This window comes from Scyliorhinus torazame, chromosome 3 (genome assembly GCF_047496885.1).
Source record: "Scyliorhinus torazame isolate Kashiwa2021f chromosome 3, sScyTor2.1, whole genome shotgun sequence".
Lineage (NCBI taxonomy): Eukaryota > Metazoa > Chordata > Chondrichthyes > Carcharhiniformes > Scyliorhinidae > Scyliorhinus > Scyliorhinus torazame.
Window position 1 is genome coordinate 254711953 of NC_092709.1, and position 576716 is coordinate 255288668.

Genomic DNA, 576716 nt, shown 5'->3' on the forward strand with positions numbered 1-576716 from the left:
GCCTAGAACGAACTCGAGCTACTTAACTCAAGCCTGCAACTCCCAGGCCTGAAGTTCACGCCTGTTGGATATGCGCGGTCAGTGGGCCTGGAAGCAGATGTGAAACCTGCTTCTGGGCAACATCGCGTTGCAAACGTCATTTCACGCTGGGCAACCAATTAAGGCCCTCCCCCCCCCCCCCCAGTGTGAAATGCATCCTCTGGTTAGGCTGATGGTTGGGAAGGGGAGGGAGCTGGTCATGTGCAGAGTCCAGTGTGGAATTTTAAAATTGTAGAAACAACTCCATGATAGCTGCAAGAAATTGAAATGAAATGAAAATCGCTTATTGTCATAAGTAGGCTTCAAATGAAGTTACTGTGAAAAGCCCCTAGTCGCCACATTCCGGCGCCTGTTCGGGGAGGCTGGTACGGGCATTGAACCGTGCTGCTCGCCTGCCTTGGTCTGGAAGGAATAGAATAACTGTCTTGTTATTAGGCCCGTTGAGTCTGCACTGACCCTCTGAAAAAACACTAGACCTGTACCCACTCCCCCCACCCTACCGCCGTAACCCCATAACTCCACCTAACCTTATTGGATACTAAGGGGCAATTTAGCATGGCCAAACCTCCTAAGCAGCACATTTTTGGACTGTGGGAGGAAACCAGAGCACCCGGAGGAAAGCCATGCAAGCAGGGGGAGAAAGTACAAACTGCACACAGCTATTAACCCAAGGCCGGAATTGAATCCGGGTCCGTGGCACTGTAAGGCAGCAATGCTAACCACTGTGCTGCCCCAATTATCAGGTATGATGTGGTGAGCTGCACTGGGATATAGTGCCACAAAAGGTTTAACAATGTTTTGGAGTCAGCAAGGGTGAGTACAGAGTTGCCTTGGAACTGTGTGGAGTTGCGTAGTCAGGTAACTGTTCTTCACAGCTCCAGGGACCTGGTTCGATTCCCTGCTTGGGTCACTGTCTGTGCGAAGGCTGCATGTTCTCCATGTGTCTGTGGGTTTCCTCCGGGTGCTCTGGTTTCCTCCCACAAGTCCTGAAAGACATGCTTGTTAGGTGAATTGGACATTCTGAATTCTTCCTCAGTGTAGCCGAACAGGCGCAGGAGTGTGGCGACTAGGAGATTTTCACAGTAACTTCATTCCAGTGTCGATGTAAGCCTACTTGTGACACAAATAAAGATTATTATTCTGATATATTGTATTCCTCCCTCAGATGTGACATCCTCAAGAGACTCCAGAGACCAGAAGTACCGCACCCCCTCCTTTAAGAGCTGAGGAGGACACACAGACAGATGTATCAGCGTCACACCCTCTCTCTGAACCAGGCAACAGTGCAAATATTAGCGCATTAGTGGGGATTCGTTTGTTGGCTCAGATGGTAGTGCACCTCGAGAGGGTAGGCACACTCATATGAAGAACTGGTGGAGGTAGAGAGTACCCAGGATGCCAGCAGTGAGAGGAAACTATGCTAAGTCTGAAGCAAATGATGTGCTTCTGGAGTTGTCCACCAGGAGGCAAAAGCTGGATGTCCAGTGGGATGCACGGAAAGATCAAATGGAGATCCCTGAAGGTCTGAGTGCCATGACCTCTGACAGGAGCAGAATCAAGGGTTCTTGGGGTTGCACTCAGACCTCAGGAAGTCACTGCCAGTGTGAGAGATTGATGAGGCACCTAGTCCATCAATGGTGGGAAGGGAGGTTCAAAAAGATGAAACATTGGAGGATGAGAGCTGCTTGTCATTGCTGTGGGTTCCTCTCAGGGCACTCCGAATGACAGCAGCATTCCCTCTCGTCCCCTGCCAATGATCATTGCATCTGGTGAGACCATGGTCACAGGAGTGCCCAGGCAAAGTGCTGGATGCACTCTTCTTCAGGCAGCATCTACACTGGTCAGAGGACAAAGGCCAAGGTCACCAGGGTCGGCACAGCAGCGGGGGGGGGGGGGGGGGGGGGGGGTGAACCAAGGTGCAGCACTCTCAAACAGAAGTTTAAGGCACCTCGGACACAAAAGGAAACTTTCGCGGGTAATATTATTTCCTTTCATCATTGTAAACTTTTTGTTTGGTTTGAATGTTCACACCATGTTATGTTATTTTCCATTTTTGTGACTTTGCATAAGAGGTAAAGATTGATTTTGTTTTAATGACCTTAGTATGTTTGATGTTTTACAGAGGTGCAGGGGTTTGGAAATTTATTGCATGTACTTTGGGATCATGGCTTGGCTTGATGTGGGGGAACTCCTAATGGGCCGGAGACATCGCACCCACCTTAGTATGGTTTTCCCGGACATTGGCGCAAACGTACGCCGCACACAAGAACGGCAGGGACAGGGTTCTTCTCGGCATCGGCCGATTCAGTAGTTTGTGCCCGGTGACCCAATGTTCGTTCGGAATTTTGCTGGTGGTGCCCAGTGGGTTCCTGGCGTAATCTTTCGCCAAACGGGCCCTATATCTTACCAAGTGCAAGCCCAGGGTCGTCTCCAGTGAAAACATGTAGACCACGTTCGGTCCAGAAGACCATCCCTTCCAAAGATTCCCCGCCCCCGGATCTCATTGCTACAGCCACAGAGACCAGAGACAATGGAAGATAGTCCTCACAATCTTCCTCTGGTGCCTCACTCAAAGCCTGCGCAGGTCGTTACAGAACCGCGCGGAGATAGAGACGCCGAGGGGGAATCTCGGGCCCATGGGCCGTGGATGTACAACCGTTACACCGTTCATCACGGAAGCGCCGGTCTCCGTCCCATTAGACGCCACCTGATCCAGCGCCGCGTGCAAATGGTGTCCGGCCTGCGGCAAAACGAGTCCGACGCCCTCCTTCGCCAGGGTCTTCGGTGGATTCGTTGGACTTTGGGGGGGAGGGATGTTATAACCTGCCTGCTTACCATTGGCTGGGGACTAATGACAATCCTACAATCCTGTGGGAGTATGAGCTTCCCCAATGAGGGGGGCGGAGAAACCATTAGTAAACTCCATGTATAAATAAAGCTGGCCAATTTGGAACCAGCAGGAAGGAGTGTGCAGCAAGGGAAGTTGCTGCTGCTGTTATATATATATATATGTTATTGTGAATAAATTTTATTGCTTTGTATCCTTAAAACTCGTGCTGGATTCTTCGTGGCCCTCACAAAACTCACCATATGCTTCCCCAAGCTCCACATCCGATCCATCACTTGAGTCATCCTCCATGGCATGTGGAACTGCCTTGTTATCCTCATTCTTCACTGGATCCCTTTTTGCCAGAGATAGATTGTGCAGAGTGCTGCATATGACTATTAACAAGATATGCCAGAGTGAGCTACCTGTTAAAAAGCAAGTCCTTGTCACCCAGGAGCCATCCATCTAAATTGGCTGGAGAGACAAACGTTTTAGTGCCTGAGACTGTCACAGGGTGCAAGCATAATGGGAGCTGCCAGGGTACCATAGGCTTGCAAAATCTGTGATTGCAAATGATCCAAAAGTTTTTGGGTGGACACCCTTTCTGTTCATGAAGGCACCCAGTTCACCCACTGGCACCGTGATGGCTGCATGGGGTCCTATCGGTGGCACCCTGGATGTGGGGGAACTGAGCAATCGCTGCGAAGCCTCTGGCTCTCAGCTTGGCTGACCTTGTCTGTCCAGAAATTAATGAATGTCATGACCCATCTGGACAGTGAACAGCTTGATGCAACTATGGGCAGATGATTAGCACACAACACACTGACCCCTGGAAAAACTCCTGCAACTTTACTCTCATGCCCCTCCTTTCCGATACCCAAGAACTGCCTCCTGACCAGACAATGGTGCAGAAGCATGAAATGCAAAGACAACAAGAGACTGATGATGAAGACACATTGTTGCTCGAATTTACTGTCCATAATTAACAGCTCAACATAGAGGTGCGATCTGCGCATAGTAAGTCACTGAGCACAAATGGCCTGCAGGCAAGTCAGGGGAAAGGTGTTGCACAAGTTCTAGCTCTCTAGAGCAGCAGATTGCACACAAGTTAACAAAGTCCTGCTGCAGAAGAATACTTGCAAAGGGTGGCTTACAGATGAGGGCTGATGGGCATATCCAGAAAAATGCTTGATCCATTGGCAGGCCTGACAGAAAACCTTCTGCCACTGACAAGGAACATGGAAGAGTCCAGGATCAACCTGGCACAGGGCTTTGTTCTGAGCTTGGAGCCCAGTCTTCTCAATGTGGGAGTGGTGGGCAACTCCATGAGAACCTTTGTAGACCTGAGCATGATGCAATGTCTGATGGCTTATGTCTCAGTTTCAATTACAGCATAAGCAAAAGCCACTCACTATTTGAGTGCTGTGATGAGTGCAGGAGTTTCAGCTAGATTGTGTTACAGTTATTTGATGCAGTACAGGTTAAAACCTGAGTTAGTATTTGACTGCTGCAGTCACGTTTTAAAAGAAATTTTAGTTTGAAAGACAACAAAGGTTTTGGGAGCCAGGGGTCCAATTAAGCCACTGTAAAAAGCTTTGGCTAACGCAGTTTTCTTTTGATTGTTGCTCTTATTACCCTTAGTTTTATTAGCTCTAATTCTGTCACCTTTGCTCACGAGTCGCCAGGTATACTTCTGATTCCGCCACGTGGTTCAAGCTCAAGTAATGATTAATAATGCAGCACACCGCTTAGTAAATGTTAAATCAACGATCATTTATTATATACAGCAATAAATACTCATACAATAATCCTACTTCTAGACTATTACCTCCCACTAAAGGCCAATACTTAACTTTGGTGATGGCCCACCAGGTCAGGGAAACAAATGGTCTATCGAATTGGGTCTGGCCTGCGGGTTTCAAAACGGCTGGTACGAGTTGATAGTCTGGAACGCCTATCTGGTAGCGATCGCTGGAGTAACACTTACTTGTTCTTTCGTCGAAGGGTCTCGAAGGTTGCGAGTAGGAGAAAAAGGGGCGATCTGAACTTGGCCCCTATTTTTATAGTCCCCAGTGGCTTCCCGCCGCTTGGGGCGGACGTTGACCCTGGTCCCAAGTGATTGGACTTGGTCCCAATCACTGGGTTCGATATACTCCAATAATGGGGCGATTCCTTGATCGGGGGGGTGGTCGTCCACCTTTCTTTGTCTCAGCCACTGCTGGCGCCGAAAAGTCTGGATCGGCTTTCAATTGCTAATTTGTAGCAATTGTTCCCGGGGATGGCTGATTAAAATGCAGATGGCTGGGTTGATGTGCTGTTAATGGTTGCCGGTATCGGTCTGGGCTGACTTCCCCAGAGCCGAATACACTGTTCTGCCTGCAGCTGTCCGTTTGAGTCCTGTTGGCTGATTTTCCCATCAGCCTCTTTAGTTCGTCATTTTAGATCGGGGTTTGACCAAATACTCGGGAATCAGCCATTTTAGGTGGCTACATGATTGAGGGAAGTTCCTCTAGAGTTAGTTAGATTTCAGCTAAGATGATATTGTTACTTGGTGGAGGTAAGGTATCGGGCATTTTGCAGGAAAAGCAGATCAGTGAAGTTCTGGGTGAAGCTGGAACCATACCTCAAGCAGCTTACTTTGACTGCAGTTCACTTAAAAGAGATTAATCGTCTTTACAAATGGTGTAGACTTGTTTAGGAACAAGGGGAGCTGAAACAAGCTGAGAAGCATTTTCTGAAGAAATACAGCCAGAGTTTCTGCATGGTTCTCACAGGATTCAGGGGCGAGATTCTCCGACCCCCCCACCGGGGGGTCACTCTTTCCCTTCCGCCTTCGCCACGGTCTCCACCATGGTGGAGGCGGAAGAAACTCCCTCCACTGTGCATGTGCGGGAATGCTGTCAGCGGCCGCTGACGCTCCCGCGCATGCGCCGCCCGGAGATGTCATTTCCGCGCCAGCTGGCGGGGCACCAAAGGCCTTTTCCGCCAGCTGGGGGGGCGGAAATTTGTCCGGCGCCGGCCTAGCCCCTCAAGGTTGGAGCTCGGCCCCCAAAGATGCGGAGCATTCCGCACCTTTGGGGCAGCACGATGCCCGACTAATTTGCGCCATTTTGGGCGCCAGTCGGCGGACATTGCGCCGATACCGGAGAATTTCGCCCCAGATCTTTTTTAAAAGTAGTGTCAAAAGATCTTTCTTTCTCAAAGAACATCACTGTGCAGCAGGTATTCCTATGGTACTTAAAGTGGTTTGAGAGCTGAGATGGTTTTTATTGTTGTTTGAGTGGGAATAAAGATAGCAGTTAAGGGTGTTGAATCCACTGTATTGAGTAGCATTGTTTAAGAGGTAATTGCAAGCCATTTTCTGATGTGATGGTAAAGATATTTTACAGCCATGTAACATCTACAAGATGCACTACAGGAATTCGCCAAGGTTCCTTAGGCAGAACCTTCAAAACCATGAACAGTACCATCTATAAGGGCAAGAGCTGCAGATACCTGGGAACCCTACAATCTGGAAGTCCCCTCCAAGTCACTCACCACCCTGACTTGGAAATATATCGCCGTTCCTTCACTGACGCTGTGTAAAAATCCTGGAACTCCCTTCTTAACAGCACAGTGGGTGTACCTACGCCTCAGGACTGCGGCGGTTTAAGAAGGCAGCTCACCACCACCTTCTGAAGGGCAACTAGGGATGGGCAATAAATGCTGGCCTAACCAGCGATGGCCACATCCCATAAATGAATGAAAAAAAGAATATTTGTGAAATCACTCATGGCGTATCCTTTCCTCAGAGTCTTACAAAATATTATGGTTTCTCTCCAGTATCCTAGCCACTGTTGGGGTCTGGTCTGGGATCGTAATAGTGCGGAGTGGAAGCCCAGACTGAAGTCACAGGGGTAGTGGCTTTGTGGAGTACGATCTGATGACCTCTCTTAGGATGATAGCATTTATCTTCCCACCTTTGCCACTCCACTAGTGCCCCTGCTGCTGCCAGCGTAGATTGCTGCTACTCATGCCAACCATTGGTCTAGTCTGAAACCAGGCTCTCAAGACTTGGGCTGCTTGAGGTCATCCATGATATCTCCTCCACTGGAATTCAATAGCTGCCACCAGCCACACTGAGCCACTGGGTAGCATTGTGTAGGAACACCAGGATAGGCCAGGGCACATGGAAGAGAGGCAATGAGTGAATACGCAGTGTTAATTAGGTCAATTTACATGGAATGTCAGATGATTTGTCCAATAAAGTTGGATTGGAATGATGTTTTTTTTGGTGGCTTTTATTTCCTCCTCTGGCACCTCTGCATAATCTCTCTGCTAAACTGCAGGCCAAAATACTACCCATAGGTGGGAGCAAGCGGTCTGACCAAAACCTTGAACTCAAAACAAAGGCATTCACAACAGGCAACACCGCACCCTGTCAACCTCAGCATCTTTAAATAGCAGTAGAAAACTCACAGCTCTTCTACAAACTCAGCACAACTCAAGAGAACTCCATCAGCAACTAATCTGAAAGTAGTTGATGATCCCTTTAAATAGATTTGGTAGTTTTCTTCGCAGCTGTGCGAAGTTAGCGAGGGTATCACTTGGAGTGTTGAGGTCAAAAATGGTACTGCCGGTGTCAAACCATTATTACTCATGACTGATGTCTGCATTCTTCTGGCGCACGCCCTTCACTCACGCATTGATGCCCTCACCAAAATTAAGCCTGGTACAGGCTGCAGTAGAAATGAGCGTGTGCATTATACATCATTTTATACCCAAATTAGCAGTTGTGTTTCTGAAAAGACACGTGCAGCAGAGTTGAATGTTGTTGAATGAAAGCAACTCACTAATCAGACAATCACGAATTACTCCAACTGAATTGTATCCAAAACTATTGAAATATGATCGCTGTTGGAGAAATTGAATCATTTGGATATTGGTAAACATGTCATTGATAAGGCAGTAAATTGTGATCATTATACACCAATAAAATTACTTCTTTATAATAATAATAATCTTTATTGTCACAAGTAGGCTTACATTAACACTGCAATGAAGTTACTGTGAAAAGCCCCTAGTCGCCACACTCCGGCACCTGTTCGGGTACACAGAGGGAGAATTCAGAATGTCCAATTCATCTAACAGCACGTCTTTCGGGACTTGTGGGAGGAAACCGGAGCAGCCGGAGGAAACCCACGTAGACACGGGGAGAACGTGCAGACCACGCACAGACAGTGACCCAAGCCAGGAATCTGGGACCCTGGTGCTGTGAAGCAACAGTGCTAACCACTGTGTAAAGTGTGTACAGGTAGCACAGTAGCAGCGCTGGGTGGCTTAAATGGGAAATCCCAGTGACAAGCAGCGGGAAAAGATAATCCTGCCGCAGTGAACTGCGTGCCAACGAGAAAGACCCCCTTTATCTAAAATGGATTCACTATTCAGTTCTTGCTTTTGTGTATACAGCTTCTGTTACTGGTCTTTGTTTTCTTTGTCCATAGCAGGACATATTCATTCCTTCTATTCTGTTATGGACAGGTGAAAGAGCCAACTGAACTCTTTGATTTTCTTACCGATCGCCCCTAAGCAGAGGTGGTTTCATTTTTTTGGAATAAGCTGTGGCGTGTTTACCAAAACCCCGGGCGGGATTCTCCACTCCCGCGCCGAAATGCCCACGCCGTCGTGAATGCCGTCGAGGTTCACGATGGCGCGAAACGGCCCCGTACCAGACCGATTCAGGCCCCGACAATGGGCTAGGATCAGGGCCGCGTCATCTATACGCGCCAGGCCTTGTCGCCGCGTAAAGGCGGCGCCGCATAGATGACGCGGCCGGCGCCGCATAACTGGCGTCACCCACGCATGCATGGTTTTCGTCCTCTCTGAGTCCGCCCCGCAATAAGATGGCGGACGGATCTTGCAGGGCCGCGGAAGGAAGGAGGTCCTCCTTCAGAGAGGACGGCCCGACGATCGGTGGGCACCGATCGCGGGCCATTCCACAGTTGAGGTACCCCCGGTGCAGGATCCCCCCTCCCCCCCCCCCCGCAGGCGCCCCCCACCCCCAGCGTTCCCGCGCTGTTCCCGACGGCAGCGACCAGGTGTGGACGGCGCTGGGGGGAACCCGCTGTTTTGGCCTGGCCGCTCGGCCCATCCGGGCCTGAGAATAGTGGGGGTGCCGGAGAATCGCCATTTTGGGTGTCTCCGGCGATTCTCCGGCCTGCGGCCCGCGGAACTCGACGGGGCCGTGCCCGCCGCTTGGGAGAATCTCGGGAGGGCGCCGGACCGGTGCCCCGGAAATTTTGGTGGCCCAGCCGATTCTCCCAACCGGCACGGGAGTGGAGAACCTCGCCCGCTATCTCTATGAACTCAGTTTTAAAGTGACTCGCAGAAAACTCTCTTTAGGGTTAAATCAGAATATGTATTATTCATACATTCAAACCTGAGGGATGGTCTTTGCAACTACATAACACAAAAGCACACGAGAAGGAGACAGGAAAGAAAATAGCTTTGTAACTAATGACAATTTCAAACAAAAAAATCTCAAAGAAACGGGTATTAATTTAGGTGACTGTCAGAGTCCGGTGAAGGTTCCGACATATACAACAAAGAACAAAGAACAAAGAAATGTACAGCACAGGAACAGGCCCTTCGGCCCTCCAAGCCCGTGCCGACCATACTGCCCGACTAAACTACAATCTTCTACACTTCCTGGGTCCGTATCCCTCTATTCCCATCCTATTCATATATTTGTCAAGATGCCCCTTAAATGTCCCTATCGTCCCTGCTTCCACTACCTCCTCCGGTAGTGAGTTCCAGGCACCCACTACCCTCTGCGTAAAAAACTTGCCTCGTACATCTACTCTAAACCTTGCCCCTCTCACCTTAAACCTATGCCCCCTAGTAATTGACCCCTCTACCCTGGGGAAAAGCCTCTGACTATCCACTCTGTCTATGCCCCTCATAATTTTGTATACCTCTATCAGGTCGCCCCTCAACCTCCTTCGTTCCAGTGAGAACAAACCGAGTTTATTCAATCGCTCCTCATAGCTTATGCCCTCCATACCAGGCAACAGTCTGGTAAATTTCTTCTGCACCCTCTCTAAAGCCTCCACATCCTTCTGGTAGTGTGGCGACCAGAATTGAACACTATACTCCAAGTGTGGCCTAACTAAGGTTCTATACAGCTGCAACATGACTTGCCAATTCTTATACTCAATGCCCCGGCCAATGAAGGCAAGCATGCCGTATGCCTTCTTGACTACCTTCTCCACCTGTGTTGCCCCTTTCAATGACCTGTGGACCTGTACTCCTAGATCTCTTTGACTTTCAATACTCTTGAGGGTTCTACCATTCACTGTATATTCCCTACCTGCATTAGCCCTTCCAAAATGCATTACCTCACATTTGTCCGGATTAAACTCCATCTGCCATCTCTCCGCCCAAGTCTCCAGACAATCTAAATCCTGCTGTATCCTCAGACAGTCCTCATCGCTATCCGCAATTCCACCAACCTTTGTGTCGTCTGCAAACTTACTAATCAGACCAGTTACATTTTCCTCCAAATCATTTATATATACTACAAAGAGCAAAGGTCCCAGCACTGATCCCTGTGGAACACCACTGGTCACAGCCTTGTGCTAATGTTCAGTCGGGTACAGGTAACTGAAAGCAGGAGTTGTTGAATTTCTTCAAAGTTGATGATGACGCAGCAGAACTAGTTTGATATACAGGGACTCGATTCACTCGACAGACAATGGCAGGAAATTCAAGATAACAAGGCTTTGAAGATGTTTAGCATTGAAGCAGGTTATGTCATCAGCCTGGAGTCGTGCTTTATCTCTCGCTCCAAATCCGGCAATGCTGAGGGCTGGCAGATGGAAGTGGGTCCTTCAGCAACACCAGCATCACTGAGACAAGAGTCACTTTAGTCATGTAGGATTCTTCTGAGCCATCCACCTCATCTTTATCTTACATGTCACTGAAATAGCAGATTTGGGGCTAGAGCAAGTAGGACAGCTGGCATGAAGGATTAACATGGTTCAGGTAGAATGTGTGAACTCAGAGCTTTCAAACATCATTGGGAGAAATAAATATCACTGGAGGAAATGAACCAGGTATCTGGATCTCGAGTGGAAGCAATCTGGGGGCGGGGGTGGGATGATGGGAGAAGGCAATCAGACATCAATCAAGAGGGTAGAGGGGTCTGCCAGACAGGGTAGAGGCCAGCCTTGTGGAAACATTCTTTCTCATCCTGAACGCAGCAGTGTAAAATGGGACTTCACTCATGGATCTGCCATTTCTCGCTTAATTTTTACTGACAGAAGAGAAATATAATTGACTTCAAATATAATGGGCAGCACGGTAGCATAGTGGTTAGCACAGTTGCTCCAGGGTCTCAGGTTCAATTCTCGGCTTAGGTCACTGTCTGTGCAGAGTCTGCACATTCTCCCCGTGTCTGCGTGGGTTTCCTCCGGGTTCACCCCACAGTCCAAAGATGTGCAGGTTAGGTGGATTGGCCATGTTAAATTGCCCTGAGTGTCCAAAAAGGTTAAGTGGGGGTTACTGGGTTACGGGATAGGGTAGAGACGTGGGCTTGAGTAGGGTGCTCTTTGTAAGGGCTGGTGCAGACTCGATGGGCCGAATGGCCTCCTTCTGCACTGTAAATTCTATGAAATTCTATAATTCAAATGGAGTCATGTCGCCATCTTCAAATATTTTAGTGACCAGCCCACCTCCGAAGCCCCATCCGTTAATCGAAAGTTGGAGAATCACGATGGGTTTCCCATTTAAAAATTTTTAACCCCCTTCCTGTGTCTTCCCTACAACCCATCCTGAGGGTGTTAAAATTGCCCCCCTAATGTCAGCTACGGCTGAAGGAATCAGAAGATTGCAGGTTCAAGTCTCACTCCACAGACCAGGGGGCGAAATTCTCCCCGAACGGCGGGATGTCCGCCGACTGGCACCAAAGCCGGCGCCAATCAGACGGGCATCGCGCCGGCCCAAAGGTGCGGAAGTCTCCGCATCTTTGGCGGCCTAGCCCCAACATTGAGGGGCTAGGCCGACGTCGGAGGGATTTCCGCCCCGCCAGCTGGCGGAAATGGCGTTTGTTTCCCCGCCAGCTGGCGCGGAAATGTGACGCATGCGCGGTAGCGACAGCGGCCGCTGTCAGTTTCCCGCGCATGCGCAGTGGGGAGAGTCTCTTCCGCCTCCGCCATGGTGGAGGCCGTAGCGGAGGCGGAAGGGAAAGAGTGCCCTCACGGCACAGGCCCGCCCGCGGATCGGTGGGCCCCGATCGCGGGCCAGGCCACCGTGGGGTCAGATCGCCCCGCGCCCCCCCCCCCCCCAGGACCCCGGAGCCCGCCCACGCCGCCTGGTCCCACCGGTAAATACCAGGTTTGATTTACGTCGGCGGGACAGGCAATTCCTGGGTGGGACTTCGGCCCATCCGGGCCGGAGAATCCAGCGGGGGGTCCCGCCAACCGGCGTAGCCGAATTCCGCCCCCGCCCAATCTCCGGGAGCGGAGACTTCGGCGGGGGCGGGATTCACGGTCAACGGCCATTCTCCGACCCGGCGGGGGGTCGGAGAATGACGCCCCTGGTCACACAATCTAGACCGACACTCCAGTCCGATACTGAGAGAGTTTTGCACTTTCCGACATGCAACCTTTCAGATGAGGGCCGAAATTCTCCGGCAGTTGGGATTCTCTATCCCCACTGGCAGCATACCCCCCCCCCCCCCTCCCTCCAAGTATTTAATTGGCTGTAAAATGTAAGTTCTTTCTTTGAGAATACACGTCTTTATGAAGCAGTTGAGGAGTAATTCTAGCCAAGCTCAAAACTTGTTGAATACACTTAAGTTTCTGCCTCATTCCTCTGGCTCCTCCCCTCCCTCTTGTGTGATGTCCTCCTGAGGCAGCTATGGAGAGCCTTTTTCATGCTCTTCATCATCATCCCTTCCAGTTTCACAAAGTAGTAACCTTTGCTGGAGAGAAATATTATGCACAATGTGGTAACTACAATGATTATAGAGATTCTTGCTGGACTGTACTGCAGGATTTATCCAGGCACCTAAAATGAGACTTCAAGTGCCTATTGACTGCTCCATTAAACTTCTAGTAGGCTCAGGGGCCTCGTTATTTGTTCTCCCAACTCTGTCGGCAGATGTTTCACTACAGCCATAAGCCATGACTGCAGGGGCTATCCCCTGATGATCAGTCAATAGTTGTGATTCATGGTTTAGAGTTATCAAAGCCAGAATTCGGTTGTCATATGACTAAAGCATCACGACAGCCTCCCAGGTAGTGTCCATTAACAGGTACCATAAGGTGATTGGTGTTCTATCAAATGTTTTTTGTGCTGGGGAGAACTCTGCAAATCTAGAGTAGTGGAGTGTTTCCTCTCTTTGCTTGGCAGGTTCCAAGGAGAAGACATTAAATTAAGAGGTTTGCTTGAATTGAACAGTAGTTCCTCATACAGTGGTGTGCGCTTGTCTGACTGATATCATCGAGGGGGCTGCCTGGAAAGATCAAAAAGTTAAAAATATCATGAGAGTGGAGTGCAGCTTCTATTGGTATAACTTCAATCCACTGTTGATATAATTCTCCAATCGGTCCTGAGGGGAAACCTAACCTTCTGATTCTTTGATAGTCTAAAAATGAGCCAGATTTGTAAGCTTTGTGAGGTGATTATCAGCGTGTAGAGTGTTAAAATCTAGGTGAAGGATAGAACCAGAGCCAATCTTTACACACTTTCCTGAGAACTTATTTACATTTCCTGAGAATTTATTTACAGAGATACACAATGCAAACACATACCTCCTCACCAGAAAACAGTTCCATTCTGTTCTTTTTTATCCTATTGTGTGGGAAATCAGTAAAACTTTGTTCCTTTTTATAGGGGAACAAATTAAACCCCAATGGTCTGCATACAATTAAATATAATTAATATATAATTAATAGATTTCCTTCAAATAAAGATCAGAGTTCATTTGTGCAATGAAAATTTCAAAAGAAATTAAATCAGGAACCTCCAAATACCACACAAAGCATTACATTGTGAGACATGGGGCGGGATTCTCCACTCCCGCGCCGAAGTGCCCACGCTGTCGTGAACGCCGTCGAGGTTCACGACGGCGCGAAATGGCCCCGATCCCGACCGGTACAGGCCCCGACAATGGGCTAGGATCGGGGCTGTGCCATCTACATGCGCAAGGCCGCATCGCATAGATGACGCGGCCGGCGCCGCATAACTGACCTCAGCCGCGCATGCGTGGTTGCCGTCCTCTCTGAGTCCACCCCGCAAAAGATGGCGGACGGATCTGCGAGGCCGCGGAAGGAAGGAGGTCCTCCTTCAGAGAGGACGGCCCGACGATCGGTGCATCCCACATTTGAGGTACCCCCCCGGTGCAGGATCCCCCCCCCCCCCCCCGCAGGCCGCGCCCCCCCCCCCCCCAGCGTTCACGCGCTGTTCCCGACGGCAGCGGCCAGGTGTGGACGGCACCGGGGGGAACCCGCCGTTTTGGCCTGGCCGCTCGTCCCATCCGGGCCTGAGAATAGCGGGGGTGCCGGAGAATCGCCATTTTGGGTGTCTCCGGCGATTCTCCGGCCTGCGGCCCGCGGAACTCGACGGGGCCGTTCCCGCCGCTTGGGAGAATCATCTGAGGGCGTCGGACCGGCATCCCGGGAACTTTTGGCGGCCCAGGCGATTCTCCCGACCGGCGCGGGAGTGGAGAATCTCGCCCATGGTTCTCCAGGTCACCTACTAATTTCTTCGTATATGACTTTCTTTTTGTAAATCCATCGTTCAGTTGATGACTTGAAACTATCCATTAAATTTTGGATATTTCCGTTCTCTGCAGCGAGGTCAATTCATATCATTTTCTGATTTCTACTTTTTGTAGAGTTTACAAGGAACAATAACCTACTTAACCATCGATGAGTATGCTATCTTCAGTACACAATCTCACTCATTATGAACGTTTCCCATTAATTACAATAACGATATAAATTTATGTAGCATCTTTAACATAATGATATATTCCAAGATCCTTCACAGGACACCAAATTATGACACCAAAATACAGACAGATATTATATCAGATGACCAAAACCCTGCTCAAAGAGGTAGGTTTTCAAGCGTCTTAAAGGAGAAAAGTGAGGTTCAGAGGCGGAGATATGTAGGAAGGGAATTCCAGATCTTAGGGCCAAGGTAACTGAAGGCACCTCATCAAAGTGGGGGAGTGGTGCAGCGGTATTGACGCTGGACTAGTAATCCAGAGATCCAAAGTAATCATGTGGGACCCAGGATCAAATTTCACCACTGCAGGTGGTCGAATTTAAACTCAATGAAAATATCTGGAATTAAAGGTCTAATGGTAACCATGAAACCATTGTCGATTGTCGTAAAAACCCATCTGATTTACTAATGTCCTTTGGGGCGCTGCACGGTGGTGCAGTGGTTAGCACTGCTGCCTACGGCGCTGAGGACCCGAGGCCGGAATCGAACCCTGTTGGAGTGGAGTTTGCACATTCTCCCATTACCCCCACAACCCAAAGATGTGTATGTTAGGTGGATTGGCCATGTTAAATTGTCCCTTAATTGGAAAAAAATAATTGGGTACTCTAAATTTTTTTTTTTTTAACTCCTTTAGGGAAGGACATTGCATGTGACTCCAGACTTAAATGCCCTCTGGAATGGTCTAGCAAACCATTGAGTTGTATTCAACTACTACAAAAACACAAAAACATTATAAAATTGGATGGACAACCCGGCATTGACCCAGGCGCTAGAAACGGCAACGGCAAACCCAGCCCCGTCGACCCTACAAAGTCCTTCTTACTAACAGCTGGGGGCTTGTGCCAAAGTTGGGAGAGTTGTCTCACAGACTAATCAAGCAACAATCTGACATAGTCATACTCACAGAATCATACCTTACAGACAATGCCCCAGACACCAGCAAAACAGACCCACCAGAGGTGTCAGCACAGTGGGAGAGTCGGGAGGGAGTTGCTCTCTGAGTCCTCAACATCGACTCTCGACCAAATGATGTCTCATGGCTTCAGGTAAAACAGGGGCAAGGAAAGCTCCTGCTGATTACCATGTACTGGCCACCATCAGCTGATGAATCAGTACTCCTCCATGTTGAACAGCACTGGGAGGAAGCACTGAGAGCGCAGATCCTGGATGGGGAACTTCAATGTCCATCACCAGGAATGGCAGACCAAGTTGGCTGGGTCCTAAATGACATAGCTGCTTGACTGGGACGGCAGCAGGTGGTGAGGGAACCAACAAGAGGGAAAATCATACATATCCTCCCCAAACTGCCTGCTGCAGATGCATCTGTCCATGACCGCATCGGTAGAAGTCCGCACAGTCTTTGTGCAGCCAAAGCCTCCTCTTTACTTCGAGGATACCCTCCATCGTGTTGAGTGACACTAGGTACAGGTAACGTCACCATAGTCCCAGATGGCCATAGGCTACTTTCCCCTGTGAGGGGGAGAACTGATTGGTGGTGATTTAATCTGAGGATCACCATACCTCAGGTGAGGGACAAGGTTGAGAAGGCGGGCCTTCATGAATAATTTCAGATTGCAAATAGTTGCGGTCTCAGCAGTGGTACTAAGTGAATCAGAGCAGGTCAAAGGCTAGGAATCCTACTGCGAGTATTTCACCTCCTGACCCCACCACATAGCCTCTCCACCATCTACAAGGCAGAAGTCAGGAGTATAATAGAATACTCTCCACTTGCCTGGATGAGTCCGGCTCCAAAAACACTCAATAGGCTTGACACCATCTAGGACAAAACAGCCCGCTTGATTGCTCCCCCTTCCACAAACATCCAATCTTTCTACAGCTGACAAATAGTGGCAGCCGTGTGTACCATCTACAAAGTGCACTGCAGTAACTCGCTAAAGTTCCTTGAGCAGAACCTCCCAAACTCACAATCACTGCCCTCTAAAAGTACAAGAGTAGCAGATACCTGAGAACCCCACCACCTGAGGTTCCCTTCCACTCACTCACCATTCTGACTTGGAAATATGTCACTGTTTCTTCGCTGTCTCTGAGTAAAACCCCTGGAACTCCTTCCCTAACAGCACTGTGGGTGTACCTGCACCTGAGGAACTGCAGCGATTCAAGAAAGCAACTCACCACCACCTTCTGAAGGCTATGAGGGAAAGACAATAAATGCTGGCCTAGCCAGCGATGCCCGAATCCCCGAAATGAATAAAAAAAAACAAAGGTCGAGCAATTATGATTGGGGATGCACAAGAAACCTATATTACAAGAGCACAGGTATCTCAGTGTGATGTGGAGTTGAAGGGAAATTACAAAGATGGGAAGGGTAATCGAATGGAGAGATAACTATGAGATTTTTTTTAATCAAGTCATTCCTTGACCGGAAGTCAATGTCAGCCAGCAAGCACATGGGTAATAGTGGAACTGGTGCTGCAAGTTATACACGAGAAGCAGTTTGAGAAAAAAGAATATTTATGGAGTGTAGAGACCATCCCTGAGTGTTTTGGACTAGTCCATTCTACAGTTAAGGAAGACATGGATGAGGGCTTCAACAGCAGATGAGCTGAAACGGGCAAAGTCGAGTCATGTTATGGAGGCGAAAGAGACGGTCTTAAAGACGGCATGAAACAAGGTCAGAAGCTCCTCTCCTGGTCAAATGTGACACCGAGTTTGAGAACAGACTGGCTTAATCTCAGGCTGTTGCCAGTGAGGGGGATGGAGTGGGTACTTATGGAACAGAGTTTGACCTGAGGTGTCCATAAGACCATAAGACCATAAGACCATAAGACATAGCATCGGAAGTAAGGCCATTCGGGGCCCATCGAGTCCACTCCACCATTCAATCATGGCTGATTTCAACTCCATTTACCCGCTCTCTCTCCATAGCCCTTAATTCCTCGAGAAATCAAGAATTTATCAACTTCTGTCTTAAAGACACTCAACGTCCCGGCCTCCACCGCCCTCTGTGGCAATGAATTCCACAGACCCACCACTCTATGGCTGAAGAAATTTCTCCTCACCTCCGTTCTAAAGTGACTCCCTTTTACTCTAAGGCTGTGCCCCCGGGTCCTAGTCTCCCCTGCTAATGGAAACAACTTCCCTACGTCCACCCGATCTAAGCCATTCATTATCTTGTAAGTTTCTATTAGATCTCCCCTCAACCTCCTAAACTCCAATGAATATAATCCCAGGATCCTCAGACGTTCATCGTATGTTAGGCCTACCATTCCTGGGATCATCCGTGTGAATCTCCGCTGGACCCGCTACAGTGCCAGTATGTCCTTCCTGAGGTGTGGGGCCCAAAATTGCTCACAGTATTCTAAATGGGGCCTAACTAATGCTTTATAAAGCTTCAGAAGTACATCCCTGCTTTTATATTCCAAGCCTCTTGAGATGAATGACAACATTGCATTTGCCTTCTTAATTACGGACTCTACCTGCAAGTTTACCTTTAGAGAATCCTGGACTAGGACTCCCAAGTCCCTTTGCACTTCAGCATTATGAATTTTGTCACCGTTTAGAAAATAGTCCATGCCTCTATTCTTTTTTCCAAAGTGCAAGACCTCGCACTTGCCCATGTTGAATTTCAGCAGCCATTTCTTGGACCACTCTCCTAAACTGTCTAAATCTTTCTGCAGCCTCCCCACCTCCTCCATACTACCTGCCCCTCCACCTATCTTTGTATCATCGGCAAACTTAGCCAGAATGCCCCCAGTCCCGTCATCTAGATCGTTAATATATAAAGAGAACAGCTGTGGCCCCAACACTGAACCCTGCGGTACACCACTCGTCACCGGTTGCCATTCCGAAAAAGAACCTTTTATCCCAACTCTCTGCCTTCTGCCTGACAGCGAATCGTCAATCCATGTTAGTACCTTGCCTCGAATACCATGGGCCCTTATTTTACTCAGCAGTCTCCCGTGAGGCACCTTATCAAAGGCCTTTAGGAAGTCAAGATAGATACCATCCATTGGCTCTCCTTGGTCTAACCTATTTGTTATCTCTTCAAAGAACTCTAACAGGTTTGTCAGGCATGACCTCCCCTTACTAAATCCATGCTGACTTGTCCTAATCCGACCCTGCACTTCCAAGAATTTAGAAATCTCATCCTCAACAATGGATTCTAGAATCTTGCCAACAACCGAGGTTAGGCTAATTGGCCTATAATTTTCCATCTTTTTCCTTGTTCCCTTCTTGAATAGGGGGGTTACAACAGCGATTTTCCAATCCTCTGGGACTTTCCCTGACTCCAGTGACTTTTGAAAGATCATAACTAACGCCTCCACTATTTCTTCAGCTATCTCCTTTAGAACTCTAGCATGTAGCCCATCTGGGCCTGGCGATTTATCAATTTTTAGACCTCTTAGTTTCTCTAGCACTTTCTCCTTTGTGATGGCTACCATATTCAACTTTGCCCCCTGACTCTCCTGAATTGTTGGGATATTACTCATGTCTTCTACTGTGAAGACTGACGCAAAGTACTTATTTCGTTCCTCAGCTATTTCCTTGTCTCCCATCACTAGATTACCAGTGTTATTTTGGAGCGGCCCAATGTCTACTTTTGCCTCCCGTTTGTTTTTTATGTATCTAAAGAAACTTTTACTATCATTCCTAATGTTACTGGCTAGCCTACCTTCATAATTGATCCTCTCTTTCCTTATTTCTCTCTTTGTTATCCTCTGTTTGTTTTTGTAGCCTTCCCAATCTTTTGACTTCCCACTACTCTTTGCCACATTATAGGCTTTCTCTTTTGCTTTGATGCATTCCCTAACTTCCTTTGTCAGCCATGGCTGCCTAATCCCCCCTCTGTTAACCTTTCTTTTCTTTGGGATGAACCTCTGTACCGTGTCCTCAATTACTCCCAGAAACTCCTGCCATTGCTGTTCTACTGTCTTTCCCACTAGGCTCTGCTCCCAGTCGATTTTAATCAGTTCCTCCTCATGCCCCTGTAGTTACCTTTATTTAACTGTAACACCTTTACATCCGATTCTACCTTCTTTCTTTCAAATTGGAGATTGAATTCTACCATATTATGATCACTGCCTCCTAAGTGTTCCCTTACTTGAAGACCTTTAATCAAGTCTGGCTCATTACATAACACTAAGTCCAGAATGGCCTGTTCCCTCGTGGGCTCCATCACAAGCTGTTCCAAAAAGCCCTCCTGTAAACATTCAATGAATTCCCTTTCCTTGGGTCCACTGGCAGCATTATTTACCCAGTCCACCTGCATATTGAAGTCCCCCATGATCACTGTGACCTTGCCTTCCTGACATGCACTTTTTATTTCTTGGTGCATTTTGTGCCCCCGGTCCTGACCACTGTTAGGAGGCCTGTACATAACTCCCATTATGGGTTTTTTTCCTTTGTGGTTCCTCAACTCTACCCACACAGACTCCACATCATCTGACCCTATGTCATTTAGTGCTATTGATTTAATTTTATTCCTAATTAACAAGGCAACTCCGTCCCCTCTGCCCATCTCTCTGTCTTTTTGATAGGTTGTGAATCCCTGGATGTTTAAATGCCAGTCCTGAACCCCCTGCAACCACATTTCTGTGATGTCTACCACATCATACCTGCCAGTCACAATCTGGGCCACAAGCTCATCTACCTTGTTCCGTACACTGCGCGCATTTAAATATAGCACCTTTAATTCTCTATTGACCGTCCCTTTTTGTTTTCTTAGTGTGGTGGACCTTGGTTTACTGAGCCTTTCCATACACTGTGTCATATTTTGTGGGATGGGGACTATCGTAACCTCTCCTGAGTTTTGTCTTTTCGTGCTTTTTTGTATTCCTAAGCAGCTACGCTTCCCACTGATTACTCCACCTCTTGGTTCCCTGACTTTCCCTTCCCCACCAATCTTTAGTTTAAAGTCCTATTGACCACCCTATTTATTCTTTTCGCCAGAACACTGGTCCCAGCTCGGTTCAGGTGGAGACCATCCCAACGGTATAGGTCCCCCCTGTCCCAAAACTGATGCCAGTGTCCCATGAAAAGGAACCCCTCTTTCCCACACCACTCTTTCAGCCACGTGTTATCTTCCCTTATTCTTGCCTCCCTATGCCAATTTGCACGTGGCTCGGGCAGTAATCCGGAGATTATGACCCTTGAGGACCTGTTTTTTAATGTGAATCCTAGCTCTTTATAATCTCTAAACAGGTACTCTTTCCTAGACTTGCCTATTTTGTTGGTACCGACATGGACCACAACAACTGGATCCTCCCCCTCCCTCTCCAGTATCCTTTCAAGCCGGTCAGAGATGTCCCGCACCCTAGCACCGGGCAGGCAACATACCATGCAGGACTCTTTATCCTGCTCACAAAGGATACTATCTATCCCCCTGATAATAGAATCCCCTACAACTACAGCTTGACTACTTTACTCCCTCCCCTTGAATGGCCTGCTGAACCATGGTGCCTTGGTCAGCTGACTCATCCTTCCTGCAGCCCTGTTCACCATCCGCACAGGGAGCAAGTGCCTCATACCTGTTGGACAGAGTCAAGGGCTGAGGCTCCTGAGTTCCTGACTGCTGGTTCCCTTTACCTGCCTGACTTGCAGTCACACCCTGCTGTCTCTGGCCACTGGCAGGATTTAAACTACTTACTCTGACAGGTGTGACTGCCTCCTGAAACACAGTGTCCAGGTAAGTCTCCCCCTCCCAGAGGTGCCTCAGTGTTTGAAGCTCAGACTCCAGCTCATCAACTCTGAGCCGGAGCTCTTCGAGCAGCCAACACTTACTGCAGATGTGGTCGCTGCAGCTCGCAATTGGATCTGCCAGCTCCCACATCAAGCAGCTCAAGCACATCACCTGACCAGCCATCACTAATTAATTAATTAGTTTAATTTAAGTTTATGAGTTTAGCTGTGTTTTTTTTAAATTTGGGGCAGATTTGCTATCAACCACTCAGATCACAGCTTCCCTCTGACGTCACTTTTGGGAGAAAAAAACTGGAAAACAGGAAGTTACCATTAGGTTTTTATACACAGAGACTGCTCCTCCTCCTCCGAACGGCTCCCGAAATTAGGCCCGAAGAAAGAGAGAGAACAAAACAGTAGGGAAAATGCACCTTCTCCCACTCTTCACCGAATTACCTCACTGCACCAAATTACCAAATTCTCACTCGGTCTGTATCTCTCTCACTCAGGCTGTGTCTCCTTGACCTGCGCAATGCTTACTAATGTGCGCTTTCTGTCTGTCTTTTATACAGACTTTAGGATGACTCACACTAAAACTTCAAAGAGAAGAAAACAATGTGTACCTTTGTGCCCCTTAACAGGCCTCAGGTAACTGCCAGATAACTGCCTCTCAGCAATTAGGGTGGGGGCAGCTTCAGCCAATCAGACACTAATCTACACTGCACTTTTAACTGAAAAACAGCAAAATTAGATTAACCACTTAGCTTTCCTGGTTACCTCACTGCACCAAATTACCAAATTCTCACTCGGTCTGTATCTCTCTCACTCAGGCTGTGTCTCCTTGACCTGCGCAATGCAGGTCAATGAAAGTAATGGTTTTACTGGGTACGATGGCATCAAACATGGAGGTGAGGGCTTGGTTCAGTAAATTGATAGCGCAGAAATTGACAGTAACTTACTGGCGGCATCTTCCGGTCTCGCTGGCAGCACGTCCCCACCACGGGCGAGGGATGCATTCAACGGGAATCCCAATTGACAACAGTAGGACGAGAAGTAACCCCCCCACCGGCAATAGTGGGGCGCCTACTGCCGTGGCGAAACATGTGGCTGGTTGTGGGGTAAATCCCACCGTTGTGGTGAATGGAGGGCTGAAGGCTTCACTGTTCCTTCTTCATTGTTTGGTGGTGTGTGCTGTTCTCTCTTGTAGACAGAAGGGGAGAATGCATTTCAGCTCAATTGACACTTGAAAGTCGCACAAGTCCCCAAGGACTTAGGTGCCCTCCCCTTTTGAGACAGAGCTGACTGGTGGTGATTTAAGCTGAGTGTAACCACATCTCAGGTGAGGGGCAAGGTTGAGAAGGTGGGGCCTTCATGGATAACCTCAGCTGGTACGTGAAATGAATCCATGCTGTTGGCATCTCTCCGCATCACAAACTAGCCATCCAGACAACAGAGCTAACTGACTGCCTGACAGATAATTGAACATCCTAGTTAACTGCCCACACTCCTACTCTTACAGCATTTGAACATCAATGGGAGAGTAAACCTGCCTCCACATCTATCTTTTTAAAAATAAATTTAGTGTACCCAATTCATTTTTTCCAATTAAGGAGCAATTTAGTATGGCCAATCAACCTACCCTGCACATCTTTGGGTTGTGGGGGCAAAGCCCACACAAGCACAGGGAGATTGTGCAAACTCCACATGGACAGTGACCCAGAGCCGGGGTTGAACCTGGGATCTCGACGCCGTGAGGCAGCAGGGCTAACCCACTGCGCCACCATGCTGCCCCCTCCACATCTATCCTGGCCTCATGATGCAGCTGCTGTGTACCTTACACTTCGGGCTGGATTCTCCACAGCCTACTATCATTAGAGGAGTTCCCGATATGACAGAGAGCAGCATTGGGGAAAAATGGGAACCGTGCCCTTTCCCGCAGGTGACGGGATCAAGGTTCGTGCCCTGTGCCAAAAGAAGGATGCAAATGGGTCATTTAGACTCATTTATATCCTATTATTGGACCAGGCACCATATTTTCTGGGACCATGTGATTCTCTGATCCCCTGGGCTCTCCCCCCATAGCCCCCCCTAAATAAAGAGACCCCCCACAGAGACCCGTAAATGAAGAGACCCCCCAGACACCCCCTAAATAAAGAGCTCCCTCCAGACACTGCAAAACCCCCCCCCACGCCCACAAAGACCCCCTAATTAAAGAGACCCTTCCCCCCCCCCCCCCCCCACCCCCAGAGCCCCATCCCAGAATTTAGATCCCTGACTGGAAGCATCCCAGAAGAGAGACCCCTCTCATGAAGCTAGAGAGCAGTCCAGACAGAGGCAGTGAAAAAAAAACTCCTTTAAAACTCACCCGGGGAATACGCCTGCTCACTCAGACACAGATCACAGCATTTGTCAATTGCTGGAAAGAGAAAATCAGCTGTGTTGAAACACCCTCAGAACTTTGATCTACAAGCCATTGAATCATTTCTCTTTGATATTCATTTTCACTAGACTGTGATTGACAGCTTTCACACTGACCCCTAGCTGTCAGCATTGTTCCATTCATCTCCCCTCACATTGTGTAACTTTGAAGTGGTCAGCTATGAAACTAACCCTAATGTTTTGAAACATCAAATTTTGATTGGCAGCTCCTGGACCACATCAAACAGATGTAAGTGCTTTCTATTATCTTCTCTGCTGACTACTTCTAAGTCATTCAACCATGAAGGGAGATGAATGGAGGTTGAGTTCAGATTGGAAGTTAAATTAAATGGCACAAAAATGGTGGCCACATGTAGCCGCTTCTTAGGTGCACGAGACATTTTGGGCTCTGTGATTAAAGGCAATTTCGACTGGCAAATCTCTCAGTGCAGCATGTTGGAGACAATCATTTGCATGATATTGTGACAGTAAGCCATCCAATTTTACACATCACAAATTGCTATAAAGGTAAAATGTGTGAATGTTTTAGCAGTTACATTTTTAACATTAGGCATAGTGTTCAATCACCTGTTATGCGCAATTTAAAAGATTGTTCGAAATCTTGTGCAAAAGCTTTCTGAAATGAATGCCTTCCTTTATAGCGATGACTGTATCCGTAAATTGAATTCTTTCAACAAGGTTGTCAGATCCAATTCAGATTCACCCACATCTGTCAATTTAGGCTGATCAAACTGATCAAGTTATCTGTCTGCTATTGTATCATGACAGCTGAACCAAGTATGGTTTGTGGCAGGAGATGAAAGGTAACTCAGTGCTTTTCTGCTCTGATCTTCCATTCCATTCAATGATGTTTATACCTCTGTAATATGGATTTATTATGCTCCATATTATTGTCTATTGATGTGTACCTGTCTTGAAGAACGATAGGTTAGGATGTTCCATTGAAAATATTTAACTTTACATAAGAAAGTTCAATTTAATTAAATAGCGTGTGAGCACAGAAATGAAGGCTGCCTGCTAATGTATGTACACATGCCTGTATGAGTTCCTATTTATGATCTTGTTAAGGAGTAGGGCCGAATTCTCTGGTCATTGCGATTCCCTTTTCCCGACGGCAGTGCACTCCCGCCAGTGCATTTCCCATCAGTGTGGAGTGGTTACAATGAGAAATTCCATTGGCAGGCGGCAGGAAGATAGAAACCCGCCCCCAGTGAATGGCATGCAGCCGAGAATCACCTGTCTGAGGGACCGAGAATCTCACCCACTGATGTTCTGGTCTAACATTTACCACTCAACCTGTAGCACTAAAATATATTTATCTGGTTATTAATCTCATTGCTATTTCTGGGATCTTGCATTGCGCAGATTAACTACCATGTTTGACTGTAAAACCTGACTGAGATTATTTAATGGGTTAGCTCAACAGGCTATTTTCACAGGCTGGAATCGAGGGCGTGAACTAATGGAAAAGCTTCTGAAAGTCATTTGTGGTGGTTTTTTCTGGGAGTTTCTCCCTGTCTCTGTTGAGGAGTTCCCCACCACTATCTAACCACACTTAGTCACATTTTGGGCCTGGGAAGTTCCTTCACAGTCAAGCCAAAATTTAGAATTATTTAGATCACTGGGGAGCTGAACTCATTGGCCAGACAGGCTCCTCAGAGATCAGGCTGCCATTTTGAAAGGGTGTCCTGATCTCTAAGTGAGCTTGATGGTCCCCCACAACCCCATCCATGGGTAATGTCACCCCCCCCCCCCCTACACACAGGATTGGCACTATGCCTCGAAGTAATGACACCCCACTATGGGTCGCTGAGGGGTCCCCTTTTTAGGTCTCCCCATGCCCCCTTTTGGGCCCCCCTTCCAGGGCCCCTGCACTTCACCCCCCACCTTCCGCATACCCCTTCAAACCCACCATGTACCCCGCCACACTTCATACCACCCTCACCCTCCTTTCTTGGGCATGTCCCCTCCTCAGGCCCTGACCCTTGGCTGTGACACCCTGGCACCCTCGCAGTGCTCTTGCCAGCTTTAAAGTGCCACCTGGGGTTATAATAATTTATTCTTTCTTTGAACTGTTTTTCCAAAGTTGGTATGTTTATTTGGACACGATTAAGAGGGGAGAAGTGAGGGGCAGCTTCTATTACTGGCATTAAAATGGTTGTCTGAATGGCACTTCCATAGACTTGTAAAAGCAGCTGTTTTTAAACAGGAGATTCTGAATGGGTGTCATTTTGAAGTGCATTTCAAAACTTGCCATTGTCATTATGTGGCTCACTGTTCTATAGTGCACATTTGGTGAGGTGGCATGGAATGGGCATGGAGAAGAAACGAACCTTTGAAAGAAAACTTTCAAAAGGATTTAAGAATCTAGACTATGCTTCACACCTCTGAGGTATTGTGAACCATGTATACTCAGGAAACTGGCACAAAAGATTGTGGGCGGGATGTACCGACCAACCTGCTGCATTTTTTGGTGGTGGAGACGGCCCACCAGATGGACTTACTGGGCCCACCAGATGGACTTACTGGTCCCGCCATTGTCAGCGGGATTTCCCATTGACTGCACCCCTTGTCGGCGGGAAACCCTTGTGCCATCGTGGGACCAGATGCTCCTTATTTTCCAATGACAGGAAACAATTTCCAATCCAATATTCTGTTGAGCCAGATTGGCATTTCTTTCTTTCTTCAAACATACCTATCTCCAATTTGCTGCATTCGGACTTAAACTCATTAGTAGGAATGCACAGGATGCCCCTGTTCAGCAAAGGTAATTCATGCAAGATCCATTTTCCTTCAGGACACTCCTGTCTGATGAGTCATTAGGCCATTACAGAGTCTGGTGGCCTCTCTGTTCTTCAATGGGAGGTTAGTTGCATATCAATAATATGGCTCTGTTCTTTTGTAAAAACTGGAGTCGGAAATCAAACAGCCAAGCTAATGCTGATGGGCTCAAGTTTGGACATCCCAGGAGAGATCCTTTATTTGAGGGGCTGGGTGTACCTAAGAGAGAGATAGAGAAAGAATCCTGTTTTGAACAGGTGAGGGGAAGGATTTGAAAAGTCACTGAGGGAGGTCATTAAAAAAACTGTCCCAGAGGCAGGCTTTCAAAAAGGGTTCCAAAGGAACTTAACCAACAGCAGAAAATTGCTTTGTAAATCATCTTTTCCTGCCCCTGTAAGTGGAATGAGAGCTGTATGTTCATTTGAAGTGATGTTTAATGGGAACTCATATGTTAAGGTTACAAAACTACCTATAGTCTATAATTGTTTGGGTTGTAGTTTAAAAGTTTAAATATTGTTTTTCTTTTATTTTAATAAAGTTTGTTTATAAAATAACCAAGTCCTATTTCTTATGATATTACTCCTGGAATGAATCGATCTTTCTACATCGCCTTACAAACATTAAAAAGTTATGGTTCTGGTCCAGTCTCTTGGCCTGTTAAGAGCCGACCAGGTGTCTGTAACACTCTAGTATGACCAAAGACTGAGCTAGCTGGTTCCTAAAGGGCATAGGGGGCTTTCTTCGGTTGGAGGGCAGTAACCAGTGGAGTACCACAGGGTCAGTGCTCAGACCGCAACTGTTTGGCTGGGATTCTCAGTTTGGGAAACTATGTTCTCCAGTCGGAGCTGAATCGCACCTGATTTGCACGCATGGGATGAGCGCAAATCAGAAAACGATGCCCAATCCTTAGCCATGTATGGCGAGGATTGAAATGGATTCCCGAGTAAATCCCAGTATTGGGCCGCCATGTGGCTTGGGTGGCTTTGAAGTAATTAGCTGTGAAACCAACTGTTGGGCAGCATGGGTAGCATTGTGGATAGCACAATTGCTTCACAGCTCCAAGGTCCCAGGTTCGATTCCGGCTTGGGTCACTGTCTGTGCGGAGTCTGCACATCCTCCCCGTGTGTGCATGGGTTTCCTCCGGGTGCTCCAGTTTCCTCCCACAGTCCAAAGATGTGCAGGTTAGGTTGACTCGCCATGATAAATTGCCCTTAGTGTCCAAAATTGCCCTTAGTGTTGGGTGGGGTTACTGGGTTATGGGGATAGGGTGGAGGTGTTGACCTTGGGTAGGGTGCTCTTTCCAAGAGCCGGTGCAGACCCGATGGGCCCAATGGCCTCCTTCTGCACCGTAAATTCTATGATTGTCAAATGTTCATATCAAGCTATGATTGTTAGTTCCTGGGCCACATCAAAGAAAGTTAAATGCTTTCTGTTAGTTTCACAGTTGACTACTTCAAAACCACTCAAGGGTGAAGTGGGATGAATGGAACAATTCAGACAGCTGGGTGTGTGTGGGAGCTGCCAATCACAGTCTAGGGAAAGCAATTCTACAGAGAAATGAATGAATGGTTCGCCGATCAAAGATCTGGAGGTTTAAACCCAACTGACTGGTTTTCACTTTCCAGGAATTGACAGGTGCTGCTTCCTTTGTCTGAGACAGCTTGTATATTGCACAGGTGAGTGTTAAAGCCATGATTTTTTTCACTGCCTCTGTCTGGACCACTCTCTAGCTTCCAGACAGGGGGCTCTCTTCTGGGAGGCTTCCAGGCAAAGGTCTCTCTTTCGGAGGGCTTCCAGGCAGGGGTTTCTCTTCTGGGGGCTTCCAGGCAGGGATCTCTTTAATGAGGGGGTTCTCTGGTGCGGGTCTCTTTAATTAAGGGGGCTTTAGTGGGCGGTCTGGTGGTGGTGGTGGTGGTGGGGAGGGGAGGGGGGGGGGGGGGGGGAGGAGGTTGGACAGGTCTTGCATTGTGGGGGTAGGGTGGCCCTCTGATGGACTTTGGAGGCAACTCCCTTACAGAGTTATCCCCTTGGCCCATCGCGATGTCCACCACATCAGGACCACATTTGTCAATACCTGCACCAATTCTCACCCATGTGATTCCCGGCCCATAGGACCGAAGAATAACATGGGCCCGGAGAATATGGTGACTAGCTTGTTAAGGGGATGCAAATGTGGCGCATGGTTAGCAATGGGACTGCGGCACTGAGGACCCGGGTTCAAATCCCGGCCCTGGGTCATTGCCCGGTGGAATTTGCACATTCTCCCCACGTTTGCGGGGTTTCACCCCCACAACCTAAAGATGTGCAGGTTAGGTGGATTGGCCAAGCTAAATTACCCCTTAATTGGGGAAAAAATAATTGGGTACTCTAAAAAAAATTTTTAAAAGAGGATGCAAATGGGTCTTAATGATCGGGCGGCACCGTGGCACAGTTGTTAGCACTACTGTCTCACAGTGCCTGGGACCCATGTTCAATTCTGACCTTGGGTAACTGAGTGGAGTTTGCACTTTCTCCTTGTGTCTGCGCGGGTTTCCTCCGGGTTCTCCGGTTTCCTCCCACAGTCCAAAGATGCGCAGGTTAGGTGGTGTTATTGGGTTACGGAGATAGGGCAGGCGGGTGGGCCTAGGTCGGGTACTTTTTCAGAAAGAGGGTCGGTGCTGATTTGATGGGCCGAATGACCTCCTTGTGCACTGTAGGGATTCTATGGTACTATGGCCCATTTGCCATCTCCAGATGGTGCGGGGTATGAACCTCAATAGCGACACCAGTGGGGGACTGGAGAATCGGAACGGGATCGGCGCCCGTTTTCTGCCTGCCGCTGGATTCTCCACTGCCCGCCACTGGTAGCGGAATTCCAATGCGGCGGAGAATCCAGCCCAATACACATTAATGATTTGTAGAAAGGAATAGAGTACTGTGGCCATATTTTCAAATTATACAGAGGTCGGAGGAAAGCCACGTTGCAAGGAAGATATAAATAGTTTACAGAGGCATATTGGCAGATTAAGTGAATGGACAAAACATTGCCAAATGGAATTCAATGTGGGAAAATGTGAAATTGTTCATTTTGGAATAAAGAACGAGAAGGCAGATTATTATTTAAATGGAGAGAGACTGCAGAAAGCTTCAGCACAAATAGACTTGGGGTCTTTGTTCATGAAACCCAGAAAGCTAGAATACAGGTGCAGAAGGCAACAGGGAAGGCCATGCTGGAGTACAAAGATAAAGTAAAGACGTATTGCTGTACAAGGTATCAATGAGGCCACTTTTAGAATATTATGTATAGTTTTGGTCCCGTTATTTAACAAAAGATATTTTGGGCATGCCTTAACCACTACGCGTGCCTGGTGCAGATCTTGTTGCGCAGGGTCAATGGTGGGAAAGACCAAAATCATGATTCGCGCGAGGCGTAAACCATTTTGCAATTCACCTTGCCCGCTCCCGATGGCAAGTTCCGGATCTTGCTCAAAAATGGTGAGAATATCATTAACCCTCATTTGCATTCATTAGAATCTCATTAACCGTGTTTGCGTGGGTTTCGTCCCCACAACATAAAGATGTGCAGGGTAGGTGGATTGGCCATGCTAAATTGCCCCTTAATTGGAAAAAATGAATTGGGTACTCTAAATTTATTTTATAAAATAATCATGTTAGTGAGAACAAACTCGAATGCAGCGGCCTCCTGGGAATTCCCCAGCAAGAAATCACATGGGCATCATTTTGTGCTCCTTTTCAAAAACGTGAAGCTGGCACTATGGCTGCGAAGAGGAAGTGAGGAGATGGGTAGCCATTTCCATTTTCCAGCATGCAGCTCAAGGGCACTGGATCTGTTGGCCCAGTGATCAAGCGGTGTGGGGGCCCCCTCGGGGGATTGGGCTTGTTCAAGGGGCTGAAGAGCTCTAGGTCAGGTGTCGCCCTGGGCTCGGGGAGGGGTGGTAGTGAGGGGCTTTGCATCTGTGAGGCCTTCAAGCCATCTTTAAATATAGTGGAGACCCATAACAGGGGTAACCACAGCTGCTGCCTGCCTGTCCTACCAAACGCTTCCAGGATAGAGCCCTATTGCGGCTAATCTCATGAAAGTCAATTTCATCCCCTTTGACTGTGAGCAGCCTCTAGCTTGGTTGATGAATTAGCCTTGCTAGTTGTGATAGCACTTCACACTACTCAACTCTCAAGTGGCTCCTCGAGGACATATGTGCCATGTCTCAGAGGATAATCGGTGCATGCATGCCAAACGAACTTTGATATCTGAACAGTGTGCCTGGACACCTGGAGCATCAGCACCATAGAGGCAGCTGCCAACAATGAAACACTAAAGAGCAGGGCTTCAGCGCTGAGGATCCTCTCCAGGCCAAAGGGTAAGTGTGAAGTGTGCAGATTGGAGAGGGCACCTGAGCATGGCTTCCCTAATGTTCCCGGAAGAGGTATGGGGCCTGGGGTCTCGGGGATCCTGATGTGGCCAGGGGGAGAGTGCACAGCAAGGTTTGCCAGCAGATTTGCTGGCCTGCTGCAAGGCACCTTGAGAAAAGACGGGACACGTGAGGATGGGAGAGGCTTTGGGGATTTGAGGATCCTGGATTGAAAGCGCTGAATGATTGCCGGTCTATCCCCTTTTTCAATTCCTTACAGATACCAAAATGGTTGCTGGAGTTGATCCCATAGTGATTGCCCTCACATTGCCAGTGGCAGCAAGGTGGCCGGACATCGGAGAAGGCAGCAGCAACAAAGCAGGCTGGAGGCAACACCCCATGTGCAGGAGGTTGCTGTACACCTTGAAGACCCGGCTGCCCATCAGGAGAAGAGGAACCCAGAGGGGGAGGTCAGCAACAGCCCAAGGTGTTCAGGTGTCACTGGTCATTCAATGAGATGCGGACAGCATGTGCTGCAGGAGACTCCGTCTCAGGAGAGAGACAGTGCAGTACCTGTGCCTTATCCTCGCGAACATGGCACCCCATGGAGGAGGACACCTGCTCCCAGTGGCCATGAAGTCACTGCATCCCTCAGCTTTTATGCCACTGGTTCATTTCAGGGCTCAAGTGAGGACCTGTGCAACATTTCACATTCTACAGCCCACAGATGCGTTCGGGACATCACGGATGCCCTGTATGCATGGTGATCAGACGTTATCACCTTTGAGCTGGATCAGGCCCACCAAGATGCCCTGGCTGCAAAGAGGGGACATTGTGAGCCGCACGCTTGATGGTTTGGGGGGTTTATAGCAGCTGACATGTGTGGGCATTACACCCGGATATGAAGGGGTTTTGTTGGTGGGTGCCAGGGGATTCTGATGAACAGGCACAAAGATCGGACATGGGGAGAGTGTGAGGTGTTAGCCAGCGATTTGTGACGGGGTGGGTTGGGAATTTGCAGAGTGACAGACGGAACTGATGCCAAGAAGGAGGTGGTAGCTTACCCTTGCAGCTCAGTGGAGGATGGTGGTCTTACATAGAACATAGAACATACAGTGCAGAAGGAGGCCATTCGGCCCATCGAGTCCGCACCGACCCACTTAAGCCCTCACTTCCACCCTATCCCCATAACCCAATAACCCGTCCTAACCTTTTTCGTCACTAAGGGCAATTTATCATGGCCAACCCACCTAACCTGCACGTCTTTTGGACTGTGGGAGGAAACCGGAGCACCCGGAGGAAACCCACGCAGACACGGGGAGAACGGCACAGACAGTGACCCAGCGGGGAATCGAACCTGGGACCCTGGCGCTGTGAAGCCACAGTGCTATCCACTTGTGCTACCGTACTGTCTTCTTCTGACATTGGTCGGAGGTCCTCCTGGCCATGCTGTCTGCACTGACAGCTGCTGCCACTGCCTCCCCGGCGGCATCGCTGACCTTGTTGCTGGTCGACTGACCCTCTTGAAAATCCTGGCCAGGTAAGCATAGTTAAAGTGAGGAGCAGGTTTGCTTGTGTGTCGACTGGGATTGAGTGGTGAGGAAGCGCATAAAAGCAGCTCTCCCTTGTTTTCTGCAAGACTCTGAGGCGCAGGTTCGGCAAATCAGATGGCGAGACAGCCAGTAATGGCGAGAATCCCATGAGGGCCCATTTCTGGCCGTAAGTGCTCTTGAATAGGGGCTGCGATCTCGCTGACGCAGCCATCTAGAAATACCCCACCAACGCACCCAAATCTTTCCTTTGAATTGAACCCTCTATCACTGCAGGCACACAGAAGGAATTTACAAGAATGATCCTGGGTATGGAGGGAAAGATTGAACAGGTTGGGTCAGAAGAATGAGATGATTGAAACATATAGGATTCTTCTTCTTTAAATTTTAGAATAGCCAATTATTTTTCTTTTCCAATTAAGGGGCAATTTAGTGTGGTCAATCCACCAAACCAGCACATCTTTGGGTTGTGGGGGTGAAACCCACACAGACATGGGGAGAATATACAAACTCCACACGGACAGTGACCCATGGCCGGGATCTGAACCCGTGAAACATTTCAGATTCTTAGGGGGTTAGATAGGGTATCTGTCCGTGAGAGTATAGGTAGGAGTGACCACCTTACAGGCCATGTGGAGAAAAAGTCCCACCTTCACATTGACAATACCTTCTATCATATTGTGTGGCACTACCACCATGCTAAATGAGATAGACTTTGAACAGATCTAGCAGCTCAAGATTGGGCACCCATGAGATGCTGTGGGCTATCAGCAGCAGCAGAATCGTACTCAACCATAATCTGTAACTTCTTGGCCCAGCAATTTCCCCATTTTACCATTACCACAAAGCCAGTGGATAAAACCTGGTTCAATGAAGAGTGCAGGGGAACATTGTCGGAGCAATACCAAGCATGCCGAAAAATGAGGTGTCAATCTGGTGAAGCAACAACACAGGACTCCTTGTGTGCCAAACAGTATAGTAGCAAGTAATAGATCAACCTAAGAAATTCCACAACCAACTGATCAAATCTAAGCTCTGCAGTCCTGCCACATCCAGCTGTGAATGGTGGTGGACAATTAAACAACTTACTGGAGGAGGAGGCTCCACAAACATCCTCAATGAAAGAGGAGCACAACACACCTGTGCAAAGGATAAGGCTGAGGCATTCTGTTATGGACCAGGGATTAGAGAACCCCAAAGTGTATCATGGAGTTCACCTGACTCACAACTTTTAATAGATTGTGGTACTGCGTGTGATCGTCACCACCCCCAAAACCTTCAGAGCCTCTGAAAGAGCCATTGTCCACAATACAGTCCCCACTTAAACTAAAATACCACACCTGAAAAGGAACCCCAATATGCTCACCCCTCAGTGTCTTTAAGTTCACTAAGCCAATCCAGCAGAGGGCAGTAGAGCAGACCTGCTGATTGGCCGTTGCATATGTCCGTGTGCTCACCCTAACTTGGAGGTGGTTTGTGGAGGAGCTCTTGTCAAGTGACACTTAAACCCGAAACACTTCTTCAGTGTTTCCCTCCCTACCTCCTCCTCTAACCAAAAAAAACCAACCGCTGTCAGGATCAAGAGGAAGGCTCGAGGGCAGGTAGAAGTAGAACGTTGAACCGTGAAGTCACAGCCTGCAGGTAAGGGATTGGCTGGTGACTGGTAAGTAATTTTTATTTATTTTACCTCAGGTGTTATCGTGCGGGGCGCAGAGGTTGCTGAGTGAGTGCTTGCTGAGAAGGGGAGTGAATAACAGGTAAGCTCTTTCTGTTTTTTTATCTAGAGGGGATGACAGGGAAGGTAGTGCAATGTTCCTCCTGCAGAATGTTTGAGGTGAGGGACGCCGTCAGTGTCCCTGCTGATTTCATCTGTGGGAAGTGCAACCATCTCTAGCTCCTCAGAAACCACGTTAGGGAACTGGAGCTGGAGTTGGATGAACTTCGGATCATTCGGGAGGCAGAGGTGGTCATAGATAGAAGCTTCAGGGATGTAGTTACTCCGAAGAATAAAGATAGATGGGTGACGGTGAGAGGGGGCTGGGAGGAAGCAGTCAGTACAGGGAAACCCCTGTGGCCGTTCCCCTTAGTAACAAGTATACCGCTTTGGATACTGTTGGGGACGACGACTTACCAGGGGTAAGCCATGGGGTACAGGTCTCTGGCACAGAGTCTGTCCCTGTTGCTCAGAAGGGAAGGGGGGAGAGGAGCAGAGCTTTAGTCATTGGAGATTCCAGTTAGGGGGATAGATAGGAGATTCTGTGGGAACGAGAGAGACTCACGGTTGGTGTGTTGCCTCCCAGGTGCCAGCGTGCGTGATGTCTCGGATCGTGTTTTCGGGATCCTTAAGGGGGAGGGGGAGCAGCCCCAAGTCGTGGTCCACATAGGTACCAACAACATAGGTAGGAAACGGGATAGGGATGTAAGGCAGGAATTCAGGGAGCTAGGGTGGAAACTTAGATCTAGGACAAACAGAGTTATTATCTCTGGGTTGTTACCCGTGCCACGTGATAGCGAGACGAGGAATAGGGAGAGAGAGGAGTTGAACATGTGGCTACAGGGATGGTGCAGGAGGGAGGGTTTCAGATTTGTGGATAATTGGGGCTCATTCTGGGGTCGGTGGGACCTCTACAAACCGGATGGTCTGCACCTGGACCAGAGGGGTACCAATATTCTGGGGGGAAATTTGCTAATGCTCTTCGGGAGGGTTTAAACTAGTTCAGCAGGGACTTGGGAACCTGAGTTGTAGCTCCAGTATACAGGAGGTTGAGAGTACTGAGGTCATAAGTAGGGTTTCAAAGTTGCAGGAGTGTACCGGCAGGCAAGAAGGTGGTTTAAAGTGTGTCTTCTTCTTCAGGAGCATCCGGAATAAGGTGGCATAACTTGTGGCATGGGTTGGTACCTGGGACTTCGATGTTGTGGCCATTTCGGAGACATGGATAGAGCATGGACAGGAATGGTTGTTGCAGGTGCTGGGATTTAGATATTTCAGTAAGCTCAGGGAAGGTGGTAAAAGAGGGGGAGGGGTGGCATTGTTAGTCAAGGAGAGTATTACGGTGGCAGAAAGGACGTTTGATGAGGACTCGTCTACTGAGGTAGTATGGGCTGAGGTTAGAAACAGGAAAGGAGAGGTCACCCTGTTAGGGGTTTTCTATAGGCCTCCGAAAAGTTCCAGAGATGTAGAAGAGAGGATTGCAAAGATGATTCTGATAGGAGCGTAAGCAACAGGGTAGTTGTTATGGGGGACTTTAACTTTCCAAATATTGACTGGAAACGCTATAGTACATTAGATGGGTCCGTTTTTGTCCAATGTGTACAGGAAGGTGTCCTGACACAGTATGTAGATAGGCCAACGAGAGGCGAGGCCATATTGGATTTGGTACTGGGTAATGAACCAGGACAGTTGTTGGATTTGGAGGTAGGTGAGCACTTTGGTGATAGTGACCACAATTCGATTACGTTTACTTTAGTGATAGAAAGAGATAAGTATATACCGCAAGGCAAGAGTTATATCTGGGGGAAAGGCAATTATGATGCGATGAGGCAAGACCTAGGATACATCGGATGGAGAGGGAAACTGCAGGGGATGGGCACAATGGAAATGTGGAGCTTGTTCAAGGAACAGCTACTGCGTGTCCTTGATAAGTATGTACCTGTCAGGCAGGGAGGAAGTGGTCGAGCAAGGGAACCGTGGTTTACTAAAGCAGTCGAAATACTTGTCAAGAGGAAGAAGGAGGCTTATGTAAAGATGAGACATGAAGGTTCAGTTAGGGCGCTCAAGAGTTACAAGTTAACTAGGAAGGACCTAAAGTGAGAGCTAAGAAGAGCCAGGAGGGGACAGGAGAAGTCTTTGGCAGGTAGGATCAAGGATAACCCTAAAGCTTTCTATAGATAAGTCAGGAATAAACGAATGACTAGGGTAAGAGTAGGGCCAGTCAAGGACAGTAGCTTGTGCTTGGAGTCCGAGGAGATAGGAGAGGTGCTAAATGAATATTTTTCATCAGTATTCACACAGGAAAAAGACACTGTTGTCGAGGAGAATACTGAGATTCAGGCTACTAGACTAGAAGGGCTTGAGGTTCATAAGGAGGAGGTGTTAGCAATTCTGGAAAGTGTGAAAATAGATAAGTCACCTGGGCCGAATGGGATTTATCCTAGGATTCTCTGGGAAGCTAGGGAGGAGATTGCTGAGCCGTTGGCCTTGATCTTTAAGTCATCTTTGTCCACAGGAATAGTGCCAGAAGACTGGAGGATAGCAAATGTTGTCCCCTTGTTCAAGAAGGGGAGTAGAGATAACCCCGGTAACTATAGACCAGTGAGCCTTACTTCTGTTGTGGGCAAAGTCTTGGAAAGGTTTATAAGAGATAGGATGTATAATCATCTGGAAAGGAATAATTTGATTAGAGATAGTCAACACGGTTTTGTGAAGCGTAGGTCGTGCCTCACAAACCTTATAGAGTTCTTTGAGAAGGTAACCAAACAGGTGGATGAGGGTAAAGCAGTTGATGTGGTGTATATGGATTTCAGTAAAGCGTTTGATAAGGTTCCCCATGGTAGGCTACTGCAGAAAATACGGAGGCATGGGATTCAGGGTGATTTAGCAGTTTGGATCAGAAATTGGCTAGCTGGAAGAAGACAAAGGGTAGTGGTTGATGGGAAATGTTCATACTGGGGTCCAGTTACTAGTGGTGTACCACAAGGATCTGTTTTGGGGCCACTGCTGTTTGTCATTTTTATAAATGACCTGGAGGAGGGCGTAGAAGGATGGGTGAGTAAATTTGCAGATGACACTAAAGTCGGTGGAGTTGTGGACAGTGCGGACGGATGTTACAAGTTACAGAGGGTCATAGATAAGCTGCAGCGCTGGGCTGAGAGGTGGCAAATGGAGTTTAATGCAGAAAAGTGTGAGGTGATTCATTTTGGAAGGAATAACAGGACGACTGAGTACTGGGCTAATGGTAAGATTCTTGGCAGTGTGGATGAGTAGAGAGATCTCGGTGTCCACGTACATAGATCCCTGAAAGTTGCCACCCAGGTTGAGAGGGTTGTTAAGAAAGCGTACGGTGTGTTAGCTTTTATTGGTAGAGGGATTGAGTTTAGGAGCCATGCGGTCATGTTGCAACTATACAACACTCTGGTGCGGCCGCATTTGGAGCATTGCGTGCAATTCTGGTCGCCGCATTATAGGAAGGATGTGGAAGCATTGGAAAGGGTGCAGAGGAGATTTACCAGAATGTTGCCTGGTATGGAGGGAAGATCTTATGAGGAAAGGCTGAGGGACTTGAGGCTGTTTTCGTTGGAGAGAAGAAGGTTAAGAGGTGACTTAATTGAGGCACACAAGATGATCAGAGGATTGGATAGGGTGGACAGTGAGAACCTTTTTCCTCGGATGGTGATGTCTAGCACGAGGGGACATACCTTTAAATTGAGAGGAGATAGATATAAGACAGATTTCAGAGGTAGGTTCTTTACTCAGAGAGTAGTAAGGGCGTGGAATGCCCTACCTGCAATAGTAGTGGACTCGCCAACACTAAGGACATTCAAATGGTCATTGGATAGACATATGGACAGTAAGGGAATAGTGTAGATGGGCTTTAGAGTGGTTTCACAGGTCGGCGCAACATCGAGGGCCGAAGGGCCTGTACTGCGCTGTAATGTTCTATGTTCTATGTTCTATGTAATCCAATAAATAGATTTTTATCCCCCTCGAGCCCCCAATTTGTTATGGGCCAGGGATTAGAGAACCCCAAAGTGTATCATGCAGTTCACCTGACCCACAACTTTTAAGAGATTGTGGTATGGGGAGCACATGGCCCACTCCACAGGTGTGGTACAGCAGAAATGAAAAAGTATTTTTTAAAGCAAAACAATGTTTATTTTACGAACTCAAGTTAACCTTTTTAAAACATACAGTGAACATCTTAGCAACCATCAATTCAAATATAACCCCCAAAGAATACAACACTAAGTAATCCTTTAAGCTTCCCTTTTAACATCCATAAGACTTTTAAAAAACCTTTAAAACACAAAGATCAGGTTTGAATTCACTATTGAGAGCAGTTATTCGTTTTAAATCACCAAAGAATCGTTTTACAGTCTTTCGATTACAGAGAGAGAGATTAATACACCTTCTGGCTGTGACTGCAGCTATCCAGCTCTGAAAACGAAACTAAAACACACCCTGCAGCAAACAGCCTAAAATGAAAGTAAAAAGCTGACTTCAGCCCAGCTCCACCCACTCTCTGACATCGCTGCAATAGTAAATACCCATTTCTTAAAGGTACTCTCACTACAGATACTTATATACACACCCATTTATAAACACCCATTTCTTCAAGGTACTCTCACATGACAATTCACAACAATCTTCAGCCAGAAGTGCCAAGTGAATGATCCATCTCGGTCTCCTCCAGAGGTCCCCAACATCACAGATGTAAGTCTTCAGCCAATACAATTCACTCCATGTGATATCAAGAAACAGCTGAAGGCACGGTATACTATAAAGGCTGTGGGCTCCAACAATATTCCGGCAATAGTACTGCACACTTGTGCTCCAGAACTTACCGTGCCGCTAATCAAGCTGTTCCAGTACAGCTACAACACTGGCATCTACCCGGCATGTGGAAAATTGACCTGTTATGTCCTGTACAAAAGAAACAGAACAAATCCAACCCAGCTAATTACTGCCCTGTCAGTCCACTCTCGTTCATTAGCAAAGTGATGGAAGGAGTCATCAACAGTGTTATCAAGCAGCAGTTACTCAGCAATATGCTGCTCATGGACGCTCAGTTTAGATTCCACCAGGGTCACTCCGCTCCTGACCTCATTACAGCTTTGGTTAAAACATGGACAAAAAAGCTGAATGTCCTGAGGTGAGAATGACTGCCATTGACACTAAGGCAGCATTTGATTGACTATGGCATCAAGGAGCCCGAGCTAAACTGGAGTCAATGGGAATCAGGGGGAAATCCCTCCATTGGTTGGAGTCTTTCTTGGTACAAGAAGATTGGTGCGGTGGTTGGAGGTCAATCATCACAGCGCAAGGACATCACTGCAGGAATCCCTCAAGGTGTGTCCTAAACCCAACCATCTTCAGCTGCTTCATCAATAACCTTCCTTTCATCATAACGTCAGATGGGAGGATGTTCGCTGATTACTTCACAATGTTCACCTTTCGTGACCCCAGATACTGAAGCAGTTCATGTTCAAATGCAGAAGATCTGGACAATATCTGAGCTTGGCCTGACAAGTGGCTGGTAACACACGTGCCACACAAGTGCCAGGCAATGACCATCTCCTACAAGAGAGGATCTAACCATCGCCCTTTAACATTCAATGGCATTACCATTGCTGAATCCCCCACAATCAACATCCTGGGGGTTAATTTTGACCGGGAACTGAACCGGAATAGCCATATTAAAACTGTGGCTACCAGGGCAGGTCAGAGGCTAGGAATCCTACAGTGAGTAACTCACCTCCTGACCCCCCAAAGCCAGTCCACCATCTACAAGGCACAAGTCAGGAGTGTAATGGAATACTTTCCATTTACCTGAATGAGTACAGCTCCAACAACAGCCTGTTTGATTGCTACCCTTTCCAAAAACATTCACGCCCTACGCCGCTGATGAACAGTGGGCGGGGAGGTTGGCCCTCAGCATTGGAGGGTTGAGGGTATTCCCCTTGTATTCTGGGGGTCCCGTTGTCCGTGGGAAGGGGGGGCCCTTGACTTCACTTTGAGATAGGGGCACCATCTCTGAATCGGAGCTTTGCCAGTGCGTTTAGGCCCTATCCCCCCCCAGCTGGCTGTGTGACCCTCGCTAGCACTTGAAACTGCAGAGCATCGTTTGAGCTGGCTGAAAAAGGCAGCTGTGAAATGAGCGAGTTTCATACTCGCTTGACCCTGCACTCTGCAATTTTTGGACAACTCTGTGCAATATATTTCACAACAACAGGATTAAGCATGACTATAAAATTGCGTTTGTGTCTTTGCTTGGCTGCATCAGTACCTTCACATGTGGGCCAATATTTCTCTCTAAAATCCTGCATTTAAACATAATGGAAACAAATGAAGAGATTTTAAAATATATTTTGAAGAGGACGTACAATTTAGGAGCAGGTGCAGGCCCTTCAGCCTTTCAAGCCTGCTCTACCATTCAATAAGAACATCACTGATCTGATGTAACGTCAACCCCTTATTCCAGCGTACCCCCGATAACCTTTCACCCTCTTGTTGATATAGAATCTATCTACCTCTGCCTTAAAAATATTCAAAGATCCTATTTCCGCTACCTTTTAAGGAAGAGAGTTCCAGAGAATCACAACACTCTGAGTGAAATAAATTTTCCTCGTCTCTGCCTTAAATAAACAATCCGTTATTTTTAAACAGTGATCCCTGGTTCTAGATTCTCCCTCAAGAGGCATCCTCCCCACACTCACCCTCTCAACATCCCTCACGATCTTTAAGGTTTCGATCAAGTCACCTCTTACGCTTTGAAACTCGAGGGGATACCAATCGAATCTACCTCATAAGACAACCTAAACATTCCTGGTGTTTGTCTGATAAACCTTCTCTGAACTGCTTCTAATGCGTTTACATCTTTCCTGAAATAAGGATACCAGTACTGTACACAATGCTCCAGATGTGGGGCTGGGTTCTCCAGTCTCCCACCCGCATGTTTCTCGGCAGCGCGCTGTTCATTGACAGCAGGATTCTCTACTCCCGCCGTGGTCAATGGCTTTTCCCGTTGAAGCTACCCCATGCTGCCGGAAAACCCGTGGGCGGGGGTGTGCTGCCAGCAGAAACAGAGAATCCCGATGACCGGGAAACTCCGGCTGTGGTTTCGCCAATCCCTTGGGCAACTCAAGCATAACCTCCCTGCTTTTGGACTTAATTCCTCTCACAATGAACAATAACATTCTGTTAGTCTTCCTTGCTGTAACTGCATGCTGCTCTTTTTTGATTCATGTACCAGGACACCAAGATCGCTCTGCACCTCAGTGCGCTGCAATCTGTCACCAGTTAGATAATAAGCTTCTTTTTTATTCTCCCTGCCAAAATGGATGATTTCACATTTGCTCACATTATACTCCATTTGCCAGATTTGTTTCCCACTCACTTAACCTATCTATGCATCTTTGTAGCCTTATCAATTCCACACCCTCCTCTTGCACAGTCAAATAAGGTTAGCAAGTTAGATGGCTCAAAGACCGGTGTGGGAGAAATGGGTTTCAATTGATGGAGAATTGATAGTTGGAGCTGTACCATTAGGCCGGTCTTCACTTGAACCATGTGAACAGAGTTCTTGTGAGTCGTATAACCAGGATGGTAAGGAAGACTTTGAACTAAACTAAATTTTGGGGATGGAGGAATCATGTGAGAAGAGATGTGGTAAATTAAAGGCAAACAACAAAGTAATAGAAAAGGGTAATGAAATGGTAATGATAATCTGGGAGTGGTAAGAAGGGACAGAGTATATAAATTGAAGAGTGCACCAGCAGGTAAGGCCTGAGATTGCAAGAATGGTAAAAAGGCAGAATTAAGGGGCAGCACGGTGGTGCAGTTTGTTAGCGAGGTCCCAGGTTCGATCCCGGTTCTGGGTCACTGTCCATGTGGAGTTTGCACATTTTCCCCGTGTTTGTGTGGGTTTCGCCCCCACACCCCAAAGATGTGCAGGTTAGGTGGATTGGCCATGCTAAATTGCCCCTTAATTGGAAAAAATTAATTGGGTACTCTAAATTTATTAAAGAAAAGACAGAATTAAAGACCCGAGGCGGGATTTCCGTCCCCGCGGCGCGCTCTAGCCGGCAACGGGATCCTCCGTCCCAGCAGCTGGCCAATGAGGTTTCCCATTGTGGTCACCCCTACACCGTCGGGAAATCCGCGGGTGTGAGTGCGCTGCCGGCGAAGCGGAGGATTCCGCTGATGGAGAATCTCCCCTCTGTTTCTGAATAGGTGCGGCATTAACAACATGGATGAATTGATAGCACAAATAGAAATAAATATGTATGACCTGATAACGATTTCTGAGATGTGGGGTGAGATTCAACGAACTTGAGTTAAAGCCCGCTGAACAGCACATTTTGCTGAGTGTTTCTTGGCATCTGCAGTGCCGAGAAAGACCCCGCTATTCAACGGCACTTTGCCATTTTTTTGGGCCTCGGCAAGGAACCCCCCGTCAAGGCCACTCTTTAAGTAATTTCCTGCACTCAGCACACCAGTCAGGAAGACTACTCATGCTTGGGGGTGCTATTTTTAAAGGCAGCCCCGATCTTTCACAACCCCCCCCTCACTGAGGCCTCTGGACCACCCAACTTCACCCAACTTACCTCTTCCGGAGTCCTTGAGTTCCCCCCTCATCCCACCTCTTATAGGCAGCACGGTAGCACAGGTGGATAGCACTGTGGCTTCACAGCGCCAGGGTCCCAGGTTCGATTCCCCGCTGGGTCACTGTCTGTGTGGAGTCTGCACGTTCTCCCCGTGTCTGCGTGGGTTTCCTCCGGGTGCTCCGGTTTCCTCCCACAGTCCAAAGACATGCAGGTTAGGTGGATTGGCCATGATAAATTGCCCTTAGTGACCAAAAAGATTAGGAGGGTTTATTGGGTTACGGGGATAGAGTGGAAGTGAGGGCTAAAGTGGGTCGGTGCAAACTCGATGGGTCGAATGGCCTTCTTCTGCACTGTATGTTCTAGGCCCCCCTTGCCCGACCCCTGGCACAAGCAACCTTGTCCCTTGGCATTTGCCAGCATGGCACCCTGCCCCGCCAGCCTGGAATTGCCAGGTTGCTTAGGTGCCAGGAGTGTCAGGATGCCACCCTGCCCTGTGCTCAACCACCCCGGGACCAAACAGCGCCCAGTTGAGGCCTCGCTGGTGAGGCCGGTGAATCCTGGTCCTGTGAATTGGTTAAGCACATATTTAAATGAGCCGTTATGCATGCCTGGATCCCGCCCAGCGAGAGCAAGGTCCTGATCGTGGGATTCCGTTGAATCTTGCGAGGCATTTTGAGCTTCACAAATCTTGCAAAAGGCCTCTTGCGTGATTCAATGGCCTCATCTCGACACCAAGTTGGGCACAATTAGGTGGCTGAATCACACCCATGGTTGCAAGATTAATGAAATGAAATGAAAATCGCTTATTATCACAAGTAGGCTTCAATGAAGTTACTGTGAAAAGCCCCTAGTCGCCACATTCCAGCGCCTGTTCGGGGAGGCTGGTATCTAAATAATTTGTGTTATTTGACATTTCAGAAGGTCAGGAAACTAGGAAATGATGATGGGATGAATTTTTTAATTAAGGGTGACATTGGTACAGTGGTGATAGATTACCTTAGTTTAGAAGACCAAGACGTAGAACCAGTTTGGGTAGAGACAAGAAATAACAGAAGTTAGAAGTCATATGTGGGTGCAGTTTACAGCCCACTAACAGCAGCTACATTGTAGGACATACAGGAAGAAATAATGGGAGTTTGTAAGAAAGGGAATGCAATAATATTGGATGATTTAAATTTTCATACAGATTTGGCAAAGTTAGCTTGGATGATGAGATCTTAAAGTGTATACAGGGCAATTTCTTAGAGCAGTACATTCTAATGCCAAAGACGAAGCAGTCTATTTTATATCTGATAATGTGCAATGAAATGGGATTAATCACTGATCTCATAGTAAAGATTCTATAATTTTAGATTCAGTATGAGTGGGAGAATTTTGGATCAAAGACTATAGAAATATAAAAGCAGAAACTAAGATGTTTTACAAGTAAAAACTGAGTAACTACAGTTGCCATTGATCCTTTACAGGGGGAGTCTGGGGAATTAATAATGTGAAACAAGGAAATGGCTGAAATGTTAAACAAATATTTTGTATCTGCCTAGAGAAGACACAAGAAACATCATGAGTATCAAAATGTACAAGGAAAAAAATAATTTAAAACAGTTGTTCAGGAAAGTTGAGTTCCGAAGAAAAGTCACATTGGACTCCAAACATTAAATCTGTTCCTCTCTCCACAGCAATGGAATAGATGTCAAGGGAGTGTCTATGTGTGTCTGGTGGATCATGATGTATGACCATCAGCGATGCCTATTGGTAGGAATTTTCCATAGAGCTAAGCTGTGACCAGTGCAGCCAGAAGCATGGAAAAAGGATCTACCTCACTGATTAATATGTTTAAAAGCCAATCAGAGTGAAAGCCACAGTAAAAATGTTAAGCTGGGCTAAGCGTGATGGATTGAGTTTGAGGTAGAAACTCATAACTTGGGTGCAATTCAGCAGACCCGAGTTGAAGTCCACTGAACGGTGCATTTAGCAGCGGTGCGAAACATCCCGCTATTCTGCTGCACTTTGCCTTTCTTTTGGAGATTTTCTCCGCTGAGGTTGTACTCAGAGGGATTTCCTGCTGGGAGCTAGGCTCCTTGCAAATCAGGGCACCATTTGACAGGCACCCCCTTTCAAGTCCGCCTGTTGTTGACCCCCCTTCGCCCCCACCTAACATTGGGGAGACCCCCGGGAACCCCCCCCTCACTCCCCTGAGCCTGTACCTGGCATGCCAACCTGGAAACTGGGCATCTGGCACCACCAGCCTGGCACTCTGGAAGTGCCCCTGCCAGGGTTCCAGGCTGGCAGTGCCAAGGTGCTCGGGCGCCAGAGGGAGAGCCAGGGTACCACCCTGCCCTGTCTCTGACCTGCCAGGGGTCTCCAATGACCTGGGATATCCCTCCAGTGGCCATTGAGCCAGATCCACCTTTGTGTGGACCAGTACTGATCAGCAATCTGGCGAGTTCTCCCAGACGCGGCTGTTGAGTCCCGGGCACCGGGTGAATCCGGCGAACTTATATCTAAATGAGCCGAATGCCTCATTTGAATATGCTGATCTGGATCACGTCCAGCGAGGGCAAGATCCAGATTGCGAGATTCTGTTGAATCTCGCGAGACATTTCGAGTCTTGCGAATCTCGTGAGAAGCCTCTCATGAGAAACAACGGCCTCGGCCCAACACCAAGTCGGGCATGATGAGGCCACTGAATCGCGCCCCTTATTTGTTCAGTGTACTTATTTAATCATTATTGTTTGTGTTTGTTTGTTCAAGTTTACACAGTTAAAATTCTCTTGGTGTTTCAATTTAATCTTGGAGTCCTACCGCTTATTTCCTTATCCTTGGTTCTTCAACAGGTTCTTGAAATGATTATGGTCCATCAAGTCAGATCTCAACAAGTATCAGGCTTGTCAAGTATTCTTATAACTGGGATCACAACAAAAACAGTGTATGATTTAGATGGAGAGACTGCAGAACTTGACAGTACAGAGATTTGGGTGTCCTTGTGCATGAATCACAAAGTTTTATGTAGGTACAGCAAGTGATTAGGAAGACAAATGGAATGTTGACATTTATTACAAGGGGAACTGTGCACAAAAGTTGGGATGTACGACTACAACAGGGCCTTAGTCTGATCACAACTGGACCACTTTGCACAGTTCTGGTCTATTTATGTAAGAAATTGCATCAGAAGCATTTCAGAGAAGATTTGCTCGATTGATTCTCAGGGTGAAGGGGTTATCTTAAGAGGAAGGTTGAGCCGGTTAAGCCTGTTTTGATATGAATTTAGCAGAATGAGAGGAAATCTTCCTGAAACATAAACAATCCTGAGGTAACTTGGCATGATAAGGCGATGTTCCTCCTTGTGGGGGAGTCTAGAAATGGGTGGCACAATTTAAAAATTAGGGGACCTCCCCATTTAAGACGGAGATAATGAGAACTTTTTTCCCCTCGGGGATTGTTTGTCCCTGGAATTCTTTTCTTCAGAGAGCAGCGGAGGCTGGGCCATCAATATATTTAAGGCACAGATAGATAGATTTCTGATAGACAGGAATCAAGGGTTATGGCGGGGGGGGGGGGGGGGGGGGGGAGTGGTGCAACAGACAGGAAAGTGGAGTTGATGCCACAATCAGATTGGCCATGATTTTATTAAATGACGGCGAGGGCTCGAGGGGCCCGACAGTCTACTCCACTCCTATTCTTGTGTTCTTGCACCCAATTTCTGGCTGCCCTCTTCAAAGCTGTTAAATAACAAGTGCCACATGCAGCAATACCGAGACAACAGTCAGGCTTGGTCTGATAACTAGCAGATGAATGATAGAAAATGACTACTTCCCACTACAGAGTTTGACCACCTCCTTTTGATTGATCTTCAATGAAATTACCATCATCAAACCATCATCATCAACATCTTGGTCACCACTGTCCAGAAACAGAACTGGACCAGCTATGTAAAAACTGTGGTTACAGAACATGTTGGAGCCGGTAGAGAATGCTGTAGAGAATAACTCCGCTCCTGACTCCCTAGAGAACCTTTCCACTATCTATAAGATAAAAGTAAGCAACATAATAGAATAACCCCCACTTGTCTGGAGGAGTGCATCTCCATTATCACTGAAGAAGCTTGACGCCATCCGTACAATGCAGCTACTTGAATGGCACCCCACTCACCATCTTAAACAATCACTCCCTCCAACAATGACACAAGGTAACTCTAGCAAGAACCATGAATTGCAACAAGCAACCAAGGTTTCTTCAACGGCTCTTCCCAAACCTGGGACTTCTATCACATACATAGACAAGGGTAGCAGACACATGGGAATACCTGCAAGACCCTCTCTCCAAGTCATACCCCATCTCGACTTCATAACCAACCATTCTATGTGATTCTGTTCATCCCACAGACTGCAGGGTTCACAAAGGTGGCCACCAATGGGAATTGGGGATGGGAATAAATGCTGGCCTTGCCCAGGAAACCCAGGTTCTATGAATGAATAAGAAAATAGGAAGGTGCCCATTTTCAGATTGGCATAATTGGAGTGGCATGGTGGCACAGTGGTTAGCACTGCTGCCTCACAGTGCCAGGGACCCGGGTTCAATTCCGACTTCGGGTGACTGTGGAGTTTGCACATTATCCCTGTGTCTGCGTGGGTTTCCTCCGGGTGCTCTGGTTTCCTTCCACAGTCTAAAGATGTGCAGGTTAGGTGGATTGCCATACTAAAGTTCCCCTTAGGATGGATGGCGGGGAATTGGGCCTAGTGGGGTGGTCTTTCGAAGGGTTGGTGAAGACCTGATGGGCCAAATGGCCTCCTTTTGCACTGTGGGGATTCTATGATAGGTTGCCTACCACCTTGCTATGTAACCAAAGCTTTAAAAAAGGTAACATATACAATAGGGGCTGTTTAGCACAGGGCTAAATCGCTGGCTTTGAAAGCAGACCAAGGCAGTCCAGCAGCACGGTTTAATTCCTGTAACAGCCTCCCAGAACAGGTGCCGGAATGTGGCGACTAGGGGCTTTTCACAGTAACTTCATTTGAAGCCTACTTGTGACAATAAGCAATTTTCATTTCATTCTGTACATAAGTATGCAGCAAAAATAATATTCAAGGCTAGTGATTTACAGTTACCTCAATTATTCCTTATAACAAGATATTCCAACAAATCCATTAAGATACTTCTCCTAATCTTTCTCCTCACTCTCACTGGAGTTTTTAAATTGATTTCCTCTTGTCAAAAATGCAACAAGCAAAGGAAATAGTCTTTCCTTATTCACCCTATCAAATCCACCCATCTTTTAAAAAAAACTCAATTAAATCTAACCCATGGCCATCCAAAAAATGGGCTCTCCTTCATTAATTGTTAATAGAATAAAGGGGACTTCATTTGGACTGATCATAAGCCCCATTTCTAACCATCCAGATTTTTAACCATTGCAACACACTTAATAAATGGGCCTGGACTGATAAGTGGCAAGTAACCATCTAACCATCTCCCCATGACATTGCCATTAGAAAAATCCTTTCATCAATGACCTGGAGGTCACGTTGACCAGAAATGAACTGGAACAGACAAATAAACACTGTGGCTACAAGAGCAGGTCAGAGGCCTGGAATTCTGTGGTGAGTAACTCATTGCCTGACTCCCTAAAGCATGTTCACCTTCTAAAAGGCACCAAACAGGAGGGTTATGGTATACTTTATGCTTGATTTGGTGAGTTCACCTCCACCATCATGCAAGAGAATGCAGTCTACTTGATCAGCATTCCAACCACCTCCTAAACATTCAAATTCTCCACCACAGTACAACATGGCTATAGTGAGTACCATCTGCAAGATACACTGCAGCACTTTCGTAAACCATAACATCTATCATCCCCTAAAGTCAAAGGCAGGAGGTGAATGGGAACACCACCATTTCCAAGTTCCCCTCCAAGTACCACACAGACCTAAGTATTGCATGTGGGCGGCACAGTGGCACAGCTGCCTCACAGCACAAGGGAACTGGTTCAATTCTGGCCTTGGGTGACTGTGTGGAGTTTGCACATTCTCCCTGTGTCTGTGTGGATTTCTTCCGGGTGTTCCGGTTTCCTGCCACTGTCCAGGGATGCGCAGGTTAGGTGAATTGGCCATGGTAAATTGCTCCTTGGTGTCCATAGGTTAGGTGGGGTTCTGGGGATAGGGTGGCGGACTGGGTTTAGGCAGGGTGGTCTTTCGGAGGGTCGGTGCAGACGCGATGGGCCGACTGGCCTCCTTCTGCGCTGTAGGGATTCTATTGATTTGCTTTGATTTTTTGTCATGTACAGAGGTACAGGGAATAGTATTGTTCTGCGTACAGTCCAGACATATTGTTCTATACATGAAAAAACACAGGACATACGATAAATACACAATATAAATATATAGACACAGACATCAGAAGAAGCATATGGAGTATAGTTCTACTCAGTGAAGAAGATGGGTGGAGAGATCAGTTCAGTCCATAAGAGGGTCATTCAGGAGTCTGCTAACAGCAGGGAAGAAGCCATTTTTGAATCTGTTAGTGCGTGTTCTCAGACTTTTGGTATCTTCTGCCCAATGGAAGAAGTTGGAAGAGAGAATAACCCGGCTGGGAGGGGTCTTTGATTATGCTGCCCGCTTTCCCAAGGCAGTGTGAAGTGTAGACAGAGTCAATGGATGGGAGGCAGGTTTGTGTAATAGACTGGGCTGTGTTCACAACTCTCTGTAGTTTCTTCCGGTCTTGGGCCGAGCAGATGCCATACCAAGTTGTGATGCAGCCAGATAGGATGCTTTCTATGGTGCAGCTGTAAAAATTGCTAAGAGTCAATGTGGACATGGCGAATTTCCTTACTTTCCTGAGGAAGTATAGGCGCTGTTGTGCTTTCATGGTTGTAGCATTGACGTGGGTGGACCAGGATAGATTGTTGGTGATGTGCAAACCTAGGAATTTGAAGCTGTCAGCCATCTTCAGTTCTATTCTATTCTATGTATCTCTGTGCATTTATTGCCACTAGATCTAAATCCGGGAACTCTCTACTAATAATCCTGTGACAATATTGTCACTGCGTAGGTTGCTGTCGTCCAAGAAGGCAGCTCACCAACACCTTATCAATGGAAACCAGGAAGAAACCAAATTCTGACCTTGCCTGTGATGCCCACAGGCTGAAAAAGAAGTTAAAATTAACACGAGTTAGTAACTTTGCAATTATTCAGAGATGCATTTTTAATTAAGCCTGAATATTTGCACTTTACTCAGATGACTACTTGGATTCCCTGAAAACCCATAAAATGCCAATTATACCTATTGCTTCAGCAAAAACAATCTTGGGGCGTTCCCTCGGCCCCTGGAATTGGACAAAGCGCACAGAGCCCTCGCGAGGAAGCCCAGAGCGAACGAGCCGCCAAGGGCCATGGTGGTACGTTTTCACCGTTTCATGGACGAGGAACACGTTATGAGGTGGGCCAAGAAAGAACGGAGCAGCACGTGGGAGAACTGTGAGTTGCGCATCTACCAAGAACTGGGAGCGGATTTGGCCAAGAGGCGAGCTGGGTTCAATCGGGCAAAAACGACCCTCTTTAAGAAGGGGGTGAAGTTCGGTATGCTGTACCCAGCCCGTCTGTGGGTCACACATGAGGAACAGGACTTCTACTTTGAAACGCCAGGCGAAGTATGGACCTTTATTAAAGAAATGAAGCTGGAGGCGAATTAAAAGAAACTTAAGCCTTGGAGAAGTACTGTGGCAACAATTTGTGGTGCTGGATTGTATAAATTTAAGTAGCTCAATGTGAAATAAAGGGCTGTGTGGATGGTTAAAGGTTGCTTTGTCTTGCAGGGACCTTGTTAGAGGGGGGCGGGGATGGGCTTTGAATTTCGTTCTGCTTTTTGGGTGACTATTTTTCTAAAGGGACTGTTTCGTCACTGATTTTTCTGATGTTTGTTTACTGGGGAATGTGATGCTTTTAAAATGTTTATTCATGTGGGGGGGGGGGGAAGAGAGGAGAAAACAATAGGGAGACAGACTGCTTGGTGCCAGGGGCGGGAGCTACCGAGTTAGCATGGGTCAGCTGACTCTCGGAAGCTCAGTGGGGGGTGAGCAGGTGTTAAGCTGAAGCTTGACTTGAGGGATTGGGTTTCTAGTGTTGTTGCTAGGGGGGGAGCTGCTTTGCTGACAGGGGAGGAACTGTTACTAGGGGACAAATGGGAGGTAGGGAATGGTGGTAGCCCGAGTGGGGACTCAAGGAAGTGGAGGGCACGACCTCGAGGCTGGCTTAAAAAGGGCGATGGCTAGTCGGCGGGGGGGGGGGGGGGGGGGGGGGGGGGGGGTTGGAAGCCCCCCCGTCCAGGCTGATCACATGGAACGTGAGAGGACTGAAAGGGCTGGTCAAGAGGGCTCGCGTGTTCACGCATTTGAGGGAACTGAAGGCGGACGTGGCAATATTACAAGAGACACACCTAATGGTTACAGACCAGAAGAGATTGAGGAAGAGGTGGGGTAACCAAGTGTTCCACTCAGGGCTGGACAGGGAGGTAGCGATCCTGATCAGCAAGCGGGTGGCATTTGAGGCAGGGAGAATCGTGTCAGACAAGGGGGGTAGATGCATGATGGTGGGTGGGAAGCTGGAGGGGGTGCGAGTGAACATATATGCTCTGAATTGGGACGACGTGGAATTTATGAGGTGGGTGTTAGGTAAGAACACAGACTTAGAGTCAGGTGACCTGATCATGGAAGGGGACTTCAATACAGTCATTGATCTGGAAGTGGAGCGGTCAAAATACAGGACAGGGAGGAGGCCGGCTGCGGCAAAGGAATTGAAGGGTTTTATGGAACAGATGGGGGGAGTAGACCAATGGAGGTTTGCAAGGCCGAGGATTGGTCGCGAGTGAGACTCCCGGAAGGTATGTTGCCTCCCGGGTGCCAGGGCCAGGGATGTCTCGGATTGTGTCTTCAGGATCCTTAAGGGGGAGGGGGAGCAGCCAGAAGTCGTGGTGCACATTGGTACCAACGATGTAGGTAGGAAAAGGGGTGTGGAGGTAATAAACGAGTTTAGGGAGTTAGGCTGGAAGTTAAAAGCCAGGACAGACAGAGTTGTCATCTCTGGTTTGTTGCCGGTGTCACGTGATAGCGAGGCTAGGAATAGGGAGAGTGTGCAGTTGAACACGTGACTGCAGGAATGGTGTAGGAGGGAGGGCTTCAGATATTTGGATAATTGGAGCGCATTCTGGGGAAGGTGGGACCTGTGCAAGCAGGACGGGTTGCATCTGAACCAGAGGGGCACCAATATCCTGGGAGGGAGGTTTTCTAGTACTCTTCGGGAGGGTTTAAACTAATTTGGCAGGGGAATGGAAACCGGATTTGTAGTCCAGCAACTAAGATAGCCGATATTCTGGACGCCAAAGCGTGTAGTGAGGCAGTGGGGAAGGGAACACTGCCAAAGGAGAGTACTTGCAGGCACGGAGATGGGTTGAAGTGTGTATACTTCAACACAAGAAGCATCAGGAATAAGGTGGGTGAACTTAAGGCATGGATCGGTACTTGGGACTACGATGTGGTGGCCATCACGGAAACCTGGATAGAAGAGGGGCAGAAATGGTTGTCAGAGGTCCCTGGGTATAGATGTTTCAATAAGATTCTGGAAGGTGATAAAAGAGGTGGGGGGGGGGGGGGGTGGCATTGTTAACTAGAGATAGTACAACAGCTGCAGAAAGGCAGTTCGAGGAGTATCAGCCTACTGAGGTAGTATGGGTTGAAGTCAGAAATAGAAAAGGAGCAGTCACCTTGTTAGGAGTTTTCTATAGGCCCCCAAATAGTAGCAGAGATGTGGAGGAACAGATTGGGAAACAGATTTTGGAAAGGTGCAGAAGTCACAGGGTAGTAGTCATGGGTGACTTCAACTTCCCAAATATTGAGTGGAAACTCTTCAGATCAAATATTTTGGATGGGGTGGTGTTTGTGCAGTGTGTCCAGGAAGCTTTTCTAACACAGTATGTAGATTGTCCGACCAGAGGGGAGGCCATATTGAATTTTGTACTTGGTAATGAACAAGGGCAAGTGATAGATTTGTTAGTGGCGGAGCATTTTGGAGATAGTGACCACAATTCTGTGACTTTCACTTTAGTACTGGAGAGGGATAGGTGCGTGCAACAGGGCAAGGTTTACAATTGAGGGAAGGGTAAATACGATGTTGTCAGACAAGAATTGAAGTGCATAAGTTGGGAACATAGGCTGTCAGGGAAGAACACAAGTGAAATGTGGAACTTGTTCAAGGAACAGGTACTACGTGTCCTTGATATGTATGTCCCTGTCAGGCAGGGAAGAGATGGTCGAGTGAGGGAACCATGGTTGACAAGAGAGGTTGAATGTCTTGTTAAGAGGAAGAAGAAGACTTATGTAAGGCTGAGGACACAAGGTTCAGACAGGGCGCTGGAAGGATACAGGATAGCCAGGAGGGAACTGAAGAAAGGGATTCGGAGAGCTAAGAGAGGGCATGAACAATCTTTGGCGGGTAGGTTCATGGAAAACCCCAAGGCCTTTTACACATATGTGAGAAGTATGAGAATGACTAGAGCGAGGGTAGGTCCGATCAAGGACAGTAGCGGGAGATTGTATATTGAGTCTGAAGAGATAGGAGTGGTCTTGAACGAGTGCTTTTCTTCAGTATTTACAAATGAGAGGGGCCATATTGTTGGAGAGGACAGTGTGAAACAGACTGGTAAGCTCGAGGAAATACTTGTTCGGAAGGAAGATGTGTTGGGCATTTTGAAAAACTTGAGGATAGACAAGTCCCCCGGGCCTGACGGGATATATCCAAGGATTCTATGGGAAGCAAGAGATGAAATTGCAGAGCCGTTGGCAATGATCTGTTCGTCCTCACTGGCAACAGGGGTGGTACCAGGGGATTGGAGAGTGGCGAATGTCGTGCCCCTGTTCAAAAAAGGGACGAGGGATAACCCTGGGAATTACAGGCCAGTTAGTCTTACTTCGGTGGGAGCAAAGTAATGGAAAGGGTACTGAAGGATAGGATTTCTGAGCATCTGGAAAGACACTGCTTGATTAGGGATAGTCAGCACGGATTTGTGAGGGGTAGGTCTTGCCTTACAAGTCTTATTGAATTCTTTGAGGAGGTGACCAAGCATGTGGATGAAGATAAAGCAGTGGATGTAGTGTACATGGATTTTAGTAAGGCATTTGATAAGGTTCCCCATGGTAGGCTTATGCAGAAGGTAAGGAGGCATGGGATTGTGGGAAATTTGGCCAGTTGGATAACAAACTGGCTAACCGATAGAAGTCAGAGAGTGGTGGTGGATGGCAAGTATTCAGCCTGGAGCCCAGTCACCAGTGGCGTACCACAGGGATCAGTTCTGGGTCCTCTGTTGTTTGTGATTTTCATTAATGATTTGGATGAGGGAGTTGAAGGGTGGGTCAGTAAATTTGCAGACGATACGAAGATTGGTGGAGTTGTGGATAGTGGCTGTTGTCAGCTGCAAAGAGACATAGATAGGATGCAGAGCTGGGCTGAGAAGTGGCAGATGGAGTTTAACCCTGAAAAATGTGAGGTTGTCCATTTTGGAAGGACAAATATGAATGCGGAATACAGGGTTAACGGTAGAGTTCTTGGCAATGTGGATGAGCAGAGAGATCTTGGGGTCTATGTTCATACATCTTTGAAAGTTGCCACTCAAGTGGATAGAGCTGTGAAGAAGGTCTATGGTGTGCTAGCGTTCATTAACAGAGGGATTGAATTTAAGAGCCGTGAGGTGATGATGCAGCTGTACAAAACTTTGGTAAGGCCACGTTTGGAGTACTGTGTACAGTTCTGGTCGCCTCATTTTAGGAAGGATGTGGAAGCTTTGGAGTGGGTGCAAAGGAGATTTACCAGGATGTTGCCTGGAATGGAGAGTAGGTCTTACGATGAAAGGTTGAGGGAGCTAGGCCTTTTCTCATTAGAACGGAGAAGGATGAGGGGCGACTTGATAGAGGTTTATAAGATGATCAGGGGAATAGATAGAGGAGACAGTCAGAGACTTTTTCCCCGGGTGGAACAAACCATTACAAGAGGACATAAATTTAAGGTGAATGGTGGAAGATATCGGGGGGAATGTCAGAGGTAGGTACTTTACCCAGAGAGTAGTGGGGGCATGGAATGCACTGCCTGTGGAAGTAGTTGAGTCGGAAACATTAGGGACCTTCAAGCAGCTATTGGATAGGTACATGGATTACGGTAGAATGATGTTGTGTAAATTAATTTGTTTTTAAGGGCAGCATGGTAGCATTGTGAATAGCACAATTGCTTCACAGCTCCAGGGTCCCAGGTTCGATTCCGGCGTGGGTCACTGTCTGTGCGGAGTCTGCACGTCATCCCCGTGTGTGCGTGGGTTTCCTCCAGGTGCTCCGGTTTCCTCCCACAGTCCAAAGATGTGCCGGTTCGGTGTATTGGCCGTGATAAATTGCCCTTAGTCTCCAGAACTGACCTTAGTGTTGGGTGGGGTTGCTGGGTTGTGGGGATAGGGTGGAGGTGTTGACGTTGGGTAGGATGCTCTTTCCAAGAGCCGGTGCAGACTCGATGGGCTGGGTGGCCTCCTTCTGCACTGTAAATTCTGTGATAATCTATGATTAGGCTGGGACAAAGGTTCGGCACAACATCGTGGGCCGAAGGGCCTGTTCTGTGCTGTATTTTTCTATGTTCTATTAAGGAGTTTTCCTTTTTTTCACATGTCCACAAGGTATACTCTCGCATTGACTTTTTTGTTCTGAGCAGGGCGCCAATACCGGAGGTGGTGGATACTGAGTAGTCGGCAATTGCAGTGTCGGACCATGCCCTGCATTGGGTGGATCTACGGGTTAGTGCGGAGAGAGGGCAACGCCCGCTGTGGAGACTGGATGTGGGGTTGCTAGCGGACGATGTGATCTGTGGGCGGGTTAACAAATCCATCCAGAAGTACCTGGAAACAAATGATATGGGGGAGGTCTCTGCAGTGACGGTTGGGAAGCTTTGCAGGCAGTGGTCAGAGGGGAATTAATCTCGATCCAGGCCCACAGAGAAAAGGCGGAACGGGCTGAGAGGGACAGGTTAGTTGAGGAGATACTCCAGGTGGACAGGAGATACTTGGAGGCTCCGGACACGGGGCTACTGATGGGAGTGGCGGAGGCTACAGGCAGAGTTTGGGCTGTTGACCACAGGGAAAGCAGTGGAACAGTTGAAGAAGGCAAGAGGGGCAATCTATGAGTATGGGGAAAAGGCAAGCAGAATGTTGCCACACCAGCTCAGGAAAAGAGAGGCGGCCAGTGAGATAGGTGAAATAAAGAGCAGAGATGGTAATACTGTCCTGGACCCAGCGGGGGTGAACGAGGTGTTTAAGGACTTTTATAGTAAATTATATGGGGTAAGGGGATGAGGCAGTTTCTGGATCAGTTGAGGTTTCCGAGGGTGGAGGGTGACTTGATGGAGGGGCTGGGAGCCCCAATTGAGATTGAGGAAATAATCAAGGGGCTGGAGGGCATGCAGTCGGGCAAGGCCCCAGAGCCTGACGGCTACCCGTTGGAATTCTATAAGAAGTTTTCAGAGATATTGAGCTCACTGCTGGTGAGGACATTTAATGAAGCAAGAGAGAAGGGAGTCCTCCCCCCAACAATGTCGTAGGCCTCAATTTCATTGATCCTGAAACGGGAGAAGGATCAGGAGCAATGCGGGTCATACAGGCCGATTTCTCTACTGAATGTGGATGCCAAACTGCTGGCTAAGATACTGGCCACAAGGATAGAGGACTGTGTCCCGGGGGTGATAGGGGAAGACCAGACAGGATTTGTTAAGGGCTGGCCAATGTTTGAAGGCTTCTAAATGTTATTATGATGCCCTCATCAGGAGAGGAGGTGGAGGTGGTGGTAGTGATGGATGCGGCGAAGGCTTTTGATCGGGTGGAGTGGAATTACCTGTGGGAGGTGCTGGGAAGGTTTGGGTTTGGTGAGGGCGTTATTGACTGGGTGCGGTTGCTCTATCAGGCACCAGTAGTTAGTATGTGTACGGACTGGCTAAGGTCGGGTATTTTAAACTACACCGAGGGACGAGGCAAGCGTGCCTCCTCTCCCCGTTACTGTTTGCTCTGGCCATAGAGCCATTGGCCATGGCGTTAAGAGCCTCTAGGAACTGGAAAGGGGGGAGGGGGGGCTGGAGCACCGGGTCTCGCTCTACGCAGATCAGATGACCTGCTCTTGTACATTTCGGACCCGTTGGAGGGGATGGGGGAAGTAATGCGAATCTTGGGGAATTTGGCAATTTCTCATAAATTGAACATGGGGAAAAGCGAGATGTTTGTGATCCAGGCAAGAGGACAGGAGAAAGATTGGAAGAGCTGCAGCTTAGAATGGTCGGGAAGAGCTTTCGATATCTGGGAATCCAGGTGGCCCGGAAATGGAAGGCACTGCACAAGTTAAAACTATCCCAGTTGGTAGAACAAATGGAAGGGGACTTTAAGAAATGGGACATGCTCCCGCTGTCACTGACGGGGAGGGTACAGACAGTGAAAATGACAGTCCTCCCCAGATTTCTGTTTGTCTTTCAGTGCCTTCCCATCTTCATCCCTAAGGCCTTTTTTAAGCGGGTGAATAAGATTATTTCAGGCTTTGTGTGGGCATGTAAATCCCCACGAGTGAAGAGTGTTGCTGGAGCGTAGTCGGGGAGAGGGTGGGTTGGCGCTGCTGAACCTCTGCAATTACTACTGGGCAGCTAATATAGCCATGATTAGGAAGTGGGTAGTGGGGGAGGGGTCGGCATGGCAGCGGATGGAGGCGGAGTCATGCAAATACACCAGTTTGGGAGCACTGGTAACGGCACCCCTACCGTTCTCGCCGGCTCGGTACTCCACAAGTCTGGTGGCAGTGGCAGCTCTGAGGATCTGGGGCAATGGAGGAGATATAAGAGAGGGGAGGGAGCATCGATTTGGACCCCGATTTATAATAACCCCAGGTTTGTACCGGGTAGGCTAGATGGCGGGTTCCGGAGTTGGCAGAGGGCAAGAATTAGAAGGATGGGGGATCTATTTATAGACGGGAGCTTTCATAGTTTGAAAGTTTTGGAGGATAAATTTAAATTGCCAGCAGGGAATGGTTTTAGGTATTTGCAGGTGCAAGACTTCCTGAGAAAACAGGTGCCAGCCTATTCGCTGCTGCCGCCACGGGGGATACAGGATAGAGTAGTTTCCAGTCCCTGGGTAGGAGAGGGGAAGGTATCGGATATTTACCAGGAGCTTTCGGAGGCGGAGGAAACCCCGGTGGAGGAGCTTAAGGGCAAGTGGGAGGACGAGCTAGGAGAGATAGAGGCGGGGCTATGGGCGGATGCCCTAAGCAGGGATAATACCTCCTCATCATGTGCCAGGCTTAGCCTGATACAATTTAAGGTAGTCCATCGGGCACACATGACAGCGGCTAGGATGAGAAAGTTCTTTGGGGTTGAGGATAGAAGTGCGAGGTGCGCGGGAAGCCCAGCAAATCATGTCCACATGTTTTGGGCATGCCCGAAGCTTAGAGGGTTTTGGCAGGATTTTGCTAAGGCAATGTCCACGGTACTAAAAACACGGTGGTGCCGAGTCCGGGGGTAGCGATCTTTGGAGTGTCGGAAGATCTGGGAGTTCAAGGGGCAAAAGAGGCCGACGTCTTGGCCTTTGCCTCCCTGATAGCCCAGAGACGGATCTTGTTAATGTGGAGGGACTCGAAGCCCCCGAGGGCAGAGACCTGGGTTAGTGACATGGCTGGGTTTCTCAGTCTCGAGAAAATAAAGTTCGCCTTAAGAAGGTCAATGGTCGGGTTCACCCGGAGGTGGCAGCCGTTCGTCGACTTTCTCGGGGAAAATTAAAATGTCAGCAGATGCAGTATTCCAAGGGGGGAGGATTGTTGTTGTATGGTTGAGGTGTGTGAAGATTGGGCTGAAGGGGGGGGGGAGAAATGTTTATTTTACCATGTTGATGTCATTGTTTATGTTACTGTTATAAAAATTTTCAAATGCATCAACAAAATGTTATTTTAAAAAAACACTCCACATTTCAGATCAAGTTGCTTCCAGCCCTTTTTATTTCAGGTCAATATTTAGCTTCTGATCAGTTGTTCCACTGACAAGTGAATACAGACTTCTGCCCAGGCTGAAAACATGGGGCTGGATTCTCCGTTTGGGAGACTAAGCCCCCACGCCGGCGTGAAAACGGTGGTGTTTTATGCCAGGAAAACTGACGCAAAACGGCCACTGATTCGCCGTTTTGCTGGGGACTAGCAGGGAGGCAGCGTAGAGCTCGCATCTCTAGCTGCCGATACAGCCCTGAGCATTGCCGCGTCTGTCACCGAACATGTGCACTGCAGCGGCTGCGCCCTGCTTAATGGCGGACTCAGCCCATGGAAACGGACCGCAAAGGCAGTTCGGCTGCTCGCACGTCCCAGACCGCCCGCACACAGTGCCCCCAGTCCCGAATAAAGACCCCTGCCCACGGATCACCCGAATCCGACTGTGGCGGTGCTGGACTGAGTCCACAACCGCCACGTTAAGTTCACGAGGCACCCTTTCAAAATGGCGCCCTGATCTCTGAAGAGCTGGCCTGGCTAGTGAGTTTAGTTCCCCACTACAGAAAATGTTTTGAAGTGTGGGCTTGACCGATGGGAAACACCCCAAACCTCTATGTGTGGGCGAATACAGATCTGGATCTCACCCAAAAAGCCAATAATAATTATCCCGTCGAACTCACCCAAAATTACACTTAGAGCTGGATCCTTCCTCCCCGCCCACCGCAAGAATGCCGCGGGCGAGAGGCGGACAATGGTGAACTCCATTGTGCTTGGGCGGATAGATTTGGGGCTTAGTCCCGTTTTCTGCGCTGAGCTCCACTCTTGAACCTCCACACTCCCCGCACCTGCACAGAGCACCCCTGGGCCCGATCGTCATGGGAAAAATGCCGGCCGTGCACCTTGGCACTGCCAGCCTGGCAGTATTACAAAGGCAGTGCCAGGCTGGCATTATCAGCCAGGCATCCTGGCAGTGCCAGGCCGGCAGTGCCAATGTGTCCAGGTCCCACCAGCAGTGCCAGCTTGGCACCCTGCCCAGAGGGCAAGCACTTGGCGGCCTCCAATCCCCTGGGAGACCCCACAAATGTTGTTCTGTCTGGTCCCTGTTTGTGGAGACCAGCACTCACCCGAGGTCCCCAAGGCGATGGGGTTAGATCCCATCGCCTTGGGTAGTTTGTGGAAGTGCATATCAGAGTGAGACAGCTAGTCTACAGATTTGATAAAAAGTGATCCCGCCCACAATGGACAGGATTCACATTGCGATGTCGTGTTAGATTTGGCGAGCCGGGTAAATCCCGGAAGAGGGATCTCCCGGCATTTACCGGCCGTGCCTTTCGGGTGTAATGCGGCCGGTAGATCATGTCCAAAAACTATTTTCCACAATTCAAACAGAAATACAGTGTAGGAGAGCAAGTTTAATGAAAACATTTGATCGTAAGTCTTTTAAAAAATATATATCTCAATCCAGTTTTTATGAAATTTATTCAGCTAAGTTTTCAAATGACAGGTTCAATGTCTTGAAGCTCAGTCAAGAGGTCGGGTAGGCAAATGGTAGTTGGCATTGGTCGGATACGCCAGATTTTTAAATTGAGTTGGCATGAAGAATTTACATTTTATTTCACAGTATTCTAGCAAGAGATGACTAGCTGGTTTACATTTCGTATGGAAATGGGTGTGGAATCGTCCAAGTAAGAAATGCTGCAATTCTTCAATAATGTGAAAGCAAAGTACTGTGGATGACAGTTGATAATGCATGCAGACAAAGATGACATTCAGGTTTGTTGGTTTTGATTACGTTTCTTTATTTTCACACAATGAATAACATATGAACAGATTACTTTTCAGTAAGTGCTCTATTGCTAACCTGTTTTCGGCAGCAAAACAATGAGCTTCTTTCAGAAAAAAAGTTTTAAAACCAATAACCATATGTAGAAGCATGACAATCAGCATGCCAAATACATAAGCGCCAATCAACAGCAGTTCATATCTATTCAATGTACAAAAATGCTTCATGAATAAAAACTGTTACAAAAACCATTTCAAACAACAATGTACAAGTTTGCTCTATGTTTAATTAGAATACAAATATAATATTTGTCTAAAATATGTGTACATACAGTCAAGTATAATAACATGCAAATACACTCTAAAAAAGGTTTAAAAACACTATGAATACAGACTAAAATAAGCCAGCACTATGTAAAAGGACCTTGTGCCCCATGTTTAAAGTTACATTTTTGAAACTTCATTTGCAGTCTTATCAATTTTCAGCAAGAAATTGCTCTTTTTTCTAAAAAAAAAGCAGAGTGAAAACAAAACACTGGGATTTGACTAGGACACCCGTGTAGACACATTTGGCAGCTCTTTCAATGTCTCTGTATTGTTTTAGTGTTTGCAACCTTGGCAGGCTTTTCACTAGTTACGATACAATACGTTATTTCACATCAGCACTATACTGTGCTTTATCAGACCCAAAATTTGCTGTACCTTCATGCTGATTACATTGTTAATGCTGTGGTCCATTTTAAGCAATTGTCATTGTCATTTTAATGGTTTTGCTTTTGTGACACGAACGTACCAAATTTTAAAGGCAAGGGTTACTTTTAAAACTTGTGTGTTATAGAATATATGAATTCCCCCCCCCCCCCACAGTCCAACTTCAATTAGCACCGTTCCCAAACCCCAGTTGCATTAAAACAAGTGTTTGGCAACAAAATGAATGGTTAAACTTGACTGAAAAACAGTTAAAATGACAATTACACAGACACGATGATTCCGACAGTTTGAACCCATGCAGGTCAAAGATGTGTAATTACATTATATACAATAGGCTACTGTTTTTGACTGAATTAAGGCTGCCATGATATAAACATTTTGCCTAACTATAACTGCAGTCACAATTACTCATTTTGAAAAATAATTGAAAATATGTTTTGGATTATCTTCATAAGAACACTTAATTTCTTTTTGCATAAGGGGAAATTAAATACAGAAATTTAAAAGCTTAAGGTAATAGTTTTCATTGATTCTCCAGAAAGAAAGAAAACACACGATTACCAGGATACAAGACAATCACAAATCTGGGGATACATTAAAACAGCCAAGTCTTTGATATTAAGTATTTGATTATTTGCATACAATAGTTTGGGAAGTAGTGGATTACAACTGACACTGTTAACTGGGACGTGGTTGAAACAGATATTCTTTTATAACAGAACTTTTTCATTATCACTGACTGACTCAGTTCTGTAATGACAACTGATGGATGGGGTTTACCAGTTAACAAAGATGATCAGATAAGTAATTTAATTTCTACTATCAGGCTATCCCAAATGGTAACAGTTCGATACAAATTTGAAGGTATAATATTCTGCATCTTCTCAAAGTCAGTATTTCCATTATTCATATTTTGTGTGTGTGCGTTCAGGGGTGAGGATTAACTATTGTTGTAATATTGTGAAAAGAATTGGGACATTTCTGAGAGTGAATTTTGTAATTTTGGAGAATTGTCACTTAAGTGTTGCATGGATAAGCATGCTGTGAAATTTATATAATTGTGGAAAATATATATTTTAAAATCTTTGTTAACATCTATTTACTTTGGAAAACTGTAAGGCCATACAGGAGGGCACATAATGTTATATTTTTAAATGATCTAGATTACAACATCAATTCCTACCTTTACAGAAAGTCGCTTGTGAACTTAATTGCTCAAATTTTAGTGATACGTGCGGGAGTTGAAGATCAATTATTATTTATTTTCGAAATGTGAAATGCAATTCTCATCATTAAAAGTGTAATTTGATTGAATTTCTTTTTCCTGTTTTTTATGATATTGCTTCTCAAAGGATATGCCCGGTGATAAAAGTATAGGTGTAAATAGGAAATCTAGCTGATCCCTTGAGAAGTTCAGCCTGAATCTATTCTGCGCTTTGCACCTCTTTTAGATCCATTATTTCTGATTAATGTCACTTTCTGACAGGGTTGTCTATCAAGGCGGGAAAATTTATTTTCACTACATAAAATAAACCTGGGGCACTTATTGATTGAAAATGCCCTTTAATGACTTTTTTCTATTTCAGCTGAGTTACCAACAGCATATGTTGAACTGAAGCAGAAAGTGCTTTATGTGGCTAACACTTTTGCATTTAAGGCTCTGTGAGTACAGTATTGCCTAAGTGATGGCAAGAATATTTAAAATGTGTTTGTTTTTCCATTAATTGACTAGCATATATTGATTATAAATCCAGTATATAAGAAACGGTGTTGCAAGCAAAATGTTATTGCTGCCTGCCTTCCCAAGGAATATTTCATTAATACATTCTTCTAACAGGCTGCCAAAAGTACTTGTACTAACTTACCCTTTTATATGCCTTTACATGTTGCCCACTCGCAAATAATGGGTTGGTGGATAGAGTAGAGCGCGGTTAACGGGGAGAAGGAATGTTTGTACAAAGTTGTGAAACTGAATTGACAATATTACAATGCCAGACATTGACAGGAGAGTCCGGCGTTTGTAAAGAATGCAGTGAATGCTGGAAAGAGGCTACCCCTTTCATATGGTGGATTGTATGAGAAAATGGTTATTATTTCAAAATTATCCAACATCCGTGTTTCAGTCCCTTCTCAGTCACCAAGTAACATTAAAGTGCAGGAAGTTATCAGTGATTGGAGGCTGTAGTTTGGTAGCTGGTGGCAGAGATGGTCAAACTGTTGTATCTCTTAGAATTTGTGGTGATTGCCCCAATTTCAGTTTCTTTGGACTTCCTATGTCTCTTCGCTTTCTGCCCAGCTTCCTCTTTCTGCTTTCTCTTGGTGCCTTTATCTGACTTCGGCTCCTGTTGCTGTACCATGCATATGACAGCTTCGATTGTGTCCATGATTGTGTCCTGACTGGCTGAAGCCAGCGTCTCGGGGGCTAAACTGTACCTCAGACTCCGTTTACTGGGAAGGTCCACACACTTCTCCAGTACTGGCATCTGGTCTGTGAAGTCATCGTCTAACAGCACCGGGTGCTTTCTTGGACGGCCTCTCCTCTTTTTCACTATGTTGTTGCCAGTCTTTGACTGCCTTTGCAGCCTCTTGGCTTTCAGGATTTTGTTGACATGGTCCAAGTTCTTTTTTGTTGCGAGAATTTTATCATAATTGCACATCTTCCTGACTTCACATTGAATAGCTTCAATTTCTCTCCTCTTCAGCTTTCTCCTGGGTGAGGAACTGGAACTTTGAACTGAATGGAGATAAACAAAAGGAATCATTTTAATCACCAGATGTACATGATCACTTAATTAGTTTCACAGCATGAAACTATACACTGTCCAATGCCAGACCGATATTAAAATGGTTTAAATATGCTTTTGAATTTACAGACAGCTTAATATTTGAAGTACCTTTTGGACCACTGCTGAAACCCAGCTAGACGGCTTGCTCAGGAAATGGAATACAGCTTATACTACCTAATACAAAACCTGCTTTTTGATCACTGAACTTCCGTTGCCACAAACTGTTTTTAATGTATCCTCAAGAATAAGGACATAAAAAAACCTGGTCTTAATGAAAAGCAGCTTAGAGAAGGGCATAGGGTCACATCAGTAGCTATCTTTCCATGTGGGTCTACAGTACATGTAAATGTTAAGGGGTTTAAAATCAAATTTTTAATGAATACTTATGCTAGTTTTATCTCAGGTTAAAATATCAAATAAGCGCTTCAACACAACTGCATTTAAGATCGGTTTCTTTGACAGACAAAAGCTATCATCAATTAAAAGGCCAAATGCAGTGCACAATTTGTCCTATTACAAACCAGGTTCACCTGTATATTGATGCAAACAATACACATGAAGTCACACGAAACGCTCTTTGCAAGACACCATCATTAGCATGCACCATTGCCATGTTTTGGTTTAATGTGCATTATCATAGGTCTTGCAAAATGGAGGAATTTTGAAAATATTAAGTATTTTAATGTTATATGTGTGTTCCATCATCTCTCTTACAATATTAAAATGTAATCAGTATTTAGAAGCCATGAATGTTGGTGTTGGCAGACAGTGGGCAAAATCTTCCACCTCGTGACGCCACAAATGCGAATCAGGCGAGGTGTGCGCCTAGCGGCGATTCGGGCACATGTTCCGGTCTCTCGCTAATGGCGATAATGAGATATGCACCCCGTGTCAGCGGTGACATGCAAAACCAGCATTTGGATGCATTCAAATGTGATTACTGGGTTGGACTCAATATGCTCCTCCCTTCCGCGACGCTCTGCTCCTCTCAGGCGGAAGTCTCACGAGTGTGAATTACTACAAGAAGGTATAAATGTGGACTGGGTGTCATGGCTGCGGAGGGGGAGTGGGAGGCTAAAAACACACTGCAAGGGACTTCCGGTGGCGTGGGCGAGCACGGCGGTCGCAACAACAAGAGCTCCCGCCAGTGGTGGCGATTCGCGGCGATTCTGGGGAAATCCCCGAGTCCTCACGCACTCCCCGACTACCGTCGGCCTTTGGGGCCGCCACGAGCAGCCAGCGGGGCCGGTTTAAAAACCGGCGAAGAACCTCGCGCGGGTGTCGGGCGGCGGGGGCTGTGGCGCTGGGCCCGGCGCGGCAGGTTAGAGCAGCGGGGGAGGAGCTGCAAGGAGGCCGAGGCGGCTGGCCCGAGGCCAGGGCACTATGTAGGGAGGGTGCTCCACATCGGATGGCTCCCACCTAGGAGGAAGAAAGAAGGTTGAAGCCTGGTCCCAGGGGAGCTCTGGGTAAATGCAGAGGAGAAAGAAAGAAGGCTTAAGGAAGTTTGGCGAAAGCTTTTTTTTTCTCTCCCCTTTTTTTTTCAAAAAAAGAATGTCAGATTCATAGATTATCATAGAATTTTCAGTGCAGAAGGAGGCCATTCGGCCCATCGAGTCTGCACCGGCTCTTGGAAAGAGCACTCAATCAAGGTCAACACCTCCACCCTATCCCCATAACCCAGTAACCCCACCCAACAATAAGGGCAATTTTGGACACTAAGGGCAATTTATCATGACCAATCCACCTAACCTGCACATCTTTGGACTGTGGGAGGAAACCGGAGCACCCGGAGGAAACCCACGCACACACGGGGAGGATGTGCAGACTCCGCACAGACAGTGACCCAAGCCGGAATCGAACGTGGGACCCTGGAGCTGTGAAGCAATTGTGCTATCCACAATGCTACCGTGCTGCCCCCTTGATGAAGGACAGGAAGGTGAAGGGGGAGAGAGGAGGAAAGAAAGAAGATAAAAAACAATAAGCCGCTAAAGGATGCGAAGAGCAGCGTCGAAGAAAGGAGGAAACGCGGGTTCGCCGCCGTAGGAGAAGACGAGCAAAAGTGTTGACAGGATGGCGGAAGCCGAACTGCAAGGCGGGGCCGCACTACTTACGGTGGAGAAGATGACCAAGGTGATGGCGGTGGAGCTGGAAAAACAGTTTGTGAGGCACATGGAGGCCTTGAGGAAAGAGACGGCGGTCGTGTTGAGGTCATTGGTGGAGGAGGCAATCGGCCCGATGAGGGTGGAGGTGGCAAAGGCATCGGCCGAGGTGAGAGAGCAGGCGAGAAGATGAAGGAGGTGGAGGAGGCCGTGACACGACACAGCGACCAGGTCACCTCGATGGGGGACGAGCTGCGGAGGGTGGTGGAGGTTAACAGAGGACTCCGAGCAAAGCTGGAAGACTTGGAAAACCGCTCAAGGCGGCATAATTTGAGAATTGTGGGCTTGCCCGAAGGGACAGAGGGCCCAAGGCCAACGCAATACTTTGCTAAGAAGTTGACGGAGCTGATGGGGGAGGGCGAGAGCCCCACCCTGTACGAGCTAGACCGAGCTCATCGGTCATTAAGGCCGAAGCCCAAAGTGAACGAGCCGCCAAGGGCAGTAATTATCTGCTTCCATAGGTTTTGCATGAAGGAGAAGGTATTAAGCTGGGCGAAGCAGGAGCGTGAAGTGCTGTGGGATGGTACTGCGGTTCGGATCTACCAGGACTTGACGGTGGAGTTGGCAAAAAGACGAACGGCGTTTGGGCGAGTGAAGGCGGCTTTGTACAAGAAGGGGGTGCGATTTGGTGTGGTGTACCCGGCGAAGTTGAGAGTAACATATAACGCCAAAGACTTTTATTTTGAGACAGCGGAAGGGGCTGAGGCGTTCGTGAGGGCAGAAGGCTTGGGACAGACGTGAAGAGCGGAACTGGAAAAGAGACTGTGGACTGTGTTTGAGCGGCTGGAAAATGTACAAATGTTACAACTTTCTTTTTACTGATTTGTATTGAAATTTACTTCTCTTTACATTGTTACAAAGTTCAAGTTAATGGCGTTCTGTGTTGCGACGGTTAAATGTTATGTTAGTGAATTGTAGGGGTTGGATTGTTGGGTTTGTTTTGGTGTTTCTTTCTCTGGGACTGGGTGGAAGGGGGCGAGAGGTCTTGGCGGGGGGAGCCACCCGCGCTAGTTAACTAAAGTCAGTTAGTGAACGGGAGTGAGGTGAGAGAAGGGCTGCGGTGTTGGAGCCTGGATAGCAGGCTTCAATGGGCCTACGAGGCGAGCAAGAGAGGGTGGAGGGATGGATGTTGGGGGATGTTTTTGTAGGGGGGGTTCTTGGGAGGGGGGGAAGGGGTTCGATGTTAACAATGGACAGGGGCGGGTCAGGCTTATGGGGCAGGGCCCGGTGGTATGGTGATGGTGGATAACAAAGTTGGGGGGGGTGAGAGACCCCTAGTAAGGATAGTCACGTGGAACGTGAGAGGGCTAGGAGGTCCGGTCAAGAGGTCAAGGGTGCTTGCACATCTTAAAAGTTTGAAAGCCGATGTAGCAATGCTGCAGGAGACTCACTTGAGGGTGAAGGACCAGGTGAGACTTAAAAAGGGCTGGGTTAGCCAAGTGTTTCACTCCGGATTTGATGGAAGGGCTCGAGGGGGTAGCGGTGTTGGTCAGCAAAAGGGTACGCTTCTCGATGGAGAAGGTGGTGGCAGATCAGGGGGGTAGATATGTGATTGTGGCAGGGGCGGTGGAGGGGAGATTAGTGGCGCTGCTAAGTGTATACGGTCCCAATTGGGACGATGTGGGATTCGCGAGGAAGGTGTTTGGGGCTATTCCCGACTTGGACACGCATGAGCTGATTGTGGGGGTGGCTGGATCTTGGTGCAGGAGCCAAGGTTGGACAGATCACGGCCGCTCTCGCTGGTCCCATCGGGGGGGGCGAAGGCGCTGGCTGGGTGAATGGTGGAAATGGGAGGGGTGGACCCTTGGAGGTTACAGCACCCAAGGGAACGGGAGTACTCGTTTTTCTCAGCGGTCCATAAGGTATACTCGCGGATCGACTTTTTTGTGGTGGGGAAGGCTTTGCTGACTGGAGTCAAGGGGTCGGAATACTCTGCAATTGCAGTGTCAGATCACGCTCCACATTGGGTGGATATGGTGCTGGAGAAGGGGGCAGCGCAGGGACCGGGGTGGAAACTGGATGTGGGGCTTTTGGGCAACCAAGTGTTCTGTGAGAAAATTGAAAAGGTAATTAAGGAATATGTAGGTTTCAATTGTACGGGTGAGCTGTCGAAGGCAGTCGTCTGGGAGGCTCTAAAGGCGGTGGTGAGGGGTGAGGTAATTTCGTTTAAGGCCAGGGTGGATAAAGAGGAGTGGTCGGAGAGGCAGAGGGTAATAGATGAGATGTTGGAGGTAGATAGGAGGTATGCAGAGGGTGGGGACCCGGCGAAGCTGGAAAAGAGGAAGGAACTACAGGCTAGCTTCGACCGACTGTCCACCAGGAAGGCGGTGCGCCAACTGAGACGAGCAAGGGGTGCAGTTTATGAACATGGAGATAAGTATGTTAGCAGGTCAGCTCCGGAGGGAGGCAGCGGTATGGGAAATTCTTCAGGTGAAGGATAGGGCAGGGAAGTTGGTGGTGGCTCCAGAGCTGATTAACAAGGTTTTTGAGGAGTTTTATGAGAGGTTGTACAAGTCAGAGCCACCCGGGGGAGACCGTGAGGTGCAGGAATTTCTAGATGGGTTGGAGTACCCGAGGCTAGGGGAGGGGGACAGGGCTACAGTAGAAGGAGCAATAGTGGAGCAGGAGATAAAGGATGCGATTGGGAGGATGCAGTCGGGTAAGGTGGCAGGGCCGGATGGGTTTCCGGTGGAATATTATGAAAAATTTAAGGATAGGTTGGCACCCCTGATGGTGGGGATGTTTGAGGAGGCGATAGGGAAGGGGGTGCTGCCGCAAACCTTGGGGCAGGCATCGATCTCACTGTTGCTAAAAAAAAGATAAGGATCCGACGGAGTGTGGGTCGTATCGGCCCATATCATTTCTGAATGTGGACGCAAAAGTGTTGCCGAAGGTACTGGCGGGGAGGCTGGAGGTGTGCCTCCCGAAGGTGATCTTCAGTTCCTGGAGCAGGCCACAGGCTGCAGGGTTGCTGGGAGAGGTGAGTGCATATTTAAAAGAGACTTCAGTTCCTGGAGCAGGCCACAGGCCGCAGGGTTGCTGGGAGAGGTGTGTGCATCTTTCAAAGAGACTTCAGTTCCTGGAGCAGGCCACAGGCTGCAGGGTTGCTGGGAGAGGTGAATGCATATTTAAAAGAGACTTCAGTTCCTGGAGCAGGCCACAGGCTGCAGGGTTGCTGGGAGAGGTGAGTGCATATTTAAAAGTGCTTAGTTTACAGGTCGGGTGGCAGTTGGAGACTTCACTTCCTGGAGCGGGCCTATTGGCTCATTGGAAATCAGGCAGGGTACAAAAGGTGTGGCAGGAGTGCCTTTAGACATGGAGTCCTGATTGGAACAGAGTGCATCTGAGTTTAGGTGAGTGACTGAGTTTGGGTGAGTGGTGAGAGAGGGCTGTGTTTTTGTTGGTGTTCGGGTTTATCCTTGAGGTTCTATTAAAAAAATGAAATAAAATAAAATTATTTAAATTAATTAACTAGTTGAATATGGCTGGACAGGTGATGTGCTGTTGCTGTATGATGATGGAAATGGTGGATCCCATTGAGACCGTCAGTGACCACATCTGCAGCAAGTGTTGGCTGCTCGAGGAACTTCGGCTCAGAATTGATGAGCTGGAGACCGAGCTGCACACACTGCGGCACATCAGGGAGGGGGAAAATTACCTGGACGCTTTGTTTCAGGAGGCAGTCACACCCGGTAGAATAAGTACTGTTAATTTGGTCAGTGGTCAGGGACAGAGTGGTGTGACTGCAAGGGAGGCAGGTAGGGGGATCCTGAGTTTAGGAGTTGAGGAGCCTCAGCCCTTGACCTTGTCCAACAGGAATGAGGTACTTGCTCCCTGTGTGGATGAGGAAGAGGGCTGTAGGGAGGATGCGTTGACTGACCACTGCACCATGGTACAGGAAGCCATTCAAGAGGGGGGAGCAAAAAGACAAGTAAGTGGTAGTTGTAGGGGATTCTATAATTAGGGGGATTGATGGCATCCTTTGTAAGCCAGATCGTGAGTCCCGCATGGTATGTTGCCTGCCCGGTGCCAGGGTGAGGGACATCTCTGATCGGCTTGAAAGGAATTTGGAGAGGGAGGGGGAGGATCCAGTTGTTGTGGTCCACGTTGGGACTAACAACATAGGTAAGACTAGGAAAGAGGACCTGTTTGGGGATTATCAAGCACTAGGGACTAAATTAAAGAACAGGTCCTCCAGGGTTATAATCTCTGGATTACTACCCGAGCCACGTGCCAATTGGCATAGGGTTGAGAAAATTAGGGAATTTAACACGTGGCTAAAGGAGTGGTGCGGGAAAGAGGGATTCCATTTCATGGGGCATTGGCATCAGTACTGGGGCAGGAGGGACCTGTGCCGTTAGGATGGTCTTCACCTGAACCATTCTGGGACCAGTGTTCTAGCGAATAGGATAAATAGGTTGGTCACAAGGACTTTAAACTAGCAAGTTGGGGGGAAGGGAAGGGTAAAGCTATGGACAGTATAATGGTTAATGGAGAGCAAGGCAGCAGGTTACGTGACAGGTTATTATGTAGAGATATGGGTTCAAAGACAAGGAAAATTAGGAGAAAGGGTAAGAGGAAAAATAATTTGCGAAAAGTTACTGATCAAGGTGTTAGGATTCATAGCAAAGACATAAAAAACAGCATAAGTGTACTTTACCTGAATGCTCGTAGTATACGGAATAAGGTGAATGAGTTGATGCCGCAAATCATCGTGAATGACTATGATTTAGTGGCCATTACTGAAACATGGTGAAAAGATGGTCACAACTGGGAGTTAAATATCCAAGGGTATCAGACTATATGAAAGGATAGAATGGAGTGTAAGGGCGGTGGTGTAGCTTTGTTGTTTAAGGATGGCATCCGGGCAATAGTAAGGGATGATATTGGTGCTATGGAGGACAAGGTTGAATCAATTTGGGTGGAAATCAAGAATAGTAAGGCGAAAAGGTCACTGATAGGAGTAGTCTATAGGCCACCAAATAGTAACAGGATGGTAGGGCAGGCAATAAGCAAAGAAATAACGGATGCATGTAGAAATGGTACAGCGGTTATCATGGGAGATTTTAATCTGCATGTCGATTGGTTTAACCAGGTTGGTAAAGGCAGCCTGGAGGAGGAGTTTATAGAATGTGCCCGGGATAATTTCCTGGAACAGTATGTAATGGAACCTTCAAGGGAACAAGCGGTCCTAGATCTGGTCCTGTGTAATGAGGCAGGATTGATTAATGATCTCATAGTTCGGGATCCTCTTGGAAGGAGCGACCACAATATGGTGGAATTTAAAATACAGTTGGAGAATAACAAGGTAAAATCAAACACTAATGTTTTGTGCTTAAACAAAGGTGATTACAATGGGATGAGAGAAGAACTAGCTACGGTAGACTGGGAGCAAAGACTTCATGGTGAAGCAGTTGAGGAACAGTGGAGAACCTTCCGAGCGATCTTTCACAGTGTTCAGGAAAGGTTCATACCGACAAAAAAGAAAGACGGTAGAAAGGGGAAAAATCGACCGTGGATATCTAAGGCGGTGAGGGAGAGTATAAAATTGAAGGAAAAAACATACAAAGTGGCAAAAATTAGTGGGAGACTAGAGGACTGGGAAGTCTTTAGGGGACAACAGAAAGCTACTAAAAAAGCTATAAAGAAGAGTAAGGTAGACTATGAAAGTAAACTTGCTCACAACATAAAAGCAGATAGTAAAAGCTTCTACAAATATATAAGACAAAAAAGAGTGGCTAAGGTAAATATTGGTCCTTTGGAAGATGAGAAGGGAGATTTAATAATAGGAGATGGGGAAATGGCTGAGGAGCTGAACAGGATTTTTGGGTCAGTCTTCACAGTGGAAGACACAAATAATATGCCAGTGACTGATGGAAATAAAGATATGATAGGTGAGGACCTTGAGATGATTGTAATCACTAAGGAGGCATTATTGGGCAAGCTAATGGGGCTAAAGGTAGACAAGTCTCCTGGCCCTGATGGGATGCATCCCAGAGTGTTAAAAGAGATGGCTAGGGAAATTGTAAACGCACTAGTGATAATTTATCAAAATTCACTAGACTCTGGGGTGGTCCCAGAGGATTGGAAAGTAGTAAACGTGACACCACTGTTTAAAAAAGGAGGTCGCCAGAAAGCAGGTAATTATAGGCCGGTAAGGTTAACTTCGGTTGTAGGGAAAATGCTGGAATCTATCATTAAAGAGGAAATAGTGGGGCACCTGGAGGGAAATTGTCCCATTGGGCAGACGCAGCATGGGTTCATAAAGGGTAGGTCGTGTCTGACTAATTTGGTAGAATTTTTTGCGGACGTTACCAATGCAGTAGATAACGGGGAGCCAATGGATGTGGTATATCTGGATTTCCAGAAAGCTTTTGACAAGGTGCCGCACAAAAGGATACTGCATAAACTAAAGATGCATGGCATTGAGGGTAAAGTGGTAGCATGGGTAGAGGATTGGTTAACTACCAGAAAGCAGAGAGTGGGGATAAATGGGTGTTTCTCTGATTGGCAACCTGTAACTAGTGGGGTCCCTCAAGGATCAGTGTTGGACCCGCAGTTGTTCACAATTTACATAGATGATTTGGAGTTGGGGACCAAGGGCAATGTGTCCAAGTTTGCAGACGACACTAAGATGAGTGGTAAAGCAAAAAGTGCAGAGGATACCAGAAGTCTGCAGAAGGATTTGGATAGGTTAGGTGAATGGGCTAGGGTCTGGCAGATGGAATTCAATGTTGCCAAGTGTGAGGCTATCCATTTTGGGAGGAATAACAGCAGAATGGATTATTATTCAAAACGGTAAGATGTTAAAACATGCTGCTGTGCAGAGGGACCTGGGTGTGCTGGTGCACGAGTCGCAAAAAGTTGGTGTGCAGGTGCAACAGGTGATTAAGAAGGCTAATCGAGTTTTGTCTTTCATTGCTAGAGGGATGGAGTTCAAGACTAGGGAGGTTATGCTGCAATTGTATAAGGTGTTGGTGAGGCCACATCTGGAGTATTGTGTTCAGTTTTGGTCTCCTTACCTGAGAAAGGACATATTGGCACTGGAGGGAGTGCAGAGGAGATTCACTAGGTTGAACCCAGAGTTGAGGGGATTAGATTATGACGAGAGGTTGAGTAGACTGGGACTGTACTCATTGGAGTTTAGAAGGATGCGGGGGGACCTTATTGAAACATATAAAATTATGAAGGGAATAGATAGGATAGATGCGGGCAGGTTGTTTCCACTGGTCGGGGAAAGCAGAACTAGGGGGCATAGCCTCAAAATAAGGGGAAGTAGATTTAGGACCGAGTTTAGGAGGAACTTCTTCACCCAAAGGGTTATGAATCTCTGGAATTCCTTGCCCAGTGAAGCAGTTGAGGCCCCTTCTTTAAACGTTTTTAAGAAAAAGATAGATACCTTTCTAAAGAATAAAGGGATTCGGGGATATGGTGTACAGGCCAGAGAGTGGAGCTGAGTCCACAAAGATCAGCCATGATCTCATTGAATGGCAGAGCAGGCTCGAGGGGCCAGATGGCCGACTCCTGTTCCTAGTTCTTATGTTCTTATGTGATAGGGGAGGATCAGACGGGGTTCGTGAAAGGGAGGCAGCTGTTTTCGAACATTAGGAGGGTTTTGAACGTTGTTATGGCACCGGCGGAAGGGAAGGAAACAGGTAGTTGTGGCATTGGACGCCGAGAAGGCGTTTGATCGGGTAGAATGGGGGTACCTGATGGCAGTGCTGGAGCGGTTTGGCATTGGACCAAGGTTTGAGAACTGGGTAAAGCTATTATATAAGGAGCCGAAGGCGAGTTTCCGCACAAATAATATCAGTTCGAGATACTTTTCTCTCCACCGTGGGACGAGACAAGGATGTCCTATGCCCCCCCTGCTGTTTGCACTTGCGATTGAGCCATTGGCCATCGCATTGAGAAGTTCGGGAGCATGGGAAGGAATAGGGCGGAGGGGGGGTGGGGAGATAGAGCGTAGGGTGTCCTTGTATGCCGACGACTTGCTGCTGTATGTGTCGGAACCAAGTACGTCGATAGGAGGAATATTGGAGCTACTGCGGGTATTTGGGTCTTTCGTGGGGTACAGGTTGAACCTGGACAAGAGTGAGTACTTTGTGGTGTCTCGGCCGGGGGTGGGGGCAGGGGTGGGGGGGCTGCCATTCCATAGGGCAGGGACTCATTTTAGGTATCTGGGGGTGCAGGTTGCCCGGGAGTGGGGGAGGCTTCGCAGGTACAACATCACTAGTTTGGTGGGGAGAGTGAAAGCCGATCTGGCAAGGTGGGACGGCCTTCCACTGTCACTGGCGGGTCGGGTACAGGCGGTTAAAATGAATGTGTTGCCGCGATTCCTGTTTATTTTTTAATGCCTACCGATTTTCCTGCCAAAGTCTTTTTTCAGGGAGATTGAGGGAAGGATTACCTCGTTCATATGGGGAGGAAAGGGGGCTAGAGTGAGAAAGGTGCTGCTACAGAGGGGAAGGCACTACTACTGGGCGGCGAATGTGGAGAAGGTGCGGAGCTGGGTCAGAGCGGTTGATGCTCAGTGGGTCAGAATGGAGGAGAGTTTGTGCAGGGGGTCAGGACTGAAGGCACTAGTAACAGCGCCGCTCCCGATAGCGCCGGGGAAATATTCAGGGAGTCCGGTAATAATAGCTTCATTGAAAATCTGGAGGCAGTTTCGCCAACACTTCGGGTTGGATTTAGGGTCAAGGGAAATGTCGATTCGGGGGAACCACAGATTTGAGCCAGGGAGGTGGGATGGAAGTTTTCGGAAATGTGAAGAGAAGGGGATTAAGATGCTAAAAGATTTGTTTCTTCGGGGTCGGTTTGCAGGATTGAGGGAGCTGGAAGCGGAGTGTGGGCTAGAGCAGGGAGAAGTGTTTAGGTACATGCAGGTTTGGGATTTTGCCAGGAAGGAAATACAGAGCTTCCCAGAGGAACCGGCCTCCACATTGCTGGAGGAGGTGTTGATGACAAGGGGACTGGAGAAGGGGGCAGTGTCAGCGGTGTACGGAGCTATTTTGGACGAGGATAAGGCACCACTGGAAGGGATCAAAGCAAAGTGGGAGGAAGAGCTGGGAGAGGTTATAGAGGAGGGTAGCACGGCACTGTTAAGGGCAGCACGGTAGCATTGTGGATAGCACAATTGCTTCACAGCTCCAGGGTTCTAGGTTCGACTCCGGCTTGGGTCACTGTCTGTGCGGAGTCTGCACATCCTCCCCGTGTGTGCGTGGGTTTCGTCCGGGTGCTCCGGTTTCCTCCCACAGTCCAAAGATGTGCAGGTTAGGTGGATTGGCCATGATAAATTGTCCTTAGTGTCCAAAATTGCCCTTAGTGTTGGGTGCGGTTACTGGGTTATGGGGATAGGGTGGAAGTGTTGAACTTGGGTAGGGTGCTCTTTCCAAGAGCCGGTGCAGACTCGATGGGCCAAATGGCCTCCTTCTGCACTGTAAATTCTATAACAAAACTATGATAAGGAGGGGGTCTGGTGTGAGATGCTCCGGAGAGTGAATGCCTCCACCTCATGTGCGAGGTTGGGGCTGATACAGCTGAAGGTGGTATATAGAGCGCACCTCACGAGGGCGAGGATGAGCCGATTTTTTGAAGGAGTAGAGGATGTGTGTGAGCATTGCGGGGGGAGGGGTGGGCCTGAAAGCTAGGTGAGTACTGGAAGGAGGTGTTTAGGGTAATATCCAAGGTGGTGCGTGTGAAACTGGACCCGGGTCCCCATGAGGCCATATTCGAGGTGTCGGACCAGCCAGGGTTGGAAACGGGTGCGGAGGCAGATGTCGTAGCCTTTGCCTCATTGATCGCCCGAAGGCGGATCCTGCTGTGATGGAGAGCAGCCTCTCTGCCCAGTGTCCTGGCGTGGCGGGGGGACCCGTTGGAATACTTGACCCTTGAGAAGGTTAAATTCGAACTGAGGGGAAGCTCGGAGGGATTCTACAAGTCATGGGCACTATTTATTATGCACTTTCAAGAACTGGATAACATCGAACATTAGTTGCGGGGGGGGGGGCTGTGTAGATTAAGGGTGACTATGGGTAATCCCTGATTCCATTTTGTCATTTGTTTATGTAAACATGCGGGCTGATGTTTGGGGGTTGGTGGGCGGACGGGATCGTTGTTATTATGGGGATTGACATATCTTGCTGATTATTGTTTATTGTTGATGAGTGTAAATGCGGGTGAAAAAGGAGAATAAAAATATATATTTTTAAAAAACATTGCAAAACTGTTGATAACTGTTAGGCTTGCTGGGGGATGGCTGCCCGGGCCGGGGATTGTAGTGGCTTGGTGCCAAGTCCATGGATTTGTGTTGTCCCCATTATGATGGGGGTGGTCTGTCTCAGACCGACATTGCTGCAGTCTGTCTTTTAAACACACCCCTTTGGTGCTGCATACAGTCTCCTGGCTGCTCACACTGCTCAGTGCTGCCTGTGTCCTTTAAACACAGAAGGCCTCTGGTCATCTGGGAGCCCACCCAGGCTGTCCCTCTGGACACCCTCATACCCCAGCTGTATCATCAAAGGCCAAGCTCAATTAGGAGCGCAACAGGTGTTGGCACTCCTCAGAAGCGCTGCCCCATGGCAGAGGGTGCAGGGGATCAGCAGAGCTCACCCCAACTAGAAGACATTTGCACCACAGCCTAGGGGACCCTCCTGATTCTCTGCCCCTTTCAGGGAAGAGGACTCACCCCTGTGGATCACCAGCTGTCTACTCTTGGTGAGAATGGCAGCGCTGACTGGTTCTGCCACCAGTTCCCAGGCAGTGTTCAGGAGGGCAAGCTTGAGTCTGCAGCCCACACTGGGGAAGAGGGTGTCACTCGGCTCCTCACTGACATGGAGCTGTGGGGCCACCTCGGATTCCCAGAGCACTTCTCTGAGTCATCATACTGACTGAAGTGGAGCGCTTCAAAACAGCTCCAGCTGTCAGGCTCTTTGGCGGTAATTCCGGCCCCAGCGATTAGAACGCCTCCTGGGCCGGGAATTGCATGGAACTTGCACCACAGATCTTGGTCCATTAACATGTCCTGAGTTGCTCCACAATAGGAATTAGGAGCAGAAGTAGGCAATTCAGCCCTTCGAGCCTGCCCCGCCTTTCAACCAGATCATGGCTGATCTTTTCCTAGTCTCAAATCCATCTCCCATATCCCTTTAATCTGTTTTTTAAAAATCAGAAATATATCTATCACCCTCTTGAAACCATTTAGTGATCAGTCTCCACCGCACTATGTGGCAGCGAGCTCCACAAATTCACCACCCTCTGCAATAAGTAGTTTATCTTCAACTCAGTTTTAAATCTACTGCCTTTCAACCTATATACGTGACCTCTAATTCTAGATTGCCCCACAAGGGGAAACATTTGGTCTACGTTTAGTTAATCAACCGCTCTTAGTACTTTATATACCTCGATCAGAGCCCCTCTCATTCTTCTAAACTCCAGTGAGTATAAGCCCAAACTGTTCAATCTCTCCTCATGCGTCAACCCTTTCATCCTCAGAATCAATCTGGTGAATCTCCTCTGAACTGTTTCAAATGCCACCACATCCTTCCTTAAATACGGCGAGCAAAACTGGACACAATACTTCAGATGTGGTCTCACCAACGCCTTATACAATTGCAACAACACCTCTCTACTTTTATACTCAAGGCCTTTTGCTAAAATGCTAAAATTCCATTTGCCTTTTTTATTACATGCTACATCTACATATTGACTGACTGCGATTTATGAACAAAGATACCCAGATCCTTCTTGAATTTGCTTTCCATTTAGATAGTAATTTGCCTTTCCAATTTTTCAGCCAAAATGGATAACGTCGCACATATATGCATTAACCTCCATCTGCCAAATTTTGGCCCATTCTCCGAGCCTATCTATATCCATTTGTAAACTCTTTATCTCCTCTTCACTGCCTGCTTCCCTGCCTATTTTAGTATAATCTGCACATATTGCTATGTTACACTCTGTCCCTGCTTGCAGATCATTTAAAGAAAGAAAGGTGATAAGATCTCAAGATTATTCTGGATGGGTAAAGCCATTCCACCTATCTTAATTTATCCATCCAGAAAAAACTGGTCTCCCTCATGGCAGCATCTAATTGTTTCTCAAATGATTTCAAGGTCTCTGGTTCCTTTACTACTTTATCTGGAAATCTATTTCAATGGTAGGACAGTGGTTAGCACTGTTGCTTCACAGCACCAGGGACCTGGGGTCGATTTCCAGCTTGGGTCGCTGTCTGTGCGGAGTCTGCACGTTCTCCTTATGTCTACGTGGGTTTCCTCCAGGTGCTCCAGTTTCTTCCCACAGTCCAAAGATGTGCAGGTTAAATGGATTGGCCATGCTAAATTGCCCTTAGTGTCCAAAAAGGTAGGTGGGGTTATTGGGTTACAGGGATTGGGTGGAGGTGTGGGGTTAAGTAGGGTGTTCTTTCCAAGGGCTGGTGCAGACTCGATGGACCAAATGGCTTCCTTCTGCACTGTAAATTCTATGATTCTATTATCACTGTGAAGAAGTTTACAGATTTCTGTATTCCAGAATTACGGGGCAGGGGCAATGTCACTCAGGTATCTGAAGTTGTAACTGGTATTGATGAGGTAGCTGCAGCATAATGCATCAAAGTAAGATGACAGATTTTTTTATTTATTCATGGGATGTGGCATCGCTGGCTAGACCAGAATTTTTTTGCCCATCCCTAATTGCGCTTGAGAAGGTGGTGGTGAGCTGTCTTCTTGAACTGCTGCAGTCCATATAGAACATAAATTCTAATAGCACATACATTTGAATTAGCGGAATGCAAATTTATAACTTAGTCCTACGTGATTTAGTCAAAAGCATGATAAAGGTTTGGAGTGATCTGCCAGACAGGGATGTGGAGAGTCAAAACATTACAGTCATTCAAAATGTAGTTGGATGCTTTAACAGGATGAGCTTCAATGACCCAACTGATATTTTCTTGTCCCTGTTTCCTTTATGTTCTTATAAATTACACGATTAAGAATTTAAGTTCAAATGTTTTGTATTTAATTGCTTAATTTGTTGATAACTGAGGAAAAAAGAGGTGGAGTGACTGGAAGCATGGAACATTAATACGGACATAAGAACTAGGAGCAGTAGTAGGCCATCTGGCCCCTCGAGCCTGCTCCACAATTCAATGAGATCATGGCTGATCTTTTGTGGACTCAGCTCCACTTTCCGGCCCGAACACCATAACCCTTAATCCCTTTATTCTTCAAAAAACTATCTATCTTTATCTTAAAAACATTTAGTGAAGGAGCCTCTACTGCTTCACTGGGCAAGGAATTCCATAGATTCACAACCCGTTGGATGAAGAAGTTCCTCCTAAACTCAGTCCTAAATCTACTTCCCGTTATTTTGAGGCTATGCCCCCTAGTTCTGCTTTCACCCGCCAGTGGAAACAACCTGTCCGCATCTTTCCTATCTATTCCCGTCATAATTTTATATGTTTCTATAAGATCCCCCCTCATCCTTCTAAATTCCAACGAGTACAGTCTCAGTCTGCTCAACCTCTCCTCATAATCCAACCCCTTCAGCTCTGGGATTAACCTAGTGAATCTCCTCTGCACATCCTCCAGTGTCAGTACGTCCTTTCTCAAGTAAGGAGACCAAAACTGAACACAATGCTCCAGGTGTGGCCTCGCTAACACCTTATACAATTGCTGCCTAACCTCCCTAGTCTTAAACTCCATCCCTCTAGCAATGAAGGACACAATTCCATTTGCCTTCGTAATCACCTGTTGCACCTGTAAACCAACTTTTTGCGACTCATGCACGAGCACACCCAGGTCTCTCTGCACAGTGGCATGTTTTAATATTTTATCATTTAAATAATAATCCTTTTTGCTGTTAATCCTACCAAAATGGATAGCCTCACATTTGTCAACATTGTATTCCATCTGCCAGACCCAACCCATTCACTTAGCCTATCCAAATCCCTCTGCAGACTTCCAGTATCCTCTGCACTTTTTGCTTTACCACTCATCTTAGTGTCATCTGCAAACTTGGACACATTGCCCTTGGTCCCCAACTCCAAATCATCTATGTAACTTGTGAACAATTGTGGGCCCAACACTAATCCCTGAGGGACACCACTAGCTACTGATTGCCAACCAGAGAAACACCCATTAATCCCCACTCTTTGCTTTCTATTAATTAACCAATCCTCTATCCATGCTACTACTTTCCCCTTAATGCCATGTATCTTTATCTTATGCAGCAACCTTTTGTGTGGCACCTTGTCAAAGGCTTTCTGGAAATCCAGATATACCACATCCATTGGCTCCCCATTATCTACCGCACTGGTAATGTCCTCAAAAAATTCCACTAAATTAGTTAGGCACGACCTGCCCTTTATGAACCCAGGCTGCATCTGCCCAATGGGACAATTTCCATCCAGATGCCTCGCTATTTCTTCCTTTATGATAGATTCCAGCATCTTCCCTACTACCGAAGTTAAGCTCACTGGCCTATAATTACACGTTTTCTGCCTACCTCCTTTTTTAAACAGTGGTGTCACGTTTGCAAATTTCCAATCCACCGGGACCACCCCAGAGTCTAGTTAATTTTGGTAAATTATAACTAGTGCATTTGCAATTTCCCGAGCCATCTCTTTTAGCACTCTGGGATGCATTCCATCAGGGCCAGGAGACTTGTCTACCTTTAGCCCCATTAGCTTGCCCATCACTAACTCCTTAGTGATAACAATCCTCTCAAGGTCCTCACCTGTCATAACCTCATTTCCATCAGTCACTGGCATGTTATTTGTGTCTTCCACTGTGAAGACCGACCCAACAAACCTGTTCAGTTCCTCAGCCATTTCCTCATCCCCCATTATTAAATCTCCCTTCTCATCCTCTAAAGGACCAATATTTACCTTAGCCACTCTTTTTTGTTTTATATATTTGTAGAAACTTTTACTATCTGTTTTTATAATCTGGGCAAGTTTACTCTCATAATCTATCTTACTCTTCTTTGTAGCTTTTTTAGTAGCTTTCTGTTGCCCCCTAAAGATTTCCCAGTCCTCTAGTCTCCCACTAATCTTTGCCACTTTGTATGCTTTTTCCTTCAATTTGATACTCTCCCTTATTTCCTTAGATATCCACGGTCGATTTTCCCTCCTTCTACCGTCCTTCCTTTTTGTTGGTATAAACCTTTGCTGAGCACTGTGAAAAATCGCTTGGAAGGTTCTCCACTGTTCCTCAACTGTTTCACCATAAAGTCTTTGCTCCCAGTCTACCTTAGCTAGTTCTTCTCTCATCCCATTGTAATCTCCTTTGTTTAAGCACAAAACACTAGTGTTTGATTTTACGGTCTCACCCTCCATCTGTATTTTAAATTCCACCATATTGTGAACTATTGCATGTGCTGCCAATGCACAACATGGGCGGGATTCTCCCCTAATCGGCGGGGCGAGCCGTACAGGCGCCGAGGAGTGGCGTGAACTACTCTGGCGCCGGGCCGCCTGTAAGGTGCGGAATCCTCCATACCTTCAGGAGCTAGGCCGGCGTGGTTGGTGTCACGCCAACCGGCGCCGAAGGGCTTGGCGTTGCGCCAAAGAGCCTCCGCTGGCCAGCGCGAGTTGGCGCATGCACGGGAGCACCAGCGAGTGCTGGCGTCATCCCAGCGCATGCGCACGGTGGTTCTTCTCCGCGCTGGCCATGGCGGACTGTTACACCGGCCGGAGCGGAGGGAAAGAGTGCCCCCACGGCACAGGTCCGCCCGTGGATCGGTGGGCCCCGATCGCGGGCCAGACCCCCGTGGGCCCCCCCCGGGGTCAGATCCCCTCGCACCCCCCCCGCCCCCCGAGGACTCCGCAGGCCACCCACAGAGCCAGGTCCCGCCGGTACGGACCTGGTGTAATATATGTCGGCGGGACCCGCCGAAAACGGGCGGCCACTCGGCCCATTGCAGGCCGGAGAATCGCCGGGGGGGGGGCCGCAGCCAACGGCCCCTGAATGGTGCGGCATGATTCCCTCCCCCGCCTAAAAACCGGCGGCGGAGAATCCGGCAGCAGGCGTCGGGGCCATTATTCACGCCGCCCCCCACCGATTCTCCGGCCCGGCGGGGGTGTTGGTGAATCCCGCCCATCGTTTTCTGTACTTCTACACCCCCCCCCCCGCCCCGCCCATATAACATACATAATATTATCATGATCAATGTCCCATAAAAATGCTCCCACTTCTGTGGTTGTATCAAGGGTGAGGAGGGTGGTGATAAAAATCATAGACCTTTAGAAATCATCAAGGAACAACACATTTTGTTTTTTAACCCCAGAATAATGACCTGTAAAAATCTCAAAAAGAATTAGCAAAGTTTTTTTTAAACAATGATAATTAAGCAATGCTTTCTAAATGCAGTGAGAACTGCTTTCAAATGTGCATCACTTAAAATCATTTTAGTGCAAAACAGGTCATGTTTCAGTTCTGCTGAACTACTATTATTATTCAAGGCTGAGCACGCCTTCATAGATTCCCACCAACTTATTCCAAGTTTCACTGAACAGCTGGGTTCATTTGTGGATCTCTTTCCTCCCACAAAAAGTTTGTAAAAAAAAAAGACTTTCAAAGGAGTGCTTATTAATGACAGGAAATTCTCAGAAACCTTCCATTTTCTCATTAAGAGAACTTCTTAAGTTTTCTGCTTGTTACCTCAACATATGGGTTATAGAGAAGCGGCTCGGGCTGGATTACTCTAATTGATACAAAAGTGCCTTTCATAGTGTTGCAGTAAGCAGGCACAAACTGGGTTCAATGGCTTCAAGAAAATTGAACACTTTTCCTGGAGACTAAAGAATACTCTTGTTATCCTGACTTGGAGAGTCAGGGGCAAAATGATCAGAATCTTAAGTGAAGAGATGAACTGACATGCAAGCATTTTTAAAACTTGAAAATAACAAGATGTATAAATATCAAACTGTCATCATGTAGTTTCATCCACAATTAAATCTTCCAGCAGATGATTAGAGACACTGATCTTTTTAAAAGTACTAGTTGATCTCTCATGGCATTGCATGTGGGAGTTGACAAGGGTCATCTTAAAAAAAAATTTAGAGTACCCAATTTATTTTTTCCAATTAAGGGGCAATTTAGTATGGCCAATCCACCTAGCCTGCACATCTTTGGGTTGTGGGGGCGAAACCCACGCAAACACGGGGAGAATATACAAACTCCACACAGACAGTGACCCAGAGCCGGGATCGAACCTCCGACCTCGGCACCGTGAGGTAACAGGGCTAACCCACTGTGCCACCGTGCTGCCCGACAAGGGTCATCTTTAGATGAAGTGTGATTGAAGTGCAAAAGATAATTGGACAAGGATGTGGACATAGAACTCAGTTCCTTTTTTTTTCCAGATATCCATATATGCTAATATTCTCGGTCCTCTTATGCAATATTTCACTGATTTATTTTAAGAAATCATTAATTTATTTAAAAATGATCTCTGTGTGTACTACTTGTCAACTTTTTCATTCTAACTTCCTGCACCCTCATTTAAAATAGACGTGTTGCGCCAGATTTTCGCTACAAGACACTTCCGGTTGTGGCTATGCCTAGGTTGGTCACACGTTTGGCAGCTCCCGCCGGGAACGGACTTTTGGGCTCTTCAGAGGGGCCCCAACGGCAATTGTTCGACGACTCCCAGTGTGGGAAGGTGACAGCAAGGTTCTCCCGACATTATATGGATTGGACCAGGAGTGGAGCGGTTAAAAAAGTAATCCTGGTGCAGCGGAAGTGCGAGGGAGGAAAAGCAAGATGGCGGCGGGTGGAGACCAAGTAGCATTGGCGCAGTGGTCGCAGGAGCAGCAGGAATTCCTTAAACGCTGCTTTACGGAACTGAAGACAGAAATGCTGGTGCCAATGAAGGTGGCGATTGAGAAGCTTGTGGAGACCCAGAAGGCCCAAGGGGCGGCGATCCAGGAGGTACGACAAAAAGCCTTGGAGAACGAGGACGAGATCTTAGGCCTGGCGGTGACGGTGGAGGCGCACGAGACACTGCACAAGAGGTGGCAGGAAAAATTTGAGGACCTGGAGAATAGGTCGAGGAGGAAGAATCTTCGGATTCTGGGTCTCCCTGAAGGAGTGGAGGGGCCCGATGCCTGGGCATATATGAGCACGATGCTCATTTCGCTGATGGGCACGGGAGCTTTTCCAAGGCCCCTGGAGCTGGATGGGGCTCATCGGGTCCTGGCAAGGAGACCGAAAGCCAACGAGCCACCAAGGTCTGTAGTGGTGAGGTTCCACCGCTTTGTGGACAGAGAGAGTGTCCTGAGATGGGCCAAAAAAGAACGGAGCAGCAGGTGTGAGAACACGGAGATCCGTATTTACCAGGACTGAAGTGCAGAGGTGGCTAAGAAGAGAGCTGTTTTTAACCGGGCTAAGGCGGTTCTCCATCGGAAGGGGGTGAAGTTCGGGATGCTGCAGCCAGCGCGACTGTGGGTCACGTTCCAAGATCGGCACCACTATTTTGAAACGCCTGATGAGGCATGGAACTTTATCCAGGCTGAAAAATTGGACTCAAACTGAGGGTTTGTCGTGGGGGAGTGTTTACTGCGTTTGGGGAATGTTCTTTTTATTTCGGAGCTGAGTGGGGATGGGTGAATGGATTTGATGTGGGGGCTGTGGGAGAGTGTGGGCGTTGGTGTTGGAGGGGCAGGGCCCCGTGGAGGAAGAGGGGGCGTGGAGGCCCGGGGATGGGAAGTTGGGGTAAGGCCGCAAAAAGGAGCTGCGCCAGAGGGGATGGGGCCGGCTCAGACGGAAAGCGCGGGCTTTTTCCCGCGCTAGGGAAGGATGGGGGCGGGGCCAGGGGGGATGGGTGGTGCTGGAGAGGAGCGCACACTGACTGCCAAGGGGTGGGGAGATTCTCACACTGGGGGGTCGATGGAATGGCGGGAGAGGCCGGGGTCAGCAGGAGTCAGCTGACTTACGAGTGTGTCATGGGGGAGCAAAATGGCTAGATGAGGATCTAGCGGGGGGGGGGGGGGGTGGAGGGGAACTGGGTTGCTGCTGCATTGACCAAAGGGGAGCTGGAAGTAGGAGAGGTGGGGTTGGGGCGGGGGTCCGCCGCCTGGGGGCCTGGAGGGTGCGGGAGGCGCGGGCACGTGGCTGGCCTAGAAAAGGAGATGGCTATTCGGCAGGGGGAGGGGGGCGAGTAGTCCCCTGATAACTTGGAATGTGAGGGGCCTGAACCGGCCGGTCAAGAGGGCCCGGGTATTCGCGCACTTAAAGGGATTGAAGGCGGACGTGATTATGCTCCAGGAGACACATTTGAAGGTGGCAGATCAGATTAGGCTGAGAAAGGGATGGGTAGGGCAGGTCTTCCATACAGGGCTGGATGCGAAGAACAGAGGGGTTGCAATACTGGTGGGGAAGCGGGTGTCGTTCGAGGCACTGAATATTGTAGCGGATAATGGATGTCGATATGTGATGGTGAGTGGTAGGTTGCAGGGGGTGCGGGTGGTACTGGTGAACGTATATGCCCCGAATTGGGATGATGCCGGATTTATGAAACGCATGCTGGGTCGGATTCCAGATCTGGAGGTAGGAAGCTTGATAATGGGGGGGGGGACTTTAACACGGTGCTGGACCCAGCACTGGACCGTTCTAGGTAAGGACGGGTAAGAAGCCGGCTGCGGCCAAGGTGCTCAGGGGGTTTATGGACCAGATGGGGGGAGTGGATCCATGGAGGTTAGGGAATTTTCCTCCTTTTCCCTCGTCCATCGAGCCTACTCCCGGATAGATTTTTTCATTTTGAGTAGGGCGCTAATTCCCGAAAGTGGAGGAAACGGATTACTCGGCCATAGCCATCTCGGACCACGCCCCGCATTGGGTGGAGCTGGAATTGGGGGAGGAGAGGGACCAGCGCCCGCTGTGGCGCCTTGATGTGGGACTGTTGGCGGATGAGGGGGTGTGCGGGCGGGTGCGGGCGTGTATTGAAAGATACTTGGAGGCCAATGACAATGGGGAGGTGCAGGTGGGGGTAGTCTGGGAGGCGTTGAAGGCGGTGGTTAGGGGAGAGCTAATCTCCATTAGGGCCCACAGGGAGAAGAGAGAGAGGAGGGAGAGGGACAGGTTGGTGGGGGAGATTTTAAGGGTGGACGGGAATTATGCAGAGGCCCCCGAGGAGCGATGGAACCTCCAGACGGAATTTGACCTGATGACTACGGGGAAAGCAGAGACACAGTGGAGGAAGGCGCAAGGGGCGGTTTATGAGTATGGGGAGGAGGCGAGTCGGATGCAGGCACATCAGCTTCGTAAGAGGGAGGCAGCGAGGGAGATTGGTTGAGTTAGGGATAGAGGGGGGAATACGGTGTGGAGTGCGGTGCGAATAAACGAGGGATTTAGGGACTTCTATGGGGGTCTGTACAGGTCTGAGCCCCCAGCGGGGGAGGAGGGGATGCAACGATTCCTAGATCAGCTAAGGTTCCGGTGTGTGGGGGAGGAGCGGGTGGCTGGTTTGGGGGCGCCGATTAGGCTGGAGGAGCTGGTTAAAGGATTGGGGAGCATGCAGGCGGGGAAGGCCCCGGGGCCGGATGGGTTCCCGGTTGAATTCTATAGGAAATACGTGGACCTGCTGGGCCCGTTGCTAGTGAGGAATTTTAATAAAGCGAGGGAGGAGGGGACCTTGCCCCCGACAGTGTCCAGGGTGCTGATCTCTTTGATCTTGAAGCGGGACAAGGATCCATTGCAATGTGGGTCGTATAGACCGATCTTGCTCCTCAATGTTGACGCTAAGTTGCTGGCGAAGATGCTGGCTACGAGAATTGAGGGCTGTGTCCCGGGGGTGATTCATGAGGACCAGACGGGATTCGTGAAGGGTAGGCAGCTAAATACAAACGTGCGGAGGCTCCTCGATGTGATTATGATGCCCTCGGTGGAGGGGGAAGCGGAGGTACTGGCAGCTATGGATGCGGAGAAGGCCTTTGATCGGGTGGAGTGGGAGTATCTTTGGGAAGTGTTGCGGAGGTTTGGGTTCGGGGAGAGGTTCATCAGTTGGGTCAGACTGCTATATAGAGCCCCGGTGGCGAGTGTGGCTACGAACCGGCGGAGGTCGGAGTACTTTCGGCTGTACCGGGGGACGAGGCAGGGGCCCCCTTGTTGTTTGTATTGGCAATTGAGCCGCTGGCCATGGCACTGAGGGAGTCCAGGAAATGGAGGGGATTGGTTCGGGGGGGAGAGGAACACCGGGCGTCATTGTATGCCAATGACCTATTGTTGTATGTTGCGGATCCAGTGGAGGGGATGGCGGAGGTCATGCGAATCCTTAGGGAGTTCGGGGACTTTTCGAGGTATAAACTCAACGTAGGGAAGAGTGAGCTTTTTGTGGTGCACTCAGGGGACCAGGGAAGGGGTTAGAGTAACCGCTGAAGAGGGCGGAAAGGAGCTTTCGGTACCTGGGGATCCAAGTAGCTAGGAGTTGGGGGGCCCTGCACAAGCTTAATTTGACGCGGTTGGTGGAGCAGATGGAGGAGGATTTTAAAAGATGGGATATGCTGCCACTCTCACTTACGGGTAGGGTGCAGTTGGTAAAAATGACGGTCCTTCCGAGGTTTCTCTTTGTGTTCCAGTGCCTTCCCATTTTGATGCAGGAGCTGCGAGTCGGAGCGGAGATTTATAAAGATCGCGGCCTAGTTTCGGGAGCCGTTCGGAGGAGGAGGAGCAGTCTCTGTCAGGGAGAGAACCTGAGAACATCTAAGACACTCCGAAGGTAAGAAGGTAAGTAAGTGATTTTTACTCATTTTTACTTTTATACCTTTTTCAAATTGTGTGTGTCGGGGGGAAACTGAAGTGACATCACAGAAAAGCTGTGACCCGAGTGGCTGGTTGGGAATCTACACTAAATTAAAAAAATTAAGCATTGGTAACTAATTAAACATAATTACTTAATTATAATTTAGAGGGGTATCTAAGCCAGAGATCGGAGAGTACTATATTTAGCTTTCGCTTTTATATTAGAAATCTAGTGCCAGGAAACAGATATTCAACAGTAACTTTAAAAAAATTTGCAAAATATATATAAAATTTTGTTTTTAAAACTTTTAATTTTAATTAATTGACGCAATGTAAGTTGGAGGGGTACAGTGCTCTGACTGTGAGATGTGGCAGGTCCGGGAGGCTTCCAGCGACCCGGATGGCTTCATCTGCAGAAAGTGCACCCAACTGGAGCTCCTCACAGACCGCATGGTTCGGTTGGAGCAGCAATTGGATGCACTTAGGAGCATGCAGGTGGCGGAAAGCGTCATAGATCGCAGTTATATAAATGTGGTCACACCCAAGGTGCAGGCAGAGAAATGGGTGACCACCAGGAAGGGCAGGCAGTCAGTGCAGGAACCCCCTGTGGTTGTCCCCCTCTCGAACAGGTATACCCCTTTGGATACTGTTGGGGGGTATAGCCTATCAGGGGAAAACAGCAGCAGCCAGAGCAGTGCCACCACGGCTGACTCTGATGTTCAGAAGGGAGGGTCAAAGCGCAGAAGAGCAATAGGAATAGGGGACTCTATAGTCAGGGGCACAGATAGGCGCTTCTGTGGACGTGAAAGAGACTCCAGGATGGTATGTTGCCTCCCTGTTGCCAGGGTCCAGGATGTCTCCGAATGGGTAGAGGGCATCCTGAAGGGGGAGGGCAAACAGGCAGAGGTCGTTGTACATATTGGTACTAACGACATAGGCAGGAAGGGGCATGAGGTCCTGCAGCAGGAGTTCAGGGAGCTAGGCAGAAAGTTAAAAGACAGGACCTCGAGGGTTGTAATCTCGGGATTACTCCCTGTGCCACGTGCCAGTGAGGCTAGAAATAGGAAGATAGAGCAGCTAAACATGTGGCTAAACAGCTGGTGTAGGAGGGAGGGTTTCCGTTATCTGGACCACTGGGAGCTCTTCCGGGGCAGGTGTGACCTATATAAGAAGGACGGGTTGCATCTAAACTGGAGAGGCATAAATATCCTGCCCGCGAGGTTTGCTAGTGTCACACTGGAGGGTTTAAACTAGTATGGCAGGGGGGTGGGCACGGGAGCAATAGGTCAGAAGGTGAGAGCATTGAGGGAGAACTAGGGAATATGGACAGTGGGGCTCTGAGGCAGAGCAGTCAGGGAGAAGTTGCTGAACACAGCGGGTCTGGTGGCCTGAAGTGCATATGTTTTAATGCAAATAGTATTACGGGTAAGGCAGATGAACTTAGACCTTGGATTAGTACTTGGAACTATGATGTTGTTGCCATTACAGAGACTTGGTTGAGGGGGCAGGATTGGCAGCTAAACGTTCCAGGATTTAGATGTTTCAGGCGGGATAGAGGGGGATGTAAAAGGGGTGGCGGAGTTGCGCTACTGGTTAGGGAGAATATCACAGCTGTACTGCGGGAGGACACCTCAGAGGGCAGTGAGGCTATATGGGTAGAGATCAGGAATAAGAAGGTTGCAGTCACAATGTTGGGGGTTTACTACAGGCCTCCCAACAGCCAGCGGGAGATAGAGGAGCAGATAGGTAGACAGATTTTGGAAAAGAGTAAAAACAACAGGGTTGTGGTGATGGGAGACTTAAACTTCCCCAATATTGACTGGGACTCACTGAGTGCCAGGGGCTTAGACAGGGCGGAGTTTGTAAGGAGCATCCAGGAGGGCTTCTTAAAACAATATGTAGACAGTCCAACTAGGGAAGGGGCGGTACTGGACCTGGTATTGGGGAATGAGCCCGGCCAGGTGGTAGATGTTTCAGTAGGGGAGCATTTCGGGAACAGTGACCACAATTCAATAAGTTTTAAAGTGCTGGTGGACAAGGATAAGAGTGATCCTAGGATGAATGTGCTAAATTGGGGGAAGGCTAATTATAACAATATTAGGCGGGAACTGAAGAACATAGATTGGGGGCGGATGTTTGAGGGCAAATCAACATCTGACATGTGGGAGGCTTTCAAGTGTCAGTTGAAAGGAATTCAGGACCAGCATGTTCCTGTCAGGAAGAAGGATAAATACGGCAATTTTCAGGAACCTTGGATAACGAGAGATATTGTAGGCCTCGTCAAAAAGAAAAAGGAGGCATTTGTCAGGGCTAAAAGGCTGGGAACAGACGAAGCCTGTGTGGAATATAAGGAAAGTAGGAAGGAACTTAAGCAAGGAGTCAGGAGGGCTAGCAGGGGTCACGAAAAGTCATTGGCAAATAGGGTTAAGGAAAATCCCAAGGCTTTTTACACGTACATAAAAAGCAAGAGGGTAGCCAGGGAAAGGGTTGGCCCACTGAAGGATAGGCAAGGGAATCTATGTGTGGAGCCAGAGGAAATGGGCGAGGTACGAAATGAATACTTTGCATCAGTATTCACCAAAGAGAAGAAATTGGTAGATGTTGAGTCTGGAGAAGGGTGTGTAGATAGCCTGGGTCACATTGAGATCCAAAAAGACGAGGTGTTGGGTGTCTTAAAAAATATTAAGGGAGATAAGTCCCCAGGGCCTGATGGGATCTACCCCAGAATACTGAAGGAGGCTGGAGAGGAAATTGCTGAGGCCTTGACAGAAATCTTTGGATCCTCACTGTCTTCAGGTGATGTCCCGGAGGACTGGAGAATAGCCAATGTTGTTCCTCTGTTTAAGAAGGGTAGCAAGGATAATCCAGGGAACTACAGGCCGGTGAGCCTTATTTCAGTGGTAGGGAAATTACTGGAGAGAATTCTTCGAGACAGGATCTACTCCCATTTGGAAGCAAATGGACATATTAGTGAGAGGCAGCATGGTTTTGTGAAGGAGAGGTCGTGTCTCACTAACTTGATAGAGTTTTTTGAGGAGGTCACTAAGATGATTGATGCAGGTAGGGCAGTGGATGTTGTCTATATGGACTTCAGTAAGGCCTTTGACAAGGTCCCTCATGGTAGACTAGTACAAAAGGTGAAGTCACACGGGATCAGGGGTGAGCTGGCAAGGTGGATACAGAACTGGCTAGGTCATAGAAGGCAGAGAGTAGCAATGGAAGGATGCCTTTCTAATTGGAGGGCTGTGACCAGTGGTGTTCCACAGGGATCAGTGCTGGGATCTTTGCTGTTTGTAGTATATATAAATGATTTGGAGGAAAATGTAACATGTCTGATTAGTAAGTTTGCAGACGACAAAAAGGTTGGTGGAATTGCGGATAGCGATGAGGACTGTCAGAGGATACAGCTGGATTTAGATTGTTTGGAGACTTGGGCGGAGAGATGGCAGATGGAGTTTAATCCAGACAAATGTGAGGTAATGCATTTTGGAAGGTTTAATGCAGGTAGGGAATTATACAGTGAATGGTAGAACCCTCAAGAGCATTGAAAGTCAAAGAGATCTAGGAGTACAGGTCCACAGGTCACTGAAAGGGGCAACACAGGTGGAGAAGGTAGTCAAGAAGGCATACGGCATGCTTGCCTTCATTGGCCGGGGCATTGAGTATAAGAATTGGCAAGTCATGTTGCAGCTGTATAGAACCTTAGTTCAGCCACACTTGGAGTATAGTGTTCAAGTCTGGTCGCCACACTACCAGAAGGATGTGGAGGCTTTAGAGGGGGTGCAGAAGAGATTTACCAGAATGTTGCCTGGTATGGAGGGCATTAGCTATGAGGAGCGGTTGAATAAACTCGGTTTGTTCTCACTGGAACGAAGGAGGTTGAGGGGCGACCTGATAGAGGTCTACAAAATTATGAGGGGCATAGACAGAGTGGATAGTCAGCGGCTTTTCCCCGGGGTAGAGGGGTCAATTACTAGGGGGCATAGGTTTAAGGTGAGTGGGGCAAGGTTTAGAGTAGATGTACGAGGCACGTTTTTTACGCAGAGGATAGTGGGTGCCTGGAACTCGCTACCGGAGGAGGTGGTGGAAGCAGGGGCGATAGTGACATTTAAGGGGCATCTTGACAAATACATGAATAGGATGGGAATAGAGGGATACGGACCCAGGAAGTGTAGAAGACTGCAGTTTAGTCGGGCAGCATGGTCGGCATGGGCTTGGAGGGCCGAAGGGCCTGTTCCTGTGCTGTACATTTCTTTGTTCTTTGTTCTTATCCCCAAGGCCTTTTTCAAACGGGTAAGCAGGAGCATCATGAGATTTGTGTGCGTGAATAAGACCCCGAGGGTGAAGAGAGTGTGTTTCTGGAGCGTAGCAGGGGCAGGGGGGTGGCTGGCGCTGCCGAATCTGTGTGGCTATTATTGGGCAGCCAATGTGGCGATGATCCGTAAGTGGGTAATGGAGGGAGAGGGGCCGGCATAGAAGAGGTTAGAGATGATGTCCTGTGTGGGCACGAGCCTGAGGGCGCTGGTGACAGCACCGCTGCCGCTCTTGCCGACAAGGTACACCACGAGTTCGGTGGTGGCGGCGACGCTGAAGATCTGGGGGCAGTGGAGGCAACACAGGTGCGAGGTGGGGGCCTCGGTTTGGTCCCCGATTCGGGAGAACCATCGGTTTGTCCGTGAAGGATGGATAGGGAGTTTCGGAGCTGGCATCGGGTAGGGATTAGCAGAATGGGGGACCTGTTCATCGATGGGACGTTTGCGAGCCTGGGGGCGTTGGAGGAGAAGTTTGGGCTACCCCCCGGGAAACGCTTTCAGGTACATGCAAGTGAGGGCGTTTGTGAGGCGGCAGGTGAGGGAATTCCCGCTGCTTCAGGCACGTGGGATTCAGGACAGGGTGATTTCGGGTGTATGGTTTGGAGAAGGCAAGGTTTTGGCGATTTATCAGGAGCTACAGGAAGAGGAGGAGGCCTCGGTGGAGGAGATAAAGGGCACGTGGGAGGAGGAGCTTGGGGAGGAGATAGATGCGGGTCTGTGGGCTGATGCCCTGAGTAGGGTTAAATCTTCCTCCTCTTGCGCCAGGCTCAGCCTAATACAGTTCAAGGTTACTCACAGAGCACATATGACAGGGGTGATGTTGATTAGGTTCTTTGGAGTGGAGGACAGATGTGGGAGGTGCTCAGGGAGCCCGGCAAATCATGGCCATATGTTCTGGTCGTGCCCGGCACTGGTTGGGTTTTGGAGGTGTTTTGCGAGGACTATGTCCAAGGTGGTGAATGCCCGGGTCAAGCCGAGCTGGGGATTAGCGTTATTTGGGGTATTGGACGAGCCGGGAGTGCAGGAGGCGAAAGAGGCCGGTATTCTGGCCTTTGTGTCCCTGGTAGCCCGGCGGAGGTTTTCGCTACTATGGAAGGATGCGAAGCCCCCTAGTGTGGAAGCTTGGATCAATGACATGGCAGGGTTCATCAAGCTGGAGAGGATAAAGTTTGCCTTGCGAGGGTCTGTGCAGGGGTTGCTCAGGCGGTGGCAACCATTCCTAGACTATCTCGCAGAGCGTTACGAGGAGGTCAGCAGCAGCAGCAGCCCAGGGGCGGGGGGGGGGGGGGGGGGGGGGGCGGGGGGGTGAGGGGGGGGGGGGTGGTGAGGGGTGAGGGGGTGGTGAGGGGGGATTCTCTTGGGGTGGTGTTTAGAAAGCTTATTAGAGCAGGGCATACTTAGATCAGAAGCCTCCACTAATAATGCCCCGATTTGGCCAGTGAGAAAGCCCGATGGATCATAGCGACTGACCATCGATTACCGGGAACTCAACAAAATCACCCCCGTAGCAGCCCCCACGGTAGCAACAAGTCCTGAGACCATGCTCAAGCAGGGACTCAATTCCCGATTCTTTACGGTTTTGGATGTCAGTAATAGATTCTGGTCCATTCCATTGGCAAAGGCGTGCCAGTACAAATTTGCCTTCACTTTTAAAAATCAGCAGTACACATGGACATGCCTGCAATGTCCTGGATTCCACAACTCCCCCTCGATTTTCCTCCGACAGCTGGCAAATGGTTTTGCCAAATTCTCTCGCCCCGAATGTCTGGTACAGTATGTAGACGACCTACTACTGCAGACAGACACCAAGGAAGAGCACATTGAGCTTCTGTCCGAATTCCTGGAACTCTTACACTCAATCGGTTGTAAAGTCAACCCCAAAAAGGCCCAGATTTTGGAAGAAAAAGTGATATATTTGGGAACAATTATCACGCACGGTAAACGGGAGATCGCGCATAAAAGGATTGACTCGATTGCTAAATTGCCCCTTCCCCAGAACGTTTCAGCCCTCCGGTCGTTTTTAGGACTGGTTGGCTACTGCCAAAACCACATTGACGGTTTCGCCAGCAAGGCAGCACCCCTCTCAGACCTCCTAAAGAAAGGAGCCCCCTGGGAATGGCTTCCGCAGCATACGGATGCTGTGGACTCTTTAAAACAGGCACTCATAGCAGCCCCCGCACGAAAAGTTCCAGACCCGCTTTCCCCTTACGCCATAGAGGTAGCGACCACAGACTGCACCCTTTCAACCGTGCTCCTTCAGGAACGGCACGACCAGTTAAGGCCCGTAGCTTACGCCTCCAGAATTTTAGATGCTGTGGAGCAGGGATTTTCAGCCTGTGCGAGGCACCTGCTTGCAGTATTCTGGGCAGTCCAGTATTTGTCGTACATTACCGGACTGAACCCCATCACAATTCTCACCGAACACCCCCCCCACCCAACTTTTACTGGACGGACGACTCAAGGACGGTACAGTCAGTCAAATACGAGCAGCGAGATGGACCCTTCTCTTGCAGGGACAGGACATCACTGTGAAAAGGACAAAGACCCACACCTACAGTACCCCGGAACCCCCCATGAATGCAAAATTATCTCTCCACACCACAACACAGGCCCCTTTATCGCTAAAACACCCCCCAGAAAGATAGATAGTTCAACCCAGAGCCCCCAGCACACAGATACGTGTGAGCCCATAAAGATCTATGTGGATGGATCTTCCATAGTCTTGGATGGGCAGCGCATAACAGGTTGCAGTATCTATGTCGAGGACGCACAGGGTCGTGCCCTCGAGGAAATATCGTTAAAACTACCTGGACACTTAGGCGCGCAGGCAGCAGAGCTCGCGGCCATCGCGTATATAGTGGAACATCCAGATTCCTTCCCCAGCCCAGCAGACATATACTCGGACAGCCTCTATGTCTGCAACAGCCTCACGGAATTTCTGCCCCTGTGGAAAGCAAGAAGATTTGTTTCCGCAGATGGAAAACCCCTCCCCTCAGCCCCATTGCTCCGTCATATTTTACAGAGAGCCCAGAACAGGACTTTTGGGATAATCAAAGTCCGCAATCACCATCGTTCCTCCCCCCCTGGAAATGTGAAAGCCAACCTTTGGACAGCCCCCGAAAGCGCACCAGTGAGTGCAGTTCAGGTCTCACAGACAAAGATCGAGGATCTAGTGGAGGCCCAGAAGCAGGACATCAATCTCAGGGAGATTGTAAAAGGAAACTATCCAGCACCCTATGAGAGATTTAGAAATGCACTGATCACACATGACAGTGTGGTGTTAAAAGACACCCTTTATGTGGTTCCTGAACAGGACAGGAATCAATTGATTTGCTTGTTCCATGACGGTCATGGACATCAGGGAATCGATCCCACTACAGCCCATCTCAAGCAGCTTTGTTGGTGGCCGAATTTAAAGGAGGATGTAAACGATTACATCGAAAATTGTCTTATCTGTGCCCAGAATAATCCGGACAGATATGCCAAACAGGCTCAACTCAGCCACACCCGACCCGTTAATGGCCCCTGGACGAACCTCCAGATCCATTTTATAGGACCATTGACCCCTTGCAGGAATGGCTATGAATATGTACTTGTGGAAATTGACACATTTACAAAATGGGTGGAAGCATTCCCAGCCCGCACAAACACGGCAAAATCCACAGCCAAGATTTTGACCCACCACATCTTTACAAGATGGGTACTCCCCGCATCATTGAATCAGACCAACGTTCCCATTTTACGGGACGTGTCATGCAGAACGTCCTCACGATATTTGGCATCACCGAAAAATTCCACATAGCATACCACCCAATGTCGAGTGGTATCGTGGAGCGCATGAATCGGACCCTAAAATCCACCCTCAGAAAGATGGTCCAGCAGAACAACACCACTTGGGACTCAGTCCTCCCTTTTGCGCTGATGTTTATACGTAACACAATTTCTACTTCCACAGGTTACACGCCACACACCCTCATGACCGGATGCCCCATGAAAGGCACAGAATATTTATTAGGTTTGGACTTGACCAGCCCCGAAGTGACGGCCCTCACACACGAGAAAGCAGTAGAGTAGTTAGTGGAAAATGTTAAAACGGCTCAGCTAGCAGCCACAGTAAAATTGGGCACAAGGAAGAAACAGAGCAAGGCTTGTTTCGACAAGACAGTGCATGCGACTGAGTACAGTATAGGACAGCAAGTTATGCTCTCTGCATATAACCCCAGCACATTCCTGTCACCAAAACACTCTGGTCCGTATTCCATTGCGGATAAAGTAAGCCCTACCGTTTATAAAATAAAATACCCCAACGGTAAGACTGCGTGGTTTCATATAAACCAGCTGAAGGCATATGGAACACAGTCGAACCACGCACACCACGTCATGCTCGACGCAGCACACACCCCGCCCACAGCCAACGTAACCCTACCATCCCCCAACACGTCCAGCCCAGCCACGGACTCGACTCCACCCCCGAAATATACACTCCGCCCCGGAACGCCCACCGACTGCAGCAGCAGAGACAGCGACTCTGACGATAGCCACAGCACGCCTCCCTACTATCCCCATGCAACAGGACCCACACCCAGCGATTCCGACTACGATCCAAGTGATCCCTTCATCACTTTCCTAAATAAACCCCACCAGCGACCACCGAACCACACTGACGACCCCGATTTTGTCCCCACACAGCTAGACACCAATTACTGGCACCGAGATAACTCATTCCGACTCGTCCGCAACAACGAGAGCAACCCCACCTCACACCATGCAGCCCTGATACACTCAAGAATTTGGCACCCGGGGAAGAGGACGACCTTGGGTCTGACTCCCAAACCTAGAACCCCTTTGTGACCCTGTTCGCAACCGAGAACTGAGGTGTCCAGATGATAAGAACATAAGAACTAGGAACAGGAGTAGGCCATCTGGCCCCTCGAGCCTGCTCCGCCATTTAATGAGATCATGGCTGATCTTTGTGGACACAGCTCCACTCTCCGGCACGTACACGATATCCCCGAATCCCTTTATTCTTTGGAAAGGCATCTATCTTTTTCTTAAAAACGTTTAAAGAAGGAGCCTCAACTGCTTCACTGGGCAAGGAATTCCCGAGATTCACAACCCTTTGGGTGAAGCAGTTCCTCCGAAACTCGGTCCTAAATCTACATCCCCTTATTTTGAGGCTATGCCCCCTAGTTCTGCTTTCCCCGACCAGTGGAAACAACCTTCCCGCATCTATCCTATCTATTCCCTTCATAATTTTATATGTCTCAATAAGATCCCCCCGCATCCTTCTAAACTCCAATGAGTACAGTCCCAGTCTACTCAACCTCTCATCATAATCTAATCCCCTCAACTCTGGGATGAACCTAGTGAATCTCCTCTGCACTCCCTCCAGTGCCAATATGTCCTTTCTCAGGAAAAGAGACCAAAACTGAACACAATACTCCAGATGCGGCCTCGCCAACACCCTATACAATTGCAGCATAACCTCACTAGTCTTGAACTCCATCCCTATAGCAATGAAAGACAAACCTCGATTAGCCTTCTTAATCACCTGTTGCACCTGCACACCAACTTTTTGCGACTCGTGCACCAGCACACCCAGGTCCCTCTGCACAGCAACATGTTTTAACATCTTACCGTTTAAATAATAATCTATTCTGCTGTTTAGGGGCTGGTTTAGCACAAGGCTAAATAGCTGGCTTTTAAAGCAGTCCAAGGCAGGCCAGCAGCGTGGGTTCAATTCCCGTACCAGCCTCCCCGAACAGGCGCCGGAATGTGGCGACTAGGGGCTTTTCACAGTAACTTCATTTGAAGCCTACTTGTGACAATAAGCGATTTTCATTATTCCTCCCAAAATGGATAGCCTCACACTTGGCAACATTGAATTCCATCTGCCAGACCCTAGCCCATTCACCTAACCTATCCAAATCCTTCTGCAGACTTCCGGTATCCTCTGCACTTTTTGCTTTACCACTCATCTTAGTGTCGTCTGCAAACTTTGACACATTGCACTTGGTCCCCAACTCCAAATCGTCTATGTAAATTGTGAACTGCGGGCCCAACACTGATCCTTGAGGGACCCCACTAGTTGCAGGTTGCCAACCAGAGAAACACCCATTTATCCCCACTCTCTGCTTTCTGTTAGTTAACCAATCCTCTACCCATGCTACCACTTTACCCTCAATGCCATGCATCTTTAGTTTATGCAGCAGCCTTTTGTGTGGCACCTTGTCAAAAGCTTTCTGGAAATCCAGATATACCACATCCATTGGCTCCCCGTTATCTACTGCACTGGTAACGTCCTCAAAATATTCTACCAAATTAGTCAGACACGACCTACCCTTTGTGAACCCATGCTGCGTCTGCCCAATGGGGCAATTTCCCTCCAGGTGCCCCGCTATTTCCTCCTTAATGATAGATTCCAGCACTTTCCCTACAACCGAAGTTAAGCTTACCGGCCTATAATTACCTGCTTTTCTGCCGACCTCCTTTTTTAAACAGTGGTGTCACGTTTGCTACTTTCCAATCCTCTGGGACCACCCCAGAGTCTAGTGAATTTTGATAAATTATCACTAGTGCGTTTACAATTTCCCCAGCCATCTCTTTTAACACTCTGGGATGCATCCCATCAGGGCCAGCAGACTTGTCTACCTTTAGCCCCATTAGCTTGCCCAATACTGCCTCCTTAGTGATTACAATGTTTTAAAAGGAACCGCTTGGGGGAAGTGTTGTCCTTTCTGATGGGACCTGCAGAATGTTTTTTGTTGTTTGTAAGTTTGTTAAATGTTGTATGTCTGACAGGAGTATTTTTTTCTCACTGCCCCACGCCTATTCGGCCGAAACCTCTGAGGACTTACCTACAGAGACTCACCATTGCCAGACACTAGTTCAGCAGAAACCTCTGAGAGCTTGTCTGCAGAGACTGGTTAAGGAACCAGACGCCCGTTCGTAACTGCCCTTCTGGTTCGAAGGGAGAACCACTACGGCAGCCCCACCACGATGACTACATTTCTTGCCAGTTCTAGTCGGTTGCTCAGGCAGTGGAGAAATGGCTTGGAACCCTCCCTCTGGTCAACTACGCTCGGGTAGGAGAGACACGGCATTGGTAGCCGTCCTACCCGGGGACTCCATCCAAATCGTACCCGTCGCGGCCCATACGCACCTCATTTTGTCACTTTCAGTTCAAAACGTTTTATTTTGTTTAGGTAACCTTTAGGTTGCCAACCACATGCTATTTACATCCTGAAACATTTGGATGGTAAATTGCACAGTCTGCGAGACGGCTTGCACTGGTTCATTATTGGGAAGTATGTCTTGTCCTAAAATTCGATTTTTGAAAAAAAAATGAGGCAGTCACACATAGTGACCAATTATAAAGGGAGTAATTGGCACTACAGGACAGACACAGGACAGACAGACGTACATGATATTAAACAAAGATAGTTACAGACACAATGCTTGTTTCCACAGAACTCCAGGACCGGAGAAGAGAAGAAAGAAAAGGAAAGAGAAGAGCCATGAGGACTTCCTTCATATGGATCAGCATCATGTTTATGGACTTATGGTTGCGCGTGAACACGAACCCCATGACTTCAAGCCCCCCAGCTGTTCATGTTTCACTTTTCCGCAGTACCCAGAGCCCAGTCACCAGCGACACCACATCATCTCGGTGTGCCAGGTTTGTAACCTGGTACTCTCTGTTCTGTGTAATAGAAACATTACTGGTATTAGCGATACTCTGCTGCTTAGTGCAGACTATGCGTCTACGGAAATGGAGAAGGCGAGCCTACCGCGCTCGAACTCCGGTATATAGGATCAGATCCCCTATGTTCGGATACGACCAGACCCCCGACCCCCACGATCTAAAATAAAGTGCATTCACTTGCGTTTATTGTAAATAAAGAAATGTAAAGAACTGTTCATGAGTAAATTGTACGATCCTGAGCTTGACTGCCAAGCCAGGAAGACTGATGTATAAAATGCTATGATTTTGTTTGTATGGTTGAGGAAGTTAGGATGTTTAAGTGAGTGTAGTGTATTAAGAATAGTTAGAGGTTCCCAGTTTATTGTTTTGTAATGCATGTCCCTGTTTGACATAGCGCCCTTAGAGTTGTTAGTTAAAAAAGTTTTGCATAGCTATGGTCAGTGCAGAGGCCATGAAGGAAGTGTCCCCCCCCAGGTCAGGGAATGGAGAGCAACATAGTTATGTGATCCTTCACGCTTCACGTTAGGATCACAAGGAGGGTATGTAGCAAGTTAAAATGGCTAACTCCCGATTTTAAATGGCCAACGGCAATGGCTGATGGGAAAGTCAGCTAACAGGACACAAACGAGCAGCTGCAGGTTGAGTGTGTATTTACCTCTGGAAAGGCCAGACAAGATCGATACCAGCAACCATCAGCATAACAAATCACCAGCCATCTGCATACTAATGAGCAATCCCCGGGAACAATGAGCAACATTTAGACACATAAAGCAAAACCAGACTCTTTGGCGCCAGCAGAAGCCGACACAAAGGGAGGTGAACGACCACCTCAGGACCGCCCATCGATCAGGGAACCGCTCCAGCATTGGAGAAAATCGAACCAAGTGATTGGGACAAAGTCCAATCACTTGGAACCAGGTACAGGGTTCGCCCCGAAAGGCAGGAAGCCCCTGGGGGCTGTAAGAATCAAGCCCAAGTTCAAATCGTTCTTCTTGACCGGGTCACTCAGCAACACGAACCAACACTTGACAGTGACCGGTCCAGCCACCGCTGATATCCAGTAAGTCTTACTTCAACGCTCGCTACGAGATAGGCGCTCCTAGCTACCAATCTGTGCCAACTTCGAATCCCGCAGGCTCAGAACCCGAACGAAAGGCCATTCATTTCCTTGACCTGGTGGGCCAGTTCCAAGTTAAGTATTGGCCTGTTAGTCGTAGAAGTAGCTTAGACGTAGAATTTATACATGACTAGTGATTACTGTGTATAATAAGTGTGGTTTGATTTAAATCTTACTAAGCGGTGTATTGGGTTATTACAGAGTGTAATATAGCAAAATGTTTGGATTGTTATTACTCGGACTTGAAACACGTGGCGGTATCATAAAGATACCTGGCGACTCAAGAGCAATGGTGATAAAACAGAGCAATTAAACTAAGGCAAAAGTTAGCAACAATGTGTGCACCAGATGGAAGAGGATCAGTAGAAGCGCAGTGTTGTGCCTTTCACCCAGAAAACCCTGGGGGTGTCCAGATCACCTGACAGCCTGTTCACTGTGGGTGATGCACCTCCAGCCCACACCCCGTGGACTGCCTGCCAAGGTCATCTCAGGCAACAGGGCATGGAAGGCAGCAAGCCACCTCAACCTCAGCTATGGATCCTGGGAATACATCTAGAGGGTGAGGAAGAGTAAGAGACTATGGGCACCTAAAGGATATGGGTGAACATAGACACCCATAGAGATACGTCACCAATGTAAGGTAAACATGCTAATGTGACACCCCTATTTAAAAAGGGAGAGAGGAAAAAGTAGGGAACTGTATGCCGGTTAGCTGGCCTCTGTGGTGGGGAAGTTGCTGGAATCAATCATTAAGCAAGAGAAGACTGAAGATTTGGAAAGACAAAGCTCAATCCACCATTGTCAGCATGGTTTTATGAGTTAGTCATGCTTGACAAAGTTGCTTGAGTTCGTTGAGGACATAACCAGCAAGGTGGATAATGGGGAACCTGTGAATGTGATGTGTCCAGGCTTCCAGAAGGCATTTGATAAGGGGCCGCATAAAAGACTGTTCTAGAAGGTGAGATTGCAGGATATTGGGGGTAGAGTACTAGATTGGATTGAGGATTGGCTGACTGACAGAAAGCAGAGGGTCAGGATAAATGGGTACTTCTCAGGTTGGTGAACTGCAACTCGCGGGGTGCCGCAGAGTTCAGTCCTCGGACCTCAACTGTTTACAATTGATATAAATAATCTGCAAACAGAGACAGAGTGTAATATAGCAAAATGTTTGGATAATACTAAAATAGGTGGGAAAGCAGGCAGTGAAGAGGAGATACAGATTTTACAGATAGATTTAGATACTCTAGGAGATTGGGCCAAAATTTGGCAGATGGAATTTAATGTGGATAAGTGTGAGGTTATTCATTCTGGCTGAAAAAATAGCAAAGCAAATTATTATCTCAATGGAAAGCAGATTCAAGATGCCAACTCTTGCATCATCTCTGGAACTGGACCTCAGACATCTGGAGGCAGGAAGTTCTACAGTGGCAAACCTGTGGCCGGTAGTGCCTCCTCCAAGGCTCCGCCATCTGTGGCCTCGATCCTAGAAGTGGGCGCAGCCTCCCACCCCCCCTTCGCAGGGCGCTGGCTCTGGCTGCATGCAGCAGCACATCGGTGTCGCTGCTGCTGTTTGATAGCTCTTTTTGATAGCTATGAAAAGAACTGCCCATGCAACCTGGCACCTCACAGTCACGCCCTGTGCTGATCCTGTGAATTCACCTGCTCCCACCCACTTTCCCACTGCCATTCTAGAAGGGCAATCCCTCGGTGGTTATATCACCACAAGCCAGCGAGGAGGACACAGGAAGTGATGCCTGCAAACCAGTTGCCAGACCCCATTAAACCTAGAGGCTCACAGCCATGAAGGGTCGCTAAGGTCTGCAGGCGACCCCGCCCCAACGATATGCATTTCCTGATTCTTGACCGATTTTGCATCCGCGTCGCCATTCTTGCTGATGGCTAAGGCGGGCTGAGAATTATCCCCATGTATTGTCAACTTGGTTCAGCTTTAAACTTTGTTTTGTTTTGAAGCCAGGCTCAGATTTCTTACGCAAGTTACAATTCTGCTGTTACACAAAGATTCATAGTTTGGAAAGAACAAAGCTTGGCTTGCATCCAATAAGTTTGACCAACATTGGCTAATTAGTTCACAGGCCAACAACTGATAGGAGTCACGATGCATTTCTTAAGCACTTGATGTGCAGGAACGCAATGTGAGAATTCAAATGATAACATTCAGCTTTGCATCAATTTTCTGAGCATTTCTGCAGACAATTGGTGTTAACGCTGTCAACTAACCTGATTCACACGATGGAGATGGCGAAAGTAGGGGAGACGATGCCAGAGTTGAGACTGTAATACTTTCAGTAGAAACAGCTTTCTTTCTGGTTACAATGGAAAGGCCACTATCATTTTTGTGCAATGTCATTTGGTCCAGCTTGGAGTGTGAGCTTATTAAACCTAACAGTAAGAGAAAAAAAAATTAACCACATTAGCTCAAAGCCAGGTAAGATTGCAATGTAATCCTTGGTTTCGAACTCATGGTGTAAAGTAAGTAAGTTTATTTTCCAGCGTTGAAGTCCTACTGATTAGGAATGGACTACATTTGATGTGTGCCGGGCTTAATCATTTCAGCTAGAGTGCTAATATTGATGCCACTGACAGAACAATGGGTTTATAATGGTAACATTATTGGACTATTAACCCAGAGGCTGGGACTAATGCTCCAAAGACATGGCACTTTGGGGAAATTTGAATTAAATGAATTAATAAATCTGTAGTAAAAAGCTAGTATCAGTAATCATGATCATGAAACTATTGGATTTTCATAAAAAACCCACCTGGATCACAAATGTTGTTCAGGGGCATCTGCCATCCTTACCCCATCTGACCTTATTGTGACTCCAGCCCCACAATAATGTGCTTGACTTTTAACTGCCCTCTGAAATGGCCTAGCTAACCACTCAGTTGTATCACACCGATACACAAATGTGGAATAAGAATAAAACTAGATGTACCATCTGGCGTTGACCTTGGCACTGGAAACGAGAAAGGCACGCACTGACCAGCCGACCCTGTGGGTCTTCCTCATGAACTTCTGGGGGCTTGTGCTACAATTAGGAGAACTGTCCCACAGACCCGTCAAGAAATATATAGCCTAATATAGTCATCACAACTTTAATCGCTGGCTGAGTTCTGTTTCACGAAAGGTGGCAGCACAGTGGTATATAATCTGGAGGGGGTGGACCTGGCAGAATCCAAAGTGGATAATTTAATACAATTTACAAGATAAAACCACACATAGCACATCCCAGTTACCAACCTTCCAATAGCCCTAAATAGCCATAATGATAAAATGTGTATTAATTTTTAATGCTTCCCTTCAAAGTGTGAGAGATATTGTTTCAAGATTTGAGAAATATGTTGCCTGTCTGTGAGCTAATAAAATGGGTCTTAAAAATAACAAATTTATCCAACTGCTCATCTAAACATTCAGAGTTATTGGATTCATTTGCGACATAGCATTAAAACTGTAAAGCATCAATACACTCTCCTAACTTTTGGGGATTTGATTTGGCACAGGTTGCTCATATTACTGCTATTTGAAATTCACTGCCTCTTTAATAATGCATCTTATTTAATTGACACTTTAAATTGTTGTGGAAATAAAATGGAAGAAATGAAAGCAACGGAAATGTTTCCTGAGCATACATTCAGCCCTTCGTAATAAAGAAAAGTGCATAAATTTGTACAATAACTATTATTTGTTAAAAATGAACGTTGGACTTTTCAATGTAATAGCATGTGCTGTCATAGAGATCTACTGCTTGGAACGAATGCCTCACACTGAAAAAGTTGAATGCAGACAGTGAGATTTGAAACACTCATTTAGTGTAGCAATATAGTGCTGTTAAAAGGGTTAACATTGGTAATTTGTGGAATTCTTCAACATTTGATTCTAGTCAAGACACAGAGTCAAGCTTATGCCTATAACCCTTCTGATGTTCCCCTCAAACCTCTGTCAGCCACTAAAAGTCTTTCTGAAGCACGGCACAAACATAATCAAACCATTTATTTTCAAAAACCAACTGTCACAAAACACAGAATGAGTGCTTTAGATGCTTGATTTATAAAGCCATGGGTGGGATTTACCATGGCGGGAGGTGGCCCGCCATAGGCCGGCAGTGGGATCTTCTGGTCCCGCCATTGTCAATGGATTTTCCTGTTGAATGCACCCCTCGCCACCAGCGGCAGTGATGTGCTATCGGCTGGACCGGAAGATCCCGCCAGCGTGAACAGCCGGAAAGTCCCGACCCACATCTTGGAAAGAGCAGTCACATCCTGTTGCTGTCTTACTCCACCCTCAACTCAAGGTTCAAACCTCCTCTGATTCAATCCAAAATCAAACAAAGTTCTTAGCTACAAACTTCATAGATATATGAAAGGTCAGACTTCAACATCATCGACTTTTTAACTTCCATGAATTCTTTTATAAACGGATACTGGGTCTCTTGGGGAAATCAAGGAATATGAGGAACTGGCAGGAAAGTTATACTGAGGCAGAAGATCAACTGTGATCATGTTGAATGGCGGAACCACCCCCGGGATCCTCATGGTCTGCTCCTGCTTTTGTGTTTTTTATGTTCTTATTCAGTATTCATAACGTAACACAATTGCAGACCGGAAAATTCTCTATTCTCCTTGGACAGCCTCAGGATTTTTACCATACACATAAATCGCTGGAGTAGACAGTTTAATGCCACATCGAAATCACAGCAGCACTGATAATACTACAGTCCTCAATTATGCGCTCAATCCATAGGGTTGGATTCTCCAATTTTCACACTGAGTGCTGACGCCGGCGTGGGAACAATGGTGTTTTACGCCAGAAAAAAGGGGCAACAGCTGCGACTGTTGGGGGGCTTGCAGCCATGTCGGGTAAAGCTCCCGCCTCCCATGCCAAAAACGGCTGGAGAATGGCCGGGTCCGTGGCTGCGCATGCGCATGGCAGCCTGCTGCGGTCGGCCATGCAACATGGCGCTGGCCGCACGTGGACCCGGCCTACCAAATAATGACCGCCAGTAACCCCCTCTAGGGTTATGGGGCGCAGGCAGGAAGGGGGGGGGGGGGGGGGCAGCGGCGGTGGGGGAGTTAAGGCCTCAATCAGGTCAGCCTTGATTTTATTGAATGGTGAAGCAGGTTCGATGGGTCAAATGGCCGACTGTTGCTCACATTTCTTATGGTCTTATTGATGAAGCATCATTTGTGACCAAAACCTAATTTTCTTTGCAGCAATTGAGGAGGACAGAGAAAGTTTGGTTTCAGTTTTTAAGACTTACGTTCTACAGTTAATTTGAAATAAAACCATCTTGATATTGTCATTTTTATATTGCTCTCCAATAATTCGGTTTTTGGGTTATGCATTCCTGCGTGAGACGGCAGGATTTGTTTAGCTTGTCTGCAGCTTATCCAGCTTGATGCAAGTGTTCCTTCTAGGTGGGCAATGAAATCCATCTCTACTGGCTTGGTGTAGCAGTTTTTCAGTGTAGTTCCATAGCAGTTCTTCCGTGTAAATGGTGTTACAATAGCTGCAGCTGAAGATTGGTAAGGTGACCATTAAGATTTATAGCCAGTCTGAAACACTAACTCTGTTTCTCTCCCCACAGATGCCGGCAAACTTGCTAACTATTTCCAGCCTTTTCGGTTTGTGCTTCAATTTTCAGCATCTGCAATATTTGCTCTTGTACAAATATGGATGGAGACTTGGTTTTGTCAATGTTTGGATCCTGCAGTTCATTAATGAGATTCAATACTTTCTTCAACACCCTTATAATTTCAAGCTAGCCAAAAATGATTTACAACATTAAGTGATTTTTAAACAGCTGTGGCTGCAAAACTCAAACAATAAATGCTTATTATAATTTCTATACCCAAGTCTAGATCTAACAATTCAGTGACATGAATCATTTAGCCAAAGGGAATGCTAGTTTTATCTTTATGGGCCCAGAGTCCGTTTTCCTTTCTCTTTGGATGAAGTGTGCTGGTTTCATTATGAACACTGGCTGCCCTCCAGTTTTTCCTTCTTTTAATTACAGCAGGGTATTGTTACAGTTTTATGCAGTAAATCTGAAAATGCATTAATGATATACCTTTGACAGATAGGGGAATTAGATAAGTAGTCTTGTACTGTACTAATTTAGCATGTACTGTGCAATAAAGAGTGGTTAATTCTGCATGCCAGTCTAGATTGCTGAGAAAGATAATCTGAGCTGAAATTAGCTTTATGTGAATTGTTACTATGGTATCATTACAGATAGATATGGTGCTTGTGACAACATGCTGGTCAAAACTTCTGGTCCTGGGCGACATTCTCCGACCCCCCGCCGGGTCGGAGAATCGCCGGGGGCTGGCGTGAATCCCGCCCCCGCCGGTTGCCGAAGTCTCCGGCACCGGATATTCGACGGGGGCGGAAATCGCGCCGCGCCGGTTGGCATGCCCCCCCCCGCTTGATTCTCCGGCCCGTATGGGCCGAAGTCCCGCCGATAAATTGCCTGTCCCGCCGGCGTAAATTAAATCACCTACCTTACCGGCGGGACAAGGCGGCGTGGGCGGGCTCCGGGGTCATGGGGAGTGCGCGGGGCGATCTGACCCCGGAGGGTGCCCCCATGGTGGCCTGGCCCACGATCGGGGCCCACCGATCCGCGGGCAGGCCTGTGCCGTGGGGGCACTATTTCCCTTCCGCCTCCGCCACGGTCTCCACCATGGCGGAGGTGGAAGAGACTCCCTCCACTGCGCATGCGTGGGAAACTGTCAGCGGCCGCTGACGCTCCCGCGCATGCGCCGCCCGGAGATGTCATTTCCGCGCCAACTGGCGGGGCAACAAAGGCCGTTTCTGCCAGCTGGCATCTTTGGGGCGGCGCGATGCCCGTCTGATTGGCGCCGTTTTGGGCGCCAGTCAGCGGACATCGCGCCGTTTCCGGAGAATTTCGACCCCGAGTTGGAAACCCTGGGCGAAATTCTCCCGAAATGGCGCAAAACGGTGTCAATCAGACGGGCATCGCGCCGCCCCAAAGGTGCGGAATGCTCCGCATCTTTGGGGGCCTAGCCCCAACATTGAGGGGCTAGGCCGGCGCCGGAGGAATTTCCGCCCCGCCAGCTGGCGGAAACGGCCTTTGTTGCCCCGCCAGCTGGTGCAGAAATGACATCTCCGGGTGGTGCATGCGTGGGAGCGTCAGCGGCCGCTGACAGTTTCCCACGCATGTGCAGTGGAGGGAGTCTCTTCCGCCTCCGCCATGGAGAGTGCCCCCATGGCACAGGCCCGCCCGCGGATCGGTGGGCCCCGATCGCGGGCCAGGCCACCGTGGGGGCACCCCTCGGGGCCAGATCGCCCCGCGCCCCCCCCAGATCCCCGGAGCCCGCCCACGCCGCCTTGTCCCGCCGTTCAAAAGGTGGTTTAATCCACGCTGGCGGGACAGGCAATTTATCAGCGGGACTTCGGCCCATCCGGGCCGGAGAATCCAGCGGGGGGGCCCGCCAACCGGCGTGGCCCGATTCCCGCCCCCTCCGAATATCCGGTGCCGGAGACTTCGGCAACCGGCGGGGGCGGGATTCACGCCAGCCCCCAGCGATTCTCCGACCCATGACGCCCCCTGTGTCCAAGGTTGATCAGGCAGAAAACCACCCACTTATTTAAAAGGTTCTGACTTCTGATCCACAATGCAGAAGAACGTCCTCAGCACAGGAATCCTCATAGAGAACAGCAAAGAGAATATGTGCAGGCACTACGCCGCTTTTACAGCACTAGCTGTTGTATTCTGGTAAGTGTTTAAAGATCCCAAGCTTCTCAGCTTGTTGGTGAATGAGTGTACGAGTAAATAGGTGAGTGTATAGGTGTTTGAGTGGGTAGGTGGTGAGGTGCGTGGGTAGGCTGGCAGGTGGCTAGTCTGGTAGGTGTGTTTTGTGACAGCTGATTAGGGTGGCAGCTGGGTAGGGTGGTAGGTGCATGAAGTGAGTCAGTTGGGGTAGCTGGTTGATCAGAGGGGGCTGTCAGGAAATCAGCATGGGGGTGGGGGGGGGGGGCGTCAGTTGAACAGTAATCCAAGATTTAGACTGGGATGTTTCTGTCTATTATTTCAAAGGTAACTATCCAGGTAGCCACTAACACAGAGTTGAAGAAACCTTTGAAGGGTCCCAGGGAATTTTAAACATTTTGGGCAATTCCCACTAAGACAGTGTGGCTGGACATCTGCAGGCTCCCCAAGAGCATCTTTGGTCATATGTTCGGTCTCCGACGATCTGAAGACAAGGAGACCTGGACCTTTCCTTTCAAGGCCTGAAGCCTGTATACTCTATTTCTCCCCTTTAAAAAAAACAGATGCTCAATTCTGCTATCTATCACCTTTGGCACTCTTTCATCAAAAGTGTAAGCACTTGTAGCGATCATTCAACATGCCAAACAGAAGGTCTCAAAGTTAGAGTTATCTCTCTTCGTCTCTCATCCCACAAAAATAATTACATGAATTTAGCTTCAGATGACTGCTAAATCTCTTTAAAAGATTAAGTAAATATAGAGGGTGTGTTCCTCTCAGCTGGGTAATGCTGTGGAAATGTGCCACCTGAAAAGGCGATTTTTGTAATTTTAAATTCCTTTGCCTTAGCACGGCAACTTTCTGCCTAAAATCAGCAACAATATAGATGCCCGTCTTCAGCCAATTCAATTCACTCCATGTGATATCAAGCAACAGCTGAAGGCACTGGATACTGCGAAAGATATGGGTGCTGACAATATTCGGCAATAGTACTGAAGACTTGTGTTCCAGATCCTGCTGCGGCCTTAGCCAATCTATTGCAGTAGCTACAACACTGGCATCTACCCAGCGAAGTGAAACATTGCCCAGGTATGACTTGCCCCCAAAAAAAGCAGAACAAATTCCACTGGACCAATTACCACCCCATCAGTCTACTCGCGATCATCAGCAGTGATGGAAGGGATCATCAACAGTGCTATCAAGCAGCACTTACTCAGCAATAACCTGCGCACTGATGCTCAGTTTGGGTGCCACCAGTGTCATTCAGCTCCTGACATCATTGCAGTCTTAGTCCAATCATAGACAAAAGAGTTGAACTCCAGAGGTGAGATGACGGTGACTTCTCTTGACATCAAGGCTGCATTTGATGGAGTGTGGCATCAAGGAGCCCTAGAAAAACTGGAGTCAATGGGAATCGGGGGGGAACTCTCCAATGATTGGAGTCATACCTTGCACAATTTAAGATGGTTGTGGTTGCTGGAAGTAAATCATCTCAATCCCAGGACATCACTGCAGGAGTTTCTAAGGTTATTGTCCTCGCCCCAACCATTTTCAGCTGCATCATCAATGACCTCCACTCCATCGTAAGTGGGAATGTTCGCTGATGATTGCACAATGTTCAGCACCATTCACGACTCCTCAGATACTGAAGCATATGGAGCAAGACCTGGAAAACATCCAGGCTTTGGCTGATAAGCAGCAAGTAACATTTGTGCCACACAAATTTCAGGCTCTGACCATCTCCAACAAGAGAGAATCCAATATCTCCCCATGACATTCAATAACATTACCATGGCTGAATCCCTCACTATCAACATCCTCGGGGTTGCAATTCTCCAATAGCTCAACTGGGCCAGCCGTATAAATACTGAGCAGATCAGAGGCTGGGAATTTTGCAGAGAGTAACTCATTCCGTGATGCCCCAAAGCCTGTCCACCATCTACAAAGCTCAAGTCAGGAATGTGATGAAATACTCTCCATTTGCCTCGATGAGTGCAACTTTAACAACACTCAAGAAGCTTGACACTATCCAGGACAAAGCAGCTCACTTGAGTGCCCCCCCCCCCCCCCCCACTCCACATACATTCATTCCCTTCTCCACCAATGCACAGTGACAGCAGCAAGTACCACCTACAAGATGCACTGTCGCAACTCACTAATACTCTTTCAACAGGTTTTGAAACCCGCAACCTCTACCACCTAGAAGGACAAGGGCAGCAGATGCATTTGAACATCACCACCTGCCCTCCTAGGCACACATGTTCCTAACTTGGAATTATATTGCTTTTCCTTCACTGTCACAGAGTCAAAATCGTGGAACTCCCTCCCTAATAGCACTGTGGGTGCACCTACATCTCATGGACTGTGACGATTCAAGAAGGTGGTTGACCGTCACCTTCTCAGGGGCAATTAAGGATGGGCAATAAAAATGCCAGCTAGCCAGTGAGGCTCATGTCCAGTGAAGGAATAAAAATAATTCTGCAATACTTGGTTCCATAGATCTACATTTTGCCTGATCTCTGCATTGACTGGGAGACTTCAAAGCTCCAAAAATTCCACACCATCGAATATTCCTGTACAAGCCCTGTCCTTTGTTTTTTTGGAGACCTGTCATTTCAGGCCATCGCACTGGATGGGAGCTGCTGGAAACTGCTCCATTAACATCTGTCGGAGGACACATGAGTAGTCGCTGCCCATCCAAAATGGCGGGTCTCTGGAGGAAGAGGAAATGTAATTTAAAATACAAACATTCTTTACTCAGTGTTTAACTATGTTAGTAGCAGGGTTATTCACAAGTTTTGATTATTACCCAGATGGAAAGTGTACTTTATTTAAATACACTTTGCCACTACTTAATTTCTGCTCTAAGTCTGAAACCATCTAACTTTATACAATTACAACCTGCAACAGAAAACCTGAGGAGGTAACCATTCAACTAATTGCTGTCGTATGATTTTCAACCACTAGTTGTCACTATGATCCTTTAAAAATCGATACTATGGTCTGGGATTGTCTAAGTCTGACACCTGAACCTTGGTAACCTTCCATGAGGTCAAAGTAACTAATTTCCATTTGCACTTATATGTATTACTTGTTAGTTTGCCCTGTTTAAATTTCACGGATGTTTTAAAAGTTCATACTCAGGATGAGGCAAGGCCAGTAGTTAATAGTAGCTAACTCATTGCTTCCACTGAGGTAGGGGGCAGCTGTCTTCTTGGACTACTGGAGTTCATGTGATGTGGGCTTTCTCACAGTGCTGTTCGATGGGGAGTTTCAGGAATTTGACTCATTAACAATGAAGGAACGGTGATATATATCAAGTCTTAGGATAGTGTAAACTTGCAGGAGAACCTGGAGATGATGGTGTTTCCATGCACCTTGTCCTGGGATGTGAATTTTGGAAGGTGCTGTTGAATAAGCCTTAGCAATTGCTGCAGTGTATTCTGTAGATAAAGGATGACTTTATCCTGGATAGTGCTGAACTTCTTGAATGTTGGTGGAGATTCACACATGCAACCATGTGCAGAATATTCCATAACAATCATAATTTGTGTTTTGCAGGTGGGTAAAACAAGTTTTAGCTTGGATAGAGGATTGATTAATCACAGAAAGCAGAGAGTGGGATAAATGGGTAATTTTTTTCAGTTGTATACATGTAACTAGTAGGTTCAGTCCTTGGGCCCCAACTATTTAAAACCCATATTAATGACTTGGATGTAGTGATAGTGGGTGGTGCAGTGGTTAGCACTGCTGCATCATAGCAACGGGGACCTGGGTTCAATTCTGACCTTGGGTGACTGTGTGGAGTTTGTACGATCTCCAGTGCTTGTGTGGGTTTCCTCCAGGTGCTCCGGTTTCCTTCCCAGTCCATAAGATGTGCAGGTTAGGTGGATTGTCCATGTTAAATTGCCCCTTAGAGTCCAAAAAGGTTAGGTGGAGTTACTGGGTTATGGGGAAAGGGTGGGGGCGTGGGCCTAGTTAGGGTGCTTTTTCAGAGGGTCGGTGCCAACTCAATGGCCAAATGGCCTCTATCTGTATTGTAGTGATTCTAGTCTATACTGTAGCCAAATTTGCAGCTGATACTAAAATAAGTGGGAAAGCAAATTGCAATGAGGAAATATGAAATTTACAAATGGATATGGATAGGTTAGGTGGGTGGGCCAAATTTTGGCAGATGGAATTTAATGTGGATAAGTGTGAGGTTATCCATTTTGGTCAGAAAATTGGAATGGCAACTTATTATCTTATTGGAGAGAAACTTCAAAATGCTTTGATGTAAAGGGATCTGGGTGCATGAATCGCAGGAAGTTAAAATGTAGGTGCATTTATATAACAATGGCAAATAGAACATTCATTGCTAATGGAATAAAGTACAAAAGTAAGAAACTGCCATTGCAACTGTGGAGGGCATTAGTGAGACCACATCCAGAGTACTACATCCAGTTTTGGTCCCCTTACTTGAGGCAGTATTGATTCCAGGGTTAATGGGCTTGACTTAGAAAGAGAGGTTTAGCAGTTTAGGCCTGTATACTAGAGTATACTTACTAGAAGACTGAGAGGAGATCTAATTGAGGTATATAAGATGCTAAATGAGATTGATAGGGTAGATGTCGAGTGGATGTTTCCCCTTGTTGGACATTCTAGAATGAGAGGCTATAATTTTAGGCTAAGGGGTGGTAGATTTGAAACAGAAATGAGGAGCAATTATGTCACTCAAAGGGTCGTGACTTGGTGGAATTTTCTACCCCAGAGTGCATGGGCTCCGGAATACTAAACAAATTTAAAGAAGAGATAGATAGGTTTTTTAATTAGTAGCGGATGAAGGGTTGTGGGGAACAAGCAGGAAATGGAAATGAGGCCGAGATTAGATCAGTATTGAATGGCGGAGCAGGCTCAAGGGGCTGAAATACCTACTCCTAGTTCTTATGTTTGGGGAAGTAAGAGGTGAGCTACTCACTACTGATTGTAACCAACCTCTGATCTGCTCCAAAGCCATGGCATTTATGTGCTAGTTCAGTTCAGTTTCCAGTTAATATTGATCGCCCCAGGATGTTAGTGGGAGATTTGGTGATGGGGATGCCATTGAAAGTCAAGAGGAGGTAGCTTTGCTTTTACTCAAGATGATCACTGCCTGAAACTTGAAGGGAAAATGTCATTTGACATTCAAGCCCAGATGTTGCCCAGGTTTTTCTGCATGTTTGTATAGACTGTCTCATTTATTGGAGAAACTTTGAATGGGGCTGAGGACTGCACCTGCCATTAATCAACAGCTCCACATATGGCTGTATGATGGAGGAAAGGTCATTGATGAAAAGCTGGAAGCCAGATCTAAGTACATAGATCATAAGAATGCCATGTACAGGTACAAAAAAAAAAAATCAAAAAAACGATTGGAATGCTGACGTTTATACCTTGAGGTCTAAAACACAAGGGGCAAGAAGTTGTATTACAGCTACACAATGTCCTTGTTGAACAACACGTGAGGTACTCTGTTAATTGTTTGGCACTACGCATCAGAAAGGACATACTGTTGGCCTTTGAGGGAGTGCTGTTTAGCACAGGGCTAAATCGCTGGCTTTGAAAGCAGACCAAGGCAGGCCAGCAGCACGGTTCAATTCCCGTACCAGCCCACCCGAACAGGCGCCGGAATGTGGCGACTAGGGGCTTTTCACAGTAACTTCATTGAAGCCTACTTGTGACAATAAGCGATTTTCATTTCATTTCATTTCAGTGTAGGTTTACGAGCATGATGTGTGGCCTGCAAGAGTTAAATTATAAGGAGAAAGGCAGGCAATTACTGTATTTCTCAAAATTTTAAAGATGAAGCGGTGATTTGATTGAAGTTTTCAAGTTATGAAGGGAAACTGATTGGATAGATAGGGAGAGTCTATTTCTACTGGTTTGCGAATCCAGGACCAGGGCCTGGTCAGGCCTCACAGGGTGAATTCCTACACACAAAAGGTGATAGAAGTTTGGAACTCTCTTCTACAAATTACAGTTCTTGCTGGGTCTTTTGTTAATTTTGTATTTGAAATTGATAGATTTATATTATTAATAATAATCGCTTATTTTCACAAGTAGGCTTCGATGAAGTTATTGTGAAAAGCCCCTAGTCGCCACATTCCGGCGCCTGTTCGGGGAGGCCGGTACAGGAATCGAACCCGCGCTGCTGGCCTTGTTCTGCATTACAAGCCAGCTGTTTAGCTCACTGTGCTAAACCAGCCCCTAAACTAAACATATTAAGAAATATGGGGCCAAGGTGGGTGTATGGATTCACAGATCATTAAATGGCAGAACAGATTCGAGGAGCTAAATCGCCTACTCATAATCCTATATTCCTATGAAGTAGCTGAAGATGGTTGGACCAAGGACACTGCCCTGATGGACTTCTGCAACAATGTTCTGGGGTTTTGGTGATTGGCCTCCAACAGCCACACCAGGTATAACACCTGACATTGGAGTTTTCTTCTTGATCGCTATTAACATCAGTTTTTACAAGGCTTTTTGGTGCCACAAACGGTTTTAATGCTGCCTTGATATCAAAGGCAGTTATTCTTGCCTCATCCCTGGAGCTCAACTCCTGTGTTCATATTGGTACCAAAATTGCAATGAAATCTGAAACCTTACAATTCTGTCAGAAGGAGGAAAGCAGAGTAAGAGGTCACTCAATAAATGTTCCCCATGACCTGGTGGTCCTGGTATAAATTAGCTCTGAATTTGGTAAATTTGCAATTCAGAAGGGTAGAAAATGTTGTTATGGGCCAGGGTTTAGAAAACTCCAAAGTAAATCATGGAGTTCATCTGACCCACAATTGTTTATAGATTTTGGTTATGAGGAGCACAAGGGCCTATCTGTCAGGTGTTATTCAACAGAGGCCTTAAGCACTTTTAATCAAAAACAAAGTTTAGTTAACATTTTTATAAACACACAGTAAGCATTTTTATCAACTACAAACATAAATACCCCACACCGCTACAGTACTCTATATATAACCCTTAATAACTTCCCTGAACTGTTTCAATTTAGTAACAACATTCCATAAACCCGAAAACCCTTTTCAAAGGTGTGGCCCAGCACACAGCACTCAAGACCTGGTATCTTTAAGACTGTGGTATGGATACTTCTTGTTCTTTTCAAAACAGCTGGTTTGGATTCCTTCCAGAAAACAGTTATCACTTTTAAATCATCCAAGTGATCTGGAGACACCTTTTAACATGCAGAGAGAGAGACAGGACAAGATGCTTGTCTGTCTGAATCCAGCTTCCAAATGTGTAAACGAAAGTAAAACTCACAGCCAGCCCCCAGCTCAAAAATGAAACCAAAAACCCAGAGCCACAGCCCAGCTCCACCCACACAATGACATCACTGAAGCCATTTGAGAAGGCAAAACATTTCTTAAACGGGAACTCCCATGACAACGTCGGAAAATCACTTTGATACTAGGAAAGGGAATCTTCCAAATACATAAGAACATAAGAACTAGGAACAGGAGTAGGCCATCTGGCCCCTCGAGCCTGATCCGCCATTTAATGAGATCATGGCTGATCTTTGTGGACTCAGCTCCACTCTCCGGCCCCTACACCATATCCCCGAATCCCTTTATTCTTTAGAAAGTTATCTAGCTTTTTCTTATAAACGTTTAAAGAAGGAGCCTCAACTGCTTCACTGGGCAAGGAATTCCAGAGATTCACAACCCTTTGGGTGAAGAAGTTCCTCCTACACTCGGTCCTAAATCTACTTCCCCTTATTTTGAGGCTATGCCCCCTAGTTCTGCTTTCCCCGACCAGTGGAAACAACCTGCCCGCATCTATCCTATCTATTCCCTTCATAATTTTATATGTTTCAATAAGATCCCCCCGCATCCTTCTGAACTCCAATGAGTACAGTCCCAGTCTACTCAACCTCTCGTCATAATCTAATCCCCTCAACTCTGGGATCAACCTAGTGAATCTCCTCTGCACTCCCTCCAGTGCCAATATGTCCTTTCTCAGATAAGGAGACCAAAACTGAACACAATACTCCAGATGCGGCCTCACCAACACCCATACAATTGCAGCATAACCTCCCTAGTCTTGAACTCCATCCCTCTCGTAATGAAAGACAAAACTCGATTAGCCTTCTTAATCACCTGTTGCACCTGCACACCAACTTTTTGTGACTCGTGCACCAGCACACCCAGGTCCCTCTGCACAGCAGCATGTTTTAACATCTTACCGTTTAAATAATAATCCATTCTGCTGTTATTCCTCCCAAAATGGATAGCCTCACACTTGGCAACATTGAATTCCATCTGCCAGACCCTAGCCCATTCACCTAACCTATCCAAATCCTTCTGCAGACTTCCGGTATCCTCTGCACTTTTTGCTTTACCACTCATCTTAGTGTCATCTGCAAACTTTGACACATTGCACTTGGTCCCCAACTCCAAATCGTCTATGTAAATTATGAACAACTGCGGGCCCAACACTGATCCTTGAGGGACCACACTAGTTACAGATTGCCAACCAGAGAAACACCCATTTATCCCCACTCTCTGCTTTCTGTTAGTTAACCAATCCTCTACCCATGCTACCACTTTACCCTCAATGCCATGCATCTTTAGTTTATGCAGCAACCTTTTGTGTGGCACCTTGTCAAAAGCTTTCTGAAAATCCAGATATACCACATCCATTGGCTCCCCGTTATCTACTGCACTGGTAACGTCCTCAAAAAATTCTACCAAATTCTACCAAATGTTGGGATGTATCCTATTTCTGGAATAAAACTTTAATTACATTCAGAATTGCCATATTCACCAAAATGTAGCCCAAAAACAAATCAATCGATCACACAGCACATTTTACTTAAGTAATTACATGATGAATCCACATTTCAAAATGAGGCTACTGGCTGACTGGGCACTGTCAGACTCACACTGGTAAACAAATGCAATCATTATAAAGTGCACCATCACATATTGGCTCTGGTGGTTACTGGGCAGGAGGCCAGTTAAAAATAAGGCCAGTCACTTAACCCCTCTGATCTCACTACCTATCCACTGTGCCCCGATCTTAACCTGCTCTTTTGGCCAAGTATATAAACATCGTCTGGAAGGCAGCGGGGTCCACCTTTAAATGTGAAAGTCAGGTTCAAAACTGTAATTGAGAACAAAGCCCACACCCCATTTGTGGTCAAATGACTCCACTCAGATCGTTTCCAGATATGCCCTCCCTCCTTCACAAACTGCTGGCACCATTCCCACGCGTTCCCGTGAGTGGCTTCTTGCCACCAAAATTTCACCTGCCAGCCAGGGTGTGGTCAGGCCCGCAAATTTCAAGCTGAAGTTACACTTTAAAGAGCAGAAATATGGTTGAAGCATTTTAGCTCACATCCCAATAATAGACTTTCACTAAAGCCAGCTTTCAGAATCAAACGCTTGCAATGAATGTCTGAGTGACCTAGTTAAGAATCCAGCTCAGCAATTAATGCACACAATTCAAATTTTTGGAATGTAACTACCACAAGAAGCAAAGCTGGTCTGGGTTCACTGGAGAAGAAGAATAGTAGCAGTGGCGAAGCAATCAGTAAGCAGAACCATTTTACCTTTTTGATTGATAGAATCTGATAATGTACTTAGAGACCCAGGATGCCAATTATCAAGCATTTGATTTTGTGCTGAATTACTCACTGCTACTTCTACCTAAAATAATAAATGAAAGTTCTACACTTGAATTTAGCATGGCTGGTGGTAAAATTGCTATTATTATGATTCTGCAGATAATCAGTCAAATGTAAGCAATTCATTTTTACAATAAATCATTTCAAGCAGAACAGTTTCTCTTTTCCTTAACTCTCTCAAATCTGCAGATTTTTCATTTTGGCAGCTGGCAGACTATATAGTTGTGTGTTCCTGTCCAGCTGAACCTTGCTCGACTTCATGAGCAGTGGATAGTGCCAATGAGCATGATAGATTCAACTATAACATCAGTTCATTTGGTTCAATGTTAAGATGATTCGAGGTAGGGCCAGCTGGACAATGTCTACTGGGTGAAGATCCTGGGATTCTCTATCAAACCCCATTGTGGAAGTACCAGCATAAGGACTGCAGCAGTTCAAGAGGAAGTTCCACAAATATCTCCTTGCAACACCACCCCTCACATCCTGAGACCAACAGATTTTTGAACATCAGATTCTCACTATGGATTAGATTTCATTAAATTTGTGCATAAAATGTTTTCTTTTATAGCCACAAAGATCCTTTCAAATGGGTCACAGGAGTATACAGGAGCATCCCAGGAGCGAGAAGAGAAATAGAGGATGACTGGATCATCAAGATGGTGGGGAAACTACTTTCTTCGATTAGTGTCAGCCACAGGGCAGCACGGTGGTGCACTGGTTAGCTCTGCTGCCTCATGGCACCGAGGACCCTGGTTCGATCCTGGCCTGGGTCACTCTCCGTGTGGAGTTTGCACATTCTCCTCATGCCTGCGTGGGTCTCAGCCCCACAACCCAAAAGCTGTGCAGGTAGGTGGATTGGCCACGCTAAACTGCCCCTTAATTGGACGAAAAATTAAATGAGTACTTTAAATTTAAAAAATGATCATGATCTGCCACAGTTATGGCCTTTCACGCTTGTGACCCTGGCACCAATGGATACCCCAGCACGCCACAAGGAGGCTGACTTCTTTAAGCTTGGCCGCCAATGGCAAAATTCAAGCGCCACCACAAAATCACTTCGGATTTCAATCAGCTTTAGTGGTTACCCGCTTCCATTGGTTACCCTTCCCATCTGCATCCCGGGAAGTATTCCCAATAGCAGGAATTCACTGGGGAGACATCTGGGTGGGAAGAAACAGCCAAAAGTTAAAATTAGCAAAATCATTTCAAAACCCAGTAATTCGGAATGCTTATGAAAAATGAAAATCGCTTATTGTCACAAGTAGGCTTCAAATGAAGTTACTGTGAAAAGCCCCTAGTCGCCACATTCCGGCGCCTGTTCAGGGAGACTGTTACGGGAATCAAACCGTGCTGCTGGCCTGCCTCGGTCTGCTTTCAAAGCCAGCGATTTAGCCCTGTGCTAAACAGCCCCATTAGCTGCTTATTAGCTGTTGTAACACTTACGCCACATTACCAGATCTGAAGACCATGCACTTTCCACCATGATAGAATTTGGTTAGTTAGGATATTGGCCCAGACCACTGCTTTTGTTAGGATACCGGACCAGACTCCAGCTTTTGTTAGGATACCGGACCAGACTCCAGCTTTTGTTAGGATACCGGACCAGACTCCAGCTTTTGTTAGGATACCGGACCAGACTCCAGCTTTTGTTAGGATACCGGACAAGACTCCAGCTTTTGTTAGGATACCGGACCAGACTCCAGCTTTTGTTAGGATACCGGACCAGACCCCAGCTTTTGTTAGGATACCGGACCAGACTCCAGCTTTTGTTAGGATACCGGACCAGACCCCAGCTTTTGTTAGGATACCGGACCAGACTCCAGCTTTTGTTAGGATACCGGACCAGACCCCAGCTTTTGTTAGGATACTGGACCAGACCCCAGCTTTTGTTAGGATACTGGACCAGACTCCAGCTTTTGTTAGGATACCGGACCAGACCCCAGCTTTTGTTAGGATACCGGACCAGACCCCAGCTTTTGTTAGGATACCGGACCAGACTCCAGCTTTTGTTAGGATACTGGACCAGACCCCAGCTTTTGTTAGGATACTGGACCAGACTCCAGCTTTTGTTAGGATACCGGACCAGACCCCAGCTTTTGTTAGGATACTGGACCAGACCCCAGCTTTTGTTAGGATACCGGACCAGACTCCAGCTTTTATTAGGATACCGGACCAGACTCCAGCTTTTGTTAGGATACCGGACCAGACCCCAGCTTTTGTTAGGATACCGGACCAGACCCCAGCTTTTGTTAGGATACCGGACCAGACCCCAGCTTTTGTTAGGATACCGGACCAGACTCCAGCTTTTGTTAGGATACCGGACCAGACCCCAGCTTTTGTTAGGATACCGGACCAGACTCCAGCTTTTGTTAGGATACCGGACCAGACTCCAGCTTTTGTTAGGATACCGGACCAGACTCCAGCTTTTGGTAGGATACCGGACCAGACCCCAGCTTTTGTTAGGATACCGGACCAGACCCCAGCTTTTGTTAGGATACCGGACCAGACTCCAGCTTTTGTTAGGATACCGGACCAGACTCCAGCTTTTGTTAGGATACCGGACCAGACCCCAGCTTTTGTTAGGATACCGGACCAGACTCCAGCTTTTGTTAGGATACCGGACCAGACTCCAGCTTTTGTTAGGATACCGGACCAGACCCCAGCTTTTGTTAGGATACCGGACCAGACTCCAGCTTTTGTTAGGATACTGGACCAGACCCCAGCTTTTGTTAGGATACCGGACCAGTCTCCAGCTTTTGTTAGGATACCGGACCAGACCACAGCTTTTGTTTGGATACCGGACCAGACCCCAGCTTTTGTTAGGATACCGGACCAGACCCCAGCTTTTGTTTGGATACCGGACCAGACCCCAGCTTTTGTTAGGATACCGGACCAGACCCCAGCTTTTGTTAGGATACCGGACCAGACCCCAGCTTTTGTTAGGATACCGGACCAGACCCCAGCTTTTGTTAGGATACCGGACCAGACCCCAGCTTTTGTTAGGATACCGGACCAGACCCCAGCTTTTGTTAGGATACCGGACCAGACCCCAGCTTTTGTTAGGATACCGGACCAGACCCCAGCTTTTGTTAGGATACCGGACCAGACCCCAGCTTTTCTTAGGATACCGGACCAGACCCCAGCTTTTGTTAGGATACTGGACCAGACCCCAGCTTTTGTTAGGATACCGGACCAGACCCTAGCTTTTGTTAGGATACCGGACCAGACCCCAGCTTTTGTTAGGATACCGGACCAGACCCCAGCTTTTGTTAGGATACCGGACCAGACCCTAGCTTTTGTTAGGATACCGGACCAGACTCCAGCTTTTGTTAGGATACCGGACCAGACCCCAGCTTTTGTTAGGATACCGGACCAGACCCTAGCTTTTGTTAGGATACCGGACCAGACCCCAGCTTTTGTTAGGATACCGGACCAGACCCTAGCTTTTGTTAGGATTACCGGAGCAGACCCCAGCTTTTGTTAGGATACCGGACCAGACCCAAGCTTTTGTTAGGATACCGGACCAGACCCCAGCTTTTGTTAGGATACCGGACCAGACCCCAGCTTTTGTTAGGATACTGGACCAGACCCCAGCTTTTATTAGGATACCGGACCAGACCCCAGCTTTTGTTAGGATACTGGACCAGACCCCAGCTTTTGTTAGGATACTGGACCAGACCCCAGCTTTTGTTAGGATACCGGACCAGACCCCAGCTTTTGTTAGGATACTGGACCAGACCCCAGCTTTTATTAGGATACCGGACCAGACCCCAGCTTTTGTTAGGATACCGGACCAGACCCCAGCTTTTGTTAGGATACCGGACCAGACCCCAGCTTTTGTTAGGATACCGGGCCAGACCCCAGCTTTTGTTAGGATACTGGACCAGACCCCAGCTTTTGTTAGGATACCGGACCAGACCCCAGCTTTTGTTAGGATACTGGACCAGACCCCAGCTTTTGTTAGGATACCGGACCAGACCCCAGCTTTTGTTAGGATACCGGACCAGACCCCAGCTTTTGTTAGGATACCGGACCAGACCCCAGCTTTTGTTAGGATACCGGACCAGACCCCAGCTTTTGTTAGGATACCGGACCAGACCCCAGCTTTTGTTAGGATACTGGACCAGACCCCAGCTTTTGTTAGGATACCGGACCAGACCCCAGCTTTTGTTAGGATACCGGACCAACCACAGCTTTTGTTAGGATACCGGACCAGACCCCAGCTTTTGTTAGGATACCGGACCAGACTCCAGCTTTTGTTAGGATACCGGACCAGACCCCAGCTTTTGTTAGGATACCGGACCAGACCCCAGCTTTTGTTAGGATACTGGACCAGACCCCAGCTTTTGTTAGGATACCGGACCAGACCCCAGCTTTTGTTAGGATACCGGACCAGACCCCAGCTTTTGTTAGGATACCGGACCAGACCCCAGCTTTTGTTAGGATACCGGACCAGACCCCAGCTTTTGTTAGGATACCGGACCAACCACAGCTTTTGTTAGGATACCGGACCAGACCCCAGCTTTTCTTAGGATACCGGACCAGACTCCAGCTTTTGTTAGGATACCGGACCAGACTCCAGCTTTTGTTAGGATACCGGACCAGACCCCAGCTTTTGTTAGGATACCGGACCAGACTCCAGCTTTTGTTAGGATACCGAACCAGACCCCAGCTTTTGTTAGGATACTGGCCCAGACCTCAGCTTTTGTTAGGATACCGGACCAGACCCCAGCTTTTGTTAGGATACCGGACCAGACCCTAGCTTTTGTTAGGATACCAGACCAGACCCCAGCTTTTGTTAGGATACCGGACCAGTCCCCAGCTTTTGTTAGGATACCGGACCAGACCCCAGCTTTTGTTAGGATACTGGACCAGACCCCAGCTTTTGTTAGGATACTGGACCAGACCCCAGCTTTTGTTAGGATACCGGACCAGACCCCAGCTTTTGTTAGGATGCTGGACCAGACCCCAGCTTTTGTTAGGATACCGGACCAGACCCCAGCTTTTGTTAGGATACTGGATGAGAACCCCAAATAATTTTTCAATTTTTAATACTGTGAGGAAAGGATGGTTCACTCCAGGAGTGATGTCTCTGACCAATAGGTATTGTTTATCGTCAACAAACTTTAATTTAAATACATAATTAACCACATTAACATCAAAGAAATAGCTTTACAATTAACAGTCAAACAGTTCTTAAATAAAAGGAAAAACTTTAACTTACGAGCTACACCTGCCAGTAATTCCAATTAACCAACCAAATACAGTTCAAATGCCACTTTTAAATAAAGAGCAAAATCTAACGGCTGCTTCTTGCCTGAATTTGGATTTACCCGGCTCGCCACATCTCACGTGATCTGCAATCCCGCACATTGTTTCATATTCATAATGCCCATAATGTGCACTCGCCTGATCTACCCAAGGCATTGGGATCGAATCCCTTTGCCTCAGAGACCCAGACGAGCACCGGTTGTGGAGTACTGGTCTCCACAAATGGCGGATCGGGTGCTCTGGATGGCTGGACTCTGGGCAGGGTGATACCCTGGCACCCCGATGCCACCTGGGCACCCTGTCACTGCCAGGTTGGCAGGGGCACTGCAGGGTGGCATTTTTCTCACACCAGGGATCAGGCCCAGGATGCCCTGCCCTGATTAGGTGAGGGGGGAGGGGGGGACCCCCTTTAAGAAGGGAGGAAGAGTGAAAATGGAGAACTACAGACCTGTTAGGTTGATGTCAGTAATAGGGAGAATGTTTGAATCAATATTAAGGATGTGACAACTGGACACTTAGAAAGGAATAGTAAAATTGGGTAGAGTCAATATGGATTTAAGAAAGAGAAATCATGTTTGAGAAACTTGGAGTGTTTTGAGGTTGTTTCTTGTAGCATAGATAAAGGAGAACCAGTGGATGTGGTGTATCTGGATTTTCAGAGAGCTTTTGCTAAGGTCTCACAAAAGAGGTTAGTAATTAAAATTCGAGTGCATAGGATTGGGGAAAACAGACTAGTTTGGACTGAGAATTGGCAATCAGACAGAAAGAAGAGGGTAGGAGTAATTGGATTATTCTCAGGATGGCAGCCTGTTACTAGTGGGGTGCCACTAATATAATGTGAATACGTGTGAAGTTAAGCAGAAAAAAACAAGGAAGCAGAACCTTAGCTCCCTTCTCTATCCACAGATGCTGTCAGGCTATTGAGATTGTCCACTATTTGCTGTTTTTGTTTTAGGCAGAATATTTCTTAGCTAGTGAAGGGTTGGTACATGTGGATGTCCAAAGGTACCTGTATATCCTTATTCATGAGTTACTAAGAGCTAGCATGCATGTGCAACAAACAATTAGAAAGACAAATGGTATGGTGGCCTTTATCGGCAGGGGATTTAAGTACAAGAGTAAGGATATCTTGCATCAGTTATATAGCGCCTTAGTGAGACCTCATTGGAGTAGTGTGCAGAGTTTTGGTCCCCAATCCAAGTAATACTTGGCATTGAAGGATTGCAACAGAGGTTCACAACATTAATCCCTAGGACGAGGGGATTTCCTTATGAGGAGAGATTGAGGAGATTATTCCCTAAAGTTACGAAGAATGAGGAGCGACCTCATTGAAATTTATAAAACTCCCACATTGTGTGACAGGGTGGATGTAGATTAGATGTTTTCCTTGGCTGGTAAGTCTAAAACTGGGCAACATAATCTCAGGATAAGGAATAGGCCATTTAAGATTGAAATTAGGAGGAATGTCTTGACTGAGAGGATGGGGAATCTTTGGAATTCTCTACCTCAGAGGGTTCAATCATTTTGCATGTGCAAGACAGAAATCGATAAGATTCCTGACATCAAAAGGACTAATGACATCAAGGGGCATTGAGATAGTGCAGCAACATGGCATTCAGGTAGATGATCAGCCATGATCTAATTGAATGGCGGAGCAGGCTCGATGGACCGAATGGCCTCCTCCTGTTCGTAAATTCTCAGGTTCTGACTTTGATGTATTTAGAGGTAGAGTTCTGGCTCTATCTTGTCTATCATGTTTAGTTTCTTATCAACATTTATAAAGTCTTTTGTGGGGATCTTTAAGGTTTAGCTGCCACATTTCACTACTTGCAGCACTGATCTATGGTCTTGACTTTTAATGGTGAGAATCTGTCATTAATAAACAATCCAGTCCTAAATCTATGGAAGCATTATTTCTCTCAAATGTTGAAACAGTACTTTTTTAAAGGAACATTTAATTGGGTAGCAAATGTTTGGCCTCCACTCATTTCGCACAATAGCATATTTAAGACTGGGAGCCCAACAGCATTGTGTACTCAGCTTTAGCCCAATCAAGATATCTGTGCAGGATTGGACAAGATAGAGCCAGATCTCTACCTCTAAATACATCAAAGCCAGAACCTGAGAACTTACGAACAGGACATTCGGCCACCACCACCTTCTGAAGGGGAACGAGGGATGGGCAATAAATGCTGGCCTAACCAGCGACGCCTACATCCCATAAATGAATAAAGAAAAATGTTTGTGCAATCTACCATGAGCAGCATACAGGGAATTCAGCTCTCCAACCAACTGTTTTTCTGCATGCCAGTGCAATGGCTGAGGCATGTAGAAAGCCACTCCAGCCACATCCCGAATGCAGGATGATTATGGTGCTCTGGCTAATGTCAATAAAATCAAAATCAGTGCTTACAACATTGTCAGTAATCATCTGCATCTGGATTAGACAATTTTGTTTTTGATCATTGTCCAAGCATTGGCCCCAAACTTTAGGATCTGGCTGATTCTCTCCTGAGAGCAGAGCAACTCTCCTCTTCTGAACAAATGCAACTCTCAGTGTCTTCTGTTCCGCGATGACACATGAACCATGAACTTTGTTCCGCGGACAGTGGCTAAACTGCAGCACTGCAAACTCCCCTCTTGTTTTTTTTTGCTCCAAGTGCCGCCAATGCAGTGGAGACTTGCAACAAAAATTCCCTTTCACAGAAACAGGGATAAAACAGATTGACATCAAAAGGAGTTGGAAAGTATGCAGCAAGCTGCCAAGTTTGATAATTATGTGTTGGTGAAAGATAATGGAGATTGAATTCCAGACTCATTAATCTGTATATAAACTAAAGCATCAATTAGACATATGTCCAAATATAGATATATCTACAAATGTGGGCAGCACAGTGGTTATCACTGTTGCTTCACAGTGCAAGAGACCCGGGTTCGATTCCTAGCATAGTTAACTGTCTGTGGGGAGTCTTCACCTTCTCCCCATGTCTGCGTGGGTTTCTTCCGGGTGCTCCGGTTTCCTCCTACAAGTCCCCAAAAATGTGCTTGTTAGGTGAATTGGACATTCTGAATTCTCCGTCAGTGTACCCGAACAGGTGCCGGAATGTGGCGACTAGGGGAGTTTCACAGTAACTTTATTGCAATGTTAATGTAAGCCTACTTGTGACACTAATAAAGATTCTTATTATTTTTATTATGATATATCTATATAAGCCAAAGATAGATCTGATACATGACTCCATGACAGATAGGGTAAAAGGCAGATCTACCAATTTCTAAATCTACCACGGCAGAAATTAAATTTTTCTGTAATTTACTTTCTTCCCACAATCATAAAACATAAATGATTCCTGTGGGTAGAGCTGCAGTATAAGTTATGACAAATTGACATTCGATTACACTATTACACTCCCATTAATATTCCTTTATATTTGTCACGTGTGGGACCTCTGGGTTTCAGTTTTCACAGAAAACAAATTGAATACCGTAATGTGACCCACAAACACCAATGAATATAACAAAACTCAATGAAATAAACTTTCTTTATTCAGTTGTCTTGAGGAAGCGGCCGCAGCCATGGGACTGAATTTTTGGGGAGACGGAAAAGCTCTGCACCTTTCCAATATGGTACCATGTCCCAACCCCAAACCTAGTACCAAACATGGGGTGGTGTGCTGTACTTTGCATATTCGGAGTTCACGGAGGTAGCTGCACACAAAGAAGTGCAGCTGCCTTCAAAAAGATCTAATTTACATTACTGGGATTTCCAAAATGTGACTTGTTGGATATTTGATATATCCAACAAATATAATATCATTTTTAGATATTTGAAGATAAGATCGAAAGCTGCCAGGATGTTTTGGAAAGATACCCTTTTGTAAAGGTAAGGTACCACTTCAGGAGAAGTAAGATGCTCTTTTAAGAGAGGTTTGTGCCTTTTTAGAGAAATCAGGTACCTGTTTGGATTTGTAAGAGTAGACACGAATGTGTGTAAAAAGTAGATAAGCTTTGTGGAGTTGTTAAGCTGTCAAGTCATTTAAATTCCCAAATGCTTTTGAATTTTTGGAGAAAGAATTCAGTGTGTAGCAAAAAAAAAAATGGTGCTTACTGTTTACTGACATAAGGATTAGCGCTGCTTGACTGATTCCAGAACCTATCATTATCACAGTGGGACAAAACTAAATTCACCGCTTAATTGACAGCACTAAGTGGTTATAAACAGATTTGTTGTCCTTGATTTGGGGCATCAATATAAATATTTTCATAAGGGATTGAGTACTTGAAGGAAATGTTTGCATTTCTGGGGGATTAAATACTAGAACGGGTTGAAATTCTTGAATGAGTGCATTGTGTAAATTTAATGAAGTTTGTAAAAGACACTTCAAACTTTATTTTATCTCATATCACCATGGCTCCTGAGGTCTGCCAATAGTGAATCGTGGGTGGGTTGGCATGGAGGATGTAAGATAAAAGGGTTCTGGGTGAGGGGCATGGATTGTTGTGAGTTTGCATTTAGGAGAAAAAGGCTATGGGGAAGAGTGGGAAGTTTATGGGTTGATATAGGTTGGCACTAATTTGGCATGGGGCTCTAAAGGGCCAGGACATTACTGGGGTCATAGGTTGGCATGGAAAGTATGAGGGGCCATAGGGAGTTGTCAAGAGAGCCGAACGATGGCATGGCATATATGACAGACCATAGGTGGGTTGCTGGGAGGGACATAGGTTGGCCGAATGGTTGAGGGGCAATAAGGCGGGTAGAGGGATACAGGCTTGCATGGAGGGTATGGGGCCATAGCAGGGTGGGTGTGGGCATATGTTGGCATCAATGGGGCATGGATGTGTGTAGAGGGGGTGGGAATATAAGGCTTGGAGGACTGTTTGTATTGTAACTGGGACAAAGTCACTGAACACCGAGGTGAGCCTTTTCAATAGCTTGCCTCACCACCTTGAAGCCCCTGTGCCTGTCTCTGAACACTTTCCAGGGTCAGTGGACCCCACTCCTGCCTTACTGCTCTCCGAAAAAATCTGTCTACTGCCAATCCTGGTCTCTTACCTAGCCCACACTCCTTTACCCCACAAGTAGCAGTTATGTCTTCAACTGTCTAAACTCTAATCATCCCTCTCTAACCTTCTCTGTGTCTTCACACCTCCGTCCTTCTTCACGACCCTCCTTAAAATCTACCTCTTAATTACCTCTCCTATTATGTGTCATTTTATGTTTGATTATCTCCCTGCGAAGTGCCTTTGAAGGTGCTGTTTTTGCAATTATCAAATTATTATTTTCCACCTGTACATTGGACTTTTCATATGCATCAGCTTTTTGAAGTTGTTTTCTAGGTTTTATAAGTTGGCATGTTAGCCACAGGCTGAGTAGGTGGTATCACTGAGAACCGTCTCAATCAGGTTTAACCATGTGGTTACATCAAGTGCAATTAGGAAACATAATCTTCATCTATTTGCCCTTACCAGGAACAAGACTCTCTTCAGCTGGTACAACGTTTTCCCGCACTTCTTTTCTGTCAGACCTATTTCACGCCGAATAACACATATTTACTTGGATATGGAGAGTTCAGACCTTTATGAACTAAACACTGCACATGTGTGACTTATGTTACAAAGATGTTCCGACAGAGTAGAAGGGCCTTTGCTTTGATCATGGTATTAACTGAATAAAGAATATTTGATACTGACAGAGTGTTTAATGTGGGGAAGTGTTTTATTCCCTGGGAAGCATCCTTCACCAAGACAAGCACAAAAACTCACTAAAACTAAATAATGGATATCCAAGCATGAGTGGGAGCAATCTAACTGAAGGGTTTATGTCATCATTGACTGCAAAGTAATTCTTGAGCAATTCATAACCATCATAGGAGTCCAGATTGGATTGGATTTGTACATTGTCATTTGTGCTGAGGTACAGTGAATAGTACTTTTTCTGCATGCAGCTCAAACAGATCATTTAGTACATGAGAAGAAAATACTTAATAGGGCAACACAGAGTAAATAATGTAAATACATGGACACCGGTATTGGGTGAAGCATACAGGAGTGTAGTATTAATCAGATCAGTCCATAAGAGGGTAGTTTAGGTAACAGCGGGGAATAAAGTCCTGGGGCGAGATTCTCCGACCCCCCGCCGGGTCGGAGAATCGCCGGGGGCTGGCCTGAATCCCGCCCCCGCCGGTTGCCGAATTCTACGGCACCGGATATTCGGCGGGGGCGGGAATCGCGCCGCGCCGGTTGGCAGCCCCCCCCCGCGATTCTCCGGCCCGGATGGGCCGAAGTCCCGCTGCTAAAATGCCTGTCCCGCCAGCGTAGATTAAACCACCTACCTTACCGGCGGGACAAGGCGGCGCGGGCGCGGGGAGATCTGGCCCTGGGGGGTGCCCCCACGGTGGCCTGGCCCGCGATCGGGGCCCACCGATCCGCGGGCGGGCCTGTGCCATGGGGCCACTCTTTTCCTTCTGCCTTTGCCACGGTCTCCACCATGGCGGAGGCGAAAGAGACTCCCTCCACTGCGCATGTGCGGGAATGCCGTCAGCGGCCGCTGACGCTCCCGCGTGTACGCTGCCCGGAGATGTCATTTCTGCGCCAGTTGGCGGGGCACCAAAGGCTTTTTCCGCCAGCTGGCGGGGCGGAAATGCGTCCGGCGCGGGCCTAGACCCTCAAGGTTGGGGCTCGGCCCCCAAAGATGCAGGGCATTCCGCACCTTTGGGGCGGCGCGATGCCCGACTGATTTGCGCCGTTTTGGGCACCAGTCGGCGGACATCGCGCCGATACCGGAGAATTTCGCCCCTGATTACAGCTGTCAAAGCACTCCCAACCGGATTCTTATTATTTAAAATATATTCCTTAAGATAATATATTTATTTATTTCAAATTTAATTACATTTTTATTCTGTGCTGTGCCTTTCCTTCCATCGCCAATAAACACCTTTGGGTGTTCAGCTTCTACATGTCACCCACTAACTAACCCTATGTTATGAAGCCCTAACACTCCAAATAAATTGGACCCCCATCGGCACCATTGGGCTGAGAGTCAGCCTTTCTATTCCATCAGCTGCTGCTCCAAAAACAGAATGTCAGAAAAATTACCCTACACTTTCCAGATGGGGCCATGGAACAGTTATGAGAAGCAGGAATCTTGTTGAATTTTCTCCGATCCTAGTGAAGAGTCAATTTTGGTGCCTGTTAGTGATAAGCTAACTCCATACAGGGGAGTACCATTTCTGTTGCTGTGTGCACTAATATTGTTGTTTCCACCCAAAGCTAAGAGAGCTGTCCTGACTGTGAATGTCCAAATGAAATATCACTGTTTACAAAACAATGAATTATGAAGTATCAGTTGCAAGCTGGCTTTTGAAATGTTCCTTAAGAAGAAGAGTAATGGGAAAAGGCTATTTGAATCATCAAATAAAAACAGAAAAATGCTGGAAAAACACAGCAGGTCTGGCAGCATCTACGAAGAAGGAAGCAGAGTTGACATTTTGAGTCCTTCTGAACCTTCATCAGATAGTTCGCAATTAATTGTTGAATAGCCGACTGCATTTCCTAAACGGATTACCCGGTGATTTATCTCACTTTTGCCTGTGAGACAACTTTAATCCAATCAGTTGTACCTCAGTTGTCGGAAAACTTTTAGGGACAATAATTTGGCACAAAATTAACAGTCACTTGGACAAATGCTGGTTAATTAAGGAAAGCCAGCGTAGATCTGTTAAGTGAAAACTCCATTTAATTAACCTGCTTAAATGTTTCTGATGAGCAGACAGAGGGGATAATATAGTCTGTGGTATAGATGGACTTACAAAAAGTTTTTGATAAAGTGCCAAATAACAGGTTTATCAGCAAATTTAGAGCCCCTGAAATAAATGGACAGTAGCAGCAGGGAAATAAAGCTGGCTGAGCGACAGGAAACAGAGTGAATGCTTGTTTTTTGGGGGATTGGAGGAAGGTATACAGGGTTCAGTGTTAGGATCACTGCTTTTCTTGATATACATTAATGACCTAGACTTGGGTGTACATGGCCCAATTAAAACATTTGTGAAGTTGTGTATGGTGAAGACCAGAGTAATAAACATCAAGAGGACATAGACAGGCTTGTGGAACGGGTGGTCAAGTGAAAAATGAAATTTAATCCAGAGTTAAGAGTGAAGTGATACATTTTGGTCAGAAAAGTGCAGAGAGGCAATATAAAACAGTCAATTCGAAAGGGGGCTACAGGAGCAGAGGTGTCTGGATGTACATGTACCCGCCTCGTACCAGCCTCCCCGAACAGGCGCCGGAATGTGGCGACTAGGGGCTTTTCACAGTAACTTCATTTGAAGCCTAAGCGATTTTCATTTTCATTTTATTTTCATGTGCACAAATCATTGAAGGTGGCAGAGGAGGTGGCGAAAACAGTTAATAAAGCATGCAGGACTCTGGTGTTATAGATAGGGGCATAAGGTACAAAAGCACAACATTTTGATAAGTGTCTAGAAAGCAGTGGTTCGACCTCAAGTAGAGTATATCGATTTCTAGGCACCACACTTTAGGAAGGATGTGGAGGCTTTGGAGAGAGTGCAGAAAAAAGTCACGACAATGGTTGTAGGGATGAAGGACATTCAGTTATGTGGACAGATTGGAGAAGCAGGGACTATTTTTCTTGGAGAAGCAGGGACTATGTTCCTTGGAGAAAAGAATATTAAGTGGAGATGTTGACTTAAGTCTTCAAAATCATAAGTGTCTGGGCAGAGTTGACAGAGAGAAACCTTTCCCATTGGCAAAACAATTGAGAACCAGAGGACACCGATTTAAAGTGATTGGCAAAAGAAGCAATTGGTGACACGAAGAGACATTTTTTTATGCGGTGAGTGGTTGAGACCTGGAATGTACTGCCAAATAATGTACTGGAGACAAATTCAATTATGGCTTTCAAAGGGGAATTGGCTAATTATCTGAACTGAAAACAAATTGCAGGGCAACAGAGAACAGGTAAGTGAATGGATGAGTTGCTCATGCAGAGAGCTGGCACAATAGGTCGAATGGCCTCCTTCTGTGTTGTAACAATTCCATGATTTGAAATTGCTTACCTGTGTGTATATGTAACAATAGTATACAAACAGTACTTCAAAAGCACTTAATTGGTGAAGGAGTATTTTGGAACATAGGGAGTAGGTAATTCAGACCCTCAAGCATATACCACCAGTCAATTAGATGTGACTCATTTGCACCTCATTCCATTTATCTGCCTTTGTTCCATATTCCTTAACACCCACGCCTAACAAGCAAACTGATTCTAGCCTTTGAACTTTCAACTGATCTAGATTTAACAGAATTTGAGGTGAGAGGATTTCAGATTTCCTCTAGACTATGCTCTCTTGTTTCATATTCCTCTACCAGAGGAAATAATTTCTTTGTATTTATGATATTGAATTCCTTCATTATTTTTGAACCCCTCATAATAATAATAATCTTTATTAGTGTCACAAGTAGGCTACATTAACACTGCAATGAAGTTACTGTGAAAATCTCCTAGTCGCTACACTACGGCACCTGTTCAGGTACACTGAGGGAGAATTCATAATGTCCAATTCACCTAAGAGCACGTCTTTCGGGACATTTGGGAGGAAACCTGAGCACCCAGAGGAAACCCACGCAGGCACGGGGAGAACCTGCAGATTCCGTACAGTGACCCAAGCCAAGAATCGAACCAAGTTCCCTGGCGTTGTGAAGCAACTGTGCTAACCACTGTGCTACCGTGCCACCCATTTAGATTTGACAACAGTTCTGATGAAAGGGATGAATCTGTTAGGCTGATTTGCAAAACAAGGTCAGGAACCCAATGACCGGATAATTTCCAAATGCTCACAAAATGCTATTTTCAAATGTAAATGCCCTAATTGGGCAAGAGGTGAGTTAAGTGCTCAATTAACACCAGGTGTTTCCAGAAGGCCAGGGTTGCCTGTGGCAAAGGCAGCCGACAGCCATGAGAGGGCCTGCCGCCGCTGTGGAAGAGACTAGGCAGCTCCTCGGAAGGTAAGTAGCTCAACAATCACAAAAATGGCCATTTGAGAGGTAATGGGCACAATGTACTGCAAGTTCCTCCAGGTCATGACATTTCTCGCCTTATTAAAATATTCGGAATCGCTGATTTCTATATTGAAATTTCCGTTCTTATCCTTCCTGGCCCATTAACAAACTCCTCAAGGAGGTTAATGTGCCATTATTTGGAGGCGAGCAGATTCCCGACACCCTTTCGCCACACTTACATAGAAAATTGAAGTGTGTCTCAATGGAATCAGGATCCAAACTTTTTTTCTGAGAGCGATATTCTTTCCTGACCCGACCAGCAATTAAATATCCGGCTTGTTAATTCTCTCCAAAGATTCTGCTGAGCTGCTGACTATTTCCAGCATTCTCTATTTGTACCCCAATTAGATCACCCGCCATCCTTTTAAAATATTCATGAAGTGGCAAGTGTCACGATATGCAGACATGCAGATAATGATATACCAGACAGGCACAGAAAGGCAGCTAATGAACACAGAGAACAGGACATGACCAATGAGCAGGCAGGACACTCAGGGATTGTATCTCACTATAAAAGGCACGAGGCACTCACACTCTGCCTCTTTCCACTGATGAACATCTATAGAGTGAGTCAGGGTGCATGTACAGTATCACACCTCCAGCATGTGGCTAAGAGCTAGTCTGGTTCAGTCAAACAGAGTAACCACACTTAGGTTAGCAGAGAGTCAAACTCATAGAGAACTGTGCTAACTGTGCTACTGGTTCAATACATCAGATTGAACTAACTTCAAGGTCTGGAGTATCTTTTGGTTAAAGCTGCATCCAGTTGCAGCCTGTGTTATCCCAGAGTACATAACACGACATGCTACCAGGAGACTGCTTAATCTAAGTGGTTTACCTCAGTCCGTTCCGTGACGACCAGCAAATATATCCTGGCACCATGGAGAAGATTCAGGCTACTCACCAGCTCAGGACCTCCGGCAAACTCAATGCCAACTGGCGAACATTCAAGCAAAAATTTCTGCTGTACATCAAAGCTTCAGACCTCGTGGGTGCGTCTGATGCAAGGAAGATCACGCTTCTCCTCTTAACTGCGGGTGATCAAGCCATCAAACTCTTCAACTCTTTTCACTTCACCGAAGGCCAGGACAAGACAAAGTTTCAGGCCGTCCTGGACAAGTTTGACAGTCACTGTGAAGTGGACACCAATGAAATCTTCGAGCGCTACATATTCAAACATCATCTACAAGGTAAAGGTGAATCTGTCAACTCCTTCTTAACTAACCTCTGCCTGCTAGCACTGTCCTGCAACTTTGGTGATATTGCTGGCTCCATGATCAGAGACCCAATCGTTTTTGGAGTTCACTCTGATCCTCTGAGAGTGCAGCCACTGAAAATCAAGCATATGACCCTGCCAGTCGCGATTGAAACATGCACACTGCATGAGAACACCAAAAATCGTTATGCCCAGTACAAATCGGCTAAAAATGTGAAACTTGCCTCCCACGAGGCAGAGAGTATGCAGGCCATCTCCCGGATGCAACACCTCAGCATTGATGAAAGCGGCCATTTCGCGCACTTTTCCCGAGCCCCACGCATGCGCGATGCGAACGGGTTAACGAAGCGGCTGACACCCGCACTGCGCAAGTGCAACGACGTGCGGAGCGTCAGGACGCCGACGTCATGACGTGCTCGAACTGCGGCAACGCCCACATAAAGAAACACTGCCCTGCAAGAGGCAAGTGATGTTTAAACTGCGGGAAGCCTGGACACTATGCAGCCTTGTGCAGGTCTGCACCACCAGTCAGGGGCCAGCGCTCCCAATTCCGACGATGGCGCGTTCAGAGTGTGCAACAACGATTACCGGATTCTGATCCTTGCTGTACAACTGATCCAGAGGAAGAATGCCTGGACTCCACCTACGGTGTGTGGGCATCATTACCAAATGTGAATATGCCACATCCAACTCATCACAAATTCAATCCATCCTCGCTGTGGATTCGGCGGACGAATGTCATGAGGTGATGCAGGTCAACCAAAACTGCATCCAGTTTAAGCTGGACACAGGTGCTTATGCCAACCTCCTCTCACAGGCAGATTTCAAATGCATCAAGAAGCCCCCCAAGGTCCTTCCAGCAGCCTGCAGGCTCCTGGACTACAACAGAAATGCCATCACGGCACTGGGATCCTGCCATCTACTCATCTCCAACTGGAGCACCCATGCGCGGTTACAATTTAAAATTGTCAAGCCAGACAGGGCATCCTTACTTGCCGCGCATTCCTGCAAGCAGCTGAACCTCGTGCAGTGGGTTTACACAATGACATCCTCAAATGTGGATCTTCAGGCCGACATTAACGACATCCTCGCTCAGTATCCGGATGTGTTCGACAGGATGGGCACGCTGCCATATCGATACAAGATTCTGCTACGACCTGATGCCAAACCAGTGGTCCACGCACCACGCCGGGTCCAGGCTCCGCTGAGGGAGCGCCTGAAGGCACAGCTCAAGGATTGGCAGCGACAGGGCATCATTTCCAAGGTAACCGAACCGACTGACTGGGTCAGCTCGATCGTATGTGTTAGAAAGCCTTCGGGAGACCTGCGCATCTGCATTGATCCCAAGGATCGCAATAAGAATAGAATGCGTGAACACTACCCCATCCAGAAGCGGGTGGAACTCACCAGCGAGATGGCACACGCATGTTTTTTCACCAAGTTAGATGCGTCATATGGATTTCGGCAAATCCAGCTGGATGAGTCCAGCAGAAGGCTCTGCATCTTCAACACACCGTTTGGCAGATACTGCTACAATCGTATGCCGTTTGGCATTGTCTCGGCATTGGAGATCCTGCATCGCATCATGGAGCAGATGATGGAGGGCATTGACGGGGTTCGTGTGTACGTGGACGACATCATCATATGGTCCACAACCCCTGAACAGCATGTTTCCCGTCTCCAGCAGGAATTCCGCCATGTCCATGCCAATGGCCTGAAGCTGAACAGGTCCAAATGTTGCTTTGGCATGTCGACCCTCAAGTTCCTAGGTGACCAGATCTCTCAGCAGGGCGTGCGCCCGGACACAGACAAGGTCAAGGCCATCGAAGCCATGAAGATCCCTGACGCCAAGAAGGCGGTGTTGCGCTTCCTGGGCGTGGTCAATTTTCTGGGCAAGTTCATCCCAAACCTGGCCTCACACACCACGGCCCTACGAAACCTGGTGAAAAAGTCCTTTGAATGGAAGGAAGCACATCAGGCAGAGTGGTTAGAGCTGAAAGCCAAGCTCACCACTGCACCCGCCTTGGCATTTTTCGACCCAGGCAGGGAGACGAAGATCTCGGCAGATGCGAGCCAGGATGGCATCGGTCCAGTGCTGCTTCAACGCGATGACACTTCATCCTGGGCACCAGTAGCCTACCCATCGAGGGCCATGACGCCCACCGAAACAAGGTATGTGCAAATAGAGAAGAATTGCCTGGATCTTCTCACTGGCATTCTCAAGTTTCACGACTATGTCTACGGCTTGCCGACATTCACTGTCGAGACGGATCATAGGCCTCTGGTCCACATTATCCACAAGGACCTGAACGATATGACGCCTCGGTTGCATTGCATCCTCCTCAAACTAAGAAGGTGCGACTTTGACTTAGTGTACACACCTGGCAAGGAGCTCACCATTGCTGATGCATTGTCCCGCTCCATCACATTGCCTAGTGAACCGCTGGAAATCATCCGGCAGATTGAATCACAGGTGCAGCTGTGTGCTAGCACCCTGCCGGTGTCTGATGAGAAGGTGGTTCGTATCCGCGAGGAGACAGCCAAAGACCCCCTCTTGCAGCGTGTCATACACCACCTCGCCAATGGCTGGCAGAAAGGGCAGTGCCCTCAATTTTACAATGTTAAGGACGACCTGACGGTGATTGATGATATCTTCCTCAAGCTGGACCGGATTGTCATTCCGCTCAGTCTCCAGAGCTTGGTGCTCCGCCAAATCCATGAGGGACACCTGGGCATCGAGGAGTGCAGACGCAGAGCCAGGCAGGCTGTCTACTGGCCCGGTATTAGCCAGGACATCTTTAACATGGTCCTCAACTGTGCGACCTGTCACTGCTTCCAGCCAGCGCAGAGCAAGGAGACGCTCCAGCAGCATGAAATCGAGACCTCCCCGTGGTCCAAAGTTGGCATCGACCTCTTTCGTGCGAATTGTCATGACTACGTGTTGATTTTTGATTATTTCTCCAATTACCTTGAAGTCGTGAAGCTCTCAGACCTCACATCTCGGACCGTAATCAAGGCCTGTAAGGACACGTTCTCCAGGCATGGTAGCCCACTCACTGTCATGAGTGACAAAGGCCCGTGCTTCAACAGCCACGAGTGGTCTATGTTTGCCAAGTCATACCATTTCAAACACGTCACTTCCAGACCACACTCTCCGCAGTCCAATGGGAAGGTTGAAAAAGGGGTGCACATTGTGAAACAGTTCATCTGCAAGGCCGCGGATTCGGCTTCTGACATCTACCTCGCGCTGCTGGCGTACAGGGCGACCCCACTGTCCACTGGCATGTCGCCGGCTCAACTCCTGATGAACAGGGACCTGCGGACGACACTTCCAGCCATACACTTGCCCAACCTGCATCACCTCCCGGTGCTGCAGAAGGTGCAGCAGCTCCGAAACCAGCAAAAGCAGGGCTATGATGCTCATGCCACCGATTTGCCCGTGTTATCCCTGGCAGACACTGTCAGGATCAAGATACCGGATGGTGGCTGGTCTGCTCCAGCTGTCGTGTTCGACAGGCTGCGCCCCGCTCGTATGTTGTACGTATGGCTGATGGTTCTGTTGTGCGATTAAGAAGGCAAATGGAATTTTGTCCTTCATTGCTAGAGGGATGGAGTTTAAGACTAGGGAGGTTATGCTGCAATTGTATAAGGTGTTAGTGAGGCCACACCTGGAGTATTGTGTTCAGTTTCAGTCTCCTTACCTGAGAAAGGACGTACTGGCGCTGGAGGGTGTGCAGAAGAGATTCACGAGGTTAATCCCAGAGTTGAAGGGGTTGGATTACGAGGAGAGGTTGAGTAGACTGGGATTGTACTTGTTCGAATTTAGAAGGATGAAGGGGGATCTCATAGAAACAGATAAAATTATGAAGGGAATAGATAGGATAGATGCGGGCAGGTTGTTTCCACTGGCGGGTGAAAGCAGAACTATGGGGCATAGCCTCAAAGTAAGGGGAAGTAGATTTAGGACTGATTTTAGGAGGAACTTCTTCACCCAAAGGGTTGTGAATCTATGGAATTCCTTGCCCAGTGAAGCAGTTGAGGCTCCTTCATTAAATGTTTTTAAGATAAAGATAGATAGTTTTTTGAAGAATAAAGGGATTAAGGGTTATGGTGTTCGGGCCGGGAAGTGGAGCTGAGTCCACAAAAGATCAGCCATGATCTCATTGAATGGTGGAGCAGGCTCGAGGGGCCAGATGGCCTACTCCTGCTCCTAGTTCTTATGTTCTTATGAAACGGATAGGCACTGCGCAAAGTTGCCTACCCGCAACCGCTTTCTTCTCCATTTCCGTCCGTTGGTTTGCCACCTCCTGATACCTCGAACTACGAGGCCACCAGTCAGGCTTCCAGCCCGCCTGTCAAGGTGCCGTCGTCCCCACCACTAGCTCTCCGGCAGTCGACAAGGATCAGACGCAAGCCCCAGAGACTGGACTTATGAACATTTGTTTTGTTTGCTATGTTCTGTTTTCTCACATTAGACAGGTGTCTTCACATGTAAATGCATTCACATATGCCACCGCTTGTAAATATGTTAATCTATGCCACCGCATGGAAGTACGTTCCCATATGCCAACAAAACTTTAAAAAAAGGGGAGATGTCATGATATGCAGACATGCAGATAATGATATACAGATAGGCACAGACAAGCAGCTAATGAACACAGAGAACAGGACATGACAAATGAGCAGGCAGGACACTCAGGAGTGGTATCTCACTCTAAAAGACACGAGGCACTCACACTCTGCCTCTTTCCACTGATGAACATCTACAGAGTGAGTCAGAGTGTATGTACAGTATCACACCTCCAGCACGTGGCTAAGAGCTAGTCTGGTTCAGTCAGACAGAGTAACCACACTTAGGTTAGCAGAGACTCAAACTCATAGAGAACTGTGCTAACTGTGCGACTAGTTCAATAAATCAGATTGAACGAACTTCAAGGTCTGGAGTATCTTTTGGTTAAAGCTGAATCCAGTTGCAGCCTGTGTTATCCCAGAGTACACAACACGACAGCAAGATCTTTATTCTGCATTCTGTCTCTGGAGTTAGATTAAGCAGTGTATTAATTGTTCTCACAATGTCACTTGATTCTGATTGGGTCCTTCTGTGATGCCCACACAGTCCAACAAAATGTTTATAGGGCAGCACGGTGGCACAGTGGTTAGCACTGCTGATTCACGGTGCCGAGGTCCCAGGTTCAATCCCGGCTCTGGGTCACTGTCCGTGTGGAGTTTGCACATTCTCCCCATGTTTTCATGCGTTTCGCCCCCACAACCCAAAGATGTGCAGGGTAGGTGGTTTGGTCACGCTAAATTGCCCTTCAATTGGAAAAAATTAATTGGTACTCTAAATTTATTTTCAAAACCCCAAATAGAACATAGAACATAGAATAATACAGCGCAGTACAGGCCCTTCGGCCCACGATGTTGCACCGAAACAAAAGCCATCTAACCTACACTATGCCATTATCATCCATATGTTTATCCAATAAACTTTTAAATGCCCTCAATGTTGGCGAGTTCACTACTGTAGCAGGTAGGGCATTCCACGGCCTCACTACTCTTTGCGTAAAGAACCTACCTCTGACCTCTGTCCTATATCTATTACCCCTCAGTTTAAAGTTATGTCCCCTCGTGCCAGCCATATCCATCCGCGGGAGAAGTATGTTTATAAAATGTTGGAACTGATGGCAATTATTTGCTGTGGCTGTGCCAGCGATTTCCTTTGAGAAGCAGGGGCCATAAAAACTTACTTCAAGAGGACACCAGTTCATTTTTATTCCACTGTGGACTTCAGGGCCTGTCACAAATTAAATGTAATACTAATAGGGCATTCTAGCCCCTAAACTAGGCCAAGGAATAACTGCTATCCTCTGTGCAGGGTGTGATAGTACTTTTTAAATGTAAAGTTTGTTCGAATATAAAACAAAAACATTTTATAAAATGCATTATTGCTGACACAGCTGGCTGACTTGCAGTGGGGCAAAAAGACTAAAGCTCTTTGATCATTTTACAGTTAGATGTCAGATTAACAGTCTGAAGACACTATGCCAAACTACTGATTCCCAAATTTTTTCACAATTCTATACATGTCAACCTCTTATGCTGTTGCTGGTGGTCTGGCACCCAACACCTGCTTTCCTGAAAAAAGTGACTGTAAACACAGGATTAAAAAAGAAACAGCCTTGGGCTGCGAGAAAGGACTTCGTTGGTTGGCAACAAATGGTTTCTGTCAATCTATCAAATGACTCAGACATGAAGTCTATAGGATTTGTTTCCAGGTGCTTGAAAACAAAAGCACTACTTATGTTCTGTGACCTCCGATAACAACAAAGGTCATTGACAAGCCCCAATCACCAGGAACCTGTCAGTCTGCATTAACTGTATTATCACAACGTTCAACTGAAAACACACATTTGCAACCTGCTTGTTGGAAAGCAGTTTCACTTTGGATTATGCCATATAAATCTTAAAGGGCTTATTATGCTGCTGCATGTTACTGTAAACTGTATTTTCAGCATTATACTCTGCCTCAATCTCTTACTTTATGTGTCGCAAGAATCCACGGCCATATATCTGAAAAGCAAACTGTGTAAGCACGTGCCCCGTGTGCAGACTCATCCCGCCAGGGATCTGTGGGTGGCAAACAATTTTAAACATGGACAAGAGGAGGAGTGGATCTTTCAATCAAACAGCAACCAGAACAGTTTGTTGATTATCGTGATATGTGGGCTGCATCAAGAGCTGCATCAAATATGGCAAAAATTTTAATGTCAGGATGAGTCACCTTGGATACGCTGGCAGCAATCACTGTCCAGTCAGTTTAGAACAATACAGAGAGTTATCTATTCTGACTGGACATATTGCGAGAGACGTTGGTGCAAATGACATAATGAAAAGTCAGCAATGTGGTGGGAGCGGGTCTGAGGATGTTTGCAAATAATGATACATTCCCAGAAGATCTCTGTCCTAAATTATGGGCTAGATATGAAAAAATAAACAAATCTGATGGGATCAAGGATTCCCATGGATTTTCAACAGTTCAGAGACCAGGGGCGACATACTCCGATCCCCGTCAGGTCGGAGAATCGCCGGGGGCTGGCGTGAATCCCGCCCCCGCCGGTTGCCGAACTCTCCGGCACCGGATATTTGGCGGGGGCGGGAATTGCGCCGCGCCGGTTGGCGGGCCCCCCCGCTCGATTCTCCGGCCCGGATGGGCCGAAGTCCCGCCGATAAATTGCCTGTCCCGCCGGCGTAAATTAAATCACCTACCTTACCGGCGGGACAAGGCGGCGTGGGCGGGCTCCGGGGTCTTGGGGGGGGGGGGGGGGCGCGGGGCGATCTGACCCCAGGGGGTGCCCCCACGGTGGCCTGGCCCGCGATCGGGGCCCACCGATCCGCGGGCGGGCCTGTGCCGTGGGGGCACTCTTTCCCTTCCGCCTCCGCCACGGTCTCCACCATGGCGGAGGTGGAAGAGACTCCCTCCACTGCGCATGCGTGGGAAACTGTCAGCGGCCGCTGACGCTCCCGCGCATGCGCCGCCCTGAGATGTCATTTCCGCGCCAGCTGGCGGGGCAACAAGGGCCGTTTCCGCCAGCTGGCGTGGCGGAAATTCCTCCGGCGTCGGCCTAGCCCCTCAATGTTGGGGCTCGGCCCCCAAAGATGCGGAGCATTCCGCACTTTTGGGGCGGCGCGATGCCCGTCTGATTGGCGCCGTTTTGGGCGCCAGTCGGCGGACATCGCGCCGTTTCCGGAGAATTTCGCCCCAGTTTCAAAAGTTAAGCAATGGAAACCAATAATGAAAGGCAAAGCAAGTGTAGAAAAAAAAACCTATCACATTGAAATTAATTAACTGGAACTTCTTCAGGTTACAGTAAGCAACTACACAAAGGGCACTAATACCTTTCTCATTCGACTGGAAAACTATAAAGATCAGCAGTGTTTTTAAAAAGCTTGTTTCATGGGATGCGGGCATCCAAAAGGCAGCCAGAAAACTTTGGGAAAATTGCAATGGCCTGAATAAAGGGAAGGTGGGGGAGAATGGTGGAGTCAGGGTCAGGAAAGTGCAGTTGAAGGAAGGCAAATGTAATCTTGTCATTTATTACAGGACCATCTATTTTGGTTTCCATAACATCGCGTGACTTCTCCCACTTCAGCTCATCTGTTGCTGAAGCATTCATTATTGCCAGTAACTTAAGGTGATCCAAAAGTCTACTGCCTATCTTTTAACTCGCACAAAGTCCCATACAAACGAACAAGCACACAAACATATGAATTAGAACAGGAGTAGACCACTCAGCCCCTCGACCCTGCTCTGCCATTCAATAAGGTCAGGGCATTCTAATTGTAAGCTCAACTCTACATTCCAATCTACCCCTGATAACCTTCAGCCCCTTATGTATCAAGAATCCATCTAACTCTGCCGTTAAAATATCAAAAGACTCTGCTTCTCCTTTTGAGGAACAGTGGGCGGAATTCTCTGATAATGGAGCTACGTCCCCACGCCCACAAGCAAACAGGCGCGAATCACTCCGGACTTTTCCTGGAGAAAGTCCAGAGTGATTCTCTGTTTTGAAGGGGGCTAGCAGGGCCTCGGAGTACTCCACGCAGCTTCGGCTGCCGATACGGGGCCCTGCATGTCTGGCCACGGGTCCTCGCATATGCACGGCGGCTACCTGTGGCGGCGGACCCCTACAATACAGGCCCCCCCAGACCGCGTGCGCTCGCCCATCGGTGGCCCCTGATCGCGAGCCTGGCCATCCTGGAGGCCCCCCAGGTGACGGATCCCCCCCCCTCCCCACAAACGCGGCCGCAGACTGAGTCCGCAGTCGCCAGCTGAATGCCCGCCGGGTGGAACCATGCCGGCAGGAACTCGGCCAGTTGCCGGCGGAGAATCGCCCGGAGGACCTCTTTCAATGGCTCCCGACTGGCGCCGCATAGACCGCGCGCTTGACTGCCAGCATTCTCTGGGAAGGTGTCGGACTTGATCATGGGTCTGACGCCCATTCTCTGCCCCCGCACCGAGCGCGATTGCTGCGCAGACGCTTGGAGAATCCCGGCCAGCATTCTAAAGACTGACTACTCACTGAGAGAAATAAATTCTCCTCATCACTTTCTCAAATGGGTGACTCCTTACTTTTAAACAGTGACCCCTAGTTCAAGGCTCTCCCAAAGGAGGAAACATCCTTTCAACATCCGTCTTGTCGAGGCCCCTCAGGGTCTTATACATTTCAATCAAGTCACCTCTTACTCTTCTAAACTCCACTGGATAGAAGCCAACCATGTCCAATCTTTCCTCGTCAGACAAACCACCCATTCCAGGTATTAGTCTAGCAAACTGTCTCTCCACTATTGCCACTTCAGTTGCATCCTTTCAGATGGGGTGAATTCTCTGTCCCGGGTTACCCGAAGCAGATTTCCGGATGGGACCGAGAATCCAAAAATTGGGATCAGCACCCGATTGCGATGCTCCAGCCTTCTGTTGCCGACGGCAATCTCATCCGCGTTCCAGCAGGTGGATGTAAATGAATACAAATGGGTCTTAATGACTTGCATTTACTTAGTGGGCCTGGCGCCCTATTCTCTGGCTCTCCATGTCCATGATTCTACGGTCCTTTGGGCTGAGAATCACTTGGGGGGGGGGGGGGGCGGCAGATTACTACAGCTTTCACCAAATGTGAGCTTGACGTGGTGGCCCTCACGGGGACTGAAGTGGGTATCTTTTGAAAGGAGCTGCCTTCAAAGTCCATCCGTGGGTCACCCTCTACCTCCACAATGCACAATCTGCCCACCCCTCCTCTACCAGCCACCCGCCCACAAGACCCACCCCAAAGATCCGCTAAATAGGGGGACCCCCTAACTAAAAGAACCCACCACAGAAACCTACTAACTAGAGGGACCCCCCACAGAACCCCCCATAAAAAAGACCCAGGTCTGGAAGCTAGTGAGCAGTCCTGACAGGGCAGTGACAGAAATTATAGTTGTAGCTTGAGGCACCACATGTCCATTCTTGAAAAGAGAGTCGCTATGACCTGTGTTTCAACCCCTCAGATGAGGTCGCTGCAAGTCATTGTTTCTAGTAGCTTCCACAAAACAGCTGCAGCCTTGGTTCATTCATCTCCTTTCATGGGTGAGTGCCTCTAAGTGCTGAAACCCCAATGTTTGCAAACATCAACACATCAAAGAGAGGGAAGTGCTTTGCAAGCGCAGGCTTAAGTGACTAGAATGCACTTAGAGATTAGAAAGTCACCCCCACACTTGGAGGAAGGGGTGCCCCCCTCGAAAATCCAGGGATGGGAGGATGCTTTGCGATCCAGGGCAAGGGGGGGCTGTTTCGCTGGACCTTGGGACTTCGCTATCGGGCCACCTGCTCAAAATGACAGCTCGATAGTGGGATTCCTTGGAGAATCGTACACATTCCTCATCATGCATAAATTTGCATGGCAACGAATACTGAATTGCTTCCTGATTTGCGCTCCCAGGAGGAATGTAAGTCGGTATCAATTCTCCTCCAGCAGGAGAACATTTCATTTCATTTCAACATAGCCTGTAGTCTCACCAATGCCTTGTATAACTGAAGCATAACCTCTCGACTTTCGTATTCAATTCCCCTCGCAATAAAGAATAACTTTCTAGTAGCTTTCCTAACGACTTGCTGTACCTGCGAACAAATCATGTGATTCACGCACTAGGACCCTGTGCATGTCAGAGCTTTGAAATCTCTCACTATTTAGATAAGCTTCTTTTTTACTTTTCTGCCAAAATGAACAATTTCACAGGGTGCCACATTTTACTCCATTGGCCAAATCTTTGGTCACTCACCGAACCTCTCTTATCCCATGATAGCCTCCTTATGTCCTCTTCACAACTTACTTTCCTACCTATCATCATATCATCAACAAATTTAGCAACCACATCATTGGTCCCTTCATCTAAGTCATTCATATAAATTGTAAAATGTTGAGGGTCCAGTACTTGTTATATCTCGCCAACTAATAAATTACACATTTAGGCCTACTGTTAGCTAACCAATCTTCTATCCATGCCAATATGTTACCCCTGACATCATGAGCTTTTCCTTTCTGCAATAACCTTTGATGTGATAACTTATCAAATGCCATCTAAGTACGGTACATCCACCGGTTCCTCTTTATCCAAAGCATTTCTTCCATGGCCTCATCGCTCCAATAATATGCTCTAGCCCCACAACCGTTTGAAATATTTGTGCTCAACGAATTTTGCCATGTTGAGCATCTCTGATTTGGTGTTCCCCCAATGGTGGCTGCGCTTTCAGTTGCCTCGGACCTAAACTCTGAAATTCACTCCCTATCTCACTTTCCTCCTTTAACCCACTCCTTACAGCCTGCCTCTTCGACCAAGCCTTTGGATCATCTGACCTAATACCTCCTTGTGTGGCTCAGAGCCATATTTTGGTTTATGATGCCCGCAAGCACCCTGAAACATTTCATTACATTAAAGGTGCTATATAGATAGAAGTTGTTGTTATTTGCTCCTGATATTTTGCTGACGCCTATTACGTAATTGTTTTCCGAAGCGGGTTGGGGGATGGGGTAGAAAAAGGATCAAACCCTGTTCCGTATTCAGCGTTTAAGATGTTAAAAAATAAAATGTGCCAGTTTTCATTGGGAATGTAGGGGGTGATTCTCCGAGCCCCGCACAGGGCTGGAGAATCGGTGCAACCGTGCCACGACGCCGGCGCGCGATTCTCTGAAGTGCGGAGAATCGGCGCCATTTGAGCTGGCGCTTTTGACGCGGCGCCGGCTGCTGGAATCAGCGGGGCCACCGATTCTCCAGCCCGGATGGGCCGAGCGGCCGCACGGATACGACAGAGTCCTGCCGGCGCCGTTCACCCCTGGTCGCTGCCGGCGGGAACTCTGCGCAAAGGGTCGGGGGGGTGGCCTGTGGGGCGGGGAAAAGCGATCCTTCACCAGGGAGGGCCTCCGATGGAGTCTGGCCCGCGATCGGGGCCCACCGATCGGCGGGCCGGCCTCTCCCCCCCGGACCTACATTCCTGCGCTGCCTGAACACCGACGTCATGTTGAGTCGGGGTCGACGCGCTGAAGAAATCCCCCGCGCATGTGCGCAGGTTGGGGCGGCCCAACTGCGCATGCACGGGTTGGCACGGGGCCATTTGGCGCCGGGAAGGGAGGCTGGAGCGGCGTGAACCGCTCCAGCAATGTTCTGGTCCCCTGGGGACAGAATCGGTCGACCCCGTAGCCGTTTTGCGACGTCATGAAACGTGACAGCGTTCACGACGGCGCGAACACTTGGCTCCATTTTGGAGAATCGGCCCCAATGTTTGTTTCTGCGTTTTGAATGATAATGACACAGGTATTTAATTGCTGACTCTGAAAATAGAGACAAAAAAAAATCAGTAAATCAGAAATTGCCTCGTCTGCTTTGTTGTCAGCGGTGAACCCTTTGTACACACTCTGCCGTATTTTACAGGATCTATTTGTGCAGAGAGCAGTTGGAGCACCAAATGCTGTATATGCCCTATTGGTTTCACTCCGAGGAAGAATTGAGTGTGTGATGAAAACTTAAGGCAATAACACTTCAGATTTAAGAAATGATTTCCAATAAAGCTATTTATTTTTTCAAACAAAATAAATGGGCGACAGTTTATTTTTCAAACAGAAAGTAGCTGGGCTCAGCCTTAGTCTGATGTGTCACAGCTGTGAAGCCAGCTAAAGTGGTTTGAAAGGTAGCAGGAAAAGAACAAGGAAAATCTAATCAGCATATAATTGCTTAATACTGCAAAGGCTAATTTATGGAAATGCATTTTTTTAAAAATACACATTACATATAGTTTGTGTGGTCCTTTCCAGCCAGTAATCAGGATGTTTGCGTGTATGGTGTGTGTATTTCCTTACCCTCAGAGTGAATATTTCTCATTTAAAATAAATTGCAGCAGCAAGCCTTTTGGTGATTTAAGAAGAAACAAAGAAGGTTATTTATTATCACACATTTGCACAGAATGGTTAAAACCCGGTGGTGGTGGTGTTGTAGTGTTATCCCTGGACTCATAATCCAGGGACCTAGGGTAATGCTCTGGCAACCTGGGTTCAAATCCCACACGGCAAATAGTGAAGTTTGAATTCAATATGAATCTGGTATTAATAGTCGAATGATGACCATGAAACAATTGCCATTAAAAAAAACCAAATGGTTCACTAATGTCCTTTAGGGAACAAAATCTGCCGTCCTTACCTGATCTGGCCTACATGTGACTCCAGATCCACGGCAATATGGTTGACTCCGAAATGCCTTCTGATTGGCTTAGCAAGCCGCCCAGAGAGCTATCTCACAGACTAGTCAAGCAACAGCCCCACATAGTCATACACACAGAGCGGGAGGTGGTGGTGGAAATTAAGGACTTATTTTTGGAAGGGCAGTTTGCGAGTTTGGAGGAGTTGACAGAGAAGTTTGGATTCCATGGGGGGAGGCCTTTAGGCAAATGCAGGTGCAGGACTTTGCAAGGAAGGATTTCTCGACTTTTCCAGTGACACCTCCCTCCTTGTTGTTGGAGGGGCTGCTGCCGGTGATGGTGTTGGAAAGGGGCATCATCTCAGCGATCTATGGGAAGATTTTGGAAGAGGATATGCCGTTGCTGGAGGGGGTTAAGGCCAAGTGGGAGAAGGAGCTGGGGGTGGCATTGGAGGAGGGGTTGTAACGTGAGGTGTTGCGGAGGGTCAATGCTTCAACCTCGTGTGCAAGGCGAGGGTTAATACAGTAATAGGCGGTACATCTGATGAGGTTGAGGTTGAGCCGGTTGTTTGAGGAGGTGGAAGATATTTGCAAGCGGTGTGGGAGAGGTCCACCCAACCATATACATATATTCTGGCCCTGCCTGAAGTTAGAGAAATTTTGGGGGTCGTTTTTCAGCAGGAAGGGTGCAAATGAAGTGCAAGCACTGCTGTTTCATCAATGACCTTCCTTACATCATAAGGTCAGAACTGAGGATGTTCGTTGATTATTGCACAATGTTCAGCACCATTCATGACTCCTCAGATACTGAAGCAATTCATGTCCAAATGCAAAAACACCTGGACAATATCTAGGCTTGCGCTGACAAGTGACAAGTAACACTCGCGCCACAAGTGCCCAGCAATGGCATTACTATGGCTACAAGAACAGGTCAAAGGCCAAGAATTTTGCAGCGAGTAACACACCTCCTGACTCCCCAAAGCCTGTCCACCATCTACAAGGCAAAATTCAGGAATGTGATAGAATGCTCTCCAATTGCCTGGATGAATGCAGTTCCAACAACACTCAAGAACCTTGACACCATCCAGGACAAAGCAGCCCACTTGATTGGCATCCTTTCCACAAACATTCACTCCCTCCACCACTGACGTACAGTGGCAGCAGTGTAGCATTTAGAAGATGCACTGCAGAAATTCACCAAGTCACCTTCCAAACCCACAAACCCTACCATCCAGAAGAAGGGCAGCGGGTACATGGGAACACCACCACCTCTAAGTTCCCCTCTAAGCCACTCATTATCCTGACTTGTAACCAGGTCACCTTTCTTTCACTGTCACTGGGTAAAATCCTGGAACTCCATCCTAGCTGCACTGTGAGGTTACCTACACCACATGGACTGCAGAGGTTCAAGAAGGCAGCTTACCACCACCTTCTCGAGGGCAACTAGGGAAGGGCAATGAAGTCTAGCTCCTCCAACAACGCCAACATCTCACGAATGAATAAATAAAATCTCAAATCACTTGTCTCACTCACACTAGCACACAGCAAAGAATAGATACAGATGAAGTTGAATCAGTAATTACAAAAATGGAATTTGTAACTCAGTCTCAATGTCAATGCAGGCCTGATGCTTTCGTAGAAGCGAAATGCTGCAGAATCTGGAAATCTGAAATAAAAAAGGAAAATGCTGGAAAAACTCAAAAGATCTGGCAACATCTATGAAGAGAGGAACACAGTTAATGTTTTGAGTGTGTATGGCTCTTCTTCAGAGCACTAATGTCTTCTTAGTTGATTTGATATTTAGTTGTAGTGAAGATCTTTTTGCAACAAAGGATTCTCATGAAGTTGTGAAGTCTCATGTAGATGAATAGCCAGAAGATTGGTTCTCAGAGGAACTTGGATGGTGGAAAAAGTACAGTGCTTTGACTGCAATGGAAGGCTTCCAACTATGATGTTTCTAGTTGTCTCAGATGATTTCCCCTGACAGATTTATAAATGACTTGGATAAGGAAGTGGAAGGGATGGGTTAGTAAGTTTGCCGATGACACAAAGATTGGGGGAGTTGTAGGTAGTGTTGAGGGTTGTTGCAGGGCTTTGACAGGATGCAGAGTTGGGCTGAGAAATGGCAGATGGAGTTCAACCTTGATAAATGTGAAATGATTCATTTTGGAAGGTCGAATTTGAATGCTGAATACACGGTTAAAGGCAGGATTCCTCGAAGTGTGCAGGAACAGAGGGATCTTGGGGTCCACGTACATAGATCCCTCAAAGTTGCCACCCATCCCTCCGGTCCCTCGCCACGGCGGCATTCCCATCCCCACCCAAAAAACACTCCAGCAGCACGGTGGTGATAGCCACCCTCCAGTCCTGGAACCAACTACGGCAGCAATTTGGCCTGACCAAAATGTCGGACAAAGCTCCCATCTGCAACAACCATGGGTTCACACCAGCGCTGACTGACGCCACCTTCAAAAAGTGGGGACAGGACGGAGGGACACTGACAGTCAGGGACCTATACACGGACAGCAGGATCACAACACTGGACGAACTGACAGAGAAATTCCAGCTAGCCGGGGGAACGAGCTAAGGTACCTGCAATTCAAAAACTTCCTACGAAAGGAGACAAGGACGTACCGACAACTGCCACGACAGACATTACTGGACAAGTTACTGGACGCAAGCATATTAGATAAAGGAACTGTAGCGACATGTATGACCGACTGGTAGAAAGGGCCGACACCGTACTGGAGGCAACAAGAAAGAAATGGGAGGAGGATTGAAATAGGGTGGGGACTCTGGAGCGAGGCATTGCATAGGGTCAACTCCACCTCCACGTGCGCAAGGCTCAGCCTGACGCAACTAAAAGTGGTACATAGAGCCCACTGAACAAGAACCCGTATGAGTAGGGTCTTCCCGGAGGTGGAGGATAGATGTGAACGGTGCCAAGGAGGCCCGGCCAATCACGCCCACATGTTCTGGTCTTGCCCCAGGCTTGCGGGGCACTGGACAGCCTTCTTCGAGGCAATGTCCAAAGTGGTGGGGGTGAGGGTGGAGCCACGCCCAAAAGTGGCGGTCTTCGGGGTATCAGACCAGCCAGATCTATTTCTGGGGAGGAGGGCAGGCGCCCTTGCCTTTGCCTCCCTGATTGCCCGCCGTAGAATCCTGTTCGGCTGGCGGTCAGCAGCACCACCCAAAGCTGCAGACTGGCTGTCCGACCTCTCGGAATCTCTGCAAATGGAGAAAATCAAATTTGCCATCCGAGGGTCAGACGATGGCTTCCACAGAACGTGGGAGCCATTCACCCAATTGTTCCGGGACCTGTTTGTGGCCAACGAACAAGCAGAAGAATAGCCAGGTAGCCAAGAATCAGGGGAACGTAGCCAAGGTGTGAGAGGGAGAGATAGACCGGGAGAGGGGAGGGGGCGAGGGGGCAGCTAAGCCTAAGAGGAAAGAAAGGTGAACCACAGGAGGGGGGGGGGGGGGGGGGGGGGGGGGGGAGGGGGCAGAAGGGGGGAAGTGGGGGGAAAAGAATGAAGAGACAGGGAACAATAGAGGAGAACCAGGGATGTGGGGGGGAGGCAGGGAAATGATAGCCGGAAGGAAGGCACGTGAAACGATAACAAACTTGGCACCTACAGGAACAGAGAGCAAGGAGAATCTATAAGACCATAAGACATAGGAGCGGAAGTAAGGCCATTCGGCTCATTGAATCCACTCCACCATTCAATCATGGCTGATTTCAACTCCATTTACCCGCTCTCTTTCCATAGCCCTTAATTCCTCGAGAAATCAAGAATTTGTCAACTTCTGTCTTAAAGACACTCAACATCCCGGCCTCCACCTCCCTCTGTGGCAATGAATTCCACAGACCCACCACACTCTGGCTGAAGAAATTTCTCCTCTGTTCTCCTTCTCTGTTCTTTTTTTTTTATTAAATATTTTATTGAAAATTTTTGGTCAACGAACACAGTACATTGTGCATTCTTTACACAATATTATAAAAACACAAATAACAATGACCTATTTTATAAACAAAAAATGAATAAATAATAAATAACAAAAATGAAAACTAGCCCTAATTGGCAACTGCCTTGTCACAAGTAACACTCTCCAAAAATATAATTTAACAGTCCAATATATAATTATCTGTAGCAACAACCTATACATACTATACAGTATATATTAACAACCCTGAGAGTCCTTCTGGTTCCTCCTCCTCCCCCCCCCCCCCCCCCCCCCTCCCCCCCCGATATTGGGCTGCTGCTGCTGCCTTCTTTTTCCCATTCCGTCTATCTTTCTGCGAGGTATTCGACGAACGGTTGCCACCGCCTGGTGAACCCTTGAGCCGACCCCCTTAGGACGAACTTAATCCGCTCTAGCTTTATAAACCCCGCCATGTCATTTATCCAGGTCTCCACCCCCGGGGGCTTGGCTTCTTTCCACATTAGCAATATCCTGCGCCGGGCTACTAGGGACGCAAAGGCCAAAACATCGGCCTCTCTCGCCTCCTGCACTCCCGGCTCTTGTGCAACCCCAAATATAGCCAACCCCCAGCTTGGTTCGACCCGGACTCCTACTACTTTTGAAAGCACCTTTGTCACCCCCATCCAAAACCCCTGTAGTGCCGGGCATGACCAAAACATATGGGTATGATTCGCTGGGCTTCTCGAGCACCTCGCACACCTATCCTCCACCCCAAAAAATTTACTGAGCCGTGCTCCAGTCATATGTGCCCTGTGTAATACCTTAAACTGAATCAGGCTTAGCCTGGCACACGAGGACGACCCTGCTTAGGGCATCTGCCCACAGCCCCTCCTCGATCTCCTCCCCCAGCTCTTCTTCCCATTTCCCTTTTAGTTCATCTACCATAGTCTCCCCTTCGTCCCTCATTTCCCTATATATATCTGACACCTTACCATCCCCCACCCATGTCTTTGAGATCACTCTGTCCTGCACCTCTTGTGTCGGGAGCTGCGGGAATTCCCTCACCTGTTGCCTCGCAAAAGCCCTCAGTTGCATATACCTGAATGCATTCCCTTGGGGCAACCCATATTTCTCGGTCAGCGCTCCCAGACTCGCGAACTTCCCATCCACAAACAGATCTTTCAGTTGCGTTATTCCTGCTCTTTGCCACATTCCATATCCCCCATCCATTCCCCCCGGGGCAAACCTATGGTTGTTTCTTATCGGGGACCCCCCCAAGGCTCCAGTCTTTCCCCTATGCCGTCTCCACTGTCCCCAAATCTTCAGTGTAGCCACCACCACCGGGCTTGTGGTGTAGTTCCTCGGTGAGAACGGCAATGGGGCTGTCACCATAGCCTGTAGGCTAGTCCCCCTACAGGACGCCCTCTCTAATCTCTTCCACGCCGCTCCCTCCTCCTCTCCCATCCACTTACTCACCATTGAAATATTAGCGGCCCAATAATACTCACTTAGGCTCGGTAGTGCCAGCCCCCCCCTATCCCTGCTACGCTGTAAGAATCCCTTCCTCACTCTCGGGGTCTTCCCGGCCCACACAAAACCCATGATGCTCTTTTCAATCCTTTTAAAAAAAGCCTTCGTGATCACCACCAGGAGGCACTGAAACACAAAGAGGAATCTCGGGAGGACCACCATCTTAACCGCCTGCACCCTCCCTGCCATTGACAGGGATACCATATCCTATCTCTTGAAATCCTCCTCCATCTGTTCCACCAACCGCGTTAAATTTAACCTATGCAATGTGCCCCAATTCTTAGCTATCTGGATCCCCAGGTAACGAAAGTCCCTTGTTACCTTCCTCAGCGGTAGGTCCTCTATTTCTCCACTCTGCTCCCCTGGATGCACCACAAACAACTCACTTTTCCCCATGTTCAATTTATACCCTGAAAAATCCCCAAACTCCCCAAGTATCCGCATTATTTCTGGCATCCCCTCCGCCGGGTCCGCCACGTATAGTAGCAAATCGTCCGCATACAAAGATACCCGGTGCTCTTCTCCTCCCCTAAGTACTCCCCTCCACTTCTTGGAACCCCTCAACGCTATCGCCAGGGGCTCAATCGCCAGTGCAAACAATAATGGGGACAGAGGGCATCCCTGCCTTGTCCCTCTATGGAGCCGAAAATATGCAGATCCCCGTCCATTCGTGACCACGCTCGCCACTGGGGCCCTATACAACAGCTGCACCCATCTAACATACCCCTCTCCAAAACCAAATCTCCTCAACACCTCCCACAAATAATCCCACTCCACTCTATCAAATGCTTTCTCGGCATCCATCGCCACTACTATCTCCGTTTCTCCCTCTGGTGGGGCCATCATCATTACCCCTAACAACCTCCGTATATTCGTGTTCAGCTGTCTCCCCTTCACAAACCCAGTTTGGTCCTCGTGGACCACCCCCGGGACACATTCCTCTATTCTCATTGCCATTACCTTGGCCAGGACCTTGGCATCTACATTTAGGAGGGAAATAGGTCTATAGGACCCGCATTGTAGCGGGTCCTTTTCCTTCTTTAAGAGAAGCGATATCGTTGCTTCAGACATAGTCGGGGGCAGTTGTCCCCTTTCCTTTGCCTCATTAAAGGTCCTCGTCAATACCGGGGCGAGCAAGTCCACATATTTTCTATAGAATTCGACTGGGAATCCATCCGGTCCCGGGGCCTTTCCCGCCTGCATGCTCCTAATTCCTTTCACCACTTCTTCTACCTCGATCTGTGCTCCCAGTCCCACCCTTTCCTGCTCTTCCACCTTGGGAAATTCCAGCCGATCCAAGAAGCCCATCATTCTCTCCCTCCCATCCGGGGGTTGAGCTTCATATAATTTTTTATAAAATGTCTTGAACACTCCATTCACTCTCTCCGCTCCCCGCTCCATCTCTCCTTCCTCATCCCTCACTCCCCCTATTTCCCTCGCTGCTCCCCTTTTCCTCAATTGGTGTGCCAGCAACCTGCTCGCCTTCTCCCCATATTCGTACTGTACACCCTGTGTCTTCCTCCATTGTGCCTCTGCAGTGCCTGTAGTCAGCAAGTCAAATTCTACATGTAGCCTTTGCCTTTCCCTGTACAGTCCCTCCTCCGGTGCTTCCGCATATTGTCTGTCCACCCTCAAAAGTTCTTGCAGCAACCGCTCCCGTTCCTTACTCTCCTGCTTCCCTTTATGTGCCCTTATTGATATCAGCTCCCCTCTAACCACCGCCTTCAACACCTCCCAGACCACTCCCACCTGGACCTCCCCATTATCATTGAGTTCCAAGTACTTTTCAATGCTCCCCCTCACCCTTAGACACACCCCCTCATCTGCCATTAGTCCCATGTCCATTCTCCAGGGTGGGCGCCCTCCTGTTTTCTCCCCTATCTCCAAGTCCACCCAGTGTGGAGCGTGATCCGAAATGGCTATAGCCATATACTCCGTTCCCCTCACCTTCGGGATCAATGCCCTACCCAGCACAAAAAAGTCTATTCGCGAGTAGACTTTATGGACATAGGAGAAAAACGAGAACTCCTTACTCCTAGGTCTGCTAAATCTCCACGGGTCTACACCTCCCATCTGCTCCATAAAATCTTTAAGCACCTTGGCTGCTGCCGGCCTCCTTCCAGTCCTGGACTTCGACCTATCCAGCCCTGGTTCCAACACTGTATTAAAATCTCCCCCCATTATCAGCTTTCCCATCTCTAGGTCCGGAATGCGTCCTAGCATCCGCCTCATAAAATTGGCATCATCCCAGTTCGGGGCATATACGTTTACCAAAACCACCGTCTCCCCCTGTAGTTTGCCACTCACCATCACGTATCTGCCCCCGTTATCCGCCACTATAGTCTTTGCCTCGAACATTACCCGCTTCCCCACTAATATAGCCACCCCCCTGTTTTTCGCATCGAGCCCCGAATGGAACACCTGCCCCACCCATCCTTTGCGTAGCCTAACCTGGTCTATCCGTTTCAGGTGCGTTTCCTGTAACATAACCACATCTGCCTTAAGTTTCTTAAGGTGTGCGAGTACCCGTGCCCTCTTTATCGGCCCGTTCAGCCCTCTCACGTTCCACGTGATCAGCCGAGTTGGGGGGCTTCCTACCCACCCCCCCTTGTCGATTAGCCATCACCTTTTTCCAGCTCCTCACCCAGTTCCCACGCAGCTGTATCTCCCCCAGGCGGTGCCCCCCCGCCCATCCTCTCCCATACCAGATCCCCCCTCTCCCCAGCAGCAGCAACCCAGTAATTCCCCCCTCCCACCCCCCCCGCTAGATCCCCCGCTAGCGTAATTACTCCCCCCATGTTGCTCCCAGAAGTCAGCAAACTCTGGCTGACCTCGGCTTCCCCCCGTGACCTCGGCTCGCACCGTGCGACGCCCCCTCCTTCCTGCTTCTCTATTCCCGCCATGATTATCATAGCGCGGGAACCAAGCCCGCGCTTCTCCCTTGGCCCCGCCCCCAATGGCCAACGCCCCATCTCCTCCACCTCCCCTCCTCCCCCCATCACCACCTGTGGGAGAGAGAAAAGTTACCACATCGCAGGATTAGTACATAAAACCCCTCTTTGCCCCCCACATTCGCCCCACCACTTTGTTCGAACGTTCTTTTTAATAACCCGCTCATTCCAGTTTTTCTTCCACAATAAAAGTCCACGCTTCATCCGCCGTCTCAAAGTAGTGGTGTCTCCCTCGATATGTGACCCACAGTCTTGCCGGTTGCAGCATTCCAAATTTTATCTTCTTTTTATGAAGCACCGCCTTGGCCCGATTAAAGCTCGCCCTCCTTCTCGCCACCTCCGCACTCCAGTCTTGATAAACGCGGATCACGGCGTTCTCCCATTTACTGCTCCGAGTTTTCTTCGCCCATCTAAGGACCATTTCTCTATCCTTAAAACGGAGGAATCTCACCACTATGGCTCTGGGAATTTCTCCTGCTCTTGGTCCTCGCGCCATCACTCGGTATGCTCCCTCCACCTCCAACGGACCCGCCGGGGCCTCCGCTCCCATTAACGAGTGCAGCATCGTGCTCACATATGCCCCGACGTCCGCTCCCTCCACACCTTCAGGAAGACCAAGAATCCTCAGGTTGTTCCTCCTTGCGTTGTTTTCCAGTGCCTCCAACCTTTCCACACATCGTTTCTGATGTGCCTCCTGCGTCTCCGTCTTCACCACCAGGCCCTGTATATCGTCCTCATTCTCGGCTGCCTTTGCCTTCACGACCCGAAGCTCCCGCTCCTGGGTCTTTTGTTCCTCCTTTAGCCCTTCGATCGCCTGTAGTATCGGGGCCAACAGCTCTTTCTTCATTTCCTTTTTTATCTCTTCCACACAGCATTTCAAGAACTCTTGTTGTTCAGGGCCCCATGTTAAACTGCCACCTTCCGACGCCATCTTGGTTTTTGCTTGCCTTCCTTGCCGCTGTTCTAAAGGATCCACTGCAATCTGGCCACTCTCTCCTCCTTTTTCCATCTGTATCCAGGGGGGATTCCCTTCTGGTTTACCGCACAGTGTTTTTAACCGTCAAAATTGCCGTTGGGGCTCCTATCAAGAGCCCAAAAGTCCGTTTCACAGGGAGCTGCCGAAACGTGCGACTCAGCTGGTCATCGCCGCACCCGGAAGTCTCCTTCTCTGTTCTAAAAGTGACTCCCTTTTATTCTAAGGCTGTGCCCCCGGGTCCTAGTCTCCCCTGTTAATGGAAACAACTTCCCTACGTCCACCCTATCTCAGCCATTCATTATCTTGTAAGTTTCTATTAGATCTCCCCTCAACCTCCTAAACTCCAATGAATATAATCCCAGGATCATAAGACCATAAGACATAGGAGTGGAAGTAAGGCCATTCGGCCCATCGAGTCCACTCCACCATTCAATCATGGCTGATTTCAACTCCATTTACCCGCTCTCTCTCCATAGCCCTTAATTCCTTGAGAAATCAAGAATTTATCAACTTCTGTCTTAAAGACACTCAACGTCCCGGCCTCCACCGCCCTCTGTGGCAATGAATTCCACATACCCACCACTCTCTGGCTGAAGAAATTTCTCCTCATCTCTGTTCTAAAGTGACTCCCTTTTATTCTAAGGCTGTGGCCCCGGGTCCTAGTCTCCCCTGCTAATGGAAACAACTTCCCTACATCCACCCTATCTAAGCCATTCATTATCTTGTAAGTTTCTATTAGATCTCCCCTCAACCTCCTAAACTCCAATGAATATAATCCCAGGATCCTCAGACGTTCATCGTATGTTAGGCCTACCATTCCTGGAATCATCCGTGTGAATCTCCGCTCGACCCACTCCAGTGCCAGTATGTCCTTCCTGAGGTGTGGGGCCCAAAATTGCTCACAGTATTCTAAATGGGGCCTAACTAATGCTTTATATAGTTTCAGAAGTACATCCCTGCTTTTATATTCCAAGCCTCTTGAGATAAATGACAACATTGCATTTGCTTTCTTAATTACGGACTCAACCTGCAAGTTTACCTTTAGAGAATCCTGGACTAGGACTCCCAAGTCCCTTTGCACTTCAGCATTATGAATTTTGTCACCGTTTAGAAAATATTCCATGCCTCTATTCTTTTTTCCAAAGTGCAAGACCTCGCACTTGCCCACGTTGAATTTCATCAGCCATTTCTTGGACCACTCTCCTAAACTGTCTAAATCTTTCTGCAGCCTCCCCACCTCCTCCATACTACCTGCCCCTCCACCTATCTTTGTATCATCGGCAAACTTAGCCAGAATGCCCCCAGTCCCGTCATCTAGATTGTTAATATATAAAGAGAACAGCTGTAGCCCCAACACTGAACCCTGCGGGACACCACTCGTCACCTGTTGCCATTCCGAAAAAGAACCTTTTATCCCAACTCTCTGCCTTCTGCCTGACAGCCAATCGTCAATCCATGTTAGTACCTTGCCTCGAATACCATGGGCCCTTATTTTACTCAGCAGTCTCCCGTGAGCCACCTTATCAAAGGCCTTTTGGAAGTCAAGATAGATAACATCCATTGGCTCTCCTTGGTCTAACCTATTTGTTATCTCTTCAAAGAACTCTAACAGGTTTGTCAGGCACGACCTCCCCTTACTAAATCCATGCTGACTTGTCCTAATCCAGGAGCCGGTGCAGACTCAAAGGGCCGAATGGCCTCCTTCTGCACTGTAAATTCAATGATAATCTATGATTAATCTAGGACAAAGGTTCGGCACAACATCGTGGGCCGAAGGGCCTGTTCTGTGCTGTATTTTCTATGTTCTATGTTCTATGTATGTAATCCGACCCTGCACTTCCAAGAATTTAGAAATCTCATCCTTAACAATGGATTCTAGAATCTTGCCAACAACCGAGGTTAGGCTAATTGGCTTATAATTTTCCTAGGCGAAAGACGGGACGAAAGGCTGAAGCGGAGGTGAACGCGAGACGACAACGGCAGCGAAACCCGTCCGGGAGAAGCAAGTGACAACACCAACACCAGACCCATTCGAGTATTGCCCTCTGTAATTGTTTCTCCAGCACCCAAATGTATATTTACCCCCCCCCCCAGTCTCCACCCCCATCTCCCCCCCCCACAACAAACAGATGTCTACTTATGTGTTGTAAATAATATTGCCAATTGTACAGAGTTTCTGCTGTTGAGCTGGTGCATAATACCTTACCAGTTACTTTATTTTATTTTTTATTTCATTTTATGATTACTTTTTATTTGGTATGCTTGTGTGTGCCCTTCTCTTCTATATATATATATCTTATTCTGTGTGCATAACGGTAAATATACTTTGTTCAAAAACCCAATAAAAAACATTTATGAAAAAAAATGTTGCCACCCAGGATGATAGGGTTGTTAAGAAGGCGTATGGTGTGTTGGCTTTCATTAACAGGGGGATTGAGTTTAAGAGCTGCGAGGTTTTGCTGCAGCTTTATAAAACTCTAGTTAGACCACACTTGGAATATTGTGTCCAGTTCTGGTCGCCTCATTATAGGAAGGATGTGGATGTTTTGGAGAGGGTACAGAGGAGATTTACCAGGATGTTGCCTGGACTGGAGGACATGTCTTATGAAGAAAAGGTGAGGGAGCTCGGGCTTTTCTCACTGGAGCGAAGAAGGCAGAGAGGTGACTTGATAGAGGTGTACAAGGTGATGAGAGGCATGGATAGAGTGGACAGCCAGAGACTTTTCCCCAGGGTGTAAATGGCTGTCACGAGAGGACATAATTTTAAGGTGATTGGAGGAAGGTTTAGGGGAGATGTCAGAGGTAGGTTCTTTACACAGAGAGTGGTGGGTGCGTGGAATGCACTGCCAGCAGAGGTGGTGGAATCAGAGTCATTAGGGACATTTAAGCGACTCTTGGACAGGCACATGGACAGCAGTAAATTGAAGGGGTGTAGGTTAGGTTGATCTTAGATTAGGATAAATGGTCAGCACAACATCGTGGGCAGAAGGGCCTGTACTGTGCTGTACTGAGCTATGTTCTATGTGCTTTGTACACGTTGTATTATATGAACATATGAATTAGGAGCAGTAAGCCATTCGGTCCCTTGAGCCTGTTCAGCCATTCAATAAGATTATGGCTGATTGGATTTTGGTCTCAACTCCACATTTGCACCTACCCCTGATAACCTTTGACTCCCTTGCTAGTCAAGAATCTATACTTCTAGGGGCGGTACGGTGGCACAGTGGTTAGCACTGCTGCCTCACAGCGCTGAGGACCTGGGTTCGATCCCGGCCCTGGGTCACTGTTTTTATGGAGTTTGCCCATTCTCCCCGTGTTTGCGTGGGTCTCACCCCCATAACCCAAAGATGTACAGGGTAGGTGGATTGGTCACACTAAATTGCCCCTTAATTGGAAAAAAAAAAGAATTGGGTACTTTAAATTTTTTTAAAAATCTATACCTCTGCCTTAAAACAACCACATTGTTTTGGGTCTGGAGCTGCATTTAGACCAGACCCGATAAGGATGGACGATTTTCTTCCCTAAAAGGCATTAGAGAACCACATGGGTTTTTACTGCAATCTTGAAAAAGTAGTTTCTGTGATATGACTGCAGGGGTGCAGACCTCAACAAAACAATGGCAGCCCACAACAGCTATTCACTCTTATCTCTTCCCCAACTTGAGCTCAAGTATTCCCCTTTGTTCATTATGGTACTCAGAAATCAACAGCCTCGAGATCATATTTTCCTCAAATGCTGGTTCATCCTTAAACAATGAGATGAGCAAACCTCACGGTACCTTTATTCAAGGCCTTGTTTCAGCAAATATTGGCCACATAATCGAATACTGTCCACAGTTGAAATGTCCATAATCTCATGTTAAGTTCCAGCCAGCTTACAGAGTTTGTGGCCATGTTCATAAACAATATAAGATCCAATATCCTCATTCTTGTACTGAGCATGACACACCATGGGCGCGATTCTCCGATCCCTCGCCGGGTTGCAGTACCGCTGGGGGGTGGCATGAATCCCGTCCCCGTCGGCTGCCGAATTCTCCGGCACCGAAAATTTGGCGGGGGTGGGAATCGCGCTGCGCCAGTCGGCGGGCCCGCCCCCCAGCAATTCTCCGGCCCGCGATGGGCCGAAGTCCCGCTGCCGTCATGCCAGTCCCGCCGACGTGAATCAAACCACCTAACTTATCAGCGGGACTGGCGGCGCGGGCGGGCTCCGGGGTCCTAGGGGGGTGTGATCCGGCCCCGGGGGGGGTCCCCCCACGGTGGCCTGGCCCACGATCGGGGCCCACCGATCCGCGGGCGGGCCTGTGCCGTGGGGGCACTCTTTTACTACGCGTCGGCCATGTAGGTCTCCGCGATGGCCGACGCGTAGGTGATTCCCCCCTGCGCATGCACGGGGATGACGTCAGCAGTCGCTGACGCTCCCGCACATGCACGGACTTCCGCGACCGGCGAAGTCCTTTCGGTCCCGACTGCCGTGGCACGAAAGGCCTTTCCCGCCGGCTGGCGGCACGCCAATCACTCCGGCGCGGCGCTAGCTACGCACCTTTGGGGCGGCCCGCGCCGGAGTGGCTCACGTCACTCCATCCCGCCAGGACCCCCCACCCCGCCGGGTAGGGGAGAATCCCGCCTTTATTATCGTACCCAAAGGCAGAAAATATTGAACTAAGTTACGGCTGGAGTGGATGATTTTGCTGTGTTGATCCAAATAAACCTCCCAACCGAATTCGATGGCCACGATTCTCCAAAATCCTGGCTAAGTGTTGACGCCGGCGTAAACACTGGCACAGCGATTCAGTGGCCCACAGTGGGCCAGCACGGCACCGGAGTGCTGCATGCAGCTCCGGCGCCGATACGCGATCCTGCATTGCCGGCGTGGGTCCGCGCATGGTGGCCATTTCCGCACCGGCACGTGCGTGTGGTGGCTGTTTCCGCGCTGCCGTGGTGCAACATGGTGTAGCGACACAGCGGGCCGTCGAGGAAGAAGGTAGGCCCCCCCAGATCGCGCGTGCCCGCCGATTGGTAGCCCTCGATCGCGGGCCTGGCCATCGTGGAGGCCCACCCCTGAGTCTGATTCCCCCCCCCCCACCAGGACGGCCATCGCGGCCGCGGGTCCAAGCTCCCTCCGGGTGGTACCATATATGAACCACAGTGGCAGAATTTGGCTGGTCGACCGGGAGAATCGCCTCAGGAGCTGCTTTCAATGACCCACGACCGGCGCCGCGTCGACCGCGCGCGTGCGACTGCCGCAAATTCTCCTGTCGCGTCCTGGTGTCGGTGCTGCATTGCGGGAATTTTCGGTGTCAATGGTGATTCTTCGACCCAGCGCGGGCTCGGAGAATCCCGACCGATGTCTACTCTTCTGTGTCATTGTGCAAGTTCCAAAACAAACATGGGAGCTGACAAATTAAAATTTCAGTTTGCATCCACACTACGTCTTCACATTAATAAGATCAACAATTGGAATTTCACATCCATTATTTCTGGGGATACTGATTGTCCCAGTTCCTATCATTTCTAAGCATTTTGGAGTGAATCACGTTCCTAAATACAGTAACCTACATTGTTTTTATTCTGAAAATTCATCCAAATAATAACTGCCTTGGGGTCACAGGAAACAAGTACACAAAAAACAAGTTCTCATTGTATATTAGCATTTTTGTCACAAGGTCTTAGTTCACTACAAAACAAATATCTGCAAATGATTATTTCAAATATGTAATTCATCAGAAAAAAACCAGTAAAACAATGTAGGATACCAGTTTAAAAATGTACTGCTCCACTTGAGGAGAGCAAGAATATTTCTGAAAAATGTTTTCAATAAAACAAATCTGATGATCGTTACTCGGCAAATTAAAGTTGATCATTCTCCAGGCACATGGGAAAGTTTTGCAATCTGGCTAGAAAGCTTGCAGTATAATATAATCAGATATACACCATCTGAGCCATGGGGGTTTACTGTACAAAATCATGGAATCCCAAAGCACAGAAAGAGGCAATTCAGCTCATCGTTCCTATGCCAGCTTTTTCACACAGCCCTGAAATTATTTCACGTTCAGGTATGTATGCGAGGAAAGCTTTTGGCCCTGGCTGAGCTGGCTCTTCAAACAGCAATCCAAAAACAATCCTACTGTTGTACTCCCACCTCAAATCCTGATGGGTGACTAAGTGCGGTTGCAGATGGGAAAGTTGGCACGATTCTCACTGGGCGAACATTGCACCCAATGTTCGAATTTGCAGCTTATTAATTATGCATCGAGGAGCTCATCGAATTTAGTGGTGACGTGGGCAAGGATTCATCTGCCCTACAGATATCTCATGGGGTCAAAAGTCCCGGTACCATATTTAAAAAGCATCGCATAGACATTCATTCACTGTAGGTCAGGTGCATTGCGAACTTCTGCATTACCATGGCTCCAAAGTTCAGCTAGGTTTCCCAGCGGATTCTCCTCCAGGCTGTCTAGAAAAGGCAGGTGGTCCTCTTTCCAAGGGCTGGTAGCCAGAGACCTTCTCACCTAATTATGCCAGCCTGGGAAGAGGTCACCAGGGAAGTCAATACCCCTGGCCTGCTGGAAAGGACCTGCTGTGCAGTTCAGGAAATTCCAGGATATTCGCTCCAAACCTAGACGACCCGATGTCCTCATGAAAGTGTAAGGGTTAGAGTCCACAGGGATATCACACATGACCAGCACTTTGGTAGAGTTCTAAAATATTTAAGTAAGGATATAATGTTAGAATTGTATAAAACACTGGTGAGGTCACAACTGGAATATTGTGTTCAGTTCTGGTCGCCACATCAGGATCGGCGTTATTGCTCTGGAGAGATTACAGAGGAGGTTTACAAGAATGTTGCCAGGGCTAGAAAAGTGTAGCTATGAGGAGATATTGGATAGGTTGGGGTTATTTTCCTTGGAACAACCAAGGCTGAGGTGTGACTTAATTGAGGTGTACAAAATCATGAGGGGATGAGATAGAGTGGACAGAGTAAAACTGTTTCCCTTGGTGGAGAATTCTGGAACCAGAGGACATAGATTCAAGATATGTGGCAGAAGGTGTAAAGGGGACATGAGGAAAACATTTTTACACAGACGGTAGTGGGAGTCTGGAACTCGCTGCCTGAGTTGGTGGTGGAGGCAGAGACCCTAAACTCTTTTAAAAGGTACCTGGATCTGTACCTTAAGTGCTGTAAGCTACAGGGCTATGGGACGGATGCAGGAAGGTGGGATTAGAAAGGGCACATAGAAAAAATAGGAGGAGGAGGCCATTCGACCCTTGTAGCCCACTCCCCCATTCATTATGATCAAGGCTGATCATCCAACTCAATAGCCTAATCCTGCTTTCCCCAAAGTGTTTTGATCCTCTTGAAACCATACAATGTTTTGGACTCAACTACCTTCTGTGGTAACGGATTCCACAGGCTCACCACTCTCTGGGTGAAGAAATTTCTCCTCATCTGTCATAAATGGTCTACCCCTTGGTTCTGGACATACCCACCATCTGGAGCATCCTTCCTGTATCAACCCTGTCCTGTCCTGTTAGAATTTTATAGGTTTCAATGAGATCCCCCCTCATGGGTGTCCTCGGACTGGCATGGACATGATGGGCTGAATGGCCTCCTGTTCTGTAACTTTTCTATGATTCTATCTCAAAATGCTGCACAAACGACATCTTATCCCTTACTGGGGAGAGCTCTGCAGACTCAACACCTTCCGAAAATGCCCTTTCATCCACAGTGTTCCCAGTCAATCAGTCTTTATGCAGGGCAAGATCTCCAACAATCGACGAGTGTGTGAAGACCAGAGGGGGTACCCCATAGCTGTGGACACTACCCTCCCACAAGGAACAAACGGCAAAGCTCACTGGTGAGGACATTGAGCTGTTGCGCAAAGGCGAGATCGGCATCCCCCAACAGGCAAGTGAGGATTCATCCAGTGTACACTGACAACATGGGGACAATGACTGTGAGTGACCTATTATGCTGGAACCTTCCTAGTCAATCATTCATTATCTCTTCACTCTATCCCAGCCATCAGCAAGAACAAGTGTACAAGGATGCCAAGCAAGCGCCTCAGCCCCAGCCCTCCTCAAATGAGGAAGCAGAAGAAGCATCAGAGGAAGACGCATCAATGCATTCACCTGCACCCTCCAGCATCACCTGGTGCTGTCCAACTGAAGTTTGCAGCTTGTAGATGTCATAAGTATTTGTTGTGACTGACGTTGGAGTCTTTTCACCCAAGTGCACTTTGCAATGGTGTTTATTTTATGATTGTGTGGTTTTGGTATTTATCATTGAGCACCATAGCCTTTTGTACTTCCCTGCAGTGTTATTTTATCTCTGCGTTTAAAGCTGAATATTATTCCTTTATTAGTTCGCACTCCCAACTCCCAGTTGATTCCACTGCCGGGGACATGTGAAATTTACTTTATGGAATCCCTCTGTGAAGTCACAGAACGCAATTCAAGATGGAATTCATTACATGACTGTGCACTCAATGACTTAGGTTTCACAGAAAGGATTGGCCTTTGTGAAATGGACAATTTTGAGGGCAGTAATGGTACGAAAGTCACCTTGAACTCAGCTCCTGAGTGCTCAGCAGTTTATATGAATGGAATAAGTTATCATTGACTGCTGTGACAAAACTGACTGGACCACATCTCTCTCAGATGCCAAGGCAATACAGGATATAAACTTGGCACACTTTTGCTGAATGCAGGATAACACGGAAATTCCACTCTACCTTTTTCTCTATTTCAAATGTTTTATCAACATTTTCCCCAAAAGGTACAATTGTCTTCGCCACAACGAAGTCTTGTGGTAAAATATTCTGTGCTTGAGCCATTTATTTTTCCTTTGTGACAATTCTTAATTTTTGGCCCTATCTGCTCCTCTTAACCTCCTCTATCACCGTGGTACTAACAGGCGTATCTCAAACCTCTCCCCATTACCAAAGTTTCTCACCTCAGAGATTATGCTGGTGGAAGTAGACCGCACTCTCTCTATATTGAGTGCCAAATCTATATGGAATAATATAGCTAGTGTCTCATAGAAATTATTACTTATTTGCTCTTGTACTTTTTGCCTCTTTTTTATTGACAAAAGGTGTTCATCTGGCTTCATCTACTTGTATTCACACTTCTAAGGAATTATATATTTGCAGCTCATGCAACATCTCCAGAATCTTTCTTTTAAGATCCACTCCTTTACTTCCGGCTCCAAAAACGTATTATTTTGCAATGCTGAGCATCTGCCACTTGTGCTCCCACATAACTAATCTGTCTCTCTCCTCCAGAAGTCCTTACTATTTGTGAATCATTCCTCCATTTTTGTGACATTGGGGCTGGTTTAGCACAGTGGACTAAACAGCTGGCTTGCAATGGAGAACAATGCCAGCAGCGCGGGTTCAATTCCCGTACCGACCTCCCCGAACAGGCGCCGGAATGTGGCGACTAGGGACTTTTCACAGTAACTTCATTGAAGCCTATTTGTGACAATAAGCAATTATTATTATTATTTGCAAATACTCTACTTCCTCTTTCCATGTCTGAGTGATAGATAGATAGACAGACCAGTTTTCAAAATCACATTTGTATTTTTTTGATGAGAATAATAACTGATAATCACTTGAGAACAAGGGTAATAATGGGTCCAGCAGTATCATTCAAAAGCAAAATACAGGGAGGGGATGACTGAAATCAGTACTTACAAGGCAGAAAATAAACTGACATTTGTCTATATAAGTTCTGAGCATGGACAATTAAGAGCTGGATGGGAGATAAAGGATTCATTTAAAAAAAATACATTCCTGCTTTCTGTAATCTACCAGGGTCAGGGATGGGAGGGGGATCACTTTTCCTACAAGCACCTGCTTGTGTTAATGTGATAATTCATCACTTTGTTCAGGGAAGTTTTGAGCAAAGTGATGGTATTTTTGACAGGCATGGTTCATGGGCATTTCAGGGGACATTAGTTTATACTGAGTTTTTTCTCATGCTTAATCAAGTCAACAGCATCAAAATGTTTCCTAAATGTTAATTACATCTATTTGAGGGGGTGCCTTTGAACTATGGCACTTCAACTAGATTTCTAATCTGGTGCTAGTCCTGAAGCATCCTTTCACTGCTAGGTCTAACAGGCAAAGCTGTTAGACTGGCTGTCTTTAGAACTGGTTTAATTGTACATTTAATCATTGCATTCTGACAATCAGCACCTAACATTTGGTTTCTTTCTGTTACTGAGATTAGGTGAAGGGAAAGTCAAGGTCAGATAAAGTCTAGAGGCTGTGGAATGGATGATGGGGCCACCCAGACAGCATAATATTCCTGCAGCTGAAACACATGGGACCTGGCGCGGCCTTTCCAGCATGTTTATAGGAGCAACTTGAGAAGGCAATCAGCAAAAGTGAAATGTTAAAAACATTTGTGGAATGTGTTGGAGTCATAATTCCGTTTGGATTGAATTGAAAAGTCAGGTTCATAGTTCTGTAAAGAAAATACTAATTGCAGCATGCTTTAAATTGACTACATAAGGGGCTGGTTTAGCACACTGGGCTAAATCGCTGGCCTTGAAAGCAGACCAAGGCAAGCCAGCAGCACGGTTCAATTCCCGTACAGGCCTCCCCGAACAGGCGCTGGAATGTGGCGACTAGGGGCTTTTCACAGTAACTTCATTTGAAGCCTACTTGTGACAATAAGCGATTTTCATTTTCATTTCATAAGGGCAGCACGGTGGCGCAAGTGGATTGCACTGCTGCCTCATGGCGCCGAGGTCCCAGGTTCGATCCCGGCTCTGGGTCACTGTCTGTGTAGAGTTTGCACATTCTGTTGTGCAGGGTAGGTGGATTGGCCATGCTAAATTGCCCCTTAATTGGAAAAAATTAATTGGGTACTCTTAAAAAAATTTTTTTTTAAAAAAAATAAAATATAATTTGACTACATATTTTATTAGAAAAGGGTTAATAAACAATGGTCAGAATTCCCCAGCCGTTGCAATTCAGTTTTCTCGCCGCCAGCGCCCGCCCGCGGATTTCCCGGCGGTGTGGCGTGCTTTCAATGGGAAATTCCATTGGCAAATGGTGAGTATAGATTCATGCGCCACCGAGAAACATGGAGCTGGGGGAGCGGAGAATCCAGCCCAATGTGTAAGCAAAAGAAAATATAATGTGAATTCTAATTTTATGTTGGAATTGCAACAGTAGGAAGAAGTTAATTGCCCTATCAAATGAAATAGGTTCCACACCACAGGAAAGGTATTGAGGTTTTACAGTGCACAAAACAAATATACTCAGATGTTATCTGGTACTGTGAGAAGAAATACGAATGTATAGGAATATTTGAAAACAATGTTTCCTCTCATTGGAACAGTTATAGGCTGATATTATAGAAGCGTTTAAAATGATGAAAACATGGGATGTCAAGAGTAAGGGACCATAGTTTTATGATTAACTGTAAGAGAATGGTGTTGTAAGAGAATAGCTGTACTATAACAGGTTCTCTAGGGGTAAGGCAAGTTCTGGAGCATACGGCTTCAGTACTATTGCGGAAATGTTGTCAGGGCCCATAGCCTTTGTAGTTTCCAGTTACTTGAGCCACTTCTTGTTCTCGCATGGAGTGAATCAAATTGGCTGAATCTGTGATGCTGGGGATCTCAAGAGGGGACTAAGATAGATCACCCACTCAGCACTTTGGGCTGAAATTGGTTACAGATGCTTTAATCTCCTCTTTTGCACTGATGTGCTGGACTGTCCCATCATTTAGGATGTGGATATTTGTGAAGCCTTCTCCTTCTGTTAGATGTTTAATTGTCAACTAGCGTTCATGACCGGATGTGGCAGGACTGCAGAGCTTAGATCTGATCTGTTGGTTGTGGGATCACTGAACTATGTGTTTCACTGCTGCTTCCTGTGTTTGGCATTCAAGTAGACCTGTGTTGTCACTTCACCAGGTTCAAAGTTCATTTTCAGGTACACTTGGTACTGCACCTGGTATGGTCTCCTCCACTCTTCATTACAAAAGGTGGGTAGAATTTGATAGTTTACTTTTATTGTTGGTTTCCCTTTGCTTTTCATACTTCTTAAGTAGCTTTTCCAGGCATCTGAGTTGCTCAGTTGGTAGTGCTTCTGCCTTTGATCTGGACATCCCCGGGTTCAAGCCACACTCCAGGTCTCATTGGCTACAGAAGATGTGTTCACACAGCTCAATAGCAGGAGCCTCTTTTGGCAGGAGTATCTACATCATACCGCTACCCTTCTCAGTTTGGAGACGAGAGGGGAACTTGGTGGAGTCTGAACTGAGGGCAATATATAAAGGACTAGTAGAATTGGGAAATCGAAAGTGGGGGATGGAGTTTGACAGAAGAATATCAGAAGCCGCCTAGCAGGACTGGATGCGCGTTTGCACGGTACAGGAATGAACAGCTCAAGCAGGCATATATATCTCCGTTAGTATAATTGTACTGTTGATGTTCTGCAGTCTTCTGAGAGGGTGGCAGCCAGTGCTGGTAATGCAGTAGGCTAAGCAGAGCCTGAAGGTCATCACTGGAGCCTTTAAGGGAAAGGTAAATGAGGTGGGATTGCCATGGCACTTCAAGGAGACCCCTGGGAGGGGAGGTTAGTTTAAAGGGCAGGCGGGGCTCTTCACACGTTGATGGAAAATGAGAGACTTATGTGGCTTCTGGGGAGCATTGTATTCCGCCATCTATGTCACATGCTGTTTGTTGCCCAAAGCTGTAGGCAGGTGATTTGCATTTACGTTTCCTCCAAAATTGTTCTGCCCTCAATACTTGGAAGATACAAGAGCAGCACAGGTCAGTTCTTTCTGCAGCTACACCTTTCTCGTTATATAACAATCCAAAATCCCAATCCGAAAGCTAGTGATTCCAAATAAAACTGTTGGACTTTTACTGCGCCCACCCCTGTCCAATGTCGGCACCTCCACGTCATTGTTGTATGACAGCAGCCATTTTATGTCTCAGTTATAATTGGGATTATGGAAAATAGGGAATTTGATTTCAACCGATCGTCTGCAGTTACCAATGTATCACCATCTGCAATACTAGGTGACCAGTAACCAGTTTTTATTTACAAGTGTGGCTGAAGTGTCCAGCATTGTGAACATTTTACTGGAATCATTTTGAAACACTGTGGGGTTCTAATTGTGGTGTAATTATATTCCATATTCAGCAAGTCGATCAAAGTAATAGTGCAGCTTTAAGCAACAATTGGCAAGAGTGCATACATTATTTGTGAATAATCACCATTGCAATTAAGAACCTTAATACTATTATTACGAAGTGAATCTTCAAATAGGTTATTGTTGCAAGTATCTGAGCAGCTACCTATCAATTTAACATTGAGTGTTTGGGTTAGAAAGGTGCACATATGTATCTCAGTCTATTGTATTGACGAAAATGACCACACAATTGTTTAATAAATCTTAATTACCTTTTAGCATTGGAAATCTCATTAACAGTTTTTAGTCAGCCTGTGTGGACTACAGGTGTCTTAATTTTCTTTGTTGTAGCTAATGGACCTTCATATAATGCATCAATATTTCAGATACTAATTAGAGTTAATGAATACTGACAAAGTAGCTCGGGTAGGAAACTCATTTTTTTTTAAAGATGACTGTACCCCATGAGGTTACCAGTTCTTCAGTTTTTAGTTAATGAACCTCCTTCATTAAATCTATGAAAATTGCAGTTAATTGGTGCTAATTAAAAGTTTTCCAGTTCCTTTATACGTAATTTAGGTCTCACACATTACTTCATGTGAATGATGCTGGCTAAGCCTAACATTAGAAATATGTTGAGTATTGTCGAAGAAGAAATGAAAAAAACAAACACCTTTTGTTTAGTCTCCTAGATTTGATGGTAATTTTGAAGTATCATTATGGTGTTAACTAAGATGGGCTTGCTGCTGAGCTACTAAAGTTCTAGTGTTACTAATTCTTGGATATATTGTGGCAGACTAAACTATTTCTTTGGAGATATCTTCTCCAAATAAATTTGCCAAACACAAGATACAGTTTTTGAACTTCTTAGTGGTTTCAGGTAGGAATTTATAATAACTCTCTTGCAGTATTTTGGAGCATATCCCTCAATTTCAAAATTTCTTGTAGTGCCCAAACCAACATCAGCATTACATAATTATTGAACATCATTTGTGGGTCCAAGACATTCCATGTTAATCCCAACTGATGTGCTATATTTATAGATGCTGCTCGCAACCTTTGTCCATGGGTTGTTATATCAGCTTTCATTCACCTTTAATCTATGAATAGGGTGGGAATGGAAGGATACAGACTCTGTAAGTGCAGATGGTTTTAGTTTAGGCAGTTACCATGGTCGACGCAGGCTTGGAGGGCCAAAAGGCCTGTTCCTGTGCTGTATTATTCTTTGTTAAATGAAAATGAAATGGGAAAATTCACTTTGGATGATGTATATCTCTCCAAATGTTCATTGCTCACATGTGCGGCACAGTGGTTAGCACTGCTGCCTAACAGAGCCAGGGACCTCGGTTCAATTCCAGCCCTGGGTCACTGTGTGGAATCTGTATGTTCTCCGGTGTCTGGGTTTCCTCCGATGCTCCAGTTTACTCCCACAGTCCAAAGATGTGCAGGTTAGGTGATTGGCCATGCTAAATTGGATTGGATTTGTTTATTGTCACATGCACCAAGGTACAGTGAAATATATTGTTCTGCGTGCAGCTCAGACAGATCATTCTGCACGTGAAAAGAAAATACATAATAGGGCAAATATAAAATACACAATGTAAATAACACAGGCATCGGGTGAAGTACACAGGAGTGTAGTACTACTCGGTAGAGAAGATGTGTGAAGCGATCAGATAAGTCCATAAGAGGGCCATTAGGAGTATGGTAACAGCAGGGAAGAAGCCGTTTTTGTATCTGTTAGTGCGTGTTCTCAGACTTTTGCATCTCCTGCCTGATGGAAGAAGTTGGAAATGTGAGTAAGCCGGTGGGAGGGGTCTTTGATTATGCTGCTTGCTTTCCCAAGGCAGCAGGAGGTGTAGACAGTCAATGGATGGGAGGCAGGTTCATGTGATAGACTGGGCAGTGGACACGACTCTTTTTCGTCTCTTACGATCTTGGGCTGGGCAGTTGCCATACCAGGCTTTGATGCAGCCAGATAGCATGTATTCTATGGTGCACCTGTAAAAGTTGGTAAGAGTCAATGTGGACATGCCGAATTTCCTTAGTTTCCTGAGGAAATATGGGCACTGTTGTGCTTTCTTGGTCGTAGCGTCGACGTGGGTGGACCAGGACAGATTTTTGGTGATGTGCACACCTAGGAATTTGAAGCTGTCAACCATCTCCACCTCCGCCTCATTGACAAAGGTGTGTACACTACTTTCCTTCCTAAAGTCAACAACCAGCTTTTAGTTTTGCTGACATTGAGGGAGAGATTGTTGTCGTTACACCACTCCACTAGGTTCTCCATCTCTCCCTTGTATTCTGACTCATCGTTGTTCGAGATCCGACCCACTACGGTCGTGTCATTGCCCTTTTGTGTCCAAAGATGTGCAGGCTAGGTGAAGTTACATGGATAGGGCGAGGGATTATGCTTAGGTAGGGTGTTCTTTCAAAAGGATCGTTGCAGACACGATGGGCCGCATGTAGGGAATCTGTTGGGCGTGAATCTCCATTTCTGAGACTAAGTGTTGACGCCAACGGAGAATCCATGGAGTTTTACGACAGAACGACTTGCACCGCACGTGGACCGACTCTGCTATCGTTGAGGGGCTCGCACTGGTGCCGCGTGGAACACACTCGATTCCACTGAAAAATGGTGCGGGATACATTTGGTCCGTGATCCGACACTCGGGAGGCTGACAAACTGCAGCTGCACATACACTACCCACACACTCTTATCCCAGAAAAAAAGATGGCACTGGCTGCGCTGGAGCGCGCCCTATACAGCTGATGTGTCACCTGGGGCCAGAGGGCACCCAGGGGCTGCACTGGGGGGACCTATATGACCCTTGGCAGCAGGTCCAAAGCGGGCTGTTAGCGGGGTATGCGCAGATGTATGGCTGCCTTTCCGGCTGCAGCAGTGGTGCTCCATATCCGTCCACCCTGACCCCACAGCCCACCTTCTGGCCTCCCCCCACTACTCCCCCCAGCCCTTGGAGAAGCCCCCCCCCCCCCCAGCCAGCACGCTATGGCCATGTTAGACACCTTCCGTACCCCTTCTCTTTCCCTCAGCAGCTGCCATGCCGATTTTTAAAAGCACAAGTGAACCACACCGTCAGGAACTTGGCCCATCGGAGGCAGAGAATTGCAGAGCCCCTGGGGAGTACCAGGTCGGGCCCGCTTATTATATGAAACGGTGCCTACTGTACGTGCGGAGTAAAACGCCGTTTTCTCGGTGACAGAGAATCGCGATTTTGCCCCAGATCGGCGCCTGCTGCGATTTTGGTGTCGGAAGCGATTCTCTGCCAAATCGCATTTCCTGATTTTGCCAACGGCTAATGGAGAACCCCACCCCTGGACATCTTTGGACGTGAAGAGTGAACACCAACACAGACTGTTTGGGCGATAAATGGATTGCTGACATGTTATAACATCTATGCATTTCTATACACATGAATTGTACAGCCGAATGGTTTGTCCCGTCCACAAAAGGCAGGAGATATCCGACACAGCCAACTGCCACCCCATCAGTCTACTTTTGATCATCAGCAAAGTGAAGAAAGGGATTGCTAATAGTGCTATCAAGCAGCACTTATGCAGCAATAGCCTGCTTACTAATGATTAGTTTGGGTTCCGCCAAGGCCACTCAGCTCCTGACTTCATTATAGCCTTGGTTCAAACACAGACAAAAGATCTGAACTCAAGAGAAGTTGCTCAGGATAATCTCCTAGACCCAATCATCTTCAGCTGCTTCTTCAATGAACTTCCCCATCGTAAGGTCAGAATTGGAGAAGTTCACTCATAATTGCACAGTGTTCAGATCCATTTGCGACTTTTCAGATACTAAAGCAGTCCATGTCCATATGCAGCAAGACCTGGCCAAAGTTAAGGCTTGGAGGGGCTGGTTTAGCACAGTGAGCTAAACAGCTGGCTTGTAATGCAGAACAATCCAAACATTTTCCCTTGACATTCATTGGTATTGCCATCGCTGAATCCCCCAATATCAACTTGACAAGAAACTGAACTGGAATAGCCATATAAAGACTTTGGCTACAAGAGCAAGTCAGAGACTGGAAATCAGCCTGTCCACCATCTGAAAGGCATATTTTAGGAGTGTGATGGAATTCTTTCCACTTGCCTGGCTGATTGTAGCTCCACCAACACTCAAGAAGCAGATGTTTAACACCATTCAGGACAAAGCAGCCTGCTTGATTGGTGCTCCATCCACCATCTTAAATATTCACTCCTTCCACCACCAATGTACAGTGGCAGCAGTGTGTACCATCTGCAGTATGCATTACAGAAACTCACCAAATCCCCTTCAACAGCACCTTCCAAACCCGCGGCCACTACCAACTAGAAGGACAAGGACAGCAGATGCATGGGGACACCATGGACTGCAAGTTCTCCACCAAACCGCACAACATCCTAAAATATATCATCGTCCCTTTACTGTCGCTGGGTCAAAATCTGGAACTCCCTCTCGAACAGCATTGTGGGTGTACCTGTGCGACATGGACTGCAGCAGTTCAAGAAAGTGGCTCACCAACATCATCTCAAGATCGCTAGGGATGGGCAATGAACGCTCGTATAACCAGTGATGCCGACATCCGTGAATGAATAAATTTAAAAAAATCTTTTGGCAGTTGACTGGGAGAGGTGCAAAATTTTCAGTACTGCACAAGTTGATCGCAGTTTTATTTAAAAGAAAATCTGGGCCGGGATTCTCCCCTACCCAATTGGGGCAGAGGGGCCCGGCGGGTTGGAGTGGCGGGATCCACTCCAGCGTCAGGCCGCCCCTTTAGGGGCCAAGCCCTCACCTTGAGGGACTAGGCCCGCGCCGGAGTGGTTGGCGCGCCACCGGTCGGCGGGAAAGACCTTTGGCACCACGCCAGCCGAAAGGGCTTCACCGACCGGCGGAAATGCGCGCATGCGCTGGAGCGTCAGCGGCTGCTGACGTCATCTGCCGCATGCGCGGGGGGGGGGGGTCTCTTACGCGTTGGCCATGGTGAAGGCTGTGGCCAAGGCGGAGGGAAAAGAGTGCCCCCACGGCACAGGCCCGCCCGCGGATCGGTGGGCCCCAATCGCGGGCCAGGCCACTGTGGGAGCACCCCCTGGAGCCAGATCGCTCCGCGCCCCCCCCCCCCCCAGACCCCGGAGCCCGCCCGCGCCGCCTAGTCCCGCCGGTAAGAGAGGTGGTTTGATTCTCGCCTGCGGGTCAGGCATTCCAGCAGCGGGACTTCGGCTCATCGCAGGCCAGAGAATCGCCGGGGGGCGCCCGCCGACTGGCGTGGCACGATTCCCGCCCCCGTTGAATATCCGATGCTGGAGAATTCGGCAACCGGCGGGGCGTGATTCACGCTGGCAACCGGCGGGGCGGGATTCACGCCAGCCCCCGGCGATTAACCGACCCGGCGGAGGGTCGGAGAATCCCGCCCCTGATGTGTAACTGGTCAAAATGAAATGAAAGGGACCACCCCATCACCAAGTCAGTTCACTTCAGATCAACAATGCAGATTGGCATTTCTCAAGTGTTCTTGGGTTACTTTGATTACATGTGCTACCCATTTTATGCTTGATTTTTAAATGGATATTAAGAACCATCATCTGAGTGGTAGTGTAATTCTAATGCATGAGAAATTCCAGCAAGGTTTCAGGAAAGACAAATGTATCTTATAAGAATTCTTTGGAGCAGGAAACATCTATTAGGCTAGTTTATTGTCACTTTTTGAGAGGCCAATGCCATCTAATTCCCTTCCTGCCATATCTTTTTAATTCTTCACAGTGTAAAATTGGGTTCTCAGAGCTAATTTTATGATCCACTTTAAGATTCTTCTGTGATAACCTATTTCATAATTTAATTGCCATTTGGGTTCATAAAATACCAACACACAAAACGGCTTTAAAATACTGAAAATAAGAAAAGGAGCATTGGAACATTGTCATCTTTTTGTTTTTTTGTGGTATATATATTCTCTTGGGTTCTCTCATCACTCTTAGAAGTGGACTGTGGGTCCACTATAGAGCAGAATGTGCCTTCGCCAGTTCAACATCGAGATAAATGTAATGTAACTTAGGGATTGAACAGTTAACTTGTTACTGTATTACGTGTTCTCTTCATTTTTGGTAAGCAGACCGATCCACATTTTATTCAAGAAACAATCATAAATTCCCTTAATTTGGTACTAACTGGCAACACTTACATCGAAACATACATGGAGAATAGAAGCAGAAGGAGGCCATTCGGCCTTTCGAGCCGGCATCACTATTCATTATGATTATGGCTGTTCATCAAGTTTAATACCCTGATCCCGCCTTCCCCCCATATCCCATGATTACTATAGCCCAAGAGCTATATCTAATTCCTTCTTGGAATAACACAACATTTTGGCCTCAACTACTTTCTGTGGTGATGAATTCCTCAAGATTCACCACTCTCTGGCTAAAGAAACCTCTCCTCACCTCAGTCCTAAAAGGTTTACTCATTATCCTCAAACTATGACCCCTAGTTCAGGACTCCTCCACCATCGAGAACATTCTTTCTGAATCTACTCTGTCTAATCCTGTAAGAATTTTAGAAGTTTCTATGAGATCCCATCTCACTGTTCTAAACTCCAATGAATAGAATCCTCACCGACTTAATCTCTACTCATATGACAGTCCCGCCTTTCCAGGAATCAGTCTGGTAAACCTTCGCTGCACTCCCTCCATACCAAGAACATCCTTTTTCAGGTAAGGGCACCAAAATAGCACACAGTACTCCAGGTGTGGCCTCAGCAATGCCCAACACAATTGAAGTGAAATATCCCTATTCCTGGACTCAAATTTTCTTGCTACGATAGCCAACATACCATTTGGTCACCAAATGGCTGAAAAAGAAAATCACTGATTAAATGGCTTTAACCAAAGCCACTGCTTCAAGGCAAATTATTAAGTTACATTATTTTTCATAAATTGGAATGTAATAGTATTTTGGAATTACACTCTCCAATTCAGTTAGTTTTTTTTGTTAAAAGTGAAACCCAGCCGTCTCACATATAAGAACATAAAAACATATGAAACCGAAGGTGGAGTAGAAAATATAGCCCCTTGAGTCAGCCCCATAATCCAATATTGTCATGGCTGATAAATGGGCTGGATTTTTGCCACCAAGGCAGGTAGCACGAGATAGAAACATACCAACTTGGCAGACCCGCCTCAGTTTTATGGACCCTGTTGGAACCAATTTTCAATCCGGAATGACGAGGGTGGGATAGAGATGGGCATGTTAATGCTGGAAACAGATCTTAGGTGACCACAGGGCTGGACGAATGCCAAGGCATACTGGTTAGAACATCCACCTCAGTTCTCTGGGACTTTATCCAATTGATCCACTCATACCCCGCCCCACTATGTCACTTCCATGTCAACTCATGACTCCACCCAATCGCCGTGGCCCTCATGACCCCCCATACTACCTCCAAACCAACTTAGCTCGTATCCACCATAGATGGACTTCAGGAGCCATGTGGAGATGAAAAAATAAATTCCTAACAATCTGATACAGCTCTCACTCAGATGCACTTGGAAAAATTCTCCCATTCATTAAACCCAATCAGAGCTTTGAAATCGCCTCAAGAGTTTAATCTCATATTAAACAATCTTCTATTTACACCCTGATGAAAGAAGCTAATTCTTTACCTGCCTCTTTAATCTGTCAATGAAACTGTGAATCAGAACCGCATGTTCATATCGTTGTAGCTTTTGAAACTCAGTCAAACATTGATAATTATATAAAATAGCACATTGAAAATACCAAGAAAGACCTCTACTGAAACTGCACCGACAGATGGTATTTTATCCAGCCTTCACCAGATGGCCTGTCAATCAAAGCAGGTCAGCACAGTTCTTTTCTACTTTCACTGACAGCTCAAGCCTTTTTTTCCTGTTTAAATGTGATGGATTAAAAAAAACTTCAGATCATGACACTTAAGACACATATTATCCTCTCGTGTAGACTGTTTACATCTACACTGTCATTTCCCACTTGTGGACTAAGGCATTTGCAATAGCCAAAATAGGATCTGCTTGAATACTGCATGAAATTTAAATGCTCTGGGGCAGCACGGTGACACAGTGATTAGCACTGCTGCTTCACGGCACCAAGGACCCAGGTTCCATCCCGGCTCCGGGCCACTGTTCGTGTGGAGTTTGCACATTCTCCCGTGTCTGTGTGGATCTCACCCGCACAACCCAAAGATGTGCAGGCAGGTGGATTGGCCACGCTAAATTGCCCCTTAATTGGGAAAAAAAGATTTGGGTACTCTAAAAGTTATTTAAAAAATAAAAATAAATATAAATGGGTTTTCCTCCTGTATAAACCCCATCCCCTCCAAAATTGAATCTGTTGGAAATGGGCATCGAACTACTGTATCTGGGTCCCATCATTGTTAAAGGTCTGTACCATCATCCAGCCCTATGCATGAATTATACGTTCATGATTGCTGTCCATATCCTTTGATTTCCTGACAGCTGAAAAATATGTCTATCTCAGTCTTAAATATACGCAATGATGGACCGTTCACAACCCCTCTGGAGTAGAGAATTGCAATGATTCATAACCCTTTGAGTGAAGAAATTTCTCCTCACCTTGTCCTAAATGATCAACCCCTTATCCTGACACTGTGCCCCTGTGTTCCAGATTTCCCAGCCAAGGGAAACAACTGCTCAGTATTTACCCTGTCAAGTCCCTTCAGGATTTTGTGTGCTTCAATAAGATCAGTTTGCATTCTTCTAAATGCAAGAAAGTACAGCCTCAATTTATGCAGACTCTCAACAGGGGCTGAATTAGCACAGTGGGTTAAATCGCTGGCTTGTAATGCAGAACATAGCCAGCAGCGCGGGTTCAATTCCCGTCCCAGCCTCCCCGAACAGGTGCCTGAATGTGGCGACTAGGGGCTTTTCACAGTAACTTTATTGAAGCCTACTTGTGACAATAAGTGATTATTATATTGTATTATAGGACAACCCTCTCATCCGGGAACCAATCTTGTGAATCTTTGCTATACAGCCTCCAATGCAAGTATATTTTTCCTTAAACATGGAAACCAAAACTGTACTCGAGATGTGGTCTCACCAAAGCCGTAAACAATTTCAGAAATATTTTGTTACTCTTGTATTCCAATCCCCTTGCAATAAAGGCCAGCATGAAAATTGCCTTGTTGAATGTTTGCTGTACCTACATGCTAATTTTTTGTTCTGTTCTGATGCAAGGTCACAGACCTGAAACTTGTTTTTCTTTCCAAATGCTGTTAGACCTGCTGAGTACTTCTAGTGTTTTCTGTTTTCACTTAACATTTCCAGCATCCACAGTATTTTGCTTTTCTGTTGTGCTCCTTCTATGAGTACCTTGCACATCAACATTTAGAAGTCGTAGGCCATGTAAAAAGTATTCTGATTTTCTATTTTTAACTCCTAAGTAAACTCCAACTGCAACCTTGTTCACTTAACCTATCTACGTCCCATTGTAGCCTCTTTGTGTCCTCTTCTTAGCTTACATTCCGCCTAGCTTTGTATCGTCAGCGAATCTGGATACATTATTCTCTGTCACTGCCAAAGCCATTTATCTAGATTGTAAATAGCTGACGTCCCAGCACTGATACTTGTGGCACTTCACTAAATATAGCCAGCCAACTTGAAAATGCTCGTGTATCCCTACTCTCTCCTTCCCTGCCCATTATCTAATTGTCCATCCATGCTAATGAATGTCCCCAACTCAATGAGCCCTTACTTTGTATATTACATTTTTGTGGAGCATCTTACCAAATGCCTTTTAGAAATCCAGGAATATTACATCTACTGGCTCCCCTTCACCTGCACTACGCGTTAGACTGAAATAAAGTTGTCAAATATGATTTTCCATTCATAAAACCATGTTGGCTTTGTCTGTACACATTACAGTGCATTGTTAAAATAGTCTTAATAATAGATTGCACCATTTTCCAGATCACTGATCTTAGATTTACTGGCCTGCAGCTCCGTGTTTTCTCTGTCCTTTCTTGAATAGTGGTGCTATATTTGAATACCGCCAATTTACTCCTGAATCTTGGGAAATTTGGGAAATCATAACCAGCGCATCCACTCCTTTGACAACCATCTCTTATGGAGCCCTAGGATGTATGCCATCACTTCCTGAGAATTGGATTTTGTCCCTGATGTTTCTGCAATACTTTTTCTCTGCTGATATTAAATACCTCAAGGTTTTGATCCTTAATATTCCCTTGATATATGGAAAGTAATATTTATAATGGAAGTGCAATAAGAGTACAGACTAATGAATTAAATGATGACTGTGCCTAATAATCCATTACTGGTATTAAAGGGGACAACATTAAAGTACATCAAGGTAGATTGTTACGAATTGTTATTTTTGGTCAAATTGCCAGTTGTCTTTCCCCTAATGGCGTTGTTTTCATGACATCTTCTAAAACTTTTCTGATTCATGCATAAAGCAGTTATTGGCATTTGAGCCACCCCTGTTTTCCATTTTAAAATGCCAAACAATGATTGGGAGCTCCAATCGCGTGAAGCTGGTAATAGGTAGAGCGTGAGGGAGTCAAGCATCACTAGGGGGTTGAGGTTGGGAGGGGTGGCATGTTTGGTGAGGAATGAGTTATCAAAAAATCATTAAATTCAATGATAATCTATGATTAATCTAGGACAAAGGTTCGGCACAACATCGTGGGCCGAAGGGCCTGTTCTGTGCTGTATTTTTCTATGTTCTAAAGACTCTGGGAGAAAATCAACTAAAACAGGCCCTGAAACACATTTGGAAATAGAGTAAGAGAATGGGTGGATGCATCAGATCTTGAGACACAGAAGCAGGACAGATTTGGATATGAAGATTGGTGAGGACAGGACAGTGAGTCTGCCAGAGTTCCCAGGCAAACCGGATGAGCCCGGTTTTTTTTTAAGGCCATTTTCAGTTTTTTAAAACCAGTTTTCTGACAGGTAATGATGAGTAACTCTGATTAAAAATGTTCTTTTTTGTGATAAACCCATTTTGATCTCTATTAATAAAAGTGCACCAGATCACCACTGTTATACATATTTCAATACAAAAGTGAATTGCATTCAAAAATGCTGCTGAATGCAATGGCTCATGTAAGATTCTAGATTCAGTGATGTGCAAATGAAGCACAAAAAAAAATTACTTCTGGCAACGAGCATAGTGTTGAACAATTTACTTCTGGATTGCCATTTATGCCCAAGGCAGAAACTCTACCTTTATGTGTGTGGAAAATGTTTTGCCCAGTTTGCCTGAATTGCCTCATTTTCTATTTGTGCCCCATGATATTTGAATGCCCTGCCATAATGAAAAAGTTGTCTTAAGACCATAAGCCATAAAACATAGGAGCAGAATTAGGCCACTTGGCCCATCGAGTCTGCTCTGCCATTCAATCAGGCTGATATTTTCTCATCCCCATTCTCCTGCCTTCTCCCCATAACCCCTGATCCCCTTGATCAACGTTGCCAAAGCTGCATTGCAAAGATCAGGAAATGAACTTAGTGGTACTGCCTACACTGATGACAGCTTTATTAACCGCTCTCCCAATCTGTCCTGCTGCCTTTAATGGCTTAGGTTTACCAGACTGATTCCAGGGATGGCGGGACTGTCATATGAGGAGAGATTGACTAGGTTAGGATTGTTCTCGCTGGAGTTCCGAAGAATGAGGGGGGATTTCATAGATACTCATAAAACAGGACTAGACAGGGTAGATGCAGGGATGATGTTCCCGATGGTGGGTGGGTCCAGAACTAGGGGTTACAGTCTGAGGATTCAGGGTAAACCTTTTCGGACAGAGGTGAGGATACATTTCTTCACCCAAAGAGTGGTGAGCCTGTGGAATTCATTACCACAGGAAGTAGTTGATGCTAAAACATTGAATATATTCAAGAGGTGGCTAGATATAGCATTTGTGGCAAATGGAATCATAGGTTATGGGGAGAAAGCAGGATTAGGCTATTGAGCTGGATGATCAGCCATGATCATGATAAATGGCGGAGCAGGCTCGAAGGGCCAAAAGGCCTCCTACTGCTCCTATCTTCTATATATTTATGTAGTGTGCATATATACACACCCTCTGCTCCTGCAGCCACTTTAGAGTAGTACCCTTTATTTATACTGTCTCTTCATATTCTTCCCAGTAAAATATATTATTTCATATTTATCTGCATTGAAATTCATCTGCCACTGGGCCACCAATTCTATGCCCTTTGAAGTTCTATACTATCACCCTCACAGTTTTGAAATTGGTCCTTGTGCAACAAATTCTAGATCATTAATCGAAGGTGCAAACTCCACACAGTCACCCAAGGCCAGAATCGAACCCTATGAGTCAGCAAGGCTGACCACTGTGCCAGCCTATAGAATTATAGCTATTCCATGAGTAATACCTTTCTCGCAGGTCTGTTGTGTGGCACTAGATCAAATGCCTTTTGAAAGTCCATGCATGCTACATCAACAGCATTACCCTCATCAACTCTTTCTATTACCTCTTCAAAAACACCAACCAGTTAGTTCAACATGTTTTTCTCTTAAGAAATCCAAGCTGGCTCTCCTTTAACCCGCATTTGTCCATATGATTAACAATTCTGTCCCTAATTATAGTTTCTAAAAGTTTCCCAACCACCGAAGTTAAACTGACTAGTATGTGGTTGCTGGGCTTATCTTACTTCTTTGAATAAGGGTGTAATGTTTGCAATTCTCCAGTCCTCTAGTACTACCGCTAAGTCTAACTGAAACATTATGGCCTGTTCCTCTGCAATTTCCACTCTCACTTCCCTCAGTATCCTTGGGTGCATCTCATCTAGTCCCGGTGACTTCTCAACGTTAACTACATACAATCTATCAATCCCTCCTCCTTATTAATTGTAAACCCTTGAAGTGACTGAATTTCCTCCTCTTTCACTGTGGCCTGGGTAGGGTGTGGGTAGTATCATCTGCCTTGGCAAAGACTGAGGCAAAGCATTAATTCAGTACCTCAGCCATGCTCTCTGCCTCCATGTGTAAATCCTTTTTTAGGTCCCTAATTAATAATAACATTGACCCGCTTCCTTTTACCACCATTATATTTACACTTTAGGATTCCGTTTCATGTTATCTGCCAGTCTCGTTTCATGCTCATTCTTTGCTTCTATTTGCTACCTCACCTCCTTGAACCTTCTATATTCAGCATGGTTTCCAATTGTGTTTTCTACCTAACACCTATCATAACAACACTTTTTCTAATTTATCTTAATTTCTATCTCCTTTGTCATCCAGGGAGCTCTGGGTTTGTTTACCATATCTTTCCATTTTGAGCGAATACAGCCTAAGTGTGCCCGAACCATCTCTTCTTTGCAGGTAGCCCATTGTTCAGCTATTTTTATTCCTGCTAACATTTGGCTCTAACTTATTTGGGCGAGATCTTTCTCTTAGTTCCCACATCCCTGACATGTGAGTTCAAAGCCTTCCCAACAGCACCAGTCAAACAACCAGCAAGGAACTGAGTCCTGGCTCTGTTCGGGTGCAACCCACACAGTTTGTACAGGTCCCATCTCTGCCAGAGCCTGTCCCAATGTCCCAAGAATGTAAAACCCTCCCGCCTGTACCATCTTTCCATTGCGATGCACTCAGGGAACTCCTGCATTACCTGCCTTTTCCTTTTTGATCACCTGGTAGTCACGCATTCCCTCTCTCCCTGCATAGCTTAAGCTGTGGTGACCACATTGGTCTTATCCTCCTATTTTTGTACTCACTTGTACATGGCAATTAGCAATTTCCTAATTTCCTACATAGTTCCCCCAAATTCTGACTGGAGAACTATATCTCTCTTTCTACCTGTGCCGATATGGACCACGACAGCTGGCGGAGCACCCTCCCTTCTCATAGAGCTCTGTAGCAGCTCAGTGACATCCTTGACCCTGGCACCAGGGAGCAATAAACTACCTGGATTCACGTCTGCAGCTGCATAAATGTCTATCTGTCCCTCTAACTATCAAATTACCTATCACTATTGCTCTTCTAAATGTTCTTGTACCCCTGCATGCAGCTGAGCCACCCATGGTGCCCAGATGAACTGTCACTCTCATTAATATTCAGAACTGAACACTGGTTCGTGGTTGGGATGTTCCCTTTTGACTCCCTGGTGGTCGCCCAATCCCTCTCTCCCTGCATACTCTTAAGGTGTGTTGACCACATCTATAAACATGCCATACACATAGCTCTTAGCCCCATGAATGCATTGTAGTGACGCCAGCTGCTGTTCAAGTTCCATAACCTGCAGCTCAAGCTGTTACAACTGACAACCCTTCCCCAATAGATGTCCAGGACACGGGAAGCGACCTGGAGTTCTCACATTGTGCAGGATGTGCACTCTCATGGTTGGAACAGTCTTGACATTTTGTTATTTATTAGTTAATCTTATTCTGAATAAAAAGCTTTACTGGTACTGATAAAATTTACTAATACTTATCGCACATGGCTAGTTGTAATTACCCTTCCATAAAAGTAAAATGCAGAGATGATACTTACGAGCTACTCACTTGTTCTTTATTTTTGCACTTAATATCTTTATTGTTTTTCATTTTCTAGTTGTTGAGTCTAAGTCCATAAGCAAAAATACTTACTATCCATCAACTTGAGTTTCCTTTGACGTCACACCTTGAATTTTGTTGCGAAATCTAGTTTCTCTGGCCTCTCTGTTCCCAGTACCTGCTTCTCCCACTGTTTTCATAGCCCCTCTGCTCTCCGCTTCTTGTGCTGTTTTTACAGCCCATCTGCTCTTGGGACTCTCTCCACTTCTCGTACTATCTTTATAGCTCCTCTGTTCTCAGAACTCATTCTGCTTCTCCCGCTGTTTTTATAGTCCATCTGCTCTGGGGACTCTTCATGCGCTCTTTTTATTTATAGCATCCCTACAGTGCAGAAGGAGGCCATTCAGCCCATCAAGTGTACAATGACCCTCCGAAACACCACCCTACCTAAGCTCAAGCTCCCGCCCTATTCCCGTTACCCCAACTAACATTTGAACATTTAGGGGGCAATTTAGAACAGCCAGTCCATCTAACCTGTACACCTTTGGACTGTGGGAGGAAACCGGAGCACCTGGAGGAAACCCAAGCAGACACAGGGAGAAGGTACAAACTCCACACACAGTCACCCAGGTCGGAATCGACTCCTGGTCCCTGGTGCTAATCACTGTGCCACCGTGCAGTCCTCTGCTCTCTGAATTCTCTCCAATTTATGTACTGCTTTTACACTCCCTCTGCTCTCAGGACTACTTCTTCCACTGTTTTTATAGCCCCTCTGTTCTTGGAACCCTCTCTATTTCTCCTATTATTCTATACTCCCTCTGTTAATAAAGTTTGATTCACTGAAAATTCTAGATTTGTTCATTGAATGTAAATTCTACCAGTGGGATTCGAACCTGCATCCTCAGAGCATTAGCCTGGGCCCATGACATAACAACAAGTGCAGTGGTGTAGTGATAAAGAAGCCAAGAGCTCAGATTCATGATGCAGGACATCATCCAGGCTGAAAAGAATAGAAGGCTTAATAATTCAAGCAATGACCGGATGACACCAGGCCTGGAGATTTGAAGGAACGGAAAGGAAAAATCATGAAGATAAGGAGGTCTACCGTGCCGAAATCCTACAAAGCAAAGAATAGAATATGAGATAGTGCGTTTCATCTCAACACATGGGGTGGTATTTTTTGGTCCCATTGTGGCTGTAAAATGGCCACAGGGCTGTAAAATGCAGCAAGCTGTACAAAGGTCTATTGCCTTTAGTGGGATTAAGAAATCCCGTTGGTGGGAGGGTCTGTAAAATTCTGCCCATTGAATCTGGAAGACGGTGGAAAGCATTTAGGTGTAGCGTATTTGAGGAAATGATAAAGGAGGAAAGCACAGAGCAGCAATATTCTATAATTGGGGTTTATAACTTTGAGGGTGGAGCTTACAATCAATTTCTGGAAAATATTATAATCAGTCAGAATGTCTGCTGATTCACAAGGTAGGCATCCACTCAGTTGTTCAAATGACACCATACGGTACGAGTACAAAGCTTGGGGTTTGTTTGCCAGCTGAACCCTGAGATTAGATTATTGCCTGCAATCCTCTGACATATCTATATTATTTATGTACCTCTCAGAATATCAGTGTAATGGGGTGAAGAAATATATAAAGATATATCATCTTCTATCTGATATTGTATCAAGTAGTTCTCTATAAATGGGGTGAACAAGTCTATAAAGGTCTCCCTCTAACATACTGAACGACAGTAAAAGCCACAATATCCTGTAAACTGGTTACATCAATACAAAAAATACACTAACAATATTTTAAATAATGGATAGCGACGAAATTCTGTGAAATTATGTCTCGTGTTTAAGTCACAGTCTATTTTTTTTGATAAATTTAGAGTACCCAATTCATTTTTTTCCAATTAAGGGGCAATTTAGTGTGGCCAATCCACCTACCTTGCATATCTTTGTGTTGTGGGGGCAAAACACACGCAAACACGAGGAGAATGTGCAAACTCCACACGGACAATGACCCAGAGTCGGGATCAAACCTGGGACCTTGGCGCTGTGGGATTACAGTGCTGACCACTGCGTCACCGTGCTGCCCGTACGTCACAGCCTATCACAAAGATTTGAAATTCGTAGTGGCTTAATGGAACTCGAAATAGAATGCAGGGGTAACTCTCACAAATACCTGATCCTTTTCTTTTGTTTAGATTTGCCTTCCTTCCTTGTTCTATCTTCTTTTCTGAAGTCGTGCTGCAGGGAAGTTCTTTTTTTAAATAAATTTAGAGTATCCAATTCTTTTTACCCCCAATTAAGGGCAATTTAGCATTGCTGATCCACCTTGCTTGCACATCAATGGGTTGTGGGAGCGAGACCCTCGCAGACACGGGGAGAATGTGCAAACTCCACACAGTCAGTGACCTGGGGTGGGGATTTAACCTGGGTCCTCAGTGCCGTGAGGCAGCAGTGTTAACCACTGCACCACCGTACCGTCCCGAGCAGGAAAATTCTATTCTAGTACTTTCTGTTATCTGTACTATTCAGTCATTCTTAACGTGGGTGGATAGGGAACATTAGAAATGTTTCTTACTTTGGGGAGTATAGAAGTTGAGTCAAATGTGTGCATGGCTCCCACACATGCACAGTCCACAAGACCATTGAACAGTGGTGAGGAATGAAAACCTTGGCTGACTTTTACTTTCCTCAGCTGGGGATGCTAAGATCGATGGTATTATCACCATGGCTGAGACTAACTTACTCAGCACAGATTTGGAATGGAATTCAGGCTCTTGCTGACCTGTATAACTCAATATGCATCCAGCAGGAGTCCTTGGGGGCTGGATACTCCGTTGTCCATCAGCGATATCGTAATCAGCGATCGGGCGGAGAATCGACTCCGACACCCAATTCGGGTCCGGTCCCGGTCTAATGCCGGTCAGCCATGCTCCGCCCCCTTGGAAATGGCGTAATCACGTCGCCGTTGCAACGGCTTTGGCGCTTCATCGGTAGGCCCCCCTGTGATGCTCCGTTCCCTATGGGCCAAGTTCCCGACGGCGCAGAACACGTGTGGTCTCAGTGGTCAGGAACTCGGCGTGATGGCTGTGGACTGCGTCCAGCGCTACTACACTCGGCCGGGATCCATGCCGCTGGTTGGGGAGGCTTCCGCGATGGCTGGGGGCCTGGTGGCGGGTGGCCAGGGCTTGGCCCGTGGGGTCGCGGATGGCGGGTCGGGTCTGTGCATGGTCGGCGCCATGTTGTGCGGTGCGACCGCTGCAGGTCGTCAGCCGTGTGCATGCGCGGCCATGGACCCGGCCATTCACAGGCCGTTTTCACCCGGTGCAACTGCTAGCCCGTCACTGGTCCCGGAATCGGTGAGGGGTCAGTGCCGATGTTTTGGTCGTAAAACCCCCGCATATTCTCCGTTTGAGCCGGCACTTAGCGGCTTAAACGGAGAATCCAGCCCTGGGTGTCTGATCGATGACATGTCACCATTTTAATGCATAGGTTTTGTTCACCCCTCCCGATAGCCATCCATCCAACCATGCTGATGGAATGAAGAGCCTTGGCATTTGGGAGTGACACAGGATGCAGATATCATGGCAGCTTGCAGAATACCTGGCACAAACCTGCAGTATCTCAAACTTGTGATCACACACAGTCTGCAAGTTCAGAGAGCGGAACCCATTTCTGTTCACAAAGATATCCCGCACCCCCGCTGGTGCCTTGATGGGCACATGTGTGCAATCGATGGCTCCCTGAATTCTAGGAAATCCTGCTATTGGAGCAAAATCTCTGGCTCGCTCTGCTTGGCTGATCTCATCTGTCTTGAAGTGAATGAAGGTGTTCTCCCTTCAGAACAGTGCATGTGTAACCACCTTGATGCAGTTGTGCACAGTGGATTGTGACACTCGGCAGAGATCTTCCAGACTCCTGGAACAATTCTGAAGCATAAAAGTTCAGGGTTACTGTTACCTTCAGAGTCACTGGCATTGAGAGGCCACCAATACAGTTTTGAGGCTATTTCGGGCCGTTCATCAAATAGAGATAGATGATGGTTTCCCTGGAGAGGCTGAGCCTTCTTCAGCACTGAACATCTGTCATGTTCAGGTACTCAGATCACTGCCTATACAGTTTACCAGTTGGATATTCACACCTTCTCCTGACCCTTCTCCCTTGCAACATAAGAACATAAGAACTAGGAGCAGGAGTATGCCATCTGGCCCCTTGAGCCTGCTCCACCATTCAATGAGATCATGGCTGATCTTTTGTGGACTCAGCTCCACTTTCCAGCCCGAACACCATAACCCTTTATTCCTTTATTCTTCAAAAAACTCTATCTTTTTCTTAAAAACATTTAATGATGGAGCCTCAACTGTTTCACTGGGCAAGGAATTCCATAGATTCACAACCCTTAGGGTGAAGAAGTTCCTCCTAAGCTCAGTCCTAAATCTACTTCCCCTGATTTTGAGGCTATGCCCCCTAGTTCTGCTTTCACCCACCAGTGGAAACAACCTGCCCGCATCTATCCTATCTATTCCCTTCATAATTTTATATGTTTCTAGAAGATCCCCCGCATCCCTCTAAATTCGAACCAGTACAGTCCCAGTCTATTCAACCTCTCCTTGTTAGCCAACCCCTTCAGCTCTGGGATTAACCTAGTGAATCTCCTCTGCACACCCTTCAGCACCAGTAGGTCCTTTCTCAGGTAAGGAGACCAAAACTGAACACAATACTCCAGGTGTGGCCTCACTAACACCTTATACAATTGTAGCATAACCTCCCTAGTCTTAAACTCCATCCCTCTAGCAATGAAGGTCAAAACTCCATTTGCCTTCTTAATCACTTGTTGCACCTGTAAACCAACTTTTTGCGACTCATGCCCCAGCAGCCCCTTTTGGCCCTCTATCCCTTCTGGTTCTTAGTGCTGAGGACAGATTACTGGACGGTACCTGAGGACAACTAGCCTCCTCTCCCTTCTGGGTGTCTCCTCCTGTTCTGAGGAGTTCCTTCAACTGAATACACAATTCCCATGCTATTCCTAAAACATGCAGAGGTTTCATCAATGAAAGGGCTTGTCTGTGCAAAGATATAACCCTCCTAGAATTATGCAAATAAACAAAAATATTCCCAAAACGATCTATAATCTACCTACTATCAACTCATTTCAAAACTCCCAACTCCTCACTTCTCCAAAATCTTCTGGACGTGTTATCCTGCCCTGAATGTGGAATAATTGCAAAGCATGATGGCCATCTGGCTTATTGGCCCATGCGTCAAGCTTAAAAGGGCACAGGCCACTCAAAATTGTGGTGAATTGGAGTTTTATTGACCTCAAAAGATCCTTTAATTGTAGATGGTCATGCTTACTATTTCCACACATGGCCTCGAACCTAATTATCGCAAGGCAGCACAATGACATCGGGAAGTCCTCCTGACATCATCACATCCCATTTCATGAAGCATCGTAACTGCCGCTTTCCACCAGGCAAAGCTAAAATTCTAACCATGGATTCAGTATCGTTAAAATATGACTTTCATCAGTGAGGCTAGTTATGTTGAAGAGGTGTTTTTGACGATAGAATGTTCATTGCAAGGTGACATGAATGCAGGATAGACAGGATTATTTTATTTAGATAAAAGACAGTCACTAATGGGAATGAATAGGGCAGCATGGTGGCACAGTGGTTTGCATTGCAGCCTCACGGCGCCGAGGTCCCAGGTTCGATCCCGGCTCTGGGTCACTGTCCGTGTGGAATTTGCACATTCTCCCCGTGTTTGCGTGGGTTTCGCCCGCACAACCCAAATGGTGTGCAGGGTAGGTGGATTGACCACGCTAAATTGCCCCTTAATTGGAAAAAATTAATTGGGTACTCTAAATTTATTTTTTTAAATACTAATGGGAATGAAAGAGTTTTAAATCCTTTATTAATGTAGGAGTCAATGAGGCTGTCTGCCTATCAGGCCGACAATGCCATGGCAAAATAGAAGACATTAATCTCCTCAAAAAGATACTAGCAATGACTGCTCATCGCCCCTTCACAATTTCATAACAATTGTCTTTCCATCAAACTCTGACATTCATTGCCTGGGGATCACACAAGATAGTCATCAAGTGGCCATAAATTATTAGCTGCCATCATTTCACTCCTGAGCTTTGATGGGCTATCCAAACTCAGGCTGATTTCATTTTCAAATGTCAAACCATAGTGAAAATTTTATGACAGGAAAATGTCAATACATAACAAGAGAAAACCCAGGCCAAGCACCTAGTGATGTGTTTGAACCTCTAGTGCTATAAATTATTTTCACATGAAAATATAAACAGATAAATTGAAATTTTTCTTTGCTATAATTAACTTGGGTGTTGTAAAAATGAGGTAAAAAAAATCATAGGGCAGTATTTTACAGGGGAGGGCTCTTCTGGTCCCACTGCAGCCAATGAACATTTGAATGACTCCACATTTTACAGCCCCACCTCTGCCACAACAGATCATAAAATTCCACCCATAATCATTTTACAATGATGTTTTAAATCACCTCCAAAAGAATAAAATTGAACAAAACAGGAAGATTAAAAATTTAGCATAACTAACACTCCTTTCCTGAGCTCCAATTTACATCAACTCATCCAGAATTGCACTGCCAGATCCTATCCCATAATATCACCGTGCTTAGTTATCACCAGAGGCTTTGGCAACATTTAACTGGTTTCTCAACACTAGAAAATTTATTTCAACACCTTGGTCCTACCCATATTGTTGAGAGTGTCAGTACGCACACAGTTTCAAGAAGGCAGGCATTATACATCAATGTTGTCATTTTGGAGCTTAACTATACAGCAAATGCTCTCTCCCAATTGTGCATGAGTGAACATGTGTTCAGCAGCAGGAAGGACCCCCACCAATGTAATTTAAAGGAATCGTTACTACTTTCATATCAATTGTTGATTGATTTTTACTAGTTGTTGCTATGATTGTACAAATGTTTGGTGCTTAGTTGTTTGAAATTGGAAAGTCAATAGGGGATGATGTGACAGTTGCTAGAGGAGATGGTCCTGGCTTGAAGATTTCAGCACAAACTAGTTGTTCTCAGATCAAGGTGCACTGGTCCTATTCCCCTTGGAATACAGGGCGACAGTGAGTATGAGCAGAGGGCATGAAGAGGGCTAGCTGCAAGAAAAGGGAGGAGGAGGACGAGGGCTTTTGGCAAAAGGCCATGTCCATCCCACCTGAACCAGAACAATGGGCAGAATTGTACGATTTTTGCACAGTCTGTTCTGCCATTCAGTGAGATTATGGTTAATTTGTATCTTAAATCCGCCTTAGTTCCATATCTTTTTATACCACAGTCCAGCAAAAATTTAACATTTCAGATTTAAAACTCTCAATTGAGCTACCTACTACCACCTGGTAAATGGGCATTGTTATAGGAAGAAAGCTGAAATAATTGAAGCTCATTCTTTTCTCCTCTGGTATGGGATGTGTGCGAGGTATAATATGAGCCAAAAATCAAATAAAGCCCCCGCTCCAGATGCAGAGGACCCTTGTGGCACAGTGAAAGAGAAAATGGCGGACCTCGCCGTATCGTTGACATCCTCCCAATTGCCGACGGAGAAGCTAATGAAATTTGTCATGGGAGAATTTCAGAAGCATAGGCATGCGATGTGGGAAGACCTGTCTCAGGCGATTGAGTTGGCAGTCGCTCCACTTCGCGTGGCAATGGAAAGGGTGGAGCAGCAATTGGAATCGCAAGGCGCGATGATTCGGAAGTTGGAGAAGGCAGTCTCGGACCACAGCGACTGGATTGTCTCTTTAGAAGTATCAATATTGTCGGAGGCCCACAAAATGCTGAAGGCCAGGGTGGACGGCCAGGAGAACCGATCCAGGCATCGGAACCTGAGAGCAACTGGAAGAATTGAAGGTGCCACCGTGTATGTGGTGAAGATACGGGAAATTAGCCAGGGAAAGGGGTCTTCACGAACTCCCCTGAGGTGGACACGGCCCACCGATCACTGTGCCAGAAGCCAAGATCCCCCGGGGATCTGCTACAAGAGGTAATCATTTGTCTACACAAGAATTTGGACAAGGAGCGAATTGTAAAGTGGGTGAAGGCCATGCAGAAGTGTAGGTGGGAGGTACAAGCCATTCAAATTGATCAGGATATTGGGGCTGATCTGGCTAAACATCGATCTGGAATTAACAATGCCAAGATGGCGCTTATCAAGAGCAAAGTACGGTTCGGAATACTGTACCCGGCGAAACTGTGGGTCACATTTAAGAACAGAGACCATTATTTCAATACACCAGAGCAGGCAAATGACTTTGTGAGTAAGAATGGTCTGGGGGAGAACTGATCGTGGTTATGAGAAGTTTTGGAGCTTTTGAATAATTACATGTTCATGTGTCGGTTTCTTACCATTTTTGATGTATTTGTTATTCTGGGTTCCATGCTTCTTTCCGATGGGAGTTTGGGTGAGTTTGTCTCTTGAAAGGGGAGGGTACGGGTTCGTTCTTCCTGGTACATATCAATTTGGTTGAGAGAGTGAGGTAAAGGGTTGTTTGAGCTTTTTCTGGTTGGATTATTTTCCTTGTTTTCCAAGTGGTAACAGTTATGCTATTTATCAGGAGCAATGTGAGGGAGGGGGCTGTGGCTGGTTGCCTGGGGTTAGGTGGTTTCTGTCTCATTTGTGTGGCAAGGTAACATGCCTAGGTTATCTGGGGTTATTTTGTTTGGGAGGATGGGGTGCAGGGTGTTTTTTGGAGTTGGGTGGGCTGGCTGACTGACTGACTGGTGGAGAGGGCAGGTGGGAGGGGTGATGGATAGGTGGCTGATAGGGGGTAAGGTTGGAGAATGACGCCCCAGATGTTCTCATCCATGAATGAACATAAGAAATGAGCATGCTCCACCACTGAATAAGATAATTGCTGATCCGATTGTGACTCTTACTTTCCTGCATGTCATTAATGATTTCCTCTTCAATCAAAACTCTGTCCAACTCAACCCTGAATGTATTTGGGGATCCAGCCTCCATTGCTGTTTGTGAATTGCAAATACTAAGGGCCCTCAAAGGGAAGAAATTCCTCCTGATCTCCATCTTGAATAGGAGAACCCATATTGTTACCCTAGCTGCAGTTTCGCCCAAGAGGGAAAATATTCTTTAAAATCTACCCTGTCAAGACCCCTCGGAATCTTGCATGTTTCAATAAATCACCTTGCAGCCTTCTAAACTCAAATGAGTATAGGCCCAACATTCTCAACCTTTCCTCATAAGACAAACTACTCATCCCAGGAATCAGCCTATTCTGAAAAGCTTCCAATGCAAGTATGTTGCTCCTTCAGGAAGGTAACCAAAATTGTACACAGTATTCCATATGTGATCTCACTAATGCCCTGTACAGTTGTTAACCGTTTATGTTCCACCTCCTTTGCAATAAAGGGCAACATTCCAATTGCCTTCCGAATTATTTGCACCTGCACCCTGACATTTTGCAATTCACACACATTAGTTCTCGAATAAGTAAAAACAAGACCATAAATCAAAACTTTCCCTCAAGGGATTTATCACAAATACCAGCCTCTCAACCAACATGCCCCAAGCATCTACACTCTGTTTGACATAGAGCTAAACTTAAAACACTTAGGGATGTTTGGAAGAGCAATGTTACGTGGGCCATATTCTTTTGTCAAGTTAGGAATAGCAATTAAAAATGTATCTATTACTTCTCAAGAACCACATGCTGGCAACTTACCATACATTTTATTTCATTGCTCCAAATCCACTGCATACCATTATCAACTCATTATTTATAAAATGTTTAATGAAATGTAAATCAGGAAAAAGGTGATCCACACCATTGTGCTGCATATTGTTGAAATTAGTCACAATAATAGAGTAGCAATTTTACTAACAATTTTAGAGTTCCACTACGAAAGTATAATTTAATTTAAAAGCCAGAGGAAGTCCTGGTTAACACAATGAATTGAGAAACAGCATCATTCTGAACCTTAGACTGCTATTTGGCAATCAGATTATGTAGAGTAATAGAGGTCTAATCAAAATCATAGTAAAAATCTGAATGATACTACAAACACATTTTAGAAATATGATATATATTTTAAAATCATATATTTACCTGGTGCTGCAGGGGTAGCATACGGATATTGCCCCCAGTCTTTCCTGTTAGTCCTTAGCACAGGTCCATTCTTCTCCCGATATGATCCAAAACCCTCAAAGTGCCTTTTTCTACTCCCACCTAATTCACTTTCCCGCTTTTCAATCATGCTGCTTGCAGATTGCAGATCCCCATACAGGTTCATGGAGGTCTCCCGCCTTGTACGGGTCTCAGTGCTTGTGAACCTTCTTACACAGGCATCAATTGACTCACTGACAGAATCATTTTTTTCTGTAGTCCTTGTCCATTGTGGCAAGTCAGAGAAGGCTAATTTTGATGAGGTGTCGATGTCAAAGATGTTCTTTGATGTCTTTTGTCCTGTGTACATTGGTTCAACATACTGCTGCCTCAGTTTTTCCTTCTGTTTTCCTTTGTCAGCACCCAGTGTGAGATCTTTGTCACAGCCTTCTAGCTTCTGATGTACTAAAGCTTTAGCAAAATCAGATTTACACCCAAAGAGATCACCCAAGTCTTCTCGTGACCCAATGAGCCGATCATCTCGATGTTTATGTTTGTGCTTATGTTTGCGTTTATGAATTCGGCTGCTGGGCATTCCAGTGCCACCACCTCTTTGTGATGTTAAGGAAGGCTGTATGGTATTTAAATCCATCCCTATAGAAGGCTGCAAATGCATGGCATGTTTTACCTTGTGTTTGGCAGTGGTTGGCATTTTTAAGTGAGAGCTGGCATGGTACTGGGGTGGAGGCATCGTAGGCCTCATAAAGGGAGTTGATGACCCAAGTGCATGAGACAAGTAAAAAGGAGCTGAATATTGCCCATAATACCCAAGGTTCATCATACCTGTAGCAATAGGCATTGATGTATAAGGCATGCCATAGGGTGCATAGTAACTCCCGCTGGGTAATGGGTATCCAAAACCCTGTAAGAAAGGCACCTTTGTCATAGTCTCTTGGGCTTTAGGAGGTCTACCACGCCTTTTCTTAGACTTAAGATCAGTGGTCCGGCGAAGATAGTGTAATGGATCATAATGAATGTATGGCACAGGGTAGTAATGATCAAAGTTGACCCTAAAAATACTGGGATATGGGTTATCAGCATAAAAAGAGTAGCTTCTGTGAGAAATGCGAAATACCTGGAACTTTGCAATTAGTTCTTCCAGATCTGCTATGAACTGCAGGTCATCCCTGCTCTGCATCTGCAGGCTTTTTCTCTTCCGTCTATGCTTCTGTTTCTTCATATTTTCATGAATACGATAATCATCTATAAGCAGATGTTTCTGTCGGTGACTGTGCTTTCCTTTTGCATCCGGATCCACAGCTGCACCTTCTGAGGGATCAAGTGTGCAAAAGTCAAAGGAGTATTTGCGGCGTGATTCTGTACTCTTCTCTGCTTGATCAGAAGTGCTGTTATTGTCTGTTCCAATTCCACTATCACTCGGTATTGTTTCCTCGCTGTGAGATTCACTGATGGGCGACAGTGTAATCTCCTTTAATGAAGCTGCCTCAGATAAATGAGAAGGAGAGTTTGCCAGAAGCCTTGGTGGAGACAACTTCCAAGTGCTTGCATGCAAGCTTTTTGGGTTTTTTATAGGAAGTGCACTAATTGGCTGAAGGTTTGGCATTGCCTTTGACTCAGATAAGTTGGTCTCACTGCTGACAGGGCTGAGGTTTCCTCCAGGCCCCATTACCTGGGAAGATGATGGTTGGGCAGTGTTTGGTGACACTGTTCCAGTCAGCTGTGAACCAAAAGGCACAGTCGGAGTTTCTGAATGGGCAGAAATTGGCTTTGAGTACTTCTCAGCACCTTTGTTTCCATTTTGCTGCAGCTGCACCATGGATTTTGGTTTTCTTCCTCGCTTTTTGCCAATATAAATAGTCCCTCTCTTGCTAACATTGATCTGTTTCCCTAACTTGGTCTCAAGCACAGATGAGATTGTTGAAATAGCACTGGAGGCCTGTACTTTCTTTTTTAGGACTGTATTATTAGAGGAGAGAATTTGATTTAAAATATTTTTCCGTTTCATGGTTTTCATTTTATTGATAGTTTTGATTGTTTTCTTATCCAGAACATTTATTTTTCCATCTTTTTTGGGAAATGATGTGTCTTTAGGCTCTAAGGTGACGGAATCCATTGGTATCAGTTTAGCAGGACTTTTTCTTTTCTTCTTTTTCTTACTACCATTGGGAGACTCACAACAGATGGGGCTAACTGGGCTGGTGGCAGTTCCTTCGTGTATAGTCTCAACAGTAAGTAAAGGCTGCTTCTTTGGTCTTCCCCGTTTCTTCTTCATGGGAGTAATAACTGTAAGACTATCAGTGTTGGAATAGAGTGGACTGGCTGGAGTTATAGGATAGGCAGAAGGAGGCTCCACAACTGTATTTTCTTGTTGTGCAACACTATTTTCTTTCAGCAGACTTAATGTTTTACATTTGGCAGAAATGGTGCTGTTTTTAGTTGAATGTTTTGAATGCTTCATTTCTGTGAAGCCTCTTCTGCTTTTGGTGGGATCTATGAAAACAGTTGATGCCAATATTGCTGTTGGTTTTCGAACCCTATTTCCATTATTAGAGAGGTCGGCTAATTCACCAGCTCTCCCTACCGCTAGATTGAGTTGACCAAGTTCCTTCTGCATACTTCTACTTTGCTGCTTAGTAACCTTACTGTTGACCTGACGCCGACTGTTGCTTACAGCATCTCCAGCATTGGGAAAGTTGCGACTAACAGCATTTTTCACATTTGATTCAGAACATGTTGATTCTGAATGTATGCTTTTACCCATGATTGTTTTTGATAGCTGTTCCTTTCTTGTTCTGGTACCTGTAGACACTGCAGTCTGTGGTTGTATTGGGATTCTAATCATTACAGAACTTGAATCCTTTTCCTGACTACTCATTGTGTTGGGCCTGTTGGGAGATGCTCTTGCTGGTGGCTCTGCTGTCACACTACGACCGGTTAAAATGTCTTTCCTTCCTTTTGCAGTCCCATGAAGTTCTAACTCTTTTCCCTTTTGACCATTTTTATCCCACTCTGCAGAATTGTCCACTGCTAGGTTTTTAGAGCATTTGGCATCTCTTCTGCAGGATTTTCCTGCTCCACTCCCATGTGGCTGTTCCGTGGACTCTTTGCATTTGTCCTTCAATTTTGTAGGTATAACTGTAGTTTCTGGGTGACCAATGGAGTGGGACAATTTAGATGCCACCAGCCGATTAGTATTGCCAATGGCCAGTCCAGCATTCCCATTTATAAACTGATTCCAGCCAGTAACAGGCCTGTTCAGCTGTGAATTTGCAAAGTCACAGAACTGATCGGAAATGGAATTTGTATTAGCAGTGCTTGCTACTTCCCTTCTCGCATCAACATCCGATGCATTACTCTGGAAAGTAGGGGAGACTCCAGAAGTTGCAGGCCATTCAAGCTGGATCTGGTTAATTCTCTCCTGGTACTTTGGTTTCACGCTGCCAGAACTGAAGTCTTGTTGCAGTCTTGAGTGAATTTCACTAAATCGCACTTCAGGTTTGTTGTGAGACCTTGATGCACCCTGTAAAGAGAAAATCAACCTTTTGGTAAGTTTGACCTTTTCCTGTGATGAATTACATGGATCAATAACAGCATGCCAGGAGTGAACACAATTCTAGTTACGAGGTTCAGACACCAACAGAAATGAAAAGACTAGGGGCGCCATCTACCAGCCGTGTTGCACCCGAAAGACATTGTGATCAGAATCACGTTCATTGTGGGCGGAATCACTATTTTGCAAATTGCATATTAGAGAAAGACAGCTAGTCTGACTCTAATATGCATTTCCCTGAGGTACCCAAGGTGTTGGAATCGAACCCCTTTGCTTCGGAGACCTTGTGGAGACTGTTCAGTACTGGTCTCCACAAACCGGGACCAGACACAACAGCACTTGTTGGGGTCTCCCAACGTCTCGGAGGCCCCTAGGGACTTTCCTTTTTGGCAGGGTGGCACTCTGGCACTGACAGCCTGGTACCCTGGCACTGCCAGTCTGGCACCTGCATAGCACCTGGATGCCAGCCTGGCATTGTTAGTGTGCAGTGGGGTGTGCATGGGCCCCCTGAGAACTTCCTGGTGGGTGGGTTTGGGTTTCGGGGGCTTTAGGGGTTGTGTCGGGTGGTTGAGAGATCTGGTCCAGTGACAGAGCTCCTCAGTGCAGGAAACGGGACTAAGCATGGTCTCGTCGGGGAATTCCAGGGAAACACCCTGATAAATGCGCTCTCCTGGGACTCTATTCCAATTCGAATAGATCATGCCTCAGAGTTTCAGTAGCTTCTAAACATCATAGGAACATAGAAAATAGGAACAGGAATAGGCCATTCGGCCCTTGAAATCTGCTCCGCCATTTAATATGATCATGGCTGATGCTCTATCTTAACACTATGCTCCCATGCTCTCTCCATACTCATACCCCTTGAGTCCATAAATCTTATTTATTTCCTTCTTGAATATATTCATCATCATGTAGAGTAGATTTAAACCTTAGGTGGGTTTTGCAAGCAACCCGCCTGGAATTTTGCAGTAGCGGGAAATAGCCCGCCATTGGCCGGTGGTAGGATCTTCTTGTTCCGCCATTAAATGCACCCTGCGGCTGGAATCCTGCGGCGGACGTGTGCCGTCGGCAGGACCAGAGCATCCCATTGGCATGATCAGTAAGAAAGTTTTGGCCCTTGAATTCACCCTTTGATGTTGGTTATTATATACAATATATACTTTTATTTGATTAAAAATAGAACCAAAATGATGAGGTGCAGCAAAGCCGATTGACACAAGAATCTAGAGTCCACTCGGTAGCAGCATATAAGTTAGTGATGGCAATTCCTCCAAGTGGAATTTTTGAGCTCAGTCTTATTATTACACAGAAGCCACTGGCACAATCACATGTACAGGAGGTAAAGACCCAGCAAGCCGAGCGGTAGGGTGAACGCTGTGTTAGTCACGGACATAAGAATCTGCCCTAAAGCAGTAAATACACACACAGTATTAGTCCCATTGGGACAACCAACATGCCGGTCCCTGTCCATGCTGGCTTTTATACTAGATCATTACGAGCCCCAGCTGGGCGGGCCTCCACCTACTAGCGGGGAAGCTCATGTTCCAGGAGTCCTATATTGAGATTAATTTGGTTATCCCCGTGGAACTTGTGGGGGTTAGTACAATTTAAATCTGTGCCTTCTTGTTCTTCATCTTTTCATGAGTGGGAACAGTTTCTCCCTGTCTATTCTGTCCAGACCCCTCATGATTTTAAATACCTCCATCAAACCTTCTCTCAGCCTTCTTTTCTCCCAAGAAAAAGTTACAACCTCTCCAATCTATATTTGTAGCTAACATTAATCATCCTTGGAATCATTCTCATGAATCTTTTCTATACCCTCTCCAATACCTTATGCCCTTCCAGAGTATGGCATCCAGAACTGGGTGCAATACACCAGCTGAGGCTGAAATAATGTCTTATACAAGTTCAACACAACGTCCTTGCTCTTGTACTCTGTGCTCTGATTAATAAAACTGAGCATACTGTATGTTGCATTAACCGCTCTCTCAACCTGTGCTACCACCTTCAATGACTAATGCACATAATGGACACCCAGCCTCCTCTGCTCCTTCACCCCCTTAGAGCTGTACACTTAATTTTTTATTGTCTCTCCAAGAAGCCCTGTTAATTAATGATGGTATTAGCACAATACAGAGGCATGACCTAAGTTCAGCAAACCAGTAAATAGCAGGGGTTTGGGTAGAGATGAGAAATGATAAAGCCAAGAAGTCACTTGTGGGAGTAGTGTACAGGCCCCCTAATTGTAACTACATGATAAGACAGAGTTGTTTAAAAAAGAGATAATGGGAGCTTGTCAGAAAGAAAATGCGCTAATCAAGGGGGTTTTAAATCTACATACAGATTGGAAAACTCAGACGAGCAAAGGTAGCATACATGAAGGTACCATAGAATGTTTTCAGGATAGTTTCTTAGACTAGCACTGTCCGGTGTCAAACAGAGAGCAAGCTATACTAGAGCTGGTACTGTGCAATGAGATACGATTACTTAATCACTTCATAGTGAAAGCACCCCCTGGGTAGCAGTGATCCAAATATAATTGAATATTACATTCAGTTTGAGGGAGAGAAAAGTGGGTTTAAGATTAGTATTTTAAACTTGAATAAGGGCATTTATGAGGGCATGAGAGCAGAGCTAGCTCAAGTGAACTGCCAAATTAGGTTGCGGTTTAGGTCCATAAAGATGCAGTGGCAGACATTTCAAGGAATATTTCAGAAGGGATACATTACAACAAGGAAGAAAAATTCCAAGGGGAGAACCCACCATCTGTGGTTAACTAAGAATGCTAAAGATGATATCACATTTAAAGAAAAGCATATATGCGCTAGATAGGTACCAGATTAAAAGATTGGACAGGATATAAAAAGTGTCAAAGAATGAAGCTGTATAAGGACAGAAAAATTAAGAGTCTGAGAGAAAGCGAGCTAGAAATATAAAGCTTCCATAAATATTTAAAAAGAAAACAAAGTGAACGTTGGTCCTATAGAAAGTGATTCTGGGGAAATAATGATGGAAAATAAGGAGATGGCAGATGAATTGAAAACGTACTTTGCATGGGTTTTCACTACAGAGGATACAAGTAACCTTCCAAGGAAACCTACAAATCAGGAAATGGAATAGAGGGAGGAACTCAAAGAAAATATAATCAGCAGTGAAATGGTGCTGAACAAATTGTTGGAGCAGCAAACTGACAAGTCCCCAGTTCCTGATGGACTTCATCCTAAAATATTGTTTTAAATGGCTAATTATATAGTTGATGCTTTGGTTTTAATTTCCCAACATTCCTTAGATTTGGGGAAGGTTCCATTAGATTGGAAAGTAGCGAATGTAACTCCATTATTAAAAGCAGGAAATTACAGGCCAGATAGTTTAACATGTCATCAGGAAAATATTAGAAATTATTATTAAATACATTATATCAGGGCACTTGCAAGAATTCAAGGCAATCAGGCAGCATCAATGTGATTTTGTGAAAGGGAAATCATTTTTAACCAATTGATTGGAGTTCATTGAATAAGTAACATATGGGGCGAGATTCTCCGACACCCCGACAGGTCGGAGAATCGCCGGGGGCTGGTGTGAATCCCGCCCCTGACGGTTGCCGAATTCTCCGGCACCGGATATTCGGCGGGGGCGGGAATCGCGCTGCGCCAGTTGGCGGCACCCCCCCCCGCGATTCTCCGGCCCTCATGGGCCGAAGTCCCACTGCTAAAATGCCTGTCCCGCTGGCGTAGATTAAACCACCTACCTTACCGGCGGGACAAGGCGACGCGGGCGGGCTCCGGGGTCCTGGGGGGGGGCGCAGTGCGATCTGGCCCTGGGGGGTGCCCCCACGGTGACCTGGCCCGCGATCGGGGCCCACCGATCCGTGGGCGGGCCTGTGCCATGGGGGCACTCTTTTCCTTCCGCCTTCGCCACGGTCTCCACCATGGTGGAGGTGGAAGAGACTCCCTCCACTGCGCATGCGCGGGAATGCCGTCAGCGGCCGCTAACGCTCCCGCACATGCGCCGCCCGGAGATGTCATTTCCGCGCCAGCTGGCGGGGCACCAAAGGCCTTTTCCGCCAGCTGGCGGGGCGGAAATTCGTCCGGCGCGGGCCTAGCCCCTTAAGGTTGGGGCTCGGTCCCCAAAGATGCGGAGTATTCCGCACCTTTGGGGCGGCGCGATGCCCGACTGATTTGCGCCGTTTTGGGCGCTAGTCGGCGGACATCGTGCCAATACCGGAGAATTCCGACCATGCAGTGGATAAAGGGGAACCGGTGAATGTACTTTACTTAGATTTCCAGAAAGCATTTGATGAGATGCCGCATCAAAGCTTATTTATTGCAAAAAAATAATAGCTAATGGTCTGGGAAGTAATGGACAACCTAGGTTAGTGAGTGGGCCAGATGAGTGGCCCTCACCTAGACGTAGCACTACACCATGTAAGCTGAAGAAGATTGAGGAGCACTGAGTGGGCAGAGGGGGGCGCTGAGGAGGCTCACTATCTGTAGCTAGGGGAAATGTAAATGTCTATTGTGTCCACCATTAAAACAGTTAGACCGGATACCAGTAAGGCCTCCATCACGTTAATTTTCACAGCAGGCGTGCCTGCACCCCTACTGTTATAACCTGCCTACTGACGATTGGCTGGGCACTAATGACGATCCCACAATCCTATGGGAGTATGAACTTCCCCAATGAGGGGGGCGGAGAAACTCCTACTATAAATAAGCTGGCCAGTCCAGGAACCAGGAGGAAGGAGAAGGTAGAAAGGGAAGTTACTGCTACTGTTATGTATATATTGTTATAGTAAATAAACGTTATTATTTTGTATCCTTAAAACTCGTGCTGGATTCTTCGGGGCCCTTACAAAACTGGCGACGAAGGTAAAAGTGAATAGCTGTCTACACTGCTGAAGCCACCTCCCTGGATTTTTGTTGGATACAGGTTGGAAGTTGTTTTCTATTATACCATATAAATTTCGGCGTGAGAACAGCTGGTGAGTCAGTTTCAGCGGGAGCATTGTGGAAGTGGCTGCTGGGAGGTAAGTCAACCTTTAAAAGCACTTGTCTTTGCAGGGGCAGGCCAGTCGATTTCGGCGGGAGTGGAGCTGGCTGGTTAGTCAATTTCAGCAGGAGCTGAGAATTTTTCTTTTTTTTAAATTAGTTTTTTAGGCGGGAACAGGAAGTCGACCCGCGGACGTCTGGGAAGACCCTCACCAATAAATTCTGGTGGAGAGGAAACCCGAGACACTACACGTGTAGTGTCTCCCACCCGCCCTCCTCCTCTAACCTAATAATAAAACCCATTGGTCTGAGGTAAGTACCATATTTTATTATATTATTATTATTTTTTATAAAAATTTAATTTAGTTGTTAGCCAGATGTTGGTAGAAAGTAAGAGGAATGGCAGGGAAGGGAGTGCAATGTTCCTCCTGCAGGATGTTTGAGGTGAGGGATGCAGTTAGTGTCCCTGCTGATTTTACCTGCAGGAAGTGCTGCCATCTCCAGCTCCTCCAAGACCGAGTTAGGGAACTGGAGCTGGAGTTGGAAGAACTTCGGATCATTCGGGAGGCAGAGGGGGTCATAGATAGCAGCTTCAGGGAATTAGTTACACCAAAGATTGGAGATAGGTGGGTAACTGTAAGAGGGACTGGGAAAAAGCAGTCAGTGCAGGGATCCCCTGCGGTCGTTCCCCTGAGAAACAAGTATACCGCTTTGGATACTTGTGGGGGGGGGGACTTACCAGTGGTAAGCCATGGGGTACGGGCCTCTGGCACGGAGTCTGTCCCTGTTGCTCAGAAGGGAAGGGGGGAGAGGAGCAGAGCATTAGTAATTGGGTCTATAGTCAGGGGCACAGATAGGAGATTTTGTGGTAGCGTGAGAGACTCACGTTTGGTATGTTGCCTCCCAGGTGCAAGGGTACGTGATGTCTCGGATCGTGTTTTCCGGGTCCTTAGGGGGGAGGGGGAGCAGCCCCAAGTCGTGGTCCACATTGGCACTAACGACATAGGTAGGAAAGGGGACAAGGATGTCAGGCAGGCTTTCAGGGAGCTAGGATGGAAGCTCCGAACCAGAACAAACAGAGTTGTTATCTCTGGGTTGTTGCCCGTGCCACGTGATAGTGAGATGAGGAATAGGGAGAGAGAGCATTTAAACACGTGGCTACAGGGATGGTGCAGGCGGGAGGGATTCAGATTTCTGGATAACTGGGGCTTTTTCTGGGGATGGTGGGACCTCTACAGACAGGATGGTCTACATCTGAACCTGAGGGGCACAAATATCCTGGGGGGGAGATTTGTTAGTGCTCTTTGGGGGGGTTTAAACCAATGCAGCAGGGGCATGGGAACCTGGGTTGTAGTTTTAGGGTAAGGGAGAATGAGAGTATAGAGGTCAGGAGCACAGATTTGACGTCGCAGGAGGGGGCCAGTGTTCAGGTAGGTGGTTTGAAGTGTGTCTACTTCAATGCCAGGAGTATACGAAACAAGGTAGGGGAACTGGCAGCATGGGTTGGTACCTGGGACTTCGATGTTGTGGCCATTTCGGAGACATGGATAGAGCAGGGACAGGAATGGATGTTGCAGGTTCCGGGGTTTAGGTGTTTTAGTAAGCTCAGAGAAGGAGGCAAAAGAGGGGGAGGTGTGGCGCTGCTAGTCAAGAGCAGTATTACGGTGGCGGAGAGGATGCTAGATGGGGACTCTTCTTCCGAGGTAGTATGGGCTGAAGTTAGAAACAGGAAAGGAGAGGTCACCCTGTTGGGAGTTTTTTATAGGCCTCCTAATAGTTCTAGGGATGTAGAGGAAAGGATGGCGAAGATGATTCTGGATATGAGCGAAAGTAACAGGGTAGTTATTATGGGAGACTTTAACTTTCCAAATATTGACTGGAAAAGATATAGTTCGAGTACAATAGATGGGTCGTTTTTTTGTACAGTGTGTGCAGGAGGGTTTCCTGAAACAATATGTTGACAGGCCAACAAGAGGCGAGGCCACGTTGGATTTGGTTTTGGGTAATGAACCAGGCCAGGTGTTGGATTTGGAGGTAGGAGAGCACTTTGGGGACAGTGACCACAATTCGGTGACGTTTACGTTAATGATGGAAAGGGATAAGTATACACCGCAGGGCAAGAGTTATAGCTGGGGGAAGGGCAATTATGATGCCATTAGACGTGACTTGGGGGGGATAAGGTGGAGAAGTAGGCTGCAAGTGTTGGGCACACTGGATAAGTGGGGCTTGTTCAAGGATCAGCTACTGCGTGTTCTTGATAAGTATGTACCGGTCAGACAGGGAGGAAGGCGTCGAGCGAGGGAACCGTGGTTTACCAAGGAAGTGGAATCTCTTGTTAAGAGGAAGAAGGAGGCCTATGTGAAGATGAAGTGTGAAGTTTCGGTTGGGGCGATGGATAGTTACAAGGTAGCGAGGAAGGATCTAAAGAGAGAGCTAAGACGAGCAAGGAGGGGACATGAGAAGTATTTGGCAGGAAGGATCAAGGAAAACCCAAAAGCTTTCTGTCGGTATGTCAGGAATAAGCGAATGACTAGGGAAAGAGTAGGACCAGTCAAGGACAGGGATGGGAAATTGTGTGTGGAGTCTGAAGAGATAGGCGAGATACTAAATGAATATTTTTTGTCAGTATTCACTCAGGAAAAAGATAATGTTGTGGAGGAGAATGCTGAGCCCCAGGCTAATAGAATAGATGGCATTGAGGTACGTAGGGAAGAGGTGTTGGCAATTCTGGACAGGCTGAAAATAGATAAGTCCCCGGGACCTGATGGGATTTATCCTAGGATTCTCTGGGAGGCCAGGGAAGAGATTGCTGGACCTTTGGCTTTGATTTTTATGTCATCATTGGCTACAGGAATAGTGCCAGAGGACTGGAGGACAGCAAATGTGGTCCCTTTGTTCAAAAAGGGGAGCAGAGACAACCCCGGCAACTATAGACCGGTGAGCCTCACGTCTGTAGTGGGTAAAGTCTTGGAGGGGATTATAAGAGACAAGATTTATAATCATCTAGATAGGAATAATATGATCAGGGATAGTCAGCATGGCTTTGTGAAGGGTAGGTCATGCCTCACAAACCTTATTGAGTTCTTTGAGAAGGTGACTGAACAGGTAAACGAGGGTAGAGCAGTTGATGTGGTGTATATGGATTTCAGCAAAGCGTTTGATAAAGTTCCCCACGGTAGGCTATTGCAAAAAATACGGAGGCTGGGGATTGAGGGTGATTTAGAGATGTGGATCAGAAATTGGCTAGCTGAAAGAAGACAGAGGGTGGTGGTTGATGGGAAATGTTCAGAATGGAGTACAGTCACAAGTGGAGTACCACAAGGATCTGTTCTGGGGCCGTTGCTGTTTGTCATTTTTATCAATGACCTAGAGGAAGGCGCAGAAGGGTGGCTGAGTAAATTTGCAGACGATACTAAAGTTGGTGGTGTTGTCGATAGTGTGGAAGGATGTAGCAGGTTACAGAGGGATATAGATAAGCTGCAGAGCTGGGCTGAGAGGTGGCAAATGGAGTTTAATGTAGAGAAGTGTGAGGTGATTCACTTTGGAAGGAATAACAGGAATGCGGAATATTTGGCTAATGGTAAAGTTCTTGAAAGTGTGGATGAGCAGAGGGATCTAGGTGTCCATGTACATAGATCCCTGAAAGTTGCCACCCAGGTTGATAGGGTTGTGAAGAAGGCCTATGGAGTGTTGGCCTTTATTGGTAGAGGGATTGAGTTCCGGAGTCGGGAGGTCATGTTGCAGCTGTACAGAACTCTGGTACGGCCGCATTTGGAGTATTGCGGACAGTTCTGGTCACCGCATGAGAGGAAGGACGTGGAGGCTTTGGAGCGGGTGCAGAGGAGATTTACCAGGATGTTGCCTGGTATGGGGGGAAAATCTTATGAGGAAAGGCTGATGGACTTGAGGTTGTTTTCGTTGGAGAGAAGAAGGTTAAGAGGAGACTTAATAGAGGCATACAAAATGATCAGGGGGTTGGATAGGGTGGACAGTGAGAGCCTTCTCCCGCGGATGGATATGGCTGGCACGAGGGGACATAACTTTAAACTGAGGGGTAATAGATACAGGGCAGAGGTCAGAGGTAGGTTCTTTACGCAAAGAGTAGTGAGGCCGTGGAATGCCCTACCTGCTACAGTAGTGAACTCGCCAACATTGAGGGCATTTAAAAGTTTATTGGATAAACATATGGATGATAATGGCATAGTGTAGGTTAGATGGCTTTTGTTTCGGTGCAACATCGTGGGCCGAAGGGCCTGTACTGCGCTGTATTGTTCTATGTTCTATGTTCTATGCCTCTGTACGGACGTTTGGATGTTTTTGATGCTGCGAAAAGCTGGAACCAGTACACACAACGGATGCGTTACTATTTCCGGGCAAACAATATCACTGAAAACGAGCACCAGGTGGTCATATTGCTCACCGCCTGCGGGCCGCATACGTTTGGGGTGATTAGGAGCCTTACGTACCCAGCTGCGCCAGACACCAAAACGTTTGACGAACTTGTGAATATAGTGGGGCAACACTTTAACCCAACCCCGTCCACGATAGTCCAGCGTTACCGGTTTAATACCGCTGAGAGGACCCCTGGAGAATCCCTTGCCGATTTTTTTTTTATCCAGGCTACGCGGGATTGCGGAATACTGTGACTATGGTGAGACCTTGTCAGAAATGTTACGCGACCGTTTGGTTTGCGGTATTAACAATGCGGCCACCCAGAGAAAGTTATTAGCGGAGCCAACATTGACTTTTCAACAGGCAATACAAATAGTCTTGTCCCGAGAGAGCGCAGAGCGAGGAGTACAGGAGCTACAGGGAATGGAAGTACATGCCTTGGGGCACAACCCTTTCCGCCCAAAAACATCCCCCCGCACTCCTGCAGTACCTTGGGCGAGGCAACGACCAGACCGACGCCAGTGGCCATCGGACATTCCTCCCCGAAGGGAGCCTTCTCCAGAGCCAATGGATGAGGAGCCATGTCCGTGTCAGACTTGTAGGCGCCGACCCCGTTGCGGACGGCGGTCCTGGGGACGCCAGAGGCGCCATCGTTCCGACCGAAACTGGGACCAGCCCAGGGGCCGTAACTGGGACCAGCCCAGAGGCCGTACCTTCCATGTGGATGAACCTGCGGCGACAACTCCTGAGGACGTGGAGACGGAGGACGACTGCCTGCAGCTGCATTGTGTGGCAGCTCCCCGTGTGGCCCCCATTAAGGTGACAGTACGGGTCAATGGCCACCCGCTGGAGATGGAGTTGGATACTGGCGCAGCGGTCTCCGTGATCACCCAGAGGACATTCGACCGCATCAAGCAGGGTATACAGACCCTTACATTAACTGACTCACAGGCCAGGTTGGCCACCTACACGGGGGAACCACTGGACATTGCAGGAACTACAATGACCCCTGTTGTCTATGGACGCCAGGAGGGGCGTTTCCCACTTGTCGTAGTGCGTGGCCATGGGCCCAGCCTGTTGGGTCGGGACTGGTTGCGCCATTTGCGGTTGCAATGGCAGCACATCCTCCAAACAGTTGCTGGAGGGTTGACTGAGGTGCTAGGACGATACCCAGAGGTATTCCAGCCTGGTTTGGGGAAAATAAAAGGGGCCATAGCCCGTATCCAAGTTGAACCAGGAGCCACGCCGCGCTATTTCCGGGCGCGCCCAGTGCCTTACGTTTTGCTCGAGAAGGTAGAAGGGGAGCTCACTCGTTTGGAGAGTTTGGGTATTATCAGGCCAGTCCGTTTTGCTGACTGGGCAGCACCACTTGTACCAGTAATGAAGCCAGATGCCACAGTTCGCTTGTGTGGCAACTATAAACTTACAGTGAATACAGTTTCCCGACTCGACCGATACCCAATGCCTCGCATAGAGGATCTCTACGCGAAACTTGCAGGCGGACTCTCATTCACAAAATTAGATATGAGTCACGCCTACCTGCAGTTGGAGCTGGACCCTGCCTCCCGACCATATGTAACAATTAACACACACCGGGGCCTGTATGAATATACACGGTTCCCCTTTGGAGTATCCTCTGCCTGCGCAATTTTTCAACGTGTTATGGAGGGCATTTTGAGAGGTTTACCACGTGTGGCTGTCTACCTAGATGACGTGTTGATTACAGGGACGTCGGAGCAAGAGCATTTGGAAAATCTGGAGGCTGTCCTTAAACGCCTTTCGGAGGCTGGAGTCCGTTTACGTCACACAAAGTGCGTATTTCAGGCAAAAGAAGTAGTCTACCAGGGTTATCGGGTGGACCGCGAGGGTCTGCACCCCGTTGCAGAGAAGGTGCGTGCAATTCAACATGCCCCCACCCCGACTGACACTTCGCATCTTCGTTCTTTTCTCGGTCTCGTAAACTATTACGGGAAGTTCCTCCCCAATCTGGCAACTACGCTGGCCCCCTTACACCTGCTGCTAAAGAAAAATCACACCTGGGTTTGGGGTCAGCCGCAAGAAACCGCTTTCCGGCGGGTAAAGCAACAATTGTCGTCGTCTGGGTTACTAACCCACTATGATCCGGGAAAGCCTTTGCTCGTCACATGTGATGCATCCCCGTATGGTATTGGGGCTGTCCTGTCCCACAAGATGGAGAACGGGGCCGAGCGACCGATAGCTTTCGCCTCCCGCACATTGACTGCAGCGGAGAAAAAGTACGCGCAGATCAAGAAGGAGGGCCTGGCAGTGGTTTTCGCGGTGAAACGCTTCCACCAGTATGTGTACGGCCGCCATTTCACTATCGTGACTGATCATAAGCCCCTGCTGGGACTCTTCAGAGAGGATAAGCCAATACCGCCCATTGCTTCTGCACGGATCCAGCGCTGGGCTTTGTTGCTTGCTGCATATGAGTATTCTCTGGAGCACAAACCAGGTACGCAGATAGCAAATGCCGACGCACTGAGCCGATTGCCTTTATCAACCGGCCCCATGTCGACCCCCACGACCGGTGAGGTGGTCGCAACCCTAAATTTTATGGACCCCTTGCCTGTCACGGCATCACAGATCCGTGAGTGGACCCAGATGGAGCCAGTCCTGTCAAAGGTTCGGCACATAGTCCTGTATGGTGGGCAGCATAGACAGCTCCCAGGCGAGTTGCGGGCATTTTCCTCCAAGCTGTCAGAGTTCAGCGTGGAAGACGGCATCCTCTTGTGGGGGACGCGTGTGATTGTCCCGGAAAAAGGCCAGGAGCTGATATTATCAGACTTGCACAATGGACATCCGGGCGTGACCAAGTTGAAAATGTTGGCCCGGAGTTATGTCTGGTGGCCAGGCCTCGACACCGACATTGAGAAGGTGGCCCAAAACTGCTCCATTTGCCAGGAGCATCAGAAGCTTCCGCCGGCCGTGCCCCTACATCACTGGGAATGGCCAGGGCGGCCTTGGGCATGCTTACATGCAGATTTCGCAGGCCCTTTTCAGGGATCCATGTTCCTTCTACTAATTGACGCCCAGTCCAAATGGCTGGAGGTGCATAAGATGCAGGGGACAACGCCCTGCGCAACAATTGAAAAAATGCGTTTATCATTTAGCACGCATGGCCTCCCCGAGGTGCTGGTCACGGATAATGGCACTCCATTCACGAGTGAGGAGTTTGCTAGGTTTACAAAGATGAACGGCATCCGCCGTATCCGCACTGCCCCTTACCACCCGGCTTCAAATGGGTTGGCAGAGCGTGCAGTGCAAACATTCAAAAGAGGCCTAAAGAAGCAGTCTTCCGGATCAATGGACACGAGACTGGCTCGGTTTTTGTTTACGTACAGGACCACCCCCCCATACAGTGACTGGGGTTGCTCCCGCAGAACTCCTAATGGGCCGGAAACTTCGCACCCGCCTTAGTATGGTCTTCCCGAGCATTGGCGCAAAAGTACGCCGCACACAAGAACGGCAGGGACCGGGATTGTCTCGGCATCGTCCGATTCGGCAGTTTGCGCCCGGTGACCCAGTATTCGTGCGGAATTTTGCTGGTGGTGCCCAATGGGTTCCTGGTGTAATCGTTCGCCAAACGGGCCCTATATCGTACCAAGTGCAAGCCCAGGTTCGTCTCCAGCGAAAACATGTAGACCACGTCCGGTCCAGAAGATCATCCCCGCAAAAGATTCCCCGCCCCCGGAGCTCAGTTCAACAGCGGCAAAGACCAGAAACCAGGGAAGGTAGTCCTCCAAATCTTCCACTGGTGCCTCACTCGAAGCCTGCACAGGTCGTGACGGGACCGAATGGGGATAGAGACGCTGACATGACGGAGGCAGCAGACTCTGACTCCGAGATGGAGACACAGGATGAATCAGAGGGGGAATCCTCGGGTCCACAGGCCGTGGATGTACAACCGCGCCGTTCATCACGGAAGCGCCGGTCTCCGTCTCGTTATACGCCGCCTGATCCAGCGCCGCGTGCAAATGGCGTCCGGCCTGCGGCCAAACAAGTTCAACGCCTTCCTTCGCCAGGGCCTACGGTGGATTCCTTGGACTTTGGGGGGGAGGGATGTTATAACCTGCCTACTGACGATTGGCTGGGGACTAATGACTATCCCACAATCCTATGGGAGTATGAACTTCCCCAATGAGGGGGGCGGAGAAACTCCTACTATAAATAAGCTGGCCAGTCCAGGAACCAGGAGGAAGGAGAAGGTAGCAAGGGAAGTTACTGCTACTGTTATGTATATATTGTTATAGTAAATAAACTTTATTATTTTGTATCCTTAAAACTCGTGCTGGATTCTTCGGGGCCCTTACAAAACCTACCCCTTGTTGTCCTCCGCTCGCCGCTCCCTCTGTTCCGGCCCCGGGGCGACCCCTATTATGGAAAACACCACCCCCACAAGACCAACTCCCCTGGGGTGTCCCACCCCCACTGTGTCTCCCCCCCCCCCCCCCCCCACCCCCACCCAGAGTATTGGGGCAACAACTCCGGTGCCCTTGAGCTGCATGTCCGCGAATGGAAATGGGCACTCCCCTCCTCAGGTCCTCTCAGCAGCCATTGCACTAGCTTCACGTTTTTAAAAAGGAGTACTAAACGATGCCGGTGTGATTTCTCTGGGGAGCTGATTAAATCCGGGAGGCCAATAGATTTCACTTAATTCTTGCGAATGAGATTAAAATGAATGCAAATTGTGGTTTACGATTTTCTCAGCAACTTTGGGCGAGATCCGGAACTCGCCACTGTGAGCGGGCTGGTTAGACCACAAACTGATTCACACCCACCGCTGAGGGCCTCCCCTTTACAGGCCTTCCTACACACCTTTCCAGGCCGCCACCGCCCACCCCAAACTATATATTTATTTGCCATTTGGTGTAAATAGGCCTAAAATTGTGCCTATTTTGAAAGTTGTTTCCTAACCTCTTTTTCTGCCCATTCTCTCATTTGCATATCATTGAACATAAAGGAATTTTCCTTTTTTTTTCTTCCTGGCTCAGGCAAGGAAAGCGCTGTGCAGCTCACTGGCTGCACAACCGGCATTTGTCACCATATTGTCCAACACTTAGAAGAAAGAGGTGTTGGAGGTGTCCTACACCGTCACGCTAGCAGGCGGAGCCTGAAAAAGCTGGCAACATCAGCTTTCCAACTCTGCTTATAAAAAATATGACGTTCACCCTGTACGACCACACCCACACCTCCACGCCCCACCCTGACATGCATACAGGCACAGCCACCCACCCCCACCCCCACTCTCATAGACAGGACAGTTCAAATGGACACTGGGAACCACTGTCATGCATCTCCCCTAAGGAATCCCCCACCTTGCAATTCATTGCCAGGAAGCAGCGCCAGGCAATGCCAGAGTACTGACTGGGCATAATTCTCTCCTCCCCAGGGACTACATTTACCTGTACTACCTGGCAAGTGGTTCACATTTCTAAAAACCTATTGTAAATCTCGACGGCAGATCGTGGGGGGAGGGGGGCGATACAGCGGGGAAGCCCTAGAATTGTATGTCATTGGGCAACACGGTGGTTAGCGCAGTTGTTTCACAGCTCCAGGGTCCCAGACTTGGGTCACTGTCTGTGCGGACTCTGCATGTTCTCCTTGTGTCTGCGTGGGTTTCCTCCGGGTGCTCCGGTTTCCTCCCACAGTCCAAAGATGTGCAGGTTAGGTGGATTGGACATGATAAATTGCCCTTCATGTCCAAAAAAAAGGTTAGATGGGGTTACTGGGATAACCACTGAGTTAGGTGGCGGCATGGGCCTAAGTAGGGTGCTCGTTCTAAGAGCTGGTGCAGACTTGATGGGCCGAATGGCCTCCTTCTCCAGTGTCAATTCTATGAATACATTTAAATAAGGTTCCCGACCTTTCTGGGCAGGAATGTCAATACATCAATGGCAGAGGGCAGGGACAATTGAGCCCGGGATCTCACTGGTTAGATTTTTGTTTCTTCACCTTTGCAGGACTTAGCACCGCTTGTCGTCATTTGCGCTCACAGCGAACATAGGGGTAAAATCCCAGCCATTATCTGCCATGGAACAGTGAAACTAGACAGAGATTTGGCACAGAAGTTTTTAAAAAATATTTAAGAGTGGTAACTTGACAAGTTTCATTATAGGAAATAAGAGTTTAAAATCACACTATCAATGCACCTGACTTCGAATGACTAAAAATGACTTCTACAAATTTACCAAACTATTTCCAAGTTTAAGGCTCTTTCCAGTTTATTCTCTTATTTCCCCTTTCTTTTATTTGCCGTTCTCTTTTTTGATCCATGGGTGATTAATGGACATGTATCTTTAAGTCAAGAGGCAGAGAGAATGAGGAAGGCATTCCCGTCTCTGCTAGTTGGCCTTGCTAAATTGCCCCTGTAGGTTAAGTTAAGGAGTCATTGGGATAGGGTGGGGAGTGGGCCTAGGTAGGGTGCTCTTTCAGATGGTCGGCGCACACTCAATGGGCCCAATGGCCCCCTTCTGCACTGTGAGGATTCTATCAAAATGTCCCGTTTTGGAGGTCTGCAAATGAGCCTAACTGGCAGAAACCCATCCTGTGGATTGGCAATAATTTTTTCTTTTAAATAAGCACAACGTTCACAGAAACCTGAGTTGAACTAAATGCAATTTACACTTAAAATTCCATTATATTTTCTGGCAGTTACATCAATGTCAGAGACTTGCGTTGAAAAAAAAGGCTAATCGAGTGGAAACTCCAAGCCCTAATGTTATGATGTTGCTGCACTTTATACTCCTGAGCCGTATCATTTCTTGAATCACCTAATAGATGAAATTCGGATTGGCACAACATGATTTTCATATATCAAACAGAATTCCAGGCTATTAAACATTATTCCGTTGAGGCACACTTACCACAAAACACTGGTACCCAACAGATTACCTGTCACTATAGCAGGTAACAACACACTATCTTTTCCTCTTACTAACTCTACTAAAGTTAGAATTGTACTTTATCCCCTAATTTATTTTCTTTCCTGAATGCGTTGACTCAACCTACAATTGCACATTGGTGAAGTGCTGCCTGCTCTCAACCACTTTCTCTCTATTCTGCTGTACGTCTCTTCATGGTAATGGTAAAGTTAAACTATATAAGCTGGCAGGCTTTTTAATTTTAGATGTTGTCTAAGTTGAGTCCAATCTAATTCATGCCAAATATCCACAAGGGTCACTAGATAGTGATCAGGTTCTAAGGCTGATTTTGCTTCTCCTGACCCAAGGGTGGTGAAGCCATTAGTAGATCAACTTACACAACACAGACAGTGATCAAATATGGGACATACGTTAACCTGAACAGCTTAGTACCACATCAGGCAATTGTCTTACCCACACGATCAACAAGGGATCTGTGGCTTGTGTTTTAAACAGATCAAGTTGTAACTGGAGAAAGCAGAAACCAGAGTTACATGGTGCCCAAGTAGTAAGATGCAGTTACAGCAGGATACCAGTATCAAATGGGTTATATTTGAATCTAATGAAATTATTGAGTATACTTTGTGAATCAGCCACACTTCCATCTGAGCAGTTTATTTCTCAAGCAAAATCCTTTATTAAGAGGCCGCGTGTCTTGAGATAAGCTGCTGGTTAGCGCGTCTATAATTGCTTCCTGCTGTGATTCTCAAACATCTGAACCATTGCTCTATTCATTTGCATATATTAATAAATTTAAAGCTTAAAACAACATACACTGCTGATTGTTCTTCTGGGTTAATTACAACATGCTCTCCATGTGGAGCCATATTGAAAGCAGTCAGATGTTCAGAGCCCTCCATCAGCGAATTTGTTTTCTTTTAAATTAATAACATCAGTGACTGTGGCCTGGTCTGGAGCAAAACACTCACCTCCAGGGAACCAGCTCCCCTTCAATACCTTTTTTTCTTTTAAAAAATGGCTGATAGATGATATCTCATATGTGAAAATCAGTCCTCAATCAAAAGTACCACAAGCAGAATGACTTTCAAATATTTGTTGATGACTGATTGCCACTGGAAACCTATCTTGTTCTTTCCAAACGCTATTGGACCTGCTGGGCATTGAGATGATTTTTTAAAAGATACAGATTTGCCGCTTCACTGTTCAAAATGTTTTTTCATCTGTCGCAATCTTCAAACTTTGGAGCATTTACTTATGAAAGATACAGTTGATATTCCCTTGAAAAGAAGTATATTGGATCGAAGGTGTTCAAGAAATGAATTGAAAAAGAAATTACTTTGCTGATTTTTTGAATGAAAACAATCTCAATTATCAACCTCCAGCTACTTCGAGGATTGCTGACAGCCTGGAGAATGCTGCATTAAATCTCCAATGACAAATATCAATGTCTGACCTTTCGCTGGCAGAAAGATAGCTAATTGTATGTGAAGTCAGCCAAAATGCAGAGTGAAATGCACTTCACTGATTCAGCCATGAATGTTTTTGCTATGTTTTCACCCCTGAGGCATCATTTCAATGTATTTCAAGTCACAGATATGGCTGCAAGTGTCGTGAATTCATTTAGAAACACCCTGCAATGCTAACCTGCCTAAACTGAGTGCAACGGGAGGGGCGGGGGAGTGGGTGGGGAGGGATGCTGAAGCAGAAACCGGGGGCGGGATTCTCCCATGCTGCTCCGTATGGGTGAATTGAGTCCGCGCCATTTTTTCCCGCGGCGCCAGTCCGACGCCAGCAGGCGATTCTCCGAGGAGCGGAGAATCGGCGCCATTTGTACAGGGGCTTTTGGCGCGGCGCGGTCGCGGGCCGCTGTCCGTGGCTGGGCCACCAATTCTCCAGCCTTGATGGGTCAAACGACCACGCGGAAACAGCAGAGTCCCGCCGGCGCCGTTCACACCTGCTCGCAGCCGGCGGGAACTCTGCGCGTAGGGTCGGGGGGGGCGGCCTGTGGGGCGGGGAAAAGATGCTCCTTCATTGGGGGGGGGGGCCTCCGATGGTGTCTGGCCCACGATCGGGGCCCACCGTTCGGCAGGCCGGCCTCTCCAGCCCCGGCCCTATTTTATTACACGGCCAATCCCTGAACCCCCACGCCAAGTTGCGTCAGGGCCGGCGCGTTGAGGAAGTTCCCCGCGCATTCGCGGCTTGGCACTGCGCATGCGCGGGTTGGCACGTGCCCAGTTGGGGCCAGAATCGGTAGTGCCTGCGCCCGTTTCACGCCGTCATAAAATGTGACGGCGTTCACGACGGCGCGAACACTCTGCCTCCATTTCGGAGAATCCCGCCCCAGGTGATTAGGCTTAAGCCACTCACCTTGTCCTTGTCTTCAGAAAGTAAGCACAGAACAAAAAGCAGTGGCTGTCCCTGCAAATCAGTGATGAAGTCACAGAGAAACTGAGAAAAGGGGATTTATTTCAAATGCAGCCAGTCTTCTTCCAGCGGTCTCATTATTTCTGAATAGAGCAAGCTTCTGCAGTACTCTGGCTCCCATACTCCTCCCCCACTACCTTCCCCTTAATTCTCACACTTAGCATGCAGTACATGTCAGAAAAGCTGTAATCGGGCCAATAAAAATGCTTGCATGTTCACAAGGGTCACAGTGATGCAGTTGTTTGGCTGTGCCGTCCATCTGCTGTCGTCAAGTCTACTGAATTATGCCAGTTCTGTGTTGAGTCTCCAAATCACACAGGAAAATGATTACAGATGACATCTGAAACCTTAATGTTGACCATTTTTTGTCACACTACAAGATTCGTTTGGACACCAACTATCAAATTATTTAGTAGGCAAGCCAACTCCTTTGTTTATACTGCTGCCTTATTTTCAATGTACGAGTAATTATATTGAACCTTTCAAACAGGGAGGCTGCATAGCAGTTTGTATTCAGGCCTTTCCTGCTTGTTGAGAAACCCTTCTGCAGAAAAAAAATTAAACTCCAAGTTATAGCACATTTAGACAATTGCTGGTCTTTTGTTCGACATTGCTGTCAACATTTTTGTGTCCGAACACAGAAAGGCCATCATGTACTTTGCGTCAATGCAATTAAAAAGTGACCATCAGCACAGGGCGGCACGGTGACGCAGTGGTTAACACTGCTGCGTCACGGCGTCGAGGACCCGGATTCGATCCCGGCCTCGGGTCACAGTCTGTGTGGAGTATTCAGGTTCTCCCCGTGTCCCGTGTCTGCGTGGGTCTAACCCCCACAACCCAAAGATCTATGCAGGCTAGGTGGATTGGCCACGCTAAATTGCCATTTAATTAGGGAAAAAAAGAATTCGGCACTCTAAATTTAAAAAAAAAGGCTACCATCAGTGTCAGAACAAGGAATAAAAACTGTTGTTGGAAAATATTTTTGCAGTACATTAAAAGGCAAAAATCCTGCCAGGGTAAAATGGCTCAGCATTTCTCATACCTCAATTTTATCTGGCACAATTAAAGGCCTAATACAAAGTACTATACCACTACATACCACAGCACGGTAGCATAGTGGTTAGCACAATTGCTTCACAGGTTCGATTCCCCACTGGATCACTGTCTGTGCGGAGTCTGCAAGTTCTCCCCGTGTGTGCGTGGGTTTCCTCCGGGTGCTCCGGTTTCCTCCCACAGTCCAAAGATGTGCACGTTTGGTGGATTGGCCATGCTAAAATTGCCCTTAGTGTCCAAAATTGCCCTTAGTGTTGGGTGGAGTTACTGGGTTATGGGGATGGGCTGGGAGTGTGGGTTTGGGTGGGGTGCTCTTTCCAAGAGCCGTTGCAGACTCGATGGGCCGAATGGTCTCCTTCTGCACTGTAAATTCTATGATATTTAAAGTGCAACCTTTCTTCCATAATAAGAAAATATTAATTTAATTAATGTAACGGGAGTCATGCAAGTATGCCCCTATTTATGTACAAATAAGTTGCACGCAAATGCCAGCAAGACCTTCAGTGGGCAGGAAGTGGTTACAGCTCTCCACTGTATCCTCAAATGCTGCTGAATCACCACTACTCCAAATCAAATCTTAATCCATATGCTAAATTATTGCCACCATTCCACTGTGAAAATAATGAAGACTTTTTCACAGATACTAATGCAGGTATAATTACTTGACTGCTCACACCTGCGTGAGTACCCAGGGCTGTCCAGGATGTTGACTGACATCCCTGGGACTCAAAGTCAAAATGCTACACACAGACTGATCCCTCAAGCCAGTGTAAGAACAAATGAATGACCCAATTATGCCCTATTTTCAACAGTTTCAAAACCACCGGTGGTTCCTGATTAAAAATAGAACCAGGCCACACAACAATATGCAGAGCCACTTTCTCATAAGAATAAAAAACATAAAATGCAGTTGTATAGACTCCACAAGCTGGATTGTTTAGTCCAAGATGGGGATTGAGAGGTGGTACAAATCCTGCAGCTCAGTCTCACCTCCATCTAGAGACTTCAGGAGTGCTGGATTTTCTGCGAGTCCAGGTCCGAGGTGGGCTGTGTACAGAGTTGTCAGGCTAAAGGTTCACTTCCAGTCCCAAAAGGTTTTGGCCGTTTGTTTCTGATGCAATCAGTGGTTCATTTATATAAACATGTCCACACCCTATACCCTCAACCCCGACCACATTCAACCTCACCTCTCACTTCCATCCCTCAATCTTCACCCACCTCACCCTCCCACCTTATTCATCATGGAATCATAGAATTCCTACAGTGCAGAAGAGACGCCATTCGGCCCATTGAATCTTCATCGGCACTACGAAAGAGCACCCTACCGAAGACCACTCCCCCGCCGTATCCCCGTAACCCCATTAAAAAATATATATATTTTATTACAAACATGTATCAAAACAGGATACAACACATAAATACCTCGGGAAACATACTTCCCAAAAATCAACTATACAGTCGATACAAACGTTTCCTCTTTTTCACCCTTCGCCCCCCCCCCCCCACCCCGAACAGCTCGAACGAGTCGATTTCGGCGTGAGAACAGCTGGTGAGTCAGTTTCAGCGGGAGCAGTGCGGAAGTGGTTGCTGGGAGGTAAGTCTGTCCTTTAAAAGCACTTGTCTTTGCAGGGGCAGGCCAGTCGATTTCGGCGGGAGAACAGCTGGTGAGTCAGTTTCAGCGGGAGCAGTGCAGAAGTGGTTGCTGGGAGTGTTATAGGCGGGAACAGGAAGTCGACCCGCGGACGTCTGGGAAGACCCTCACCAATAAATTCTGGTGGAGAGGAAACCCGAGACACTACACGTGTAGTGTCTCCCACCCGCCCTCCTCCTCTAACCTAATAATAAAACCCATTGGTCTGAGGTAAGTATCATATTTTATTATATTGTTATTATTTTTTATAAAAAATATAATTTAGTGGTTAGCCAGATCTTGGTAGAAAGTTAGAGGAATGGCAGGGAAGGGAGTGCAATGTTCCTCCTGCAGGATATTTGAGGTGAGGGATGCAGTTAGTGTCCCTGCTGATTTTACCTGCAGGAAGTGCTGCCATCTCCAGCTCCTCCAAGACCGAGTTAGGGAACTGGAGCTGGAGTTGGAAGAACTTCGGATCATTCGGGAGGCAGAAGGGGTCATAGATAGCAGCTTCAGGGAATTAGTTACACCAAAGATTGGAGATAGGTGGGTAACTGTAAGAGGGACTGGGAAAAAGCAGTCAGTGCAGGGATCCCCTGCGGTCGTTCCCCTGAGAAACAAGTATACCGCTTTGGATACTTGTGGGGGGGACGACTTACCAGGGGTAAGCCATGGGGTACGGGCCTCTGGCACGGAGTCTGTCCCTGTTGCTCAGAAGGGAAGGGGGGGAGAGGAGCAGAGCATTAGTAATTGGGGACTCTATAGTCAGGGGCACAGATAGGAGATTTTGTGGTAGCGTGAGAGACTCACGTTTGGTATGTTGCCTCCCAGGTGCAAGGGTACGTGATGTCTCGGATTGTGTTTTCCGGGTCCTTAGGGGGGGAGGGGGAGCAGCCCCAAGTCGTGGTCCACATTGGCACTAACGACATAGGTAGGAAAGGGGACAAGGATGTCAGGCAGGCTTTCAGGGAGCTAGGATGGAAGCTCAGAACTAGAACAAACAGAGTTGTTATCTCTGGGTTGTTGCCCGTGCCACGTGATAGTGAGATGAGGAATAGGGAGAGAGAGCATTTAAACACGTGGCTACAGGGATGGTGCAGGCGGGAGGGATTCAGATTTCTGGATAACTGGGGCTCTTTCTGGGGAAGGTGGGACCTCTACAGACAGGATGGTCTACATCTGAACCTGAGGGGCACAAATATCCTGGGGGGGGAGATTCGTTAGTGCTCTTTGGGGGGGTTTAAACTAATGCAGCAGGGGCATGGGAACCTGGGTTGTAGTTTTAGGGTAAGGGAGAATGAGAGTATAGAGGTCAGGAGCACAGATTTGACATCACAGGAGGGGGCCAGTGTTCAGGTAGGTGGTTTGAAGTGTGTCTTCTTCAATGCCAGGAGTATACGAAACAAGGTAGGGGAACTGGCAGCATGGGTTGGTACCTGGGACTTCGATGTTGTGGCCATTTCGGAGACATGGATAGAGCAGGGACAGGAATGGATGTTGCAGGTTCCGGGGTTCAGGTGTTTTAGTAAGCTCAGAGAAGGAGGCAAAAGAGGGGGAGGTGTGGCGCTGCTAGTCAAGAGCAGTATTACGGTGGCGGAGAGGATGCTAGATGGGGACTCTTCTTCCGAGGTAGTATGGGCTGAAGTTAGAAACAGGAAAGGAGAGGTCACCCTGTTCGGAGTTTTTTATAGGCCTCCTAATACTAATAGTTCTAGGGATGTAGAGGAAAGGATGGCGAAGATGATTCTGGACAAGAGCGAAAGTAACAGGGTAGTTATTATGGGAGACTTTAACTTTCCAAATATTGACTGGAAAAGATATAGTTCGAGTACAATAGATGGGTCATTTTTTGTACAGTGTGTGCAGGAGGGTTTCCTGAAACAATATGTTGACAGGCCAACAAGAGGCGAGGCCACGTTGGATTTGGTTTTGGGTAATGAACCAGGCCAGGTGTTGGATTTGGAGGTAGGAGAGCACTTTGGGGACAGTGACCACAATTCGGTGACGTTTACGTTAATGATGGAAAGGGATAAGTATACACCGCAGGCCAAGAGTTATAGCTGGGGGAAGGGCAATTATGATGCCATTAGACGTGACTTGGGGGGGATAAGGTGGAGAAGTAGGCTGCAAGTGTTGGGCACACTGGATAAGTGGGGCTTGTTCAAGGATCTGCTACTGCGTGTTCTTGATAAGTATGTACCGGTCAGACAGGGAGGAAGGCGTTGAGCGAGGGAACCGTGGTTTACCAAGGAAGTGGAATCTCTTGTTAAGAGGAAGAAGGAGGCCTATGTGAAGATGAGGTATGAAGTTTCGGTTGGGGCGATGGATAGTTACAAGATAGCGAGGAAGGATCTAAAGAGAGAGCTAAGACGAGCAAGGAGGGGACATGAGAAGTATTTGGCAGGAAGGATCAAGGAAAACCCAAAAGCTTTCTATAGGTATGTCAGGAATAAGCGAATGACTAGGGAAAGAGTAGGACCAGTCAAGGACAGGGATGGGAAATTGTGTGTGGAGTCTGAAGAGATAGGCGAGATACTAAATGAATATTTTTCGTCAGTATTCACTCAGGAAAAAGATAATGTTGTGGAGGAGAATGCTGAGCCCCAGGCTAATAGAATAGATGGCATTGAGGTACGTAGGGAAGAGGTGTTGGCAATTCTGGACAGGCTGAAAATAGATAAGTCCCCGGGACCTGATGGGATTTATCCTAGGATTCTCTGGGGGGCCAGGGAAGAGATTGCTGGACCTTTGGCTTTGATTTTTATGTCATCATTGGCTGCAGGAATTGTGCCAGAGGACTGGAGGACAGCAAATGTGGCCCCTTTGTTCAAAAAGGGGAGCAGAGGCAACCCCAGCAACTATAGACCGGTGAGCCTCACGTCTGTAGTGGGTAAAGTCTTGGAGGGGATTATAAGAGACAAGATTTATAATCATCTAGGTAGGAATAATATGATCAGGGATAGTCAGCATGGCTTTGTGAAGGGTAGGTCATGCCTCACAAACCTTATTGAGTTCTTTGAGAAGGTGACTGAACAGGTAGACAAGGGTAGAGCAGTTGATGTGGTGTATATGGATTTCAGCAAAGCGTTTGATAAGGTTCCCCACGGTAGGCTATTGCAAAAAATACGGAGGCTGGGGATTGAGGGTGATTTAGAGATGTGGATCAGAAATTGGCTAGCTGAAAGAAGACAGAGGGTGGTGGTTGATGGGAAATGTTCAGAATGGAGTACAGTCACAAGTGGAGTACCACAAGGATCTGTTCTGGGGCCGTTGCTGTTTGTCATTTTTATCAATGACCTAGAGGAAGGCGCAGAAGGGTGGGTGAGTAAATTTGCAGACGATACTAAAGTCGGTGGTGTTGTCGATAGTGTGGAAGGATGTAGCAGGTTACAGAGGGATATAGATAAGCTGCAGAGCTGGGCTGAGAGGTGGCAAATGGAGTTTAATGTAGAGAAGTGTGAGGTGATTCACTTTGGAAGGAATAACAGGAATGCGGAATATTTGGCTAATGGTAAAGTTCTTGAAAGTGTGGATGAGCAGAGGGATCTAGGTGTCCATGTACATAGATCCCTGAAAGTTGCCACCCAGGTTGATAGGGTTGTGAAGAAGGCCTATGGAGTGTTGGCCTTTATTGGTAGAGGGATTGAGTTCCGGAGTCGGGAGGTCATATTGCAGCTGTACAGAACTCTGGTACTGCCGCATTTGGAGTATTGCGTACAGTTCTGGTCACCGCATTATAGGAAGGACGTGGAGGCTTTGGAGCGGGTGCAGAGGAGATTTACCAGGATTGTTGCCTGGTATGGAGGGAAAATCTTATGAGGAAAGGCTGATGGACTTGAGGTTGTTTTCGTTGGAGAGAAGAAGGTTAAGAGGAGACGTAATAGAGGCATACAAAATGATCAGGGGGTTGGATAGGGTGGACAGTGAGAGCCTTCTCCCGCGGATGGAAATGGCTGGCACGAGGGGACATAACTTTAAACTGAGGGGTAATAGATATAGGACAGAGGTCAGAGGTAGGTTCTTTACGCAAAGAGTAGTGAGGCCGTGGAATGCCCTACCTGCTACAGTAGTGAACTCGCCAACATTGAGGGCATTTAAAAGTTTATTGGATAAACATATGGATGATAATGGCATAGTGTAGGTTAGGTGGCTTTTGTTTCGGTGCAACATCGTGGGCCGAAGGGCCTGTACTGCGCTGTATTGTTCTATGTTCTATGTTCTAACACGGTCACAAGCATCCCCTGCCACCTTTCCTCAAACCCCTCTGCAGAGCCCATTAACTCATATTTTATCTTTTCCAACCGCAGGAAGTTGTACAGGTCACCCCCAGTGGCGATGCCGACCTCCACTCCAGTAAAATTCACTGCCGTACAATCAGAGAGGCGAAGACCATGGCATCGGCCTTCCTCCTCTCCATGAGCTCCGGCTTCTCTGAAACCCCAAATATCGCCACCAATGGGTCCGGATCTACCTCCTTCTCTTCCACTATCCTGGCTAAGACCGTGAACACTCCCGCCCAGAATCTTCCCAATTTTTCGCAACCCCAAAACATGTGCGCGTGATTCGCTGGCCCCTGCCCACACCTCTCACACTCATCTGTTACCCCCTGAAAAACCCACTCATTCTCACCTGAGTCAAATGGACTTTGTGCACCACCTTAAACTCTATCAGGCACATCCTTGCACAGGAGGAGGTCCCGTTTACCCTACGCAGTGCCTCCCTCCATACTCCCGAATTGATCTTCCCTCCCAACTCCGCTTCCCATTTCTCCTTAATCTTCACCACCCGCTCGCCTCCCTGCCCCCCCAACCACTTGTATATATCCCCAATTCTTCCCTCCCGTTCCACATCCGGAAGCAGCAGTCGCTCGAGCAGGGTGTATCCCGGCACCCGTAACCCCATCTAACCGTTGGACACTAAGGGGCAATTTAGCATGGTCAATCCCACATCTTCACTTGGTGGGAGGAAACCAGAGCACACAGAAGAAACCCACAAAGACAAGGGGAGAATATGCACGTAGTCACCCTAAGTTCGGAATCGAACCCGGGCCCCTCATCCCATTCACCATTCTTCACTTTATGAATAAAACTCACAAAACCTATTATCACAGTTGAAAGCCACCGAATAGCCCACAAAATTCCCTAAATAAACAAACACTCCTCAAAGCAGCTGTGTAAACAAGTCAAGTACTTGTAAAACAAATAAGCAACTGAATTGCAGTCAAGAGCCCTTAAAAGTTCCCAAATAAACAAACAGACTTTGAAACTGCCATCTCAACAAAGGTGTAGACTGAATACATAAAGGCAATAGAAAAATATTAAACATTTAAACATTGTTATCATACTAGCCTACCCTTTCAATAGTGTGAAGTTTATTCTACATTTTTATAGATTAGGTTAACTTCTGAAGGTATTTCCACATTCACAATGCTGACAACTTGACAACTTACCAGCTGGCAGAAGAAACAATCTAGCAAAAACCGTGTTTAATGTATAGTTAAATATTTCAATCACAACACTGTCATGATTTATCTTAATGATTTCTAACTTATGGTACAGCATTTATTGATGAACTGCAAAGGAGGCAAAATTATGTCATTACCTTTTCAACTCTGCTGGCCTCCAATCTACGGTTCATACGCCCATGCAGCTGGTGCAAAACCTAACAGTTGCTTAAGCCTTGTTGCTGCCGTTAAGGTATCGGAACTTAATGGAGATGGGCTCTAAATGAACACTCAACACTTGCCTCGTTAATATGAGTGGATGGGTTCTGGGACCTGCTCCCTCGGTTGCTCAGAAAAATGGCTGAGTGTGGGAGCGGTGACGAGACTTGTAGGTACACCACTCAGAGGCCATTCTTTTCTGATTCCGCCTCCGTTTGGTCCTGATTGGGAGCATGACATTCTGGTCCCAAGTATAAGAGCACAAAACAGCTATCAAACTGTTGCCAGTGGCATTTTGTAAGTGACCTTCCCCTGAAAAATATACATGAAGCAATAACCTTTTAATGTTTAACCACCCAACTGCAAAATGTTGAAAGCAATCTGAATGGAAAATGGACTGCAATCAGCTGGGCTAGATTTAAAGTCTTGCTTGGGCATCTTAACTGCAGACAGGTAAAGGTAAAGAGTTCTCTGATCCATTTTGATAAAAAGTGGAATAAGAAGGTTTTTTTTTCAAGAAAAGTGAGCATGAATTGGCATTTAGACATAGAACATACAGTGCAGAAGGAGGCCATTCGGCCCATCGAGTCTGCACCGATCCACTTAAGCCCTCACTTCCACCCTGTCCCTGTAACCCAATAACCCCTCCTAAACTTTTTGGACACAAAGGGCAATTGAGCTTGACCAATCGACCTAACCTTCTTTGGACTGTGGGAGGAAACCAGAGCACCCGGAGGAAACCCACGCAGACACGGGGACAATGTGCAGAGCCCGCACAGACAGTGACCCAGCGGGGAATCGAACCTGGGACCCTGGCGCTGTGAAGCCACAGTGCTATCCACTTGTACTACCGTGCTGCCACAAACATTTGTGTGTAAAATCAACACAACTCATGATGGAAAGACCTGAAACAGAAACAGTCAAAAAATGGCACCGACCTGGTACTTGGCACTGCAATGTTACTAATTTATCTTGAGAAAATGAACTCCAACGTGGAACAATAATTGTGTGAAGTTCTGCAATATTAGCAGGATTGTGTTGAATGTACATGAGCTCCAACATCATGGGCGCGATTCTCCACTCCCACGCCGGTTGGGAGAATCGCCTGGGCCGCCAAAATTTCCGGGGACGCCGGTTCGACGCCCTCCCGTGATTCTCCCAAGCGGCGGGAACGGCCCGGTCGAGTTTCGCGGGCTGCAGGCCGGAGAATCGCCGGAGACACCCAAAATGGCGATTCTCCGGCACCCCCGCTGTTCTGAGGCCCGGATGGGCTGAGCGGCCAGGCCAAAACGGCGGGTTCCCCCCGGCGCCGTCCACACCTGGTCGCTGCAACCGTGGGCGGTGCGTGAACCCTTGGGGGGGGCCTGTGGGGGGGCGAGGGGGGATCCTGCACCGGGCTTCACCTGGAATGTGGGGTGGCCCGTGATCGGTGCCCACCGATCGTCGGGCCGTCCTCTCTGAAGGAGGACCTCCTTCCTTCCGCGGCCCTGCACGATCCGTCCCCCATCTTCTTGCGGGGCGGATTTAGAGAGGAGGATAACCACGCATGCGCGGGTTGGCGCCCGTTATCCGGCGCCGGCCACGTCATCTATGCGGCGCCGCTTTTACGCGGGCGACAAGGCCTGGCGCATGTCGATGACGCGGCCCCGATCCTGGCCCATTGTCAGGGCCTGAATCGGTCGGGACCGGGGCCGCTCCGCGTCATCGTGAACCTCGACGGCGTTCACGGCGGCGCGGCCACTTCGGCGTGGGAATGGAGAACCCCGCCCAAGATTCCCAGAAACTCCCTTCATATTACAGCACTGCAGTTAAAGTCAGGTGACAGCATCACTATAGCATAGAAAATGTACAGCATATGCTTGACAAGCTAACTTCCCAAAGATTGACTGACTGCTGAGTGATTCCAACCTGTTCTCTTTTTATTACAATCCTATGGATAAGATAGTACTGATGCCACAAGTGATACAGTGAATACCACCTCAAAAAGTATGTTTTCCCCAGAGCACTGCTACTTTGAGGTTTGAAAAGAAAAGCACAGTTGCGGACTTAAACAGAAGCTCACATTACAATGTACCTGCCTTTGTGTTTCTAGAGAACCTGGACCCTACCACTTCAATTGGCAAAAGTTCTGCAGTAAAAATAAGGGGTGGAATTTTCCACGCAACCCGCTGCACGGCCTGCCATTGGATGGCATTGGGATCTTCTCGTCTCGCCATTGTCAATAGGGTGGACCCTGCGGTGGGTCAAGGGGGTATGGGTGCAAAGTAGGTGTCCCCCAAAATCCAATGGAGGGCTCCCTCCCCCTAGAATGAAAATTCTTCCCCCCAGTCCCTCCCCAACAAAACCCCATAAGACAGCAACCCCCCAACAACAGACCCCCATCAGAGACACCTGCCTGAAAGCTGAAGAGCAGTCCAGGCAGTAGGGTGAAAAATCTTGCAATTTCGCTTCTCCTTTCCTAACATCTGCTGCTTCAGACAAAAGTTTTCAAAGCAGCAGCTGTTACAAATGTCAGGGGCTTCCAGGATAGCTTCAAAGGGCTTGAAATCCCTTGACAGCAATTGACATGCAAATCTTCCATTCAATTTCACACAGCAATAGACTGCATGAGCTAGTGATTGACAGTTTTATTACTCCAGAGTCAGCTGCTTGGTGAATTGTTATTGATCTATCGCTTTACGCTTGAATGCATCTCGATTATCCTATTTTGATGATCACCACAGTGTTAATAAACACTCTTGCTTTGATTGACAGGCCATCACCACATCAAAAGCATCTCAGAGCCTACAAAACGGGAGCACTTAGTCTCCAGAATCCAACCCGCTATTTTACTTATCAATATCTGTTCAATAAACAGAGGCACGTAGGGCCAATTACAGTACCTGTCCTCGTCTATCTATCCTGACTTTGTTCACCCGCTAAGGTGTCACTCTGCTATTATGCTTTTGCACCCTCTGCAGTAACAATGACGACAACAACGCCTATGTATGTTGGGCCTTTAACTTAAAAAAAAAAGTCCCATCCTGCTTCAGAATTTGCAAAAATAGAGCCAGGAGAAAAATGATTTGGAGGATTAAAAGCTACGTCAAGAGATTTGTCAAGATTTTCTTAATTGTGACCAACAGTATTATAAAATGAGAAACAAGTACACCGAAGCTAAGAATCAGACGAATGAAATATTTATGAAGGGATAAATGACCGGTACAAAATGTACAATAAAATTTGAGTATGATTATTACGGAACAATTATATTTTCAATTAAATTGAGGATAAGCAGCTAGTATAAGACAACAAGGATGTTGGACAAGCAGACTGCCATGTGGAATGGGATATCTGCGGCAGAACATTGAGCATGTTAGGTTAGAAAATTATGGTTGCAAGAACAGCAATATGGTAGTTAAATGGTGATGTCAAGAGTATGTATAAATATTTCAGTCACAGCAGGGTTAGGGTAGGGGTGGATTTGGCAATGTTTCAGTTGTGGAATTATGTGGTCTGTGTCGTTATGGGATGTGGGTTTAAAATCCCTGTGCAAAGTCAAACATTATTGGCTTGATTCAATCTGAGAATGTGAGGGGTGAGAGAAATGGACTCAGTGTTAAAAGGCAGAGTTTGTTGTTCGTACCAAGGACATTAAATTTGGGCCATATGTCTTTCCTGCGATGGGATCTCTGGTCCCACCAAAGGCGACACCCCGCAGCAGGTTCCTGGCGGCGGGATAGGCGATCAACGCAAAACGCCGTGCATGTCGCAAGACTGGAAGATCTCACCAGCAGCTAATGGTGAACTTATCTGTCACCAGAAAATCCTACCATTGGCTTCAGTCTTCCAGCTAATGATCTGAAGAAAGTTGTAACTCACCCTGGACTCGATTTCTGGTCAGCAATCTGACTGCACAAAATGCAGTTGAGAAGCTGTAACAAGCGAGATGTGAAAGGTAACCCCTAAGCCTGTGAATAATCACTGAGGGAAACATGAAAACAAGGAAGAGGAAGGCAAAAATAAGGGCGAGAATGAACTGCCTCGCCTGATTCAGTGATGCAATGAGGCATCTAGCGAGATCTCACCAGACATCGTGATCTGGATCGAGCCCTTGCTGGGTGAAATCCAGATTAACATATTTAAGTGAGCCATTAGACTAATTTAAATATGTCAGCGCCCAATTCTCCCGAGATTCTGTAGCAAATGCCAACGCCTGAGAGGCCCCGTCATTATGCCATTCAGCACTGGTCCAGACAAATGGGGAGTGGGTCTCCCAGGCCATTAAGGTTCCGCTGGTTGTTCGGCTCAGGACAGGGTAGTACCCTTGCGCTCCCACTTCCACCCAGGCACCTTGGCACTGCCAGCCCAGCACTTTGGCAGTGCCAAGGTGCCTGGTTGCCCATGCTAGGATCGGCCTGGAGGTGCCCATCCCTTAAGAGGTGGAGTGAGGGGGAGGGGGTTGCGGACCCATAAGAGTTAAGTTGTGGCAGTGGGCGGGGGGGGGGGGGGGGGGGGGGGGTTCCCGCATGCCCAAGATGATTGAATCTGGCATTGACAAAATGGACAGGGACCTGGAGCTATTGCTAGAGATGCAATAACTGCAAGAATAATGAATGGAGTCATGCAGGTGCAGTTCAAAGGAGCTGGATAACAAGGGAGAGGATGGTGTGATCAACCTCATCACATATTGTGGAAAGGTCGAGGAGGAACTGCTGGGCAGGGAAACTTTTAAAATACAAATGAATGTCTTAAAGAACAGAAACTGATTAATTCATCTTACTACAGAAATTACTAATCTAACCAAAATTCTGCAATCTTACCAACACCATTTCCTTATGTCCTTGAACAGAGCTGTAACCGGGTTTTGAGAAAATTCCTTGCGAATTCACTACATTACTGTCCACTTATTGGGAAAGATTCACTGATAACCAATCCAACAGTTAAACAGTGTGCTTGGAGATTGAGTTATCATAGTAACCTAATATTGAACTTTATTAAAGCCAATAGATTTTTTAAAAGTCAGCTTTATTAAAGTCAATCAAGTAAGTTTGAATGAGGGACAGCACGGTGGCGCAAGTGGTTAGCACGGTTGCCTCACGGCGCCGAGGTCCCAGGTTCGATCCCTGCTCTGGGTCACTGTCCATGTAGAGTTTGCACATTCTCCTCGTGTTTGTGTGGGTTTCGCCCCCACAACCCAAAAAATGTGCAGAGTAGGTGGTTTGGCCACGCTAATTGCCCTTAATTGGAAAAAATTAATTGGATACTCTAAATTTATTTTTAAAAGAGTAAGTTTGAATGTTTTTTAGGCACAGCTAGATAGATTATTGATTAACAAGGTGGGTGAAAGGTTATCGGTGATAGGCAGAAATATGGGGTTAAGGTTACAATCAGATCGGCCATGACCTTAGTGAATGATGGAGCAGGCTTGAGGTCCGAGTAGCCCATTTGTGCTCCTAATACGTAATTTGTATGTTCATATGTAACATGAAGTGTGAGAGATATTATTTACAGTTAGCATTATTAACCATGGAATCTACTTATTGTTTATTTCCCTACCAACTGTAGGAAGAAACAATAACCCCTACCTCGATAATACAGGACAATCTAACAACAGAGATTATGTTCAAATAATAAAGCTGATCAACTCTCATGTATTAAAACAAACCTATGAGCATGCTGTTAATTAACAGGTTGATTAGGATTAATTAATGTTAATTTGATCCCAAGCCAATTGTTGAAGTATGAAATTGAGGAAATGAATAGAAAGGCATGATGGGTAGTTAGGCAAAGTTAGGACTAGAATCTTACTCCAGTAGAATATGGAGTTAGGTTAGCAGACTTTTAAACATCTCTCGCTTAGGCTGGAGAAAATGGGTAGCAGTCTGTGATTGCCTGTAACTGGGACTTCGCAAAGCATGAAGAGGCAGATGGGCAGCCACTAGGACCATTTCTTTGTTGCAGGGGATACTGGGAAAAGGGGCCTCAGGCCAGGTGAAGGAATGTGGGGAAAGCCTATGGGAGCTTTGCATTTGCCATCTTGCCTTATTTGGTCGTGGGTATGCGAAACTTGATGCTGAATCCATGGGCGCAATTCTCACATCGGGAGACTAAGTCCCGACGCCGGAGTGAAAACCGGAGTGTTTCACTCCGGCGTCGGAGGCCGTTCCCAGCCCCCTATTCTCCCGTCCCCGGGGGGCTAGGAGCAGCGCCACGTCATTTACGCGCCGGGCCTTTCCGCCGCGTAAAAGCGGTGCCGCGTAAATGACGCGGCCGGCGCCGCATAAATGACGTCACCCACGCATGCGTGGTTGCCATCCTCCGCGCGGCCGCCCCGCAAGAAGATGGCGGATCGATCTTGCGGGGCTGCGGAGGAAAGGAGGTCCTCCTTCAGAGAGGCCGGCCGGCCCGCCGATCGGTGGGCACCGATCGCGTGCCAGACCCCTTTTGAGCCGCCCCCCCGGTGCAGGAACCCCCCTCGCCCCCCCCACAGGCCGCCCCCCCAGCGTTCCCGCGCTGTTCCCGCCGGCAGCGACCAGGTGTGGATGGCGCCGGCGGGAACCTGTCGTGTTGGGCAGGCCGCTCGGCCCATCCGGGCCGGAAAATCGCCGCTTGCCCATTACCAATGGCAAGCGGCGATTCTCCCAGTGGCCAGCCGTGATTCACGCCGCGCCGGTTTTGGGTGGGGGTGGGAGGGTTGGGAGAATCGCATGTGGGCGTCGGGGCGGCGTGGCGGTACTCGTGCGGCGCTCGAGAAAACACTCCGGTTTTCACTCCGGCATCGGGACTTAGTCTCCCGATGTGAGAATTGCGCCCGGGCGATTCTCCCACCTGGCGTGGGGGGGGGAGAATTTCGCCCCATGTGTGTGAAACCAGATGCTGTGCTCCCTTTGTCTCACTCGCTCTGGAAGTTTCAAGAGACATGTAGTCTCCTGCCTTTTTATCAGAGTGAGTGGAGCTTGCAAGCTATTTGAAATAAAATAAATCAATACCTACAATCCGACTCAGGGTTTGTCTGAGACCTGACTGAGGGCAGAAAGAACTCAATATCGTCAAAACTAGGCAATAATAGTTTTCTTTATAACCTATTTACAGAATGCAGCATTTCAAATGTTTTTTCCTACCTACTATGCCTGTGTCCCAGCAGGCTCTCTTTACAAGTGCTCCAGATACTTAATCCCCCTCTGTTTTCTTTGGGCCCACTTGTCAGCCAGTTGAGCTTTCCGTTTCTGACCACCTCTTCCAATACCCTTCTAAGCAGTCGGCCTCTAGAGGTCACATCTATCAGTGACTGTCTTTCTGTGTCAATATATCCATCTCCATATCTCACTTGCAGGTGTCCTTCTCGCAGAGGTATGGACGGCCAGAGGCCTTGACCCAGTGGAAATTCACTGTAGAGAAGGTATTTATGTAAATTGCCATCATTCACCTGATGAACGCAGTGTCCTATCAAGAGATGCTGAGGATACGTCTGAGTCTACGAAGGTGGAAACCATTCTTCCTTTCCTCCTGCCCAGTATACGTGATCCAGGTCTCACCACTGAGGACACAAGGCTTGATTGATTTACAGTTACTGTTGCAATTATAATTAAATTTAAACTAAGTACATTTTACATTTTGGGTAATCCTACTACCGAAAACTCTTCTTGGCTTATGAAACGTAAATTGAACACAAGATTTTAAAAATTTAAACTAAGGAGCAGGGCTGTGTAGGGCAAAGTGCATAGTGTATCTGACAATTCTTTTTGTCAGGATTACATTTTAAAGTATTTAGTCAGTGTTTTCAGTATTTGTGGAGCAATTGATGGTCACCACACCGGTTATAAATGATGTGACAGGTTTTCAAAATCAATGTGTGCGCTGTCGATTTTCTTCAAGGTGCTGCCACATCATGTATTATACTGCCATGCATATCTCTCCACCTTTACTGTGGTCCCTTGTGTTCATGGGTCCTACAAGCCTACACAGATCAAGTGAAATGGGCTTTGGCTGGTTCACAATTCCTCAGTATTGCTTTGTAAAGAGGAGTTCCAGAGGTATTTTAACAAGCAGATCACAAATTCTACACAACTAAAACTTGACACTTCTATTTGTTTATGTTTGAACTCCTCGATCTCTTCCTTAAACTAAGAGGCAATTTGCAGTAGTTCTCTGCTTAGCCTAATAGATGGCATGCTCTTGTGAACTCCAACATCATCAATCAATATCACCATAATTTCAAAATAATCTGATTTTCAGTTGAAATTGCTTTGGGACCATTTTGATAGTGATCACATTATTAAATTTGCTTATGTCCACTTGTTATAGTGTTTTCAGATGGCTTTTCTTCCTTTGAAAAAATGAATTCAAAAAATTACACCTTATTGCCACCAAACAATCTCTTGCATATGAAACAATCTGGAGAGACTAATCAGCTATGATAAAGATAAAGTTGCCAGAGTCCTAGATGACCATAGGCCTTTGAGAGGGAGAGCTGACTGGTGGTGATTTAACTTGAGGATCACCACACCCCAGGCAAGGGGCATAGTTGAGAATGCGGGCCTTCATGAATAACCTCAGCTGGTACGGTAATTGAACCCACGCTGCTGGCGTTGCGCTGCATTATGAACAAGCTGTCCAGTTTGGGCAGCACGGTAGCCTTGTGGATAGCACAATTGCTTCACAGCTCCAGGGTCCCAGGTTCGATTCCGGCTTGGGTCACTGTCTGTGCGGAGGCTGCACATCCTCCCCGTGTGTGCGTGGGTTTCCTCCGGGTGCTCCGGTTTCCTCCCACAGTCCAAAGATGTGCAGGTTAGGTGGATTGGCCATGATAAATTGCCCTTAGTGGCCAAAATTGCCCTTAATGTTGGGTGGGGTTATGGGGATGGGGTGGCGGTGTTGACCTTGGGTGGGGTGCTCTTTCCAAGAGCCGGTGCAGACTCGATGGGCCGAATGGCCACCTTCTGCACTGTAAATTCTATGAAAACGGCCCCCATAGGCAGCCAAAAATGTGTGGGCCGCTCAGTGGTTTCAATCCAGAATTTAGGTCCTCTAAAGAAGGAACCAATATACAAAGGTCATTTCATTTCCCAAAGGAAAGATTGACCCAACAGGAGGGAATATCGAAAACTTAGGTGCATGCTGCTTGAAATTTCATGGTGTACCTCTAATAGATGAAGCTCTTTCAGCACAGCTTTGAAAATTCTCCCTGCACAAATTTACTATAAAGTATAAATTTTCCCATTTGTGTACTAAATTCTTGTAAAAATCTGCAACATGTGGATGTAGGCCAACTATTTTTATAAAAAATTAGATGTCAACAGATCCCAGCTCACCAAACAAAAATAAATTGGCCTTTAACCTTAGAAGGGGGCAAATTTAGCTCAATTAGCTGGACAGCTGGTTTGTGATACTGAGCAAGGCCAACAGCATGGGTTCAATTCCCATACCAGCTGAGCTTATTCATGAAGGCCTGCCTTCTGAACTGTGGTGATCCTCAGGTTAAGCCAGTCAGCTCTCCCACTCAAAGTGGAAAGCAGCCTCTGGTCATCTGAGACTATGGCAGCATGGTCGCACAGTGGCTAGCATTGTTGCTTCACAGCACCAGAGGCCTGGGTTCGATTCCCGGCTTGGGTCACTGTCTGTGTGGAGTCTGCACGTTCTCCCTGTGTCTGCGTGGGTTTCCTCCAGACGCTCTGGTTTCCTCCCACAAGTCTTGAAAGACGTGCTTGTTAAGTGAATTGGACATTCTGAATTCTCCCTCAGTGTACCCGAACAGGTGTGGCGACAAGGGGATATTCACAGTAACTTCATTGCAGTATTAATGTAAGCCTACTTGGGATATTAATAAAAATTATTATTATGACTTTACTTTTTTACATATTACTTTCAGATCCAGGTAGGTATTGGGAACAACAACTTATGTCCTTTCGACCTACCACCAGGTGTATCAAACCGACACAACTGTCACTTATCAGCATTTTGATATCAGCATTTGAATATAACTGTCAGTAATTTGTTCTGGATGCTCAGATATCAAACTTAAATGTCATCTTTGCAGACAGGAAGCAAGAAGTTTGAATAAATTAGTATTTTTCAGATTGGCAGGCAGTGACTAGAGGAGTACCGCAGGGATCTGTGCTAAGACCACAGCTGTTCACATTATATATTAATGATTTGGATGAGGGAACTAAATGTATTATCGCTAAATTTGGAGGTAATACAAAGTTGAGTGGGAGGGTGAGCTGTGAGGAGGATGCAGAGATGCTTCTGCTGGATTTAGACAGGCTGAGTGAGTGGCACATGCATGGCAGATGCAGTATAATGTGGATAAAATAGGAAGGCAGATTATTATTTGAATGGGTGTAAATTGAGAGAGGTGGGTACTCATCGAGACCTTGGTATCCTCGAGCATCAGTCGTTGAAAGTAAGCGCGCAGGTACAGCAGGCAGTAAAGAAGGCAAATGATATGTTGGCCTTCATAGCGAGAGGATTTGAGTATAGGAATAGAGATGTTTTACTTCAATTGTTTAGGGCATTGGTGAGGCCACACCTGGAGTAGTGTATGCAGTTTTGGTGTCATTATCTGAGGAAGAATGTTCTTGCTGTGGAGGGAGTGCAGCGAAGGTTTACCAGGCTGATTCCTAGGAAGGCTGGACTGACATATGAGGAGAAATTAAATCAGTTAGGATTATATTCATTGTAGTTTAGAAGATTGAGTGAGGATCTCACAGAAACGTAAACAATTCTAACAGGTTTAGACAGGGTAGATTCAGAGTGAATGTTTCTGATGGTGGGGGAGTCCAGAACATAGCTCATTGTTTGAGGATAAGGGGTACATTTTTTAGGGCTGAGGTGAGAGATTTCTTCACCCAGAGAATGGTGAATCTGTGGAATTTGCTTCCACAGGAAGTAGTTGCGTCCAAAATGCTGTGTAATTTCAAGAAGGAATTAGATATAGCTCTTGGGGCTAAGGGGATCAAAGGATATTGGGGGAAGGCAGGATCAGGGTATTGAACTTGATGATCAACAATGATCTTAATGAATGGCAGAGCAGGCTCAAAGGGCCGAATGGCCTCCTCCTTCTTCTATTTTCTATGTTTCTATATTTCTATGTTGCTTGCTGTGGAACCATTAGGTTTCTGAAACTATTGGTACGTTATTTGACTTTCATCCATAATAATTTTTAAATGATGGAGGTGATTGGGGAAGAGAACAATTGAAAAAATGTACAGTAACCTCATACATGCTGATATTTCTTCTATCATGTTCTAATTGAAACCCTTCATGTTATCAAAGCATTTGCAGATAGCTCTGCAGTGAAAGGTGTTCATTAATTTAGGCTCCACTGCAATAACATACTTAAACTACCTCAATCAATTGTCGGGCAAGCAAAGCAAGAAGCTTTATTATTGGCCCAAAGTGTCCGATTTCTGGATTGTCGTTGACATATGACTGACCATGTGTGTCAGGACTCTGTAGAAGTCATGACACACTGACCTCCATGAGAATTGCCCGGGAAGTTTCAAATTCCAATGGGCAATTCCTCTGCTCCTGGGGACTCGCCACAAATGTCTCAGTCTCTAACCCGGCCTGACCACCCCACCCCAATCACCCCTCCACCAGACTGCTCTCCCAATTACCCACTTAGAACCTTGCCCACTGTACCCAATCCTCATGGAGGTCAGCTCACTCAGCAAACCACTGCCCACCTCACCCACCTACTCATTTATTCACCCATCCACTACATTTAAATTGGACCTTTAAACTTACCTAATGGTAGCTCGTGCTGCAGGAAGGGGGAAATCACATGTCTTCCCTGACTCTACTCGTTTCTGACGGAGTTCGCTGTTGAATGCTGCACTGTGCATTTCTGCAAAATCTGGACTCAGAAGGTTCCAGTAGAAATGACAGCAGCATCAAATGGGAGGGAATTTCAATTGCTGCAGCAATCCACACTGACCGAAAGATCCAAGCCATTATTTTAAGGTTTACAAAATATCTAAGGCAACCAATAATGTGCCTCATGTCCCATTCATCTTGAATTGGCAGAAGAGTGGTATTAAGTGACCTCTGTGACATGATGAAAAAAGGATTTATTTTTTAAAGAGAGAGTGGTTTAATCTAGGGATGGCAGGTTTATCTTTGGATCTAAATGAAAAGGAAGTTAATGAGTTGTTCTGACTTCCCACCTGTTAAGTAAAAAGACCGTGGGGACTTTTTGATATTTCTGTGCTCAAGGTTGACATCAGCAGGGACCTGAATAACTGCATGATTTGCATAAATACATATAATGAATATCCTGCTGTTCACCTGAATAAAAATACTCTCAAATAACCTGGTGTATAGGTGATCACTGTGTGAGATATGAATTCAAGTTCCCCAAGTGGCACGTCACAATACAACCTGTACTGTAACCCAGAGTAGTGACTGTAAGTTAAGGCAATGGCTTGGAACAAACAGAAACAAGTTCTGTGAAGAAAATCATATGGACTCACTTTGAATCTGTTACAATTTTTAAAAAGTTCTACTTGGAATAATTACATCAGGTAAAGTGTTATCACAAAGCTATAAGTATCTCAGTATAAGATTGGACCTCTGTAATCTATGTTCAGGATATATCTGTACACATGCTTTCACACCACATTACAAGACAGTGTACAATGTCACCCAGAGACTAGACTGAGCTTTCAAATTCGTGGAGAGGTATTGCATAAATATCTGAGGCCGAATTCTCCGCCGTCAGGATTCTCCATTTTGTTGGCAGCCCGGGGATTTCCCAGCGGCGTGGGGCTGCCCCACAATGGGAATCCCCATTGACCAGCCGGTGAAACGGAGAATCCTGACAGTGTGCCGCACCAGGGGCGAGATTCTCCGACCCCCCGCCGGGTCGGAGAATCGCCGGGGGCTGGCGTGAATCCCGCTCCTGCCGGTTGCCGAATTCTCCGGCACCGGAGGTTCGGCGGGGGCGGGATTCGCTCCGCGCCGGTTGGCGGGCCTCCCCCTGCGATTCTCCAGCCCGGATGGGCCGAAGTCCCGCTGCTAGGATGCCTGTCCCGCCGGCGTGGATTAAACCACCTCTCTTACCGGCAGGACAAGGCGGTGTGGGTGGGCTCCGGGGTCCGGGGGGGGGGTCGCGGGGCGATCTGGCCCTGGGGGGTGCCCCCACGGTGGCCTGGCCCGCGATCGGGGCCCACTGATCCGCGGGCGGGCCCGTGCCGTGGGGCACTCTTTCCCTTCCGCCTTCGCCACGGTCTCCACCATGGCGGAGGCGAAAGAGACTCCCTCCACTGCGCAGCGCGGGGATGCCGCGAGCGGCCGCTAACGCTCCCGTGCATGCGCCGCCTGGCAATGTCATTTCCGCGTCAGCTGGCGGGGCACCAAAGACCTTTTCCGCCAGCTGGCGGGGCGGAAATTAGTCCGGCGCGGGCCTAGCCCCTCAAGGTTGGGGCTTGGCCCCCCAAGATGCGGAGGATTCCGCACCTTTGGGGCGGCGCGATGCCCGACTGATTTGCGCCGTTTTTGGCGCCGGTCGGCGGACATCGCACCGATACCAGAGAATTTCGCCCCAGATGCGGGACAGAGAAACCCGCCCAGTATCTTGATGGGTCGTGATTTTTTTTGTGATTGTTATTTTAATTGTCATGCAGTCAGACTGAATCATAGAATCCCTACAGTGCAGAAGGTGGCTATTTGGGCGATCGTCTGCGCCTACCCTCTGAAAGAGCACTCCCCCCTGCCCAATCCGCGTAACCCCCTAACCTAAACTGCACATTAACCACTGTGCCACCGTAAAACTCTCGTGCTCCAGGTGTAGTCCTATAAATATAAATAAGTCTTTGTTACACTTCTATTCCAGCCCTTTTCTATTAAAGGCTAACATACATTTTATTTACTAATTGCTTGCTGTAACTGCATAACTTTCTGCATTTTGTGCGCAAGAACACCCAAGGTCCTCTAAATGCCATTATTTGCCAGTCTCCCTCAGGTTGATATGGATTATTCACTTTGTACTTCTGAATGATGGTGGTTGAAATGCTTGATAAAGATGCAAATTTAAATCTGAATGACTGTTTACACTTCTCAGTGAATTTCCAGATGGGTTAAAGACATCTCCCACAGTTCATATCAGCATGGTTGCTTACTTCCATTGCCTTTTTGAAACTTTCCAATATTGCCAAGCTTGCACATATAATGCTACCAGAATCTGTCAGCAGTATATGTATAGCAGGCTAATGTCACTCTTGTTATAAATGAAAAGGAAACTTAAAGGATGCCAATTGGAGAATCTTACTGTCAAAACTGCCAATGCACTTATTTATGTGGAACTGGTATGAAAGTGCATGAGAGGTGTTAATTATTATTTCACACAGGGAATACCAGAGACCTAAACATAGGCTACATGTCTTTTTTATTAATTCTTCCGTCCCACCCCCACAATGGAATGTCAAAACAGTATACTTTTATGGTAATTCCTCTGTTGACTTTCTATTGCTCAATGTTCAGCACCATTTGCGACTCCTCAAATACTGAAGCAGTCCATGACCAAATGCAGCAAGGCCTCGACAATATTCAGGTTTGGGCTGACAAGTGGCAAGTATATTCGTGTTGGGGAATGACCAGTTCCAATGAGAGAAACCAATCATTGCCCCTTGACATTCAATGGCATCACCATCGCTGAATCCTCCACTATAAACATCCTGGATGTTACCATTGACCAGAAACCTAACTGGACTAACCATATAAATACTGTGGCTACAAGAGCAGGTCAGAGGCTAAGAATCTGTGACACCACCCACAACAATACAGCCTGACTGATTGGCACTCATCACATCCACAAATATGTATTCCCTCCACCATCAATGCACAGTGGCAGTAGTGTGTAACATCTACAAGATGCACTGCAGGAATTCACTAAGCTCCTCAGACAGCACTTTCCAAACCTACAACCCCTGCAACCTAGCAGGACAAGAGCAACAGATAAATGGGAGCACCATCACATGGAGGTTCCCCTGCAAGCCACTCAGCATCCTGATTTTGGAAATATATTGTCGTTTCTTTAGTGCCGCTGGGTCAAAATACTGGAACTACCTTCCTGACATCACTTGAACTGCAACGGTTCAAGAAGACCGCTCACCACCACTTTCGGAAGGGCAATTAGGGATGGAGAATAACTGTTGGCCGAGCTAGCGATGCCGATATCCCATGAATTATCTTTTTAAAGTCATAATTAATGATATATAGAGTTAGATATAAATTGAATTTTTGCATCTTTACAATCCATCCTTTCCACATTCATAGGCAGCATGGTGGCACAGTGGCTAGCGCTGCTGTCTCACAAGCCAGGGACCGGGTCCAAATCCAGCCTTGGGTAACTTTGTGGAGTCTGCACATTCTCCCTGCATCTGGGTGGGTTCCCTCGGTTTCCTCCCACAGTCCAAAGATGCGCAAACTTGGAGGACCGAAGGGCCTCTTCCTGTGCTGTACTGTTCTTCGTTCTAGTATGTCTTACTGTCCCATAATAATTGTAAACTAGCTAATGAAAATGCATCAAGATAGTAAACTCACCTATGTGATATCGTGTTTGATTCTTTTTCTTATAAATTTCTTGCTTTGGCAGAAATATTCTGCTAAGAAAGTGGTGAAGGACAGCAAGCAAGGAAAATTTCTTGTTACTGGAGCCCTATCATTCACTTCTCATTCAGGTTTCGGGCAGTGTTCTCCACTCCCAATCTGATTTAGCCCCAATTTAATTTCCCACACTAAATAACCTTAATTGGGCAGGCTATTCACACTGGCAGGAAATTCCGGTCCCATGCATGGGTTTCCCGACGACAAGGGGTGCTGTCACTGGGAAATTGCGTTAACAACGACAGGGTCAGTAGATCCCACTGGCGGGCTGCCTCTGCTATGAAAAAACATGCTTCCAGGTGGTCGGTAAATCCTGCCCAATGACTTTCAGAGAAATTAGCCATTTATTGCTAATTTGAGGAAAATTATCAATATTCTGCAGTATTCATGAGGCACTATTTTGGGTATAAACAGTTAAATAAAAGCCCTTAACGTTGACATGGTAGGAAAATCTCTGTTCTATCAAGCTAAATTAAAATTCAGATAACAAGGAAGGTAACATGGTGAGTGGGTGAAGGCTAACTGGCACATTAATCGAACACTCGGTAGTTCACTGGAATAATATTCCGAAAGAGTCATTGTACACAAAAAGTGGGGATCAAAGAAGTGGCCTTTGTTCCTTTGCTAAAGGCCACACAATCCATTACTGTGTAGCTTTCTTCGCTACACCTCCTCCATACTCCAATTTTAAAACAGGTGCCCAATGTTTATTTTATATGGAAGCCAAGGGCATAAGATTTAAGGGTGGATATTTTAACTGAATGAGAAACCAATGGCCAGCAACTTACCACCATAGAAACCTTTCTACCACTGGGAACAAAAGATGCAGTATCCACAACATCCTGGAGGAAAGAATTCCAAAGATTCAAACCCTTCTGAGTGGGGCTACCCGACAGATATTGGCTGGCTGCACAGCATTGCAATCTTACCAGAAGGTGGCCTCAGGCACGATTACTGGAATCACAGAAAGTTAACATGTAGGTGTTGCAAGTTATTGGGAAGGCAAATGGTAATTTAGCTTTTATTGCAAGGGAATTGAAGGTTCCTAAATAAGGAAGCATTGCTCCAATTGCAGAGGGTTTGGGTGAGACCACACCTAAAGCGCTGTTTGATTTCCATGTTCAAGGAAGGGTATACTTGGCAAGGAAGGGGTACAATGAAGCTTCACTAGATTGATTCTTGGGAAGAGTGAGAGGTGATCTCATTGAAACATATATGGTTCTGAAAACGGTTCGATAGTGTTGACACCAATAGTTGTTTCCTTTGGCTGAGGAACTTAGAACATGGGGTACAGACTCATGATAAGGAGTCAATCATTTAGGACTGAAATTAGGAAATATTTATTCGCTCAGAAGGGTGTGAATCTTTGGAAATCTTTCCTCCAGGATGTTGTGGATACTACATTGTTGCGTTAGTCAAGGCTGAGAAAGATGGACTTTTCGTATCTCAGGCAATCAAAGGATAGTGAAAGCAGCTGGAAACGTAAGTTGAAATTGATTTGAGGGGCTAATTCTTGTGCAGCGCTGTAATTGGCTTGTTGGCAAATCATGCACCAAGGTCAACGTGATTCCTATGCAGGTTTAACATTTTCATAGAGGCACAATCGCACAACTCACATGCCCCAATGCCCAAGCTTGGTTGCTATCTTTGTGCTTCACCTCCTCATGACTAATATGAATCAAATGACAACCGCAAACAACAGTTTCAACTTTCATGCAGCGCTCCATTTTATGCTTTTGTACCACAGACTGTCCTTCACTTATTGAGTAAATAATAATCAGAATTAAGTGATCGCCGCTCAACTGCAGCCATTTTGTTAGTACATGATTATATTTGGAATGATGGGAAGGGCCCACATGTGATTCTGAAGGTCCTCGAAAAGTAGCATTTGGGAAGCAGGTCACGGGAGGCACATTATAAATAGGAAATATAGAGTTGTGAAGATGCATGATTTCCTATTTTTATCATAATTGAGTAAAATACGCCATTCAGAATGTCAGATACATTCCTGAAAATGCAACTCCTAATGAAACAGAAACAACATTTGCTTGTGGTGCAAGGGTTGTGGGCTCTGCATGTCTGCAAGGAAGTGCAGCATTTCAAGTGTGAACTAATACTTAGCTTGGCTTTGAGGCAATGTAACACCCTACAATTTCAAATACATGTGAAAGTGTGAAGGTGTAAATGAGGAAACAGAAAATAATTCACATCAAAGAATCCAACATCAAATAACCCAGTTTGAAGTTTCACAGCCTCCAATCTACGACTGAAAAAGATTTTACAGATTCCACAAGCTGATCCATTCAGTACACTATTCTGGATTTTGCTTTCTTGCTTTTCAAACTGTATACACATCATCTCCATATTATTTTAAACAAGGTGTCACGGGAGTTTAGATCTCAGGTGAGGAATCTCTATTCACACCTTCAGAATTCTACAACTGTCGGTTTTGAGGCAAAACTGCAGATTGACGTTCCAAAAGGCTACCATTTATTATCAGGATAAGGAAGCTGCTTTCAACAGCAGAAATGTGGGAAGCTGTTGCAAGGATATAATTCACTCACAATTCAAATTATATAATTTACACCAGCAAAGCAGCAGACCAGTTATGAATCCCAGTTTGTCCATTACTTTGATTTACGTAACTGTCTATCAGTCCGGTCAGTTGTCATTGGGGTCCTCTGGTTAGAGCAATCCACAGTAGCAGACCACTCGATTTCTGGCAAGGAACACAGGGATGAAAGGATCAACATGTTCCATCTGATGTTTCCAGGAAGTAAAATTCACACATTGAAAAGCGTAATGTGAATTACACCAAGCTAATGTTCAGCATGTTGAAAAAGAAAATGTTTATTTCCTTCTGTCATCCATCTGGTTCATGCTTCAACTGACAACACAATGTCTTGCATTACAGATCCTTTCCCCTCAAACATACTGGGCACGATCGACCCGAATGGGAACAGAGTCCCTTAGTGGACATGTTTAGCCTGGTGTTTCCCAACATTTGGAGGGCTGAGAAACACCACACTATTGATCTCCCATTCAGATAGGTATGGGGCCTCAGCGGGGAACGCCCCGACGAGGCCGTACTTAGTCCTGTTTTCTGCAGTGAGGAGCTCCGCTCGCCATAAATCCTCAGTGCAGAAGGAGATTGGACACCATTTAAAAATGGTATCCCGATCTCTTGATCCCCCGACATGACACACGACCCCACCCAAAGCCCCAGCTCACCTACAAGGTGGTCCTTAGGCTCCCCGCAAACCCCCCGCACTCGCGCAGGGTACCCTCGGAGATGTTCTGCAGAATGGGTAAAATGCCAACTTGGCATCCTGGCTTGCACCCAGGTGGCAGTGACAAAGTGCCAGGTTGGCAGTACAAAGGTGCTAGACGAGCAGTGCCAAGGTGGCACCAGCAGTGCCAGGGTGCCATTCTGCCCAAATGGAAAGCACCTGGGGGCCTTCGATCCCCTGGGAAACCCCCACTAGCGCCATTCCATCTGGTCCCCGTTTGTGGAGACCAGCACTGAACAGTGCTCGCCCAAGTTTCCAAGGCGAGTGGTTAGATCCCATGCCTTGGGTAGATCGTTGGAGTGCACATTCAAGTGAGACTAGCTATCTCACTCTGATATGCAGATTTGCTAACACGTGATCCTGCTCACAACGGGCGGGATTCACATCGCAACGTCTCGGGAGATCAAGTTAGAACCCGTGAGGCATCTCCCGGCATCTACCGGCCGCACTGCGCTGCCTTTTGGACATAATGCGGCTGGTACATCGCACCACTGTGTCAGTTTAATGCATTGGAATTGGAGAGGGTTACTCAAGTAATTATATATGCCAAGAATGGCTGAGTTCAAAGGTCAACATAGAAAATAAATCAATATCAGCTCTTTAGCAAGAGGCTCTAACCCATCCCAGCCTTCCTCGAATCTCTCCTTTACAAGTAACCATTCTTTGTCTTTATATTTTCAAGCGAACCTATTCACACATCATTATCTAAAGTATTCGTAAAGAGTTGGCCTTCATCACAACAATTGTAGTACAGATCCTGGCGGAGTACCCGGTCATGCACGCACAGCCTGCGTGGGCCAACGGCGGGTGTGTTCGCAAACATCTTCAACCTGTCCCTACTCTGTTCTGAGGTTCTCACCTGATTCACGACTATCATACTGGTGCCAAAGAAGATCCAGGCAACGTGCCTCAATGACTACCGACCAGCGGTCCTGGCATCAATCATTATGAAGTGTTTCGAAAGGTTAGTCATGAGACACATCAACTTCATCCTTCCAGGTTGCCTTAATCCACTGCAATTCGCTTCCCGCCACAATCGGTCCACAGCAGATGCCATCTCCCTGGCCCAACACTCATCCCTGGAGCATCTTGACAACAAAGACTCCTACTTGAGACTCTTATTCATTGACTACAGCTCCGCCTTCAACACCATAATCGCAGCCAAGCCCATTTCCAAACTCCAAAACCTCGGACTCGGCTCCTCCCTCTGTAACTGGATCCTCGGCTTCCTAACCCACAGTTCACAATCAGTAAGGATAAACTACAACGCCTCCTTAATGATAGTCCTCAATACCGGGGCCCCACAAGGCTGTGTGCTTAGCCCCCTGCTATGCTCCTTATAAACACACACGACTGTGTGGCAAAATTCAGCTCCAACTCCATCCACAGGTTTGCTGATGACATGACCGTAGTGGGTCGGATCTTAAACAACAATGAGTCAGAGTACAGGAGGGAGATGGAGAACTTAGTGGCATGGTGCAATGACACCAATCTCTCCCTTAATGTCAGCAAAACTAAGGAGCTGGTCATCGACTTCAGGAAGTGAAGTGTCGTACATGCCCCTGTTTGCATCAATGGTGCCGGGGTGGAGATGGTCGACAGCTTCAAATTCCTAGGTGTGAATATCACCAATAATCAGTCCTGGTCCACCCACGTTGATGCTTTGACCAACAGAGCACAACAGCACCTATACTTCCTCAGGAAATTAAGAAAATTTGGCATGTTCACAATGACTCTTTCCAATTTTTATAGATGCATCTTAGAAAGCATCCTATCTGGCTACATGAGAGCTTGGAGTGGCAACTTCTTGGTCCAAGACCGCAAGAAACTACAGAGGGTCAAGAACAAAGCCCAGTCCATCGTTTTCAAAAAATAAACTTAGAGTACCCAATTAATTTTTTTCCAATTCAAGGGCAATTTAGTGTGTTCAACCCACCTACCTTGCACATCTTTGGGTTGTGGGGGCGAAACCCACGCAAACACGGGGAGAATGTGCAAACTCCACAGTAACGGACAGTAACCCAGAGCCGGGATTGAAACTGGGACCTAACCCACTGCGCCACCATGCTGCCCTAACCCAGTCCATCACGCGAACCTGCATCCCATCCATTGACTCTGTCGACATCTCCTACAGCCTTGAGAAAGCTGTAGCATAACAAAAGATCCCACCCGCCTGGTTTATTCACTCTTCCAACCTCTCCCATCAGGCAGAAGATACAAAAGTTTGAGAACACGCACCAACTGATTCAAAAACAGCTTCTTCCCCGCCGTTACCAGACTCCTGAATGACTCCCTTCTGGACTCAACTGATATTTCTACGCATCTTTACTACAGTTGTAGCACTATATTCCGTATACGTCACCCGATATCTATGTCTATGTATGTACATTGTGTATTTATCGTGTGTCCTCTGACTTTCACGTATGGAGCGATCTGCCTGGACTGTTCGCAGAACAATACTTTTCACTGTATCTCGGTACAAGTGACAATAAATCTAAATTTAAATCTAATCTAAATCTAGTCAAACAGACGGCAATACAGTATAGGAAGGCTGGATATGGTGAGGTTGTGAAATGTATTGATAAATCCAAGCTTTTCTTTCTTCTTTCTATGACATCGTCATTGTTTATTACCTGCCTTAATAATGATATCCTATTGCCACAATTACCCACCTCTATTATATCCTGTCATATCTCCTGGGCAAGATTCTCCAATCCCGCGGCAGAGAGTCCACGCCATCGTAAACGGGCCGCTCCCACGTCTAATTCTGGCCCCTACAGGGGCCCGAACGGTGCTGGAGCGGTTTGCGCCGCTCCAGCTGCAGATCCTGGTGCGAACTGGGCGCCGTGGGATCTGCGCATGTACAGTTGCACCGGCGCCAATGAGGACATGCGCAGTGGCGCCGGCAGCAATGCGCGCATGCACAGTGGCCTCCTTCAACACGCCGGCCCCGATGCAACATGGCGCAGGGCTACAGGGGCCGGCGCGTAGGTAAGGAGGCCCCCAGCCACAGAGGCCGGCCCGCCGATCTGTGGGTCCCGATCGCGGACCAGGCCACATCGGAGGCCCTCCCTGGGGTCGGACCCCCCTCCCCCCCACAGGCCGCCACCCGACCCTTACCAGCCGAGGTCCCGACGGCTCAGAGCAGGTTAGTACAGTGCCGGCAGGACCTGGCTCTTTTCCTACGGCCGCTCAGCCCACCCGGGCCGGAGACTCGGCAGGCCAGCTGCGTAGAGCGGCCCGCAACCGGAGCCGCGCCAACCACACCAGCGCCAACCACGCCGGCGCCAATTCTCCGCACTGTGGAGAATCGTGTGCCGGCATCACCCGTTTGCAGGGATTCTCCGGCCCGGTGCGGGGCTGGCAGAATCCCGCCCCCTGCCTTTCAATGCAGCTGGTGGTGGCAGAAAGCAGGAAGAATAGAATTTCTTCAAACTATCAGATAAAAGCAAATTGCTACGGATGCTGGAATCTGAAACAAAAGCAGAAAATACTGGACAATCTCAGCAGGTCTCGCAGCATCTGTGGAGAGAGAAGGGAGCTTTAGAGTCTGGATGACTCTTTGTCAAAACTGGAAAGAGCTGGAAATAGGGTCAGATTTATACTGCTGTTGTGGCATGGGGTGGGTGGGGCATGGGGTGGGTGGGGCATGGGGTGGTGAAGTTGGATAGAGGGCCAGAGATAGGCGGAGATTGGCAAAGATGTTGTGGGCAGAAAGACAAAAGGAATGTAAACGGGGTGATTGAGGCTAAGAAGGGGGCTGATAGTGGCACTTAAAGAGATTAGGATGTGTTAGTGGCTGAACAGAGGTAACCAGTGTGTCAAAGGGCATCTAGGAAGAGGGAACAGATGGCCCAAGTGGGGCGGGGGCCCACTTCCCTGACCCCATTTCCAGTTCTCTCCAGCATTGATGAAGAATCATCCAGACTCGAAACGTTAGCTCCCTTCTCTCTCCACAGATGCTGTCAGATCAGCTGCAATTGTCCAGTATTTTTTGTTTTTATTTCTTCAAACTATCGGTCCTTCACATGTAACCCAATGCCCACATCACTGGAAACTTTGCTATCTCAAAAACACTTGAATATACATTCTGACCTCTGAATCTGGGAGAAAATAAGCTTTGCTCACCATGTTACAACAAACTAAAAGCTTTACAATAATCTGCAAATGCCATTGCAGCAGTTTCTTGCAAAGGATTCAGGAACGGAAGTTGACAAAATTGTTGCGTGCAGAGTGATTTCCACAGATGAGTTTGCCTTCAGATAATGCTAAATTTATCAAACAAATTTAGGTAAATATTACATATGTTCTAATTTCAGTACCTAGGCCAGTTACGATAAAGCCAAGGTAAGTTTTCAATCATTTTCTAAAGCAATCAATTTCCACAGATCTGCAAGAAATGTCAAAATGCTGGAGTGCTGCAGGTAATCCTCTACCATCAACACACAAGAATGAAGTTGTCAGCCAAATTCATAATGATATCTAAACAAGCCAGCATTACATTGTACACGTGTAAGTGTAGCTCAGACCAACATGGAGTTTGCACCAAGCATTTTTGCTGAAATAAACCCTGGACTCACCTTGGTCATTCACTATTTAACAACCTTTCACAATGGCTTCATGTGGCTAAACAAAAATCAGACTAAAAATAGGGATGAAAGAATGCTATGTCATACTATTTTAAATTAGTGCTGTATTTAATGAGTTAGCCTATGTTCTTCAGGTCTACACACACATTTTCTGACTGTTCGGACTAGCGATTACCTAACCAATGATCAGTTACATTGGTTCCCAGAACCTCACAAGATTAGCACCAATGTAAACGTGTAGCTTTCATGCAATTGATCAGTAGTAGAAAGTAAAATGATTCATTCATGGATAGACAAGGAATGGTCTCACAACACTTCCATTTCCAGCAGCTCGTTATTGATAAATGAAAGGACTTGCATATCACTGCCAAAACTGAAACAAATCAATTTGGCAGGATTGTGCCATTTGTTACCATTCACATAAATAAATCTTACACTGATGTGATTTCTGCACAACTCAATAACAGCTTCTTAGGAATCAAATATGAACATGGGAGAGAGTATTTTTTGTTTCTCCTAGTGCTAAATATTAGAAATGTTCAACTTTGGCTCGTGCACAGTTTCATTGTTGTTTTTTGTGGTCTCTTTTTATAGCAGTATTGAAGTGGACCATCAATTTGGCCTGTTTTGTAATATAATGTCAGATCAGGTACACTTGACAGTTATGATAGTCACCCTTCCATTTCGATGTTTGAAGGATACACTGGATAGGCCAGGGGCAGTTGACATTGAGTGTGAAAGTATAGGAGGATTGAAGTTTGCGCCCGCATGCTGGCGACAGAACACTGTCCGGAAGCCCCCCCAGAAAAGAGGCCCCTTTCTGGAAGCTAGAGAGCAGTCCAGACAGAGGCAGTGAAAAAAAATACTGTTGTATCACTCACCTGGCCAATACACTTAGTGGCTAAGACAGAGGAAGCACCACCTGTCAATTCCTGGAAAACGAAACCAGTGACCTGTGTTTAAACCCCTCAGATCCTTGAACTGCAAGCCATTCATTCATTTCCCTTTACTGGGCTGCTATTCACAGCTTCCACACAGCCTTGCTTCATTCATCTTCCTTCACAGTTGAGTAACTTCAAAGTGCTCTAAGGACAATGTTTATAAACATCAACCACTCAAAAGAGAGTTAAGTGCCTTCCAAACATCCCCTTCACACTGGAGTGATTTTGAAATGCTCAGCTATAAATTGACTGCACTTGACTCTGGGGATCAGAAGAACAGCTCTAAATGCCTCAAGATGTGCTGCATACAATTTTTCTGCTTTTTTAATGTGTATATGTATCTGCAAGATCATATGATAGGGCTCCAACCACTCGCAGTGAAGATGCCTTTGCTGCATTGCCAAACCCCTGACACAGAGGCAGCAGTAAAATGCCAAATGGGAAGATGCTGGTTACACGAAATGTCACTGGACCAGTAATCCATAAGCCCAGGCTAATGCTCCAGGGACAAGGGTTTGAAACCCACCATGGTAGCTGGTGGAATTTAAATTAAATTAATAAGCCTGGAATATAAAGCTGGGGCATGATTCAACAGGACACAAACAGAGTCCCGTTTTGGAAACGTTAAGCGGTGTGTTTCCAAGTGCCTGCAGGCGCCGTGAAAGACATCACTATTCAATGGCACTTTACCGTTTACTTTGGCCTCGGCAGGGCGTTACCACACTCCAGCGAGGGTGCTATCCAGATCGTGACGAATCATGAGATTCCTTTGTTTCCTGCGAGACGTCAGGTGCGATGAGGCCGGTAAATCGTGCCCCCAGTCTCAGTAATGGCGACCATGAAAATTAGCATAGATTTTTATTAAAAACCCATCTGGTTCACTAATGTCTTTGAGGGAAGGAAATCTGCCATCCTTACCTGGTCTGGTCTCATGACACTGGACCCACAATAATGTAGTTGATTCTTGTGTGCATTGGCCTAGCAATCCACTCAGTGCAAGAAGAGTTAGGAGGGATGAGCAACAAATGCTGGCCTTGCCAGCGACATTAGAATCCTATTAAAGCATAAAGAAAAAAAAATTGCTTTCCCATCGTAAAAATTGCTGGTAATTGAGGACTTAACAACTATAATCGACAGGTGGGTAGCCAGTGCCACTGGGAAATCACCTCCAGGGAAAGTGCTCGGAGGCAGAAACACTTAAGGGAACCGACCCAAAGCATTTTGTTCCAAATTCTCTTGCCTCCCCATCTTGAAAGCTGCCTCCATGGGTTGGGGAAATTCTGCTCAAACGTTCAGTAACCAGCATGATTAAAGTAAGACTTAGCAGCAGCTAAAATTGCTACTGTCAGGGTCAGTATTAACTTACCAAAGGTTAGAAATAGCACTAATAAAAGATTATTGCACTTAACACAAATGTCTGTGGAACATACACATGTGTTGCCTTTTACAAGCTCTGACAAACTTGTGACATTTCCAAAAGCGTGGTTGTTGCTGTCAACATTTCTGCTATTTTTCATTTCAAGCTGGTGATTTAATTTGTAAACAAGAAAATTCCTGAAATCATGCTGCTGTGTTAAATTCTGAAGGATCCCTTGCCTTACTGACCTCCTAAAACCTCCCTTTGGCAATTTCCTTTGCACCCTTCCATCACTTTGCTGACATTGCTCTATTTGCAATGTGTAAGGGCATAACGACAGGTTTATGCATTGCTGTTATGGGGCAGCTTTGATGTCATTCATATATCGATACGGAAAGATTCATAGTCACGCAGGTAGAGATAAGTTGCAGGTCAGCCATGATCGAACTGAATAGCAGAACAGGCTCACGGGGCTGAATGGCCTGAATCTGTTCCTATGCAGTTGAAAAGATAATTTAAACATTACAGGTCAATGAAAAAAGAACACGGCAGTGGAACTAATTGGATCATACTTCCTACAACCTGAACAGGAATAAATGGCCAAATTTACTCTTTTTGGGCTGTACAAGTCTGTGATTCTATGGTCTGGATTTTCTGTAACCCCATTAGTGGGGTTCATGGTGGGGAGGCGGGAGACTCACGTTAAATTCATCAGGTGACCTTCCCGCCACCTAACCCCCCCCCCCAACACCCGGGGAAGGTGTTGGGTGGTCAGCCTGTCCTACTGAGGCCTTTAAATTGCCAATTATTGGCCACTTAAGTGCATCATCCCACCACTGGCATTCTAACACCAATGTCACATGGCAAGTCCAGCTGCTTTAGCTGCACACACTGATGTCAAGCAACTGGGGGTGCCCTCCTTTGTTGGCCCCCTGGGCCCATCGGAGGCATCTCCCTCCAAAGTTGTCCCCCATTTCATTAACACTGCAATTTACCATAGCCATAGAATTTACAGTGCAGAAGGAGGCCATTCGGCCCATCGAGTCTGCACCGGCTCTTGGAAAGAGCACCCTACCCAAGGTCAACACCTCCACTCTATCCCCATAACCCAGTAACCCCACCCAACACTAAGGGCAATTTTGGACACTAAGGGCAATTTATCATGGCCAATCCACCTGACCTGCACATCTTTGGACTGTGGGAGGAAACCGGAGCACCCGGAGGAAACCCACGCACACACGGGGAGGATGTGCAGACTCCACACAGACAGTGACCCAAGCCGGAATCGAACCTGGGACCCTGGAGCTGTGAAGCAATTGTGCTATCCACAATGCTACCGTGCTGCAATGAAGTTACTGTGAAAATCTCCTGGTCGCCACACTCCTGCGCCTGTTCGGGTACACTGAGGGAGAATTTAGAATCTCCAATTCACCTAACAGCGCGTCTTTCGGGACCTGTGGGAGGAAACCTGAGCATCCGGAGGAAACCCACGCAGATACGGGGAGAACGTGCAGATCCACACAGATAGCTACCCAAGCCAGCAATCAAACCTGGGTCCCTGGCGCTGTGAAGCAACTGTGCCAACCACTGTGCTACCGTGGCGCCCCATACGTTGCTCGGACGGAGATGCAGCTGACCCGGAAATGCATGAATTCACACGAGAAGTCATTTGGCGCGTCTCGACATCTTCGCATCCTTGAGCAATATTTCGGTCAGTGGGCACATTCGAGAGTTGCAATCATGCCTGCCCACGATCATGCAGGTAATTGAGCTTATTAAGTGTGCAACTGAATTTTATGTGGCCTGTCAGCTTTTATGGTTGGTAGGCGGCCGATGGGCAGGTGGCCTTAATGTTTTAACTTCAACCTCGATTCAGGGCAGGATTAACTGTCTGGGCGGAAATAAACTTTAAAAAGGTGTCTGGGGATTGAGGTTTGTGTTTGACTGTGCAGCCCAGAGTCACACTTTGCATAGTTTTTCTGTTGCAATTTATTTTTTTACTCCCTCAGACATCTCTGCAGTGGCTGTCCCCTGACATAGCACATTAGAAGCGCCAGCCCGCAGGCTTCCTCTCCTTAGCGCCTTCTCTCCCTGGCAGCACTCAGCCTTTGAGTGAGTGTTTCACGTTGGCATCTTGGTTATTGCCCAGCCAATAAAATTCTGCCCCTGGATTTGCCTTTTGTTCTCCCTCTTTGCTCTCGACTAAGAGAGCATGAAAATGGAAATGTGGAATCATCCCAACTCTAACAATATAATGCGCCTGAAATTGGCAGCACAAGACAGTAGGTCTCTTTGCCCTCTTACAGTAACTTATATCAATAAAAATCATCCTGAAGACACTTCAGCAGAAAGTGATTGCAGTCTGTGGAAGTCATTCATCGATCATCCCAGCTATGTCAAGGGAAAAGTTGAGAGTAAATAAACCACACCTTGAAGTAACAACCTAATTCTGTAATCTCATTTTAATCTGCTTTTATTCTGTCCACATTCTGAAAGGAGATATTACTTTTCGTAGAATCTACAGTGCAGAAGGAGCTCATTCAGCCCATCGAGTCTGCACCAACCATTTGAAGAAGCACCTGCCACAGACCCAATCCTCGCCCTATCCCTGTAAACCCCACCTAACCTTTGGACACTTGGGCAATGTATCATGGCCAATCCATGAATAATATGATCAGGGATAGTCAGCATGGCTTTGTGAAGGGTAGGTCATGCCTCACAAACCTTATTGAGTTCTTTGAGAAGGTGACTGAACAGGTAGACGAGGGTAGAGCAGTTGATGTGGTGTATATGGATTTCAGCAAAGCGTTTGATAAGGTTCCCCACGGTAGGCTATTGCAAAAAATACGGAGGCTGGGGATTGAGGGTGATTTAGAGATGTGGATCAGAAATTGGCTAGCTGAAAGAAGACAGAGGGTGGTGGTTGATGGGAAATGTTCAGAATGGAGTACAGTCACAAGTGGAGTACCACAAGGATCTGTTCTGGGGCCGTTGCTGTTTGTCATTTTTAGCAATGACCTAGAGGAAGGCGCAGAAGGGTGGGTGAGTAAATTTGCAGACGATACTAAAGTCGGTGGTGTTGTCGATAGTGTGGAAGGATGTAGCAGGTTACAGAGGGATATAGATAAGCTGCAGAGCTGGGCTGAGAGGTGGCAAATGGAGTTTAATGTAGAGAAGTGTGAGGTGATTCACTTTGGAAGGAATAACAGGAATGCGGAATATTTGGCTCATGGTAAAGTTCTTGAAAGTGTGGATGAGCAGAGGAATCTAGGTGTCCATGTACATAGATCCCTGAAAGTTGCCACCCAGGTTGATAGGGTTGTGAAGAAGGCCTATGGAGTGTTGGCCTTTATTGGTAGAGGGATTGAGTTCCGGTGTCGGGAGGTCATGTTGCAGCTGTACAGAACTCTGGTACGGCCGCATTTGGAGTATTGCGTACAGTTCTGGTCACCGCATTATAGGAAGGACGTGGAGGCTTTGGAGTGGGTGCAGAGGAGATTTACCAGGATGTTGCCTGGTATGGAGGGAAAATCTTATGAGGAAAGGCTGATGGACTTGAGGTTGTTTTCGTTGGAGAGAAGAAGGTTAAGGGGAGACTTAATAGAGGCATACAAAATGATCAGGGGGTTGGATAGGGTGGACAGTGAGAGCCTTCTCCCGCGGATGGATATGGCTGGCACGAGGGGACATAACTTTAAACTGAGGGGTAATAGATATAGGACAGAGGTCAGAGGTAGGTTCTTTACGCAAAGAGTAGTGAGGCCGTGGAATGCCCTACCTGCTACAGTAGTGAACTCGCCAACATTGAGGGCATTTAAAAGTTTATTGGATAAACATATGGATGATAATGGCATAGTGTAGGTTAGATGGCTTTTGTTTTGGTGCAACATCGTGGGCCGTAGGGCCTGTACTGCGCTGTATTGTTCTATGTTCTATGTTCTATCCACCTAATCTGCACATCTTTGGACTGTGGGAGAAAACCGGAGCACCCGGATGAAACCCAGGTAGACATGGGAGAACATGCAAACTACACACAGACAGTCACCGAGGTCGGAATAGAACTCGGGTCCCTGGCGCTGAGAGGCAGCAGTGCTAACCACTGTGCAACCATGTTTACAAACTCCAAAATGTCCCACGTGCAACTATAAAAATGACTGTTGTCGGTTTATTGAAAGCTCATCATCATTCTCATATGGAATTGCATTATTTTGGCTGTTAACTTGTAGTACACCTAGTTCTGCACATCAGTCCAGTTCTGCATTGTTTCAAGTGCCGTTAGTAATTGATGTGCATAATATCATTATTTTCAATTGCAAAGGCAAATTAAGTGCTTCTAGGGTTGAACATTTTCTAAAGAACAGAAGCTTTATTTACTTTAAAATCTTTTGAGACAATTATGTGACTGTGGGTTGCAATTAATAAAGAGACTCCAATATTCTTTTTCCTAAGAAATAACCAATTATACATACTTTATTGTGTTTTAAATGAAAGCTCATTATAAATTCAAATCAATCGCATGAGGAAGTACAGACTGCTGATTTTGCAGAGCAGAGAAACGCACATCCTCCATGGACTCTGCTTGAAATGGTTATTAGTGTGACTGCATGGAAGTTGTCTGAAATTGGAGATGCTGTCCATCTAGTTACCTTCGATCATCCCAGTTGTCACAAATTAAATATGGCAATCAACCTCTATGAATTAGTCCACAAGGGAATCAGAAATGAGATGACTCATTTCCCCACTCCGATCTTAGTTTGCAGATTACTCACCAATATGAACCATCTTCTATCTGAGAGGAAGAAAGAGACGGCCCAAGCTCTAAGTTTCATCATACGAGGTCAGAGTTATCTCAGCAAGAGGTCGGATTCGAGCAGGCTAAAAGACAGAAATACGTCCACTCACGGAATCTTAACTCGGCACGCCGGTGTCATTGAGACCAAGTTTGGCCAGGGGTCAGGCAGTCCAGGGGATCCCTCTCGTGGCGCAAATGCAAGGAGGGAGGGGGGGTGGGTTGAGGGACATGTCCGGGCAGAGGTTGGCGCTGCCAGGTGCTCACATATGTGTGGTGGGTGGGGAAGAGAATGGATATTCATCTGTCAGTGATGACTGTTGGGGGGGGGGGGGGAGAGAGAATCTGGCGGCGGTGACTTTCAGGGGGGCTGGGTGGGGCGGGGGCGGGCTGTCAGTGATGACTGTTGGGGGGAGAGCCCCAAGACATCAGAGATCTGGCCTGGATGCCTTCCGGCTGCAGCGCTGGTCAGGGAGCCGTTTAAATATGGCACCCTAATCTGTTTGAAGCTGGTTTCCACCTTGCCAGAGTGACGGTGTTAACTATGGCCACTCACTTTTCTTTTCTAAAAGACTCAAGATTGCATGAGAAACCCTGCTGACTTTTTTTTCTCGCCGGGACTGACACTTGCCATTTTTTGGTAAGGTTCCGCCCAGCATTTCCAAGAGCCCGCAAAAACTAATGACATTTAATCAAATAAGTCAATACATTTGCATGATGGCCACCAGTTTAAATTTTTCGATCCATTAGGCTTCTTGGAGTTTGATTTTCTAAAATAATATAATTTTCATCTACTTCAACACTTAAACGCACTTCTTAGTCGCACTTTTAGACATTTTGATGGTGCCTTTTGTGGTTGCCTTCTAGTGGTGAGAATTCTGGTAATATCCAGATTTAAGGATCTTGCAGTCACTCTGCATTACTCAATGCTACATCTGGTTGACAGTACAAAATCACACAGCACAATAGCAATTTTAAAAGCCCATGAAAAGGGTTTGATGTGGTTCAAGTGGCCTATCACTGAAAATCACAACAGCTTTAATCCTAGCAGTGTTGAAACAACAGACAAGAAATGATCACATCCTCAACATGCCAAGGCACTGTTACCATGCAAGTGGATTAAAGAGCATCATGACAGTGTGGAGCTAGAGGCTATGCATCAAAATATATTCTCTTTATAGGCCTGTGAAATATATCAATTGCGATCTATCAGCCTAATCTGCCCAATCGCATGAGGCCTCTTGCGAGATTTACCGTCATTGTCATGCCTCGTGAGATCTAACGAGATCCATTGAGGTCACGATCCAGAGTTGCAATTCAGGTGAGCAGTTAACCTCACTTGAATATGTCTATGCCGGATCGAACAAACTCTTGGGATCGCACGTCCTCGCCTCGGAGACCCCGTGCATTTAGCACTGCTTTTCACAAACATGGACCAGGCGTGCCGGTGCTTGGGGAGGGGTTCTCCCAGCCAATCGGGGATCCTCGGATGGTCGGGCTCTGGGCAGGGTGGTACCCTGACACCCCCCATGCCACCCAGGCATCATAGTACTGCCAGCCTGGCTCCACCACCCAGTCACCCTGCAGTCCCACCTGGGTGCAACCTTGGTGGCACCTTGCCTGTGCGGGGGTGCCCTGCCCTTATGAGGTGGGGGTATAGGGAGGCTCAAGTACCCCTAAACGGTAAGTTGAGGCATGGGTGTTGGGGGGGCTGGAGGCCGCAGTCGGAGGTCCAGTAAATATGGTGCCCCAATCTGTTCCTGCATTGGTGAGCAGAGCTTGTTAGTGCAGGAAATGGGACGAAGTACAGCCTCGACTGGGCGCTTCTCGCCAAGGCCAAGAAATAAAGCAGAGTCCCATTCTTTTCACAGTAATTTCATTGCAGTTTGAATGTAAGCCTACTTGTGGCAATAAATATTATTATTATTATTTAATAGCAGGGTCATTTTTCGCCCTGCTAGTGCCGGAAAACATCCCGCTCAACGCGTCCAACTTTGGACTCTGTTTTGTTTTCATTAAATCGCGCCCATCGGCTAAGGATTAACAGGTGTATGTTTCCAGCATACTTTCAGTTTATTCTTTTTATTCCAAAGAAAATTTAAAAAAGTTACGAGTGATGCTGGATTCAATGGGAAATCCTATTGACAGCAGAGATCCTGCCGCCAGCCAGCGGTGGGCCACCTCCTGCCACCATCTTTGTTTCACACAAAATAGCAGCATATTGTCAAAATTACTTTCAAAACGCAGCATGACTATTGACTTACTTAAGAGGAGAATACTTATCTGTCTCAGACATGGCCACTATTCTGGTGAATTACCAATCGCTTCTAATGCTAATCTTTCATCTCGATAAATCAAGTTTTGCTGAAATTCGATCAACACTAATTAAAGAAATAACAATATCTCTCCCAACATAGGTTGCAGGATGATTGTTCTATCATGAATTGCAAATAATTCAACATAATGTACCAGAAATTTGATAAAATTAATGTTGACTTTGACGCCAATGTAAGTCAGCTAGATGACATTTTTGGAACACCAGGAACAAGCTCAAAAAAACTATTATAAAAGAATACAAGAGCATGGAATGATAAAAACCCATTTAGTTGATGTAGCCCATTCCTCTATAAAGACGCATAATTCTCTCTCTACCCTGAACTCGGCCCAACTCATTTAAGCTCAACATAAGAAGCTGCAAAGATTATCCTTGTTCTCCCTGTACCTATATATCTTGAGCAGTAAATCTTATTTTAATCATCAGTTACCATGTTACCTTATGGCACCTTGCTAAAGCAACAAACAGGGTGGATGAGGATGGTGCAATTGATTTAGTGCACATGGACATTTCAAGAGGCATTTGATAAAATGCCATATAACAGGCATCTTAGCAAAATTGAATTACAAGGGATAAACGGGTAATGACTCCACAGACACAATAATGGATAAAAGACAAATGGACAGTTGTTTTTCAGATCGAGTAAGATGCGCACTGGCGTCCCCCAGTTTTTGGTGTTTGAATCACTGCTTTTTTTGATCTGTATTAATGACCTCCTGCACATGGATAATGTTTACTGGGCATTAATTTCAAATTGGAGCATGACATGAAACTTAGGAATGTGGTAACAAGTGAGGACGCGGGTAAAAGACTTCAGGAGGAAGATTGGCAAAATGGGCAGGTATATGACAGATTAAATTTAATGGAGGTAAGTGTGAGAAAATTACTTTTTGGTATAAAGAATGATAAACAGTAATATACACAAACAGTACAATCTTAAAAGGGGCGAAGGGACAAGAGAGACTTGGAAGTGTATGAATGCAAGTCCTTCAAGTTAGAAGGACAACTTAAAAAGGCAATTTAAGAGGCATATGGAATTCTTTGTTTTATAAATCGAGACGAAAAGTACTAGAGCAAGGAAATTGTGCTGAACCTTTGTGAAACACTAGTTTGTATGCAGTTGGTGAATTGCAATAATTTCTGGGCACTACAGGATGCCACGGCATAGGGGAAGGTGCAGAGGAGATTATAGAACATTATCAGGGATGAAAGACATTAGTTATGTGAAGAGACTAGAGATATTTGAAAAAGATAAAAGTTTTGTGCAATGGATATAGAGCAGGTGAGTGGGGCTAATTGAAGAGATGAGGTGTATTATTGTTTAATTCCTGATATGTACACTGGAATTCGGTTTTCTAGTTTCGGTTTTAAGAACAAAGAACAATATAGCACAGGAACAGGCCCTTTGGCCCTCCAAGCCTCCCTGGTCATGATACCGACCTTTGCCAAAACCCTCAGCACTTCCTTGTGCCGTATCCCTTTATACCCATTCTATCCATGTGTATGTCAAGAAAAGAACAATTTATTGGTTTATATTACAAAAGTTAATCAACATCAATGTGTTAATCAAAATACTTCTTCAAAACTTTGATCAATTAACTTCTGACCTTTAACTGCAGGAAAAAATGACAATGTGTTGTATTTTAGAGTGGGAGTTAAGTGTTGTTGGAGATATCTCAATTTTACTCTTTTAGAGATAATTACCAATGTAACCAACATTATCATCCCTATCATGTTGTCAACTTTCAGACAATATTTTTCCTCGTGTCTACGAAGCACGATTACACAGCATATTAAAGAGGAACCATCATAATCAACATTACATTTTTTATTATTTACTCTTTCATGGATGTGTGTGTCACTGGCAAGGCCCACATTTGTGCCCATCCCTAATTGCCCTTGAATTGGGTGACATGGCCAATACAGAGGGCAGTTAAGAGTCAACCACATTGCTGTGGATCTGGAGTTACATATAGGACAGGCCAGGGATGGCACATTTCCTTACTTAAAGGACATTAATTACAACTAAGGCTATGTTGCCATACTGGGAATTTATCTTCCAGGTTTTAATAATTGAATTTAACTTCCTCCTGTTGCTGCAGTTGGATTTGAACACCTGTCCCAAAGCATAAGCCTCGGCCTCTGAATTACAAGATCAGTGATGTTACCACTCTGTCAGCACCTCCCTATAAGGATTAGATTGCTTGACAATAATTTGTACATATAGCAATAGTTTCAAATACAGCAAAAGACCTTAATTCTGTTTAGAGAGTGAGCGTCAATGATCTGCTGTTAATTTCTGATTATTGCATTGTGTTCTTCTGTGCAGGAGTCTACCTTATTAAGATCATCAAAAATAAATTGGAAATAATGTGTGCAGGCACATATACACTACATGCACACACAGACACATGGCCTGTAAGTAATTTTTGGTTGTGATTAAGTTGGTGAAGAAGTAATTCTCGCTGTGGTCCACTGACTTTCTTCCAAAGCTTTAATTTCAAACTGCACAATCACATAAGCTGAGTCAAAGGATAGCACTGCAACATCTACCTTTTGACATTCGGCAAGCGTATTACTCAACAGTCAATCACACTGCAATAGGTTTGCACTGCCATGCCTGACCTAGCAAATACAGTTGATATGATTGAATTGATTACAGTACCAGGAACAACTTAGAGAAGGCTTTTAGGAATAAAGTATAAAATAATTAACTGAGAGAGGCAAACACTGGGCAGGATTATTCGCATGGCAGGATTTTCCTCCGCGCCACCTGAAGAGCCTCGGAGGAATGTATCCCTGCCGATCAGGGCAGCCCTGCTGCTTTTTTAATTCTCTTGACAGTGGGAAAGAGGCATGCACCACATGGCAGGGTGTGCAGGGGGAGAATGGAATACAGCACGATGCCCAATAAGAATGAGGCCCAGGAGGGAGGCATCATTGCCACTTTCCCTCCTGATGCCCATGCAAGGTGACCTGCTGGGTTTCCCTCCTCTCCCACCAGCCTTACAATTGGAAACCGCCTTCTTCAAGTGATTAATAATTGGCCACTGAAAGGCCTCAATGGGGCAAACATGGGCCCTATCGGACTCACACACTCCCCCCCCTCCTTCCCCCATAAAATCACATACAGGTCGAGGGCAAGGGGGAATATAGCGGCAGGTTCATCCTACTATCCCCCTCCACTATCACCGGACAGCGAGAGACATACAATTCTGCTCACTACGTTGTGGGAATATTGGTGGTACTGCGTTTCTCAGCTGAAATCAGATTTATCCCTATTTATACATGATATCATCCAAAAACAATGGTTATCTGTGGTTCATTTCATTTATGAAGTAGTAAGTCATGACAGTGAGTAACAGAATGAAAAGTCCCTCGTGGTACTTTATCATGCTCTAAAATAAATCTGAAGCTTTTAACTTGTTGCAGGATAAATAACTTCAAATGCAACTGCATTTCAACTTATTTGCAGAAAATTCAAGTTTCCTCTCAAATTGATATTTGCCATTCAACTTTTTGAAAAACAAAGTTTGAGAAGCTGCACAAAAAATAGAACACAGTGGAGGAGAAATTCCTTTGTATCTCCACTGTACAGGCTTACTCCAATGTTCTGGGGACACATTGTACCATGGGCCGCTACCTGCATCACACATGCAGCAATCTTCATTGATATAATTGAATACCTCGTCGGTCACTCAGGCAGCGAGCAGACCTTGGTGCTTCCCTTAGGGATTCAAGATGAGGAATGTGCAACGCAAACAAATTACTCCCTCAGTATTTTCTGAATGAATGTTACAAGAAAAAATAAGCCATCATGAGAAAAGCCATTTGAAGTTTTGCATTGCAGTTAATTTACATGGCAAGTCTAGGACAAATAAGGCTACAGGACCAGACTGAGGTTCAAAATCCAGCACTCTCGTGTAGCTGTGAGAGAGGAGTGAAGCCGATTAAAGACCAAAAAGGGTATGGCTGATATACTAAATGAACACTTAGCATTCTTTCCCAAGGAACAAGATGTTGTCCATGTCATAAGAAAAGAGGAGTTAACTGAGACACAGTATGGGCTAAAGATTGATAAAGAGGAGGCCCTGATAGGCTGGCTACACTTTATCATACGATAAATCTTTTGCCAGCCAGCACATTTGAAGCTTGGAGCTCGTAAAATAAAAACGGGTGATTGGCCCACCTTCTTCCCGGCCACCTGTCTCCCATGTTATGATGGGCTGAGAAGATGCACGCAGTCCTCTTGCCCTTGGGCTAATTAAAGGCCACTTAATAGCCTCATTCCACCTCGCTGCTGTCATACATGCAAGGAGGGTAGGCCAGTAGCTTTCACTGCATGGGCTGCTGGCTGACAGGAATATGGGGCACCACCTTTGAGGGGGTTCCCTATGCCCCCCTCCACCTCCCCACAACCACCCAACCTCTAAAATATAGTCGTCGTCTCCCCCCCCCCCCCCCCCCATAACCACCTCACTGCGGTCTGCAAGATAGGCGTGTCGAAAACCACTGTCGAAAACCACTGGACTTTCCTGAGGTCCATGGCTCACAACACCTCTTCTCTAGGACTCCTTGCAGACCCAACAGTAGCCACTATTCTGTTCAGAAACTGCTGGGACCACAGATTGGCCGACTGCTCTCTGGGACAGGACTTTTTCCCAGATGGGGCCAAAGGCCCCACTCTAACTCAATTAATGCTACCCCAGTGTAATATTATTGCGGAGCAGCTGGGCTTCAGATGGACAGGCTGACCATCGACTTTTCAGTTGGGGGAGATGGGGGAACACCTGTTCCTGCAACATCCACCCTGATAAGTCTCCAGGACAGGATGAGATACCTCCAAGGGTACTAAGGGAAGTGAAAGTAGAAATTGAGAAGGCATCAGCCATAATCTCTGAATCCTCCTTAAAAGGATGGTAGCAGAAGACTGGAGAATTGCACCTTAAACATTCGCTCCCTCCACGAACAATGCGCAGTGTGTCAATGTGTACACAACAGTGTGTAACATCCACAAAGTGTCTTGCAGCAACTTACCAAGCCTTCTTTGAGAGCATCTTCCAAACTCATAATTGCTACTATCTAGAAGGACGAGGGCAGCAGATACAAGGAACACCACCACCTGGAATTTCCCCTCCTGACTTGGAAATATATCACCATTCCTTCACTATCGCTCAGTCAAAATCCTGGAACACCCTTTCTAATAGCATAATGGGTGTATCTACACCACATGGACAGCAGCGGTTCAAGAAGGGAATTCACCACCACTTTAAGGGCAATTAGGGATGGGCAATAAATGCCAGCCTTGTCTGTGAGGCCCAAATCCCATCAATGTATTTTTTTTCAAGGGTGCAAAAGCCCAGCTTAGTAGGCCAGTCATTGTATCGTCAATGATGGAGAAGCATTTAGAAAACTAATTCAGGACAAAATTAACAGTCACTTGGACAAATGCTAGTCAATTAAGGAAAGCTAGCATGGATTTGTAATGGGAATATAGTGTTGAGCTAATACGCTTGGGTTTTTGATGAGGTGACAGGAAGGCTTGAAGAGGGTAATATGGTTGATGTGGGAACATCCGAGTTCCAAAATGTATTTGGTAAAGTGTCATATCAGACACAGAGGCTTGTCAGCAAAGTTAGAGCTTATGGAATAAACAGAACAATAGCAGCATGGATATGAAATTGGCTGAGTGACAGAGTGGTGGTGACTAGAGGAAGGTATCTGGTGGGGTTACTCAAGGTCGGTGTTTTTCCTGATACATGGACTTTGGTATACATTTTTAAATGACGCCCCAATCTCTTGACCCCTGACACGACCCCCGGACCCTTCCAACTCACCTGTTAGGGGTATTCAATCCCCTGCAGCCCAGCTCATACAGGCAGGGCATCACTGGGTCTGATCCCCAGCGTGGGTAAAATTCCATCTGGGCACCATGGCACTGCCAACCTGGCACCCTGGCAGTGCCAGTGTCTGAGTGGCATCAGCAGTGCCACTCTGCCCAGAGGCCAGCCGCTCAGGGGCCTCCCGATTGCCTGGGAGTTCCGACCAAGTGCCGTTCTGCCTGGTCCTCGTTTGGGGAGACTAGTGCTAAATGGTGCCCGGCTAGCATCTCCTGGCAAGGCTGTTTGTGGAGACTAGTGCAAAACAGCGTCCAGCTGGGGTCCCCTATTGGCGAAGGGTGCCGGTTAGATTTGGCGTTGGAGTCTAGTGAGGGCCATTATGGGCAGAATCCAGATCACGAGGACTCGCAAGTTCTCATTAGATCTCGCGAGACATAACGACTGTCGGGAACCCCAGAAGAGACCACTTGCGGGACCTACTGGTCACTTCTCGTCCCGATTCCGGTGGGACACAGACGGTAAATCATGCCTGAAATGTAATACAGTGTAGTATTAAGTGATTCATTTTGATAGGAAGAATGAGGAGAAGAAATATCAGATAAATGGTACAATTCTAAAGGGAGTACTGGAGCAGAAGGACCTTGGGAAATGTGTACACAAATCATTGAATTCAGGTTGAGAAAGCATATGGAATCCTGGGCTTTATAAATAGAAGCATTGAGTACAAGAAATTTATGATAAACCTGTATAAATTGCTGGTTTGGCATCAACTAAAGTATTCTGTGAAGTTCCGGGCACTACATTTTAGGAAGAATATGAAGGCATTTGAGAGAAAGTAGAAAAGATTCAAAAGAACGGTTCCAGGGTTGAGAAACTTCAGCTCAGTGGACAGACAAGAGAAGCTGGGGCTCTCCTCCTTAGATAAAGAGAGGATTAGGAGGAGATCTGATCGAGATTTTCAAAATCTCAAGCGGTCTAGCCAATGTAGATAGTTCAAAACTGTGCCCATTGATAGAAGGATCAAGAAACAGGGAACACTGATTTAAGATTATTGGCAAAGAAGCATGATTAAAAATATTTTTACACGACTGGTTAGGATCTGGAATTCACAACCTGAAAGTGTGGTTGAGGTTGATTCATTCAAAGCCTTCAAAAATAAGATAATGTTATAACCTTGGTAGGGACCCAATAATGTTATTATTTTCATTTGGAAATCTGAAAACACAGCTATTATTTACTAAAAGAACAAAGCCACAAGGTTTAATCTTGGAAACATGAGAATTTTGCTGCACAAAAATTGAAAAAGATGAATAAGATGCACTACATTATCTTAAACAGTTGCATTTAAAACGTCAAAAGTACAATGAGCACAGTTACTTATAATTTCAACAGAACTTCTTAATTTAAATTTCCTTCATCGCCCATTTGTCTTATGGTCCCAAAAGGCTCAAGTCCGGTCCTTATCAGAAATTGGAAGATTAACCAATTGGTTGAGTACTCTTTCAAAAATTCATATCAGGGTTAAGATTGCTCAACACTTCTGGCAAAGTTGTCCCTTCAAGTCTTTTCCAGCCATATCATGGTTATAGACTCCCAGTTCAGTGCAGGCATCGCTAACTAGCGTCTTATGTGTAGCCACCTTGGGTGAGTTCTAAAATGTTCTTTAACTCTGGAGTCCTGCATATAGAACTCTCTCTCTCTATCTCCTACTTCTCAGTTTGGTTATTCCAGAAGTTCTATTCACTGTGAGTAGAGTCCTTCAAAGCTTCTGGCCAGCATGCATAATTTCAACTGAATTCTGCTTGAAAGAAGTGTTCCTGCCGCCTGGCCTGTTCTAAACAAAATTGCCTGAAAAAGAGAATCACATGCAGGATCTGCCTCTGTAACTACTTCGCGGCTCTCCTTTGTTTATCTATTGTTTATCTCCCAAGTAGCTTGGTCACATGATAAGTTCCTGGCGATAAGTTGCTTTTGTTTTTGCAAGGAATCATCTTCCAAACAAAAATAATTCCGAAAGTGACCATAACCCAACACAAAATACATTTTTCCCTCCAAGGCACATGGACCATGTTCCATTTTTAAAGGGAGCCGCAATCTCTGAGGAGCCTATGCCTGACCTGCTGACCTCTCAATGCGGGTGCAAATCACACCCTCCTCCAAAGTGAGGGAAATTGGCGATGGGAATCAGGGTACGCACCGATTTCGCACCCAAAATTACAGTGCAAGTAATTTTTGGGGGAAATTCCGCCATGGGAGTTCAGTGGTGAATAACTCATCTCTGACATCCTTAAAGCTTGTCCACTACAAGACATAAATCAAAAGTATGATGGAATACTTTCCACTTGCCTGGATGAGTGCAACACTTAAGAAGCTTGACAATACTCAGGACAAAGTAGCCCATTTGATTGACACCTCATTTATCGCCTTAAATATTCACTCCCTCCACCACCAGTGCTCAATAGTAGTGTCTAACATCTAAAAGATGCACTGCAGAAACTCAATAAGCCTGTTTCGATGGCACCTTCCAAACCCCCTACCGCCCAGAAGGACAAGGGCAGATGATGCATGGGAACACCTCCACTTGCAAGGTCCCCTCCAAACCACACACCATCCCTACTTGGAACTATGGGCGTGATTTGGGCATGAAAAGTGGAATGTTTCTCAGTGTCTGCAGTGCCTCTGCAACGAATGTCCCGCCAAGGCCGCAATTACCTTCATTTCCTTCACTGGCCAGCTGACCTCGACAGTGTAGGTCGAGAGCGGGTCGCCATTTTCAAATACCGCCCCGATTTCTAGAACCCCCACCACAGCCCTCTGGAACCCCCCCACCCAATGACGCCATTTCCTTGTTAGGAGATCCTCGAGCCCTTCCTCCTAATGGCAGGGCACCCCAGGCCCAATCGCTGGCATGGGCAACCTGGCACCTGCGCACCTTGGCACTCCAGCCTGGCACCTTGGCACTGCCAGCCTGGCAGCTCCCCTGCCAGCCTGGAAGAGACCCTGCCAGCCTGTCAGTGCCACCTAAGCACCCTGGTGGTGCCCATATGGGACTGCCAGGTTGCCCACGTGGCACTGCCAGGGTGCTAGGCTTGGCAGTGCCAAGGTGCCAGGGGGCAGCGGGAGTGCCAGGTCACCTACCCTGCCGAGAGCCCAACCACCCAGGGGCCTCCGACAGCCTGGGAGACCCTTCAGGTCTGGTTACGCCTGACCCACCTTTGTATGGGCCTGTGCTAAATGGCGACACTGCGAGATCTCCCAGGCGCGGGCATTAGACCCTGGGCCTTTGGGGAGAATCCGGTACTGACATATTTAACCCTTTTGAGGGTGGGATCCAGATCACCAGATTTAATTGACTTGTCGCATCACCAGGTCAGGCATAATGATATTGTTTGATCTCACCCTAGATCATCCTTCCTTCACTGTCGCTGGACCAAAGTCCTGGAACTCCCTCCGTAACAGCTCGATGGGTGTACCTATATAACATGGGCTGCAGCATATCAAAAAGGCAACTTACCATCGCCTTCTCAATGGCAATTAAGGATGGACAGTAAATGCTGGGCTAGCCAGCAACACCCACATCCTGTGAATAGTTTTTTTTAAAGTACCTCTTTCAGTAAAATAGCTATGATGTGGAGATGCCGGCGTTGGACTGGGTTGATCACAGTACGAAGTCTTACAACACCAGGTTAAAGTCCAACAGGTTTGTTTCGATGTCACTAGCTTTCGGAGCGCTGCTCCTTCCTCAGGTGAATGAAGAGGTCTGTTCCAGAAACACATATATAGACAAATTCAAAGATGCCAAACAATGCTAGGAATGCAAGCATTAGCAGGTGATAAATCTTTACAGATCCAGAGATGGGGTAACCCCAGGTTAAAGAGGTGTGAATTGTACCAAGCCAGGACAGTTGGTAGGATTTTGCAGGCCAGATGGTGGGGGATGAATGTAATGCGACATGAATCCCAGGTCCCGGTTGAGGCCGCACTCACGTGTGCGGAACTTGGCTATAAGTTTCTGCTCGGCGATTCTGCGTTGTCGCGGGTCCTGAAGGCCGCCTTGGAGAACGCTTACCCGGAGATCAGAGGCTGAATGCCCTTGACTGCTGAAGTGTTCCCCGACTGGAAGGGAACATTCTTGCCTGGCGATTGTCGTGTGATGTCCGTTCATCGATTGTCGCAGCGTCTGCATGGTCTCGCCAATGTACCACGCTTCGGGACATCCTTTCCTGCAGCGTATGAGGTAGACAACGTTGGCCGAGTCGCACGAGTATGTACCGCGTACCTGGTGGGTGGCGTTCTCACGTGTAATAGTGGTATCCATGTCGATGATCTGGCACGTCTTGCAGAGAATGCCATGACAGGGTTGTGTGGTGTCGTGGTCACTGTTCTGAAGACTGGGTAGTTTGCTGCAAACAATGGTTCGTTTGAGGTTGCGCGTTTGTTTGAAGGCAAGTAGTGGGGGTGTGGGGATGACCTTGGCAAGATGTTCATCGTCATCAATGACGTGTTGAAGGCTGTGAAGAAGATGACGTAGTTTCTCCGCTCCGGGGAAGTACTGGACGACGAAGGGTATTCTGTCGGTTGTGTCTCATGTTTGTCTTCTGAGGAGGTCGGTCCGGTTTTTCGCTGTGGCGCGTTGGAACTGTCGATCGATGAGTCGAGTGCCATATCCCGTTCGTACGAGGGCATCTTTCAACGTCTGTAGGTGTCTGTTACGCTCCTCCTCGTCTGAGCAGATCCTGTGTATACGGAGCGCTTGTCCATAGGGGATGGCTTCTTTAATGTGTTTAGGGTGGAAGCTGGAGAAGTGGAGCATCATGAGGTTATCCGTGGGTTTGCGGTAAAGCGAAGTGCTGAGGTGACTGTCCTTGATGGAGACGAGCGTGTCCAAGAATGCAACTGATTTTGGAGAGTAGTCCATGGTGAGTCTGATGGTTGGATGGAACTTATTAATGTCATCGTGTAGTCGTTTCAGTGATTCTTCGCCGTGGGTCCAAAGGAAAAAAATGTCATCGATGTATCTGGTGTATAACATCGGTTGAAGGTCCTGTGCGGTGAGTAGGTCCTGTTCAAACTTGTGCATGAAGATGTTGGCGTATCGGGGTGCGAATTTGGTCCCCATGGCTGTTCCGTGCGTCTGGATGAAGAACTTGTTGTCGAAGGTGAAGACGTTGTGATCCAGAATGAAGCGGATGAGTTGCAGAATTGCGTCTGGAGATTGGCAGTTGTCGGTGTTGAGTACTGAGGCTGTTGCAGCAATGCCGTCGTCATGGGGGATGCTGGTGTAGAGTGCCGAGACGTCCATTGTGACGAGGAATGTTCCTGGTTCAACTGGTCCATGGGTGCTGAGTTTCTGTAGGAAGTCCGTCGTGTCGCGTCAGAAGCTGGGTGTACCTTGTACGATGGGTTTCAAGATGCCCTCGATGTAGCCAGAGAAGTTCTCACACAGGGTCCCATTGCCTGAAACGATAGGGCGGCCTGGTGTGTTGGCCTTATGTATTTTCGGGAGGCAGTAGAGATCTCCAATGCGGGGAGTATGTGGGATGAGTAAAATAGCTGGCAGTGATTTGTAGATTGGATAAGTCTTGTTTCTTGCAAGTCCTTGTCCTTTTGCAGACAGACATTATCACTGATATTCCACCTTAGTGAAGAGGCACTGAGACCATTTTGTTCCATGTCAAATGTCTTGTATATGAAGAGATGCCAGCAGTATGGAAATCTGGACTTTAATGTCAGACATCCTACAATGGTCGCCAGCCTCATGCAGTGGGCAGAAACCCTATCTGTGCTATGCGCATTAATTGCAAAAGTGGTTCAAAATCTTAAACTGAAATGCAGTTTGCAACAGATAAATGAGTATACATGGGGGAAGCACTTGGAATGTGACAGCACCTACGAAACTTGCAGAGTGAAGTAACTCCTTCAGGTACAGGGTGGGAACTTCTATTAATTGCTGGAATCAGCTTGACTTTCTAAAATGTGTTTTAGGCATCTACCTAATCCTGCAAAATGTTTCAATCTGTCCTCCTAATTAAAGTAAAAAGTATTATATTTACTGGAGAGTTTCAATTTGGTTGCATCTTGTCCCACTTGTTTTACTGCCAAGTTAAATTTTGCTTAATCCTATAATCCTTCAAAGAATTTTCCATCTTTTGAACACTTGAGACACCATCTCAGTTTCAGTATTGTGCCCCTTACTCATCTATCAACAAATCTTTCTCAGCATTGAAGAAGAAATGCAAACCTGCATTCACTTCCACATACTCAAACATTACAAAGTTTGTACATGCATTATTGGTTCGGCAGATAAACGGCCTTTAAGTTGTACAGGAACAATATTATCATCAACTTGAACAAGCGTAGGCATTTTCAAAAGTACTCTTTCACCTTTATGAAGGCAGAAATGCCAACAAAGCTACCATGTGTTGAATATTAAATAACAAGTTTCTTCAATTATATGCAAGCCAAGCTCACTTTGATGGTAGAAATCCAATGCACCACACAGCCATTAATGTAATAACTAAAGGGTTTCTCTGCCAAAATAAATCTCACAAAACAACCTCTGATCTTTTACTATTTGGTAGGCCAAATGGGTTGGCATCGATACACAATAGTCAACCATGCGGCAGAAACATGGGGCGCGATTCTCCGCCACCGGGGATTCGGCGGGGGTGGGAATCGCGCCGCGCCGGTCGGCGGGAATCTCCCGGTGATTCTCCGGTCCGCGATGGGCCGAAGTCCCGCCGCTGTCAACCCACGCCAGCCGGCATGGATTTAACCACCTTTGGGATGGCGGGGGACGGCGGCGCGGGGTGATTTGGCCCCGGGGGTGCCTCCACGGTGGCCTGGCCCGCGATCGTGGCCCACCGTGGGGGCACTCTTTTCCTACCGCCTTCGCCATGGTCTGCACCATGGCGGAGGCGGAAGAGACCCCCTCCACTGTGCATGCGCGGGGATGCCGTGAGCGGCCGCTGACGCTCCCGAGCATGCGCCGCACGGCAAAGTCATTTCCGCGCCAGCTGGTGGGGCACCAAAGGCCTTGCCCGCCAGCTGGCGGGGCGGAAATCAGTCCGGCGCGGGCCTAGCCCCTCAAGGTGAGGGTTCGGCCCCTCAAGATGCGGAGACTTCTGCACCTTTGGGGCGGCGCGATGCCGGACTGATTCGTGCCGTTTTTGGCGCCGGTCGGTGGACATCGCGCCGATATCGGAGAATCCCGCCCATGATGTGCTAAATTTCTGACATATTCAAACATGGAAGTGATATTATGGATGGATATTTAAGCAATTTAATGGCAGAATTCTATTGAGATGTTTATGTCAGTAGAGAGTGCAAATCATTGTAAATTTTCAATAATTCACAACTACATGGATCAAAGGTGCAATTTTAAGGGAAGATTCGGACGAAAGTATTGTTTATGAAATGCTTTGGGAATTTAGGAAGTGAAAGGCATTAAATAAATGAGTTATTTTAAATGCTTGAATTACATTAAATGAATACTTCTTGGAAAAATTGTACATCATAAACTGTTTAAATTAAAAATCATTCATGTAGAATTGCTAATAAGCTTGTAGATTCCACAAAACAATTCCTCTGTTGAATGAATTTTAGCTAAAAGAGTTGGGCTGGGAGCAAAACTGTGTGGAGCTAGCGAAGGTCCTACAATTAATCTGGTGGGAGAAATATGAATACTCTTTTCTGTGCCAGAAACTGCTCTAACTCGGACAGGCTGTTCTTCTTTAGTTATCAGATTTCTATGAACAAAACAAGACCACATGCTTTCTTGTTGATCTGCAAGAGCTAGTTAGCCCTTAGCAAACTCAATTCCAAACTTCTAATACATTTTATGCCTGTTGCTGTGCGCAAATTCAATTAATTTCATCTATTAGCCGTTGTAGAAATTAAAGGCCAATATTAAATTTCTCTTTCAGGGTGTATATTGCATGGACACACACACAGACACACACATTAAACCTACACACAAACATGCACACATGCGCACACAAACACAAATTCAATGAAAGTATATGTTAGCTGCTGTAGAAATGAATGGTAATTTTAAAATTTATCTTTCACAGCATATCTTGCATTGACACACGCACACACAAATTTCACCCACACACACAGCAGGCAATGGTACGAACTGAAAATTAAAGTCATATCCTGATGAAAGGCCACAGACGTGAAATGTTGGGCCGAATCTTTGTCTGAGCTCAGGAAAAACCAGCCAGTGTACTTTTGCAGTTCACAACACACCTGACTGTGTGTGAGACTCCTCATGCCACTTTTACCTTTTACATCTGGGTTGGGAGCACAATGCAGTTTGCGAGCGGTGCTGGAGTGCATGAGGCATGTGGTTAAAGAAGTGGGCTGGTTAGAAGGCTTGACACAGTTCTTGATCACAGTATCCTAGCTCCCAGCAATGTTTAAAGGCCGCAAAACCTCAAGCCTCACCTCCCTAAGCCTACACTAACACCCATGTCAGCCCATGTCCTTTCAGATCACCAAGTCACCTCTATGCCATGCTGAAGCACATTAGCACCTAAAAATCAGCCTAGCATCGATAATAGCTACTGCTGTCCAAGCAATAGTTTGCTGTCTGGGAAGGAAAGAATAAAAAGTGTCCATTTCAATTTTAAAGCAGGGTGCCTGTCAATAAATGTACGAGAGCAGGTGGTTAGATTTTTTCAAGTGTCAAAATTAGCCAGTCGTTAAAATCACAGTAGAAAAGATGATGACACAGGCTGATATGACATTTTGTAACAAAAAGCACAGCATTGTGACATTTTCTCCACTGGAAAAACATTGCAATGCATGTGAACACATGCACAAGGCGCGTCAATGTAAGATTCAACTTACCTTTGAAGAATAGATACCTATGATGAATCATTCCATTAAAAACACACCTACATTACATTACACACCTAATAGTGATTTGAAGTAGTGAAAACACTTTCCACTTACGCTTCAAAATGTTCCAGACTCCTCAACGGGATTTCCATTTCCTTCATGAACTCTTCGAACCCGCTGGCTGACAGCAGACAGACATATCAGCTGCTGGCCCACCGGCTGACTCAGAAGAGAACTTGCCTGCGCATAATTAAAGAGGTTCCAAGCACAGAATATGGACCGGGATCCCGCCATTCTGGCCAGCGGGTAAGATGCCACAGGTGCCAGTCTCCGCTACACTTAGTCTCAAAATGGGAGGTTTCCACCCGAAGTGTGGCCACTCACACACCAAAACGCACCTCCGCACCCAGATAGAAATCAGCCATTAAATTCTATTTTTCTCATCACAGTTGCTGCCTGAGCTGCTATTTCCAGAATTTTTCGTTTTTATTTTAGTTAAATGCGTATAGTTGCCTTCTCATGAGATTTTCACATCATTTGGCATCAATTCTACTGAAAATATGCCCAACAGTTGTCAACACTTCCTGGCACATTACCTGGATTCAATGCCATTCGATTCACCTCACGAATATTTCAAAAGCATTTAACTGCCAATGAATTAGCTCAGCCCTTTGAAGTGTACTCAAAACAGCTCATACTAAGACCTCCCTAACCTCCACGAAGCACAAAAACGAATTCCTTATGAAACCCTGTTGGAATTTCCACACTGTGGCCTACTGGGAACTTGTGACATCTTTAGAATCTCATATGGTTTGTTCATAGAAGGTTATAAATCACGGTATAATAATCATTCCGTTAAACTACTCTGGCTCAGACTGTGAGGTAAGATACCTTCTGATCCATCAGAAAGCTGTCAACTGTTGTCTACTCTAATGTAGAGAAGCAATGATCTTGCTGGAATGTTTTTATAGATCTATAACTAATGTAAACATTAATTGTAAGCATTCATTAAGAAGGAACTTTGAATCTTTAACACCCCTTGATAGTTAGTTTCTATCAATCTAACTTGTTAATCTTTTGAAGCACACCAAAGTTCCTTTTGTTAAACATAAAGAAAGGAATGGCTGTGTTACTTTTTGAGATAACATGAAATATGGAGCCAACAAAGGCAATTTTGACCACTAAGCTGAATTTTTTCAATTTATCATGTATAAGTTACAGTAATTTTGACAAATTTCTCTATGAATTCCATCCATAGCCCAGAGATTCCAGAAAATTGCAAGACATCACACAAACAATTTACAACAATTGACAGTCCCAGTCACATTTCTCAAAAGATATGTCTGTGGTCAAAACTGAAGAAACAATTTTTAAGTTCCATGGGAATATTTATAATAATAAATATATACATATAATAATTTATAATAATATATACTTTGTCACAAGTCGGCTTACATTAACACAGCAATGAAGTTTCTGTTGGGAATGGTCAGGAAATTTAACCTCAGGTCAAAAAGGAAGGTGCTGAGGGTGGAAGTGACATTTGGAAGCCGAAGTGTTTCCATTGTAACAAAGTGGGACCTATGTAAGCAGATTGTTGGAAATTAAATGGAAGACCAATTGGAGCAGTAGGAAAGGAAGCATCTGAAATGGAAATGGGTGTTAAAACAGCAGCAGTGGTGCACGTGAAACATGTTCCTTCAGAATCAATGCAAAAGGGGACAGATCTCAAGATAGTTCAGAAAAACAGAGGGCGGGATTCTCCGAAATGGAGGCAGAGTGTTTGCGCCGTCGAGGTTCACGACGGCGCGAAACGGCCCCTATCCCGACCGAATCAGGGCCCGATGATGGGCTAGGAGCGGCGCCGCGTCATTTACGACCTCCAAATGAAAAGAAGGCTGAGACGCCAAAAAGATATCTGAAGTCATTTTCAGGTTTGTGAGATGTTACTACAGCCTATAGACACAAATTGAAATAATTATGGATATCGGTGACTGGATCTCAGAGTTTTTGTAAAAGCAGTTAAGACAAAGGAAACCTAAAAGGGGTGGTGTAAAATCCTGGACTGGATTCGCTGTTAAAAGTAGGCACTTAGAAGCTTGGGTTTAAAAGTGTCATTTGGAAAACCTGGTTTGGATTACAGATTGCAAACCACCAAGGGAAAGCAGAATTATGAGAGAAAATTTTCAAGTTTGTTTGGGAGTTTGGAAAGTCTCATGTGACAATCATCTGGGGGGGATTCTGAGGAGACTTCCACAAACATTCACTTGGATTCAGAATGGAGAGTGCATTTGTCCACTGTCAACTTGTGTGCTTAACAGGAACTATGTTAGTGAGACCAGTGTAGATGAAAATGTATTTTGTAATCTGTGTTAATCCTAAAACCTGTGTGTAACTGTATAGCTAAAGGGGAGTAAAGGCTTAAAAAGATTTTTTCTTGTTGTTAAAACGAATTAGCGGTGTAGGGACTCTGTTCCTCCGTGTTTTCTAAACAAAAATAAAAGTATTAGTCCTTTGAGCCAAGATTCCATTCTGGGATCTTCCGTCCAGTTATAACATCAACTGGAGTCCTAACACTTGCATCTACATAATACCCTGAACACAGTAAAGCATCCTAATATGCTTCACAGGAGCATTATCAAACAAAATGTGATATTGAGCCACATAAGAAAATATTTCAACAGACGATCAAAAATTCAGTCAAAAAGATAGGTTCAAAGGAGTATCTTAAATTGTAGAAAGCGAGGTGGAGATATGTAGGAAGGGAATTCCAGAGTCTGGGGCTGAGGCAACTGAAGGCACAGCCACCAATAATGGAGTAATTCAAATTGAGGAAGTTCAACAGGTTAGAAACGGAAGAGCGCAGACATCTTAGAGGGATGTAGGGAAGGCTCGACGAGATCCCCCCCCTCCATGGCATGTTTTCAGGCAATGGAGGTGGCTGGCCATTGGCCACCGGTGAGAGCTTTCAGTCTAGAAGCGTGTATGATCTTCGTTGGTGGTACATTTATCCAATTTGCAAGGCTCTTCAGAAAGATCGTTCTTTATCCACCTTTATATATATATATATATATAAAATGTTATAACAAAATGCAAGAAAAGCACGCAAATTGTTCTAGGCCTTAACCAATCATTAGGCCACTGGAGATAAAACCACTTTACAGATAAGAAAAGAACTGAGAGCGACTCCTGCACACCAGTTTTTCAGCAGGTCCCAATTGCAGTCAAACTTTAAACGCTGGTATTATGTATCTTCCACATGATACTATGAAGCTGCATCAGATTTCAAGTACTACTCCCAGAGGGAATGCAAAAGAAGAGTTTCACTGCACAAAGTCAAGTATAACTGAGTGGTTCCCTGAGGGGGCTAGAGTGTACTTGAAATGCTATCTATAGCTACTCAGTTACTTTGCTTGTTCTTCGTGTTATATATGGAAATCTACCAACGTTTAGCTATTTATTATTTAGTACGGCAGTATCCTTTTTCATCTCTCTTCAGGAATACCAGCACTTAGTCAGAATCAAATTTACAATATATTCCTGATATATTAGACTAATCAGCAAGTTTTCACAATTCAAACACAGACCATTGTTATACAGCATGAGGTGGAGGGACAAATTGCAGCTCAAAATCAATTCCATTGGTAATTTCAGGTTTAACTTTATTATAACTTTATTAAGCCTCTTCCTTCTACCTCACCACCACTGAAACCTTAAATCAACACCTTCAAGACCTACCTTCTTCTGTAACTTTCTTGCAATTTCTTACTGCCCCCAGAAAGCCTGTCTCACTGACCTTCACTCCAGGCACGATCCTATAATCTGGGCATCTGGCAGTACCGGCAGTGGCCAATATTCCTGGTAGCACTGCCAGTACTTTGATCGACAGCTTTCAGAGGAGAATCAACCCTGAAGATAACAAGGACCCCAATGTAAGTGCTTGATTTGGCAATAAAATTGGGTTGAGGGCCCCAGAAAGGCTGTGGTGGGATTGAGGGATGTGAGGGATGTAAAAGAATCCAAAGCACCAATTCAAAAAACAGCACAAAAGTTATTCCTGGTGCACTTGGTAATATTTTCTACAAATTCAACAGCACAAAAACAGATGATCTGGTTATTATTACATGACTGTTTGTAGGAGCTTGTTGTATGTAGATTGGCTGCTGTATTTCCTCCAATGCAGTAGTGACTACACTTTGAAAGTACTTTATTCAATGTAAAGCACTTTGAGAAGTCAAAACGTCAAGTAGTCATAAAAAATGCTATAAATGTAACTCTTTCTTGACTCTCCTCAGAAAAAAACTCTTGCTATCTCTATATTTGCAAATTACTGTCCCACCTCCAAACTCCCTAAAAACTGTCTTCCAAATCGGCTTCCTAGAACACCTTTGAATCCCTCCAATCAAATTTCTGCTCACACAGTACAAAAGTGTTCTTAAAGGCATCAATTATCTCCTTTGTGACTGTAATGAAGGTAAACTATTCATCCTCGTCCTTCTCAACTTATCTCATGCCTTTGACATGGTCCAGGACACCGTTCTCTTGTGATACGTCTGCACCATTGTCCAGGTGAGACTTTGCTCACTTGGTTCCATTCTGATCCCCTCTTAACCTCTCCAATGTGTCAAAATTGTCAGACTCCTTCTGACAGGCAGTACTGGATAAGTGGAAATTTCCTTCAACTAAGTATTGGGAAAAATGAAGTCAATGTCTTTGGTCCATAAACTCCACTCCCTAGCCAGAGACGCTATCCCCCTCTCTACCAATTATCTGAGACTAAACCAAACTGTTTTCAATCTTGGTGTTGCCTGTGATACCCGTACACCGTACAATCACTAAGGCCATCTACTTTTGAAAGACATTTCCAGTAATTCAAAATCAGATTACTTGGATAGCCAATGTGGTTAAAATGCTTAGCTTTTGTGATAAATGCATCTTAAGTTGTATTAAGCAAATTGCACCAAGTTATCATTCTTAAATATATCGAGAAATTATTTAAATATTTTTAAAAATGCACTCAAAAATGGTGCCTGATTTCACTGGTGCAAGACAGATTTTGCACTTGCTGATAAGCAAATGCATTTGAGTGGAAATTGGAGAAAAATACACGTCTCAAACTGGCCGCAATTTTGGGCCAAATGCAGAAATTCTCTTGATTGGTTTAATCCCCCTCTCAGAACACCACCCTCAATTCTCTTTGACTAGCTACTTTCAAAGTGCTCTTCAAAATCTATTTTTTCAAGTGTGCATTTGATCATTTCTCTTAATGCTCTCAAATACAACACTTTTGTATCTTCTTTTATGTTAAAGAAGCTATGTGACTGCACGTTGCTCCACTATAATTTAACAGACTGAACTAGAATAGAAATTGAATGAGAATACGAACGTGCCCAGCACTAAGGGCTGGATTTTCGTTAACAAGCTGGGTAGCTCGAGTCAAGAAATTTCCTACTCTGCAGACCTTCCTCGGCTTAGAGCACCTGGTCAGACTGAATTTTTGCTTTAGTGGGGTGAGTGCCGGATAGTCAGGCCCACCGACCCCAGATGCACATCCGAGGCAGCCACAGGGGCAGACAAATGTCAAGGTGGACAGTGTTCCAATTGTAATAAAATATATTATTCCCATGGCCCAGTACTCATGTGGACCTAATGCCAACTGAAGTCATTTCCATGCCAAGTCACCAAGAAGGCACAAAACCAAAGAGCTAAAAAATAACAATGGCAAGTGTGGAAATGATGAGAGAAAAAAAATCACCAATCCAGTATGTTCTTTGAAAAACCTGCTGTTCCGACAACCAAAAAAAGTGCCAATCAGAGACCATAATAGTATCAATAGTCGAGGCTTCAAACTCTTAATCCTGTCCAATAAAGTAATTGAGGCATTGATAAAATATATCACAAATATAAATACTTATTAGAAAAACTTAAAGAATTCAATCAAGCACGGTCAACAATTCACTTCAACTGTCAAAATAGATTCCCTGCTGAGTTCATGCATTTATTGGGCTCTCAGCCAAGCATGATAATGAGGACAGGTGAACCAATCCAATAAAGAGTTGTACAAGCAGCAGTTTGGGCATTTAGTTGACAAGGAGAGTATATGGGGCCACGGTGAGTGGCTTAAGGGCATGGGTAAGATTATTTTAACTTACCTTTCAAAAGCTTTCTGAATCCAGACTGTGGTTCATGATTCCTATCCTCAGAATGGAAACAGCCAAGTAGTGAATGCAGGGTCCAGGGTGGCTACCCACCCCCTTATCCCAGGCTGGCGAAAACTGTTGGCACTGGGACTGGGAATCCTGAAATCAGGTCCCACTTGCCATTTTAAAACGGCTGCCGACTCCACAAAAATCTGGCCCTAAGTCACGGTTGTTGGTTTCTGGTCATGGCATTATCAATAACTCCATTCAAACAGAGACAAAGTCTCCAGGTTTGATCCTCTTCGATGTATGCCAGGGTTTAATTAGAACGTTTTGAGAATGGAAGTGCAATGTGTCAGAACTGCTGTCCACCACTGCCCTGACACTGTCCCAAATTTCAGGGGTAGGGGCATTAAAATATTCAGGGTGGTTCCCACACCCATAACAATGGTGTCCACTTTATAGTCAACGAGAAGTGGCATGCAACCTCTTGCTCCATACTGGGACATCAAGTTCAAATATGGCCAAAGAAGGTGCTCCCAAAATGTGTTTTAAATTGTCAGTCGAGATGCAATGGGAGACCTTGGAAATAGAAGTTGAATTTTCTGGGATAGACTGCTGTATTCCTTCCTCACTTTATTTCAGTCCCATGAAGGGATCCAGGCACGGGTCCCACTGGGGTCATCTGGGATGAAGTCTGCTATTTCCAGCATATGCTGGGAATTATATCAGAAGCACCTTTTGAATTTACACCCAAATTAGGTTTTGTATCCATTTAGAACGTATTTGTAAACTTTTCCTTCGAATTAATGAAAAATAAAGCTTTTGAGGTTGCAAGGTATGTAAAAAAAATGGGGTGGAATTCTCCGACCTCCCGCCGGGTCGGAGAATCGCCATTCCGACACCGGGACACCATTCTCCGATGCGTGGCAAAACGGGCGCCCGCGCATGGCGCCTGGCCGCTCGGAGAATCGCCGAAAACAGTCGCATCGGCAATTCTCCGCTGGAGCTGGGATTCTCCAGGCCGGATGGGCCGAAGTCCCGCCGGCATGACCGGATGTCATGCTGGCGCTGTTCTAGCATGGTATAAAGCAGCGTCAGCCAGTCATGCTGGTTGACACTGCGGGAGGAGGTGGGTGATGGCATGGAGCGGGCCCGGAGCGGGGCCCGGGGGTGGTGGTGGGGTGGTGGGGGGTAGTTGACGCCATTGGGGGTGGGGAGCGGCACGGCCGTGTCTGAGGACAGTGTGGGGGAGCCTGCCGGGGGTGAGGAGGCGGGGCAGGGCCACACATCCTGGGTTGTTGGAGGGGGGGTCCACACATCCGGGGTGTTGGGGGGGGGGGTGGCACACATCCGGGGGTGGGGGTGGGGAGGAGCGGTGGGGGCAATAAAGGCTGCGCGCGGCCATGGCTCGCCATGGCAGGGCGGATCCAACGGTCTGACCCCATGACGGCAGACACGCGGCTGTCCACACAACCCGTTCGCTTCACGGCGCAGGCAGCACGGCCGTCCTGACATGTGCCAGACGCTCGCACCCCTCCCACTAACCTGGCGGCACCCACCTGTGGGTATGTCCAGGGCGGCACACATGGGAGCTCCCCGGTGCGGGCACTACCATCAGACGGTGGCCCTGGCGGAGGGGACGGCCGACAAGTCTCAGGGCACTGAGGGGGCAGGGGTGGTGTGCTTGCTGGCAACCGGGCCGGCCATGAAGCCCATGGCACCTGGTTGTGGAGGGGTGTATACCAATGCTGAAAGTCTGTCTATCCCACCCGCTCCAGATAGTACAATGCTTAGCCATCTTCCAGCATTGTTGGCCGCCGTGGGGGGGGGGGCTGCTGCCCTGCATGAGGCCCAGTGGGAGCTTGGGAGCAGTGAGAGGGAGGTGGCGGAGCCTGTTGTAGAGCAGCGGCTGCAGTGGGGCACATGCAAGCCGCCCAGGCCGCAGGGCCACACGCCCGAGAAACACAGGAGGAGCACCACGCCATGCGGGAGCCACAGCACGAGGATGGCGAGGAGGAGGGTGTGCCACAGCCACGGAGGCGTCCGATGCGACAACTTGTGTACCAGCCCCGCATGTCCTTCGAGGACCTCCCGGACAGGGTGTGTAGAAGGAGACTCCGGCTGAGCCGGGAGACGGTTGCCCACATCTGCCACCTGATGGCACACCTGGCACCATGTGGGATCGGGGGTGGACATGCCCTCCCGGTGGCCGTCAAGGTGACGGTCGCCCTCAACGTCTTCGTGACGGGGTCGTTCCAGTCACCGAGTGGGGACCTGTCTGGCATCTCCCAGCCATCGGTGCACAGATGCTTCCGGGGCGTCACCGACGCGGTGTACGATATCGTGTACCGGTACATACAGTTCCCTGTGGACCACGCCCACCAGGATGCCCGCACAGCGGGTTTCGCCGCTGTTGCCCGGATACCCATAGTGCAGGGGGCGATCGATGGAGTGCACATCACCATGCGGCCCACATTGGAGGAAAGGGTCATGTGCCTGAACAGGAAGGGTACATATTCAATGAACGTGCAGGTGGTCTGTGACCACAGGATGATGATCCTGCACATCTGCGCCAGGTACCCTGGCAGTGTGCATGACTCCCTTATACTCTCCCAATCGTTCATCCCGCCATGTTTGAGGGACAACCCACCCCCCCAGCCTGCGGGGCTGGTTGCTGGGCGACGGGTTATCTGTTGCGGCCGTGGCTGATGGCGAACATCCGGAGGCCACAGACCGACGCGGACGCCACTACAATGATGCCCGTGCAGCGACCAGGAGTGTGGTTGAGAGGTGCTTTGGGCTGCTGAAGATGCGCTTCAGGTGCCTGGACTGTTCTGGGGGTGCCCTCCAGTCCCCGTCGGAGAGAGTCAACTGCATTGTCGTGGTCTGCTGCGTCCTGCACAACATAGCCCAGCAGAGGGGCGATGTGCTGGAGGAGGAGGAGGAGGACGGTCAGGATGAGGGGAACGTTTCTCCAGATGAGGGGGATGGCGAGGGGGAAGCAGATGCATGGGACATGGGAGATGGACGGCAACAGGAGGCTGCCCAGTGCCGCCGGCTGGGCCAGCAGGCACAGGTGTCGCTGGTAGCTGCACGTTTTGGTGACCACGGTGGGGGTCAGCATTGATGGGCACGGGCACAGGCACCAGAGTTCGGCACCTCGCCCACCACCGACCACCCTCACCTCCCCCACCACCGACCACCCTCACCTCCCCCACCACCGACCACCCTCACCTCCCCCACCACTGACCACCCTCGCCTCCCACACCACCGGAGAGTCCGAGGTGGCACGGCGTTCTGGCACCATCCCCTGCAGGGGGAACTGGAACGGGCACCAGCACCTCCTCCTAACTCGGGGTGCCCGGTGGCCCCCGGGACTCTCCATGGGATGGGGGTGCGAGCGGATCCAGCACCCGGGGCACCACCATCACCTGGAGCTGCCAGTCCTGGAGACCTGCGCTGGTATCGACCAGGGACTGGACGTTTGGAGCCATGGAGCTCAGGGAGTTCACCATCCCCGTCTGGCTCTGTACAACGCCGTCCATCACCCGGGCAATGGCGCTGATGCTCTCAGCGATGGCCTGCTGGGTCTGGGCCATGGACTGCTGAGACCGCGCCAGGTTGTTGAGCGCCTCTGCGATGTTCAGCTGGCCCTGGCTCATGGCTGCCTGTGAGACGGCAGCCCTGTCCTGGGCGGCGGAGGACCCGTGCACAGGTAGCCCCAGACCCTGTAAACTCAGTCCCATGCCTGACACCGTCGCCACCATTGTCTCCACCGCGGACGCCACCCGTGTTGGCTTGTGTGGCACTCATGACCGGCACCATTTCCTGCTCCTGGACGTGGATGCACTCCTGCACTTGCGTCTGCAGGTGCTGGAAACCGGCCGTCACACTATCACGCCCCTGGGTCCCTGACTGCATCGGGTCTATGGGTGGGCAGGGGAACTCCAGGAACCCGGGACCCATCTGAGCGGCGGGTGTTTGCCGGGGCTGGGCTGCCGTCCGACCATCTGGCCCCTCGGCTGCTCCTACCTCCACCTGCTGTACCGGATCGGCTATGTGGTGCGCACCAGTTAGTGTCCCAGAGGCCTCATCACTAAAATGGCAAACTGAGGTGAGAGTATCTGCGGTGGCGGAGGGTGCAGGGGATAGCTGTGACGCAACCTCGGTGTCTTCATCGGACCTGCGGTCGGGGGTACCCTGGGGTGCCATGTCCCGAATGTTCATCCCCTCCGTGGTGGTGTCGTGTTTTGTTCTTTCATGTCTGCCTGTCCCCTGTGTGCTAGTGTCCTGTGTCGTCGTGCCGTGCCTGTCTGTCCCCTGTGTGCCTGTGTCCTGTGTCATTGTGCCGTGCCTGTCTGTCCCCCGTGTGCCTGTCTCCTGTTTCGTTGTGTCGTGTCTGTCTGTCCCCTGTGTGCTTGTGTCCTGTGTCGTTGTGTCGTATCTGTCTGTCCCCCGTGTGCTTGTGTCCTGTGTCGTTGTGCCGTGTCTGTCTGTCCCTTGTGTGACTGTGTCCTGTGTCATCGTGCGGTGTCTGTCTGTCCCCTGTGTGCTTGTGTCCTGTGTTGTTGTGTCGTGTCTGTCTGTCCCCTGTGTGCTTGTGTCCTGTGTTGTTGTGTCGTGTCTGTCTGTCCCGTGTGGTTGTGTCCTGTGTCGTTGTGTCGTGCCTGTCTGTCCCGTGTGCTTGTGTCCTGTGACGTCGTGCCGTGCCTGTCTGTCCCCTGTGTGCTTGTGTCCTGTGTCGTCGTCGTCATGTGCCTATCTGTGCCATGTGTGCTTGTGTCCTGTGTCGTCGTGTCGTGCCTGTCTGTCCCCTGTGTGTTTGTGTCCTGTGTCGTCATGCCGTGTCTGTCTGTCCCCTGTGTGCTGGTGTCCTGTGTCGTCGTGTCGTGCCTGTCTGTCCCCTGTGTGCTTGTGTCCTGTGTCGTCATGCCGTGTCTGTCTGTCCCCTGTGTGCTGGTGTCCTGTGTCGTTGTGTCGTGTCTGTCTGTCCCCTGTGTGCTGGTGGCCTGTGTCGTCGTGTCGTGTCTGTCCCCTGTGTGCAGGTGCCCTGTGTCGTTGTGTCGTGTCTGTCTGTCCCCTGTGTGCTGGTGTCCTGTGTCGTCATGCCGTGTCTGTCTGTCCCCTGTGTGCTGGTGCCCTGTGTCGTTGTGTCGTGTCTGTCTGTCCCCTGTGTGCTGGTGTCCTGTGTCGTCATGCCGTGTCTGTCTGTCCCCTGTGCGCTTGGGTCCTGTGTCTTTGTGTCGTGTCTGTCTGTCCCCTGTGTGCTGGTGTCCTGTGTCGTCATGCCGTGTCTGTCTGTCCCCTGTGCGCTTGGGTCCTGTGTCTTTGTGTCGTGTCTGTCTGTCCCCTGTGTGCTGGTGTCCTGTGTCGTCATGCCGTGTCTGTCTGTCCCCTGTGTGCTGGTGTCCTGTGTCGTTGTGTCGTGTCTGTCTGTCCCCTGTGTGCTGGTGTCCTGTGTCGTTGTGTCGTGTCTGTCTGTCCCCTGTGTGCTGGTGTCCTGGCCGTCATGTCATCACTGAACTGGGCCGGAGGGCTGTTGTTGGAGCTGCCCTCCCCTTCACTGCTAGAGTCCCTGCGGGCTGGCCGCCCAGGCGCTGGCCGGGGGCGGTGTAAGCCTGATGCGCCCGGTTGAACTGCGTCAGCTAGCTGTCCAGGCGCTGGCCGGGGGCAGTGTCTGCCAAGTGCGCCCGGTTCGTCTGCGTCGGCTGGCCGCCCAGGCGCTGGGTGCGGGCTGTGTCTGCCAGGTGCTCCGGGTCGGTCACCGCGTGGCCCTGCGACACACAATACACCATCATGGTTCGCCAGGTGGAGGGGGGGGGTGGGTCGCGGTACGGGGTGAGTGGGGAATGCTGAGGGGAAACGGCTGGGGGTAGTGTGCTGAGGGGAGAGAGCTGAGGGAAGAGGGCTGAGGGGAGAGGGCTGAGGGGAGAGTGCTGAGGGGAGAGAGCTGAGGGGAGTAGGCTGAGGGGAGAGGGCTGAGGGGAGAGGGCTGAGGGGAGAGAGCTGAGGGGAGAGGGCTGAGGGGAGAGTGCTGAGGGGAGAGAGCTGAGGGGAGAGGGCTGAGGGGAGAGGGCTGAGGGGAGAGTGCTGAGGGGAGAGTGCTGAGGGGAGAGTGCTGAGGGCTAAGGGAAGAGGGCTGAGGGGAGAGTGCTGAGGGGAGAGTGCTGAGGGGAGAGTGCTGAGGGGAGAGTGCTGAGGGGAGAGTGCTGAGGGGAGAGTGCTGAGGGGAGAGAGCTGAGGGGAGAGAGCTGAGGGGAGAGTGCTGAGGGGAGAGTGCTGAGGGGAGAGTGCTGAGGGGAGAGTGCTGAGGGGAGAGTGCTGAGGGGAGAGGGCTGAGGGGAGAGAGCTGAGGGGAGTAGGCTGAGGGGAGAGGGCTGAGGGGAGAGGGCTGAGGGGAGAGGGCTGAGGGGAGAGAGCTGAGGGGAGTAGGCTGAGGGGAGAGTGCTGAGGGGAGGGTGCTGAGGGGAGAGTGCTGAGGGGAGAGGGCTGAGGGGAGAGGGCTGAGGGGAGAGTGCTGAGGGGAGAGTGCTGGGGAAGAATGCTGAGGGGAGAGTGCAGAGGGGAGAATGCAGAGGGGTAAGGGCTGAGGACAAAGGGCTGAGGGGAGAGTGCTGAGGGGTAAGGGCTGAGGACAAAGGGCTGAGGGGAGAGTGCTGAGGGGAGAGTGCTGAGGGGAGTGGGCTGAGCGGAGAGTGCAGAGGGGAAGAGTGCTGAGGGGAGAGTGCTGAGGGGAGAGTGCTGGGGGTAGTGTGCTGAGGGAAGAATGCTGAGGGGAGAGTGCTGAGGGGAGTGGGCTGAGCGGAGAGTGCAGAGGGGAGAGTGCAGAGGAGAGAGTGCTGAGGGGAGAGTGCTGAGGGGAAAGGGGCCAGGCAAGGGGGGGATCTCACTTGGTGGCGCGCCCCCGATCTCGGCATGGGCAGTCTCCCGTCCTCGGGTGCACCAGCTATGTCAGTGCCGTCTGCTCGTGCACGGTGAGGGGCCGCAAGTCAGGTTCACCCCCCTCCGTTTCAGACACGCTCTCGCTGGTTATGGCCGCTCTTCTCCTGGAGGGGGGGGGGGGGTGACAGCATTGGTAGGCGGTCCAATGCATGCAGTTGGATCTATGTTGGAATGGGTGCACAGGGCACACGGCCAACACGGCTTGTATGGGTGGCTGCAGCCATGTGGGTCACGGCTGTGGTTGTACCGTCCCCCTGGGGAGGAGGTGGGTGTTACACATGTGGGGGGTAGGTGCCATGGGCACATTGCTGGGTACTCACCCTGGCTGCCCTCAGTAGGTTGTTGAGCTTTTTGCGGCACTGCTCGCCAGTCCTGGGTGTCAACGCAATGGCACTGACGGCCGCGTCCACCTCCCTCCACAGATGCCGGGCCACATTGGGTGGGACCCTCTGGCCGGGTCCAGGGTACAGGCGCCCTCTCCTCTCCTCGAGGGCGTCCAGGAGCATCTCCAGGTCGTGGTCGGTGAACCGGGCACTGCTCGGCGTGGCGCCATGTTGCTCCATCGGCAGCCTGTGCGCTCGTGTCGCCTTATGTGCGACGCGACGCCACGTCGATTGCATGGCGCCGCGTCTCTGAGGCCGCGTCCCCGCGCTTCCCGCCGTCCCCCTTGCATGGCGCAGAATGGGGTCTCGGAACAGGCGCCGACCGCGGAGTGAAATACTCCCGTTTTGGCGCCGGCGCCGACACTCTGCCGTCGGAGCGGAGAATTGCGCCCATGGTACTCGATCATTTAAGTAGACAGCTGATTCATGTCACAGACATGGGAAGTCTGAATTAAAGTCATAAGAAATCAAAACAAATAAATACCAGCAGATTCCTTGAGGCCATTAATGCAACGGTGCCTAGTACGCTGTATTACTAGATGTGGAAGTCCATGCTCTACAAAGTAGCACGTGCTCAACAGTTAACAGTGCAGGATGAACTGGATGATCTACCAGTACTCTACATGCCAACTCACCCAGTATCAATATAGGCAGACTTCAGGACCCATGCTGAGATGGAATAAAGATCCAGCATTTATTGCAGACTTCACTGTATTAAAAAACACTCTCATTGATATAGGCCCATTTGATAGCCCCTTAATGCAGCCAATCTCTTAATAGCTTTTTGGAACTGTCAATTAAACTGTGAACGTATGCCCACCTTCTCCCCCTTGCCCAATGTGATAATGATATGCTGCTGAAATTGTAAAGCAGTAGTAATACTACAATGGTAACTGTTAGGGCTATGTCAACAAACAGCTATTGAAACTGAAGGCACTGATTTTTTAAAACTCAGCAGTTTTTCATCCAAAGTTTAAAGGGTGTGGGGTTTAAACAATTTGACAATTCAAAAGACCTTGTCCGCTTTTTTTTTTTTTTAAATATTTTATTGAAAATTTTTGGTCAACCAACACAGTACATTGTGCATCCTTTACACAACATTGTAACAATACCGATAATAATGACCTTTTTTAAATTTAAACAAAAACAACAACAAATAAATAAATATTAAATAACAAAAAATAAAAACTAGCCCTAATTGGCAACTGCCTTGTCTCAGGCCACACCCCTCCCCCCACCCCCCCCCCCCATCCCTCCCCCCCCCCAAGTCCTGGGCCGCTGCTGCTGCCTTCTTTGTTCTCCCCTATCTATCTTTCCGCAAGATATTCGACGAACGGTTGCCACCGCCTAGTAAACCCTTGAGCCGACCCCCTTAGGACGAACTTAATCCGCTCTAACTTTATGAACCCCGCCATATCATTTATCCAGGTCTCCACCCCCGGGGGCTTGGCTTCTTTCCACATTAGCAATATTCTGCGCCGGGCTACTAGGGACGCAAAGGCCAAAACATCGGCCTCTTTCGCCTCCTGCACTCCCGGCTCTTGTGCAACCCCAAATATAGCCAACCCCCAGCTTGGTTCGACCCGGACTCCTACTACTTTCGAAAGCACCTTTGTCACCCCCATCCAAAACCCCTGTAGTGCCGGGCATGACCAAAACATATGGGTATGATTCGCTGGGCTTCTCGAGCACCTCGCACACCTATCCTCCACCCCAAAAAATTTACTGAGCCGTGTTCCAGTCATATGTGCCCTGTGTAATACCTTAAACTGAATCAGGCTTAGCCTGGCGCACGAGGACGACGAGTTTACCCTGTTTAGGGCATCTGCCCACATCCCCTCCTCAATCTCCTCCCCTAGCTCTTCTTCCCATTTCCCTTTTAGTTCGTCCATCCTAGTCTCCCCTTCGTCTCTCATTTCCCTATATATATCCGACACCTTACCGTCCCCCACCCATTTCTTTGAGATGACTCTGTCCTGCACCTCTTGTGTCGGGAGCTGCGGGAATTCCCTCACCTGCTGCCTCGCAAAAGCCCTCAATTGCATGTACCTGAATGCATTCCCTTGGGGCAACCCATATTTCTCGGTCAGCGCTCCCAGACTCGCAAACTTCCCATCCACAAATAGATCTTTCAATTGCGTTATACCTGCTCTTTGCCACATTCCATATCCCCCATCCATTCCCCCCGGGGCAAACCTATGGTTGTTTCTTATCGGGGACCCCCCCAGTGCTCCGGTCTTTCCCCTATGTCGTCTCCACTGTCCCCAAATCTTCAGTGTAGCTACCACCACCGGACTCGTGGTATAGTTCCTTGGTGAGAACGGCAATGGGGCTGTCACCATAGCCTGCAGGCTGGTCCCCCTACAGGACGCCCTCTCTAATCTCTTCCACGCCGCTCCTTCCTCCTCTCCCATCCACTTACTCACCATTGAAATATTAGCGGCCCAATAATACTCACTTAGGCTCGGTAGTGCCAGCCCCCCCCTATCCCTACTACGCTGTAAGAATCCCTTCCTCCCTCTCGGAGTCTTCCCGGCCCAAACAAAACCCATGATACTCTTTTCTATCCTTTTGAAAAAAGCCTTCGTGATCACCACCGGGAGACACTGAAACACAAAAAGGAATCTCGGGAGGACCACCATCTTAACTGCCTGCACCCTCCCTGCCATTGACAATGCTACCATATCCCATCTCTTGAAATCTTCGTCCATCTGTTCCACCAACCGCGTCAAATTTAGCCTGTGCAATGTGCCCCAATTCTTAGCTATCTGGATCCCCAGGTAACGAAAGTCTCTTGTTACCTTCCTCAACGGTAGGTCTTCTATTTCTCTACTCTGCTCCCCTGGATGCACCACAAACAGCTCACTCTTTCCCATGTTCAATTTATACCCTGAAAAATCCCCAAACTCCCCAAGTATCCGCATTATTTCTGGCATCCCCTCCGCTGGATCCGCCACATATAGTAGCAGATCATCCGCATATAAAGATACCCGGTGTTCTTCTCCTCCCCTGAGTATTCCCCTCCATCCCTTGGAACCTCTCAGCGCTATCGCCAGGGGCTCAATCGCCAGTGCAAACAGTAATGGGGACAGAGGACATCCCTGCCTTGTCCCTCTATGGAGCCGAAAATATGCCGATCCCCGTCCATTCGTGACCACACTCGCCACTGGGGCCCTATACAACAGCTGCACCCATCTAACATACCCCTCTCCGAACCCAAATCTCCTCAACACCTCCCACAGATAATCCCACTCCACTCTATCAAATGCTTTCTCGGCATCCATCGCCACTACTATCTCCGTTTCACCCTCTGGTGGGGCCATCATCATTACCCCTAACAACCTCCGTATGTTCGTGTTCAGCTGTCTCCCCTTCACAAACCCAGTTTGGTCCTCATGAACCATCCCCGGGACACATTCCTCTATTCTCATTGCCATTACCTTGGCCAAGACCTTGGCATCTACATTGAGGAGGGAGATTGGTCTGTAGGACCCGCATTGTAGCGGATCCTTTTCCTTCTTTAAAAGAAGCGATATCGTTGCTTCTGACATAGTCGGGGGCAGTTGTCCCCTTTCCTTTGCCTCGTTGAAGGTCCTCGTCAGTAGCGGGGCGAGCAAGTCCAAATATTTTCTGTAAAATTCAACTGGGAATCCGTCCGGTCCCGGGGCCTTTCCCGTCTGCATGTTCCTAATTCCTTTCACCACTTCTTCTACCGTGATCTGTGCTCCCAATCCCATCCTTTCCTGCTCTTCCACCTTGGGAATTTCCAGCCGATCCAAAAACTCCATCATTCTCTCCCTCCCATCCGGGGGTTGAGCTTCATACAATTTTTTATAAAATGTCTTAAACACTTCATTCACTCTCTCCGCTCCCCGCTCCGTCTCTCCATCTTCGTCTCTCACCCCCCCTATTTCCCTCGCTGCTCCCCTTTTCCTCAATTGGTGTGCCAGCAATCTGCTCGCCTTCTCTCCATATTCATACTGTACACCCTGCGCCTTCCTCCATTGTGCCTCTCCAGTGCCTGTGGTCAGCAAGTCAAATTCCACATGCAGCCTTTGCCTTTCCCTATACAGTCCCTCCTCCGGTGCTTCCGCATACTGACTGTCCACCCTCAAAAGTTCTTGCAACAACCGCTCCCGTTCCTTACTCTCCTGCTTCCCTTTATGTGTCCTTATTGATATCAGCTCCCCCCTAACCACCGCCTTCAACGCCTCCCAGACCACTCCCACCTGAACCTCCCCATTGTCATTGAGTTCCAAGTACTTTTCAATGCATCCCCTCACCCTTAAGCACACCCCCTCATCCGCCATTAGTCCCATATCCATTCTCCAGGGTGGACGCCCTCTTGTTTCCTCCCCTATCTCCAAGTCTACCCAGTGTGGGGCATGATCCGAAATGGCTATAGCCGTATATTCCGTTCCCCTCACCCTCGGGATCAATGCCCTACCCAACACAAAAAAGTCTATGCGTGAATAGACTTTATGGACATAGGAGAAAAACGAGAACTCCTTACTCCTAGGTCTACTGAATCTCCACGGGTCCACCCCTCCCATCTGCTCCATAAAATCCTTAAGCACCTTGGCTGCTGCCGGCCTCCTACCAGTCCTGGACTTCGACTTATCCAGCCTTGGTTCCAACACCGTGTTAAAGTCTCCCCCCATTATCAGCTTTCCGGTCTCTAGGTCTGGGATGCGTCCTAGCATTCGCCTCATAAAATTGGCATCGTCCCAATTCGGGGCATACACGTTTACCAACACCACCATCTCTCCCTGTAATTTGCCACTCACCATCACGTATCTGCCCCCGTTATCCGCCACTATAGTCTTTGCCTCGAACATTACCCGCTTCCCCACTAATATAGCCACCCCCCTGTTTTTCGCATCCAGCCCCGAATGGAACACCTGCCCTACCCATCCTTTGCGCAACCTAACCTGATCTATCAGTTTCAGGTGCATTTCCTGTAACATGACCACATCTGCTTTAAGTTTCTTAAGGTGTGCGAGTACTCGTGCCCTCTTTATCGGCCCGTTAAGCCCCCTCACGTTCCACGTGATCAGCCGAGTTGGGGGGCTTCCCACCCCCCCCCCCTTGCCGGTTAGCCATCATCTTTTTCCAGCTTCTCGCCCAGTTCCCACGCGGCTGTATTTCTCCCAGACGGTGCCCCCCCGCCCATCCTTTCCCGCACCCACTCCCCCCTTTCCCCAGCAGCAGCAACCCAGTAATTCCCCCCTCCCCCCCCCCCCCGCTAGACCCCCCGCTAGCGTAATTACTCCCCCCATGTTGCTCCCAGAAGTCAACAAACTCTGGCTGACCTCGGCTTCCCCCCGTGATCACGGCTCGCCCCGTGCGGCGCCCCCTCCTTCCTGCTTCTCTATTCCCGCCATAATTATCATAGCGCGGGAACCAAGCCCGCGCCTCTCCCTCGGCCCCGCCTCCCATGGCCAACGCCCCATCTCCTCTCCCTCCCCACCGCCCCCCATCACCACCTGTGGGAGAAAGAAAAGTTACCATACCGCAGGATTAATCATACAATCCCTCTTCGCCCCCCCCCCCCCCCACTCGTCCCACCACTTTGTCCAAACGTTCATTTTCGTAGTCCAATCATTCCAATTTTTCTTCTACAATAAAAGTCCACGCTTCATCCGCCGTCTCAAAGTAGTGGTGCCTCTCTTGATATGTGAACCACAGTCTTGCCGGTTGCAGCATTCCAAACTTTATCTTTATTTTGTGAAGTACCGCTTTGGCCCGATTAAAGCTCGCCCTCCTTCTCGCCACCTCCGCACTCCAATCTTGATAGACACGGATCACCGCGTTCTCCCATTTACTACACCGAGTTTTCTTCGCCCATCTCAGGACCATTTCTCTATCCTTAAAACGGAGAAATCTCACCACTATGGCTCTGGGAGCTTCTCCTGCTCTCGGTCCTCGCACCATAACTCGGTATGCTCCCTCCACCTCCAACGGACCCGTCGGGGCCTCCACTCCCATTAACGAGTGCAGCATCGTGCTCACATATGCCCCGACGTCCGCCCCCTCCACACCTTCAGGAAGGCCAAGAATCCTCAAGTTGTTCCTCCTTGCGTTATTTTCCAGTGCCTCCAACCTCTCCACAGATCGTTTCTGGTGTGCCTCCTGTATCTCCGACTTCACCACCAGGCCCTGTATGTCGTTTTCATTCTCTGCTGCTTTCGCCTTCACGACCCGAAGCTCCTGCTCCTGGGTCTTTTGTTCCTCTTTCAGCCCTTCAATCGCCTGTAATATCGGGGCCAACAACTCTTTCTTCATTTCCTTTTTTATCTCCTCCACGCAGCGTTTCAAAAACTCTTGTTGTTCAGGGCCCCATATGAAACTGCCACCTTCCGACGCCATCTTGGTTTCTGCTTGCCTTCCTTGCCGTTGTTCCAAAGGATCCGCTGCAATCCGGCCACTTTCCTCTCCTTTTTCCATCCGTGTCCAGGGGGAACACCCTTCTGGTTTACCGCACGGTGTTTTCAGCCGTTAAAATTGCCGTTGGGGCTCCTATCAAGAGCCCAAAAGTCCGTTTCACAGGGAGCTGCCGAAACGTGCGACTCAGCTGGTCATCGCCGCACCCGGACCCTTGTCCGCTTTTTAAGAGTATTCATGCCTACTATTAAAAATCCTGGGTCACGCACTGCAGAAACGGACCATGCTCCAGCATAAACGGGGTCTGTTTGCATTCAGCAGCAAGGTCAAATGGCCCAGCTAGGTTTGAGTTTCCCAATATGCTCGTCACATCCTAACCCCTTTCTTCTACTGGCAAAAATAGGATCTGCAGGAAAGGGGAGCGGGCTTCCAGGTCCAGGGTCCTGACAATCTGGAAGAGGCTGCATAACTTCACGAATGTCAGAACTCAGTGATTTCTGTCCAATTAATGCCTCAATCATGGTGAGCACTGATCCCCTCACCATTATCCCTACCACAAATGCAAGCCATTCTCGCTGCAGACTAGACCTTTTAAACAACGCAATATCGAGACAAATGCCACAGGTTGACGAGGTAGTTTTGGCAATTTAGGTCATGCTCACAATCACATTCCCTTCTAACAATGCCACTTTTGTTAATTCTCTTGGCTAGTGTCGCGTGTAAAACACAGGCAGCATGGGCAGCACGGTGGCGCAGTGGTTAGCATTGGTGCCTCACGGCGCTGAGGTACCATGTTCGATCCTGGCTCTGGGGTCACTGTCCGTGTTGAGTTTGCACATTCTCCCTGTATTTGCGTGGGTTTTGCCCCCACAACCCAAAGATGTGCAGGGTAGGTCGATTTGCCACGCTAAATTGCCCCTTAATTGGAAAAAATTAATTGGGTACTCTAAATTTATAAAAAGAACACAGGCAGCACATTGTCAGCTGCCATCTGCACCAAAAACTGGTAGTGACTTACAAATGAAAGTCAAGCTGGATAAAACCCCAGGATAGATCTAAGCAAAAACTCCACACAATTCCAAAGCTCCTTGTAACCTCCCTCCGCAGCTGAAGTCAGGATGTTAAACTGTCAATGGCATCATTGAGAAATCCTCACAACAATCAAATCAAGCTCAGCTACACTCGAGAGATCGTTCAACCAATCAGTCCCTAGTATTCAAATGAGGTGACATTTAATGTCACATTATGCTCAGCTCCGATGACATTATGAAAAGGTCATGTCAACTATCATTATTTGTGTATCACAAGGATACCATCCAATTTACTATTAATACACAGTGCTGAAGTGAAAGGGGAAAGGCATTAATGACAGTATTTGGAGTGGGGAAATATGACACCTTGCTGCAGAATCCCTGTTTAAATTTACAGCAGATGCAGAACTTAATTCTGTAAATTTAAGCAGAGCATTTCATTTGAACATCCTGTATTTCCCACTACATAATTCATTAGTCTCCATTTCTACACGTGTAATGCTGACACAAGCTGCTTCAGGAAACCATAGCCTGATTAAGCAAGGACAGTTCTAGCTGTAGGCCTGCTAGAGTTTGCTATCAATAGAATCTTTCTGAATGTTGAATAACCCATATATTGCTTTCTGTTTGCTGTTCATAGATCAGCAGATGTGTTCGTGAGGAATTTGGATTGAAAATCTACATATTTTGGCTTTTTTTCCCGAAACAACCGAGCCAAACACACCAAAGGAAAATACAGCATAACAAGCTTCCATGCTTATGCCTAATATCTATCAGTATAATTACTAAGAGCTCCTAGCGCTCTGCATTTTCACCCTTTAACAGGAGCTGTTGAAAGTGAAAATGTTTGTGTGGCAGGAGGTTCCATTTTCATGCCATTACATCTCTTGTTGGCACTGGTTTACGTTTATCCTGACTTTCTAATTCCCTCCTCTCATCAATTCTCCTCATAGCTCTGCTGTGCTCTGTGCCTTATTTTTGCATTTGCAGCCGAGATGTGCTTCAGGAAGAGAGGAAAAAGCACAACCCACTGCATTACTTAAAATAATTCAAGATTTGATCAAGCATGAAGCTTAATTTTCACACTTGGATTAATAGCCAAACCAACATATTAAATAATTCACAAAAATGGAAGTTTCTGCATGTGACTACCTACATAACATCAATAATATACACAAATATAATGGGGGCGATTCTCCGAGCCCCATGTCGGGCCGGAGAATCGCCGCAACCGTGCCATGACGCCGCCACACAATTCCATGTTGAGTCGGGGCCGGCGCGCTAAAGAAGTCCCCCGCGCATGCGCAGGTTGGCGTGGCCCAACTGAGCATGCGCGGGTTGGCGCGGCGCCAAGGCTGGAGCGGCGTGAAACGCTCCAGCACCGTGCTGGCCACCTGTGGGGGCAAGAATCGGTCGTACCAGGGCCCAGTTTGTGCCGTCGTGAAACGCGACGGCGTTCACGACGGCTCGAACACTTGGGCTCCATATCGGAGAATCGCCCCCAATGTGCATGCAGGGTATCAAATAATTCCAACTCAAAAAAATAGAACAGAAATTTTTCAAAGTCATCCCTTAAGGACTTCGACAAACATGCCACTTCTTTACCAATCTATACCCTGACACTGTCACCACCTCCCTTCTCCTCCCTTTTCCCCTCACCGACACTTTCCCCTCCACTCCTCCCCCCTCCCTCTACCCCTCCCTCCACTCGTCCTTCCCCACCTCACTCCCTCCACCCTCACCCCATCTCCTCCAATCCTCCTTCCCTCCTCACTCCACCTGCCCAATCCCTCTCCCCCACTCCCCACTCCTTCAGCGCTCTCCCATCTCCCCATCCCTTCCCTCTCTCTCTGCTCCTCCCCCTCCATCCATCCCTATGCCACTACTCCCTTTCCATCCTCCCCTGTCCCCTCCTCCCCTTTCTCCTTCCTTCTTTCCCTCCTCCCCTTCTTTTTCCCTCCTCCCATTCTGCCTGCCCACTTTCCCTCAACCCCATTCCCCATCCGCCTGCAACCATTTTCCCCTCCTCCCCCATGCCGCACTCTTCCCCAACTCCCCTCTTCCCCATCCCTCCTCCTCCCTTCCCACTCCCTCCCCTCCGCTCCCCTCCCGTTAGTTGGCTAGCCTAATTTACAATGATATAATGAATGCAAAAATGGCAATACACGTGCTATCTGTTGTGATTATTGTTTCAAAAAAATGTACATAACTTAATTTGTTCTCATGCCAACACACAAAAGGTAGGGTGGGGTGAGATACATTGAGTGACATGTATGAGGAAATACTGGCAAGCGAAAAGCATCAGAGCAAAACGTAATCTTTACCTGAAAACCATTGTTGCGCGCCTGCGCATGCCAAGGCTGGCTTTTGTGAATTCTATTTACATAAATGCTGAAGGGATGGGCACAGTCTTACCACATAAAAGAGCTGAAGCAATCCAACTTTCAACAAGTTACAAGACTTTAATTAAAACTCTGCTTCCACATATGAATGAACAAAAGACATGCAATAACTCTCAGATGGAAAGATTTGCAACACTCATGGCATCCAACAAATTTTTTCTTTCAAAAAGAAAATCTCGGCATAAGCAATTTTCCATAAGCTTACTATAATACAAAGCTGGTGATGTTATGTGACAAGACTTATATTGTGAAGGCAACAGGATATAAAGAATATAATTGCTTGAAACACATTCCTTTTTTGTCAGTCCTGGAATTTTGCCACTGTGCAGAGCGCTAGGCCACATACGATGCATATGAATGGTGTTAGTTTGAAGATGCATCACACCACCTGCCGGATATTCTTCATTCTGTGATAAAGCATCATGAAGCCAATTAAAAGCATTGATGTCATATCTTCTAAATAAGCACTCCACTCCATGAGGGAAGGAGAAAGTGAATTTTCTCCAAATTGCATAAATCAAGAGCAATTTGTATGAGCATATTACAGCAATTTTAGGGATGCTGCAGCTTTTTCCCATTTCCAACATGCTGCCATTCATCAGTGAAAACTGGGATTGTGCTTGCAATTGTCTCTTTTCTGACCTTGATTGAGGCATCAGGTAAAGCCACATTCACCATGTCAGTTTCCAGAGGGAAGAAGAGAGGTTTTTTTTCAAGGGCGCAATCTGACGGCCGCATCGCGTCCTGAATGGTAAATCCCGCGAGAGGCCTCTTGCAACACTTACCTGGCTTGCCACGCATCTGGCGGGGTGCAGTGGGCTCAAGAACTCCCCAACAAATAGGTTTGGGAGGTTCGGGGGTCGCAGTGGGCGATCAAAGGATCGGGCGCCATTTCAGTGCAGGAAATGCAGTTAAGTGTGGCCTCAGTGGGGTAAATAACAGAGTCTTGTTCGATAGCGAATCATTCCAGCCACCAAATCTGCCCACAACAGGAATCTTTTGTTGGACAATAAATCGTGCACAATGTGTGAAATCCACACTTTCCTAAATTCAGATCATTCATCTGCCCTTTTTGCCAGGAGATTTGGCACTGAAAGACTTGCACAATTTTTATAAAAGGGCACCAATTAAATTGAAATTAATAGTCCACTCCTAATGTTTTTTGCGCACTATGGCAAAGAATATGGACTATTTTTGCTACATTTGTGTTGTTGCTATCTTGTCTTCTAATTTTTTTTCTCATTTTCTTCTTTCCTTCAGAATGGGAGGTAGTGGCAAGAATGGGGAGATTGCCAGTAACCCTGGACCCTGGAAAATGACAGCAGTATGTGGGGGAGCATCTATCAGGTGGATCTTCTAGCTTTAATGTCAGCGATGAGGTCCATCTTGCAACCTCAGAGTGTTCCTGGGGATTGATCCTTTTCAAGAGGTCCACCTTCTTTCTTCAACAGTGGGTCAGTATTGTTGGGCACCTTTTCAATATGGCACCCAGGTAAGATGGTGGGAGCACGCAATCAAGCCCTTCCAAATTTTCTGTCATTCAATTGACAAAGAAGTCTATGATGGATAAGCCAAAATCATTGTTCGTGACATACCTTTGCAATCTTCTGTAACCTCAGATAATTGCCCCTACTTCATCGGAGATACAAGGAGAGAGATTGGCTTCAATTAAAAGTGGATTTCAACAGCCAGACCTCATTTAAATGAATAAATCCAGAGTCTCATCCAAGACTGGGAGCAGAAATTGTGTGGCGGGATCCACAATTGCCATGAGAACACTCAAAAGAACAAAGAACAAAGAAATGTACAGCACAGGAACAGGCCCTTCGGCCCTCCAAGCCCGTGCCGACCATACTGCCCGACTAAACTACAATCTTCTACACTTCCTGGGTCCGTATCCTTCTATTCCCATCCTATTCATATATTTGTCAAGATGCCCCTTAAATGTCCCTATCGTCCCTGCTTCCAGTACCTCCTCCGGTAGTGAGTTCTAGGCACCCACTACCCTCTGCGTAAAAAACTTGCCTCGTACATCTACTCTAAACTTTGCCCCTCTCACCTTAAACCTATGCCCCCTAGTAATTGACCCCTCTACCCTGGGGAAAAGCCTCTGACTATTCACTCTGTCTATGCCCCTCATAATTTTGTATACCTCTATCAGGTCGCCCCTCAACCTCCTTCGTTCCAGTGAGAACAAACCGAGTTTATTCAATCGCTCCTCATAGCTTATGCCCTCCATACCAGGCAACATTCTGGTAAATCTCTTCTGCACCCTCTCTAAAGCCTCCACATCCTTCTGGTAGTGTGGCGACCAGAATTGAACACTATACTCCAAGTGTGGCCTAACTAAGGTTCTATACAGCTGCAACATGACTTGCCAATTCTTATACTCAATGCCCCGGCCAATGAAGGCAAGCATGCCGTATGCCTTCTTGACTACCTTCTCCACCTGTGTTGCCCCTTTCAATGACCTGTGGACCTGTACTCCTAGATCTCTTTGACTTTCAATACTCTTGAGGGTTCTACCATTCACTGTATATTCCCTACCTGCATTAGCCCTTCCAAAATGCTCCTCAACAATCAATGGCTGGTGGGGTCTGGAGCCAATAGAAAGGTTGTGGCACAGAGTCAATCTGGCGGGGTGGGGGGGGGTTACACTGCATCCAGTGGGAGGCTCAATGATTCCTTTTGTATCTTGTGCTGACTGTTCCTCAAAACAAAGCATTCTGACAGAAGTAATTTTCTAAAACTTATTTTGTCCTCCTCTGGCCAATTAGCACCTACTACCATGGTTCTGCTATTGGGCAGTAGATAGTGGGAAGAGTTTAAAGCCCCTTGTCTCCCCAGGGGCACGCTTGCAGGTAGGGGGGTCATTTCGGATGGGAGGGTGCCTGATGGGTACACCACTGCCTTCTGGTCTCTACCCCAATTAAGTCAAGGGCAGGGAGGCTCATAGGGCATTAATTGCACACCAATTGGCCTCATTCAGCTGCCACTGGTATTCGACCAGCAGCAGGTGAGGAAGTCGACACACAAGAAGCCAAAAGAGCAAATTCTTGTCAGGTTTGCTTCTGGACTCACAACGTCTCTTGCTGTCAGGCACTCTGTACCTGATCAAAGGAATCTGCCATCGAGAAGGAGTGGCCTTGCTGAAAAGCATCGTTTTCCCTTGCTGCCAATACCCCTCCCCTCCCATGGCTCAACCCTGCACTCAGGACCCATCATCCAGAGCAGGCTGCTTAATTGCCTGTTTGGCATTTAATATGCAGGCCTTCAAGGAGGAGGCGATGCAGGGCTCCCATAGGCTCCCAGCTGATGGGTAAGACATTACCCTCCCCATCCCCTCCCCTCCCCATCCCCTTCCTCTGTCCCGACTTCACCCTTCCTGTCCCCTTCCTCTGTCCCAACTTCACCCTCCCCGTCCCCTTCCTCTGTCCCGACTTTACCCTCCCCGTCTTCTGTCTCGACTTCACATTAAGAGATCATTGAGCCAGGAATTTGGAATTTAAAGCTGGGCCTCAACTCTCTGTAGCCTGAAAGTCAGCAATGGTGAAATTAAGCTGACAGGGATTGAAGTCACCTCAGGAAATTATTCACTAATTTTAACCTCTCATATACACCATTTTTGCAAAATTGTGGAAGGTTAAAAAAAATTCTTTTTTCAACACATATGCAATGCTCAAATTTTCCTTTCTACAAATGTAAAGGGAGCATTCACAAAATCTAACAAGTAGAAAATGCTCATTATGCCGACCATTCTTCAATATACTGTGTGATATGGGAGAAAATACACTGGAGTCACATAGGAAAACCTAACACATAGGCGACATGTGTGAAAAACCACTCGTTTAAATGTATCCAATAACTGCACTTATACCAGGGTAGCTGGCCAGTAAAGTATAACTACGACCTCAACTGCAGCACAATTTGTAGACTGTCCAACTATATCAGTTATAATCAAAATATGGCCTGGGGGCCATTAGTGATAGAGCTCTTCTTTATCTTCAGCCTTTCAGCAAACTTGTTTGCTCCATGTGCCTTTGGAGTTCCATTCATGACCTGCCAGGCTGTGGCATACTGACTGGGCTGGCATTTAATGCAGTTTACTTTCCTTTTATTCTTCAATGCTGTAAGGAATGAGGGTTATTTGAGTTTACATGCAGACAGTGAAAGAGTTTAAAATAGGTTATTCTCTTGCGTGGGTTTCGCCCCTACAACCCAAAGATGTGAAGGGGAGATGAATTGGCCATGCTAAATTGCCCCTTAATTGGAAAAAATGAATTGGGTACTCTGAATCTATATTTTAAAAAATAGGTTATCCTTCAGTTGTTTTTCTCTCAATTGTCATGACTGAAATCAGAAACTCACTTTGTGCTTCTCATCAGTCCATGGTCCAGCATATTGCAGTGTTTCTGCGAATGGTCCTGAAACAGAGAAACTATTAGGATATCTGGCTCTCATCATCGAGAAACACTGACTGAGACCATCCTTGAGCTTTATCTCACGATTTAGCGGTGATCATTGTGTGTTAATGGTACACATTTTAAAAATCATTCTCAAAAGTGAAATGAGCTTCAGTTCAAGAGAATTGACCAATTATAAGATATCGAAAGAGTAGCCAAATTCCAACCATAAAAATAATTACTTTGGCCCTTGTTCATCTATGTTACCCATGGCCAGGGGCTACAGAAAAACCTCAAAAAAAACCCAGAATGTTGCTTACCTGAGCTACTAAAAAATGCTTTTGGAGAACATTCAAAAATGTTCTTCAGAAAATAAAATTCAACAGGGGTTCATACAAAGTTAGTGATGATGAGACTCAGGAATACATTTGATGGTCAGTATTTCAAATTATGTCAGCTAATTCAGCGTATTGTCTCCCAATTCTCTGCGGCAGCATCTCAATTCAGTGTTTGACCTGCTTTTTTATGTTATTCAATAAATGTCCGACAAATATATCAACTGAGTTTGTAAGTGAGTTAATACTGAATCCTTCCTGCCCGTGCAGTACCACCTGCCCAATAATGCAAGGTCGGCTTCTCATAATATTGAAGAGCTGCCCAGATGCCCATAGCGCACTATGTAAAGTTTCCCAAGTTGGATTCGTTCAAAAGCACATAAACGGCAGCTTTTCTGGTGGGAATGGAGTTTGGGAAGGAATTCAGCACTGTAGAACAGGTTTTTTTACCAGTGGATTTCTAGAACAACTGAACAGAAAAAAAAGTAAATAGGACTTCACCTTCAGCACTTACAGAGCATTGTTCCAGCAATTAGTGCTAGATTTCATTAAAATCATGGGAACACCAAATATAGGCTCAATTCGGAGTCAGAAACCCCAAAATAGCCACAATGGGGCATTGGTCACAATCTTCCTGAAGACAGCAGGTTATGAAGCTGGTTCCAAGTGCCCCATCCTATTATGGAGACAGTGGTGGACCAGAAAACCTGCAGACAAATATATCTGGTTGGTAGCCCCACGGAAAGAGGCGGGTGTTGGCAATGTAGATAGGAGTAAAAGGTGCCTCAAGATGCAGATACCCTCTGAAGAATTATAACAGTGTAAAATACCCTCTGAGGATTTATAACAGTGTAAAATACCGTCTGAGGATTTATAACAGTGTAAAATACCCTCTGAGGAATTATAACTGCATAAAATATGTGTTGCCACAGCTATCAAACCATCAATGTTGAGGAACTGTGACTGCAGGGGTGGCTCTCTGGCAATCATGGCTCTAGAAGGGCAGGGAGGGGAAAGAGTGAACATAAAGGAGGTTCCCCACAAGTGGTCTGCTGCCACCAGGAACCCATCCACTGTCAGGAAGATCCCACTGGCGTGACCGATTTGAACCCCAAAGATTGAGCCAAATTAGCTGCCTGTCGCTGCCAGGTAAATAGCCAATGGCAGTTAGACCTCATCTTTGGAAAGATGGCTTCATGGTGGGATCACAACAGGGAGCCGCCCAACTCTAGATCTCTAATTTTGCTCCTGATTCTGCCTCTAAACACATCTCCACGGAACTGGGGAAATTCAGCTCATTATATAGCCTGAATTTGATTAGGATTGTTGGGACCTCAATGAACTCAGCCTAGATTCCTTCACTGGGTAGAAAAACATTTTGGGACATGGAGAAGCCCCAAGATGTTGCCTGATGCACTTTGCCTGAATCACTTCACCAAAACATTCACAGCCACTGCACTATTGACCAACTCTAGTGAACATGCAAGAATTATTTTTTTTTCTCGTGCTGCTCAGTACAAGATGGAAATATGAGAAAAGGCTGGCAAAAGCTGAAATAGGGAAACAATGCTTGAGTAGCAGAAATTTGTTGAGATTTAAGTTGTCAGTTTACAATCAGATTATTATAAGACAAACCCAAATTACACCAGATAGGAACTAAACCTAAGATTAGTTCTGGTTGCACTGGTGTCAGCTCCAAACAATAATTCCAGAGACTCAGAACGACAAATTGAGACCAAACTCAATGATTTACTCTGACCTCCATTTGACCCTCTAATAAAAGTTTTATCCAGCACATTTGTAGTACCACAGTTTAACAATATACAATTACTAAAAATTACCCATCAAGAATTGCTGTGGACACTTGTATACAATTATAGCCAGAACCATCTGGCTGCATATTCGTGGCTGTATGGTCTATTACTGTACAATTACCAAAACTCATAGCAAGTAATAACATGGTTTGGACATAGTCCCTCCATGCTTAAACAGAAACATAACTTCGATGTGACTTTCCCAAATATAATGACAGCATAATCAACTAATATAAAGTATCCAAAGAGAAAATGCTAGAAAATCTCAGCAGGTCTGGCAGCATCTGTAGGGAGAGAAAAGAGCTAACTTTTCGAGTCCAGATGACGCTTTGTCAAAGCCGCTTTTATAATATAAAAGTATTTTGTAATATAAAACTTTTATAACATAAAAGTATAATTTTAGCTCCATATCCTATGTTCAAAATGCAGTAAGAGCAACAAGATGACTGCTAACTTGGCTCATTCGTTGAACTCTCATCTGTGGGTCAAAAGGTTGCATGTTTTGGCTCTATAGTAGACCTTGAGTGCGTAATCTAGGCTGGCAGTCCAGTTTAATCCAGCTTCCATTTAATGAACCATCACAATTCAGCAATCCAAAGTGTCGGAGCACAATCCAGGGTTGTAAATACAACTTAATACTGTATTCCAATTCTCTGGCCCATTTTCCCTCAAGCGTGGTCAACTGGAGCGAAGGATCTGGGATTTTATCTTTACATGCCGTTTGATCAAGATCCTCTTGTGTGCAAACAGGGTTCCCCACCCCCTTTGCCTGAATAGTACAACCAGTTTTGTCTTATGGTTCCCAGGAGTTTGAAATAATCACACGTTTAGACTCAAATGCTGAAGATTCATCAAATATATTTCTCAGATCTCACCATGTGCGGCAAATTTAGATGTTGTTGGTCCCATAAACAGTCTATAGTGCAGTAGCAAGTGTCGTCACACACTGGGTACTTGTGTGTATTAACACCTGGGTTGGCCACTTCCCGACTTAAAATGGAGATCCGCAAAGGATGCAGGGAAATTCTGTCAAGCCAGGAGAAACAAGCAGGTGCAAAGTTTCCTGTGTATTAGAACTTGCAGAAACCCAGTCAGCACTGAAACGAACAGCCATCTGCATACTAATGAGCAATTCCCGGGAACAAGGGGCAGCATGGTAGCACAAGTGTTTAGCACTGTGGCTTCACAGTGCCAGGGTCCCAGGTTCGATTCCGTGCTGGGTCACTGTCTGTGCGGAGTCTGCATGTTCTCCCCGTGTCTGCATGGGTTTCCTCCGGGTGCTCCGGTTTCCTCCCACAGTCCAAAGACGTGCAGGTTAGGTGGATTGGTCATGATAAATTGCCCTTAGTGCCCAAAAAAGGTTAAGAGGGGTTATTGGGTTATGGGGATAGGGTGGAAATGAGGGCTTAAGTGGGTCGGTGCAGACTCGATGGGCCGAATGGCCTCCTTTTGCACTGTATGTTCTATGTTCTAATCGAAACATTTAAGGTGAATACGGCCAAGCCAGACTCCTCGGCGCCAGCAGGAGCCAAGACAAAGGAAGGCCAACGGACATTTAGGGACCGCCCAGCGATCAGGGAACCGCTCCAGTATTGGATAAATCGACCCAAGTGATCGGAACGTAGTCCAATCACTTGGAACGAGTTCCGGGGTCCGCCCCGAACGGCGCAAAGACCCTGGGGACTATAAAGTAGAGACCCCAAGTTCAAATCGTCCTTCTTGGCAGGGTCACTCAGCAACGCGAACCAACCCTTGACAGTGAACTGCTTAGACGCTGCATCAACCAAGTAAGTCTCCAGTCAACGCACGCTACGAGATAGGCGCTCCTAGCTACCAGTCTATTCCAGCTTTGAATCCTACAGACTCAGAACTTGAACGAAAGGCCATTTGTTCCCCTGACCTGGTGGGCCAGTTCCAAGCTAAGTATAGGCCTATAGTGTTAGAGATAGTCTAGCAAGTAGAGTTTTATGCATGGGTAGTTATTGACTGTATAATAAATGTGCATTGATTTGAATCTTACTAACTGGTGTATTGAGTTATTGATCAGCACTTGAACTTGAACCTCATGGAGGTATAAAGATACCTGGCGACTCTAGAGCAAAGGTTATAGAAACAGAGCAAATTAAGTAAAGACACAACGAGCAAGGAATTAAGAGCCAACCAAAGTTAGCATCAACGCATGAACATATAGTTCCTAAATCATATCAGAATGATATAATTACGTAACACAGCGGAAGCTACAGAAATCACCGTTTTGTATCAGGCACGGTTAGCTTTGCCTCATCAGTGGATGATAGAATGTTTCGCATCTGCGTCTCTTGCTACATCGCAATCAGAAATTAAAACTTAAATTTTATTGAGAACAAGCAAGTGTCTGGAAAGGTACAATGCAATTTAATTTAGATTGGTGGTATGCATAGAAACAAATGATCTAACTGTTCCAATCTGGAAAACATTGGGGACAATTCTCCAATATTGGGCCCAAGAGTTTGCGCCGTTGTGAACGCCGTCACGTTTCACAACGGCGTGAAGCGGGCCCGGTTACATACGGCGCTGGGGCGGTTCTCGCCGCTTCAACCTCCTTTAGCGGCGCCAAATGGGCGCCGCGCCAACCCGCGCATGCACGGGGGACTTCTTTAGTGCGCCGGCCCCGACTCAAGATGGAGTCGATGTTCAGGGGACGGCCGTGCCAGAAAGTAGTCCTGGGGGGTAAAGAGGCCGGCCCGCCGATCGGTGGGTCACGATCGCGGGCCAGACCCCATTGGAGGCCCCCCCGGTGAAGGAGCCCCCCTCCCCACCCCACAGGCCGTTCCCGCAGAGTTGCCACCGGCAGTGACCAGGAGTGAACGGCGCTGGTGGGACTCTGTCGTATCGGCGCGGCCGCTCGGCCCATCCGGCCGGAGAATCGGCGGCCCCGCACCCAACGCGCCGCCGCAAATGGCACCGATTCGCTGCACCTCGGAAAATCACGCGCCGGCGTCGGGGCGCAGTTGCGACAATTCTCTGGCCCGGCGCGGGGCTCGGAGAATCGCCCCATTACCATCTTAGAAAAATGCTGATGCATTTACAGTATGGAAAAAGGTCCAAAACACAGCATGCAACTTGTAGTGAAAACAAACTTTCCCGAGTACAATTAGTAAAATAGTTTTAAAAGTAAAATGAAAAAGTATTTTCAACTAATCCTTCAACACTGTCAATTTTTCACCTTTCAAGACAACCCCCCACGCAGTATAAAAACTCTCACCGGGTACTCACTCACTGGCATGCAAAAGTGAATGACATGTTGGCAGCAAAGCAGATTTATTCATACATTCTCCTCTTCTTCTGCATGACAAAACTCTACCCAGCAACCACTCCAGTTGCTATGACAACATTTGGTTTCCAGTGAATGAAATATTTGAAGTATATACTAAATAGCACGATGAAAATATGTTCCAATTCTCTTTCAAACCAAATGAATAGCTTTCCATTTTGCAATGTTCAAACATGTGCTCTTAACATTTTTTTAAAAATTACCTTTTTTCTGCTTTCCTCTTTTTCAAAATTCCTGGTGAAAACGTATGAAATATTAGAGCCAGATGTTGCTGAATAATGAATTAGTTCCTTTTATCAAACAAACTTTAACTTTGGTTTGAAAACAAAACTAATTGATATTTATTCCACAGTATCCTTGCTGCTTTAGATAGAAACAGCCTCATTCATCCAAGGACTTTCTCAATTCTATTCTCAATTCATACTGCAAACTTGCAAATGTCACCAGTGGGCTAAAGAGCTTCCAGCAGATGTTTTACAGTATTAATACCTCACAATTGTGCTGTAAACCATAAAACATTGGCATTTTTACCATTAATGTTGCACTGCATTGTACAAGAGGTAACTCGTTTCAACTTGAAACACATCTGTAACTAATATGAGGGATATGCAGGATTTCTGTGGCTTGATACATTGGAACATTCCTGACAGCACTATTTTGGGCACAAAGATAATTGTCGGCAGCATTTGTATTACTCATAGAATTTATATAGTACCATACAACACTAATAAGCAACTTAAGATAATTAAATTACTTTAAAACAACTGTTGTTTTGTAGGCAAATCTTGCAGTAATTGTAATAGCCATCACAGAGATGAAGTTGCATAGTGAGCGAGTCGAGTACTAAGGGCTGGATTCTCTGATTGCCGACGCCGAAATCGCATTTAGCAATTGGCGAGAGAATCCATTTTGACGTCGAAATCGGGGGCAAAGCCATCTTTCAGATGCTCCGCCCCCTCCAAAACGGTGAGTATGCCGCAGGCTGTTGGGACGGCCCCAGGACGTCACCTGAAGGCTCGCCCCCGATGTTACGCTCCCGGTGGGCCGACTTCCCAATGGCGTGGGCCGTGTGTGCTCTGAGGTTTCGTCAACCTCGCGTGGCGGCTGTGGACTGTGTCCAGCTCCGCCATAGTCGGGGGTGGGGTGGGAGGGGAGCGGGTTCCGCTGGCCCAGGGGGGCTTCGGCAGGAGGGCTGGTGGGGGTGGTCCGGGGGTGGAGAGAGGGTTACTGGGAGACACTATCAGGCAGGCTGGGCTCACGTACGGCCGGCGCCGTCGTCACCGCGTGCGCATGTGCGGCCACGGACCCAGCAATTCTCCATCCGTATCTTCAGGTAAAGCAGGGGGCTTTACCTGGTGCGGCTGCTAGCCCTCCACCGGGCGGAGCATAGGTGCGGGAGAGCCGCCGATTTTTGGGCGTAAGACTAGACACATGCTCTGGACATAGCCACAAAATCGGAGAATCCAGCCCCTAAATATTCCACGGTACTTGACGTTTCAAAAAGGTAGGCAGAACGGGAAAAAGGCCTGGGCTGAGGAAGGTGTGTCCCTATAGTAAAGAATGGCAGAAGGACAGTTATGACAAAGGATTTTGGTTTGGATGAACAGTAAGTAGAATGAGTAAACATTAAGGTAAAAAATAACAAGTATCAGAAAATGTTGCTGGCAGTTCATACTGTTGGACAGAGTATTAATCAAGAAATAAGAGAAGCTTGTAAAAAAGGCAATTTAATAATCAAGGAGAAGCTTAATCTTCATAAAGGCTGGACAAATCAAATTAGCTAAAGTAGTCTGGAGGATGAGTTCATGGAGACAATGTTTGAGAACCAAGTAGAAATGAGAACACATTGGAACCAACCAGAGAAGAGACTCTTTTAGATCCTGACTTGTGTAATTTGGTTAATTAATAATCTTGTAGTGAGGGATCCTCTGGGGAAGAATATTTGTAATATGATAGAAATTCACAGTGAATTTGTATAGAAGTTCAAAAATAGAATATTCAACTTAAATCAAGCCAATTACATAGGTATGAAGAGGACAATACCATAGGTAGCCCAACGATGGCTGGAGAACATGGCAGCTGCACACCTGCAGTAGGCCCCTTTACGCCAGCAGGAGAGCACACCAAGTGCTGAGGATGTTTAAGAGGAGAGTGAGGGTCCATTCAGCTTGTGGGACCCTCGTCAACCTCCGTTTCCATGGCCCTTTTGACAGAGGGAGGTACACCTCCCAGTTACGCCGTCTGCCCCGGCTGGGACACAGGCAACGGAGTCACAGGAAAGGCCCCAATGGGTCCCCCCATGAAGAGGACAACTGCCTCGACTCTCATATCTGCATCGCCAGACATGCAAAGAGGTCTGTTTCAGGTCATTCCATGGCTTCCTTAATGGCTACATATCCAGTCAACCATACCCTTGACCTGGAGAAGCCGGCTACTGAAGTGAAACCCATGGTGCCCTGCACCTGGGAGGCTGCATCCTTTGGGGCACTGATGAAGTCAGCGATGCATTGATGAAGTCAGCGACTCTTGTGAAGAGGACGGTGTGACTGCAGCAGTGAGCATGTGACTGACATATGCCACTGAGGTTAGCAGCAGAACCCTGAAATGATCGTTTGGTGAAGATATTGAGGACCTTGGTCACCTTCAGTGCTACAAACATGATCTGCCAATGGCTGGTTGTAGGGGACAAAGAACAACGAGCAGTACAGCACAGGAACAGGCCCTTCGCCCTCCAAGCCTGCGCCGATCATGATGCCTGTCTAAACTAAAATCTTCTCCACTTCCGGAGTCACTGAGTGATAGAGGTTTACATTATGGAAACAGGTCCTTCAGCCCAACTTGTCAATGCCGCCCAGTTTTTACCACTAAGCCCACATTTGGTCCATATCCCTCTATACCCATCTAACCCATCTAACTGTCTAAATGCTTTTTAAAAGACAAAATTGTCCCCGCCTCTACTACTGCCTGTGGCAGCTCGCTCCAGACACTCACCCCTCTGTGTGGAAAATTGCCCCTCTGGACCCTGTTGCACCTCTCCTCTCTCACCTTAAACCTATGCCCTCTAGTTTTAAACACTTCACATTTATCTAAATTAAACTCCATCTGTCATTCACCAGCCCACTGGCCCAATTGATTAAGATACCATTGCAATCCTAGATAACCTTCTTCACTGTCCACTATGCCACCAATCTTGGTGTCATCATCAAACTTACTAACCATGCCTCCTACATTCTCATTCAAGTCATTAATATAAATGACAAATAACAGTGGACCCAGCACTGATCCCTGAGGCACACCGCTGGACACAGGCCTCCAGTTTGAAAATCAACCCTCTACATCCACCCTTTGTCTTCTGTCGTCAAGCCAATTTTGTATCCAATTGGCTACCTCACCCTGGATCACGTGAGATTTAACCTTATGCAACGACCTACCATGTGGTACCTTGCCAAAGGCCTTGCTAAAGTCCATGTAGACAACGTCGACTGCACTGCCTCATCTACCCTCTTGGTTACCCCTTCAAAAAACTCAATCAAACTTGTGAGACATGGGCCGAAATTCTCCGTAATCGGCGCGACGTCCGCTGACCGTCGCCAAAAACGGCGCAAATCAGTCCGGCATCGCGCCGCCCCAAAGGTGCGGAATCCTCCGCATCTTGACCGGCCGAGCCCTAAACTTGAGGGGCTCGACCTGCGCCGGACTGATTTCCGCCCCGCCAGCTGGCGGGAAAGGCCTTTGGTGCCCCGCCAGCAGGCGCGGAAATGACATTGCCGGGCGGCGCATGCGCGGGAGCGTCAGCGGCCGCTCACGGCATCCCCGCGCATGCACAGTGGAGGCAGTCTCTTCCGCCTCCGCCATGGTGGAGACCGTGGCAAAGGCGGAAGGAAAAACCAATGAAGGAAAGCACGTCATATGCGTTCTTGACTACCTTCTCAATCTGCGTTGCCATTTTCTGTAATCTGTAGGCCTGTAAACCCAGATCTCTATGCCTGTCATAATTCCTGAGGGTTCTGCCATTTACTGTATTCCCACCTGTATTAGATCTTCCAAAATGTATTACCTCACATTTGTCCAGATTAAATTACATCTGCCATTTCTTCATCTAAGTCTCCAACCGATCTATATCCCTGCCTGCAACAGTAGTGGACTCGCCAACACTAATGGCATTCAAATGGCCATTGGATAGACATATGGACGATAAGGGAATAGTGTAGATGGGCTTTAGAGTGGTTTCATAGGTCGGCGCAACATCGAGGGCCGAAGGGCCTGTACTGCGCTGTAACATTCTATGTTCTATATCCTGCTGTATATTCTGACAATCCTCTTCACCATCAAAGACTCCACCAATCTTTGTGTCGTCCGCAAACGTACTAATCAGCCCAGCTACATTTTCCACCAAATCATTTACATATACTATGAACCACAAAGGTCCCAGCACTGATCCTTGTGGAACACCTCTATTCACAGCCCTTCATTCAGAGAAGCATTCTTCCACCACTACCCTCAGTCTTCTACGGCTGAGCCACTTCTTTATCCATCTTGCCAGCTCATCTCTGATCCCATTCGACTTCACCTTTTGTACCAGTCTGCCATGTGGGACCTTGTCAAAGGCTTTACTGAAATCCATGTAGACAACATCCACTGCCCTACCGTCATCAATCATCTTCATCACTTCTTCAAAAAACTCAATCAAGTTTTAAAAAAAATTTAGAGTAACCAATTCATTTTTCCAATTAAGTGGCAATTTTGTGTGGCCAATCCACCTAGCCTGCACATCTTTAGGTTGTGGGGGCGAAACCCACGGAAACACAGGGAGAATGTGCAAACTCCACATGGACAATGACCCAGAGCCGGGATCAAACCTGGGACCTTGGCGCCGTGAGGCAGCAATGCTACCCACTGTGCCACCATGCTGACCTTAAAAAAACCTCAATCAAGTTAGTGAGCCATAACTTGCCCTTCACAAAACTATGCTGCCTGTCGCTAAAAAGTCCATTTGTTTCCAAATATGAGTAAATCCTGTCCCTAAGAATGTTTTCCAATAATTTCCCTACTACTGACGTAAGACTCACCGGCCTATAATTTCCTGGGTTATACCTGCTACCCTTCTTAAACAAAGGAATAACATTGGTTATTCTCCAGTCCTCTGGGACCTCACATGTAGCCAATAAGGATACAAAGATTTCTGATAAGGCCCCGGCAATTTCCTCTCCAGCCTCTCATTATTCTAGGGTAGATCCCATCAGGCCCTGGGGACTTATCTGCCATAATGTTTTTTCAAGATGCCCAACACAACCTCCCTTTTGATATCAACATGACCCAGAACATCTACATACCCTTCCCAAGACTTATTGTCCACCAAGTCCTTCTCGTTGATCCAATGTACACATTTAGTACCTTGCCCATTTCCTTTGGCTCCATGCATAGATTTTTTCATCTGTCCATAGAACCATAGAATTCCTACAATATAGATGTAGGCCATGTGGCCCATCGAGTCTCACTGACCCTCTGAAAGAGCAGCCTAGCTAGGCCCATTCCCCCACCATATCCCCATAACCCCAGCTAACATGCATATCTTTGGACAATCAGGGGCAATTTAGCCTGGCCAACGGGAAACCTACATAGATATGGGGAGAAATTACAAACTCTATACAATCACCAAAGACTGGAACTGAACCCGGGTCCCTGGAGCTGAGAGGCAGCAGTGCGAACGACTGTGCAACCGTGCCAGCCCATATGTATAAAATGTTTTGCGATTTCGCTTAATATTGTTTTCCCAGGACTATTCATTACCCCTTTTAGCCCTCCTAACTCCTTGTTTAAGTTCCTTCCTACTTTCTTTATATTCTTCAAGGGCTTTGTCTGTTCTCAGCCTTCTCGACCTTACGAATGTTTCCTTTTTCTTTTTGACTAGGCTCACAATATCCCTCATTATCCAAGGTTCTCGAAACTTGCCGTACTTATCTTTCATCCTCACAGGAACATGCCTGTCCTGAATTTTAATCAACTGACGTTTGAAAGACTCCCACATGTCAGATGTTGATTTACCCTCAAACAGCCGCCCCCAATCTAAATTCCTGCCAAATATTGTTGCAATTAGCCTTCCCCCAATTTAGCACCTTCACTCGAGGACTACTCTTATCCTTATCCACAAGTACCTTAAAACTTACAGAATTGTGGCCTCTGTTCCCAAAAGGCTCCCCGACTGAAGCTTTGACTCGGGCAACTCATCATTAATGAGGGGGGCACAGAAGGCGGTCACCGTCGCCCTGGACTGTCGTAGTCTCATCTTGCACTGGCGCTTGGGCATTTCCAGGTAGCTGAGCTCAGTGCTCAGGATATTCTCAGTTCCTCTTCCTTAGCCTTGGCTCCTGAGGATCGGTCGCTTGCTGCTTGGGGAACTTTCTCCGTGATATACTATACTGCCGCTGTACTGCTTCCATGGCCTGCAGGTGTGACAATGCTGCATCCATGTGCAGTGGCAGAATTCCCTACTCCGGGTGGATGTTTTGGAAGTTTGGCTGAATGCACTGGTTGATGAGAGTCTTGAGCAGCTTCGGAGTTGCCAATGAACGCATCCCTGTCTCTTCACCCCAGCCCCCCCCCCCTGTGCAACTCCGGAACTTCCCTAGTCCTTTACAGGTCACTTTTCAGAGGAGGTCTCACTATTAACACAGTTGCAGAACTTTTACACCCTTGAGAATAGCCTCCCATTCCATTCCCAATTGCATTGTGACGCTGCGATTTAGAAAGATTTCTGAAACCCACCCAACGCCATAAAAATCCCAGAGTCACTTTTTCAGCAGTTAACAACACCACATCTATGTCCCTCGAGCTGCGTGTGAGCTCCCAGCCCCATCCACAACCTTACCCACGCCAATGAAAATGGCTGGCACCCAAAATGGGTGCAGGGGGAAAGATTCTGTGATCCTGAGGCTAAGTGCTGACGCCGTCGGAAACGCCATCGCGTTTCTCGATGGCGTCAACACGGCCTCAGGATCAGCAATTTTGGCCCCTACAGGGGGCCAGCACGGCACTGGAGCGGTACATGCCGCTCCAGCTGCTGATCCCGGCGTCAAATGGGCACCGCGGGATCCGTGCATGCGCAGTGGCACCGGCGGCAACGCGCACATGCGCAATGGCTTCCTTCAACGCGCCGGCCCCGACGCAGAATGGCGCAGCACTACAGGGGCCGGCGCGGAGGAAAGGAGGCCCCCAGCCAGAGAGGCAGGCCCGCCGATTGGTGGGCCCCGATCGCAGGCCAGGCCACATCGGAGGCCCCCCCTGGCATCGGACCCCCGTCCCCTCCCACAGGCCGCCCCCGACCTTTCCACGCTGAGTTCCCACCGGCTGAAAGCAGGTGTGGACGGCGCCGGCGTGACTCGCCGCTTTTACGACGGCCGCTCGGCCCATCCCGGGACGAGAATCGGCCGGCCGTGTAGAGCGGCCCCCCACCGGCGCCGCGCCAACCACACCAGCGGCAAAAGCACCGATTCTCCGCTCTGCGGGGAATTGCCTGCCGGTGTCGTGGCGCGATTCGCGCCAGTCACGGGGATTCTCCGGCCCGGCCCCGGGCTGAGAGAATCCCTATTCACGGATCTGCCCAAATACATTGGATTGTCAAATCAGGCCCAAAGAGTCTGAAAAGGGATACAAATAGGTTAAGTGAGTGGACAAGGCAGTGGCAAATGTGTATAAGTATGAAGAATGTGAGATTATTCACTTTTGTAAGGAAAATAACAAACAGAGTATTTCGATCAATGGTGAGGAACTATTAAATGTTGTTCTTCAGAACAATTTGTCTCCCTGTACGAGAAACATAGAAATTGAACATGCAGGTATGACCAGTACATAAGAACATAAGAACTAGAAGCAGGTGTAGGCCATCTGGCCCCTCGAGCCTGCTCTACCATTCAATGAGATCATGGCTGATCTTTTGTGGACTCAGCTCCACTTTCCGGCCCGAACACCATAACCCTTAATCCCTTTATTCTTCCAAAAAATATCTATCTTTATCTTAAAAACATTTAATGAAGGAGCCTCTACTGCTTCACTGGGCAAGGAATTCCATAGATTCACAACCCTTTGGGTGAAGAAGTTCCTCCTAAACTCAGTCCTAAATCTACTTCCCCTTATTTTGAGGCTATGCCCCCTAGTTCTGCTTACACCCGCCAGTGGAAACAACCTGCCCGCATCTATCCTATCTATTCCCTTCATCATTTTATATGTTTCTATAAGATCCCCCCTCATCCTTCTAAATTCCAACGAGTACAGTCCCAGTCTACTCAACCTCTCCTCGTAATCCAACCCCTTCAGCTCTGGGATTAACCGAGTGAATCTCCTCTGCACACCCTCCAGTTCCAGTACGTCCTTTCTCAAGTAAGGAGACCAAAACGGAACACAAAACATCACACAACACAAAGTAATTAGGGAGACAAATAGCATATTGGCATTTATTGTAAGAAGTTTGGATGCAAATTCTACTCCAACTTGCAGAGCTTCAGTGAGACCAACTAGAGTACTGTGCAGATTTTTGGTCCCTATACCTGAGGAATAATATAATTATTGAAGAGGGGGTGCAAAAAAGGTTTATTAAATTGATTCGTCAGATGAGAAGGTTGGTCTTTGAGGGGAAATTAAGTGGAAGAACTAGAGTTCCATGATCTTATGCAAATTGGAGTATTAGTACATCAATTGTTTCTACAAGGATCTAAGTAGAGAAATTGCTGTAGCAGAAACAATTCTGCAGTTGGTCTTCACACATAGGAATCCAGTCAGACAGGCCTCCAACTGCCCCTGTGGGACCAAGAGGAGCAAGACTCTGGGCCATAGAAGAAGCGTCACGGTTCCCTTGCATTGGATTCCTCGCCTTGCGTCTCACAAGACCATGCCAAAACTCTTCCCCTGGAGCTGCACTGTGGCCTACCCACGCCCATTCTGGGCAGCAAGTTATCCATTCGAATGAGGTTCAGTGGTTGGGAGTAATTCAACGGTCAGGCCATTCTGTGCAAATATGCTTACTGTTTTTTACACTCAATTATTTTAGGCTGGGAGCGAGTTGGAGTTACCTTACGGAAGTATTGCTTACAATCATCACAAAACTCCAATGCTCGTTGATGCAGAAGTGTTACTGAAATCAGCAATACCCTGAAGGTCTGAGAATCAAACATCAGACAACTGCTTCGAACACTGATATTCTCTGTGCCATTACATCAAACAAAGCCAATTAGCAGACTGCGAGCATTCCTAATTTGCTTCAAGTAAAAACTTTCCTTTCACAGACAAAAATCAATTGATACCCATGGAGAAGAAAGGTATTAAGAAGTCAGGCAGAACTGGACATTGTAATGGTATCTAATAAAAGATTGAGGCGGCTAATTTGCATGGCCCCCAAAACTAGGGTTTGGGATCAAGAAATACAATTAATCCAAGTCCCTTGACTGCGACCCACTTTATGCTGCCTGCTGTTTTACATCCAGTGCAGCATCCAGCCTGCACAAACTCCGCTGCTGATTGGCTGGGTGCCTGGGCGGGTGGTCAATTTCCCAAGTGGTTAGCACCAGTTAAAACAAATCTGCATTTCTTAAATTTAAAAAAAGCTGGAGTTGTTCACTCTGGAACAGAGATTGTTTTTGGCGGGGGGTGGGGGGGGGGGAGAAGAGAGAGATATTTAACAGAGGTATACAGGATTAGCACAGTTTAGATAAGGTAGACCAAGAAAAGCTGTTTCCGTTAGCTGATTGGTGGAAAGACCAGTGTGGAACTAAGGTTTTGGGCAATAGGCCACATGTGAGTTGGAACTTTTAAAGCTGCAAGGTGGTGGAAGTAGAGATGAGGAATGATTTCAAAAGGAAATTGGATTGGCACATGAGATAATAAGTTGCAGACGCTGCCCAAGTGCCAACCCATGTTACAGAGGACTAGGGGTGCTGCCTGACAATTTATCATGGTGGTCGCCATTCGGACTTGGGGCCGGGTGGGGTGTTGTAAGCCTCAAGAAAATCACGTGATATTGACTGTCAGGTTTTCCGTGACCTCGGATGAATTAGAGCTTTCCCAAGGGGCGGGGTTTCCCTTAAAAGCCAACTGACATGCAAAACTTCCGACCCGGATGTGGGTCGGCTGGGAGACGCTTCGGGTGTGGAGTTGTATATTGCAGCTTCTCGTGTAATTATAACCTTTGGTGCTTTCATCATCACTTCCTTGTGGTTGTTCTGTCTGGATCTAACACTCACCTTTCCCAAAATTCCACAATCTCTTCGGATTTACAAGCAGCAGATGGTGTTGGCATGCACCTTTTAATTTTGACTCCCACCTGCCCATACCATAACCACACTCTTGTGCGTTTTGCTTTCAGATATCCAGGAAAAGCTTTATTCTTTCATGGAATGTGGGCGTCGTTAGAAAGACCAGTATTTGTCTCCCATTCTTAATTACCCTCGAGTAGCCATTTCAAAGAGCAGTTAAGAGTCAACCACATTACTATGCGTCGGGAGTCGCAGATTGGCCAGACCAGGCAAGGATAGTAGGTTTCCTAATGGTCATTAGTGAATCAGATGCTTTTTTACACCAATCAACAATAGTTTGATGGTCATCATTTGGCCTTTAATTTCAGACTCATTGAATTCAAATATCATCTGCTATGAGCATTTCCCTGGATCTCTGAATTACTAGTCCAGGAACAATACCACTACGCGACTGCCTCGCCCAATTGGCTGTTAAGTAATACCAGGGTAGACATTCTTCCAGTGGGTTGGCTCACCACTGACCTTTCAGCCAGGGCAACGGGGACCATGGTGCCTCATAAAAATCAATCCTCAGTTACATAATCTTTCAACTTCTTCCCAACTTCGGCCTTCACCTGAACATGCATCGCATTATGGCTGTAAATGGTTACAACTTCCCGCATTCTAATTCTAACAGGTCAAACCGGACAAAGAGTAAGTACTGTTTTCAAGAGGGCAATTCTGATTACTGTACATATAATTCTTTTCAACAACATTCCTCTTTATCCTTATAAACACTTTAATTTGCTTGACCCCCAAGGCCTCCATGCTCTATTTAATTTCTCCCTCATTATTCGCTAGCTCAAATCCATAGGTACCAGTATAAAAATTGACAATCCATCTGTAACTGAATTTTCTTTCCTTCGTCCCATCCCTTAGTTGACTCAGCCAATTGATTGATCATCCAGCTCCCATACACTAAGAACCCAGATAACTGATCCCAGATAATTTAGCAACCTCCTGATTGTTCCTTCCCTGTTATTTCATTCAGGTAAGTATCATTTCCACGTAAGTCCTTTTGTATTCACCGGGCATCATCTGGCAGTCCTATGTCAGTCAATTTCAGAATGACTGGGACTCATGCTCACCATGGTACAAAACCTTCCCAAGAACTAACCCATTCCTTGTTCTGGGACTATGTGTTCGACAATCAGGCATATCTATAAGCAACTGCATGATTCTGAGAGTTTTGTAGTCTTTTATCCTGAACTTTAATTTACACCCCCTATATATTGCTCTTGGGGCCCATCTAAATTGCCCTTTCATTGGTATTTCATTCTATTTCAAGAAATTCCACCCTGTGTCTCTGGATTACTAGTCCAGTGACAATATCACTATGCCACGGCCCAGTGGTGACCCATGAACCTAACCAGGCAGTGGAAAAGCAGCAAGAAGGCAGTAATAATGAAGACATAGCACCATTACTCCATTTTGACACTCTTAGACACCAGCTAAGACATTGATACCATATGGAATTTAGAGGATCACATTGGAATGGATGGTATAGTTGCACATAAGTTTTGCTTCAGAGTGCGCAGACGAATACTTCAATGTGGCAGACTGCAGAAAAATGCTTAAGGGTTTGCACAATTGCATGCTTGGAGCATTTGCAAGCCTGCCAGAATGCCTGCGTGCAATGTCAAGGAGCATGGAGCAGTCCGGCATCAACAGAGCTTTGCAGAGCTTGAAGCTGCCCTTTCCCACTTGTAAAAGATGGCCAAGAACATTGGCACACACATGGACGCAACTAAAATGCAACATTTGATGGTCGATATTTCAGTGTCCACTGTAGAACAAGCAGCTTGCACCAGAAGTCCGAATGTTGCATTGGGATTTCGGACTGAAGCTATGCTAACTCAGACAGCTGTGACAAAAGGTCATTCAAGTTTGGACTGTTGCCGTCATGGCTGTGGATTACAGTGAACAAAGGGGCCTGCAGGATGTCACATCAGGCCAGCAATCTGTCCTCCAACAAACAGGTTGCAGGAATTGCTGGGTCCTCCTGGGGTGAATGCACAGGGGCAATTCATTTAAGTTTATATGCAAAATCGAATTATTTCATTTATAAATTTGTTTTGGAGTGCTCAGTTTGTGCTGACATTTATTTTTGCACTGTGGCCAAGTGAATAGTGATAGTGACAAAAAAAGATAGAGTGTGCAAGTGTTGTGAATGGGGAGTTGGGATTTCATTTACTTACATAGAAATATAGAAAATAGGAATAGGAGGCCATTCGGCCCTTTGAACCTGCTCCACCATTCATTATGATCATGACTAATCATCCAACCTGATAGCCTGATCCCGCCTTCCCCCCGATATCCTTTGATCCCCTTCGCCCCCATTTAGCACAGTGGGCTAAGCAGCTGGCTTGTAATGCAGAACAAGGCCAGCAGCGCGGGTTCAATTCCCGTACCGGCCTCCGCGAACATGCGTTGGAATGTGGCGACTAGGGGCTTTTCACAGTAACTACATTGAAGCCTACTTGTGACAATAAGCGATTATTATTATTACTACTATATCTAACTGCTTCTCAATATTTTGGGTTCAACTACTTCCTGTCGCAACGAATTCCACAGGGCGGCCACTCTCTGGGTGAAGAAATTTCTCCCCATCTCTGTCCTAAACGGTCTACCCCATATCCTCAGACTGTGACCCCTGCTTCTGGACACCCCATCATCGGGAACATCCTTATTGTATCTAGCATGTCCAGTCCTGTTAGAATTTAATAGGTTTCTATGAGATCCCCACCTGATTCTTCTGAACTCCAGTGAACACATTCAAAATCTACTCAATCTCTCCCCATATGCCTGTCCTGCCATCCCAGGAATCAGTCTGGTAAACCTTTGCTGCACTCCCTCCAGAGTAAGAGCATCCTTCCTCAGATGTGGAGACCAAGGCTGCACATAGTATTCTAGGTGTGGCCTCACCAAGGCCCTGAATTATTGCAGCAAGACAACTCTACTCCTGTACTTGAATCCTCTCACTATGAAGGACAACATACCACTTGCCTTCTTTACCGCCTGCTACACCTGCATGCTAACCTGCAGCAACTGGTGTACGAGGACACCCAGGTTTTGTTGCACATTTCCCTCTCCTAATTTATGGCCAGTCAGATAATAGTCTGACTTCCCGTTTTTGCTACCAAAGGGGATAATCTCACATTTATCCAAAATATACCGCATCTACTATTCATTTGCCCACTCACTCAACTTGTCCAAATCACACTGAAGATCTCTGCATCCTCCTCACAGCTCGCCCTCCTATCCAACTTTGCATTGTCTGCAAATTTGGAGATATTACATTTTGTTCCCTCATCTAAATCATTGATGTATATTGTGAATAGCTGGAGTCCCAGAACCAGTTCCTGCAGTACCCCACGAGTCACTGCCTGCCATTTGGAAAAGGACTGGTTAATTCCTACTCTTTGTTTCCTGTCTTCCGATCAGTTTTCTATCCATCTCAATACACAACCCCTAATCCCAGGTGCTTTAATTTCCCTTGCTGATCTCTTATGCGGGACTTTGTCTAAAGCCTTCTGAAAATCCAAATCAACCACATTCACTGGCTTCCCCTCGTCAATTCTACCAATTACATCCTCAAAGAATTCCAGTAGATTTGTTAAGCATGGTTTCCCCTTTCTAAATCCATGCTGACTCTGTCTGATCCTGCCACTATTTTCTCAGTGCTCTGCCATAAAATCTTTGCTAACGGTTTCTAGAATTTTCCCCATTACCGACAACAGGCTTACTGGTCTATAATTTCTTATTTTCTCTACATTCCTTTTAAAATAATGGAGTTACATTAGTTACCCTCCAACCTGTGGGAACTGTTCCAGAGTCTGCAGAATCTTGGAAGATGACTACCAATGCATCCACTATTTCTAGAGTCCTCTGGGATGCAGATGATCACGCCCTGGAGATTTATCAGCCTTCAATCCTATCAATTTCCCCAACACCATTTGTCTATTAATATTTATTTCCTTCAGTTCCTCCCTCTCACTAAACCCTGCATTTCCCAACATTTTTGGTATTTGATTTTGTCCTGATTTGTGAAGACAGAATGAAAGTATATATTTAGTTGTTCAGCCATTGCTTTGTCTGCCATTATAAATTCCCCCGTTTATGACTGTAAGGGATCCATATTCACCAATCGTTTTCTCTTCACGTACCAATAGCAACTTTTAGTCAGTTTTTATGTTCCCTGCAAACTTACTCATGTATTCTTTATCCCCCCCTCTCAATCAATCCCCCTTGGTCTTACTTTATTGAATTCTAAACTGCTCCCAATCCTCAGACTATGGGCGGGATTCTCCGACTCCCAGCCCCCCCCCCCCTCCTCCTCCCTCCCGGTCGGAGAATCGCTGGGGGGGGGGGGGCGATGTGAATCCCGCCCCCACCGGCCGCCGAATCCTCCGGCACCGGCCGGCGGAGTCCCTTCGGCCCTGGCTGGCGTGGCGCCAAAGGCCTTCCATGCCAGCCAGCGGGGCGCCAACAATTGTTGCAGTTTCCCCGTATGCTCCTTGAATGTTTGCCATTGCCTATCCACAGTTATCCCTTTTAAGTAACCTTTCCCAATCGATCATAGCCAACTCGCGCCTCATAGTTTCCTTTAGTAAGATTCAGGACCCTAGTCTCAGAATCAAGTGCTTCACTCTCCATCCTGATGAAAAATGTTACATTATGCGACCATATTATGGTCACTCATCCCCAAGGGGTCTCGCACAACTAGATTGCCAATTATTCTATTCTCATTACACATTACCCAGTTTAGAATGGCTTGTTTTCTAGTTGGTTTCTCAATGTATTGCCCAGAAAATTACCCCGTATGCACTCCAGGAATTCCTCCTCTACGGTATTGTGACTAATTTGATTTTCTGAATCTATCACACTTGGGGTGATTTTGTCACAGACAGCCTCGCGATAAAGAGGTTCTTTAGGTTGGTGCCTCCTCTTCCTCTCCCTTCTCCCCCCCCTCCCATACCCCAATTCTTCCTCCTTATTCTCTTGCTCCATGCGAGCTGCTGCCATGTGACAAGAGCTGCCCCTTGAAGATAGCGACATTGTGCAACAGACCAAAAAAAGGCTTGACACCTGCTCTACCAAGTACACCTCCAGTGTGGTTCAGGTAACAGCCTCCCCGAACAGGCGCCGGAATGTGGCGACTAGGGGCTTTTCACAGTAACTTCATTTGAAGCCTACTTGTGACAATATGCGATTTTCATTTCAGGTATCAGGAGCTTTACTGTAGCATGCTGATGATGTGCTCCACCACATTTCATGTGGAAGCGTGGCTTTTACTGTATGCATGCTGCACACATCTGTGTGCTTGCGCACTGTGGTCATCAGCCATGCTTGCTGTAATGGCTCCAAAGCAGCTGGCAGCGTGGACTACTGCAGAATAAAAGTATTATGACTGCTGCCAGTATATTTGTATGATTCTCTGTATATTGTGACACACTAGGTGGAAGCCAAAGGCGTAAAATCCCTTTCATTTCAACTGCAAAGTGGAGTTGACCGGTGGTACCTTCAAGTGAGTCAATGCCACTCTGCATTATGGGATGTCTGCAGTCCGAGCAAAGTCACGTGCTCCCTCTCCCTGCTTGTCTCTGGCTAGGTAGTCAAGAAGGCATAAGGCAACTTGCCTTCATTGGGTGGGGCATGGAGTTTAAAAATTAACAAGTCATGTTGCACCTCTTTGGAACCTTAGTTAGGCCGCATTTATAATATAGTGTTCAATTTTGGTCGCCACACTACCAGAGGGATGTGGAGGCTTTGGAGAGGGTACAGAAAAGATTTACCAAGATGTTGCCTGGTATGGAGGGCATTAGCTATGAGGAGAGGTTGGAGAAACTTGGTTTGTTCTCACTAGAACAACAGAGGTTAAGGGACGACCTTATAGAAGTCTACAAGATTATGAGGGGCATGAATAGAGCGAATAGTCAGAAGCTTTTTTCCAGGAAGAGTCAATTACTAGGGGGCATAAGTTTAAAGTTCAATAGGCAAGGTTTAAAGGAGATGTACGAGGCACGTTTTTTTACACAGAGGGTGTTGGGAGCCTGGAACTCGCTGCCGAGGGAGGTAGTGGAAGCAGATACGATAGTGACTTTTAAGGGGTGTCTTGACAAATAAATGAATAGGATGGTGTTATGTGAGAGTACCTTTAAGACATGGATGTTTAAGCAATGTACCTTTAAGAAAACAGTGATGTCAGAGAGTGGGTGGAGCTGAGCAATTCAGCCATTTTGAAGTTTCAGTAGTTTGGAGAAAAAAAACTTGGGGAGTGTCTGTGTTTGCAGTGAACTGGATTTGCTGTGATCTCTGCCATGAAAGACTATCTCTGGATCATTTGGGTGATTTAAACTCATAATAGTAAAGCCTTTAACCTGATGTGATTCTGTTTAAAGGTGTTAAGTCTCTTGGAAGTTTGAAGGAACATTTTGAGGAATTATTTACTGTTGCAATATTTTCAGAGTTATCTTTAAAGTAAGGGGTGTTAAGAGATCCGATGTTTATTTAAGATGTTAAGTTGAGTTCATGGAATAATCATTGTTTTGTGTTTAAAAACCCACGTGTCCATAATTGTAATTCCACACCTAGGGAACAAGCAGTGTGCTAGGAAAAGCAACAAATACATTAAAGGGGGAGGAGGTCGGCGCAACATCGAGTGCCGAAGGGCCTGTACTGCGCTGTAATGTTCTATGTTCTGTGTTGGTTGAACTCCATGATACATTTTGGGGTTCTGAAAACGCCTCACCCATAACAATGGGAATAGAGGGATATGGTCCCTGGAAGGGTAGGGAGCTTTAGTTCTGACGGGCAGCATGGTCGGTGCAGGTTTGGAGGGCCGAAGGGCCTGTTCCTGTGCAGTAATTTCCTTTGCTCTTTGTTCTTTGTTCTAAAGGGAACGAAATGTACCTGGCTCTCTTTGAGTGTAGTGCTGTTGGCCTCGTTCATGCAACAGGTCAGTAACCTGCAAAATGTTATAAATTTCTCTAACACAAGCTTGGAAAGAGCCCTATGTAAAATGTCCATGGCTACGGTCACCTTCACAGCTACTGAATGCTATTTCTTGAGAAATTAGCATCTAGATAAAGCACAGTCAGCTGGAAGCAATATCAAAGAGCATTTGGTAGGGTGGTACTCTACCCCAGCATGGGCTGGTACCTTCGGGACTGAAAATTGGAAGTAGGTGTGTTTTTTAGATTTCTGTAAATCGCAATCAGACATGGAAATGTGCTCAAATTGGCAACATTATCAGCACTCCACCTCATTCCCTCCTAACCTAATGCTACACCTGTGATGGTTCAGTAAGAATCTGAAGGGATATATCAAACAGATTGGCCCGAATCTTCAGTGGAAGAGCAATCGGGTTGCCTCTCCACTCCTGTGACATGACGGAGCTCCATCATGGTCAGGTCTTCTGATCCCAGCACAGTACAAACAGTAATATGCTTGGACCAAATTCAGCCAACAACATTTTGTGCTTTGATCAGGACTAAAGGGGAGTTGAGTGTTAATGGGGAACAGGCAGAAAAGTGGAGTTATGACAAGATCAGATCATACAACATCTTACTGAATGAATGACAGAACAGGCTCAAGAAGATATTTGGCCTTACTCCTGCATCTATCTTTTATGTTCTTAGATGTAAACATTTGAGATAAGTCAGTTCATAATTTTTACCACATTATATCCTGATTTAATACTAGAGAAACCTTGATTGACCAAGTGCAATAATATTGATCAAGATAATGAAGACAAATATTTCTACAGCAGGAATTTAATTTGTTGGCACCAAGACATTAGAAGTATTGAGGAGTGCAGACCATTTGGCACTACTCAGCACATCAATTTCTAAGGATATTTCAATTGTATATGTCACAGAAAATTAACTCTTTAATATATACAATCACGAACACTAATCTATCTAGCGCTGAAGCTATTGCTCAATCTCTATTCTATAGCCAATGTAACCACTTTAAAACCACTAAGTATTCAGGCGTAACAATACAGTAAAAATAACAGGAAGTACATTCCACTCAAAGTCTGTATGGGTTGCTGCTTTTGCTACTGTTCAATTAATCATTTTCCCAGCCTGTATCACACAGCAGGGGCTTATGCACTTGCCTTGTAGGGCAAGTGTCAAATTAGCATAACTTGCCTATATCTCAGTTTTTGACTGCCCGGGGCAAAGAGTTAAGGGAACAAGGTCCTAATTTCTCACGATCTAGGTACTTCACTAAGTCTGTACGCTCAGTAAAATAGCTAATGCAATCTGCCTCCCAGTTTGAAGTAAATGGAAAAGCTTGAATGTTACCGAGTGTAAATAACTTCAAACAGCTTTTTGAGGGCAAGGTCACAGAGACGGTAACATGCACTACTAAATCATCCAGAAACTGCCATAAAAACAAATTGTTTAACATAATCTTCAACTAGCCTTTAGGGGCAAAAGCGGTTGGGTATTGCACGTTTCATATTTTTCATATTGTTCCCACCCTTCAGAGCTCAACATAACCCTCCGGGGATTGTTTTTTCTATTATTAAGCATGCACAGCCGCAACAAAAGCCGCATATTGAAAATAAAAACCTGAAGGGGTACAGCAGCATGCAATGCTCTTTCTTGCACAAATCTCAATAATCAGTTCAACACCACTAATTTCAGAGCTGAGAAATTAGCTACTGAATTTGCCTGCTGTGCTGATCAAAGGAAGGATGAGTTCCTGAAAGGGACCAATATTACACGGTAAACATCCTCGCATACAAGCAAGGAATAGGACCCTGAATTTATAATCTACAAAATGAGAGCAGCACGGTAGCACAGTGGTTAGCACAGTTGCTTCACAGAGCCAGGGTCCCTGGTTTGATTCCCGGCTTGGGTCACTGTCTGTGCGGAGTCTGCACGTTGTCCCCGTGTCTGCGTGGGTTTCCTCCGGGTGCTCCGGTTTCCTCCCACAGTCCAAAGATGTGCAGATTAGGTGGATTGATCATGTAAATTGCCCTAGGTGTCCACAAAGGTTAGGTGGGGTTACTGGGTTACGGGAATAGGGGGCTGGATTCTCCACCCCAGCGCGCCACAGTTCTGCCCCGACCCGCCAGCAGGATTCTCCGTTACGCCGGCCGGTTAATGGGGTTTCCCATTGTGGGGTAGCCCCACGCCATCGGGAAACCCCCGGGCGCCAGGGAGGAGTATCCTGCCCAGGGTAGAGGCATGGGCTTAAGTGAGGTGCTCTTTCCAAGAGCCAGTGCAGACTTGATGGGCCGAATGGCCTCCTTCTGCACTGTAAATTCTATGATTCTATGAAAATGTATACATCCATCATATTTGGTGGGACTGCACTGTTCTTGGAACAGATTCTGTTGTGTGGTGGCTGCATTGGTACACAAAGGATCATCTTCAGAATACAAGTGAAATCGGTGACACACTCCAGTTCACTCAGTAGAACTGGGGGATGTTTAGACCATCATACATGATTCCTGCAGCAAAATGTTTTTACATCATTGCATCAAACTAAGTTTTGAATACTCTCAATTCTTCTACTTCCGTTATCCTGCCCTACAGATTATTCCAATGGTTTACTGAGTATAAACTCCCTGTTTCCAATGACTAGGGGTCTAGAAGGACAAACATGCACATAAGACTAAAGAAGAAGATTAGGACAGAGAGCAGAGGAAACAATTGCTTACACAAGGGTTTGTGGAGTATACTATCGGAGTCAGTGATTACAACAAATATCATGTCAATATTTAAGAATGTATTAAATAGTTGGTTAAGTAAGGGGAAATAAAGGGATATAGAAACAGGGCAGGGACATGGGATGAGGACTATTGCTAGTGAGGAAGATAAATGCCAACAAGAATTATTTGGGCTGAATGGCCTTTGTGGAAATTTCAATGAATGTTTTGAGGAGGGCATTTCCTGATATGTGTTCTGAATCTACTTTTGCACAATTTCACACCCATGAGCCTGAAATTTTAGGATGGTGGGATTTTAAGATTCTCCAACTGCCCCGCTGCCAATTTACACTCTAACAAATGCTGATTGGCGGGACTACTGCCCCTCACTCCGCAGATAGTTTCACGGTGGCGTGGGGTCGCTTCAGTGGGAAATCCCAACAACATATGGGGAGAAGAGAGAATTCCGCCACCATTGAATGGCGCGCTGCCGAGAAACATCCAGCTGGGGGACCGTAGAGTCCAGCCCATAATGTAATTCACCAGCAGGGGGTGGCGGTGTTGGTAGTCAGGCTAGCTGACCCAGGAACAACCTGTGGGCCAGTTGTTGTAATGAGTCCAGGGAAGGGTCTCTCCCAAGATACATTATACCCCTAACACCCTCCCCCCCCACCACCCCACCCAACTCACTCTGAGCTTATCAATTTGCCTTGTAAAAGTAAAGTTGCCATAGTCCCAGATAACCACAGGCAGCTTTCACCTTTGAGGGGGAGAGCTGACTGATAGTAACTTACCAAAATGATCACCACACATCGGGCGAGGGGCAAGCTTGAGATGACGGGCCTTCATGAATAACCTCAGCCAGTACCGAATTGAACCCGTGCTGTTGGCCTCGCTCTGCATCACAAACCAACTGTCCAGCCAACTGAGCTATGTCCAGACAAACATGGGTTTCCCACACTGCCAAGTGGAAATTCCAGTTGGTGCAGGAACAGGGCCATAATAGGTCTAAAATTAATCTTCTGAAATTAGCTGCCTGCCGGGCAACCAGTACGATGACATAGGCCGTAACTGAAAGTGGCTCACGGTTGGTTTCATGACAGGGAATCAGCACAGAGGCCAATTGCACAGCGGCCCTGCTCCAAAATCAACCGTGTCCTATTTAAAACCACAGCGATGATGTGTAATAGTCATTAATCTTACCCCAATATCAGAACTCACCTTGGCTATATAAATGAGTAGAGAGTCTGAAGGGAAAGAAACCTCCAAAACTTTCAAAACAAAGTTTTGCGCAAAGCCATCAGAGACGCCAAGAGAGAATATCAAACGAAGCTAGAGTCACAGACAGACTCTCGGCGGTTGTGGCAAGGACTAAACAACATAACGGGCTTCAAAGCGAAGCCGAACAGTCTCTCTGGCAGCAGCGCACCCCTCCCCGATGAACTCAATGCATTCTATGCTCGGTTCGAGCAGGTAACCAACAATCCGCTGCCGAGTGCCCCAGCAGCCCATAATTTACCCATACCCATCATCACAGCTTCCGAAGTCAGATCGACTTTCCTGAAAGTCAACCCTCGGAAGGCGACGGGCCCGGACGGGGTCCCTGGTCGTGCACCCAGAGCCTGCGCGGACCAGCTGGCAGAGGTATTTACAGACATCTTTAACCTGTCCCTACTCCACTCCGAGGTCCCCACCTGCTTCAAGAAGACCACCATCATACCGGTATCAAAGAAGAACCAGGCAACGTGCCTCAATGACTACCGACCGGTGGCCCTGACTTCAGTCGTCATGAAGTGCTTCGAGAGGTTGATCATGAAGCGCATCACCTCCATACTCCCAGAATGCCTTGATCCACTGCAATTTGCATACCGCTGCAACCGGTCCACATCAGACGCCATTTCCCTGGCCCTACACCCATCCCTCGAGCATCTCGAAAACAAGGACTCCTACATCAGACTCCTATTTATTGACTGCAGCTCCACCTTCAACACCATAATCCCAGCCAAGCTCATATCAAAGCTCCAAAACCTAGGACTTGGCTCCCCACTCTGCAACTGGATCCTCGATTTTCTGACCAACAGACCACAATCAGTAAGAATGAACAACAACACCTCCTCCACAACAGTCCTCAACAACAGCAAGGCTGTGTACTTAGCCCCCTACTCTACCCCCCTGTACACACACGACTGCATGGCAAAACTTGGTTCCAACTCCATCTACAAGTTTGCTGACGATACGACCATAGTGGGCCGGATCTCGAATAACAACGAGTCAGAATACAGGCGGGAGATAGAGAACCTAGTGGAGTGGTGTAGTGACAACAATCTCTCCCTCAATGCCAGCAAAACTAAAGAGCTGGTCATTGACTTCAGGAAGCAAAGTACTCTACACACCCCTGTCAGCATCAACGGGGCCGAGGTGGAGATGGTCAGCAGTTTCAAATTGCACGTCTCCAAAAATCTGTCCTGGTCCACCCACGTCGTGCTACCACCAAGAAAGCACAACAGTGCCTATACTTCCTCAGGAAACTAAGGAAATTCGGCATGTCCACATTAACTCTTACCAACTTTTACAGATGCACCACAGAAAGCATCCTATCGGACTGCATCACAGCCTGGTATGGCAACTGCTCGGCCCAGGACCGCAAGAAACTTCAGAGAGTCGTGAACACCGCCCAGTCCATCACACGAACCTGCCTCACATCCATTGACTCCATCTACACCTCTCACTGCCTGGGGAAAGCAGGCAGCACAATCAAAGATCCCTCCCACCCAGCTTACTCACTCTTCCAACTTCTTCCATCGGGCAGGAGATACAGAAATCTGAGAACACACACGAACAGACTCAAAAACAGCTTCTTCCCCACTGTCACCAGGCTCCTAAATGACCCTCTTATGAACTGACCTCATTAACACTACACCCTGTATGCTTCATCCGATGCCAGTGCTTATGTAGTTACATTGTATATGTTGTGTTGCCCTATTATGTATTTTCTTTTATTCCCTTTTCTTCCCATGTACTTAATGATCTGTTGAGCTGCTCGCAGAAAAATACTTTTCACTGTACCTCGGTACACGTGACAATAAACAAATCCAATCCAATCCAAACAATCACAACACCTTAAAATAAATCAACATGCATCTTCTGCAATTTGCCGACTGATAGGTAGCAGGGTGCTGGATTTAAAGTCCCAATCCCACTGAGGACAAGCTGGTGAAGGCTGTCAGGGTGTGATAACTAATTTATAGTCACTTTGTTAGCAGTGTTCTAGCTAATATAAAACTTTATTTATTGACATCTGAAGTAGGTGTGCTCTCAGTGAAAAGGCCATGTACCACCAGGACACAGACAGCCTTATGGTTCAATCAGATCAGAACAGATTAGCACAGGAGACCTTGCACGCCATGGAGTCAGGAATGATAAGGTAAGCCTCAACTATACAAAGACATGATATGTTGTCCCTTAAGTCATCAAATTAGCAGATCAAGGCTCTAGGGGCACTGTATGTGACTCCATATTTTGCTTTGCATCGGAAACTAATTAAATGGAGGTCCACAAAGACTGTGACATATAGTAGTGCGCACTCTTTTGATTGAAACCATACCATTTTAAACATAGTTCCAGAAGTTTAAGTTGCATATGTTACTAAAGGAAATTTTAAAAAATACAAATTTAAGAGTACCCAATAATTCTTTTTCAATTAAGGGGCAATTTAGCATGACCAATCCACTTATCCTGCACATCTTTGGGTTGTGGGGGTGAGACCCACTCAGACACAGGGAGAATGTGCAAACTCCACATAGACAGTGACCCAAGGCCGGGATCGAGCCCGGGTCCTCGGTGCCATAGGCAGCAATGCTAACCACTGCGCCACCATGCCGGCCCTTACTAAAGGAATTAACCAGACTTTAGCAGAACTGTGCTGACAGAGAGTTGTCTCTTAAAAACTGTATGCTCATGTTTTGGAAAGTTTTAGTAAAAAGCCATCACTCTCCACAACAATTTACATTTATACACTACCTTTAATGCAATCAAAGATCCCAAAGCACTACAAAGGAGCGTTAGCAAAAGCTTGGTAAAAAGACAGGTTTTAAGGAGCATTTTAAAGGATGAAAGAGAGGTGGAGAGGTTTATGGAGGGGGCTCCGAGCTTCAAGCCTCAACAGATGGACACCTCCCCTCCCAACATGTTTTCCAGCGGTGGAGGCAGCTTGCTATTGGTCACCGATGGGATCTTTGGGACCCACTGATGTCTACGACATTTTGTATGGCTCTCCTCCCCTGCCACCGGGGAACCAGCCACGGCAGGGTTGCCTTCGGCGGGTCCGGAAGATTCTGCCCAAGATGTAGTTGATGATCTGTTGGAGATTCCAAGTAAGGATTCAGGAAACTCAAGTCCAGCCTTACTAACCTGATAATCTTTGTTGATGCTGTAACCAGTACAGGGGGTAATGACAACCCTACTGATGTTATGTACCTTGATATCTTTTGCATCTTTGATAATTTTCATTAATATCTTTTGTCAGGGTCCTGTACATGCTGGAGAGGCCCAAGGCAACTATTCAGCTTTCACACTGTAATAAAAGTGATCTATTTTCCCTCTTGTTCCATACTAATTATGATTCATGCATACAAAGTAGAGTGGACTTTTTTGCCACTGTTAAATGTTATGTTCCTTCTATTATTTTCTCTCTGTGTCTCTTTGCTTCTCTTTTCCTCTGATTTTCTCTCCTATAATGTTTCCTTCTCTCTGTCTATTCCTTCCTTCCTTTCGGGTAAGTGGTATTGAGTGACATGGGATGGTAAGTAAAGGAGCCATCAACTTCCACGGGCTATGTTCCCACCCGTTGGCACAGGCAGGAATCACTACTGGTATCCACAAATTGGAGATCAGGCATGATGACCGCGTTAGGGGAGACTGAAGGTCATTATAGACCCCAGGTGGTCGGGGACATGGGAGTGCTGTGCCGCCTGGCATTCATCAGGCCTATGGTCAATGTTCAGAAGGGAGATAGATCACTTGGTTGAATGATGTACTGAAAACAACCTCTCTCTAAATGCTGGAAAGACCAAGGAACTGATCATCGACTTCAGGAAGCGTAGCACGACACAAACCCCCGTCGACATCAATGGCTCCAAAGTGGAGATGGTTGATAGCTTTAAGTTCCTGGGGATCACCACCATCAACAGTCTGTCCTGGTCCACTCACGTTGATGCAAGAAAGCCCAACAACATCTCTACTTCCTACGGAAGCTAAGGAAATTCGGCATGTCTGCATCGACTCTCACAAACTTCTAAAGATGTGCCAGAGAGAGCATCCTATCCGGCTGCATCACAGCTTGGTATGGCAACTGCTTGGCCCAAGATCGCAAGAAACTACAGAATGTGGTGAACTCAGCCCAATGCATCACACAAGCTTGCCACCCTCCCATTGATTCTGTATACACCTCCCGCTGCCTCAGAAAGGCAGACAACATTGTCAGAGACCCCTCACACCCAGGCTTTGCCCTCTTGCAGACCATTCCACCAGGCAGAAGATACAGAAGTCTGAAGACCCACACATCCAGACATAGGAACAGCTTTTCCCCCACAGCTACTAGACTCTCCCTTGGACTGATCGGCTCCCTGTAAGAACACTATTCACAACGCCCTATACTGCTCTGCACTGTAACCAATCACTATTTGTTGATGCACCACTGTCAAAGTATTCTGTCGATTATTCTTTTGTCTACTATGTATGTACTGCGTACATTCCCTTGGCCGCAGAAAAATACTTTTCACTGTACTTCGGTACATGTGACAATAAATATCAACCAATCAATCACTTTGCCATTTTGGGGGGAAATTCCACGCATTATCTCTACCACTGGGAAGCGGGAAAAGTGAATCGCAAGGGTTGGACAATTTTGGTCAATGAGTCATAATTCTAGGTCTGCCCCCGTAACAGCACCATGATTGTACCTACACCACCTGGACTGCTGCATTTCAAGAAGGTGGATCACCATCACCTTCTCAAAGCCACTTAAATGCTGGCCTTGCCAGCAATCCTCATACCAAACGAATGGATGAAAAGTAGATATCCCACAAGGTCCCTTGAGCCTCCATCATCATTCAATAAGACCATGGTTGAACTTCTTCATAACTGCACTTTCCCACCCGATCATTATGTTCCTCAATTCCCTTAGTGCACCAAAATCTATCAATCTCAGTCTTATATGTACACAACAACTGGGTATCCACAGCTTCTGATAGAGAATTCCAAAGATTCATAGCCCTCTGATTGAATATTATTTTTCCTCATCTCAGCTCTAAATGGCCAACACATGAAACAATGATTCCTAGTTCTAGGCTGTCTAGCCAGGGACAACAGCATCCCAGCATCTACCATCTCAAGACCTCTTGGAATCTTATGCTTTAATGAGGTCAGCTCTTAGATTCAGAAAGTATAGACTCATTTTACTCAATCTCTCCTTTCAGAACAGCTTGCCCCCCAGGAATCAATCTGGTGAACCTTTTTCTTACAATCCCTAAGGCAAGTGCATCATTCCTTCTTTAGGTAAGGCAACTAAAACTATACCAAGTGAGGTCTCAACATAACCAAATAAAATTGCAGTAAGACTTCCTTACTCTTATATTCCAACCCTGTTCTTAATTGCTGTACCTGCATTTAACTTACATTTACTAGTCTCTGACCTTTAAAAAATATTCTGTTTATCGATTCTTCCCATTGAAGTGGAAAATTTCATCCTCCTCCACATTATACGTCTCAGGCTTGCCCAATCACTTAATCTAACTGGTCAGTATTTCTTTGCAGCCTCTTTGCATCCTCCTCATAGCTTGCTTTCCCACAGATATATATAATTAGCAAACTTGGATATACAGGGTGAGCATCCCTTATCCAAAATGCCTGGGGGCAAGTGTGTATCAGATTTTGAAATTTTTCGGATTTCATAATGTAATGTTCGAGGGGGTGAAATATGTTTTGCACTTACCAAAAAACATTTTCAATGTGATAATCACAGAGAGTAATATAATTTAACACACTAACATCTGGCTATGATGAGATTTTGGTGCCAAAATAGCCCCGCCTGGGGCTTCCAAACATCTGCAGCGAGTAGGTATCTGCGCATCGCTTGGGAATTTTCCCCGGGTCGTGTGGGATTTCCCATCAGCGCTCGAAAAAAAGTGCGGATTTCAGGGCTTTTCGAATTTTGGATAAGGGATTCTCAACCTGTATTATATGCAGTGCCCTAACTCATTCACATTAGACTCTCCCTTGTGCCATGTTTGGTGGCAGGAGCACATTAATCAGGCAGCAGGGTAGAAGGTGAGGCCACTGCTACTTTCCCACCACTGCCTGATTAAGTCAGTGGTGGAAGGTCCATGGTTGGCCTTCTCACCTTGTTGCCAATTGAGGCCTTTAAGCCACTTACTTTATCCCGCCGCCACTGGTGTAATGCAGCAGCAAGCGGGGAATTTGTCATGTAGGGAGCCCAAAATTGAAACCCTGTTGAGTCTGCGTGAAGGGTGTCGGGGGCTGGAGAGAGATTCCTCGCCAATTGAGATACCCGGCAGCAGGAAGACGGGTGGGGGGACCTGCCAAGAGCCAGCCCCCACTGATGCTGCCGACTCACCTCCGACCACAAGACCCCCTTCCTGTCATCAGTCCTGCTTGGGTCAATTGTGATCCTCGGCCTCCGCTGGGTGTAGTATTGGATGCAGCCACCATCTCCTTGGTGGCGGTGCCATTCAATTAAGAGCTACCAGCCTCCAATTCGCCAGCAAATCTCAGTGGGTGGTACTCCCCATCCTGGGAACTTTTATCCTGGTAAAACCCTGCAACTGCCTATTTAAACACTTGTTTGCACATAATTCTGGGGTCTTCCTGAAAAGAGGTGACTCACAGCTCTCACCAGCTCTCCAACCAGTGGGTGAGACCTCCATTCCTCCATTAAAAACCACCCATGAGCACTAAATCATCCATTTGTACCCTTGTATCCTTCTCGCCTTCTCATGTTACTGTCACTTACCTTGTCCTTAACCTCCTATCCACTCTACCTGCCCCTTATTTGCTCAAGGGCAGATGTTGAGAAGTCAGGAGTTCCATCAATCTAGTTTCCGCTATCTATTTTCCATCTTTCTTTTTCCTCAGGCTTTCCTAATTTAAAAATTCTACATAATTGTATATTTTGTAAATTGAATTAGATTGAGCAAATGTATTCTTGTCTCTCCCCCGTTCTCATAGGTGTCAATAATTACGATCTCTGTTTCACAGGTAAAATAAATTAGCAGATACCTCTTTGAATTGTCAGCAAAACACAAGTGCATGATTAATTGGATTCAAGATTCAACTGGTGTTATTTTTTTGAAAATTTAACATATTGGCAGATAAACATCACAACCTTACGCCTAACCATGGGCGTCTGTGAGCAATATCACAGTAGAACATTAATAAATATTTTGTTTTGAACTAATTATCTCCACACCTGGCAAACGGAATGAACAACGGGATAAAACCTGTCCCTCTTGTGAAGAAAACTGTCAGAACTCTAGTTGGCTCAGGAGGAATGTCTTACTCTCAGAATAATTTAGACAATCTATTGTTCCCATCGTCCATCCTTTAACAGATTTCTAAAGGGTGCTGTGTATTTTTTCCTAATGTGTTCTTTAACTGTCAGAACAACTACAAAGAAGTATGCAAACAATTTTAATTTTTCACTACTTTGTCTCTAACTTCTCCAACCTGAGAAACACATTCCCTTACCTTCTGTGCACTACGGCAACTTGTAACACAGTTGCTACTAATTCATGTGTGTGACAAAGCTTGCATGCTTGTATACCTAATTATATGTGATGCGTTGCGTCTACCACTGAAACCGAAATGGGTTTGGGTAGATACATTGCAATATTGATGCAAGAAAAGGGATTTACAATGGAAAAGGTGGCCACAAAAGTATAATGAATCATATATTCAGTTGTAATATTTTAATGCTACAGATGGTAGCTCAAGTAGATGAATTTTCAACTACATCTGCAAGCCATTCTATATAAAATTGGAGATGATCCTCTTGATGCCAAAGTACTCTTCCTGTGTTCTCAGCAAGCATAAGGCTAAATTCTGACATTACATCTTTCTTTCTTGTAGCTCTCCAGATCCACTCCCCTTAAGACATTTAATAAGTATAAAAATTTGTGGTGTTGCCATACAGTGGAATCAAGGTTCAAAGCTAATGGATAAACATTCTTGACCACTACAGATCCAATAGATTTTATAATATCTATGTACTTCGTAAATCTATGATTATATTTACCTGTCACACTGTCAGTACGTGAGTTGTGTAAAACATCTCTAAACATTACCTGAAATATTAATTGCCCTGAGATTGTGTATTTTATGTTTGCCCTATATATTTTCTTTTCATGTACAGAATGATCTGTCTGAACTGTACTCAGAACAATACTTTTCACTGTACCTCGGTAAATGTGACAATAAACAAATCCAATCCAATTTTTTTTGCAAAAGGTACTACGTAATTGTTATTGTACCTGAGTTCATAAAATTAAAGTACACCTAGCCAAAATAAACATTTAGTTTAATTTGCCACCAAGTTAAAACAACCTATCCAGTCATAATTGCGATTATTTTACTGCCAGGAACTGTTGCAACCAACAATTTGACTTCTTCATTTATGAGCATAGACTTCAGGCAAATGTTATAAATCTAATCTTAATTGCTAAAACCATTAGTTTTTTAAAAAGTATGTTCTTTCTGGCAGCCTACCAGAACAATCCAGCAGTTATAGGGTTAAAATCTGCTTCATATCTCTTCTTACAGTCAATCAAAAATTTTTCCCCTCACTTCCATTCTTTACGTTTTTGTTATTCTTCTGAATTTAGGCTATCCCTTTACCTCAGTATGAGTCTGGGCAGATATCCAAATCTTGCTCCGATAGACAAAACAATTCCTCTACATCAATGCTGCCCTTTTTTTTTAAACAGCCTGAATGATTGATAATGTCCTCCCAGTCCCTTTGCTTAGAACCCCTCTATTGGGAATCTATCCTCTGTGGGAAACAAACACTGCAGACACAAGCCATGGGACCTCCTTGGTTCTTTTGAAACAGAACCTACTCTCCCTATTTAAAAACAAGCCCGACAGGTCCAAAGCAAACAAACAAATACATCCCATCAGATATTTCTGTTGGCCCCTTCACAGATTGCAGATCACAACGGGAAAAGACTGAATTTAGGCTCACACTGGACTGAGCTACCTCATCACCTTATGTCCTCCTCCCCCCACAAAATATAGAAAGGTTTGATTATATCTGTCAACTTCCTCTCAACAATGTCATCTTATATCCACTCCAGCAATTTCTGAAGAGCCATTCAGACACATTTCCGAAGTCCTCCATCACACATGATGGAGTTTCAAACAAATTTTGGATTTAAAGAAAATGTGTACGAACACAAATGCTTCACAATAAACAACAAGAACTAAACTCCGATACTAAACACACTGAGGAAAGCTATCATTCTGCAGCAATGTAGAATAGAAACATGCCCATAGAAAACAACTCTAATAATAACACCCTTGGTTTACCGTTTTGTTCAATAATTGCGTTTGTGTACAAATTTGCACGTTTGGCATTCTAAACATTTAGATCCAGAAATGTCTTCCCGTCGTTTAGCTACTTCATAATTGAATTAATTTGATCGCAATCCTTCAAATCAACGCAAAAAAAAATTTGGAGTCCAAGAAGCCAAGATATCGACTAAGAAGGAGAAACTTAATTCTAAAAAGGTTAAATAATTCAATAAAATTGGAAACCTTGATTTGCTGAGGGAAGGAGGCTTCAGTCTTAAAATGATGTAATCAGACAAAGGTGTAGTATAGCAAAACCAGCCACAGACCAGTTTCATAGCCCATAAAAAGGAAGTAAGTGGCACTTCAATGGTACAATGAGAAAAGCTTTACAACCTCAACCCCATCAACACAGGGTGTCTGTTTTCATTGTGAGCCAAATAACAGACCTCTGAAAGGCCATAAACCACATTCATTGTCTTAAGAAAAGGCATTTACTCCCAACCTAACACAGTCTTCTCATAAGGACTCTTTTGTTCGAGTTGCTTTCAAAGAGAAAATTCTTTATGTCTGCTCTTCACTGCATACATCTGTTACTTTAAGGAATCCATTGCTTATCATCAATGTTCAATTAGAAACTAAATCTTCAGTTGGAGAACTCCAGAGGGCCTATATCAGTTTCAAAACTCAAAAGAATGTTTCTTCTGTGAAATTTCAGTGTAAGTACACAGTGAACACTTAGATCAAATCTGCTACCTGTGTCTTGACCCTAAAACTATCCCAAAGTACCTTCAGCAGATCAAACATGTCCTCCACCTGAGGGCAGTGACTCTTCAGAGACTGAAATGATAAATGGGCTAATACTCCTCTAGCATGACAATGTTTTAGCAGCCTCTTATGTCTGCCACACAGAGAGAGGCTGGTGCATCACAATACAGGCAAAGATTAGACCTACCAATAGAAAAGCACTTTGAGCTGTGAAAGTAAACCCCAGGGAGAGTATTCAATGCAAAAACTGTAATGAAGGTTAAGATCATCACATTAAATAACAATTACAACACAAATAAAAGAATCCTGGAAGTTATCATACTATTGCTTTCCAAAGCCACATAATTCAATCAAATGTACTTCCTGTTGTGAAAAACACCAGCAAAGGTGTTTCACTAATTATCTCCACTGTGAGTTGCAACATTGTACAGACAATGTTTACAATCCTCAGTCAATGTAAACTGCATCACAATAAGGAATATTCATACGGACCAGTGTGATCCCTGGTTCAATCCCCAGGATGGCTCATGTTGGCCGTAGTAGCTGGTAAAAAGGGCGGCACATGGCGCAGTAGTTAGCACTGATACTACGGCGCTGAGGACCCGGGTTCGAATCCCAGCCCTGGATCACTGTGGATCAATCTGTGTGGAGATTGCACATTCTCCCCATGTCTGCGTGGGTTTCACCTCCACAATCCAAAAATATGTAGGTGAGGTGGATTGGCCATGCTAAAACTTTTGCCCCTTAATTGGAAAACAAATTATTGGGTACTCTAAATTTATTTTAAAAATAGGTGGCAAATGGCGAATGAAATTACTATCAACAGGTTTAAGACCGCCTCCAGAATGCAAATTTTGTCCCATTTGCTTTTAACACCAGCTACAGTGTAACTTTAGTCTTGTTTAATCGTTTAAACTTTGGTGGTAATTTGAACCAAAATTAGGAATTGCGGGGATAAGATCAGCCGCCTGTTTTTTACATACAGCCCTAATATTTAAGTGAAAAGAACTGGAAAGCAAAAGCAAAATCCTGTGAATGCTGCGAATCTGAAATAAGAACAAAAGTGCTGAGAAAACTCAGGTCAGACAGCATCTGCGGAGAGACAGGTCAATAACTCGCATCAGAACGCAGATGGCCAATCTAATCCAGCCAGTTTCCTCTCAGTGGTTTAGACTAAAATTACCCCTAAATTTATGATGTTAAACAAAACTGTATCAATAACCAGAGGACACAGATTTAAGCTGGCAGGTAATTTAACCAGAGGGTGACGGGAGGAAACATTTTCTAATACAGTGAATTGTTGTACTTGGGAATACACGTCCTGAAATGGTAAACTTCAGAAGAGAATGAGATAAATTCTTGAAGGGAGGAAAAAAATTACAGGGCCTTGGGGAAAATGCGAGGGAGTGAGATCAATTGGATAGGCCCAACAAAGAGCTGGCACAACTACAATGGGCCAAATGGCCTCCTTCTGTCCTGCATCATTCTATCATTATATAATTCTATTACAGTTACATCACAGCTAACTAAAAGTGGCACAAAGCCACCTTCTTGATTCTGTCAGTTTCCCACTTAATCCTGAATTATTTTCATGTTAATAGCTCAGATTCCGTTTGGCTTTTTCGCAACATTCAATTTAATTAACATTCAGATGTCAGGAAGTATATGGAAATCACTATTGTTGCTGGACAAGAGCAACCACAGGACATAACTCAGGGTTTTGAAAGCTTTCTGTTGAGCATGTATCTCAAATGCAACCAGCTCCGAAATGTACAATGATTTGAAAGTGGAGTAAAAGCACAGGCACTGCTTATCCTACTTACGGCAAACATTATGAAACTGGTCAAGTGTTAGATCTGTTCAAAGAGCCATTCCATTCTACAATCTCTTTTTCTACCAAACATTTTAGCAAACGCATGTGCGAGGCAAGTAATTGGATCTCATCTGCTCACAGTGGTTGAGGGCAGGCGTAAGTCAGTGATATAGGCAGATCAGATTTTCTATGGATCAACAGATCTAAAGTAAATCCCACCTCCCAGTGCAGAAGATCAGAAAGCTGCTCGCTGCACAGCCATGTGGTGAGTCTCCACTTGGTAACTGAGCAGTTATGGTGGACCAGCCAAAAATGTAACAGGAGATAGGCTGAAGATTAACAACAAGCATTAAAAACATCGAAAATAAAGGCTTTGTCCATTATACTAATGCAAGAAATGCTACTCGAGGGGATCAAGATATTAAATCTCAAATCATCAATATGCATTTATGTTTCACAGTGTTCTCTTCGTTACATTATAGACCAGTTTAAATGTCCAAAGTAACTGTTTTCTTTCATGGTTCATAGCGAAGCTACAAATTATCACAGAATCAACAGAATTATCATAGAATCAACAGTGCAGAAGAAGGCCTACATAAGCCCACACCTCCACCCTATCCCAGTAATCGCAACTAACCTTTTTGGGCACTAAGGGCAATTTAACATGGTCAATCCACTTAACCTGCATATCTTTGGACTGTGGGAGGAAACCGGAGCACCCGGAGGAAACCCACGCAGACACGGGGAGAACGTGCAGACTCCGCACAGATAGTGACCCAAGCCGGGAATCGAACCTGGGATCCTGGAGCTGTGAAGCAACAGTGCTACCCACTGTGCTATCGTGCCATCAAAGGGTTCATTTAAATATTACTGTAATATACTAGTCAGAAAGTTCAACAAAAGGCAGAAACATGTTTATAAGCACGAAAATAAGCCTTCATTGTTATTCCACATTTCTAAATTGAAGTGACCACTTTTAAATGACAACGGCCCAATCCAATCTCATGGTTAGATGTTCCCTGAAGAAAAGTAACATGAAAGCAACACAAGAAAATGACAATACTCTGAGCTGTGCTCCACAGCTACATTTGTAAACTAATACAGGAGAACAGGAGGATCATATTAAATAGTACAACACTGTCATAGCAGAACGGCAGAGATGATTGTGAACTAAGTTTTGTCACAAGTTATTACTCTGCTTTTGAGGACGTCAGGTCTCAAGCATAGATTTTCAAATTGTAAAGTTATAGGGCGGGATTCTCTGTCCAATGAAGTCGAATTCGGGAAACATGATCCGGCGGAGAATCGCGCGTCAGCCGAATATCGAGACCGGCGCCAGGCACCCGATAAAATGCCATGCTCCGGTGCCTCGAAGACGGCATGAATGTGTTCAATGCCGCATGCAAATTGTGCAGTAAATGCCGTTGGCATATCATTAACGGGCCTGACCCTGGCAATTATCGGATCCCCCACGATGCTCCACCTCCGCCAGGAGGAATTATCGACGATGAGGCTCACTTGTGGTATTTGAAACCAGGAAACAGGTGATGTGGTTGCTGAGGGAGAGAAAGGGGTACAAAAAGTGTCCAACATCGCTATAGTGTGCTGACAGTGCCGCTGGCCAGGGGGTTTCTGCTAGGGATGGAGTGAGTAGCAAGGAGGTGGGCTGTGGGGTCGGGGGGGATGTACACAGACCACATTGCCGCAGCCTGCAAGGCAGCATTGTGGCTGCGCATGCTGCTGACAGCCCGCCATGTATTTAGCGGCATGTGTCGTATGGGTGCCCCCCCCAGGTACCTTTTGACACTAGCCGACTCATCAACCGGATGGGTGTGCCCCAGTGCAACCAGTGCCATCTTCTTGGCTGGGATGAGGGTGTGTGGGGAGTGGAGTGCCTATATGCAGCTCCTGCTTGTCCGGCTCTCAAGTGGCAATCCCAACCCCGGCGAATCACACACCAGCATTCAATGGAATTGCACTAGTTCCACGTGGCACTGGGACTCACCCATTAATGTGTCGTGAATCGCTCCGGGACCGACACCGCTTTTCTGATCCTAGAACTCTCAAGATTCAGTCCAGCCTCAGCATTTAGTTTCTCAGAAGAAGAATCCTGGCCATAATCATTAAACTTTCAAACTATTTGGTTAGTTGATAGTATTTGACATTTAAAAAAAATGTTGATATGATTTATTGTCACATGTACCGAAGTACAGTGAAAAGTATTTTTCTGTGGCCGAGGAAACGTACACAGTACGTACATAGTAGACAAAAGAATAATCAACAGAGTACATTGACAAATGGTACATCAACAAACAGTGATTGGTTACAGTGTGGAACAAGGGGCAAGAGCAAAAGCAGCATAGGGCGTCGTGAATAGTGTTCTTACAGGGAACAGACCAGTCCAAGGGGGAGTCGTTGAGGAGTGAGTAACTGTGGGGAGCTGTTCCTATGTCTGGATGTGCGGGTCTTCAGACTTCTGTACCTTTTGCCTGATGGAAAGGTCTGGAAGAAGGCAATGCCTGGGTGGGAGGGGTCTCTGATAATGCTGTCTGGCTTTCTGAGTAGTGGGAGGTGTAGACAGAATCAATGTGAGGGTGGCAAGCTTGTGTGATGTGTTGGGCTGAGTTCACCACACTCTCCAGTTTCTTGTGGTCTTGGACCAAGCAGTTGCCATACCAAGTTGTGATGCAGCCGGATAGGATGCTCTCTATGGCACATCTGTAGAGGTTTGTGAGAATCGATGCAGACATGCCGAATTTCTTTAGCTTTTGTAGGAAGTAGAGACGTTGTTGGGCTTTCTTGACTGTTGCATCCCAACGTGAGTGGACCAGGACAGACTGTTGGTGATGGTGATCCCCAGGAACTTAAAGCTATCGACCATCTCCACTCGGAGCCATTGATGCAGACCGGGGGGGGGGGGGGGGGGGGGGGGGGGGGGGGGATTGTACTATGTTTCCTGAAGTCGATGATCAGATCCTTGGTCTTTCCGACATTTAGAGAGAGGTTGTTTTCGGTACATTATGCAGTCAAGTGATTTATCTCCCTTTTGTAGTCTGATTCGTCGTTGTTTGAAATACGACCCACCAAAGACGTATCATCCGTAAACTTATAGATTGAGTTGGAGTTAAATCTTGCCACACAGTCATGTGTGTATAGCGAGTATAGTAGAGGACTGATCACACATCCTTGCGGGGCCCCGGTGTTGAGGACTATTGTGGTGGAGGTGCTGTTGCCTGTCCTGACAAATTGTAGCCTGTTGGTGAGGAAGTCAAGGATCCAGCTGCACAGGGATAATATAAATTATAGTTTTTCTGGTTGTGCATCTGGTTGTGCAGTGAAGCATAATGTAAAAAGGATCCATCCGCTATTTATTTCATGACATAGTAAAGCAATTTAACTGTACCTTACTCCCTAAATATTTTCAAGTACCTCTCTGCCACAAAATTATGCCAGTGATTTTTTTGGAAATGTACTGCATGGTCTTGTGCTAAACCATTATAAAAACACAGCTTCAATACCTGGTTTGTGCTGACGGAGCTGATTTCTCCTATTCGTGTCTCTGTATTGCTTGGCATGAGAGAGTGGGGGAGGGAAAGGAAATAACACAGTCAACATTTTTCTCTGGTCCAATGACATCAATTGAAAGGTGCACATGCATGGAAAGAGGATGAAGACAGTATTGGACATAATGCTCTCCCCATATTGACACTGAGCAAAATGCTGATCAATGAAAAACGGCCACAAGCGCAGGTTACCAGAAAGCTGCTGGAACCATCTCGAGTCAGCCCACTTCGGAGGGGAGGGAAGAAAACTGAATAAAATAAATAAATTTAAAAATAGAAATACTTGGAATTTTTTTTTTAAATTTTGAATGTTTAAGGTTGAGGTTGAGGACTAACAAAAAGCATCTCAGCTGTTAACTATGTTAAGTTTAACAACTTTTTTACACTTCAAATCATCCCCCCCACAATAAGTGGGCAATCAAGGCTGTGTGTAGCTTCCTGTAAATAATCCTGTTATTTATTCATCCTTCCTGAAGACACTACATTTTGAATTACACTAGCACTGGGCGATCTCTCAAAGCCTATGAGAACGGAATGAAAACTATTAAATATTATTCACAAAAAGCTCTGTGTAGTCAGGTATTATGATAGTCTATTTGGCATATCAGTCCCTGCATAATTTAACAATGTTAATCACTTTGCCAATGTGGGAAGTTAAAATCCATTTTTCATTAGACACTTGTAACATTGTACAAGTGACTAATGAAAAAGTAACGATTACTACCAATACTTTAAGCCAAATGTATCCTTCTGTGCTTTAATTTCTGAGGCTATAAGATGCCTGTTGTACCATCACCTCATATTTGTCCCATAACCTTGTTGCACGTTTTTGCACAAAGTGGGCTGAATCTTCCAATAAGTTGTCAGTGTGGATTTTAGTGCGAAAATTGGTGTGTACCTCTCCACCTGCATAGTTGGTTTTTCTCACCAGATTCTCTGGCACTCTGCAGCGAGAATCCGGAGGCTGGTTTCCACCGTCACTCTGGCGGGGCGTGATAGACAGTTACACCAGCTCCACAGAGATCCAGGCACCATCCTTAAAGGGTGTCCCGACCTGTGTTTAAAATAATTCCTCTCCCATTACCCCACGGATATGAAGCACCGAGGCAATTCCCTGTCCCCACAGGCAAGGACTGGGGAAACCCCCCCACCCACAAGGAGAAAACTCGAAAGGGGCTCTCAAGCCGGCACTACCCTGGCATAGCCCCCTAAGAGTGCAACCCTTGCACTGTCAGGGTGGCACAGCCAGAAGGTAGCATACCTGGGGTAATGCCAGGGCACTGCCCAGGCATGTCCCTTTCCACCTGGGGGCTATATTTACCTTTGTGCCCCCAGTGGGATCCCCTTGACAACTTCATTTTTTCTAAAGCTGTGTAAACTTCACCAACATGAGGGGAATTCCCTCCCTGAACATATGATGGGGAAGCCCATTAAGTACATTTAAATTTGTTTAAATGTATTGAAATGCAGTTCCTGCCTTGTTGCATCACCAGCGAAGGGCGGGGAATATCTCAATGAGATTTTGCTGCTGAGACCCTCGTTCACGTGGTCTTGTGGGATTTTCTGCCGGCGTTGCTATTTTCACCTGCAGCAATCGTCTACTGAAAATTCCCACAAGTCAGAAAATTATCTTTGGTACGTTTCACATTTTAAGTGAAAGTAGATTAACTTCAGGCTCGCAGACAGACCAGTCTGAGGCAGTACCGAAACTGGAATTCTGGCCCTTATTGGAAAGTTTGACCAGGACCTCAGTTTTTCACTAAATTAATTGTGACATAGTGGTATTATCGTTGGACTAGTAAACAAGAGACCCAGAGTAATACTCTGGGGACCGGGTTTGAATTCCACCATGCCATATGGTGAAATTTGAATTCGATAAAAATAAAGTCCGCGATTAAAAGACTAATAATGACCATGAAACCATTGTCGATTGTCGTAAAAACCCTTCTGGTTCACTAATGTGAGCAGCACAGTAGCTCAATGGTTAGCACAGTTGTTCCAGGGTCCCAGGTGCGATTCCCAGCTTGGATCACTGTCTGTGCGGAGTCTGCACGTTCTCCCCATGTCTGCGCGGGTGGAGGCATGGGCTTAAGTGAGGTGCTCTTTCCAAGGGCCGATGCAGACTCGATGATCTGAATTGCCTCCTTCTGCGCTGTAATTCTATGATTCTATGAATGTCCTTAAGGGATATAAATCTGTCATCCTTACCTGGTCTGGTCTACATGTGACTTCAGACCCACAGCAGACTCGATGGGCTGAATTGCCTCCTCTGCACTATAAATTTGATGTTTCTATGAATATCTTTAAGGGATATAAATCTGTCATCCTTACCTGGTCTTGCCTACGTGTGACTTCAGACCCACAACAATATGGTTGACTCTTAAATGCCCTCAGAGATGGGCAATAAATGTTGGCCCAGCCAGCGGCGCCCACATCCCATGAACTAATAAAGAAAAGTGAAAGTTAGAAAGTGAGGATTCCAATTATATTGAGCTTTGGTCAGACCAGCTGCAGTTCAGAGTTCGATGTGAACAGCAAATCTCAGGATGTAGGCACTGACCCATGAGGAGGTACAACTCAAATTCACCAGAATTGTGCCAAATTATGGGGACAGGTTCAAGTACTCAAATTGCTTCTTTTATTCCATTTTATCGATTTCCTCAGTACTTTCTATATTCACCTTCTTATCTACCCAAACAAATTAGTTCATTCTTTCAAAACACCTCAATTTGATCACCATATAACCTTCAGCAGCCCCCCACATCATAAGTTCAACACTTCAAAATCACTCAAGTGAAGGGGAGTGACTGGATTGCACTTAACTCTCTTTGAAATGGTTGATGTTTGTAAATATTGTGGTTACATCATTTCAGAATTACTCATCCAGATTAATGAAGCAAGGCTGATAGCTGTGTTTGTGGAAGCTGCTAATCATAGCCCACTATGAATGAATGGCTTGCAGCTCAAGAACTGAGGGGTTTAAACACAGGTCACTTCTTTTCTCTTTCCAGGAATGGGCATAGAACAAAGAGCAAAGGCATGTGGTGCTGCCACTGTCTGAGCCAGCAGTATGACCAGGTGAGTGATACAACAGTGATATTTTTTTCACTGCCCCTGTCTGGACTGCTTTCTAGCTTCCAGACAGGGGTCTCATTCCTTGTTGGGGGGGGGGGGGGGGGGTGTTGTTGACGGGGCAGTTCCTTTAGTTAGGAGGTCTCTGTGGGGGTCCCTTTATCTAGAGGGTCTTTGGGGGGTCACTTTAGCTAGGGGCTGTCTGGAGGGGGGGGGTTCCCTTTAGCTACGGCGGTCTCTGTGGGGGTCTCCCTATCTAGGGGGTGTTTGTGGGGGTGCTTCCCTATCTAGAGAGTCTCTATGGGGAGGTCTCCCTACTTAGGGGGTCTCCCTATCTAGGAGGTCTTGGTGGGGGGAATCCCTATCTAGGAGGCATTAGTGGGGTGGTCTCCCGATCTAAGGGATCTCTGGGGGTGTCTCCTGTCTCCTGGGGATAGGTGCTCTGGTAGTGGAGCAGTGGGCAGGTTGTGCACAGATTTGCAATGAAATTCACTTTTGACTAATTGATCAAGTTCTTTTATGAATACATAAACGGGGTTGATGAGGATCAAAGGTTTATGCTTCGTACTGCATATGGACTTTTCAAACTTGATTTGTTCGCAAAATTCATGCCCCTGGGATTAGAAGGGTAGTGGCAGCATTGATACAAAACTGGATAAGGGACTGAAGTAATGTGTAGAGGCAAATGGTTGTTTTAGAAGCTGGAATGATGCATACAGCGCAGTTGCTACCCGCGCTATATACTAAAAACCAGGGCAATGTGTATACATTTCAATGCGTGTACACAATATGAAATTCAAAAATGTGGGAGTCAATGAGGCAAACAGTAACATACTTCAGAAATAGTAAGAAGTCTCGGGACATCCTTTCCTGCAGCATATGAGGTAGACAATGTTGGCCGAGTCGCACAAGTATGTACCATGTACCTGGTGTCGGATGTCCCGAAGCGTGGTATATTGGCGAGACCATGCAGACACTGCGACAACGGATGAACGTACATCGCATGACAATCGCCAGGCAGGAATGTTCCCTTTCAATCGGGGAACACTTCAGCAGTCAAGGGCATTCAGCCTCTGATCTTCAGGTAAGCGTTCTCCAAGGCGGCCTTCAGGGCGCGCGACAACGCAGAATCGCCAAGCAGAAACTTATAGCCAAGTTCCGCCCACATGAGTACGGCCTGAACCGGGACCTTGGATTCATGTCGCACTATATTCACCCCCCACCATATGCCCTGGGCTTGCAAAATGCTACCTACTGTCCTGGCTTGAGACAATTCACACCTCTTTAACCTGTGATTATCCCTCTCTCTAGTTGCTCCGTATGGACCTGTAGACTTAATTACCTGCAAAGATTCACATTCAAAGTATCGTATTGCACCTTTGACGTTGTCTCTATATATGTTTCTGGAACCCACCTCTTCATTCACCTGTGGAAGGAGCAGTGCTCCGAAAGCTAGTGATTCGAAACAAACCTGTTGGACTTTAACCTGGTGTTGTAAGACTTCTTACTGTGCTCACCCCAGTCCAACGCCAGCATCTCCACATCATACTTCAGAAAGACATAGATTGGTGAAATGGGCCAATACATGGCCAATGAAAATTAACACAGAGAAGTGTGCAGTGATACACTTCAATGGGAAGAATGAGGAAAAGCAAATATTAAGTAACTGAGGCACTATATTAAAGAGGGTAAAGCAAGAGAGACCTAGGATGTATGCAAAGTAACTTTTGAAGGTGGCAAGAATAGTTGGGAGGGTTGGTATAAAAGCATATGGGATCCATGGTTTTATCAGTCGAGGCATTGAGCATAAAAGCAAAGAAATAATGCCAAGGCCATTTGTTGCACCCCAGCTAGAGTATGGTGTTCATTTCTGTTAATTTAAAATGTTTGTCAAGGCATTGGAGAGAGTTCAAAAGATATTTTCTGGAATGCTATCAGGGCTTCAGTTGTATAGGGAGATGAGAGAAACTGAGGATGGTCTCCTTAGAGAAGACAAGGTTAAGAGGCAACTTAATAGAGCTATTTAAAATCATGAAGGGTAGATAGGGAGAAACATCTCATAGTGTTGGTGACCAAAGGGCACAGATCTTAGGTACTTGGCAAAAAAAAAAGAAGCAACATAAAAAAAACTTCTTTCACCCAGTGAGTTACGATGATCTGGAATGCACTGTCTGAAATATTGGTGGAAGCAAATTCAATAATAACGCCCATAAATATTTGAAGAGGACCAAATTAGAGGGCGACAGAAAGAACAAGAGAGTGGGATTAACTGGATAGCTCCAAAAGGTAGCTGGCAAAAGCACATGAAGCTGAATGGCTTCCTTCTGGACTATGTCATTCCATGCTGAGAAACAAATGCTTCTAGTGGAGAAATCCAGGCAGGAGGGTGTAATCACAAAATTGGAGTCGGGCCATGTAGGGGTGAAATCAGGAAGCACATTTTCCACACAAAGGGTCCCAGAAATCGTTCCCCAAAAGGCTATATGGGTGTGAAGGTCAACTGAAAATGTCAAGGGCTGTTTAGCACAGGGCTAAATCGCTGGCTTTGAAAGCAGACCAAGGCAGGCCAGCAGCACGGTTCAATTCCCGTAACAGCCTCCCCGAAGTCGCGCCGGAATGTGGCGACTAGGGGCTTTTCACAGGAACTTCATTTGAAGCCTACTTGTTACAATAAGCGATTTTCATTTCATTTTCAAGACTGTTAAGGGTGTGGAGCAAAGGCAAGTTAACAGAGATAGTGGGGACAGGGAAGGAGTTTAGGGGGGGCATAATTTATTTGAATGGCAGGACAAGCTCAAGGGGAATGAATGGTCTGCAAATGTACCATGTCAGCCCAAAGATTGCTCAGGAATCAGTAACTACTCACCGCTTGTATTTTTTAAAAAAACAACGAAAATCCGTCAAAACAATTTGACAGGAAGGGTTTTGACAGCTTGAATACAGATTGGAACATTTGTCTCTGTTTGCTTATGTTTTATTGCCTTTAAATAATTCAACCGTTACGGCAACATTTTTTTGCTGAAACAAATGCATTATACCACTTGATATTCTCGTTAAAAATATTTTGAGGAAATTCACTGAGTGGCATTTAGCAGGATAGTTTAATTTTTTTTAAATACATCAACCAGAACATCCTCATTAAAAACCACTGTAGGCAGTGAGCACTGGAGAATTCTATACTCGTGCACACTTGGTAGCGACTTTACTGGCCCATAAATCTGCTCCACTACATCATTGCATTGCATTCATACTATCAATGCTTGTACACACTTAGGCACAAATACTAGTTGCTGCTTTCAAAGCCAGTTCAAATTTATGATCAGAAGTACCTGAGAGACTGAAAATAATGTAACATTGGGATGAAAAATCTCATCAGTGAATTTTATTTTAATTGTGTAATATATAAAAAAGTCTAGATTATAAACCTTTCAAAATGTAAATTAAAATGTACTTATTTTCACTGAAAATATCTGCATAGATTGGATAGGTGGGTGCAGCCAAAGGGCATGAATGGATTTAGGCACAGGGATTAGGGTGCGTGATTAGGATTATTTACTCAATAGTGGGTCAGTACTGGCACTGACTAAATGGGCCAAAATGCCTTGTTACTGTGTTGTAACTTCTATATACTTCCATATTTTACGTCAGATCCAGCACAGCCACTCCGGTCAACTTCAATAAAGCATTTCTCGTATATTGGGCTGGAATTTATGCTCTCCTGATAGAGGGTTTCATGGCAAGGAGGGCATATAAAGTCCAGTGGATGCATGCTATATGCAGGATTGGAGAGTAATTGGGTGACCTGCCCACCCTTTGGCTAATTGATGACAACTTAGGGTCCTCATCCTGCCTCCACAGGTATTTTACCCACAGCAGGCCGAACTCATGCCAAATGCAACGTACACCAGCCTTAGTAAAGAACTGGCAACAAAGAAAAGTACAGCACAGGAACAGGTCCTTTGGCCCTCCAAGCCTGCGCTGACCATGGTCCATGCCCTCCATACCAGGCAACATCCTGGTAAATCTCTTCTGCACCCTCTCTAAAGCCTCCACATCCTTCTGGTAGTGTGGCGACCAGAATTGAACACTATACTCCAAGTGTGAGCAAACTAAAGTTCTATACAGCTGCAACATGACTTGCCAATTTTTATATCAGCCTCCCCGAACAGGCGCCGGAATGTGGCGACTAGGGGCTTTTCACAGTAACTTCATTTGAAGCCTACTTGTGACAATAAGCGATTTTCATTTTCATTTCATTCATTATACTCAATACCCCGGCCAATGAAGGCAAGCATGCCGTATGCCTTCTTGACTACCTTCTCCACCTGTGTTACCCCTTTCAGTGACCTGTGGACCTGTACACCTAGATCTCTCTGACTGTCAATAGTCTTGAGGGTTCTACCATTCACTGTATATTCCCTACCTGCATTAGACCTTCCAAAATGCATTACCTCACATTTGTCTGGATTAAACTCCATCTGCCATCTCTCCACCCAAGTCTCCAAATTATCTAAATCCTGCTGTATCCTCTGACAGTCCTCATCGCTATCTGCAATTCCACCAACCTTTGTGTCGTCCGCAAACTTACTGATCAGACCAGTTACATTTTCCTCCAAATCATTTATATATACTGCGAATAGCAAAGGTCCCAGCGCTGAACCCTGCTGAACACCACTAGTCACAGCCCTCCAATTAGAAAAGCACCCTTCCATTGCTACTCTCTGCCTTCTATGACCTTGCCAGTTCTGTATCCATCTTGCCAGCTCACCTCTGATCCCGTGTGACTTCACCTTTTGTACCAGTCTGCCAGAGGGACCTTGTCAAAGGCCTTACTGAAGTCCATATAGACAACATTCACTGCCCTACCTGCATCAATCATCTTTGTGACCTCCTCGAAAAACTCTATCAAGTTAGTGAGACACGACCTTCCCTTCACAAAACCATGTTGCCTCTCGCTAATACGTCCATTTGCTTCAAAATGGGAGTAGAACTTGTCTCAAAGAATTCTCTCCAGTAATTTCCCTACCACTGACGTAAGGCTCACCGGCCTGTAGTTCTCTGGATTATCCTTGCTACCCTTCTTAAACAAAGGAACAACATTGGCTATTCTCCAGTCCTCCGGGACATCACCTCAAGACAGTAAAGATCCAAAGATTTCTGTCAAAGCTTCAGCAATTTCTTCTCTTGCCTCCTTCAGTATTCTGGGGTAGATCCCATCAGGCCCTGGGGACTTATCCACCTTACTATTTTTCAAGACGCCCAACACCTCGTCTTTTTGGATCTTGATGTGACCCAGGCTATCTCCACACCCTTCTCCAGACTCAACATCCACCAATTCCTTCTCTTTGGTGAATACCAACCATCCGACTGGCTGACAACTCTCTGAGGTGGGACTCTCTCCCCAGATAGGGCAGCACTAAATCGTTGCACTGAAACCCGGTCATGAGCTGGAGCAGGCTCCCCCACTCCCAAAACATTTTAGTGGCCGGGGGAGGGGCGGGGTGCTGATGAGGACCATGGCACTCCATTAAATCCAGATCATTATTTCAAGCTAAGTTTTTAAACTTACAAATTAGCATTATCAGCATAAACTACAAAATTAGTCTCTGTGCAATTAACATACAGCTATAAATTTGGCACAACAAAAGAGGATATGTAGAATAATGGTTATGGTTCTGCATTAGTAATCCAGAGGACAGTCTAATGATCCAGACACCTGTTTTAAAATCCTATCTTGGCTGCTGGGAAATTTAAATTCAATTAACTAATTAAATCTATAATAAGAAGCTAGAATCAGTAATGGTGAGTATGAAACTACCGGATTGTGGTAATATCGTTCAGAGAAGAAAATGTGCTGTTCTTCCCCATTCTGACGTATACGCGACCCCAGACATGTGGTACAGTGGGTCATTGTTAACTTTCCACTAGAACAGTATTCATAAGTATGGCTCAAAGAAAATTAATCACCACAACCATCTCAAGAGCATACAGACATAGGGACTAAATGCTGACCTTGCCAATGATACTGCATCATTAGAACTAATAAAAGGACAACATTTGTCTTGAATAGCACACTTAGCAAGGACAAAAGTCACACAGCATCTTACAGAAGCCTTATCAGATAAAATGAGTCAGCAAGCCAAAGAAGGAATTATTGGGAGAAAGGTTTTGGGGAACATGTTAATGTGAGTGAGATAAGTGAGGAAGTCTAGCAAGAGAATAGGGTCTAGACACCTGAAGGCATGGGATGAAGAGAGTGAGAGCAAACAAGAGGCTAGACTTGGAGAAAAGTTTAATTTCTAAAGGGTTGTAGGATTGGAGGAGGTAAAAAAAACAGGGAGGAGCAATGCTAAAGGGATTTGACACAAGAATGGTGCAGAGATTTGTGGGGATTGGGAGCCAATGAAAATTAGTGAACACAGGGATTATGAGTGAGTAGATCAATGCTGTTTAGGACAGAGGCAGCAGTGTTCTCATCAGTTGAAGTTTAAGGAGGCTGTAGAATGGGAATTGAATCAAATTGTTGAGCCTGGAGGTTACAGAGGCATGGATGACATTTCAGCAACAGATAAGATAGGGCTGAGATGGAGACAGCCAATGCTGCAGAGATGGAAGTCTGCAACAATTTTGACAAGGAGAATATGGAGTTGATTGCTCAAATTGGTTGCTCGAGCAAGACACCAACATTGCAAACAGATGGCTTGAACCTAAGAGAATGGATCACCATGTTACTCTTGAGTTGTCAATCCAATTAAGTTGGTAGCTTTGAGTCTTGCTTTGAGTCATACCGGGTCAGGCCTGTTAATGATGTGCAAACGGTGTTTACTATATGTGCATTCCGGACTGCATTGACGCCACTATCGAGATGATGGAGAACTGCGATTTGCATATCGGCATCTGCCACGATTTTGGCGTTGGAACCTATTCTCCGTCTTTCCCGACTTTGGGGTCAGCCAACGGAGAATCCCGCCCCAGAGCTTCATCACATATTCCATGCTGACACTCCAGTTGTACACTGCAGTAGTGCTATATATCGTATTAAAGATGATGCCCTTCAGTTGAAATCAAGGATCCATCCATTTCACCTTAGGATACAGCAAATATTAAAAGATTTCATGCATCATTGAAAGAGGGAGTTATCGCAGTGGTTTGACCAACATTTTGTGCACATCATTCTTTTACCATCATACCTATGGCAAGGAGCATAAGTGCATTTATGAAACGTATAAAACTACACAAAAAATGTTACCCACACTAAATCACTTGATGCTTATGCTTGTGACTTTGATGCAAGGTGATCTTCATACTAGGTTCATGAATAATATCTGCAACAACAGACTTGTAATTGATATTCACAGCTACTTGTCCCTTCACCAACTACAAGGAGCATTTCTCTACTGTTGTGCAAGTCATTAAATGAATGATATTCATTCAGGTTTCAGTGTGAACCGATACTAACATGGACAAAGCTCAAAATATAGTAGATCCTGGAAGGCGCTTACTAGCTGTTAAGAATAAACTGTCTAAAGCTCTGGTAACAGAAACCACATATGGGATTTAGGCACAACTCAAATGCCTCAAAAACCACTGTGATCAATTGATGTTTGATTGCCTCTTCCCGTGGGCAGCACGGTAGCACAAGTGATTAGCACTGTGGCTTCACAGCGCCAGGGTCCCAGGTTCGATTCCCCGCTGGGTCACTGTCTGTGCGGAGTTTGCACGTTCTCCCCGTGTCCGCGTGGGTTTCCTCCGGGTGCTCCGGTTTCCTCCCACAGTCCAAAGACGTGCAGGTTAGGTGGATTGGCCATGCTAAATTACCCGTAGTGTCCATAAGGGTTGGGGGGGGTTGTTGGGTTGTGGGGATAAGGTGGAAGTGAGGGATTAATGTGGGTCGGTGCGGACTCGATGGGCCGAATGGCCTCCTTCTGCACTGTATGTTCTATGTAATCTATGTAATAGATATTTACCAACTCCATATTTATCTCTCCTGCAATTCTTCTTCACAGCTTCATCCAGTTTTCTGTACTTCTCATCATCTTCTTGTCATGCTCAATGATTTTTAACTGACCCCACTTGTTCTTCGTCAGGGGTCCTTCATCAGTCAACTTCTACGTTAGGTCAGTGATCCATCATTTTTCGGTGGTTCCTTTTCTCTGCCCAATGATAACGTCTACCTCTGCTTAATCCCTCTTTTGAAGATTTCGCCTTGATGTTGACTTGACATCTTAGGCATCAGCAAGGTACGTTGAACAAGTTCAAGGATGAATCAGCAGTGAGGACACAATCATTCTTTACTGCAGGCCAGAAGAACACTACACCAATGGAATTGGTCTCATACCCAACAGATGCTCAGCACAAGTATTAATTAGGTGGAAACCAATAAATCATCACAATCAGATTCCACACAAGGCAAGCATCGAATAGGTTTACTCACAGAGGCATACACATTACTTCTACCACCAATTGCAGGAGATGCTGGACAAGGCACCTAGGTATGATATCAATGTAATACCCCATGGTGATCTTGAGGCTGAACTTGAAGGCAACCAGTGAGGGCTGAACAGTACAATCGGGCCTCATGTGTCAGCAAGCATGCTCAATGGAAACACCAATGGCCTTCTGCAATAGCAATGGGTGCAGTATTGGGAATACCTTATTCAAACACAAGGACATCCACAAAAGGACATAGAGGTCCCCACATGGTAATGCCCTGAACAGGATTGACTATATATGCAGCAGATGGAGGTGTCACAACAAGATGACCAGACTTGCTGATGTAGGATCAGTCTACTTCCTTGTATTAGGAAAGATAAATCTGAAGCTAAAGAAGGCAACAACCACAAAGTCACAATGGCCATTTGGAATGGAAAACTGAACGACAAGAACATGTCAGCCAGTTTCCAGCTGGCCCTTTCCAACAGACTTGAAGTACTACAGTACTCAACATTACATTTTTACTAAATTGGTGAGTTACCCAAAAAGATATCACACATTAAATTTGCTACAGTAACATGAAGATCAATTCACAGTCTTCACTTTTTGCTGTGACTTAGAGAGGCATAATGTGAAACAACGGATAACAAAACAAGGGGCAGCATGGCAGCACAGTGGTTAGCACTATGGCTTCACAGCACCAGGGTCCCAGGTTTGATTCCCGCTTGGGGCACTGTCTGTGCGGAGTCTACACATTCTCCCCATGTCTGCGTGGGTTTCCTCCGGGTGCTCCGGTTTCCTCCCACAGTCCAAAGATGTGCAGGTTCGGTCGATTGGCCATGATAAATTGCCCTTAGGTTAGATAGGGTTGCTGGGTTACAGGGATAGGGTGGAGGTGCGGGCTTAAGTGGGGAGCTCTTTCCAAGAGCCGGTGCAGACTCGATGGGCCTAATGGCCTCCTTCTGCACTGTAGATTCTATGATTCTAAAACCAAAGATAGCATGCAGTACAATGAAAATGAAACTATTGCTCAATGCGGCTGTTTAACCTCAAGGAAAATATTCAAAAATGTTGGTCTAAAAAAAGATGTTGGTTTCAAAGAAAAATATAATTCAGTTTGCCACAGTTTCCACTTCTGATCACTCAAATGGTGTTGGTGGGACAAGGTGTGATGGTCCCTTGATCATCTAAACCCATCATTGAGACTCAAATACAAAGATAGCTACTTAACAAAGATACAAAGGGCTATCTCTGCCCATGGGCTCATTTCTTATCAGAAGCCCCTTGCTACAGGAGAGACAGAACAAAGGAAAAAAGGAAAAACTCGAAGAAAAAAGGACATTGTTTTTGCTAAATTGTTCTTTCTTCAGCATAGATGTGACAGAAGAGAATGAGAAGATGATCAATTTTGACAAATTGTCATTTCATCTCATGATATCTTTTTGCAGAAAGCATCATTACATTGCTAATACTGTACTCTTTGCACTGCAAAAAAAAATCAACCTGTGTTATGGGTCTACTAAAGATAATGATATACTATTAAATAGTGGCTTACAAACTCCAAATAACTGATTAATATATTGACGTTTGGGTCAACATAAAATCGGTTTCATCTTTGAAACGAAGAAAAATTAGCAGTAATGTCATATAGCCTGACATTAACCTTGAAGCACAGATCCTTTATCTCATAGCTACACTTAGCTCACGATGCAACTAAACATCGATATTTTGATCGCCCATTTATGACTCAAGCCGTTAATGCGTAAAATGGGCTCAGTTCTAAATGATCTATACAAACTGTGGTATTGGTTCTATTGAGAAATGAAATACATATATTCTCCATATATTCTCATCCATAAAGGGTAATCGATTGGAAGCTGTTCCAGTTGTGTGCTCTGTGCTACATCACAGTCAATAAAGCAATTCAAAACAGTGGAACTGGAGTTGGGCGATGGTATGGGTGGAGGCTGTTTAGAAAGGAAACCATAGACGTGCTTGGGCTGAAGTTAAAACAAACTGCGAACTTGGTGATCCTTTACTATTATACCCAGTGTAATAGTCTAGAGGAGACATGGCAAGGTAGTGACTTCACAAAGACATCACAATTGGCTTGCAATGTATCATTTTAAAAGGTAGAACAGAAGTAGGTGCAATATTTACCTTTCCAAAAGTCTATCATTCAGAAAGATATCATTCAGAAATTTTACATATATAAAATGTACCTAAGCATCTTCTCAGTATTTTTTTTAGTTTCCTAAAGAGGATATTTCAAATCTCAGTTTTCACTATAAAGGGAACAGAATTTGCCTTTAAGAGTACAGGGATATTAAAATATCAATGTATCGACTGCATTTGCTGGAAATCACATGGCAGACATTACACAGAAGATAAATGCTTCACAAGCTTTGCATTTTCTGATGATTATCAAAGTGCAACAACTAACCTTACTCCCGCTAATAATGGATTTAGACACATGCGTAACGTGAAGACCATATTAGTAGACGTGAAGTAATCTTAGTCTGTTATCTATATATTCAAAGTGAGAACAGGTTCACGTCAGTCCTACTCATGCGAGTGTATTTTTCCAGATGATTAACAACTTTTTAAGCAATTGAATGATGACCCCCATCACATGAGCACATTCCAAAAGCTATCCTCTGTGCTGCTCAATGAGAAAAAAGGAGGAAAAAATTGAAACAAAGCAAACGAGATAATATAAAGTTTGTCAAATATGTTCTTTCTATCTGGAATCGCCCAGGCATGGTGCAACACAGGTATGTATGTGTAACCTCACACCAATAATCTAGGTGAGAGGTCATTCTCCCCAAGATCCTGTGTAGAGAGAAGCTAATGCTAATTCCACTGAAAAGTATAGATACTTGTAGTTGTCAACCTACATAAAGTCTAAAGGGCACTTAGATTTTGGGTCTGTGTTGGAATATCTTACAATATTATAAGAAATCAGTCCACTCTGAAGATTCAGAGATGTTTATGAAGCAGACATTTCTCACTTCCAAGCGAGAACTTCTTGCCAACATTCAGCATTAAATACTGGAACAATAAGTTAGAATTTCAGTGACATGGGCAGGAATGTACGTCAGGATGTATTCATAGATGTGCTGTAAGCCTAGGGGAAAGAATAACATTGTTGGGAGTAATTTTTGTAAGGTGATAAGCAGCTTCTATCTGTTGCCAATAGGTTGCAACAAATGAATGTGCCAGACATTAATCTCCAACAACTATAAAATAATTGTAGAGAGTGCCAGAAATGTCAGAATTCAATTAGAGCATGCTGATATTTCCAAAATCAGATCCAAGATCCATCAAAACCAAAATCAAATAATGATGCCCACCTACCCTGGTAGGAGACAACAATTATTGGTTGAGTTGGTAAACACTGCCAGTCACTGTTGTACGACCAATAGGTATTTCAACATTGTTGAATTACAGATAACATTACCCATTCACACCAACGTGTACTGAATGAGACAAAGTTCTGTACCTCTGTACTCAATGCACAAACAGCTGCATACCAAGCTGGAGATTAAATCAAATCTTTCTATTTGAGACAATTTGATCAGTCAGTTCTATTTAATCATTAGAAATTGAAAGCCAGGAACCTCGACTGCCAGAATTTTATCATTTGGTTTAAGAGCTGAATTGACAAATGACCTTTGCCCTAGCTCTAGTTATACAGCTACAGGTGTCTGTTAGGAACAAAATAAGGCTTAAAGAATAAATGCTGCCGTTAGGCACAAGAATCCAATCTCTTTTTGACACCAGCTTAACGTTTTTTAAATATTTGCTGTCATGCCATAGAGCCATATTTACAGCCCATCCACACTGATCTTGACAAAATGTGTGCTCATAGTTAATTTGCTTGTTTTAACCCCATGGTATGAGTGTTTTTTAAATTAGGTCCGCATCCGTAAGCCAGCCTGACTGAAAGGCTTGGCTTCTCCTGGCCCACAAGCAATGCTGAAAAACCACTTACCTCTTCAACACAAGTAGTCTTCGCCTCCCTTTATCTGCCACGGACGAAATTCTCCGTTTGGGAGATCATGGGTGGGATTCTCCGGTCGCCGACGCCGAAAGCGCATTCGGCGATCGGCCGGAGAATCCACGTTTCCGACCAAATCGGGAGCGGCGCGCTTTTGCGATGCAAATACGCCGCACGTCGTACCGACGGCCTCAGGACATTGTGTGAGGCCCAACGCCCCGATGCACCGCCCCCGACCGCCTAAGTTCCTGACTCAGTCCAGTGCCAGTACAATCGGGGGAGGGCCGTCCTGCGGGCAGTCTGGGACTTTGTCAGGGGCTGGGGGGCACTGTTAGGGGATGGTCCGGGTCGCGCGAGCCAGCCAAAGAGAGGGCGCTATTTTGCAGGCCGGGTCCGCAAGCGGCCAGCGCCATGTTGTACGGCGTGGCAGCTGCAGGCCGCCACTGTGCACATGCGCGGCCATGGATACGGCAATTCTCCGGACCATATCGGCAGCTAGAGTCGGCAGCTGCCTTGATGTTAGCCCCCAGCAAACGAAGGCTCGGTGGCCATTGTACGCCAAAATTTCAGTCGTAAAATGCCACCGTTCCCACGCTGGCGTGGGGACATAGCCTCAGAATCGGAAAATCCAGCCCCGTGTTCTCCTGTCGGAGCTAAATTAAACCGACTGTCACGATTAAAGTGATAGCGCCTCCCGCTATCAAGCTGCCTGATAGCGAGGTTCTGCGGCTGGCCACCCCCCAATCACAACGCAATTCAGAGCCCGCCCCATCCATCCACGCCGCAGTGCAAATCCGCCTCCGGCCCCTCCTCCCGCAGCGTAATTCAGCCCCTCAGCCATGGATTTCCTGCGTTCCCCCACCACCAAGTACAGCGGGGACCCGACTCGGCATTCTCCCCTCCCCACAGAGAACACTTAAATAAAAGACGCTCGAGACCTCCTAAATAAGAGACACCCCAGAGATTCCCTAAATAAGACACCTACCAGAGACCCCTAAATAAAGACCCCCCACAGTCCTTCTAAATAAAGAGACCCCTTAACTAAAAAGACCCCCCACAGAGAGCCCACAAATAAGGAGGCACCCTAAAAAAGGAGACCCCACCCCTCTCCCCCCAGAAAAGTGACCGCTGTCAGGAAGCCGCCCCAGAAGACAGACCCTTGTCAGGATGCCGACAGAAAAAAGACCCCCGTCAGGAAGCCCCCCCAGAAAAGAGACTCATGTCACGAAGCTCCCTCCAGAAGAGAGACCCATGTCTCAAAGCATCTTCCTTCATGATTGAGTAACTGAAGTGCTCTAACCGCAATGTTTACAAACATGAAGCTTTGAGTGACAGCCACTTCATGAGACCATTTTCATGTAAAAACCATTATCCCCAAATTAGTAGTTTTATCACTCAGTTTGGAATTAGATTAAAAACAAAAAGTTGTGACCATCCATTTACAAATATTCAGTAACTACAGCTGCTCCCTTTAAACCGACTGTCACTATTAAAGTGATAGCGCCTCCAACTTTGGCGAACTATTTTTAAATTTCTGGTGAGAAAAGAACCATACGTGTTTTACTTCTATCAGAATGATCAGATGTGATAATCATGCCTTTCAGGTTTTATGATGACAAAAATCTTTGCCAAACCTTTACTCCTTCCATTAAGATGGTCATGTTTAAGTAATAAATAATACCGTTTCCTTAATTAGAAGCAAAGTAAAAGAAGCATGGACCCCCTGATGTGGATTTAAAAGAATAAACACTTTAATAATGTCAACAACACAATATTTGTTAGGTCACAATGGTTTGACTTTTTATCTTGGGTAAAATTGTGGATTCTGATAACTTTTAACAGCACCAGGTGTGTGATAGGACTAACCAGCTGCTGTCATTGAAAAATCAGCTCTGCAGTCTGAAAAGAGTGGCATGAAATTAAAAGCTGGAAAGGCAAATGTGAACAGGCAAGAAAATATGTGCTTGTAATCATGAGTTGCTTTGTACCTGGCACTTTCTGTAAAGTATACACCTAATGTAATCATCTTATATCTTCCAGTTAACTATGTTGGCCGCAGATGAGAATTTGGATATGTGATGATCGAGATAGGCACTGCAGGATTCTACTTGATTGAAAGTCATCACTTCAGCTGTGGATTTCTCAAAGAATTGGCTCTAAGTCATACCCAAATCACTGTGTTGGAGGAACTCCTTTGTGGAAACCTACACGTACACAGAACTATTAATTACCATAGAGTTTGTTCATTTTGTGTACCAAAGGAAAGCTTAACTGAAACTGATCTAGAGCTTTAATATAACAAAGACAGCAACAAGGGCAGCTCAGTGTCACAGCTGATTGACCCTATCTGGTTTCGCTGCCAAACTCAATACCAATGTAATCTAGTGAAAGTCAATACACTGCCTGTCAACTCCCATCAACTCCCAGTGCAATGCATAGCAAGATGGTTGTTATTCATTAAAGCAATTGTGTTTGCAAAATATTACTGGCTGATGTAATGCATATGTAATTGCATGCTACTCATTAACATCTGTTCATTAGCATTGCCTTGCATAAATACCTTATGTTACAGGCAAGTAAACATGAGTTACATCATAAAGAGCACTCAAGGCTCGTCAATGTTAACAAACTGTCAGTACTTTTAGAGGCATTTACTCTCATGCAAACCAAGTTCTCTTACATTTTTAAGAGGTTTACCAACAGGAATTATGCAATAGTATATGGACTTTGTTTAGTAGCATGCAAAAATAAATTGATCAATTTCAGTTCGAACTTCATTCCTAAAGGTGGCCCAGCTGGGATGAAGGATGCAGTGTCATTGGAGCAACCAAGAAATATCACAATGTGCAACATCAGACCATTTCACAGGTTATTAGAGTACTCTTAAGATATCACGATACAGGACACTGTCACAGTTGCTGCCAGTCATTAATTCCTAAACAGCAGAAAAAAGGTACTCTGGTAAGTGGATATGTAAATCTTTTGTGGTACCTTTACAGGTTTGTAAAGTGATCTTACTGTCTACATCCAGTCAGATAGAGATTGGCACACATGGACTGAAGTCTTTTTGGCAACGCAACAAACCAGGTCTTCTTAATTTGGGGTAAGGCACTTTGGGTTCTTAAGGCACTACAAATTCAGGTCACTGACACTTAAGACTCATGGTCCAGCATTTTAAAAAGAAACTATGAGAATCAAAATTCAAAGTGTGGTGAAGAATATCCACAGAATAATAAAGCAGCTGACTACACTTAACACAACCAACTTGAGACTTCAATATCTTGCCTGTAGAACATGACGTCGACCGATTATGTATTACCCGAATAGGTAAGAGAACGTGTGTTACTCGTCCACTGTTTGCCTTGGTTCAGTGGTAGCGCTCGCATCTCTCGAGTCTGAACACCACTCCAGAGACCCGAGCACATAATTTAGTTGCCACTATGGAAGAGTGTTACACAACAGTGGTGTCATCTATTGGCTTGATTTAAGAGATTAACTGAAGTGCCAACCGCAAAATATTAATCCTGATATATCTGCTATGAAATTCTAATATTTTTTGTATTTATTGATGAGTTCACTTACTGCATGCATCTAAAATGGAATGCATCACATCCCAGTGAACAGATCGCACAAGCTATTAAACGAATCAGAATATGTAACATTTCTTACATTTGATCATTTTATTATTTTTATTCCTCATAGTAAGACAAAATTGGTTTGTTTACAGGAAACATTTGATTTTTTAAATTCCCATCTTGTTCATTGTGAAATATCTGATATTTGAACTAAAAGATGAAACGATGGCCACTTGTGCTTCTTTACACCGAGACACCATGAATAATTAACCGGAGCCATGTCTCAAATACTTTCCCTGCTATACAATAAGCAAAGTTGGGAAATGTACGACATGCTTAGAATCAGAGAATCCCTATAGTGCAGAAGGAGGTCATTTGGCCCATCGTGTCTGCACTGACCCTCTGAAAGTGTACCTTACCCAGGCCCACTTGCCCGCAACCCCACCTACTTGCATACATACCTGTTACCTTATACCTGCTTTCCCTCAGCAGTTTGTAGCTTGTACACATTTAAAGTAGAGGTTAGGGTAACAAAAACAAAATATCGCCTTCTAAAAAAGCTATCGATGAGAATTATTATCCCTGACCTGCTGGCTCAGTAAATAAGTGCTTGCGTAAGTAGAATGGTCCACACAAAGTAGACATGACCCAAGTTCAAACTCACAGTCATTGCTGAAGCAATAGGGGCACTACAATTGCCCTCAGCATCCATGACCTACTGGGGTGTGCGGTTGAAATGTCACGTCGCTTATATGTATGGAAGTCTGGTGAGTGTAAGGTTGTGCTCATTACCAGGATTGGCAGTGATCATTAAAAGGCTCTCGCCTTGAAGAATACTACAAAGTGTCACAGACCCAAAAGAGCTGCCAAAACCCTGCCATCCCTACTCCATGGATTCCACCTGACCTGCTGACTGTTTCCACCATTTTCATTTTTTGACATCAGATATCAAGCATCTGCAGTAATTTGCTTTCTTTCTTCTAAACACTTTTCAGTATGTAGAACAGTACTTCCCAAAATTTTTCCTGTGTCCTTACCACCCCCCCCTTCCTTTCCCTTCTGTTGGTGCAGAGGAGAAGGTATCTGGTCTCTCCAGCGCAAAGTTTAGTGCTTGTACCGTTTGTTTTTTGTAGAAACGTGTTGTGAACTGTTTTAATAATCATAGTACCCACCCCACCGCCCCGTATATTGGTACTAAGGGGAGGATATCCTGTTTCCCCAACACAAAATGAATGTTTGTACCGTTTGGCCTTGTATATATTTTTTATTGTTTTAATAAAAAGATATGTCCTTGTGGGGAGTTGTTGAAAAGGCTGAGATTCTGCTGAAAAAATAATCACCTCCCTACTCATGGGTTATTTTCTTCCAGCTGCAGCAATTGGACCAAATTGGTTCAAAATGAAGCAAGGATCTCAACCAGCTTCACAGCTGTGAGAAATCAGTCCTAGCTTTATGGCAGCTGTTGCTGCATCATAGCTCCTGACCGTCCCCCCAAAATACAACATCATCTTGTGACCCCACTCACAATCCATAGTTTAGCAAGCTTTGATGTAAAAGCAACACTTCTACAGGATAAAGGAATGCATTTGGCACCTGCAGAACTACCGAGCACCTTCTGAAATTAGGGCACAAAATTGTGAACAGTTTTTTTTAAAAAGCTATTGTATCAGCCTTGCACTTATCCTGTGTAAACATTGGTTTTACGTTAACTTGTAAACAATCCCTGAATATCAGTTTCAAGGATTTCAACTTCACAAGTAAAATATGTTTGAAATGAATTCTGGGTTTGTAAGGAAATTAGAGAATTATAAATAGGTCTAAGATTGTATCTTGTCATAAGAAATTTGTAACACCTGAAGCAAATCCTTCCTTTTGAACTTAGTTGAATCCAAGAAAAAAACTGAATGCTTGTATTGGTTGCTGAAAGTAACTGTGAAGTCGACTTTGTTGGAATTAGTTCAATGTTTAACAAACTATCCTGTTAGAACAATAAACAGCATAAACATAAATCACATATTTGTTTATGTTTGACACAAAATCTTTCTTTTAAATAGCGCTGGTACTTTAGGGTCACGCCTGAACACCAAATTTACGTGCATTAGTCTAATGTTTGCAGCACCTTTTATAAGTATAATTCTAATGATCCAACCACTAGGATATCAGAGCGTAAAGAAATGCTTTCAAAACATTACACACTTTAACTCGCAATAAATCAGAGTTTGGACACTCAGAAGCAGGGTGAGGTGCTACCATCCCTGGGTGAGTTCACCTAACAACTTTAATTTTGGTAATAAACTACTGGAGACAGATCCCCTCGAATAGTACTTAATGGTATCTCTGCTGTCCCTGGTGGAGGTCACTGCACTTCACTGAATGGATCAACTAAGACACAGTTCATTTACTGCTCTATGTAGTGTGGTAATGTCTTGCAAGTGTAAAGATTACTGCTCTCCAGTACTTAAGTATGCTAAACCAGCACACGGGGGGGGGGGGCGCTCCTCCAATTTATGTTGAGCCTCATTGGAACAGTGGGGGAGGCTGGAGCAAAGAGGCCTGAATGGGAGAGATGAAATGATCGGCGACTGGAAGTTCTGGATTATACTGGCCATCATTTTATTCCAATCCTAAGGCAGCACGGTGGCGCAGTGGGTTAGCCCTGCTGCCTCACGGCGCCGAGGTCTCAGGTTCTATCCCGGCTCTGGGTCACTGTCTGTGTGGAGTTTGCACATTCTCCCCGTGTGTGCGTGGGTTTCGCCCCCACTATCCAAAGATTTGCAGGCTAGATGGATTGGCCACACTAAATTGCCCCTTAATTGGAAAAAATGAATTGGGTACTCTAAATTTTAAAAATAATTTTTTTAATTCTGATCCTGTGACCTTCGAAGTGAAACACAGATGACTATGTGACCTGCAAAATATTTCCGTCATTTTCTGTATTACGAAACATACACACACCCCTATGTCAATAAATATATCTAATCTGTGAATACCTGACATACATTCACCTCATCAAAGATCAATTGCCCTCTGGTGTGTGTATCAAATACCATCTAAATGGAAAATTCGTTAACTTAAGTCGCCTCCAGGGCAGCATGGTGACACAGTGGTTAGCACTGCTGTCTCACGGCGCCGAGGTCTCAGGTTCGATCCCGGCTCTGGGTCATTGTCTGATGTGGAATTTGCACATTCTCCCCGTGTTTGCGTGGGTTTCTCCCCCACAACCCAAAAATGATATGCAGCATAGGTGGATTGGCCACACTAAATTGCCCCTTAATTGGAAAAAATTAATTGGGTACTCTAAATTTTTTTACAAACTTAAGTCGCCTCAGTGCCAAAACTAAACTGACCACAATAGACATACTTGATTTAGAGTTTGCGGATGGCTGTAGTGTCTTTATCCACACCACACCAGATTTGCAAGCCACTCTAAAGCACTTCAATTCTGCAAACAAGAGACTGCAAACAACAATCTCGCCCGAGGTCAATGGATTTTTCAATTCTACGTGGCTCGCCTGTGGCGTTCTTGCGACAGGAGAATCCAGCCCTTGGACCGTCCTTGAATGTTGTCAAAACAGAACTCCGATATCATCCCATACCTGGTCAGTCAAATATTCCACCCCCAAATATGCTGAAGGAGAGACTCTGAAATATGTTGAGCATTTCCCATATCTTGGCAACCACCTCACTCAGAAGGCCACCATTGATGAAAAGATTCAACACCAACTCAGCTGCGCCAGCTCAGCCTTCTACAAACTACAGCAGCACGTGTTTGACAATAAAGAACTCTACCAATAAACAAAAGTCTAGTGTACAGAGCAGTTGTCATCGCTACACTCCTGTACTGCAGTAGCACAGTGGGCTAAACAGCTGGCTTGGAAAGCAGAACAAGGAAAGCAGCGCGGGTTCAATTCCCGTACCAGCCTCCCCGAACAGGCGCCGGAATGTGGCGACGAGGGGCTTTTCACAGTAACTTAATTTGAAGCCTACTTGTGACAATAAGCGATTTTCATTTCATTTCAGTGAGAGCTGGACTGTGTATCAGAAACAAAGCGCGAGGGAAATTCCATCAGCAAGGCCTCCATCACATCCTCCAGATTCAGCAGGAGGCTATCAAACAAACACCAGTGTCTGTCCTGAAGCCAACTCTGCAAGCATTCAGGCAAACCTTCTGCAGAATCAACTATGATGGGCTAGGCGATACTCTTCCCCCACACCAGGCCATGTTTTCTCAACCCTCAAATGGGCAGTGTTCCAGAGGAGGACAAAGAAAATTCTTGAAAGGTGCTCGGAAGTTCTCGTTGAAATGCGGCAGCATTAATGCTGATGGCTGGTACAGGTTTGCTGGCAATCATTCAAAATCGCGATAACGTGTGCATTTGGCTGCTTCACGTTTTGAGTCCAAATGCCTGAATGATGAGGCAGCGCAGCAGTAATGAGGGAAAGAAAAATAAGCAAATCCTGCCCCATGTGCTCAAAGATCTGAAGGTCGAGAATGGGCCTCTTCAGTCGCATGAAGACCAATAGCAGGAACTCGCCACCCTAAGTAGACGTCATCCTCAAATCAAGGAGCAGCTGATGATGACCAGGTTTTGCATTGAAAGGGAGAGGTAGTTATCCAGAAATAATTCCAAGATTAAGATTCATTTTGAAGTTCCACTTCTGTTTGACATTTAACAAGCTCTTGGAAGCTGATGTAATTTGTGACATCAAATTTCAGAATAGTCCCTGAACACTTGTCAACACAAACAATTGAAATATCTTCCAGAATTGAATACTGCCATCAGTTAAGTCACCAACTACGAATAAAACCAAACAGAAATCTGGGTGAGGTCTACCAGCCATGTTGCGCTCTGAACAGCAGCAACGGCGCAGCCGGGAGATCCCTCTTCACGGATCTACATGGCTGGCCAGGCCTTGTGAGATCTAAAGCGATCTCATGGGATGTCACGATGTGAATCCCGCTCATTGTGGGCAGGATCACTTTCTGGCAAATCTGACAGGTAGTCTACTCTATTGTGCATTCCCGAGATCTAACCAAGGCATGGGATCTAACGCCCTCGGTTTGGAGGAGCGCCCTTCAGTGCTGGTCTCCACAAACAGGGACCATACGGTACAGCACTCATGGGGATCTCCCAAGGGATCGGAGGCTCCCAGGTGCTTGCCCTCTGGGTAGGATGGCATCCTGGCACACATGGTGCTATCTGTGCACTACCATCTGGATGCCAGGCATCCATTGCCAAGGTGCTAAATTGTCATTTTTCGTGTGACAGGGATTGGGCTCGAGGTGCCGGGTGCACGGGGGAGGGGGCGGGGACCTCCTTATAGGTGTGTTGGGGCTTGGAGGTGGGGGTTCGTGGGTCGCAACGATGGTGGGGCGAGGGGGAAGAGACTGGAACCGAGAGATCGGGATTTAGAAGTAGCGTCTCGAACTCTCCCTGCACTGAAGAGTTCTGGCGAGCGCAGCTCGAGAGTGCAGAAAACGGGACTAAGTGCGGCTTCGGCCTCAGGTTTTTCGCTGAGGCCCCCCGATAGCTTGGTGTTTCTCGCCACTCCGAGTGCCGGGAAACACCGGGCTCATTGCGCTATGGGGCTCTGTTCCCATCAGGTAAATCACGCCCCTTAAGTCTCTGCACAAATTAATTTACATTTTTGCCATAGGCAGGCGGGTTTTCTTTTGAATCTGGACAGATCCCAAGAACCTGCAAATCATAATAAGGTGCCATGAATTTCAATGTATGTTTCAAAACCGAGTTTTCAAATATTTTCTACTGTGCAAAAATGTTGGGTCCCCCCAATTAATTTGATAAATAAGATTACTCAAGACTTAAATTGCAAATCTCCAACCTACTGCACCAGCCCAAAGTTGATTTTTCTGTTTTCTGACCCTATTCTCCATCTAGTCTCCATCACCGTGACCTCGCTACTTTCTGTCAACAAGTTATCAGCCTCACACTCAGCAATCTCAACAAGTTCACTGCCAAATAACCTATTTTGGATTTGTGTCAGCCCTTCCTCTTTTCAGCAATACCTCTCTCACCTGCCAGTATTTCGCACATCACCATCTCCCAGCGGTATCTAGTTATGAAACGTGGTGTGTGAATGCATACTGAGACTAACATTCAGTCACTGTTTTTTGACTGACAGGCCTTAACCTGAATATTGACCCTCAATCCAAGAGGATAAGCTAGGTCTCTGAATCTGTTGCTGGCTTTTCAGCGAGGCGGTCTCAAATGTAATTTTGTGCCTTCCACATGTTAGTTCATCAAAGAAGCCTTCAGGCTCAAAAATGTCAGAACTTTTACTTCTGTCTGACAATGATTCGAAGCTCCACATTTAAATCAATGCTTGCTGTCTTCCCCCCCCCCCCCTCCCCCCCTCCGCCCAATGTTAATGGCTGCCAAATTCTGACAGAAAGGGCCCCCCTTATTCTCCTAACTTCAACCTTGATAGGCAGATTTGACCCCCACCCCCAACAACCCTCAATTCTCAACAATCCTCTTTTTCATTCCCATCATGGTCATAAACTGTTTGAACAACCATGTCATGAACAAGCAAACAAACCATCTCCTTCTGAATTGGTCTATAGGTTTACAAAGGAACAATCCATTATCTACTTTAACCATTTCTGCTCTCAGTACACATCTTCAACGTGACGGAAACAAAATAGATCAATGTTTCCAATAACGATGAACTAACTTTACTCAGGATAAAAAATTATCTACAAAGATACAAACCATGTATTCTGAAAATCTGAAATATAAACGGGAAATGCAGGAAACACTCAGCAGGTCAGGCACCTACTTGTGGAGAGTGATGCTGCCTGGGTCTGCCAAGAAACCAGGGGCTTGGTTTTATGGGGTGCCGCAGTCCCTGCAGAGCACCCCCTACCCTCCCCGCCACCCTGCCACCAGCTAAGAGCAGCAATAATTGCTTTCAGGTGGGACAAGTCTTGGGAAGAAGTCCTTCCTTAGAGAATTGATGGCCAATCGATGGTCAGGAGCTCTCTAGTTCCAGCAGTGCCAGCCGGAGAGTGGTGCCACTGTGCCATCATAGGCAGTACCACCACACAGGGAGCCTACGTAGTCCAGGGTCAGGCATCCCAGCGAGGTGCACGAAGGGAACGGATGGCCGGGTGCAAGAGGCAGGGAGAGGGTTAAAGGAGGGGATGACATGGTGATGGAGTAGCCTCTGAAGGGTTCAGGGGACGTGCAAGGGAGGGCCCCCCTTGCCCAACATCAGTCCATGCAGCAAAGGTTGCCAGGTTTCCAGCATGGCGTGCACCGACCAGCATGGCATACGCTTACCAGCATGACATACGCCTACCCCCTGCTCTGGTTAAGGGCTTCAATATCCCCCAAAACAGGCAGGCACCAGGCACTATCCCCATTCCTCATACAAGTTCACACAGATTGTGGGCAATAGGAAGGCCACCTATTGGATAATAGGTGAATGCAACTATTCTAAATCCTGGTGTAGTTTCTAGCTGGAAGATCTGCAATTGATTTGGTCTTCTTCGTCCTACAGTTGCAAGAGAAATTCTGTGAACAAAAGAGACCACTTTACATTGCTTTCACCAAGTCAGTCCATTTGAGATGCTGAGAAAATTGGCTGCCTGCTGAAGCTGCTCAATATGATCTCCTCTTTCCATGACTACATGATGTATAGGGTCAGCTATGTGGCGCAACATCGGAACCCTTTGACATCCGCATTGAGATCAATCAGGGTGTGTTCTTGCACCAACACCCTTTGGCATATTCTTCTCTTTGCTGTTGTCACATGCCTTCAGATCATCTACCAAGGGTGTCCACTAATATAAAGCTGTCCAGCCTTGCTCACCTGAGATCCAAGACAAAGGTGAGCAAAGTTCTCATCAGAGTTCCTCGATTCCGCACTAACATTCTACACTGAGGAACATCCACAGTGACAAATGGACAGACTCTTTCACACTGGTGAAGATTTTGGTTTGACCATCAGCATTGAGAAGACAGCTGAGTAAGAGGGTGGACCAACAGCAACCTGACAGAGAACACCAAACTGTGAGCCGACCAAGTCAAAACAACCAAAATGGGTTCAAGGAATGTGGGGAACAGGTTGGGAGGTGGATTTGGGACCAAGGAGAGATCAGCTATGATATGATTGAATGACAGAACAGGCCCGAAGGGTTAAATCGCCCATTTCTGCTCCTAATTCCTATGTTCCTACTCCTGCTTCCTCAGTGCACCCCTTTACAATACTGTGACCTGGGCAACATGGGCTACGTAGGAGTAAAGGCGGAGCAGATTCCACCTTTGCTATCTCAGATGCATTCTGAGATAGGACAAGGTCACCAACTCGAACATCCTGGAACATGCTAATTCCATCAGTATTCATTGCTAAGCCAACAATATCAGTGCTCGCTCATGTTCATCAGATGGATGATGGCCATATATCAAGAGACCTTATGTACAGTGGGCGCGGGTTCATAACCTCTTGCCCATCCATACCTCTGCTAAAAAAGGACCTGGAAGTGAGATTTGAAGGTGGCAGACATTGACACTGACAATTGGGAGACAGTTGCTGACAGCCATTACATCTGGAGATCCACTGCTTGGAAGGACATTGGAAGAAGTGAGAAGAAATGAAAAATCCAGCCGTCTGAAAAGAGGGACTAGAAAAACTAGAGGCCAGCGAATAGTTCACCTTCTCAGTACACTGTCTCCCTCTGCAGCAAATGCAACAGAGACTTCCATGCCAGAGCAGAGCTCCTGAGCACTGTTCAATACAAATTTGACCATTGTGCACAAGCCATCATCCTGGAAGATAGAAGGCTGCCCCACTATGTAAAATCATTCTTGGTTTTCATTTAGTAGCAGAGAAATAGAACGTGACTAGAATAATAACTATTAGGGTTTTACAGATGGCACAACATTCCATGAATGGGACGATGGATAGCACTGCTGCCTCGCAGCGCCATTAAATAGGGCGTGGTGGCTCTTGGGGCACAATGAGGATCAGGGAGGAGGAGGCCATGTATATTTGCAAATCCAAATGCAACAAAAAGCAAGGAGTGACATCACAACACAGCACGTAAGTACTTAAGTACTACAATCACCTTTTTCTCCACGCAAAGTTAGAGCAGTGAATTAAACCAAGAAATTAAGCGAATAGTCCAGAAAATAGAGGCATAGCAGACCATTGCTATCCCATTGAGGACAGATCCTGGGCCACTATTGGGACTACAGGATGTTTCTCATGTCCTGGACAATCACCAGTACAGGATGCGTCACCAGATGGAGCTGTTCATGGACCAGATTAAGGAACTTGAGCAGTAACTGCAGCACACCTGTGAGGCTGAGAGATACATGGATAGCACATTCAAAGAAGTGGACACCCTGCAGCTTAAGAGCATGCGGTGGAGAGGGAATGGGTCACAGTAACTCAGATTAGGAAGACTAGACAGTCAGTGTAGGTTTCTCCTGAATGTACTCCGCTCTCCAACCAGTATTCAGTTCGGAACATTGCTGACGGCGTAGGCTCTTCTGGCTAGGCCACAGCACCATTGGTGGCTCAGCTTTTCAGGGCAGAATAATGGTGGGAGTGGGACAGTGGGTGTCAGGGTGGGAGAGGAAGATCAGGGAAATAAAAATCTACACTTGGGGGGAAAAAACAAGTGTTTCTGTGGTCATAGACGTGAATCCAGGATGGACTGGTGCCTCTCAGGAGTCAAGGTCAAGGATCACACTGAGTGATTACAGAGCACCCCAAGGTAGTTGGGTTAACAGCCAGAGGTCATAGTCCATACCAATACCATTGACGTAGGTGTAAACAGGATGAGGTATTCATGGCAGTTTAGTGAGCTAGAGAACAAACTGAAGGGTTGTAATATCCTGATTACTCCCAGTGACACACATTAGTGAGTTTAGAAATAGGAGGAGAGAGCAGATGAATGCATGGCTAGAGAAATGGTGCAGAATTGAGGGTTTAGGATTTCTGTAGATTGGGATTGATTCAGAAATAGGTAGGACTGTACAAGCCAAAGGGGTTCAATATTGTGGTGGCAAGGTTAACTAGTGCTGTTGGGGAGGATATAAACTAGCTTGGCGGAAAATGAGAACCTGAACATGGATTCAAAAGAGCGGACAGCATGGTGGCGCAGTGGTTAGCACTGCTGCCTCACAACGCTGAGGACCCGGGTTCAATCCTGGACCTGCCTGGGTCACTGTCCATATGGAGTTTGCACATTCTCCCCGTGTCTGTATGGGTCTCACCCCCACAACCCAAAAAGATGTTCAGGGTAGGTGAATTGGCCACGCTAAATTGCCCCTTAATTGGAAAAACAATTGGGTACTCTAAATTTGTTTTTTAAAATGGATTCAAAAGGGATCGGCACAGTGGAAGGCTGAAAATTAGTAGGGAAGACAGAAATCAAAGGACAGAAAATAGGAGTTGTTAACGGAATTATTGAATGCTTAATGGTATATAATTCAAAGCAAGGAGTCCAGTGATTAAGGCAGATGAGTCAAGGGCACAGATGGGCACTGCAACTTGATATCATAGCTATTTTTAAAACATGGGGTGGAATTCTGCCAAAAAATGTGTCATTTTGGGTGGGAAAATCAGTGCTAATCGCGCAATCCTTGGAGAAGGATTGAAGACACTGCTAAAGCCGGAGCCTCTGAGATCAAGATGCCTTTTTCAAAGTGTTTCCAAATCTCAGAATAACCGTACAATGCTCCCCAATTTTATCACCAGCAAAGACCTCCCCCCTACACCACCGACATCGGAGCTTCAGCGCACCCTCCACCACCATCAACCCTCCGACAACAAAGGTTCACTGGCATCGGGGCTTCCCAATGGGTCTCCCTTTAGGAATCCCCCCAAAGTGAGTGACACCACGCTATGGGCTCGCCAAAAGCCCCCCTTCATGCCCCATCCCCTTTTCAGGCTTCGCCCCTTGGCAGTGCCAGGTGGCAATGCCAGTTCCCCAACCACCCGAGAGCTACAATGTCCTCCGAGCCCCCTGACATAGTCATAATACCTATCCAAAAAATTCAACAGTGGCTGCGAAAGGTCCTCTTTGAGGAACCCTTGCACTATAATCTCTGAGTGGTGCCAGCTACTTCTACGGTGGAAATGTAGCTCCAGTGCAGGCATGATGCTCAGGTATCAGTGCTAAAGATCCAGTCTTAAAAAAATTCTGTCAGCCAGAGTACTTGGTCTTTCTAGGAAGCCCTTCAGAATACAAAAAATCTACTGTGGAAAAAATGTTAGACAGGACACCTGCTCAAAGGAGGAAGCACTTCACAGTTAATGGACCATGAAGTGCTATAAAAGCAAAGTTAAACCCTCATTGGAGATAGCTTCAGCTGTCAATAAAGAGGCTTAAAGTCAATGGGGCGTAAAATTCAATGCAAACAACCAAGTACAAAAGGATAGAAGAAGGCAGACTGAAACAGTGAAACCACAGAGCCTATTGAAACTTTAAGGGGAGTGAAATTTTTCTCCAAGAGACAATCTGCAGAACGGCTCTGAACTGTGAGTGATTTTAGGACAGACAAGCTGCAGCTGTGCTATGCCCTGTTATGGGATATTAAAATTGAAAGGAAACATGTTTCAAGGCTTTCACAGACCCAAAGCGACCCCATTACAGGTGAGACCCCGACTTGGCCCCCTCCAGCCCAGCCTCCCCAAAACCCCTCCCTTGAAGGACCACAGCATCTGGCCACTGCTGTGCCCTTGAACTCCCTGGAAGTAAATGGAAAGAGGTACTCACCAGCATGCTTCCCCTTGCACTCCATGTGCCTGGCCCCGCTTTTAAGCACGACTAGTGATACGCGCCCGGGTGACTTCCCGCTTGGTGTGGGGGAATGGGAGAATAAAGAGAGGCCGCTGTCTTTGACTTTCACCACACTATTGAGATTTCAATTATGCAAATGAGCTGTGATCAATTTCTCGCACTTTCTGGGCAAGATCCTGATCGCGCCAGCTGGAGTGGGCTGGGAGAATCGGAAACAGTTTTGCGCCCAGCGGAAATCCGATTTCGGAGCTCTTCCATAATTCTCCCGACATAGCAGGATTGGCGTTGGGTAGGACGTGGCTGAAGAATCACCCCCATGGTTTAAAGAAGGGCAGAAATGGCATGTTAATATTCCTGATCGCAGGGTTTTCAGAAGGAATGGAGAGGAGATAAAGAAAAGTTTTTACAATATTGGTTCAAGAAATGCTCACAGCTGTGAGGAGGAATGGTAAATGAGAAGGAGCATCCAATGAAGCATATGCATTGAACTGAGGAACAAAAGGTGGAAATCAGGCTACTGAAAATGTACTTTAGAGGGCGGCATGGTGGCACAGTGGTTAGCATTGCTGCCTCACGGCGCTGAGGTCCCAGGTTCGATCCCCGCTCTGGGTCACTGTCCGTGTGGAGTTTGTACATTCTCCCCATGCTTGCATGGTTTTACCCCCACAACCCAAAGATGTGCAGGTTAGGTGGCTTGGCCACACTAAATTGCCCCTTAAGTGGAAAAAATGAATTGGGTATTCTAATTTTTTTTTTCTCAAATAAATAAATAAATAACAGAATGTACTTTAGGGGCGGGATTCTCCCCTACCCGGCGGGGCGGGGGGTCCCGGCGGAACGGAGTGGCGTGAATCCTCCGCACCTTCAGGGGCTAGGCCCGCCCCGGAATGGTTTGCGCCCCGCCGGCCGGCGGGGTAGGGGCTTGGCGCCACGACAATCGGCGCCGAAGGGCCTCCGCCGGCCGGCACGAGTTGGCGCATGTGCGGGAGCGCCAGCGTCTGCTGGCATCATCCCCGTGCATGCGCAGAGGGATTCGCTTCTGCACCGGGAATGGCGGACAGGTACAGCCTCCGGTGCAGTAGGAAAGAGTGCCCCCACGGCACAGGCCCGCCCCCGGATCAGTGGGCCAGACCACCGTGAGGGCACCTCCTGCGGCCAGATCCTCCCCCCGCCCCCCCAAGAACCCCGGAGGCCGCCCGCGCCGCCAGGTTCCGCCGGTAAGGGACCTACTCCAATTTACGCCGGCGGGACTGACAAAAACAGGCAGGACTTCAGCCCATCGCGGGCCTTAGAATTTGGGGAGCCCCGGGGCCCACTGAGTCGCGCTGGTCCCCGCCATTCTCCAAGGCAGGCGGCGCGACTCACAACGGGCCAATGTTTGGGGGGCGGGAGAATTTGGTGGACGTCGGGAGCGGGATTCACGCCGACCCCCGGTGATTCTCCGACCCGGCGAGGGGTCGGAGAATCCCACCCTCGATCCCCCAACAACCAAAGAGAGTTATGGACAACTAAGTCGGCAAATTGCCAAGAAGTGAAGAAACACCAGGTTAAGAATCGTATGGGATTTAAACTTCCCTAATATTAACTGGGATGAAATCAGTGTAAAAGTATAGGGCACATATAATTCTCCATTCAGGAGAACCTTTTTAACCAGTACATAACAAGCCCAACAATAGTAGAGGCAGTTCTGGATTTGATTCTTAGGAATAAAGCTGGGCGATGGAAGGAGGTAATCATGGACTTTGGTGGTAGTGACATAATGCAGACAGAATCAATGTTAAAGAATGGACTGCTCAAGAGTAAATGTTCTAAATCAGAAAAAGGACAATTTTACGAACCTGGGGCGAAATTCTCCGGTATTGGCGCGATGTCCGCCGACTGGCGCCCAAAATGGCGCAAATCAGTCGGGCATCGTGCCGCCCCAAAGGTGCGGAATTGCCGCCCCGCCAGCTGGCGGGAAAGGCCTTTGGTGCCCCGCCAGCTGGCGCGGAAATGACATCTCCGGGCGGCGCATGCGCGGGAGCGTTAGCGGCCGCTGACGGCATTCCCACACATGCGCAGTGGAGGGAGTCTCTTCCGCCTCCGCCATAGTGGAGACCATGGCGAAGGCGGAAGGGAAAGAGTGCCCGCACGGCACAGGCCCGCCCGCGGATCGGTGGGCCCCGATCGCGGGCCAGGCCACAATGGGGGCATCCCCCAGGGCCAGATCGCCCCGCGCCCCCCCCAGGACCCCGGAGCCCGCCCGCGCCACCTTGTCCCGCCGGTAAGGTAGGTGGTTTAATCTACGGCGACGGGACAGGCATTTTAGCGGCAGGACTTCGGCCCATCCGGGCCGCAGAATCGCGGGGGGTGGGGGGGGCGCCAATCGGCGCGGCGCGATTCCCGCCCCCGCCGAATATCCGGTGCCGGAGAATTCGGCAACCGGCGGGGGCGGGATTCACGCCAGCCCCCGGCGATTCTCCGACCCGGCGGGGGGTCGGAGAATCTTGCCCCTGAAATGCGATTTGTCTAAAGTGAACTGTAAACAACTAGTTGTGGGTAAATGTGTGCCAGAGTCATGGGAGGATTTCAAGGAGGAACTCAAGAGAGTTAAAAACAAATATCTTCCAACATGGAAAAAGGGTGGGATTTCCAAATTCCAAAGGGCTGTCAAACAGCATACAAGTTAAAACAAAGCAAAACAAAACAAAGGAAGCTTACGACCAGTACTAAGAAACCAAAGCAGCAGAAAGTACAGGAGTGAAATTAGGAAAGAGAATATTTTTTAGAAATCAATTAGTTAAAATCAATAAAAATGCAAAGAAGCTTCATAAGAAGAAAGCAGAACATCACAAGAAACAGGCAGGAGCAGGCCATAAAGCCACTCAAGAGTTTCACCATTTGATACGGTTGTCCTGATTGTGGCCTCAATTCCACTTTCCTGTCTGTTTTCATAACCTGCGACTCCCTTGTTGGTCAAAAATCTGTCTGACCCGCTTTTGAATATATTCAACGACAGAAGGCCCATCAAATGGCCTCGTCACGTATCACGAGGCTGTTAAACTCGCGAGAAGCCTCTCGTAAGATTTGCAATGCTTGGGATGACTCTCGAGAAATGTCTCGACCTGGATTCCGCCCTCACTTGGCAGGATCCAGATTTGCATATTTAAGTAAGCAGTTAGGCACACTTGAATATCACTGCGCCAGATTCTCCCAAGGTCCAGGCTTGAGCGCCCGCGGCTGGGAGATGATCTTGCCAAACCCATGGTGCCGTTTAGCATGAGCCCACACAAATGTGGACCAGGCATAACACCTCCTGGGGTGTTTCACAGGCCATCGGAGGCCCCTGGGTGGTCAGGCTTTGGGCAGGGGGATACCTGCCAGCTTGGTGTCCTCTCCTGGGTGACACTGCCATGCTGACAGCTGCACTGCCAGGGTGCCAGGCTGGCAGTGGCTGGTGTCAGGTTGGCACTGCCAGAGATTGGGCCCAGGGGTATCCTGTCCTTATGAGGTGGGGTGAGGGGGGTCTCAAAGACCGCTAACAGGTAAGTTGGGGTGGTCTGGGCACCTCGGTGGGGAGTCCGAGGGAGGTCCAGATTGGCAAGATCATAGCAGCACTTAAAAATGGCACCCGGTCTCTTCCTGTGCTGACAAGCTGAGCTCATCACTGCAGGAAATTAAGGTAAGTGCGGTCTCAGTGCGGCGTTTCTCACCGTGGCATAAAAAAAGAATCCTGTTTGATAGTGGGTTGGTTGTCAATGCTGTAGGTGGGGCAGGGTAGGTCACAAGCGAGGGGTGGGGGGGGGGAGATGATGGACAAAGCCACGTCCTATGAGAAGCGGGTGTGGATGAGGGCCTCCCTGGTCCCTTTGCGGCCGCTGCCTGTCCTCTAGCCTCCGGCTGGTCCCGCCGGTCCGCGCAAGGCTTATCGTCCAGCCCATCATGGCCATGCTCCCCCGGTCCTCCTCCTCTGACGTAGCCGCATATTCCTGCACGTCCAACACATCATCCCACATATGCCATGTTGTGGAGGACACAGCAGACGAGCACAAAGCGGGCAACCCTCTGGAGGGTGTACTGCAATGTACCGGCAGAGTAGTTAAGGCATCGGAAGCGCAATTTAAGCAGCCCGATGCACGGGCAGCACGGTAGCACAGTGGATAGCATTGTGGCTTCACAGCGCCAGGGTCCCAGGTTCAATTCCTCGCTGGGTCATTGTCTGTGTGGAGTCTGCACGTTCTCCCCGTGTCTGCGTGGGTTTCCTCCGGGTGCTCCGGTTTCCTCCCACAGTCCAAAGACGTGCAGGTTAGGTGGATTGGCCATGCTAAATTGCCCTTAATGTCCAAAAAGGCTAGGAGGGATTATTGGGTTATGGGGATAGGGTGGAAGTGAGGGCTTAAGTGGGTCGGTGCAGACTCGATGGGCCGAATGGCCTCCTTCTGCACTGTATGTTCTATGTTCTATGTTCACTGCTCAATGACAGCCCGGGTGGCTACATGGGCCTCATTATATCAGGTCTCCGCATCAGTCTCTGGCCTCTGTACTGGCCTCATCTGGCCAGGACCCAAGCGGTATCTCTTATCCCCCAAGAGCTACCAATTTATCCTGGGGTGTCCCTTGAAGATGCCGGGGTTCTCCGACTGTTCCAGGATGTAGCTGTTGTGCACACTCACTGGGAGGCATGCAAACATGTGCATGATCTTCAGGTAGTGGTCGCACACAATTTGGACATTCATGGAGTGGAACCCCTCCCTGTTGATGAAGGGTGCCCCAAGACCGCCTGGTGCATGCAGGGCAACATTCATGCCATCTATTATGCCCTGTGGCATCTCGGCGATGGCGGCGAATCCTGGCACCGGGCATCTTGGTTGGCGTTGTTTCGGATTTCTGCATCCATCACGATCTAACCGGTGGCACAGATTCACACCCGGTGCGCCACAGCTGTTCGATCACGCCCTCTGTTTTTTGGACGTTAAATTGCCCCCAATAAGTCTGGGGATGGTATAAACCAATTGGGCAGATCAACTATATTGAAAAGAATACAAAAGAGTAATATGTAAATCAAAAGATGGGGGAGAAGGTTTCAACAAGCCTTGATTTAGAAAGTGTGAAGATTGCAAAAGGGCAATGGGTGATATTCATAGAATTTACAGTGCAGAAAGAGGCCATTTGGCCCATCGAGTCTGCACCAGCCCTTGGAAAGAGCACCCCATCCAAGCACACACCTCCACCCTATCCCCATAACCCAGTAACCCCACCTAACCTTTTTGGATACTTAGGGCAATCCACAATCTGCACATCTTTGGACTGTGGAAGGAAACCGGAGCACCCGAAGGATACCCACACAGACATGGGAGAACGTGCAGACTCCGCACAGACAGTGACGCAAGCCGGGAATCGAACCTGGGACCCTGGAGCTGTGAAGCAACTAACAATAATAATAATAATCATTTATTGTCACAAGTAGGCTTCAATGAAGTCACTGTGAAAAGTGCCTAGTCGCCACATTCCGGCACCTGTTCGGGTAGGCTGGACCGCTGCTGGTCTTGTTCTGCATTACAAGCCAGCTGCCGTAGCCCACTGTGCTAAACCAGCCCCTGTGCTAACCACTGTGCTACCGTGCCACCTTAGTCGTAGTTAAGCAATTCCATTGTTTTGAGGTCGTATATGCAACTTCGGAGCAACAGAGAAGGGAATTTGGAGGAGCACCAACCACAACTTTTGTATAATCCAGAAAGACAAGAAAGGCGAACACAGGGAGTGAAAGAGTTGGGGCTGGAGGTATATAAAAACAAGGTTGTTGGTTTCTTTGAGAGATTAATCTAGCATTTTGTACATATGAGTCACTTTAACAAGGTAATACCATACCAAAAGCCATAAAATAAGTTAAGATTTCAAAGGATTTAAGGGTAGGGCTTTCCAAAAATAGCAGGGTGTTACATTTTTCTGTGTTACAGGGAAAGCGAGTTTTACAAGAGTACTTACGGTAAGGAATTAAGGCAGTCCCAAGAAAGAAATACTTATTGCCACCACCACCTACTTTCCAGTAAAAACTCTAAAACAAAAATCAATCATAATAATAAATTTAGCTTACCAAGATCCACAATCAAACAGAATGTGTTTCAAATGCAGCTTAGTAATCTTGGATATACTTGATGTAATTTATCTTTCAGAATTTCAAATAACATTTCTGAAATATGCAAGGTCCCTGACAGGTATAATTAATGTATAGCTGCTTCCTCCTCTCCTCTAGCCAATTAACTACATTTGAAGTCTAGTCACCTGTTACAGGCAAAGCTAGTTTTACAAGAGTACTTACGCTTAGGAATTAAGGCAGTCCCAAGAAAGAAATACTTATTGCCACCACCACCTACTTTCCAGTAAAAACTCTAAAACAAAAATCAATCTTAATAATAAATTTAGCTTACCAAGATCCACAATCAAACAGAATGTGTTTCAAATGCAGCTTAGTAATCTTGGATATACTTGATGTAATTTATCTTTCAGAATTTCAAATAACATTTCTGAAATATGCAAGATCCCTGACAGGTATAATTAATGTATAGCTGCTTCCTCCTCTCTTCTAGGTAGCATTCTTGATTATTCACAAGTTGCCAAACTTCAACTTCGGCCATGATTTTACTTCAGGGCATAATGACACCCCACTTTTTAGCTTTTCAGCGTTTATCTCTCTATCTAATGTCTCTCAAAGAAAACTGACACATTTGCTTCTGGGCCACTCTGAACCAGTCCGTTCACTCTACACAGAATTTCACCCTCCGAGTTTCCTGGAAACCATCACACAAGATGGTCTCAGCTCTGATTCCCAGCTTACCATCCATAAAACAGCAGGGTATGGACACCAAGTTGCAGAAGATTACACTTAACGCACTTGGAACCCAATGTCTCAGGCCTTATGCACTGTTTGCTCCACATGAGTCTACAAAGTCTTGCAAACAAACACCTCAAATTTGTTGTTCTACATTGCATTGTAGATTTAGGGTTTGATTTTCCTAAAAGGGAACAAAGTCCCCTAGCGAGCGCATTTAGCCATGTGTTTTCCGGCGCTCGCAGTGCTGAGAAACCCATAGCTATTCAACGCGACTCATGTTGACTAAGGGGCCTGAACGGGGAAAGCGTGGTCGAGGCTGCACATAGCCCCGTTTTGTACAGGGGGAGCTCCGCTCGCTGGAACTCCCCAGTGTAGCACGAGAAAAATGGCGTCCCGATCTCAGAGGCCCCTGAAACGATCCCCAAATTCCCTCCATCCAGCCAGAATGCACGATGAGAGGGTCTCCTGGTTTCCCCCAACACCCACGCCAGATAACCCCGACCCGATCATGCGCATGCAAAAAATTGGCCCTGGTAGTGCCACCCTGGGCACCTTGGCAATGCCGGCTGGCACCCAGGTGGCACTGCCAAGCTGCCAGGTTGGCACTGACAGGGTGTCCAAGTGGCACCAGCAGTACCAGTGCACCACCCTTCCCAAAGGGCATGCATCTGGGGCCTCTGACCCTCTGGGAGACCCTCGCGAGTATCGGTCCATCTGGTCCTGGTTTATGGGGACCAGTGCTTATCAATGCCTGCCCGATGGGCTGAATCCCAAAGCCTCAAGTACCTTGGGAATCTGCACATTAGAGTGAGGCTAATGCCTTGCTCTAATATGCAGATTTGCCAAAAAGTGATGCAGCCCATTGTGGGCGAGATCCACATTGCAATATCTCACAAGATCGTGTTGGATTTCGTGAGGCATGGTGAGCCAGGGAGTAGGGTCTCCTGGCTTTTATCGGTCATGATGCGCCACAGCAAGCTGCTTTTCGGCCGCAGTGTGGCTGTTGGATTGCGCCCTTAGAGATGAGAACCTGAACATTTCTTCACCTTCAGCACCTTCTTCACCTGATTGGCCTGTGTCACAGAGTTGGAGGAAGCTAGTTCAGGCTCACAATTCCTAAAACAGTGAACTCCCAGTCTAGATTTAGTTTTATATTGGCCTTAGAGGAATGCCAATGCAGATAGGTGACACAAAGAAAACTTGAATTGATATAGTGCCTTTTACAACCTCAGGCCTACAGCCAATTAACTACTTTTGAAGTCCAATCACTTGTAATGTAAGAAAAATGACAATTTGCTTCAGCAATGCTACCAGCACAAGCAGAGCACTAAACCAAATAAAAAAGCAACTTTATACACCACAGGAACGAAGGCGAGAGAAGAATAAAAGGTTTTGGAGCTCAAAGCTTCAGCCGGATCCCTTATGTTAACCTTGCACACTGTAAACACGCTAAGCCTGGGGAGAGGTTACACTTATGCTTCCTAATAATGTGTTACTGCTGAAGGCAATCTAACAAGTATCAAACAAGTTCAACATTCTAACACCCACACCTAATGGAATGTTCTCACTGTAATGTCCTAATCCAAACACACTTTTGTAAAAATGCGGAAGAAACAATCCTACATAAATGGATTAAACCTAACAAAATGATACTATATGGGCTGAATTCTTCCACCTCACCCACCACAAGATGGTCACGGGCGGGACGCAGGCCATGTAAAGGTCCATTGACCTCGGGTGGAAATTTCCCGTCACCGGTCGGGCGCAGCCGGAGAATCCCGCCCAATACAGTTACCTCAGTACTGTAAGACCAAGTTCTGTTTCTGATGATCGAGTGAAAGGAGGACGAGGGAAAATCAATGAAGGCCAAAGTGAAGAAAACATGTAGGGTCAAAAGAGGTTATTAGGTAGGGAAAGACATGGCTGTTAAGCGATTTATAAATGCAAAGGAATTTCATTTCCACATATTGGAGGAAACAAAGTAAATGGAAGTTAAGGTCACAGATGGTAGAGTTTTGAAGTTTAGGGTCCATGCAAACTGTCCATGCAAACTGCCTCCCTAGGTCAATTATTTAAAATCTGGAATATATGGATGAGGAGTACTAATTTGAATCATCAAGTATTATCCTAAAATCACAAGAAACATGCATACGTTGGGCAGCATACAAGTAAATTTATCTGTTGCTGTGTTAATCTACCTGGAAATACAATCCGGGAATAATTACTGAAGGGAAAGGTGGCAAATTATTACTTCCGAATACTTATGATACCACTCAACACTGCTGGAGAAATGACTCACTTGCAGGTAAAATCCCAAATAAATATAACATTAATGAAAATCGTTCTTTTCTATCATTTCATGGTACAATCTATATCCAGGCAACCTGTCAAGACTTTTTAAATGCAATTAAGAATTAACAATTTTTTGCCCCCCTGGTTAGAGGGCAAGTGGTGAACGTGCAAAAAAACCTGAGGAAGAAAATAAAATGGGGTGGAGGGTGGGTGCAGGAGGGTTTGGTGGTGGCTGGACGGTGTGAGGATTGCACAGAGAAACATTTATGTCATCTTAAATCTATAAAGTTTCCAATATTCTTTCATCAAAGTAGATCATACGGACAATAAGACAACTAGATACATTTCTTGTTAAATATGATTTCTCTTCTTCATAAATTTTGTTTCTGTATTCCACGCACTGGTCTAACCCAATCCTTCCCTCTCCCATTTCCCAAGAAATAAAACACTGTACTAGCAAAGGTGGCAGAATGGAAAAAGGTTAATCAGCTTAGCGGGGAAGCAAACGGAAACTCAAACCTGAGCCAATTAAAGGGAATTGCAGCTATTACTCAGAATCAAACTGGGGACTTCAGCGAGATTCCTGGAAGGCTAATGACAAACAGGAGGCGTAGTCACTGTGCTCTTCATTGCCCTGTTCAATGGTAAAGACTCAGGAAGCAATTACTATAATCCTAGCAGGAGCTGACAGGAACTGGTCAGCCACAGCTATTAGCGGCCTACACAGTGTGACTCAACTCAGTTTCAATACAGCAGCTGAGAGTCCCATTGCTAGCGCTCTCCGGAGGGGGTAGGGGAGGGAAAGAGATCATCAAGAGAGTCATCTAAGCAAAAAGCACATCTCAAGGCGACAGGGGTCATTTATCAACAAGGCAGAGGACATACATTTTCGGCAGCACTATGATGCCATGTACTGATTTTCAGAACTGGTAGGACAACACTCGTGTACCTGCAGTTAATACATGACCAGCTGCTTGTAGTACAGAGAAACACCATTTTTCTGAAGGCAAGAGAGAGACAAATTCTCTTATATCGCCGACACACAAAAACAGCTTTTAATTGGTTGAAATGTTCTCCTCGGAAAAAAATGAATTGTTATATCCAATTCTTTTAGTTATAATTTGTGCGAGATAAAAAGATCTGGGCAGGTATTATTTCGGTGATAAAGTATACATTAGTGAATTTTAGTAATTATGATAATCATTAAATGTGTGAGGAATGCACTTCTCAAAACAGTGGATGATGTCCTCTCTCCAATTTCAGAAAGATTCAGAAAGTGAAAGCAAGAGGTTGCCACTAATTTGCCTTCTCTCACCTCCTCCCCCGTGACCCCTTTTGAAAATATCTAAGCTCTTTATATTGGTTTCAGCCTCTCACAGCAGCGACCAAGTGGACTGACAGCTGGTGTTTGGGTGGTGGTAAATCACCCTGAAACAAGACTCTTCCCCAGCTGAATGGGGAAAACAACAAAAGGAGGCACAATTTGGAGTCAGCCAGCAACATAAATGACAGCTTCATTCAGGGCCTGGAGTCGTGCAGCCCTGAAACAAATACCACTGTGAACCTCAGACAATGGCCCTTTGCTGCTAATGTTGCATAGACTTCCTATATGCTGTCGTTATATTAAGGGGGTGCTCCTGCTATATAGCAATATGACACCTGTATGTTTACCAACCTAAACATGCATTTGTTACGTTACAATCATATAGGTTTTTTTTACGTTTCCTTTTCAGTTCAGACAACATTTACTGTATTTTTTAAGGATTGGTGCAAAACCTCATCATAGCAGAGGAGTAAACTATCCTTACAGAACCACATTACAAAGACTCTTACCATTTATATCTAAAATTTAAACACTACTTTTGCTATTCATCCTAAAATATTACATTATATTTCTTTAAGGCTCATCTGATTGCTTGAAAGTGTCTAATCATCTGATGATTTTCCTGTTTTCAGAATTTCACAAATTAAAACAAAATGATTGGTCCCTGCTTCCCCTTGCCAAGTTACAGCAGACAACACACAGACGTTACCCTTTTATGCTACAGATCCACCTCAAGGCCTTTCTTTTCCTTCACACCATCAGGCCTTTGTAGTGATTGTGGATGTAAGATTCGTCAATGTGAACAGGCTTTCAGTGGTCCCTATAATGCCATATTGCATCTAATTTCCCCTCAACCTTGCAGTATTTTTCCGCTGTAACTCAAACCCTCAGCAGGAGCTGAAATTAAACAGGCCGCCCATATGCCATGCCTCACTTGTTGTCCTTCCCCTGCTACCATCTGGTCTATTTATTCAGCCAAAAATCCAGACACAATGACATAGGAGCCACTGACGCTGTCTGCCCCATCTGCTCACAGCAGAGTCCTCAACCTTACCGGACGGACAACACTGCCTAGCCCAAACACAGCAAAATGTATTTAACCTGTTAATTTGGATCATCTTTCACACTGTTGGCTGTCACTATGGCAGTGTAATTTATCAAAAAGCCTATGAAGTGGGTAAAGAAGGGTAAAAAGAAAAGTTGAAAGATCATTATGAACAATTGTACAGACATTTACATTTCTGATACTCTTTAATATATCAAACAATTATTCTAAGAATTTGATTAAATAATAACTCGCCAATTTCTGCCACTTGGTCTACAATCGACACTGCAGGATAAACCTCTATTTCAACTGCAGACCTATGATCAGTATCATCTTACTGTGATGCACAGTTCTTGTGCATGCAAAAAATAATTGTGTCTGTATTCACCAACCAGCAGTCTTCCTGGGTATAAAGTGGTGAGAGTAGAATGTGGGTTATAGGAGGCGATTGTACATTTAAATATATTAATGAGGCTGCGTGCCTCGGATTTTTCTCCATTCTAGCTCTAACGCTAACCTGCCGAGTGTCCCGTGGAGCATAAAGTGTAAGGTGGGATTTGTTCAACTTTTTTGCTCACATTAGCACTCCAAGAAATACACAACCCATAGACATTCTCTCAAAACAGGTAGACTGGCTTTTGTTTCTGTCATGATTTAATAGACACAATGATATAAAATGGTGACAGAAAAAATAGCCAGAATAGGAAGGTCTTCTCTCATTAATAATGCAAGTCCAAATTTCAAATGAACACTTATTTTGAAAAAATACAAATTACCTAAACACAGAAAAAAAGCCCAGCATAGTTCACAGGTCTGTTCGACTTTGAAGATTCACAGCAATAAGTGCCAAAGATACCAGCGGAAATGGCTGAGAACTATCATCACTCAGCCTGGGTTTTGTCAGTTTGGCACCTTCATTTTCCCACAAGAGGTGTCCAAGATCTAGTTGTGAACTTTAGATGAAGGTATCGAGGAGAAACTAAGGGGGAATTTTAACCCTCCCAAACGGGTATATGTTTGTCACATAAGAAGTGAAGATGTGGAAAATCTTAAACACAAACCTGCTTAGCCTTGAACCTGCACAAGTTTGATTTTAACAAAAGGGGAAGAGTGCAAACAACTGATAAATTGTGTGTGTGCCACTGATTCTTTTCTCTTTTCCAGGTTTAATGGTAGCTAGTTGGGTTTTGTATGCTTCAGAAAACCCACCAACTAACTAAAGGGTGTTGAGGACTGCTGCATTCAACAGGAAAGTGCCTTTCCATTGGTCTTTTTAAGCAACGTGCATCCTCCAACCTTACTCCCCAGCCCACCAGCAATCATACCACTGCCCGCCACCACAATCCGATATTCTCCCAGTGTCTTCAATGGCCTGATATCTCATCTTGGTTCCCTTACCACACTCCCACATTCTCCATGAACCCTCCTCCACAATCCTTTCCTTCACTCCCTCAATCTCTCTAACCCCATTGATGCACCCTCCCCCAACCGCAACTAGCGCCCCACCCCCGCACCGTGCGATCCATTTCACTCCTCTGCTCTTCGATTTGATGCTACCAGCTTATCTGCCCGACACAATCAACCTCTTAGTCTGGCTGGCTGCAGCTGGGAAAATGATTCCAAAAATGGTAATCAGGGGCGGGATTCACCCCTACCCGGCAGGGCGGGGGGTCCCGGCGGGAGGGAGTGGCGTGAACCACTCCGGCGTCACGCCGCCCCAAAGGTGCGGAATCCTCCGCACCTTTAGGGGCTAGGCCCGCCCCGGAGTGGTTGTCGCCCCGCCGGCTGGCGTGGAAGGCCTTTGGCACCACGCCAGCTGGCGCGTGTCCGCGCATGCACGGGAGCATCAGCGGCTGCTGACGTCATCCCCACGCATGCACAGGGGGGGGGTTCACCTACGCGTCGGCCATGGCTGAGGCTGATGGTCGGCACGTAGGAAAAGAGTGCCCCCACGGCACAGGCCCACCCGCGGAACGGTGGGCCCCGATCGCGGGCCAGGCCACCGTGGGAGCACCCCCAGGGGCCAGATCGCCCCGCGCCGCCCCCCCCCCCAGGCCCCCGGAGCCCGCCCGCGCCGCCAGGTCCTGCTGGTACGGGACCTTGTTCAATTTACACCGGCGGGACTCGCATAGAAGCAGCGGGACTTCGGCCCATCGTGGGCCGGAGAATCGCCGGGAGGGGCCCGCCGACCAGCGCGGCGCGATTCCCACCCCTGCCGAATCTCCGGTGCCGGAGAATTCAGTGGCCGGCGGGGGCAGGATTCACGCCGCCCCCCCTGCGATTCTCCGACCCGGCAGGGTGTTACCCCTTCGGCAAGACCCGAGGGGAAGCTGTTCTTCCAGATTTACAGATTGCAAAACTGAACTCGCCTCTTTTGCCTTATCAATTTGGGGCCTAAGAGTCTCTCACATGGGAAATAAAAATATGCAATCGCATGGTGGATCACTTTGTGCTACTCCAATTCAACTAGTACCTTGTGGGGAGATGGTGGAGCAGTAGTAATGCCACTGAGCTGGTAATCTAGAGACCCAGACTAATGCCCTGGAGAAATAGGTTCAAATTCCATGAAAGCACCTGGTGGAATTTAAATGTAATGAATAAATCTGGAATTGAAAGCTAGGGCATGATTCTCCAACCCCCCACCGGGTCCGAGAATCGCCGGGGGGCGGCATGAATCCCGCCCCCGCCAGCTGCCGAATTATCTGGCGGCGAGGTTTTGGTGGAGGCGGGAATCGCGGCGTGCCGGTCGGCGGCTGCGGGCAGCAGCCCCCCCCCCAGCGATTCTCTGTCCTGCAATGGGCCAAGTGGCCCGTTTTCGGCCGGTCCCGCCGGCGTAATTCACAGCAGGTTCTTACCGGCGGGACCTGGCTCCACGGGCGGCCTGCATTGTCCTCGGAGGTGGGGGGCACGAGGGGATCTGGCCCCCGAGGGTGCCCCCACGGTGGCCTGGCCCGCGATCGGGGCCGATCGATCCGCGAGTGGGCCTGTGCCGTGGGGGCACTCTTTCCCTCCGCACCGGCCGCTGTCAACCTCCGCCATGGCCGGTGCAGAGAAGAACCCCCCTGCGCATGCGCTGGGATGACGCCAGCACACGCTGGTGCTCCCACTAATGCGCCAACTCGTGCCGGCTGGCAGAGGCCCTTCGCCGCCAGTTGGCATGGCGCCAAGCACTTCCGCACCGACTGGCGTGGCGCCAAACACTCCTGCGCCGGCCTAGCCCCTGAAGGTGCGGAGGATTCCGCACCTTCAGGGCAGCCCGACGCCGGAGTGGTTCACGCCACTCCTTGGCGCCGGAGTGGCCCATCGCGCCGGTTCGCGGAGAATCCCGCCCCTTGTCTCTGTAATGGTGACTGTGATTGTTGTAGAAATCCATCTGGTTCAATCATGTCCTTTAGGAAAGGACATGTGATTCCAGAACCACAGAAATGCGGTTGACTCTTAACTGCCCCCTGAAATGTCAAGGACAATTAGGGATGGGAAACTAATTCTAGAGTGCGATTGGTTACTTGGAAGTAGGAATAGGAAGTAGGTGAGAAAATCCATAAAAGTTGCCAAGCTCAATAACATGAATATCGTACATGTATATTCAAGCAAACATATGCTCAGACAGTAGTCCATCTTCCAATCTACATTGCTTGCACAATAAAAAGGGATTGGCTAAAGGAAATAATTCACTGTTACAAAGTGTATGCATGCCCTCATTAACCTTAAAATAACAGCCACCACATTTTCTTAAACCTCTGCATAGGGTTAGGACTGAGATTACACTGAATTCAATTTTAAACTTTTGTTGGCTTTTTAAGCTTCTCCAAATTTGTTTATAACTTTCAGCCAAAGAACAATGTAACTTTTTCTCAGGCTGCACTGAAAAGATAAACATACCAAAAACCTTACAATATGCCAACTAAATATACACTGGTTCCTGCGACAATGTTCTCTGCCCTTCAGCCCCTGTTGTTACACGTTATTCTCAAACTTCAACACTGTGTCCAAAACTAGTTTGTCGGCTTCTTTAATGTCTCAAAGTGCTTGCTAAAATGGGTGCGAAAACAGCCAAAACCAACTTGTCGCACAGTTTTTTATGTCCTTCTTGAGGTAGAGGAGTCTCATTTCTACTAAAGAGATTTTCCAGCATTTTCTCTTTCGTTTTTCCCTCATTTCTACTCTGTTCTTTCCCCTCCTTCAACCTAATTAAGTTGATATGTGGTGCTGTGCACACCAGTGTCATGTTTGTGTTGCCTGCTTTCTAGCACTAAAGGATGCTTACACTATCGGATGTCCGTACTCATACAGGCCCAGTTGTTTGTTTATACTGAATAACTGCTTCCTGAAAGAATTCTATATTATGAACTCTCCCAGTCTGAACGGTGTAGAAAGCATGCTGTTTCTCCAGCAGTTCAACCTCTGTCGCAGTCAGAATCACTTTCATGTTGCTTGCAGCATGTGCAATGCACAAATGTGCAAGATTGGAAGAAGAAAAATGCTTGAAATTTCATTCAAAACAAAGAAAATGCTAGAATGATCTTAAGATCGTTAACGATCTTATCAAATTACGGAGCAGGCCTAAGGGCCGAAAGGCCTACTCCTGCTGCTAATTCATATGTTCGTAAATTCATATGAATTACTCAGCAGATTCATCATCATCTGAAATAAGTCACGGTCAGATGTTCACCCATTAAGAGAACAGCCCAAAATGTTAAACTATTTCCCCTCACGCCACCATATGGTGTTGCTTAATGCTATAGTGGATTGGCTGACAGCAGTACCTGCACAAGTGAGGGACTATAAAATCTCTTCACTGGCATGTACATGACAGTGTGCTTGCTTCAGGTGCTCAACCACTTTTAGCCAAATTAATGACTACCTTTTCCAAAAAACCATTTTAATTTATATTGCCATCAAATATTCTCCACAACCATCTGGTTTATTGCTATTGGTTAGCACTGTTGCTTCACAGCGCCATGGACCCGGGTTCGACTCCCGGCTTGGGTCACTGTCTGTGCGGAGTCTGCACGTTCTCCCCGTGTCTGCGTGGGGTTTCTCCAGGTGCTCCGGTTTCCTCCCACAAGTTCCAAAAGACGTGCTTGTTAGATGAATTGGACATTCTGAATTCTCCCACAGTGTACCCGAACAGGCGCCATAGTGGGGCGACTGCTTGGTTTTCACAGTGACTTCATTGCCATGTGAATGTAAGCCTACTTGTGACACTAATAAAGATTATTATTATTATTATTATTATTATTAATAATAATAATATTAATAACCATTCTTTATTTACCATTAACAGCAGGGCCAACTTACAGCAATATAAATATCATAGCCCCAGGGAAAACATTACATGATTGGTAGCTCTGGCTCTCTTGGTCTATGCTGTCAATTTCACAAAGAAGTGTCATGCGCTTGCAAATTCAGCTATTGATTCTTTAAAAGATCTGGATGATGGACACTTTTATTCAGCTGTATTAAGAAGGTTTTCAAAGAAAGTGCAGAATTATCAGTGAATAACTACTTTGTAAAGCATTTTTCTACCCAACTGTCACTATAAGGTTCACTGGTGCTGTACAGAGGATGGTGGGTGAATGGGCATGGGAGAGCCATAGCATGGCATGGGGGTGCATGAGGGACAATAGGGGTGGTTGGGAAGCATTCGGTGGCATGGGGGTATGAGGAGAATCTTTTGAATTTACCTTTCAAAAGGTTCTCTCATGCGGACTATGGTTCATGACATCTCTCACGTCATGAACTATGACTCTTGAAAAATGTTGGCCTCCCTTCATGAAAACTGCGGAAAACTAGGGAATGCCTATCCCAACAATGGAGCCGGCCATGTCAGCAGTGCAGGGTGTGGGCTGTTGACTGAACCAGTCCCCACTTTTGAAACACTCCACTGCAAATCAGAAACCCCAGAATGAGGTTGGAAATTAGAGAATCAGAAACTGTCCGCCATTTTTACAGAGCCCCCTTGGCGAAAATCCAGGCTGAAAAAGTTGGCTGTTTTTTGTTACATTTTCTGATTCTAAAAAGAAAGAAAAATAACGCTTTGGCTTTTCTAAATAATGGCTTAATGTCAATCTGGCATTTTAATTTTCAGACCAATTCTTATAAAACATCAGGAATATTTAAAAATTATGCTGTAATTTATTGACATTTCTAGAAAAAAGAACCATCTGGCTTCTTCTGCCAATGTCATTCATGCTGGATTGTGTGCCATTTAACTGGCTATAAACTGACTAAAAGCTATGAAGAGTCATTAGTGATGACATCAAGACAGGCACAATGTAGTAAACGTAAAAATGCTCTAACGTAATCTGGATCAATTTAGTCGTATTTGTGGCTCGTTTTGCATCCAGGATATGATCAAGAGCACATCAGATAATTAACAATGCGAGCACTTCTTCTCACACTTAATGATTAGGGAATGGAAATATTCCTGCATCTCTTAATGAGGTCTATCAGTTTCCGATGATGACTAATTACTTTTGACACTCCTACACTGTTTTTCACTTATGTTAAAAGAAAACTGAAATGAGACCAGATGCAAGGCTGATTCATAGTACAAAGGATATTAACACCTTCTTGTCTCTGTGTTGTGTAATGGTGTGAAAGCAAGCCACCCAGCTCAAGAACTGGCAATTAAAAATGTGTGTGGGGAGGGGTGGAAAGAGACATGGCTGACACGTTCAGTGACAGTAGTCTGAGAATATGATCCTGTTGCTCAGAAATCAAAGAACTACTAAAGGACTGTTTCATCACCATCCCAGTTACTTGAACTCAATTTAAATTAAACACAATTATATATGTTGTGCAATTCAGAGTGAAGCCAAATTATCAAAGCACCTCTGGATAATTATTACTTGAACAGTAAAGCTGTGCAACAACTCAATTTTCTGATCCCCATTCATTTAATAGCGAAGGGAGGATTGGCTCCCCATAACCCATAGATATCTTCTCTCTCCAGTTTGGTCAGGCCTTTCAAACACTGACATTTGTACAAGACAGTAGTTACTGCCATTTCTGAGTGGTCAGATCCATTCTTGCACATGAGCCTCAGAAATGGAGTGCCCAATGATATTAGGCAAATTGACTAAATCCACACCTTCTCATTATCACTGTTGCACAACACAGTTATAATTCCCAATTTGGCAGTCATTGTTATGACATTAACAGGGCCTATGCAATTAACGAAGGGGAGAAACACCTATAAAAATCAATGCGATCAGTAAGATAGTAAGAGGCTGGTATGCAACAGAAATAAAGACAACTTACTGACAGACATGAATATGGTGTGAATGGTATATTAATTACTGGGTAATGAATTAACATCCACGTTCAGAGTGGCTGATACGTTTGAAATTCTGTGATGTTGAAAATACAAAAGCAGCCTTCTTATTGTTCTTCAGAGAAACGTTTGGCTCTGAGGAAAGCAGTGCATCAGTAAGTGGATTTCAAATGCATTTCTTACACGGAACTCAGGATCCAATTAAAGTCAATGGTACGTGACGTTATATCAGTTTCAGTGTACTTGGCAGAACAATGAACTCACCAGCACCCAAGGGGTATGGTCTATATTGCTGCAGGTTCTGCCACAATTCTACTGCAAACAGCCATGAAGCAGGTCGCTAAGTTTCTACCTGTGTTACTAAGCTGACAGTCTCACATCGGTGATGTATTTGTTCATCGAAGTGATGTTGCAGTTTGGGCTTGGGTCTCTTTAACTTTTACCCAGCCCAATTTAGGAGAACGTGGAAATGAAGAGAGAAGTGGGGACGAAAATATTATTCCTGGTTCTTACACAATATACAGATATCAAACAACTATAATATCAGAGATAATTAATACTCCTGCCAGAATTTTTATCTAGGCCCACATAATCACGACTTGGGCAACCTACAAGGGTGTTTTATCTGTTATTGGAACCATAACGCAGGTGGTCAGCATGAGAAGAAAGCATGAATAAAAACTGGGAAAGCTGCAGGAGAAGTATTACAACTCGGGAACCCAAGTTCCAAATTCTAGTTCGTAGAACTCCCACACAAAGAATCCCATAGTATTCACCTATAAACAGTGACACCAATCACATGAATGCAGAGATACAGACACAAAGAAGCAGTCACCTATGTTGACTACACTGTACATTGACAAGAATTCCTTTTTAATTATTCTCCAGCCCCGATAGAATCAAGAATATTCAACTGGAACTGCATTTATTCTCAATTTCTTGTGTAAATGAATATGAAGCATATCTGCAAGGTATTCAATTACTAATTACCTGAGTTGAGGAGGGTCCTCACATCTTCTGCATTCAGATTGTGTATACCAGCGTGTTTTTTTTTTTTGATATCATACATTGTGGCTGGGATTTTCCACAGCCCCGCAGCATACTTTGTCATGGAGGGACCCCACCATTGGCAGGACTGGGTTTCCAGTTCTATGCCTCACTCGCTGCCGGGAACCCTGTGGCAGGGGTTCTGCAGCGGCGGGACTGGAAGACCTTGCCTGTGAGAACGGCTGAAGAATTCTAACCAATAGGTTACATTGTTAGCTTTTCAATCTCATACAAAGTAGGCTGGTGAAATCATAAATGTAGCACATGTGTTTTACCACAATAGACTACACACATTCAATTGCAATATTTAACTAAGAAAGACTTTAAAAGTTTGTCCTGCAACTCAAACTGCACTTGGAGATTAGGATCTTGCATGTTCGGCTTTGTAAATCGCATATGTTGAGTTTCGGCTGGAAACAGGGGGCGCGATTATCCGCTCCCGCGGCGGTTTGGAGAATTGCCTGGGTCGCCAAATATTCCCGCCACGCCGGTCCGACGCCCTCCCGCGATTCACGGAAGCGGTCAGATCGGCACAATCGCGTTTTGCGTGGCGCGGTCAAGTGAATCGCCCGAGACAGCCAAAATGGCGATTCACCGGTATCCCAATGATTCTCAGTGCCTGATGGGCCGAGCGGCCTGCCCAAAATGCGGGCTCCCCCCGGCGCCATCCACACCTGGTCGCTGCCGGCGGGAACAGCGCGGGAACGCTGGGGGGGCAGCCTGCGCGGGTGACGTCAGTTATGCGGCGCCGGCTGCGTCATGTACGCGGCGCCGCGTGCCTGGCGCACGTAAATGAACGCGGCGCCGCTCCTAGCCCATTATCGCGCCCTGAATCGGTCGGGATAGGGGCCGTTTCGCGCCGTCGTGATCCTCAACAGCGTTCACGGCGGCGTGAACACTCTGCCTCCATTTTGGAAAATCCCGCCCAGGGTGTTGCAATATTTGCAATGCACCATACTTCAAGAGCAATACATTAATTGTGAAGTGCATTGGGTTATACTGGGGATGTGATGAAGAACTACATAATGCATGGCATGGTTCTTTTTCTTTGTTTGAAGTTAAAATTATGGTTAAATCAATGTTACGTGAATTAATAATGTTGGAACTTGTTCCAAGACAAAGAAAAGCAGATATGAAGGCTGCATGCATAAACTACACCAGCTATTTTGAAATATTGGCTGGGATTCTCTGATCCTGCAGTCAAGTACTGACGCCGCGTCAAAAGTGCCGCGAGCCACTCCGGCGTCAACGGGCCTCCGCCCTGGATATTCACCCTTTCCTAGGGTGTCCGGTGCCGGAGTAGTGTTCGCTGCTCCAGCGCTTGGAGGTCAGCGCGCCACGGCCGGCGCGAGTACGCGCATGTGTGTGTGTTTCATTCTCTGTGCTGGCCCCCAGGCAATATGGTGGGGCCTTACAGGGGCCCGGCGAGGAGGACCATAGGCCCCCCACAGAACTAGACCGCCCGCCGATCGGTAGGCCCCGATCGCGGGCCACCCGACCGTGGAGGCACCCCCCGGAGTCGGAACCCCCCCCACCTCAACCAGGATGGCCCCCGCAGCCAGAAGTCCGAGGTCCCGCCGGCGGGACTCAGCCGAACGCAATGGGCACTCAGCCCATCGAGGCACGGAGAATCGCCGGAGTGGGGGCGCTTTCAACGGCCCCCGACCGGCACAGCGGTGATCCCATGGGTGCCCGAGAATCGGCGCCGCAGAATCGGAGCGGCGTGGGCATGATTCTCGCACCCCCCCCCCCCCCCCCCCCCTCCCGGGCGATTCTCCGCCCCGGCGCATGATCGGAGAATCCCGGCTAAGAACCTTAAAACATCAAACTATAGTTATTAGAGTAGAGCTGTGATCTCAAGTGATAAGATACTGTAGGACTCAAACCTGTAACCATCTGGTTTGGAGACCAACATCTCCGTCATGAGCTGTTGGGATAGCTGCTTAATGCACTTTTGTTTGTAATGAATCTGCAATGAGTGGGTATGTCACGAGACAGAAAAAGCATCAAGTCCACAAACCCAAATTAGCATCACCTGTGCAATAAAACACTGGAAAAAAATGATTAAACTCAGCATGAGTTATAAGAGTTCAAATTCACAAAGTTCACACATTCAGCATTGGCATTGGATAGGTTCCAATGTGTGTGTTCCACCTCCTGAGTATGAATGCAATCTTCTTTAAAGATACCAATGTGACATCACTTTGCATTACCTAATGCCCTTGATGCTCTTATTCTGTTTCCCAACACAACCAACAATGATACAATCTTAAATTACACCATTCAATGTTTATGGCAGCTGCTGCTAAGTGTGTTGCCATGACAACCAATGCTATTAAGAAACATAATCATGCCACTTGTAAAATATTATGGAAAATGCAAGTTTTTATATGTTGTGTGAGATGAATTCCAATTCATAAACATTTAGGGCCAAATTTTTGCTCCTGCCTCTGCAAACTGACTCAGTAGAAAATGCTCTAAATCTTCAGATTTTTGTTCCACAGGAGTGGAGTCAATTTCAGCAACCCCAGAAACAGTTGAGTGGCAGCCACGAGGGCTGCTGGGAGCCAATGTGGCCCAGTTAAAAGGCCCACCTCAGTCCTTAAGGACTTTGTTCCAGTTATAATAATAAAACAAAAACAGACCACTAGCCCGCATCCCTCACACTCCACACATTCCATATGCTCCATCTATGTCACCTCCTGGCCTCACCTCAATCCACCTACCCTGCACATCTTTGGGTTGTGGGGGTGAGGCCCACACAGACACGGGGAGAATGTGCAAACTCCACACTGACAGTGACCCGGGGTCGGGATTGAACCCGGGTCCTCAGCGCCTTGAGGCAGCAGTGCTTACCACTGCACCACCGTGCAGTCCCTCCCATGGCCCCTCATGCCCTCTATCTGAACCTTTGCCCTCCATGGCCCCTCAAACCTTCCATATCAAAACACGTCCTCCACTCATCTCCATAGCCACTCATACCCATGACAAGTCACAACTCCCACTCATCCCTACAGTCTCTCATAGCCCCTCTGCCAACTGAGTTTCAACTCATGCCAATGCATTCCCCACCACCCTTTGCCCGACACACTTGTATGTCAACTCACTCTTGGGCAGACCTTATGCTGAGATGAAATAAAATTATATTTAAACCCCTTTAAGTACTTAATCACATCTAAAAACAAGCATTCGTATTCATCGGCCCACTTCAAAGACTTTATAATAGAGTTGCCAATGAAACTGACAGGCACCCCACTGTGATAGTAAGTTTTGAAATAAGGCATGCAGCACAAATCATAAAATGATAACCCTCAGGTTTTATGTCAACAGATAGAACAAAATAGCATGCCTGATTATTTTTAAACACTACAGGCAGTTTCTTTTCAAATATTTAAAGGGCAGATTTAAAAGTTTAGACAGCTTGGCAGGCCCCTTTGAGATCTCCTTTAGACAGTTCCAACCAGCTTGACAGTTCCAATTAATTCAAGCATTGTTTATGCACGTACATTTCTACTTTTTAAAAAAAATTTAGATTGTCCAATTCATTTTTTCCAATTAAGGGGCAATTTAGCGTGGCCAATCCACCTACCCTGCATATCTTTGGGTTATGGGGGCGAAACCCACGCAAACACGGGGAGAATGTGCAAACTCCATACGGACAGTGACCCAGAGCGGGATCGAACCTGGGACCTCAGCGCCGTGAAGCAGTAATGCAAACCACTGTGCCACCGTGCTGACCTGTGCATGTCCACTTATAACAATCCAAAGGGCACCTTCTTCTCCCAAAGGGCATCTGACCTCTCCCAATGCTGTCCCACACCTACACCCTACCCTGAAGTGCTCAAGTTATGTTTTGAACATCTGATGAACAAACATCAGATCTTACTGAAGGCAGCTGCACCACTGGGGGACTCGCATGGTGGCGGAATCGGTGCCAGGTGCAAATTGCAGTTTTTCCATTGCATTCTTTTCTCCTCCCGATCGCAATTCTCGTTGCCAGCGGCAGGAAGCAGAGAATTTAGTCGTGATTCAGAGCTTTCCCACCATTCTCCCTGAATAGTGGGATGTGCGCAGCGCACGATGCAGCCGGATAATCGCCTCCAGTGTTTCTCCTAGTTTGCGTGTTACAGTATAAGTCTTAAAACTTAAAATTTTGCGTGATCCTTTGAGTCATTCATTGAAAATTCAAATTTATTTTTATAAGTTATTGGTCCTGACGGGGATCATAACAGTATTGAGTATTTCTGGTCAGTTCAACCCATTTTGGCTAACACTGCAAATTTCTGATTGAGTAATTCAAGTGTTTGCGAGGCATAACTTTTAGGTTTAGGAATTAAAATGTTAAATGTAAGAAAGGTGGGAAAGCCTGGATATGAGAAATTGGTAAACACCCCGGAGATAATTAATAATAATAATCGCTTATTGTCACAAGTAGGCTTCAATGAAGTTCCTGTGAAAAGCCCCGAGTCGCCACATTCCGGCACCTGTTCGGGGAGGCAGGTAGAGGAATTGAACCCGTGCTGCTGGCCTTGTTCTGCATTACAAGCCAACTGTTTAGCCCACTGTGCTAAACCAGCCCCTTGAATTACCATTCAAAGGATAGTCCATCTTTACGTAAAGTGGTCAAATGTGGTGGTGATCGGGGCAGCACGGTGGTGCAGTGGTTAGCACTGCTGCCTCACGGTGTCAAGGTTCCATCCCGGCTCTGGGTCACTGTCCATGTGGAGTTTGCACATTCTCCCCGTGTTTGCGTGGGCCTCACCCCCACAACCCAAAGATGTGCAGGCTAGGTGGATTGGCCATTTTAAATTGCCCCTTAACTGGAAAAAATTAATTGGGCACTCCCAAACTTATTCAACAAAAAGTGGTGGTGATCTGCCTTCTTGAACCACTGCTAGCCCAGTTCAGTTTCTGGACACACCCACAGAGCTGTTACGGAAGGATTTCCAGGATTTTGACCCAGCGACAGTGAAGGAACAGCAATATATTTCCATGTCGGGATATTAAGTGGCTTGGAGGGGAACCTTAGTTGGTGGTGTTCTCAGATGTCTGTGGCGCTTGTACTTCTAGATGGCAGTGGTTGTGGGTTTGGAAGGTGCTGCCTAAAGAACCTTGTTACATTTCTATGGTGCATTTTGTAGATGGTACACAAGGTTGCCACTGTTAGTTGGTGGTGGAGGGATTAAATGTTTGTGGAAGGAGCAGCAATCAAGTGAGTTTCTCGAGTGCTGTTGGAGCTGCACTCATCCAGGCAAGTGGGGAGTATCCCATCACACTCCTAACTTGTGCCTTGTAGATGGTGGACTGGCTTTGTGGAGTCAGGAGATGAGTTACCCGTTGCAGAATTCCTAATCTTTGACCTGCTGCGCTTGCAGCCGCAGTATTTATACGGCTAGTCCAGTTCAGTTTCTGGTCAATGGTAACCCCCAGGATGTTGATTACTCCATTAGAGATAGAAATTATGCATGTGGGTTCCATAATCAAAAGATCAGTTCTGAAGCTAAAAGGTTAACTAATTATGAATAAGTATCCAACATCCCAACTAACCTCTATTACCATAAAGATGAGTGATTTGGATGGAGCCTCGGTTTGAATTCTAGGAATTTGTGTGATTTTTGGAGAAATCTTTGGAGTTGGAGCTGAGCGAACCCAAATTGTAAGTGTAAGCCTTGACTTCAGAAAGCAGAAGGAAATAATTTACTAAGGACAGTGGAACAACTGCGGACTCAGAGAACCGAGCCATTTGTAATTTTCTGTCAGCCACTGTGCAGGAATTGCGAATCACTGTCGCCTACGGCACTGAGGATCTGGGTTCGATCCCGGCCCCGGATCACTGTCTGTGTGGAGTTTGCACATTTTCCCAATGTGTCTGCGTGGGTTTCACCCCCATAACCCAAAGATATGCAGGTTAGGTGGATTGGCCACTCTAAATAAACCGTTAATTGGAAAAAAAATAATAATTGGGTGCTCTTAAGTTTATTTTTAAAAAGAAAAAAAAGGAATTGTGAATCAGGTTCAGGCTTGAGCTGAGAAGTCCCGGACCTTACAAGGCAAATATGGAAAAGCTTGGAATTGGTCCCAAGAGGACAACCTTAAAGAACCTGATAAGTAGCCAATCACTTTCTGGGATAGAAAAGTGAAAAGGGAGAGGTTCAGTTGAGAATGTTAGTCCACAGTATGTGTGACAGTGTTTAGTGTACTTTTCAATGTAAAGTGTAAGAAAGACAGCAAAGAGGAGTCATGTCAGACACAATGTTAAATCTGTTTCTCTCTGCACAGATACTGACAGACCTGCTGGGATTTTCAAGCTCTTTCTGATTTCATTTATTTCATTGTGTTTGCCTTACTTGATTCTGAAGATAGCAATTCATTTGTTGAAACCAATGAAAGGGAGCTAGAATTTATCTTTAAACGTTATTGGTTTCTACAGAGATCTTAACACTGGCAACCAATTTCTGTAGATTAAGAAACAAAGGTAAAATGCAGGAAATCCACTGACTATTTTGTCAACCAATTGTAAAGAGGTTTGTGTTGGGAACAATGAAGGATTCAACAATTGTTATGCAATTAAATAATAACAACCAAATGAAAAATACTGCACATGCTGGAAATCCGAAATAAAAACAGAAAATGCTGTAACGACTCAGCAGGGGCCTGCGCCATCTGTGGAGATTGAGTTAAATTAACATGGGGCGAGATTCTCCGACCCCACGCCGGGTCGGAGAATCGCCGGGGGCTGGCGTGAATCCCGCCCCCGCCGGTTGCCAAATTCTCCGGCACCGGATATTCGGCGGGGGCGGGAATCGCGCCGCGCCGGTTGGCGGGCCCACCACCCGCGATTCTCCGGCCCGGATGGGCCGAAGTCCCACTGCTAAAATGCCTGTCCCGCCGGCGTAGATTAAACCACCTACATTACCAGCGGGACAAGGCGGCGCAGGTGGGCTCTGGGGGCCTGGGGGGTGCGCGGGGCGATCTGGCCCCGGTGGGTGCCCCCACGGTGACCTGGCCCGCGATTGGGGCCCACCGATCCGCAGGCGGGCCTGTGCCGTGGGGGCACTCTTTTCCTTCTGCCTTCGCCACGGTCTCCACCATGGTGGAGGCGGAAGAGACTCCCTCCACTGCGCATGCGCGGGAATGCCGTCAGCGGCCGCTAACGCTCCCACGCATGCGCCACCCGGAGATGTCATTTCCGCGCCAGCTGGCGGGGCACCAAAGGCCTTTTCCGACAGCTGGAGGGGTGGAAATTAGTCCGGCGCGGGCCTAGCCCCTTAAGGTTGGGGCTTGGCCCCCCAAGATGCGGAGCATTCCGCACCTTTGGGGCGGCACGATACCCAACTGATTTGCGCCGTTTTGGGCGCCAGTCGGCGGACATCGCGCCGATACCGGAGAATTTCGCCCCTGACCTTTCATCAGAACAGAGCAGTGATGATCATCAATCTAAAACTTTACTTGAGCCTGAATTCTTCAACACCACCCGCCGCAAGAATGCCACGGGCGAGCCGCGGACAATGGAGAAGTCCATTGACCTCGGTGTGATTCCACAGTCGGTCGCGGCTGGAGAATCCTGCCCTTTGTCTCTCTCTCCACAAATGTTGCCAGACTAGGGGCGTCATTCTCCGACCCCCCGCCGGGTCAGAGAATGGCCGTTGGCCGCCGTGAATCCGGCCCCCGCCCCCGCCGAAGTCTCCGGTACCGGAGATTGGGCGGGGGCGGGAATCGGGCCGCGCCGGTTGGCGGGACCCCCCGCTGGATTCTCCGGCCCGGATGGGCTGAAGTCCCGCCCAGAAATTGCCTGTCGTCCCGCCGGCGTAAATCAAACCTGGTATTTACCGGCGGTACCAGGCAGCGTGGGCGGGCTCCGAGGTCCTGGGGGGGGGGGGGGGGGCGCGGGGCGATCTGACCCCGGGGGGTGCCCCCACAGTGGCCTGGCCCGCGATCGGGGCCCACTCTTTCCCTTCCGCCTCCGCTACGGCCTCCACCATGGCGGAGGCAGAAGAGACTCTCCCCACTGCGCATGCGCGGGAAACTGACAGCGGCCGCTGATGCTCCTGCGCATGCGCCGCATTTCCGCGCCAGCTGGCGGGGCAACAGACGCCATTTCCGCCAGCTGGCGGGGCAACAAACGCCATTTCCGCCAGCTGGCGGGGCGGAAATCCCTCAGGCGTCGGCCTAGCCCCTCAATGTTGGGGCTAGGCCGCCAAAGATGCGGAGCATTCCGCACCTTTGGGCCGGCGCGATGCCCGTCTGATTGGCGCCGTGTTTGGCGCCAGTCGGCGGACATCGCGCCGTTGGGGGAGAATTTCGCCCAGCAAGTCTGACTCCAGCGATCGCTACCCGATAGAGATTCCTAGCCATCAACCCGTATCAGCCTTTTGAATCCCGCAGGCCAGATCCAATTCGATAAACCATTTGTTTTCCTGACCTGGTGGGCCATCCCCAAAAGTTAAGTATTGGCCTGTAGTGGTAGGTTTTGATATAGATATTAGGATTATTGTGTAAGTATTGATTGCTGTACATAATAAATGACCGTTGATTTCAATCTTACTAAGCGGTGTGCTGACTTATTAATCATAACTCGAGCTTGAACCACGTGGCGGTATCAGAAAGATACCTGGCGACTCGTGAGCAAAGGTGACATAATCAGAGGTAATAAAACTAAGGCTAATAAGAGCAACACTCTTATGGATGGTCTCCCCCCAAATTTTTATGGCATTGCTTTCCACATTTTGCCGTAACCTTTAGAGAACTGGCCTTTTTCGAATAACGAAATATGCATCAGGTCAAAGCAGTTTCTGATGAAATTGTTCAGCTCAATACACTGATTTTCTTGCATTTATTTCGACATCACAAACTTCAGACCAAGTGGTCTAATTTCTTCCAGAAAGCTGCTCTCCTGTACTCTGACCATTCTCCTTAATGATTAATCAATAAGCAGTTACATAATAGCAGTCTCTAAATATATTCAATACCTATTTGTGGAAAGCAGAGAAGAGGCAGGTGTATTATCTTTCTTGAGATTGGCTCGGGTTTTCCAAACAAGGGAATAACTCACCAACTAAATGTTTTCCTTTGATTATGTGCCTTTTTTCCCAATAATGGGTTGCATCCACTTAAAGGCACTGTGTCCCTAATGCACTAAAATCTGAAATTGATTAAATTGGTGGCCTTTCAATGAAAGCAGTTCTCTTATCAACAAAGCTTTGTTTTTAATAAACTGGGAAAGTTGAATTTTATGTAAGAGGGATTGAATGTTGATACACAGTAGAGCAATTGAAGACTAAACTAACCAAGGGGGTTCCCATTAACATATCAGAAAATATGTTGAGGAAGAGTCAAGCCATGCTCTTTGATGAACAGCAGGAGAGATTGGTAGCATCCACAAAGATTGGGATCATTTAAGGACTATGGAATGATAGGTGGATTTTAACATGGATATAAAAGTATTGTAATATGGGGTGTCATTCTCCGACCCGGCGGGGGGTCGGAGAATCGCTGGGGGGTGGCGTGAATCCCGCCCCCGCCGGTTGCCGAAGTCTCCGGCACCGGAGATTCGGCGGGGGCGGGAATCGCGCCGCGCAGGTTGGCGGGCCCCCCCGCTCGATTCTCCGGCCCGGATGGGCCGAAGTCCCGCCGATAAATTGCCTGTCCCGCCGGCGTGGATTAAACCACCTTTTGAACGGCGGGACAAGGCGGCGTGGGCGGGCTCCGGGGTCCTGGGGGGGGCGCGGGGCGATCTGGCCCCGGGGGGTGCCCCCACGGTGGCCTGGCCCGCGATCGGGGCCCACCGATCCGCGGGCGGGCCTGTGCCGTGGGGGCACTCTTTCCCTTCCGCCTCCGCCACGGTCTGCCTCCGCCACCTTTGGGATGGCACGATGCCCGTCTGATTGGTGCCGTTTTGGGTGCCAGTCGGCGGGCATCGCGCCGTTTCGGGAGAATTTCGCCCCTGGACTGGAACTGGAAACAATGAAAGGATCTTATTTTAGGGCAGGTTACTCTAACAAGTAACCTGGGATCCGGTGACAATCTGAGGCCTCAGGTGGCTGTCAAACCAGCACCAGCCACAGCCTCTCCAGTGGTGTTGTCAATCAAAAGAGTTGGCAACCTCTGACTGGCCAGTAGCTCTCAGCAGGTGGGACTTCTATGCAGGCTAGGTTATGGGAAAGGGCGGAGTGGACATGGGTAAAGTGCCCTTTTGATGGGTCGGTGCAGACTCAATGGGCCGAATGGCCTCCTTCTGCCCTGCAGGGATTCTATGATACTTACTGTAACGGTAAATTACCAGTCATTGTAGGTCCGTGAATGAAATCCCTTCACTGACAACACATTCTTAATCAAGTAATTCATTTAAATAGACTTAGTGATAACAGTTGCTAAATGTGTACAGGTGCTCTGCACAGCTCTATGGCTGACCGATGATTTAGCACTGGCTGTAGGAAAGTTCTTTTAAGGCTATTATTAACCTAAAGTACTGATTACTATTGCCTTGTCAGCTGAAATACATTATTCTAACATAAGTGAAATGAACTTCAAGGCTACAATTGCAACACTGGCCTGCCCGCCTTCAATTTGATATCGATACATTGGTGGCAGGAAAGTACGATTCCGGAACTTTGGTCACTAGGGGCGAAATTCTCCTACCCGCCCCGCCACATTTCTGCCCCGACCGGCCGGCGGGAGTCTCCGTAACACCGGCCGGTCAATGGGGTTTCCCATTGTGGGGCAGCCCCACACCGTCGGGAAACCCCCGGGCGCTGGCAAAACAGAGACTCCCCCGGCGGAGAATGACGCCCCAGGTTCTGAAGAGATTCACAGACTTGGAACAAAAACGGAAAATGCTGGCAACTCTCAGCGAGTGAAGTAGCATCTGTCAAAATAACAACAAATTCAATTTCAGAGCCTTTCTCACCACTGCGGAAGAATTCAATCCCACAAATGGGGCGAAATTCTCCGGTATCGGCGCGATGTCCGCCCACCGGCGTTTAAACGGCGCAGATCAGTCGGGCATCGCGCCGCCCCAAAGGTACGGAATCCAGCCTTAAGGGGCTAGGCCCGCGGCGGACTAATTTCCGCCCCGCCAGCTGACGGAAAAGGCCTTTGGTGCCCCGCCAGCTGGCGCGGAAATGACATTGCCAGGCGGTGCATGCGCGGGAGTGTTAGCGGCAGCTCACGGCATCCCCGCGCATGCGCTGTGGAGGGAGTCTCTTCCGCCTCCGCCATGGTGGAGACCGTGACGAAGGCGGAAGGAAAAGAGTACCCCCACGGCACAGGCCCGCCCGCGGATCGGTGGGCCCCCGATCGCGGGCCAGGCCACCGTGGGGGCACCCCCCGGGGCCAGATCGCCCCGCGCCCCCCAGGACCATGGAGCCCGCCCGCCGGAGAATCGCGGGGAGGGGGGCTCGCCAACCAGCGCGGCGCGATTCCCGTCCCCGCCAAATATCCGGTGCCGGAGAATTCGGCAATCTGCGGGGGCGGGATTCACGGGCGTCATTCTCCGACCCCCCGCCGGGTCGGAGAATGGCCGTTGGCCGCCGTGAATCCCGCCCCCGCCCCCGCCGAAGTCTCCGCTCCCGGAGATTGGGCGGGGGCGGGAATCCAGCCGCGCCGGTTGGCGGGACCCCCCGCTGGATTCTCCGGCCCGGATGGGCCGAAGTCCCGCCCAGAAACTGCCTGTCCCGCCGGCGTAAATCAAACCTGGTATTTACCGGCGGGACCAGGCGGCGTGGGCGGGCTCCGGGGTCCTGGGGGGGGGCGCGGGGCGATCTGACCCCGGGGGGTGCCCCCACGGTGGCCTGGCCCGCGATCGGGGCCCACCGATCCGCGGGCGGGCCTGTGCCGTGGGGGCACTCTTTCCCTTCCGCCTCCGCTACGGCCTCCACCATGGCGGAGGCGGAAGAGACTCTCCCCACTGCGCATGCGCGGGAAACTTTCGGCGGCCGCTGACGCTCCCGCGCATGCGCGGAGAAACTGACAGCGGCCGCTGACGCTCCCGCGCATGCGCCGCATTTCCGCGCCAGCTGGCGGGGCAACAAACGCCATTTCCGCCAGCTGGCGGGGCGGAAATCCCTCCGGCGTCGGCCTAGCCCCTCAATGTTGGGGCTAGGCCGCCAAAGATGCGGAGACTTCCGCACCTTTTTGCCGGCGCGATGCCCGTCTGATTTGCGCCAGCTTTGGCGCCAGTCGGCGGGCATCCCGCCGTTGGGGGAGAATTTCGCCCCACGCCAGCCCCCGGCGATTCTCCGACCCGGCAGGGGGTCGGAGAATCTCTCCCATGGTGTCTGTTTTCTCCACTGATGCTTCCTTACATGCTGAGTATTTCAAGCATTTTCTGATTTTTGTTTCAGAGTTTCAACAACTGCAGAGCTTCACTTTTTGATCACAAATTTGCTCTTTATTAATAAAACACAGGAATGAGACATTACTCACAGTCAAGAAACCCACCACCAAGTTTAAGGGTCACCAAAGCAAGTTGTTGGGAAACCATAACGCCTGTTATGATTAAAATAGAATGCGTAGTTGCACGTATCGAAGCTGAGAGAACTGAGAAAGAGGTTGGCAATAACAAAGGTTTAGGATCACTGGCTACATGCAAGAGAATTGCTGTGGCTTTTATTCAGCACAGAACACCATTATGTTCCCTATTGGTTATTTAGCAAGGACCGTATCACGAGTTTATAGCCTTCTTTGGGAGCCACTTAGAAAGGTTCACAGCCGCAGTGCTAGATCTCCTTCACCAGGGTTTGAAGGCAGGTTGTCTGGTCAATCATTTTGTTTAAAATCATTTTACGGCATAGGGGCATCGCTGGCTCAGCCAGCATTTATTGCCCATCCCTAGTTGCCCTTCAGAAGGTGGTTGTGAGCTGCCTTCTTGAACCACTGCAGTCCCTGAGGATGTCACAGAGGATCTACTCAGTTCCAAACTCTTAATATGAAAATGAAAAAATGAAATGAAAATCGCTTATTGTCACAAGTAGTCTTCAAATGAAGTTACTGTGAAAAGCCCCTAGTCGCCACATTCCGGCGCCTGTTCGGGGAGGCTGATATGGGAAGTGAACCATGCTGCTGGCCTGCCTTGGTCTGCTTTCAAAGCCAGCGATTTAGCCCTGTGCTAAACAGCCCCTGGACATGTGTTATGTTAGAGCCAACTCAACCCCAAGGTGGTTCCATTTTCTCCCCTAAAACATTTGAAATGCGCAGCTTGCAGCCCTTTAAAGTTAATAGACATAAAGCACTACAACACCTACTGGAAAACATGGACAGCTGCTTAAATTAACCATTAAATGTACGAGTCCATCACATTGGTCCTTCTAACATTCCTTTTTCGAGCATGGGCACATACTGTACAATATATGGAACACTGGTTCCAACATTTGGAGGTGCAGAGTTTCAGCAGCAACTCTTTTAAGTCTCTGACAAGATGTGCCAACTGCGTTCTTGGGCGTCATTCTCCGCCGGCGGGAGTCTCCGTTTTGCCGGCGCCCGGGGGTTTCTCGACGGCGTGGGGCTGCCCCACAATGGGAAACCCCATTGACCGGCCGGTGTAACGGAGCATCCCGCCGGCGGGTCGGGGCAGAAATGTGGCGGGGCGGGATGGAGAATTTCGCTCCATGTTATAGACATTGGGGGCGTGATTCACCCATGCCGCGCCGTATGGGAGAATCAGCGTTCGCGCCATTTTTTCCCACGGCGCTTTCCGACGCCAGCAGGCGATTCTCCGAGGAGCGGAGAATCGGCGCCATTTGCGCCGCCGCATCTGGCACGGCGCTGGTCGCGGACCGCTGTCCGTGGCTGGGCTGCCGATTCTCCTGCCTTGACGGGCCGAGCAGCCGAGCGGAAACGGCAGAGTACCGCTGGCGCCGTTCACACCTGCTTGCAGCCGGCGGGAACGCTGCGCGTAGGGTTGGGAGCAGCCTGTGGGACGGGGAAAAGCGCTCCTTCACCGGCGGGGGGCCTCCGATGGGGTCTGGCCCGCGATTGGGGCCCACCGATCGGCGGGTTGGCCTCTCCAGCCCCGGCCGTATTTTATTATGCGGCCGGCCCCTGAACCCCCACGCCATGTTGCGTCGGGGCCGGAGAACTGAAGAAGTCCCCCACACATTCGCAGGTTGGCGCAGCCCAACCGCGCATGCACGGGTTGGCACAGCCTAACTGCGCATGTGTGGGTTGGCACGGTGTCTAAAGGGAGGCTAGAGCGACGTGTACTACTCCAGCACCGTGCTGGCCTCCGGCGGGGGCCAAAATCGGTATTGCCCGTTACGGGCCATCGTTTCCAATTTGGAAATTCAGGTCATTGATTTTTGCAACGCATTATATTTTTTTTCTTTATTCGTTCATGGAATGTGGCCGGCGCTGGCATCGGCATTAATTTCCCATTCCTCGAGGAACGTAAGAGCCCACATTGCCACATGCCCACATTGCCACATGCCCACATTGCTTTGATCTGGTGTCACATGTAGGACAGACCAGGTAAGGATAACAGATTTTCTTCCAAACCAGTAAAGAATACTGAGTGCGTGCATATTTTCTATGCTGCAAGCCTAAGCTGCACTGGAATTTTCAGGCAGTTGTAAAGATATGGATAGACAAAACTTTATCCCTTTTGCTGTAATCCAAAAAACTATGTACAAGCTAAAGTTGGTGTCATTGATTCCCCCACACCCTAACTGATAAGGGCATGGCACCCCTGGGCCCGTTCTGTGGCACAATGCCACCTGGGCTCCTTGGCATTGTCAGGCTGGCACCATGGCAGTGCCCGAGTCAGACGGGAAGTGCCTCCTGGGCACCCTGGCACTGCCAGGATAGCATCTGGGTGGCACTGCCAGGGTGTCCAGGTGGCACTGCTGCAGTGCCGGGCTGGCAGTGCCAAAATGCCCAGATGGTATCAGGAATAGCAGGATACTACCTTGACCAGAGCCCAACCACCCAGGGCCCCCCCCCGATCACCCCCCCCACCCCGCCCCCAAGTGCTGGTACGCCTGATCCGTGTTTGTGGAAACCAGTGCTAAACAGAGCCCACTCGTGGTATCCGAGGCGCTGGGTAGATCCGGCATAGACATATTCAAGTGAGACTAACTGCTCACTTAAATATGCAAATCTGGGTCCCGACCACAATGGGCGGGATCCATATCAAGACGCCTCGCAAAATCTTGTTAGATCTCTCGTGAGATTTACCGGCATCCTGAGCCGGTTGCGGCGAGGCCGGAAAATCGCATCCATCAAGTCCAAATGACTCTGCTTAACAGCTTCAGAGACTCACTGATATGAACTAACAATTGAGTCATGCACCTGTCGTACATTATAAGACCATTAGACATAGGAGCAGAATTAGGCCACTCTGTCCATCGAGTCTGCTACGCCATTCAATCATGGCTGATATTTTTCTCATCCCCATTCTCCTCATCTCTGTTTTAAAGGATCGTTCCTTTAGTCTAAGATTGTGTCCTCTGGTTCTAGTTTCTCTTACTAGTAAAAACATCCTCTCCACATCCACTCTATTCAGGCCTCGCTGTATCCTGTAAGTTTCAAAAAGATCCCCCTTCATCCTTCTAAACCCCAACAAGTACACACTCAGAGTCCTCAACGCTCCTCATATGACAAGCTCTTCATTCCAGGGATTATTCTTGTGAACCTCCTCTGGACCCTTTCCGAGGCCAGCACATCCTTCCTTAGATACGGGGCCCAAAACTGCTCTCAATACTCCAAATGGGGTCTGACCAGAGCCTTGTACAGCCTCAGAAGTACATCCATGCTCTTGTATTCTAGCCCTCTCAACATGAATGCTAACATTGCATTAGCCTTCCTTTTTTTTTTCTTCTTTTAAAAAAAAATAAATTTAGTGTACCCAATTCAATTTTCCAATTAAGGTGCAATTTAGCATGGCCAATTCACCTACCCTGCACATCTTTGGGTTGGGGGGGTGAAACCCATGCTAACACGGGGAGAATGTGCAAACTCCACACGGACAGTGAAGGGCCGGGATCGAACCTGGGACCTCGGCGCCGTGAAGCAGCAATGCTAACCACTGTGCCACCGTGCTGCCCACATTTGCCTTCCTAACTGTCGACTGAACCTGCACGTTAGCCTGAAGAGAATCTTGAACAAGGACTTAAGTCCCTTTGTGCTCCTGATTTCCTAAGCATTTCCCCATTTAGAAAATAGTCTATGCCTCCATTCCTCCTTCCAGAGTGCGTAACCTCACACTTTTCCACATTGTATTCCATCAGTCAATACTTCTGAGAACCCATCTTAAACTAAGCAGTGCTAAACAACTATACTTAGGGGCATTCACCACCACATACCACTCAGAGTGCTCAACGTATTGGTCAAGATAGCAAATGGAGCACACAAGGTAATCGGGTAACTTCACCAACACACGACTGCAAAGAGCAGTTCCACAATTCTTTTAATTAATTGACTCAAGCATTCAAATCTGAATTAACAATTTTAAAGTAGCTGCTTGAGCATGCGGTTTGGAATGAAAATAAGATTGTCAGGATAAATGCAGATCAGGATGTTATAATGCTGCTAGGAAAACGATGCAATGATAGAAACATAGTAATGACATGACAAGAAAGGTAATCCATTCAGAATGGACAATGCAGAATATAAATGGTAAAGTGGTATTCTCAAGCTTTGCTTCATTTACCTTTGATAAAGGGACTAAGAGAAACTTTGTAGAACTCTTTTCTGTAAATTAAATAGGTTAGTTAGGAAGAAAAAAAGAAGTTGTATTTACATAGTGCCTTTCACAACATCCCAAAATGCTTTACAGCCAATTAAGTTCTTTTTGAAGTGTAATTACTTCCATAAAATAGAAAATTATAACATAATCGCAGTACCTGCCTGCTAAACAAGCATGTTCCATATCTTCTTTAATGTGAGTTTTGTGACAGCTATGAATAAAACATCTTCCTATATTCTGCGTTAGCCAATGTAATCATTCTGCTCAGAATCTAACTGCCAGTACTATAAATCAATTATTTCCTTAAATGGAAAGATATAAAAAGTTCAAACAGTTTCATTTGAAGCACATCAGATAACAAACAATTCATTCCCCAATGCAGTAAAACCTGAACAACGTCCGGACTTGGAATGATAAATGGTAAGTAATATTTGTGCCACATAAGTTCCAGACAATGGCCATGTCCAATAAGAGAAAAGATTTGCAGGGCTACCGTAAAGGCAGAAGTGAGATGAGGTGAGTTGCTCTTGCAGGGACCTGGCACAGGCACACAGGGCCAAATTGCCCCTTTCTGTACTGAACTTATCTAAGAGAGAATCTAAGCATATCCCGTTTGATGTCCAACAGCATTACAATCTCTCACCCCACCACCAAACTCCTGTACAGTGGTAGGGTCACTACTGACCAGAAACTTAACTGGGACAGTCATTTAAATATTGTGGCTACAAGAGCAGGTCAGAAGCCTGGAATCCTGTGGCAAGTAGCTCACAGCCTGACTCCCCAAATCCTATCCACCATCTGCAAGTTACATGTCAGGAGTGTGATGAAAGAGTTGTCACTTGCCGCGATGAGCACAGCACCAACAACACTGAAGTTGAGCGCCATCTAGGAAAAAGCAGCCCACTTGATTCGTACCCAATTAACAACCTTAAGCATTCACCTCCTCCACCACCACCGATGCTCAGTGGTAGCAGTGGGTACCACCGACAAGAGGCTTGGAGCAATTCACCAAGGCTAATTTAACAGTAGCTTCCAAGCCCGCAATCCCTACCACCAAGAAGAAAAAGGGAAGCACATCCATGGGAACACCAGCATCCCAAGTTCCCCTCCAACTCATACACCATCCTGACTTGGAAATATATTGCCATTCCTCCATCAACGCGGAGTCAAAATCTTTGAACTCCCTACACTGTGAGTGTGTCTACACCACACAGACTGCAGTGATTCAAGAAGGTGGCTCACCACCAACTTTTCATTGGCAATTAAGGATGGGTAAGAAATGTTGCTTTTGTCAACAATGCTCACATCACATGAACTAAAAAACTTCCAAAAAATCCATGGCACAAGGCTAAAGACAATACCTGTAATTAATATACAATATCCAGGTAGCACAGTGGCGCAGTGGTTAGCACTGCTGCCTCATGGTTCCAGGTTCGATCCCGGCTCTGGGTCACTCTGTGTGTGGAGTTTGCACATTCTCCCTGTGTTTGCATGGGTTTCGCCCCCACAACCCAAAGATGTACAGGCTAGGTGGATTGGCCACGCTAAATTGCCCCTTAATTAGAAAAAATGAATTGGGGACTCTAAATTTAAAAATATATATATAACATCCAACAGAATTGAAACTACAAGTACAATTTACTCACCTTTAAATGTGTTAATCAGCTAAGGAGGAGCAGTGCAGCCACCTGAGAAAGCTTGTGAATTTTGAAAACTTGCATTAAATAGAATACTCTGAAATGTGAATACCAAATACCGTTAGTCTTTCTTCGGTGGTAGGCAAAGTAAATTAGTCTTACTTCGGTGGTAGGCAAAGTAATGGAAAGGGTACTGAAGGATAGGATTTCTGAGCATCTGGAAAGACACTGCTTGATTAGGGATAGTCAGCACGGATTTGTGAGGGGTAGGTCTTGTCTTACAAGTCTTATTGAATTCTTTGAGGAGGTGACCAAGCATGTGGATTAAGGTAAAGCAGTGAATGTAGTGTGCATGGATTTTAGTAAGGCATTTGATAAGGTTCCCCATGGTAGGCTTATGCAGAAAGTAAGGAGGCATGGGATCGTGGGAAATTTGGCCACGAAAGTTGGATAACAAACTGGCTAACCGATAGAAGTCAGAGAGTGGTGGTGGATGGCAAATATTCAGCCTGGATCCCAGTTACCAGTGGCGTACCGCAGGCATCAGTTCTGGGTCCTCTGCTGTTTGTGATTTTCATTAATGACTTGGATGAGGGAGCTGAAGGGTGGGTCAGTAAATTTGCAGACGATACGAAGATTGGTGGAGTTGTGGATAGTGAGGAGGGCTGTTGTCGGCTGCAAAGAGACATAGATAGGATGCAGAGCTGGGCTGAGAAGTGGCAGATGGAGTTTAACCCTGAAAAGGGTGAGGTTGTCCATTTTGGAAGGACAAATATGAATGCGGAATACAGGGTTAACGGTAGAGTTCTTGACAATGTGGAGGAGCAGAGAGATCTTGGGGTCTATGTTCATACATCTTTGAAAGTTGCCACTCAAGTGGATAGAGCTGTGAAGAAGGCCTATGGTGTGCTAGCGTTCATTAACAGAGGGATTGAATTTAAGAGCCGTGAGGTGATGATGCAGCTGTACAAAACTTTGGTAAGGCCACATTTGGAGTACTGTGGACAGTTCTGGTCGCCTCATTTTAGGAAGGATGTGGAAGCTTTGGAAAAGGTGCAAAGGAGATTTACCAGGATGTTGCCTGGAATGGAGGGTAGGTCTTACAGGGAAAGGTTGAGGGTGCTGGGCCTTTTCTCATTAGAACGGAGAAGGATGAGGGGCGACTTGATCGAGGTTTATAAGATGATCAGGGGAATAGATAGAGTAGACTGTCAGAGACTTTTCCCCGGGTGGAACAAACCATTACAAGGGGACATAAATTTAAGGTGAATGGTGGAAGATATAGGGGGGATGTCAGAGGTAGGTTCTTTACCCAGAGAGGAGTGGGGGCATGGAATGCACTGCCTGTGGAAGTAGTTGACTCGGAAACATTAGGGACCTTCAAGCAGCTATTGGATAGGTACATGGATTACGGTAGAATGATATAGTGTAGGTTAATTTGCTCTTGAGGGCAGCACGGTAGCATTGTGGATAGCGCAATTGCTTCACAGCTCCAGGATCCCAGGTTCGATTCCGGCTTGGGTCACTGTCTGTGCGGAGTCTGCACATCCTCCCTGTGTGTGCGTGGGTTTCCTCCGGGTACTCCGGTTTCCTCCCACATTCCAAAGATGTGCAGGTTAGGTGGATTGGCCGTGATATATTGCCCTTAGTGTCCAAAATTGCCCTTAGTGTTGGGTGGGGTTGCTGGGTTGTGGGGATAGGGTGGAGCTGTTGACCTTGGGTGGGGTGCTCTTTCCAGGAGCCAGTTCAGACTTGATGGGCCGGGTGGCCTCCTTCTGCACTGTAAATTCAATGATAATCTATGATTAATCTAGGACAAAGGTTCGGCACAACATCGTGGGCCGAAGGCCCTGTTCTGTGCTGTATTTTCTATGTTCTATGTTAAACCAAAGCACCCAGAGGAAATCCTCGCAGAAACGGGGAGAATGTGCAGACTCCGCACGGAGAGTGACCCAAGATGGGAATCGAACCTGGGACCCTGGCGCTGTGAAGCTACAGTGCTAACCACTATGCTACCATGCTGAAGAAGTGAGCACGGAAACGAAAGTGACGGAAGAAGAGTTTAGATCATGTTGAGCCTGAAATTCATTGAGGTGGGGGTGTAGGGGCCTGAAGCTCAGCGCTTTGCTGAGTACACCATGTTCAACCTCAAGAGAGGGAAAGGTCAGAGGATATGGTGAGTACAGGGCAAGGGCTCGGCTTAGAAAGAATGAGGTCCGAGAGACAGGAAGGAGTGGAAGGTCCTGGATGGGAATTGGTGTCGATGAGTTGTTGGAGCATACATTCTTTAACACCAGAAAGGAAGAGAAAAGGTTTCTTGTTAAGGCGTCGGATGAGACCAAGAATAAAATTAATCTGGGAACAAGAACAGCTTTGAGATAGAGTGAGCCGGTTCTGCTGGAGAGAGAGATATCGCGTGTGTGCATATGGCGGTGCATGGCACTGAGTGTGGATCTCCCGATGCGGCGAGAACAGCAGTCCAAGGAATGTTGTATGCCCTGGAGATAACTGTAAACCTGGGTGGATTCAAAACATGGGTGGAACTAGAGTTGAAATCCACGTGGAGTAAGTCGGAGATGGAGACAATCTGTTGCTGTGCATCATTGCTGCTGTTGTTCTGCATATGCAAGTTCTGTTAATATTTAGCTGTTTGAAAATGATAATGGTAATTTTGGGGCTGAGGTTTTAAAGGAAACAATTGGTGCAAAGCCTCTACAGAGATGCGGAGGAATTTCTCCAGCCAGAGGGATGTGAATCTGTGGATCTCTTTGCTGCAGAAGGCTGTTGAGGCCAAATCACTGAGTGTCTTTATGACAGAGATAGATAGTTTTTTGATCAATAAGGGGATCAGGGGTTATGGGGAGAAGGCAGGAGAATGGGGATGAGAAAATATCAGCCTTGATTGAATGGCGGAGCAGACTCGATGGGTCGAGTGGCCTAATTCTGCTCCTATGTCTTATGGTCTTATGATAATACAAAAGGTCCATTACTCAACCATAAAGATGAGCTGAGATTTCAACATGCCCGCAGTCCATGGGAGCTCATGATATCCAATTTCACGGTTGTCACCTTCACAGTCCAGTTGCCTTGGATCATCACATAATTTTATATTCCAGTAAAAGTGAACTCTTAAAATTCTGACAATTCCGAGCAATTTCCTTTTCTCGATTTAGTCTTTCATGGGATTTGGGCGTCACCAGCATTTATTGCACGTCCCTAATTGCCCTGGAGAAGGTGGCGGTGAGCTGCCTTCTTGAGCCTCTGCAATCCCTGTTGTGGGTATACCCAGAGTGCTTTAGGGAGGGTGTTCCAGGATTTTGACCCAGAAACAGTGAAGGAATTGCAATATATTTCCAAGTCAGGATGGTGTTGCTTGGAGGGGAACTTGAAGGTAATATTCTCCCCATGCACCTGGTGCCCTTTTCTTTCTTAGTTGGTAGAGGTCACAGGCTTGGGAAGATGGTGCACACTGCTGCCATATTGTGTCGGTGGTAGATAGCAAACACAGTTAAGGTGGTGGATAAGGTACAAATCAAGTCTGCTTTGTCCTGGATGGTGTCAAGCTTCTTGAGTGTTGTTGGAGCTGCACTCATCCAGGCAAGTAGAGAATATTCCATCACATTCCTGACTTGTGCCTTGTCGATGGACAGCCTTTCGGAGTCAGGAGGTGAGTTACTCACCACAGAATCCCCAGTTCTGTAGCCACAATATTTATATGGCTGGCTCAGTTCAGATTCTGCTTATGCAGTCTGGTCAAGCTGTCCAACTGATACTCATTGCACTGATTCTTCATCGATCTGTCATGTAAACTTCCTATGGCCATCTTGGCCGGGGTAAACTCTGTCTAGAAACTGGAAGATCATGTCGAGGAATTATCACCCTTCCAGAACACGGCCCTTGGTGGGAGCAAACAATGATTTGAATGACTTTGTTCATTCATTTTCAAAAGGTACAGTAGCAATCTTGAAGTATCTTCAGGCTTCATAGCTAAATGATATTTCTAAATGCTCCAAGAGCAAGATTCATCTTTTGAGGGATAACAATATATCAAGTAGCCATTAGAAAATGATGAAAAATCATCTCTGCAGGAAAGATGTACTGCCTTGGTCAGGTTTTCAAACGTTTTCCAAACACTTCAGACACCTATACAGGATTAGATTAATCTTACATCCTTTTATATATTCAAATAATGTGAATTGTTTACTGATTGCAATTATTTCATCTAATCATAGAATCCCTACAGTGCCAAAGGTCAATTGGCCCTTTGAGTCTGCACTGACCCTCCAAAAGAGTACCCTACCTCGGCCCACACCCCTGCCTAATCCCCGTAACCTAACCTTTGGACACTAAGGGGCAATTTAGCATAGCCAATCCATTTAATCGACATCTCTTTGACTGTGGAAGGAAACCAAAGCATCCAGAGGAAACCCACGCAGACACTGGGAGAAAGTGCAAACTCCACACAGACAGTCATCCAAGGCAAGAATTGAACCCGGGTCCCTGGCGCTGTGAGGCAGCACTGTGCCACCATCATGCCAGAAGAAACCCTTGAAACCGCTGTCCTTGCAAACTACTATCTCATTGCTAACTTCCCTTTTATCTCCAAATGTGACCTCTTAAATCGGAGTCATCTTTCTCAGAATTCCACTTTTCAATCCCTCCAATCAAGTTTTCCTCCCTGCCAAGGTACCAAAGCAACACTTACCAAAATCACAAATTTCACCCTGTGACTGTGACAGTGTTGAAATTGCTGTCATCCTTCTCAACTTGTCTTCAGCCTTTGACAGAGTTGATTACACCATTCTTTTCCGATGCCTCTCCACTGTCATTCAAGTGGGTAAAACTGCTCTCATGTGGCTCCATTTCTATCTCTCTAATCATAGCCATTGAACGTCATGCAATAATCTTTCTTTCTACTGGGCGAGGCCAAAATAAACTAATCCCTTTTGATAGCAGGGTCATTCTCGGCGCCTGAATGGGGCTCTGATTTTTTGTGCGTTAAATCGCGCCCCTAATCTTTGGTGTTCCCCCCAATGATCTATCCTTGGCACGCTCCTATTTTGCTAATACATGTTGTCCCTTGGTGATATCATCAATGTGTTTTCACACATTCACTGATGCCATCCAGCTCCACCTAACCACCATCTCTCTCGACTCTTTGATTGTTGCTAAATTATCAGACTGTTTATATCACATCCATTATTGGATGAACAGAAATGCCTCCAATTAAATATTAGGAAGACTAAAGCCAGTGTGTCAGCTCAAAATGTGATGCCTAGCTATAAACTCTACCCATTTCTTTGGCAACAGTCTGAGATTAAGCAAGTTTGCACACCACCTCAATGTCACTTTGATCCGAAGTGAGCATCCAATTTCATATTCATGCCATCACTAAGACTGCTTATTTCTACCTCTGTAACCTCACGCTACTTTGCTTATTGAAGCCTATTCATCTCCTATTGAAACCATCATTCTTGCCTTCATTACCTCCAGACTTAACTATATCATTGAACTCCTCACTCGTCTCTAATATTTTACCCTCTGTAAACTTAATGTCATCCAAAACTCTGCTGCTCATGTCTTAACTCACAGCAAGTCCAATTCCTCTATCACACCTTGGCTCACTGACCTACAATGGCTTCTGGTCAAGCAACATGTTGACTTTAAAATTGTAATGCTCATCTTCAAATTCCTCCATGGTTGACTTGGACCTATATGGTCGTTCTTTCACAGTTGCTGAGTCAAAGTCCTGGAACTCCCTTCTTAACATCACTGTGCACGTTCCTACACTACATGGCTTGCAGCGGTTGCAACACTCTCAAGGGCAATTAGAGTTGGACAATAAATGCTGGCCCAGCCAGTGACGCCAACATCCCATGAAATAATAATAAAAGGTGTTATAAATTGTTGTTGTTGAAAACATCTGGATTGATTTGTCCTATCCTTCCAGTCTCGATAAACTGTTTTGATTAACTTGACAATTTCCTCCTGTGACTTACAATGTAAATAATCTCAATTCAGTTGTGTACCACTTATGTTCATGCCTATTTAAATTTGCAGTTTTCTGTCAACATTGAATCCCAAAGATTGTTACGGTGCAGGACAGGAGGCAATTTGGCCCATCGTGCCTGCACCGGCTCTCCAAATTGGCATTCTGACTTAGTGCCATTCCGCTGTCTTTTCCCCATTCCCCTCAGATTGTTTCTATTCAAATGATCTTTAAATGCCCTCCTGAATGCCTCCTCCACCACACTTCCAGGTAGAGCATTCCAGACCTGAACCACATTCTGTGTGAAAAGGTTTTTTCTCACATCTCTTTTGCTTCTTTTGCAAATCACTTTAAATTGGTGCCCTCTCATTCTCAATCCTTTTACGAGCAGGAACAGCATCTTCCTGTTATGACCCCCTCGGGGCCAAACCCCATATATTGTATATGGTTCCCCTCCTACACCTTGAAGTACAATCTCCCCAGGTGCCCCCCCCCAAATTGGTAGGAAACTCACAGGATGTAAACCCAGGGTGACCGTAGGGTAAGGAGTAGTGTAATTGTAGATTGTGAGTGTGGTAAAAAAATCTAGTTGTTATCCTGCCTACCTGGTGTCATATGAAGTCTTTACCTTCAGCTATCACACTCCTTATCTACTCAAGATTTTGAAACAGGTTTCTATAAGATTGTTCTCATGGGTCCAGCTGACATTCAGAACGTCTGAAAATACAGCTAATGGAATTTCAGTAAGATGCAATGGTGCATGTATGAAATTTGTATGCTGTGTCACCTACTTTTAATTTGGTGCTCACTCAGTTTAGATTCTGGAAGGTCACTCATAAATTCTCATGATTCCGCACCACCTCTTCATGATTGGTTTACATAACCTATCACCAAAGATCCCAATAAAGTTCTGGGGCGAAATTCTCCGGTATCGGCGCGATGTCCGCTGACTGGCGCCCAAAACGGCGCAAATCAGTCGGGCATCGCGCCGCCCCAAAGGTGCGGAATGCTCCGCATCTTGGTGGGCCGAGCCCCAACCTTAAGGGGCTAGGCGGAAAAGGCCTTTGGTGCCCCGCCAGCTGGCGCGGAAATTACATCTCCGGGCGGCGCATGCGTGGGAGCGTTAGCGGCCGCTGACGGCATTCCCGCGTATGCGCAGTGGAGGGAGTCTCTTCCGCCTCCGCCATGGTGGAGACCGTGGCGAAGGCGGAAGGAAAAGAGTGCCCCCACGGCACAGGCCCGCCCGCGGATCGGTGGGCCCCGATCGCGGGACAGGCCACCGTGGGGGCACCCCCCGGGGCCAGATCGCCCCGCGCCCCCCCCAGGAACCTGGAGCCCGCCCGCCCCGCCGGTAAGGTAGGTGGTTTAATCTACGTCGGCGGGACAGACATTTTAGCAGCGGGACTTGGGCCCATCCGGGCCGGAGAATCGCAGGGGGGGGGGGGGGGGGTGGCCGCCAACCGGCGCGGCGCGATTCCCGCCCCCCCCGAATATCCGGTGCCGGAGAATTCGGCAACCAGCAGGGGCGGGATTCACGCCAGCCCCCGGCGATTCTCCGACCCCGATCGCAGACTTGGATCTTTTTTCTGCAAAGTTAAGTTAACATGCATTTCACCCATTGTTTGGTATCAAAAGACTAGCCAATGCATTATACAAACAATTTCTAAATATAGTGCATTGACACGACCATCACTGAATCACTTAATGTTAACATCCTGAAGGCTACCAATGACCAAAAACTGAATTTGACTAGCCATAGCAGTACTGTGCTAGTAGAGCAGGTAAGAGATTGGAAATTTATGCAACAAGTAACAACTCATCTCTCCTAACACCTGAGCCAAAGCCTGTCCACAATCTAGAAGACACAAGTCAGGCATCTGATGGAATCCTTTCCAGTTGCCCGGATGAGTACAGTTCCAGAAATAGTCAAGAAGCTTGACCCCATCCTAGTCAAAGCAGCCCACTAGATTTTCATCCCATCCACAACCTTAAACTTTCACTCCCTCCACCACCACACAGCAGCAACAGTGTGTACCCATTCACAAGATGCACTTTAGCAACTCACCAAGGGGCCTTTGACACCACCTTCATAACCCATGACATCTACAACCTACAAGGATGAGGGGACTAGATGTATGGGACCACCATCACCTGCAAATTCCCCTCCAAGCCACACACCATCCTGACTTGGAGTTATACTCCCATTTGGGCAATACATTGCTTCACTGTCACTGGGTCAAAATCCATTCCTAACAGCACTGTGGGTGTATCTACCATACATGGACCATACATTCAAGAAGGTGGCTCACCACCATCTTCTCCAGGGCAATTAGGGATGGGCAATAAATGTTGGCCTCGCAGTAAGTCCCATTCCCCTATCGCACCGCAGCTCACTGACCTACAATGGCTTCTGATCAAGCAACATGTTGACTAAAAATTGTAATACTCATCTTCAAATTCCTTCATGGCATTGCCACCACCCTCTTCCAACCACCCCCCCCCCCCCAACCCCTCCTCCACACAAACAAACTCTATCATCCCTTCTAACCCATAACCTATGAGATACCCATGCTCTGCTAATTCTGGCCTTTTTTGCATCCCCAATTATACTTGCTCCCCTCCTGTGGCCGTTCCTTCAGTTGCCAAGTCCCCAAGTTCTGGAAATCCCTCCCCACACCTCTCTGCCCGTGAAAGAATAAAAGAGTGTCACTCAAGTATATTACCATGAAATGAAGTCTGTTGACTTAAAGTGCAACCTTTTTAGACGATGGGCAGAATTCTCCAGCACCGTTGAGGGCGGTTTTCCCGCGTTGGAGGCAGCTTGCCATCGGCCGCCAGTAGGATTCCGCTTTAGTCGATGGGAATTTACATTTCTTGCCTGTGGCGCCTTTGGGAAACCCGCAGCAAGAATCAATTTCGTCGGGAGCAGAAGATCCTGCTAGTGGGAAGGGCTGGGCAATACTCAAAAAGATTGGTGACGAGGTGAACCTTTTACGAAGTTACAACTGATAACAATGTGGTTTCAAAAAGTATTTATATTACGTTGAAGTAAAAGAATAAGCCACCTAAGGTACAATACAGTTTTAAAATTATCAGTCAGTGTTTTCTTCAATTTTACCATTAGACATTACCAATATCGAGGACTCTCTGCAAACTAACCACACAAGCAGCCAATATGTCAATGTCCTTAGAAAGAAATCAATGCATAACTAAGTACCACATCAGACACTGCATTGAAACACAACCAGGCAAAATACAACTTCTGTCCCCTTTACCCAGAAAGCACACAACTGAGGTCATGCAATGTCACACCTGCCTCTTTCACCAGCAACTCCGGAATTAAAAATAATCCCCCACTGAAATAAATATAGCTACATCTTTTAAATACACAAAGGGGTCTCTCTACCATCTGCCTCAGTCCCTTTTGAATTTGTTAAAAATAAAGGCTCGCCAAAATCTGATCAGCCAGACATTACGTGTCACTGTGAATTACATATCAGGCTACGTAAGCAGTTGGCAGTAACAGTCAGTATGCTAATATCTCTGAACCACAAAGATTTGCTTCTGTTTGAGTCTGTACAAACAAGAAGACATTTCAGCATTCCCATATGGCTTGGCTTCTTTTACAATAGGTTCTAACAAGATTTGCCATTACTAATCAATTCTTAAAATAGTTCCCACCAGCCCCAGATTGGTCAAGGTTTCCCTTTGAAAACCCAAATTGCTTTGAAGACTTTATTTAATCTGAACCCTTCAACATTAACTGATCTATTAGGAAAGGAACTTGGAATGTTTTCCTTAAGTGAATTCAGTAGAGGTTTGAAAACGGGGATTTGTCTTCCAATTAGATATACATGTCAATAAAAAGTCAACATTTCAGGCTGAAAAAAGCCAAGATGAGAATGAATATGCAAGGATAGAAATAAAATAGTTACCTGTCCCTAGAAAAAAATACAGGTCAGGTCCACATTAATTAACTTAAATTCATAACACAAAGAACATACTCCAGACTACCCTCGTGGAGATTTCCTCTATTGTGATCGTTGAGTGTAACTTGGCCTGCTGTGAACTGCTCTTTTTGTCTGTGCACTGGATGTTATTTTGCCTTGGATTGAGCAGGTGGGATTTTGTTAAGCAAGTGATTATTTTCTATTATGTTACTTAAATTAAATAAATTTAGTTCACTTACAGATTGCACAAAGTGCCTTTTCCAGAAATGCTATTCCTGGCCCTTCACACAGACACTTATAGATTAAATCCCCTTCGTATTTTTAAAATCAACTTTTTGTCATTTTATATCTACTCTTAAAACGAAATGGTGAAATGTAGTACCTCACTTGATTCGTTTTTGCCGCTATTACATCTTTGAAGTCATGAATTCACCAAGGCAAGGATTATTCTTCAAATTGTGCTTAACCATATAATAACAAAGCAGCTGCAGTATGAAAAAGTTAAATTGACAGGATATTGTAAACTAAAGCAGGGACTTAAAATTCATAAGAAAAAGCAGGTTAGTTATATCAGCCTGAGAAGACTTAACTAAATTGTATTTTTTTCTTAAAAAATAATGAACAATTTGTTTCCAAAATTACTAATGTATAACCATAGAAAAGTTGAAAGTATGCTTCTATATTATGACTGATTACATGTGTGTAATCTCAGCACCAAGCGGGGAGAGAAAATCTGATCGCACCACGTTCCATGATTGTGGGTGGGGGAGGAAAATTCAGTGTACACTAGACCCAGATAAATAAAGCAATAAAAACACTAACTCCTCTGTTCAACTCCACTCCACTTACATAAACCAGCTGGGTCTGCATTTTCCCTCTTGAGTTTAGACTGTTTGAATCACCTGTCACTCACTGAGTTCATACTATATTTAACAGCAGCCTCCAGCTTGGGTTTAATAATTGTGACACCAGTGTTGCGCCTAGATTATTGTGTAATAGAAAAGTTCAAGACCAGGATTAGTGAATCAATGCACTGGCTCAGCATTATTTTAAAACAATGCTTTCTAAATTCAATTCATAGCAACCTTTAAGCCAAATTGGCTATATTTTCCTCCACCCGAAAGCAGCATCGTTTTTAATCCTATTGTTAATGGCCTCCATTAAATGGTTTATAATAGATTGAATTAGAAATAGCTATCACTGAAGCATTACAGCATTAAAATCAGCCAAAAGCCATTTTCTGCAGACTGTTGCCCCATTTATATCCAGGGCTACTTCCACAAGATTAAATTCTTGCAATATCATCAGTTTTCCATTGTGCTGCATTCACTCAATGTATACTGTAGGGTGAATGCATGCCTGTAGTCCCTTCAAAGTAACATGTGAAACTTTCCTGCTCTGATCCTACTTGATTCTGGAGAAAGCTCTTGCAAGCCAATAATGTGGCCCAACGGTAGAGCTGGACTCAACGTTCAAAACATTTGCAATCAGAATAAAATGGCAGGCTATTGGTAACAGAAGCAATTGGTAGCCATTTACCTTTGTTATCAGCAGCTCTGTGCCCCCAGAAGCAGGGTGTAAACCCAGCCTGCACAGTGCCTTGTTTTTTTATATTACTGTACTATCCCTGATGGCATAGCTGTAACATGAATGGGGTATGACAAGCAGTGTCACACAGATCCACCATAAAAACAGAATTGGGAATAATCTGTTAAGTATTAATATTAGACTCTCCTGATGCTTCAACCATAAGGTTGCCATCAGTACAATTCACAGCAATGTCAGTGATGTTTCATATATGTGAGTGCTTATTTTGCTAATCTGCAATTTGCTTCATGCTATAAAAATGATCACTTTAAATCATTTAGCGGATAGTGTGACATGTATTCGCAACCTTTTATTGTTCACAGATATAAAAACAGATTCAGTGTTGAACAAACTCAAACTCCACACTCTTTTCAATGAGATTCTCCCCCTTCTCCATGAATTCAAAATCCACATAGCACAGCGGCTAGGTGTTTGACATTTTACTTTATCTTGTTTGTTTTATGACAGGATATTTCTCCAAGTGCTGCACAACTGACACACTGGCAGCTGGACTGTCCATAGTGTACTGAAACATGCAGACCAGGAAGATTCAATTCCACACCCCTGCCCCCAGCCCCAGTCTATGCCTGTTTAGCTATTATCACCTGGATAGTTGTTCGGCTGTTGGTCTTCATCACTGGAGGTTTGGAACACAATGCATGAGGGACTGATTACTCAGCTGTGTAAACCTGTGCCTGATCCAATATGGAATACTGTGCTCTGTTTTGGAAGGCCAAACTCCAGGAACAATATGTTGACTTTGGTGTTTGGGGTCTACATTCAAAAGGCTATCAGTGCTTTAAGAGTTAAATTATGAAGATACGTTGCATAATCTTGCATTGTATTCAACAGAGTTCAGAAATTTGAGGGGTGACCTAATCAAGGTCTTCAAATGATAAAGGGATTTGTAGGGTATATATGTGGAAACTAATTCTTCTGGTAGAGGAATCGTCTACAAGGAGACGTAGCTTTAAAGGACACCATAAACCCAATTTATGCTCCCAGAAGATGGGGCCATGATAGAATGCCACCACATAGCCTTTCAGCCACTTTTTGTCAACTCATTCCCCACTAAGCCCATACCGCCATGCTACCTGCACAGCCAATCAGCCAGTATCTACCAACGGCAGACTTCAGGAGCCATGTGGAGATGGAAAAACCTTCTGACAATCTAATACAGCTCTGACTCATACATATTTGACACTGAAAAACCTCCATTCACAAAGCCCATTCAAAGCTTTAAATCTCCTCATATGATTAATCTCTTACAAACTTCAAACAATCTTCTATTCAGACCCCACATCAAGGACAGCTAACCTTATAACTGTTAATCAATCTGTAAATTCAGAACACCCCTGCTGAGACAATGGGCGTGATTCTCCAGCCGTGCCCTCCCAGCGACCGGAAATTCCCGCCTGAGGTCAATGGAACTTTACATTGTCCACATTCAGCCCGTGGCGATCTTGCGGTGAGCGCGGGCGAAGAATCCAGCCCAATGTTTTTGTAGCTTTTGAAATTCAGCCAAGCATTTATAATGGCATAATGACAGCTCTTGAAAAATGTCAACAAATAACTCTGTTGGAACTGTGGTATGGGTGGCCATGTTTTTCTTCTAATCTATATGGCCTGTTAATCAAAGTAGATTCTCAGATAATATTTTGTTAACTCTCACTGACAGTTTAAGCTTGTTTGCCTTCCAAGTTTAAAGAGCAGGGTATTTTTCAAAGTTTACATTCTGGCACTTACATGCCTTAGCTACCTTCCAAGAGTGCATATGTCATTGATCTGCGACTCCCACGCTGGGTTAAGGCCCTTTACACAGTCAGAACGGGGTTCATTTGAACTCAGCATCAAATTAACATGGCCCTGAGGAGCTTGGGTTTCGCACCTGTATGAATGACACCCTAGCCCCTTACCACTGCTGGCAAAAATTGGATCTGACAGAAATGGGTTGAGAGGGGGAACTTCCACATCCAGGCCCCGTCTGGCTTTTCTAAAGGTCTGCAGAGTCTCTTTAACTCCACAAAAACTAGTCCTATAATCTTAGAACTAGTCGGCATTCAGAAGTGAAAACTGAAGCACCTTTTCACAAAAAGGAAGTGGAAATTTGGAACTCCCACAAAACAATTGCAACTGTTGGGAGAATCAAAATTTTCAACAATTAATCAGTACATTTTAGATAAAAGAATCAAGGAGTGGCTAAAGATAAATAAATACATTTGAGGTTCAGATCAGACAAGATACAATTGAAATAGGCTTGAGGACTGAACGCCCGATTCCTGTTCCTACATTCCAACAATATTTCTCAGTGAGAAAAAGCAATTAACCAGGGCTGCCATGCCTAAGCATAATTTATTCAATCATTTGGAATGAATGGGTGTACTTTCGAGCATGGAGAACATCAGGCTTGGCTGTGATGACTCTCAGTCAAATAGCTTGCCAGTAGCCATAAGAGAGGTTTAAAAATAAAGAGCTGATGACAAAATCCTGGACAATGACTGCTGAATTGTTGCTTAGCATGAAACCCACTAGACAGGAGTCAGGACATCTACAACTAACATGATAAAATGATACTGAAAATATTGTACCAGAAGAGAACACAGATGATCAAGCTTTATATTTAATGTGCATGTAACGAGAAAATTAGGAAAGCTTATGAATGAACTATAGCTCGATTGGTTAATTGACTCTTACGTAAAATTTAATGCAAACTTACAATATAATTTAGATTGAAATTAATGATTGTAAGTAGGCTTTCCAATAAATATTTCTTGCTCAGTGGTGTAGATTGAATTTAATCTTGTAAATAGGCTTTTAAAGAAATATTTCTAGTTATGTGTTTTTTGACCAGATGTTATTCTGTGGCAAGTGTGACAAAGTTTGATCTCCACATCATTAGCAAGCTCCTAAGGTTTTTGGAGACTAGAAGTCTGGCACATGAGATTCAAGTGAGCAAAACCACCCCTTTGCAGCTGCTTAAACAGCTGCTACCTCTGACACCTTAATAGTGCTGGCAATGCTCAAAAAAAGAGAATGAAGCCACTCTGCCCCTAAAGGTTTGGACAATATGACGAAACCCATCTCCTTTCAACATAGGTTGAGCAATAGGTATTTAACTACATGTAAATATGTTAAAGGTAGAATCCAATAGGAATAAAAATCTAGAACACAAAAAACAGGATATAATTTTTCTAATTTTTGCACTGTTATTCTAGATTCACATGTAGAAGAAACAAAGGATGACTTTCAAGTTTCCGAGAATGGCCATTCGGATTGTTCCACCCATCCATTCCAAAAATAACTTCTCTCACTATCTGAGTTAGAAAGCTACATTTTTTTTAAAAAAATCCATCGTTCTGTTCAGCACCATTGCAAACAGCGCATTCGGGAAGGCATACTGGTTTCTCCAAACTTTCAGAAAAATAACAGGTCAGAAGTCAATTATTTAGCATTCTTCAGCTTCTTTTATATTGCTGACAGTGGCATGTTTGCTTAACTAATTCCTAAAACACGGTCTCATGTGATCTGCTGCAACACCAATGCAAGTCTGCAGGATTCTTTAAGACTCCCAACCAGAAAGGAATGACTTATGTGAAGCACCTTAGAGCATTTTTCTACGGTTAAAGACATGTAAACGCAAACTGTTGTTGTCACAATTATCTCAGACACTGGCTTTAACCGATCTGGCAACTTCAAATGGTGTTGCTCTGAGCTATGTGTGACTCACACATTGAGAACCAGTGGCACAAACGCCTCACTAGCATCAATATGAAAGCACTTTTTTAATGGTCAGTTTGTAATTCAGAATCTCCCCAACACTCGTGGCGCGACATTCATGGGTCCTCCTGGGTCCGGAAGTCCAGCTCAGTTACAGAGTGGTGCATTCGGAACATCGGGACAATATAAAACCCAAGAGTGCGATTTAACAGAAATGAATCAAAGTCCTGTGACTGGCATGTTTAGCTGGGTGTTTCCCAGCGCTGTCAGCTCCGAGAACGAACATGCTATTAAATGGGACTCTGCTTCATTTCTGGGCCTCGGGGAGGAACGCCCGACCGAAACTGCACTTAGTCACATTTCCTGCACTTTTAAACATTTTTTAATGGCTTCCTGACCTCTGACCCCCTCCCCCAATGCCCCAGCTTACCAAAGAGGGGAACTCAAGTCCCCGCATCCTACCTCATAATGGCCCGATCCCCAGTGCGGGCAAGATGCCACCTCAACTGGGCATCTTGGTGCTGCCACACAGGGTGTCACACAGGTGGCACTGCCAGGATACCACCATGCCCTGAGCCCGACCACCCCAAGGGCCCCCGACCGCCTTGGAGATACCCCCGAGTGCTGGTACCCCTGGTCCACATTTGCGGAAGCCAGTGCTAAACGGCACTTGCTCAGGTCACTGAGGCGCAGGCATTAGATCCTATGCATTGGCTAACTTTGACGCAAACATATTCAGGTGATTCTGTTTGCACACTAGAATATGCAAATCTGGATCCCAGCAATTGTGGGCGGGATCCAGATAGCGCACCTCACGCGATCTCGTTCAACCTCGCAAGGCATTATGAGGCCGTTAAATTTCACAAGAGGCCTCTCGGGCCCGACTCAGGACGCGACGAGACTGGTAGGTCGTGGCCCATGGCTGTACATTTGTTTCAAAGCAGCAGCTGTAACGTTCTGGTGGAATGGAAAACAGAGCATGTTTTTTTAATTCATTCATGGGATGTGAGTGTCACTAGCAATGCCAGCATATGTTGCCCATCCCTTATTGCCCACAAACCGAGTGACTTGCTGGGCCATTTCAGAGGGCAATTTTGGGCGGCACGATAGCACAGTGGTTAGCACTGTTGCTTCACAGCACCAGAGTCCTGGGTTCGATTCCCGGCTTGGGTCACTGTCTGCACATTCGCCCTGTATCTGCATCGGTTTTCTCCGGATGTTCGGGTTTCCTCCCACAAAGTTCCGAAAGACGTGCTTGTTAGGTGAATTGGACATTCTGAATTCTCCCTCTATGTACCCGAACAGGCGCCGTACAATGGTGATTAGGGGATTTTCACAGTAACTTCATTGCAGTATTAATGTAAGCCTACTTGTGAAAGTAATAAAGATTATTATTAAGAGTCAACCACATTGCGGTGGGTCTGGAGTCACATGTAGACCAGACCAGGTAAGGATGGCAGATTTCCTTCCTTGAAGGCCATTAATGGACCAGATGGGTTTTTACAAAAATGGAGAACGATTTCATGGTCACCATTACTGAGACTAAGTCCAGCATTTTTTACAAAGGTGCTTTGCTAGTCTATATGGGTTAACTAAGTATTTATTCAGACTGCAGCCAGATGAAAACAACAGCTGTTTATGTTTGTTGCCAATATCGTCGCTTTGAAGATACAGGAAACAAAACTTCCTCAAGGTGTTAGGCACTGTGTGTCACTGGAAACACTAGTGCCACCTGATGTGTGTTACAGCACTGATATCTGAGCCACCATTTCATCAGCATCGTAGTATAAGTGCTGGTTTATTTAAATTAAATAATTCTATCCATTAAAAATCTAAATTTGAGTTGCTGACTCATTTTCTGTGTCCTATTACTCTTAATGGGTATGAGAGAATGTCCAGGTCTTATATCAGTTCCATCTTCCACATTATCTTTCACCCAAATGTAACTAAAGTTAATCGATTTTAATATTTTGACGCAGTCATGTGCTGGTCGCATTTGGATTATTTTGTAAAATATACCACAGCCACTTTTTGTATTAATTTGAGAGTCAAAATTCATCTTCCTTATGAGTGATCACATCGAGTGCTTGAAACCTGTACTATTTTAGATTACCTCAATAAAATAGCAACATAAATCAAACTCTCTCCTTTTTCTCCTTTAATAAAGTCTTCAAACTGCCAGCAATTGACTCCTCAGAAGTCAGAGATGGGGATTTCTACCTTAATGACTGCAGGTCAGCTTTGCCTGGTTAATAAAATGAACAGATCATCAAATTCTCTTTAAATTAGGTTTAACAAGTGACTTTGCACCTGCATCTGGGCACATTTGATGTTACTACCATAAATCAAACATACCATAATCTAACAATTTTATGATTTAATATCCAGCTAATCCATTCAAATGTTCATCCCACTAACAGTCTGATGAGGTTCAGGCAGTTTACTGTATACTCCCATGCAAATACGATCTGTAAATGATGGGCATTGTAGAAAAGAGTTGGATTAAAATGAAGCAGAACTTGTACATTTAGCATGAGTAAAGTTAGTAATTCAGAAACAACACAGGTTCGTGCCTGTTTAATAAATTACTTGAAGATGGAACACAACTGACAGATGAGAGTTATCACCTGTTATCAGTCTTGATTTTCAGAAAGGAACTTGATAAAGGTGCTTCATAACATACTTGTCACTGAAGTAAAGAAAATTCAGGAACAAAGATCACCGACCAATGCTGGTATTTCCAACTAGCCAGCTGGGACTGATAAGGCAGGATTCTCTGTCCCGCCGCACCCGTTTTCTGGTGCAGCACGGCTCCGTCAGCAGCGGATTCTCCGTCCTGGCAGTCGGCCAATGGGGTTTACCATTGTGGGCACCCCCATGCCATCAGGAAATCCGCGGGTGTGCATATGCTGCCGGCGAAACAGAGGATACCGGCAACGGAAAATCCAGCCCACGGAGTACTCCTTCGGGCCCCTGACACTTGGTAAATTTATAATCATTATTGATGAAGACACTGGACATGATTTTCTGGTCCTTTCCACCGGTGTGGTCTGCTGGTCCCAACAAAAGTGAACTCCCGTGGCGGGTTTCCCAGCGATTGGATGGGCGAGTCACGCAAAACGTCATTGACAGGACTCTTGCCCGGGGGGGGGGGGGGGGGGGGGGTTAGAATATATAAGTTGTTTGGAAACGTACAATGTTTGATGATAAGTGATAAAAGTGAAGGAATCTTAACCACACAGGTGAATGCCAGATGGTAATCGACATTAGAACATAGAACAATACAGCGCAGTACAGGCCCTTCGGCCCACGATGTTGCACCGAAACAAAAGCCATCTAACCTACACTATACCATTATCATCCATATGTTTATCCAATAAACTTTTAAATGCCCTCAATGTTGGCGAGTTCACCACTGTAGCAGGTAGGGCATTTCACGGCCTCACTACTCTTTGCGTAAAGAACCTACCCCTGACCTCTGTCCTATATCTATTACCCCTCAGTTTAAGGCTATGTCCCCTCGTGCTAGCCATTTCCATCCGCGGGAGAAGGCTCTCACTGTCCACCCTATCTAACCCTCTGATCATTTTATATGCCTCTATTAAGTCTCCTCTTAACCTTCTTCTCTCTAACGAAAACAACCTCAAGTCCATCAGCCTTTCCTCATAAGATTTTCCCTCCATACCAGGCAACATCCTGGTAAATCTCCTCTGCACCCGTTCCAAAGCCTCCACGTCCTTCCTATAATGCGGTGACCAGAACTGTACGCAATACTCCAAATGCGGCCGTACCAAAGTTCTGTACAGCTGCAACATGACCTCCTGACTCCGGAACTCAATCCCTCTACCAATAAAGGCCAACACTCCATAGGCCTTCTTCACCACCCTATCAACCTGGGTGGCAACTTTCAGGGATCTATGTACATGGACACCCAGATCCCTCTGCTCATCCACACTTTCAAGAACTTTTCCATTAGCCAAATATTCCACATTCCTGTTTTTCCTTCCAAAGTGAATCACCTCACACTTCTCTACATTAAACTCCATTTGCCACCTCTCAGCCCAGCACTGCAGCTTATCTATATCCCTCTGTAACCTGCTACTTCCTTCCACACTATCGACAACACCACCGACTTTAGTATCGTCTGCAAATTTACTCACCCACCCTTCTGCGCCTTCCTCTAGGTCATTGATAAAAATGACAAACAGCAACGGCCCCAGAACAGATCCTTGTGGTACTCCACTTGTGACAGAACTCCATTCTGAACATTTCCCATCAACCACCACCCTCTGTCTTCTTTCAGCTAGCCAATTTCTGATCCACATCTCTAAATCACCCTCAACCCCCAGCCTCCGTATTTTCTGCAATAGCCTACCGTGGGGAACCTTATCAAACGCTTTGCTGAAATCCATATACACCACATCAACTGCTCGACCCTCGTCTACCTGTTCAGTCACCTTCTCAAAGAACTCGATAAGGTTTGTGAGGCATGACCTACCCTTCACAAAGCCATGCTGACTATCCCTGATCATATTATTCCTATCTAGATGATTATAAATCTTGTCTCTTATAATCCCCTCCAAGACTTTACCCACTACAGACGTGAGGCTCACCGGTCTATAGTTGCCGGGGTTGTCTCTGCTCCCCTTTTTGAACAAAGGGACCACATTTGCTATCCTCCAGTCCTCTGGCACTATTCCTGTATCCATTGAAAAGCACAAGGTTGATGCCAGAAATCATGAATATAGGAACAAAATACTTGCTACCAAATCAAGCCAAAGAACTAGCTGTGACAGCTGACCAAAACTCTGAACACCTGTGACAAAATTAAATTATCTTTCCTTGGCCTTTTCAACCTGTCTGCCTTTTGACAGTTAATCACACAATCTTCCTCCAATCCTTTGACTCAAAATGGGACTTTCCAGCCTTTCACACTGGTGGGATAATGTTGAATTGATGTAGCCCGGGCGGCACGATGGCGCCGTGGTTAGCACTGCTGCCTCATGGCGCCGAGGACCCGGGTTCGATCCCGGCCCCGGTCAATGTCGATGTGGAGTTTGCACAGTCTCCCCTTGTCTGCGTGGGTTTCACTCCCACAACCCAGAAGGATGTGCAGGACGGTGGATTGGCCACATTAAATTGCCTCTTAGTTGGGGAAAAAAAGAATTGGGTTCTCTAAAGTTACTTTTTGTAAAAAGGAATTAATGTAGCTCCTGCAGCCAACTCCCATTTCGTTTTTTACGTGGGTCAAAGCTGAATATTATTCAACAAGTTTCCTAAGTCTCAGCCTGTTTCTCAGTCTGTTTGCAGTCTCTTTATGAGTAAAGCTGAACATTAGCCATATTATTCAGTTGTCCAAGCACGACACAGCAAAATTATTGAGCGGGATTTTCTGTGACCCAGCGGCATGTTTCACGCTGGTGGAGGTAACCCTCCATTGGCTGATGGTGGGATTTTATGGTCCCGCCACTTTCAACGGGGTGTCCCATTGATTGTAACCCCCTGCTACCAGGAACTCATGTTTTGAAAGTATTCCATAGCACATGTCCTAGATTCTTTAATGGTAACTAAAACCTTTAGCCTCATCTAAAGCCTACACACCTGCATGCCTGATGTTGAGTCTATTCATCTCCGCATCTGCCATCTCTAGCTACGTTTAGTAACCTTTGTGTACAGACTTCCAAGATAAACTTTCTTCCACATGTGTCCTACCAAGACAATTTTCATTGATACAGACTGGATATATTCACTTTTATAACATACCACTCTGCCCCAATTATTCCTAATCCATCCCATTATCACCTCTCGCTTCAACATCTCTTCTATTTGGCTGCCCCACCACTACAATGCACAAATTATGACTCATTCAATCTAACTGCATTTGTATTTCACAGAGTTCTCTACCCTCGTTACACCTTTCTCTTGGTAAATTTCAGTGAATTGACTTGAAATCATTGTGATCACTTCTACATTTTTCTGTGTTTTCACTGCTTATTATTCTCTGTCCTCCCCACCCCCTATGCTCCTTCAGCACTGGGTTATTGCTGATTCAGGTTTAGTGGAAGCACTCCCACTCCTCTCACATTGTGGGTTCGAGCCCCACAGGGCTTAACATTTTAGTACTGAATGCTGCATTAGCGGAAGTATCATCTTTCAAATTAGACCAAGTTAAAACAAGGCCATGTCTCCATGTTATCATTTACAAGCTTTCCATCATTTTAAAAATAAAATTGCATAAATAAAAACAGAAAATGCTGGAAATACTCAGCATGTCTGGCAGCATCTGTAGAGAGAGTTAACGTACTGGATTTTCACTGAGTTGGGTTGACTCAGGAGATATTTTGATGCCAGGATTCCTGACCTCATTCCAAGCTGTCCAATTTTCAGGAGTGCTTTTAAAGGGTGAAGGCTGGTTCCTATCAAAAGCCCGCATCCTGGGAGTGGCATATAGAACATAGAACAGTACAGCACAGAACAGGCCCTTCGGCCCTCGATGTTGTGCCGAGCATTGTCTGAAACCAAGATCAAGCTATCCCACTCCTTGTCATTCTGGTGTGCTCCATGTGCCTATCCAATAACCGCTTGAAAGTTCCTAAAGTGTCCGACTCCACCTTCACAGCAGGCAGTCCATTCCACACCCTAACCACTCTCTGAGTAAAGAGCCTACCTCGGACATCCCTCCTATATCTCCCACCCTGAACCTTATAGTTATGCCCCCTTGTAACAGCTACATCCACCCGAGGAAATAGTCTCTGAACGTCCACTCTATCTATCCCCCTCCATCATCTTATAAACCTCTATTAAGTCGCCTCTCATCCTCCTCCGCTCCAAAGAGAAAAGCCCTAGCTCCCTCAACCTTTCCTCGTAAGACCTATCCTGCAAACCAGGTGGCGCAGTGGTTAGCACTGGGACTGCAGCGATGAGGACCCCGGCCCTGGGTCACTGTCCGTGTGGAGTTTGCGCATTCTCCCCATGTCTGCGTGGGTTTCACCCCCACAACCCAAAGATGTGCAGGTTAGGTGAATTGGCCACGCTAAATTGCCCCTTAATTGGAAAAAAAATAATTGGGCACTCTAAATTTACAGTTAAAAAAAGCCCGCATCCAGCATTCCCAACTTGGTCGGCTCCATTGTGGAGATAGACATCTCCTTCTCCTCTGCAATTATAATGGACTTCGGCCACGTTTTTAAAGAGTCATGGGTCAAGAACCCTCAGAGAAGTTGTGAACTCTAACCTGCATGAGGGGGTCTTCTAAAGGTAAGCTCAAAGGGGCTTTTTAAACAGCCTCTGCACCCAGCGGTCCCTGTGTTTACCTCCAAACCTCTTCTGGGTCAAGGGGCCCCGACTGTAGCCTGCACTCTCGGAAACACAGGTCCCACTTTTGTGGGCATTTTCTCCTGAGTTGGACAGACCGAGCCAAAATTCTCCCAAATCCCACAACCCACCTTGAGAATGAAAATTCTGGTCAACGTTTCAGGGTTCTGATGAACAGTCTCTCCATGAACGCTGCCTGACCAGCTGAGTATTTTCTCTTTGCATTTTCATTCTTATTTCAGATTTCCATTATCCACAGCTGACTACTTTGACACACACTATAGTATTAATAGAATGCAGGAATGAGAAAAGGCTATTCAAGGCATCCAGCTGTTACCATCTATAATGTATAATAACTCCTGCCCCAAACCCACATCATTCTCCTGTTGAATCAGGAATATTACGCATCTCCTATTGATTGTTCACTCATGTTTGCATTTTTCTATTGAGCTAGTTGCTCCTCGAGTTTAGATGGTACTTTATTCAGCTTGTAATTTCAATTCCTTATTTATGTGTGTCTTATTTATTCTCTCTCTGCATGCTCACTTTTTATGAGAAAGCATTTCATTTCACAATTTCCCCCACTCACAATTATGTAAAAGTATAGTTATTTGTTTCATTTTCTTGAATTTTCTTTTATAGCTCCTGTAGATTTTTGCATTTAAAAATGTTCTACACTACCAAAAGCACCCATTTATCCTTTACTTGCATCTACATCTGTGGCCAGCATTGGATTTGCCTTTCAGCTGCTGTCATGTGTTATACAAAAACAACTTTTATTTATTTAAAACATCCCAAGGCACTTCACAGGGACATTATGTGATGTAATATGACACTACACTCATCAAGAGGTTTTAGGGCAGATGACTGAAAGTCCTTGGTCAAAGTAGTACAGTTTAAGGAATGTTTCAACTGAAGAATGATGTGGAGATGCCGGCGTTGGACTGGGGTGAGCACAGTAAGAAGTCTTACAACACCAGGTTAAAGTCCAACAGGTTTGTTTCAAACACTAGTTTTCGGAGCACTGCTCCTTCCTCAGGTGAATGAAGAGGTATGTTCCAGAAACATATATATAGACAAATTCAAAGATGCAAGACAATGCTTAGAATGCGAGCATTTGCAGGTAATTAAGTCTTTACAGATCCAGAGATAGGGGTAACCCCAGGTTAAAGAGGTGTGAATTGTCTCAAGCCAGGACAGTTGGTAGGATTTCGCAAGCCCAGGCCAGATGGTGGGGGATGAATGTAATGTGACATGAATCCCAGGTCCCGGTTGAGGCCGCACTCATGTGTCCGGAACTTGGCTATAAGTTTCTGCTCGGCGATTCTGCGTTGTTGCGCGTCCTGAAGACCACCTTGGAGAACGCTTACCCGGAGATCAGAAGCTGAATGCCTTTGACTGCTGAAGTTTTCCCTGGCTGGAAGGGAACATTCCTGCCTGGTGATTGTCGCGCGATGTCCGTTCATGCCTTGTCGCAGCGTCTGCATGGTCTCTCCAATGTACCACGCTTTGGGACATCCTTTCCTGCAGCATGAGGTAGACAACGTTGGCCGAGTCGCACGAATATGTACCGCGTACCTGGTTGGTGGTGTTCTCACGTGTAATGGTGGTATCCATGTCGATGATCTGGCATGTCTTGCAGAGATTGCCATGGCAGGGTTGTGTGGTGTCGTGGTCGCTGTTCTGAAGGCTGGGTAGTTTGCTGTAAACAATGGTTTGTTTGAGGTTGCGCGGTTGTATGAAGGCAAGTAGTGGGGGTGAGGGAATGACCTTGGCAAGATGTTCTTCTTCACCGATGACTGCGAAGATGTCGTAGCTTCTCCGCTCCGGGAAAGTACTGGATGACGAAGGGTACTCTGTCGGTTGTGTCCCGTGTTTGTCTTCTGAGGAGGTTGGTGCGGTTTTTTGCTGTGGCGCATTGGAACTGTCGATCGATGAGTCGAGCGCCATATCCCGTTCGTACGAGGGCATCTTTCAGCGTCTGTATGCTCGCATTCTAAGCATTGTCTTGCATCTTTGAATTTGTCTATATATATGTTTCTGGAGCATACCTCTTCATTCACCTGAGGAAGGAGCAGTGCTCCAAAAGCTAGTGTTTGAAACAAACCTGTTGGACTTTAACCTGGTGTTGTAAGACTTTGTATTCAACTGAAGAAAGTATGGTAGAGAGGACTAGCAACGTAATTCCAGAGCTGAGGGCCCAGGCAACTGAAGGCATGGCCATGAATGGTGGGGCACTTGAAATTGGGGATGCTCAAGAACTAGAATTAGAGGAGCGCTGTTATCTTGGAGGGTTGTGGGACTGGAAGAGATTATAACGGCAGAGACGGGTATGGCCAGGGAGGAAATTGAAAACAAGGACAAGAATTTTTAAAAGGGGCATTGCTTTGGATGAAGGAACCAAGTGTAATATTTCCAAGTTTGCTGATGACAGAATACCATGTGGGAGAGTGAGTGGTGAGGAGAAAGTTGAGAGACTTCAAGGTGATTAAGACAAGTTGAGTGAGTGGGCAAATACATGAGAGATGCAGCAATGGTTTAGCACAGTGGGCTAAACAGCTGGCTTGTAATGCAGAACAAGGCCAGCAGCGCGGGTTCAATTCCCATACCGGCCTCCCCGAACAGGCGCCGGAATGTGGTGACTAGGGGCTGTTTACAGTAACTTCTTTGAAGCCTACCTGTGACAATAAGCGATTATTATTATTAATATAAATAAGGCATAGCATTTTTAAAATAATGTTAGATTGGGAAACATTGACATACAAAGAGACCTGGGTGTCCTAGTACACAAGTCACTGAAAGCAAGCATGCAGGCACAGCCAGCAATTAAGGCGACAAATGATACGTTGGCCTTCACTGTAAGAGTTAAGTACAGGAACAAGGATGCCTTACCGCAGCTGCACAGGGCTTTGTTGAGACCACACCTCGCATATTGTGTGCAGTTTTGGTCTCCTTACCTAAGAAAGGATATACTTGCCATAGAGGAAATCAGCGAAGGTTCACCAGACTGATTTGTGGGATGGCAGGGTTGTTTTATGAGGAGTGATTGGGTCAACCGGGCCTGTATGAATGAAATGAATGAAAATCGCCTATTGTCACAAGTAGGCTTCAAATGAAGTTACTGTGAAAAGCCCCTAGTCGCCACATTCCGGCAGTTCAGGGAGGCTGTTACGGGAATCGAACCATGCTGCTGACCTGCCTTGGTCTGCTTTCTAAGCCAGCGATCTAGCCCTGGAATTTAGAAGAATGAGAGGGAATCTAATTGAAATGTAAAACATTCTGGCAGGGCTGAACAGGGAGGGTCTAGAACGATGGGTCACAGTCTCAGGATACGGGTAGGCCAACTGATGAGGAGCAATTTCTTCACTCAGAGGGTGGTGAACCTGTGGCATTCTCTTCCACAGAAGGCTGTGGAGGCCAAGTCACTGAATATACCTAAGAAGGAAATAGATGGTTTTCTAGACTCTATGTGCGTGAAAGAGCACAGGGAGAGTGCAGGAGTATTGTGTTTTGGGTCAGCCATAATCATATTGAATGGCGGAGCATTCTTGAAGAGCCAGATGGCCTCCTGATGCTTCTATTTTCTATGTTTTTGTGCTTTACTGTGAGTCAGTATATCTCAGTGAGCACAAGAGTTATGGGGAAATGGGATGTTGTGAATTAGGACATGGGCTGAGGAGCTTTGGATGACCTCAAGTTTATGGAAGATAAAACATGAGAGGTTTGCTAGGAGTGCATTGGAATAATCAAGTTTAGAGGTAATAATGGTACAGATGATGGCTTCAGCAGCAGATGAGCTGAGGCAGGAGCAGCTTTGGGCATAGGGGAAATTGGAAATAGGGGATCCTGATATGGTGCAAATATGCAGTTGATGATTGCCTCCAGGTCAAATATGACACCAAAGTTGTGGAGATTTTGGCACAGCCCAAGTCATCGCCAGTGAGACGGACGAGTTTGTTGGCTGCGTTACATTACTAGCATACAACATGTAGGTGGGACTTCACAGGACCTTGTGTGAAAGGCAAAATGTCACTTATGCAGGTGCTTGCGTTTTTAATACTTAAATTTTGACATGTGCAATACAGAATATGTCAACAACACTTGCAGTATAATCCTGAACTACTTGAAGAATCTGAATGCAAAACTGCTTATTAGGCCTGCTGTTCATGAGACTTATGAATAATTTAGCACATTTCAGTCTATGAGATCGCACTTGTCTTCACATTCTCATTAATAAGTTCAGAGCAAAAAATTAATACGGTAGCAAAACCATGTTAGAAACACAGCTGTGGGAATAAAGCGAGAAGCAAAAGAGAAAGTAAACTGCAAGATAAACAATTTTTGAAGACTCCCTTCATTCAGTCTCCAATTAATCAACAATCAAGTGGTTATTAGAACAAAACAAATTCATGATTTGTCCCTTTGTTCCAAGTTTTCTCTTTTGTGATTGCTGTCAAAACCCTCAACAAGTAAAACTATTTGAATTTTTAAAAAAAATATATATATTTTAAAATTTTTCCAATGAAGGGGAAATTTAGCGTGGCCAATCCACCTACCATGCTCATCTTTGGGTTGTGGGGAGTTAGACCATTGGCCAAATGCCAGCCGCTGGTTCGTCCACCCCTGCCATGGTTTTATCGGCTGTGGGAGGCATCAGGTGGGCTGCTCACCCACGCCCCAATTGATGTCTTTAAGTGGGCAATTAATGCCCACTAATGACCACAAAAGGATAATTATTGGGATGCCAATAATCTTAACCATAAGACATTGCTTCAGAATTTCCTCAGGGCAGAGCCCTAGGCCCAACCGTCTTCAGCTGCTTCATCGATGACCTTCCCTCTCACGGCGCCGAGGATCCGGGTGCGTGTGGAGTTTGCACGTTCTCCCCGTGTCTGCGTGGATCTCACCCTCACAACCCAAAAAGATGTGCAGGGTAGGTGAATTGGCCACGCTAAGTTGATCCTTAATTGGAAAAAAATGAATTGGCCACTCTTAGATTTTTTTTAAAAAATAGATGACTTTCTATCAATCATAAAATCAGAAGTGGGGATATTTTCTGATGATTGCAGAGTGTTCAGTTTCATTTGCAACTTCTCAAATATTCAAGCACTTCATACCCCACATGTAGCAAGATATGTATAAAATTCAATCTGCTAAGTGGCAAGTGATGTTCACATCACATAAATGCCAGGAAAAGGCCATCTCTAACAAGAGGGAGTCAAACTACCTCCAGCAATAGCGGCATTACCATTGCTAAATTCCCCACAACAACATCTTGGGAATTGTCACCATTGACCAGAAACTGAACTGGACCAACCACATAAATACACTGGCTAAAAGCATAGGTCAGAGGCTGGGAATTCTACAGCAATTAACTCAGTTCTGAACTCCACAAAGCTTGGCCATCAACCAGAAGGCACAAGTCAGGAGTGTGATGAAATGCATTCCATTTACCTGGATGAGTTCAGCTCCACAATAGTCATTAAGCTCAACACCATCCAGGCCAGAGCAACCTATTTTCCTTTGTTGCTGCTAGGTCAAAATCTGGGGACTTCCAATAATTTTCAACACTATGTAACCTCACGTTATTTTATTCACATTTGATAACATGGTATTATGCAACAGGAATTAATGCCTGTCTAAGTAATGTTAAAGATTACAGTTGTGACCCCTGAACTGATCGGGGAAACTCCATGAGCATGATCTACCGGCCTCGTTGCTGTCGACCCAGTGACGCGATGAGGCTGTTACATCTCGCAAGAGGCCTCTCGCAAGATTTAGAAAGCTCGTTATGCCTCGAGATCTAACAAGGTCTTGCAAGGTGTCGCGATCTGGATCCCGCCCTCAAAGGTGTCCAGGTGGCACTGCCAGTGACCAGCTGCCAGAGCAAAGATGCCCGTGTGCCTGGGTGCCCTGTTCTTGTGAGGTGGGTTGCAGAGTGGTTCGAGGATCCCCTAATTGGTAAGTTGGGGCATTGGGGGGGGGTTCTGGAGGCCTCAGTGGCGGGTCAAGAGATTGGGGCGGCTTTAAAAACAGCGCCCCAATCTCTTCCTGCACTGGTGAGCTGAGCTCATTAGTAGAGGAAATGAGTCTTAGTGCAGCCTCAGCGGGGCATTCCTTGCCGAGGCCCGAAAAAGCAGAGTACTGTTTAATAGTGGCATCATTCTGTGCATTACAAGCGCGGGATCCACTCCACCAAACATGCCCACAATGGGACTCTTCTTTTTTCTATTAAATCGCGCCCCATAGTCCCAGTGAAGAGGAGAAACAGAAGTTGGAAACCATGGGGTAAATTCTCTGCTGGTGGGATTCTCCTTTCCGCCAGCAGCGCACCACCACCCGTGGGTTTCCCGGCAGCGGGGGGTGGCTACAATGGGAAATCCCTTTGGCCAGCAGCAGAATGGAGAATCCCGCTTCCAGCAATGGCTTTCAGCTGGAAAAAACTCGGCTGGGGAGGTGGAGAAACCTATTATCCACCAAAGCTCTTCAGATTCTGAACCCTTGAAATGTAGGACGTGATCTTACGAAAAAGGTTCTATGTGTCATTTCAGGCGGGTTTGGTTTGGGAGCTTTTCCCTGGCTGTGTCGGTGAATTCCTCACCATTATCTAACCCAGTTAGTCACTTTTCCGGGCTCTGAGGAGTTTCTCTCTGGGCTAGCCCACATTTAGAATATTCTTCATCACTGGGGAGCTGAACACACTGGCCAGGCTACCTCCTCAGAGATCGGGCCACCGTTTTGAAAGGGTGCCCTGATCTCTAAGTGAGCTTGAGGAACCCCAAATCCTCTGCCCACAGCCAATTTCACCCCCCACACATGGGCATTACCCCACACACACCCCTAAGTAAGGACACTCCGCTATGGGGTGGCTGAAAGTCCCCCCTTTTCAGGCCTCCATGACCCTTCTGGGTGCCCTCCCCCCCCTTCCAGAACCACCACCTTTCACCTTCCCCAACCTTCAAGAAGCCCCTTCATGCCCGCCCTTCATCCTCACACCGTTCATACCCCCATCCCTCCTTTCATGGGCATGGCCCTCCTCAGGCCCTGACCCTTGGCAGTGCCACTTTGGTGCCGAGGCACTGCCACACTGGCAATGCCCCTGCCAGCGACACCCAGGCACCTTGGCAGTGCCAAGGTGTCAGGTGCCAGGGGGAGAGCCAGGGGGCTACTCTGCCATGTCCCTGACCGCTCAGAGCCTCCAATGACCTGGGAAACCCCAAAGTGCTGTGATGCCTAGTCCAAGTGTGTGTGGATCATTACTAATCCGTGCCTGGTTGACCTCTCAACCTCTCACTGGAGAGCCGGTTAGATCATGGGAGGCCGTTTGATTGGACTTCCTCTCACTAATGAGATGGAAATTTCCCTTAATTGGCCTCAATTAGTTTTGTGCTGCATCTCGGCGGGAGGGATCTGGATCCTCCCAATGGGAGTGGACCAGTTAGATCACAAAGCACTCATCACCTGGCACGGTTCCCGATTTGAGCCCCTGCCACAATTTAACCTGCCCGCATGGATCCTTGCTGGGCACAACACGGCCGTTAGATCATGCCCGTATGTTTTATGGTCTCATAAATTCCATAGGTTGTCTGAACTTTATGTTTTTGCATCATGCCACCCACCTTTGAGAGCAGAAAATATCCCTGAGTGACACGAAGGGCCAATTGATGCATAAGCAGGAGCTGGGTAGAAATCCACCTCTTTCTTATTGTTTTACATCAGAGCATCTGAATTAATATCATAAAAATGTGACTGGAGAGATGTGGCAGTTGCGAGTGCAAATGAGAAGGTGTGGGAATGCAAAGTTAATAATCCAACAACAAGGAAAACATTTGCACTATTGTTTGAGATTGCAGCAGCTAAGGCAATGACCTGGAAACCAACACATTACTTTGATCTGAGTTATTGTTCCTGGATCAGTCAGTACAGAAATTAATTTTGAACCCCTGACGAGGATTGAAGTAAGTTCTCAAACATTTCTGCTCATAAAGTTCAGTCATCCAGATCTGAGGCAAACTAGTTTCCGATAAAGGTACAAGTTGAATTTCTCAATGGGTCAGTAGCTAAACCATGCAAGTAGGACAGAATGAAAGGGGGAAATGAATGGCTAGGGGTTCCAGTGCAATAAATGAGCTAGCACCAAGTGTCAGAAGAGGCATTATATAGCTCCTTCAGAAAGGACATCATTGCATGGCTCCAACAGCAAAATGATGTTATCAAAGACAACGATTCAGAGCTGCTCTTTATATTAGATCTGCCATCTTGATTTTGGATATGGCCAGACACAACTGAGAAGTTCGGAACAAGAAAAACAAAGTTGCCATTGCACAAATAGTATCTATTCAGTTATTCTCATATTACTAATTCACCCCGTACCTTGCCAATAAGAAGAACTGACTCAATCACAAAATATTTCCACTGGAAGACGTCCATAATATAAAATGGATGTAAGTGAGTCAGAAACAATGAATTCAAAAACAAGCAAAAAAACTGCCAACAATGTGAACAGTCAACTTCATCCAATTTTGGACTGTCCAACAGTGGAATATTACTGCAGGAATTCCTCAAGGTTTAACCACCTTCAGCTGCTTCATCAGTAACCTTCCCTCCAGCATAAGGACAGAAGAAGAGATGTTTATTAATGATTGCACAGGGTTCAATATGATTTCCGAGTCTGCAAATAGTGAAGCAGTCCATGCCCACATACAGCAAGACCTGAACAACATTGAGGCTTGGGCTGATAATTGGCAATTAACATCTGTGCCAGGCAATGACCATCTCCAACAAGAGACAATCTAACCATCTCCCATTCACAGTCAATGCCATTACCATCACTGAATCCTCCACCATTAAGTTCTTGTATAGGTCACCTTTGACCAGAAACTTAACTGAACCAACCTCATACATACTGTAACTACAAAAACAGATCACTGGCTGTGTATTCCTGGTGAGATGATTTACCTCCTGACTCCTCAAATCCTTTCCAACACCTACCAGGTGTTACCTGTGTGATGTGAAGTGATGCTCTAACACTGCCTTAATCTAATAGATCCCTGTCCACTTTGTCTGGATGAATACAGCTCCAACAACACTCATGAAGCTTGACATTATCCAAGGCAAAGCAGCAAGGTTGATCAAAACCCCAGCAAGTACCTGAAACATTCACTCCCTTTACCACCAGCATACAGTGGCAGCACTGTCTACAACATGCACTGCAGCAGCTTGCAAAGGCTACTTCAACAACACCTTACCCTTGACTTCTCCCACCTAGGAGAACAAGCGCATCAGGTTTTGGGGAATATCAGCATCTGCAAGTTCCCCTCCAAGTAGCACGCCATCATGATTTCCTTCATTGTCACCAAGTCAAAGTTCTGGCCTCTTTCCCTAAAAGCACTGTAGAAATACCTTCACACAAGGACTGTAGTAATTCAAGAAGATGGCTCACTAGCATCTTCTCACGTCAATAAACGCTGGCCTTGCCAGCAATGCCCCGTTTCATGAATAAAAAAACATGAGCACCATCGCTTTCTCATAAAAATATGTTCCAAATAAATGTATTATAAAGAAATAGAAGGGTATATTTTTCAAAGTGAAAGTCACAGTTTGCAGTTATGATCAACAGGATCATAAATCAGAGATTTAGGGTTGCCAGTTTACAAGTTCCCCAATATTCCAGTTATTAAAGTCAGGACTGCCATGAACTGGGCATAATGACCACTAAACCCCGGATGTAATGTTCCACACCAAAAGCAGGCCTTTGCCCAGTAATATTAGGCACACAACTTTCATTAATAAAATTTTAAAATATGTTCACAACACTCTTCAGAATTTAAAGACCGATTTGGTCACTAGACATCCCAATGTTCCATGCAGGTTTGCCAAAAAGCTTTCCCACTGTTTCTATCGTACTCTAATAAATATTTAGTACTATTTTAAAATATACATCTGAGCCAAGAAAAGGTTTGATGCACATGTTTTGCCATTTCTTTTGAATTCTAAAAATGTGTAAAATAACTTTAAGAGCAGTCTTAAGGCCGGGATTCTCCGTCGCTGGCATTCTCCGTTATACCGGTGCCAGGGGGTTTCCCGACAGTGTGGGGCTGCCCCACAATGGGAAACCCCATTGACCGGCCGGCGTAACGGAGAATCCCACCGACCGGTCAGGGCGGAAATGTGGCGCGGTGGGGCGGAGAATCCCTCCATAATTTTCCCCACTAATTTGTGACAGTTCCAAAGCCTTACATTGCATAATTACGAAACTCTTATTGATTGTCTCTTTAAAGGGCTAGAATACTTCAATCCTTTAATGATGTGAAGCAGGTCACTTCCTTATAAAATACTCATTTTGCGAATGAAACCTAATACAGTAATTGAACACTCAATCTAATGAAAGCAAAACACTCACTGAATGTTCTGAGAGCTTTAAATTGCTCAGAATAGAACATTAATATTTAGCAAAACAAAAGTCATGACTTCCTTTCCTTGCATCTATTTCCATAAATTTTGCTTTTTAGCAATGGGGCTCACCATTGACCAGAAACTGAATTGGACTAACCATATAAACACTGTGGCTAAAAGAGCAGGTCAGAGGCTAGGAATGCAGCGGCGAGTAACTCACCGCCTGACCCATCAAAGCCTGTCTACCATCTACAGAGTACATACAAGTCAGGAGTGTGATGGAATAGTCTCCACTTGCCTGGATAAATGCAGCTCCAACAACACTGAAGAGGCTCGACACCAACCAGGACAAAGCAACCCGCTTGACTGGTACCCCTTCAACAAACATTCACCACCGACAAACAGTCACAGCCGTGTTTACCATTTACAAGATGCAATGCAGGAACTCACCATGGCACCTTAGGCAGCACCTTCCAAACCCCTGACCACTACCATCTAGAAGGACAAGAGCAGAAAATACCAGGAAACACCACCAATTCACTCACCATCCTGACTTAGAAATATATTGCTGTTCCTTCACTGTCTCTGGGTCAAAATACTGGAACTCCCTCCCTAACAGCAGTGTTGGTGTACCTTTATGTCAGGGACTGCAGTGGTTCAAGAGACAGCTCACCACCATCTTCTTAAGGGCAACTAAGGAAGGGCAATAAATGCTGACCGAGCCAGCGACACCCATATCCCATCAATGAATTTTTAAAGGTTCCATGTTTTCTTGCATTGCTGTTAAACATAACAATCAAAATTTTGCTTTCCTTCCAAATGTTCGTACTTGCTCTTTGTAAAATATTACTCAGTATTCTTTGGAAACAGCTGATTCCATTCTGGAAAAGGTACATTAAAGTTTTCCATTGGCCAATTTTTTATGTCATAATGTCACTAGAGGTCAACAGTTCTGCAGCAATCACATGAATGTGATGTCAGTCAGAAATGCACCAAGAGAATAAGGTAGCTGACCTACAACAAATCACTGAGAAAACAGTAAACATTTATGACCAATAAATAGTCCATGTGTAAACACATAAAGCCTTTTAATAAACAGAGAGTTGCCAAGTAAGTATCATTTGCAATTCCCCGAATCAATGGACAGCAATTGGTCAGAACAGTGGTTACTCACAATGACGTGCAGCTGAGTTAGTTACATGTCTGGGATCAGAGGTCGATAGTATATTAATGATTCGGTTGTGTTTACATAAAACAGCAATTCTTTGAATTTATGCAATCACTTTTGCCAAAGAGCAAATCCAGAATCCTGTCAATTAAGACTAACACTAAATCTTCACACAGGCACACTTGAATTGTTCCGTCACAGGCGCATGAAAAAAGAATTTAAAAATTCTCCACATATCTTTAATGCTGGGAGTTCAGCTTTTATAATTGTACCCACCCTCTTTAGTTCCTGCTTCTTTGCAGTTTTCTTCCCGGCTTCACAATCACAACCTAATAGAAGGTTTTTCTCCCTTGTTGAACCTTAAAAGTCACATATTCTTTTTGAAGAGTAATAATAGCAGCTCTGCCAACAGTGTCTCAATGTCACCCAATAGCTCCATCTGACAAACTGGCTGACATGAATAAAACCTCCCAAGTTGGACAAACTTTTCTTCCACTCTCATCCATGACCGTTCATCTTGTTTATTTATTACCCAGTCATTTCAAAGTTTACAAAGGAGTGTGGATTTCCACACAACATCCAGGACCGGTATTTTCAAATAGGAAATGCATTGAATTTTGTTAAATAAAGGAGGGCCTTTTCACTTAAGAAAATAACTTCTTAAATTGGTCATCACACATTTATGGATAGTAAATCCAAAAATAACCACGACAGTCATCGAATCATTTAAGAAATCTAGCTTTTAAAGATTCTCCAATGATCGCGCAACCAGACTGCAGCTTCAGATATGAATCAACAATAACAATAATTTGCATTTATATAGCTCAATTAAAGTCGTAAAATGTTCCAAGGCACAACATAACACTTATCAAACAAAATTTGGTACCACAGAGATCAGGTAGATGATCAAAAGCTTGGTCAAAGAGATTGGTTTTGAGGAGCATCTTAAACGAGGAAAGACAATTAGATGTGAAGGTGTTTGGGGAGGGAATTTCAAGTCCTGGTACCAATACAAAGTAAATTTAAACAACTTAATACAGCCACACTCTAATTTGGTAAATTATAAAATGATGCAGTTTCACCCTTCATAGCTGATGTTGGCCAATGCAATGTCATTAATAGTGGTTGAGGAGGATACAATACTTGGTTAAAGGAGAAACCATGCAAAAAGAAAATGATGGAAGGAAAAAAATGTTTACAATATTTTTCCTGAAATTCTGTAGAAATTGGATATACTCAAGCTTGATCACATGAAGATGACTTATTGACTGTTTTCTTTAATTCCACATTCAAATGAGTTAACAGAAGCAGGTTAACTTTATCCAAATTACAATCTCAATAGTGTAAAAGTACCCAAACAGATAAGAAATTATGCCCAGTATTGTCCACATGACAAATTCTTATTTCACAAGGGAAGTAGAGAAAGGAAGAGAAGTAATTCCGTGCTGCTGCATCAGGAATATGAACAGCCCAGCAAGAGGCAACAACAGAACTCAATGTTGTTATCTTTCCAGACTCAGGCCATGCCTGATTCGTCAGGGGAGAAGTTAAAATGCTTTGGAACTGGGGAAAAGGTTTTGCCCAACTGACTCAGATGTCCATGCTAACAAAAGATTCCATCTCAACAAATGCATGGTAGGAAAACGAAACCTACAAGAAGCTTCACTAAATGTAACTGTTGCCAGTCTCATAGTATCATCTTGTCAACATTCAGTGCAGGTTACCTTGTCATAATAGATCTGCCAGGTCAAAAGATCATGAACAACCATCTGCTACTCCATGCGGGATGGATTTAAGGCAGGTGAATTTTGACTAGCCTCAGCATTTTCTTTCATAAATGTCCCTTGGTGACAAATATCATGAAACATGGCCCATATCTCAATTTTCATGGAGGTCTCCATAATATTGGGCGAGATCTTACGGCTGTTCACACCAGCAGGATCTTTCAGTCCAACTGATGGCACTCCCCTTGGCGCAGGTTTACCGGCGACGTGGGGTAGGGTCAATGGGAAAACCCATTGACAGCAGCGAGACCAGAAGATACTGCTGCCGGCCAAAGACAGGTAGCCGGAGAGAAACACACCACCGGGATGCAAGAGAATCTCGACACTATTTACTACGTCTGTCAGTAAGTTGATCACAATCACAATGGGGTTTGCCATGGTTAGAAGAAGCATTAAAAGTCACAAGGATTGCATACAAATTTTATGTCATTAGTATAATGTAACAAGTGCCAAATCACAGTAACATTATCAATCCAACCAACACAAAGTGTACAAGTTTATTTTAAACACATGTCTAATGCCCCAAATATAACAACAATGCACATTTATATAGTGCCTTTAAATATCTCTGGGTGCTTCACAGGAGCAATATGAAACAAAATTTGACACCAAGCAACATAAGGTTAGATTACGACTGGTCAAATAGGTAGGTTTTAAGAAGTGCCTTAAAGGAGAAGAGTGAGGTTTTGGGAGGGAATTCCAGAGATTGTCACATGGGCAAATGAAGGCACAACTGCCAATATTGGAACAATTAAAATTGAGGGATGCACAAGAGGCCAGAATTAGAGGAACACTGAAATTTTGGGGGTTGTAAAGTTTAAGGACATTACAGAGATAGGGAGCTAGATTCTTCGTTTCAGCGGCTAAGTGACGGCTCAAACGGAGAATTTGCGGGCGTTTTACCACAGCAAAATCGGTGCCAAACCCTCACTGATTCCATGATCATTGAGGGGTGAGCAGCCGTGCCACATAGAGCACCCGGCATTACTTACCAATACGGACGCAGAATGGCCGGGTCCATGGCTGCGCATGCGCACACGGCAGCCGCGCCATACAACATGGTGCCAGCCGCGTACAGACCTGGCCTGCCAAAGAATGCCCCCCTGTAACCCCTCTCGCCATCCTGGACCACATCCCACCAGGCCCCCAGCCCCCGCCAAAGCCCCCCCTGCCAGCAGAATGGCTCACACCCCACTCCCACCCCAGACTGTGGCGTCGTTGGACACAGCCCTCAGCCGCCATGCCAGGTTTACAAAACGTAAGAGGACACGTGTCGGGAAGTCGGCCCATCGGGGGCGAAGCTTTGGGAGGACCTGAGGTGACGTCCTGAGGCCGTCCTGACGGCGTGCGGCGTACCCTTCGAGTATGTTGTTTTTGAGGGGGTAGAGCGTCGGAAAAACAGCGACGCTCCCAATTCTAGCGAAAAAATGGATTCTGCGGCCGATCGCCAAACGGGATTACGGCGTTGACAGTCGGAGAATCTTGCCCAGAGAGAGGGGAGACCATAGATGGGTTTGAAAACAAAGATGAGAATTTTTATATAGACGCATTTCTGGGCATGGAGCCAATATAAGTCAGGGAGCACAGGGCAACGGTTGAAAGAGTTTTGGTGCTGGAACAACTTTCCAAGTGTGGTGGAGGCAGATTCAATCAAGTTATCAAAAAGGGAAGTGGATTGCTGTCAGAAGAAAATGAATGTACAAGGTTACAGGGATACGGCAGGGGAGTGAGACTAGGTAGAATGCTCTTTCAGAGAGCCAGTGCTGACTTGTTCTGCACTGTAAAGAATCTGTGATTCTATAACAAAGGCATGGATTAAGGTTTCAGTAGCAGTTAAACAGAGGCAGTATTGGAAACAGGCAATATTACAGAGGTGGACTTAGACAGTACTAGTGCTAGAGTGGACATGGGTCAGACGTTTTTCTCAGTGTCAGATAAGACGCCAAAGTTACAAATAGTGTGGTTCAGCCTTAGACATTTGCCAGGGAGAGACCATTCTATGCACTCTTGGAAAACTCTATTTCTCCCTCCCAGACCTATCATTGGACTTTACACGACTCAGGGCTTTACACAGTAACTTCATTGAAGCCTACTTGTGACAATAAGCGATTATTATCATTATTAAAGATTGTTATTATTTTGCATTCACTTCTGGTTACCATACATTAGTAAAGATGTGAGAGTCTTTAAAAGGGTGCTGAGATTTCCCAGAATGGCTATAGGGATGGGGGTTTTGTAACTACAAGATTAGGTTGCAGAAGTTGGGGGTTGTTCTCCTTGGAGCAAAGGAGATTGATCAGGCAGAAATGTACAAGATTATTACAGGTTTGAATAAGGTAGACAAAGAAAAACTCTTCCCATTAGCTGATGGTACAATGACTAAGGGGAACAGATTTAAGATTTTAGGCGAAAGATGCAGGGAGAATGCGAGGAAGAACATTTTTACACACCGAGTAGTAATGACCTGGAACTCAGTGCCCACGAAGGTGATGGAAGCAGAGACAATCAATGATTTCAAATGGAAATTGGATGAGCACTTGAAGGAAATAAACTTGCAGGGCCATGGGGATGGAATGGGATATACTGATTGTGTTGCTCCAAGGAGAGCCAGCATGGAGTTGGTGGGTCAAATGACCAGCTTCTGTGTCATAAATGACTGTGACTCTAGACATTGTTAGCAAAACTTTAACTTCCTGTGCTATTTTAGTGTTCCAATCTCAAAATATTGCCCCATTTTATGATGAGGTGAATGCTCATCAGCCAATTTTGAATATCATGCTCAGAGTTATGCAATGTTCCTAATGTGATAGGGTAGTGCTGCAATCCTTAAAACCCAAACTTTTCATTGACTTAAAAGAACATTTATAAACTGCCTTAGAAAAAAAAGCAGGCCTGCAAAATGATCAATCAGTAGCCCAAATTCTAACTTCAATTTAGCACTCAATTCTATGCCAAAAATTGGGAAAGTGTATTTCATTTATTTCTGAGCACTGTAGTACACAGGGATAGGCCAATAACCGCAAACATCCAGATACAAGGGAAAGTAATTTGAAACATGATAAATAAATTAACTACGAGTAAGTTTCACCTTTTATAAGCTAATGAAATGCGTGAAACTGATACAATGGAATTCGAAACTATTCTTGTGAGCATTCCCCAGATTATTTTTAACAGGTTGTTCAATGAGTTTGTCAAAAGATCCCAATATTTTATTTCAAACATTACTCCATTATATTTTCCATGTTAGATTTTTTTTTTTGTAGCTATTAGAAATCCTCTATAATGACTTCAAACAGAACTGAATAAACTATATACCATTTCCCCAACATGCCACAGCATTGGATTTTTACAATCTGCTCTGACCAGCACAGACTGGTTCCAATTACTTCCATTGCACTGTGAGCCAAGACACAATCTTGATAGTAAAACATTCAGCATTCGGGAGGGGGTGGGTAGGAGGCCATGGACTCACATTTAAAGGGGAAGGTCTATATTAAATGTGTACTTATGGCCATAGCTTGAGGCTTCCTATTTTCACAATTCCCTTGTGCTAAGATCCTAAAAGGACCAATACAATATAGCTCGGCTGGGAACTATAACATTTAAGTGCTCCACCACAAATGCATTTTAACCACAGAAAAGACCTTTTAAGAAGGGTCAGTATTATTTTCATCCCTTGCAAAACTGAGTAATACAGTAAACCACTTCTAGTCTATAAAAACATTGCTATTCAAAACTCTGATTTCCCCAGCGTCCTCTTGGATTTTAAGATCTAACTCTGTATATCATGGAAAACAATAATGATTAATCAGAGTCTCCTTAATCACATGGAAAAAACTACACACAAATAAAATCGTGACAAAACTGCATGCAATCACATTGATTGACACTACAATCTGTCAAGATTGTTTGTTCCTATTGTACTGTGGAACACAAATTAAATAGTGGTACTGTAGTCCCCAAGTGTTACAGGCAAAATATTCAAAGGTGAATTCATAGAAAGACTCCAGAATGACTCCGGTATGGTTCACTCCAGGTATTACCAAGATAATCAGCAGAGCCTGCCTGTTTACACTATAGGCACAGCAGGGCAGCTTTGATCAGAGATAACGGAGCAGTGATGGGCAGACACTAGAAGAGTGATGTCTGACATAACTGATGTCACCTTGTTAGCATCTTATGTTGCGGGGCAATACCAATATATTCAACGTTACAGAGACATTCTGAACAAGGACCAAGGCTGTGCTTATAAAAATGAAGTTCTGTGAAAGTATGCAATATAGTAGTAATTATGTGAAGAATTCAAATCTAGAAGTGAAATTCATATTAATCAAAATTGAAAATGTGAGTTCAGTGCCAACATGAATTTCACAAAAGACCCAAAACCGGTGTTTAGGGAGGCAAAGTTCCAATTGTGAAGGGTGTCAAATTCTAACTGAGAACATAACATAGACCTGAGCAGAGGACAAAAGCACATGGTGAAGAAGTCAGGAAGTTGTATAAGTATCAATAAAGTATAAAATTTAATAAAAGCCTAATGACACTATAAAGCGAACACTATCACTTTGGTGGACAGAAGTTGTGTCAAAACACTGTTTCAACAACATCAACGTTTACTCCCACCACAAATTAACATGGAAGCAGAAATATACCTGCTCCAGTTCCCATCCAAAATGAATACTTACTTTATCTGGTTTTAAAACAGGCCAATTTGACAACTAATTCCACTAAATAAAGGTTAGTAATATCGGCCCAGAAGTCAGTTCCGTGTAATTTTCACACTATTTTATGAATATACTTTTAAATTATTAGAATGAGTGCAAGCCTGTCAAAATGACCAGCAACTTCCCAGAAATCAGTAAATATTCTACATAGCCTTGGAGGCCATTGTAAAGTTAATGAAGATGCATGTATATTGAAAATACGTTCACCTCAAACATATATCACACCCTAAATGGTTACATGGAAACATAAGAGCGTCTCTAGCCACCTGATCCCCATTACTCTCCCCCCCCCCCCCCCCCCCCCCCGCAGTCATAACAAGGGGTATCGCCCATCTTGTAAAAACATGTTTATCGCCTATCAAAATACAAGCCAGGGTGGAGTGTAAACAAAAAAGGAAGTTGGATAGTTGTGAGCCTCTTACCTTTTTCTTTTCATCTTCCTTTGACACCTTGTTACTTTTGCTCGACCTGCAGTTTCTCTGGTCCCCTGGCTGTTTGATGGTGATCTTGATCTCCGGAGGGCAGATGTAGTTCTCCAGGTTCTTGGGAGGTTTCTTGGGCCGTTTGGTCGTCTGGATCTTGAGTTTCAGGCTGCCGTCTGTGAAGTTCGCCTCCTTGATGGAAAACTCGTGTTCCTCCAGGCCGTCTCCCTGCATTGATTTATCGCTGTCTGTGTTGGAGTTGGAGTCCTGGCTGCCACAAGCGCTCTCCTCGTCCTCCTGAACCAGCCTCCCCCCGTTCATCTGGCTCCCGGGCGACTGCATCGAAGCCCCGGGAGAGACTGCGGACTTGGCACTGCAGCCAGACGACCTGAAATCCCCGTCGGCCGCCGGCTTCTGCCTGCAGCCCGTCACCGCCTCCCTCTGCTCCATTTCCCCGTCCGTGAGGGGCACAGGGACTGCCGTGGAGGGCAGGAATTCAGCACTTTTCAGTATCCTCCGTTACTCCAGAGTAATCCGATCCCCCAAAATAAAACAAAAAAACTGCAATCTGCAAACAAAAATAGATACAAAGTAGATCTTAACTGTAAACATCGAGAGACGGCACAAGCCCCAAGCTCCCTGATTTGCCCTTCCAATTCACGATCAGCCTAAAATATATCACATAAAGCCCGGACCAGTAATTTATTAAGTTGCCCAAATAATTCAAGCAAGGTCCTTCATCTTTTTTTTTAAAAAGGCTCCAGTTTCACCCCCCCCCCAAAAAAAAAATAATCCAGTGAATGTTCAACTAGCAGTTAAAATAATGGGCGCATTTTCTATTTCGATCTCAACGCCTTGCTTGATCTGCCACAGAAAATACGATGCTCGACATTTTTGAAGACAGCCATTACAACAGCAAAAAAAGTTAAACCTTAGCCGTCTTCCACCTCCAGGAAAACCAAGGCTGCTGCGAAAAAGCTTCCCCTGTCTCCGTCTCCCCCCGCCCCCCAGTCCCAACAGCCACGTTACGAGGGCTCCTGTCAAACGGCTCCACTTTACCTCGATCGCAGCATTTACTTCATTTTATCTTTCTCAATCCGCTCTCAGTATTCCAGAAAACCCCCCTTTCTTTTTTCAGATGTCGACCGTGTCCAGATCTGTCATGTTGAAGTGGCTTTCTCCAAAAAATAACTAATTCTGTGGTAAATCTATACACACACACACATATATATGTATTTTGCAGAGTCCAGGCGCTCTTACTCCCTCGATAAAAAAGCGCTGAAGATACAATGAGTTGGGTTTGCAAACTGCAGCTGCTGGAATCCGATGCTAGAGGCTCTCTAGCTCCACTCCAATTCGACCAAAAAAAAAGACGGACTTTTTTTTTAAACATCCGAATTGCATCAACTCCTTCTGGCGAAACACGTACACGATTTTGTTTTTTTTCTGGGAGGGGGGTGTGTGTGTGTGTTTTTGTCCTTTGAGGCAGTAATTGAAATCGGCCAGAAACCAGAAACCTCCCTCCCCTCTACCCGAACAAAAAAAAATAGCACCAAAAATCGCCGACTTGCCACTCGCTAACCCATATCCAGCGCCGATAAACCCTGTGATCTCAACTAGTCCCCAAAGCTGCCGAGGTTGTGAAAATGGCAATGATCTGATCCGATCTGTCAACTCGAGCGAAACAGCAGCAGCAGCAAAACCGACCCCCCCGCCCCCCCCTCAATCCACTCCACTCAGCTCCTGATCCGAACAGGGAGCAAAAATGGCGCCTCGAGTGCTCGGAGGTATTTTGCTCTTTGGGAGGTTCGATCTGCCAACCAGCCGGTCAATGTGCTGCCTGTGTGTGTGTGAAGGGGTTACTGGGATGAAAGCACTTGTCGGTTGCAGGCGGCTTCAGCTGCTGCCGCGGAGCTCCGCAGTTTTTGCAGAGAGGGAGGGAAATGATGAGGGGGGTGGTGGAGGAGGAATGGGGGAGGAACGGGCTAATAGCGCACGGCAGTGATTGTGAGAGGCAGTGGCCTCCTGCAATGCTCATTCCGAGCTGAGCTGGAGCGGGTGCTGTCTGTATGAATCGCATGCCCCCCCCCCCCCCCCTTTGTCTCTGCTGCCTTACCTGTAAATTAGCGCGCTGGAGGGGAGACGGGATTTGCACTCAGAACTAAGCCGGCGCTCTACTGTCACATTTCACATTCATTGCGCCTGTGTGTGTGTGTGTTGGGGGAGGGCGGGGAGTTGTATATTATCGTTCCTGCTTACTCTCAATTACATTTTAATACACTTGAACGTTGTGTTAGTGTCATTTACTCCACATGTGGTAATGCATTCTCTTGTTTGATTTCCCAGGTTAGTCCTCTCCCATTTATCTGTCGCCCCGCTGCGAACACCCGGGAACACCCTTCCTTCTCCGGGGTCCAGTGTTCCGACTCTGCTGTTCACTCACCCAATGTGGGGAAGCAAGTTGACTAATTTTACCATTGCCTGTCCCCAACCTCTACCGGTACGTGTGTATACTTGGGGCAGCCAAGTATTGAAGTAACATGTGAAGCACCATAGGTAGGTTAGGATCCAGCATGTCTGTGTAGCTTTTCAACCAGCCGAGTTGTAAAAACTACACATAATATCTACTTCTGGTATATTGTGGTGCAATCTTTTGGGATCTTACCCAATAGTTGACCTCGCTAACCCAGTGGCACGAAATCATGAATGCATTCTTCTAATCTAGGAATTTAGCCCAACTTCCCAGAGAGAAAGTAGGCGTGACACTTTCTTTTGTACTCCAAGATTGAAGCGGAGTTTCCTGGAATTAAAGATCAATCTCCATAACACTTGTTATGTGGGAAATTTTTAAAATTTTATTTCCTATATTAGCTATACAAATATTGGACATGGAGAAAAAAATGCATGTTGGACTGGAGAGTGGGACTGGTAGAAGGCTCCAGAAATATGTTCAACCAGATTTGGCAATCCTGAATCTGCATGGGATATACTACCATTCCTGTATCATACATAGAAAATGGCTTCTCAGATACCTGTATGGTGATAAATGCCAACCATCCAGCACATATGATGCCGTTCTATCGATGTAAGGAGCACACCGAAGAATTTCACTTATAGTCTATTAGCAACCATGGGCAACAAAGCCCACTATTGAAACTTGTGTTAGCGACACAATAGAACAAAACCATTAAGCTGACTAGAATGGTTTCACCATTTGCACTTAGTATGTCTCCACAAATATCAACAACAGCAACAGTGAAAAGTTGGCAAGTTAGCCAGGGTCATCAGGTGTACCATCAACACTGAACAAGGCCCTAACACTAAAGGAATACATCTGAGCAATCTGCACTAGTACATCACCTCCTTGTGGCTGAACTAATAGAGGTACTGATGACACCCGCAGAACTTCCAGTCTTGGAGGTCATAAATGGGAAACAACTGAAAAAAATGCAGATTAAAGTAAAAGTGAAATCAGATTACTAGGATGTTTTCAAATCTTTATGGAAGTAGTGAAGAGGCTGGCAGAAGAGATTCCCTCAGCTGAAAGTTGGGACCAGAAGCTTTATGTGGTGAGAATAGATACATAGGAACTCTTTCTACTATAACAGAGAATGTTAAGAGGAAATCTTTTAGAGAAGCTGAAACCTGCAAGTGTTGTGGTAAGTTGAATAAAGACAAAATACATTTCCACTGCTCAGAAAGTTAGCAGCTAGAGAACATCTATTTAATATCAGCAGCAAAAGAAGGATTTTTTTTGCAGCACCGTCATAGAATGCCCTACTAGAAAAAATGATTTCAGTAAAATCCATAATAGCCTTTAAAAGAGAAATGGATGAATATCTGAAAATGATCATTTCCAAAACGTGTGGGAAAAAGTACACAATTATGAGACTAAATAAAATAAATTGTTTTTCCAGAGAACTGGCACAGAGGACATCTTGAAAGCATTTGACTATATAAGATGCAATAGAATTGTACAATTTCTTCTCCTGGCACAAGAGAATGGAAAAGTTAACAGTTGCATAGAGAAGATGTTCATAAAGTTGGTTTATATATGGACATACAACATTACAGAATTGTCAGTCATGGGTTTGGATTTTCAATTTCTAACATTGGGAGTCTTGGGCCATGACTTAGAAAAGAAGATTCAAAGAACTAAATTCAAGGGCAAAATGCTCCCAGAACAACTATTGTATTCCCTTCTGGCGTTCGAATAACATTGGAAAACATCTGCAAGCAGGTTGTCCAACTGCTTAATGGTACTTGAAATGGCAAAATCTAAATGTTGATAGATATATAAATATTGTAAGGAAACAAATGGGAAACAATGTACTTGTTTTTCTTTACAAAACATCCTTCATGTATCAGTTTTATACATGGTCGTCTTATCTTTTGAATAAATAATTATTTTCTATAAAGCCATGCACTCAAGCTGACATGAAACCTATTTGATACAAATGTTATGGTAGCTTGTGTTTCCTGGTGCATTTATTACTAGACCAGCTATCGTGGTTTCCAGAAAAGACTTAGTAATTTTTCTTCAGCATTTTATGAAACACAAAATGGCATTAGTTGACTAGTGCTTTTTAATAGGTTTAAACACCACCCACCCATCTTATTTACATTTCGCTCAATCACATTTCTCTCCAGGGTGTATCTTGATTGCATTTATAATACAATTGTGCACCCAAAATTCTGTGTCATAACCTGACCTGCTAACCAAATCAAAGCAGAATGAGATTTTCTAAATTGGGAGTCTCACTCTGCTTTACCTTGGATGCAGATCAAGCTTTCACATATCATTTACACTCCAATTTTAGTATCAATGTGAGACAGTTTTGGTTTGGCAGCAATTCTGAACTTGCGGAATGCGAATGCACCATAATTGCTTCTAAAGCACATTCATTAAGAAAATAGTTTTATGATTTACATGGAATGAAGTCTTTATAAGAGCAGAAGAATTTTTCAGAACAGCAAAAGGCTAATAGGCTCAACAAGCCTATTCTTTTTTTTTGATAGATAGTGTAGTTGAACATGGGATTAAATGTAATCTCTACTTACATATCCAAAGGGCTAAAGATTAAAGACTCAAAATGCACTGAACATATCAAGCTGTGCTGTGGAGCTTTTGGGTACACAATTAAACTGAACCACAATTAAGGGCATTCAACCACCTAGCTTGAGCCAAATCCAGACCTGAAATATTAATTTGGAAATCCAAAGTTTTCATTTTGTTGATACATGCTAATCTGTGACAGGTTTTAGTGGCACGCTTTCCATTAACTTTCGCCTTCTCTTACATTGCCTCAAGCACTCGGAAACATTATGAGTTGTTCCTTAGAATGTATTTCTATTACTGGACTCAATTGCATTGTGGCTTGCGGAAGTCTTTAATGGATGGTGCCATGATTTTATTGGGGTCAAAATTCCTACATTTTTCCAAAAAATGTGCAAACGGCTGTTTTCTATTGGAATTAACGAGCGATTAATGAAAATGTGTTTCAAACATGCATTTGCTGTAATGGAATTTTGCTACCACTAACAAAATATAGCAGCCAGTCACAAGCTAAAATAATGATCCTTTAACACTTCTCAAGCAGTTAACAAACTACTTAACTGCTATATAAATGTCAAAAGGTCCATTAAACTATCTGCAGTGTAGGTCATTGTAGAAAATGGCTCAACCACAGAGGGAGTCCCAATTTATACATTAGCACGTGCTCAGTGCTCGTCTCGACATTCCTGTTGCAGATTAGTTTGAAAAAGAGCACAATTAACCGTTAGTCTTCTTGAATTGTTGATTGTCTCTCCATCTTTGAAAAGTTTGAATAAAAGCTTCTAATGTTTGACATGGTTTCCTTGTAAAAATTCTGCTATTCTGCTTACCCACTGTTCAAAGGCATTCTTCACTGTTGACTTTATCCTGTTGGCAGTGAACTCCCAAATTTTATACAACTGATATCACTACAGGACTACAAAATATTGACCATCATTCAATTTAAAGAATTTTGAGATGTGAAGTATCTCATAAAGGGAAATGTTACTTGGTTAAGATGCACCTTGTGAATACACAGATTTTATATTTGTTACATTGTGGCAGATTACTTTATTAATCTTTGATCTGTTTCAATGTCCTGTGTATGAATTATCCATGGTTTTAATATACTGGCAAACTGTATTAACTGTGAAACGAAGCTTAACATTTCACCTTCAACTGTTATTATGCATTGTATTACATGGAAGGAAGACTCTAACTTCTGCACTTGGATCTTCTGACTTTAACAATGTACCTTCCAAAAGTTCCAAGATTTATTTTGTGCTGATATCAGTATGCTCACCTACTTTTCCATGAAAACGCGCAAACCAGTCTAGAAATGTGAAAACACATCTGGGGTTGGATTCTACGTCCTGGGGACTAAATGCTCCCTGCGGCAGAGACTTGCTACTGGCATCTGCTGGCAGTAGGAGTGGTGCCCAGGTGCAATTCCTTCTCCTTTCCAACGCTAATTTATGCATGAAGGACAGCTCTCCGGATTCCGTCGGAATACCGGTATTCGGCTACCATTGTGAACCCACCTTCCCCACACAACACAAATCCAGCTACCCCCCTCCACTGACAAGTACGGGCGTCCTCCCTCTCCCTACCACAGGAATAATGGATCATCCCTACCCCTCCCACAGCACCCATGCACGAGATTGACACAACCCCCCCCCAGCCCCCCATCAGAACCCACCAATACCCCATCAGACCCCGCCGCCCCGCATCAGACTCCCATCAGAGACCCCTGCCTGAAATCTGAAGAGCTGTCCAGATAGTAGAGTGAAAAACCACTGCATTTTCAGTTACCCTTCCCTATCAACACTACCCAGTGCTCCAGCAGCTTTGGATTTTTGGTCATCCTTTAAGTAAAAAAAAAATGTTTTTATTGGATTACACATCTTTTATGTGACATATTTTAGTTTGTATATTCTTTGAAAATTGATCCCTCAGGGCACATTCCAAATTTACTTCGAAAAGTGGAATCTCTAGATTCAGGTAATCCATATCTAAAACTAATAATTACGTTAGCTTTTCAGAGGATTTATGACATTATTTCAGGTGCACCTCCTATCTTACTTACAGAACACCCAAATTATTCTCACCATATTTTACTATCTGAAGCACCTTTTAGATTTGAATGGACTTGCTCTATTATTTTTTAAAAGTTGCAAGAGAGGTGATTCGTCTAAAGCTTTCACGATATTAAAGGAAAACAAGTGGGCGAGAGGGAGAAACAATTTCAGCTGGTATATAGGACTAGGAGGCATAGTCTAAAAAGTATAGCTAGATCTTTCAGGAGTGAAATTCGGGAACACTTCCATCCATAAAGGATGACAGAAGTTTGGATCTTTCTTCCGCAAATGACAATTGATGCCAGCTGAATTGTTAATTTTGACACTGTTGTTGATAGAACATAGAACATACAGTGCAGAAGGAGGCCGTTCAGGCCATCGAGTCTGCACCGACCCATTTTAAGCCCTCACTTCCACCCTACCTCCGTAACCCTATAACCCCTCCTAACCTTTTTGCACACTAAAGCCAATTTAGCATGTCCAATCCACCTAACCTGCACGTCTTTGGACTGTGGGAGGAAACCCACGCAGACACGGGGGGAACGTGCAGACTCCGCACAGACAGTGACCCAGCGGGAAATCGAACCTGGGACCCTGGCGCTGTGAAGCCACAATGCTAACCACTGTGCTACCATGCTGCCCTTAAAGATTATTGTCCACCAAACCTATGATATAAGGCAAAGGCAAATTTGGAATTAGGTCACAGATCAACCATGATTTCATTAAAGGGCAGGGCAGGCTCAAAATGACTAACTGGCCTTCTCTAATTCCTATGTTCCTATGGCAAGCTTTCTGTTTTTCATCAATTTTCATCTGCTGGCAGTAGAACTACCCAAACATCAAGTCATGATTCAGAATGCTGGCATGATTCCAAAGGAAGATTCTTAATTGAAAGAAAAAAGAGAACTTCAGATATTCTGATCCTTCCAATTTTAACACATCATTCCTCATGAGGCTGATCACAGACATCGCCCACCTTTGCCTAAGTCCTTCTTCATGTGTAGAATTTTAGTGGGCTATTTGCAGTGGCATAGTGCTAATTGAGGAAGTAGAAATATGACATGTTATGAATGGGATTCATTTACTATTGGCTTACTGAGACACAATTCCAGAGAAAATTTTGATTGTTTCCTCAATGCATTTTGTGGGTTGGGGAGCCATAAAATCCGGCATGTGGCTTGATAATTCTGTTGTATAGCATGTTTTGGCTACATTAATAGAAATATGTTTTGTCTGGAAATATTTGCAGGGGTGTGAAATTAGCTTTTTGGAATTTTATTTTTGTGCTGATTTTGTGTTTTTTTGAATGCGAGTTGTGCTGCATTTCCCCTTAAAGTGCTGATATTTTACTGGGAATGTTGGTCGGGTGAATATGACCCAAACAGTTCTTATTCTGAAGTATGATGTGGGTCAGGATCACCATTTTAAAAGAGGTCCATCTGCAGATTTGAAAACATCTCGGATCATATATGCAGGCTTGCCAGTAACCCATGTTCCAACACAACAGACAACACTAATCTGACTTGAATGTCAGATAAAACTCTGACCGAGCTCTGCAATCTGCTGCAGCATGGATTTACAGACCACATCTACTGGGACGATTCTTCTTGTTGCTGTAAAGGTGTTAGACACCTTGCCTTCCAGGCCACAACAGGGACATAAGAACAGGAGTAGGCAATCAGTTCCTTGTGCTGCCATATCGTTAGCTATTTTGACTGCTCATGCCAGAGACTCACTTACAATAGATTCTCTTCCTGCACCCGCACCTTTCCTCTGGCATTCCCCCAAGATCTACCCTTGACTCCCTTCAATTTTTAATCTACATGCTGTCCCTTGGGGACATCATCAAAAGGCACAGCATAAGTTTTAATATGTTCCCTATGCAAGCCGGGTCTATCTCACTGCTACTTCTCTCGATTCCTCCACTGTTGCTAATGTTATCATACTGCTTACCTGGCATCTAGTACTGGATAAGGACAAATTTCCTGTGATTAAATATTGGAAAAACTGAAGCCATTGTTTTGGTCCCTTCTCCAAATGTGTACCTACTGACTCCATCCCTCTCCTTGGCAGCAGTCTGAGATCGAGCCAGTCCGTTCACATCTGATCCTGAGATGAATTTCCAACCCCATCTTCATGCCAGATTGCTTATTTCCACCACTGTAACATCGCCTGACTTCACCCCTGTGAAGGCTCATCTCCTGCCGAAACCCTCATTCCCTCTAGACTCTACTATTCAGATGCATTCCTGTCTGGTCTCCCACATTATACTCTCCACAAGTTTGAGGTCATCCAAAACCTTGCCGCATTCAGCCTTACTCACACCAAGTCATCTTGACTTATACACCTGTCCTTGCTGACTTACGTTGGCTCCTGGTAAGCAATATCCAGACTTTACAATTGTCACCCCTGTTTTGAAATGTCTCCACAGTGTTGCCCCTCCCAATCTCCATAATCAACTTCAGCTCCACATCTACACTCCTCTAATTCAGGTTTCTTGAGCATTCACAGTTGTAATTGTTCCACCATTGATGGCTGTGCCTTCAGTTGCCATGGCCGCAAGCTCTGAAGTTCCCTCCTCACACCTCTCCTCTCTACTTCACTTTTCCCTTTAAGGCAATCCTTAAAACGTACCTCTTTGGCCAAGCTTTTGGTCATCTGACCTAATAATAACTCTTTCCGTGACTTGGCGTCATTCATTGTTTTATGATGCTCCTACAAAGTGCCTTGGGATGTTTCTTTACGCTAAAGGCACTACATAAATATAAATCGTTAGTATTGTTGCCTGTGTAATTTAACTTTATTTATCTGCCTTTGCTTCAAGAATGCTTGATACCCTAGCCTAACAAAAATCTGTCACCTTCAGTCTTAAAAATTCCAGATTTCCTAAAATGACCATCTGTAGAATAAAGGATTAATGTCAGGAGCACCTGATACTGATGTAACCACTAATGTAACTATGCCGCAATGTCACATGAGTATGTAACTGAGATCATGTGGGGAGCAGAAATACAAACCTGGTGCAGAGTATAGAGATGTACCCATAGATCTGTGAATAAACAAAAATGGTTTGACAAAGAACAAGTTATATGTTAGCATTGAAACAAAAGATTATAATCTCTGGATTATTACCTGAGCCACGCACAAATTGGCATAGAGTACTTGAAATTAGAGAGATGATAATGTCACTCAAAGACTCTTGTGGCAGAAGTGAATTCTAGTTTGTAGCGCATTGGCAAGTACTGGGGAAAGTGGGGACGGTTTGCACATGAACCATGCTTGGACCAGTGTTCTTGCAAACTGCCTAACTAGGGAGGTAGCATGGGTTTTAAACTAAATAATGTAGCAAGACATAAAATGTGGGCAGATGTGTATAAAAGAGTGGGGACAGGGGAAGAGAGGAAGTTATTAATATGGGTAATGATAAAGGGACCATGGCAGGAAGGGACAAGGAGTACAAATCTAAGAGAAAATGAATAAATAAGGCCAGGGATTACAAAAATAATAAAAGGACTCAACTTAAGGCTCTGAATCTGAATGCACGTAGCATTTAAAACAAAACAGATGAACCAAAGTGCAAATAGAGATTAATAAGTACAATTTAATAGCCATTGCAGAGACATTGCTGCAAGATGGCATATATTGGGGCCTGAATATTGAAGGGTATGTGAATTTTAGGGAAGAGAGGAAGTTAGGAAAAGATAAAAGGGTGGTTCTATTAATTACAGATGATATTAGCACAATCGAGAGAGATGGCCCATGTTTAGGAAACAAGGATTTAGAAGTGGTTTTGGATTGAGATGTGAAATAATAAAGGCAAGAAGTCACTTGGAGGAGTGATGCATAGGCCAGCAAACAGAAATCATATGGTTTAACGGGGCATCAAAGAAGAAATAGTGAGAACCTGTAAGAAAGGTGTGGCAATTATCATGGGTCATTTTAATCTACATGTAGATTGAAATAATCAGATGGGCAGAGGTAACGTAAATGTTGAATTCATCAAATGTTTTCAGAATAATGTCTTAGATCAGCATATTTGCAGCCAACTAGAGTGAAAGCTATTTTCGATCTGATATTGTGCAGAGATAGAGGTAATGAATGAACTCATAGTGAAGGTGCCCTTAGGAACAGCAATCATAATATTGAATTTTACGTTCAGTTCGAGGGACAGAAGACTAAGACTAGTATTTAAACTTAAATAAAGGCAATAATGAAGACACAAAAGCAAAGCTGGTGAATGTGAACATCCAAGCCTCTGGCAAAATTTACAATGCTCGTTACGCCTCGTGAGATCTAACCAGGTCTCGCAACCTGGATCCTGCCCTCAAGTGTGCAGTTAAGTTCACTTAAAATATGTTACCTAAGGAGCGGGACCTAACGGCCTTGCCTCGGAGATCCCGAGTGAGCGGTGCACCGGCACTTGGGGGGTCTGCAAGCCAACCAATGTTCTCGTGTGCAGAGTAATTTTCAACACAACAGTCCCATATTGCAGTGAGACCTGGACTGTGTATCAGAAATACATAATTGCGTGAGAGAAATTCCATCAGCAATGTTCCACCACATCCTCCGGAGCATTGAAGAAATGTCAGTGTCCATCTTGAAGCCAGCTCCACAAATATTGAGATAAAACTCCTGCAAATTCAATTAAGGTGAACTGGATATTGTGTATGGATGGCCAGAGTCTACATCCCAGAGTACTTAACAAAGTGGCTCTAGAATGATGGATGCATTGGTGGTCATCTTCCAATATTCTATGTACTCTAGAACAGTTCCTGCAGATTGGAGGGTAGCTAATGTAACCCCACTATTTAAAAAGAGAGATAGAGAGAAAACAGGAAATTATGGACCAATCAGCCTGATGTCAGTTGTGGGGAAAATTCTAATCTATTATCAAGGATTTTATAGCAGAGCACTTGGAAAACAGTGGCAGGATTGGACAGAGTCACAATGGATTTATGAAAGGGAACTCATGCTTGACCAATTTACTGGAATTCTTTGAGGATGTAACTAGTAGAGTTGATGAGGGGCAGCAAGTGGATTTGGTTTATTTGGACTTTCAGTAAACTTTTGACAAAGTCCCACATCAGAGATTAACGTGTAAATTTAAAGCACATGGTGTGATATGCATCACTGTAAATACACAAGGGGTTAATGTAAATACACTAAGACTAAGTAAACACTAGAGGGAGCACCAGAGACATCATGACATGCAGACATACAGCTAATGAACACATAGAATAGGACACAACCAATGGGCAGTCAAGACACCCAGAGGTGACACTACCACAAGGGGGCAACCCATATAAAAGGACAGGGCACACATGCCCTCTCTCTTTCCACACCCGACACTCAGAGAGAAGGACAGGGGCAGATCAGAAGCATCACACTGACCGCATGGCTTAGAGCAGACTGGTTAGTTTAGAACAAAGAACAAAGAAATGTACAGCACAGGAACAGGCCCTTTGGCCCTCCAAGCCCGTGCCGACCATGCTGCCCGACTAAACTACAATCTTCTACACTTCCTTGGTCCGTATCCCTCTATTCCCATCCTATTCATGTATTTGTCAAGATGCCCCTTAAATGTCACTATCGTCCCTGCTTCCACCACCTCCTCCGGTAGTGAGTTCCAGGCACCCACTACCCTCTGCGTAAAAATCTTGCCTCGTACATCTACTCTAAACCTTGCCCCTCTCACCTTAAACCTATGCCCCCTAGTAATTGACCCCTCTACCCTGGGGAAAAGCCTCTGACTATCCACTCTGTCTATGCCCCTCATAATTTTGTAGACCTCTATCAGGTCTCCCCGCAACCTCCTTCGTTCCAGTGAGAACATACCGAGTTTATTCAACCGCTCCTCATAGCTAATGCCCTCCATACCAGGCAACATTCTGGTAAATCTCTTCTGCACCCTCTCTAAAGCCTCCATATCCTTCTGGTAGTGTGGCGACCAGAATTGAACACTATACTCCAAGTGTGGCCTAACTAAGGTTCTATACAGCTGCAACATGACTTGCCAATTCTTATACTCAATGCCCCGGCCAATGAAGGCAAGCATGCCATATGCCTTCTTGACTACCTTCTCCACCTGTGTTGCCCCTTTCAGTGACCTGTGGACCTGTACTCCTAGATCTCTTTGACTTTCAATACTCTTGAGGGTTCTACCATTCACTGTATATTCCCTACCTGCATTAGACCTTCCAAAATGCATTACCTCACATTTGTCCAGATTAAACTCCATCTGCCATCTCTCCGCCCAAGTCTCCAAACAATCTAAATCCTGCTGTATCTTCTGACAGTCCTCATCGCTATCCGCAATTCCACCAACCTTTGTGTCGTCTGCAAACTTACTAATCAGACCAGTTACATTTTCCTCCAAATCATTTATATATACTACAAAGAGCAAGTTACTATAGCAAGAATTGCAGGAAAGTCGAACTCAAGTAGGAGAATTGTTAACTGTTCAATAAATGTGTTAAACCTATCTCCAAGTCTGAACCTTCCTTTGTCAGAGCATACATCAAGGAAGCAGCTTATGCTACATGAAGAAGCATAACACAAAATGGTTCCAGGAGTGCCTATTGAATCTATATAGTTAAACTCACCATATCAGTGACAACCAGCAACAGCACCCTTGCAAGATGTTCGAGATTCCGATTCCTCAGCAGCTCAGGTACCACGGCAATCTCAGTGCCAACTGACGGGCATTCAAACAGAGATTTGAGATTTACCTGGTAGTGTCCGACTTAGATGGCGTGGCAGATGCAGAGAAAATAAAACTTCTGCTCACCATTGCGGGTGAAAGTGCAGCAGAAATCTTCAAGAGCTTCAAGTACCGCAACAGGCAAGACAAGAGAGACTTCCAGACAGTCCTGGACAAGTTTGAAAAATACTGTGAGGAAAACACAAGAGAGATCAGTAAAAGAGGCGCCAATACTCACCACGAGGCGAAGGTAGTCCTGCAACAGCAGCAAACAGCGATTTTGATTGGTGGCCATCTTGCAAAAGGAGCCGCACATGCGCAGTTCCCTAAAAGACGCAAATTGGCAGAACTGTGTTCTGCACATGCGCGAGAAAAATTTCTTTAACCCGTAAAACACAATTATTTCACCTGGAACGACAGCACAATGCCTGAACCTCGACCAGTAGCTGAAAGTAACCTCCACAGAACTCTGCAACAAGCAGTTAGCACTGCCCAAAGAAATGATTTGGTCCTTGAAGACTACGACTCTGACGATGATTTCATCATTGGACGTAGCGACCTCAGTACCAAATCCGAACTGCAACGACATGTGTTGTACAGTGAAGAATCCGACACAGACGTGGATGAGTTCTTCGGATTTGAGGATCCTCAGCCCAGCATAGACGACATCCCGACCCATGAGTACAGGATTCTGCTGCAGCCTGAAGCCAAGAGACAGAGAGCGATGCAAGCCCATAGAGAGCGGCCTGACGCCACACCAGTGGTCCACGCACCAAGAACAGTGCTCCACGCACCACAAAGAGTCCCCGGCTCCACACAGAGGGTGGTCCACGCACCACAAAGAGTCCCCGACTCCGTACAGAAAGCGATGACAGACTCCACAGCGAGACCACTGCACGTCTCCACACAGAGAACACAGAAAGACTCCACAGCGAGACCACTGCACGACTCCGTTGAGAGTGCACAGATCAACTCCACAGAGAGACCACTGCATGACTCCACACAGGGAACGATGCCAGACTCCACAGAGAGAGCAGTACAAGCCTCCACAGCGAGCTCATTGACAGCCTCCACGATGGAAGCAACGCAAGACTCCAGAGCGCAGTCCTTGCATGAACAAGACCATGAAGGTCTAGCAACCTTATCTGAGCAACCAGCAGCAGACGATGCAAGTCTGCCATGCTCAAGTGCACAGCAGGAAGACTATGATGGTTTACCACGCTCACGTGACCAACAAAAAGACTATGACAGTCTACCCAGATTATTTGAGCCACCAGAAGAAGACTCTGACAGTCTACCCAGCTCATCTAACCGACAAGAAGACACTGAAGGCCTACCCACTGTATGTGTGACAAGTGACAAAGGCTTAACAATTCCCATACAAGATGTGCGACATCTCAGCGAGACTGACAGATCTCAGCTAGTATGTACAGAGGCACTCGACGATCAAAGTGAGGTTACTAGTGACTCCAGTGACACCACGTTAATTCAAACCTCACCCACTCAAGCCTCTCCACAAGAAAATGCATTTTTGAACGTTTTGACTCCGGACGGGGAGCATCAAGACACCTCAGATGATTCAAGTGATACCTCAGATGATTCAAATGAACCTGAAATGACTCCGGATGGGGAGTGTCAAGAAACCAAAGCTGATTCAGGTGAACCAGAAAGAATTCCAGACGGGGAGCATCGACAAGCCGAAGATGATTCCATTGAACCGGCCATGACTCCAGAAGGGGAACGTCGAGGAATCAAAGATGGCACGCTCAATGAAACAGCAGATGCCACAAAGGACACTGACACAAATAACTTTGTGAAGGACTCGAATTATCCACTCGGTGTGGTCATTGAACGCAACAAACACAACAAAACCTATGCAATCAACAACACTGACAACAACAAGAAGCGTACCAAAGGCACCAACGTCAACAACAAGCACGACAAAAACAACAACACTGGAACAACGACTGGTATGACGTGGTACAACTCCGAAAATGCAGGACAATGTAACAGCACAGCTCCTAAAACTGGCAAAAAGTACAGCCATACTATGGCATGACAGCAAATCTCATCGATTCAAGTTTGCTCCACTACAAACAAGCAAACCAGCTTTCAAGGCAGATGGGTTTGCTCCACTACGAACAAGCAAACCAGCTTTCAAGACAGATGACATACTGCATCGCTACAACAAGCATTGGAAAAAAGAGTCCAAATCAGATGACAAAGTGATCTGACCGCTTGAACACCTCCTGATGACTTCTTGGTTCCTTAAGCACAGGGACACTGACGGTGTTCGCCAGGGAATGACAACATCAACTTCAACACTTCCATAACAAAACAAGAAAGCCACTCGACCATATTAATTCATAAACTTTGGACTCATACATATTATTTGGTATTGGAAAATCATCACTGTCATGATTTGTACATGTCATCACTTATCTACCTATTTTGTTCAATTTTCTTTAACCATGTACAGAAAATATGTAACACGAAAAGAGGAGGGATGTGGTGATATGCATCACTGTAAATACACAAGGGGTTAATGTAAATACACGAAGACTAAGTAAACACTAGAGGGAGCACCAGAGACATCATGACATGCTGATATACAGCCAATGAACACATAGAATAGGACACGACCAATGGGCAGTCAAGACACCCAGAGGTGACACTACCACAAGGGGGCAACCCATATAAAAGGACAGGGCACACATGCTCCCTCTCTTTCCACAGGTGACACTCAGAGAGAAGGACAGGGGGAGATCAGAAGCATCACAGCCACTGCGTGGCTTAGAGCAGACTGGCTAGTTAGACTGAGTTTCTACAGCAAGATTAGCAGGAGAGTCGAAATCAAGTAGGAGAATTGTTAACTGTTCAATAAATGTGTTAAAACTATCTCCAAGTCTGAACCTTCCTTTGTCAGAGCATACATCAAGGAAGCAGCTTATGCTACATGAAGAAGTATAACACAACACATGGGATCTGGGGTAGTCTGTTGAGATGGATAGAAAACTGGTTGGCAGACAAGAAACAAAGGGTAGGAATTAATTGGTCTTTTTCCACATGGTTGATAGTGACAAATGGGGTAGCACAGGGATCAGTGCTGGGACCCCAGCTATTCACAATATATATTAATGATTTAGAAGAGGGAACAAAATTTAATATCTCCAAATTTGCAAATGACACAAAGCTGGGTGGGAGGGTGAGCTATGAGGAGGATGCAGAGATCCTTCAGTGTGATTTGAACAAATTGACTGAGTGGCCAAAGGAATGGAAGATAATAATAATATGCAGTATAACTTGGATAAAGGTGAGGTTATCCACTTTGGTAGCAAAAACAGGAAGGCAGATTATTATTAGAGGGGAATGTGCAATGAGACCTGGGTCTCGTATCCCAATTTCTGAAGGTGGGGCTGGTTTAGCACAGTGGGCTTAATAGCTGGCTTGTAATGCAGAACAAGGCAGCAGCACGGGTTCAATTCCCATACCAGCCTCCCCGAACAGGCGCCGGAATGTGGCGACTAGGGCTTTTCACAGTAACTTCACTGAAGTCTACTTGTGACAATAAGCGATTATTGTTATTATTGAAGGTCATCATACATGTGCAGCAGGCAGTAAAAAAGGCAACTGTTATGTCAGCCTTCATAGTGAGAGGATTTGAGAGGATTTGGGTTCAGGAGCAGGAATGTCTTGGTGTCATTATACAGAGGCCACACCTGAAATATTGTGTGCAATTTTGGTCTCCTTTTCTGAGGATGGATGCCCTTGCCATAGAGGGAGTGTAGAGACGATTTACCAGACTGATTCCTGGGATGGCAGGTCTGACATATGAGGAGAGATTGAGTTGGTTCGGATTATATTTGCTGGAGTTCAGAAGCATGATGGGGGATCTCATAGAAACTCATAAAATTCTAAATGGACTAGACAGTAGATGCAAGAAGGATGTTCCCAATGGTGGGGTGTCCAGAACCAGGGGTCACAATATGAGGATACATGGTGTCACGTGAGGATCCTTTTAAGAAAGGTGTGTTTTATCAAATGGCTGCAATAATGTCACTGTGTGGGTGGAGCTGGGCTCTGATTCTGTCTTTTACTTGCGTTTTGAGCTGGAAGCTGCTTTGTGGCTCTGAGTTTTTTGGTTTCGTTTTCAGTTGGGAGCTGCATTCAAACAAAGAAGGTGTATTTTTGGTCTCTCTCTCTGCATGCTAAAGAATGTCTCCAAACCACTTGATAACTTCAAAGTAATACCTGTTACCTGTAAGGAGTTCAAACCTACTGTTTTGTAGAAAAAAAAGGGTGTTTGGCTTATGGATGTTGTTAGGAAAGTTATTAAGGGTTTCCCTATAGAGTACTGCATCTTTGGGGGGTATTTGTGTTGGTAGTTGATAAGATGTTTACTGTGTGTTTATTAAATGTTAACTGGATTCATAGAATAAACATTGTTTTGTTTAAAAATACTTAAGATCTCTGTTGCATAACACCTGGAAAGTGGGCTCCTCATAACCAAAATCTATTAAAAGTTATAAGTCAGGTGAACTCCATGATATACTTTGGTGTTCTCTAAACCCTGGCCCATAAACGTGGTAGACCATTTAGGTCTGAGATCAGGAAAAATCTCTTTACCCAGTGAGTGGTAGGCCTGTGATATTCACTACCACACAAAGCAATTGAGCCAAAACATGGTGGGCTGAATTCTCCGCCGTCGGGATTCTCCATTTTGCTGGTCACCCAGGGGTTTCCCAAGAGCATTGGGCTACCCCACAATGGGAAACCCCATTGACCAGTCAGTGAAACGGGGAATCCTGATGGCGTGCCGCACTAGAAATCTGGTGGGAGGAGAAACCTGCCCTGTATGTTTTCAAGACACAGTTAGATAAAGTACTTGGGACGAAGGGGATCAAAGGATATGGGAAAGGCGGGATCAGGCTAGTGACTTGGATAATCAGCTCATGATCATAATGAATGGTGGAGCAGGTTTAAATGGGCGAATGGCCTTTTCCTGCTCCTATTTGCTATGTTTTTAAGAAGCAGTTCCCCTTCCAGGTCCTATTTGTCAGGTGGAATGTTAGGGAATTGTGGGGGCAGCAGCAGTGGGGGAGGCCATCTAGCAGGGGCAGCTATGATTGTTGGAAGGCCCTCTGTGGGCCATAGGATATTGGGCTATTAATTTCCAGTTAAGTGTCGCGATTGAACTAAGGGCAGGTGAGTCACCCAAACCTACTCTGATGCTGGGAAAATGCCAGCTTCAAATGTGGGAATGTGCAGATCTGTCACTAAATCCCACCCCATCGAATTATAGCCCCCTTGCCTTCCAGCATGCTTCTTGGGGGGGTGGGGGGGAGGTGGCGGACGCTGTCGGTGGATGGGGTGGTGGGGGGGGGGGGGTTGTTATAAACTACCAGGCTAAGATAAACTCTTTTCTATGGTGGGGAATACAGAACACAGGAGAATTATCTTACAATTAAAACTTGGAGATTTAGGAGTGAAATGTGTCACATGACACAAACAGCAATTGGAACTCACTTCCCAAAAAGTCTGTGGTTGGCGCACCGATTGAAATAGCAAGACTGAGAGCGTATCATAGAATATGGACCAAATGTGGGCAAATGCATTGAGGTACAGATCAACCGTGAGCGATGGGACAAGCTTGACGGTCCAAATTTCCCAGTCCTGTTTTTATGTTCCTATATTGTTGTGCAAGGCGCTTCACACCAATGTAAAAATGCAATAAAAGATTATTCAAAGAAAGTAGCAACCTGTAAAAGTGAATTAAAGTTGTGAGATATGGAAAAGGAATGAAAATCAATTCTCTGAGGCTGATAACTTTGAATGAACTTTTTAAAAGGTGTGAACAGAATTATGACTGAAATAAAACAGTGTTAAAAATGGGCCAGCCATTTGTTCCTGGTTGAAAATAAAGTATGTGTATTTGTTTACTTTGTGGGGAGAGCGATGGGCTGGGCAGCAATCCTTGCTGCTTTACTTAGTCAGGAAACTGACTTTGAATCCATTACATTTAATTTGGTTGTTGCAGTAAATCGTATAATTTTTGTCCTTGTGAGATCTGTGAAAACATATTGCCAATGCAGGAAATCGCGAAACGTGTTTGGGCGGAGAATTGGTTCTGATGCCGAAATCGCAGCAGGCGCCGATTTCACACCAAATCGCAATTCTCCATCGCCTGCATTCCATAACGCACATACTGTAAACACCATTTGTATATCATTAGTGGGCCCGGCCTGGTATTCTCTGGGGCCTCCGCGATTCTTCGCCTCCAACTGGCCAAGTTCCTGACGGCGTGGTTCCATTGTGCTTTTAAAAATCGTGAAACTGGCGTCATGGCTCACGAAGGGGAGAGAGGGAGTACAGAAAGTGTCCAACAACACCATAGTTTGCTGACAGTTGTGCCGCTGGCCAGGGGGCTTCTGCCAGGACAGAGGGGAGTAGCGGGTAGTGGGCAGAAGGTGGGATATGGGGTCGAGGTGGACGGGCACATAGCACCATTGCTGCAGCATGCAAGGCAGCCATGCCACTGACTACCTACTGTGAACCTAGGGCCATAGGTCGTATGGGTGTCCCCCCAGGACACACCCCGAGGTGCCCTATGGCCCCAGCTGACCCATCCAACGCAACCAGTGTCATCTTGTTGGCTGGAACGAGTGTGTGTGGGAAGTGTAATGTGTATATAGAACATAGACATAGAATATAGAACAGTACCGCACAGTACAGGCCCTTCAGCCCACAATGTTGTGCTGACCAGTTATCCTAACCTAAGATCAACCTAACCTACACCCCTTCAACGTACTGTTGTCCATGTGCCTGTCTAAGGGTCATTTAAATGGCCCTAATGACTCTGACTCCACCACCTCTGCTGGCAATGCATTCCACGCACCCACCACTCTCTGTGTAAAGAACCTACCTCTGACATCTCCCCTATACCTTCCTCCAATCACCTTAAAATTATGTCCCCTCGTGACAGCCATTTCCACCCTGGGGAAAAGTCTCTGGCTATCCACTCTATCCATGCCTCTCATCACCTTGTACATCTCTATCAAGTCACCTCTCTGCCTTCTTCGCTCCAGTGAGTAAAGCCCTAGCTCCCTCAATCTTTCTTCATAAGACATGCCCTACATTCTAGGCAACATCCTGGTAAATCTCCTCTGTACCCTCTCCAAAGCATCCACATCCTTCCCATAATCAGGCGACCAGAACTGGACACAATATTCCAAGTGTGGTCTAACTAGAGTTTTATAAAGCTGCAGCCAAACCTCGCGGCTCTTAAACTCAATCCCCCTGTTAATGAAAGCCAACACACCATACGCCTTCTTAACAACCCCATCAACCTGTGTGGCAACTTTGAGGGATCTATGTACGTGGACCCCAAGATCCCTTTGTTCCTCCACACTTCCAAGAATCCTGCCTTTAACCCTGTATTCAGCATTCAAATTTAACCTTCCAAAATGAATCACTTCACATTGAACTCCATCTGCCACTTCTCAGCCCAGCTCTGCATCCTGTCAATGTCCTGTTGTAACCTGCAACAACCCTCAACACTATCTACAACTCCACCAACCTTCCTGTCATCGGCAAACTTATTAACCCACCCTTCCACTTCCTCATCCAAGTCATTTTTAAAACCATAAAGAGCAGAGGTCCCAGAACAGATCCTTGCGGGACATCGCTGGTCACCGACCACCAGGCGGAATACTTTCCATCCACTACCATCCACTACCACTCGCTGTCTTCTTTCGGCCAGCCAATTCTGTATCCAGACAGCCAGATTTCACTGTATCCCATGCTTCCTAACTTTTTGAATGAGCCTACCATGGGGAACCTTATCAAATGCCTTACTGAAATCCATATACTCCACATCTACTGCCCGACCTTTATCAATGTGTCTCGCCACATCCTCAAAGAATTCCATGAGGCTTGTGAGGCATGCCCTGCCCCTCACAAAGCCATGCTGACTATTTTAAATCAACCTAGGTTTTTCTAAATAATCATAAATCCTATCTCTCAGAATCCTTTCCAATATTTTGCTCACCACAGACGTAAGACTGATGGGTCTGTAATTCTCAGGGATTTCCCAACTCCCTTTCTTGTATGGGGGAACAACATTCGCCTCCGTCCAATCATCCGGTACTAATCCAGTGGAGAGTGAGGACGCAAAGATCATCACCAACGGCGCAGCAATCTCCTCCCTCACTTCCCGTAGTAACCTTGGGTATATCCCATCAGGCCCAGGGGACTTATCTATCCTGATGCTTTCCAAATTTCCAGCACATCCTCCTTCTTAGTATCAACCTGTTCGAGTCTATTAACCTGGTTCACACTGTTCTCATGGGCAACAAGGTCCCTCTCTCTTGTGAATACTGAAGCAAAGCATTCATCTAGGGCCTCCCCCATCTCCTCAGACTCTAGGCACAAGTTCCCTCCACTATCCCTGATCGGCCCTACTCTCACTCTGATCATCCTCTTATTTCTCACATAAGTGTAGAACGCCTTGGGGTTTTCCCTAATCCTTCCCGCCAGGGCTTTTTCATGTCCCCTTCTAGCTCTCCTCAGTCCATTTTTGAGTTCCTTCCTGGCTACCTTGTAACCCTCTAGAGCCGAGTCAGATCCTTGCTTCCTCAACCTTATGTAAGCTTCTTTCTTCCTCTTGACTAGAAGCTCCACTTCTCTTGCCATCCAAGGCTCCTTCACCTTCCCATTTCTTCCTCATCTCAGTGGGACAAAACTATTCAGCACTCGCAGCAAGTGCTTCTTAAACAATCCCCACATTACTGTTGTGCATTTCCCCAAGATCAATTGTTCCCACTTTATGCTCCTCAGCTCCTGTCTAATAGCAGTATAATTTCCCCTCCCCCAATTAAATACCTTCCCATACTGTGTTCCTATCCCTCTCCGTGACTACGGTAAAGGTCAAGGAGTCGTGGTCACTGTCACCAAAATGCTCTCCCACCGAGACATCTGACACCTGGCCTGGTTCGTTGCCGAGCACCAAGTCCAATATGGTCTCCCCCTTAGTGTCGGCCTATCTACATATTGAGTCAGGAATCCTTCCTGTACACACCTGACAAAATCTGCTCCATCCAAACCATTTGCACTAAGGAGGTTCCAGTCAATATTTGGGAATTTGAAGTCACCCATGACAACAACTCTGTTACTTCTGCACTTTTCCAAGATCTGATGCCCAATCTGTTCCTCTATCTCTCTGCTGCTATTGGGGGGTCCATGGAAAACCCCCAATAAAGTGACTGCTCCTTTCTTGTTTCTGACTTCCACCCATACTGACTCAGTAGACAAACCCTCCTCAACTACCTCCTTTTCTGCAGCTGTGGTGCACTCCCTAATTAACAGTGCCACTCCGCCTCCTCATTTACCTCTCTCCCTTTGCTTCTTAAAACATCTAAACACCGGAACATCTAACAACCATTCCTGCCCCTGTGAAATCCATGTCTCTGTAATGGCCACAATATCGTAGTTCTAAGAATCCATGCTCTAAGTTCATCTCCCTTATTCCTGACACTCCTTGCATTGAAACAGACACACTTTAACCATTCCACTGAGTGCAACTTTGCCCTATCAACTGTCTATCCTTCCTCACAGACTTGCTGCATCCTATTTCTACCTGTTCAACAGCTACCCTGTCCTCTGATCCATAGCTCTGGTTCCCATCCCCCTGCCAAATTAGTTTAAACACTCCCGAAGAGCTCTAGCAAACCTCCCACCCAGGATATTGGTGCCCCTCCAGTTTAGGTGCAATCAGTCCTTCATGTACAGGTCCCGCCTTCCCCAGAAGATATCCCAATGATCCATTTATCTGAAGCCTTCCCCCCTGCACCAGCCCTGTAGCCACGTGTTCAGCTGCACTCGCTCTCTGTTCCTTGCCTCACTCGCACGTGGCACCTGGAGCAATCCTGTGATCCTGCTTGTCCCGCTCTTTAGCTTCCAACCTAACTCCCTAAAATCACTTTTTAGATCCACTTCCCGTTTCTTAGCTATGTCGTTGGTGCCGATATGCACCACGATTTCTGGTTGCTCCCCTCCCCCTTAAGAATCCTGTAGACTCGATCCGAGACATCCCTGGCCCTGGCACCCGGGAGGCAACATACCTTCCGGGAGTCTCGCTCCCGACCACAGAATCTCCTATCTATTCCCCTAACCATTGAGTCTCCTATCACTATTGCTTTTCTATTCTCCCCCCTTCCCTTCTGAGCCCCAGAGCCAGACTCAGTGCCAGAGACCTGGCCGCTAGGGCCTTCCCTCGGTAGGACATTCCCCCCAACAACATCCAAAATGGTGTACTTGTTTTGAAGGGGAACGGCCACGAGGGATCGCTGCACTGTCTGCCCGTACGTTTTCTTCCCCCTGACTGTAACCCAGCTACTCTTGTCCTGTACCTTGGGTGTGGCTACCTTCCTGTAACTCTTCTCTATTACCCCCTCTGCCTCCCGGATGATCCGAAGTTCATCCAGCTCCAATTCCCTAACACGGTCTCTGAGAAGCTGGAGTTGGGTATATTTCCTGCAGGTATAGTCAGCGGGGACACCGGTAGTATCCCTCACCACCCACATACTACAGGAGGAGCATACAACTGCCCTAGCCTCCATCCCTTCTTACCTTACAGAATATAGCTGCCCTGTGGACCAACTGGAACTCCACCCTCCGACTCTGCTCCCAGTCAGCTGCACTCTCTGTAAACTCCCGGCTCCCTTCACGCTCTTTGAGGAAATGTAGGAAATGAAATGAAAGGAGCACCTTACTCCCTCCTCACCGAACACCCTCAGTCACCAAACTCTCACTATAGCACTCAAATGCACCAAATTCAGCACTCCCTCAGTCACCAAACTCTCACTATAGCACTCAAATGCGCCAAATTCAGCACTCAGTGCAAACAAAGCTGCACTGTAGCTGGCTCACCTTTATACTGTGACTCTTGCCTCTGAAATCTGGCCTAATCCAATTAACTAATTAACAAGCTCCAGCTGCAAGTAGCTGCAAGTAGAACCTTTGTTTAAAGCTGATCGAAAATTCATCTTCTTCTAAACCAAACAGCAACTTTTAAGTTAATTAACTAAATAAAAGAAAGACTCGACTTTAGATAAAAATGAACCCTTAATATCCCTCTGTCACCAAACTCTCACTATAGCACTCAAATGCACCCAAATTCAGCACTCAGTGCAAGGTGCTGTCGAGGGACGAGATCGGGGAGGGGAAGGTGTCAGATGTCTACAAGGAGTTGATGGAGTGGGAGGGAATCTTGGTGGGGGATATCAAGGATAAATGGGAGGAGGAGTTGTCCTTTACTCCCGCAAAGAACTTACTCATCCTGCCACCATCATATAAGCTTCATGTACCACTTTAGACTGGATGAGGCTTAGCCTCGCACATGATGAGGCTGCCTTCACCCCCCACAAGGCCTGCGGCCAAGGTGCTGAGGGGGTTTATGGACCAGATGGGGGGAGTAGATCCGTGGAGATTTGCCAGGCCTTTGGCCAGAGAATTTTCTTTTTTCTCCCACGTACATAAGGCCTACTCCTGGATAGATTTTTTTGTTCTGGGCAGGGCATTGATCCCGAAAGTGGAGGGAACGGAGTATTCGGCCATAGCCATTTCAGACCACGCCACGCATTGGGTGGAGCTGGAGCTGGGGGAGGAGAGGGACCAACGCCCGTTGTGCCGGTTGGATGTGGGACTGCTGGCAGATGAGGAAATGTGTGGGAGGGTGAGGGAGTGCATCGAAAGGTATCTGGAGGCCAACGACAACGGGGAGGTGCAGGTGGGAGTAGAATGGGAGGCGTTGAAGGCGGTGGTCAGGGGAGAGTTAATCTCCATCAGGGCTCATAGGGAGAAGAGAGAGGGCAGGGAAAGGGAGAGGTTAGTGGGGGAGATTTTAAAGGTGGACAGGAGATATGCAGAGGCCCCTGATGAGGGACTACTCAGGGAGAGACGAAGTCTCCAGACGGAGTTCGACCTGTTGACCACAGGGAAGGCAGAGGCACAGTGGAGGAAGGCACAGGGGGCGATATATGAATACGGGGAGAAGGCGAGTCGGATGCTGGTGCATCAGCTCCGTAAGAGGATGGCAGCGAGGGAAATAGGTGGCAGGGGAACTACGGTGCGGAGTGCGGGGAAAGTGAATGAGGCATTCAAGGCCTTTTACGCGGAGCTGTATAGGTCCCAGCCCCCAGGGGGAAAAGAGGGGATGCGACGATTCTTGGACCAACTGAGGTTCCCGAGGGTGGAGGAGCAGGAGGTGGCTGGTTTGGGGGCGCCAATTGGGGTGAAGGAGCTGGTTAAAGGACTGGGGAGCATGCAGGCAGGGAAGGCCCCGGGGCCAGATGGGTTCCCGGTGGAGTTTTATAGGAATTATGTAGACCTGTTAGCCCCGTTGCTGGTAAGGACCTTCAATGAAGCAAGGGAGGGGGAGACCCTGCCCCCGCCAATGTCGGAGGCGACGATCTCTTTGATCTTGAAGCGAGATAAGGACCCACTGCAATGTGGGTCGTATAGACCGATCTCGCTCCTCAACGTAGATGCTAAGTTGCTGGCAAAAATGATGGCTACGAGGATTGAGGATTGTGTCCCAGGGGTGATTCATGAGAACCAGACGGGATTCGTAAAGGGCAGGCAGCTAAATACTAATGTGCGAAGGCTCCTAAATGTGATAATGATGCCATCGGTGGAGGGAGAGGCAGAGATAGTGGCAGCCATGGACGCGGAGAAGGCCTTTGACCGAGTAGAGTGGGAGTATCTCTGGGAAGTGTTGAGGAGGTTTGGGTTTGGGGGAGGGTTTATTAGTTGGGTTAAGCTCCTGTATAGAGCCCCGGTGGCGAGTGTGGTCACGGATCGGCGGAGGTCGGAGTATTTCTGGCTGTATCGAGGCACGAGGCAGGGGTGCCCCCTGTCCCCTCTGCTGTTTGCATTAGCAATTGAACCTTTGGCCATGGTGTTAAGAGAGTCGGGGAAATGGAAGGGGTGGTTCGAGGGGGAGAGGAACATCGAGTGTCACTGTACGCAGATGACCTGTTGCTGTATGTGGCGGATCCAGTGGAGGGGATGGTTGAGGTCATGCAGATCCTAAGGGAGTTTGGAGACTTTTCGGGCTATAAGCTCAATGTGGGAAAGAGCGAGCTCTTTGTGGTGCATCCGGGGGATCAGGGAAGAGGGATAGATGATCTACCGTTGAGGAGGGCGGAAAGGAGCTTTCGATACTTGGGGATTCAGGTAGCTAGGACCTGGGGGGCACTGCACAAACTTAATTTGACGTGGCTGGTGGAATAGATGGAGGAGGATTTTAAAAGGTGGGGCATGTTGCCACTCTCGCTGCCGGGCAGTGTACAGTCGATTAAAATGGTGGTCCTCCCGAGGTTTCTTTTTGTTTTTCAATGCCTCCCAATTGTGATTACCAACGCCTTCTTTAAGAGGGTAAGCAGGAGCATTATGGGATTTGTGCGGGCGAGTAAGACCCCGAGGGTAAGGAGGGGGTTCCTGGAGCGTAGCAGAGATAGAGGAGGGTTGACGTTGCCGAACTTGGATGGCTACTCCTGGGCAGCCAATGTGGCGGTGATCCGTAAGTGGGTGATGGTGGGAGAGGGCGCAGCGTGGAAGAGGTTGGAGATGGCGTCCTGCAAAGGAACGAGCCTGGGGGCGCTGGTGACGGCACCGCTGCCGCTCTCGCCGACAAGGTACACCACGAGTTCGGTGGTGGCGGCAACGCTAAAGATCTGGGGGCAGTGGAGATGGCACAGGGGTGCGATGGGAGCCTCGGTGTGGTCCCCGATCAGAGATAACCATCGGTTTGTCCCAGGAAGGATGGATGGCGGGTTTCAGAGCTGGCATCGGGCAGGGATTAGAAGAATGGGGGACCTGTTCATTGATGGGACGTTTGCGAGCTTAGGGGCGCTGGAGGAGAAATTTGACTACCCCCGGGAAATGCCTTCAGGTACATGCAAGTGAGGGCGTTTGTGAGGCGGCAGGTGAAGGAATTCCCGTTGCTCCCGGCACAGGGGATTCAAGACAGGGTGATTTTGGGCATATGGGTCAGAGAGGGCAAGGTGTCGGCGATATACCAGGAGATGAAAGAAGAGGAGGATGCTTTGGTAGAGGAGCTGAAGGGTAAATGGGAAGAGGAGCTGGGGGAGGAGATTGAGGAGGGGCTATGGGCTGATGCCCTAAATAGGGTTAATTCCTCTTCCTCGTGTGCCAGGCTTAGTCTGATACAATTTAAGGTGGTTTATAGAGCGCATATGACAGCGGCGAGGCTGAGTAGGTTCTTTGGGGTGGAGGACAGATGTGAGAGGTGCTCGGGAAGCCCGGCAAACCATGTCCATATGTTTTGGTCATGCCCGGCACTGGAGGGGCTCTGGAGGGGAGTTGCGGGAACAGTATCTAAGGTGGTGAAAGTCCGGGTCAAGCCAAGCTGGGGGCTAGCACTATTTGGAGTAGTGGACGAGCTGGGAGTGCAGGAGGCGAAAGAGGTCGGCATTCTGGCCTTTGTGTCCCTAGTAGCCCGGCGAAGGATCTTTGTTAATGTGGAAAGAGGCGAAGCCCCCCAGGGTGGAAGCCTGGATAAATGATATGGCAGGGTTTATCAAATTGGAGCGGATAAAGTTTGCCTTGAGAGGGTCTGCGCAGGGGTTCTACAGGCGGTGGCAACCGTTCCTGGACTATCTCGCGGAGGGTTAGATGAAGGTCGGACAGCAGCAACAGCAACCCAGGGGGTGAGGGGGGGACATCGTTCATGGGGGGTGGGGTGGGGGGGAAGGAGGGGGGGGGGGGAAGGTTTTTTTGAGCATTTGAGCAAGGAAACACATGAACGATTCGGAAAACTGACATGTACGGGAGGAATCCAATGTACAAAGTTCTGTATCTTATAGACTTGCCATGTTCATGTCTTGCTACGCGAGCTTTCTTTCTTTTTGTAACGGCGAGGGGGTGGGGGGGTGGGGGGGTGTTTGTATGGTTGAAAATTTTGTTGAAAAATTCTTAATAACTATATATTTTTTTTAATTAAAAAATTTGTATCCTGAAAAGTAGCCAAATTCTCCCAGGATCTCCATGATGCCTCCGATGCTGCCCACAGTGTCCGAAATACATAATAACTGGTCGGCCGCATTACAATGAGACCCTATTGTCGACCCCCCCCCCCCCCCCCCCGGCTCAATCCCTCTCTAGTCCCTCGATGCCCGAAGCGCCACCAAGGCGAAAAGCAACGGGGAGAGCGGTACCACTGCCTCATCCACGATGCAGCCTCGATTTGTCCGTACGCTCATGACCGGTGCCTTATATAGCAGCTGGATTCTATCCACAAACCCTTTCTCGAACCCGAATCGCCCCAGCACCTCCAGAAAATACACCCCCGCCCCCCCCCCCCCCCCACCCCCCGATTAAACGCCTTCTCTGCATCCATCGCCACCTTTCCCTCCACCTCCTGCTCCTCTGAAGGCATCATATTTGCATTGAGTAGCATCCTCACATTCACTGACAATTGCCTCTCCTTCACAAAACCCATCTGATCCTCGCCTATCACAGCAGGACACAATTCTCATTTGCGATGCCAACACCTTCGCCAATAATGTGGCATCCACGTTTAGTTGTGATATCGGGCGGTATGGCTCACACTGCTCCATATCCTTATCCTTCTTTAAAATCAGGGGGATGGAAGCCTGTGACAATGTAGGAGGGAGTTCCGCCATCTCCCTTGCCTCATTATACACCCTCACCCACCCTCACCAGCAGAGGCCCCAATCTGCCCCAAACCTTTTGTAAAACTCTACCCGGAACCCGTCCGGCCCTGTAGCTTTCCCTGCCTGCATCGCGCCATACTAACCATTACCTTCCTCAGCTCAATTGGGGAACCACTCTCTGAACCAGCCCCTCCTCCACTTTGGGAAACTCTAACCCATCCAGGAACCGCCACATCCCCTCCTCCCTGGTTGGAGGCTCCAACTTGAAGAGCCTCCTATAGAACGCCTGGAACCCCCCACTCATTCACCCCCTCTGGGTCCATCACATTGCCCTTGTCATCCCTAACTCTATCGGTCTCCCTCACCACCTTCTGCTTTCTCAACTGATGGACCAACATCCTGCACGCCTCGTCTCCATACATTGCCACTCTGGCCCTCCACAACTGCCCCACCACCTACCCGTAGAAACTAGCCCAAACTCCATCTGGAGCCTCTGCCTCTTCTTCAACAACCTTGTCTCCGATACCTCCGAGTATCTCCTGTGCACCATCAAAATATCATTCCCCAGTCTTGCCCTCTGCTCCCGCTCCGATTTCTCCCTCTGCGTCCTAATTGATCTGAACTCCCCCTGATTACAGCCTTGTGTGGCTCTCACAGTGTGGCGAACTGTGACCTCCCCCATGTCATTCAGCACCCCATAGCCCTGAATGACAACTCTCATTCGCTCACACACCTCCTCGTGCGCCAGCAACCACAAATCCAACCTCCACTGCAGGCGCTGCCCACCCCACCCCAGGCCACCCACAAATCCACTCTGTACAGTTTGTGGTCGGAAACCACAATCCGAATCGGCCACCTCCACCAGCAACGCCTTGTCCCAAACAAAAAAAATCAATCCGGGAGTACAACTGGTGCACATGGGAGAAGTATGAAAACTCCCCCCCCACCCCATAATGAACCAATGTGAGTCCAAGTCCGGAATCTTCCCTAACACCAGCCTCATAAAATTCACGTCATCCCAATTCAGGGCATAAACGTTCACCAGAACCACCGGCATTCCCTCCAATTTACCACTAACCATCACACACCTCCTCCCCGAATCAGCCACAATGCTCCCCACCTCAAATGCCACCTCTTATTGACCAACACTGCCACCCCCTCATCTTCATATCCAGCCCCGAATTAAACATCTGCCTCACCCAGCCTTTTCTCAACCTCATTGATCTTCCCACTTCAGCTGTGTATCCTGCAAAAAAGCCACGTTCCCCTTCAAACTCCTCTGATGCGTGAATACAGATGACCATTTATCTGGCCCATTCAAACCCTCACGTTCTACATGACCAGTCTGATCAGGGCGTTCCGCGCCCCCTTCCCCAGCTGATCAGCCATATCCCTTTTTCGGCTAGTCCCCGGCCCGCGTCACGAGACCCTCCAGGCCCACCCTCAGATGTCCACCATCATCAATCTCTTCCCAACTGTGCCACACCAAACACGCCCTTGTCACCAACCCTCCCCCCCCACCCACCCTCAAACAAAGAACCAATTCTATTCCCCCCCCCATGCCTTCCTCCTGGAAATCCCCCACTTCATTCCCTTTAACTAGCCCACCAGCTATCATGGTGGCCCCAGCCCAAGGTCTTCAACCACCCTTCCTCCCTCCAGGTCCCCTCCCTCCTCCCAAACCAACCCAACCGACAACCTCTAAAGAGTAACAAAAGGCATGGCATTGTTGCCCCCCGTAAAAACCTGCCCCGAAAAACTCACCACCAAACAGTTTAGAAAGAACTCACAATTCTTCCAAATTTCAATATCCTCACACTCCTCGCAGTCCATTGTCCCTCATAAATTCCATCGCCTCCTCTGGTGTGTCAAAATAAAGCTCTCGCTTCTTAAAAGTCAGCCACAGACGACCGGGTACAATACCCCAAACTTCACCCCGTTTTCAAAGATGGCAGCCTTAATCCAATTAAACCTGGCCATCCACTTCGTCAGCTCTGCACCCAGGTTCTGGTACACCCATAGCTCACTCCCTCCCCAGGTACATTTCTCGGTCTGCCTCGCCCATCGAAGGATCTTTTCCTTGTCCAGAAAGCGATGCAACCGCACCACCATCACCCTCGATGGCCATTCCGCCTGCGGCCACCTCCTCAGCGCCCTGTGCACTCAGTCCACCTCCAGAGGCCAATCGAAGGCCCCCTCCCCTATCAATTTCTCCAGCATTCTTGCCACATACCCCTCGGCCTCCGCACCTTCAAAGCCTTCAGGCATCCCGACAATCCTTAAAGTTTGCCTCCTGGAGTGATTCACCAGATCCTCCACCTTCTCCCTCAGCCTCTTCAGACTCTCCCTCATCGCTCCCACCTCCACCACCAATGAGACCAACTGCTCCGCGTGCTCCCCCACCACCTCCTGCACTTTCTGAATCGCCCAGCCCTGGGACTCCAGGCTCTGCCCAACTCGCTGGATCCCAGATCTCAGCGTTTCCACCACTTTCGCTTGGCCTTCCAGGGCCTCTTTCCTCTGTTGCCGAAACATATCATTCAGGAACTCTACCAACTGCTCCATCGACCACTGGACAGGCAGCGCACTCCATCCGCTTGTCCTCCGCCATCTTTTCCTGTGGCGCACCATGAAGACTCTGCTGCTCCAGCTGCTCTTTCTTCCTTGCACTACTCCTTTTTGGTGGAAATATCCACCATACACCAGAGGAGTATTGCATTCCCCAGGCACTTCTGTACCTTTTGCCCTCAAATACCAAGTTCATGGGCAGGAAAAAGACCAAAAAGTCTGCCCAGAGCAGGAGCCACCAAATGTGCAACCACTGACTCCATGACCACCACTGGAAGTCGTGAAAACCTATTGTGATCCAAAATTGAACAACTGTGCAAGGAACACCTGAGACATGCCAATTAGATCGACCAAGTCCAACTCATCCTTATTTGGTGCTGTTCTGCACATTGCCACAAGATTATGCAATATATGTTTTATTAAATGATAATTAAGTTGACACAAGAGACGCGTCTTCTCCCTATCTGGGGAGAAGTAGATGATTCCAAGCTTGTGTGTGATTTATGTGTCCTTCCACTAACTTTTTAACAAACATTTTTACTTTTGTTTCTTTTTCTTTGAAAATGAGTGCATTGGGAGCCAGGCAGCCTTTTGTGCATTTTTCTGCAAACTACTGCCATTGTCATAGCTAAATCTTTGAAAAGATTTCAGCTTGCTTTTTAAAATGAGCATCTTGAAAACTGTCAAGCTTATGAATACATTTTCTTCTGTTAGCCAATGTTATTCTCTTAGCAGTCGATGGTAGAGACTTGGCACATTTACCATCACATAATGTTATTAAAAATCTTTTCAGTGTTGAATTTGGTTTAAATTCAAAATGATTTAAAAGCATCCAAGATAAAGCTCCTCTTGGTTATCTGATGGTGGTATAAGTAAGGACATTAATAATTACTCTATCTACCCGCAGCCCATCCATCACATTGCCCCACTCAAATAACATAACAGAGGAGATGTCACTGGCAGCATTGTGCTCTGACAAATATTTACACAAATGAAGATGATTGGATAACTCCCCAATGAGTAAGTCATTGATGACATGAATAATCGCAGACGTGAAATATTTACTGTAGCTCACTTGTCCATGATGTTTTCTATTTATACTGTGAAGGTGAATTATATACATTTTTATGACACTACATGATGTAGAGCAATGGAAAATAATTCTGAAGGCCTCAGCTCACAATGTGGTAGAATCATAATAGCATTTTGTTGTTGTGTATAAAAAGACACCTTTACTGCAAATTTCTACCGAATATCTAAAACAAATCGTTTTTTTCTTCCAGACCATTATAAAGAAGAAAACCTCTGAAATGGAACCTCGAGTGTTACACTGATATATAGCGAAAGACAGCTTAAATGAACACCAGTAAAGATGATTTAAACCACTGATAATCAGCAACAAAATAGTTCCATGTGGAGAAGAATAACAATCATCAGACAACATCATGGCTGTCACAATCTAATTTATAATTCTGCATGCGTTTGGCGGTTTATCTTTACGCTTAAACTGTCAGATTTCGAAATACTTAAGGAAATTGCTCAGGTGTCCATGCATCATAAATTATATATCTTTTCTGAAACATTTCCATTGTGTGATATTCTGCTGTATCTGAAATTCTGGAGCCATTCTGGAGTCAGGGACTGGATTCTCTGTCAGCTGACGCCAAAATCGCGAAACGCGATTGGGCGGAGAATAGCTTCTGACCCCAAAATCGCGGTAGACGCCTGTTTGATGCTAAATTGGAATTCTCCGGTCCCCCCAAAATGGCGTAAATGCACGGCCTGTAAGTACAGTAGGCATATCACTAGCAGGCCTGACATCCGATACTTCGGGGCCTCTGCGATTCAGCGCCTCGGATGGGCCAATTTCCCGACTGTGTGGTTCACTTGTGGTTTAAAAAATCATGAACCTGGCATCCTAGCTGCTGAACGAGAGAGAGGAGGTAGTAAATGGCGTGGAGTGACTGCGGGTTGCTGGCCCGGACACCAGCCATGCTGGCTACGGCGGGGAGGGGACCCTGCCAGGGTCGGGGGAGGGAAGGTGAAGGGGGGGCTGAGCAGCCGGGGAGCCCCCCCCACAAGACTGGTGCGGTGCCCAGACACTGACCGCCATTACAGCGGCCGTCTTGTTGACCACCCACCCCGGTCCCTGGTTCCACACAGTGACACCGGCCGTATGGGTGCGTCCCCCCTGCCCCCGAACACCCCACCCAACTGGCAGCCACCCACCAGGGGACCACCCAGGGCCACACCGATGGCAGCCCCAAATGCCAGCAAATGGTGCCCCTGGCAGCAGGATGGGCGCCACTCGTGGGGGCACCAACGGGACCGGGGTGCAGGGGTAGGCGGACGAACATGCATCGGTGGGGCCCGCACTGCCAACCAGGACCACTGTGTAGCCCATGGTACCTGGTTGGGCACGGGATTATGCGCCATGCTAACATGTTTGCCTTCTACCCCCTGCAGGCAGTGGTATTCGGACATCAACCCGCGATGCTGGCCACCATGGCAAAGGCATCAGCTCAGCATGATGCCCTGTTGCAGCATGAGCGGGAGCCGCTCAGAGAGGAGGTGGAGGCTGCAGCAGAGGAATGGGCTGCAGTGGGGCAGGTGGCAGCAGCTCAGGCTGGGGGGCTGGCCACCCAACAGTCCGAGGAGGAGGAGGAGGTGCCACGGAGGCGCTGGATGAGGCCTCACGTGTACCGACGCCACATGTCATTTGAGGACCTTCTGGACCGGACACGCAGACGGTGACTACGGGTGAGCAGAGAGACTGTCGGACACGTCTGTCAGATGATGGCACACCTGGCACCGAAGGGGTATGGGGGAGGACACCCCCTCCCAGTGACTGCCAAGTTGATGATCACCCTCAACTTCTACGCAATGGGGTTCTTCCAGTCGCCGAGTGGGGACCTGTCCGAGATTTCACAGATATTGGCGCACAGGTGCATCCGTGCCATCACAGATGCCCTGAATGCCCAGGCGGAGCGGTACATACAATACCCTGTGGGCCACGCCCACCAAGATAGCTGGGCAGCGGGGTTCGCTGCCATTGCCAGGATGCCCCACGTCCAGAGGGTGATCGATGGGATGCAGGTCGCCCTGTGGCCACATGCGGATAACAGGCCACTGTACACTAACTGAAAGGGCTACCATTCGATGATCATTCAGCCGGTCTGTGACCATCAGATGCACAACATGCACATCAGTGCCCGATACCTGGGCATCGTGCACGACTCATTCATCTTGGCGCACTTGGTGATCCGGTGAATCCGGCGCCGTTTCGCTTGAAATCGGTTGCGTTCCACGTGGCGATGGTGCTAACCCCTTTAGTGTTGCTGAATCAGTTCCCCATGTTGCGGTGTTTTTGCTGTCATAAAACACCACAGGTTCCACGCCGGCGTCAGCACTTAGTCTCAAAATCGGAGAACCCAGCCCCAGGCTGCCAACCTGACAGACAACTACCTCGCCTATTATTTATAGTGCGAGTAGCTTTGGTCTCCTTACCTAAGGAAGGTGTGCAATCAAGGTTCCCCATAGGAAAGGTCACAACATGAAACTTCAACTCTGTCTCTCTCTCTCTCTCCACAGATACTGCCAAACCTGCACTTGGGCTGGATTCTCCAATGCCCGACATCGAAATCGCATACGGTGATGGGGCGGAGAATCTGTTTTGATGCCGATATCGGCGCCGTTTTTTGGATGCTCCGCCCCCTGAAAAGCGGCGTACTCTGGGAATACGCCGCACGCCGTATCCACGGCCTCAGGCCATTACCTGAGGCCTGCCCCACAATGCTCCGTCCCCGACCGGCTGAGTTCCCGATGGCGTGGGACACGTGCTCACACCGTTCGTGGACATCACGTGGCGGCTGCGGACTCAGTCCAGCGCTGCCACAATCGGGGAGGGGGGGCAATGTGAGGGCAGGGGGGGCTTTATTCGGAGCTGGGGGCACTGTGGGGTGGGGGGGGGGGAGGCATAGAATCATATAATCATAGAATTTACAGTGCAGAAGGAGGCCATTCGGCCTATCAGGTCTGCACCGGCCCTTGGAAAGAGAACCCTACCCAAACCCACACCACCAACTATCCCCGTAACCCAGTAACCCAACCTAACCTTTCTTACACCTAGGTCAATTTAGCAATCCAATCCACCTAACCTGCACATCTTTGGACTGCGGGAGGAAACCGGAGCACCCGGAGGAAACCCACGCACACACGGGGAGGATATGCAGACTCCGCACAGACAGTGACCCAAGCTGGGAATCGAACCTAGGACCCTGGAGCTGTGAAGCAACTGTGCTCAGAACTGTGCTACATTGCGATGTGAGGCTCGATTCTCCGTTATTGGGACCATGTCCCCATGCCTTGTAAAAACTGTGGCCTTTCACGACAGAAAAACTGATGTGAAAAGGCCACATTTTCATAGCCCTGCAGGCGGTTGGCAGTGAACCATCGTGAAGCTTGCAGCTTTTGCTGCAGATACGGGCCCCCGCACATCCGGGTCAAAGGCCATGCATGCACATGGGCCACGCCGTGCTCTATGGTGGACTCAGACCGCGGAGCTGGACCCTCCAAATATTGTCCCCGATTGGCCGCACGCCCGACATTGACGGCCGCGGATTGTATTTCCATGTTTCAACATGGAAAACTTTTCAAATGCAAGGAAGTTATCAAGGAAGTTATGCCGAACCTTCGTAAAACATTGGTTGGCCCAAAACATGTGTGTATGTTCACAGTACTTTCGAAAACCTGTGAAGGCATTGGAGAGGGTCTCCTGCAACGAGGGACCGCAGTTACATGGCTAGATTAGAAAAACTGGGATTGTTCTCCGTGGAGAAGAAAAGATTAAGAGGAGATTTGGTAGAGGTGTTGAAAATCATGAGGGGTCTGGGTGGAATAGATGGGGGAAAACATGGAAGAGTCAAGAATGTGAGGGCACAGATTTAAGGTTAGCGGTAAAAGAATCAAAGGTGAAAGAAACATAGAAACATAGAAAATAAGAGGAGGCCATTCAGCCCTTCGAACCTACTCCGCCATTCATAATGATCATGGCTGATCATCAAATTCAGTAACCTGTTCCTGCTTTCCCACCATGTCCTTTGATCCCTTTAACCTAGGAGCTATATCTAACTCCGTCTTGAAAACATACAATATTTTGGCCTCAGCAGCGTTATTTAGTAGCAAATTCCATAGGCTCGCCACTCTCTTGGTGAAGAAATTTCTCCTGATCTCAGTCCTAAATTGTTTATCCCGTATCTTTGAACTATGGCCTCTGGTTCTGGACTGGCCCGCCATTGGGAACATCATTCCTGCATCTATCCTGTCCTATCCTGTTAGCATTTTATAGAATTCTAGGAGACCCTCACTCATGCTTCTAAAATCCAGTGAATATAACCCTAACCGACTCAATCTCTCTTCATACATCAGTCTTGCCATCCCAGGAATTAGTCTGGTAAACCTTTGCTTAACTCCCTCCTTGGCAAGAATATCCTTCCTCAGATAAGGAGACCAAAACTGCACACAATATTCCAAGTGTGGCCTCACCAAGGCCCTGTATAACTGCAGCAAGACATCCCTGCTCCTGTACTCGAATCCTCTCACTATGAAGATCAACATACCATTTATCTTCTTTACTGCCTGCTGCACCTACATACTTACTTTCAGCGACTGGTGCACAAGGACACCCGGGTCTCATTGCACATTCCTCTCTCACAATCTATAGCCATTCAGGTAATAATCTGCCTTCCTGGTTTTGCTCCCAAAGTGGATAACCTCACATTGATCAACATTCTACTACATCTGCCATGCATTTGCTCACTCACTCAACTTGTCCAAATCACACTGAAGCATCTCTGCATTCTCCTCACAGCTCACCTCCCACCCATCTGCAAATTTGGAGATATTACATTTAGTTCCCACACCTAAATCATTAATATATATTGTAAATAGGTGGGGTCCCAGCACTGCAGTACCCCACTAGTCACTGCCTGCCATTTGAAAAAAAAACTTTATTTTTTCTCTTTGTTTCCTGTTTGCCAACCAGTTTTCTATCCATCTACATAGACCACCCAATCCCATGCAATTTAATTTTAAATGCTAATCTCTTGTGTGGGATTTTGTCGAAAGCCTTCTGAAAGTCCATATAAACTGCATCTACTAGTTTCCCCTCATCAACTCTACCAGTTAGATCCTTGAAGAATTCCAGTCGAGTTGTCCAGCATGATTTCCCTTTCATAAATCCATGCTGACTCTGTCTGACCCTGCCAGTATATTTAAGTGATCTGCTATTAAATCTTTTATAATAGACTCATTATTTTCCCAACTACCGATGGAGGTTTACTGGTCCATAATTCCCTGTTTTCGCTCTACGTCCCTTTCTAAATAGTGGGGTTACATTTGCTACCCTTCAATATGTAGGAACTGTTTCAGAGCCTAAAGAAAAATCTTTTTAAACAGCGAGTGGTGAGGATCAGGAATGCACTGCCTGAGGGTGTGCTTGAGGCCTTCCCTCCAACTTAATGTCAGAAGGAGAGAAGGGTATGGGAACACCGCCATCACCCGGGTTCTCCTCCAAGCTGCATCACCCTGACTTGGAAATGTATTGCCGTTCCTTTACTGTCACTGGGTCAAAATCCTGGAACTCCCTTCCTACCAGCACTGTGGGTGCTCCTACACGCGTGGATGGCTGTAGTTCAAGATAATGGCCCATCACCACCTTTTAAAAGGCCTTTGGGGATGGAGAACTGATGTTGGCCTAGTCGTGACACCCATATCCCAGTAATGAATTTTTAAAAAAAGGAGATTCAATCATGGCATTCAAAAGGAAATTTGATAATTCCCTGAGGGGGAAAATTACAGATCTGCAGGGAGAGGTGAGGTGAGTAGGACTGGTTGACTTGCTCATGGTGAGACTGTGATGAACCGAATAGCCTCCTTGTGCACTGTGCTCGTTTTATGACTCTAGGGTGGGATTTTCCTCACAACCCATCGCGTGATTCGCTGTGGCAGTTGTAGCCTGCCATTGGACGGTAGCAAGATCTTCTGGTCCTGCAATTGTCAATGGTGTTTCCCATTGAATGCACTCCCCCACTGTCCCCCCTCCTGCCGCTATGAAACCCATGGTGGGAGTGTGCTGTTGGTGGGACCAGAAGATCCCGCTGGCGTGAACGGAAAATTCCAACCTATCGTTTTAAAGGTAGAATAGCTTTCTGCATCAATACAATTACATTTCACAGAAACTTCATTGCAGTGTTAATGTAAGTCTACTTGTGACAATAAAGATTATTATTAACATTGAGAACATGCTGCATTGTAATTTAGATGGTTGAGCAATATATGTTTCATTTTGCAAATTGAATTGTTTTGGGACCCTGAAATATTGATGGTATAATTATTGACAATCAAAGCTTTACATCTTGCGCTCCTCAGGGCAGATGTAAGAATGCCAAACTTCAATGGGAACAACAATTTAAACTGCATGAGAAAAGCAGTGCTGATTGGTTAGTAAGTTGGCTTTAATGTTCAAGACATTGCCATGGCAAATGCACCAGGGAGCAATTGTCCTCCATGCTTTTGTTTATTTAAAAAATGTGCAATGTCTGGGCATATTCCTTATGTCTGCAGAGTACATATCCCTGCATATAAATATATGTAACTCTAAAAAAAATGTTTTTGTTGAAGTATTTACATTTTATGCGCTATACATTCACAAGAATATATGTGTCAGTTACAACACACAAGTCATTATTCTCTGTACTGATTCCCCCTCCCTCCCCTCCTTGGTTCCGCCACCCCCCTTCCCCCGCCCCGCCATTGGTTTGGGATCCTTTCCTGGGTCACTTACTGTACAATGGGCATGTGTGTGTGTCTTTCCCTTCCCTCCCTCCCTTTTGTCAATAGGCCTCACCCCTTCTTCTGCCCCCTTATCCTGTTTTTAGCGTTTCTTTGGGGGTTCTATTTCTTATGGCCTTGTTCTAAGCACCCCCCCCCCCCCACCCCCACCGATCTCTGTGTTGGCTGTTTTCCAGCCTCCCCCTCCTTCTTCCCTGGCCTCCTCCCTCCACTCCCCTCCCTTCCCTGTCCTTTCCCTGCGGCCCTGTTGGCTCCATGCCCCCCCCCCCCCCCCCTCCCACCCGTCGCACTATTGGCTTCAAACAGGTCCTGGAACAAGCTGGTGAATGGCCTCCACACTTTGTGGAAGTATTCCTCTGTCCCTCGGATAGCGAATTTGATCTTCTGCAGGTGGAGAAATTCCGACAGGTCTGCCAGCCAGTCTGTGGTGCTGCTGATCGCCAGCCGAGCAGGATTCTTCAGAATAGTTCTGGCTGGTTAAAGATACGTAACTTCTAACAAGTACAAGTGAGCTACATTGCGAGCCCAAAGATAATGTTGAATTAGTTGTTAGTGCAATTCTTAGCACTCTCAGGGTTATTCAGCAAGTGCTGCCCAATCACAGAATCACATCTAACATTCAACATTGTGCTTCGGGTTTTTCAAGCATGGTCTGAACCTAGAACATAGAACATACAGTGTAGAAGGAGGCCATTCGGCCCATCAAGTCTGCACCGACCCACTTAAGCCCTCACTTCCACCCTATCCCCATAACCCGATAGCCCCTCCCACCCTTTTTTGGTCACGAAGGGCATTTTATCATGGCCAATCCACCTAACCTGCACGTCTTTGGACTGTGGGAGGAAACTGGAGCACCCGGAGGAAACCCACGCAGACACAGGGAGAACGTGCAGACTCCACACAGACAGTGACCCAGCAGGGAATTGTACCTGGGACCCTGGCGCTGTGAAGCCACAGGGCTATCCACTTTTGCTACCGTGTTGCCCTGGTTGAATATGGATGTAGATCCGATGTTAAGGATCAGCGGAGTGGATGGTAGTGGACAGTTTGAGTATAAATGGTGATGTAACAAGTGATAGAGGTAAGTGTAACAAGGTAGCCACACAATAAATAGGGTGGGATCCCCTGGCCTCCCCGCCGCACATTTCTCGGTGGTGGGAGGTGGCAAGCCACGGGACTCTCTGTTCTTGCCGCTGTCAATGTGAATTCCCATTGAAGCCACCCACCAGAGAATCTCATCGCTAGAGAATGGCCAGAGAATACCAGCTATAATGACAATGAAAAAAGGCTAGGATAAGGAATAGATGGCTTCAAATTCAGCCCCCACAGATTCTGGGGAACCCAAATAATAAAGTAAGAGAATAAAGTTAAAAGTTTACACTGACAAGGGAAATTATAACATTTTTTGAAGAAGACTTGTTTGAACATGAATGTAGATTAAGAAGGTTAATTTTCAAGGATATAAATTATTCCACAGGGATAGTTTTTGTATGAATGAAATAATTCAGGATTATTAAAATACAGAAATCAGGATCAGGAGCAGACAGTGTAAAATGATTGCAGATTGAGGTAACCATTAATGGGGAAACGCTCTGGGAATGTATTACAGTTTATTGGACTAAGAAGAGAGACAAGAATTGAAATTTCATTCAAACGATGACAGCATGAATAATCGAAGATTATTAATATAACTACTTTCAGTTTATCATGTATCAATTGGCAAGCCAACAATGGGAATGAAAGGAATTAAAGGATTTTGCTGGATGTATGTCTCAAATGATTAAGCAGGGTCCCGTGCTCAGGTTCCGTCTGTGATAAATTCAAGATTGCTAAAGTTGCTACCAAAGCTCTCTGAGTTGAGACTTCCCTGAAGGATGGAAAACTGCCTCCAGACTATTTTTTTTCATTCGTTCATGGGATGTGGGTGTCGCTGGCTGGGCCAGCATTTATTACTCATCCCTGAGGGCAATTAAACGTCAACCACAATGCTGTGGATCTGGAGCCACATGTAGGCCAGGCCAGGTATGGGCGACAGATTTCTCCCTCTAAGGATGTCAGTGAGCCTGGTGGGTTTTTACGACAATGGTTTGACTTTTAATTTTAGATTTTTATTGAATTCAAATTTTACCTTCTGCCATGGTGGGATTTGAACCCAGGTCCCCAGAGCAAATCCCTGGGTCTCTGAGTTACTTGTCCAGCAACAATACCTCTGCGCTACTGCTTTGAGGGGGCGGAGCATCGGAAAAATAGCGCCGCCCCCGATTCCAGCATAAAAATGCATTCTCCGGCCAATCGGCAAACGCGTTTCGGTGCCAGCAATCGGAGAATCCAGCCCATAATCTTTCAACTTCTCCCGGACTTCATCCTTCACCTGAACATGCATTGCATTATGGGTGCCAATGGTTACAACTTCCCGCATTCTAATTCTAATAGGTCAAACCGGAGAAAGCACAAGTACTGTTTTCTATAGGGCAACTCTGATTACTGTGCATATAATTCATTTCAAAAATACTCCCCTTTATCCTCAAAAGCACTTTAAAAAACATATATATTTTATTCCAAACTCAAACAAGGTTAGGTTACAAGAAAAACACCCAAAATCACAATAGTTATACACAGCTTGTAACCTTTTCCCACATCCTTCTCTCTCACTACCTCCCCCCTCATGGCGACAAACAGATCCTTGAACGTGGATAGGAATGGACGCCATAGCGCGTAAAACCTTTTCTCCAACCCTCTTAGGGTGTACTTGACCTTCTCCAGGCTCAACAATTCGTGCAGGTCCCCACCCACGCCTCCAACCCTGGTGGCACCCTCTGCCCACCATTGTTGCACCTTCTTCACATTAGCTGCCCAGTAATCGTGCAACAGGTTTGGGAGCGCTAACCTCCCCTAGTCGCCACTTCCTCTACAAAAGGGACTTGCTGACCCTCGGTGTCTTGCTTGCCCAAACAAACTCAGAGATCAATATATCCACCCTCTGGAAAATGGCTTTAGGATGAGAAATTTGGAGAGACTGAAAGATAACCAAGAACCTAGGCAACCCATTCATCTTCATGGCCTGCACCCTTCCTGCCAACGACATCTCCTCAAATCTCCCTAAACCTCTTCCACCAGTCCCTTTAAGTTCCACCTATGCATAATTACCCAATCATGAGCAACCTGAATCGCCAGATACTGGAACCGAATCTTAGCAACCCTAAATGGCAAAGCCCCCATATTCGTACTCTTCCTCACGCCATTCATCGTGGAGACCTCACTCTTTCGCATATTCAGTTTTTACCCAGAGAAGGCCCAGAATTTTTGCAACATGTGCATAATTATTCCCATGCTCTCCAATGGGTCTGCCACATATAACAATAGGTTTCCGGCAAAAGATGACACCCTATACGTTTCTGTGGTGGCTGGAGTGTGTTTACAAACGAGATGAATTCAGGATACTTTCCTCTGCACCGGGGAATGAGGCAGGGGTGTCCCACATCCACCTTCTGTTCATTTTTAAAAAAAATATATATTTTATTCAAATTTTTCGGCCAAACAAAACAATACAAAGGTTTTCCTTTTTACAACAATAAAACAATATAAATAACAGTGGGCGTTTTAACAAATAAATAAATAATATATAAACTAAATGGCAACTGCCAGAACAAAAATAATAACTCTCCAAAAATAAAATCAAACAATCCATTATACATAACCTAGTATAAATATCTATACAAAAACACCCCTGAGGACCCACCTGAGCCCTCCGCACCCCCCCCCCCCCTCCCCCCTGGGTTGCTGCTGTTACCTTCCCATTTCCTTTATCGTTCTGCGAGGTAGTCAATGAACGGTTGCCACCGCCTGGTGAACCCTTGAGCCGAACCCCTTAGTGCGAACTTTATCCGTTCTAGTTTTATAAACCCTGCCATGTCATTTATCCAGGTCTCCACGCCCGGGGGTTTGGCTTCCTTCCACATAAGCAATATCCTTCGTCAGGCTACTAGGGACGCAAAGGCCAAGACATCAGCCTCTTTCGCCTCCTGCACTCCCGGCTCTTCTGCAACCCCGAATATAGCCAACCCCCAGCCTGGCTCGACCCGGACCCCCACCACCTTCGAAAGCACCTTTGCCACCCCCACCCAGAACCCCTGCAGTGCCGGACATGACCAAAACATGTGGGTTTCCTCTACCCCGGAAAATTTACTGAGCCTTACTCCGGTCATATGCGCCCTGTGTAAAACCTTGAATTGTATCAGGCTTAGCCTGGCGCACGAGGACGACGGGTTTACCCTACGTAGGACATCAGCCCACAGCCCCTCCTCAATCTCTTCCCCCAGCTCTTCTTCCCATTTCCCCTTCAGCTCATCCACCATGATCTCCCCCTCATCCCTCATTTCCCTGTATATATCCGACACCCTACCATCCCCCACCCATGTCCCTGAGATCACTCTATCCTGAACCTCCTGCGTCGGGAGCTGCGGGAATTCCTTCACCTGCTGCCTCACAAAAGCCCTCAGTTGCATGTACCGAAATGCATTCCCTTGGGGCAACCCATATTTTTCCGTCAGCGCTCCCAGACTCGCAAACGTCCCGTCTACGAACAGATCTCTCAGTTGCACAACCCCAGCTCTCTGACATGCTCCAAATCCCCCATCCATTCTCCCCGGGACAAACCTATGGTTATTTCTTATCGGGGACCGCACCGAGGCTCCCGTCCTTCCCCTATGTCGTCTCCACTGCCCCCAAATTTTTAGTGTTGCCACCACCACTGGACTTGTGGTGTATTTCTTCGGGGAGAACGGCAGCAGCGCCGTCACCATTGCTTGTAGGCTGGTTCCTTTGCAGGACGCCATCTCCAATCTCTTCCACGCCGCTCCCTCCCCTTCTCCCATCCACTTACACACCATTGAGATATTGGCGGCCCAGTAGTATTCACTTAGGCTCGGTAGTGCCAGCCCCCCCCATCCCTGCTACGCTGCAAGAACCCCCTCCTCACTCTCGGGCTCTTCCCGGCCCACACAAAACTCATGACACTTTTCTCATTTTCTTGAAAAAAGCCTTCGTGACCATCACCGGAAGGCACTGAAACACAAAAAGGAATCTCGGGAGGACAACCATTTTGACCGCCTGCACCCTACCCACCAGTGACAGGGGCACCATGTCCCATCTCTTAAAATCTTCCTCCATCTGTTCCACCAATCTTGTTAAATTAAGCCTATGTAAGGTTCCCCAACTCCTGGCTATCTGAATCCCTAAGTACCGGAAATCTCTTGTTACCTTCCTCAGCGGTAAGTCATCTATTCCCCTGCTCTGCTCCCCCGGATGCACCACAAACAACTCACTCTTCCCCATATTCAATTTGTACCCCGAAAATTCCCCAAACTCCCTGAGCGTCTGCATTATCTCAGGCATCCCCTCCACTGGGTCCGCAACATACAGCAATAAATCATCTGCATACAAAGATACCCGGTGTTCTTCTCCTCCACTGAGTACGCCCCTCAGTGCTATGGCCAGGGGCTCAATCGCAAATGCAAACAGTAACGGAGACAGGGGACACCCCTGCCCCATCTCTCTATGAAGACGGAAGTAGTCAGACCTCTGCCTGTTCGTGACCACGCTCGCCACCGGGGCCCTATACAGCAGCTGTACCCATCCAATAAACCCTTCTCCAAAACCAAATCTCCTCAGCACCTCCCACAGATAATCCCACTCCACTCTGTCAAATGCTTTCTCGGCGTCCATCGCCACCACTATCTCCACCTCCCCCTCTGGTGGGGGCATCATCATTACCCCTAGCAACCTCCGTATGTTCGTGTTCAGCTGTCTCCCCTTAACAAACCCAGTTTGATCCTCGTGGACCACCCCCGGGACACAGTCCTCTATCCTCGTCGCCATCACCTTGGCCAGGAGCTTAGCATCTACATTTAAAAGGGAAATGGGCCTGTAGGACCCACAATGCAGCGGGTCTTTTTCCTTCTTCAAAAGGAGCGATATCGTTGCCTCCGACATAGTCGGGGGCAGCTGTCCCCTTTCCCTGGCCGCATTAAAGGTTCTCGTCAGAAGCGGGGCCAGTAGGTCCATATATTTCCTATAAAATTCCACCGGGAATCCGTCCGGTCCCGGAGCCTTCCCCGCCTGCATGCTCCCAATCCCTTTTACCACCTCCTCCATCTTAATCTGTGCTCCCAGTCCCGCCCTCTCCTGCTCCTCCACCTTCGGGAATTCCAGCTGATCCAAGAAACACATCATTCCCTCCTTCCCTTCCGGGGGCTGAGCCTTATATAACCTCTCATAAAATGCCTTGAACACCCCGTTCACTCTCTCCGCTCCCCGTTCCATCTCTCCCTCCTCATCTCTCACCCCACCTATCTCCCTCGCTGCTCCCCTCTTCCTCAATTGGTGGGCCAGTAGCCGACTCGCCTTCTCTCCGTACTCATACTGTACACCCTGTGCCCTCCTCCACTGTGCCTCTGCCTTACCCGTGGTCAGCAGGTCAAATTCCACATGTAGCCTTTGTCTTTCCCTGTACAGTCCCTTCTCCGGTGCCTCCGCATATTGCCTGTCCACCCTCAAAAGTTCTTTCAACAATCGCTCCCTTTCTTTACCCTCTTGCTTCCCTTTATGTGCCCTTATGGATATCAGTTCCCCTCTGACCACCGCCTTCAACGCCTCCCAGACCACTCCCACCTGAACCTCTACATTGTCATTAAGCTCCAAGTACCTTTCGATGCACCCCCTCACCCTTAAACATACCCCCTCATCCGCCAATAAGCCCATATCCATTCTCCAGAGTGGGTGCTGTTCTTTTTCCTCTCCTACCTCCAGGTCTACCCAATGTGGAGCGTGGTCCGAAATGGCTATGTCCGTATATTCCGTCCCTGTCACCTTCGGAATCAGTGCCCTTCCCAAGACAAAAAAGTCTATCCGTGAGTATACTTTGTGAACATGGGAGAAAAATGAGAACTCCTTACTCCTAGGCCTACTAAATCTCCAGGGGTCTACCCCCTCCCATCTGCTCCATGAAGTCCTTGAGCACCCTGGCCGCTGCCGGCCTCCTCCCGGTCCTGGACCTCGACCGGTCCAGCCCTGGATCAAGCACCGTATTGAAGTCTCCCCCCCATTACCAACTTTCCCGCCTCCAGGTCCGGGATACGTTCCAACATACGCCTCATAAAATTTGCATCATCCCAGTTCGGGGCGTATACGTTCACCAGAACCACCGCCTCCCCTTGCAATCTGCCACTCACCATCACATATCTACCCCCACTATCCGCCACTATGGTCTTTGCCTCAAACAGTACCCGTTTCCTCACTAAGATAGCCACCCCCCTGTTCTTCGCATCTAAACCCGAATGAAACACCTGCCCCACCCATCCTTTACGTAGTCTGACCTGGTCTATCAGTTTCAGATGCGTCTCCTGCAACATAACCACATCTGCCTTTAATTTCTTTAGGTGTGCGAGTACCCGTGCCCTTTTAATCGGCCCGTTCAGCCCTCTCACGTTCCACGTGATCAGCCGGGTTGGGGGGCTCTTTACCTCCCCCCCTTGTCGACTAGCCATCCCCTTTTTTAACCCAGCTCCTCACCCGGTTCCCACGTACCCGTATATCCCCCCGACGGCGCCCTCCCGCCTCGCCCACCCCATCCCATAACAGCTCCCCTTCTTCTTAGCAGCAGCAACCCAGTTAACCCCCCCCTCCACCCCCCTCCGCTAGATCCCCCTCTAGCGTAGTTGCACCCCCCATGTTGCTCCCAGAAGTCAGCGAACTCTGGCTGACCTCGGCTTCCCCCCTTGTCCTCGGCCCCCACTGTGCGAGGCCCCCTCCTTCCTGCGTCCCTGTTCCCGCCATAATTACCATAGCGCGGGAACAAAGCCCGCGTTTCCCACTCGGCCCCGCCCCTAATGGCCGGCGCCCACAGTTCCTCATACTCCCCCCTCCCCCCCCTAACATGGGGAAGAGAGAAAAGTTACAGGATCACAAAATTAACAAATTGAAAAATCATCCCCCCCCCCTTTTCTCGCCCCACATAATCACCACACCACTTTGTCCCAAAAGCTCTTTCTCTCACCAGACTTTTCCAGCTTCTCGTTCACAATGAATGTCCACGCCTCTTCTGCCGTCTCAAAGCAGTGGTACTTCCCTTGGTGTGTGACCCACAATCTCGCCGGTTGCAACATTCCAAACTGGATCTTCTTTTTGTGAAGCACCGCCTTAGCCCGATTAAAACTTGCCCTCCTTCTCGCCACCTCCGCACTCCAATCCTGGTATACGCGGATCACCGCGTTCTCCCACCTACAGCTCCGAGTTTTCTTCGCCCATCTGAGGACCGTCTCTCTGTCATTGTAGCGGAGAATCCTCACAACTATAGCTTGAGGTATTTCTCCAGCCTTCGGTCTTTGCGCCAGAACTCGATAAGCTCCCTCCACCTCCAAAGGGCCCGTCGGGGCCTCCGATCCCATTAGCGAGTGAAGCATCGTGCTCACATATGTCCCGACATCCGCCCCTTCTGTGCCTTCGGGAAGACCCAGGACTCTTAAATTCTTCCTCCTCGAATTATTCTCCAGTACTTCCAACCTTTCCACACACCTTTTGTGCTGCGCCTCATGCGTCTCTGTCTTCACCACCAGGCCCTGTATTTCATCTTCATTTTCAGCAGCCTTTGCCTTCACTACCTGAAGCTCCAGCTCTTGGGTCCTCTGCTCCTCCTTTAGCCCTTCAATCGCCTGTAATATTGGGGCCAACAGCTCCTTCTTCAGCTCTTCCACACAGCGCCGCAGGAACTCTTGTTGGTCCGGGCCCCATAACAAACGGCCACCTTCCGATGCCACCTTGCTTTGAGCTTCCCTTCCTTGCCGCTGCTCCAGAGAATCCTCCGCAATCCGGCCGCGATCCTCTCCCTTATCCATGCATGTCCAGGGGGATTCCCTTCTGGTTTACCGCACAGTGTTTTTGGCCGTTTAAATTGCCGCTGGGGCTCCTATTAAGAGCCCAAAAGTCCGTTCCAACGGGAGCTGCCGAAACGTGCGACTTAGCTGGTCATCGCCGCACCCGGAAGTCCCACCTTCTGTTCATGATGGCCATAGAGCCCTTGGCCATTGTGCTGAGCTGCTCGGATAAATGGAGGGGGATAAGGAGGGTGTGTGGAGCTTAGGGTGTCCCTGTACGCTGATGACGTATATCTCTAATCCGGCTCGTCAGTGGGGGATATAATGAGACTTCTTTGGAGATTTGGGACGTTTTCAGGCTGCAAGTTAAATTTGGGAAAAAGTGAGTGTTTTGTCGTATTGTCTCCGGGGGCTGGAGTTGGGGTGGGTGGGCTGCCATTTCGGGTAGCAAGAACCCACTTTAGGTATCTGGGAGTGCAGGATAGGGCTCGGCTCTGTAGGTCAAACTTCATGGGTTTGGTGGGCAGGGTTAAGGTGGATTTGCTGAGGTGGGATAGCCTTCCCCTATCGTTGGCAGGCCAGGTGCAGGCGGATAAGGTGAACATATTGCCGTGGTTTTTATTCTTGTTTCAGAGCCGGCGGGTCTTTTTGCCAAAAACGTTTTTTATGGGAGTGGAGAGGCTGATTTTGTTATTTGTGTGAGCAGGTAAGGTGGCAAGGATGAGGAGGCCGTTGCTCCAGAGAGGGCAGCAGTCGGGGGCCTTGGCCTTTCCAAACTTGTTATACTAATAATGGGCGGTGAACGCTGAGAAGGTGCAAGGTTGGAGTAGGGAGACGAAAGCTTTGTGGGTGAAGATGGAGGCAGGATTTTGTAAGGGGTCGAGGCTGTGGGCATTGGCAATGGCACTGCCTCCGTTTGTCCCGGGGAGGTATTCGAGGAGTCCGGTGGGAGTGCCAATGCTGAAAATATGGAGACAGTTTCGGCAGCACTTTAAATTGGGGGCGGGGTCGAAGTTGATGCCAATTCGGGGAGCCATGGGCGGGATTCTGCGAACCCCCGCCGGGTCGGAGAATCCCCGGGGGGGGGGGGCGGCGTGAATCCCGCCCCGGTGCCCCGGCGCTGGCTGCTGTATTCTCCGGAGCCATTTATCGGGCGGGGTAGGATTTCCGCCACGCCGGTTGGCAGCAGCCCCCCCCCCGGCTATTCTCCGGGCCCTGATGGGCCGAGCGGCCGTCCATTTTTGGCCAGTCTCGCCAGCGTGAATCACTCAACTCACGTACCGGTGGGACCTGGCAGGTAAGTCGGTGGTGACGGTCCTCAGGGGTGGCGAGGGGGACCCGATCCCGGAGGGGCCCCACATGGTGGCTTGGCCCGCGATCGGGGCCCACTGATCTGCAGGCGGACCTATACCGTGGGGGCACGTCTTCCTTCCGCGCTGGCCCCTGGAGTGCTCCGCCCTGGCCAGGGTGAAGAAGAGAACCCCCCACGCATGTGCCAAAATATGCCAGCTGGTCTATGCGCAGAACCACGTCGTCCATTCCGAGCATGCGCGAGATCACGCCGGCCCTTTGGCACATGTGTGAACTTGCGCCATCCCTTCGGCGCCGGCTGAAGTGGCACCAACCCCTCCGCCATCCACCTAGCCCCCGAAGGTGCGGAGGGGTTGGCGGCGGCTTTCCTGCCAGTGTGGGGACTTAGTCCCCAGAAGGGAGAATCTCGGCCCATGGGTTTGAGCCTGAGAGGATGGATGCGAGGTTTTGGGGATGGGAGGAGCAAGGGATTGTGGAAATCTGATCCTAGAAGGACGGTTTGCGAGTCTGCAGGGTTTGGGGGTGACGTTTCGCGTGCCGCGAGCGGAGGGTTTCAGGTACATGCAGGTGCAGGAATTTGTGTAGAAGATCTGATCGACCTTTTCCAAGGCACTGCCTTCCTCGTGGTTGGAGCTAGTGTGGTCGGAGATGGGGTTAAAGCAGGCGGTCGTCTCGGCGATTTATGGGAGGATTTTGGAGGAGGATATGGCATCTCTGAAGGGGGTTAAGACCAAGTGGGAAGAGGAGCTGGGAATGGCACTGGAGGAAGGACTGTGATGTGAGGTGCTGCGGAGGGTGACTGCCTCAACCTTGTGTGCGAGGCTGGGATTGATACAGCTAAAGCTAGTGCACGCAGCCCACCTGATAAAGTCAAGGATCAGCCAGTTGTTTGAAGGGCTGGAGGATAATTGTGAGCGGTCTGGGAGGGGCCCAGCCAATCAATTACTCATGTTCTGCCCGAAGTTGGAGAAGTTTTGGGGATCATTGTTCAGCACCATGTCGGCAGTTCTACATGTGCATTTAGAGTCCTGGCCCCTGGGGCCATATTTGGGGTTTCATACTTGCCCGAGCTGCAGACGGCAATAGGAACAGATGTTTTAGCCTTCGCCTCGTTGATCGTTCGCAGGTGTCCTGTTGGGATGGAGGTCAGCTTCTCCACCCTGTGCCTGGGTGTGGCTGAGGATCTAATGGAATACTTGTATTTGGAGAAGGTGAAATTTGCTCTGAGGGGGGTGAGTGAGGGAATCCACAAGAGCTGGTTTTGTTTTTATTGCATTTTGGCCACCAGCTGCTCGGGGGAGGAGAGGGGGGAAGGTGGGGGAGGGTTGGTGCGAGGAGGGTTGGGATTTGGTCCTGGGGTTTTGTTTTCTTTTGGGTTGGCTATATTTTGTAAATGTTATGAGTGTGATATGTTTAATTCTTATCATGTTAAAATTTGATTGAAAATATTTTTCAAAAATAAAAAGATCCTGAGGAGTCATGACAGGGCGGATGTTGAGATGATCCCTCTTTTGGGAGAATCTAGGGGTGACTGTTTCAAAAGAAGAAGTTTCTCATTTAAAAAGGAGATAAGAATGTTTTTTTCTTTCAGACAGTCGTGAGTCTTTGGAACTCTCTCCCTGAAAGGATGTGGAAGCAAAGTCTATGAATATTTTTAGGGCAGAGTTGGACTGATTCTTGGTAAGCAAGGGGCTGATAGGTTGTCAGAGGTAGGTAGATGCAAACCTTAGGATACTGCCAGATCAGCTATGATCTTATTAAATGATGGAGCAGGTTCGAGGGACTGAATGGTCCACTTCTGCCCCTTATTCTATGCTTTAAAAAATATATATTTTATTACAAACATGAATCAAAACAGGTTACAGCAAATAAACACCCCGAGAAACATACTTCCCAGCAATCAACTATACCAGTCGGTACAAATGTTTTCCTTGTTCGTATGTTTGTATGTTCGTATTTATTACCTGCTCATAATGAACTCCAGAATCACATCCCATGGTCTTGCGGATTCGATCTTTTGTGCCGACCGAGCACAGTCAACCTTTCTCATTATAAACCTCCAGCTGAAAAGCAGTAATTTAATAGTTTCTACATTGCTGTGCTCATTGAGGTCAACTACCTATTCTATGACTGTGAACATGATAATGGGATTGTCTCCTGTCCCCTGTTATGAATTTCCACTACTGGTAGCATGTTATGTTCCTTGCATTGTCCTCCTTTCCGGCGACTAAGTCACCACGCCGGCGGGAAAACCGGCACCAACCACTCCGGCATCAACAGACCCCGAAAGTGCAGAATTCTCTGCACTTCTTTTTTTAAAAAATATGTTTATTCAAAGTTTTTCCAACAAAAATTTTCAACCAATTAAACCCCCCCCCCCGTAACAGAAAAGAGAAAGAGAAAAGAACAGAACAGAACATAAACATATCACTCAAACATAATACAGAACTTATACAATGGGTTTCTCCCGCACATAATAACCCTCCCATATGCTTTTTTACAAGTACCCCTAGGGAAAACCCCCTCCCCCGCCCACCCAAATACCCCACCCCCCTGAAAGAACGCCCCCCCCCCCTCTCCCCTCCCCCCCTCCCTCCCTGGGTTGCTGCTGCTGTTGACTGACCTCATTCTAACGCTCCGCGAGATAGTCTAGGAACGGTTGCCACCGCCTGAAGAACCCCTGCGCAGACCCTTTCAAGGCAAACTTAATCCTCTCCAACTTAATGAACCCTGCCATGTCATTTAACCAGGCTTCCGCACTGGGGGCTTCACATCCTTCCACATGAGCAAGATCCTCCGCCAGGCTACCAGGGACGCAAAGGCCAGAATACCGGCCTCTTTCGCCTCCTGCACTCCCGGCTCGTCCGCCACCCCAAATAATGCCAGCCTCCAACTTGGCTTGACCTGGACTTTCACCACCTTGGACATAGTCTTCGTGAAACCCCTCCAGAACCAATCTAGTGCCGGGCACGACCAGAACATGTGGGCATGGTTCGCCGGGCTTCCCGAGCACCTGCTGCATCTGTCCTCCATCCCAAAGAACCTACGCAGCCTCGCCCCTCTCATATGCGCTCTGTGAATGACCTTAAACTGTATCAGGCTGAGCCTGGCACATGAGGAAGAGGAATTAACCCTACTCAGGGCATCAGCCCACATACCCTCTTCAATCTCCTCCCCCAACTCCTCCTCCCATTTGCCCTTCAACTCCTCTACCGAAGCCTCCCCCTCTTCTTTCATCTCCTGATATATCGCTGAAACCTTGCCTTCTCCGACCCATACACCCGAAATCACCCTGTCATGAATCCCCTGTGTCGGGAGCAACTGGAATCCCCTCACCTGCCACCTCACAAACGCCCTCACCTGCATTTACCTGAACGCATTTCCCGGGGTTAACCCAAACTTCTCCTCCGGCGCCCCTAGGCTCGCAAACGTCCCGTCTATAAACAGGTCGCCCATCCTTCTGATCCCTGCCTGATGCCAGCTCCGAAACCCCCCGTCCATCCTTCCTGGGATGAACCGATGGTTCTCCTGGATCGGGGACCACACCGAGGCTCCCATCGCACCCCTATGTCGTATTTATCCACACGTCTGAGGGCTAGGTGGACAGCGGAGGGGTTGGCGCCGCGCCAGCTGGTGGCGAAGGGACTGAGCGAGTTTACGCGCGCGCCAAAGAGCCGGTGTGATCTCGCGCATGCGCGGAACCGCCGGCGTGTTTTGGTGCATGCGCAGGGGGTTCTCTTCTCCGCACCGGCCATGGCGGAGCCCTACAGGGGTCGGTGTGGATGGCAGGATTGCCTACTGCACTGGCCCGCCCGCAGATCGGTGGGCTCCGATTGCGGGCCAGGCCACTGTGGGGGCCCGCAAACCCCCCCCCCGAGGACTGCACCAGCCGACTTACCTGCCAGGTCCCGCCGGTACGTAAGTTGAGTGATTCACGCCAGCGGGACTGGCCAAAAACGGACGGCCGCTCGGCCCATCAGGGCCCGGAGAATTGCCGGGGTGGCCACTGCCAACCGCCCCCGACCAGCGTGGCGTGAACCCCGCCCCCGCCCGAAAAACAGCACCGGAGAATACAGCAGCCGGCGTCTGGGCGGCGGGGGTGGCGGGGGGGGGTATTTGCGCCGCCCCCTGGGGATTTTCCGACCCGGCGGGGGGTTGGAGAATTCTGATGATAGTGTTTACAAAGGACATAAAGCTATATGTTTAATCCAAAGCTAGTTTATTTTACAGTAAGACGTCTTACAACACCAGGTTAAAGTCCAACAGGTTTGTTTCAAACAGTAGCTTTCGGACCACTAGTTTCGGAATGAACTTTCCATTCATTCGTAAATACATCGTGCGACACTCACCAGGCAGGAATGTTCACTTCCAGTCGGGGAACATTTCAGCAGTCAAGGGCATTCAGCCTCTGATCTCTGGGTAAGCGTTCTCCAAGACGGCGTTCAGGATGCGCGACAACGCAGAATCGCCGAGCAAAAACTTATAGCCAAGTTCCACACACATGAGTGCGGCCTCAACCGGGACCTGGGATTCATGTCGCATTACATTCATCCCCCACCATCTGGCCTGGGCTTGCGAAATCCTACCAACTGTCCTGGCTTGAGACAATTCACACCTCTTTAACCTGGGGTTACCCCTATCTCTGGATCTGTAAAGACTTAATTACCTGCAAATGCTCGCATTCTAAGCATTGTCTTGCATCTTTGAATTTGTCTATATATATGTTTCTGGAACATACCTCTTCATTCACCTGAGGAAGGAGCAGTGCTCCGAAAGCTAGTGTTTGAAACAAATCTGTTGGACTTTAACCTCGTGTTGTAAGACTTCTTACTGTGCTCACCCCAGTCCAACGCCGGCATCTTCACATCATGGCTACCAGTTTATTTTACACTATTTGAAATGGTTCGCACACTCTGCTGAGTAACAGCTAACAAAATAATAGCATTGAATCTATGTTACAGTAATTAATTATCTCTCTCTAATATAACCTACACTCTAACTAAACTCCACACTATACTTCTTCACCAACTTCTCCAACTGCTTCTCCCAGAATGCTTAGAGACACAGCCTTTTATAAGAATACTTAGTGATGCCAGCTAGTGTTGATATACATGAACACCATCTTGTTAACCTTTACTCTCCTTAGATTATATATATCATTACATCCCTAATTTAGGTAAGTCTACTAATTCTATCAATTAAGCAATGGTGTAAGGGACCTAAGGGACCTCGTAACCATTCTGTAAAGTTTGAGTCCCCTGTGTCTCTAGAGTAAGCTTTTGTTGTTTCACTGGGGCCATCGGTTCTGGTCCTTTTCCGTCTTGAGGATTGGAGTGTGTGGTGGGGGGCATACAGCGAGCATGCTGGGGTCATCAACAGGCCCCCTATTCTCTGGGCTAAATAAACACCGAATCTCCCATGCTATACTCAACTGCTGCCTCAATTCCTAAATTTGGGTCTCACCTTGCTGATGGCTTACTTTAATGTGTGACTCATTTCTCAACAAAGCTAAAGGGAACCTTTACATCTTCGATTTTCTTTTCTGCTCCCTTTGCCCTCCCTATGTTACACTTATTCTCACCACACAACCTCCCTTTTTTTAGTGGGATAATGCACTGAAGAAAGTAGATTTAATACCGGTCAATGGCCAGATGAAAAGAGATCATAAAAATGAAAGAAGCCAAGCAAGAGACTGCAAATTTGAAAAAATTAGTGGGCAGGAATAGACCCAGGCCATGGTAAAAAGAAAATATCTTGGAATAAATTTAATACCTTTGACTGGGGATATCTGATGACTGTCAAACTTGATTTATGTCTGGAAGAGGGTTAATGTGACATAATATTCACTCCATTATTGATTTTCCCTCAACTTGATGACAAAATGTATCCTAGAGTAAATAAGGAGAAGCCTGTTCTGTCAATCGTCTGGGTACACACAAAGGGCGGCATGGTAGCACAGTGGTTAGTACCGTTGCTTCACAGCGCCAGGATCCCCGGTTCGATTTCAGGCTTTGGTCACTGTCTGTGTGGAGTCTGCATGTTTTCCCCGTGCCTGCATGGGTTTTCTCCGGGTGCTCCGGTTTCCTCCTGAAAGACATGCTGTTAGGTAATTTGGACATTCTGAATTCGCCCTCTATCTACCCGAACAGGCACCGGAATGTGGTGAAGAGGGATGTTCACAGTAACGTCATTGCAGTGTTAATGACTTGTGACGATATTATTATATTGTTATTAAAAAAATGTAGGTAAATAAACATTAAACATAATACTTCGACAACTGACCTTTCATGTGCTTATCCTTTTGGCTGTGCTCCAAGTCGACTTAAGTTTTTCATTTAGCAGACAGACTCCACATCACTCTAAAATCATTGTCTATTTTTGCTCACATGAAAACAATGTGGGAATGTTCTTCCAAGATTTGAGAGACCCTAAAGAAGTGCAAGTCCTGCTCCCCTCTCATTCTGATAGGTACATGATATAGAAAGGAAAACTGTACCATAACAAAGATACATACCGCCAAATATCTTTGTGCATTTGAAGCCACAAAACCCACATGAGTGAGAGGTTTTAGACTCAAATGGCAATTGGTACATTCTTCATACATTCTCACAAATTGGGCACTAAATCATACATCTGCATGGCACTTTCATATCACTGTTAATGTATTTGAAAGGTACATCCTTCGGTAATTTGGAGGACTTAGACTGTTGAGGAGGAGAGTTCGGAGATGTATTAATAAATGCTGGTTTTGGAAATTGAAGTGATTGCAGACCATGGCAGTGCTATATTAATGGGAAGATCTAATTATTCCAATTATGTAGGATGAAGTGAAATATTTTCATGAAAAGCGTTTACTATTACTCACCCAGGTCAATGTGGTGAAAGTTCTGGTTCCCTCAGGAAATGGGTTACTCTTTTTCATGTGCCTTTATTGCAAGGGGATGGAGTATAAAAGCAGAGAAGTCTTGCTATAATTGCACAGGCATTGGTGAGACCACAGCTGGAGTGCTGTTTACAGTCTTGATCTCCTTTACTTAAGGGACATACTTGCTTTTGATAGAGCTTATAAAAAGTTCACTAGGCTGTTTCCTGGGGTGAAGGGGTTGTCTTATGAGGAAAGGTTGAGCAAGTTGGGTCTGGACTCATTGGAATGTAGAGGAATGAACGGTGAGGTTCATGAAACATATCAGATTCTGAGGGTCTTGACAGGGTAGATGCTGAGAAGATGTTTCCCCTCATGGGGAAATCTGGAATGAGGTGGCAACGTTTCAAAATAAGAAATTGAGACTAAGGTGAGCAGTTTCTTTTCTCAGGGAATCTTCGGAATTCTTTACCCCAGAGTGCAGTTTAGGCTGGATCATTGAATATATTCAAGGTTGAGTTAGACAGACTTTTGATCTACAAGAGAGAGAAGGGTCACTGGGGGCAGGTAGGAAAGTGGAATTACGGTCACAATTGGATCAACCCTGATCTTATCTAATGATAGACCAGGCCCGAGGGGCCGAATGACCTTATCTTTTTATTTAATCTCCTGGGACATTGCTACCATTTACCTTGATTTCTGTTGGATTTCAACAGTCTATTTTTCCTTCTTTGCCTCATAATATCCTAGCTTTGAATTGGATTGGTGAAAGCCAGTTTGATTTGTCCTTAACATAATTGGTAGCTTCCAGTCTTTTCTCCTTTTAAAATGATCTTAGTTTTCAATTTCTTTGTATTGATTGACATGATTTTGCGGGTATCATCTACTTTTGATATACCTGCTCATTACTTTGATGTTTTCATGCTTCTCCAACCTTCGTGGCAACATTGGAATGTGCTCTGATTTTTTGTGGTTGTATTTTTGACTTGTCAGTTACTTTGGAAAACTTGGAGGCCTTTCAAGCATGAATGCACTTATGCTCTTGATGATATAATGAGGAAATACAGTTTATAATCAATGTAATGCTCTTTCCAGATTTGTCCTTCCTTCTTGCTGCCATGTTTAAGTTGTATTTTTAGAGAATAGAATCCCTACAGTGCAGAAGGAGGCCATTTGGCGCATCGAGTCTGCACCTACCCTCTGAAAGAATACTTCACCCAAGAACACTCCCCCACCCTGTCCCATTAACCTACGCATCGTTTTGGACACTAAGGGTCAACTTAGCATAACCAATCCACCTAACCTGCACATCTTTGGACTGTGGGAGGAAACTGGAGCACCCGGAGGAAACCCACGCCGGCACGGGGAGAAAGTGCAAACTTCACACAGCCTGTGACCCAAGGCTAGAATTGAACCCGGGCGCTGTGAGGCAGCAGTGCTTGCCACTGTGCCACTGTGCCACCCGGTATTTTCTCTGTTCTCTTTGTAATTTGTGTATTGTTTCTGAGCATTTTCATTTGTAGCGCAAACAAGGCATATGGGCCCCAGTATTTGTGAACTGCTTTAAATCAGTTCTAAATGGTTAAGGACTGGTTTTACTCCTGCCAGAAAGGTAGGTGTTCATAGCCCTTTTTCTGGGAGTAAATTCATTGGAATAATTTTTTATTTGGGCGAGTGATAGGACTAGCACTGGAAGTAGAAAGCACATGAAGGTTAAATTTAAAAGGATAGAGATAATTAAGAGTAAGCGGTCATATAGATGGGCACATGTTATTACGGCTTTTGAGATGACTGAAAAGCATTGCAACTATTGGCAGCCTTTGCCAAGGCTAAAGGGGCAGGATGCTGAGAAGTTATGCAAACGGAAAGAGAGAAATGAAATCCAGTGTCCGGCCATGATTACAGACATAATTGCTGGAGTGGGCCAGCAGCTCATTCTGTCTTTGATGGCTGCTGATATAAAAATGATGCTGCATTCAGTTGTTGGAAGGATAGTGACCTTGTTTTTCTCTCCACGACACGGTCCCCATAGTTAAGCACTACAGTCTGCCTGAAGCGAGCGAGAGGCAGCTGCTCCTGACTCTTGCTGACTTTGCTACCTGTTAGCAACAGAAGTGTTTTTTTTCTTGGATGTCACAGCGTCTCATCTATAATTTTGCAGCTACCCATGGTCATTGACAGGTAGCTGTATGAATTTCTGCAGGAATGGTTGCTGCCTGCACTGATTGTGATTATCCTGACATACTTTCTTTCATGCAGAAAGTACGGCCTACCGTCATTTGGATGCTTCAGAATAACCATCCATTATTATAGCTAGTTTTACATTAGAGTGTGAAGAGTCGCTGACCTGGAATGCTGGGCGGGATTTTCCGGCCCTGCCAGCCAGGAGTATTGATGTCGGCAGGATGGAAAATTTAACGGAAAATCCTGCCCACTAGCTCTGTTTCTCTGCCCGCAGTTGCTGCTTCACTTGCTGAGCAGTTCCAGCATTTTCTGTTTTGATTTCTAGAGGGTGGCTGTTGAAATAACCTCGAAGGAGTGAAGTCTGTCGAGAATTCAGATGCAACTTTTCCCTATCCTTGATTTCAAATTAAAGAGTGAGCAACTGTTGTTGTCAGAGGGATTAGAATTAATCAGAATACATCTTTTTTAACTCAGAATTTCAACTTTTCTCACAGACCGTGCACTTCGACCCCCACAGCTACCATAGCTTAGCCGCATTTGTGTGTTTTCAGAATTTGTATCTCACCTTCAGGTTTTCATGTATTTATGGATATCTTTTACCCCAAGTGAAGGAACACTGAGTATATCTGCAGGAAGTTATAAAGCTGACATAACCACTGATTTTCACACACATCATAGGCTTGGAATCAGGGCTGTTATTCAGCTGTCAAAATTCCAGAAGCTTCAGAAAGAAGAATAGAAGCTCAACATGAAAAGCTCCCCCCCCCCCCCCCCCCACCCCACACACCCCCTCCCCTCACACACACACAAGCCCCCCTCACTGTCTCCCATCCCTGGTTCTCTGACTTTTCTCTCGTAGCAGTTCTGCTATCAACTGCGAGACGTATTGCCCCCTCTGGGCAGGGGGAAGAAACCAGCCTCCAAGACCAAGAGCTGTGTCTTTTGCAAGCAGTAGATGGAATGAGCCGAAGAGGAGTGTGCACTTTTCTGAAGTGTAGTCACTGGTGTAGTGTTGGGAAGGATACGAGGCAAGAGAAGTGAGAAATTATTTTGCTTAAGTCAGGAAAGGCAGCCCTCTGATCTGTGGGGAGGGGAGTGCGCTCATTACTGCAACGTGATTGCACTAAGCCAGAGTTGGAGAGAGGGGGTGTGGGGTGTGGATTTTAACTGTAAATGGTTTCCTTTCCACCTGTGACAGAATGAGGCCACAGTGATTTTAATGGCTGTGTCTCAATATGCGGTGTTAGACAACTAACTGTCCCACAGAGTAAAGTAAAAAATTTACCTGACTAATCTCTTCTTTTTCAATCCTCTCCGGACCCCAATTCACTGGGAGGGAATGTCACAGTGGTCTCCCAACTCAGAGCGTTAGTACATCAGTCAAGGCTTGATGGCATCCATTTCCAGGGTAAAATAGGAACAGACCGAGTCCATTTATCCTCTCAAGACTGTTCTGCTATTTTATTCAAATACTGCACCTTTATTTACTGACTTTACTGCACATTCCCTGACATCCCAACAATCTCAATTTTGGAAATTTCAATGGGCTCAGCACCACAAGCTTTTGGGTGAGAGTATTTCAGATTTCCACTTCCCGTTTTGCTTTCTAATTACGCTGTTAACTAGCCCAACTCTAATTTTAAGATGATGACCCTTTGCTGTGGATACCCCCACAAGAAGAAATCTTTTCTTTTAATTTTTCATAATTTTAAAGATCTTGGGTGAGATTCTCCGACCCCCCGCCGGGTCGTAGAATCAGCGGGGCTGGCGTGAATCCCGCCCCCGCCGGTTGCCAAATTCTCCGGCACCGGATATTCAGCGGGGGCGGGAATCGCGCTGCGCCGGTTGGTGCCCCCCCCCCGGTGATTCTCCGGCCCGGATGGGCCGATGTCCCGCCGCTAAAATGCCTGTCCGCCGGCGTGGATTAAACCACCTCTCTTACCGGCGGGACAAGGCAGCGCGGGCGGGCTCCGGGGTCCTAGGGGGGGCGCGGGGCAATCTGGCTCTGGGGGGTGCCCCCACGGTGGCCTGGCCCGCGATCGTGGCCCACCGATCCGCGGGCGGGCCTGTGCCATGGGGGCACTCTTTTCCTTCCGCCTTCGCCACGGTCTCCACCATGACGGAGGCGGAAGAGACCCCCTCCACTGCACATGCGCGGGGATGCCGTGAGCGGCCACCAATGCTCCCGCGCATGCGCCGCCCGGCAAAGTCAGTTTCGCGCCAGCTGGCGGGGCACCAAAGGCCTTTCCTGCCAGCTGGCGGGGCGGGAATCAGTCCGGCACGGGCCTAGCCCCTCAAGGTTAGGGCTCGGCCCCTCAAGATGCGGAGGATCCCGCACCTTTGGGGCGGCGTGATGCCGGACTGATTTGCGCCATTTTTGGCGCCTGTCGGCGGACATCGTGCCGATTACGGAGAATTGCGCCCCTTATGTAGATCACCCTTAAATTTCTAAAGTGAAAGGAATACAAACTGAAATGACACAATTTTTCCTCATAATTTAACTCTTTACACGTCAAACTATATTACTGAATCTACACTGTACTCTCTTCAAGACCAATATATCTTTCCAGAGGCTTTGTGGCCAAAGCAGAAGTTAGTTTACTCCACATGAGGTTTGACCAATGCATTTATATTTCAAACACCTTAAATAAAGGACAATATTTCATTAGTCTTATTGTTTCTTTGCATAGTTGTACACTTACGTTAGTGATTTGTGTGCATGGACATTTAAATTCCTTTGCTTTTCCTAATCTCATCCCAATAAGACAATATTCAAAATTTTCTTTCTTGACTCTGAAGTGGATAACCTCACATTTGCCCAATCACTTAGTCTGTCTTTATCACTCTATAGCTTCCTGTTTACCCCAAAATAACTTGCTATACCTCATAAGTTAATGTTGTCTGCAAACTTCGATGTACAGCTTTCTGTTCCTTCGTCCAAATTATTAGCATATATGGTGAAAAGCTGAGGCCACAGTACAGCCCTCAAGGAACATTAAGTTTTATGATGTGTCAATGGAAGAACGTTCTCTTTATTCATGATATTTGCCTCCTATCTTTTTGTTCCTAATGCATATCACAAGGTTACCTCCAATTCTGTGTGTTTTCTTCTTTTATAAAAGTCTCTTGTCCAGAAACTTATTGAACGCTGTCTGAAAGTCCATACAGAAAACATTCATGGACACCTTCCTATCTACCATGCCAGTGGCATCAAAATATTAACTAGATTAGTCAGACATGACCTAACCTTCACAAATCCAAACTAAAATTCTTTGGTTAGATCATACTTGTCAAAATCTGTCACTCTGGAAGCGATTTAATGGAAAAGTTTCTAAGTGTGGTAGTGAGCGGAAATTCCACAAGCTCCCCGACGGTCAGTCTGGCGAGGCTGCCACGGCAAAAAAACATTAATTGGTCCACGGGATTCAAGGCCCAAATCATGGTTCGCAGTTGGTTTATCTGGGACCACTCTCGCTAGCCCCCCGCTAACAAATAACAGCAGCACTTAAACCGCTCCTGCACAGCCAACTCCTCTCCACTCACAGACATGTCGCCATGGAGACCAGCCCCACACTTTGGTGGTGCCGACCTTGGTCGACTGTTGGATGCGGTGGAGGCAAGACAGGATACCCTGTTTACCCGAGGGTCCACAAGGGTCAGTCACAGGGCAGCCACTGCCGCCTGGGAGGAAGTGGCAGCAGCTGTCAGCTCGGGGAGCATGACCAGGGCCATAAGAAGGTCAATGATCTCCACCAGACCGCTCGGGTGAGTTAGTACCGGAACCCCAACTACCCCCTGCCATGGACTCTCGCTCCATCATACACCCCCCCCCCAACCCCCATATGATCCACCCCTCAAGCCCCCTCCCACAGCCACCGCCCGCAGGTAGCCATGGGTGTGGTTAATGATGCCCCCCCTCGGTGTCCCCGCAGGAGAAGTTGGCCCACAATTGACGGGAGAGGGAGCAGACAGGCGGTGGGGTGATGGACATCAGAATCCTCACCCCCCTATGAGGAATGGGCCCTGGAGATTATGGGGGTGGCAGAGGACAGATCAGTCACCAAAGTGGAGATCTGCACACATCGCAGAAGTGATAATCCACTGGCCGCCACCAAGATGACCTGTCACACATGAATTCGGAATGCCATACAGAATGATCCATCCCCCCACTGACCACATGTCCATTCTCCCGCAGGACCTGCAGCCGACGGTGCCGGCCCATCCGTGTTGTTCCCCCCCCCACCAGCCTCCCATGAGAACACCTCAGAGAAGACCTCCGAGGATGCCACCATAATAGTCGCACCACATCTGTCATCCCCACCCTCCACCAGCGCAGAGACACAGACCTCAGTGGGCAATAGTAGTGATCAGGCACAATCTGGTGAGCACCACACAGTTGCAGATGCACATCAGGTGGAGGCAGGAACACCCAGGCAAGACAGCAGTTGGAGGTCTGCTGGATCTCAGGACCCAGCTGTGTCCCAGTCAGATGCTGAGCCTGTGGACAAGGTTTACCTGGAGCTGATGCAGATGATAGGATGTGGCCATAATATTCAGAGGGGGATGTCAGCGACACTCCAGTAGGTCCATAACCGACAATGAGTGGCACCGATCCAACACTGCTAGGGTGGTAACTGCAGTGGGGAACCTGGAGAACCAGGTGCATGATGTCAGCAGCATGAGTGGAGGTGTCCAAGGCATGGCTCAGTCGGTAATGGTCATGGCTGAGGGCCTTGGTAGAATGTCTGACTCGCTGGGGTACGTAACCAAGTACCAGGCAGACCTTGATGAAGTGCTGCGGGACATGTCCCAGTCTCAGATGGGAATAGCCGAGGCACTGCAGAGCTTGTCCCAGTCGCAGGTGGGAATTGCCGAGGCACTGCGGAGCTTGTCCCAGTCGCAGGTGGGAATTGCCGAGGCACTGCGGAGCTTGTCCCAGTCGCAGGTGGGAATTGCCGAGGCGCTGCGGAGCTTGTCCCAGTCGCAGGTGGGAATTGCCGAGGCGCTGCGGAGCTTGTCCCAGTCGCAGGTGGGAATTGCCGAGGCGCTGCAGAGCATGGACCAGCCACTGAGGAACATGGCAGAGGGCATCAACACCATGCTGCAGCCTTTGGGGAGCCACCTCTGCTGACGGAGCCAGATGACGCAGGGGAAACCGGGGCAGGAAAAAGCTGCCCCTTCATCCCAATGTGAACCCTAAGGCCCTATGGGCACCGACCAGGAGGAGGGGGTGCTGGATGCCAACCTGTACCCATCCTATGGAGTGGTGGCGGCGGCCAACAGCTCCCCTGAGTTCCACCCCTCTGACAACACCACATCTAATGGTCAAGACACGGTACAGTGCTGCATGTGTGGCATGTGCCGCCGGGAAGTACGCCAGCGTCCTCCAGTCCCAGAGCCACCAGAGGACTCCCGCCAGGGGCATCAAAAGCCTTGGGACATGATAAGCAGCAGGCTGCCTCCACCTCTGATGTGCATCCTGGGGACACACTCTGTGAAACTCATTGAAATATTTGCACCTTAATCAATGTGATGTTTCTGGCACTTTCTTCCACTGTGCGGGGCCAGCTCTGGACACGGGGTTCCTGGGCTCCTGCCTTCTCCAGCACCTGGCTGCCTGGCCTGCCAGAAGCACCTCGAGGACAATTCCATGGGTCCAAAATATCGTCCATGCAGTGTAATATCTGTAAGCAATTGGGAGAGGGTGTGAGATTGACAACCAGTGGTGTCCTCCACCCCGGGACCCTCCAGTCATCCCATTGCTCCCCCCACCCCTCCACCATGGCACACCCTGTCCATGCATCCCCGGCTGCAGGGTGTCCCTGCTCACCGGACCTCACACCCTGCACCCCAGACACCTGCGTGTAACGTTACCTGGACCAGGCACAGGTCCCCTCCCCGGAGCACTCACCCACCCTCTGGCAGCTGTAATGTCCTTGGTGCAGGGGCCCAGCCCTGTGTGTTCGGATGTTGGACACTGTCTCCACGGTGTTGCATCCTGCAGTGTTCATGCACAGTGTCCAGGCTTCACGTTCTGATTGGGATGCTAGGCAATAACACATACATGCTTCATGGCACACCCGCATATGGGGACCCACTACGATTGCCGATTCCCAATTAGCTATCGCCTTCAGCCGCGTGGCCAGAGGCCTCTGCGGTCAGTGGGAGTTATGGGTGGTTGGTGGGGCAGACAGACAGGGGCTAGGATTGCACCCGGAATGTGTACATATGATTCAGATGTTGGTACAGTACAATTAGACCCCCCCCCCCCCCACCAACTGAGGCCATGGGCAGCCAACCCCCTGTACCATGACCCCCCACCCCTCATGGTGGCCCACCCCGACCGAGGACGGCCCCCAGTTGCTCCTCCACCCCTTCTGAGCACCGGGGCAGCAAACCCAGTGCCCCTGGGTTCTTCGCCCTGGAGCGAAGATGGCTACTCACCTCCTCATGTCCCTGCAGCAGCTCCTCCACCTATATCATGTACTAATCGATGCCCGAGTGACCATTTGTTGGGGAGGCCAATAGAACATGGGAGGCCGTTAGATATGGGGTGGCTCCCATTAATTTTATGGAGATTGGCTTTAAGTGGTGATTGTTGGTTCTCACCACGCTGAGGTGAGATCTGGATTTGTCCAATGGGAGCGGGTTGGTTAGATCGCGAATGTATTGGCGGCCGTGATGTTTTTTGTTTTTGGCGCCTCCTGCTATTTAATGGCCTTGTCGCGCTCTCGCTTAAGTGCAACGCAGCCATTAACTCGCACCCTCTATCATGAATGATATATTCTAGTAACTTAACCACAACTGACATTAGACTAATGGATCTGCAGTTACTGGGTTTCCTCCTATTTTCTTAAATTATCCAGTGAAACTTTCTATTTCCCAATCCATATTTAAAGAAGGATTCCACTGGCTTCAGTTAGGAGCCTTTACCACCAGCTCAGAAGAGCATGTTACGATCAGAGGCAGGATTTAGGTGGAATATTGGTCACTTGGTTGAACTCCGACCCACCAGGTTTCTGACAGGCAGTATGGGTTTATATCTATCATTAGCTGCTCCAATTTTAAGAAGTGAATCTGATTAAAAAGTAGTTGCTGTGGACATGTGCTTATCATGAAATAAAGCAGTTTAAGAAGGTGTGTCTCACTAAATGCCAGCTTGCTCCACTTTGAAAGAGACACACGAAAGACACAAGTATCCAGTGCGAATCAGAAGGAGGTGATAGTAGCCCTGGGTTGCCAAGTTAGAAAGTCCATATCGGACAGTGTGAGTAAGCTCCCAAAAAATTAAAGTGCTCAGGACCCTTTCAGCTACGTAGCATGGACCTGAGTTTGTAACAGTCATCTTTTGTTGTTTTTCTGGTTTACATGACATGAAAAACAAGAAACAGCGGAGAAATAAAAAAACCCAGAAAAAACAATCATAATTCAATTGCCAAGGTAGATTGGGCATGTTGGCTAATTAGCATACATACAAGGGAGAAAAAAAAGAGACATTTTTTCTTTACCAAAGCAGTATGTTATTGTGTGGTCTGAAAGGTTTTTGGATGGTATTTACATTTTCATTGCATTCTTGGAGAAAGAAACTTGAAGAAATCTGAGAAAGGAACAGGTACAGGTAACAGGATGTGTCACTAAAGGTTCATGTAGGAACAATGCAGTCTTTGTAACAGAAAGTTCAAGGTGGTCACATGTTTAGAAAAGAAGTTAAACAAGCCGCCTTCTCACTTGCTGTTTGCGAACTCTGTCTCTTCATTGACCAGAAAATTATCTACTCAAGTATTTTCATTTTATTCAGACAGATAAGAAACACTTTATTGTACAAGCCATATTTCAACATGAAATGGGACTAATAAGATCGTCATTAAGTCCTGCATCAGGGTGCAGATAGGATACAATGGAACATTAAGATCAGCAGAGATCATTCCCGCATGAACTGTATCCAATCCTTTGCACTGTTAGATTTATTGCTGGAGTTTCATGTGGAGTTTGGAAGCTCTCAGCTGGAATAGGTGAGGGCTTTAGAAGCATATTATAATGAGTAGGAAATAATGTCAGCGTGACTTCATGTTGTTTACACAGGGATTGCACAAGATCCTTATCACATGCAAAAAATGGATTTGCACATGGAAGGCAGAGATTTCAAATTGAAAAATTTTAAAAGGCCATGATGCTTTTACCAGCTACATTTTGAACTTTCTGCACTCTGTGAAGAGGTTTTGTAGGTGTAAATTTTGCCTCGCTTCTTGTGAAAGCTTCACAACTCTTGCATGATTCGCCTCATGGGGGGATCTCTCTGCACTTTGCTTATATTGAGCAGCAATACAAGGAGGAAGAAAATATGGAAACTATTAAAAAATATATAAAGGGGACTTTATATCCTCACCCTCCCAACTCAGGACACGGACCAAAGCAAATGGAGCCTAAAATTATTGATCTTCAAAACCAAGTGCGGTTTTGGTGGTGCGCATCAAAGAGATGCGAGAATGGTAAAGTCCACGGACAATACTAAGTTCATCCATGGGCTCCATCTTCATAATTTAGATTCCTTTAAGAAGAACATAATTTATCTTTTTAGGATCGTACAATCCCTACTGTGCAGAAGGAGGCCATTCAGCCCATTACTTCTGCACTGACCCTCTGAAAGAGCACCCTGCCTAGGCCCACAACCCCACCCTATCCCCATAATCCCACTTAAACTTTGGACGTGAAGGGGCAATTTAACATGGCCAATCCACCGAACCTGTACGTCTTTGGACTGTGGGAGGAAACCGGAGCACCCGGTGGAAACCCAAGCAGACAGGGGGAGAAAGTGCAAACTCCACACAGACAGTCATCCAAGGTCGGAATTGAACCTGGTCCCTGGCGCTGTGAGACAACAGTGCTAACCACTGTGCTATCGTCAAAAAAATTGCTCATACTGGCCTTAGTTACTGCGCTGTCTGGTTTCTCTCATCTCGACATGTATGTAAGTTAAATGTATATCTCTGTCCAAATGGTAAAAAAAGATTGTTGAGGTTGGCCTCTTGAGGAAAAACTAAAAGCAGAGATGGCTGTTAGTAGAATTGTATGAGTTGCCACCAAAGGTTTGGTGATCTATGGGCCAGAATTGTATGTTGCTTGGTGGGCACGTGCCTAATCTAGAAGTGTATGAAATTGCGCGAGAAGACGTTGGGCACACGACCCTAGGTTATCACACACCCGTGCGATATTTCAGTCAGCATACATGTGCAGGAGTTGGAAGTGTGCCCACTGACAATTAAGCCCATTAAGGAGTCAACTGAAAGTGATTTTATGTGATCTGTCCACTTTTACAGTTGGCGGGCTGGTCGATTAACCAGGCAGCTTTTACATTTTAGTTATCACCTCGATCTAGGGCGGGACGGTAGCACAGTGGTTAGCACTGTTGCTTCACTGAGCCAGGGTCCCGGGTTCGATTCCTGGCTTAGATCACTGTCTGTGTAGAGTCTGCACATTATCCCCGTGTCTGCGCGGGTTTCCTCCGGGTGCTCCGATTTCCTCCCACAAGTCCCGAAAGATGTGCTGCTAGGTGAATTGGGCATTCTGAATTCTCCCTCTGTGTACCTGAACAAGCGCCGGAATGTGGCATCTAGGGGTTTTTCACAGTAACATCATTGCAATGTTAATGTGAGCCTACTTGTGATACTAATAAAGATTATATTATTATTAAATGTCAGTGCTGAAATAAAAATGTTTACCTCTTCTGGGGACAGAGGTTTTCTGAGTTCTACTGTCTGGTGTTTGAATGTGCGGCCTAGACACAGTTACTTGTGTTGTTTACACTGGGATTTAGTTTGTACAGGTCCAGCTCCCTGAGACAGCTCCACAGCAGCTTTCCACCTTGAGGGAACCAATTAGAAGTGCCATCCCGCAACCTCCCTTTTATTGATGCCCGTCCTGTTTGCACCTCCCCCTCCTTGCAGCATTGATCCTTTCCCAGTGTGTGATTCACACTGGCTGTCCACGCAGAACATGTCCAGACAGCATGAAAACATGTTCCTGGGTCAATTGTAGCCGGCAGCACATTTCATATCCGCTCTCTGGCCCACCGAGTACACGCGCCTAACGGGCGGAAAATTTATCCCATGGTTTGGGTATGCCTTTTGATCATCCTTTGAAGTGGAAATGACCATGTTCATCGTCTGCTGTGTTTGCTATGGTTCTGGTAGGTACGTAAGTCACTGCAAAGGTTGATCTACTCCCAGAATGCAAATAGGAAAGTATAATGTAGATAATAAAGTTTTGGATAAGCTGCTGTCTCGGGATTCCCTCTGCCTGCGTTTCCTCTCTGCCTCTGATATGCACTTGCTTTTGAAGGAGGCCACGTCATTTTATATTAGATAGTGTCAGGGGCAGCATCATGAATGAACTTCTGCCAGGATGAGATATCAAAACTCCTAAGTAAAGAGTGTTTGTGTAGTGCGATGAGAGCACACCGCAGACTCAAACTCTCCACAGAAAATTCACTTTGGTACAATCCCTGAGAATGGAATTTCATCGCAGGACCATGAAAGCAGCCAATGGAAATGCGCATGCGATAAAGAACCATCAACATTTTGAGAACAACTCCCCGGGGGGAGATATGTCATGGTTAATGGGAAACTGGAGGGAATGGCTGTGGTGTTGGTGAATATATATGCCCCGAACTGGGACGACATGGAATTTATGAGACGTGAGCTGGGGAAGATTTCGGACCTAGATTTAAGAACATAAGAACTAGGAGCAGGAGTAGGCCATCTGCCCCCTCGAGCCTGCTCCGCTGTTCAATGAGATCATGGTTGATCTTTTGTGGACTCAGCTCCACTTTCCGGCCCAAACACCATAAACCTTAATCCCTTTATTCTTCAAAAAAACTATCTATCCCTATCTTAAAAACATTTAATGAAGGAGCCTCAACTGCTTCACTGGGCAAGGAATTCCATAGATTCACAACCCTTTGGGTGAAGAAGTTCCTCCTAAGCTCAGTCCTAAATTTACTTCCCCTTATTTTGAGGCCATGCCCCCGAGCTCTGCTTTCACCCGCCAGTTGAAACAACCTGCCCACATCTATCCTATCAATTCCCTTCATAATTTTATATGTTTCTATAAGATCCCCCCCGCATCCTTCTAAATTCCAACGAGTACAGTCCCAGTCTACTCAACATCTTCTCGTAATCCAACCCCTTCAGCTCTGGGATTAACCTAATTAATCTCCTCTGTACACCCTCCAGCGCCAGTACGTCCTTTTTCAGGTGAGGAGACCAAAACTGAACACAATACTCCAGGTGTGGCCTCACTAACACCTTATACAATTGCAGCATAACCACCCTAGTCTTAAACTCCATCCCTCTAGCAATGAAGGACAAAACTCCATTTCCCTTCTTAATCACCTGTTGCACCTGTAAACCAATTTCTTGCTACTCATGCACTAGCACACCCAGGTCTCTCTGCACAGCAGCATGTTTTAATATTTTATCATTTAAATAATAATCCCTTTTGCTGTTATTGCTACCAAAATGGATAACCTCACATTTGTTAACATTGTATTCCATCTGCCAGATCCTAGCCCATTCACTTAACCTATCCAAATCCCTCCGCAGACTTCCAGTATGCTCTGCACTTTTTGCTTTACCACTCATCTTAGTGTCGTCTGCAAACTTGGACACATTGCACTTGGTCCCCAACTCCAAATCATCTCTGTAAATTGTGAACAATTGTGGGCCCAACACTGATCCCTGAGGGACACCACTAGCTACTGATTGCCAACCAGAGAAACAGCCATTAATCCCCACTCTTTGCTTTCTATTAATTAACCAATCCTCTATCCATGCTACTACTTTACCCTTAATGCCATGCATCTGGTTTAGCACAGGGGCTGGTTTAGCAAAGGGCTAAAGAGCTGGCTTTTAAAGCAGACCAAGGCAGGCCAGCAGCACGGTTCAATTCCCGTACCAGCCTCCCCATACAGGCGCCAGAATGTGGCGACTTGGGGCTTTTCACAGTAACTTAATTTGAAGCCCACTTGTGACAATAAGCGATTTTCATTTCATTTCATTTCATTTTCATTTCATTTTCATCTTTATCTTATGCAGCAACCTTTTGTGTGGCACCTTGTCAAAAGCTTTCTGGAAATCCAGATATCCATTGGCTCCCCGTTATCTACCGCACTTGTAATGTCCTCAAAAAATTCCACTAAATTAGTTAGGCACGACCTGCCCTTTATGAACCCATGCTGCCTCTACCCAATGGGACAATTTCCATCCAGATGCCTCGTTATTTCTTCTTTGATGATAGATTCCAGCATTTGCCCTACTACCAAAGTTAAGCTAACTGGCCTATAATTACCCGCTTTCTGCCTACCTCCTTTTTTAAACAGTGGTGTCACGTTTGCTAATTTCCAATCTGTCGGGTCCACCCCAGAGTCTTGTGAATTTTGGTAAATTATCACTAGTGCATTTGCAATTCCCCTAGCCATCTCTTTTAGCACTCTGGGATGCATTCCATCAGGGCCAGGAGACTTGTTTACCTTTAGCCCCATTAGCTTGCTCATCACTACCTCCTTAGTGATAACAATCATCTCAAGGTCCTCACCTGTCATAGCCTCATTTCCACAGTCACTGGCATGTTATTTGTGTCTTCCACTGTGAAGACCGACCCAAAAAACCTGTTCAGTTCCTCAGCTATTTCCTCATCTCCCATTATTAAATCTGCCTTCTCATCCTCTAAAGGACCAACATTTACCTTAGCCACTCTTTTTGTATATTTGCATTGACTAATCATGGGAGGGGATTTTAATATGGTTCTTGATCTAAGGCAGACTGGTCGAGTTCTAGGTCTGGGAAGGTATCAGCTATGGCGAAGGAGCTCTGGGGATTCATGGAGCACATGGGGGGGGGGTCGATCCGCGGAGATTCGGGAGGCCAAGGAGTAAGGAATTTCCATTCTACTCCCATGTGTATAACGTGTATTCCCGATGTCATGGGACTGTCACTTTAAGAAATGTTTGTCTTCTCAAGTGTGTGCACTGATGTCAGTGTGTGGGTGGAGCTGGGCTCTAGCTTTACTTTTTACTTTCGTTTTGAGCTGGGAGCTGTTTTGTAGCTGAGTTTTAGTTTTTTTTTCAGTTGTAGAGCTGCATTCAAACCAAGGAGATGTATTTTGGGTGTCTCTCTCTGCAGGCTAAAGAATGTCTCCAGATCACTTGATGATTTCAAAGTAATACTGTTTCTGTCAGGAATGCAAACCTACTGTCTTTGTTAAAAAGAGCTTTTGACTTATGGATGTTGTTAGGAAAATTACTAAGGGTTACCTATAGGGTACTGTATCTTTGGGGGGAGTATCAGAGTTGGTAGTTGATAGGATGTTTACTGTGTATTTATAAAATGTTAACTGGATTCATAGGATAAACATTGCTTTTGTTTAAAAATACTTTAGATCTCTGTTGCACGACACCTGTAAAGTGGGCCCTTGTGCTCCCCATAACCAAAATCTATTAAAAGTTGTGGGTCAGGTGAACTACATGATATACTTTGGTGTTCTCTAAACCCTGGCCCATAATACTGGATGGACTTTGTTGTGATGGGCAAAATGCTGCTGGCAGAGGTGGTAGATGCTGAATATTCAGCAATAGTGGTGTCAGACCACGCCCCGCACTGGGTGGACTTGAAAGTTAGTACAGGAAAGCCCCAGCGCCCGCAATGCAGGTTGAAGTGGGTCTATTAGCGGAGGAGGAGGTGTGTGAGCGGGTGAGGGGATACATTAGGAGTAATGATCAGGTCAGGTGTTGGCGGGGGTGGTCTGGGAGGCATTGAAGGCAGTTATCAGGGGAGAATTCATCTCAATTCGGGCCCATAAGGAGAAGGCGGAGCAGCGGAGGTAGACTGGTGGGTGAAACTGCAACTGGAATGTGGGCTCCTGACCACAGGTAAGGCAGTGGGACAGCTGAGGAGGGTAAGGGGGGGTCGTTTTCGAATATGGGGAGAAGGCTAGTAGAATGCTGGCGCATCAGTTGAGGAAACAGGAGGTGGCCAGAGAGATAGGGAATGTGAGGGATACAGGGGGGGAGGTGGTTCTGGATCCAGCAGGGGTGAATGATGTGTTTCGGGAGTATTACAGCAAGTTGTATAAGTCAGAACCCCCAGCCGGGGAGGAGAGGATGAAATGATTTTTGGGGGAGCTGGAGTTCCCGAGGGTAGATGAGGAATTGGTGGAGGGTCTGGGGAGGTAACAGAGGGGTTGGGGGCGATGCAATCGGGCAAAGCCTCGGGACTGGACGGATACCCGGTGGAATTCTATAAGAAGTTTTCCGGGCTGTTGGGGCCGCTTTTGGTAAAGGCTTTCAAAGAGTCAAAGAGTTGGGATTGCTCCCCCCAAATTGCAGGCAGCAATTTCCCTTATCTTGAAACGAGATAAAGATCCGGAAAGCTGTGGGTCGTATAGGCCAATCTCCCTTCTAAGTTGGGATGCAAAATTGCTGGCAAAGATTCTGGCCACACGGATCGAGGGCTGCGTCCCAGGGGTGATAGCGGAGGACCAGACGTGGTTTGTTAAGGGGCGACACTTGGCGACCAACATTAGGCGACTCCTTAATGTAATAATGATGCCTCCGGAGGGGCGCGAGGCCGAGGTGGTGGTGGCCATGGATGCAGGAAAGGCCTTTGACCGGGTGGAGTGGAAATATTTGTGGGTGGTCCTGGGAAGATTTGGTTCGAGCAGGGATTTGTGGATTGAGACGGATTGCTTTATCAGGCACCGGTGGCAAATGTAAGGATAAATCGGGTGTGGTCGGAATATTTTAGCCTGTGTTGGGGATGCAACAGTATGTCCACACTCCCCACTACTGTTTGCTCTGGCCATAGAGCCGCTGCGAACATCGAACGTCTGGTGGGGGATAGTGCGAGGTTGAACAAGGGTTGGAACACAGGGTCTCACTCTATGCGGACGATTTGCTCCTTTATATAACAGACCAGTTGGGGGGTATTGGAGGGATTATGGGGAGTGAAGAGGAAGTGGGAGGAAGAGTTGGGGGGGCGAGTTGGAAGTTGGGTTATGGGAGGAAGCCTTGAGGAGAGTCAATGCATCCTCGTCGCGTGCCATACTCAGCCTGATCCAGTTCAAGGTAGTCCACAGGGCTCATATGACTGTGGCCCGTATGAGCAGGTTCTTTGAGGAGGTGAAGGACAGGTGTGGGCGGTGTGAGGGAGGGTCCTGCGAATCATGTGCAGATGCTCTGGGCGTGTCCGAGGTGGAGGGGCTTTTGGCATGGATTCGCGGACATCATGTCTGAGGTTCTGGGAAGGAAGGTGACTCCAAGTCCAGAAGTGGCAATACTTGGAGTGTCGGAAGATCTGGGAGCCCAGGGAGGAGAGAGGCCAACGATTTGGCCTTTGCCTCCCTGGTGGCCTGAAGACTGATTCTGCTGGGATGGAGGGACTCGGAGCCTCCAAAGTCGGGGGTTTGGATCAGTGACATGTCAGGGTTTCTCAGGTTATAGAAAATCAAATTCGCCTTAAGGGGTTCGTTACAGAAGTTTGCTTGGAGGTAGCAGCCGTTTGTCGACTTCTTCAAGGAAAATTAGTTCGGCAGCAGGGGGTGGGGGTGAACGGGGGTGGGGGTGATAAAGGGGTGAGGCATGGAAGTTTTGAATGGACCACTCCCACCCGGCCTACTCACTCTTCCAACTGCTCCCATCGGGCAGGAGATACCAAAGTCTGAGAACACGCATGAACAGACTCAAAAACAGCTTCTTCCCCACTGTTACCAGACTCCTAAACAACCCTCTTATGGACTGACCTCATTAACACTACACCCCTGTAGGCTTCACCCGATGCCGCTGTTATGTAGTTACATTGTGTACTTTGTGTTGCCTTATTATGTATTTTCTTTTATTTCCTTTTCTTTTCATGTAATTAAGGATCTGTTGAGCTGCTTGCAGAAAAATACTTTTCACTGTACCTTGGTACACGTGACACCAAACAAATCCAGAATAAGGGTAGGAAAACCAATGAAGGGAGCACTATGAGACGGAGTAGGTACATGGACCCTGATATTTGGGGTTTGTGTTTGCGGGGGAGATGGCTGTTATTGTGGGTTTTATGTGTTTGTTGGATCTTCCAATTTAAAAGTGTTAAAATTATAAATGCCTTCATAAAATATTTTCTAAAGAAAACCATTTTGAGAACAACTAACAAACAGCTTTGTCAGTATAAACATTGAAGAATATATAGTTTATGTGAGAAATGGATTTGTGGCAAATATTGGACGGCCATTTTACAGACTACCACTTGTCATCCCTGTGAAGGATTGATGTGAGCAGATGTCTAGTCAGGAAAGATTAGTTCTCACGAAAGGCAAGAAGCATGACAGGAGTTACAGAAACAGTCATAGTTGTAGAGCTTTACAGCACCGAAAGAGGTCCTTTGACCCATTGTGTCTGCATCGACCATCAAGCACCTATCTATTCTAATTCTATTTTTCAGTATTTGTCCGTAGCCTTGTATTCTGTGGCATTTCAGATGATCATCTAAATGCTTATTAAATGTTGTGAGGCTTCCTGCTTCTACCACCCTGCCAGACAATGAATTCCAGATTCCCACCATCCTCTGGTGAAAATGTTTTCCCTCAAATCGCTTCTAAATCTCCTTCCCCTTAACTTAAATCTATGCCCCTATTTATTAACCCCTCAACTAAGGAGAAACGCTCTTTCCTATATAAACTATATATGACCCTCATAATTTTGTACACCTCAATCAAGTCTCCCCTCAGCCTCCTCTGCTCTAAGGAGAGCCACCCCAGTCTAACCAGCTTCTCTTCATAGCTGAATAAATTCAGCCTCCTGGCACTAAGGTACTGGCAAGGTGTTGAAAAAATATGCATAATTTAAAATTTGCAGAAACGGAAGATCGGAATATTCCTGCAGAGTAACAACAGTGGGCTTAAGCATACATGAATGAAAGTTATATTCATTAAAGATATATAAGGAAAGACTTACATTTATATTCGGATCATTGAATAGTAATTGCTGATTCACCTCACAAATGGTGACTGTGGCACAGTTTTGGCACATGCATTAATTTTCATAAAACCGTTTTACAGAACCTCATTCAATGGAGGTAAATGAATTTCACATGTGCAAATTATTTCACAACTCAGGGAAATTAGGAATGGGCAATAAATGTTGGCCTTGCCAGCGATGCCCACCTTCCCATGAATGAATTAAAAGCAGTCTGGCACCTTTCAGTAACCAAGGAAGTACAATAATAGTCTCAAATTCTACTTTTTGTTTTGCCATCTTGCCAACAAAAATGTTAAAGTATACGTACATATGTTATGCGGATGAGAACTGAAATGATGTCTAATGATGGTGCCCATTATTTATTTTTATTTATTAATCAGAAATACAATTAACTACATCTGCATTCCCAATTAGCCTCATGTGGCAAAGGGCGAACGGATTTACTGATGTATTTCATGTCCCCGATGTGCTTCAGAATCAAAGAATTATTTTTAAATGCGACCATCATTCACACAGCTAATGTAGCAAGAAATGTATGCACTATCAGCAGAGACGCATAGCTGGTTGATCCATTTTGCTGCCATTGGTTGAGGCATGGTATTGGCCAGGAAACCAAGAGCATTCCTTGCTATGAAATCTTTCGCATCTGCTTGAGCTAGGCCTCAGTTTAATATGCCATCTGAAAAAGGGCACTTTCGACATTGTGGCAATCACTGGGTACTACACCTGGGCTTTCCTCTTTGTGGCAAAGCTTTTGCAAGCCGGCATTTCTGACTATTCCTCCAAAGACCACAGTCATCACCTCTTTATTTCTTTCATCAATCTATTAGTCATTCAAAACTTTTTTGTTTGTTCAGCGAACTAACCCCAAGTCTGATGTCGACTCACCTTTCACTTCAACTGTATGGCTGCAGCGTATTACAAAAGTTTAAACAAAAATTGTTTTACATTTTATTCTGAGGAGGTGGGTGAGCTGGCAATGTCACATTTGCCAATCATTCTTACTTGTTCTGCCAAACTGGTAGTTGAACATTTTGGCTTGCATGCTGCAGTCCTTGTGGTCATGGCGTTCCATGTTGGAGGTAGACAGTAGAATTCGAGTGATGATGAATGAACTGTGATATAGGTTCATGTCAGCATGATGCATGACTTCAAGGATTTACTGCTTGTATGATGATATTGCTTTTGTTATTCCGGGTGAGGGGTGATGTCAAAGTAAACGTGGAAAATTACAGTAGTGCATTCTGTGGATCATGCAACTTTCAGCCACAGTAATCCAGTGATGGAGACGATGCATATTAAAACCAATGCAGGGCACAAATCAGTAACATTGCTGTGTTTTGGATGGTGTCAAGTTCTTGTACATAGTTGTGGTTGTACCTATCCAGGAAAGAGGTGATTATGCCATCATGCTCCTGATTGAGTCTTATTCATGATGAAGAGGCAGTGAGAGGTCAGGAGGGGAAATATTCTTCACAAAGTACTAATTCTCTGCCCGGTTCTTGCAATCATGCTACTTACAGGGCTGGTCCTGTTGGCCTTATGCTCAATGGTGAATACCATGATGTTAATCGTGGTGGAACTCAATAATGATGCTTTTGTTGAAGGTCAGGCAAAGTTGATTGGACGTTGCTTTGTTCGAGATGATTATTCCCTCACATTCAACGTGATGTAAATTTTACATGTGGCTAGTTAACTCAAGCAGGGATATTGGAAGGAATTACTCCTACCTCTCCCCTTGCATTCATTTTTGGATCAAAGTCCAGGTAAAGTCTGGAGCTGAATGATTTTTGTCGATCCCAAATGAAGCAAGAAGGCAATTGGTGAGTTGGTGTCACTTTAATAATCTTTATTATTGTCATAAGTAACATTAACACTGCAATGAAGCCACTTTGAAAATCCCCTAGTCGCCACACTCCGGTGCATGATCAGGTACACTGAGGGAGAATTCAGAATGTCCAATTCACCTAACACTGATGGTTTTACTGATGATTTCCGTCCTCATTTTGCTGATGACAGGGTGGGAGGAAACCGATAGGATGGTAATTGACCAAGCGATATTTGCTCTGTTTTGGTGAATAGGATAAACCTCGGCAAACGTACAGATTAGGCCAAAACTTCCACCCAGTGGAGTAAAGTGACATCCCGTTGGAATTGCAAGAATTTAAAGCACACTTACTCCTCTGGGAAATTTTGTTCAAACCTCTGCTGGCTGGAACTGCTTGGAGCCTGCAGCGAAAGAGTTCCCGAAGCTATAGCGCGATGCAATTCCAACGAGCCTCATTCTTTACTGCACTGGCTGCTATAAAGCAAGTAGGATTAAAGGTCCCAGTGAAACTGACAGGCCAGGGAGAAGGTAAATGGGTGGTATTAGGCACATTGGTGGGGAGGGGAGGGGGAGCGTACGGGGGCAGGGGAGGATTTAGGGTTTGGCCCATGGCTTGGAAGGGTAGGGGGAAGGGGGAGGGAGTCCCATGCAGCCGGTCTTTGGCAGGGGTGTGGGGGATGATGTGGGGAGAATTCCATGGGTGTGGGGGGGGCGTGCGGGTTGGCAAAGGAGTGCTTGGGAATACCCTGCGGGGCTGATTAGTTGGGGTGTGGTGGGCCACCTGGGTGCTTAAAATAATTACACTGAAGTTAGAAGTGGTTTTATTTCCTCTAACTCTTTTTATTTTAGGAAATAATATATTAAGGCATTTATAATTTTAACAATTTTAACCATCAGGTATCAAGAAGAACAAAACAATGTAACCAACAACCCCCCCCCCCCGCCCCACCCAGTAACAAACCCCAGCCTTATTTAATCTAACTCTTTCAGAGTAACTATTGGTGCAAAACTGTCAGAACCATTTGAAGTTAATGATTTAAATTGCTTTGGTGGATGGTTCCCAGCTCAATGCAATTGTCCAGGGGAGGCAGTGACGTAGTGGTATTGTCACTGGACTAGTAGTCCAGAGACCCAAGGTAATGCTCTGGGGACCTGGATTCGAATTCCGCCAGGACAGATGGTGGAATTTGAATTCAATAAATTCTGGAGTTAAAAGTCTAATGACGACCATGAAACCATTGTCGATTGTTGTAAAAACCCACCTGGTTCACTGATGTCCTTTAGGGAAAGAGATCTGTCGTCCTTACCTGATCTGGCCTATCATAGAATTATCATATGTGACTCCAGACCCACAGCAATGTGATTGACTCTTAAGTGCCCTGAGGGATGGGCAATAAATGCCTGCCCAACCAGCGACACTCATATCCCATGAACGAATAAAGAAAGTTAGCCCGTCTGGACAATTGCTGTGCAAATCCTTACCTGGGAATCTTTACCTGGGAACTTTGTAGAGGGATTATCCCAGCACATCTTTATGGTATCCAGTGAATTGGACATTGTGAATTCTCCCTCAGTGTACCCGAACAGCCGCCGGAGTGTGGCGACTCGGGGATTTTCACAGTAACTTCATTGCAATGTTATTGTTAGCCTACCTGCGACAATAATAAAGATTATTATATATTTAAATCCGATACCGGGGAGTCAGGAAGTTACGAGCCATTGTGTGGTAAATGCAGTGCAATGAGTTAGCCAGCTAATTCTGACTTATAGGCCTTCTGCACTGCAGCAGGGAAGTTGTCAGGATCCATAGCTTTTGCTGAGTCCGATTCTTCCAGAATAATATTTGCATGTTAACCATTGAATAGTATTGAGAGTGGAACTCCCCAATGGCCACCATAATGGAGGCCAGCTCATTGAAATGTGATGGCCAACAATACTTTGGTCTTATGTATTTGGTACAAAAGTAGAATCAAAGAATCCATTCGGCCCATCGAGTCTATGCAGACCCTCCAAAAGAGCACCCTACCTATGTCCACTCCCCATCCACCCTATCCTATCCCGTATATACCTGGACACTAAGGGACACCTTAGCATGACCAATCCACCTAACCTGTACATCTTTGCGATTGTGGGATGAACCCGGAGCACCCAGCAGAAACCCGTGCAGACACAGGGAGAATGTACAAACCCAACAGAGACAGTCACCTGAGGCCAGAATTGGATCCGGGTCCCTGGCGTTGTGTGGCAGCAGTGCTAACCACTGTGCCATCTCTAGCATTGGGGTCGAATGGAATGCTATACTGTGCAAACAATGTGGATTATATCCTGACTTTGAGGGTATGTAGTGGAGAACACAAAGAATTAGCTTGCAGTTATGCACAACCCTTTTTCCCTGTGCAATGTCATTCATGTCTCCTGTGCGATTACTTTGCGAGACCAGGTTGGAGACATCCTAACCCTGTTGTGTTGACATTCTAACTGTGTTGGTTATCACAGTTGCTTCACAGCTCCAGGGTCCCAGGTTTGTTTCCCGACTTGGGTCACTGTCTGTGTGGAATCTGCACGTTCTCCCCGTGTCTGCGTGGGTTTCCTCCGGGTGCTCCGGTTTCCTCCCACAGTCCAAAGATGTGCAGGTTAGGTGGATTGGCCATGCTAAATTGCCCTTAGTGTCCAAAAAAGGCTGGGTGGGGTTACTGGGTTACGGAGTTACGGGGATAGGGTGGAGGCGTGAGCTTAAGTGAGGTGCTCTTTCCAAGGGCCGGTGCAGACTCGATGGGCCGAATGACCTCCTTCTGCACTGTAAATTCTATGAAATGTAACTGTTGCAGGTTCAGACAGGAGGATATCGTTGTTGGCTGCTATGAGGATAAAAGAAGATTTGCTGGTTTTTTTTGTTGCTGACATGTGTTTTTACACCATATCACATTCATGGGTTGTATTGCTTCCTCAGTAATGTAGCTTTCCGCACTGGTCACAATAATCTATCATCAGCAACTGACAATTTGCTCCTAATGTGCTTCCTTAAACACTAGGGAGCTATTTTCCCTGGTTGTTGATTTTAACGAAAAAACAGACGTGAGTAAACAAATGAACATGTTCAGCAAAAAGCAGTTGTAGCCATTCTGTTTGTTACTATTGCTGGCCAGGATCTAATTTTAAAATGTATGAAAGGAAATTAGCAGGAAGAAACTCTCCTTAAAAACTGTAGCTTATTCAAAATCTGTCCTGAGAAACTAATGCAAAATTGTGACTGCAGGAACAAACAATGCGGAACTTTAATGCCAGAGTCCATCCAGTCAGCCATACAGAATACCACAGGAGTTCTGCTGCTTTGCTGCCACTACTGCATTTTGAAGGTAAATGTATCCTTTCATCATCTGACAGCAGAGGCAATTATGCATTTGCCATCATTGGTGGCTTTCTATGATGAAGGGTATTATAGACTGTGGGCTGGATTCTCAGCCGCTAAGTGCTGGCTGAAACAAAGAATTCGGAGGTGTTTTCCGACACCAAAATCGGCGCCGAACCCTCACCGATTCTGGGACCGGTGAGGGGCTTGCACCTGTGAGGCGCCGGGTGAAACTCCCAGCTCCCGTGCTGAAAACAGGCGGAGAATGCCTGGGTCCTGGGCCGCGCAAGCGCACGGTGCCGACCTGCAGTGGTCGTACAACAAGGTGCCGGTCGTGTGTGGACCCGACCCGACAGCCGCGACACCACAGGCCCACCCCATGGTCACCCCCACCAGTCCCCCCCAGCCCTCACAGAAGTCCCCCTGGCCAGCGGCATGGATCCCGAGTGTGGCGGCGCTGGACACAGTCCGCAGCCACCACGCTGGGTTCCCGACCGCTCAGATCCCACGTTTGATGTGTTGGGTACTCTGGATCTGTGGAGACTGCGTTTACCTTAGCAGTAACATAGACATGTTACTCTATAGTACAACTCTATTTTATTTAACTAAGAGCTGTTAAACATACTTGCACTGTGGGTCGACACTATGTTAGATTGACTGAAGACCTATGCCTAACCTGACCAGCCTATACTGCTAGCACATGGTGGATGTTTGTGCTCCTGACTGCGGGCTCTGTCTGTCTCAGAGGCTGCATCCCGAATGAGCGGGAAAACTAGTGCCCTCTGTCTTTATAGTGACTGTGCCCTAACTGGTGATTGGCTGCTGTGTTGTGTGTGTTGATTGGTCTTTAAGTGTGTCAGTCAGTGTGTGTCTCTGCACCATCATATACTGATGTGTATATTATGACATCCCCTTTTCTAAAAAAAATGTGTGTTCGTGGCAATAAATAATGTAGTATGCGAATGTTAACTATGTGTGGCACATGCGAGCATATTTACAGCACTATGTACAGAAACTCTAAGATATTTACATTGGAAGGTATCTAGTGCAGATGGACAGTATGTAACACAAAATATAACTAGAACAACAGTATGTACAAAGCGGTGAGTTAATCAAACAGGGTAACAAAACAATCAGTTCATGAGTTCAAAGAGTCCATGAATTCAGGCAGTTCATAAATTCAGTCTCTGAGGTGGGTGCCGAATTCTGGTTGACCGCCTCAAGGGTGGGTCAGGGGGCGCCTGTTCTGGAATGGGCGGCACTGTGTCAGACTCAGAGGGTGGCAGAGCGAAAGGGAGATCTGCAAAGTCCGTGACGGGTTCGTCTTGACGGCGGGGCAGGACATAATGATCTGGTGGCGAGCGAGGAAGGAGTCATAGTGCCCGCCTATTTCGGCAAAGAAGAGAGCCGTCTTGTAGACAAACCAAAAATGACCGGGGGCCACCTGTCTGAGCACCACAGCGGTGGCAGACCAACCACCATTGGGACGTTGGACACGGACCTCGTCATCAGGAGCCTGAGCAGGGAGATCCGTGGCACGGGTGTCGTTTGCCAATTTGTGTTGGGCCCAAGACAACTGCATTCGACGAAGGACCAGAAGGTTGTCCAAGTCCGGGACATGAATGGCTGCAGCGTGCGATTCATCAACAATTGAGCCGGTGACAGGCCGGTGGACAATGGAGCTGATCTGTAAGCAAGCAGGGCGAAGTACAAATCGGATCCTGCATTGGCCGTCTTGCACAGGAGTCGTTTGACAATGTGCACCCCCTTTTCAGCTTTGCCATTGGATTGGGGGTAAAGGGGACTGGACGTGATATGTGTGAAGTTGTATCGTTTGGAAAAATTAGACCACTCCTGACTGGCAAAACACGGGCCATTGTCGGACATGACCGTGAGCGGGATGCCATGGCGAGCGAAGGTTTCCTTGCACGCACGAATGACCGCAGTTGAGGTGAGGTCGTGTAGCCTAACTACCTCTGGGTAGTTTGGGAAATAGTCCACTATGAGGACGTAGTCCAGGCCAAGTGCATGGAACAGGTCGATGCCCACTTTGGTCCGGAGGGATGTGACCAACTCATGGGGTTGCAAGGTCTCCCTTGGCTGAGCAGGCTGGAAACGCTGGCATGTTGGGCAGTTAAGAACGGTGTTGGCAATGTCCTCATTGATTCAGGCCAGTACACTGCCTCTCGGGCCCGTCGGCGGCATTTCTCCACTCCCAGGTGGCCCTCATGGAGCTGCTCAAGGACGAGGTTCCGCATGCTGTGCGGAATGACGATCCTATCTAGCTTTAGTAGAATTCCATCTACCACTGGCAGGTCATCTTCAATGTTATAGAATTGAGGGCATTGGCCCTTGAGCCACCCGTCTGTCAGGTGGCGCATGACATATTGGAGCAGGGGATCGTTGGCCGTCTTACGACGAATCTGGATGAGTCGCTCGTCCGTGGCGGGCAGATTGGATGTGACGAATGCCACCTGAGCATCAATTTGGCACACAAAGCCCGCTGGGTCGCAGGGTGTGGTGACAGATCGGGAGAGTGCATCGGCGACGATGAGCTCCTTACCGGGGGTGTAGACGAGTTTGAAGTCATACCGCCTGAGTTTAAGGAGAATGCGCTGCAGGCGCGGCGTCATGTCGTTCAGGTCTTTTTGAATGATATTGACCAGTGGCCTGTGGTTTGTCTCAACTGTGAACTTTGGGAGTCCATAGATATATAGTCATGGAATTTGACGACTCCGGTAAGAAGTCCCAGGCACTCGTTTTCAATTTGCGCATAGCGCTGTTCGGTGGGCGTCATTGCACGTGACGCGTATGCGACAGGCGCCCATGAGGAGGCGTCGTCACATTGAAGGAGCACTGCTCCAATGCTGGACTGACTGGCATCCGTGGAGATCTTTGTTTCTTTGGCTGGATCGAAGAATGCCAACACCGGGGCCTTGGTCAGCTTCGCCCTGAGTTCCCGCCATTCTTGTTCGCGGGCGGAGAGCCATTGGAACTCGGTCGTCTTCTTAACCAGGTTCCTGAGAGCCGTGGTGTGAGAGGCGAGGTTAGGGATGAATTTCCCCAGGAAATTGACCATGCCCAGGAAGCGGAGGGCCGCCTTCTTGTCCTCCGGTGTCTTCATGGCCTTAATGGCAGATACCTTGTCAGCATCCGGCTGCACGCCAAACTGTGAAATGTGGTCTCCGAGGAATTTAAGTTCTGTTTGACCAAAGGAGCATTTGGCCCTGTTGAGGCGGAGGCCATGCTCATGGATTCGTCGGAAGACGCGTTGGAGGCGATCAATGTGCTCCTGCGGGGTGGTAGACCAGACGATGATGTCGCCCACAGATACGCGAACCCCTTCGATACCTTCCATCATCTGCTCCATTATTCTGTGGAACACTTCCGATGCAGAGATGATGCCAAACGGCATTCGGTTGTAGCAAAATCGGCCAAATGGGGTGTTAAAGGTGCAGAGCTTCCGACTGGATGCACCGAGTTGGATCTGCCAAAACCCCTTGGATGCGTCTAGCTTGGTGAAATATTTGGTGTGAGCCATCTCGCAGGTGAGTTCTTCGCGCTTTGGAATGGGATAGTGTTCTCTCATAATATTGCGGTTGAGGTCCTTTGGATCAATACATATGCGTAATTCGCCAGATGGTTTTTCACGCACACCATAGAGCTGACCCAGTCAGTCGGTTCTGTAACTTTTGAAGTTACACCCTGGTACTGGAGGTCCTGCAGCTGCTGCTTGAGGCGGTGCTTGAGGGGTGCTGGTACCCTGCGAGGTGCGTGCATCACAGGCGTGGCATTTGGTTTGAACAAGATTTTATAAGTGTATGGGAGTGTGCCCATGCCCTCGAATACATCGTGGTATTGACGAATGTGATATAAAATAGTTACTTTAAAGATATTAGTTACTGTAATGTAGATATAGGCCGGTCTAATTTATGTTAGTTCACAGACAAAGGATTTCAGAGAGCATGGCAAAGGAGGGGAATGGGGTGTTTAGAGTATGAGGAGAAAAGGATGCTGGGTAATAAGAGGCCAGGGGAAGGGATGAGAACTGAGCCAATTAGGATGTATGGCCAGGTCAGGAGGGGTATAGGATGACCTATGGGAATCGTGTATGTGAAACTCGATGCCATTTGAATGTGTTGGTAGAGATTTCTTTGTTCTACAGAATCACTCGATTCTGGAGACTCAGGAGGCAGCATGCGTTCTGTGTCTGTGTGAAACGAGTCAAACTTGCAAGTCAAATAAAATTAACTAATGCTATGCCTGCAAATCCATCTCGAGTTTTATTGAGGCCAGACTGACGGGTAAAGAATTTAAGAATTCTCAGTATCGGGTGATGATGGCGTTCAGCTGTGTCCGAGCGTCAGTGCCTGAGATGTGGAAGCGTCAGCGGGTGACAGGGAGTGAACCCTTTGGACAAGGTTTAGAAGTTTGCACGCCTGAGCACCAAGCAGGGAGGCTTTAGTGGATCCCACTATTTTGAATGGCAGGTTAGCCTTTAATGACCGGTGCGACACTTCAAGCTGGTAAGAGCCGCTGGCAGCAATGGCATTACCATGATAGTCCAGAAGCTGGCAGGCGGATGGCAGGATGGTAGGCTTGACATGGAAGCTTTCAAGATCAGACCGCGTAATGAGGTTGGCTGAAGCGCTGGTGTCCAGGCGGAATTGAATGCAGGAACGGTTGACCGTGAGGGTGGCACACCACTTGTCGTCCGGATCAATGCTGAATATTGGGAGAGACTTGGCTTTTGTCTTCTGGAGCATCTTGTGTTTGGTGATGATGCCCACCCGAAATGGTGCTTTAGGGTCCTCGGTGTCAAGATCCGGAATCAAGTCGGAGTCGGAATCGGTGACCGGTGGCTGGATGGTTCGGACATCCCTGTGTGGCTGATTGGAGCGACGAGAGGTAGTAGGTTGAGCAGACCTGCATACAGCTGCATAGTGGCCAAGCTTGCCACATTGGAGACAGGGATTTTGCAGGACATTGCCGCTTTAAATGGGCGGAGCCACAGCTGCCGCACGTCGTGACGTCAGAACGTTCGGTACGCCAACATGCATGCGCGGTGCGGTCGTACGTAGTGCGCTTCTGCGCAGTGCGGTCTTCGGCCTCGTCGTCCCCTCGCTCAGTGCGCGCATGCGCGGGAGCCCGTGAAAAGCGCGCAAAATGGCCGCCCTCATGAAAATGAAAATGAAATGAAATGAAATGAATGAAAATTGCTTATTGTCACAAGTAGGCTTCAAATGAAGTTACTGTGAAAAGCCCCTAGTCGCCACATTCCGGCGTCTGTTCAGGGAGGCTGCCCTGTTCTTATCATTCAGGCTTAGGCCCTGGAGTTGTTTAATGGCTTGCACCCGCTCTGCCTCGTGGGGACCTTGCCGCACCGTTTCAGCCGCTTGAATGTGCGAGTATCAATTAGTGGCGTGTTCATGCAGAACGCAGGTCTCGATGGCTATCGCAAGGGTGAGCTGTTTAGCCTTGAGGAGCTGCTGGTGTAGGGGGTCCGATTGCACACCAAAAACGATCTGGTCACGGATCATTGAATCGGATGTGGAGCCGTAATTACAGGACTGCGCGAGGATACGAAGTTGGGTGAGGAAAGATTGAAAAGGTTCATCCTTACCCTGCAGACGCTGTTGAAAGACATAGCGCTCAAAACTTTCATTTACCTCGATGTCACAGTGACTGTCGAATTTGAGCAGGACTGCCTTGAACTTCGACTTGTCTTCACCTTCAGCGAAAGTGAGAGAGTTGAAGATATGGATGGCGTGGTCCCCGGCCGTGGAAAGGAAGAGAGCAATCTCCCTGCCGTCTGAACCAGCTTCCAGGTCTGTGGATTTGAGGTATAGTTGGAATCGTTGTTTAAAGATTTTCCAGTTCGGACCGAGGTTGCCGGTGACGCGGAGCGGCGGGGGGAGAGCGGACGCTGTCCATACTACCGGATGGCTGATTGCTGGTCGAAGGCAGATCACTTGAAGGTAGGTCTATTAAACACTAACATCACATACTGGTACCATGATGTGTTGGGTACTCTGGATCTGTGGAGACTGTGTTTACCTTAGCAGTGATATAGACAGGCAACCAACACTTGTAATAGTACAACTCCATTTTATTTAACTAAGAGCTGCTAAACATACTTGCACTGTGGGTCAACACTATGTTAGATTGACTGAAGACCTATGCCTAACCTGACCAGCCTACACTGCTAGCACATGGTGGATGTTTGTGCTACTGACTGTGGGCTCTGTCTGTCTCAGAGGCTGCATCCCGAATGAGCGGGAAAACTAGTGCCCTCTGTCTTTATAGTGACTGTGCCCTAACTGGTGATTGGCTGCTGTGTTGTGTGTGTTGATTGGTCTTGCAGTGTGTCAGTTAGTGTGTGTCTCTGCACCATCATATACTGATGTGTATATTATGACAACGTCAACCGCACGGTCGGGAACTCGGCCCATGACCACAAGGACTGCAGCATGCACAATGCGATTAACCACTTCTGAGGGGGTGGAGCATGGTTGACCACCGTCAAACTGGCGTCGGCCCCGATTTGGGCGTCAGAGTGGATTCTCCGCCCGATCGACGATTACAATATCGGCGTCGGGCAACAGAGAATCCCACCCTGCATCTTTCAATCATTCATGTGCCTGCCAACAATTCTTTGGCATGCATCAACAAATTCTATCATCAGTGTGCAAATGGTAGGTAACCCTCACAAGCAAATGTTCATTAATAAATATATCTGGGAAATGCACCTTGGTGTGGACAATGCCAACAGGTGACTGCCATAGTGATGGAGCGTATCCCACATTATAAAGTTCACAGGGCATTTAGCGAAGGTTCAATTTCAACCTCAACCATCAGTCATACCCCAGAGATTCAAATTTAATTTGAGGGTGAGAGCTCCAAGCTAATTGATTGCAACTTACATTGTTTCGCTGAAGCAATTATCGTAGGTAATTTTGGAGCCACCCTGAACAACAGGGTGTCAAACATATATTTCAAACAAGCAACGACCATTGAAAGTAGTGAAAAAGGTGCACAAGAGCTGCAGAGTGCACAAGTTAGGACAGGAACTGTCAGCAAATCTTGGCACCAAAACCACTGAAGCAGCCGGGAAGCAAGAAACAATTTCAGCCAACAAAAAAACTAATAGGTACAGAATAGGTAATCCATCAATAATGCTTAAAGTGGAATGTTACCGATGTGGAGGCAACCACACTTCTGAACCAGGTTGGTTTAAGGAGACTGAGTGTTTTATTGTCACAAAGGAGGACATTTGATAAAGAAGTGCAAAGCTACGTCAAGATTGCCGAGAAATCGATCAACCAAGCTGTCACAAGTATACAATGTGAAAGTGTTTAGCACGAGTGATTGTGGTATTCACCCTCTGTTAAATGTAAAAACAGACAAGATCGACCCTATTACTGTAATGCTCTGGCTAAATGGGAGGTCTCTTCAGATGGAAGTGGATAAGGGGCATCAGCCACTGTGATGGGTGAGAATACATTTCAGTACCTTAGAGAGGGAGTCAAACCATGGAACTTGAAGAGCACTTCTGCCAAGTTGAAGACTTATACGGGAGAAGCAATAAAAGTACAAGGCACCACAATGGTGCCTGTAGACTACGGACAACAGACTAGCCGGTTTCCAGTGATAATAGTGATGGATAAAGGACCAAGCCTTCTCATCCCCAATTGACTGAAAGAAATCAAGTTCAATTTGGTTGCGATTTTTCAAGTGCGGGAAGGGATATTAGCTAAATATTAGCCTGAATACTGAGAAGAACTACCATGCTCTTGGAATCATACAATGGCTACAGGCCATTTAGCCCATTGTATCTGTGTTGAGAAGTTGTAATTTACCTGAAATAATTCATCTAGTGCCCTCCCCTCTATTTTGCCATTGCATCAGCAAGGGCATGCTTTGGCAATTACATTGCTAAGCTAATTACCTTATTAAATACAGGTAATGATTATTGCTTCAACCTCCAAAAGACACAGTTGGGGTTGGGGAAGCCAGAAGGAGTTTGTAATTCTGCTGAGCTGTATGAAGAATAAACTTGCTAAAGGTAAAAGCCAAGAAAGAGTCATCTAGCATCGGAACATGATGCTGTCAGACCTACTGAGATTGTCCAATATATTCTGTTTTTGCTGCTGTATCATTCCTTCACCATATACTATAAGTGGAACCTTTTACCTGTAACTCTTTATTTTTTTCCTTTTCAAAGAATGGTCCAAGTTGCTTTTGAAAATCTCAGTTGAACCTACCTCCACCACCTCCTCAGGCAGTGCAATCATGATCCGAATTACCTGCTGTGTGCATAGGTTTCTCCTCATCTTATCATTGCTTCCTTTGCTAATTACCTTAATTCTGTGACCTCTTGTTTTCAATCCTTCCATCAATGGAAGCGGTAATATCACCCACATAGGGTGTGGAGTTAATTATTTTCCCCGTGCTGCATGAGGAGAATGAGCCACTCCGTTAGGGGTGGGGAGCTTACCTGCACTTGTATAAAAGGTCGGCTAGCGTGGAACTGTGAGGAGAGGGAGTACCGTGAGGTTCTACCAGTTGCTCAGGTATATAACTGTTGTAAAATAAATGTTGTTTACTTTTACTCACTTTGGACTCCCCCAGCCTTAATGAAGAAACAGTTTCCCTCTGCCTTTTCTGGCCCGAAGCCTCATGATTTTGAATACTTCTATCAAATTTCCTTTCAACGATCCCTTTTCAAAGGAAAACTGTCCCAACTTCTTGAAGTTCCTCAACCCTGGATCAATTCGTCAAAATAGTGCCATTAGATCATTTATGCCCATCTGAGACCTCAATTTAACATCTGAAAGATGATGGCACTGCCAACAGTGCAGAATCCCCTCTTCTAAACTGGTGTATAGCATAGAGTATGCAACTTAAAGTCGCAATATTCTGCTTCTGAAGAAAAAGAGCAACCACAACTAAATTTGAAGTCTTACAACACCAGGTTAAAGTCCAACAGGTTTGTTTGGAATCACTCGCTTTCGGAGTGCAGCTCATTCATCAGGTGAGTGATGAAGGGGCAGCGCTCCGAAAGCTAGTGATTCCAAACAAACCTGTTGGACTTTGACCTGGTGTTGTAAGACCTCTTACTGTGCCCACCCCAGTCCAATGCCGGCGTCTCCACATCATGACAACTAGGTTTGGCACCTAATGCCAGACAAGCAATACGACAGAGGGGCAGACAGGGGTTTGACAAGGCTGATGGAGAGGTAGATCTGAGTGTCATCGGTGTACATGCATTAGCTGCTCTCATGTTTACAGAAAATTTTCCAAAGCATCAGCATGGAGATGAATAGGCGCAGGAAGCCAAAGATGCATCCTTGTAGAGTGGTAGAGGACACCATGGAGATGGAAATTAACCACTTAGCTGAGATTCTACCACCGCCAGAAAGAAAAACTGAATAATGAAATTTATAATAAAAACAGGAAATGGAAACTATACTACAGGTCAATCAGGAGCTGTAAGAGAAAGGTGGGTTAGCACTTGAAATGGAATCTTTTGCCAGGACTTACTTCCTGATGCTAATGCTATCAATTTCCTATGGATTATTTTATATATAGCAAACCTTAAAAGACAGCACCCAGTATATTAGAATATATTGTGTATAAAAAGAGTAGAAACTGGTATTGACTCTTCCCTATACCTTACTAGAGTCTCACAATATTCTAATTTTGCCTGTTAATCTACTGAGCAACAGTACAGATCGAAGCATTGGAAACCTGCCCTGTTCTTATCAACTTTACTGGCAAGGAGATAATTCAAAACCACATGTGAAGAGCCATAAAGTGAGAATGGAGTAAAACATTCCAGAGTAAGCTACTAATGAATATATTTGCCTTTAGGTTTTACTGAAAACATGGAAGTTCCCCACCAAGTCTCTCACTCATTCTAATTTGGAAATGTATCACTTCCTTCACTGACGCCGGGTCAAAATTCTGTAACTCCCTCTTTAATAACTCTGTGGATGTACCTCAAGGACTGCAGCGGTTGAAGAAGGCAGCTCACCACCACATTCTCAAAGACAATTAGGGATGGGCAATAAATGCTAACCTAGCCAGTGACACCAACATCCCTTGAATGAATAAAAAAGAGAGGAATAGTATTTAGAAACAATTAATTAAATTGCTCTTTTAAGAACACAGTAAAAGTTGCAATGCATAATGCATGTTTGCAGTGTCCAAAAGGGTGTCCCAAAGTTGAATTCAGGTCATGATGTTAAACCTGTCGATGTGACATCATGTTAGTCCTGGTGCTTGACAGAAGTTCCTCGCGCCCATTTCCAACCAATGCAAGTATAATAATCAGGGTCCAGTACCTGAATCAGAACTTTTTTCTGAAATGAATGTCGTTGTGTGTCTGACATTTAGAAAATCATAGTAGAATCATGCAGAGTCAACATGGAGGTAGATTCTCCATTGCCGGCCGCTTGTAATGGGTTTCCCAATCCAGCGGGGAATGGAGCATCGGCCATAAAACAGAATTAGTGCATGTTACATTCCAATGCTCCAGATCCCCGGTGGCAGCAGCAGCGAGATACAGAGCCCATGCCGATTACAACATGCAAATCGGTGTTTTGCACCCATTTGAATCCGATTAACTGGAATCCCGATTCTCCAGCCCCATGTGATGCTCCAGCTCTCTCAACCAAGATTCTCGCCAGCGTTAATTGGTTCAAGTATTTTCAAGCATCGCCCTGAGGCAGTGGCCCGCTCGTTAGGTCAACGGAATCAGTGCATGACGGAGATGCCCTGTAAAGCCCATCACAAAGCTCTCGCACCCCCACCCCACCACAATGAAATGCTGCACCCCAGCCTGAATGTCCGCCACAAACCCCCCCCCCCCCCACCACCCCCAGCCCCACATCCTGCCCCTCATCAGAGACCCCTCATTAGAGACCCCCATCAGAGACCCCCAACAGAGATCCCCAACAGAAAACCCCATCAATCACCCCTGCCTGTAAGCTGAAGAGCAGTCAGGGTAGTGGACTGAAAATCCACTGTAATTCCACTCACCCTTCCCTCACATATGCTGCCGCAGACAAAAGTGTTTAAAGCAGCAGCTCTTACAAGTGTCAGAGGCTTCCTCCAAAGCCAAGTACACTTCAAATCCATTGACAGCCTTTGAAATGCAAATCTTCCATTCAATTTGACACAGCAATACATTACATTAGCCAGTGATTGACAGTTTTATTTCTCCAGCGACAGTTGCTTGGTGGATTGTTGATCTATCTTTCCCTTCACGCTTGAATGCATCTATATTACCCTACTTTGATGCTAACCACAATGTTTATCAACACTCTTGTTATAATTGACAGTTCCTCACCATATCAGAAGCGAAGTACTTTGACATTCCCGTTTTCGCAGCAGAAAGCACTTTGTTGCTTTTGGCAGGGGTGACTGATGGGGGTTTCTGTTGGGGGCCTTCTTTTATCAAAACTATTGGACTATCACCAGGACCCCTCTTGGCACTTAAAATTTTCATTAGAATTGCGTGGGAGCCAGCTCTTGACATGAGTATTGCCCGTTTATGGTTTGGCCATAGAGTATGGCATGCCACTGATAAAATTCCACCCTGTGGTTCTATAGATTAATGAATAATAACAGGCCTTTGACCAGATTTACCTCCTGTGACCTCCTGTGCAAAGGTCAGTGAAAAACATCTGAGGTTCATTTGAAACCAATATAGCTAATTAAATATTTATTGGTCACTGTCCCTGAAAACATATTCCAAACAACAAAACTTAATTCCAGATATTGTTCATGGCATCTCATCGATACAGTGCCACTGCCATTCTTCTCCATTAAAGGCAAGAGAATTTTAAGTTGAGCTTGGATTTCCCACAGGTTTATGAAAACAGGCACTGCTCATGGTTCCAGGTATATATTATTCAGATTTATTGTATTTACAACTCACCACAAATTAAAGATATTAACGGCAAGTATAGCTTGAGCAGTCAATGCTGGGATGAATTGAATCTGCCTGCTTTTGATGTCTCTGGAATCTGGGAAAAGCTTTCAAATACAGGATGTAGAAGAAGGGAGCGGAAATGCAGAACTGACCACCTGCTCATGGGCATGCTTAGAGGAGAAAAGTCCAATTGTCCTCTTTGAAAAGTTTCAAAAGAAACCTTGGGAATTCTGACAAACTCCCTTGCATAGATTTGAAGCTGGGACCACTTTGTTAACCAGAAGATTTGTAGGGCTTCTACAAAATCCATGTAGAATTGGATTTTACATGGCAGAGTAAACTCTGAACCTTGGAGTATTTTCTCTGTCTTCTAATATAAACATGCTATTTTCAGGTGTGAGAAGGCTCCAGAAGACCCACATAAATTTGGATCCTTTGATGTCAATAAACATACACACATACACAGTTTTTGCATAGCTTTTATGTTCATAAATTTTGTGATGAATGTAAGAACAGAACATAGAACATAGAACATAGAACAGTACAGCACAGAACAGGCCCTTCGGCCCTCGGTGTTGTGCCGAGCTTTGTCCGAAACCAAGATCAAGCTATCCCACTCCCTGTCATTCTGGTGAGAGAACATAGAACACTACAGCACAGAACAGGCCCTTCGGCCCTTGATATTGAAAGAACTTGACAAATATATTTTATTATATATATCAATGGTTTTAAAAGCCTGGGTTGAGGTGTGTATGTGTCTGCTGCAGCATTATTTTGTTTTAAAATCCTGGTTTAAAAGACAGACAATGTGGCTGAAAATGGTGCAATTAAGGTGCCATAAAAGTGAGATCACCATTGTTTCAAACAATGTTTATGTTTACAGTAAGGTGCAAATGCATTTTTTTAATGATTTCTGGGGAGTAAATAATTAGAGACATTATTGTGTTTTAACTTAAGTAATTAGATCATGGAATTTGAGTGAGATAAAGACGATGTAGTACTGGGATGGGCCAGGTCTGTGGTAGTCAGTGTTGAGTTAGTTCCTGGAAGGTGGGAGCTGAACAGCAGCTTCTGCAAAAGGCAGTCAGGTTGAGCAATAGTCTGTCCCAGACAAGAATCTGCTGTTTCCTGACAGGATCTCGCTTCTTTAAGCATCGTCTAAAAAGATCTTGCGATCCAAAGATAGGCAAATAATACTGTGTTTGCTTACTTTATTTAAAGTGTTTTTTAACCTGTGATGGGCTTTGCTTGATTGCGGATAAAGAAGGTAGCAGTCAGGGGTTAAAATGTTTCATTTTATCGTTAACCATTGTTTAATTGGTAATGGTAAACTATATGTTTGTGCTATTAAAGGTATTTTAACACTGTGTTAATAATAACGTTTATTTTGATATACTAGATCCTTATTTGTGTGTGGAATCACTCCTGGAGTGAATATCCTGTCCTCATAGCTTTACAAATTAAATAAATCTTAGCGAATGTTGGTATCTGGTCCGGAATCGTTATACTTTTTTCAGCAATTATGGTATACATTGATCTGAACATAATTGCATTCACAAGTGCTTTATCAGCACGGTGATTCAGTTGGTAGCACTTTCCTTTGCGTCACAAGCTTGAGTGTTCAAGTACTATTCAAAGATTCAAGCACAGAAATCAAGCTAGACACTCCAGTATAGTATGGAGAGAGTGCTGCACTATCGGCAGTGCTGTCTTTTCGATGAGACATTGACCCAAGGCCACATTAATCCTCTCATGGCTCTGTTTCAAAGAACAAGGGAGTTTTCGCCAGTGTCCTACCAATCAACAGTTACAAAAAATAAGAATGAGCTTTTCCATTTGTGAGAGCTTGATGTGCACAAATTGGTTGCTAACTTTCCACATTGCAATGGTAATTACACTTCAAAAATAATTGGTTGGCTGTAAAGAACTTTGGGAGATGTTGGGTGTCATTCTCCGACCCCCCGCCGGGTCGGAGAATGGCCGTTGGCCGCCGTGAATCCCGCCCCCGCCCCCGCCGAAGTCTCCGGTACCGGAGATTGGGCGGGGGCGGGAATCGGGCCGCGCCGGTTGGCGGGATCCCCCGCTCAATTCTCCGGCCCGGATGCGGCCGATGTCCCGCCCAGAAATTGCCTGCCCCGCCGGCGTAAATCAAAGCTGGTATTTACCGGCGGGACCAGGCGGGCTCCGGGGTCCTGGGGGGAGCGCGGGGCGATCTGACCCCGGGGGGTGCCCCCACGGTGGCCTGGCCCACCGATCCGCGGGCGGGCCTGTGCCGTGGGGGCACTCTTTCCCTTCCGCCTCCGCCACGGCCTCCACCATGGCGGAGGCGGAAGAGACTCTCCCCACTGCGCATGCGCGGGAAACTGTTGGCGGCCGCTGACGCTCCCGCGAATGCGCCGCATTTCCGCGCCAGCTGGCGGGGCAACAAACGCCATTTCCGCCAGCTGGCGGGGCAACAAACGCCATTTCCGCCAGCTGGCGGGGCGGAAATCCCTCCGGCGCCGGCCTAGCCCCTCAATGTTGGGGCTCGGCCCCCAAAGATACGGAACATTCCGCACCTTTGGGCCGGCACGATGCCCGTCTGATTGGCGCCGTTTCTGGCGCCAGTCGGCGGACATCGCGCCGTTGGGGGAGAATTTCGCCCATGGTGTCAGTTGTGATAGGATTGCAAAACATTTCCACTGAGCGCTATCTGAAAGTCCATGGACATTCCAAGGGGCCCATCGCCCACAACTTCAGCACGATCTGCTAAAGGAAGTGGGAATTGAATCAGCTGCTCAGATGCTCTGGACTCTGGTTATACAACCAATTTCCAGGATGGCCTTGTGGTGACACAACGTTTGCACATTTGGGAAGTGTGGCGTTCCAGTGTCCTAGACCTTTATTGGGATCTTCTGTACGTTCGGTGCAGTCAGACCACAGACTGTCGAAGGACCCATCAGCACATGCAGGGGCCACCTAGCAGCCCAGCCTGGGACCACTGCCTGGATTCTCAAAGATTGGCAACAGCTTTACTTTAAAGTAGACATCTACTGATTCTTATGTTTTTTTGGAAGTGCCTCCTTTGTAAGAGAATTGTAGGAAGTAGCTATACCATATTTGAAGGGAGCCCTCGGCACCTTCTGGCCTGGATGTTTACACAGAACTCTGACATTTCTGCAATGGTGAACACCCTAGATGTGTCCCCAAGTGACACATGAATCCAGTTCTGTGGGAATTGAAGGTACATCTGATCGTGCAACCTTTGGCAGGCTCAGAGGCAGCTGCCTAGGCCAGGCACATGTCAGCATAATGAGCTATTCTGACCCATAAATTCCTTGAATTCATGCCTTTTTTGTATGTTAAACATGGAAATCAAGTCACCATCCCTTGAATTTTTCTGCCTCCAGATTCCTTCTATGTTACTGCAGAGACATTTGGAAAATCAGTCAATGTATAGTTAATGGATGCATCGAACACCTTAATGATGCTTATCCACCAAGCAAACCTCATGGCCTTAAAAACCTCTGGGGCCTATTGGTGGGTGTGGGGTCTGGAGAGAGGCATGTAGGGGTGGGGTGGGGGGCGGGGGGGGGGGGGGGGGAGGCATTGTTGCAGTTTGTGAATGATGACACCAATGAAGATAAGGGGACAATAGTTCAGAAGAAGAGCGATTAAGGGTGTTTGGTGCAGACTAAAGGATACAGAGATTCTCAATGCAAAATATTAGGGAAGAGAAAATGAAGAGAAACTTGGTGAGGGATTTGGCATGGATCTATGTGTAATGGTTTCATATCACCATCTTTCATCGCCTCACAGCCCTGAGATCTTCATCAGTGCATAAGTTCCAAAATCCCTTTCCTTCTCCAGTTCTCTCTGATCTTTTGAAAATTTCTTTCAAACACATCTTTCTGACCAGGCTTTCAGTCATCCCTCCTCGCCTCCTCCATTACTGGATTCAAGTTTTCTTGGGAAATATGAAAAGAGGATGAGATCATGATAGACCATTTGTCCAATTTGGAATCATGCAGGCTGTGTATCAGCTCTAAGTCACAAACTAATGGGGCACAACTAGGTTACCTACTGGTAAACAATTTGGACCATTAAACACGGGCCTGTCTAGACAGTTGCAGCTGTGTTATGATATTATAGTTCTTAAATCATATGGTGTGTGTATTAACTGTAGATACAAGTGTTTGAAAGAAAACGTGCTTTAACCCTGAGTGCTGTGCCTCTCAGAAATAGACAAACCATCATTTTTCATCAGTTTAAAATAATTTATTTGTAGTTTAGCTGATAACCCAGAGAATCTATTTCCTAATCCTACACATGTCATTAGTACTGACACAGACCACAACAACTAAATCCTCCTCCTCCCAATGCAAGGTCTTCTCCAGTACAGAGCTGATGTTCTGAACCCTGGTAACAGGCAGGCAACACAGCTGTCTGGATCCTGGCTCTCAGCTGCAGAGAATTGTCTCTATTCTCCCACTATACTGTCTTCAGCTATCACTACATTCCTATTAACTATTACTGCTTCAGCAACCTTACCATGGTACCATGATCAGATTGCTCACCCACTGTCCAGCACTATCCCACCCGCTCCTTTCATCCATGTAAGACATTCAAACCTGTTGGACAACTGCAAGGGCTGAGGCTCCATCACTTTTGCTTCACTATCCCATCTCTCCCTCACTTGCAGTCATGCCCTCCTGTCGCTGACCATGGACCCAATGAGGTGACTCTATCCCAAGGATATGACCGCCTCGTTAAAACAAAGTTGTCGTGTTAAGCACACTGAGATAACACGGGCTGCAACTGGATGCAGCTATAACTGAAATAGACTCCAGACCTTGAAGTTAGTTCAATTTAATTTATTGAACCTGTCACACAGTTAGCACCGTTCTCTGTGAATTCAACTCTCTGTTAACCTAAGTGTGGTTACTCTGTCTGACTGAACCAGATTAGCTCTTAGCCACGTGCTGTATGCGTTACGTGATATATACACCGGACTCACTCTGTAGATGTCCCGAGTGGAAAGAGGTGGAGTGTGAGTGCCTCGTGCCTTTTATAGTGGGAAACCACCCCCAAATGTTCTGCCTGCTGATTGGTTATGTCATGTTCTCTGTGCTCATTAGCTGCCTGTCTGTATCTCATTATGTGCATGCCTGCATATCATGACATCTCCCCTTTTGAAATGTTTTTCTGCAGCCTATGTGAAAGTATTTACATGTGTAGGCCGAAAAACTAATGTATTTACATGAGATGGCAGATGGGAACATATGTACATATGAAAATAGGTGACTAGTGTGCGAAAACATACATAGCAAACAAAACAAATGTTCATAAGTCCAGTCTCTGTGGCTTGCTTCTGATCCCTGTCGACCGCCGGAGAGGTGGTGGTGGGGACGACGGCGCCTTGATAGACGGGATTGAAACCTGACTGGTGGCCTCGTGGGTCGAGGTATCAGGAAGTGGCACAATAACAGATGGAAACAACGAAGAATGTGGTTGCAGGCGGGCAACTGTGCGCAGGGCCCGTTTGTTTCGCCGCACAACAGAGCCATCAGCCATACGCACAACGTACGATCGAGGGGCAGCCTGTCGGACAACAACCGCTGGAGCTGACCAGCCTCCATCAGGTAGCTTGATCCGAACAGCATCCGCCGGGGATAGCACAGGCAAATTGGTGGCATTAGCATCATAGCCCTGTTTTTGCCGGTCCCTGAGTTTCTGAACCTTCTGCAGCACAGGGAGGTGATCCAGGTCAGGCAAGTGTATGGCTGGAAGAGTCTTCCGCAGGTCCCTGTTCATCAGGAGTTGAGCTGGTGACATGCCGGTAGACAGAGGAGTCGCCCTGTACGCACGCAACAAAAGGTTGACGTCGGAAGCAGAATCCGCAGCCTTGCAGATGAGCTGCTTCACTATGTGCACCCCTTTCTCAACCTTCCCGTTGGACTGTGGGTAGTGTGGGCTGGAAGTGACATGATGAAACTGATATAGCTGGGCAAATCTTGACCACTCTTGGCTGCTGAAGCAAGGACCATTGTCACTCCTGACAGTGAGTGGAATACCATGCCTGGAGAACGTCTCCTTACAGGCCTTGATGACGATCTTGGATGTGAGGTCCGAGAGCTTCACAAATTCTGGATAGTTGGAAACATAATCGATGATGAGCACATAATCACGACCATTGGCGTGAAAGAGGTCGATGCCCAACCATGGGGAGGTCACCATTTCGTGATGCTGAAGCGTCTCCTTGCTCTGTGCTGGCTGGAAGCGTTGACAGGTTGGACAGTTGAGGACCATATTTGAAATGTCCTGACTAATCCTAGGCCAGTAGACAGCTTGCCTGGCTCTGTGCCTGCACTTCTCGACACCCAGATGCCCCCTGTGGATTTGCCGGAGCACCAAGCTCTGGAGACTGCGTGGAATGACAATGCGGTCCAGCTTGAGGAGGATACCATCAACCACCGTCAGGTCGTCCTTCACATTGAAGAATTGAGGGCACTGCCCTTTTTGCCAGCCATTGGCGAGGTGGTGCATGACACACTGCAGAAGCGGGTCTTTGGCCGCCTCGTCGCGAATGCGGATCACCTTTTCATCCGACGCCGGGAGGTTGCTGGCCCACAGCTGCACCTGTGATTCGATCTGTTGGATGAATGCCGGCGGGTCGGCAGGCAAGGTTATGGAGCGGGACAAGGCATCCGCAATAATGAGCTCCCTGCCAGGCGTGTACACGAGCTCAAAGTCATACCTTCTGAGTCTGAGGAGGATGTGCGGCAGCCGGGGCGTCATGTCGTTCAGGTCCTTGTGGATAATGTGGACCAGAGGCCTGTGGTCTGTCTCGACGGTGAACGTCGGCAGGCCGTAGACATAATCGTGGAACTTGATAATTCCAGGAAGAAGGCCCAGGCATTCCTTTCAAATTTGGGCGTACCGCTGCGCGGTGGGTGTCATCGCCCGTGATGCGTAGGCAACCGGAGCCCAGGATGAGGTGTCATCGCGCTGGAGCAACACCACGCCGATGCCGTCCTGGCTCGCATCTGTCGAGATTTTTGTTTCCCTGTCAGGGTCAAAAAATGCCAATACAGGTGCAGTGGTGAGCTTGGCATTCAGCTCCAACCACTCTGCTTGATGAGCTGCCTGCCACTCAAAGGCAGTAGACTTTTTCACCAGGTGTCTGAGGGCCGTGGTGTCTGAGGCCAGGTTTGGGATAAACTTGCCCAAGAAGTTCACCATTCCTAGGAAGAGCAGCACCGCCTTCTTGTCTTCAGGCGTCTTCATGGCTTCGATAGCCTTGACCTTGTCTGTGTCCGGATGCACACCCTACTGAGAGATCTGGTCACCTAAGAACTTCAGTGTCGACATGCCAAAGCAACACTTTGCCCTGTTCAGCTTGAGGTCATTGGCATGGACACGGCGAGAGATGTGCTCTTCGGGGGTTGTGGACCAAATGATAACGTCATCCACATACACACAAACCACTTCAATGCCCTCCATCATCTGCTGCATGTTTCTATGGAAGATCTCTGAGGCTGAGACAATGCCGAACAGCATACGATTATAGCAGTTCCTGCCAAACGGTGCAGAGCCTTCTGCTGGACCCATCCAGCTGGATTTGCCAGAACCCGTGTGATGCATCTAACTTTGAGAAAAATCAGGCGTGTGCCATCTCACTTGTTAGTTCCTCCTGCTTCGGGATGAGGTAGTGTTCCCGCATTATATTCTGGTTGAGATCCTTGGGATCAATTCAGCTTCCCCGAAGGCTTTTTACACAGACCATCGAGCTGACCCAGTCAGTCGGCTCTGTGACTTTGGAGATGATGCCCTGGTCCTGAAGATCCTTCAACTGTTCCTTCAGGCGCTCCTTCAGTGGAGCCGGGATCCGGTGTGGAGCGTGGACCACATGCGTGGCATCAGGCCGCAGCAGGATCTTGTACCGATATGGCAGCGTGCCCATCCCGTCAAACACATCCGGATACTGAGCGAGGATGTCGTCAATGCCGGCTTGAAGATCCACGTTGGGGGAGGTCATTGTGTAGACCCGCTGCACAAGGTTTAGCAGCTTGCATGCATGTACGCCGAGCAGGGAGGCCCTGTCTGGCCTGACGATTTCAAACCTTAGCCTTGCGTGAATACTCCTGTTGAAGACAAGCAGATGGCAGGATCCCAGTGCTGTGATGGCATTGCCGTTATAGTCCAGGAGCTGGCAGGCTGCTGGAAGGAGCTTGGGTGGCTTCTAGATGTGGATGAAATCTGCCTGTGAAAGGAGATTGGCAGAAGCACCTGTGTCCAGCTTGGACTGGATAGAGCATTGATTTACTTGCATCACCGCCATTCATCCGCAGAATCCACAGTGAGGATGGGCAGGCTCCGTGATGATGTCGGTGAGGCATGTTCATGTGTGGTGATAATGCCCACAAGGTAGGGGGACTCCAGGCAATCATCCTCTGGATCCATAATGCTGCCAGGATCAGAATCCTGTAAATCGTGTTGTCCACTCCGAACGTGCCTGCGTTGGAGTTTGGAACGCTGGCCCCTGACTGGTGGTGCAGACCTGCACAAGGCTTCCCGCAATTTAAACAGCGCCTGCCGCTTGCAGGGCAGTGTGTCTACGTGGACGGTGCCACAGTTCGGGCACATCATGACGTCGTTACGCTCCGTGCGTCGTCGCACATGCGCAGTGCGGTTGGCAGACGTTCGCACCTGCACAGTGCGGTGATCGGCCGCTTCGGTATCCTATTCGCATCGCGCATGCATGGGGCTCCGAAGAGCGCGCAAAATGGCCGCTTTCATCACAGCTGAGAGGCTGCATCCGGGCGATGGCCTGCACACTCTCTGTCTCGTGGGAGGCAAGTTTCTCATTTTCAGCCAATTTATTGGGAATACCGCTTTTTTGCGTGCTCATGCACTGTACATGTTTCAATCGCGACTGGCAGGGTCATATGCTTGATTTTTAAAAGCTGCTCTCTCAGAGGATCAGAGTGAACGCCAAAAACGATTTGGTTCCTGATCATGGGGCGCAATTCTCCCATCGGGAGACTAAGTCCCGACGCCGCAGTGAAAACCGGAGTGCTTCACTCCGGCGTCGGAGGCCGCTCCCAGCCCCCTATTCTCTCGCCCCCGGGGGGCTAGGAGCAGCGCCACGTAATTTCCGCACGCCAGGCCTTGGCGCCGCGTAAATGACGCGACTGGTGCTGCATAAATGACGTCACTCGCGCATGCGCGGTTGCCGTCCTCCCCGTGGCCGCCCCGCAAGAAGATGTCGGATGGATCTTGCGGGGCGGCAGAGGAAAGGAGGTCCTCCTTCAGAGAGGCCGCCCATCGATCGGCGGGCCAGACCACTTTTGAGGCCACCCCCGGTGCAGGAACCCCCCCTCCCCGCCCCACAGGCCGTCCCCCCAGCGTTCCCGCGCTGTTCCCGCCGGCAGCGACCAGGTGTGGATGGCGCCGGTGGGAACCTGTCATGTTGGGCAGACCGCTCGGCCCAACCGGGCCGGAGAATCGCCGCTCGCCCGTTACCAACGGCAAGCGGCGATTCTCCCAGCGGCCAGCCGTGCTTCTCGCCGCGCTGGTTTGGGGGGTGATGGGAGAATCGCGTGCGGGCGTCGGGACGGCGTGGCGGGACTCACGTGGCGCCCAGGTGATTCTCCCACCCGGCGTGGGGGGGGGCGGGGGGGGGAGAGAATTCCGCTCATGGAGTCAGCAATATCACCAAAATTGCAGGATAGCGCTAGTAGACGGAGACTAGTCAGGAAGGAGCTGAAAGATTTGTCTTTACCTTGTCGGCATTGTTTGAATATATAGCGCTCGAAGATTTCATTGGTGTCCACTTCACAATGACTGTCAAACTTGCCCAGGATGGTCTGAAACTTTGTCTTGTCCTGGCCTTCGGTGAAGTTACGCGAGTTACAGATTTGGATGGCTTGATCCCCCGCAGTTGAAAGGAAATGCACGATCTTTCTTGTATCAGATGCACCCTCGGGGTCTGAGGCTTCGATGTACAGCATAAACCTTTGCTTGAAAGTCCGCCAGTTGGCACTGAGATTGCCGGAGGTACGCAGCAGATTGGATCTTCTCCATGGTGCCGGGATGCCTATGCTGGTCGTCACGGAACAGATTGAGGTATACCACCGAAGGATAGCAATCTACTGGTCCCATGCCGTGTTAAGCACACTGACATAACACGGGCTGCAACTGGATGCAGCTATGACCGAAATAGACTCCAGACCTTGAAGTTAGTTCAATTTGATTTATTGAACCTGTCACACAGTTAGCACCGTTCTCTGTGAGTTCAAGTCTCTGCTAACCTAAGTGTGATCTCTCTTTCTGACTGAACCAGATTAGCTCTTAGCCACGTGCTGTATGCGTTACGTGATATGTACACCGGACTCACTCTGTAGATGTCCCGAGTGGAAAGAGGCGGAGTGTGAGTGCCTCGTGCCTTTTATAGTGGGAAACCACCCCCAAATGTTCTACCTGCTGATCGGTTATGTCCTGTTCTCTGTGCTCATCAGCTGCCTGTCTGTATCTCAGTATATGCATGTCTGCATATCATGAAAAAAGTGTCTCGGTAATTTATCCTTTCCCTGATGTGTCGCAGTGTCTGCATCTCGGCCTCCAGTTCATGACTCAGAGCTGAAGTTTCTCCAGCCGCAGTCACTCACTCAGATGTGTTTTCCTCGGATCGCGCTGTTTTCCATGAGATATCATGGGCTGGATTCTCCATTTGGGAGACTAAGTGTTGCCACCAGCGGAGCATGTGCGGACTTTCACGACCAAAATTCCATCGCGAAGCCCTCACCAATTCCGTTATTGGTGAGGGGCTAGCACTGGCGGCAAGTGAAATCCCTGTGGACTGCGCCGAAAATGTCTGGAGAATGGCCGGGCCCCAGGCTGCGCATGCGCACGGCTGACTACCTGCACCGTGTACAACATGGCGGCAGCCGTGCGTGAACTCAATCTGCCAGCTGCGACCACACAGCTCCCCCGTGACCCCACAGCCCACCCCCTGGCCAACTCCCACCAGTCCCCCCAGTCCTAGCAGAAGCCCCGCTGGTCAGCAGCACGGATCCCGGTCGAGTGTGGCAGCGTTGGACACAGTCCGCAGCCAGCACGCCGGTTGCCAACTGCTGGGACCACATGTGGCCCGTGCCGTCAGGAACCCGGCCCATCAGGGGTGGAGCATTGCAGGTGGGCCTTCCGATGACGTGCCAACGCCATTGCAATAGTGCGTGCCGCGCGTCAGGATGATGCCGATTTGGAGAGGGTGGAGCATGACGGACTGGCATGAAATCGACACTGGCCCAGATTCCGGCATCGGAATCCATTCTCCGCCCGATCGGCCATCACGATTTTGGCATCGTGCTACGGAGAATCCCGCCCCGTGTTCTGCAGCTACCACGCATTAGCTGAGCTGCCAGCTTGATAGCATTTAATTAATACATTTTTTGATTGTTTAAATTTGAATCAATATATTTAGTCCTGCCTTTGTTTATATTCCTATTATTTCAATAAATGCAGTTGCCAATCAGTGATTCACCAAAAGGCCCATTGTCACCTCTCAGGGCAACAAGGAATGGGCAATAAATGCTAGACTTACCAATGACACCTCCAGCCTGAGAATGAATAATGAAATACATAAGAACATAACCACTTGTATTTGCTAGGTTGTTTTAATGTGCTCAAATGGACAGGATGACCGTACCCAACACTGGGAACACCCTGTACGGCATTAGGGTGCATGTGTTCATTCCTTCTTGAATTTCTGTTTTCCTGGTAACGCTGAAACTTTTCTCTCCACCATGGAATGTGGAAATGGTTTCTACTTTTCGTTTTAACAGTCAGTCTATCAGTTAGTGAATTGTACAGAGGTTTAGTTTCTTCATTTGGTTGCAGGGGATGATGGTACATTCTTCCATGTTGTTACAAGGTCAGGATACTCTTGTGCCTAGATCCAGTCCTGATTAGAAACTTGGCCCGGCTGAGTTCACATTTTGTAGGAAAGATTCCAGTCTGCAGGCTTGTTGAAGCAGACTATTGTTTTAAGCGAATATCGAGAACGATCCAAAAAATGCTTCTGGTATAAACACAGAAGTATGCCGGTTAAATGTTCTTATTTTTGTAAATCAAGTTACTACTTCATGTTTTTTTTCAAGATCACTGTATTAAAGGACAGACTCAATGAACCTAATTGAAATGTATTATTACCATGGCATCGAAACTGGAGTTTATATCTTCTGTTGCATTTGTTTTCTTTTTGTTGTTAATACTTCAAAAATAAATGTTCATTAAAAAGTGACGCAGAAAGAGAGTAGCTCAAATTCACAACCAATTATTTTACAATCACGTGTTCTAGGCAAGAAACATTCCTGATGGATTGCCAAACTCGTCAGTGCACGGCTTACTAATGAAAGAGATTCATATCTACTCTTGCACAACAATCTGTAAAAGCTGCTTTGTTTTTGATACAATAATGTATGAAAACTTACTAGCTTACACCATGAAGGGACTTACATTAAAATCTTAAAGTGGCAGTACAATATATCTGGTAAGGTCATTCGCAAATCTTTTAACTGTAAATAAAATAATAGTTTCACTTATTCTGAATATACAATTTACTTTAACAAGTAACGAATTTTTAAAGTCACTAACTCCAAGGTTAAGGATCGTAGAAAAGGAGGAAAACAACTGGTTTCACAGGATTTTTCTGCTGAAGAGTATAAAAAAATAAAAAATGAACACAGAATAGATTATCTTAACCTTTGTTTATGTAGTTTCCATTTTAAAAGAACATTGGACATGCATTTACTTACACAAATAATAGGAATTTGAACTGCTGATGATAAACTAAATTGCTAATTCAAGGAGCTTAAGTGCATTTTACTTCTGTTTGTTACATCTGTTGACTTTCCAAGCTGTCTAATCACAAAAGTTATTTTTGGTCTTTTATTGAGCCTGCTAGGTCCAAGATCTAGATAGCTATTGTGTAAATAAGCAAATGATGCTGTATTGATTTGTTAACCTTTCAGAGCAATCTTTGGAACAAAAAGTACATTATGAAGCGAATTCTATCCCAGACATAATTATCTGGAAAGAAGATATTTCCTTTCCATTACTAAGTGAAGAAAAGCTTTAACCCTTTGAGAACGATTACTCTTTATAATACATCCATTTTGCACATTTACATTTTTTTTTCATGGGATGTAGGTGTCGCTGACAAGGCTAGCATTTGCTGCCCCATTCCTAATTGCCCTTGAACTGAGTAGTTTGCTTAGCCATTTCAGGAGGCAGTTAAGATTCAGCATCATTGCTGTGGGTCTGGAGTCACATACAGGCCAGAGCAAGTAAAGATGGCAGATTTCCGTCCCTAAAGGGCTTTAGTGAACCAAATGGGTTTTCACAGCGATTGATGATAGCTGTCACTGTCACTCTTACTAATTAATTTTATATTCCACATTTTTATACTAATTGAGTTTAAATTCCACCAGCCGCCATGGTGGGATTTGAACTTGTGGCCTCAGAGAATTAGCCAAGGGCCTTTGGATTACATGTTCAATGGCGTTATCACTATTCCGCCATCTGCATCCCCCCCCCACCGAAAAAAATCAATGCCGAACCCCATGTTCCTCTTTAAATGTTGTCCATGGATATTTTGCATCCAACTGAAAAAAGTTTAATGTCTTACTTGAATAACAGCACCTCCAACAATGCAGCACTGAACCATGACCAGAATGTGTGCTGAGGTCACGAAAGAAAGCTACTTTCTGTCAAAGGTACAAGAATATTGTTACCAACAGAGTTCAACTTACAGCAAGTAATAGAAAATGGGGATTGTGCACTGGAAATTCTGATATATGGGGCTGGATTTGAAGACTAAGTGCTGATGCCGGCGTGGGAACAGTGGCTTTTTATGGCCGAAAAAACAGCGCAAAAGCTGCACCGATCCTCCGTCTGGTGGAGGGCTCGCAGGCACGCAGCGTAACCCCCCCCCCGGCTTTACCTGCGGATACAGCCGGAGAATTGCTGGGTCCGTGGCCGCACATGGGCACGGCGACAGCCTGTAGGTGCTGCGCCGTGCAACATGGCGCCATCCACGTGCGGACCCGCCCTGCCAAAAAAATGCCCCCCAGTAACCCTCCTCGCCACCACTGGAACGGCTCCCACCTGACTGTGGCGGCACTGGATTCAGTCCCCAGTCGCCACGCCGGGTTCATGAAAATAAAAGGGACAAGTGTTCCATGTTGTCGGGGGAGGGCCTCAGGTGACGTCCTGAGGCCATCCTGACAGCGTGCGGTTCGAGTATGCCATTTTCGAGGGGGCGGAGCATTGCAAAAGCGGCGCTGCCCCAAATGTTGGCGCAAACGGGGATTCTCGGCCGATCGCCGAACACGATTTAGGTGTCGCCGACTGGAGAATTCCGCCCATGGCCTACCTGACAATGCTCTGCACCAGAATCCTGAATCAAATTGTTTGCTACCTCAGTGTCATCATTGATCATATGATAAGTTTGCAACCAACTATACACACCATCACTAAGACCACAAATTTCCATCAATAATAATAATTAACAATAATAATCTTTATTAGCATCACAAATAGGCTTACATTAACACTGCAATGAAGTTACTGTGAAAATCCCCTTGTCGCCACATTACGTCACCTGTTCTGTTACACTGAGGGAGAATTCACAATGCCCAATTCACCGAACAAGACCATAAGACCAAAAGACAGAGGAGCAGAATTAAGCCAATCGGCCCATCGAGTCTGCTCTGCCATTCAATCACGGCTGATGTTTTTCTCATCACCATTCTCCTGCCTTCCCACCAGAATCCCTGATCCCCTTATTATGCCACATCCACATCCCACTGAGATAGTGAATTGTAAAGATTCACAACCCTTTGAATGAAAATATTTCCCCCCATCTCAGTCTTAAGTGTTCGGCCCCTTAAACTGTGTCCCTTGTTCAGGATTTCCCAACCAGGGGAAAAATACCTCTGAATCTTTCCTATGAAGCCTCTTTAGAATCTTGAATGTTTCAATGAGATTCCCATTCATTCTTCCATACTCCAGAGAATACACACCAACTTATTCAGTCTTGCATCATAGGACAACCCTCTTGTCCCAAGGAACAATTTGATGAACTTTCGCTATACACCCTCCAATGCAAGTATATCCTTCCTTAAATATGGAGACCAAAATTGCACACAGCATCCAGGTGTCGTCTCACCAAAGGTGTGTAAGATTGGAGCAAGACTTTTTTATTATTCCAATCCCTTGCAATAAAGATTAACCTGACATTTTCTTTCCCAATTGCTCGCTTTATCTGAATGCTCTCCCTTGGTGATCATTGTACGAATACATTTAAGTTCCTCTGAACATTAACATTTGAAAGTTTCTTGCTTTTTATAAAATATTCAGCTTTTCTATTCTGAGGACCAGAGTGAATAATTGCACACTTCACCTCATTATATTCCATCTGCTACCTTGTTGCCCACTCACTTAACCTGTCATATATTTTCAAAGTGTCAGGCTCAGATTGAAAAATGGTGTGTAGCTCTCCAGCTGCACAGACCAGGGGCTGGATTCTCTGGTCACCAATGCAGAAATCGCGTTCGGCGACCGGTCGGGGAATCCGAGTTCCAGACCAAATCGGGGGCGGAGCCGATCTCGGATGCGCCGCCCTCGCCAAAGTGGCGTACGACATATCGGCGGCCTCAGGACATTGCCTGAGGCCCTCCCTCCGATACTCCGCCCCCGACCAGCCGAGTTCCCGAAGGCGTGGGTCTCTCATGCTCTCATCCATCGGGAACTCGGCGTGGCGGCTGTGGACTCAGTCCAGCGCCACCGCAGTTGGGGGAGGGGCGATCCGCGGGCAGGGGGGGACTTTATTAGGGGCTGGGGACACTGTGCGGGGTGGTCCGGGACGTGCTTACCAGCCGAAGGGGGGGCCCTATTTAGCGGGCCGGGTCCGCGAGCGGCCTCTGCCATGTAGCACGGCCCGGCCACTGTAGGACGCCGCCGTGCGCATGAGTGGCCACAGACCCGACAATTCTCCGGGGCGTATCGACAGCTAGAGCCGGCAGCTCAATGCGACCTTGCTCCTAGCCCCCAGCAAAACGGGGAATCGGTGGCCGTTTTGCGCCATTTTATCTCACCATTCCCAGGCCAGCATGGGGACATAGCCCCAGAACAGGAGAATCCAGCCTGTTTTCTCTCCAGATCTTGAGCCTCACTGAGTAAAAACAGGGTGAGCAGGTCAGGTTTACTCTGTCACACTGGCAGGGCGGGGTAAGATAGCCCAATAAGGCTTGCTCCACAGAGATCAGGGGCAAAATTCTCCGTTATCGGCGCGATGTCCGCCGACTGGCGCCCAAAACGGCGCAAATCAGTCGGGCATCGCGCCGCCCCAAAGATGCAGAATGCTCCGCATCTTGGGGGGCCGAGCCCCAACCTTAAGGGGCTAGGCCCGCACCGGACGAATTTCCGGCCCGCCCGCTGGCGGAAAAGGCCTTTGGTGCCCCTCCAGCTGGCGAGGAAATGACATCTCCTGGGCGGCGCATGCGCGGGACGTTAGCGGCCGCTGATGGCATTCCCGCGCATGCGCAGTGGAGGGAGTCTCTTCCGCCTCCGCCATGGTGGAGACCGTGGCGAAAGCGGAAGGGAAAGAGTGCCCCCACGGCACAGGCCCACCCACGGATCGGTGGGCCCCGATCGCAGGCCAGGCCACCGTGGGGGCACCCCGCCGGGGCCAGATCACCCCCCCCCCCCCACCAGGACCCCGGAGCCCGCCCGTGCCGCCTTGTCCCGCCGGTAAGGTAGGTGGTTTAATCTACGCCGGCGGGACAGGGGCGGGACTTCGGCCCATCTGGGCCGGAGAATCGCGTGGGGGGGCCCGCCAACCGGCGTGGCACGATTCCCGCCCCTGCAGAATATCCGGTGCAGGAGAATTCATCAGCTGGCGGGGGTGGGATTCACACCAGCCCCCGGCGATTCTCTGACCCGGCAGGGGGGTCGGAGGATCTCGCCCCAGGGCATAATTTAACGATGGCACCATGATCAGCACTTAAGTGGAACTCCCCCCGAACCCACCCCACCCACTATGGAGTTATCGGGGGGTCGCCACTGGGCAGTCGCCGAGGGTTCCTCCCCAACACCGCGGATGTTATGCTGACATTATTCCCCCTCGCTGCCCGTCCCCTCCATGCCTGTATGTTCCCCCTCAGTGCCTGCTCCCCCATGCCTGCAAGTTCCCCCCTTAATGCCTGCTCTCCCCCGACCATGCATAACTGGAAACCATCCGCCCAGGGGTTCTCACGAGGGTCTGCCCCTGACACAGGTTGGCACTGCCAGGTTGGCACAATGCCAATCTGTACTGAGGCAGTGCCAGGGGAAGTGCCATGGCACTGCCTGGGCATATCCCTCTCCCCCGGTGGTTACCCTTACTTTTGCACCCACGGAGGGATCCTTGCGGCTCAATTTAATTCCTAAGAAACTGTTGTAAACTTTGCCGACGTGCCATCGTGTCGCCGAGGTTTGAAGGTTCAGTGAGGGGGAGGTGGGATAATGTGCCGGGGGGGCTGGCTAATGGGGCACGATTTAACTGAGCTGAAACAGAGTCCCGTGTCGAACGTGTTTAGCAGGTGTTTCTCCCGCGAGTAGAGACGAGAATGACCCCGGTATTAAACAGGACTCTGCTTCATTTCAGCGCTTCAGCGAGGAATGCCCTGCCAAGGCTGCACTTGATCCCGTTTCCTGCACTAACGAGCTCCACTCGATAGTGCAGGAAGAGATAGGGGTGACTTTTAGAAATGGCACCCTGATCTCTGGACTCCCCCACTGCGGCCTGTGGAACCCCCCGCCCCCCCCAATGTGCCAACTCACCACTAAGGGGGTCAGTGAGCCCCCTGCACCCCACCTCTAATGGGCAGGGTTTAGCCCCTGGGGCTCACATGATGACACCTGGACACTTTGGCAAACCAGGATGGCACGCAGGTGGCACTGCCAGAGTGACATGCTGGCAGTGCCACAGTGCCCAGGTGGCATTGGGGTGCCAGGGTTCCACCGTGTCCAGAGCCCGACCACCTAGGGTTCCCCAATCACCTGGGAGATCCCCCCAAGTGCCAGTCCGCCTGGTTCACGTTTGTGGAAACCAGTGCTAAACGGTGCCTACTCGGGTCTCTGAGGCAAGGCCGTGATCATAGATCATAGAATTCACAGTGCAGAAGGAAGCCATTTGGCCCATCGAGTCTGCACCGGTCCATGGAGAGAGCACCCCACCCAAGCCCACACCTCCACGCTATCTCCATGATCCAGTAAGCCCACCTAACCTTTTGGGCACTAAGGGCAATTTATCATGACCAATCCACCTAACCTGCACATCTTTGGACTGTGGGAGGAAACCGGAGCACCCACACAGACACGTGGAGAAACTCTACACAGATAGTCACCCGAGACCAGGATTGAATCCGGGTCCCTGGTACTGTGAGACAGTAGTGCTAACCACTGTGCCACCGCGCTGCCGTATGTCCTGGGCGTTGGATAGATTCAGCGTCGGTATATTCAATTGAGACTAACTGCTCACTTAAATATGCAAATCTGGCTCCCGACCTCAATGGGCAGGATCTGGGGCGAAATTCTCTGTTATCGGCGCAAAGTCCGCCGATCGGCGCAAAAAACGGCGCAAATCGGACTTGCGTCACGCCGCAAAAATCGTTGCGAAGTCTCTGGCCCAAAATGGGCTAGCAGCGACGTGACGGGATCCACTCTTGCTCACGTGGTTCACGCCGTGCAGCGTCACACGCGCCGCACGGCGTGACGGCTCATAACGACGCGCTGCTCCCCCCCACACGACCAGAACACCCGATCGGAACACCCGACTGGATGGCTGGCCGCCGCTCAGCCCTGAGGTTCCTGTCACGGGATGTGGAGGCGCTCCTGGACGCTGTGGAGCAGAGGAGGGAGGCCCTGTATCCCGGGCACGGCCGCAGAGTTGCCCCACGCCACAGCCGGCGTCTGTGGAGGGAGGTGGCAGAGGCCGTCACCGCTGCGGCCCTGACACCACGGACAGGCACCCAGTTCCACAAGAAGGTGAACGACCTCGTCAGAGCAGGCAGGGTGAGCCTCCCCCCCCGCCCGATATCCATATCCCCCATCCCCCATATCCCCCCCTCCCCCATATCCCCCTCCCCCATATCCCCCATATCCCCCCTCCCCATATCCCCCATATCCCCCCTCCCCCATATCCCCCATATCCCCCCTCCACCATATCCCCCATATCCCCCCTCCCCCATATCCCCCATATCCCCCCTCCCCCATATCCCCCTTCCCCCATATCCCCCCTCCCCATATCCCCCATATCCCCCCTCCCCCATATCCCCCATATCCCCCCTCCCCCATATCCCCCCTCCCCCATATCCCCCCTCCCCCAGATCCCCCCTCCCCATATCCCCCTCCCCCATATCCCCCATATCCCCAAGTGAATCCAGCCCTAACCTTAACCCCTGCAATACACGCGCAACCGATGGCGTGCATTCATATACCTGTCTAACACTGTTGCCTTTTACCCCTGCCACCACCCCCTCCCCCCCCCCCCGCCACAGGAGAAACGCGCACACAACACCAGGGAGCATGTGAGGACTGGAGGAGGCCCCGCTGATGAGAGGCCACTGACCGAAAATGAGGAAAACTGGCTGGCGGACCTGAGGACCGGGAGGTTGCTGATGCAGAGGTCGGGGGCGTACTAGCAAGTGAGCCACCGACAGCCCGTCCCCATATCCCCCCTCCCCTATATCCCCCTCCCCCATACCACCTGATCACTGCCTGCGTGTCTAACCATGCATGCTTCATTGTGTATCGCAGGAGCAAACGTCGAGGCACCCATCCCCGCAGATGCAGACCGCCCGCAGGATGCCCCTCGGAGGCCATGGGAGACGGAGAGACCCGGACACTCCGGAATGCGACGCCCGCAGGATGCCCCTCGCACAGCACGGGAGACGGAGAGACCCGGACCCTCCGGCATGCGACGCCCGCAGGATGTCCCTTGGAGACCACGGGAGACGGAGAGACCTGGAGCAACAGGGAGACGACGCCCCCGTCACGTGTGGGTGCAACGACGCAGGCGTGTGCCACCCAGCAACGAGAGGGGCAGCCACAGGCCCCCGTCACAGCCGAGCCAGGACACCCCTACCCGGGACACCCCTACCCGGGACAGCACTACCCAGGAAGACGAAATACCGGACAGTGACACAGAGTGGATGGGTGGAGACGAACCGCCACCCCAAAGTGCCATGGACTCAGAGTGGGACGAAGAGCACGACACAACGCCACTGTTGTCACCAACACCCTCCATCATTGCAGAAACACTCACCTCGGTTGGGCACTTTAGTGATGAGGCGTCTGGTACACTCACTGGTGCGCACAACACAGCCGTCCCGGTACAGCAGGTGGAGGTAGGAGCAGCAGAGGGGCCGGGCGGTCGGAGGGCAGCCCAGGCCAAGCGAACATCTGCCGCCCAGGTGGATCCCGGGTTCCTGGAGTTACCACACCCACACATAGATCCGATGCAACCACCGGCCCGGAGACGCGCGAATAGGGTGACGGGTGGCTTGCGGCGGCTGCAGTCGCAGGTGAAGGAGTCCACCCGCGTCCAGGAGCTGGGAGTGGTGCCGGTCATGCGTGCCACCCAGGCCGACACCGCACGGGTGGCGTCCGCGGTGGAGGCAATGGGTGCGACGGTGTCAGACATGGGAACGGTTTGCGAGGCCTGGGGCTTTCCGTGCAGGCGGCGTCTGTGGCCCAGGACATGGCTGCCCTCTCACAGGAGGCCATGAGCCAGCGCCAGCGCCAGATGGTAGAGGCGCTCAACGCCATGGCCCAGTCTCTGCAGGCCATGGCCCAGTCTCTGCAGGCCATGGCCCAGTCTCTGCAGGCCATGGCCCAGTCTCTGCAGGCCATGGCCCAGTCTCAGCAGTCCATAGCCCAGTCTCTGCAGGCCATGGCCCAGTCTCAGCAGGCCATGGCCCAGTCTCTGCAGGCCACCGCTGAGGGCATCGGCGCCAGTGGCCATGTGCGAGCCGGCATCACACAGTCACAGACAGGGTTTGCCAATCCCCTGGGCTCCATGGCTGCAAACCTGCAGACCCCTGTCGATACCAGAACGGGCCACCAGGACTGGCAGCGCCAGATGTCGGGGGGGGCGTCGGATGGCCAGTCCGTTCGCATCCCCCACCCATGTAGAGGCCTGGGGGCCATCGGGCACCCCGAGGGAGGAGGAGGTGGTGTGGTCCGTCCCGGGTCCCCCTGTAGGGGAGGTCCCGGAACACCGCAACACCTCGGACTCCCCCCCTTCCGTCCCAGGTGCATCGGGTGGGCAACGGGCAGGACAGGCTGGCAGCTCGCCATCCCAGTCGCCCGGGCCGCAGCCTGGCCCATCTAGGCCAGGACGCCCCAGGAAACGGCCGCCAAAGGGATCCCGTGTCAGAGGGCAGGAATCACAGGAGTCCACCTCCAGTTCTGCTGTACCGTCTGGGAACCACGTAGACGTAGTCAAAGGGCCCGTAAGGCCAAACAATTAGACACTGAGTAAGTTGGCACGGGTGCAGGGCACAGATGAGTTTTAGAGGCTCGGGCACATGCATGAACTCCTTTGGTTATTAAAGTCAATGTTACACCTACAGAAGCTGCCTTTGTGCTCTGTCCAAATCGTGCGGGGGTGTCATGTACGTTGAGCGCAAGTGTGTGTGTGAGGGGTGGTCTTACCTCAGCCCCAGGTGAGTCTGCCCCCTTCCCCCTGGGCCGCCATCAACATCCCCCCGGGCAGAGGACGGGACCGTGCGCTGCAGTGTCACAGCCGCATGCAGGGATGGTCCGGGTGGATGGTGGTACTGTGGCCATGGGTCAGACATAGTCCAACGATGTGGAGCCACGAGCTCATCGCAGGGCGGGTTGTCATCATCCTCCATGGCCTGCAATAGACATGCGTCCACCCGCAACTGTGTGAGCCCGGCCCGTTGTGCCGCAGGTGGATCGGCAATGGGGGGGGTGGTGTGCATGCGGGTGGGGCGGGTGGGGTTGGGGAGGGGGGTGAGGGTGCTGGGTGGGTGGATGGGTGGGGGGTGTGGGTGGTCGGCTGTTGCCATGGTGTGCGGTCTGTGGCCATACTACCCGATTCCCACGCCCATCTAGTCAGTGAAGCGGGCAGCTATCAGTCTGTCCCGTGCCCGCTGGGCCAGTCGGTAACGGTGGACAGCCACCCGCCTGTGCCTAGCCCGTCTGCCCTGACCATTGCCCCATCCCCCTCATCTGGGGAGGACTGCGCCTCTTCCTGCTGCTCATCCACTCCGCCCTCCTCTGCCTGTGGCACATCGCCCCTCTGTTGGGCTATGTTGTGCAGGACGCAGCACACCACAATGATGCGGCCGACCCTATCTGACCGATACTGGAGGGTGCCCCCAGAGAGGTCCAGGCACCTGAAACGCATCTTCAGCACGCCAAAGCAACTCTCTATCACTCCCCTTGTCGCTGCGTGGGCATCATTGTAGCGGTTCTCCGCCTCATTGCGTGGCCTCCGTATAGGCGTCATCAGCCACGATCGCAATGAGTAGCCCCTGTCGCCCAGCAACCAGCCCCTCAACCGGGGATGGCGTCCCTCGTACATGCCAGGGATGGATGACCTCGACAACACGTATGAGTCGTGTACACTGCCTGGGTAATGGGGGCAGACGTGCAGGATCATCATGCGGTGGTCGCAGACCACCTGTATGTTCATCGAGTAGGTCCCCTTCCTATTGGTGAACACAGCCCTGTTATCTGCAGGTGGTCGCACGGCGACGTGCATCCCATCAATCGCGCCCTGGACCATGGGGAACCCGGCCACGGCAGAGAAGCCCACGGCCCGGGCATCTTGGCTAGCCAGTTCCACAGGGAAGCGGATGTAGCGGTGCGCCACGGCATATAGGGCATCTGTCACTGACCGGATGCACCGATGCACCAATGTCTGCGATATGCCGGACAGGTCCCCACTCGGTGCCTGGAATGACCCCGTTGCATAAAAGTTCAGGGCCACCGTAACCTTGACGGACACGGGGAGAGGGTGTCCCCCGCCAGTGCCACACGGTGACAGGTGTGCCAGCAGGTGGCAGATGTGTGCCACGGTTTCCCGCCTCATCCGGAGTCTCCTCCTGCATTCCCGGTCTGTGAGGTCCTGGTATGACTGCCGGGGCCGGTACACACGGGGCGCCCTCGGGTGCCTCTGTTGCCGTGGGGCCGCGACGTCCTCCTCCCCCTCCTCGTCTTGTCGGTCAGGTGTCCCTCCAGCCTGGGCGGCTGCCGCCTGCCCCTCTGCGGCAGCCTGCGCCGCCTCTCTGGCAGGCTCCTCCTCCTCCTCCTCATCCAGGGCAACATAGACATTAGCGGCTGTCGCCACGGCGGCCAACATCGCTGGATGATCGGAAAACATGATTATGTTGCGGGGGGGGGTTGGGGTGGGAACGACGACATGTCATCATTGCCCATATCCCATCCTCCCCCCAGCCAGGTGGCATGGTCCGCCTGGGTCCAACTGTTGGAGGCTGGCACCTGGCCAGGTGGACCACCTCACTTGCCCTCACATCCCCCTCCCCGGCACGGGCCCCCCATCCCCCTCCCCGGCACAGACACCCCATCCCCCTCCCCGGCACGGACCCCCCCCATCCCCCTCCCCGGCACGGACCCCTCCATCCCCCTCCCCGGCATGGACCCCCCATCCCCCTCCCCGGCACGGACCCCCCATCCCCCTCCCCGGCACGGACCTCCCACCCCCCTCCCCGGCACGGACCCCCCCCATCCCCCTCCCCGGCACGGACCCCCCATCCTCCTCCCCAGCACGGGCCCCCCATCCCCCTCCCCGGCACGGACCCCCATCCCCCTCCCCGGCATGGGCCCCCCATCCCCCTCACGGCACGGGCCCCCATCCCCCTCCCCGGCATGGACCCCCCCCCAATCCCCCTCCCCGGCACGGACCCCCCATCCCACTCCCCGGCACGGACCCCCCCATCCCCCTCCCCGGCACGGGCCCCCCATCCCCCTCCCCGGCACGGACCCCCCCATCTCACTCCCCGGCACGGGCCCCCACCCCCATCCCCCTCCCCGGCACGGACCCCCCCCCCATCCCCCTCCCCGGCACGGACCCCCCATCCCCCTCCCTGGCACGGACCCCCCATCCTCCTCCCCGGCACTGACCCCCCTCCCGGCACTCCCCCGGAGCCCAGCCCATTCTAACCACCCCCCCCCCCCCCCGCTGCACACACACACACACAACTCTAGACACACCTGTCCCCACACATTCAGACTGCGGCCACGCCATCGCCTGCCCAGCGGCCAACCCCCCAGGCCGTCACTCACCTCCACGCTGGTCGGCGTGAACCTGGAGCACAGGTTGACGCCGATTAAAAGGAGGTTTGATTTACGTCGACGTGACCGGTCATCACGTCGACGGGACTTCGGCCCATCCGGACGGGAGAATATCGGCAGGCCCAAAATCGGCTGCCTTGCGCCCACCCGTGCCATTCTCCGATGTCTGCGGCGCCATTAATGCCCCGCCGACTTTTCTCCCTTCGGAGACTTCGGCAACCGGCGGGGGCGGGATTCACGGCGGCCAACGGCCATTCTCCGACCCGCTGGGGGGTCGGAGAATGACGCCCCAGGATCGGGCAATCTCACGAGATCTCATGAGATCTCACAAAGCATGACAAGGCCTTTCAGTCTCACGAGAGAGCTCTCGCAAAATTTTACGGCCTCATTGCGTCCCGGGTCAGGTGCTGCAAGGCCGATAGATCAAGCCCATGATATTTAAATTGATTGAAACCCATTTAAATGAGGTTCTCGCCCTTCGTGGGCATGAACCTTCTGATGTCACTGGTGAGGGGCGGCGAAAATAAGTCAGCGTGATCTCTCCGGGTGAATTGTATTTCCCCATTCTCTCCAGATATTCCGCCCGAGACACCACCCTGTCGGCGAACCGGGCTGTATATCACCCCCTATATCTTTTTGTTGACTTTTGTGACTTTCACACAGCTTGCATTCCCACCTAACTTTGTGTCATCACCATACTTAGATATGATACTCCCTGGGCGCAATTCTCCACTCCCGCGACTAATTGCCCACGCCGTCGTGAACGCCGTCGAGGTTCACGATGGCGCGAAATGGCCCCGATCTCGACCGATTCAGGGACTGAAAATGGGCTAGGATCGGGGCCGCGAGAAACTCGGGGGCGTGTCGCGAAAGCAGCGTCGTCAGCGCGCACTGTGCATTGGCGCCGCCTAAAAGCGGCGCCGCGTAAATGAAGTGGCCGGCGCCGCGTAACTGGCGTCACCTGCGCATGCATGGTTGCTGTCTCCCCGGGCCGCCACACAAGAAGATGTCAGATGGATCTTGCGGGGCGCGGAGGAAAGGAGGTCCTCCTTCAGAGAGGTCGGCCCGCCGACTTTTGAGTCCTACCCTGGTGAAAGAACCCCCCTCGCCTCCCACAGGCCACCCCCCCCCCGGCGTTCCTGCGCTGTTCCCGCCGGCAGCGACCAGGTGTGGATGGCGCCGGCGGGAAGCCGTCATTTTGGGCAGGCCGCTTTGCCCATCCGGGCCGGAGAATATCGGGTGTAGCGGAGAGTCGCCATTTTGGGTGTCCGGGGCGATTCAATGGCCTGCGCCGCGCAGAACTCGACGGGGCCGTTCTCGCCACTTGGGTGAATCGCGGGAGGGCATCGGACCGGCGTCGCGGGGAAAGCTGGCGTGCCAGCGGATTCTCCCATCCGGCACGGGAGTGGTGAATCGCACCCCCTGTCTCTTTCTTTAGTAATTAAAACATTTTTTTTATGTAACCAATTATCTTTTTCCAATTCAGGGACAATTTAGCATGACCAATCCACCTAACCTGCCTCTTTCTTTCGTAATTAACACAGATTTTAAATAGCTCAGGCCCCGGCACTGTTCTTTGCAGCACTCCATTATTCACTAACTGCCAATTTGTTAAAGTCCCACTCTCTGTTTCCTATCTATTAAGCAATCCTCTATCCGTGCTAATATGTTACCTCCAACTCATGCTTCTGTGAGCTGAGGCTCCTCAGTGGCAGTACAGTGTTGGAAAATCATGCTTTGAATTGAAGCATCTTGGGCGAAATTCTCCCCCAACGGCGGGATGTCCGCCGACTGGCGCCAAAGCCGGCGCCAATCAGACGGGCATCGCGCCGGCCCAAAGGTGCGGAAGGCTCCGCATCTTTGGCGGCCTAACCCTAATATTGAGGGGCTAGGCCGACGCCGGAGGGATTTCCGCCCCGCCAGCTGGCGGAAATGGCGTTTGTTTCCCCGCCAGCTGGCGCGGAAATGCGGCGCATGCGCGGGAGCGTCAGCGGCCGCTGTCAGTTTCCCAGCGCATGCGCGGGAGCGTCAGCGGCCGCTGTCAGTTTCCCAGCGCATGCGCGGGAGCGTCAGCGGGCGCCGACAGTTTCCCGCGCATGCGCAGTGGGGAGAGTCTCTTCCGCCTCCGCCATGGTGGAGGCCGTAGCGGAGGCGGAAGGGAAAGAGTGCACCCACGGCACAGGCCCGCCCGCGGATCGGTGGGCCCCGATCGCGGGCCAGGCCACCGTGGGGGCACCCCCCGGGGTCAGATCGCCCCGCGCCCCCCCCCCCAGGACCCCGGAGCCCGCCCACGCCGCCTGGTCCCGCCGGTAAATACCAGGCTTGATTTACGTCGGCAGGACAGGCAATTCCTGGGCGGGACTTCGGCCCATTCGGGCCGGAGTATCCAGCGGGGGGTCCCGCCAACCGGCGCGGCCCGATTCCCGCCCCCGCCCAATCTCCGGGAGCGGAGACTTCGGCGGGGGCGGGATTCACGGCGGCCAACGGCCATTCTCCGACCCGGCGGGGGGTCGGAGAATGACGCCCCTTATATCTGACCAGGAAATACTTGATTTGACTGGATCTACCCAGAATTAAAATTGATCCACGATTATACAATACATTGGTGAGCACTATTATTCACCTTTATTTAAAAAAAATGTGATTCTATCACCTCTTAGGTTATTTTGTTACTGTTCTGAGATGCCTACATGAAAATGCCTTCATTTATCTTTTCTCTGCTTAGAACATAGAACATACAATGCAGAAGGAAGCCATTCGGCCCATCGAGTCTGCACCAACCCACTTAAGCCCTCATTTCCACCCTATCCCCGTAACCCAATAACCCCTCTTAATCTTTTTTGGACACTAAGGACAATTTATCATGGCCAATCCACTTAACCTACATGTCTTTGGACTGTGGGAGGAAACTGGAGCATCCGGAGGAAACCCACGCAGACACGGGGAGAATGTGCAGACTCTGCACCCAGCGGGGAATCGAATCTGGGACCCTGGCGCTGTGAAGCCACAGTGCTATCCACTTGTGCTACCGTGCTTCCCGTCCATTAACAATTCTTTTATACATGCTAATATATCACCCAACTCCATGTGCATTTTGTGCGGCACTTTTTTGAAATCCAAGGAGATATAATATGTATATATATATTTATTGATTTGTGAGATGTGGGTGCTGCCCATCCCTACTTTCCCTTGAGGAGGTGGTGGTCAGCTGCCTTCTTGAACATCTGCAGCCCATGTGGTGCAGGTACACTCACAGTGCTGTCAGGGAGGGAGTTCCAGGATTTGGACCCAGGGACAGTGAAGGAACGGCGATATAGTTCCATGCCAGGATGGCAAGCGGCTTGGAGGGGAACCTCCAGGTGGTGGTGTTCCCATGCGTCTTCTTCCCTTGACCTTCTAGATGGTAGTGGTTATGCGTTTGGAAGGTGCTGCCGAAAGAGACTTGATGAACATTTGCGGTGCATCTTGTGAATGGTACACATGGCTGCCACTGTACTATGGTGATGGAGAGAGTGAATGTTTGTGGAATGGGTGCCAATCAAATGGGTTGCTTTGTCCTGGATGGTATCAAGCTTCTTGAGTGTTGTTGGAGCTGCACTCACCCAGGCAAGTAGAGTATTACATTACACTCCTGACTTGTGCCTTGTTATTGTCCAGTTCGTACTGCATTTTGACATGGACTGCTTCAGTACCTGAGAGGTTGTGAATGGTGCTGAACATTGTGCAATCATCAGAGAACAACCCCACTTCTGACCTTATGATGGACAGAAGGTTATTGATGAAATAGCTGCAGATGGTTGGGCCTAGGACACTACCCTAAAGAACCATATCGACCGTGGATATCTAAGGTAACAAGGGAGAGTATCAAATTGAAGGAAAAAGCATATAAAGTGGCAAAGATTAGTGGGAGACTAGAGGATTGGGAAATCTTGAGGGGGCAACAGAAAGCTACTAAAAAAAGCAATAAAGAAGAGTAAGATAGATTATGAGAGTAAACTTGCTCAGAATATAAGAACAGATAGTTTCTACAAATATATAAAACAAAATGAGTGGCTAAGGTAAATATTGGCCCTTTAGAGGATAAGAAGGGAGATTTAATAATGGGAGAGGAGGAAATGGCTGAGGAACTGAACAGGTTTTTTGGGTCGGTCTTCGCAGTGGAAGACACAAATAACATGCCAGTGACTGATGGAAATGAGGCTATGACAGGTGAAGACCTTGAGACAATTGTTATCACTAAGGAGGCAGTGATGGGGAAGCTAATGGGGCTAAAGGTAGACAAATCTCTTGGCCTTGATGGAATGCGTCCCAGGGTACTAAAAGAGATGGCTAGGGAAATTGCAAATGCACTAGTGATAATTTACCAAAATTCACTAGACTCTCTCGGCGGATTGGAAATTAGCAAACGTGACACCACTGTTTACAAAATGAGGCAGGCAGAAAGCGGGTAATTATAGGCCAGTTAGCCTAACTTCAGTAGTAGGGAAGATGCTGGAATCTATCATCAAGGAAGAAATAGCGAGGCATCTGGATGGAAATTGTCCCATTGGGCAGACGCAGCTTGGGTTCATAAAGGACAGGTCAGTGCCTAGCTAATTTCATGGAATTTGTTGAGGACATTACCAGTGCGGTAGACAACGGGGAGACAATGGATGTGTTATATATGGATTTCCAGAAAACTTTTGGCAAGATGCCACACAAAAGGTTGTTGCATAAGATAAAGATGCATGGTGTTAAGGCTAAAGTAGTAGCATGGATAGAGGATTGGTTAATTGGTAGAAAGCAAAGAGTGGGGATTAATGGGTCTTTCTCTGATTGGCAATCAGTAGCTAATGGTGTCCCTCAAGGATCAGTGTTGGGCCCACAATTGTTCACAATTTACATAGATGATTTGGAGTTGGGGACCAAGTGCAATGTGTCCAAGTTTGTAGATGACACTCAGATGAGTGGAAAAGCAAAAAGTGCAGAGGATACTGGAAGTCTGCAGAGTGATTTGGGTAGGCTAAGTGAATGGGCTAGGGTCTGGCAGATGGAATATAATGTTGATAAATGTGAGGTTATCCATTTTGGTAGGAATAACAGCAAAAGGGATTATTATTTAAATGATAAAATATTAAAACATGCTGCTGGGCAGAGGAACCTGGGAAAGTGGAGCTGAGTCCACAAAAGATCAGCCATGATCTCATTGAATGGTGGAGCAGGCTCGAGGGGCCAGATGGCCTACTCCTGCTCCTAGTTCTTATGTTCTTAACTCCTACAGTGATGTCCTGGAGCTGAGATGATTGACCTCCAACAATCACAATCTTCTTCCTTTGAGGTACGCATACGACATCTACTGGTTCTCCAGCTTCTACCCTACTA

At 47.1% G+C, this 576716-nt stretch overlaps 1 protein-coding gene and 1 long non-coding RNA gene across 4 annotated transcripts; one reads left to right on the top strand and one right to left on the bottom strand.

The window, feature by feature from the left end:
- Positions 1-60421: 60421 nt before the first annotated feature.
- On the bottom strand, positions 60422-455891 carry setbp1 (SET binding protein 1). Of its 3 annotated transcripts, none has more exons than XM_072497142.1 (5): positions 455817-455891; positions 453701-454268; positions 195665-199202; positions 103508-103669; positions 60422-64186 (listed from the first exon to the last, which is right to left on the bottom strand). In XM_072497142.1, exons 2-5 carry the CDS (start codon positions 454148-454150, stop codon positions 63618-63620), a joined length of 4719 nt encoding a protein of 1572 aa, XP_072353243.1. In that variant the 5' UTR covers positions 454151-454268; positions 455817-455891; the 3' UTR covers positions 60422-63617. The 3 variants fall into 3 exon arrangements, with proteins under 3 accessions (XP_072353243.1, XP_072353242.1, XP_072353244.1); XM_072497141.1 differs by lacking the exon at positions 455817-455891 and adding an exon at positions 454760-455389; XM_072497143.1 differs by lacking the exons at positions 103508-103669; positions 455817-455891 and adding an exon at positions 454760-455390.
- LOC140409067 (uncharacterized) lies at positions 455443-458018 on the top strand. Its single transcript, XR_011940273.1, has 3 exons — positions 455443-455487; positions 456047-456200; positions 457618-458018. It is a non-coding gene; the product is annotated as an uncharacterized lncRNA (long non-coding RNA).
- Positions 458019-576716: the final 118698 nt, after the last annotated feature.

What these genes read in the sequence shown, in the direction of transcription:
- setbp1 (XM_072497142.1), bottom strand. Translation starts at nt 454,150, where the DNA reads ATGGAGCAGAGGGAGGCGGTGACGGGCTGCAGGCAGAAGCCGGCGGCC. An exon ending in TGCTACCCCTGCAGCACCAG is followed by an intron (nt 103,670 to 195,664) that starts GTAAATATATGA and finishes TCTTACTGTTAG; the next exon opens with GTTTAATAAGCTCACACTCC. An exon ending in ATCTCCATCGTGTGAATCAG is followed by an intron (nt 64,187 to 103,507) that starts GTTAGTTGACAG and finishes ATCTCCATTCAG; the next exon opens with TTCAAAGTTCCAGTTCCTCA.